Source organism: Monodelphis domestica, chromosome 2 (genome assembly GCF_027887165.1).
Source record: "Monodelphis domestica isolate mMonDom1 chromosome 2, mMonDom1.pri, whole genome shotgun sequence".
NCBI classification, from domain to species: domain Eukaryota; kingdom Metazoa; phylum Chordata; class Mammalia; order Didelphimorphia; family Didelphidae; genus Monodelphis; species Monodelphis domestica.
The window spans coordinates 439,597,150-440,074,296 of NC_077228.1; the positions used below are offsets into that span (position 1 = coordinate 439,597,150).

Here is a 477,147-nt window from a genome sequence, read left to right on the forward strand (position 1 = left end):
GAGAACAAGGCTAGAGTTTTTGCCTCTCTTTGTGCTCAGCCCAGTGCCTAGTACACAGTAGGCGCTCAACAATGGTCAGACCGGACTCTGAAAGCAGGAGAGCGTTTCCCGTCAGCTCGAGGTCTAGGCTGACTAGGGCTGGGGCTGCAGGACTCAAGTTGTCCAGGAAGGGGAATGAGGGGCGCCCCCAGCGAGCGAGCTCCCGCAGAGCCGCCAACCCCGAAGAGCAGGAACAAAGCGCGAAAAGCGTCGGGGGGAGGGAGGAAAGGAGGAGGAAAGAGAGAAGGGAGGAAGGAGGAAGGATCGCCGCCGGCAGAGGCTGTGGACTAGAGCTCCGTGGAGGACGGGGCGGGCCCAGAGCGCAGGGCAGGGAACGAAAAGAGACGAAGGAGTTGACTTAAAAAAAAGAAAAAGCAGGCTTGAGCCAGCTCGGGCTCCACACGGCGCAATCCCTTAGACACCGCTCGGCAGGGAGATCCTGGAACCGGCTGGGAGCGCGCGGGCCCGGCTCGCTCGCTCTGGGCGATGCATTAAATGAAGCGGCCACTGCCGGGCTCCTTGGGGGTTAGCGCCACAGGAGCGCTCCGGGCATTAGAGGCGGAGGCAGCAGAAGCAGGAGGAGGGGCAGCGACGGAGGCGGAGGCGGCCGAGGGCAGGGACTGAGCAAGAGCCGCGGCCGCCCCCGGAGCGCCGCCGCGGCCCAGCCCCAGCGGCCACCTCCGGGAGCCGGCCTCGGCCAAGTCCAGCCCGACAGCGGGAAGAGCAGCCGGGCCAGTCCCGAGCCAGAGAAGCCGCCCTCCAGCCATGGCGACCAAGGTGAGGCGGGGCCGCGCGAGCCGGGCTGGGCAGACTGGGGACGGAACTCTGGCCCGACCCCACGAGGGGTGGCCCGGGGGAGAGGAGGGTAAGGAGCTGGGGCAGCTTCCCCAAACTGGGAGCCACGCTGTCACCCCCCTCCCCCAACACACACCCCTTCCCCAAGGGGGGAACTGGGGTGCCTAGGCTAGAGGGACTTGAAGGGCGCCTCCCAGGCCGGGGGCTGCCGCGCTGCCCCCTTTAAAGGAACTTGAAAGAGCTGTGCCCGCTCCCAGAGGTGGGGAAAGGAGGCCTGGGGTGTTTCCCCCTCCTGCTCTGAAAAGTTTTACCTGAGTGTTAGTTTCTACTCCACTCGAGAAGGGAAAAGGAAGGGAAGGGGGGGGGGAGTGAGTGGAGGTTAAAGTCCCCGGGAGTCGTGAAGTGACCTCTCCCAAGGGGTTTGATCCCGGGGGGGAGGGGATAGCACACGGGACCACTCCCACCTTCCCCACCCCACCCCCACTGCCCCATCTCACTTGAGAATAAAGTTGGGGCTCCGAGACTTTTTAACGAGTCTTCTAGCCCGGCGCACTTTGGGGCACGGGGACCCAAACGAATGCCCTGAAATGTTGGCTTCTGGGATTGAGCCTTTAAAAGTTTACTGTTTACACAGAGAGGAAAAACTAAAATTAAACACTACGCAAATCAGCTTCCTTCACGTCTGTCTACTTTTCCCCCTTTTGTTACTGCCCCGGATAAAATGTGAGGGAAATGACTCCGCTTTCTTTAGCGTATACATTGAATTACGTTGGAAAAAGTCATAGGACTTTATTAGTCGGCGGAACTTTGACTCTCCAATGGTCCTTTTCCAAAAAGAGCTTCTTGCCCTAATGCTCTGTCGGTGATATTAAGAGACAGCTTTTGCAATCGGGGTTATGTAATCAACTTTCTGTAGGATCCCACACCCCCTCCCCTTTACCTCCTTTTAAATAGGCTCAGGTAAACCATTGATCACTGATGTGGCTCTCTGGGGGTCATTCGATTAGGACCTATTGATACGTGTTTGGGAAAGCTTAGAGCATGGGTGTCCCCAATTGTTTTTTGTTCTGTTTGAGTTTTTCCTAGTGGTCACTATTATTATACTTTTGTAACTTTTGGCCGTATTCTGAATGCTTCAGCAACTTATTATTGCATTTTTGCATGACTGTAATAAAAAGAAAAATGATGAAAATTCGTAATATTTAGAAAAATAAAAATTGATGACAAGTACCTTGTCGTTTTCTAAACCATAAACTCCAAATGGAGACTGATTTAATCTTTGTCCACTGCCCTTTTCCCCCAGTTCTGCTGACTAGGAACTTGGGAAATGTTTGGACTGGATTTTTTATTTGTTTAATAACAGCTACCATCCATAAGGAGTCTACTAGGTGCCTGGCACTGTACCAATAGTTTCACAATTGTTATGTCATTTGTTTCTGTCTACATTCCTGTGAGGTAGGTGCTATCCCCATTTAACAGATGAGGAAATTGAAACATGAAGTAAGTGACTTGCCCAGGGTCACACAGATGATCAGTGTCTGAGGCTGGATTCAACCCAAGTCTTCCTGACTCTAGACTCAGCATATTATGTATGCCTCTTAACCGCTTATATACTAGATGTGTTTATGTAAAGAATGCATATCATGGCCCAAGGAACTTATTACTCCTAGTAATTGAATTAATTTTTCATTGTCACTATGAAACACAATTCCCTAGTTTTACTGCATGTGAGAAATGTTTTGCTGGTGTAATCATTCAGCTTGCTGTCTTTTTAATGTAAGTATTAATTTGTGTTGACCTCTTAAAAAACAAAACTTAATATTCAGCACACATTTCTAAGGAAATCTGAAATTATTATGATGCCAGACATTCCAAAAATTATCAGTGACAAATTCTGTACACCAATCCCACAACTTTAAAGGTGGCATAGAGAACTAGATTTAGTAATGATATATTAGTGTGCTCTATCCTAAATACCTTATGCATAGAAATAAATACATTTAGATTTAACTTTTGAGAAATACTACCACTCTTTATACCAATAGAACTTCAACTTAATTTTTTTTAAGAAGTTCAAAAAGTTTAGTTTGTATATTTGTGTGAGTGCACACATGATAAACTTTCTGTGGCTGTATACTGATTAGGCAAAACTAAAATATTTACTACATTAAACACTAGTTATAATTCGGATATGTCTAGCATTCAGACGGCAAATTTCTGGATTCCCCCCCCCCCCCAGTCATTAATCCACATTGTGCTTATTCCTTGTTTACCTTAAAGAACAAATATTCTGGTCCAAAAGAAAAACATTAATGGTTATTCTTTATATAAAATAGCACTTCAAGGAATCTCTTTATTTGAATTTGTTTCACTTTCCCAGTGAATAATGGTGGGTTTTTCTCCTTTTTTTAAACCCTTACCTTCTGTCTTAGATGATTCCAAGGTAGAAAGTGGTAAGGGCTAGGCAATGGGGATCAAGTGACTTGCCCAGAGTCACATAGCTAGGAAGTGTGGGAGGCCAGATTTGAACCCAGGATCTCCCTTCTTTAGGTCTGGCTCTAAATCCACTGAGCCACCCAACTGCTCCCTGGGTTCTTCTCATTTGGAGAAACTTGTTTTGTTTTTTCTTTATAGAACTTGGGGAAGACTCAACTAAGACCAAAATTGTGATGAAACTGAATATTGGTCATTGTTGGGTACTTCTCTCCATGTCTCAAGTGGGGAATACTCAAAAGTATATTAAACTAATATATATGTATAATGATTACATGTATACATGATATGCATGACAACATGGCCATCCAATGCAACTGAGGAAGTCTCCAGGTGTAACGACTTTTCGTGCCACTGGACCCAGGCTTCCAACGCCGAGAGAGTGGGACTGTCTCTGTGCATCGGCTTTTCCACTTAAATCTCCTTCATGCACAAGTGTTTTTGTGCACACTCATCTATCATAGATGAAAACGCACAAAGACAATCATCATCCTCGGTTACCGAGAGACTACATATGCATATATGTACATAAATATTACTTTTATATCCACACATATATGCATACATTTATATATGTGTATACATTCACATGTAATGTATATGTGTGTATACACATGTATTCATAAATCCTGTCCCTGAGGCTTACTAGGAGTGTGACCCTGGGCAAGTCACCTGAACTCAGCCTTAGGTTTCCTTATCTGTGAAATGGGAATAATAGCACCTACTTGGAAGGGTTGCTTGAGGACCAAATGAAATAGCAAAGTGCTAACTAAATAAAAGGTAGCTAGCTGGTAAATAACAAAAGGGGAAAATTGTTTTGGTTATCCATGTATTTCAGGTAATATGGTTTCCCCACCCCTAATTTTTCTGTGTTCTTGCCTCAGTTCCCCATTCCCTCTGTCAGTATTACTAATACAGTCCTAGTCTATGTGTTTCTTTCATTTTTCTTGGTTCTTTTCATTACCTTTATGCATTTTGGGGATGCTTTAATTAAAAGTATATGTCACTCACTTTATCTGTAATAAGGGTGATTTTAAAGCTTGCTAAAGATTTTTCTGGTGTGAATATATGGAGAAAAAAGAAAATTGCCTCCAGGAATAAAATGTTGACTCCCCCCTCCCCCTTCTCTCAAGAAAGTTAATTATTTGCCTAGTTTTGAAGTATAATTGTCTTTTTTATTTCTTTGTTCTAACTCCATTCCCAAGTGGAAGGACATTATAAGAGGGATCAGAATAGGCAGTAATGGGGGAATGAATGAAAAAGCTTTCATTAAGCCTTGGGTTTATGTGCCTGCCCACAAGGAGCTTACATGCAGTTGGGGGATGTAGTACACAATAAGGGATGGCCACTCTGGTTGAAATTTCCTGGAATGGTGAATGTGGCCTTTGGAGAGTGCATCTCTTTACCCCTTTTTCAGCAGAATCAGCAAAATTGATTTGATCCTTCTGGCCTCAGACACTTCCCAGCTGTGTGACCCTGGACAAGTCACTTGACCCCCATTGCCTAGCCCTTACCACTCTTTTGCCTTGGAACCAATACATAGTATTTATTCCAAGATGGAAGGTAAGGGTTTATTTAAAAAAAAAAAGAATTGATTTGATCTTCTATATGGTCATTAGGCCAGACCGCCACACAGACTTGGTGAAAGGGAAAATGTTGGAGGATAGTAAGAAGCCTGATTAATCCTGTCCTGCCCCCTTAGGCAGCATCTTTTTTTTTTTTTAAACCCTTACCTTCCAGTATTGGCTCCAAGGCAGAAGAGTGCTAAGGGCTAGGCAATGGGGGTCAAGTGACTTGCCCAGGGTCACACAGCTAGGAAGTGGCTGAGGGCAGATTTGAACCTAGGACCTCTCATCTCTAGGCCTGGCTCTCAATCCACTGAGCTACCCAGCTGTCCCCCTTAGGCAGCATTTTAAGATTAATTGAGCCTTGCTCCTTTGTATTTCCGTCCTCAGGCCTGGGGGCTAGCATAGTGCCTGCCCCTTTCCAGGTGCTTAGGAGAGACTGGGTCCATCGAAAGATCTTGGGAGGTGGGTGGTGTCAATTTTGTTAGGCCCATTTTACTGGGAAATCTTAAGATCACATTGCAATCAGGCAGTATAAAGGCAGATCTGCAGTCCAGGACTTTTTGCAGTGGTGCGTTTTTTTACTTTTAACATCAGCAAAAAAGTTTTACTGTAATCGAATGACTAATATGAGGAACTTGTGAGTAAATGAAATGTTGATTGTATGAAAGGATGTCACTAAAAAAACCATCATTGATTATTTTTGCACTTGTGGCAGAATTTCTCAAAACATTTCTTTTCTTATAGATTAAAAAAAATAAGTTGTTAGCCTCAGACACAGACCAGCTCTGTGGTTCTGGGCAAGTCACTTAACTTTAGTTGCCTTGCCCTTACCTCTCCTCTTACTTGGCATAAAGATCTGGTATTGATTTTGAGATCAAGATAAGGATTTTTTTTTTAAGTTGCTGAGAGTTTATCCATATAATTGTGTGTACACACACACACACACACACACTCCCTTAGCTTTAATGCTCATGCCAGAGTTATTAAATTTGGTGTCAGATGTAGATTGCTTTTGTGTTGATATAATCATTATGACCTAATTGTTTTTCTTTTCTTTTTAAAAGTGTTTGAAGGTAGTCCCAGCACTTATTTTTTATTCCCTCTTTTTCAACCTTGGCTTCCAAAGTACAATGTTAGCCTCATGTTGTTGTATTAATTTAAGCACCTTGTCTCATTGAACTAAGTGGGTGTGGAATGTAGAAAATAACTAATGTGCAGTGATTGGACCACTCACAACCATCCATGGAAATAAACACTGGAGTGATACTTTTATGCTTCTTCTGTGTAAAAGCCACCTGGTTAAAAAAAAAAAAATCTCATCCTGCCCAATCATCTTAAAGGTAAAACTATTTTGTAGTTCTTCAGTGCCTTTGACAAGCACTAAGCACTGATTCTGCATTTGAAGATGATCGTGGCTCTTAAAATTTTTAAGGAAAAAATGGAATTTATTTGTAGTATTTTGTTTGTGCCATAAAAATGAGAAGAGCCACATTATTGTGGACTTCGTTAGGAAGATTTTTTTTTTTAACTCAGCATGGAAAATTTTCTACAGTGTTCTTTTAGGACCTCATTTTTGTACCTTCACCTGAGTGTTAAACATGGCCTTTGGTTTTATTTTCATTCTGTCTAAAATACTAAAACAGTTTACCTACTTTTTTTCTTTTAATTTGAAAAGTCTAGGCTTGGTGGGAAGAGCACTGGACTTGGAATCAGGAAGACTCTTCAGAGTTCAGATCCAGTCTTCATACTTAGTAGCTGTGTGAACCTGGGCACATCACTTAACACCATGTTGCCTCAGTTCTTTATCTCAATGAGCTGGAGAAGGAAATGGTGAACCATTCCAGTATCTTTGCCAAGAAAATCCCAAATGGGACCACAAAAAGTCAAACCCTACTGAACAACAACAAAAAAGTTATTTTGCTGACAGAGGTGCCCTATTGAAGCAAATTTCCCTTTATAAACATTTTCTTTTTTTCACTAGACCCTAAAAGCACTCCAATAACTACTTATTAAGAACCTCGCCCACCCCTAAAAGCTTATTTCTTTTCAAAAATATCTTAAATAATAAATGTGTTAGCATTTACACAATGCTTTCAGGTTTGCAAGATACTTTACAGATAGTTTATTTTATCTTCACACAACCTTTCAAGATAGCTACTATTATTAACTCCATTAAAAAAGAGGGAATTGAGATGACAGAAGTTAACTGACTTGCCCAAGGTCACATGTCAAGTTAAGTATATGATACCAGGTTTGAAGTGAGAATTTTCAGGTGCAGTCCTCCATCTACTGAGTCACTCATGGTAAATTCTTTTGTTTATAGGTTACAATATGTCACATTAATTTGAGACATTAATGGATTCTTTTAGGATGGAATTCCATCTATCTGAGGAATGCTTATAAATCCTATAAACTTGAGTATCATTTCATCAAAGTCTATGAATCTTTACAAAGGGAATGAGAGAAACAAAGTGGTTAAAGACCTTAAGTAAACAAAACTGCACATAGTCAATCAACAAGCATTTATTAAACTTAACTATTAGAGACTAGGCACTATTCTTACTCTTGGGAATACAAAGAAAGACAAAAATAGCTCCCTGCTGCCCTCATATAAAATAGTAGGCTATTTATATATTCATCAGCCATTCTCATCCCCATCACAGACCAAAAAAAAATTTTTTTAAGTTTCATATTGAATTTTAGAGTAGGAACAGCCAGACCAGTGTAAAATCACTGTTATTCTTCTTCAGATTTTATTTTGACACTTACTTGAAGTCATGTGATAGATTTAGCTCTTCCTCTCCATCTTTAGAAATCGTCAATGTAATGTTTGTTAAATGATGGTGTTTGATATGACTCAATTTTCCTATGCTATTTTAGTATCTGAAAATTGAGTCATACAGGGCATCATTACCTGCAGAGGTAGCTTTTTAAACAAGTCACCCATTTGTGGTTATTCAGGAAGTCAAAGGAGCTCTTCTTGTTTTTTTGGATGAGTGACCCAGTCAGGGGGAAAACTTTACTCTTTGAATTTCTGCAGTTTGAGGGAAGCCATATTTAGTGGTAAAGAGCTCGGTGGATTGAGAGCCAGGCCTTTGGTTTGGAGTCAGAGGATCTGCATTTGAATTCCTGCTGTGTTTCTTCTCACCTGGGTGATGAATGAAAGGGATGGACTAGATGACCTGCAAAAAGGCCTTTTAGTTCTAAACCTCTGATAAGATCTTAGGTTCTTCATGATAAGGTTGTATTAATAATCCATTTTAAATTTGACTTATTGTGTTTTATTTTAAAAGAATCTCTCAAAATTAGTCATTTTTTTAGGTGATGTATTTAGATCAGGGTATTCACCAAAAGCTAGATAACTCATGTAATGCTCTGTTGCTAATCACTAATCTTTAGAAATTAATAGTTTAAAAAAAAATCTTTACTGGCAGCTAGGTTCAGTTGATAGAGAGCCAACTCTGGAGATGGGAGGTCCTAGGTTCAAAAGTGGCCTCAGATATAAGCTGGGTGACCCTAGGCTAGTCAACTTAACCCTAACTGCCTGACACTTACTTTAAGCAATATTAGTATTGATTCTAAGACACAATATTAGGGTTTTTAAAAAATCTATACTATAAAAGTTTAGCTTTTCTCAAGTGAGATCTCCAAAAATGGATTATATAAAAATGTACATTCTAAAAAAAAAAACTAGATCTTCTTTTTTTCATTGTGGTTTGTTGAAAAGAGGATTCAAGATCCTCTGAGATTTACTACCTATGTAACCTTTAGGCAAGTTGCTCAACTTCCTTACGCTTCAATTTCTTTATCAGTAAAATGAGGGAGTAAGATTAAATAATCTGAGGTTCCTTCCAGATTTAGTTCTATGATTTTATGATTTATTTTATAAGCAGATTCCTGTACTTTTCCATTTCCCATGACTTTCCAATTAGTTTAAATAATTTATTAAATGCTTATTCTATGCCAGGCACTAAGTGCTAAAACACTGGGAATACAAAAATATAAGCAAATATTAAGGCAGCCCCTGCACTTAAGGAGTTTACATTTAAATGGAGAAACACTACCCAGAAAAGGACTTAGGGGAAGTCAGATATATAATTCTGGGCCTCAAAAGTTTTAGACACTGGCTTGGGCATTTAATTTCCTCCTTCAGGGGAATCTAAAGAAGAACTCATTCACCAGTGGAGAGAAGACAGCCAGGTATCTCCAACATCTCCATTACCATCCCTCAGGATAGAAGCAGAAAAGTCAGGAGAGTCTCTGACTTTTGGGTCAGACTATCAGAAAATACTATTAGCAAGAACAAGAACCTGGCAAAATTACTTCCAAAGGAGTCTTATAACATAACAATAAATTATAAATATATATAACAATACATTATTTATAAATAACAATATTTATAAATGTTATAAATATTTATATTTATATGTATAAAAGAAATATAAATATTATAAATAACAACAATTATTTACATTTATATATTACAGAAAATTTATAAAGTGTTTTCCTTAAAACAGCTCTGTGGGGTATGGATATTTGCCAGTATTAATGATTCCCAAATTCGGGTGAGAAAACCCATTTGGAAGGAAAAATAATTTGCCTAGAGTTCTATAACGAATAAGCTTTAGAGCAAAGATTTGAACCTCATTTTTTAAAACGACTTTTCGTGTAAGTCCAGTGTTCTGCCTCTATATGAAAAGGTTACCACACTCAAGATTAAAAAATGTAAACTTGCACTCCCAGTTCCTCAATCTGTTCAATTCCCATGATCCACTTCTCCAATTCTCTGAGCCCCAAGGGAGTATGGCCAAACCTTTGCTCTTGCCATCACCCCTATGTTCAGGAATCCTAAAATTCATTCATTGGGTTACATAACATTTTGTCACTCCAGTTTTTCTGTGATTTACTTCTCTTCAAGCTCTTTATCCTTTCTGTAACTTTTTGTCTCTCTAGCCCTGAGAACTGGCTCAGACCATCATCTCCTCAGTGTCTAGTCCCTTCCCTTCCATCCAGCGGCCTCTACTTTCAAACCCTGTGCTTCCTGGATCCCTAGACAGGACCTGGATGAGGCCACAGCCTCTCAGCCATACTCATTTGTGCTAACTAGAAGTCACAGAACCTTGCTCCCTAATGAATTCTCTGTCCCACTCTCTTAAGCCATCTACTCTTTCTTCAAGTTCCCCCTCCACCTGCCCTGAGGAACTTACACTTCCCTGCAAAAATGGAAACTATGTGATGAAAACTTCCTCTCCTTTTTACATTTCTTATCTTCTCCCCTCCTGCTTTCATCCCTGCTCTCTGCCCCTTCAGCCCTCCTCCTGGCCTAGGGCAGTCTGCCCTAGGTTCTCCTGCTCCCTCCATCTGTCCCTTCTCTAGTGTTCTCTCCTGCTGCCTGGAAACACACGCTCCTATTCTCCCGGGCTAGATTCCTTGGGAAAGGCATCTGTCCACAAATGCCGCTTCCAATTCTGTTATAAACGCCAAAACTATAAGGATAATTTTAGTGTTTTTGAAACTTAAATTCCAAATAAGTGGTCGCCATGGGAAATTCCCAAATATGAAAATACCCAAGTCAGCTGGGATTTATGGAGATTTTAATTAATAAAGAGAGAAGGAATTAAGAGAAGGAGGGAGAGAATTAATTTAAACTGCTCTGGCTCAGGCTGAGTCAAGCAGTAGTTAAAGGCCTCCCTGAGCCTAAGGGAGAGCGAGTCAGTCTTGTTACTCACCACAAGACCGTCTCTAAGCAAGCTCCAGTCCTCCACTGAATCTCCTGAAATCCAATTATGAATCTCCCTCTACTCGGAACTGAATTACTCTCCAAACTGAATTACCTTCAACTGACTTTTTACCCCTTCCTTTTAAAGAAATTTTTTCTTATGTCACCTCCCCTAAATTTTCACTCTACCAATCACAGTAGACGCTTTCTTCCAGGACTGCCCATTCTTAGTTTTCACCTTCTTTGGTTTTCACCTTCTCTGGTTATATTAAATCTTCTGAGTACTTCACACCTCTTTTGTTAAGCTTGCCTTTTGTAAGTTACTTGACCTTTTTAGGAACTAATTTAACCTTTACAGGTACTTAACACCTTTTTGTATTAGATCTAAAAATAGACCTAGCTTAAGGTTCTAGGTTCTTAAGATTTACTATAAGGTATGAGTTGGGGACTTTCATTGTTCAATCCAGAGTTTACAACTTTATCTTCCCCTAAGGTATTGTCTGAGTAGGGTGGAGTAATTTTAAAATTCACACTGTCCTCTTGGTTCTCTCCTGGCTCCTGCCAAACTTATTTTCCTGATTGGCCAGTCTGCCTCTCTCCAGTCCTTGCACAGGGCATGGAGACTCCTGGTTCCTGGCCTCCATCCTCTCCTTGCCTCTTCCTCACTGGCTTTAAATGCATGAAGCCTCTCCTGACCTTTTCTTTAGCAGTGGTCCAAACAACTCCCCAGACTCCCCTATATGGAATAAATTTCTATTTCTATTTATGCCATGTGAATGCACATGCTTACATGTTCACATACCCTTTCTGAATTAACTTCTTGTGTGTAGGGATTGTGTTCTTCCAAACCGCCCACAGTCATTTTTTCTCCAAAGTGACTAATTTGCCGACTTTAATCATCTTTTTTCATCTTCATTATTGACCTCTTGGTGGCTTTTGACACCCGGGATCCCTGTGTCTGCAAAGCCTTTCCTGGGTTTCCCTCTACCCTTCTCTCTTCAGTGGGCTCTTCATCCTTTAAGGATCCTCTTTTTTCTATTTTTTCTTTGACGTGGTGTTCTCATTGGCCTCCGCTGGTTTGATGGTCCTATGCAATAACCCCTCATCCAGGTCAGCTCTTTCCTGGGCCCCATCCACTTTTTTTTTTTAACATTATTTTATTTGGTCATTTTTATACATTATTCATTGGAAACATCATTTTCTCTCCCCCCCCCCCCCCCCCAGCCAATGCGCGATTCCACTGGGTATCACATGTGTCCTTGCTCCGAACCCATTTCCTTATTGTTGGTATTTACATTAGGGCGCTCATTTAGCGCCTCTCCTCAAGTCATATCCCCTCCACCCCTGTAGTCAAACAGTTGCTTTTCCTCGGTGTTTTTACTCCCTCAGTTTGTCCTCTGCTTGAGGATTGTTTTGTTTTTCTCATAGATCCCTGCAGATTGTAAAGCCATTAATGGAGAAGTCCATTACGTCTGATTGAACCACAGTGTATCAGTCTCTGTGTACAATGTTCTCCTGGTTCTGCTCCTCTCACTCTGCATCAATTCCTGGAGGTAGTTCCAGTCTCCATGCAATTCCTCCACTTTATTATTCCTTTTAGTGCAATAGTATTCCATCATCAACATATACCACAATTTGTTCAGCCATTCTCCAATTGAAGGGCATCCCCACATTTTCCAATTTTTGGCCACCACAAAGAGCGCAGTTATGAATATTCTTGTACATGCCTTTTTCCTTATTATCTCTTTGGGGTACAAATCCAGCAGTGCTATGGATGGATCAAAGGGCACACAGTCTTTTATCCCCATTTGGGCATAATTCCCAATTGCTCTCCAGAATGGTTGAATCAGTTCACAACTCCACCAGCAGTGTATTAATGTCCCACTTTGCCACATCCCCTCCAACATTCATTACTTTCCTTTGCTGTCATGTTGGCCAATCTGCTAGGTGTGAGGTGATACCTCAGAGTTGTTTTGATTTGCATTTCTCTGATTATAAGAGATTTAGAACACTTTTTCTTGTGCTTATTAATAGTTTTGATTTCTTTAACTGAAAACTGCCTATTCATGTCCCTTGCCCATTTATCAATTGGAGAATGGCTTGATTTTTTTGTACAACTGGTTTAACTCTTTATAAATTTGAGTAATTAGACCTTTGTCAGAGGTTTTTGTTATGAAGGTTGTTTCCCAATTTGTTTCCTCCCTTCTAATTTTGGATGCATTTGTTTTGTTTGTACAAAAACTTTAATTTGATGTAATCAAAATCCACTTCTGCTGGATCAGCCTCCCATTGGACATTTCAAAGAGAACTGGCTTGGGATGCGTTATAAACAGATGATCTTCTCTGCTCCTGGCCCCAGTTTTTCATGGCAAGGTCCACAGCCATGGAATCATCCTGGGTTCTTCCCTTTCTCCTACCTCTCCAGGCCGCTACCAAATCTTGTTGCTGCTCTGTCCTCTTCCCTCTCATCAGCCACCACCCTCATTTGGGCCCTCATCTCTTTCTGTCCAACTTTGCCGCAGAAATCTCTTCCCTCCAATTCCTCATCCGCCTGGCTGTCGGAGTGATTTTTGTAAAAGTGAAGGCTGGATGGAGTCGCTCCCTTACTCTGTAAACTCCAGTGACTCCCTAGGACCCCAATGCCTCTGTTTGACCCTTTATAGCTTTTTACAGCGGGCCTCCTTCCTCCCTTTTTAGTTTTTCCAAGTACTCTATAGTCTATTCCAGGGCCTGGGGCACACTAAGGCATTACACAGGACCAGATCTCCCCAAGAGGGAAGAATAAATTCTTTATATTCTCAAATAAAATTTTGTTGCATTTTAAAATGTCACTGCAATTCTTAGCTCACAGGTAGGAGGGCCAGGTTTGGCCCTCTCACCACCATTTGCTCATGGCAATACTGTAATACTTGTCAAGGTGTTCTCACCCAAATTCCTTTGCTCCAGCCTTCTCTGCTGCTGGAGATGTCCTCCGTCCCTGAGAATCTCCCTCAAGCTGACCCATCCCATCTCTGGGAGGGCCTTCTCAAAGGCCCCTTGGATCTACTCTGTAGAGCCTCTCCCTGCTGGCCTCCCTTTGCAGCCCTGCTCGAGAGTAGGACTGTCCCTGGCCTGATAGTCATCTGCCACTAGTAGCTGTTGGTCAGGTGCTTCTTGCTTACATTTGTTTGCTTATGTTGGATGTAGGAAAAATACTTTGAAATATGAGTTTGGGTTTGTAATTTTCCATCTATTAGAGTAGCTGGAAATTCCAGGAAGTATCAGTAATGCAGGTGACTCCAGTTTTTTTGTTTTTTAGAGAGCCTTGCAACTTCATTAGTGTGTGGAAACTCCCTGCATCCATATTCCTTGTCAGACCATCCCTAATGTGTGGTTTTGAAGAGTGTCTGGGAGGGACAGATTAAATAGAACACCAGAGACAAAATTTGAACCCAAGCCTTGTGCCAGAACTGCACACTTTTCTTCCTCTTGTGGTTGTGTTGTTTAAAGTTGGCTTTCACTTTCTTTATGGGTAGTTTTCCCAGTTTAGCCCATTTGATGCTCCTGTTCCACTTTACCTGGAAGAGTCAGTCCATCATCTAGCGGCCTCCGCCCTCTAGGAGCTGCCAGGCTCTGGGCCTGGGGACAAACTATGCTGGGATCATCTCTGAGGGAAGGCTCATGATGAGAGGATGGCGGGAGAGTTAGAGCACAGTAGCTCGAGTCCTGAAGGCAGGGAGATCTGAGTTCTTATGGGCCCCTGTGACCCTGGCTGTAGCATTAGCATCTGGGGAGGATGATTGATGTGTTGATATTGTATTCTGGATATTCATTTACCAAACACATGGTCAGATTACGATGTTCATTGTATGGAAAGGGACAGTCCGAAGCACTAGCATAGGACTGGCAAATTCGTGGGCTGGGCCTTGACAGCCAAGCTGCCTGCTTGGAGTACATTCATTTGTAAATTGCTGGTTGGATTAATCTCCACCTCTTTGATCTCATCATTGTCAATTCAACCAGTGTTAAAACCTATCTCATGTTACCTATTTGTTGATCATCTCCCAATACACATTCCTAAAACCTCCAATAAATACTGGGGAACTAGAGTGAAACTCACTCTCTCTTACTCTTACTTTCCCTCTCTTCCCTCCTCTCTCTTACTTCCCTGTATCTTCCTAGCGCTCTGTCTTATCATTTCCTGCTGATCCTAGCGATGCTGTCTCCCCCAATGCTTCCTATTAATGCTCAGACTCCCTTGTCTATAGGAGGCATTAAGGAGTTGGTACTCCCCACGTATTTTCTTATTCCTTATATTTCCTCGGAGTTCATGCCACTCCCCATATCTTCTAACTCATTGTCTCCGAGTCTTTATTATTCTCCCATTTCCTTAGTCTCCCTTCTCCATCTCAGGTTATTACCCACAGATAAATAATATAGGACTCCCGTGGGGGGGGTCGCTATATCGGCCTAGTCGTTTAACCTCTGCCTGATTCGGTCTCCTCAGCTGTAAAACGGTGATAATAGCAGCAGCCTGCCTTGCAAGAGTGGTTGTAAGCATCAAGTGGGACATTCATAAAGCACTGAGCACAGGGCTCACTACACAGCCGGAGCTATAGAAACTCCATTTGCTGCTCCCCCCGCCCCCCCACACCCCCGTGAGGAAGGTTTAAGAAGATGGAGCCCTAGGAAGGCCTTTAGGAGGCTGGAGAGCCCCTGGCCAAGCTCCCTGGTGGCGGTTCTGCAGTCAGTGCCCTCCCTGCATGGGCTTGCTGACATGTGGCCTTGAATTCGGGGTTCTAAAGAGCATTTTCTGTTGGTTGAGATCCCCTTTGGTCTTTAGTTGCCCTTGAACGTGCTTTTAGAGGAGTTCCGTAGCTGTGTCTTCTGAGACTGAAACCCCAAAATGAATATTTTATAGTAAATGGATTAAGGAATCCTGTAGAATTCAGACAGGGTCATATGAGTCTGAGTCATCCTAAAGCTAAAGTCAGGGGCCTCCTCCAAGAGCAGTGGGACTCCCACCCCGCCCTGGCCTGGCCACTTCTGTGTTTACAAGAAGAATTTTCAAGAGGAGCTGCCTGTGAAGGGAGATGCTACACCTCCAGTAATCTTCTCCTTTACTGATTTAGGAGTAAACTGGGTTCTGCCCATCATTGGCACGACGTGTCTGTGAGATGGCCCCAATGTGGCCAGCATGTTGCTATGCACCTAGAAAGGAGTACGGGAAACACATGATATTTTTCCTCTCATAAAAACTGAATTTATTGGAGGGTGAGAACCCAAAGGATTACACACTATTTACAAAGGAAAGGTGTTTAACTTTTTTTTTCATACTACAGCATTTTTAGTCATCTCAAACTCTTCTACTGATCTTTTCTACATATAAAAGGGATTCTTTGTTCAAACAATCATTTTGAAAGCATCTAGGCTCATCTCTAACTTTTAAGGAGCTTTTCATCTAGATAATTATAATAATAGCTAATATTTATGAAATGCTTCACAGCAAGTATTTATTAAGCACCAACCGTGTGCTAGACACTGTGCTAAGGCATTTTGTAAAGCACCTTACCTTTGTAATCTCATTTGATCTATACAACTACACTTTGTACAGATGAGGAAACTGAGAATGACAGGTGTTGAGTGGCCTACCCAGGGTCACACAGGTAGTCTGAGGCTAGATGCAAACTTGGATCTTCCTGTCTCCAAGTCCTAATACTGTATCCACTATGCCATCTAATTACAACAACTGTAATATAATATAAGAGCATATCAAGTCATTTTAGTTTTCTTTGCTTTTTCTTCTTCTGATCAAGGTAGTCCAGGAAAATGTTCATGTGAAGTCTAGCAGGATTGAATTTCTGCTGGAATCAATAATACAGGTATTCCCAGTGCGTATCAATGCAGGTCTGTTTCACTTTGCATGATAGATATGTCCCTGAAAAAGTTGTATGAAAATATAGAATAATAAATTCACCATTGCTATTTAAGAGAATTTAACATTTTGTTACAAATTAGCAAATAATCATGCTTATTGAATTGGTTTGGCTAGGGTTTTATTTTTTTTAAAATCTAGCTTTTTATATCTTATTTGAAGTATGCTTTAAACTATACCTTTAAACTATAATCTTGTTTTAATTTTTAGAATTTGATTTTTTTATTTTTAACTTCACAGACTCTGGTTAAATGAACATTTCCATAGCACAAAACTTCAAATATTAGGTACAGCTAACATTTCTTTTAAAATACCAAATAAATTTAGGATGTAATCAAAGCTGTTGTTTGTGATTTTTTTTTCCAGGCGTATATTCTCTTCTGTGTAATTTTTTAAAAAATGTGGCAGCAACCTTTTTTCTTTTTTGGAAGCTATTTTCTCTCTCATCCTCCTTTCCCCTCTATTGAACATAAAAGAGAAGACAAATTAAACCTTTTTAGTAAATATGTATAGTCATAATGCAAATTCCCATATTGGTCATGGTTTTTTTGTTTTTTGTTTTTTAATTTATTTTTTTTAACCCTTACCTTCTGTCTTGGAGTCAATACTGTGTATTGGCTCCATGGCAGAAGAGTGGTAAGGGCTAGGCAATGGGGGTCAAGTGACTTGCCCAGGGTCACACAGCTGGGTAGTGTCTAAGGCCACATTTGAACCTAGGACCTCCCATCTCTAGGCCTGGCTCTCAATCCACTGAGCTACCCGGCTGCCCCCCATATTGGTCATGTTTGAAAATATATGTCATTCCAAAAATAGTCCATCACCCCTCTGGCAGAAGATTGGAATCACACAACATTAGTTCTCAAGAATTGTAGTTATTGCATTGATCAGAGTAAATTGATTAATTTTAATTTTCTTCCTTCTCCTGTTGGCTCAGGGCATTAGTGCTAATGTTTGGCAAAGTTAGACAATATAAATGATACATAATTCAAGGATTGGAAAAATTTATGTCTACATGATTGAACTTGACTATATCAATACTTACATACAAAGACAGCTTAGGAGTAGTCATAATAATTGATAATGTGGATATGTAGCTATTGCCAGAATTGTGTCTGAATTAGAGAAAATAGGAGGAGAAATTCTGAAAAACTTCCTGACTTGGCCTATTTTTTTTAACCTCCCATCTTTACATCTTTTTATGCTAGATAGACCCTTTTGGTAGCCTTCAGGACTATAGTTAATTGTGTTATGTGTGTTTAAATCATTAGGATATTAATTTTTATAACATAAGGGGAGAGTTTCAAGCGACCAGCTATGTTGTATGTACTGCTACAGAAAAGCAAAGTGGAGTCAAACAAGATGAAGGGTCAGGGAAAATATATGGATTAAACATTGTATTTAAATTTAAGAGAATAGACCTGGGTTCAGATTGTACCTCACTGATAGCTATGCAATCCTGGTCAAATCTATATTCTCTCTTTGCTCTCATTTCCTCATCTGTAAAATGGGGAGGATAAAAATAGTACCTACCTCACAAGGTTATTCACAATGGTCAAATGAGATAATGTGTATATAATGGTGTGCAAATCTGAAACCTCTCTATTATATATAGCCTATTATAGAACATTACATGTATGTTATATAACATAATAGAGCAATGTGTATTTTGTAACATAATATGTATTAGCTTTTTTATTCCTTCTAGATTTTCCTAAATTTTCATTTGATTTGCTTAAAAGTTTTAGGAAAAAATGAATTTGATAATGAAGCAGTCAGTATTAGGATGGTATGGAAAAAATTGTCAACCATTTAAAATGCATTAAAAATCTTGCTGTGGATATGGTTGTTTTTAAAGTTCAGCTACAGGAATAGATTGTTGAGTGACAACTAAATAAAGGGTTCTTGAACTCTTTTAAAAAATTCAAATTCATTTCAGGATTTCTAATTGTGAGGACAGAAAGTATATGGCAAAGGATGAGCAGAATTCTAATCTCAAACAATTCAGGCCCCAAACATGCTTTCAAGACAGTAACTTGCTTTACTAGAAATAATAATAACATCAGCTGATATTTACATAGCACTATGTTCCAGGCTCTGTTAAAGTGCTTCACAATTATTATCTCATTTGATCCTCACAACCATCCTAGGAGACAGATGCTGTTATTATCCCCATTTTACAGATGAGGAAACTGAAACAAAGTTCAAGGACTTACTCAGTATCACACAGATAATGAGTATCTGAGCCCAAACACAAGCCTTCTTACTCCAGGCTCAGTGCAATCTGGCTTTTTACTTATAGAATAGTTATGTTTTTCTAGATTTTAATAATAGACCTACATATAATGATGATTATTCTGACTCACTCATTAGTGGGGCACAGGGTGACATTTTTCCAGGAGCTAGGACATGTCACTCTGGCCTGTGACAAATGTCACAGGGTTACAGTCTGAGTCTTCACACAAAGGCAAGGCTGACCACTTGTCAGGGACTTGGTAGATCAAGGCCTCTTAACCTTTCTGGGGGTATTATGGACCCCTTCTCATAGTGAGGTTTTTAAGTGTACAAAATGAAATACATCATGGGGTTACCGAGGAAACCATTTATATTGAAATAGTCATCAAAATAGTTTTCAAACTTTTCCCCAGATCTCAGGTTAAGAATTTTTGTTCCAGACAGAATTCTTTTTCAGGTATGTGTTAGGCTAGATCGGTGATGGTGAACCTATGCGGCACACAGAGCACTCTCTGTGGACATTCAGTAGCCCAGACCCCCACCCCCCACCCCCACCCCACCCCTCCAGGTCTTTACTAGACTAGCAGAGGGCCTGAGTGGAGCTGCTCCCCTCCCTGCTCTACCATGCCTGATGTCATTTTTTCACATCCTCCACCCCTCCGCCCAACAGTCCAATGAGAGTGCTTTCTCCCTCTCCTGTGTGGGGTAAGAGGGGTGGGGTGTACCCAGCATGTGGGGGGGTGGGGCAGGCATGACACTCATCTCTAAAAGGTTTGCTATCATTGACTCTAGATGGCTCTTACAACTCTAAGATTCTGGGATTCAAACTCAAGGCCTCTGATTCTCATCTAGCACTTTTTCCCCTCTTTGAACCACAGCAGTTTCTTTCTCTGTCAAGTCTAGTTAGATAATGTTTTGTTTCTTAACTGACAGAAATTGAGTTTGAGGACCTAACTTGATTAAGCACTTAACACATGAGTTCAAGGGGTGCTGTGAAAGAAAATATGGCCTCCTCTTTAAGTAGCCCCATTTGACTATCAACAGGATGCTGAGAACAATTGTTTTTGACTGCTTTTATTATAATTACTGCTCTTGGCACAGAGACACAGCCTCTGTAAGTAAAATGTTTGTAGACTTGGATTACTGAGACACACCAAAGAACCTTTAAGAGATTACAAATGACTATTTTGCTTTTCTGAATGGAATGGTGCATTGCGAAAGCAGCTGAGTATGATTAAGGTTCCTAAATCCTCAATAATTCTCAGAACAGCATGCTGAAAACAATGAGAACCAGGTCAGAATGTTCTCTGTGACTTATAAGAGATGGCATCACCATGACTTTGAATTTTAAGAATCAATGAATCCTTTTTTTCCTTTTTCCTCTGCCACCACATACTTTAATATAGAAAAGGAAAGCAATTACCAGAATTTCCTAAGCTATTGGACAATTTTATTTTAGTGCTTGGTTTTCATGGAGTCATTTCATCTTTACCTGTGCAGATTGCACACACACCCCCATGAATTCTTACCCTGTGAAATTCTTGTTCATGTCTCTATTAATTGTTCAGGCTTCTTATTCTATAAATATCAGAAGTTCAGGGCATTGCCTCATTTTATGTGATCCTCCTCCCTGCCCACCCCTTTTTATCTTGTCATATTTCTTCAGTGTATTTTAGACCACTTTCAGGCAAGCAATCATTAGTAACACCCTACAGTCTTATACCCAGCATGTGTTCTCTTGAATGACTAGATGAATGAAGTAAAACATCTATTTAGTGCTAACTCTGTTCCAGGCTGTTCTAAAAGTCCTGGAGATACAAAAAGAGTCTCTGCCTTTAAGGAGCTTCTAGTCTAATAAGAGAACATCCTTTCTTATATATGTTTGTCTGGGAATGGTGTCCTGGGAAGAGGTAAATCCATAGGGTGATTGATTTGACCGTATCTTTTATAATTGATGTAGTGTTCCTAAGGCTAGAGAGGACTGCGGGGAAAGGGACACTGAGAAAGGCCGCCTATCTGTGGGGATGGGAGCCCATGGAGAGCCGGAGGCATTGCAGAGGCATTGTGGGATGGAGATTGAAGAGCAGCAGCAAGATTGGTCTGAAGTAGTCTACTTAGGGGCAGTTCTTTCTCCCTAATCTCAGTGCAGGGCCTGGACTGGGAACTAGGGAGCCCTTTGGGTGACTTGCAGTTTTTATTCCTCTCATAGCCATGTAGCATTGTTTAATGAACATTTTACTAGGCATAGTTTTTTTACAATAATGGGAAATTTTAGATTATTGAAGGCATTGCATGATTTCAAAAATAGGATCTAGACTTGGCTTTTTGTGTTTTTTATCCACTTTGGTCCATTCCATCACCTTGGAAAACCTTGGTTCTTGATTTCATCAATGTGAATATTCTCTCTGATAGTATTGATTGCAACACATCTGTATTGACTCAGTTAAGTAAATATGGCTTTTTAAAATGAGCATTTAGATACTGCAACTTGGATAGCATTTAAAAGTTGTTTACAAATGAATACACAGTGTATCTTTTGCTTTATTTGGTACAAATAAAGTTTAATGATAGGCACCTGGATACTTTTGATGATGGTGGCACTTATTCATTGCGTTCATAGGAATATTCTAGTAACAAATTCTCAAAACTTGACATTGTAGAGACATCACCATTGGTAGGCAGATAAATTTCTTACTAACCCCTTGAACTTTGCCTCAGCATTTGGCCAAAGTTTATCAGTGATTTGGATGAAGCCACAATAAGAGAGTTGCATGATGGACAGAGAACCCTTCTTAGAAGTAGGAAGATCTGTGTTCTAGGACTGCCTCTGACATAGTGATACTTGTTGTGTGACTCTGGGCTAGTCACTTAACATCTCTGTTCTTTGGGTAACTCTAAGACTCTTGGGTGAGAGTAGATGCCCCTTCTTGCCTTGATAGACATAGTTTCCCCAGGTCCAAGACCTATCCCCTATCCATAGAAAACATGCTTATCAAGTTTGCAGATGACAGAGCTGGGATATAGCTAACACATCAGAGGAGAGTCAGGCTTCCTCATCAGGATAGGCTAATGGACCTCATCTAACTATGGGAAATGTAATGTATATTCATGTAAAGTTCTATACTTAAGTTGAAACAATCAAGTCCATAAATAACCTTGAGATCATTTAATACAATCATCTATATGTGAGGTTTATTAGAAGGAACTGGGAACAGTAAGCTTGGAAAATAGAAGAAAAGAAGGAAAGAAGAGAAGCTTTGAATGGCTGAGGTGGAAAAGGGATTTGACCACAAATAGAATAGGTTGTCTTGGGAAGGAATGAACTCCCAATGCTGGGAGTCTTGAATTGGAAACTCCAATCCTTTATACTGCCCCTTTGTAGAGAGGCTTTGTCCTCTGAGCGCTGGGCCAGCTGTGATTCTGTGGAGCTGAGACCAACAACAGCCATTTCTCAACTTCCCCTGCCAGGTTATTGGGAAGATGAGTTGCAATAACAGATGTGCAAGTGCTTCAGGTAGTCATAGAAAATGGTAATGTAATAGTATGGTTCCATAGTCAGCACAGGAAAAAAATAACTAAGTGGTGTGGACCATAGTGCGCATATCCTAAAGAGAACAAAAAATTGCTACCTTAGGCCAATTTCTTACATGGTCTAAGTTGCTCCCATTGTTCTTGTTCAGTGATCCTTTATGACCCCCATTTGGGATTTTATTGACAAAGGTACAAGAGTAGTTTGCCATTTCCTTCTCCAGATCATTTCATAGTTGAGGAAATTGAGGCAAATGAAGTTAAGTGACTTGCCCAGGGTCTTACAGCTATTAAGTGTCTGGAGCCAGATTTGCACTTAGGGAGATGTTTTCTTGACTCCAGGCCTGGTATTTTATCCACTATACTAAACTAGCTGCCCTAATTGCCAGCACCCAAAATACTAGTGCTTTGACTCATCAAATTGATTTTCTTTTCTTGCTGAGTTCTAATATATAGATAGACATTCATGTGGAAATAGTATAAAATTTTTACCTACATTTGATGGAGCATTTGATGAAGTCATTCATACTATTGTGGAAAAATTGAAACCATGGATGAAACCATATTGTAGATTCTGAATTGGTTTTTGCTTTGTTTTGTGCCTTTCTCCCCAATAGTAAAATGTAATGTCTTGAGGGTAGGAACTGTGTTTTGCTTTATATCTTTGTCCTGGTGCCTGGTGTGGAATAAGACTAAATAGAAATAGAAATATAATATATTATATATTTATATATATGTAATATAAAATTTAAAAAACCAAATAGATAATAAGATAATAAAATAAATTGGGTTCAGAAAATTGATGTTATGTGTTGTTTGGGGGGGCTGACAGTACACATTAAGAAGCCGTGTGCCATAGCCACCAAGGGGCTGAGTGGAACCTTAATTCACATTAGGAGGCATCCTCCTACAGCACTCGGCCCTGCTCAGACGGTATTTGGAACATTTGGCGCACAGTTGTGGGCATAACGTTTTAGGAAGAAGGTTAAGTGGAAGAGTATCTGAGGAAATGCAGCTAGAGGGTAGTGAATGGCCTTGAGACCATCATCATCAGAATTGATGATGAATTTTACTTCTACCGAGAGGATGCCATATAATAATAGCTAGCATGTAGAGAACACTTAAAGGTTTGCAGTGTGCTTTTACAACTATTTCATCCTCATCACAACTCTGGGCTGTTGATGCTGTTATTATCCCCATTTTACAGATGAGGACGTTGTAGCAGACAGGTCTCTCAGTGAGTGAGTGACTGAGGCTGGATTTGAATAAAGGTCTTTCTGTCTAAGGCCCCATCTGGCTGCCTCATCACATAAGGGGGGATTTGCAGAACTGGGAATGTTTACTCTAGAAAAGAGAAGATGGAGGGCTCGCATGATAATAAATGTGATGTTTGGTGTAGGAGAGAGCAAAAATAGGAGCAGAGGGTGAAACCTCCAGAGGTAAGTTTAGGTTTGCAGTAAAGAAAAACTTGTTAGTAGTCAGTAGTTAGTAGGAAGCGTGGGCTTCCTGGGGAGGCGGCAGGTTTTCTCTCATTAGACATCTTCAGACAGTGGCTGGAAGGAGTACTCTGGAGGATAGGGTTCTCTTTTAGGACCAGGTGGCTGCAGATTTCTTTTCCACATCTGAAATGCTGTGATTCCAGGCCATATCGGTCTTATTCAGAACGTGCAGATGTTTGTAGACGTCTTCACTTTCTGTGGTCACTGAAGGTCTTGCCCATTGGCACACATTGTCTGGATAAGGGCCCATGGTGGAAATGCAGTTCAGGTTCCTCCTCTGGGTTGAACTTGTGCTCCCACCACAGTGGTGGGACAGCATCATCGCATTCCCGGAAAACTACAGGCCCTGAGGCCACGGCGCCACCCAGTGGGCACCACGTTCTCTGATCACTTTAGAAGAAGAGGGCATCTTCCTAGCTTCTAAAGCCTGTTCATGTGAGATAACCTACGGCCAGTGCTTTGTAATGTACAGTATTCGCATCCACTGCAAGCTCCAGAGGTCAGCCTGGCGTGGACGGCTCCCTGGCTGCCTGGCCATTAGTCACGGCTTCCCCAGCAGCCCCTGGGCCACTGCCCTGGCCACATCACAGGGTCCAGAGGCCAGGTTACCGAGTAGTGAGCCTGGCTGTGCCTGAGTCCCGAGCTCTTCCTGGCCTCTGCAGCCTGCATGGCCTTGGGGACAGAGCCTTCCCAGTAGTCAATTCCCCCTCCTCCCTGCGGGCCCACTGCTCTTCCCGGGGTGGCCTCATATCCAGGCACCCCCTAGATGGACTGCAGGGAAAGGAGCACAGCCGCACAGAACTTTGAGGCCATTTAGTTATTTTACACTTGAGGAAGAGGGTAAGCAGTTTGCCCAGAGTCAGTCACAAGCAGTGGCTAAATGCCCAGGATAGACACAGAGGCACTCACCCTTGCTCGAAGGAGCCCAGTGTCTGATGGCAGAGACCAGACGGCCAGAACTAGGGACAAACCAGGTAAAGACCGAACCAGTGGGGGCTCATCTACAGAGGGAAGGCCAGCCTTAAATAAGAGGCGAGCTTCTGGGAGAGGGGATAATTTGTTCTGAGACTTGGAGGAAGCCAGGAGGCAGATAAGAGGAGGGAGAACATTCCAGGCACCAGAACAACCCAATTGAAACTGCCCGAAGCCCAGAGATGGAGGGTGTCTTGTGAGGAGCAGTGAGGAGGCCAGAACCACCAGATCTTAGGGACGGGAGTCAGCCTGGTCTAAAAGACGCTGAGAAGGTGGAAATGCCCCAAGCTTTAAATGCTGAACAGACAACTTTATATTTGACCCCAAAGATCATGGAGAGCCATTGGAGTTTAATGAATGGGAGACAGATTTAAACAGGTCTTTCTGACCCCCAGGGCTGGGACTCTGCACTTTGCCATGCCACTCTCAATTCTTCCTTTGCCCTAGAGACTCTTTTCAAGCTTTATTCAGTATGTATTGTTTAAATAATTTCTATTTGTAATTTCTATTTGACTAAAGTCAGGATGTGGAACAATGTATATTATTGTATTATATGTACATAATCTAGAAATAATGTATATACTATATAATTAGGTTAGTAACAGTGATAGAGTCTGAAAATATTTAGTATAGCATGTATGTATGTTGTACATAAGATTTGGTTATAGATTAGACTAGACTTAGATAATAGTTATAAGTAGGGAATAGATTAGGAGTAAGTTAAGTTAATCAAAGCATAGACAATAGGAATAGACTTAAGCTGCATTTCCAGATAGTAAACTTTTAATTGTTTATTGTAAAGTTGATGCTGAAATTGTGTTTTATGAAAATATATTTAGAGATAGTCTGCAAATGATAATATATACATAAATGGGAAAACTGTTTGTTTTAGTTAATTTAGCAATTAGTATTAGCACTAAGGTTCAAATTTCTTTGTAATGGTTTTGTTCAAACATATGTTTTACTGAATTTATTGTAAAACCCTAAAACTACCTTTACCCAAACTTTCCTGAATAGAATTCCTTAGAGTAGATAAAGTTAGCATAGAATAGTGATAGAGTGATTGAGGGAAGTTTATTATTTTTGGGGAAGTAGTTAGAAATTAGATTTAGTAAATTGGTAACTAATAAAATAAGTGAACAACAAAAAAAGGGGGACAGTTGTGGAAAGAAAACTAAAACAAGTTCTGAACTTTCTGCCACTGTGTTGGAACAAGCAACAGTGGGAATATTAGAGAGAGAAGAAATTGACAAGACTGACAGTTGGTGGGGGAAGGGGCAACTGGGAGTGGCAGTTGGTCTTGTGACTAGGACTTCCTTCCTGGCCTTAGAAGGGGGAGGAGTTTCTTCTTCATCTCTGGATTGAGTGCATCTGTTTTCTTCAGCTCGAAGAGACAAGCCCAACCAACTCTGAAAGTTAGAACTTTCTTGTTGCTTGCTATCTACTGCTAAGATTTTGAAATTAAGAAAACTAGCACGGATATAACATAGATAGGAATAAGAGAAACCTTCCACCAGCCTGTGAGGCCTAGCCTCAGCTCCAAAGATGAGAAAGACTCAAACCTTATCTAGGGAGATCCCTCTTCCCTCTTTCCTGATACCTCTCCAATCCGAACTGGTTATTAAATTTTATCTTATTTGAATATCGCAGTCAGATAAGTGGACTATCTTTTCAGGGGGCTTAGAGGGAGCTGAACCTCAGTTCAGTCATTCAACTACAAACGGCTCTTATGGGACCCCTGCTGGATGACCAAAGTCTGGGGAAGGGCTTGTCCCTCAGGAGGGTCTGTGTTTACCTGCTCTGGGGCATCTTTGGCATCCATCCATAGAGAAGACATCCCTGCAGGCCATCACAAGTGGCCCATTTCTCGGACACCCCATTTTGTTAAGAAAATAGCCTCTCAGCAGGGGGTATCTCTCTCCTTTTGCCTCACTTGCAGCCATATTCCCTCTCTCCCTTCAACTCCTCCATTCCCTGCTACAAACCTTCCATATTCCCTGTTCTTCATATCCACAATCTTTCCCTATAAATATTACAGTATATATATGTGTGTACATATATGTATATACATACAGTTGGATGGTAAGCATTTAAATTCCTTAGAATATAAATTCTTTCACAAATCTGGATAGATTTTTTTAACTAGATGCAGTATAAAGGAATTCACAGAAGACAAAATAGACTCTTGATATTGTAAAAATGAAATGCTTTTACACAAGTAAAAATTGTAGCCAGAGTAAGATGAAAAAATTCTTTAAAATAAGAGCCTGACCTTCAGAATTTATAGGTAATTTACAAAAATTAAAAAGAAGAAATACAAATGATCAATAATGGTTAAAAGTGTTCAAAATGGCGAACAATCAGAAATGCAAATTAAAACAAGTTTGAAATGCAAAATTAAAACAAATCATACCCAGTAAATTGCCAACAATCATGAAAAATGAAAAAAACATACGAGGATACAGCAAGGTATGACATTTCACTGCTGATGAGACTCAGAACTAGTCTACTATTTTGGAAAGCGATATAAAAGTATATTTTTTAAAATTATAGAATTATGTATACATTTTGGTTCAGAGATCTCTAATCCAAAAGCGATCATTGGGGGGTAGCTCGGTGGCTCAGTGGATTGAGAGCCAGACCTAGAGAAGGGAGATCCTGGGTTCAAATTTGGCCTCCAACACTACCTAGCTGTGTGACTCTGGACACATCACTTAACTCCCTTATTGGCCCTTATTGGTCTTCTGCCTTGGAACTAATACAAAGGATTGATTCTAAGATAAAAGGTAAGTTGTTGGGTTTTGTTTTTAAGGATTATTACCAGTCAGAATACTCATTTCTGTTTAAAGTATGTATTCATAAGAGCACTATAGCTAAAAACAAGAAGTTATCATCAGACTTTGAGCAGTTCTATTGACTAAAAAATTATGAATATTAATGTATGAGAATGTTATTACTTTGTTAGAAACAATAGATTTGGAAAAGTCAAAGAAATGTTTAACAACATATGAAAGCATACCCTCTAAGAAGTAGGATCTGACTTCAACTATGTAAGCTTGAAGACAACATTAAAATGCAATAAAATTTACATTGAACATGAATGATATTGATGCTACTTCATGTTTAAATTGACAGACTTCCAAAAACTCAGTTGTAGAGGTGTTTGTAGACCTTAGCTGTTGAAATCTCTTTTGTGGCTTGTTTAAATTTTCATGGAGTACATTTTAATTTGGGGGTGGGGATTATATTTGTTTTCATTTTAAAAGACAATTTGTCAATAAAAATATGCAAATTGTCTTTTGTTTAATGGCAGTGAAATCATGTGTTGGAAGGCATCAATGCTTGCATCAATGCTTATAATGATCCCAGCCTCAGATCTTGAAGTTTTTGGCTGGTGTGAGTTTACACTTGATATCTATGCTCTCTATATCTATTAAATTTTGCTTTGAGTCAGAACAAGTGAGAACAAAGCTTTCCTGTCCTCGAAATAGTTACTCTCACTTTTTAGATCTGTGGAGTACAAAATCTCTCACTAGTTTTTGAGGTTTTAAAAAACTCAAGTAGTTATTCCAAATTTAGGCTGTGCTACTTAAGAGCTGAACCTCTGAGGAAATCTAATTTTGACTGCAGCTCAAAGCAGATGTTTGTACTCAGCATTGCTTTGTCCATTAATCTTGATAATTTAATATACCAAAAAAGCTTGATTCTAATACTTTCACTCAAAACTGAATTCTTGTCAGACTAGTTAACAGATTCAAGAAAACCAAAATGATTTACTCATGGAATCAGGGCTGCATTTTTGGTTGTTTTCTATGAAAAGACCATGTAGACCTGGAAAGGGACCTGAGGGTCAGCTTGTCAGACTTCCTTGTCTTACAGATGAGAACATCTGAGATCCACAGAAATTAAGTGACAAATTCACATGAAGTAAATGACAAGACCTCTGACTCCAAATACAGAACTTCCACAGATGAGCAAACTGGGTCCTAGAGAAGACTGACTTGCCCATGGTCACTTAGTATATCAACAAGAATTTATTCAGCCCCTTCTATTTATTAGACAATGTACTAGACACTGGAATGATCTCAGTCTCTTAGGCAAGAAGTGTATTTATCACAGCCTTTTTTGTGGAGATTTTCTCTTTTTTCAGAAGGAAAATTAGAGTTACATAGTGCTTCAAAATTAAAATTTTTATCTCATAAGGTTGGCAGCACACATATGATTCCCATTTTATAACTGAAACTCAGATGGTCCAGTTCAGTTTTCTTCCTATTTCTTCCTTTTGTGTCCCCCAGGATAAAAAATTAATCATTGTTCATATAATTTTAAAAACTTATTTTGAAATATATTTCTTTGGCCAAGCAAAAATTATAATCTTCTCATGGCATTTAAATGAACAACTACTGCTTTGGAATTTACTAGTAGTCAGTATTATGCTAGGTTCTGTCAGAGCTACAAAAAGAGCCTAGTACCTGCCCTCAAAGCACTTACAATCTTGCTAGGAAAATAAAATCTACCCAGAAACAGTCCAGTAATCATTATAAGACCCTACAGGACAAAGTGCTCCAGATAGGTGATAGCAATAAGTATCCACAGTTCAGAGAAGGGAAAGTTCATTATGGAGAAGTTAGAGAAAGTTTCTTGGAGAAAATGGGACTTAAATTAGGTTTTTGAAGAATGAGTAAGATTTAAATAGAATGCCTGAAGATGGCTTTTCAGTTGAGGGCAGAGAATTGAGTCCAAATCTCAGTAATGGATTTGAAAATGGCATATTTTGAAGGTAAAAGATAATACTGACCTGCTAAGAAATAGTTTTGATGGAGATGATGGCAATTAAGTGGTGCAGTGGATAGAGTGCTGGCCCTGGAGTCAGGAAGACTTCCAACTCTGGCCTCAGACTCTTCCCAGCTGTGTGACCCTGGGCAAGTCACTTAACCTTATTTGCCTCTGTTTCTTCATCTGTGACATGAGCTGGAGAAAGAAAGAGCAAACCATTATAGTATTTTTGCCAAGAAAACCCCAAACAGGGTCACAAAGAGTCATTCATGACTGAAATGAAGCCACCATAGGACAGAGTTATATGTATGGTGTAATGTTTAAAAGAGTGGGAGCCATAAACTGTAATAATTAAAATGGTTGAAGGCTATGAACTGTAGTGAGTAAAAATAGTTGAAGACTTAAATTGTAATAGATATAAGAGTGGGTGAGTAAGTTGTGACCGCAGAAAATATGTTTTCACTACAGTGTCTTTTTTTAAATCAATTATAAGGTGGTTGCCAGGGAAATATTCCCAATTATGAATATACCCAAGTCAACTGGGTTTTGTAGAGAATTTAATTAATAATACAATGAGGAATTAAAGAAAGAGAGAAAAAGGAGAATAATGAGAAGGATAAGCGGGCCCTGGCCAGTCCTGGCCAACCCAGGCCTAAGCCCTAAGAGAAAAGATCAGTCAGTCCTTAATCACTCACCACAAGATCTGTCCAAGCAAGGATTCTAGTGACACCAGGTCAGCTCCATCTCAGCTGAATTCACCAGCTCAATCCTCAATCTGAAATGTCTCCGAGAGAGTCTCGAGAGAGACCCTTCAAGGCAGCCTTTCCTAGCTGACTCTTCTTTACTCAGATTTCTCATCTCCTTATATAGGGCATTTCTTCTTTGATAGGGCATTTCTTCTTTGTCACCTCCCCTAAATTCTTACATCCACCAATCACAGTAGATGTTTTCCAAAGGACTGACCATTCTTAATTCACATTTTGTTATCACCTTAATTCACATCTTGCTCTCACCTTTTCTAGGTAGACAAAAACTTCTGAGTAATTCACATCAGGAAAGCTCTGAGTAAGTTTTCACCTCTTTGCTTCTTGTAAGTTCACAAGTTGCCTGACCTTTATAGGTACTTAGCAACCTTTTGTATTAGTTCTAAAAATAGGCATGGCTTAAGTATGGGTTTAAGTACTTTCATTGTTCAGAAAAGAGTTCACAACTTTATCTTCCCCTAGGGCAGACCCAAGTAGGTGAAGTAGAGTTCTCACATTCTTGCTTTAAGTAGAGTTCACTGCCCAAATGGGGAATGGTCTTGATCCAGTCTTATAAAGTAGGGTCTAGGAAATTTTAAGGTTTACAATGGTGAGGCACTGCAAGGCCTCCCAGATTAGGATAAGCATTTTGGACTTGAACTTAGACTGGAAGAAGCCGCTGAAAGACTTTGGTCTCTAGATGAAAGATGTACAGATATCAGGAAATACGAGCCACCCTCCCAGAGGAAGACCTGCCACATCACTCCAGTCACAGTTCTCTGTTTTGTTTTGTTTTTTCACTTTTCTCTTTATTTATTTTTTATTTTATTTTATTTGGTTACAATACTCACTTTCCCTCCCTCCCCTCCACCCACTCTGCCTACAGGCGACACGCAATTTCATTGTATATTACTTGTGTCTGTGATCAGAGCCTATTTCCATGCTGTTGTTTGCACTAGGATGATCTACCTCCCCAACCATATCCCTATGACCCATGTATACAAGCCGTTGTTTTTCTTCGGTGTTTTTACTCACAGTGTTTCCTCTGAATGTGGATAGTGATTTTTCTCGTTGATTCCTCCAAGTTGTTCAGGATCACTACATTGCCACTAATGGAGAAGTCCATTACATTTGATTGTACCACAGTGTATCAGTCTCTGTGTACAATGTTCTCCTGGTTCTGCTTCTCTCACTCTGTATCAATTCCTGGAGGTTGTTCCAGTCCCCATGGAATTCCTCCACTTCATTATTTGAGCACGATAGTATTCCATCACCAACATATACCACAATTTATTCCACCATTCTCCAATTGAAGGGCATCCCCTCATTTTCCAATTTTTTGCCACCACAAAGAGCACAGCTATGAATATTCTTGTACAAGTCTTTTTCCTAATTATCTCTTTGGGGTACAAACCCAGCAGTGTTATGGCTGGATCGAAGGGCACAGTCTTTTATCCCCCTTTGGGCATAGTTCCAAATTGACCTTCAGAATGGTTGGATCAATTCACAACTCCACCAGCAATGCATTAATGTCCCACTTTGCCACATCCCCTCCAACATTCATTACTTTCCTTTGCTGACATGTTAGCCAATCTGCTAGGTGTGAGGTGATACCTCAGAGTTGTTTTGATTTGCATTTCTCTGATTATAAGAGATTTAGAACACTTTTTCATGTGCTTTTTAATCGTTTTGATTTCTTTAACTGAAAATTGCCTATTCATGTCCCTTGCCCATTTATCAATTGGAGAATGGCTTGATTTTTTGTACAGTTGGTTTAGCTCTTTATAAATTTGAGTAATTAGACCTTTGTCAGAGGTTTTTGTAATGAAGATTGTTTCCCAATTTGTTGCTTCCCTTCTAATTTTGGATGCATTTGTTTTGTTTGTACAAAACCTTTTTAATTTGATCTAATCAAAATTACTGATTTTACATTTTGTGATTTTTTTTTCTAGCTCTTGCTTGGTTTTAAAGTCTTTCCTTTCCCAAAGATCTGACAAGTATATTATTCTGTGTTCGCTTATAGTTTCCTTCTTTATATTCAGGTCATTCACCCATTCTGAGTTTATCTTGGTGTAGGGTGTAAGATGCTGATCCAAACCTAATCTCTCCCATATTTGTCTTCTAATTTTCCCAGCAGTTTTTATCAAATAGTGGATTTTTGTCCCAAAAGCTGGGATCTTTGGGATTGTCATAGACTGTCTTGCTGAGCTCACTTACCCCAAGTTTATTCCACTGATCCTCCTTTCTGTCTCTTAGCCAGTACCATATTGTTTTGGTCACCACTGCTTTATAATATAGTTTGAGATATTGGGACTGCAAGTCCTCCTTCCTTCGCATTTTTTTTTCATGATTTCCCTGGATATCCTTGCTCTTTTCTTCTTCCGGATGAACTTAGTTACGGTTTTTTCTAATTCAGTAAAAAGGTTTTGGTAGTTCAATGGGTATGGCACTAAATAAGTAAATTAATTTGGGCAGGATTGACATTTACAGTTCTGAAGGTAGGGGAAGTCTTTAATGAGGTCAGCTCAGTCCCTATTCCAAATGTTCTTCTTTGTTGTGTGAGCAAGTACCCCAGTTCCATTAAACAAATTCATATCATTTAACTTGCAAAAGGATATTTACAGGGAAGATGTAACAACAATAGGTTATTTTTCTCCTGTCCTTTTGGCCACTCTGGCCTCTAGGAAGAGGGCTCACACTTACCCCAACTTCATTTGTCTGGCCAAACTTTTGCCTGACTTTTTTTCCCAGATGAATGGACTAGAAGGAGGTGGGGGATGTACATTGGGAAGAGGGGGCCTTTCCTCAGCTATACATCCTGCCTTTCTGAAAGCAGGCTCCCTCACCACTGCCCTCCCAGGCTGCAGGGGTATGTGGGGTGGTTTAAACCAGCTGAGACTAGAGGCAGAAACTGGGAGGTGGAAAAGGAATGTGATAGACTCCATTAGGAATGGAAAAGCCAAATTTTCCATTCTAAATATAACCTTCCCCACCCCCAACCCTTCCCAAGACAGAATCTACCCAGAGAGGGAATTTATTGGGTTAGTGTCTTCTTGACTAGTAGGGATCTCCCATTTGACATCGGAGAAATCCTTATTTTTATGGTCATTTTTTCTCCTGGTCTCCCACTTTGCCAGATTGATTCTATCTCTCTTTGGTAGGATGACTGACTTCACAGATGAACCACTCATTTTATTTGTTTTCTATATCTCTTTGAGTTACATTTGTCTCATTTTGTGGTACATATAACCTTACAGATGTTATTAAATTGGGCTACACAGCTTTCAGACCTAATTTTGTAATGTGCCACTTTAGCAGGATGAATCTACTGAGGAAATTATATTAATTTTCTAAGAATAGTTTTAACTTCTGACCTTTGTCTGGTTCAAAACCAGCACCAAGAGCTTAATAACTGATGTGCCCATTTTTTTTTAATCTATTAGGAAAGTTAATCCTGCCTATCTTATTAGGGATCTTTATACCAAATCAGCCTTTTCTTTAGTGAAGATTCATAGAAACATGGAAGGAACTGAAAATGAAGTTTTGAATTGAGAAATGTTTTGTATCAACTCTTTGAAAGTATATTGTTTCAAGATGTTCTTCAGTTAAATGTTGCAGATTGCCTGTTTCCACATAAATTCTAAATCCTAGAAGTATACCAGGTAGTACAAAATGCAATTCATTCTACAAGTAAATGCCGCACCTCCATTGTTTACCAGGCACTATACCCAGTAGGTTCTGAGAGTCGTGTGGTCCTTTGGACCTTGTCCACGAATAAAGTGAGCTAAAAGCAGTTTGCTCACAGATGAGACAGCCTTTAAAGCCATGTAGTACTAGGAGGTTAATCAAGGCCTTGTTACTGTTAAGTAGGAACTCTCCAGCTCTCCCACATTTGTGTTTTCTCCAAGTAAAAAAAGCTAGTAGACGTGAGGTCACATGTGATTTCAGCTGTGAAGTAGCACTACTGCTCAGCCCAGATGCTGTGGCCTGCAGATACTCCAGAAGTGGGTGTGTATGGAAATGGAGAAGAAAGAGTATAGAATTTAAAATTAGAGGAACCGAGTTCATATTCATTTCTAATTTGTTTTGTGGAACAAATCACTTAACCATCCTGCTTGCCATTCTCAATTTCCTGATCTCTAAAATGAGTAGGAAGAAAAGGTTGGGGTTTATTTGTTTGTTTTTTAAGTAAACTCTTACCTGCTGGCTTTGAATCTGCAGAAGAGTGGTAAGGGTTTTGCTGTTAGGGACTTGCCCAGGGTCACACAGCTAGAACATCTTTGAAGCAGATTTGAACCCAGCACCTCCCATCTCCAGGCCTGGCTTTCTATTCACTAAGTCACTTTGCTGCCTCCAGGAGGAGAAGTTTGGGGCCTAAAATAAATTATTTCAGTATTGGAAACTCAAAATAACAATTCATTTAAATATTTTTAATTGCTTATTTTGTGTTGGACACTCTGCTAGGCTCTGAAGACAAATATGAAAATGAAACACTCCCTTCCACCTTCAAGGAGTTAATATGATATTGGGGAAGACAATGTGTGCATATATTAGTATATATTTAATATGTACAAAATGAACACAAGGTGGTTTGGAAAGTGATAACATCCCCACCATGGAGATGATAACATGGTCCTCTGTTAGTATATACATAATATAAACAAAACAAATGCAAGACAGTTTAGGGAGAGCTGGGGGACATCAGGAAAGATCATCTGAAGCGATGGCCCCTAGAGGGAGTCTTAAAGGAAACCAGGGATTCTAAGGTGGAGGTGAGGAGAAAAGCATTCCAGGAACACAAGGAAGAGCCAGAGCAGGCATTGAGACAGGAATGGTTCAGAATGAGTATGCCAAATGGGTGGTGTGGGCCTAAAATCTTTGTTTATGGTAATCAGATAGTCTATTTTATTCACATGTAGATTGCCACAGAGACTTCTAGCCCCTTGGCCACTGGCTTCAAAACTTTTGGAAGCTAATTTATTTTACATCAGAGCAAATGCTTTATAGGCCTGGGCAGCTCACCAAAGAGATAGCCAGCTTTCTGCCCTGGTTCTCACTCATGGAATTGAAAGCTGATGAGATAGAAAATGTAGAGAAGAGCACTTAGAATATAGAATCTTAAGGAATAGCCCACCCGCAAAGGAGAATGAAACAACCTGGTATAGGTAAGAGGAGAACCAAGTGAAAGCAATGTCACAAAAACTCAGAAGGGGAGAGAATATTCAGGAGGAGAAGGATGGTCAACATTAAGTGCTACCAAAAAATATCAAGGATGAGGAATGGGGAAAAAAAGCCATTGAATTTGGTAATCAAGAGATCAGTGGCAACTTAGACAAGTATATTTTTATTTAATTGAGTATTTAATATTTTGACCACTAACTTGGATAAAAACCACAGATTTCATGCTTAATAGATTTTCAGATTACACAATGGTAGGAACAGTTGCAATAGGTTAACTTGACTGAGTTAAGATCCAAAAAGATCTTCTTGGGTGAGAAGGCTGAGTTAATCTAATAAGCTGACTTTCAGAAGTCAGTTTCACAATGATATGAGTCTGGCAGCAGTTCTGGAAAAGATCTGAAGAGCTTTTATGAACTGAAAATCCAATCTAAATCAACAAGAGCTCTTGTAATGTTAGATTATGTTAAGAGAATAGTGGTATTGAAGATTACAAGGTAGATGAGAGCCCCATTGTACTTACTCTGTCCTGTGCAGACCATATTTGGAGCCAAGTTTTAGGAAGAAATTGGGGAAATTAGCATCTAGAATAGGATGATTAGTATGATGAAGAGTCTTAAGACCATGTTTGTCATGAAATCATCATTTGGTGTATATTTAGTCCAAAGTCAATAGCAAGCCTAAAATAGTTATCTATATTCTTGGATATAAAAGAGGGATTAATTAGGCTTATTATGCTTGGCCAGAGAGATCAGGAATAGGAGCCACATGTGGAAGTAGTTGAGAGGCTTGATGTAAGGAAAAACTTCCAACAACCTTCCAAAGGTAGAATGTACAATCTTGGAAGATTATGGATTCCTCCTCATTTAAGGGCTTCAAGGAAAGACGAAATTGCCAAGTAGTTATGGAGTGGATTATTCTGATAAGACTATGTGGCCTTGAAGGTTCCTACTGACTCCCAAGTTCTGTAATTATTTGTGTGTTATCCTTCTGAGCTACAAAAGCTATGGATGTGGACCTGGCAATAGAATGCATTAACAGTGATGACAGTGATGATAATAATAGCTCACTTCTCTATAGACTTGAAAATATGCAAATTGTTTAACATAATATTATTTTTTTGACTGGAACTGAGGTTCTAGAACTTCCAAGTTTGGCATCCTTACACTGAACCTTAATTGCAATTTGTGTCCAGTGGAATGAGTCCTCACACCAACAAAGTAGTATGACCCCAATGGTATATAATTGAAGGTCCTCTCTTTGTACAATAGAAACTGCCCAGGATAAGACTAGATTTAAATTTTTTTTATGCTTGTACAATTTTACTCAGGGGTATATTTACCTTTTAATATTTTATTTCTTTTGTTAAGTATTCCTCAATTACATATAAAAAGTTTTAACATTAAAAACAATTTTTTTTGAGCTCCAAATTTTCTCCCTTCCTGTCACCTTTTCCCTACTTGAGAAGGTAAGCAAATATAATATTGATTATACAGGGACATGCAATACATATTTCCACATTAACCATGTTGTTGATGAACACACATTAAAAACCATTTAAGAAGCATGTTTCAATATGCACTTGGTTCATCAGTTCTCTCTGGAGGGGTAGCATTTTTCATCATGGTTCCTTTGAAATTGTCATTTTTCTTCTTGATCAGAGTAGCTAAGTCTCTCACAGGTGTCACAAGAACTTCAAAATTAGACAATTTAATTAACACTAGGACCCCATCTCTAGTCTATGTGTAAATGCATTCAGTTGACACAGTCTAGTCGTTCCTATTAAAAATAAAGGAAAAATAGATTTTCCCCATATCTTCAGAAATTTATTAATATTCATAGCTATTTCAAAAATAACATTTGATTTAAAATGTAAAAAATTAGATAACCAACGTCTTAGTGCCCCTTTCCTCATGCAAATCACCTTTTATCCATTTTATATGTGCCTATAATATGTACATGTTGTTTCTACCATAATTGTTTTTTACAATTTATTCTTTGATCTTTTTGACAACCTTTCTAAGGCAGATGTTATTATTATCCTTATTTTATAATTCAGGAAGCTAATACAGACAGATTTAAGTTGCTTGGGCAGGATCAAACAGCTAGTTAATAGTATGAGATAAGATTTGAACTAATGTATTCCTGAAGCATAATATTGCAGAAATTGTCTTAGAAGTTAGACGCAAATGGTTTTAATGGCCTAACCTCAGTCACCAAAATAGAATTTTACTCTATTGTCACAAACTTAAGTTCTTCACTCCAACTGATGAATTTCAGTGACTGTAGTTAACATATAAAACTTTCTGAAACATTTTTCTCTTTGTTTTGAGGCTTCAGGTAACAAAGTTCCTGGCATATTTTGATTTCCCCTTTCCTGGTGACACTCATTGCTTATGTATAGGTATTGATAACTGAATAAAGGTTGCCAGTGTCCTATGTTAACAAAGAGTGTGTGTGTGTGTGTGTGTGTGTGTGTGTGTGTGTGTGTGTGTGTGTGTGTGTATGTGTGTGTCTGTGTGTGTGTGTAATCTTACTAAACTTCTGTAGCAGGAAAGAAAGTTAGGATTTTGCTTAAATTTGTGTCAAATGTCATTTTTATTAAAGTTATGTCATCCAAATTTAAGATATATTTTCTAATTTCTTAAATACTTCATAAAATTGGACTAATACGGAATATCAGAAAGGGAGAAGATAATCTGAATCAGTGAAATATCTGAATTAAAAATTTCTTGAAAAATTTTTTATTACTATGTATTACTTGCTTCTAGGAACTATGATTTCATGGTATGAGCACTTCCTAAAGTAATGCAACTTGCATTACCTCTGTATTTTATAAATGCTGTGGACCAATAAAATATCACTTAGTGATGTAGAATGACCTGGTAGTCAGCTTTATTGTTTTGAGCCTCACCAAACTTAGCCAGACTTGTCTTTGAATGACAGGCACACCACTACACTCAAAACCTTTATAGTTTAAAAAGATTTGTCACATTTTTGCAATTTACCCATCCAGCTTACTCTTATAATCTCATTGGGGATTTGGTCACACTCTTTTCCCTCTGCTTAACCATAACAATTCTTCTTCCTCTCTCTTCTTTTCCATATAGATATATTAATAGATATAGATTTAGGGCAAATTTAAATTAGTGTGTGAGAATCATAGTGTGTTAGAAAGCATTCTTCATAACATCTTATAGACAGTAAATGGTGGCACATTTGTTTTCAATGTTTCTGAGAGTTTTATTTTAACTGATTCTACTTTTAAATTAGGAGCCTAATTTTCTTCTCCATTTATACATGTAATTCTCTTTAAAAGCATTTATTTTTTATCAAAGTTGTAATATACTCAGCAGAATTTAGAGAAGATTATTAGCATTCTCTTTTTTTGGAAAAGTTAACTTACTGATTTATTTTTAAGAATTAGTTTGCAAAATCTCAAATTGAAGAAAAGATGTTAATATGTTATGGTAATATATATTTGTCTGCAAAGGGAAATTGTATTGGGTTTGTGATGAAGATGTGGATTAAAATGCAATTAAAACTTTCATACCTGACCATGGATGAATTATTTAACTTTTACAACCTGAAAGCCTTTGTGCTAGAATAAATCTTTGCTGTTCCCTAGGTCCCAAATCAAGATGTGTTTAAGGAGAGACAGATTTCATGTATAAGCAATAGTAATATTTTAAAAATTAATCACATAGATTCTGATGAGTAGTTAAATTTATTAATATTATTATAAGCTAGTGACTACCATTAGTTGAATTCATAATTTCCTTCAGTAACCTCAATTTTTTTTCTACTTTCTCCCCCAAAAGAACAATTTTCTTGCTTTAGAAAACTTGTTTACTATAATTGGTTTTCCAGCTTGTATGTTTATCTAGACCCTTTATTTTTACTTCATTTATTTCTCTGTCATCCTGATTTTCAGCCAGTTCTATATTTCTCAACTGCCCTAGCCCCCAATTTTAAGAATAGAATTAAATCTTTTTCTTTTGGTGCTCTCCTTAGTTTTGATCTCCTTGAACAAATCTTAACAAAATCGTTGGTTCAGGTATGATATTTAGGTGCTACTAAATGAAAACTGGGACTTAATAATTTTTAGAGATGATTTTAATCATTTTCTATGTAGCCCCTACGCATGACCCGAATAATTGAGAAAATGCTACAAGAATGAGTGTGCTACATTTTGACAGAACTTTTCCATGGTTTTAGAACTAGCTTGTTTTCTGTCAAGTTGAAACTTAGCCCACATATAATAAAGCCAGTTCTCCTACTGTATTAGATTTGTTTGTGTGAGTAATTAGCTTTTTAAAAATAACTTTAAAAAACAAAAGTGACTTCCTTTTTGGAAACTGCCTTACTATTTTTTAGAAATTAATATATGCATGGCTGTGACTTTTGACAAAAACCCACAAAATACCCTTTGGCTGTTCTGGGGCCAACCCTTTGTCTACCTTTCCTAGAATAGAGAATAGGGGAAGGAAGGAATAGTCCTGCTCCTCTATACTTTGGTCTGCTCAGGCCATATCGGTTCAGGTCTGCCTTATTTTATTACATTAGCAGGCTACAGCAGGTCTGGAGAAATGTTAACTCAGGGTGGTGAAGTAATAGGAGACCATACCACAGGATGCAAAGATGGTGTGAAGGAACTGAGGCTATTTTAGCCTAGAGAAGAGCATGCTTGTGAGGATGGATGCTTTAGCCATCTTCAAGTAGCTGAAGGGCTGGCATACAGAAAATAGATGAAGATTAATCCTTTGGGCCTGAGGACAGAATTAGGAATGAATAAGTGGAACTTGGAGGGGTACAGATTTCATTTCCATGTATGCAAAAATTTCCTAACCATTAGAGCTATCCAAAAGTGTTACCTTAAGAGGCTACTTTAGAAGGTAGTCATGGGTTTCCTTTCATGAGAAATCTTCAAATAGAAACCCTGTGAGCTTGATGCTCCTCAAACACCTCTCCTCCTGACTCTGTGCCTTGGTGCTGGTTCTTCCCCATCCCTAGAATGCATGATGATAATGATGATGATAGAAGACCCCTTGTTGGAAAGGTTGTGGAGAGGATTTCTAGCCAGATACAAATTGACCTAGAATGACTGGCGAGGCTCCTTCTTCCTCTCTCCAGAAATTCCAGAGTTAATGCGGGGCAACATTCAAAGTGGCACCTGGCAAGATCTACCAGGGAAGGGCAAAGGGCTTTAAGCCTGAGCTAAGCTGGAGATTGTGAGATCACTATGCTTTTCATTTGTTATATTAAATTTTTACCCCAAGTCTCCCTCGCTATAATAAAAAATAATTGTGCATTTAAATTAAATTTAGTGACCTAGACTGGGGAGATTCTGAGGAAGAAGGATTTTTCCCTTTTTATTTAGTTGAAATTCTAAACATCAGGTGATTATTTTCACCTCATCACCCTAACTTTGACTCTTAGTTCAAGTTGATTTGGTTTCACTTAGGTAATGTTTATTGAAGACCCCCTTTGTATAATTGGCAGGTCACTGCTAGGGGCTATGAAAGTTACAAAATAAGCAAGATCTGGTACTAACCCTTAAGGAAACTGTGTGAAAAGAGAGATAGGTTTGGAACATAAATACAGGGTAAGTGGCCCAAAGAACTGAGTCCTGAATATAGTATAGAAAGAAGTCTGAGATAAATCTTAGAAACTTCAACAATTATTGCAGCTTGCAATCAGTAAATAAGATTACATTTTTTGTAAGAGGCCCATAAACAAAGTTTTTATTTTAACAAATAGCCAACATTTATGTGGTATTTGGGGGTTTAAAGGAGCTTTAATCCTTAGCATCCTCACCTCAATCCTGTAAAGTAGGTGACAGTTATGAGGATCACGATGGCATTGGAAGGGGTGTTAAGATTTAAAATTTAGGGGAGACTGAGGCAGGTAGAAATTAGTTTCTCTCTGCAAGGAGTATTATATTTTTTAGAGGTTTATTAAGGATTAAGGATTAAAGAAAATACAGGATAAGGAAAACGTGCCTAGGCCAGAGGCCTAGACAAGACCTCACCTACATTATGGAAAGAGCCACATATGCTCCAAAACGGAAATCCAAAAAGAGACCCAAAAACCTTTGCCACCAGGTTAAATACCTTCTCGATCTCGACCCACCTGAGAATTTCTGTGAGATTACAAAGCATTTTGGGGAAGTGGAGCAAAGGCTTGTGGGGATTGTAGTCCTGTATTCGAGTCTATTTTTTACAGGGGGAAAGGCACCCAAAATGCAGGTTTTGTCCCAAGCTGCAGGTTGGGGAGCTCTAGCCCCCTTGCTGCTGCCTGGAGTGCCACGGTGGGCTGTTGTGTGGGAGCCTGAGTGAGAATGAAGTTCATGGAGTTTCTCCTGCTGACCTAGACTGGTGCATAATTTCTGCCCTGGAGAGATTTGAGAAGTTGGGAGAATTTAAGAAAATGTCCAGTTCTCCATCTTGTTAGACACTTTGCATATATATATTTGTTTTTAAGGATTGCTCAGTAGCCTCTTATTTTAGAACATTGGAACAGCAGTAACTGACAGAAAAGTATTCCACAGATGATTTTTACAAAATCTTTTCCTCTCACCAGAGTTTTACAGTACTTTGCTTTTTGAAAAACAGCTTAGAGTATCTCCAGTCTTTTGAGGACAGCCTAGTCTTATGAACAGTAAGAAATCAAGTCTGCTTTTGAGGCCCTTTCTGGGTTTATAGCATGTACTATGTAGGAAATATTTCCCAGCATTAAGTGGTCCCTTGGTTTTATTTTGAGGAAGAAGTGTTTCATGCTAACATACTATCATATTTAATTTCTTATTTAAAATAGATAACTTAAATGTTTATTCTTTTAAGGAATCCATTTTTTATAAGATTCTTAATAAATTCTCTATTTAGAAAAGTAAAAGTCACATTAAAGTATTGACTTTTTTCTAAGGAACTATTTTAAAGTATTTTTTAAAAAGGTTTAGGGATTTTTTTTTTTGGCTTAGCATATGAATCACTAATGCATAGGAAGAAACCATTCATAATATTCCAAAGTGAATTAAAATAAAGATTATCTAATCAGGACATCAGGTATTTGATTGATGTACCAGATTCCTATCCAAAGTGTTTGATCAGTTTGGTTTAAAGAAGGCAATGAAGTATCCATAATCAGCATTATATTGGGGAAATCTATTTGATGGTATGACCTCTTACACTTATTATTTTCTTCTTTTTTTTTAATATATTTTATTTGATCATTTCCAAGCATTATTCGTTAAAGACATAGATCATTTTCTTTTCCTCCCCCCCACCCCCCATAGCCGACGCCTAAGTCCACTGGGCATTAGATGTTTTCTTGATTTGAACCCATTGCTTTGTTGATAGTATTTGCATTAGAGTGTTCATTTAGAGTCTCTCCTCTGTCATGTCCCCTCAACCTCTGTATTCAGGCAGTTGCTTTTTCTCGGTGTTTCCACTCCCATAGTTTATCCTTTGCTTATGAATGGTGTTTTTTTCTCCTGGATCCCTGCAAGTTGTTCAGGGACATTACACCGCCATTAATGGAGAAGTCCATCACCTTCGATTATACCACAGTGTATTAGTCTCTGTGTACAATGTTCTCCTGGTTCTGCTCCTCTCGCTCTGCATCACTTCCTGGAGGTTGTTCCAGTCTCCATGGAACTCCTCCACTTTGTTATTCCTTTTAGCACAATAATATTCCATCACCAACATATACCACAATTTGTTCAGCCATTCCCCAATTGATGGGCATCCCCTCGTTTTCCAGTTTTTGGCCACCACAAAGAGCGCAGCTATGAATATTTTTGTACAAGTCTTTGTGTCCATTATCTCTTTGGGGTACAGACCCAGCAATGCTATGGCTGGGTCAAAGGGTAGATATTCTTTTGTCGCCCTTTGGGCATAGTTCCAAATTGCCCTCCAGAATGGTTGGATCAGTTCACAACTCCACCAGCAATGAATTAATGTCCCTACTTTGCCACATCCCCTCCAGCATTCATTACTTTCCTTTGCTGTTATGTTAGCCAATCTGCTAGGTGTGAGGTGATACCTCAGAGTTGTTTTGATTTGCATCTCTCTGGTTATAAGAGATGTAGAGCACTTCTTCATGTGCTTGTTAATAGTTTTGATTTCTTTATCTGAGAACTGCCTATCCATTTCCCTTGCCCATTTATCAATTGGAGAATGGCTTGATTTTTTGTACAATTGATTTAGCTCATTATAAATATGAGTAATTAAACCTTTGTCAGAGGTTTCTATGAAGATTTTTTCCCAATTTGTTGTTTCCCTTCTGATTTTAGTTATATTGGTTTTGTTTGTACAAAAGCTTTTTAGTTTGATGTAGTCAAAATTATTTATTTTACATTTTGTGACTTTCTATGTCTTGCTTGGTTTTAAAGCCTTTCCCCTCCCAAATGTCTGACATGTATACTATTCTGTGTTTACCCAATTTACTTATGGTTTCCTTCTTTATGTTTAAGTCACTCACCCATTTTGAATTTATCTTGGTGTAGGGTGTGAGGTGTTGATCTATTCCTAGTCTCTCCCACACTCTCTTCCAATTTTCCCAGCAGTTTTTATCGAATAGTGGATTTTTGTCCCAAAAGCTGGGATCTTTGGGTTTATCGTATACTGTCTTGCTGAGGTCGCTTTCCCCCAGTCTATTCCACTGATCTTCCTTTCTGTTTCTTAGCCAGTACCAAATTGTTTTGATGACTGCTGCTTTGTAATATAGTTTAAGGTCTGGGACTGCAAGGCCCCCCTTCATATGTTTTTTTTTTCATTATTTCCCTGGATATCCTTGATCTTTTGTTCTTCCAAATGAACTTTGTTATGGTTTTTTCTAAATTTATTATTTTCTTCTAAAACTTATCCTGTTCATTTAGGCATTATCTTTGTAAATGCAAAACCATGATACATTTGATAGAGAATCCTTTGAATCTCTTACTGAGAAGAAGGTACACAGGGTTTAAAAGTCAGTAGTACTAGCAGGAGATGTAGGAGGAAGAGGAACAGTTAGTTGTATGCTCTGGGCAAAAAATTTAGGTACCATTGATTCCTACTTTTATTTCTATTAAAATATTTACTTAGAGAACTTAAAACTATTTTAAGGGTATAATTAGTCAGAAACTGATTTCATCTCTTAATGAACATTAAATAACTATCCCTTTTTCATTCTTGTATATATGTATGTACTTTAAAATTTCATTTTTATTTTATTTTTAGACTGCATTCTCTCCTTCCAATCTTAACATTCCCCCTCCCTCCCAGCATTAAAAAGTCAAGAAAAACAAAACTGTTACAAATGTGTATAATTGAGCAAAACAAGTTCTCTTGGGGGTGGGGGGAGACAGACACCCTCTGGAATTATGGTTGGTCATTGTATCAATCATAGTTCCTAAGTACAGTATTGTGCTGTGTAAATGATTCTTCTGGTTATGCACACACAATGAGCACATGGCAGAAGCAGGCTCTGGAAAGAGCATTATACAACATCCTCCTGGTGAGACCTTAGACAAATCACTTAACTCTCCTCATTTCTGAAATGAAGCAATTGACTCTGGTCTCACAGGTTCCTTCCAAATCTAAATCTTCTATGGCTATAAAAAATTGGTTATGGAAGGTTTTTTTTTTTTTAAAAATATGGTAGATTGGGGGCAGCTAAATGGTTCAGTGGATACAAAGCCAGGTCTTGGGTTCAAATTTAGCCTCAGACACTTCAAAGCTGTGTGACCCTGGACAAATTGCTTACTCCCTATTGCCTTCTGCCTTGGAACCAATACATAGTACTGATTCTAAGACAGAAGGTAAGAGTTTAAAAAATAAGGTTGATTATCTACTTCAGAGGAGGGAGTTTCACAGAGTTGAAAGGACCTCTACAAGTAATTTGACCCAACCTTTTACTGTCACTGATAAAAGTTTTGTTTGTTAAAGTCAACAGTTTTCCCTTTTCAATTCCACACATTTAGTAGCTGAAGAATCTCTACCCATGAATTTACCTTGTCTTAAATCAAAGTAAAAACTCTAATAATGAGACCTAGGTGTATTAGAAAACATTAAGCCTGGGATTACTAACCGAGATGAATTGTAATTAATGCAGAGGAGAAGCAGTTGCTCACCTGTGTCTTGGCACCAGGTGAAGGCAGTAAGGCCAGGACCGTTTCAGAAGTGAGCCAGGAGTGTGTGTCAGAAATGTGCCTGCGCTTCACCCTGGCAGAGAGCAAAGACAACCCTAAGAGAAGGCTAGCCTGTCACTTATTCAGAAATGGACATTTTTAATGAGTTCTTTAAAATGCCTGTCAGATACCAGCCTTTCTTTTTCCTTAGTTATTTCTTGAGGATGAGAAAGGAGCAAACATGCCGGGTTTGGAGGAAGACAAAGTGAGTCCAGATCCTGCTCCATACTTTCTGACATGTTCCAGGTTCCTGGGGCCCCATTTTCCTTCACTATAAAAGGAAAGAGTTGGACTTGCTGGCCTCCAGGCCCCTCTCTGTCTAGTCTGGGTGTCAGGATTCCTCTGTTGCTCCCTCTAAAATGGCCCACTTTTAAACAAGTCATACAGCTTTAGTTTGGCTGCTTCCTTGGGCATTAGAGTCCCTTTCAGGACCCTGAGGTGGTCCCTGCCTTTATGGTGGGGGTGGGGTGGAACTGACTAGCCCTTAGCAGGCCCAGCAGGAAATGCCTTTGATAAAACAGCTGCTCTGCTTCCCTGACAGGCTCTCTGCTAGCTATTCCTGGTTACCTTCAGGGGTCACTTTCCAGGAGCATCCGGCCGAAGGCTGTAAGATTAAAAACCACAGAAGGAAAGAGAAGTGCTTAAACTGGCCTATTCGAAAGAGATGCTTGAAATGAAATGAAAGACGGGGAGGCAGGGGCCTAGCAAGGCTGAATGTCAGAGGCTCCTTAGGAAATTAGTGGCAAAAGTAGAATCCTTGACTCCTAAGTCCAACCCTCAGTCAGGTGCTTTTAATAGATAAGAAGCCTAGCCTCATTTCTTCCTTTGCAGCAGTTGCAGACTTTCCAAATGACGACTCTAGGGAACTCCTGGATTCCACAGCTTGCAGACACCTAGCTTGTTCTTTCCAGGAGGACCTTTTTGCTTTGACTTTGTAACCCAATTTAGAACAGTAAACAATTATCCAAAGGTTAAGGTAACACCGAGTGCTAGTACTAAAGTAGTTTATCTAAGTTGAGATTATACCAAAGATCAAAAGTTAAAGAAATGCAATTACCTGGCTATGAGGTAATGACCTACTGTTGAGTAAACGGATGGGACCCCTCCTTGTCCAAATTGGGATATTCTCTTGGGCCTCACTTGCTGATTTAACCATGACTTCTTCCTATGGGAAACCTGCTGAACTGTGTTGATTCTGGCCTTGATGTGGTTTTGTGTTTTTTAAAAAAGAGGCCCCTTCCTTTTATTAACCTTTGTCAGAAGTAGCTTTAGCTCTCTGCCAGTCTGCTTCCTTGGTGGTTAGAGCAGAAAAATCCCTCTGCACTCTCTGACCTTGTGAGTCAAACTTCTGCAACTGTTTCCCCTGTGATGCTCTCATTCCGTTCAGGAAGAAGTTACCCGGAGCAACCTCAGTTGTATGTTTCCAATTCACTATTCAGATTTCCTTCCTCTTATATTTTGGTGCTTATCTGCAGTCAGGTGTATAATAAAGCAATTAGATTGGGTTTTGTACCTCAGACTCTTCATCTTTCATATCCACAGAACAGACAAAAAATGAGTCATTTTCATGTCATGATTCACGAAATGCTAAATTTAATCAGCCTAATAATTAATTAATCAATTCCCAGATCCATAAAAGTAACATTGCTTTTTAAAAATTCCCCATCACATATAAAAATACAATTTTAATAATTTTAAACCAAATTATTGGGGCAGCTAGGTGGCTTAGTGAAAGAGAGCCAGGCCTGGAGATAGAAGGTCCTTGGTTCAATTTGATCTCGGACACTTCCCAGCTGAGTGACTGGGCAAGTCACTTAACCCCAATTGCCTAGCCCTTACCGCTCTTCTGCCTTGAAACTGATACCTAGTATCAATCCTAAGACAGATAGTAACGGTTTTAAAAAATTAATTAAAAAAAAAGTCATATAGTGACCTCCTATTTCCTATTTTCCTGCAAGAATATTTCCTATTCTTGAAAGCATCTCAAGAGGGAGTAAGAAAGAGCTTTTCTTCCTTGCAATAGCCATAAAATTAAGTTAAACCTTAGTGAGGCAGGTAGGTCTTACTTAGTAATTATATTTTAAGCATCCTCTCCTTCAACAAACTGATGATTATCTATTTGGCAATATTAGCTCATATTTCAGAGAGTACATTATGATTTACAAAGCATTTTCCCCACAAAATCTTGGTTGGTCGGTTGTACAAACATTTCCTTCCATTTTTCAGATGAAGAAACTAAAATTCAGAGTTAACTGACTTGCCAAAGTCTCTCAGTAAATATGAGAGCCTTCTGACTCTAAACTCAGAGCTCTAGTCACTGCTATGTGGCCTCTTTTTGAAATAAACAGATTATGAGCTTGAATGAGAAAGAAGTGGTGCTAAAAATGTAAGATTTTAAGTATGCACTAAGTAATTATAATAGCATATAAATGGTAACAATATAGCATGTCAGAAAATTTTGTGTGGATTTTAAAATTACTTTAATGTGGAAGAGGTTCTGTGATATTTAAAACTGACTATATTTACTATTGTAAAATGTTAATAAAGTGAATTCTTGATTTATTTAATTTTAAAATCAACTATATTAACTCAATATCAGTTTAAGTAGCTCATTGGATAGAGCCTGGAGTTAGAAAGATGTTAGTTCAGATCAGTTCTGCCACTTAATGATTGTGTTACCCTGGCCAGGTAATTTGTCTTCCTCAGTTTCCTCAAAACACAACATGGGGATAATAGCACTTACTTCCCAGTGATGTTGTAAGGATCAAATGAGATATTTATAAAGTGCTTAGCACATAGTAGTATTAAATGCCTGTTTCTTCCTTAACACAGAACCACCCAAGTAGTTAGAAAGAGCAAGTCTCTATCAGCCACTGCACAGTCATGCACAAAATATCCCCCAAGCCCAGCTCCAGACTCTGGGAATACTTTCTTCAGGAAAACTACCTGGAAAAGGACTCTCCAATGAGCTGAAGAACTTTGGGGGAATAAAGGACCAGAAAGACAATTGATTAGTTTACATGGAGACAAGGGAAGGAGGATTCCAGCCTGGGAGAGGCCTAGACACTAAGAGGAAGGGTACTTAGGATTTGATTCTATTGATTCTATGGGGGCTGAAATCATTGGATACTTGGAGGTTTATTGTTCAGTCTAAGACTAGGGTCAGTCTGATGTCCCTGAAGGCAAGTTCCCATGGGACAAAGGTAAATCGGAGTTCCATAAATTCTTGGCAATGAGTGACAATTGCCCAACAAATCAGTGCCAGGACCTGTCTAACTTAGAGCTGGACATTGAATATAGGGGTAGACAGATTTTTGTATGGTAAAAACCATCAAATGAGACTAATTAAAAGAAAACAATACATTATATAATCCGGTTTCTAATTGGATAAATGATTAGGGACTCTCCATGTTAGGAGGGGACAGTTAATAGGTACAGTTCCCTAAATTCCGAAAAAGAGGTCCCATTCCTCCCAAGTATACAGTAAAAGGAACATGGAAACTCTGATAGATTAATATAAGGCCAGTTTTCAAAAAATATATATGGGGTGCTTGAGATAAAAAATTGTGGGAAAACTCCTTGTATCAATCTTTGGATCTGCCTGGGTTTCTCATCAATATAACTTAATTTCTTTGGTTAAGAACCTCTAAATAGTAGGTAGGGACAGTCCAGTTTCTTGTGTGGTCTAGCCATGTAGTGCTATGTCCAAACAATAATGAAGTTTCCTTCCAATTCCCATAATTGAAATAATCCTAGGATTCACCATGATTTCAAGACCCTTCATCATTCTACTTTCCATCCCTTGGATATTCTATAGCTTATAATACTATCTTTCATAAAATATGGTGCCCCCAAAGAGATAAAAGAGAAAGTGAAAGGACTTATAGGTGTGAGATTTTTTATAGCAGCCTTTTTTGGGTAGTAATAAAGAATTAGAAATTATGGGAGGATGCCCATCAATTGGGGAATGGCTGAACCAGTATACTATATATGATTGTGATGGAATACTATTGTGCTGTAAGAAATGATGAACAGGAAGGTTTCAGAAAACCTGGAAAGACTTCTTTGAACTGAAGTAAAGCAAGTAGAACTAGAACACTGTACACAATAACAGCAATATTGTAACAATCAACTGTGGAAAACTTAACAATTCTTATCAATAGTGATCCATGATACTTCCAAAGGATTCATGATGAAAGATGCAATCAGCCTCCAGAGAGAGAAGTGAGGGATTCTGAGTACTGATTGAAGCATATTTTTTTTCTTTATTTTTCTTGCTTTTCCTGCCACAACATGGTTAGTGTGGAAATGTTTTGAATTACTTCTTATGACTAATTTGTATCACATTACCTTCTCAAAGGGTAGGACAGGGAGGGGGAAACAAAAGAATCTGGGGCTGAAATTTTTAAAAAATAGTTTAAAATTTAAAAATAGCAAAATAAACTCTGGTTCCCTGAACCTTACAGTACTTCAGATGCACTCTGACCCATAGCACCACACATTCAGGAGTATCTAACTTAGAAAAGAACATAAGCAGAATATCACCTCCCTGGCCTAGTACACTATGTTCCTTACACTGAAAAGTGTATGTGAAAGCCAGATATGTATATATGTATATCTGTATATGTGTGTTTGTACATACATGGACATGTATATGCCATTCTCATGAAGATTTTATAGGGGAGAAAGGCATATGAGTCAATGACTTTTGTCATGTCTTCCTAGTTGCCCTTAGGTAGGAATGCCACATGTTATGGAAGGGAAGAGAAGACTAAGAAAAGTACACATAAACAATTCTGTTCAGTTACAAAGGTTAACATTAGTATCATATGGTCTGTCAAAGGATGCATTCCTTTTTTTTTTCCCTTTAATTACTGATCAACTTTTTCAAGGATGTACTTTGGAAGGGGGATTGTTTGGGTGTTTGGAATATATCTTGTGAGTCAAAACATTGTATTCATTTGGTTTAACATATATGAGCCCCAAAAGCTTGGCACCTTGATGCTTTGGTAAAGGAGGAATCAATAACCTAAAATACCTCAGTCCCAAGAAATGCCATTGTAACTCCTCTAAAGTTACAAATATGTAAGATATTCATTTTTGTAAAAATTTAGTTATTCCATTCCTTCTGGGAAGTTGATAATTCTAAACGTATATTTTAATGGTAATTTCATGGACCTCAGGTTCCACCCCTGTAAAATGAATGAGCTGAATGGACTTAGATGGTCTCTGAGGTCCCATAGAGTTCTAACCTTTTTGATTCTGAGTTCATAATGAGGATCTCGAGTCATCAAGGAAAGGTTAAACCATGTTCACTATAGTGTCTGCTTAAGAAGTAATGGAAGGGCATGGTACATTTTAGACATATTTTTATCTTAAATGACCCAATAAGAAAAAGTTTAGGTGTTTAGAGTGGTAAGTTTTTATTATTTGGAACATTTATTTGTGTAGAATAGCTCATTCCCAGAGAATGGCATGGAGTAAGTGGCAGGTACTCTATTTCTTTGACTTTATGTAATGTCTCGCATGTTCATAGATTTGGAGTTAAAACATACCCCAGAAGTGATTTGTTGTAGATGTTCTTGTTCAGTTGTTTAAGTCTTGTTCTAACTCTTCATGATTCCCTTTGGGTTTTTCTTAGCAAAGATACTGGAGTGGTTTGCCACCTCTCTAATTCATTTTTCATATGTGGAAACTGAGGCAAACAGGTTTAGTGACTTTCCTGTCATTACACAGCTAGTGTGTCTGAGGCTGGATTTGAACTCGGAAAGATTAGTCTTACTGATTTCAGGCCCAGCACTCTATTTCTTACCCTACCTAGCTGCCCCAGCAGTGATTGCTTCAACCCTTTTTAAACATCTCCCAAAAAGTGATCTTTTATTCAGCTCTAAGGACAGGATATTCATTTGCTGTCTTGAATTTTGGAGTTCATCCATAGTAAAATATCCATTTTACAAAGAAGGCAAGACCAAGAAAGTAATTTTCTTATGATTCTGTTATTGGGGAGGGGAGGGATTGCAAAATCTTAACTAACCTGCTTTCCTTCAAGATTTAGCCAGAGAATTAACTCTTAAAGCTGTTTAGTTTTTCTTTGTTTTTAAGTTTTCCTCCCATGGAAACTTATTATAGGAATCCATTTGTTCAGATATTGATTGGTAGTTGTTTTCTTTCCACTTTTGTTGTTATTGTTGTTAATGTAGGCTTTGTTGTACCCTTGAGGGTTTCTAGACAAAATATGAATAGCACAAATCTTGTTTAATGCCTGTTTTTGCCTTAATCAGCTGTGTGATCCTGTATAATTCATTCACATTTGTCTAGCCTTAGTTTCCTCTGCTGTAAAATTGGGCTCAATGATAACTTGTGCTCATTCTAGACAAATTAGTTATTTTAATACAGTACTTAGATTGGCTATCAAGGAAGCTTTTTTATCACACATCTATTAACTACCTACCACTTGTATATTGAATATTTTGATAATTTTTGTTAAAATTATATCTGACTCCTTATGACCTAATTTTGGGTTTCCTGACAAAGATACTAACATTTCCTTCTTCAGCTCACTTTACAGATGAGGATACTGAGGCAAACAGGGTTAAGTGACTTGTCCAGGATTATACAGTTAGTGTTTGAGGCCAGATTTGAACTCAGAAAGTCAAGTCTTTCTGACTCCCAGGGCTGGCTGCTCTATACTATGTCACCTCTATAGCTGACAATATCAAGAAATACTAACAGCTTGAGCTAGGGGGGCTTGTTTTATATTGGCTCCATAGAAATTCATTTTCCATTCTGTGTCATGGCTTGGTTTTTTCTATATTGTTTCCCACACTTCACAAGTAATTCCAGTTGCATATGGCTCTCCAGAATTATATAGAGATCCTCTCTTTGACATTCAAAGCCCTTTCTGTCCCGCTCCCTCTCTCCTTTCCAGTCTTCTTTGAATTCTGCAGCAGTGCAGTCCCTCTGGCTGCCTCCCTGTTCCTTGCCCAAGACCAGCACTGGCATTTTCTCTGGCTCTGCCATTCCTGGAACGTCCTCCCTGCTCTAAGATTAAGCCTTTCCCGGCCCTCCGTGGTGCAGATGCCTCCCCTCAGCCAGGTTCTTGTACCTCCTCCTGTCCCCAGGCCTGCCTTTGGCTTTCCTTTGTAGCCTCTGTGCTTTCTGTTTAATCTTTAGCCATATAACAGGTAGACTGCTAATTGTAGCCCAGCATTTTTCTTCATCCTCCTATTTGGTTCAGCAGACATTTGTGAAGCACCTGCTCTCTATCAGATGCCGCGCCAGGCATTAAGCTTACATGCTAGGGGAGGAGGTTGTGAAAACATACACAGGAATAATTAGAGTGGATTTTTTTCAAAGTAAATACATAGTCGGTCAGTGGAGTGCGGGAAGGTAAGAAAAAGCCATGGAGAGGATGGAGCCATTGAGCTGGTTTTGAAGGTAACCAGTAAGTTCAAGAAACAGAGTATTCCAAGAAAGGGAGACGGCCTACACCAGGATGGGAGGATGGCCACTTTGATGGGAACATGGAGGTCTCTTGTGTAGACTCTCAGACCCCTTTCATTACATCCCCTCTACTGAAGTTGGCCTCTCGTCTCACTTGTGCCATGAAAGGCACTCTAGTTCCTCAGAAAAGCTTCCATTTGCACCCAAACGGCTGCTTCTTTGAATTCTTGATTTGGAAGAACCTGGATCCTACATTTCAGCCTGGAAGTGACTTCAGAAATTATTTACCCAGTCTAACCCCCTGGGAACTAAGTCTCAGGAGGGAAGGGAGGAGAGAGAAGCCTCACACTCTTACTTTAGGAAGAGGAATGCCTCCTGAAAAGGCCAGGTTTCTGTGAATTTTGGGTTGAATGAAAAAGGGGTTTGGTTTGGTTTTTTGTGGATAGGCCTCCCTGAAGATAGGATCTTCACTCAAAATCTTTTCTTGTGATTGATACTCTACCCAAGGGAGCTGGCTTCTGAGGTGGAGCTTCCTCCTTCTTAGCTTCTTTTTATAGCTTGTCTTCCCCCACTTTTCCAGGATATACATTCCATATATATGTATATATAAGTTCCTATGAGCTCCTTAAGGGCAGAGACTCTTTATCTATATCCCCAGGCTTAGGACTGTTCCTGGCATATACATAGCAAACCTTTAATCAATGTTTATTGACTTGTTTTGTTTTACAAATTTTATATTATTAACAAACAGGTAGAGTTTGAAAAAAAATGGTTCCCTGCTTCCCTGCAGATTTTGCCTTAAGTTGCCAAGTCCCCCTTTACTAAGATGATTCTTAACCTTTGACCCAACCAGTCCTATACCTAAAAGACATAGAAGGAGAAAAAGAACATGTATGTCTTATTTATGTATATATGAGGTACGGGTTCATGTGTGTATACATTGATATACACACAAACATGTATAGTGTGCCTGTGTATAAATATATGCAGGTACATATTTATAGCAACTCTTTTCATAGGGGCCCCATACTGGAAACTAAAGGGGTAAAGAGACAACCACTTACTGTGGAATGTCTAAACAAATTATGATATATGATTGTAATGGAATATTATGGTACCATTATAATAAATGAAGAAATAGAGTTTTAGAGGAAACTTAAGGTCTCTAGAATAAAATATAGAGTGAATTGTCAGAATTAGAACAGTTTCCTTGATGACAATAACTTTAAAAGAGAAAAACAACTTTGAAAGACTTGAGATTTGATTCATGTAATGATAAACCAGGAGTCCAGAAGACTGAAGATGAATCACATCACCCACTTCTTGCCAGAGATACGATGAACTTAAAATCCAGAAGGCAATATGCATAACTGGACATGGCCAATGTGAGAATTAAAATTTGGGGTTTTGTTTTTAATTGTTCTAGGGGAGGGAACAATGAGGAGATAATACCAAATGCTCATAAAAAGAAATAGAAAAACAATTTTAATGGCCCTCCCACCAGAATAATTTAATTTTGAAGCCTCGCATTAATGGGCATACATCCAGAGAGCCCAACTTGGTTGGACAATTAATAATTCTTCTTTTAGGAGACATGTTCCAGTGGCATACTATTTTGTCAAAAACTTTGGGTTAAGGTAAAAGTTAGAAATTAATTTTAATTTAGAGTTAGACACAAATCTAGGGTTAGGCCTGAAAGAGAAAGAAATAATAGAAAGGCAGTGTCAAATAGTAGCGATTATCCCTGGTCTACCAACACAAAGAATTATTGCACAGAACTCTGATTTCCACATGACTATCTACACATACCACATTGAGTTCCATGTAATTCCTTTACTTTTCATTTCAGCTCAACAAACATTCCTTAAGAATTGTGCTAGGGAAAGATAAAAAGTTTGGCCTCTTATGATCTAGCTAGACAATGATGACACAAACAATTAGAATGAAATAATTTTTAAGCGTATTTCAGGTGAGTAGAGTCAAGAAAAACTAATTTGAATTGATGTAAATTGAAGTAATAAGCAAAACCAGGAAAATATATATGATAGAACTATAGATAAAGTATTTATTAAGCCCTTTCTATTTGCAGACGCTAAGCCGGTACCAGTATAATCAAGCAAGATAGTACTCTCCCTCAAGGGGAAGGTAGCGAACCTACACACTAAATTTCCAAAGTTGTGCAGGATTGGTGCTACGTGAGGTCCATGAGGAGTGACCAATGAATGCTTTATGGAAGAAGTAACATTTGAGGTGGTCTTTAAAGGGTAAATAGAGTTCAGTGGTGAGGGACTCTGGTATTCTCAGCATAGGAAATATCATGAACAAAGGTGCCCACTCGAAATCAGTACCCTAATCTCCATTTTCACCACTGCATCTTGGAATGGAGCAAATGAGGTGCCTTACATACTTTCTTTTCCACCAGCCATTTCTTAGTGATGATCAATTTAAGGAATACACTGGGAATGTTTCAAAGCTCTAACCTTACGTGTCCATTCTCCTTTCTTTTTCCCTCCCCTTTCCCTCACCCTTATCTTAACAGGCTCGGGTTATGTATAATTTTGATGCTGAACCTGGAAATAATGAATTGACAGTTATTGAAGGAGAGATCATCACAATTACAAATCCGGTAAGAAAAATGTCCAGTTGAGGTCACAGAGCTATAACTTTTCATGAGATTTGCTGTAGAACAGAATTAATATAAGTCAAAAATAGTATGCTTCCATCTGCACTTAATTCATCAGATTTCTCTGGAGGTGGATAACATTCAAGGAAACTCTTAAAAGTATTGTTTGTTGTGAATAGACTTATTTAGCTAAAAGAGATACTGTAGGGTAATAGACAGAAGGAAAGAGAACAATTAATTTCTCTTGTCCAGATGACCCAACTCCTTTGGTCATAGTTCCATTAGTTGGTCCTCAGAACAACCCTGTGAAGTAGATGGGACATGGGAGCACCTCTGTTTACCAGATAAGGAAAATGAGCTGCCAAAGATTGCACATCAAGTAAGTAACAAAACTCAGACCAAAATCCAGTTTTTCTGGAGGTCACTACTTTTTCCATTGTACCCATGTATCTCCCATGAAATTAGTAATTTTCTTGAATCAGTCATGGTTTAAGAAGAATAAAGAAAAATATAGTTATCAAAATAGAGCATGCTTTGTATAGAATATATGAGCACTACTTAGAACATGCATCAGTTAATCAGTCAGTATTTGATTAATTGTAGTCTGGGCTTAACTTTTTTCTTAGTAGCTGAGGTCTGAGTTTTTGGATGTCTGAGTGATGCTGGGAGGTAGGGGAAATGTAATTTGAGTAATAATGGATTTTTGCAGAGATGATATGCTTATTGTTTATGTTGTTTTTGCTTTGTTCCTTTTGTTATGATTATTCAGACAAACTTTCTAAATATTATAAATTTCTTTTTGTATGTTTATTAGGATGTAGGTGGAGGATGGCTAGAAGGAAAAAATAGCAAAGGAGAACGGGGACTTGTTCCCACAGACTACGTTGAAGTAAGATTTTTCAATAATTTAATTACAACAGTTACAACTGGTTGCTTCCCTAACTTATTTAGTATGGACAGGTTTGAGGGATAGAACATGAAAAAGAGTAACCATTATTCCTACCAAGTGGTTAAAATTATATAAATAGTATTGTGCAATATCTACCCCAGAAAAATTGGAAGCCATTTTATTACTGATATTATTGAATAATAAATTGTATATTGAGATAAACAAGATAATGGCTCATTTATCTCTGTTCTAATTGTTCAAATTTGTTAGTAGCATTATACCGTAATTCTTACCTTTACATACAACTTGACATTTACAATGTAGTTTCCCTACAGTAATCCTATGACGTAGGTAATACAGATATTATCCCTATTTTCTAGATGAGAAATGACTTGTCCACACATAGGACAAAGACACATCCTAAAGCTAATATGAGCCCTAAATGCCTTTCATTTTACAGAGGAAGAAATTGAGATGCAGAAGGTCCAGATATGTAGCTCAGAGTCCCTCTAGAGAATTCCTAAGCTTGGAACCCATATTTTCTGCCTCTAAACCTAATATTTACTATGTATCACAATCAGAATTTCCCAATTCCTTTCCTTTATACTCTTTATTTTTTAAAAATGTTAACTACTCATTGAAACTATGAGATGCTGCCCAATTTCAACTCTTTTCTTTGGTGACCATCACTGTAGTGTTAAAATTTTTGAATTAGCCATCTATGGTTAGACATAACATCCACAGAAGTCAGTTAAAAACCTATCAATCAACCCAAAAAACCCCACTCCTGAGCCAACTGACTGGCTCCCTCTGCTGGTTGGTTGCTCTTTATCATTTATAAAATGGTTGTAAAATGTTGATTAGCCAAGTTCAGCTGATGGTAGAGGAACTGAAGTCCCTTGATGAGGTACAGAGGTGTTTTATTTGTTAACCTAGTAGTCAAAGGAAGAGAGAATGGTCACTCTGGAAAAGAGTGCCTTTGGGGAGAAAGGAGGATGATGTATCTATTCTCCTGGAATCCTTTTAACAGATAAACTTTTCTGAGAGCCATTCTTCCAGAGCTCTAGCTCACTAAGTAAGGTCCTGTGATATGCCTCATTCATGCCTGCCCAAAGGAAGGAAGTCAACAACGAAAGTTGATAAGAAGAGTCTCTGCTTTTCATTTGAAGCCTAAAAATTTTTTGAGATTTTTGAGATTGAGGAAAGTCTGGGGGAAGACTGACATTGAAGTTCATCACAACTTCCAAACTTTCTGTTTCAACAAATTTTTTCTTGTTGTTTTCCTTGATGTTCCTCCTTGATGTTTTCAATAAGTAACTCCTGGTTCATTCAGTTCTATAAGCAAATATTTCCTAAGTTCATACTAAAAGCCAAGCACCCTGTTCAGTGCAAGAGAGATAAAGAGAATAAATCATAGCCCAAGCTCCCAAAAAACCTTACAGATTGTCCCCTGGTGGTTGACTCTGCTTGCCTACAGTAATCTTAACCCCAAGTGAACTGAAAAATGGCCTGAACATAATAAGAACTTCTTTGACTCTTCAGATTTTGACTAATGGTGGGAAAGATCAGTTTGCTTGTGGAAATTCAGTAGCTGACCAAGCCTTCCTCGATTCTCTATCAAGTACAGTTCAAGTCAACTCCTCAGTCACCAACAGTAATAACCAGGTATGTGTCCATTTGTCTTACTGAAAATGGCAGGCTTTGCCAACCCCACAACTGGTTGTGAGAGCTGTGGTGCATTTCAGTTGTCGTTCTCTAAAAGCTCAAAAGAAAGTTGCTATTAGTGTAATGTGCTGCATTTCTCTTGAGTGTTATTAGCAAAGAAATCACACATTCAATATCACTAGAGGCTGTTTTTTGAGACTAACAGGGAGCAAGATGTTAATGACTCAAAGAATTCTGGCACAATGATATATATTCAACTATGAGGTCTCCTATGGACACTGTAGAAATATAGAAAATAAAGGATATGAGAAAAGAAAAAGACTACTTGTTGCTAAGTGTTTCACCCAAAAAGGCCCCTACCACAGGGAAAAAACCCAACTGTTCTCACCTATCAAGGAAAGTTAATACACTGGAATGAAGTGAAAAAACTACATTGAAATAATTCAGTATTATTATAGAAGCAATTGACCTTTGACTAGTTTAAGTGAATTTGAGGTTAGCCTGACCAATGAGAGCTACTATTCATGCCAAGAAAATGATTGATTTCATTTAACTACCTTCCTATTACTTGGAATTGTATTAAGAATATTGGGGGTGGGGTGGGAAATAGTCTTTATTTTTATGCATATGTGTAAAATGTGTTTAACTTTAAAAACTGCTCCAAATATTAAGGATATACTTTAAAATATCCCTAGGTTTTCTTTAATGGCCCATTATAGATCTGCCTTTAAAAAAATTTCCAAAAGTCTTCTTAAGCCTCTTTCTAATTTTAGCACCCCATAATAAGAAAGAGCATTCAATGGATTAGAAAAATGTCAATGGTATAAAACATGTAAAACATCAATTAAAAATATTTTAAATTACATTTATAAAAATTTAAAAAGCACATATACACTGCCCACTTCATTTGACTAGGTTTCCAATTCTAGCTAGACTGACACTAGACTTGTGACCTTGCAAAATCACAGAAACTGTTGGAGCCTCGGTTTCCACTCTGTAAATTAAGCAGGTTAATCTTTGATCTTTGAGAGTCTTTTCAGCTTTAATATTCTGTGATTTGAAATCCCTAAGTTTATATATAAAGTATTGTTTTCCATTTAATTTTTTCCTAAAAATATTCTTTTCAAGGTTCAAAGGCAACCTTTTTTTCCCTCCTCTGTCTTTGGTAGATGCTGTCATTTTATGGATGAGGAAATTGATATAGACAGAGATTAATTAATTTGCTCAGAGTCACTCAGCTGTATTTGGAACTGGATTTAAATTCAGGTTTTCCTTACTCCTGGCCCATGTTCTTTGCACAGAGGATGATGGAGTATGGAGAAGGATCCCTTCCTCTTCTCCCCCACCCCACATTTTTAACTATAAGCTATTAATGTAATCATAGTGCTCCTCAAGATATCTTTTAAATACTAAAGATATTAGATGGTAATTTCTTTACTCAATTATGTTGTACAGATTTAATTTGTAGACTTTGTTGAATGGAAATGAACTGATCAGATGAATATTTGCAGAAATGAAGACTGGTTGTGTGACCATTTTGAAAACAATTATTCTAGTATTTTTGAATGTACATCTCCTATCAGTAGAAATTTATACTATGATGAGACACTCTGGAGGATTGAGTATAATTATCTAAACTCTTAGAGGCAGAAGGCTAAAGTAATTCTTTTATTTTGAAATTCAAGAAATATATTTTCTGATGTTATTCAATTAGATATGAACAGTCAGAGCTACAAAAAATTCTGACTTTTGAGTATATTTACTTGTATACTGTATAATGTTGCCATCTCTTCAGGTGAGTCTTAACTAGATTAAATTAGTTCCCCAACCAATTCTCACTTTATATTCCTAATGAAATTGAAAGACTAGAATAACAAACTGTGAAACCTTAAAAATGTCTATCATTCATGGAACATGGTACTAAATTTCAGTGAGCAGATGATAAAATTTTAAAGAAATCAAAAATATTTTTCTTAGAACTGAGAATAAATTAAGAGAACTAGGACAGAATGGTTTTTTAACTAGTTGTAAATTTTATTTTTTTTGTTTAAAGTTTTTTTTAAGCATATTAATATTTTGTCTGAATTTCCAAGTTTGTTCAGTGGACTTTCTACTTCATCTATATAAGTAGTTCATCCAGCAACACGTATTGCAACTCATCTATGTTTCTCATTGTTTTTTTGACTCTTGTCCATGTATTCCTTCCACCACTGGGGTTATTTCTTGTATTCTAGAGACCTTGTTGTTCTCTTGGGATTGCATAACTTTTTTTTTAATTAATTTTTAGTTTTTGATATTTTTCCATGGTTACATGATTCCTGATTTTTACCACCCCTCTTCCTTCCGTCCCCTCCTCCTGAAGCTGACAAGCAGTTCTACTGGGTTATATATGTATCACTGTTCAAAAACTATTTACATGATTCCCATCCAACCATGTGATAAATCCTGTGTTTTTCTTCTGTGTCTCTACTCCCACAGTTCTTTCTCTGGATGTGGATAGTGTTCTTTCTCATACGTTCCTCTGTATTATCTTGGATCATTGCATTGCTGCTAGTAGAGAAATCCATTACGTTTGATTGGGCCATAATGTATCCGTCTGTGTACGGTGTTCTGCTCCTTTCACTCTGCATCAATTCCTGGAGGTCATTACAGTTCACATGGAATTCCTCTAGTTCATTATTCCTTTCAGCACAATTGTATTCCATCACCATCATATACCACAGTTTGTTCAGCCATTCCCCAATTGAGGGAAATTCCCTCATTTTCCAGTTTTTTTGCCGCTACAAGGAGAGCAGCTATAAATATTTTTGTACAAGTATTTTTCCTTATTATCTCTTTGGGGTCCAAACCTAGAAGTGTTATGGCTGGGTCAAAGGGCAGACAGTCTTTTAGTGCCCTTTGGGAATAATTCCAAATTGCCCTCCAGAATGGTTGGATTAATTCACAACTCCACCAGCAATACATTAGTGTCCTGATTTTGCCACATCCCCTCCAACATTTATTTTCCTTTAATTTAATATTGACCAGTCTGCTAGATGTGAGGTGGTATCTCGGAGTTGTTTTGATTTGCATTCTCTAATTATGAGAGATTTATAACATTTTTTCATGTACTTATTGATAGTTTTGATTTCTTTATCTGAAAATTGTCTATTTATGTCCCTTGGCCATTTGTCAATTGGGGAATGGCTTGATTTTTTTTTTGTATAATTGACTTAGCTCCTTAAATTAGACCTTTGTCAGAGGTTTGATGGTCCAACTTGTTGCTCAGGGGAAAAGGACACAGAGAATGGTAAAGGAAGGGAATAAACATGTATATAGCACCTTCTGTGTATTGGGCATTAATCCATTTTTTTGCTTCTTTTCTTGTTTGGAGATGATCTCACTTTTAAGAGCCCCCAGCTTTAGGATATCCTCAAATAGCATCAGCAGAAGCAGCAGCCAGGGAGTGTCATGGACCTGATTTGTTCAGTTCACTAATATATTATCCAAAACTTGTCATGAATCTTCCAAGCTTGAGGTTTTCTATATTAATAATAGAGATTTACCAGGAATTATGCCTATATCACTTTCTAGCTTAATTCAAAATAGAAATGAATTTCAGAAGTTTCACTTCTACTGGAATTACAAGCATACAATAATACTTATACATATTGTGCATTTCTACATAAGAGCTATTAAAATATATAAATACATAATTATATTATGGTACACTAATTAGACCTTGGATTTGTCATTGTCTTAGAAAGGGATGTGATCAAATGATTTCAGATTGATAGGTTTTTTGCTCAGAACTCTCAACAAAAGCCATAGAATTCATATCTTTATTAATAAGTATAGTTTGTGATTAAGACCAACATTCAATTGCAAAATAAGTTGGGCAATATTACATTTAATTTAAAACATTTTTAAATGTTTTAGTTGGCATCTTTTCCCTTATATCACTTATACTTCCCAATGTAGTCCTCTCTTTTTGATCAGAACTCCTGAGAAGAGGCAGCTAGGTTATTCAATGATTAGAAGTTCTAGTAGGAATGGTGGAGGAATGGGTGGAAATGTAGGAAAAGTCTGGGAACTTTTATTTCCACTTGAGTGTGTATTTTTTAAAGTTGACTATGACAAGGAAGTTTCACATCTGTTTTACTACATCCTGTCTTTAGGAAGGCTAAAACAGATGTTAGTTTTGCTAGACTTTTTTCTTCCTCTTTTTTTTTACACATAAGTAATGGCTATTTGGGAGAGTCAGGGAGGAATAAAGTAGGAAATGTAGGTGCTAAGAAAAGCATTATTCCCCCCCCCCCCAAATTTTTTTAATTAATATAGTGAGCCCCAAGGGGAGGACACTAGATTTCCTAAGTTAGGGATAACTAGCCTAGCTTAAAAATGGAACAGGTCATAGCTCCCATATGGTTTAGAGGGCCACAGCCCCTGCAGTTTTAGCTTGAGCCATATAGAGAGATCCAATCTTTAAGATTGAATTTTATATATATATATAAGTCAATACAGATGCTTTTTTTTTTTTTAGGCCCTTACCTTCCGTCTTGGAGTCAATACTCCAAGGCTCCAAGGCAGAAGAGTGGTGAGGGCTAGTCAATGGGGGTTAAGTGACTTGCCCAGGGTCACACAGCTGGGAAGTGTCTGAGGCCATATTTGAATCTACGTTCTCCCATCTCTAGGCCTGGCAATACACATAATTCTGAAAAGAATCCAAATATTATCTCCTCATCCTGCCTGTCTTTTCATCCTTCTCAGAGACTTGCATCCTGTTCCTCAACTCATAATGTGTTTGTCTTGCCTTTGTCCACATTATCAGCTTCCAAACATCTTCAATAAGTTTCCACCTTTTCTTCCTTTATTTCATAAAAGAAAGCAAATTAATTTGACCTGGAAGTCAAAAAGCCCAAACAAGAAAGTTCATCTTATACAGATGTTTTATTATTATTGAATTTTGATGCTGAAACTGCTATATTTTAAACATATAGAATTTTTAACCTCACCTCTAGAATTTAACCCATAGAACTCAGTTTCATCTGAAAACTTTTACATTTTGTAAGGATGGAGGGCACGGAGATTTGGAATTCTGAGATGAGGACTGAAAGAGGTTGAGAGACAGTTGAAGTGCAAAGATTTCTGGGAAGAAAAATGGTTTTGAGGGGACTCTGGGTATTCTGACCTTAGCCTCAAAGCTGTGAGGACAAGTTTTGGGAGGCTGAGGATTATTGAAGCCACCTAAGAAGATCTTGCTTCTTCCTCCAAGCTGATAGCTGACCTGCCTCCAATCATACATCTGCCACTTCCCTCAACCCGAAGGAAGACATCTCAATCTCAGACCCCTTAGGGGAGGGACTGTTTGGACTCTCAAAGGGGGGCACAGGTCCCTTATCCCTCCCTTACTCACAGAACTTTTTTCTACATATTTCTCTTAGGACAAACTAGTAATTAAGTTAATAGAAAGGGATACTTAATGGGGAAGGAGTAGAGATTTCTGTTGGGCAATATTTCAGGCCCATTAGATAGTATCTTGACAGGACTACCTATTCCTTTTCCCCTCATCCAGCTCACCTAAACCTCAATAATAAACCCCTCTTTAACACTCAGATATTCGTGTAGGCCTCTCAATAATATTAGAAATGATTACTTCAAGAAACCTGGGACAGGTCTTCCAAAGAGCACCCCAGCCTGGGGCTTGCCTCTAAATCCTTTCTGAGGGGAAGGCACTGAAATCAATAAGGGTAGCTGACAGGGGAGCTTGTCATCAAATCCTCTCCATCTGCTTCCCTTTGGGGGAAACAGTGTGGTAACTAACAACCTATTATAACAGGGGAAAGAGAGGGAGAGTTGGCTTCACCCACTAGCTTAGGGCTCCCTCCTTCACACCTGTTTCTGTAACCCTCTCAATACTTTAGTGATATACCATTATATTCAGCAAACCTTTTATATATATATATATATATATATATATATATATATATATATATATATATATATATATATATAAAAACAATATAAGAGACTGAGATGGAAATGGAGGATAACCAAGCCCTTTGGGATTTTGAACTGGCAATGGTATAGTCAGGTCAATACTCTTATCTGAAGGAGCTCCTAAAAACAAACATTTATGCTCATAACCTCCCGATTCCCTAAGTGTTGTAACAAAAAAGGAAATTCCTTAAAAATAGGGGGGAAGTTCCTGTTTGTCCAAGTAAATATCTCCTTTGCACCCAATTTTCCAACAAATTTAAGAATTAAAATAATGCCAAAATACCTTAAAACAATATTTTCAGACTCTTACTAAAAGCTTATAAAAGACTGGCTTTTCTTTCTAGGTAATTCTCTGAAAATAGACAATGTACTCTTATGCCTGACCCTCATTTTACCAATCAATATAATTTGGGGGGGTTAATTTAAGTTTTTGAAAATTAAATCATTTGATCATTGAGCTGTATTATTCTGGAGTAGTTTTGTCTTTATTTTTTATAGGTTTTCAATTTGTCATTATAAAAGCTCTTAATAACCTTTCTCTCAGTTCTCCCTGTCATAACCAAAGTTGTAGAAAGGAACTACCATGTTCCTTGGCCTCTGATCACAATTCTTTACCCTACAATGCACTACTCAAACTATTCCTTATAAAGTTAAATTACCTTCCAAGGCAATCTATAATAGATTGTAATAAATAATTATAAATAAATGAGATATAATATATCTGATAACTTAGTCATCATTCTACTCAAACTTCCTGCAGCTTTTAACACTGTCTGCCACCCCTTTTTCCCATCTACTGACTGTTATAGTTGAAAGAGTGGTTGCCTTAAACTGTGACCACGAAAATATGTAAATGGCCAAACTGCAAGGTTTTGGCCACAATGGTAAAGATAATTTTTAGTGTCTTGATTTTATATTAAAAATAAAGTGGTCGCCATGGGAAAATTCCCAAAATATGAAATACCCAAGTCAACTGGGTTTTATGGAGATTTTAATTAATACAAATTAAGGAATTAATGAAAGGGAGAGAGTAAGAGGAAATAATGAGAAAAGGGCTAGGCCAGCCTAGGCTTAAGCCTTAAGAGAGAGATCAGTCAGTCTTTTATCAACTCACCACAAGATCCTTCCAAGCAAAACTCTAGCATTCAGAGAGACCCAGCTACTCCAACTAGTCTGAGCTCCAGCTCGGCTACCAAAGCTGCACTCAGTTCAGAGCCCCAACAGCCTTCTCTGACTCCTGACCTCCAATTCAGCTCCAAAGCTGAATTCCTTTTAGAGGCCTTTCTGACCTCCTTTTAAAGAGAATTTTCTCCTGTGTCACCTCCCCTAAATCTACCAATCTCAGTAGATGTTTTCCAAAGGACTGACCATTCTTTATTCACACCTGAGTAGACTAAAACCTCACACCTCTTGCTAAGCCTGCTTGACCTTTTAGTGATTAATTTGACCTTCACAGGTACTTAGCACCTTTTTGTATTAGATCTAAAAATACAGCCAGCTTAAGGGTTTTAGCTTTACTTTAAATATGAGCTGGGTACCTTTCCATTGTTCAGTAAGGAAGTATGCCTAAGTATGGGTGGAGTAATGTTAGAGTTCCCACCTTCCTGGCCAAAGTCCCTTCATTGTTTAAAATGGGTTTAGCTTTATCAAATCTTCTGAAGTACAGTCTGAGAATTTTTAAGATTTACAAGTCTGAGAAATTTTAAGATTCACATGACCTTGGTTTTTATGTGGCTTATCTATTTTGTTCTGACTGACCACCTGGTCATTCCTTCTCCATCTCCTTAGCTGCATCTTCCTTCTTCTTCCCATTAAGATGGACTTCCCTCAGAGGAACCTCCAGGCACTATTTAACACACAGAGCACCTGTAGTGATGTTGCCAATTTTTTTCTCTTCTCTCTCTTACCTAAAGTTCTATTCTTTTCACTCAAAAGATATTTCTGCCTTTATTCTCAGCCTCTCGGGCACTGGGTTTGGGGAAGAAAGGAACATGGTGTGAGGATGGAGAGAAAAGGAATGGTTCCCATTACTTTACTTACTATATTGAATTGACTTTTCTTCTCCCCAAATGACTGGACCAAATCATAATAACAACGGTACATTAGTGTACCTGTTTTCTGACAGTCCCTCCAGTGTTTGTCATTTCCCACTCATCATCTTTATCATTTTGTTGGGTTTGGGGTTGAACCAGAGTTGATTTAATTTTCATTTGTTTAATTATAATTTGGTGTACATACCACCCTTTCTTGATCTCCTTATTTTCCCTTGGATCCGTTATATCCATGAAGAGGAAATCCAGATGTTAATATCCATCCCTTTGCTCTAGTTCCATATTACTAACTGATTGCTAAACTTAATGTGTCTGAATCCATCTTTCATCTAGGCATCCCTATCTCTCTTTAAGGGACCATCATCCTACCAGTAGTAACCCTGGAACCACCCATGACTCTTAATTTCCCTCACCTTCCATAGCTACCTTTTGTATCTATCTTTGCAACATCTCTCTGCATTTATTTCTTTCTACCCATTCACACAACCAGTACCCTCAGGCACTCCCTTATCATCTCTTGCTTCCTGATATGTCTCCTCACTTTCATTCTGTCCACTGCCTAATCGATCTTCCATACAACTGCCAAATTAATATTCCAAAAATAAGTCCTTTGGCTTCCTATTGCCTCTATGATAAAATATAAACTCCTCAGTCTTGAATTTCAAGTCTTCTATCACTTTGCCCTCAGCTGCCTTTCCAGACTGGAATATTTCTTTTTTTTTACTTCTCACCACATACTATTTGCTCCAGCCAGTTTCAACATGCTGTCTCTCATTTTTTACCCTCCTCTCCATCCCAAATGCAACATGCAGTTCTTATTCACTTCTACTTCTTCAAGTGCCTCATTTCCCACGAGTTTATTTTTAGCTCAATCCAGTACGATCCAACAAAAGTCTATCCTAGGCACTGGGGATATAAAGACAAAAAAGAAAAAGAATCAGTTCTTGCCTTCAGAGAACTTGCATTCTACTAGGAGGGAGTGTGGATCATTGAAGAAAGGAGTATATACTCATATGTATATATATTTGCAATAAATTCAGGGAGGAGAGAGCAGAATGCAGATCTCCTCTTCTCAATTGCTAATGTTCTCCATCCTGAAATGATGTTTTTATTTATCTGGATTTTACAATCCTAGACTTAGTACTGGAAGGGACTTGTAAAATTATCTAATCTAGCTCTTGGTTTGAGAAATAGAAAGACATAAGATTTAAGTAACTTGCCTAAAGACACACAGATACTAAGTAAAGCAGAGTCAAAATTTGAACCCATGTCTCCAATTATGCCATCTCCATGAATAAGAACGTACAAATTAAATTATACTCTAATCCAGTATTGTTCTTGGCTGCTGTATTTTTTTCTATTTGGCAGGGAGATCAAGTGTCTACAGTCTGAGGCAGTTTCTAGGCTACTTGCTATAGTGACTGATTTTATATTGGAAAATTGTAGGAAATGGTTATCATTGGTCTTTGATGTCTATCCTTTTACCTTTTTGCCACTTTTTTTTGGTACTAGCCCTTTTTTAAAAGAGGTCAGGTTAGAGATGCTTCCATTAACTAAATAAATTGTATCATTTAAATGTCCTCAAGGGCCTTTACTTTTAAAGACATGATAATTCTTTAAAACATAGTACTTTGAAAAAAGTGAATCATGCTCCATTTTTTATGGGAATCTTTTTTTAAACATCAGGTTCAGAGTCATATAAAGCAAAGTAAACTTGCCATGCCAAAATTAAATAGACCACTTTTGACCTGGCTTCATTTCTTCCCTCAAAGTAGTTTTGTTGACTTTTTCCGCTTGCATGAAAGTTGCTGTTTATCTTGTTTTGGGGCTTTTCTGACTGCATTGTGATGTAGGGCTACAGATTTTGAAAAATAATGCTGTGTTGGTACATTGCAAATAAGCTTGTTTTTCTTGCATGCTTGTGGACAAATGCATGCAGATGTTTCTCTCTTTTGCTCTCCTTGCCATGAATTTGCCCTTTCCTGCTAAAAGCAATGCTATGCTTTTAATTTTTATTCACTGAGCACTTTTTATTTTAAGGGGGATATTTTGGCTCAGATTGGCTACGTCGAAAGCCTCAACCAGTCACCACCTTCATCTTCTTCTCCTTCTCCTCCTTCTATAAATGAGGTAAAAGAAAATCTTGAATGCAAGGGGAAGCTACCATTTAAATTAGGGCCCTTTCCCAAAATAAAGTGATTCTCCTTTGGAAAGCACCTGAGTGTTGTTGTTTATGATATATAGGAATATACAATATAAAAGATCTTAAAAACCTTTTAATATAGTTTTACCATGTCCTCATAGGAACATTTCCTTTTTTTTGGTGGGGGGGGGAGGGGATCTATTGGATTTGACAATAGTATATCCTGACCGATTATACTGAAAAATTCTCACAGGCCATTTTTTTTTTTACATTCATGTAAATTTCTTAAGCATAGGAAATTCAGGCATATGTGGATCATAATTGGGAAATGCTTGTCCATAGACCAGTATTCATATCAGTGTTCATCAAAATGAGAATTAGCTCAATAAGATAAGCCTTAGGAACTCAACTTTACTAACTTCCAATAGTACACCTCAGATATGCCATTGTTAAGTAGGGAAGACATGCACAAGGGAGGTGAACCATGCTAAGGTTCATAAGAAGGAGAAAAATGGACTCAAGCAGAATATTGTTTTTAGAACATTTAGAAATGGAAGTGGTCTCCTTTTGCAATGAAAATGACTATTCAAGATGAACTAAAGCAGTTCAGTTAACTTTCCCAGTATCTCTTTGGATCCTTCTTCCTGGGGCACATTAGTAGAGAATCTCTTAAGTCTTTCACTGTACTGTGGGTAGGGACAAAGAATTAATTGCCTTCTGAGCTTCTCATCCAGTCAAGAGAAAGTAAAGATGGGGGGAGAGTCACCTTTCCACAAATGAGACAAAAACCTCTGCAAAATTCTGCCTCTGCATAAACACACAAAGAATTCACAGGTATAATTGGCATTGCCTGTTTTCCTATTATAGAGGTGTTTTATGTGTTCTTTCTAGCCCAGCCTTTTTCAATCTGGTTTCAGAAATGAGTTTTTGTGTACACAAAGATTACAGCAGCACCAAGCCTAAAATGAACACTTCTTTAAGGTAGCTCCTTCTAGTGCCAGGCTGCTTTGCTAAGGAAGGGAATTCCTTTGGGGACCTCCTATCAACTGTTTTCTGCCAAATTTGGTTTGGAAATTACAGACCACGTATAGTTTCAATTCCTAGTTTCTTCTCATTCTAAGATGAAGTTTATTTCCAGAACTGTCAGGTTAAAACTAGTGCTGGAAGAACTTTAGAGATCTTCTAGGCCAACTTCTTCATTTTGTAGATGCTATTGAAGGGGCCCAAGATCTCTGAGGTCAGTTCTCTTTGTACTCTCTGAGGGCCTCCAAGCGCTAGGTAGGGACTGCTTCTTCTCCCATCTCTTGTCTCTGCTCCTCTCTCTCCTCTTGGACGGGTTCTGCAGCACCCTTGCACCACTGTTAGGACTGTAGTGTGTCTTCCACATGCATTTTGGAAGCAGCCTGCATAAAGGTCATGCAAAATTGATTGAAGTTTGAATGGAATAGAATGGGCCTAGAGAGAGAAAAGTGGGACTTCTAAGCCCAGATATGGTTGCAAGTATTGATACATTGACTTGGAGAAAAAGAAGGGACCCTAGAGGCTATCGAATCCAACCGCATCATTTGACACAGAAGGAAACTGAGATCAGAGACATTAATAACTTTTTATGTTCGCAGCAAAGCCAGGATTTGAACTCAGTTCTGATTCCCAGTCTAGTTTTCTTTCCTAACCAAGTAGTTGGCACTATATTTCTTTTTTAGCTATTATCAGTCATTTCTGACTCCTGTAAGGGTAAATTTTAGGTTTGTGACTGAATATAAATTTAATTGGTTGCCAGGGATTAATTCAAATCACAAATAAAATACTTATGTCAGTTTGGAAATTTTATGGTGGCCTAATTAATATAAAGGGAAGGAATTAAGAAGAAGAGAGAGGGAAAAGGGTATAGGATTTCTCCAGCCTAGTCTGTGCCAAGACGAGTTCAAAAACCTCTGCCACGAGGCCTTCTTAGAAGATTAGGGGCTTCCTAAGAGGATAGTGTTTTGGAAGGTAAAGGAGAAAGGAATCAGCCTAAACTCTGAGAGAGCTCAGAGAAGATGCCTTACCTGGACTAGGATACTAAGCTTCCCCCAGTAGTGTATCAAGGACACTCATTGCCAAATCTGGACAATAACTGCCACCACACCAAGATGCTCAGCAAGCATGCTGCCACCTCTTCACGCAAAGAGCCCAAGAGAGGAAGTGATGCGAAATATATAGACTGTTTTTACATCACTTCCTGTGTCTCTCATGTACCAATGGTAGCTTAAGCTTGACTTATGACAGCCCAGGGGTCTGTCAGTTGTTTCTTATTTGTCATTTGCTAGCACATGTCTGTCATAGGCCATGTTTCTCAATACTTAATCCTTAAGTAGGGGTGTAGACGTTACTGTTTTGTTAGACTAAGCAGGATGGAGTAAATTTAACATTCACACTCTTCATGGCCCCATTTGGGATTTTCTCAGCACAGATAACTGGAGTGCTTTGCATTTTACTTCTAGCTCATTTTATTGATGAGAAACTGAGGCAAATAGGGTTAAGTGAGAGTCCAAGGTAACACAGATAGTAAATGTCTGAGACCCAAATTTCAACTCATGAAGACAAGTCTTCCTGACTCGAAGCCCAGTGTTCTATCTAGTGTACCACCTACCTGCCATATTTTTTATTAGAAGACCTTTTCTATTATAATCTGTTAGAACATTTTATTAAGATAAGACTGATATCTTTTTAAAAAATATATCTGAAGTCCTGTTTTCATGCTAACTTACCTTCATTTCTTTTTTCTTCCTTTTCCTTTACTTACCTTCCATTTCCTGGTCATTTTCACCCTTCTTTGAAAGTCCACTTTGTGTAAAGTACTGGGATAAGTGCTATGAAGTGCCATGGGAGATACAAAGATTAAAAATAGACATTTTCTGTTTTTGCTAGTGGAGTTCAGGCAGTAGTAACAGGTACCCTGGGAAGAGGTATAAATAGTTCAGAAGTCTCCTTTAACACTTGGATTCAAGAACATATTCCTAGTTCATTGAGCACTGGGGTTGGATTCAGAAGACCTCTGAGTTCTAGTCCCAGTTCTGCTATTAACTGGTTGTATGAATGAGTTCACCTCTCTAGATCTCTTAATCCAGTTCTTTTGTTACAGATGAAGACCTCTAAGGTCGCAATATTCTTAATATTCATTTTCTTTTTTAAAAATCTCCTTTGAAGCTTCTCTCTTATTGGGCTGAAAGGGAAAATGGGCTGGGTTTGCTAATATCCCTTAAGTGTCAACTTGTAAAAAGTTTTTTATGTGAGTTTTCCAACTTCACTATCAAGTTGGCTTTCTACAGATACTGATTTTCATGCAATCAAATGTTCTTCAATATTAGACAAATGAAGGACTGTTAAGTGTCCAGTAGCCAGAAGAATTAAATTACTTGCCCACAGTTACATATCTAAACTGTATTATTCATTCATTCAGGAAATCTTTATTCAAGTGCAGGATGCAAGATACTGTACTAGTTTTCAAGTTACTTTATCTTCTACCAAAAGGGAAACCTTTACTTCTTACATAAAGTAGTCATTTATTACAAAACCTCAGCAACTGCTATACTTAAATGGACTATAAAATAAAATGCTCCAAGTAATATGTATAGTTTTGCAGAATTGATAATTAGGAGATGTCAATAGGATAATATTATATTTGGTTGAATTTAATAAAGAAAACAGTTTTTCTGTTATCCCTTGCTACCACCAAGGAGATTTGGGGTATATTTATGAATTATTAAACTGGACCTGGAGGGGAAAATCAAATTTTCATTATAAATACTTTCCTTGTACTTTAGGGATCACTTATAAATAACTTATTATGAAATGAAACTATTTAAATCATAATTGCTTTTTAATAGTCTCCCCCAAAAAATGTTTTGAGTCAGAAATCACTTCAAGATAATGTAGCAAGAATCTACCCCTTTTATGTTTGAAGGAAAAGGTTAATGGTAATTTTAATAGAAGTGTCCGTTGATTGAATTTAAAGCCAGGAAATTAGAGGTAAGCCACAGTTTAGGTACAACTCTTGAGAAGCTAGATCTATAAATGTTAAATTAGATTTTTAAAAAAAGGAGTCCCAGTTGTCCATTTAGTATGCTGGAAAGGCAACCATCATTAGATTGTAGTTAGTGGTTCAAAATGTTTTGTAGTGGCTAATTAGTTGAAAAGCTTCTTCCAGATGTGTTACTTATAATCTTGCCCAATTCTCTGGTTCAAGAAACTAAGAAAAGGGGGCACCTGGGTGGCTCAGTGGATTGAGAGCCAGGCCTAGAGATGGGAAGTCCTAGATTCAAATATGACCTCAGACACTTCTCAGCTGTGTGACCCTGGGCAAGTCACTTGACCCCCCATTGCCTAGCCCTTACTGCTCCTCTGCCTTGGAACCAATACACAGTATTGATTCCAAGACGGAAAGTAAGGGTTTAAAAAAAAAAGACAAGAAACTAAGACATGAGTTAAAGGCATTCTTCCAAGAATAATCACAAAACAGATACTTCCAAACAGATTAGATTTTTCCTAATGGAACAAAGATTGACTACAGTCATCTCCTATAAGGTTGTTAGAGTCTAACAGTAAATGTAATAATCTCTTCTATGCTAAAGGGATATGTGTGGATGCAAATGCTCATTGCCTTTTGGATGAAGTTCATGGTAATTCAGTCTCATTGATAACCTTTCACATAGTTTATAGCCACACAAAAATTTAACCATGTAGTTATCAGATTAGGATTTCATATCGGTTTAAAGCTTCGTGCTATTTTCCTAACTAGATTCCTAGGGGAAAGCGGGTCAGAAAAAAAAAGTTTATTACTACCTTTTTAAAAAAGGTTTATTTGATACCTTTTTTCTGATTTATGCTTTTGTGATTTCTTGGTTTCTCTTCTCTGTCTTACTGTCTTTTTCTTCTCTCTCTCTCTCTCTCTCTCTCTCTCTCTCTCTCTCTCTCTCTCACACACACACACACACACACACACACACACACGAAAACTCAGAGATTATTTAGCCCATCTTTTTGATTTTACAAATGAGGTGAGTCACAGAAGCTCCTTGCTTGCTTCAAGAAGCTACTTGCTCAGGGATGTAGTGACAGAATTGGGATTTGAATCCCCATCCTCAGACTCCAAATCTAGCATTAAGAAGAGAATTGTGCTCCATAAGTTATCCCCAAGGTCCCAAACTGGTCATAAAAAAATTATTATAAGTAATTATAAAAATAATAGCATTCTCTGGAATTTTTTTTAAGCTTAGTAAACTTCAGGGTGGTTGTTAGTTAAAGACCTGATGCTAAACTTAGGACTGATTTTCAATGATAACCAACAAAACCAGCTTCCGGTGCACAATTTAATACCATAATCCAGAATTATTGCAGTCCTTGGACTGGAATCATAAAGCTTGCATTTATCATCTCTGATGCTTACTTCCCATGTGACCACAGGCACTGTAAATGGAAATCAAGGAGCACGGTTATAACAAGGGGTATGTTCCTTTCAATATAGGTGTTTTTTACAGAGTGACAATCACCACCATATTTAATCATTTATCTTTTAATTAAAGATCCTTGGATCCCCCATACCAGGGTAAATTCCAACCCTTCTTTTTTTTTAGTTTTTAAATAATATCCGAAGCTCACAAAGTTAAATGCCTTGGCAGTGATTATACAGTCAGAAATGAGATTTGAATGAGGAATTTGAATTCCCCTAGCCTTGATACCACTTAACTATTTGATAAAATAGACCGTATCCACTTGAATCCTCTATCTAGCAGAATTCAAAGTATATATCAATCAAGTATGGCAATAGAGTAATCACATAAAATTTAAGTGTTTCAAAATCTCTATGAAACAGACTTTGTAGAAGAGGAGAGAGAGAAGGCAAAGAGGAAAAGCCAGCCAATAGCCAGCAGCCTCTGGGAAAGCAGAGAAGAAGGCCGGTGTCCAGGTCCCAGAGTGCCAGGGAGCCTACTGATCATGCACTGCCTTCTTTTAAGTGCCATAACTAATAATGTGGATGGAATTGTCAAAGCTTCGATAAGTGTGGGCCACTAGAAATTGGATAACTGGAAGTCACAAACTTTTTGTCTTGTTTTGAATGACAATATAGAGAGAGAAGGGACACAGAGAAATGGTGTACTAGTCCATAGGAATCTAAGGCCATTTGTTTTGGCATAGACATAGGAGTAACTAATGCTACAGGGTTATAAGGTATTAAAATGAATCATTTTGGAAAGCATCTTCTTAAAGATATATTTATATCCTTGTTACGCGTGCCAGGGATGTGCCAGGCCAGTTCATACTGGATTGTTCCTTGATATCACTGATGGTTAATTTTTACTACTAATATTTGTTCCTTCACTTATGATTATAGAAAATGGTAAGTTTATAGGAAGAGGTGCAAAGTCCTTTGAGAACTCTAAGAAGGATAGAAAGAAAATACCATTTCCTACTGAGGGATGGGGAAATGGAGGGGGAGACACCTAAGAAAAATGCTGAGCCTTGCTAGAGGGAAAGGATTTCAGTAGGCATCCAGGAGCCATTTGTGGTTCCCAGAGTGGACTTTATTCAGCTTCACAACTGTTTTTAAGTATAGTCTGCTTTCACTGCTAAATGAGCTGTGGTGTATTAGACCTTTAGCACAATAAATGTCTAGTAAGAGGTTGTTGGAGAGGCAGGTATCAAATGATTTATCTTCTTGTGAGCTGTGTATTGGAGAAGTACAAAATCATGTGAATGAGATAGCTTTTTGTTATTAGTATTTAGCATAGTAAAATCACTAGGGAGTTTGTTAAAGAATAGATATGTGTGCAATTTAAAAAAATATTTATCTAAATATTAAAATAAAATTGTATATTCAAATGTAAAATTTTATGCTAAAATAGATATTAGATTAGCAGGATGGGGGTTAATACTCATCTGAAAATATTAAAATAAAGTAATATCCTGAAATGTAATATTTTGTCCTTAAGAAAATCACAGGCATCTGGTTTGTTATTTTTCTAACCCACCTAAAACTACTAAAATAAAACTACATTGAATTATAAAAATTTGATCCTTAAAAAATAGGTATCTAATTGGCTATTTTTAAATACTCAGATGAAAAATGAAAATAATTCTATATTCAAATATAAGTTTTTGTTCTTAAAAATATGGGCATCTGACATGTAGTAATTTGTTCTCCATCTTTATATGATTAAAATACAAAAGATCAGTCCCTGTAACCTGAAATGTATTAAAGAAGAGTGAATTGTACACCAGCTACTCCCAGCATTTTCTTGCCATCTTTTTTTTTTAATAAAAAGTTAATCCTTATGATTTTTTTTCAGTACCAATTTGTGTGTTCAAATCCACACCTGCTATACTTAATTCTTAAGAGTTTTCCACCTGGAATCATAAACATTTCTTTTCTTTCCTTGCTTTTCACAATTTAGGTCAGCAGTGCAAATGACCCGTGGTCAAATTGGAACACTGGTAAATCAGGAAACTGGGACAGTTCAGATGGCTGGGGAACAAAATCAGAAGGTTCTGCTCAGAAAAACACTTCCAACAACTGGGATGCTGCCTTCGGTCATCCACAGGCCTATCATGGACCAGGTGAGAGAAAGCTCTTCTGAGCCTTCAAGGAGCCAAGTCATTCACAGTAGATAGCATGTTAAACTGTCACTTGTGATTATTTACTGAATTTTTTAAGGGGAAATTTTAGGGTTGTGACTTAATCTAAATTTAATTGACCGCCAGGGAATATCCCAAATAAAATACCCAAGTCAGTTTGGAAATTTTATGGTGGTTTAATTAATATAGAGGGAAGAAATTAAGAAGAAGAGAGAGGGAAAGGGTATAGGATTTCTCCGGCCTTGCCTGTGCCATGGGGAGTTCAAAGACCTCCACCATGAGGTCTTCTCAGAAGATTAGGGGCTTCCTAAGAAGATAGTGTTTTGGAAGGTAAACAATAGCTGCTACCACACCAAGACGCTCAGCATGCTGCCACCTCTTCATGCAAAGTGCTCGAGAGAGGAAGTGATGCGAAATATATAGACTGTTTTTACATCACTTCCTGTGTCTCTCATGTACCAATGGTAGCTTAAGCTTGACTTATGACAGCCCAGGGGTCTGTCAGTTATTTCTTATTTGTCATTTGCTAGCACATGTCTGTCATAGGCCATCCTTCTCAATATTTAATCCTTAAGTAGGGGTGTTGACATTCCTATTTTGTTAGACTAAGCAGGGTGGAGTAAATCTAAAATTCACAATTTCCATGCCATTTTTTTTGTTCTCCTGATGCCAGATGCTGGTAGTTGACATTCTTTTCAAAGTACAGACAAATGTCAAGCCACAAAGGAGTTGTCTGCTTTGTGACACCTGAGGATGTCATTATCTCCTTTATTGCCCATTTGGGCCCCAGGACTTATAATAGGACTAAGAAGGCCTTGGGCTCCTTTTGTATCCCAAAGCCAAATGCTTAGCTATTGTTTGGCATGAATTATGCCAGTCTGTACCCCGAGTTAGCAGAGGGAACTGAGAAATGACTACATGACAAGAGGAACTGCAACTGGCCACAGCATGCAGGTGGCCTCTGAATCAAAGCACAAATACTGTAGAGGAGAGTCCCAAGAAATCCAGACTGCTAGAGTTCTCTATTCTCATTTTCTTCCTTCACTTCTGTAAATCTCTTTGCCTCTGTATAGTAAGGTGGAGTGCCTGAATCCCCTGTCCTCCAAGGGTGGAGCCAGCTGGCTCTTCCCAACCAAGAAAACAGCATCCCTGGCTGGCTAGAGCAGAGGCACAAGAAAGACTTCTACAATTGGAGAAGATAGGGCAAGCTCTAACTGTTAAGGGTACCACTATTTCCCCAGAGAATCTTTTAGCAATAAAAATCAGATAGTCACACCTCCTGACCCGGACAGGAATCCATCCCCCTCGGCAGCATACAGTAGCTTAGTTGACAGGTTCTTGTTTATGCAGAGTATGAATGGCCTTCTACTCACCCCAACACTAGCCAGTGAAAAGGAAAGACAGAAGGTATGGGTTAAAAAAAAAAAGACACAGTTTTATGAGCATAATTCCAGATTACTCTCCAAAATGGTTGAATCAGTTCACTGTTCTACAGTGTATTAGTGTTCCCATTTTTCCATATCCCTTCCCACATTTGCCATTTTGCCCTGTTATCATTTCAGCCAATCTGATAGGTATGAGATATCTCAGAGATTTGGCTTTTATTTCTCTGATCAATAATAATCTAGAGCATTTTTTCATATAGTTATATATACAACTTTGATTTCTTCATCTTAAAAAAACTATGTGTTTGATAAAAATAAAAATCCAAGTTTTTTTTTACAAAAAGAATTCACCAGTTGGAGGATGGTTCATATTCTTATATCTTTGACAAAGTTCTAAAGTTCTTTACATATTTTAGATATGAGGTTTGGTTATTCATAAATTCTTCTCCCATCCAACCCTGTTCTTCTAATTTGCTTATATTTCCCTTTTTCCCTAGGTAACATCCATTTTAATCTTATCTATATAAATGGTATAAATTATTGGTCTATATCTACTTTCTACCAAATTGCTTTCTAACTTTCCCAACAATTTTTGCCAAATAGTGAATTCTTACTTAAAAAACCTGGATCTTTATTTTTATCGAACACTGGTTACTGTAATCTTTTATAACTATTGTATATATATATTGTTTCACTGATTTATTTTTCTATTTCTTAACCAGTACCAGGCAGTTTTGATCATTACTGCTTATGATATAGTTCAAAATCTCATACTCATATACTGTCTTTCTTTACATGATTTTTCATTCATTCCTTTGATATTGTTGGTCTTTTGGTTTCCAAATGAATTTTGTCATTTTTATCATTCATTATATTAATTTTTCATCATTTAATTGGGATAGTATTGAATATGCAGATTAGATATGTAAGAATTAAAATGGTTGAAGGCCATAAACTGTAGTGATTAAAATAGTGGAAGATATAAATTGTGATAAATATAAGAGTGGATGAGTAAGTTGTGACCACAGGAAATGTGTTTTCACTACAGTGTTTTGTTTTTAAATCAAATATAAGGTGGTCGCCAGGGAAATATTCCCAATTATTCAAATATACCCAAGTCAACTGGGTTTTATAGAGATTTTAATTAATACAAATGAGGAATTAATGAGAGAGAGAAAGAATAAGAAGGAATAAGTATGAAGGGCCTTAAGCCAACATGGTTTAGACCTGAGTCTTAAGAGAGAGAGAGATCAGTCAGTCCTTAATCACTCACCACAAGATCTGTCCAAGCAAGGATTCTAGTGACACCAGGCCAGCATCATCTCAGCTGCCTCCACTAGCTCAATCTCCCCTCTAAATGTATCTGAGCTCCTATTTAAAGGGCATTTTCTCCTATGTCACCTCCCCCAAGTCCTTATATCTACCAATCACAGTAGACGTTTTTCAAAGGACAGACCATTCTTAATTCACACCTGAGTAGACTAGGATCTCTGAGTAAGTTTTTTCCTTTTTCCTCCTTGTAAGTTCACAAGTTGCCTGACCTTTATAGGTACTTAGCACCCCTTTGTATTAGTTCTAAAAATAGGCATGGCTTAAGAACTTTTTTGTCTTACTATAAGTATGGGTTTAAGTACTTTTCATTGTTCAGCAAAGAGTTTACAACTTTATCTTCCCCCTAGGGCATGCTTAAGTATGGTGAAGTAGAGTTCTCACATTCCTGATCAAGTACCTTCACTGCCTAAATGGGGAATGGTCTTAACCCAGCCTTATGAAGTAGGGTCTGGGAAATTTTTAAGGTTCACAGATAGAATTGTCATTTTAATTATTTTGGCTCTGCCTATCCATGAGCAATTACTATTTCTCCAGTATTTGTATCAAGTGTTTTGTAATAATAATTCCTATATTTTATCGGGTTTTTTAGGCAGATATATTCCTAACTATGTTATTCCATCGATATGTAGAAATGCTGATGATTTATGTGAGTTTATTTTATATCCTGCTACTTTGCAAAAATTATTGATAGTTTCAACTAACTCTTTAGTTGAATCTCCAGGATTAGGATTATATATATATATATATATCATGATGTCATCTTCAAAAAGAGATAGTTTTATTATGTCTTTGTTCATTCAGATTCCTTCCATTTCTTTTTCTTATTGTTATTGAAACATTTCTAATGCAATATTAAGTAATATTAGTGATAATAAGCAGTCTCATTTCACTCCTGATTTTATTCAGAAGGCTTCTAAAATCATCATCATCACAAATATTTGCTGATGGTTTTTAATATGTGCTCATTAACATTCTCAGGAAAAATCTACTTATACTTAAGTTTTCAAGTATTTTTAATAAGAATGAGTGGGGTTTTTTTGTCAGAAGCTTTTTCTGCATCTAGTGATATAATCATATAATTTTTGTTACTTTTTTGTTGATGTAATCAATTATGTTAATAGTCATTCTTACGGTAAACCATCTCTGCAAAACTGGCATAAATCCTGTTTGGTCATAATATATAATCTTTGTGATATGTTGTTTCCTTTCTAATATTTTATTTAGGGTTTTCATATCTATATTCATTAATGAAACTGACCTGTGTAATATTCTTTTTCTGTTTTTGTTCAATACCATATTTTTTCCATAAAAGGAGCCTTGGCAAGACTTCTTTTTAAATAATTGTTCTTAATGTTGGAATTAGTTGATCTTTAAATGTCTGGTAAAATTCACTTGTAAATTCATCTGGTTCTGTTTTTCTTAGGAAGTTCATTTATGGCTCTATCAATTCTTTTTTTTCCTAAAGCAGGTTTATTTAGATATTCTATTTCTTCCTCTGTTAGTCCTGGCAATTTATATTTTTTGTAAATATTCATCTACTTCATTTAAATTGTTAAAATTTGTCAGCATATAATTGGGCACAATAAATCCTAATAATTGCTTTGATTTCATCTTCCTTTATTGGTAATTTCACCCTTTTCATTTTTTATGCTGGTGATTTAGTTTTCTTTTTTAAATCATATTAACCAATAGCTTATTTTGTTATTTTTTCATAAAACCAACTCTTTGATTTTATTTATTAATTCAATGGATTTTTACAAAGGGTTGCCCAGGGTCACACAGCAAGGAAGTATCTAAGGTCAGATTTAAACCCACAATTTCCTCTCTCTAGGCCTGACTCTCAACCCACCAAGTCATTTAGCTGTCCCTTAAATTCAGTATTGTTAATCTCACCCTTAATTTTTAGGATTTCCAATTCGGTATTTAATTAGGGATTTTTAATTTGTTCCTAGGTTTTTTGTTTTTGTTTTTTTGTATCCCCAATTTAATACTGTGAAGAGTTAAATTTTGGGGGTAAGAGTTTGAACAAAAGTCAGGAGAGCAGCTTTGTAAACACAAAACATTTAGTTTATTATTAGGAAAATACAGATAGGAAATAGGAAGGAAGATAGGGAGGGAGGAAGGGAAGGATGGAGGGTAATCTTATGTAAGCTTTTAACTATACCTAAGATCCCAATCCTAACTGAAATTTTCTAGAAAACCCTAAGTCTATCTGCCTTTGAGGGCAATTGCTTCTGCCAGAGCCAGGCTCTAGCTTTTCTATACTCTATTTAAGAATATACCCAAGATAATCAATAAAAACTCTCTTAACATTATTCTTTCTCCACCATCCTGATATAAACATTTAGGGATATAAAATTTCCTCTAATTATTGCTTCTGCTTTATCACAGGTTTTGGCATGTTGCCTCATTGTTATAATTTTATTTCATAATATTTTTTCTATGACTTGTTCCTCATCCCCCTTGTTCTTTAAGATTAACGTATTTAATGTCAAAATATTTTTATTCCATGTTTTCATGGTGTGAAGATCCCTACAATGGTCCCTTATTAAATATAATTTTTTTGTATCATGCTGTGAAAAGGATGGATTTAATCTTTGTTTTTCTGCATTAAAATTTTTGTATTCCAATATATTCCTTTTTATTTCCTGTTCTGTTCTCTCCAGTTATATATCATATCTAGATTATCTAAGATTTTATTTATCTCCTTGACTTCTCATTTATTTTTTGGTCCTTTCTGAATGTCCTATATGTTAGCCAAATTGGTCCACTCACCATTGCTCCTATATCTCCATATTCCCTGATGAGGACTATAATCCCCTCCACTTTGAGTTCCTACCCGCCTTTTAAAGCCCATATTGCCTTATACCTTAACAAAATTTAGGGTTAGAAGATACCCCCTTGTGCCATCAAGATAGAAACAAGGTTCTGTAGAAGTGGATAGCAGTGATACCAAGAAGTGGACAACAGGGGCAAACTTCCCATTTCACAGTTTTGCCTCTGACTTTCCCTGCCAGGTCATATTTGTTGAGATGAGAGCACAGGAATGAAAAGACTTCTGATATCTGAAAATATTACTCCATGTTCTCCATCTTCTTGTCATTGGTGCTTACCCTTTCCTCTTCCCCTTCTGTCTCATCAGCAGCTGCCGGGGATGACGACGACTGGGATGAAGACTGGGATGACCCCAAGTCGTCACCTCCTACTTACTTCAAGGATATAGAGTCTCCTGAAGCTGGAGGGGCCCCTCGAGGCAATGCTCGTGTTGGTGGGGCTTCTATGAAGATTCCACTTAACAAGTAATTATGTCCAAACAAAAATCTTGGCTCTTTTAGTTTTTAATATTAACTTGAAAGCTTTTAACCCCTACTGATAAATTAGCCTCTATTTTGTAGGCCAGTCTTATTTCCAGCCATCTCTTTGTAGTGAACTTCATCATTAGAGAGGCAGCCTGGCCTTGAGTCAATAAAACCTGTTCAGTTCCTCTCTTCCGCCCTCGCTGAGGGAGCAGCAGAGCCTCGTGTACCCTCCTCAGCACAAGGGAGGAATGAGGGCTTTCAGGCCCCTTCAAGCTCAGGTGTTCAGAGAGATGATGGGGCAAAGCGCATCCAACATTAAACTTTTCCTGGTAATGTCAGACAAGAAAATACATCAGACCAAGCCTAATATGTGCTACTTTACTCTGTTGCTGTTTCACCTCCCTGCCTGCTAGTTACCTTTTTAATAAGGTTCTTGGTAGGCCTCTAGCTGCCTGGGAAGGTCTGGTGACACAGTGCATTCCCATGGCAGTGGGCAGTGGGCATGTCCAGTGGTACTGGGACGTAGGAGGAATAGCATCGGTGACATTCGGCCGGTAGTATTCCTCTGAGGGGCCAGTTTATGACTGCTGGGGGCAAAAACCTCACACAAATCCTTCATTCTCATTTATAGTCTATTTCTCAGTGCAGCAAGTCGGCCTATGTCTGAAAATTGTTGTGTTGTTAGTAAATAAAAGCTGGGACAGCCGGTTGGTGCAGGGGTCAGAGATCTGGACCTGGACTTGGGAAGGTGCCTCTTCTCAAATTCAAATTTGGCATCAGGCACTTAATAGCTGTGTGATCCTGGGGAAGTCACTTAACCCTATTTGCTTAAGCTTCCTTTTCTATAAAATGAGCTGAAAAAGGAAATGGCAAAGAACTCCAGTATCTTTGCCAAGAAAATTTAAATGGGGTCATAGAAGAGTCAGGTGCGATTGAAAAACAACTGAGCAGGGAGCAGCTGGGTGGCTCAGTGGATTGAGAACCAGACCTAGAAACAGGAGGTCCTAAGTTCAAATATGGCCCCAGATACTTCCTAGCTGTGTGACCCTAAGTCACTTAACTTCTTTAAGCCTCAGTTTCCTCATCTGTAAAATGGTGAGAACAATAGCACCTCTCTCAGAGAGTCAGTGACAGTCAAATAGGATAACACATGTAAAGCGCTATAGAAACACAATTATTTTTAGTAAAGCCATCCCTCACCAAAGTGAAGGTTTTACTCAAAGCAAAAAAAAGTACTATCACATTCTTCAAGTTGCTGCATTTGAGGTGGATGAGCTTTTTCCTTCCCAGTCATTCCGAGTTGCAAAATTAAGACAATAGGGAAAGAGTTCTAGGACAAAAGGGATTAGGGACTGCTGTGATTATGAAGATCTTAATTTTGGAAATAGCAGCATGACTTTGGGTAGGTCACTTTGCCAATCTCTGACACTGTTCCCTCAGCTGTAAAATAAGGATATTGAATTCCGCCATCTCTAAAGGCCTTTCCAACTCTAAAATACTTTTTGATTCTGAAAATTCTTCATCTGCTAAATTTATAAAAGGGTTATAAAAACATAATAACCCAGACCTCCATCAGGAAGTACCGGTCTCACCAGCAGGTAGGCCTGGTAACATGTGAATCTGTGCAGTTCCTTAGTTGTGGGGCTTAGAGAGTTAAATGTGACACACCCCACTTCTGTCTGCAAGAGGGGCTCTGGGCATCTGAGGCTATCCCACCTTATAGGTTTGTTCTGGAGACAGACTCTCTAGGACCTTGTTAGAACTAATCTTCTGTCGAGGGCAGAGCAGACAGCAAAGCTAGCCTGCATTTGGGTTATTTTTCCCCACTTGAGACCTGGCTTTGGGCTGAAGATGCTCTCTGGTCCATCCCCAGGGGGACCAGGTCTCACCGGCGACCTCACTCCTTCAGCTCCCCTAGAACCCACCGCTTTTTGAGAGTTGAGAATGTTTTAAATCATTCGATAGTGTATGAATAAATTTTAATCTATTAGAGTAATACCAGTGAACAATACCTATTTTCAATCATTGTTTAACACTAAACATTTATACCTGTGCATTAACATTTTATTTCCATCTGTGAGCAGACTTTTCTGTGGTATCTGTCCTGATATTCATGGACTATAAATACCGAGTCAGGTTAACAGAGAGTTGAGATTGTTTTAGAAAATATCTGTTTTCATTGCACACAGTAACTGCAATATTGTGGAATGATTCATTTAGCCACTCTTAGGAATAGTGATCCAGGACAGTTCTGAGGGACTTGGGACAAAATTGCTGTCTAGCTCCAGAGAAAGACTTGTTGGAGTGGAATGCAGATCAAAGCAGTGATTTTTCAGTCGTTTATGATTCTGGATTTAGTTTATATAAGATTATTCACGTATTAAAAATGAACAACATGGAAACAGGTTTTGCATGTATCGTCCAGATTGAATCCCTTCCTGACACTGGGAAGGGAAAAGGAAGAGGGAGAGAAATTCAGTCATATAACTTGGGAAAACTTGCATGGAAATTTGTTATAACATGTCATAATTGGTTAAAATTAAAAAGGTTTGTTTTTGTTTTTTAAAGAAAATCTAAAGAAATCTGCTCCTTCTAAGACTAGAACCTGATGATTTTGGTGACACCATAAAATGGCCTTTCAGATGACCCAAGTATTTGAATACATATTCAGCAGTAGGTTGATACGGATACAGAATAGGTTGTAGACAAAGATCCCTACCAGGATACCATGAAGAATGTATTGCAGACTAGGAAAGTGATCTCGAGGATGTCAGGCAATGGTAACAACAATATTAAATTAAAGGGAAAGAGGTCTTGTTCATTTGAGTGTCAGAAGGCTGGTGGCAGCTGAGCTGAATTGTATTGTTTTGGTATTTGTATCAAAGAGACTAAGATCACTGGAAGGCAATGATTCTTCATCCTAAAACAGGCCAGGGTTATGAGAATGTTAGCATGCTTTTATTTAACTGGCATCTACATATTATGACTTATTGAAAATTTACTACCAAACTTCTCCCACCCTTTATAGTTAAGATAAACAATGTCCCTGTAAATATATCGCCTTCTCTAGAATAAGACTCACTTTCTTAGTAGCTACAGCTTGATTAAATGACTAATTGGCCATTGAACAATCTGATTAGACTAGGTTTCATTTAGCACTGTTTCTCGGCATGCATCTGAAAGAACAAGGTGAAAATTGTTTCTAAAAAGTAAACAGGAATGGGAAGATTTAAATTCTTATAAGAAAAGATTGGGGAACTCAAAAGCATTTGTTTCTGTGATTAGATTTCCTGGATTTGCAAAACCTGGAATGGAACAGTACTTATTGGCAAAGCAGCTAGCAAAACCCAAAGAGAAAATTTCCATCATTGTAAGTTTGTGTTTGTTATTTTGTGTTTTTTATCTCCCTAAATAAGCTGTCTTAACATAAATTTTAGTACTGAGAGAATTGTTTCCTTTGTGAAAGCTTTAAGATCCCTAAATAACTAACATTATCTTTTAATATTTAGGAATGCTAGAAATAATTAGGATATTACTGCCTTTATCTATTCTCTTCAGATCTTTTTTCCTTTCCCTTGGTAAGACTATTAGTAGTAAGAATATCCTCACCACAAGTATTGCATGGCTATAGATCACTTTTTATCAGACCTTGGAGATAAATTGATAAGCTCAATTTTTATGCTTGAATTTATAGCCTAGAAAAATATACATGTCATATCAGAACAGGGCACCTTCTCCAGCTTGTCAGTCTTTTCAGTGAGTCGGCTGTAATATGGAGATAAGGAGAGAGAAAATTAAAAAACTGGTATTTAAAGATGCCATTGAGGATATTAGTCCTAGAAGTACCGTGCCCTTCACTTAATGTTTACATAACTCACACAAAAAGCTTTTGGATTTCATCCACAAATTATGACAGATAAGAATGTTAGCCGGCTAGGAACTCCCCAGCCCGTGGGTCCTCCAATCAATCTCTTTCCGGAATATTAACTCATCCCATAATGCTGTGCTGATGACTGAAGAAACCGTCATCACAGTAACCCCAAGCCCTAAATGAAGGCGGAGCATCCTCTCCCTATATCACGAGCTCTTCCCGGGGGCAGAGGAGTTACAGATGTGTCCTCTTCCTCACTTGTACCCACACTCTTTGGATCAGCTTTGAGATTCTCTGAACTTCCAAAGATGTGTCAGGAGTCTGCCGCTCCTGAAGCCATGCTGGTCGCCAGAGGCCACACTGAGTCCTCCTTCACCCCAGTGGAGGAGGATGTATTTTACAGCTGCCCTTCCTAATGAAGATAAGTACACTTTTCTAAAGTGTATCTAGTTTCTAAATTAACTGAATGTGGAGTGTGGAGTAAAAACAAAGACATTCTCTGGGGATGGAACCTAATAAGGACGGCAGATCTGAGCCGGGACGCCTGTCTGTTAGCTCTCTGAGATGGAGCGAGGGAGGAGCTTTCCATTGACAGGCCGTTCACCCTTCACTGCCCGGGCCCGGGAGGTCTCTCAGCTTCTAGAGAGAAGAAAAATAATTTTCGATGGGCCGTTTTGCGTGCAGGTTGGAGATTATGGCCCAATGTGGGTTTACCCTACCTCTACGTTTGACTGTGTTGTCGCAGACCCCAGGAAAGGCTCCAAGATGTACGGGCTCAAGAGTTACATCGAATATCAGTTAACCGCCACGGTGAGTGCCTGCGGGCCGCCAGGCCATTTCTGCTAACGCCGCCTTCGTGTTCCGGCCCTCTCTTCAGCTCCTGGTTTCTCTGGCCTTGTTTTACAGAACACTAATCGGTCCGTCAACCACCGCTATAAGCACTTTGATTGGCTCTATGAGCGCCTCCTGGTTAAGTTCGGCTCCGCCATTCCGATCCCCTCCCTCCCGGATAAGCAGGTCACAGGTGAGTAGAATGCAGGCTGGAGCTGGGCCTGTCAGGGTCCAGTCACAGAGCCACTTTAGCCACCATGCCTGGAGGCCTGGCCCCAGAGCCACCCAGGCTTGGAGAAGTCACTCGCCTTGGGCTGCCTCCCCAGCCCATCCTTCTCCCCCCCAGGGTTACTGTGAGGATAAGAGGAAATAATCCTTGTAACTCAGCAGGGGCCTGGCATAAAGTAGGTGCCTGCCATGTAAACCTTAGCTGTTACCATTGTTGTTAACAATGTGCTTTTTTTTTAACCCTCACCCTCTGCCTTAGAATCAGTTATATCTATTGGTTCTTACAAGGGGTAAGGGCTGAACCATTGGAGTTAAGTGACTTGCCCAGGATCACACAGCAAGAAAGTATCTGAGGTCTGATTTGAACCCAGCACCTCTTGTCAATGGGCCTGGCTCTCAATTCACTGAGCCACCCAGTTGCTGACCTGTGTCTCTTCCCTACTGTTGTGACAGTCATAGTAGAGATTGCCTCCTTCCTGGAGGAGCGGGATCTGTGATTTGGAAGAGATTTCATTTATCATCATGATTGTTATTATCATCTTTTTTTCTCCCTATACTTACTGGAAGTTCTGAGATTCCCTTGAGCTTTTGCTGGGACCTTCAAAGAGTTGTAGTGAAATAAAAGTATGATCATGTCTTAAAGGCTGGTAGATGAGCTTCATGTGTATGTTATTAAAGAGTTATTCTTATAATTCCGAAGCTTTGGGGAAATGACCCTATTGCTATCTCCCTGAAAAAAGGAAGAAAATAATAAAAGCAATTTACATTTCTATAGGGTGTTAGGTATAACAACCTGTTAACGGTAGGTATGGCAGTGATTGTTCCATTTCGTAGATGAGGAAACTGAGGCCTAGAGAAATCAGGGGACCCATCTGTAATATGAACCCAGATGCCTTGGTTCAAAGTCTGGTTATTCTTCTATAACACCAAACTGCTTCCTAGCAAAAGAGAAGTAGGGGTGGGCTTGAGGTGGGAGGGGGGAAATTGGAAGGGAGGCCATTATATCAAGAAAAGAAAAATACTCCTTATGTTTTTAAGATTCTGTATCTTTAATTTCATTAAGAAGGGCCAGTAGATACTACAGTGTATAAAGTCCCAGGCCTAGAGTCAGGAAGACTTATCTTCATGAGTTCAAATCTAGCTTCAGATACTTATTAGCTGTGTGATGCTGAGCAAATCACTTAATCCTGTTTGCCTCAGTTAAAATGAGTTAGGAAAGGAAATGGCAAAGCACTCCAGTAGCTTTGCCAAGAAAACCCCAAATAGGGTTACCAAAAAGTCAGATACAACTAAAACAATTGTACAACAAAAATTTTATGAATACTGTTGATTTTAAAATTTCATAGTATCTTTTCACATAAAATAAGAATTCATGTAATATTAATATAAGTGATTTCTCCCAGTATTCCTCTCACTAATGAGTTGCAGAAATCCATAAAAAGCATTTTAATTACTCATAAAAATGCCCTTCAAGTAGTCAAGAATCCACTAGATTAGAAAAGTAATGTCTTTTTTACATACAGATTTGTTTGAATTTCTTTGACTGTTCTTGAGCCTTCACACACATTAGCCTCTCATAGTAGTAGGGTTTGCTGAACTAACTCTGTGGAGGACAGAATTGGGTTTTTTGTTTCTTTTTTTTTTAATTCAGAGTTTATTAGAAATAAAATACTTAATGCAGAATAGTGTTTCATGTCTAGTGAATGATGTTTTTCAAGCAGGCTGGGTTCCTCCCGGGGCTGTGACTCAGTGTTTTTTTTAAAAGGCAGACAGCCAGCAGTGTGTCACTTAAAAGCAACAGCCCCTCTGTCTAAAGAAAGATGAGCATTGATTCCCCTGCCCTGGGAAGCATGCCGAGGAAACTGGAAAGCCCAGAAGTGACTTTCTTTTCCTCCTCCTCCCCATTGACCTCCTGCCCAGCAATCCTAGTCTTATTGTAGAAAAACACTCGTATCATTTAAACCCTATAACACACAGTCGGTGGCAAATAGATGACGAAGTGGCATTTCTATAGACTTCAAAAATAATCCATGAAGAACTCAACGGAGATTAATCTGAATTAATTTTTTGCTTGTTTCAGGATTGAGTTCTTTATTTGTTATTATGAACGAGGCATTTTTCTTCCCTGGTTGGGCCAAGGATTCATTTGTTCTGTGAGTTGATTCAATGAGGAGCTTTGAAAATAGAGAAATCAGTTACCTTTCAGTGAACTCTGGAAGTCTTATATTAAACCATTGCTGAACAAAGGGGTAGGTCAGAGTTGAGACTTTGATTTTGATTAGGGCACTTTTGGGGTAGAATATAGATATTAATCTGTTGCTGATGATTGGTCATATGGAATATTTCTTTAGCGTTTTCCATCCTAACATGAAACTTTGATGCGACAGGACTCCGTGTCACATTCTGAAGTTGATTATTTAAAATATTTTAGGAAGTGACATTCCATCCTCTAATCCTTCTCAAAGGGAGATATTCTTGTTGTTATCTAAGGGGTTTTATTTTAGTTTTGTGGGGTTTATACTGACCTGCCACTGTTTTGTGGAACTCCTCCCCCAGGAGATGGGAAATAGCTTGAAATACTTTGTGCAGGCTACTAAAGGGAGATCTCTAGACATTGCTGTATCTTAAGTGCACAAGACCTTTCTAATCCAGCAGTCTGAATATCAAGGACCATCTTGAAATCTTAACGGGAACCCACGAGGTTAAGGAACCTTAAGAGGCCATTTTCTAAAATGATGCTTGAGCTATACTTTCAAAGCAAAATTCCAGACTACCATTTCGGTTTTATTTCTGTAGAGATGAGGATTATGGTTACTGAGATAAAGTACTTTATGTATGTATTGCTCAGAATGCCCCAGAAATTCTTTTAATATGTAGTTAAATGAATTGGACCCAAAACATCTTTTAAATATTGCTCTACTAAAAATTTCATTTTTAACAGTTCTTTCTTATCCTTAATAATAAAAGGAAAAATTATTTAAATCCAGGGTGAAGATTTAGACTAAAAATGAATACTGCATGATAGGTTTTCTCAAATTAATCACTGAGTCCCAAAGAATTCAGTCACTGAAAGGGTACCTTAGTAAAAAGCAGCTGAAATCTATAAAGGGTTTTAAGTTCTTTTACAAAGCAACATTGCTCCAAGAGTTATTTAGGATCATCTCAGTCCCACCCCCTTATTTTGTCATTGAGGAAACAACCCAAGAGGAAGTCCTTCAGTCCCTCAGGCTGTGAAGAATCCCTGAGATACCTGAATTTCTCTGTCAGGAAACCTGGGCAGAGCACTGTCCAAAACCACTGGAGGCCAGCATGGCCCGGGGGAGGGAAGAACCTATTGATGAGCTACTTGGTGACCAGCCCAGTTTCCACCTCACCAGCCTTTCACAGCCATGTACAGCTGGCTCGAAGGCAGCAAGAGCCAGAGAGTTCTGTCTTAGTTGGATTTCTGTCTTCTGTTGAAATAGAAAAAAACAAAATTAGCTTAGTTTTCACTCAGTATTACCTCAATACTACAAAAAAGTTTCATCCTCTCAGTCCTTGGCTTCTTGGCTGATTGGCCTTCCTCTACAATTGTGTGTGTGTGTGTGTGTGTGTGTGTGTGTGTGTGTGTGTGTGTGTCTGTCTGTCTGTCTGTCTGTCTGTCTGTCTGCCTGCCTGCCTGCCTGCCTGCCTGCTTGCCTGTCTGTCTGTCTGTCTTTTTCCCCCTCCCTCCTTTGGGGTGGGGAGAGGGAAACCCTTACCTTGGGTCTTAGGAACAATTCTAGGACTGAAGGTTGGGAAGGACTAGGCAATGGGGGTCAATTGACTTGCCCAAGGTCACACAGCTAGGAAGCAAGTGAGGCAAGATTTGAACCCAGATTCTCTCACCTTCAGGCCTGACTCTCGATCCACTGAGTCACCTGACTGCCTCTAGAATTGCCTCTGAAGCCTTTGAATATTGAGATGTTCTGAACTGCGCCTCCATTTCTAGATCAGAAGTCATCCTTTTTAAACTCTTTAAAATTTTCATCCAGTTTAAAAAGACGTATTTCCTAGTTGTGTACTTATTCCATAGTTGGGTAGTTTTCATTTTCAAAGCTTTCTAAAGGCAAAAGGAGAAAAATTGTGTATTTCTATATTGTTTTATGTGTATAGAAACATGCAGCATTTTGACAGGCTGATTTTCTACAAAAACAAACATTTCCTACAAAATTAGAAGAAATTGCTTACTGAATTCCATTGAAATTTTTTTTCTTCTTTCTTTACCCTTCTTTTTATTTTTACTTCTTTTATTTTGGGTCTGTGTGTCCACAAAGTCCTATTGCTATTCCTAGACACCAGTCTCATGTTAGTGGCAAGCGGGGTGATTCATTAGCCTCAATTACACTTTAGTCCCAGGTAGTCAAGCACTTTGAAGTCCTTCAAGAAAGCACAGCTGAGGCCATGATGAGGGGATCTTTCAGGTGCAGAGGTGTGGGGGCCACAGCCATGCCCCTTGCATTGTTGCTAATCAGTAATGATCCCCCTTGGACCAGATTTGAATTCTTTATCCTAATGTGACTCTCCTAGGACGCTTTGAAGAAGAATTTATAAAGATGCGCATGGAAAGACTTCAGGGGTGGATGACTAGAATGTGTCGTCATCCTGTCATCTCAGAAAGTGAAGTTTTCCAGCAGTTCTTGAGTTTCCGGGATGAAAAGGTAGGAAATGACTTCATAGTGACCTTTCAGATCCTGGAGGATCAAGTTTAAGGACCACCAAAGAGCCACAATTTTGATACTTTCTTTTATTAAATGCCATGTGGGAGCTCCTCTCCTGATTGCCCTTTAAGACGCAATAAGAGGGGGGCGGCGAGGTAGCTCTGTGCCTTTAGAGACCGGATGTCCTGGGTTCTAGTTTGACCTCAGATACATCTGAGGTGTGTGACCCTGTGGCCTCGCCCTTATCCCTCTTCTGCCCTGGAGCCAATACAGTGTTTATTCTATTCAGTGGGGAAGTATTTTGTTGTTGTTGTTTGTTTTTTTTTTAATGCAATAAAAGGAAATTTATAGGAGGGAGGGGTTAGGTGTCATAGATCAGACTTCTTCCTTTGCCATGAGTCAAAAAGAAGTGGAAGATGAGTGCTTCCCTAAGAGCCTTTTAAAAAGGCTAGATGGGGTCAAGGAAGCGAATCGGATGAACCTTATACTTGCAACCTTCTGGACTTAGGGTAAGATTAAATAGAAGAGAAAATACATTTATAGACCTGCTGATATTTTGATACTGTTTTTTTTTTCTTTTAATGATCTTTTAATTTACAATGTGTAGCCATTGTGCATATTGTTTCCTTGTTTTGATTATTTTATTCTATATCATTTCATACAAATCTTCCTGAATTCTTCAGTTTTATCATTTCTTTGTTTGATTGTTTTTGTCTTTATGGAAAATTTTATTTAGTCAAGAACATTATTCCTTGGTTACAAGAATCATATTCTTTCCCTCCCTCCTCTCCCTCCACTCCTTCCCATAGTCTCCGACATGCAATTCCACTGGGTTTTACATGTGTCTTTGATCAGAAACTATTTCCATGTTGTTGGTGTTTGCACTAGGGTGATCATTTAGAGTCTATATCCCCAATCATATCCCCATGGACCCATGTAATCAAGCAGTTGTTTTTCGGTGTTCTATTACTGAAAGTTTTGGAAATGATTTTTCCTCTCAGGAAAGGTTTAAAGCATTCTTTAAGTCAAACTTAAGATACTGATATTTCCTGTTCCTAGAAAATGTCCTGCATCGTCTCAAAACAAAGACATTATTGCCTTTTTCATGCCCTTTGACCTAGTAATCCTACCAACGATCATATATCTGAAACAGATGAAAAACAGAAAGCATTCTCTTGTCTAGATAGATAGCCAGGCACATCCCATAAATGACATATGTAACATGTCAATAACATGATACATAATATAAATGAACAGGATCAATATAATAACCAGGACTGACTTTTGTGATTATCAAGGTTTTGATTTTTTTTGTTTTTTAAGTTTACACTTCCAAATGAATGTACATTGTATGTAAATCTATTTAAGCAACTCTTAAATGGAAATAAAATGATTGCCCATTGACTGAGGAATAGATAAGCAAACTGGCATGACAGAATGAATGAATAAAAACTTATTTTTAAAACATTTCCTATATTTCAAATATTGTGTGTTGGTTTGTTTTTGGTTTTTTTTTAACCCTTACCTTCTGTAGAATCAATACTATCTATTGGTTCCAAGGCAGAAGAGTGGTAGGGGCTAGGCAATGGGGGTTAAGTGACTTGCCCAGGGTCCCACAGCTAGGAAATATCTGAGGCCAGATTTGAACTTGGGACCTCCCATCTCTAGGCCTGGCTCTCATCCACCGAACCACTCAGCTGCCCCCAACTGTGTTAATTTTTAAGAGCTACAAAAAAAAAAAAAAAAACAAAAAAAACAGGATAGGCCTTGCTTTCAGTGAACTCACATTGTGTTGGGAAGACAACACATATCTACCTTGTAGCTGACCATCCTTACAGTGGATGGTAAAAAAGCATAGGAAGATTTGTATAAGCTGATGCAGACTGGAATAAGCATGACTAGAATAACAATATACCCATGCCTGTGCATTTTACTTACAATAAAATTTAAAACCACAAAAAAGAGAGCTAAATGAGTAATTAAAACAATAATCTTAGAGAACAGGACATAAAAAAATATTTCAAAGGCAGAGGAATTTATGCAAAAACCAAATATTACATAGGTTTTCAGGAGCTGCCCCTTTACCAGTTCTTTTTCTTTGCTAGAAGAGAAAAGTTGGTTCTGAGAAGGAAAATTGTGGGCAGTGGGGTAAATGGATATAAAGAAGGCATCCATAAAAGTCTTGCAAAGGAAAAAAATGTGCATTCTATCAGCAGCAAGATGAGGATGAAGTGGAGAAGTCCTCTAAAATACATTCCATTCTTTGGCCTCTTTAGATGATGGATAATACCAGACATTTCCGTAGCAGGGACCCTCTGAGAGTTTTGTTTTGGCCGTGGTATACTGGCATACCTGCATTTTTGTTAGGTGAACTCTCTATGATAAAAGATAATTGTGAAGCCAAATGAAGTGTTCCTTTTTCTGTCCCTGGTTTACGTGGGCACACTGGGAGGGAAGGAGGACACGGTGAGGCCCTTGTGTGTTTACTTATTGTGAGTGTTGGCTTGGAGGTGGCTGTAGAAACCCTGAGTGGTAGGATTGAAGCAATGCGGCGGTTTTCTTGTGTGATCTCCTAACGTGGCAGTCCCTTCCTGCGGAGACCCCTCACCTCGCGACCGGGGCCTTTATGGGGAACGCTGGGCAAGGCCCTTCCTCATTCCTTGTCAGCTCCATCCTTCTGGCCTGGAGATGGGTAGGAATCTCCCAGAAAGTAGGTGATGTTGGGATCACAAAAAGGACTTTCTGTCCTGGGATTCCTCCAGACTCAAAACATTCTTAGGAGGCCTCCGATGTAAGGTCTATTCCAGCTTCGTCATGTGGTCGTGCCAGAAGCAGCCTGTAGCTGAGCCCTCGGCGCCCCCCATCCCTTTGTGGTTCATTAATCTCCACCTTGAGGTTTAGCCATTCCCGTATGGCCTCCGACCCTTCCCAGTCAGATGACCCTGGGCCAGTCACTTCTGCCCATTGGCCGCCCTCAGCCCTCTTCTGCCTTGGAGCCGTGGCACAGGGCAGATCCCTAGGAGCCTGTCACTGATCTCCAGTGCCTCCCACAGGAGAGTGGGATGGAATGACAGGCCCCGTTAGGCTGGGGAGATCCAGAAGGCTTCATCGAGGAGGTTCTGTCAAACCAGGGTCTCCAACTGGCACAGGAAAGAACATGTTGAATCTGCATGAGTCCCCTTTGGTTTTCTAAGGAGGCTTCCAGGAGGACCCACCTGGGATCACAGATTTAGAGCTGAAACAGCTCTCGAGAGGCCCTCTGTCCAAACCTTCATCATACAGATGAGGGACCTCGGGCCTCCGAAGGTAAATGGTGGCCTGGGGCTCTCCTCACCACTCTCGCCTTCTTTCTAGGAATGGAAAATGGGGAAGAGGAAGGCGGAGAAGGACGAGATCGTGGGCGTCATGATATTCTCAACCATGGAGCCCGAAGCCCCGGACCTGGACCTGATCGAAATGTGAGCCCCCCTCGGGCCCCCTCCCCAGCCCTGCACCTCCCGGGGGGGGGGGGGGGTTAGACCAAGCCACAGGGTCTTGTAGAGAAGTGGCCTTCCTGTCCCATCCCAGGACCCAGGCTCCCGGGGGCACCCCGGAGCTCTTAAGAATGGCACGTGGCTTCCACACGCATTATCGCATGGATCCCTGCTTATTTTCCTTGTATGAAGGCCGGGGCCCAGGCATCCCTCAGCAGGCTCCCATTCTCTCCCGTATCCAGGTATCACATGGTGATGTCCTGTGTTGCTGTTCCACTGTGGACATGGGCAAATGCTTTACCTCAGGGCTACGCAGGAGACCCCTGAGCTAAGAATGTTTGATTGTCTCTAGCAATACAAAAACAGGCCTTCCCCTTTCCCAACACCTGCACTGACACCTAAACCGTGGCCTTACACACACACACACACACACACACACACACACACACAAATATGCGCGCGCCTCTGTGTCTTCATTCCTAAATTGAGGGGATTGTGACCTATCTTCTGACATAAGATGCTAAAGTTGCAGTAAATTGGAGAAGGGAAAAAAAACTGAATTTCCTCTCCCTCCTTTTCTCCTTTCAAATTCAATACTGTGATGATTGGCTTCACATTTATTGGCAATTCCATAAAAGGATTATGGAAATGATCAAACAAATCAGTGTGAAACCAAAAGTGTCCAGTATCATCATCAAGACAGGACAGAAATCTGTTTGCATGTTTGCCCTGAAAAAAGCAACTCCAAAACTTTTTTTTTCTATATGCTTTGAAAGAGCTTGTAAAAAGGATCTTATCTCATAAGAAATGATGATAATAATAATTATATAGTACTTTCAGTTGTGTAAAGTGCTTTAGCAATATTATTTCATTTGACCTTACAACTCTGAGGGTTGGGGGTTGTTATTATCCCCACTTTACAGACAAAGAAACAAGGCAAACTGAAGTTAAGTGATTTGCCCTGGGCCACTGAGCTAGGAAGTGTCTGGAGCTGGATTTGGCCTTCCTGATTCCAGAGTCCAACACTAGCTGTTGTAGAAACGGATTAGGACTTAGAAAGCAGTTCTTCCATTCATAAAAGAAGCAAAGAAATCTTCATCTGGAGTGTCCGACGTTTAGGGGATAGCAAGTAGTCTATTCAGAATTGTTCTTTTTGGACAGTAACTTAAACCAGCCACCAGATATAGCTCATCTATGATCGTGACGGATTGGAGTATGTTGAGATTTCATAGAAATTCCTATTAAAGAAACAATGAACTCTTTTACCCCTGACTAAACGTGGTTATCAGATTTACAGGGGATGGTGAAACTCAAGGTGGGCACATGATGATGGGACTAAATAAGCTAAACCGGCAGACGTCATCGGGGATGCCACCTTCGTGTCCTCTGTGGTGCGTGCCGTCTGTGAAGCGGCTTGTCCTGGGCTTTACGGTCGTGATACTTATTGTACGTCCTTTATGCCACACACACAAGCCTGCGTGGTGAACGCCGCTTTAGTCGCTTGGTTTTTAGTGTGCCTTACGTCACACGGTCCCGTCTCGTTCAGCCTTCCAGCCTCAAGCGGCCTGGGGAGAGGGAGCCGCACGGCTCAGCTAGGGAAGCCAGAGCACAGGGATGGCTACGGCAGGGTCTCGTGCTTGAAGAGACCGAGGGCATCCTTCCATTTACAACCACTGAAGCCTTCGTTCTCTGCTCATGCACACCAAAGATAGCTGCGCAGGCAGCCAGGTTCCCTGCATTCGGGTTGGGGATCCCCTCGGGGCCTCAGCCCCCTCCTCCGGGTCTCCCGTGCCCCCTCCGCCATGTATCCACAGAGGAGGGAAGAGAAGGTCTCCCATTTCATCTGCAAGGGTGATTCCAGAGCCTGCCATTCCCTCCCAGTGAGGGATCAAGAACAGTCTGTGTTCGTGCCGTCACTGAAATCAGCTTCCCCGCCTCCCACGTTCCCCTGTCCCGCTCAGGCAGCCCTGGGCAGAGTAAGTCAGTGCTGGGCCAAGGCCTTGAAGAGCGCTAGCGAGGCGTCCCGTGATTGGCCGCCCCCAGGCCACGCCTGGCTCTGTCGCCCTCACACTGAACGAGGGAAGGGGCCTCCACTTTAGAAAAACCTGAGTGGGTTGGGGGCCGCCTCCCACACGGGCGTCTGGTGGGGGGCAGGTGGCGGCCTAGATTCGTCTAACCCGCCCGCGGGCCTGTCTTGGTTCACAGAGAACAGAAGTGCGAGGCCGTGGGGAAGTTCACCAAAGCCATGGACGACGGCGTCAAGGAGCTGCTGACCGTGGGACAAGAGCACTGGAAGCGCTGCACAGGACGTAGGTCCCGCTCTCGGCCTTTATTGGCCCTCGTTTGTTGTCATTATTGTCTGTGGGTGCCCATCTGTGCATTCGTGGGCCCGAGGAAAAAGGAAGCCACCTGTTGTGCTGGAGACCTGAACACGAGCGTCTCCTCGGCCCCCACGAGCCACAGGAGCCTGCCTGTTATTAGAGGAAACCAACAGCGCCTCTCCTCTGGTGGCTATGAGGCCAGGGGAGATGCTGCGGCACGCGGTGACCTTGTGGGTAGAAGCATGAGCCTAAAATGAGAGCAGTGGGCCTCTGGGGGGGGGGGGGGGGTCTTAGGCACCACTGCTCCTTGAGAGCAGGCCTCAGCTTTGGCACAGAGCCTAGAGCATGGCTGCTGAGGAGCGGATATTTGTTCACTGTGACTCATTACATGGGCATCAATTTCCATAGCATTTACTGAGAATGCCCAGAATGACATACGGACTTTAGTGGATGGAGATTCAGAGTTAGAGATGGGACGTCCCAGGTTCAAATCTAGCCTCAGACATTTGCTAGTTTTGTTACGCTGGGCAAGTCATTTAACCTCGATTACCTAACCCTTACTTCTCTTCTGCCTTGGAAACCATACATAGCCCTTTGGGGGGGGGGGGTCTTTTCTTATTAATTATAAAGATATTTTATTTTACCAATTACTTGAAATAACAAATTTCCACAAAAAATTAGCAAAGTTATATGATGCAAATTGTCTCCTTCCTTCCCTTCCCCATCCTGGAAATTAGCAAGCAATTCGATCTGGGTTATACATGTGTTATCACCAATACAAAGGATTTCTAAGATACAAAGGGTGTTTATTATTATTATTACTACTTACTCTAACTTTGGACAGTATGATGAATAGACAGTTTGGAATTTGAATGCCCTTCTAAAGAGTTGTTGTTTCATTGCATACTCTTTTTTTCCTCCCTTTTAATTTACCAACAAAACACTGAAGGAAAAAGAATTGCCGAAACTGCCTGTTTGCCAAATACCCTGAAAAACTTTTTAGCCTTCTTTGAGATGTGGTACCAGAATTATAGTACAGCGAAAGCAGGTGCTCATTAGAGTAAGCCTTACACATTTAAAATTCTGAACCATCAAAGCAATATGTAATGATGTTTATGATGTGGATTCTTAGTATCTATCATGACTGAGCCCGCTCTGCCAAAATTTGATTAATCAGAATATTTCATCCTCCAACCTTTACTTGGGAAACTAGGAGTTTTTTAGTTAGCTTTTGTATTTCCATCCATGGGAAATAGTTTACTTTACCTCATAGATTTCTTTTTATTTTTTTAAACCAGGTGATTTTTGATATATGTACACAATGTACTTTCCACTCTAAAACATCATGGATGTGCTTGACTATTTCTAGAAATCACCTGAAAAGTTACTGCTTCTACTAATACTAATCATATTCACTAGCATTTATATAGCACCTACTGTGTGTCACATACTTTGAGGAGTCTGAGCACCATTCTGGAAGAAGCTTTTAGAAATCCACAACTAGAGAGGCAGAATGTCCCTTCTTGCCCCAGGAGAGGAAATGGACCCCAGAGGGGAAGGTCAGCAAGAAACTAAGCAGCTCTGATAATAATGACCATGTAGATTAATATAAGTCACCCCTAGAGAAGGGCCCCACCAAGGGGATCCATGGCAGCCACACATTCCCTCGGTCCCCTTAGAGGAACATTGACCATTCTCCCCAATATCTAGGCCAACCTATTGACACAAATCTCTTAAGGCTTGATAATAAAACTGGAAATGCAGTTTCAGCACAGCAGGCTGATACTACTAATTTCTAGAGTAATACAGCTAATATAAGCATCATTTTATATCCTTCTGACAACACACAAAGACACATTGCAATGGAATACTGGTTGTATTCTTAACCAGAAGAGCATATTGATCATTTGTTTACATTGCTATTCAACACAAGATCAAATTGGGTCAGCTTTGTCTTTTTTTTTTTTAAATGAAAAACAAAAGATTGTTTGGAGATGGGTGGCAGGTTCCCAAACTGATATGAATCAGAGAAGCATCAAAAAAATAAAAATTAAGTATGGAATAAGTTATAGATTAATCAACAAATTAGAGGTTAATAAGCCCCCAACCCCATTTTTCACCTTCCTTTTGTGTGTTGTCTTCCCCCATTAGATTATATGTTCCTTGAGGGCAAGAGCTATCTTTTATTTCTCATTTGTATTCTCAGCTCTTAGCACAGTGCCTGACACATAGTAGCTACTTATGAAATATTTATTGACCAACTGACTGAGGGATAAACCTTTTGTAAAAATAGAAGCAAAATTGGGTTGTGTGTTGTTTTTTTTTAAACCCTTACTTTCCGTCTTGGAGTCAATACTGTGTATTGGCTCCAAGGCAGAAGAGTGGTAAGGGCTGGGCAATGGGGGCTAAGTGACTTGCGCAGGGTCACACAGCTGGGAAGTGTCTGAGGCCAGATTTGAACCTAGGACCTCCCGTCTCTAGGCTTGGCTCTCGAGCCACTGAGCTACCCAGCTGCCCCCTGGGTTGTTTTTTTTAAACATTGAAAAAGGTGTAACATTGCATTTATAATTCATATCCTGCTTTTTCAAGGCACTTTCAAACAGTAACATTTTATCAGAAAAAAATCACTTACGATTTGCTGACAAGCCAGCTGCCCCTGCCTCAGGGACATCTGTCAGAAGTAATGATAGCTTTGTTTTAGTCCCATGGCCAAGAGAATCTGATGATGTACCCCAAATACAGAAACTATACGTGAAAAGCCATGTCAGCAAGAGTCGAATCTAAAAAAAATAATAGTAATCCATGCTTTGGGTTGTAATGAATAACTCTTATAGACAAAAGAAAATATTTTTCCAAAAAAAATAAGAATATGTGGCCATGCTCACCACTCTGTACTATAAAAGCATATCCTGTGAGACAGGCATTACATGGAGCCTTCATTTTATAGATGAGGAAACTCGGGCTCAGAGGGATTGATTGTCCTGGCTAAGGGGTTACATAGCTGATGGGAAGTCATAGGGAGCTTGCTGCTCCCCAGGATTCAGTTTCCCTCTCAATTCGCTCACCCCTAAAATAAATCCAGAAACAAAAAGACTGTGGTTCCCCCAGCAAAGCCTTCAGGTAGTGATCTAAAGCCCACCTTGTGGATAGAGAACACCAGGAGGCAGAATGGTGCCCTCTGAGCTGCCGCTTCTCCTAGTATTCTGTCCAGTTGTGCTTTGCTCCTTCCTCCTCCTCAACCCAAGTGTCCCGAGAAGCTTGGTGCCTTTTAGGCTTGGAAAGCTTAGGGCTGCACTAAGACATTGGGGATGCCCTATAATCATTTATATGTGTGTGGGTTTGTATTTTACCCCCTACCATCCATCTTTGAATCAATACTGCGTAGGCAGAAGAATGATAAAGGCTATGCACTGGGGGGTTAAGTGACTCACCCAGCTAGGAAATGTCTGAGGCCAGATTTGAACCCAGCATCTCCCTTCTCTAGGCCTGTCTCTATATACTGAGCTACCTTGCTTCCCCCTATTATTAAGTATTAATATGAACTTTTCAAATGTAAAGAGTATTTTTCTTCCTTAAGGCCAAAGATAAATTGTGTAAGTATGCAGATGCATGGGGAAAGAATCTGTTATTTAGAAATTGTTTTGCACGAAGTTTAAAGAACTGCACATTTTTATGACTTTGGAATCATAATTGAGAGCAGGAAAACCCCTTGGAGATCACAGAATCCAGCTCCCTCACTTTACAAACAAAAAGTCAAGTCCCAAAGAGGTCCTTTATTCATGAGTTTCATGCTGCAAGAGACCTTAGAGGCCTCCCTCTAACTGAGACCCTGAAGATCAAGTGGTTACACAGCTAACACATGTCAGAGGCAGGATTTGACAAAGGTCTTGCAGCCTCTGAGTCCAGCGACTGAGGGTGTGAACCACTCCTTGAGGTGGCCTATTCAAGGTCTCACAACTAGGGGCTGAGAGTGGTGATGCAGTGATCCTAACAAATTAGAAAAGATATTTGATGTGATTTGTAAATTCTAATGTTGTATGCAAACTCTTGCATCTATTTCTGTTCAGTGCTTTTCTACCTAACCACATGGCTTGGTACTCCATGATGCATTCCTTGTACCTTCACAGCAATTGATCTGACATACAATGGCAATATTAAAATACAAATGCCGACCCATACTTTTTTTTTCTAATAAGTAAATGTAATAGTGAAAGAATGAGAAAATTCTTAAACCAGAGAATAAAGGGAAACCAATAAAGATGCAAGGGATGTGTTGGCTGACAAGTGGCTGGGATGAATGAAGATCAGAATTGGAATCACTTTTTTATTTTTCTCAGATTAACTAATTGCTAATTCTTTTCTTTTCTTAGCATTGCCCAAGGAATATCAGAAGATAGGAAAAGCTTTGCAGTGTTTAGCAACTGTATTCAGTTCAAGTGGCTACCAAGGTACATCTTTACTCTATTTGTGTGTAGACTGAGAGACGCTTGGGATCAAGAAATCTGAGTTGGGTGGGACTCTGACCATCATCTAGTCAACTGTTCTCTCACCCTCCTCCTTGTTTCCAGTACAACTGATTCTACTCTTGTCCCTCAAAACTCAGTCCCTCATGTCTGTCCACCCCCGCAGTCCCGTCTGCTTCGCAGGCTTCCACCTGGGGAGCCCTTTTTGAGTGAAGTATTGACAGGGCTGCTGTCTTCCATGGGCAGGCATAGGCAGAGGAGCTACCCCCTCCCCTCTGGTCACCCCATTGCTATGACAGGTGTGGGTTCTGGGTTCCAGGAGAGGGACCTTGATTAAAGCGCGGCTCCTTCACTGGGGTAGTCTGTGGACCAGCATCTCCCAGGCGCCTTCGGTTGCTTTCCCAAAGCATAGCCCCTCAGTTATAGAACTTCCCTCAGGTTCTGGAAGTCTCATCTATGCACATTGTGATGACCAGCACTTAACGCGCTGAGGTGGTCGCAGGAGGAGTCTTTGAGAATATCCACACCCTTTTACCTGGAGTTGTATGAAAATGAGAGACCTTGAGAATGGGGGTGAGGAGAGATTGGAGAGAAGAGGCAAGTTCGAGGAGGGATAGCATTGGTGTTTCTCCTACAAATCCAGCCCTTTTGTGTTTTGTTGAATTTAGTCCATGACATTTGGCATGATGGACCACAACTGTAATCTTTGCTACTAAAGCAGACTCAGCTCAGCGGATCACTTGAGCTCTGAGCAAGAGAAGGAAGGAGACCCGGTCTCAAAAAAAGTCCTGGACCTCAACTGTGTCTTACCTTGAAACTATTAGAATAAAAATCTTTGCTCAAAAAATCCATAGTGGAAAAAGATTCCTTAAAGGAAAATATCCCAAGTACTGAGAACATGGCCTTATGTCTCTCTCTTTCCTGTTCATCCTTCTGTCCATCTTGATCCACAAGTAGAAATCTCATCTGAATTGTTGAAACCAAGTATCATTTGATTGGAGCTAATAGTGCCTCATCTCTTACTGTGTTGTTCATTTTGTCCCTTCTTGTTTTATGCTGCAGAGCAGACCTGTTTTTCTTTACCGATGATTTTATCAGGGTGGTGAGCTCTGAATGAGGGCTATCTTTTCCCCCATGCACATTGTCACCTTCTCTGCAATGCAGACACCTAGAGAATTGCCAGGCTGCTGAGAGAAGTGGGGTGACTTGCCAGGTCCCATAACCAGTGGTGATTGAGGTGGAAGTGAACCAGGTCTTCCTAACTCCTGGGTCAGCTCTTTAGCCAATATCCATGCAGCCTCTCATACAACAGAAAGATGCTAAAAATTGATCTGTTTAAATATATCAGTACCCAAAATAAATAATAGACTGGAATTTTCTCTCTGTTGCCCAGCTCCATCCATTTCTAAACATTTAAAAAGTGATTCATAGAAACTACATAGTTGGGCTTTCAGATTCTAATTTCTACACATTAGGACCTACCAAAATTCATTTAAATTCCGCCATTGTTTTGTGCCCTCTGTGCCAGGCTCTGAGGTTGAGACAGCTGCCTGTGGCCGGAAGAGCGCTGGGTTTCAGACTTGGGTGACTTGGGATTGTGTCCTGATTTTGCCTTACCACCTGTTTGATGTTGGACCTCTTTCCTCATCTAGAAAATGAAAGTGTTGGATTAGATCAGGGAATGTATGTTGGGGATGGGGATGATGAAAGGAGCCAGAGATGCCGCTTTTAGGAAGTGATGTCGATGGAGAAGTCATGGAAAAAAAACCCACAGGAAAGGACTTTGTTTATCTCCAGTGATAAGGTGGCCTGATGGGCTCACCTGACTTTAATTGGCAGTTAGCACATTGCTGTGGGACCTAACAAAGCGGAAATCTAATTATACCTACCCATCCTGTCTCCAAATGCCTGGCCTACTTGCTGTTCTGCAGACTCAGCACTTCTTTGCCTTTGGCCCAGGGGGAATGTGTGGTGCTTGTTCTGCTCATGCTCCTCACCTGTTCCTCTTAGGCTCTCTCACTGGACATTTGCCCTCCTTGGCCCTTCTCTAGCTCTTCTTTATCCTTAGCTCTTCCGGGCCTTCCCTGTCCTCGGCTCCTTCCTCAAACCGGCCCTCCTCCACATGGCCACCGTCTTAGCCAGGGGCATGCCTGACTAGATCTAGTTACTTACCCATCTGCCCATGCTGCTTCCCACATCTAATCAAATGAAATGTAATGAAGATCGTTGAAGTTATACACAGGGGTTCCAAAAAGATGCCCTTCCTACGCTAGAAACGAGGGTGAAAATTGTGAAGCGGATGATTTGTCTCATCGGTGTAAGCTGCAAGATGGGGCTCAGTGGCCTACCACAAAAGATGGTGGCGTCCAGCTCGCTAGGAGGCTTCAAATAGAATTTGGGTCGTCACTTTTCAGGATTATGCTCAGCTCAAGAACATGGTGCTTCAAGAATAGCTGGGGCCAGGAGCCCTCTGAGATTCCTTCCCACTCCCAGGCTCAGGATGGCGCAGGATTGATAGGATTGAATGAATAAATGGGGGAAAGCGTTTATCCAGTGCTGAGCCATGGGGCAAAAATAAAACTGCTCAACCGTCTGGCCCTGAGCGCGATGCAATCCAGGGATGACACCCCGAGGAAGGACGGAGCGGTGAGCAATCCAGCTAGAGAGGCCATCCAGTGCATGGTGGCAGCTGGAGGTGGAAGTGAGTGAGGATAGGGAGGTTGAACCTGAGAGAGAAGGGAAAGGTCCTTGGATGGGGACAAGGTGCGTATAGGAAGAGTAGACAAGTGGCGAGCAGACCGGCTAAAAGATGGAGACTGGAGAGAAGGGGACGCCTAGTGCTGCTAACGTGCTCACCGACAGAATGCTGTCCTGAAGCATCAGAGCCAACTTCATTCCGGCATTGCGGTATCCTCACAGCTTCCATGGCCTACTGCCGTAAGGACTAACGAGTCCTTATTAAATATCTAAAATGTTGTGGCCCTGTGTTGTATGTGTGCATTATATAATTTAGCACAAAAGTCTTTTTAATAAGAGACTCATTCCCATTCTAATAGTCTCCTCCCTTTCTGCGCCAGATGGAAGGGGCCCACATCAAATACTTTTCTGCCCATTCTCTTAAAATTATCTATGCAAATGTTAACACAATCTTAACCACAGAGCTTAAAATACTTTATTTTCTCCAAGTTCTGTTTCTTTTAGCTCCTATGTACCATTGAAATAAATGCAATTGTGTTTTTCAGGTGAAACAGACCTCAATGATGCAATAACAGAAGCAGGAAAAACTTATGAAGAAATTGCTAATCTTGTGGCAGAGCAGGTTTGTGTGTGTCTGATTCTGATTTTCTTTTCAAGTGGGAAAGAAGTCACAAGACATGCTTCCTTGGTGTTTGGCTACTCATCCAAATGGTTTTTCTGAAAACCAAAAGCAAAAAGTTAACTTTTAGAAATCAATTTTTTTTTAATGATTTGCTGATTTTCTTCCTTTTTTTTTTAAACCATTAACCTTCCATCTTGGAATTACTACTGTGTATTGGTTCCAGGGAAGAGAATGGTATGGGCTAGGAAATGGGGGTTAAATGACTTGCCCAGGGTCACATAGCTGTCACATATCCAAGTCCAGATTTTAACCCAGACCTCCCATCTCTAGGCCTGGCTCTCACTCCACTGAGATACCTTGCTGCCCCAGGCTTACTGATTTTCAAGGAATAAATAACACCATGCTATTCCTATTTCATGTAACAATCTAAAACATTGATTGTGGTGCTGCAGTCCTAAATCTGAGTTAAAGGACAGAGATAATTTTCATTAAAAAATTCCTTCCACTAACAAGAATTTATGTAAACTCATTTTATATTACTTAATCTGCAGTAGCTATAGTTTCTGTGTTTTGAAGAAAAGAATCCTTTAAAGGAACCTATCTCCAAGTTTACCACTTTTTCAGCCTTAGTTTTTACTTTCTAAGTCCACAGAAGTAATTTCAGATGACTTAGCAAAATGGCAAGTAGTTTTATAAGTATTAAAATGCATTTGGCTTCCCCTGACATGGACAGTAACTTTCTGTTAATTTTTGTTTGTTTGTTTTTAAGTTAAGTTAACTTACTTATTGTTCTAATTTAGTCATTTTCAGTTGTGTTCAATGTTTTGGAACTCCATTTGAGGTTTTTGTGACAAAGATATTGGAGTGGTTTTTTATTTCCTTATCCAGCTCATTTTTCAGATAAGGTAAACTAAAGTAAACAGCATTCCATGGCTTTCCCTGAATCGCACAGCTATGTCTGAGGCCAGATTTGAACTCAGGATAATCAGTCTTCATGACTCTAGGCCTGGTACTCTAATGACTGTGCCACCCAGCTCCCCTAGTTTTCCCAAGTAGGAGTAAATAATTCTTTTAAAAATAAAATGGGAGGCAGGGAGTTGGCTCCAGCCAGGCCTAGAGACAAGAGGAACTTGGTTCACATTTAATTTCAGACATTTCCTAGCTGTGTGACTCTGGACAAGTCACTTAATCCCCATTGCCTAGCCCTTACCATTCTTCTGCCTTAGAACCATATGGTAAGGTAAGGTTTTTTTTAAGTATATCTGAAAAATGCTACTGCAAACAAAACAATTGCAGAAAATATTATCAAATCCAAAAGATGATTTCAATAGTTTCAAGATGTAGTTTGTGGCCGCAGAGATGGCATAATGGATAGGATGGTGGCCCTGGAGTCAAGAACTCAAATCTGGCCTCAACACTGGGCAAGTCACTTTTTAAAAAATGTTTACCTCAGTCTTCTTATCTATTAAATAGGATAATAACAATAGGACCCACCTCCTAGGGTTGTTGGCAGGATAAAACGGGCAATATTTGTAAAGCATGGTGCTTGGTATGTAAATACTTGTTTCCTTCCTTCCTTTTTAAAGTATTAATCCAGCGATTATCCACATTCCTCTGAAGATACATATCTAGGACTCAATAAGCCATTTATCTTTTTCATTACCTGTTCTTTTTGTGTCACTCTAAAACTGCTCATTTTAAAAGGCTACTTTTAGAGGTTTTATCTTTAACTTTGCAAAATGTCTGTGAAAATATTTTTGTTTCAGTTATTCTTATTTTTTTTAAAACCCTTATCTTCCTTTTTAGACTCTATACTGTGTATTAATTACAAGACAAAAAAAAGGGTAAGGGCTAGACAATGGGGGTTAAGGGACTTGCCCAGGGTCAAACAGTTGGGAAGTGTCTGAGGCCAGATTTGAACCTAGGACCTCCCATCTCTGGGTCTGGCTCTCCATCCACTGAGCCCAGCTGCCCCCAGTTACTTTCTTAATGAAACTAGTTGAAGATTTAAAATATAATATTTCTGACTTAATAGTATTATAGGCTATGAGCTTTTTAAAAAAAAAGACTTTTTCCTTATTTGTCAGTAATCACCACTCTATCTACTTTAGCCAAAGAAAGATCTCCATTTCCTGATGGAATGTAATCACGAATACAAAGGATTCCTTGGCTGCTTCCCTGACATCATTGGTGCTCACAAGGTATTTTGGCATCCTTAAGTGCCTCAGAGACAAGGGGTCAAACTGGGCGGTGCTGCCTCTGGCCTATTGGGGGGGAAGGGGGGGCACTTTTCTGTCTTCACACAAGTGCTGTTTAGGGGGCTGGAATGGACCACTGGTGAACAGGCCTTTCCCAGAATGCCCAAGACAGGGACCCTCCATTTCTCCAACTTGAGTTGGGAGCCTCCTTCTCGCCTCTCCCTTAGAGGGCTGCAGTGGCCCCGGGGCACAGGGCTGGGGGTAGTGCCTGACTTCCTGTTGTCCCTGATCCACGCTGGCATGCTCCTCTTGGTTCCTGATGACCTTCCTAGCAGGGCCGATGCCTCGATGCTGCGGCCCACCAGCCAGGCCCTCTTCCTGCCGGTCAGTTTCCTGTCTCCACACCTTTGCCCAGACTTCTAATGTTCGTTCCTTGCTTATTCCTTCTTCGAAGAATCTGACTCCCTACCGTCTTCATTCTTCCTCCTCCATGTCCGCACTCCTTGAGTTTCTTCCTGGCCCCTGGCTGAGCCTGCCTGTTTTAGTCTCCGGGGTCGGTGGGAGCATTCTCGTTTTTAAAGTTTATCCGCCACATCCCAGCAGGCAGCCCTCACAAGACTTCCTCGCTCTCATTTGAGCGTAGGCCTCGGTCATTCAAATGGCATCAGCAAGGGAAGCCCCCTCCCCGGGAATGCCTCAAACATCTGTCAACCTTGTTATGCCCGGCTTTTATCAAGGATTTCTCTTCTGAGCTTATTACGTCGGCTTTCTCTGAGCCGCGGAGCGTCCCACCACCGTCTCCTCCTGGCTGCTTTTGTTCATGTTCTCTGCCCAGGCGCCCGAGCGCCAGGATGGCGGCTCTCTGAGCCTGCCCCCAGGGGGCAGCCTCGGCCATAACTGCCGGCTTCACCTTCATTTTGTGCGCCAACAGACAGCCCTTGTTTTCTCAGCTCTGATGGAAAAAAGATAGAAAAAACCTTCCTAACAAACCTGTAATCAAATGCAGTCGCCTAATGTGCAGAATGAAACTGTTTTGGAACTGGTCAATAGGAAATTGTGTTTTACTTGACTCTTACGTGTTATAAGGATTTGGGGTGGAAAGGCCTGATTGTTGGAAAAAAAATAAAATTTAATTTAAAACATGAATCATTAAGTAGAACAAGTTCTCCCTTGGCGGTATCCAAAAAATAGATGTTTCCTTCTCCTTCGGTGCGTGGCCTCTGGGGTACGATGGAGCAGGGCCGTGTGAGGGCCACATCTCAGAAAGCGTGGGCTGGCCCCGCGCCCTGCCCCCCTGGGTCGGTGTCCTCCGCTAATGGGCCGCTTTTGTATTGGACAGGCGGCCATAGAAAAGGTGAAAGAAAGCGACAAGCTGGTGGCCACCAGTAAGATCACCCCCCAGGACAAGCAGAACATGGCGAAGCGCGTCGGCGTCATGTCATACGCACTCCAAGGTGAGCTGGGGGCCCGGCTCCCCCTCCCCCCGCAGGCCCTAGGCCCAAAGCAAGCCAGGCCTGGTTTTCCAGGAAGGTAAAGAATCGTTAGGGTGGTCTTTCCCGTGGGTAGTCAGAGCAACATAAGCATCACACATCCTAATGACTTACTTTAAAAATGCTGAAGCTAGGTGATGAGGTGGCTAGAATGCTGCCCCTAGAGTCAGAAAGACTCGTGTTCAAGGCCAGCCTCAGATGCTTCCTCGCCCGGTGACCCTGGGCAGGTCACTTCACCCTATTTGCCTCCATTTCCTCATCTGTAAACTGAGCTGGAGAGGGAGGTCGCCCCCCACGTCAGCCTCTGGGCCGAGAAAACTGCCATGGCATCACGACGAGCCAGACAGCCCTGAAAGCCCGTCACCGTAGCCGGGACGGAGGCCTCGCTCCCTCTCCCTGTGGGCTCACTCTCAGTAGCCGCGTCTCAGCTGCGCAGAGAGGAGCCAGACATTTTGTTCAAGAATATCCCTTGTTGAAACACTTTTAAAGTGTGATATAAGGGACGGTGAGGTCACACAGTGGCTAAGAACCAGGCCTGGCATCCAGAGGTCTTGGGTTCAAATACTTCCTTGCTGTGTGACCCTGGGCAAGTCACTTACCCCAGTGGCCTAGTCCTTGCCACTTTTCTGTCTCAGAATAGATCCTAGAACAGAAGGTAAGAGGTGGGTTTTTTTAATAAATAATATAAAATGTATTATAAAATGACACCCACCCCCACCCCCAGCGAGCCTCACCCAGGGGAAGCGTCCCCTTCAGCAGGTCGTGGCCTGACTGTGTGTTGGGTTTGGTTGCAGCGGAGATGAACCACTTTCACAGTAACCGGATCTACGACTACAACAGCGTCATCCGCCTGTATCTGGAGCAGCAGGTACAGTTTTATGAAACGGTGAGTTGGAGTCCTGCGCCCCCTGCAGGCGGCCCTGCTTGTCTGGCGGATGTTCTGCGGACTTGGGGTTCCTGACTGGAGTGGTTTTTATTCAGGTAAAAGGTGACGGTTTCAGAAATGGTCCCATCCCCAGCCCAGGGCCCGCCTCGCCTCAGAGAAGAGAAGGCGCAGCCAGCCTTCCCTGGCTCGGGCAGGCCCGGCGGGTCGGCTTGATCCCTTTTGAAAGTTCTCTCTGCTTCAGGGAACTCCTTGCACTTCCTTTCCAGAGCCAGTCACTGCCGTGACCTTGTCCACTCCGCAGCCATTTCGACATCTTGGCCCCCTGGGCAGCGCCCGTGTGCTGGGGGGGTGGGGGGGGGCACCGGGCCTGCTCAGCATTCTCAGCCCGCCGGCTGGCTGCGGGTCAGGGCAAACCCCGAGCTCCTGTTGAGGGGGACTCGCCCCGCTTTGGACAGTGTTTTGGTTATCCCTCCCAGCTTTCTCTCACTGGAGAACCAATCCTGGAGTCTTAAACCCTGCGCATAGCCCGTTCTGATCCCACCTGCACCCTCCTTGAAGGGCTCGCGAGCTCCTCGTGCCCCCGGGGCTGGCGCAGGGGGGGCGAGAGAGAAGGGGGGCCCCAGAAAACCAGGCAGCTCCTCTCCTGCACACACAGAATCCATGAGAAAGCTCCTAGTGAACAGCTCGGGCTTGTATATAAAGCAGACACATCCAGGAACATAATGAAAAGGGAAGCTTTTGTTCTAAATCCCCGAGCGAGATTAGGCAGAGGAGCTGCCCGGCGGCCCCTTTTTAATGCCATGGAAACAGCGGGGCGTCCCTGTCCTCCTGGGAAGGGGTCTGCCCTCTGCCCTCCGGAGACAGGAGAGCGCAGGCCACCATGGCCGAGCCGGGGCCCAGGCTCTTCTTCCCACCGAGTTTAACCAGAGCAAACAGCTCCGTGTCCCCCAGTGCGCTGCCTCAGCAAAGGCGGCCCTCTGGCGGCTCCTCCGTGTGTCCTTGTGAGGGGGCAGAGATTCTGAACCTCATGTGGGCCCTGGCCCTCGTGCAGCCCCATCACCAATGGACCTCTTTGCAAATGTTTTGAAATGCAGAAGATCATGGAGGAGACCTCATATTTAAATAGTTATCTGATTTTTATTTTTTAAACCCTTACCTTCTGTCTTGTAATCAATACGGTATATTGGCTCCAAGGCAGAAGAGTGGTAAGGACTAGACAATGGGGGTCAAGTGACTTGCCCAGGGTCACCCAGCTGGGAAGTGTCTGAGGCCAGATTTGAACCCAGGACTTCCTGTCTCCAGTGAGCCACCCAGCTGTCCCCAGAGAAGGTTTGGTATTTACAGGAATTTATGATATAAAACCAAAAAAGTATCCATAAAACAGCTTCTTGAAAAATAAGTTGTTTTTTTTAAGTTTGTTAATAACAAAAGGTATGAGACAGCTTCACCCCAGGAATTTAAGTAAGCAGCCATCTCCCTTTCTGGAATAAAGTTCCTAGATGTGGCACAAGCCACATTCCCTTATTGTGTACCTAGGAGTGGACATCAGTGGCACCTTGCACAGGGATCCCGTAGAAAGTCCTAGAAAGGGTGGTTCTTGTTACCCCCCAGTTTGCACGGTACAATGGTCGCTGCCCGTTTTACTGTTTGGGTTTGTTTGCAGAATCACTTTAACACACGTTACTCCATCAAATAGTTTTATGGCCCCGAGTTATACTAGGTGATAGACACCATTTTGACATTTTAGATCTCCCTTGGACACCTACAAAAGTGAAAATAAGCCCATAACCGCGTGAAAGTCCGTTTTCAACAAAGTTCAAAGGACAAATGTTCTTCAAAGGGAGGTCGTTTTAACATGTCAACTTTTCTTCCAGATTGCAGAAAAGCTGAGGCAGGCCCTCAGCCGCTTTCCGGTGATGTAGGGCAAAGCTAAAGGAACATGAAGAAAACTCCGAAGTGCTTCTTTCTGACTTGGGGCAATGCCATTTAAAGTTTGTTTTCTGTTCTTTTTCTTCTTTCACCATCCCCCCCCAAAAAAATCCAAAAAATAACTGAGTTGCAAAAAAAAAAACCACAAACCCACAAAATTAAGATGTTTACTTTATTAACCAGCCTAAATGCACCATTTATTCAAGGGTATCCCTTTTTTAGTTTATTTTTCATATCCATTATTTAAAAAAAAAAATTCTTATTTTTGGAAAGTACTTCAGATCGCTGGGATTTGTTAATGAAAAAATAAGTGTTTTTCCCATTGATTTTTATATAGATTCCTAATCTCTAAGTCACATAAAATCTTCTAGTTCTTACCCAATGTCAGATAATTACTAATTTCTTTAAAAACATGAAATATGCCAGAATAAAAAGATATATATGTTTGTATATTTTTATAACTCTACAGTCTTTGGGGGATTCCTGTTTACTATTTAGCAAAATCCACATACATTTCATTTACACATTTGAAACACAATAGCTTCTGTTTGGGGGTGGAGAGCAAGAGGGAGGTAAAAGGGGGCCCTGGGTTTTTTAGGTCTCTGTATGTTCTACATTTGTCACTGTTTACCTCTTTGAAAGGACTCCAAGCTCACAAAACATGTGACCAGAAGCACCCTTAGCTTCTTCCCCCTGCTGCTGTTTCCTCACCTGTCCACTATGTCCAAAGTCATTTCTAGGACACTGACCCGAGGCCAGTGAGGATCTGTGCATCCATGCATTGTTCCTCCCTTCGGATTGGCGTCAAAGGGCAACAAACACCAGGAATCACTGGGCGTCCTTTCCTGCTAGGGTGTCCCCTTCCCCCTCCCCAACCCACCCACCGAGGGGGCAGCCCAAGCCTCCTAGGGACGTGGGGCACTTGGGGGGGGACTGAGCCCTCCCGCCATTTGGTCCACCATCTCCTGGCTGAGACCAGATGCGGGGGATGGCACGGCCCCTCCAGGAGCGGGATCTATGTTGTGGCAGGAGAGAGGAAGGGGCCCGCCAGGTGATACACGTGAAGCTGGCGGGACGGACCCTGCTTCTCCGTGCTCTGTTAGGAGAAGGCCGCGGGCCTCCTCCCGGTGGCCGAGTCCTCTCCCTGTGCAGGCTGCCCCGTGTGGTCACTCAGCCAGACAGTGTCGGAGCCCAGCTTGCCGCAGCGAGCCAGGGGCTACTTTCTTAGCTCTGGGGGCTGCCTTACTTTCATTTTTCTGTACTAATGATTAGAGAAAAGAAAAAATAGGGGCTAGCATAAGATGAAACCAAAAAAAAAATCAACAAAATGAGGGTATGTGAGAACATCTACACTTCAGCATCAGGGGTTTTTGTTCATATTTTTATAAATAATTGTCCTCCCAAGCTTTCCTTTTATAAAATTCCATAGAGCCATGTTTATGATACAGCCATTTAATATATGTACAAATTGTAAAGAATGTGTATAAATGTTTTACACCAAATGTAAGAGCGTGTAGAAACAACTTATAAAATAAATTGTTAAAAAGTGTACAGTAAATTCTCAAAGCACTTTTTCAAAACAATTTCTCAGCTTTTGTATTTTTTTAATTCTAATTGCTGTTGGATGTGTGTTTCTAAAAATGAGGGGGTAGGATTTGTTTCCTTTGATTTACTAGGTTTGGGGTTTTTTTCCCATTGAGTTTTACTTTATTTTCAAGTGGAAAAACCTCCTTTCCCTATTCCCAATTGGGAGAGCACTACAAACTTGTTCCAAACAACAATTTCCCTTATTGACCATATCCCCCGCAGCAGCCCCCCCCCCCCCAATATCTCAGCCCCCGCTCTGGAATCCTAGCCTGTTTCCTCATGAGCCCCCTGGGCCTGTGTTTGTTTGGGTTAGAGCTCCCGACTCCCGCAAAGCTATTTGTCTTTACAACTATTGTTGTTTTTGAAGAGACTCTTCTGCCCGTTCTGTTTGCTTCACTTCGTCCCTTCATCCAGATCTTCCTAGATTCGACTTAATTTTGAGGCCGGGGCAGCGGTTGGTTCTGATTATATAAGGATTTAAAAGATCTCTTTCCCTGACTAGAAAGACTGATTATCCCCATGACAGGTTTTTCTGATGATGGCCCACATTTCTATCACCCTTTAAGGTTTGCAAAGCACTTTACCAGCATTACGTGTTTTATCCAGGTGGGCAGCAAGGGGGTGATCCTTTCCTTATTTTTCTGGTAAAGAAGCAGCCAGAGGGAGGGGAGGCCACTTGCCGGGGAGCAGGGCACTAAGAAGTGTCCAAGGCAGGATTTGGACTCCGGGTCCAGCATCTCTTGACAAATGAGGAAACCGAGGCAAGGTGAGGCGGCTTTCCCAGAGTCACACCACTTCCGAGTGTCCGAGGCCACTTTTTAACTCGGATCTTCCTGACTCCAGGTCCGGCACTCCCTCTTACCCACTCTATCCTCCCCTCTCCCAGTCATGGTTTATGGTTTGATAGGAAACAGATTGTGGGCAAAAATGGGGTTCAAGTGACTCCTCTTAAGCAGACTCACTCCATGGATCAAAAAGGGGGAGGCCCGTATAACAAGACTGTGAAACCACAAGCACAGATCAAGTGCAGCACGTTAAATCTGATCATTTTTTATTTATTTTGAACCCTTAACTTCAGAAAGCATCAATAAGTTCCCATTCCAAGACAGAAGCCAGGTAAGAGCTCCGCAATGAAATGTGAGGGTTTTAGAACGTGTGTCTGGAGCCAGCTCAAGCAGCCTATTTTATATAAATATTATACATACATATAGAATGTTATTTATACTATATAGTATGTAATGTATAATAAAATATTTACATATATAAATATAAGAAGTCTATTTTCCCCCATGAGACATTTGCACCTTAGAAATCAGCAAACTACAAATCCAATTTTGGATCCCTTGTTGATTGTCTAGACTGATGCAGGTGAAACTTTGTTATTTCTTTATTTACATTTTGGAAATTTTTATTTAATTTAAAATATTTTTCCATGGTTACAAGATTCCTGTTCTTTCCCTCCCCATAGCCGACACACAATTCCACTGGGTTTTACACATGTCATTGATCAAGACCTATTTCCATGTTATTGATATTTGCACTAGAGTGATCCTTTAGAGTCTGCCTCCTCAATCTTATCCCCATCGAGCCATGTGATCGAGGAGTTTTTCCTCTGTCTTTCTCTTCCCACAACTCTTCCTCTGAATGTGGATGGCGTTCTTTCTCGTAGGGCCCTCAGAATTGTGCTGGTGAAAATTTAAAAGGGAGTCCCGATCTCGTGTCTGCCATTAAACATTTACCTGCACGGCCCCATTTCAAGACCTGCCCTGGGAAACGTCCCAGCTGTTTCTCTCAGGGTGAGTGACTTTTCTGGGCTGGTGTTAGAGGCTTAAGATCCAGAGTAAAATCCTGACTGTGCCCTGAAGGAGCTTACACTCTCCCACTCTGGTGCCACAAGGCCCCAGCTGGAGTCTGTCCCCATCTATAAAATGAGGCGGCTGGACTCGACAAGCTCTAGATCTAGGATCCTCCAAACGGAAATAGGAAAAATATTATTCTAACCCAGGCATTAGGCGAGGAGGGCTGCACTAGTTGTGCTATCAGAGAAGAAGAGGGTGTATTGGAGGGATATTGCCAAGATGAAATCGACACCCTCTGCAATAGACTGGGTATGGTGGATGGCCGGGAGAGTGTGGCGTGAAGGACGGCTCCACCATTGCAAAAGACCAAGACGTGGATGGTCTCTCAGCATTAAAAGGAAAGAAATGTCCAGGTCTCGGAATTCTTTAGCATATACCAATTGTGATTCGCATAAAATATAGTCCTTTAGAAATCTCTAGACAGGTAGAACAGTTTACTTCTATGGGTTTTTTAAAAAATACATCTTTATTAACATCTCTTTATATCACCTACGTTTTTATTGTATTTATCCTACCATAGCATCTCAATTATCCTTTTACTTTCAGGAAATGGATCCTTGGGGAGTTTTATTCTAACTCTGAAGTGAGTTTGTTTTTTTTAACTCCAAGAATCAGTACACTGTATTGGTCTAAGGCAAAAAGTAGTGACTCACCCAGGATCACCCAGCTGGGAAGTCTCTGAGGCCAGACCTGAATCCAGGACTTCCCATCTCTAGTCTTGGCTCTCAATCCACTGAGCTAATGAGCTGCTCCCTAAAATGAGATTTTTATTTTTTTAGAAATATATTTCCATGGTAATACAATTCATTTTTTTCCCTCTCCTCTTCCGTCCACTCCTCCCAGAGCTGACAAGCCATTCCACTGGGTTATCCATGTGTCTTCACTTGATTCCTATTTCCATAGCACTTAACCTCTGTTTGCCTTAAGCCACTGGAGAAGGAAATGACAAACTACTCCAGTGTCTTTGCCAAGAAAATCCTACATAGAGTCATGCCAGCAACCAAATCACTTAACCCCAATTGCCTCATCCTTCCCCTTCTTTTCCCCTGGAGCCAATACTTAGTCTTGAATGTACGACAGAAGGTAAGGATTTATTTTAGAGGGAAGGGAAAAAAGATGCTCCGGTTCCTTGGGTTTCTCCTCAGATAATCTCTGTGAAGGTCCACTCTTCCACCGAGAGCATATGTAGAAGAAGAGGAGCAACGTCAAAATTTAGGGGATAAGGAGTGTCTTATCACTAATTAAAAAGCCTTTTGTTAATGACACATGTAAAGCCCAGTGGAATTTATCATTGGCTACAGGAAGGGGATTGGGAGAGGGGAGGGAAAGAACATGAATCTTGTAACCATGGAAAAATATTCTAAACTAATTAATTACCCCCCCCAAAAAAAATCTAAGCCACAACTTTCTTCCCCCATTCTTTGAATAAAAAAATGGAGATGACCAAAAAAAAAAAAAGCTTTTGCTATAAAATAAGGGTGCCATCTGATTGGCTATAAAAAAATAAAATGTATTGACGAGGGCTCATGAGCTATGATCTGGAAATTATTCTAACTCACAAAACATAGAGAACCTTGTCTAGCCAATGGTGGACTGTGTGGGTTGACAAAGGGGTGCATGGGCAACATTTGACTTGGGAGAGGAAGTGGGCATATTGAGTGAAAGAGCAAGTCTTGGTCCTATTCGTTTTATTACTTCCATGGGTCACAGCCATATTTTTCTTGCAAGTCATAATATATATACATATGTATAACCCAGTGGAATTGCTTGTCAACTCCTAAAGGGAGGAGGAGGAAATAGGGGATGGAGAGATGAACTATGGGAAAATGCTTTAAAAATAATTTTTTTTAAAAAGTCATATTGTAGCAAGTCTGAGGAGATAGGCATTATCATTGAATTTCATATTAACCCTTTATACAGAATTATGTATAGAAGCATCAAGATAGAGCAATAGACCCTCTGCCACAATAATTAGCTCTCTGTGGGACCTTAAGTCATAACCTCTCTCACAGCCTCAGTTTCCTTTTGTAAAATGAGTAATTTGTGTGTGTCCTGGGCCCCGTCAGCCTAGGACTTTGTTAACAGAATTTTGTTTTTAAGTGTATAAAATGTATACTTGTAAGAAAAATATGGCCATGACCTTTGGAAGTAATGAAATTATTCGGACCCAGATTTGCTCTTTCACTAAATATGCCCACTTGCTCTCCCAAGGAAGGAAAGGATGCCAAATATGTTGAAAATTAGAATTATGTACATGTGTATATGGGTGTGTGTGGGTATGTGTAGATTGATAGATAGCCAAGATCACGGATCCTAGATCTAGAACCTCTAGAGACCGATATTTCTTGAGGTTAATGAGGACCCTCTCTTAATGCCAAAAAAATTTGAGACCTCCCACACATAATAATGGTGCTACTGTTGAGAAATAACAACAAGCTACTGTGAATTCAGTAACACTTTCAAGTAAATTTGTATTTTATCAGTCCCAAAGCATTTTTTCTTTTGGAAAATAGTAATATTTATTCATAAGATATTTCCTTTTTCATGGATCTTCAGACCCTCTGAAATCACTCCTGGGTATACCTATTAGGAGCCACTGAACTAGAAGGTGTCTAAGGTTTAGCTAGGTGGCACAGTGGATAGAGCATTGGGCTTGGAATCAAGAAGACCTCTATCTACCTGAGTTCAAATCTCACCTCAGATGCTTACTAGCTGTGTGACCCTGGACTGGTCACTTAATCCTATTTGTTTTAGTTACTCGTCTGTTAAATGAGCCGGAGAAGGAAATGGCAAACCATCTAGTGTCTTTGCCAAGAAAAGCCCAAATGAGGTCCTGAAAAGCCAGACACAATTGAACAATAACAAGTGACCCAAAATGCACCTGACCCTGGTCAGAACTCTCCAGCCCCACCTTCAGGAAGATAAGCCTTGAATAAAACATCTGGGGAGGGGGAAAAAAGTAGCATTCTTTGCCTAGGCTTCCTGAAAACCAACATCTGAACACTTCCTGAGCTGTAGCTTCTTTGAGGACATCCTTTGCAGCTCCGACATCCTATTCAGGGATTCTTTTCTCCCTCTTCCTCTCTTGTCTCTCTCTTCCACTCCACTCCCCACCCCAACCTAGATGAAAGAGCTTGTGCTTCGACCTGTTGGCCATCACTGTGCCACTTCGCTTATCCTGGTTTGTTTTTCCTTCTGGGGGGCAGGAAAGGAGTTTGGAGAGAGGAAAGAGAAGGCTGGGACCACTAAGGAAACAGTGGCTCACTTTGAAATTTGCCCAAAGACCTAGACAAACGTGCTTGGACACATCCAAGGGAAGGTCGAGGTTTTTGTTTTCATTATCCTTTTATGGCCCTGTGCACCCAGGCGGCTTGCCTGGAGCATTGCTCCCGGCTTAACTGGTCCAGTGATGCAGCCTGATGTAATGGAAACCCAAGTCAGCAGACCCCATGGGGTTCAGGACCTGGAGCATGCCTGGGTCTCCTCATCTGTGGAAAAAGAGCCTCCGAAGATGGCAGAAGGAGGGTTTAGGGTTTTATGTTTTGTCGGGGGGGTTAAATATGAAAAAATACAGTCATATAAAGACTTTTTACTTCTTTTATTTTGTGGGTAAAAGTTGCCTACATTGAGTTGTCATGGATGGCAGAATTGTAGCAGAAACTTACTCTACCCCTTCCCACCCCCCAAAAAAGAGCAAAAAGAGCTCCAAGGAAAATACATTCCAGAAGAAGGAAAGGAGGAGCCAAAGAAATAAGCAAACAGAAAAGCTCCAGCACATTGAATATGAATTTAAAGAAAGTATTATTAAGAAGTAAAAAAGCAATAATGCTATCTTAACGCCAACAATGTCCCCAGAAAGGAAGATGGAACTATTTCAGGACACAGCGAGGGAGGTCATTTTTGTGCTGGAAAATAAAGGAAGGAATAAAACTTATGTGTATCATTTTTTTTTCTTCCTATTACTAGAAAATCCAAACAAAAAAACGCTTGGGTATTAACTTACCAAGATACTCAAAAAGCCTATGTATGACAGTAGAAATAAATGAAGACATGAGGAAGTGGGAATACTAAAACACTATTGGCAGAACTGTGAACGGATCCAGCCAATGAGTTCAGAGAACTCCAAAAGGACGTCCAGTGAAAAATGCTATCTATCCACCTCCAGAGAAAGAACCGATGGAGTCTGAGTGTATATTGAAGAATGCTATTTTTTTCCTTTTTTCATTTTTTTGGTCTGATTTCTTCGACAACGTGATTAATATGGAACTAGGTTTTTTGTTTTGTTTTAAACCCATATCTTCCGTCTTGGAGTCAATACTGTGTGTTGGTAACAAGGCAGAAGAGCGGTAAGGGCTAGGCAATGGGGGTCAAGTGACTTGCCCAGGGTCACACAGCTGGGAAGTGTCTGAGGCCAAATTTGAACCTCTAGGCCTGGCTCTCAATCCACTGAGCCACCCAGCTGCCCCCTGGAACTAGGTTTTGCAGGACTGCACGTATATAACCCATTTCAAATTGCTTGCCTCTCTAGGAGGTGGGAGTGGAAGGAGGGAGGGATAAAATTTGGAATTCAATTTTTTAAAAAATGAATTAAATGAATTAAATTTTTTAAAATTAAAAATTGCTTTTGCATGTAACTGGGAAAATGAAATATTTTTTTTAAGTTGCATGATAAATAAATGACAAGCCACCTCAGTATCTTTGCCAAGAAACCTCCAAATGGGAGTCAGACATGACTAAAATGACTGAACAAAAGACTTATATGACCTTAGAGATCCCCTCATCTAGGGCAGCTGGGTGGCTTAGTGGATTAAGAGCCAGGTCTAGAGAGGGGAGGTTCTGGGTTCAACTCTGGAATCAGACACTAGTTGTGTGACCCTGGACAAATCACTTAACCCCAACTATCCAGCCCTTACTACTCTTCTGCATTGGAATCAATACCTAGTATAGGTCCTAAGTCAGGAGGTAAGGATTTTAAGAAGGAAACAAAATTATCTAATCCAATCTATAGTTGGTTCATTTTCACAAAAGCCCATGCAACTACCCAACGTCACACAGAGAATAAGTTGGAAGATCCCGGGTTTGAAAGCAGATCCAAAAAAAAAATTACACCAAATTTATTCTGGGTCTTTCCAGAAGGCTAAGCTATACTAATGGATGGAAAGTACCAGATTTAAAGTAAGTGTGTTCATTTTAGAATACTGGCGAGCTGAGGCACATCAGAGGTCCTCGAGATCAAGCCATAGAATGAAGGAACTGAAGTCATTTAGCTTGAAGAAAAGAAGACCTGTGGGAATGAGGGAACTGCCTAGAAGCATTTGGGGGGCTATCAAATGCTAGAGGGATTCTACCTGGTTTTTTATCCCAAAGGGTAGAAACAGGAGCAAAGTGAGAGGGAGCCGTGAAGAGGCTAATTCAGCTCTGATTTTGGAGAAAACTTTCTAACCATTGTTCAATCAGTTTTCATTCATGTCCAACTCTTCATGACCCTATCTGGGGTTTCCTTGACAAAAATACTGCAGTAGTTTGCCATTTCTTTCTCTTTCTAATTTTGTTTGTTTGCTTATTATTTATTTATTTTTAGGCCTTTACCTTCTGTCTTGGAATCAATACTGTGTATTGGTTCCAAGGCAGAAGAGTGGTGTATGATTGAAAATCTGTTACCCTGAAAAAAGAACTACATATCCCAAGAGCCCATTGACTTCCTGTCATTATGTACTTCCTGTAGGCAGAGGATAAAGGGCGTGGGCTTTGGAAGCACCCTCTCTCTGATGTAGAATCAGCATTAATGGCGGTGAGTGGGGTTGACTAAAAAATGGCTAACCAGCCAAGGGCACGTGGTCTTTATTTTGTATCTTCTTTATTCCTTGATTTCTAATGATCATTAATAAATCCCTTAAAATATAATATTATTATTGAGATTTAATTTTAACTTTTATTGACTTGCCTAGGGTCACACAGCTGGCAAGTGTCTGAGATCAGATTTGAACCCAGGACCTCCTTTCTGTAGAATCCACTCAATCTCTCAATCCACTGAACCACCCAGCTGCCTCCTCCAGCTCATTTTAAATGAGGAACTGAGGCAAAGAGGATTAAGTGACTTGCCCAGGGTCAGGCCATTAACAAGTGTCTGGGATCAGATTTGAATTCACAAAAGCAAGCCTTCCTCATTTCAGACCTGGTATTCTATCCTTGGAACCACTAACAATCAGGGCTTCCCAAAAGTAGGATGGGTTTTCCTAGGAAAAATAGCATATGGCAGGCATTATTCCATATCACAGTGAATAGAGCAGTCCTTATGGCTCTAATAAATATTATTTTCATGTTTATAATTAATAATATTTCTAGATCCCAGTGCCACACTATCACAGGATTATTATTTTTTCATTTAATCTTGAAAGAACAGAGAGAAACTGAGGCCAAAAATGGGTTGAGATCATTTCCCCAAGGTGGCAGGGTTCATTTATTTCTCATTGGTTGTGAAGATGACGTGACACAGTGGAAAGAGATCCAGATTTGGAGTCAGAGGATCTAGACAAATCCTAGTACTTGGGTGACTGTGGACAAGTCATCTAACATCTCTGAACCTCAGGTGGCTCACATCTAATTGATAGGTACCTTCCAGGTTGAAATCTCTAATTCTATAACAAGATTTTTTTTTTTAACCCTTACCTTCAATCTTGGAATCAACACTGTGTATTGGTTCCAAGGCAGAGGAATGAGAAGGGCTAGGCAATGGGGGTTAAGTGACTTGCCCAGGGTCACACAGCTGGGAAGTGTCTAAGACCTGCCCTCTGCTCCCCACCCATGAATCCATAAGGACTTCACTAGCACCTATAGGAGGCTGCTTTGTTGGATCCCCTCTGAAGAAACCAGAGTTCAAACAGTAACTCAGGGAGTTTCCTTGCCCATGATCTCAGTTCAGATTTGGAAGCCATTCAAAAGGCAGGGCAAGATAGGGCAGGACAGGGTAGGGCAGGGCAGAGTGTGTACTGAGAGTCAACAGAAGTGTGACTTTTCTGACTGCTCTCTCAGCCTTTGGCAGGGCAGGCTGCCAACTCAGAAATGACAACAGGGCACCGAGTCACATCAGCCACTCTACATAGACCTCTTCTAGCCAGTGCATTTAGAAGTGGAAGCCAAAAATGGAATGTGGTGGTAGAGGAAAACTCTGTGCCTGCAAAGCATCTCCCTATCTCAAAGGAACTTGCAAGGGCTAATTAAGTTTTAGAACACCTGTAGTGATGTTGACAATTATTTACCTTTCCTCCACCCCACATTTCTGACTCTCCCTTTTCCTCTTCTCTTCTTTCTCTCTTCCCCCTTTTCTCCTCCCTTCTTCTTTCATTCCCTCACTTCTCTCCTTCCTTTCTTTTTTTATTTCTTTATCCCTTCCATTATTTTTCTCTCTCCCTTCTTCCTACATGCCTGCCTGCCCAACTACATCCCTCTCGCTTTCTTCCTTTCTTTCCTATCTCTCCTTTTACTCTTCCATAATTTTTTGTCTCACTTTCTCTCTTTCCTCCTCCTCCTCCTCCTCTCCTGCCTTTTATTTCTATAATAATCATTGTCACTATTTCACAAATAGGGAAACTAATACAGAGCAAGGCAAGCTTTTCTACTCCTGGTGAAATGTAATATAGGAAGATTCAGAACACATTTTTTTTTTTGCACACAGGAAGGGTTCCACAAAATTTTGTTGGTTCTGTTTGTCTCAACAGACTTGAATGGCATCAAACAACCAGACTGCTCTGCTCTGTGGACCTGTATGCATCCCTGTGGAGAGTTGGCCCAGCCTCTCCTTTCAGATTCTGCTTTACTAATTTAAAATTATTCTTAGCTTTTTGGCAAGTCAAACAGAAAAGTGGTTCTGAAACCCTCCCAAAAAAATATTCACGATGGTACAAATTGGCAGGGGAGTTTGTTATTATTATTTCTTCTATATTAAACCTTAGGCAACTGGAAGAGATTGGGCCTGGAATGAAACTGAATCTAGAAGCAATTACTAGGAATTATAGTTAAGATCTGAGTTAAAAGAAGAGTAGGAAAATAAGACCAGTTGAAAGGAATCATAGAAAAGGCTGTGTAGTCACTTTCTTCCTTCTCTGAAGTCTATTATCTGATTCTCCAAGAGTTAGTGTCTTAGTTTACTATCTTAGATGATGGTTCTAGTGAGTTCTAGACTCCAGTTGGCAGCCCAATGTTCATAACAAGGTGATCTCTGTTTTGTATTTTTAGATATAAAATTTAAATTATTCCTTAGTAAATTGAGAGAATATCTATCAATTGGGGAATGGTTGAACCAGTTGTGGTATCTGTTAGTGATGGAAAACTATTGTACTATAGGAAATGATGAACTGGAGGAATCTCATGTGAACTGGAATGACCTCCAAGAATTGATGCAGAGTGAGAGGAGCAGAACCAGGAGAACATTGTACACAGAGACTGACACACTGTGGTACAATCAAATGTAATGGACTTCTCTACCAGCAGCAATGCAGTAACCCAAGACAATTCTGAGGGACTTTTTAGAAAAAATGTGATCCACATCCAGAGGAAGAACTGTGTGAGTAGAAACACAGAAGAAAAATGGCTGCTTGATCACAAGTGTTGATGGGGACATGATTGAGGTTGTAGACTCTAAACAATCACCCTGGTGCAATTATCAATAATATGGAAATAGGTCTTGATCAACAATACATGTGAAACCCAGTAGAATTGCCCGTTGACTATGAGGAGGAGGGTGGAGGGGAGGGAAAGAACATGAATCATGTAACCATGGAAAAATATTCCAAATTAATTAAATAAAATTTTTCAATTAGGAAAAAAGAAAGAGCTGGAAAGATCTACATGAACTGAAGCAGAGAGAAATAAGTAGAACCAGGAGAACATCATACACAGTAACAGCAATATTGTGGAAAGATCAACTGTGATTGACTTAGCTATTATCGCCACTACAATGATCCAGGACAATTCTTTGGGACTAATGACAAAGAATGCTATCCACCTCCAGAGAAAGAACTATTGGAGTCAGGATGCAAATGAAGGCATACAATTTTTCCATTGTTTATTAGGGTTTGTGTGTTGGGGTTTTGTTTTTATAAGATTTCTCACTTACAAAAGTGAATATGGACATGTGTTTTGCATGATAATACATGTATAACCCAGATAAAATCACCTGCCAGCACCAGGTCAGGGAAGTGAAGGAAGAGAGATAAGTTAAATCATATTTGAGAGAGAGAGAGAGAAAAAAAGAAGAAGAAGGGAGGGAGGGAGAGAGAGAAAGAGAGGAAGGAGAGAGAGAAAGAGTGAGAGAGAGAGAGAGAGAGAGAGAGAAAGGAAGAGAGAGAAGAAGGAAGGGAGAGAAAGAGAGAAGGCGTAGAGAGAGAAAGAGTGAGAGAGAGAGAGAGAGAGAGAGAGGAAGGAAGAGAGAGAAGAAAGAAGGGAGAGAAAGAGAGAAGGGGTGGAGAGAGAGAGAAAGAGAGAGAGAGAGAGAGAGAGAGAGAGAGGAAGGGAGAGAAAGAGAGAAGGGGTGGAGAGAGAGAGAAAGAGAGATGCTAAAAAAATAAAATTATTCCTTAGTAGCTCATTTCCCTGGAAGATCACCCTCATCAACTACCTCATTTCATTTTAAGTTTTAGTAATGCCTTTTGATTTTCACACTACAATCATTTCCCAATATAGTGTACACTCCACTATCCCACCCACACAGACCCCTCCTTGGGCAAAACCTACCAAGGTAATAACCTCCTCTGACAGCATAGGTAGTCTTCCACCCCTGCATCCTCCCATCTCTGTACCAAGAAGAAGGAATTCTATTTCATCATTTGTCCTGCGAGGCCACTATTTATCATTATAAAATGTATATATGCACATATATTCCTTTCATACACACACACACATATATATGAAATATCTGAGACCAGATTTGCCCGATCTAGCTCTCTCTCTGCTGAGCCACCTAGCTGCCCTGATCATATTGAATCTGGATTCAGCTGTCTCTTTGTAATAATGGAAATTGGGGCTGAGGAGTAAAGACACTTGTCTGTAGGCAGAATGGGGGCTTGAGCCAATGACTTCAAACCCAAAATCCAGCCACAATTCTGCTCTCCCTTTTTTTTTTTAACCTTCATGAAGAACAATCGTAGAGAACTTTTTCAAATACCTTATAAGCTTATCTTGCTAAGAAAAGGACAAATACACAGTTCATTATTTCACAGAGAGTAACCACCAACTCTTACTGGCAATCTGCCCACCAAAAAGAGATGCTTGATAGATTATCAACTTTACAAATATAGGGTATATATCCGGTATGATGAGATTGTGGGCAAGCATGCTAATGGGCTTAATTGCTATACCACAGAGGCATTGCTAAATGAAAAAACATCTGCCCAAGTAAGAGTTAGATCTGTGCCATATTTGTACATAGCGTCATCATTCATTTCACTGTGAGCCATATGGGCTCCCAAAACTAAGTAAGCCCTTCAAACTAAGTCCTAAATCTAACCTCTTTTCTTCTGCACAATGGGCATCTCATTTCTTAGTTGAAATGTAGACTTCCAACTATATATTTTAGGCTCTATGGAATATCATCTGTGTTTTTATTCCCAAAGGTCTGTGCCTCATCTAGCTATCCAACTCCAGGCCTGAAATTAATAAGCTTTTTTTTTTCTTTTAAAACCCTCATCTTCTTTTTTTAGAATCAATACTCAAGTGACTTGTCCAGGGTCACACAGCTAGGAAGTGTCTGAGGCAAGATTTGAACCTGGGACCTCCCATCTCTAGGTCTGACTCTCAATCCACTAAGCCACCCAGCTGCTCCTTCATAAGTTTTTTGATGAACAAGAATGATTAAACTTTTTTCTTTATGGTCCCAGAGAAAAAGTAGATAGTATTTTGTAGGTAGACTGGCCCTGGATATCCAGTCATCACTATCCAATAGGAAAACTGGTAAATTAGTGAGTTCTCTCTTTTAGAAGGGACAAAGGTAAAATAAAACTCTTTAAGAGTTTTGTGTCCTTCTCAGAGTCCTCTTATCCTTAAGTTGTCTCACAAAGCCTGTTTTCAAGATCAATATATTTTGCTTGTATAAAGATCATGTTTTTCCTTTTTTTCCTTCTTTCTTTTTTCTTCCTCTTTCTTCCTTCCTCCTTCCTTCCTTCTTTTTTCTTTCTTTCTTTCTTTCTTTCTTTTTTCTCTTTTTCTCTCTTTCTCTCTCTCTCTCTCTCTCTCTCTCTCTCTCTCTCTCTCTCTCTCTCTCTCTCTCTCTCTCTCTCTCTTTATCTCTCTCTCTCTTTCTTTTTTTCTTTCTTTCTTACTTTCCTTTCCAAGAAATAAGAGCAACAAGGGCTAGGTGATCAGAGTTAAATGACTTGCCCAGGATCATATAGCTAGGAAGTGTCCAAAACCAGATTTGAATCCAAGCCTGGCAATACATCCCCTGTGCTACCTAGCTGCCCCAGTATTTTCTTTTAACATTGCTTTTTACCTGTCTTCTAGATTGTCCTTCACTTATCTATATTTGCATTTCTAAATAGTTGTGCAACTCTGCCTCACTTAAATCCAAGTCAGGTACAAGTCAAGACATCACCCCATGATGTCCTCTTCAAAAATGAAAGACAAACAACAACCTATAAAATGTTCACGGAAAAGCTCTCCAAGAAGAAGGAGCAATAAAAATGGCTTCTCTAATCAGTAGGTTGTATCTGTTTTACATAGAATAGTGGATAGAGCACTGGATTCAGAGTATGGAAGACCTGAATTCAAATACTAGCTGGATGATCCTTCACAAGTCATTTAAATTCTTGGCCTCAGTTTCCTCTTCTGTAAAATGAGAGGATTGGACTATATACTCTTTAAGATCTCTTCTAGCTCTAAATTCTAACTTTGAGTCTTCGATCCTATAATCCACATGTTTATTTCACAGGATGATATTATGACCTGTGATAGAGGCTGGAACTAGAGAAAAAGTAAAAAAAAAGGAAAGAAAGATGATAATGAGAAGCCTGTGCATGCAAACAACACAATAGCTAGTCTGCAGTATGAGGCAGAGATACAAGAATCCTATGTATGGATCAAAGTGGAAGAGTTACAAGACTCTCATTGATGTGGGAGTAGCCAAATCTGTATTGAATTCATTCCCAGAAGATACCACCATAGATGACAAAAGATTCACAAGAGGGAGTAGATACACAAGAACCTGATCCAAAAGACATGGCAGAACCTGTGCACTCCAGTAACATGATAACAGATCTGCAGGAAGCAGTAAACCCACAAGAATCAAATTTGTCACCATAGAACTCAGAATTAGAGCATATTCCTGGTCAATAGATAGAGAAAGAATTGGGAAATACGGAAACCACTGAAATAGGGTCAGACCAAGACACAAAACCTGGGTTAGCAACACCTGACACAGAATTACAACAGGTCACTGAATAAAAGCTAATGAAAGATCTATAGAGTACAGAAACCACTGACCAAGAGTCAGACACAGACCCAGATGATACAGTACTAAATGGTACAATAATAGTTGAACAGAAAAGTGATGAAGAACAGGAACCTTATGAGTACATCCAGCTCTATGATAAAGTTCACATAGATTTAGATGAATGGGATGCAAATTGGCATACTGAACACCTGAATTCAGAACAAACAAGCTTTTCTGATTCTGACTCTGATTCAGCAATTGAAAACATAGGTAATTCATTATCAGTACAGGAAATACTGTATATTACAGGAGTCAGTAGTTTTGAAGAATTTTGTAAAAAATATCACTTAGGGGACAGTGACACTGAATTGGAAGTAATATGATAGAGAACTTGGTACCAGGACTGGTTTGAGTTCTATAGAATAGCAAACAACACGAAAACCTTATAAGAACCCAGACTGGTACTAGGCATAAGATCTGACACATGATCCACAAAGAAACCTTAATCAAACCAGAAAACCCCCTAAGCCCATAATGACAAGCCCTGGCAGAAAAACAAACAAATAAACAAACAAACAAAAAAAAAACTGAGACAAGTTCATGAACTCCAGTAAATGTAGATGAAAAACATCCAAGATGCTATTGGAGCATCTTACCCAAACAAAAATTATTGCATGAAACCTAAATAGAATAATGCCAGATAGATAGTATAAATTTGGGTTAGTTAGATCAGGGAGGATTAGTGTAGCCTGTGAAACAGAGGAGAAGCAGTTCCTTGCAGAACCTGGGAGTTTATTTGGGTGGATTTAGAATCCCTTAGAATTATTAAACCTATATATGAATTTCAATCTCAAGCCTAGACTAAAATATCATTAACCTCTACAATCAACCACATAGGAATAGAATAATCACCTTATAATCACACATTATCACACATTATGAAAGTTACCTATTTTCATTACATAAAAAAAAATATATATATATATGTATATATATCTCACTTGCACTCATGTGAATGGCACAAACATCCTGTATAAAGTCTCACTCACATGAATCAAAATATTCACTCTTACATGCATGCATATGTTAATATGCATGTTAACACACGCATGTTCCTGTAGTTCTGGATACCTGAAATCATCTTTCAAGGTGAGACGACAAGCAAGTATGTATCCTGTAAAGGAGAAGGCACCCCAGACCTTTGACAAACTTCAAGCAACACCAAAGGATGGAAGACACACAGACAAATGGAAAAGAACTTTGAATCAAAGACATTATGGGAAATGAACTTTGGGAAAATGGGCCATGTAAGATTAATTGCCAATCATATTAACTTCACATATAGGGAAGTACATCCACATATACATTGAAATAAATATGCATCCACCACAACATAACTAGAACATGAACAATTTCACATTGACATTAGGGACTGTGCGGTAAATAAGGACAGCCCATGAATTGTATATTTGTAAATAGATCTCTAGTACCAGAAGTTATATATGTATATATGTATTTAAATAACATGTGACATATGTAAATGTGTAAAAAATAGCAGACATGTATATATATATATAGCGCATAATAATGATTCAATCCAGTAATATAGATAGAAAGGAAAGTTAAAATACTAACCATTAATAGATAGGCACAGAGTAGTTTAGGGTGGAAAACGGAATATTGTAACTAGAGTTAACATAGGGACAGAATAAATCAGATTTCATATATATATGTATATATACCTATAAATGTTATGAATTGTTACATTGGATTTCACATTATATAAGGCATAGGATAGTTCAATTTTATTTAAGATTTATATTTTATATGGATTGCTATAGGAATGATTTTTGTATTAAGAAATTGTTATATTATACAAATTTTGTTGGCACATAATCCTGACCCTCTTCCCACAATTCAGTCTTAGCATAAAATAGGAACTTAGATTAGCAAATGGACAGATTAGGATAAAATTTATTATTTGGGGAGGCAGGAGGTTAGATGAGAACAATAAGTAGCATAGATATATTTGAATAGACATAGAAAATAAGTGTCTGGCATCGCCAGGGTGGCATCACTCGAACAACAGGAAATGGAGGATTTGTGATAGAGGCTGGCACTAGAGAAAAAGTGCCAGACTGAAGAGTATATGAAATTGATCACCTCGAAGGGGGAGGGGCCCCAGGAGTGAATTTCCTGAGGAGAGAAGACTCTGGTGAGGAGAGCAGTGAGGGGTCTTGAAACATCTGAGAAGGTGGATAAAGACTTTCTCCTGAGGGTTATTACCCACTTTTCCTGCTGGTGACTGGAAACCTTTCCCTCGATCACTTCCCAATTGAAGGGGCTTTCTGAAGAGAAACCTGAGCAGACTTTACCTCAACTCCTGTTGCCCAGGGGTGAGTCAACCTGACTTTCTCAGGGGGCCTCAGGCTGCCAAGACCTGAGTTCCCCCCAAACTCAAGGAGGGAAGAAAAGGGTTTAGATAGAGACAGGGACCCCCTTTCCCCACTTTCCTTTTCCCATTCTTCTCTGCTCATTATTCCTTTTGTATTACCTTGATTGAGTTAACATTAAAAGTTATCTGTTTCCCAAGCTGAGTGTGAATGAACGGATCAAAGAAGAGACCTTTTTGGTCTCAAGTAGTAGAGGGGGGACAAGAGGGACAAGAGCGAATTGGGGAGAGCAGCTTTAGCTAAGGAGGGAAGGCAGAAGGGGGAAAATCTTCAAACCCCCTCTCCTCTCTCTGGAGCCAACCCATTACATCTGCTGCCCCCTCCTTGCCCCCCGCTTTGCAGGAAGGTGGGGTTCCCTTTTCTTCTCCCTCTCCATACCTCAGGGTCCAAGCCTCCCTTTAGGACTACATCCCTTCTTTCTTTTATTTTTTTAAAACAGACCCCAGGCTCTATTTAGTTCTCAACAATTGCCAGACATCATCCGGGTCATTCATTCATCTGAGCAGACAAGGAAGCTTAATTAGCCACATAACTCCAAAGGGAATCTTATGCTCCTTTGGATCCCAGAACAGCTATGAGCAGGTGATGGCAGCTCTGGAAACAAGATCTTCTCCCTGCAGCCAAAGGAGGAGAAAAATGAAAGAGGGCCAAGCCCTAAGCGAAAGGAATATAGATGATGGAAAGTCCCTATCCAGGAGGGAGTGTAGTTCATTCCAAAAGTGACCTCCCTCCCTGTTTTACTTGGAACTGGATTTTTGGTTTTTGCATAAAGGTCTGTGGAAAATATGACAAAGGAGAGAGAAAAATATGTCCTCACTTCTGGTCGTGCGATCGTGGCTGGTTGGATCTTGAGATAATTTAAGCTTCTTGTGGTAATTTCATCACCAAGCCAGTCTGGGCAATGATGAGGAGAAAAGAATTAGATTGTCTGGTCAGTATTACTGTCCAAATAAATCTAAGAGTAATATGCTTGCACATAGTTTGAGAATGAAGACAATCAACTCCAAAAACAGCTGCTGTTACTGAAAATACTTTGCTAGCAGAAGAATGTTTTAAAGCCAGACACAGTGTGGGGTTGCTGAAGCATCTCATATTTAATTTACAACTTCAACTTCAAAAGAGGTGTGATTTCATGAGCATGGTACTCCTGCTACCAGGCCAGATTCCAACTCCTCCACAGCTTAGGAGATGCTTTGCTGATTGCTGTGACCAAAAAAAAAAAAGTTTAAATGAAAAATTTAAATATATAGGGGGCAGCTGGGTGGTTCAGTGGATTGAGAACCATACCCAAAGACAGGAGGTCCTGGATTCAAATCTGCCCTCAGATACTTCCTAATTGTATGATTCTGGGCAAGTCACTTAACCCCTATTGCCCAGCCCTTACCACTCTTCTGCCTTAGAACCAATACCAAGTATTGATTCTAAGACAGACGGTAAGGCTTAAAAAAAAAAAAAGAATATACATATGTGTATGTGTGTATGTATGTGTGTCTCCATGTCACATATACATATATGGTAAGAATTGATTTACAAATATGACTAAAAGTGCAAATATATGGAGAAATGATTTTTTTAATGTGAAACCCATCTCATCCTTAAGCACAGACTAAAACATTTTAAAGCATTCTTTTGGTAACATTTTAAAAGCTAATAATAAAAAATACCAATGAAAGGGGCAGCTGGGTAGCTCGGTGGATTGAGAACCAGCCCTAGAGATGGGAGGTCCTAGGTTCAAATCTGGCCTCAGACACTTCCCAGCTGTGTGACCCTGGGCAAGTCACTTGACCCCCATTGCCTAGCCCTTACCACTCTTCTGCCTTGGAGCCAATACACAGTATTGACTCCAAAATGGAAGGTAAGGGTTTAAAAAAAAATACCAATGATTTATAAGATGTTCAAGTGTAAAATTATCAACTGATTTGGGACATCAGCTAAGTTCTATTTATGGTCCTTTAACGAAAGATTATAGAATCTCTGCATTGAAAACAGAGCTGAGTGTCTGTCTTTTCCAGATTACCTTCCAGGATTATTGTGAGGATCAAATGAGATCACTTAGCACAGGGTCTGTCACATAATAGATACTTAATAAAGACTTCTGTCCTTCCCTGTCCTCTACAAGATCCCCAACAATTGGTTATCCAGCCCTACCTGTAGAGCTCCATTGATAAGGAACCTGTAACTCTTGAAGCAGTTCATTCCATTTTTAGACTATCTACATTTTTAGAAATTTTTCCTTTTGAATAATAAACTAGAGGAATTCCATGTGAACTGGAATAACCTCCAGGAATTGATGTAGAGTGAAAGGAGCATAACCAGGAGAACAATGTAAACAGAGACTGATACACTGTGGCACAATCGAATGTAATGGACTTCTCTACTAGTAGCAATGCAATGATCCAGGACAATTCTGAGGGACTTACGGGAAAGAAGTTCTCCACATTCAGAGAAAGAACTGTGGGAGCAGAACAGAGAAGAAAAACAACTGCTTGATCATATGGGCTGATGGGGATATGACTAGGGATGTAGACGCTAAGCAATCACCCTAATGCAAATATCAATAATATGGAAATTGGTCTTGATCAATGACACATGTAAAACCCAGTGGAATGGAGCTTTGGCTGGAGGCGGGGGGTAGGAGGAGGGGAAGGAAAGAATATGAATCATGTAACCTTGGAAAATTTTTCTTAATTAATTAAAAGTTTAAAAGAAAATTAAAAAAAAAATCCCTTTTATGAAGTTGAAATCTGTCTTTCTATAACTTCTGCCCTTCTAAGGCCAAGTAGAACAAGCCTTCCAATTCAAATGTTTAAAAACAAATATCTTATCCTTCTTAAGTCTTTTCTAGGATAAATGACTTAGTTCTTTTAAGTGCTTATCATTGACACAATTTCTGGGATCCTCAATCACCCTGGTACCCATGTTCTGGGCTCACTCCAAATTGTCAATGTGCAGCTCCAGAGATGACACAATATTAGTCTTGCCTAAGGGAATTGGCATGGTAAAATGGAAAGAATTTTAAGAATTAGAAATCTTAAGAATTCTAAGAATAAGGAAAGAAAGGTTAAAAGCCTACCTAGAACACTTAATCATGGGCAAATCCCTATGCCTAGACCTCATTTCTAAAAAGAGAGGGTTGAACTTTGAAGTCACTTCCAGTGATTCTAGATCTATGATTCTAAGTATAATAGAATTATTATCTTCCTTGCTCTGGTCACTTTGCCTATTAATACAGTCTGAGATCACATATTTTTTTAAGTTGCTATGTCATACATACTGTTTTCTTAAAGTAATTCTACAGTTCACTCAATCCCCAGATCTATTTTATCTAACCAGTTGTCTAATCAGACTCCTAATATACTATACATGTATAGTTGAGCTTTAAACCCAGGCATAGGGCTTTATATTTACTCCTATTAAATTTAACTTTATTCAGTTCAGCAAATCTGTTGGGATTCTTTTAGATGTCTGTTCTATATCCCATATAATCTCTTTCTCTCTCTCTCTCTCTCTCTCTCTCTCTCTCTCTCTCTCTCTCACACACACACACACACACACACACACACACACACACACACCAATTTATGCTCAGAGTTCATCTGTACCTTCTTCAGAGATAGATAGAACGTTTAATCATGAGTCCCTTAGAATTGTCTTGAATCATTGTATTGATCAGGAAACCAGGTATCCCACAGTTAATCATTGTTACAATATTGCTGTTTCTATGTACAGTGTTCTCCGGGTTCTGCTTACTTCATTTGTATCAGTTCATATATGTCTTTCCAAGTTTTTCTAAAATAATCCTGCTCATAATTTCTTATGAGCTATTTCTCCTAGCCGCATGTCAATCCAAAAAATTGACAAACATGTCTTATCCAAATATTTCTTCATCAAGATAATTGATTGAAATGTTAGAGCAAACAGGTCAGAGACCTGAAATATTCCCCTAGAGACCACTGTCCAGGTTGACATCAATCTGTTCAGCCCCATTCTTTGACTTCTACCCTTCAGCTGGTTCTGAAGCTACTTAACTGACCTAGCAGTGAGAATCTGCTCACATTTCTCCATCTTGTCCAAAATATCATAGGATACTGTCAGATACCTTGACAGAATCTAAGTCTACCGTATTTATGGCATTCCCTATTTTATCCTGACAACCACCAACTTAATTCCATGACTGTGCACAGGGTATGATTCTAGGCAGTGGAGATACAAGGGACAAAACAACACAGTGTAGCTCCTTGTGGAACTTGTAGTCTATCAGTGGGAATGTGATATATATATATATATGCATATACATCTATGATATAAAATTTAAGCCTTACCTTATATATGAAATAGAAAATAAACTGAGGGAAATTATCACTTACTGAAACAGAATAAGTAAACTGAGGAGAAACTGTTTCTTCTGCAATGACTGCTGTCCTCTGGCTTTGATTAGAGAGTGCTGCTAAGGGAACCTGAGGCTGCTTATTTGTAATGGAGGTAGGAATGAGAAATGCTGAGGGATGCTGCCACACAAGGATGCTGGTACACATGGGAACTGGTTTGGGGAATGCTCTGGGGTTTGCCTACTGATCCCTACTGATGACTGATAGATCAGTATATCTTTCTAAACCTCCTCCCCCCTTCTCCAACCCTCTCCTCCCTTGCTTCCCCCACCTCCCAATTCTTCTCAAAACCTTTGGCTTCTTCCCTCCCCCCTGAGTGAACTATAAAGATATTCTTTTCTTTTCCTTTTCAAGTCAGGGGGTTTATTGGAATAACAGGATGGGAAACTGAGGTGAGAGGGATGAGGATGTCCCTAATCTAAAATGAGGGTTTGAGAAAGTAGTCTAGTCACAAACTGTGACTCTTAGACAGTTAGGGAGATGGAGGACAACAGCTTTTAAAATCTTCTTTCTTCTTCTTCACAAAATCAGCAAAGTCTCTCAGCTTAACCCCAGAGAGAAACAAAGTTCACAATCTCTCCTTCAGCCTGGCTTGTCTTCTTTCTCTGCTTCAACCCCAGAAAAAAACAAAGTTCAAAGTCAGTTTCTCCTGGCCAGCTCAACTCTCAAATAGACCACCAACTCAAAAGCCAAGTTTCTCCTTCTTGTCAACTTCAACTGTCCAAAGCCAGAGAACCCCAAAACCAAGTCAGCCCCACCAGGGTCTTTCAGTCAGGTTTCCAACCTCCAGAGAGAGTGACTCCAAGTCCAGTCCCCTCCCCTTGGTCAGCTCAACTGCCAACTCCTGGGAACATTCCATTTGGAACCCTGGTTCTTGATTGACAGGCACTCTACCACATATATTCAATTTTCTTTCTCCTTCAACAACAGCTCTTGCCTCCAAACCCTCCTATCTGATTATACTACCATCACCTTAGTTCATGCCACATCATTTCTCAAACAGGCTTTTGAGATAGCTTCCTAAATGGTCTCCCTACCTTAAATATCTTCCCCATTCCAAACCATTCTCTGAACAACTATCAAAATGATTTTCCTTGTGAATAGACTTGATGATGTCACTCCCCTATTTAATAAACTCTTTCAGTTCTTTACTGGCAGGAAGGATACATGCATTTATTAAGTGCCTACTATCTACCAGGTATTGTGTTTTACAGATATAATTTCATTTTGATCTTTATAACAACTCTGGGGAGGTAAGTGCTGTTATTACTCTCATTGTGTGATTAAGAAAACTGAGGCAGAGATTCAATGATTTGCCTACGATCACAGAACTATGAGGGTCTAAGCCTGGATATGAACTCAGGTCTTTCTACTCCAGGCCCAGCACTTAATCAACTGAGCCACTAGTCTTTAAAGCTCTTCAAAATTTGTCCTCAACCTATTTTTCCATCACCATTTTATATTATTCCCCTTTCCATAGTCTACTGTCTAGCCAAAATGGCCTTCTCTCTGCTCCTTCCACATGAATAGATTCCATTTTCACTTCTGTCTCATAGAATGCTCTCTTCCTCAAAGACACATAAAGCCTTTTCTATCCCCTCAGCTGTTAATGTCATCCCTCTACAATGATCTTGTATTTAACTACCTCATAGTTATTCTCTATGTGCTTACAGATATACTTCTCATCTCCCTCAATAGCATGGAATAAAAACTGAGAATAAAAATGGTTTCATTCCTTGCCTTTTTTATCCCAGTGCCAAACACATACACTAGCACCCATAGGAGGTGCTTAATCAATGCCTGGTTGAGTGACCAACTGATTCATTCATTCATTAGTGGAGCATGATGGGAGCCAAGAAAAGGTCGGAAATCTTGAGGTGTAAGAAAACACTTTCATCTGGGGATCAAAGGAAGGCTTGATGGATGAGTTAATGTAAGCTGTGCCTTGAAGGAGGAAAAAGATTTTAATGCTTGGAAATAGGCAGCAATACACGTTATGTATATATGGGACATGGACCTCATGCAAATGCTCAGAGGTGGGAGAGAATAGAACAAGATCAAGAGGTAGAAATCCAATTTGGCTGGAGAATGGGGTGATTGAAGATGAATGAATCACATGAAATAAGGCCAGAAAAGGAGATTGGAATCAAACTGTGGAGGGCTTTAAAGGGCAAACTAAAGAGTAGCTTTTATTTGAGAGGCAATGAAAATCACTGAAGGTTTTTGAGGAGAACAGTAAAGTGGTCAAAGTTGTACCTTAGCTCCTAGTTCATTATACATTAAAGATCATGGCTCACACATGATTTTCTTTCTTCAAAGATTATTTTGCTTTGGTTGTGATTATCTTCATTTCGTTTTTTGGGGGTTTTTTTGTTCTTGGGTTTTTTTTTAAATAAAAAAAAAATTTAATTGGCTGCCTTCATTTTGAAAGAGGCAGTTAGGTGATGCAGTTAATAGAGTGCCAGGCCCGCAATTAGGTAAACTCATTTTCCTGAGCTCAAATCTAGCTCAGACATTTAACATGGTTTGCCTCAGTTTCTTTATCTGTAAAAAGAGCTGTGGAAGGAAACAGCAAACTACCCAAGTATCTTTGCTAAAATAATCCCAAATGGATTAGAATTAATTAATTAATGAAGAATTAAGACATTACCAAAAATGACTGAACCACAACTAAAGGTTTTTTAAGTGATTTTAATCTTAGATGTTTTGTTGAATATTCATTTCTGATTCTGTGATTGTTATTTTATATAATTTTCAATGTGTTTATTCTTTTTCTGACTACTTTTTAGTTTTATATCATCTTATCTCTCTAATATTTCTTTATTTTCTTCACATTCATTATTTATTTTGATAAAATAGTATTTCATCATCTTAATGAACTATAATTAGATGTATCATTACCAGTCATTGGGCATGTTGGTTACTTAAATTTTATTAAATTGTTTTTTCTACTATAAACAAAACTGCTATGAATTCTTTTATATTGGTCTTTTTTTATTTCATTTTTTCAAAACTCTTACCTTCTGTCTTAGACTCAATACTGTGTATTGGCACCAAGGCAGAAGAATGGTAAGGGCTAGGAAAAGGGGGTTAAGTGACTTACCCAGGGTCACACAGCTAGGAAGCATCTGAGGATAGATTTTGTGAATCTTAAAATTTCTCAGACTCTACCTTGGAACATTTGCTTAAGACTATTCCCTATTTTAAACAATGGAGGTACATAGTCAAGAATGTATGTGAGAACTTTACATTACTCCACCCATACTTAGGCATACTTTAGGGGAAGATAAAGTTGTAAACTCCTGATGGAAGAATGAAAAAAAGTCCCCAACCCATACTTATAGTGAGGCAAAAGCCCTTAAGCTAGGTCTATTTTTAGATCTAATACAAAAGGGTGCTAAGTCCCTATAAAGGTTAAATTAATCACTAAAAGGTCAAGCAACTTGGAGGGCAAGCTTAGCAAGAGGTGTGAAGTTTTAGTCTACTCAGGGAAGGTGATTAACAAAAAAAGATGTGAATTAAGAATGGTCAGTCCTGTGGGAAACGTCTACTGTGATTGGTAGATGTGAAAATTTAGGGGAGGTGACATAAGAGAAATTTCTCTTTAAAAGGTGCTGGCTCTCTCAACTTAGAGTCAGTTGGATCTCGAATTAGTTGGAGTAGCTGAGTCTCTGAACACTAGAGTTTTGCTTGGAAAGATCTTGTGGTGAGTGATTAAAGACTGACTTAGTTTCTCTCTTAAAGAGAAAGGCCTAGGCTAGCCTTTTCCTACTATTTCCTCTTACTCTCTCGCTTTCCCTTCCTTAATTCCTTGATTTGTATTAATTAAAATCTCCATAAAACCCAGCTGACTTGGGTATTATATTTGGGAATTTTTCCCATGGCGAGCACTTATTTTTGATATACATTCAAGACACTAAAGTTATCTTTATAGTTTTGGCAATTCACAGTATTAAAACCCATATTTTCTCAGTCACAATTTGAACGCGTGACCTCCCATTTCTAGGCCTGGCTCTTAATCCACTGAGCCACCTAGCTGCCCTAGAGGTCTTATTAAAAAGCATCCTTAGAATATATTTTGAGTAAATTATCCATTGGTTTAAGAGTTTAGAAATTCTCATTGCATATTGCAATGTGGTCTAGTGGTAATGGCCTTACAGTCAAGAGGAGCTAGGTTCAAGTCCTATCTCTATTTCATAATAAATAGAGCATAGGTAAGCCATTTAACCTCTCATTTCAGCAAACTCTCAAGATTATGTTACATATAAGACCAGATTCTTCAAAATCAAAGTCAATGAACTTGACTTTAATTCCTGGGGAAATTTTAGAATGAATCCTTAAAAAGAGCCCATTAAAGGACCCAATGAATAGAAAGAGTCAATGTGGTTTCAATAACGTTCATACCAGACTAACTTTGTCTCGTTTGATAGGATTATTGAACTACTAGATGAGAAGAAATGCTTTAGATATAATTTACCTTGATTTTAGAGAATCTTTTTTTTAATTAAGTATCTCATACTAATCTTATGGAGAATACAGAGAGATGTGGATTAGATGATAATACAGTTAGATAGATTCAGAGTTGAATGGATGGCTAGACTTAATGAGAAGTTGTTAATAGTTCAATGTCAACATGGCAAGAAGTCTCCAGAGAAATATCCCACCGATCTCTGCTCGACTTTGTGCTGTTTAACATTTTTATGAATTACACAGATAAAGACAAAGAGAGAATGATTAATTTGTAAATGACTCAAAGTTGGAAGGAGTAGCTAACAGAATGGATGGATGACAGATGATCCAAAAGTGTCTTGACTTGCAAAAGTATTGGGCTAAATCAATAAGAACGGGCGTATATGGACAAGGGTAAAGTCTTGCTTTTGAATGCAAGAAAATCCACTTCACATTTATGAGGGAGGGAGGGAGGGAGGCATGAGTAGATCATAATGGTTTTGAAAGGAGATTGTGGGGTCTAGTGGACTACAAGCGCTGTATGATGAAGCAGCTCGAAAAGCTGATATGATCTTGAACTTCCTTAAGAGAGGCCAGCTCCCAGTCGCGCAAAACACCTTGGAGACAATGTTCTATAAAATCAGCATTTCTGTTTATTCAAAGAGAGGGAACCAACTGAGGATCAGAACGAGGTGTCCCTGACTCTAAGGGATCTAGCTGTCCAACCCTCAACAATCTACATCCTTCCTAAGAGGGAGTCTTCTGTTCTTCAAGCTAATCTACCAGCTCCCTGTTTCTACCTAGGTGTTCCCCAAAAAGAACTGGCTAAGCTGCCTAGTTGGTTTGATTGAGTTCAAAAGCTGTCTCCAAAACCCATTATGATTGCTCTCAAAATGGCTAGGTCCACCCCAGCGGGTCTGACCCTTGAGGTAAAACCTCAAAGCCAAACTGACAGGATTTTAGACAAAACTTTCTGGAAAGTTGATAAAAACCACAGTAGGTATAGTCAGATCCTTTGACAAACAGAACCTCCCCAGATGATTTTAGGGTTTTTCCTTCTGCACAGACAGGCTGAGGTAGCCAAGCTCTGACAAGCCAGCCTTTCCTCCTCCCTTCAGGACAGGAAGAGCACCTTTCCTTCCACAGGAAGTCACTCACCAATGGTTGTCCCTTCCAAACTGTTCCTCCTCTGCCCCCTGCCTGTTAAAATCCTTTCTCTAGAGTTCCTAGCATGTGCCTTAAAGACAACCTTCCACTTCTCTTAAATCTTATCCTTATCTCTATCCTTTTCCCATTACTTTTCCTTCCTCTGATCACTTGAGTAAATTTGTGGAACACGAATTCTCATATGATAACTAGTAAATATATAAATCCTCCTTATTGTAAACTTATCTTATTATACTTACCCAAAATAACAAACAAACAGTCCTATTCTAAGCTTATCTATCTTTCCTACTTCTATTCACTACCTTAATTTAGGGGTATAATATAGGGAAAAAAAGGAAATAGAGAATTACAATAAGCCCTTTTACAGAAAACAAAAACAAAATGCAAACATTTGCAAAAAACAACAATTGTAGATAATTCAAAATACCAAATTCTAAAGAATACAATAATAAAATTCCAAAAATGCAACTTTTACAAAAATAGTTGTGACAAAGAATATACTGTCATTCTAAAACTAATACAGAAAACCAAATTTGCCTAAAACTCTTATACTACTCTAGCATAATTGCAAAGAGGAAATTCCAACACACTCAATGTAGCTTATGCTTTTATAAAAACAATAATCTGTATCTAATTATGCAAAAAAATTATACCAAAGCTTATGCAAAGTGCATCTAAAATCATTTGAATGATTCAAAGCAAAACTTTTCTTGATGCTAAACCTTATCCTAGTACAGAAAACAAAATTGATTACAGATAACTGAAAACTGAGTTCACTATCTTCAAAATCTAAGTTTTTTATAACATTATAACTTTAGATAGCTAATTTACAGAAATCTGTACATATTTACATCTGTGCACAAGTGGTTTCCTGTACAAATCTACAAATATATACTGATCTAATAAAAAAAAATTTTGACTCTTGCAACTTTGTAACTATTCACAATGTAATATATAGAACCTGTACATTAGTTACATTTTTACACATTTTGCTATTTTATGTATGCTGAATAAAGGAAAAGAAATTTAAAAAGAGAGAGAGTGCTCCATCTCATGCCTATCAGACTGGCCAATACAACAGCAAAGGAAAATGATAAATGTTTAGAGGGTCTGGCAAAATTGGGACATTGATGCATTGTTGGTGGAATTGTGAACTGATCCAACCATTCTGGAGGACAATTTTAAACTATGCCCAAAGAGCTATAAAATTGTGCATACCCTTTGATCCTATAATACTAGGTCTGTATCCCAAAGAGATAATAAAAAAGGGGAAAGGATCTACTTGTACAAAAATATTTATAGCAATTCTTTTTGTGATGGCAAAGAATTGGAAATTGAAGGAATGTCCAATGACTGAGAAATGGCTGAACAAATTGAAATATATGTTGGTGATGGAATACTATTGTGCGATAAGGAACAATGAGCAACATGATTTCAGAAAAAGCTGGAAAGCTCTAAATAAATTGATGAAGAATAAAATAAGCCGAACTGGGAGAATACTGTACCCAGTAACAGCAATATAGTACTATGATCAACTGTGAAAGACTTAGCTACTCTCAGCAAAACCATGGTCCAGGACAGTTCTGAAGGACTTATGACAAAGAGTGTTATCCACCATCAAAGGAAGAACTATTAGAGTCGGAATGCAGATCAAAGCATGTGATTTTTCACATTAGTTTACTTGTGGTTTTATCTGGGGGCTTTGGTTTTATATGAGGATTCTCTTACAGCAATGACCAATATGGAAGAATGTTTTGTATGATAATACTTGTATAACCCAGATCAAATTGCTTGCCATCTCTGGGGGGGGGGGGAGAGGAGAGAGGAGATCATTTGGATCTTATCATTTCATAAAAGGTGTGTTGAAAATTGTTACTACATGTAACTGGGAAAATAAAATATCTTTGAAGAAAAAAAATTTAAAAATTAAATTTTTAATTTTAAAAATGTTTTTCAAAGGAGGGCCTGCTTTCCAGAGCCAAAGAGTCCCTCTGTACTCTGTCCTTATCAAATCTCACTTATAGCATCATGTTCAGTCCTGGGGTCTACAGTCTACAAAGGTCATGGATCAACATGGATAGAAGGAGTCCAGCAGTTGGCTATTAGGATGTTAAAGAGCCTTGTGTTCCGTACTATAACACTTCAAGGAAATGACCAGCTTTAATTTGGATAAATGAAGATTTGAGAAGATAATATCTGTCTTCAAGTATTTGAAGAGCTGTCACAAAGGAAAAGAATTCATTTTTTCTATTTGGCCCCAGAACCAGAACCAAGAAAAATGAGTAGAAGTTGTAAAGAAGTGGGGCAGTAGATGACTCAGTGTCCATTGAGAGCCAGACCTATAGACCAGAAGTTTGAAGTATAAATCTGGCCTCAGACACTTGCTAGCTGTGTGATCCTGAGCAAACCCCTATTGTCTAGCCCTTACCACTCTCCTGCATCAGAACCAATAAATAGTATTGATTCTAATATGGAAAGTAAGGGTTGTTTGTTTGTTTTTAAGTTGCAGAGAGGCAAGTCTGGGCTTGAAGCCAGGAGAAAAAAATTCCTAATAAGAGCTATCCAAAAGTAGAAGTCTGCTTTGAAAGGAGATGGGTTAGCCTCTCCTTGAAGTTCTTCAAGCAGAAGCCAGACAATCACTTTCAGAGATAATATAATAGTGATTCCTTTTGTTTGGGGTTTGGACAAAGTGGATCCCAAATCCCATGATTCTATGATCTGCACCTGTGCAGTGAGTTAGTTGTCACACTGAGAGTTTACTTCACCAATAAAAGCACCAGTCCAAAACAAAATAAAAATATATGTTCCCATATTGCTTTACAAAAATAACTTTTGGCATCTATTAGAAAGATGGACCAGAAGGGCAGTAGATTGAGAGTCAGTCCTGGGTTCAAATCTGACCTTGGATACTCCCTAGCTGTGTGACCCTGGGTAAGTCACTTAACTCCCATTGCCTAGCCCTTACCGTTCCTCTGCTTTGGAACCAATACATAGTATTAAGTCTAAGACAGAAGGTAAGGGTTTAAAAAAAAAAAGAAAAGAAAGACAGACCAGAGATGGGAGATCTTGAGGCAGAGAGGCTGATCAGAAAGTCAAGGGAAAAGGTAAGGAGGGCTTGAACTAGGGTAGTAGCACATGAGAGAAGTGGAGAGCCCTAGACGAGATTTTATAGAAGTGTAACAGTGAGAGTTGGCAACTGGTTGGATGTGAGAAAATAAAAAGGGTTGTAGGGAAAATCAAAGATGATTCAGAGGTTTCCAGCCTGAGTGACTGAGAGTTTGGTGGTACCATAACAGAAATAGAGAAAGATAAAGGTTTGGAGGAAAGATGATGAGTTTTGAACATGTTAAGATCACTATCTAAATAAAGCTATCTAGCAGGCAAATTGAAATTCAAGACTAAAGCTCAGGATGAAATTGGAAGGAAAGAGATTTGGGAGTTATCTAAATTTCTCTCCACCCTCCATCTATGATTGTCTACAGGAAGCCCTATCAAAAACAAGGAAAGTTAGTCTCCCTTACTTGCTTTGGATGAGTCCACACTGCCTAAGACTGCTCAACATTTCTCTAGTGCCTTCTGGAGATTCAAAAGAAGACGTCACGCTCACTGTGACCCAAGTCTTGAAGAATCCTCCTTTTAGAAAAGAGGACATTTTACCTGCCTTTGACCATAGAGCCATTGGAAGAGATCTCAGAGGTCATCTCCTCCAATATCCTTATTCTACAGATAAGGAAACTAATGTCATGTAGTGGCACAGCTTAGACAGAATATTTGGTAATACAATATAGGGAACAATAGGCTGGTACATTAAGCTGGCACAGATATTTCTGTGGGCAATGCTACTCTGAAGGAGTTGGATTGCTAATAGGGGCTTAATAGAGAGACTACTCCATCCTCTTCCCCCACAGTATCCCATCATTCTACAGGAGTAGAGAAAGAGATTCAAATAAGTAGAACATGTGAGTGATTGGGGAATAGACTTCTATCCACTGCTACGTCACTTTTCTTCATGTTTTTTGTTTTTTTTAAACCCTTGCCTTCTATCTTACAATTGATACTAAGAATCCATTACAAGGCAGAAGAGCAGTAAGGGCTAGGTAGTGGAGGTAAAGTGACTTGCCTAGGAATACACAGCTCGGAAGTGTCTGAGGACAGATTTGAATCCAGGACCTCTGGTCTCTAGGTTGGGTTCTCCATCCACAGAGCTACCCACCTGACCCCTTCATGGCTTTAAATTATTTATTTATTTATGTATTTTAAACCCTTACCTTCCATCTTGGAGTCAGTACAGAAGAGTGGTAAGGGTTAGGCAATGGGTACCAAGTGACTTGCCCAGGGTCACACAGCTAGGAAGTGACTGAGGTCAGATTTGAACCTAGGACCTCCTGTCTCTAGGCCTGGTTCTCAATCCACTGAGCTACCCAGCTACCCAGCTGCCCCCTGGATTTTTTTTTTTTTAGATCACCAAAAGTGACTCAGAGATCACATCTCCAAGTTATTTCAGGACACTGAGATGTCATTTTTTAGACATCTTAGTTTTGATCTTTCTCAACCTATCTGCTGCATTTGACATGACCTACATTTCCTGATACATTTTTCTTTCCTCTCTCTTCCCAGAGAGCCATCTCTTAACAAAAAATAAAAGAGGAGGGGGCAAGGGGGGAGTTAACCTCAACAATAAAAAAGTCTGCCAATATATAAAATGTTGCATACCATAATTCTCCTCCTCTTCAAATAAGGCAGGGAGTTCCTTCTCATCTCCTTCTCTTCTTGGAGCCAAGCTTGATCATGATAATTTCATAGTATTCAAATAAAATATTTTTGTTGTTCTTTCTATTTACATTTGTATGGGTGGGGTTGACTGAGTCAATCAATCAAATCACCCCACCCCAGGCAATGTGTCTACATACTACGCCCTGATACCTCAACCAGGTGAGAATGTTTCTCCATTAAATCAATTCATCATAAGTTTTACATTAAGTGCAAAAAAAAAAAAAAAGAATGTGCCCAGTTTAGATATCCTTGAAAGCCATTAACTGAATTGGAGTTACTGTGTACAGGATGTGTGTCCAGCTTGGGTGAGGAAACTTGGTCATGCTCTGTGCGTTCCCCTAAAAATCCAGAAGCTGGAGATTTGAGCACTGAGCAGCTGGGTGTTGGAAGCCTCTAGCCAAACTCCTGAAAAGAAACAGCCCGGAAAACAATGGCGATTGCCTTGGGCTTGACTTTGACCTTGGCCTTGTGGTTTCCTCCCACCCGTCTTGACCAGAGAAGAACCTTTTGAACTTCAGAAGGTTGGAGAATCTGAACTTTCTATTATAGTCCTAACAGTGTTCCTGGGAGAGCAGAGGTTGGTGGTAATGTCTGCAGTGGAAGCCAAAGATAGACTGAATGGGCCAAGGAAAGGCACAACCAAGGCTTTACAAAGAGCCCAGGAGAGAAGCTAGAGCATACCAAAAGGGAACATCTCGAGGACTGCACAGAGACTTCCCAAAAGACCGTTATCCTTTGTCACAGCGTCTCTAAGTGTGAGCTTACTTTCCTTTTTCTCTAATATGAACTTCTCATGGAAAAATAGACTTGGAGGGAGGTGGGGCGAGGAATGTTACCACTTTCTAAATACCCATTTATAAAAGGCTGACCGATTAAGAGCAATTTATAATCATAGGAGAAATTATATGTACAGGAGCTCGAAGGTGACAGCATTAGAAAAGATATCTTTTACTCTCTGGGTGATTGCTAGAATACCGGAGGTAGTAAGTAGCTGTTTCAGAGCCTGTGCTGCACATTTTGGTATTCACTGTGTCTATTCTTGCCTAATTCTGCTTAATTCACTTTGCATCATGTCATATATCTTCCCAGCACTCATTATATTCTTCATATTCATTTTTTCCCCATTACAGAATAATAATTGGGCAGTTAGGTGACACAGAGGATACCAAGACGGACCTGGAGTCAAAAAGACTTTTTTTTTAATTAAAAAAATTGTTTTTTTAATTTTATTTAGTTAATTTAGAACATTATTCCTTGGTTACAAGAATCATATTCTATCCCTCCCTCCCTACCCCCACCCTTCCTGTAGTCCCCACGGAATTCCACCCGGTTTTAAATATGTCCTTGATCAGAACCTATTTCCATGTTGTTGGTGATTGCATTAGGACGTTCATTTAGAAAGACTCATCTTTCTGAGTTCAAATCTAGCCTCAGATACTTACTTGTGTAACCTAGGCTAGTCACTGAAGGGTGGACACTGTCAGGAACTGGGGGAATGAGGGCACTGCCTCAGTTTTCTCATCTGTAAAATGAGCTAAAAATGGAAATGATGAACTATTTCGGTATCTTTAACAGGAAAACCCCAAATGAGGTTACAACAAAGTGTTGGATGGATTTAACAACAAAATATCCTATTACATTTTTATTCTACAATTTGTTTAGTTATTACCCAATGCTTTGTCTACTTTGTTTCCAGTTCAGGTACTTAAAAAAAAATCCCTACCCTCTGTCTTAGAATCGATACTAAGTATTAGTTCTGGAGCAGTACATTTTTTTGGACATTTAAAAAAAATTTTTATTTAATTGATTAATTAAAATTTTCCCTGGTTACATGATTCACATTCTTTTCCTCCCCTTCCCTCACCCACCCCCCATATCTGATGTGCAATTCCACTGGGTATTACGTGTGTCCTTGATCAGAACCTATTTCCATGTTGTGGATGTTTGCACTAGGATGTTCATTTAGAGTTTATATCCCCAACCATATCCCCTCAACCCATGTAGTCAAGCAGTTGTTTTTCTTTGGTGTCAGTAGATACAGTTTTAAAATGAACATTTGTTATGCTTTACACAGTCATGCCATGAGTTTTGTGGATTTGAATCTCTCCTAGCTGGTCTTCATTCAATAACTTGGGATTTTTTCAAAGCTGCCAGCAACTTTGCATCTTATTTCACCCTATAGAAATTCTCATGCATAAGGTGAGAAGCTGACCTATTATTTTTAGGGTGTAAAACACTAAGAAGATGGGGACAAATTGGCAAACAAGGAAAAGCAGCATTAATTTGTAATTTATTAGCATCACAGAAGAGTCTCAAGAAAAAGTTCTTCTTTATGAAAAAAAAATAACAGACCTGCTGTGTAGTCTAGTGCAAGGATCTCAAACTTGCGGACCCTGCTCAAGTTACATGATGCTGTCAAGGATGTGCTGAAGTGGGCTCAAACAGGCTTTTTGGATGAGCTGATTGGTAAATTTTCCTTGTGAACATTTCCATCTCAGAAATTAAGAAAAATTGATTTATTGTTTTGTTGATTGTCTAGCCTTATAGTGATGGGGGAAATGCTACATAAAGGTGTTGTTGTGGGCATTTTCCCCATAAAGAATAATTGTTAAACATTTGTTATGGTTCAGTTGTGTCCTACTCTTCCTGCCTCCATTTGGAGTTTTCTTGGCAAAGATCCTGGAGTTGTTTGTTATTCCCCTTCTCCAACTCATTTTATAGATGAGGAAACTGAGGTAAATAGGGCTAAGTGACTTGCTCAAAATCACATAGATAATAAATGTCTGAAGCTAAGATTTGAACTTGGGGAAAAATGAGTCTTTCTGACTCCAAGCCTGGCCTTTACCCCAGGAACATCTAGCTGCCCTGGTAAACATTTATTGTTTACCATAAACCAGTCATCCCAGATGCAGCCCTGTATTCCTTTACTCAACAAGTCTTCAAAGAGAAACAAATATTTATTAATAATACAAACATAAGAGTGCCATAAACTTAAAACAAATAGGAAGTTTGATTTGGAAGCCAGTGATTTAGTGGAAAATACACTGAGCTTGGTTATACTACTAACTAGCAGAATACTCTTTTTTTTTCTTAAGAATATTTTCCCATGGTTTCCTGATTAATGATCTTTCCCACCCCTCTTACTTCCCCCCTCCTGGAGATGACAAGCAATTCTACTGGGTTATACATGTATCATTGTTCAAAACCCATTTCCATGATATTCATATTTGCAGTAGAGCCATCCTTTAACATCAAAATCCTAATTATATCCCCATCCAACCATGTGATCAATCTTGTGTTTTTCTTCAGTGTTTCTGCTCCCACAGTTCTTTCTCCGGGTGCAGATAGAGTTCTTTCCCAAAAGCCCCTTGGGGTTATCCCTAGCAGGATAATCTTGAATAAAAATTCACATTTTTATGTCAATTTAGTGATCTTCACAGCCTTCTTGTGAAGAAGGCAATGAAAAGTTTAGTATATTCACATAATAGAAGAGAAAATTGAATATCAGAGATTTTCTAACTAATTGACCTGCCTAATGCCACAAAATATTCATTGTTTATTTAGGATTCAAGCCCAGTCTTTTGCTGCCAGTTTCAATGCCTTTTTTTGCCTTTCCAGTAATACTGCCTGGCATTTATATGAGGCATTATATCTTTAAAAGTGCTTTTATGTCTTTTTGTTGCTCACTTGCTTTCAGTTGTGCCTGATTGTTCATGACTCCATTTGGGGTTTTCCTGGCAAAGATACTGAGGTAATTTGCCATTTCCTTTTCCTGCTCATTTTACAGATGAGGAATGGAGGCAAATAGGGTTAAGTGACTTGCCCAGGGTCACACAGTTAATAAATGTCTGAAGCCACATTTGAACCCCAGAAGATGAATCCTCCTGATTCCAAGCTGAGTGCTCCATCCATTTCACTATCTAGCTGCCCCCCCTACTTAAGTTGACTCTTTTTTTTTAGATTACATAAACACATTTTATTAAATTTTATAAGTTCTTCAACATTAAGTTGACTCTTTACTTTTTCTTTTTTCTATTTTTTAAATTCTAAATAAACTCTAGCTGTTACCTGGGTTTCAGTGGCTACATTTGCTGCTGAAAATATTCATCAAATAAACTCTAGTAACAACCTACAAAACAAAAGTTAGCCATGTATAACCATGCTCTCCTTAAGGATTTCTTTTTAGGTGTATGGTTAAAATCACACATGAAGAGACAATATTACAAGGCAACTAGAGGGAAAGGAGGGAGCAAGTTTCCTCTATGACCACAGTGGGAAGTGGATGAGAACCTTCTTTTTCAACTTTGCCTCACCCTATAATTAGTGTCTGAAAATTAAAGTGAAAGTGAAATTGCTACATGGTAATTTGTTATATACAAAACCAACTCAGCAACTTTGGGCCATTTCTGCAAATAGTCAGCATCTCTGACCACTACGATTGTTTCTTTCAGATCTCGCTAGCTTGACGACTTTCATAGAAACTTAGTTAACTAAGTTTCAGCATTTCCTTATTGATGGCAAAGATGATACCCTGTATTTGCATAATGGCCCTGTTAATTTTGTCAGAGTTCTTTAATAAACTGTGAGATAGGTAGAGCAGATGTTTCCATTTTAGGGTTGAAGCTTATGAGATAGATCTCACAGTTAGAGCTGGAAGGGACTTCAGAGACCAGAAAGTCCAAATCATTCAGTTTATAGTTGAGGAAACTGAGGTTCAGAGAGGTTGACACTGGATAGAGTGCAGGTCTTGGGGCAGGGAGACATCTTCCTGAGTTCAAATTGGGCCTCAGAGTCCTACTAGCTGTGGGACCCTTGGCAAGTCACTTAACCCCTTTTGCCTCAGTTTCCTAATTTGTAAAATGAGCTAGAGGAAGAAATGGCAAACTGTTCCAGGATCTCTGCCAAGAAAACTCCAAATGGGATCTGACTCAAGTCAAAAATGACTTAAGTAACTCATATACCACAATTGGATAGAATCATTCTGCTAGAATCTGGTCTGGTTTATTAACCACATATTATTGGTCAGCAACTTCTCTGATTGCCTTTCAGCTACAAAGCTGGAAAAGGGATGGCATTTTTTTTTAAAAAGGCCTTCTTTCTGTCTTGGCTGACTTTTATTTTATTTATTTATTTTTAAAAATAAAAACCCTTACCTTCTGCCTTAGAATCAATACTATGTATTAGTTCCAAGACAGAAGAGTAGTAAGGGCTAGGCAATGGAGGTTAAGTGACTTGCTAGGGTCACACAGCTGGGAAGTGTCTGAGACCAGATTTGAACCTGGCACCTCTGGTTTCTAGACTGGACTCTCCATCCACTGAGCTACCCAGCTGCCCCCCTCACTTTTATTTTTTTAACAAACCTTTATAAGTATTGCTTCTAAGGCAGATGAGGGCTAGGCAAATGGAGTTGTGACTTGCCCAGGGTCACACAACTAGGAAGTATCTGAGGTCACATTTGAACCCAGGTCCTCCTTTATCCAGGCCTAGCTCTCTGAACCACCTAAATGCCCCATGGCTCCCCTCCCCCTCCCCATGTTCTATGACATCTGATAGGGACAATGTGAAAGGGGAGAGGTCTCAGGTCTTGTCTCTGTCTCAAGTCTCTGTCTCAAGCATGTGGCTTCATGAAAGATGGATAAAACATTTATTAAGTGTTTACTTGAGCTAAGCACAGGAAATAACAAATATAAGCAAAATATAAGGGAATCCTTACCCTCATGGAACTTATATTCTGGTGGGGGAAGGTGGGTAGAAGAGGAGAGGAACCAGAAGGAATCCAAGGAGTCATGGGCTAAACCAGGTTTAGAGTAGGCACCATTGATGCAGGGTGCTTCTTAAATGTTGGTTCAGGAATGAACTCACCACCAGAAGAAGAGACTACAGAGATGGAGATGTTACACGTATGAAGATGACCATTAATGAAGGTCCAGAAACAGTCTGGGGAGTGACAACATGAACAAGATTTGGTGGTGATCAAAATGGGAATTTGGGAGTAAGTGAAAACAGGACTTGATTCTTTGCCTGCATGAGTGTTTGTTCTTTCATTTTTGATGAAGAATATGGAGACTATGAGCCTCTCAATTCCCAAAGGTCAGGAGACCCACAGGAATCCAGAAGTTTGGGAGCCTTCGGATCTCCAAGTCAGCTCTGTGTTAGATTTTATAACTGGCCTATTGATGACCTGAAGATGAGAGAAGCCTATCTAGATTTGCCACCATATTTGGACTTGAACTTGGTGGGACCTATTCTAGGTAGAACCTGTGTTAAGTTTTAAGTCCACTCCCTCCGGACACAAAGATATTTTATAGGGTACAGTGTGCCCCCAAGGTACTGGAGAGAAATATTTGTTCTTCTGTTCTTACTATAGCGTCTAAGGAAATGTCTTTTTTTGTAAAAGCCAATTGGTTAAATGGAACTGAGGCTCTAGGCACAGATAACTGAGAGTAGGGAAAATTAGCACAGCACCTGGCACATACATGTTTAACAAAAATGCTGATTGGTTAGTTGGAAGGGGTGGGGTGAGACACATTGAGAATAGGGACTTCCCTGAGAGCAATAAAGAAGATACCTCCAACCCCTTCTCAGGGGTATCCCTTGAATCCTGAGGGAGAAATATAGCCTGCCTTGCTCTGGAAGAGTGAGCCCAAAACACATTTACTTTTTTTTTTTAACTCTTACCTTCCCTCTTAGAGTCAATACTGTGTATTGGTTCCCAAGCAGAGGAGTGGTAAGGGACAGACAGTGGCAGTTAAGTGACTTGCCCAGGGTCACACAGCTAGGAAGTGTCTGAGGCCCATCTGAACCTACAAACTCTCTTCTCTAGGCCTGACCGTCAATCCACTGAACCACCCAGCTGCCCCCTCCCCCACATTTACTTTTTAAATAATGTTGAACAATTGTAGAGTTTTTCAGCGTGCTTTAATATCTATTTTCTGATTTGATCCTCAACAATCCTATGAGGTGGAGTAGGAAGGGATTATTACCCTCATTTACAGATGAGGAGACTGAGACTCATAAAGGTTTAATGAGGTGAGACCAGGCAAGTTCTCCTGACTTCTAATCCCTAGTTATTTCCACTATACAACTTCTACCTTATATGGACTCTCTTTCCTTTGGCTCACATTTATTTATTTTTTGGGGTCATTGTTGAACTGCTGGATTTCATCCCCCAGAGCTGTGTGGAATGTGTGGAATCTCCCTCCTAATCTACTCCAACCTGGAGAAGACCCTGGAGCTTCCACAGGAGGGGTTGAAAGAGTGCTTTCCCCACTGCCAGGACTTCGGAGGACCACTAACCAAAATCGATCGCACAACCTGCTGAGGAAGGCCAAGATGCAGGCGATTTTCCTGAGCAGGAGCTCCAGGAAACACTCCTTTTGATTTTCTCACCCGGTACTTCCACAGCCATTTAGCCCCTTGGCTAACTGGAGAGGAAGACGCTGCTGCCCAGCCCTCTGGGGGGAGCACTAAGTCTTTTGAACCCAAGAAAAGAAAGGGCAGAGAGTGCTAGGGAGGCTGCCCACAGCTCTCACCTGCCCCGGGGCAATAGGGCGGTGAGGGGGAAGAAGAGAGAGGGAGGAGGAGCCAGCAGTGGGCCGGCCTGGGGGAAGGGAGTCAAAGTGAAACTCCTCAAAGTTGGTCAAAACGTGGAAAGGCCTGGCCCCGGGAGGAGTAAGCTGGTGGCTTTTCCCTGCAGCTCCTTGCCTTCTGAGGCCGGGGCCAGCTGGGCTGCAGCCAGAGGCTTCCTACTCCGGGAGAAAGCGGGGGCAGATCCCGAGACTGGCCAGCACCGGGGCTCCGATCCCGGAGCTCGGGCTGGCGAGGCTGGAGGAGTCTAGGGGGCCGTGGCGCTCCACGCCTGCCTCCCACCCGGTGCCTCCTCGTCCATGAGCAGAGCTCCCCATGGCCCTGAGCAAAGGGCTGCGGCTGCTCCGGAGGCTGGAGCCCCCAGGGGAGATCAGCATCCTGCTGGAGGCCCGCAGCCGCCAAGACTGTCTGCTCTTCGAGGCCGGCACTGTAGCCACGCTCAGTAAGTGCTTCTCTCCTTTCCCCGCCGCTCCGGTTGCGGAGCGCAGGGCGGCGCACGGGACCGTCCCAGTCCCGGCTGCCATGCGTCCAGCGGGACCCGGGGCTGTGGTCTGTCCGGAGAAGGGTGGACACTTTCAGGAACTGGGGGAACGAGGGCACAGCCGAGGGGCCCCGAGAGCTCTCCCCGGAGTCTGCTGGCGGAGCTGAGTTCTGCGGCGGATTGGCCCGTGTTTGGGATGTGGGGCAACCGAACCCTCCTTCCCCCTTTCCCCCTCTCTTTCTGAGATGACTGAGTCCAACGCCAAATGCAGCCTAGCCTAGTGAGAGATCGGCCCTCTGGAGTCGGCTTTTCTTTAAAAATCCAAGAATGGAGAAGAGGCTCTGAGTGGCTTATGGGGAAGAGGGGGTCTGGGATGGGAGTGTGGGGACGAGGGCACTTCCGAGTCAACTTTGGAATCACCTAAAGTGACCTCCCTCCGTGCTACCTCGGCTTAGCAGGTTTGCCTGCTGGGCTAAAGCCAGCCCCTTTGGGTTACGGGATGGGAAGAGGGGTCATCTCCAACCTCAAGCGACCCAAAAAGTAGTTCTTAGCCGGGAGCGATCCTTTTGTGTCTTACTCTGGTTCCGGAAACCAAGACATAGTAAGTGTAGTCCGAAGGATTTGGAGATTGACGGGCGATGTCAGCCGTATGTGTATAGCTTTCTTCTCTACACCTGTTTTTGAAACAAATGATTACTGTAGGGAATGATGTGAGTCTCTTGGGTAACAGCTACATTGGGACAGAGGTGGCGGAGACTTGCTCCTCTAGGTCAAGAGATAAATGGTGAAGAAAAATCAACGCACTTGAGTACAGGATTTTGCCTCTAAGGGCCAGATCCTTACCCAAACAGTTGGGTGCACTTCGGAATTTTTGATAGCAGTGAGCTTGACCTTGATCTCTAAATGCTGTGATGAGTTTGTTGTTGAGTTGTTAAGTCAAGTCTGACTCCTTTGACCCCCCCCCCCCCCCCCCCCCGACCATAACTATTCCTGGGGATTTCTTGGCTAGGATAGATCTTGGGGTGGTTTCCTTTTCCAATGGATCCTTTTGTCAGCCATTCTGAAGTTAGTTAAGTGACTTGCCCAGGGTTACATAGCTAGGAAGTGTCTGAGGCCGAAATTGAACTCAGGAAGATGAGTTTTCTGACTTCAGACTCAATCCATTGAGTCATGTAACTGCCTCCTAGACTTACAGAAGTCAAGTGACTTGCCCAAGGTCGCATTGCTAGGAAGGGTCTAAGGCTGGATTTGAACTCAGGTCTTCTTGACGCCAGGCCCAATGCTCCCTAACCATTGAGCTCCCTAACCATTGACCCACAGCTGCCTCTACTGTGATGTGCAAGTAAGTGCAAATGTCATTCAGGAACACCACCAAGGTTGTATTTGTCCATAGTATCTGTGTGAAGGATTCAGGCAGTACTTTCAAGTGTGTTAAATTAGTCAGGATTGTAGAAGTTTAAAAAAAGTTATTTTTTCCAAGTGTAGACAAAAGTCAGATTTTTGGCCTTAGAACTCTGCTGACTTTGTGCAGATACCTTTACATATGTGATGAGAGTAGAGAGAGGGTGTCATTTTTCCTATATTCTGTTGGAATTTATGTAGCCTTCTATTTTCACTTGCAAACATTTGTAGATGGTTTTATAATCGTTTTTAGTTTATAAACAGTTTCATATGTTTATGAGCTCTGTCCAACTTTATTGCAAACTGTGTGAAGGTACTATTTCTTTATTTTATTTAAAATAACCTTCTGTCCTAGTATCCATTCTAAGACAGAACCAAGGGCCAGGCAATTGGGGTTAAGTAACTAACCACAGCTAGGATGTGAAGGTAGGATTTATTTAGTTACTGTCTTCCTCCTCAAAATTTCATTAAATTCATTAAATACTGTCTGGTTTGTTTGTTTGTTTTGAGGTTTTTTTTTATATGCAGTAAATTTTTGTTTCTTTAGTTCTCTGAAATTAAAATATGCAAACCCTATAGAAAGGAGTACCTCAGGGGCTGGGACTGTTTTTCTGTTGTTTTTAATCTTATGGTTGCCAAGACAGTATTTTTCCCTTGCAAGGTGCTTAATAAATGTTTGTTATATTGTTAAATCTTTATTCAGATTCTCCCTAACTCACTTCTAATCTGATACCTCTATGTTCCTCCTTGAAGGTCTAAATTTGACAATTTACTAGTGTCTCAAAAGAGAAACAATAGTAATCTGTATTCCAATTTAACTCCCATGAACATTTTAGAATATTAGTTTTGTACATTGTGTTTGTTAAGTGACTTCTGAAAGATGCCCTTTTGTGGGAGAATGGGAGAAGTGGTTTTACAACAGTTAAAAGATTTCAGAAGTAAACATAATCAACCACTCAAGATTTCATTACCTCAAAAGTGAAGAGCTCAGGAAAGAACTGAAGCAATAAAAGGCATATTTTCATTAAGAATTAATTTTGTACTAGCTACTTGTGAATTATGCCTTCTAAGGTGCTTTCATATGATTATCTGACACTAGAATACTTCTGATGATAAAGGAAATCATCATCAATCTAATCAAGTCATATGACATTTTAGTCTTCCAAATTTGCCACTTAATCTAGCATTGTTTTTTCCTCTCATCAGAAAATCTAGGGCTGAGTACTTGTATCACAGTTTTTATCTTTTTTTTTCTTAAACTAAATTGAGTTAAGCTATTTTAAGAAGCTTCTGCAGCATTTAATTGGTAATACTAGCTCCAAAAAGGACATTTCTTCATACTTCCCTGCTTAGGGTAAGAACATTCTTTTCCTAGGGTAGTCAGTTGGCTGTTTTATCCTTTAAAAAAAATAAAGTGCAGATTAATTACATATAGCAATATTTCAGGGGAGGGAGAGGTTTCCCCTGACTAGAAAAAGCATCCATACAGTTTATGGGTCAAGAGGTTTCTTCGAGTCTTCCTCTCTGAGAAAAGTTAGAAATGCCCTTATTTTAATTTTTTGGTTTAATTTTCTTAAATGAACAAAACTTTTTTTCTCACCTCCCCTTAGTGGGAAAATATAAAGGACAGAAAGCCTTTGTGATGATATGTGTATTCAAGCAAAACAAAATCCCACAAAATGACTCCATTTTTAAAAAATCCTTACCTTCTGTCTTAGAATCAATAGTGGATATTGGTTCTAAGGCAGAAGGACTAGGCAATGGGGGTTAAGTGACTTGCCCAGGGTAACACAGCTGGGAAGTATCTGAGGCCACATTTGAACCAGGACTTCCTGTCTCTGGGTTTGACTCTCAATCTACCGAGCTACCCAGCTGCCCTGAATGACCCCCCCCCCTTTTTTTTAAACCCTTACCTTCAGTCTTGGTATTGGCTCCAAGGCAGAAGAGTGGTAAGGGCTAGACAATGGGGGTCAAGTGACTTGCCCAGGGTCACACAGCTGGGAAGTGTCTGAGGTCACATTTGAACCTAGGACCTCCTGTCTCTAGGCCTGACTCTCAATCCACTAAGCCACCCAGCTGTCCCCAATTACCCCATTTTAAAAAAGAACTTTGAGGTAGAAGATTGTGCTGCTGGAAGAACCTACTTGCTGCTGCCTTTTGGGGACTTTCAGGTTTCAGAGCAATGTCTTTTGCAAATACCACTGAGAGAGCTTAGGGGCATCCCTGTTTTGTTTTTCTGTACTGTTTGCCCCATGTGGTTTGTAGCTGGTTAGCTGTACAGGACTAATGAAGCCACTGGCATTGATTTGATTCCCCCAAGTGAGCTCATTTCTCTCTCTTCTGTGGCCACAGAGAGAATAGACTCCTAATCCTGACTAGAAGTCTTGCAAATAAATACAGGCTGTTGGTTATAAGGGAAAACCAGGTGAGAGTTGAATGAATCACCTTAAATCCATGTAATCTCACTTAAGGATTGTTTCAATCCTGGGCTGAAACAGAGAGCAAATTAGTAAGTAGCATCTTCTTTGACTTTATGGAGGTGCCAGACACTGCCATGAAAAAGCAGTTTTTAGTGCAGAGAATCATGGACTTGGAATCAGGAAGATTTGAATTCCAGTCATAACCTTGGCACTTAACCATGTGATGATGAGTGAATCATTTAACTTTTTGTATGTTTCTTTATAATAAGAGGGAAATTGGATGGAGTGATCATCTTCCTGCTTTAACATTATAGAACTATTATCATTTTCAAAAGGTTTTTCAATCTGGACCCAGACACTATCAAAAACTTGAATTGACTTATGATTTTAGGGAGAAGATATTCTAATAAGTTGGTCAGTCCCTCTCATTATTACTTGAGAAATCTGTAAGACATATTTGCCATGGGTAACTTAGAAAACTAGCAGAGCATAATAGCTAAGGGAAGGTTTCAAATTCTTTCTTCTAAAGGTTAGGGCCAAAAGCAAAGCCTTTTATGTAGAAAGAAGGAGCAGACACTCCAAATACAGAAATGGCAGATAGAATATAGAGAAAGACCGCACTAGATTTAAAATAGGACCTGGATTTAAGACTCAGCTCTGTTACATGTTACCTTTGTGAACTTGGGAAGTCAAAGCTTCTCTGGGCCTCCATTTCCTCATTTATAAGTTCAATTCTCTTAATTCTCTGATCCTGTCCTGAATTTAAAGATCTGAGTTCAAATATTGACACTTGACAATTACTAGCTATATGATCATCTCTTCTGGAAGCATCCAGTTCCTTATCTGTGAAAGTAAAACTAATAAATAATGACTGTATGACCCATCTCAGTTGTTGCTGTTGTTTAGTTTCCTGACCCTATTTGGGATTTCTTTGGCAAAGATACTGGAGTGCTTTGCCATTTCCTTCTCCAACTCATTCAGTAGATGAGGAAACTGAGGCAAACAAGGTTAAGTGACTTGCCCAGGGTCACCCAGCTACTAAGTGCCTGATGCCAGATTTAAACTCTGGAACTTTCTGACTCCAGGCCTCATGTACTGGCTGCCTTAGAGGGGTACTCAAAAGTCATTAGTGTCATTTTTATTAACAGCACTAAAACTTTTGGGACACTGCATATGTGAGGAAGCCTTGTAAATTGTTTGACTTACAAAAATATCAGTTGTTGGATTCAAGAGCTCTTAAAAAATTTTTTTTTTCTTAGTAAATTAGTAATGTAGGTGAGTGAAAAACCCATACTTGATGACTCACTTTCCCCGATAGCTTGTGATCTATGAAGAATGTATAGATTCTCTTATTTGTTGGTGGTAGAGATGGGGCAGGAAATGCTCACATTTTTCTTTCCTGTTGGAGCTGGAGTAGTAAAGCTGCTTAAGGTTAATCTATTTTTCTGTAGCCCATTTGAATTTATTTGGTTAGGAAAATATACATATCTGGCCTCAGGCAGCAAAGCCCAAATGCCATTGGACTGACACTGGAATAGATTTGTTTTGGACTGTCACCTCTGGAAGTGTTTTATCAAGATTTATCTGTGAGAGAGCATACAATGCTGATAACAGCTTTCTCTCTGAAACTCATTCCCTCCCCACTTTTCCCCCAGGAGTTCTCCAGCTCTGTGTGGGAGTGTTTGTGCCTCCTAGATTTGGAATTAAATCTGTCCACAGGGGGAGGGGCTTTGAGCTTTTTAGTTAGGTTAATGAGAGAATGTCCCCAAATACTTTTGAGCTTCTGGGAAGAAAGGTTCTGTGTAAACATGTAGGATGATTTTTTTGTCAATCATACTGCTCTGTTTGAACTAAGGCTACAAAGTCATACTTCATTTGGAATTAACAAAACAGCTATAAAGTAGGAAGAGTGAAGGCTTTGTCTGATATGTGGCTATTGCCACTTTCCCAGAGTTTATGACTCAGTATTATTTGGTCTGATCAGTGCCTTAAAATTTGACCTGCTTAGAGTCCCCTGGAGTTTAGAGTCCCAGTGTATCATTTCCATAGGGTTCCTGTTATAAAGACTGGGGGGAGGGGAGGGAAAGGTGAACAGGGTGGGTCAGACCTATTTCAGTCCCCAGAAGAAACTGAATTGTAGCCAGGAAAGATCTGTCTCTTTTCTTTGATCATTCACTTTACAATCTCTGTGGTTTCCTCTTTCCCCAGGATCTGGTGTCACCCACTGCATGCCCCAAGGCAGTCTACTTATGGATCTTTATTGCCTCCAGATTGAATTATAAAATCCCATGACAGTTAAAGCCCATCATAACCTGGACTTTCTTTGTACCTTTCCAGGCTCCTTATACCTTAATCCTCTTCCTTCCACATATATTTTCACTGGCATTTCCCCATACCTCTAACTCTCCCTCCTCATTTACTTCTCCTGGATTCCCTGGCTTCATTCAAGTCTCAAAGTCCCCTCTTTCCTAGTCCTCCTTAATTTTACTGCTTCCTTCTGAGATTATCTCCATTTTACCCTGTTCATATTTTTGTGTGTATAGATAGTTGTTTCCCTGTTGTCTCGCCTGTTCGACTGTGAGCTCCTTGAGAGCAAGGACTGTTTTTCTGCTTTTATTTACATCCTCAGCCCTTCTTAACACAGAACCAGGCACATATTGTTTCATTGCTCTCAGTCAGTTTTTCAGTTTTGTCTGACTCTTTGTGACTCCATTTGGAGTTTTCTTGGCAAAGATACTGGAGTGGTTTGCCATTTCCTTCTCCAGCTCATTTGATACAGATGAGGAAAACTAAGGCAAACAGAATTAAGTGACTTATCCAGGATCATTTGGCTATTATGTGACTGAGGCTGGATTTGAACCCAGGAAGATGAGTCTTCTTCATTCCAGGCCTGAGATTCTATCCACTGTGCCTGGCACCTTTCTTTCTAGCACTTAATAAATGCTTATTCACTTGATCAATATACCAAACACAGGTTAGTTTTTCCAGTTCTCTTTTGTATGAAACTCACCTGTAAGAGAATGCTACAAGCCTCAACAGGCCTTTATTGTGACTCATGGTTGTTCAGAAATCATTTTCTAGGACTAGCTATTTTAAAAATCACTTTATTTGGCACCAAGTAAGATTTGGTCCTCTTTGGTCTCCATTGTTCATAGGTGTGAGTCCAAAGTTTGCCCAACCAATTGAAGTATGGCCCAAAGCAGAAAGAGTAGTGTAAAGTTGTGCAGCAGACAGGAGATCTTTTTTAAATACTTTGGAAGGAATCCATCACAGTAGGGGAAGAGAAGAGTCTCTTACGCTTTATAGAGTCTTCCCATAGCCTTCCTGAGAACATTTCTTAGAGGTTCAAGAGAAGGTTTTTGAGGTTTTTGAAGTTTCTCTGAATTTGTTCTCTGCCTCCAAAATAACTCCCTAATGTCCTGAGGCTTTAGCTGTGATTTTTGGCTATCTTGATTCCCCCCGAGGAGTTCTGCTATTAGAGTAGTTTTATCCTTGCTACCCAGGATAGCGCAGGAAGGGGGACTAATTTACTGTATTCTACAATAACCTGTTAATCCACCCAAACTTGGACCTGGAAAATCATTAGTTTTAAGCCTTTAACAAGGGGTCTCTTAAGCGTTTCTTGGCAAAGTCCTTAGGAGTGTAGCCACTAACCTACAAGAGAGGAATTAGCCTTGTTTTCTCAATCTCAGACATAATGAGGCTATGCCGGTGATGGTATCTACAGCTAATGAAGATGAGCAGTAAAAACAAACCTCTAAAGAAGCTTCTATGGTGCTCCTACTATGGCTGCAGTTGAACAAAAGATAAGTAAGGAGGGTAAAAGTAAAGGCATTCAGATCAGTGTTCACCATCTTTCCTGAGCAAGCTCTATAGGCAAGCCATAGTTTGTGAAGAGGAAGGAGAGCCAAGGAGAGAGAGCAGCCCATCTTCACCTGCCTATGTAGCTGCCTGACTTTAATCCAACCCGTTCTATAAAGGTTCAAAACAGAGAAGCACTAGGACTGGTCTTCATGTTTCAAAAGGCACAGCAATAATAACAGGTGAGATTTGCATAGCACTTGACCAATAACTGTACCAAGTACTCTCCTCCCAGCAGTCTATCTGAGGTAGGGCCTGCAGACCATCACTGCAGGATTCCTTTAAACAGTGTGATGGACTTCAAATATGGTTGGGTTTAGATGCAACTTTTCAAAACTGGCTTTACTGTTTAAAGGGAGGCACAACTAAATACCTAACAAAATAAGCAAAACCACTATGCCCATTTGATTTTGTAATTTTCACCTCTCCCCCTGCCTCTATGTGGGCAAATAGGTGGCCCAGTGGATAGAGTGCCAGGTTTAGAGTCAGGAAGATCTGAGTTCGAATTTAGACTCAAACACTTAACTGTGTGGCCCTGGGCAAGTCACTTAACTCTGCTTCAGTTTCCTCATCTGTGCAGTGAACTAAAGAAGGAAATATCAAACTACTCCAATATCTTTGCCAAGAACATCCCAAATGGAGTCATGAAGAGCTGTCATAACTGGAACAACTGTATAATAAAACTTGCCAGAATTCTCATCTTAGCTGTTTTTTTTACTAATTTATTTGTTTTGCTATTTAGAAAGAGGTTTCTGTTCAACAATCCTATCAATATCATGTATGAATTTCATTTTACAAATGAGGAAACTGAGGCTCAAAGAGGTTAATTCCCTGGTTAGGAAGTGGCAGAATTTGAATTTTAAAGTAGGCATTATGTATATTTTTTCAAGACAGAGGTCATCTATTTTTTGCTATGAGGTTATTAAAAACTGGTATTATGTTAAATATATAAATATATATTTTATACAAATATATATCTTTTAAAAGCTTACCTTTAGTAGATGTGAGCAAGCTGCAACATATAGCTAAGTACTGAATTTCAGAGAAGAACAAAAGATGCCACCTTGAATAGGAAGAGAAGGTAGGCAGGTAGCAAAGATGAGGGATAACTAGTGAACACTCCACTGTATCCTCTTCATATGAGGAGAAATTGAGGGTGGCTTCCAGCATATTGGATTGGACCTCTGTGATGAACTTAGGGTAAGATGTGGACAAAAGCCACAAGCACATATGGGCTGGCAGAGTAGACTCTTGTCATTTTGAGGGACTTTTTGCAGATTTGTTTGGAGAGATTGTCATAATGATTTCAGCTTTCGCTGCTGCTAAGCCACCATCTTGGCTCTACCCCCTCTCCATTTGGCCCATCTCTAGCATTGGATGAAATATTCAGATCAATGGAAAGAACATTAATAAAAACAATTCAAGTGTATATGAATTTTAGTTAGTCTGATATCTTTCCAGAAAGTACAACTTAGGTTGAATGAGCAAAGATATAACTTTGCTCAGAGTACATACTTAATGCCTTCTTGAAATAATCTATTTGATAGTGTAAATAGCCCTTGTTTTTCTACTAAAGATATAAATGCTTCAGTCTTTCAAGACACAATCTGAAGAAAATCAGACACCAGACTGCATAAGAATTTACTGGCTCTGGGGGCAGCTGGGTAGCTCAGTGGATTGAGAACCAGGCCTAGAGATGGGAGGTCCTTGGTTCAAATCTGGCCCCAGACACTTCCCAGCTGTGTGACCCTGGGCAAGTCACTTGACCCCCATTGCCTAAAAAAAAAGAAAAAAAAAAGAATTTACTGGCCCTGACAGCCTGAGAAACTCAAACTTTCAGTCCCAAAGACTAGTGGCAGAATTGTAGTGTCCGCTTTGGTGACAGACTCTTCTCCCCAGGAGTTCCCTAAATTCCTAGTGAAATCCTAGGTCCATATGGAAAATTCAAAATCTGGCAGTGAAGAAACTTGAGGCTCAGACATGGGAAGAGACTTGTTCATGGTCAAAGATAGTAAGTGTCAAAGCCAGAATAAAGATGCCACACATGAGAATGCCTTTTCTTGTTTAGTTGGCATTTAGAGCAGAGTTAAATTTCACCACCAGATCAAAGCTTCCTGAAGTCTATCTGCCCTTCTCCTGGTAGGCTCCACAGCAATCCTTCTGCTGAGGAGAGCATCTAATGTTGCCCTCTATACTAACTAGAGGGTGCTTAGCCTCCTACTGAAGATGCTTTAAAGAGAAGATAGAATGTGTATCCATTTAGGGTTGATCTAGAAAAGACCCTGCCATGAATTAATAGGTGGCTGATCCAAAAACTACATAGATTTAATTTGTGTTGATTCTTTTTTTTTTTAAACCCATACCTTCTGTCTTAGAATCAATATTGTGTATTGATTCCAAGGCAGAAGAGTGGTAAGGGCTGGGCAATGGGGGTCAAGTGACTTGCCCAGGGTCACAGAGCTGGGAAGTGTCTGAGGTCAAATTTGAACCCAGGACCTCCCATCTTTACGCTTGGCTCTTAATCCACTGAGCCACCCAGCTGCCCCCAGCATTGATTCTTTTGATTTGGCATAGGCAATTGTCTTTCCATATGGAAGGGATGAAAAATCAGACTATGCTTCTTATCAATAGAGCTCTGGTTTGGCATCTTCTTAAGGCAAGGCAGACCCAAAAGTAAATGGTGACTCAAAATCTCTTTGCTGGGCAATCTGCTGTTGCCAGGCTCTCTTTCTGGCCAAAAGATTCTTTTTTTCTTTTGGTCTTGGTAGGTTTTAGAGCAGGCCTTTGGCTAAATGACCTCTGCTGCTATGGAATTCGCAGCTTTTCGTGCTGTTATGGGGGATAAAATTGGAAGGAGATCCTTATAGAGACTCTGCCCTCTTGGTAGTTAGGTTCAAAGAGAGCTTTCCATTCTCCTGCTGCCCATCTCTGGCTCTAAGAGTATATGAGGTTGCATGCTTGTTGACTTTGATCTTAGTTAAAATTCCACCTTTTTTGTGAAACATTTTTCCATTCTTTTTTTTTTAACCCTTACCTTCTGCCTTAGAATCAGTTCTGTATATTGGTTCCAAGATAGAAGAGTGGTAAGGGCTAAGCAATGGGGGTTAAGTGACTTGCCCAGGGTCACACAGCTAGGAAGTATCTTAGGTCTTAGGAACCCAGGACCTCCCTTCTTTAGACCTGCCTTTAAATCCAGAGTTACCCAGCTTCCCCTCTTCCCATCCTTCTTAAAGTTGCTGCATTCCCTCTGAGTTATTTCTCATTTACCCTGCATAGATCTCATTTGCAGAGTTGTTTGCATGTCTCCGCCACTGGATTGTTAGCTGCCTCAGGGGAGGGCCTTTGTACTCTGGGCACTTCTTACAGAGCTTGGTACATAGGAGGTGCTTAATAAATGCTTAATTAATAAATGTTCCCTCTCTGAACTCCTATGGAAATTGAAACATATGTACCAGACAATTACTACTAGGTAATTATGTGCTGTTTCTTATTCAATATTTCAGGTGTATCAGTCTTTATTTTCCCAGCTACACTGATTAAAAAAAATATATGTGTGTGTGTGTATGTGTGTATATATATATATATATATATATATATATATATATATAGAGAGAGAGAGAGAGAGAGAGAGAGAGAGAGAGAGAGAGAGTTCTGCTCATTTGCAGGTACTTAAAAATAGTTGCTAATTAAATAGTGGGGGAATTATAAGGTTCCTAAAAGAAAGAGTTTGGCTTTTTTTTTTCTTACCTAAAAGTTTCAGGCATAGCATAAGGCGCATAGTAGGTGTTCCCAAAAATGCTTTCGAATAGTGCAAGAGTTCTCATAGGACATTCAGAGTAGAAGTTCCACCAGATGATTTCACTTCATTTAGCTTTCATAGAAAGGATTTGATTTTGAGTTGGGTTCACTTAAGGGTTTTTCTACCATTGAAGAGTGCCCATGCCCAGAGCAACACCGAGTGCTTGCCAAATAACAAAAGAGCAATCTTATTAATGATGATCCTTTCATAAATATTGTGCATTTCAATATTTTCCAAATTTCCTTTTTCCCTTTGTCTGTTTTCAATGTTTACTCATCCAGTAACAAGGATTACTTGATTTCAGGGTTTCAAATTGCTTGATTCTTGGTGCTGCCTCTATATTCCAATTGCTTTGTAAATACAATAGCAGTTTAAGCTAAAAATCAGAAACAAGGAGTAAGGTATTTGTTAAAATGCCATGAGCTGTGCCAATTCAAGAAATGCCTTAGCATCTTTGAAAGCTGTTCCAAGTACCTGTTAATACCCTTTTAAGTTCTTAAGCTCTTGGACTCAAATTCCCTTTCTTTGCCCTGGTGTTTCCAACCCTTCCCCACTTTGAAAAACTGGGTTGCTTACGGTTCAGATGTTATTGTGTGGTCTTATTGCTTCCATTTTCTCTGGTTTAACTAGAGTTAGACCGTGAAGATTGCCATAATATATAATTCCTAACAAGGTCAACCAAGTATTTAATACTGGGAAAATGTGTATTTTTCCTTATAAAGAAGAGACACCTCGCAGCATCTTCTACAATATCCCTATTGAGGGGAGAAACTAGATCAAGTGGAACAGTTAAGTCTCCTTTCTATGGGATAAAAAATCAGAATAATATCAGATAAGAACCAGTCCGCACTCCCGGGTCTGGGCAGAGGATTTTATTTGGGTCAGGGCAGCTTTCAGTGCCATTTACTGAATTGAGGTCTATTGAAACAATAAGAATTATCTTAATGTTTTTGTTTAAAAGATAAAAGTAAGAATTCCTGAAAAATACAGATCCAGAGTGACTACCTCCTCTCCTGATGTGCCTGTCTCTAGAATCTGGCCCCCTGGCCCACACGTAATGGCTGCGAGAGAGTGGCCAAAGGGTCAGCTGCACCCATTTGACAGCATTTGCCTTGGTACCATGGGAACATTTTTAGCAGAACTCTCTGGAGATTAACCATTGTGTGTCTCCAAAATTGGCAAAGATGCAAACAACCAGGAGTCTCTCATTTCAAAGAGACACTTATGTGTGCTCCTATTTGTACAGTGACTTACTAAACGGTTTGTTAAGAATGAAGAATGCTTGTTTTTCTGTAATATGCTACTTTTGTAGTGTATATAAACAATAACTGGCTAAAAACTTTATGGGGCTGATAACATGGTTGGATTTTTTAAAATCCTGTTTGACTTAGTAACAACTCTTAAGACAGAAAGGTAAGGGCTAGGCAAAAAAGGTTAGGTGACCTGCCCAGGGTCACACAGCTAGAAAGTAGCTGAGGCCAGATTTTGGTAACTTGTTTTAATCTAATGCAGGGTGAAATGTATATGTAGCTTGTCCTAGAGACTTATTAAAAGTGTATGTATATATGTTCATATTTATAAATTTGTAAAAATATGCAACTGAATTAAAATCTAGAACCTGACCTGAATACCCTTATGTTTAGTCACAGGGTTCATGCCCTTTTTTTTTTTAATGTGTTATGAATTCTTCTGGCAATCTGATAATGCCTATGAACACCTCAAAATAGTGTTTGTTGTTTATGTTCATTTATGTTCATAATTGAAAGAAATGTTAAATTTCATCTTTAGGTTAGTGAATATAAAGATGTAGTTTTTTGTTTTTTTTTTTCTCATCTTAGTTCTTGGATCCCCTAAGATCTATCCACAAACCAGATTGTAGGTTAAGAATGTCTTAGTCCCACAGATACCTGAACAATTCTCTCTCCAAAATGTGCCAGAGAGGTAGTCATCCTGCCTTTGTTTGGAGCCTTCCAGTGAGGAAAGTCCTATATCTCCTAAGAGACAGCCCAATCCACTATTTTTTTTTTTGAAAATTTTATTTAATTAGTCAATTTAGAAGATTTTTCCTTGGTTACAAGAATCATTCTTTCCCACCCTCCCCTCCACCCTTCCTGTAGCTGATGTGCAATTCCACTGGGTTTTACATGTGTCCTGGATCAGAACCTATTTCCATGTTGTTTATGTTTGCACTAGGATGTTCACCCAGAGTCTACATCCCTAATCATATCCCCATTGAACCATGTAATCAAGCAATTTTTTTTCTTCTGTGTTTCTACTCCCACAGTTTTTCCTCTGAATGTGGATAGTGTTCTTTCTCATAGATCCCTCTGAATTGTTCAGGGACATTGCATTGCTATTAATGGAGAAGTCTATTACATTCAATTGTACCACAGTGTATTCATCTCTGTGTACAATGTTTTCCTGGTTCTGCTCCTCTCATTCCGCATCACTTCCTGGAGGTTGTTCGAGTTTACATGGAATTCCTCCAGTTTATTATTCCTTTGAGCACAATAGTATTCCATCACCAACATATTTGTTCAGCCATTCCCCAATTGAAGGGCATCCCCTCATTTTCCAATTTTTGGCCACCACAAAGAGTGCAGCTATGAATATTCTTGTACAAGTCTTTTTTTCTTCCAATCTACTTTTGGTTAGTTCTAATAATTAAGAAGTTTTTCTTTACATCAAATTAAAATTTGCCTCATTTGTGAAGTTTACAAAGTCTATTGAGTGGTGTATTTTTATAAATTTATATGAATTAAAATACAGAACCTCAGAGGATAAAATTCTACATAATATTTGTGAAACACTTTGTCTCTTGCGCCTACAGCCATTGCTTATGAATCTGTCCTCTGGAGCCAAGCAGAAAAAGTCTAATCCTTTTTTTTAGGTGATAACCTTTCATATACTTGAAGACAGTCATCATGACCCCTTCCCTCTAACATGGGCTTTTCCAGTCTAGGGAGCCTTAATTCCTTCATTTGGTCTTTATATGGTTTGAACTTAAAGCGCTTCACCCATTCCAGTTTCTTTCTTATGGATCCTTTCTAGGTTATCTGTATTTTTCTTCAAACCTGGAACCAGGGGAAATAAAAGATTTCAGTACCAGTAACCCTAACCCAGAGGCACGTTATCTACAAATGATTTAGCTGCAAGTTTCCCATGAATAAATGGTTCATGAGTTAGAGGTGGCCCCCCTTTCTGGCTACAGATGGTCCTCCATACTTGGACTTCAAGGTTTCACAATAAAAATATATAGTTGCATTGTTCTTTGACAAATTTATTTTTCTCTTCTCTAATGCACTTTACTATAGCTGCATTTCTTTCTTGTCCCTCCTATTAATCATCACCAGCATTTATTTAGAGTGATTTGAAGTTTGGAAGCCCATTACTTATATTACATACTATCTCAGTGGATACTTTCAGCACCCTTGTGAGGTAGGTGCTATCATTATTCCCATTTTATGAGGAAATTCCACATAACCAGAGGCTCTGGGTCTCATTTAAACTTTATATACCCTCTAACATTTAATCCCTATGCTCTGTAGTAGTATAGTAGCTGCTCAAGAAATATTTGAATGAGTGATGTGTTACATTTGAGAGGGAAAGACACCAGAGCCCAAGAATAACTGCACAAGTTTGGCCTTTGTTAGAGAAAACTTGGTGGTAAGAGAAGGAATAATCAACTCCCCAGGGTTATTATGACAATGAAATTTTACATATTTTAAAAACACTCTGTAAACTTAAAAGTGTTGTAGAAACGCTATCATCAAATACCACCACCACTACTACACTACTTATGAAAAATCCTTTACCTTTCATCTTAGAATCAATACTAAGGCAGAAGAGTAGTAAAGGCTAGTCAATACAGGGTTAGATAGCTTGCCCAACTAGGAAGTGTCTGAGGCCAGGTTCTGAACCCAGGACTTCCTATCTGTTGGTCTGGCTCTCAATCCACTGGGCCACCCAGCTGCCCTCTAAAATGAGTTTTACAGTAAATTAGATGTAAGGTAAAGATTTCTTTTCTTTCTTTCTAACATTTCCTTCCTTCCTTCCTTCCTTCCTTCCTTCCTTCCTTCCTTCCTTCCTTCCTTCCTTCCTTCCTTCCTTCCTTCCTTCCTTCCTTCCTTCCTTCCTTCCTTCCTTCCTTCCTTCCTTCCTTCCTTCCTTCCTTCCTTCCTTCCTTCCTTCCTTCCTTTCTTCCTCCCTCCCTTCCTTCCTTCCTTCCTTCCTCCCTCCCTCCCTCCCTCCCTCCCTCCCTCCCTTCCTTCTTTCCTTCCTTCCTCCCTCCCTCCCTCCCTCCCTCCCTCTCTTCCTTCCTTCCTTCCTTCCTTCCTCTCTCTCTCTTTCTTTCTCTCTTTCTCTCTTTCTCCCTTTCTTTCTCTCTTTCTCCCTTTCTCCCTTTCTCCCTTTCTCCCTTTCTCCCTTTCTCCCCTTTCTCTCCTTTCTCTCCTTTCTTTCTCTTCTTTCTCTCCTTCCTTCCTTCTTTCTTTCCTTCCTTCCTTCCTTCATGAGAGTTGTGTTCTTTTTTTTTTAAACCTTGTCTAAAATATGTTCTCATGTTAGTAGTGAGGCCCTCCTGCTCTTGTACTTTGCTGAGTTCACAAATCTGTTGTAACCTCTAGCTTTTCTTTCTACTAAGCTTTCTTTCCTAATAGAATTAAAAATAACTTGTTAATACTGGAACCGCCATAGTCACTTTAATTATGTGATTTGGCAATGTATTGGTCCCCCCAAGGGCTGGAGAGCTGTTGTCTCCAAAATTTTCTCTGATCATGGGACCAAAGTTTGGAGACTGATTGTAGTTGCCAGTGGCATTGTAGCCTCTCTACTATTTCCCCAGGTTGCTTCCATCATTGCCTAATCCATTTTTAAGCATCTGTACTTCTTCCATATCCTCCACCACCACACCTGCCACCAAAACCACTATGACCACACCATGACCTAAGTCATTTCTTCCAAAGCTGCCTCCATGGCTACCATCAAAGTTCTCAGAACTGTTTCAGCCTCTTTTACCAGATGAAGTGTGGGCCATTTTTTGTTTAGACAAGACTTTCTTCATTTCACAGTTGTTGCTGTTTACAGTGTGGTATTTCTGAATGACCATCTTATTTAGATTCTTGGGCATCAAAAAACCAAAGCTCTTCTGTGCTTTTCATCCATGATCCCTTTAGTCTTTCCATCCTGGTCAAGGTAGTCTCTGAAATGCAATTCCTTAGTGTCTTCCTTAATACCTATCACTCACAAAGATCTTTTTTCATAGTTAAAAGGCATCTGTTCTTTGAGAATCTTCTTGGGAAACAGCCCTCAGTTCCGTGAGTGAGAAAACCCCTATCCCCTTATGTTAAGTATTAGATCTCAATGTTAGCAATAGTTTTGAGTCAATCATAATTGTGATTTTAAGATAAGGTAATTAATGATATCAAGAAGTGATAATGTGAATAGGTTTGTGATTATTTCAGTATAAGTATTAAGGTTTTAAAGTAAGTAAATAGCTGTTTTTAGCATAGGAATCTGCCCCACCCTTCAGAGGTACTCAGTTATGGTCTTGAAATTGTGACCCTTCACCCTGCCTGGCATTCAGGACCAGGTGGTACTGTTCTACCCAGTCCACTCTTATATAGTTACTGCCTAACATCACCCACACTGCCTATCACCACTCTTTTTTATCTTATGCATCATCACCCCAGGCACATCCTCTCTCCCCATATCTTTCAAGTGACTCTTAAGTCAAATGATTTCTTTTACCAATAAGGAATGCTTTCTAGTTGACCTAACCAATGAAGATTGCTTTTGGTATCTCTATTCTATTCTTAGAGGGGTATGACTATACTATTTTTGTTTTGGTATAAAAACCTGTTTGATTCTTTGGGGATAAAAAGGATTCCTTTCACGAAGGTCAGGGTCCTTTGATCTAGACTGGGAGTTCGGCTTTATTGATGGATTGGTCTTCTTTCAATAAAACTTAGCTTCTTAAACCTGGAGATTTATGACTCAGTTTTATCTAAATTGCCTACCTTTGTTTAGAAAAATGACACAACAGTTCAGCAGGAAATAGTTCAACAACTCTTCCTTCAACTTTGTGAAGTCTTCTGTCATGGCTGCAACCTACCTTCACTCTACATATCCAAGTTTATTTTATATTCATATACTTTACAGTTCAGTCAAACTGGCCCTGGCCATTACTCACAGAGGATATTCCATCTCCCATTTCTTTGATTTAGCACAGGCTGTTTCTCTGTGTCTGGAATGCATTCTTTTTTTATCTCCGTTTCTTACAATCCCTAGTTTTCTTCAAAGCCTACCTGAAGACCCTTTTCAGATATATGCCCTTATCCCCAATTTTCAACTTCATTATTTTTTGTTATTATAACTTTTTAACCATTTATTTTTTACTTTGTATATACTGTATATTTTGTATATACTTATTGTATATTTAGTTTGTTATTTATTTTGTATATATTTAGACATGTGTATATCACTCTCTTGATGGTAAGAATAAAACTGTTGAATAATTTTCTTTATATCCCCAGCTTCTGGCACATTTAACAGGTACTCAGGTTAGTGCTTATTGGTTAAAACTAAGAGTGAGCTCAGGACAAAGCCTTTAAATTAATCAGCATTTGGTGAGCTGGGGTCAGCATTCATTTTTGTGTGTGTTTTGGGTTTTTCAGGGTGGTTTTAACTTCCACTGAGTTCCAGTGACAGGCATTTATATTAAACAATCAAAGGAGGACTTCAGTTTGGGCTCTTTTCCCTGTTGGTTTCCATGAGTGTCTGTAGTAGGCATGTCAATGTCATTATCAGCTGTGGTCTTGGAGGGGTTGATGAGTCAAGACTCTTTGGCCTTAACTGCTTATGGGTAGGACAAGCTAACATAATAAAAATGACCATCCTACCCAAACTTATTTACTTATTTAGTGCCATACCCATTGAACTACCAAAAAACTTTTTTTACTGAATTAGAAAAAACTATAACAAAGTTCATTTGGAAGAACAAAAGATCAAGGATATCCAGGGAAATCATGGAAAAAAAATGCAAAGGAAGCTGGCCTTGCAGTCCCAGATATCAAACTATACTATAAAGCAGTGAGTGGTCATCAAAACGATATGCTACTGGCTAAGAGACAGAAAGGAGGATCAGTGGAATAAACTTGGGGTAAGTGACCTCAGCAAGATGGTCTATGATAAGCCCAAAGATCTCAGCTTTTGGGACCAAAATCCACTATTTGATAAAAACTGCTGGGAAAATTAGAAGACAGTATGGGAGAGATTAAGTTTGGATCAACACCAAACACCTTACACCAAGATAAACTCAGAATGAGTGAATGACTTGAACATAAAGAAGGAAACTATAAGCAAATTAGGTGAACATAGAATAGTATACATGCCAGATCTTTGGGAAAGGAAAGATTTTAAAACCAAGCAAGAGTTAGAAAAAAATCAAAAAATGTAAAATAAATAACTTCGATTACATCAAATTAAAAAGGTTTTGTACAAAAAAAACCAATGCAACCAAAATTAAAAGGGAAATAACAAACTGGGAAACAATCTTCATAACAAAAACCTCTGACAAAGATCTAATTACTCAAATTTATAGAGAGCTAAATCAACTGTACAAAAAATCAAGCCATTCTCCAATTGATAAATGGGCAAGGGACATGAATAGGCTATTCTCAGTTAAAGAAATCAAAACTATTAATAAGCACATGAAAAAGTGTTCTAAATCTCTTATAATCAGAGAAATGCAAATCAAAACAACTCTGAGATATCACCTCACACTTAGCAGATTGGCTAACATGACAGCAATGGAAAGTAATGAATGCTGGAGGGTAGGTAGCAAAATTGTGACATTAATGCATTGCTGGTGGAGTTGTGAACTAATCTAACCATTCTGGAGGGCAATTTGGAACTATGCCCAAAGGGTGCTGAAAGACTGTCTGGATCTAAAAGATCCAGCCATGGTTGGGTTTATACCCCAAAGAGGTAATAAGGAAAAAGACATGTACAAGAATACATTTTGGTGGCAAGAATACTTTGTGGTGGCAAAAATTTGGAAAATGAGGGGATGCCCTTCAATTGGGGAATGGCTGAACAAATTGTGGTGTATGTTGGTGATGGAATACTATTGTGCTCAAAGGAATAATAAAGTGGAGGAATTCCATGGGAACTGGAACAACCTCCAGGAATTGATGCAGGGAGAAGAGCAGAACCAGGAGAAGGTTGTACACAGAGACTGATACACTGTGGTACAATCAAATGCAATGGACTTCTCCATTAGTGGCAATGCAGTGATCCTGAATAACCTGGAAGGATCTATGAGAAAGAACACTATCCACATTCAGAGGGAAAACTATGGGAGTAGAAACACACAAGAAAAAAACAACAGCTTAACTACATGGATTGAGGGGGATATGATTGGGGATCTAGACTCTAAATGAACATCTTTTGGTTGGGGTTATTTTTTTTTCCACACAGGAAACCTATACGATGGTCTTCAAATAACAAAATCCCCTCAAATCTTCCTCTCTCTGGTGGAAGTATGTGCAATCTTTGTCCATTTAATATACCTTTACTATCTCATTGTTCTACTTAACCCTGATTAATAATGTCTGTTTCGAGGGCCCATTTGAAAATTGACATGCCTTGAGAAGGGAGCTGGCCTGGTGGAATAAACCCAAGCTTTTAAAGCTAGTTTACCAAAGTGTAAGTTTTCCCTTCCCCACCTTGTTTCCTTTGCTGACTTTTTAATAGAGGATCCACACCAAATTTTCAATAAAAGTTTGAAGACTGAGATATAAATACCCCAACCACCCTTACTACACAGGCAGTCAGGCTCCAGGAGCTCCAATATTTGTCTCTAGGAAAAAAGTACAAATAATGTTGTTAGGCATTAAAAACACTTCAGAATTTATTTCTAGCCTATTTTTCCCCCTAGACACATTCTACATTATTTTACTTTGTGAGCTCCATAGTCCAGCTACCCTGACCTATTCTGCTATTCACCATATGCAAAATTCTATAATTTACTGTTCCCTATTTACAAAATTCTTTCTCCCATACCTTTGCACAAACAGCTCCTTGGGCCCAGAATGCATTCCTCCTGTCTTTGATCTTTCCAAATCCCTAGTTTCTTTTAATGTTAGACCTAGAGGGGGCAGCTGGGTAGCTCAGTGGATTGAGAGCCAGCCCTAGAGACAGGAGGTCCTAGGTTCAAATTTGACCTCAGACACTTCCCAGCTGTGTGACCCTGGGCAAGTCACTTGACCCCCATTTGCCTAGCCCTTACCACTCTTCTGCCTTGGAGCCAATACACAGTATTGACTCCAAGATGGAAGGTAAGGGTTTAAAAAAAATTGTTTTTTAAATAAAGTAAGACCTAGAATACTACCTTCTAGACTAAATTTTTCTTGATCATCCAGTTACAAAATCTCCTTTCCAAAAATTACTTTATATTTACTTTGTATACATTTTATATTTACTAGGGTGTTCAGGAAGGACAAGTACCTCTGGTGGAAGGGCTTTCCAAGCCATTCAGGGCTGCTCATCCACCTTTGGTGTCTACCTTTCACCCCACTCTCACCTGTAGCTCCAAGAAGCTGTCGTATGTTTCGGGGCCATATCCTGGCAGCAAACCAAAACAGGCTGAGGGTAACCTACAGACTTCAAACCCATTGCTGAGTCAGGGAGATGTCTACCTCCAGCACCCGAAGACTTCCCTCTGTTGGAATGGGTGGATAGGAGCAATTTGTTCCAACAGCCTTGAAAGAGGGTGAAGCAGGTACTATGTCAGACATGGAAGAAGCCAAGGTTATTCCCCACATCTTGAGCCATCCCCAATGTCCTGACTTTTGTCTTGCCCCTGGACTTTGATGACTTGGAAAAGAGAGTGAGACTGAGAAGTTTGTGCAACACTGCCTCACTTAAATCCAGTCCAGGTGTAAGTCAAGACATCAGAAGGAAGGCCTGGGTAGCTCAGTGAATAGAGAGCCAGGCTTGGAGATGGGAGGTCCTGAGTTCAAATTTGACCTCTGACACTTCCTAGCTATGTAAACGTGAGCAAGTCACTTAATTCTAATTGCCTAGCCCTTAATAGTCTGCCTGAGGACCAGTACTTGGTATCAATTCTAAGACAGAAGGTAAGGATTTTATTTATTATTATTATTATTTTTTTTAATTTTATTTAGTCAATTTATAACATTATTCCTCGGTTACAAGAATCATATTTTTTCCTTCCCTCCCCCCAGCCCTTCCCATAGCCCACACACAATTTCACTGGGTTTTACATGTGTCAGAAGGTAAGGGTTTACAAAAAAAAGATGTCCTCTCTGAATCAAAGAATGAACCCCAACTTTTCTACAGAGGTATTGTTCCTTTCTGTAGAATATAAACTCCTTGAAAATTTTTTAGAAAAGTAAAAAACACTTCCTTTCTATCTGAGAATCAATATTGTATATTGGTTCCAAGGCAGAATTGTGGTAAGAACTAGATAATGGGGGTTAAGTGACTTGCCCAGGATCACACAGTGAGGAAGTGTTTGAGGCCAGATTTGAACCCAGGACTTCCGATTCCTAGACCTGACTTTCAATCCACTGAGTCACCCTGCTGCCCTTGGCAGTGACTTCTGAATTCTTATCTTTTTTACCTAAGAGCCTAACAACATGCAGGTCCTTACTAAGTGTTTACTGAGTGAACCAATGGACAAAAGAACATCCTTCTCCTTTCCTTTTTAAAGGCACTTACAGAGATGCAATAAAAGTGCTGGAGGGTATCGCAGGGTTTGTGACCATGGATCAGCAGGTAGCATGACTGGGAGGACCCAGCCGTAGAGAGAGTGTATACAGTGGCCCGGGGTTGCAGCAGGCAGTTGCTGGGAGTCAAGGCTGGCATGATGAGTGTAAGTAGTACAAAGTTGGAACAGATAGCAGGTCAGGAATCTAGGACAGACAGAATGGAAAAAAGTAATCCAGGGCACCAGCAGTCACACTCAGGTGAACTTAATACTGTAGCACACCTCTGGCCCAGCCAGAAACTTCTTATATACAGGACTCCTATACGGGACATAGATAGCCCTGGAGAATGGGCTGCCTTAAGGGGAGAAGACCCAAGAGAGGAGACTGAGTGTCTCTGTTTCAGAGACTGACAAAGAGAAACAGTGGGAATTATGTTGCATTTGAACAAATCTCTTTTGTCTATTTGCTAACAGACAATCCAAATATGGATGTGTTTTCCCCTCATTTTTGGACAGCACCAGGCACATGACACATAGAACAAATAGAGATTTATAAAAGGCACTGTGTACAAGCTACCCTGTATTGAGATTTATTATTCCCATTTTATAGATGATGAAAGTGAGGTTCACTGAAGCTAACGTACTTTTAAAAAATATTCACATTTTTCTTTTCTTACCAATTACATGTATAACAAATTTCCACAGAGGTTTTCCTAAATTATATGATCAAACTTTTCTCCCTCCTTCCCTTCCATTCCCTTCCTGTCCCCCTCTCGGTGCTGGCAGGCGATTTGAATTGGTTTGTACATATATTATCACACAAAACACTTTTTTGTTCATTTTTGTGAGTAATCTTATAAAACCAAAACCCTAAAAAATAAACCCAAAAAAGTAAAAAATCAAAAAAATCATATGCTTTCACCTGCATTCTGACTCCCACAGTTCTTTCTCTGGAGGTGCATAGTATTCTTTTTCATTAGTCCCAAAGAATTGTCCTGGCACACTGTATTGCTGAGAGTAGCTGATCATTCCACGATATTGCTGTTACTGTGCACAATGTTCTGGTTCTGCTTATTTCACTCTGCATCAGTCCACAAAGGTCTTTTCCATAAGCTCTGCATTCTTGACAATACTTTGTGTAAAAACAGTATCCCCTAAATTTTAATCTTTACATTTGCTAGCTTTTCAAGAAGAAACCATAATGCTAAATATACTCCCTTGCTGAGAGATTTAGATGGAGATGCTAGAATAGGTATGACAAATTTAGTTCATGTGTATTAGTACTAGTAGTAGTCTCTAGGTAACCGAGGATGACGATAATACAGTTCTCTTATCCCTTTAGCCATTTATTCAACAAGGATTTTTCAAGCACCAACAATGTGCCTGGGTGCTCTCTGGGTGCTGGGTGACGCAGTGGATAAAATGCCAGGTCTGGAGTTGGTATGGAGGAATCATCTTCCTGAATTCAAATATGGCCTCAGACACTTGACGTGTGACTCTGGACAAGTCACTTCATCCCATTTGCCTCCGTTTTCTAATCTGTAAAATGAGCTGGAGAAGAAGTTCTAGTATCTTTCTCCAAGAACACCCCAAATGGGATCACAAAGAATAGGACTTGATTGAAACAACTGAATAATAACAATGACAGATCCTTGGCATGAAAAAGTAGTGCAAAGAGTGAAACCATGGAAACCACAAGTATATATGGCATTACATATATATATATAAGGTCAAGAAATACAAACATATGCAAAATAGTGCAATCTAAGGTAGTTTGGGAGGAAGGGAAGTAGCAGATGATGGATCAGGAAAGGCTTCATATAGAAAATGATGCTTGAGCTACATCTTGGAGGGAGGGACTCTGAGGTACAGGTGAGTAGGGAGTGTTTTTTTTTCTTCCTTTCTTTTTTCTTCCTTTCCCCTTTTTATTTCTTTTTAATACTCTTCTTATTAATTCTAAGACAGAACAGCAGCAAGGCTAGGCAATCCAGGATTAAGTGACTTGCCCAGGATCACACAGCTAAGAGGTCAAGAAGTGCCAGAGGTCAGATTTGAACCCAGATTTGATTCTCCTGACTCTGGGCTGGGCACTCTATCTACTTGCCACCCCTCAAGAAATGTTTTCCAAGCTTGTGAGATGGTCAACAGAAAGGTACAGAGATGAGAAATGGAGTATCTTGTGTGAGGAACAGAGGAAAGGGCACTTTGCCAGGATCATAGAGGACTGGAGGAGTAATAATGTTGAGACTAAAAGGATAGATTGGAGCCAGGGGTTGTAGGGCTTCCAAAGCTAAACAGAAGAGTTTATATTTTATTCTACAGCTAAGTAGGAAGCCTCTGGAGTTGGTCAGATTTGAGTTTAAGGAAAATGAATTTGACAGCAGTATGTAGGATGGACTCTTATTCCGTTAAGGGTCCCGTGTCTCTTGGAACTCTCCTAGTGCACGGGCTCTTTTTTATGACTTTATCCGTATGGCCCTTCACACAGTTGCAGAAGCAACTAGATGTTTGACTTCTGAAGCTGAAGTGTTCTCCCAGGTGAGCCTGGACAAATACACCGCAGCCTGTTTCCTGGTTGAAACAGGGAGCATAAATGGGTTTTTGGCAGGTTGCCACAGGAATTGTGTTGTTGGTGAATTTCTTTCACTTGTTTGGAGTAAACCATTTAACTGTTTCATGACCAATACCTCTGAGGGGCAGTGCGCCATAGTGGAAAGAGCACTGGGTTAGGGGCTCAGCAAATCTGGCTTCCAGGTTCTACTATTGTAAAACTACTTAGTCTTTCTGAGCCTCAGGGACTTCTTGTGTAAAAAGAGATTGTACTCTATGTTCTTCAAAATCCTCTTTAGTGCCAACATTCTGTAACTATGAGACAGCTAGTGGGGCTATGGATAACCCACTGGGTTTGGAGTCAGGAAGATTTGAGTTCAGATTTAGCCTCAGATGCAAGCTGTGTAACTCCAGGCAAGTCACTTGCCTCAGTTTCCTCAACTGTAAAATGGTTATAATAATATTTGTGAAAAGTGTTTAGCTCAATGCCCAGCACATAGGAGCCACTATATAAATGTTTAGAATGAGAAAATCTAGTGCTTTGAATTCAATAAGTGGTTTCCCCTGGTTTCCCCTTCTAGTGTTTCCACAATTGAAAGTGAAAATAAAACACAACATAGGCTGTATTTTACAGTATTATATAGAGGTTGTATAATACTGTATTAAAGATTAAATTCTTTGTAATTAAAAAAAGTTGAGGGGATAATTCCTATGACTGTTTATTTCCCAAGAAGGTATGTTTGCACAGTCTTAAGATATAGGTCCAAAGATTTAATTTAAAATCTATAAGAAGGGGCAGCTGGGTGGCTCAGTGGATTGAGAGCCAGGCCTAGCAATAGGAAGTCCTAAGTTCAAATCTGGTCTCAGACACTTCTTAGTTGTGTGACCCCGGGCAAGTCACTTGACTCCCATTGCCCAGCCTTTACCACTTTTCTGCTTTGGAACCCTGACATAGTATTGATTTTAGTGTGGAAGGTCAGGGTTTTTAATAAATAAGATAAAATAAAATCTATAATTGGATTGAAAGCCAAGCTTACAGAGAGGAGATCAAATTCAACCTCAGAGACTTCCTAGTTGTGTGACCCTGGGGCAAGCCTCTTAACCCCCATTGCCAGTTCTTATCACTCTTCTATTTTAGAAGGCAGAAAGTAAGGGTATAAAAAATAAAAATAAAACTTATATGGCAATTTGATTGGTCTTTTAAAAATTTTTAATTGTTGCCTCACTTGTTCTTCTGCTGCCTCATGTTGATTTTTAGTGGATTGTTGTTGGAGCTCTGAATTTCTTTGCAGCAATCTTTTGCCCCAAGCAGTAAAGTCTGTTCATTTCAAGAATTCCTCTCTGGTACATCTGTCCAACTGTCACCAGCTCAAACTAATTTTCTCTGTCATTCTTGGTCCTTATTCTGAAATGGTTTCCTTTGATGGAAGGGCACTTACTGTCTGATTTCCTTTGCAGTAGCTGAGCTGGTACAAAGAAAAGGAGGCTGAGAAAAGGGAAGTAGAAAACCTTTTTTCTTTCTTTTAATCAGGTAGTTAGAGACAGACTTTGATTGATTGGCAATGGTGGCCTTTTCCAACCGAGATTTAGAAGTTAACTTTGTGGGTCTTAGAGTTCAAGAATAGCTTGTAAAATCAATTTCCTTTTTTTTTTGCCAGGGAAGGAATGATAAACTGCATCTTTTGTATATAGCCCAGGGGGCAGCTAGGTGATACTGAGGATAGAATACCTAGCCTGAGTCAGTAAGACTCATCTTCCTGAGTTCAAATCTGTCCTCAGGCATATATTAACTGTGTGACCCTGGGTAAGTCACTTCACCTTTTTACCTCATCTATAAAATAATCTGAAAGAAACAGCCAACTGCTCCAATATTTTTTGCCAAGAAATTCACCGAGTCAGACACAACTGAAAACAATTAAACAATAACACTATGTAGTCCAGGAGTGCCATATGTCCTATAGCCTTCCTAGGTATATCTGCACAGTCAGATATGCTGAACTGTGTTATAAAGAAAAGATGAGTTAGATTCACAGAACACAGTGGCATGAGACTAGAAGAAAAGAGAATTCTGGAATTTTGAAAAGGGGGTTAAGCTGGAAAAAACCTCAGGGACTGTTAGGCTGTCTGGCTGTCTCAGGATTTGATCCTAGAAGGTGTGGCTGCCAAGTCCTGGGAGTTTGACCCAATCCTGTGTTACTGCTGTGTTACTGGTTGTGTGCTGTGTGTCCTGAAGATCTGAGGAAGCTGTCTCTGTCCTGTGTCATCTGAAGCTAGTTGTAAGCTGAGGTCCAAGACCATCTGGACTCAGGATCTTCCCCTGGATCTCTGCCTGATCTGGTATTTGCCAGTATCTCCCTTAACATCAGGGTTAGGGCAGAATAGATGTACAGGGACTGAGTTTACAGCTTAGCGTATCAGGGAGATAGTGTAGGAACTTAACTCTAAGAAGATCCTTCATGGGAAGGCATTAGATTTGGGGTTACTTTAGTTAGTAATCTCAGTGATAGGATTTCCTCTTACCCTCTCAACCTTTTCTTTATTTAATAAAATACACTCCCAGTTTCTGTGGTTGTTGTCTGTGTGTATTGGTCTCAGTCCCAAACCACAATTATCAATCTGATTTTGGCCCAAATCTATCTGTCAGATCCCATCCCCAATACCACCCTATTACAATTGTGATCTGAGGATGAAGGACTGGAAGAAAAGGCTCTCTATCCTCTTCCTCTTTCAGGCAATCAACAAGCATTATTTAAGCACTAATTATCACTCAGTGTTTAAGAGTGTGTTTAAGAGTGATAATGCAAAGAAAGGCAAAGACTAGGTCCCAGAGATAGCTATTTTGTGGGAGGGGCAATATGCAAAAAAAAAAAAATAAACATACATCTTATATCTAGTGTAAAGAGAAGATAATCTGCTGTGAGTGGGAGTAATGACCAAGAAGGTCAAAGTCCACAAATGATAGAGTGTATGGAGAGAAGGAAAACATAAGACTGAAAAGGTAAGAAGAGGCCAGGTTATGAAGAACTTTAAATGCCAAAGAGAGGATTTTTATGCTGGTCATGGTGATTTTCCTTTGTTCTCAATGAGGGCCAAAATGGCGTCACCAGTGATGGGTTTTGACTTGAGCATAAATTGGACTTAAGTGAGGCAGAGTTGCACACTATCATCAGTCTCAATCTCCTTTCCAGGGTCATCCAAGTTCAATGGTAAGACAGAAATCGAGATGACTTGGTGATGGTTTGGGATGCAATAGATTACCTTGGCTTCTTCAATGTCTAACTGAGCTCTAAGCACTTAATAGCATTTACTTTCTTAACACTTAACTGATTCTACCTTCATGACCATCGGAGCAAAATGTTCTCATCCACCCCTTTGTCTGGGGGAAGTCTTCACATCCCTGGGGTAGACATCCTGCCTACTCACTGATAGTCTTGAAACGTGTCGGTTATTCTCAACTTGGTTTAGCTTACCTTTCCAGATGGCTTTTACTGGGGTGCGACCACTGTGCATGCTAAAGCTTTTTGGAGCCACAGGTGAAAGCTGGGTGACAGGTAGACACCAAAAGAGGAAAGCAGCCCTGAAAAGGATTCAGCAAGCCCTCTTACTATATGAACTTGTTTTCCCTGACCGTCCCCTATTTTTGACCCTGGAAATAGAGAGACATTGGAATTTATTGTACAGTAGGGTGAGGTAGACAGAAGATCGCTTTGACAGTTGAGTAGAATGGGAAGTGTTTAGGTGGGGAGACCAACCAGAGGGTATTGCAATAATCCTGACATGGCCATAAGGACTTCTCCACGGGCAGCAATTGTGTGAGTGTAGAGTAGGGGATTTTTATGGGAGACCTTGTGAAGGACTCAGCACAGATTGGAGATGTAAATAATGTAAATAGAGATTTTAAATAAATAAAATATAAATAAGAAAAATTATAATAAAAGCTTATTACTGATAGAACCAGGACTCTATGGCTGACGCTTTCTCCATTAGCACTCTCTGCCTCTGAGTTTGTTTCCTTTAAATTATATACCAAAACCAAGGTTTTCTTTTTGAGAATATGAGCCTAACTCAGGCAGAGAAGTGTCACTTTGCGGTGCTCAGGGTTTTATTGGCTCTGGTTGTATGAAAAATATGAATTTCCTTTTGCTCTTAGTACTTCACCAGTTACTGGGCTGTGCTCATCGCAGCTGATAACCTGCATTATTTGTCTAGGATTGTGGCTTTTGCCTTGCCATTTCCCTCACTGTGATTTTTGTGGTTTGTGGTTTCTGTATGGCTAGGAGTATGGGAAGATGTACCTTCACATTAGACTTTATATGAACTGCTTATTGTCTTTTGGCTAGATTGCCCAGGCCACTGTTCCACGCAGAAATTTTGCTTTGGATTTTGCTTAATAACCTTTGGTGTCCCTCTGAAAAAGAGTTGCTTTTTTCAAAGAGCTGTTTCTATTCCCAACTAAGGGATGCTCAGTGAGTCTCCATCCACCTGCTATTTGAATGTACTCAAAAGTAGCACTTGATGAGGTTGTTATCTGTATTATTTGAACTCTTCCCTCTGGAGACAGTGAAATGCAAGAAGGTAGTTTAGTTTTCTGTGGGAGAACTTCCTCGCAAATCTTTTCCCACAGTCTCTTTTCTTTTGCTTTTTACAGTCCTACTTTATTGTGTTGCTACCTTTGGCTGACATAGTTTAGTATTTGTCTCCTTTAAAAAGAAGGGATCAAAGCACCTTATTGCAGAAAACCCCTTTAAAGACAAAAGTACACTTGTTTTACCTGAATATTGATCTGGGCTGAGTATGTGCTAGATAGGAAACTTGGTTCAATTCTGGTTTACACATTTCTTAGGATACTTCTAGTGTTTAGGAATTAGGGCACCATGAAAAGGGACAGAAGAGTTTTTGGGTCAAATCCTGCTTTCAAGACTTATTATCTATGTCATCCCTGAGAAATTTAAAGTCTGACCATAGAATCATTTTTATTTGCATTTATCTAATCAATAATGAATTAGCATTTTTTTTTACATAGTTACATTTAGCTTTGATTTATTCATCCCCAAAATTGTCCATATCTTTTGTCCATTTATCGACTGGGGAATGGCTCATACTCATATATTTTACAAACTTCTCTATATATTTTATTTTTATTTATTTTTAATTTATTTTAATTTTTATTTAATTAAATGATTTAGAATAATTTTCCATGGTTACAAGACGGTTCATGGAGGGAGGGTTCCTTCCCTCCCCTCTCCTCACCCCTCCCATATAGTGGTAGTCTCGGTGATGGAGAATGACTATAGAATGACCCCTCCCATAGGCGACATGCAATTCCACTGGGTTTTACATGTGTCCTTGATCAGAACCTATTTCCATGTTGTTGATGTTTGCACTAGGATGTTCATTTAGAGTCTACTTTCCCAGTCATAGCCCCATCGAACCATGTGATCAATCATATTTTTTCTTCTATGTTTCTGTTCCAACAGTTCTTCCTTTGGATATGGATAGCGTTCTTTCTCATATGTTCCTCTGAATAGTTCTGGATTATTGCATTGTTAATAGTAGAGAAGTCTATATATTTTAGAAACAGAATTTTTGTCTAAGAAATTATCTACAAAATTGTTTCCTCAACTTACTACTTTCCCTATAATCTTGGCTACATTAATTTTATTTGCACAAAAACCTTTCCAGAGAAAGAACTGATAAATAGAAATAAGTAAGACATAATTTTATATATAAATACATCTTTTTGTCAAATTACCCTTTCACTGTGGGGGAGAGGGAGTAAAGGAGAGAGTTTACTTGATATTTTACTGTAACAGAATAATTAAATAATTTTTTAAAAAGTCTCTAATCCTGTTTCCTCAACCGGAAAATGGAGATACAAATAATAATACCTGAAGTATCTACTTTGAGTTGTTGCTAAGATAAGATGAGATAAAGCAATTTATTTTAATAAGCATTCACTAAGTGCCTTTGATGTGCAAGGCTGAAGATACAAAGACAAAAATAAAACATTTTTGGGTCCTAAAGAACTTCATTTTACTGGAGGGAATTGTGTCATGGCCACAGATAAACAAATGCAAAAGAGATACAAAGTAATTTCTGGAGAGGAAAGGGGACTCCTTTGGGGGAAGGAGAAAATAGAGGATGGACTCTTTAGAGGAGGCACCCTAATTGAATTTTCAAAAGAGGGTGGTTTTTCCCAGAAGGAAAAAGGAAAGCATTCTGGGATGTGGGGTGTTGGGGGGATAGACTATGCAAAGTCCCTGGGGTAGGAAATGGAATGGAATGTAAGGGGAATAGCAAGTAGGTCAGTTTGGTTTCAGCATAGAGTTGGTGAAGGGGAATAATGTGAAATTATCCTAGAAACATCTGTTGGGGGCCAGACTGTGAAGGGCTTTGAATGCCAAGCTGAAGGACATTGGACTCTGTTCTAGAAGACAGAATTTCTCTTCTTTTTTTTTCTCACTAATAAATACTTATTTTTCCTTTCATTTAAAAATAATTAAAATCTTTAACATTTTTAATAGTCAAACAAAACAGAGCCCTAAAAAGATTAATAGTCAAGTAAAACAGCCCCACATCTCCTATAGAGTCCACATAATGCCACTTGGTCCCTATGGACTGGGAGGCCTGACCAAAGTCTTCTAGTTAGCCACTTTCAGAGGAATGGGCCATCTGCTCTGGCTTGTGTAATGCAAATGAGCCTTGAGTAAGCCTTTAATCTAGGTAACCTTCCTTTTGCTTTGGCTATCTTCTCTGAGGAATTCTTCTTGTATGACTCATTTGATGGGTGGGAAAAGAGAAAATAGGAAATGTAAAAGACTGATGGGTTTAGTTCTACTAGGGAAGGGGGAAAAACAGTAACATTTTATTTCATGCTCTATCAGTTCCCATGAAACTCCTAGCATTCAAATAATCCTCTGCAAAATTAGACTTTGTACTTGCTTAAAGGAAAACTAGCAAAGACTTAGCAACATATTGTTTGTGAATTGAGGCACTGAGAGACATTTTCCAGGTTAAAATATGTGCAGATAATAGAAAAGAAATAAATGAAGAGTATGTATCTGTAGTCTGGTCTCTGATTCTCAGAGCTGGCTTCTATCTTCAAATTAGGCAGTCTGTTTGCCCCACTGCACCCCAAACAAACATCATCAGCTTTACAGGACAGGAAGATGCTGAAGAGGTGGAATTTCCCTGGCCACTCTATAAAGATATTTTGCCCACAGAAAGTGGCTTGATTCATGCATCTAAGATATGGGGAAGGGAGTAGACATTAAAAAAAAATTCTGTGTTTTCCCACTTCCTTTCTTTGTCTGGAGTTAGTTGGAAAGCACAGTGGTGGATAGGGCACTAGATTTGGAGTTAGGAAGACCAGAGTTCAAATTTGGCCTGGGGCATTTTCTTACTGGGATATCTTGGGTGAAACAATTTAATCTCTGTTTACCTCAGTTTCCTAATTTACAAAATAAGGACAATAATAGCATCTACTATTAATTAGACTTGTGAGGAGAAACTGACATAATATTTGTAAAGTGCTTAAATCGCTATGTAAATGCTCACAATTATTATTTTCTATTTTCTTCTGATACCTTCTTAAGCTCTGTATGACAAGCCCTTTGACCTTCCAAGTGTCTTCACATCCAGAGTCCCATGTCATGACTGTTTTCTCCTTTATTTCTATTCCAATTCCCAAAGCATGGGACTGGGTTGAAAATTAATTCATTAAACTAATTAAATAAATATGTGAATGAAAGAGCTTCTTCATCTTTCTAGGCCTTGACCCAAAATAAACTAATACCTAGGACTGGCCTCTCTTAGGGACTCTGATTCCCAGTGCCTGGGGGAGGTTGTACCTATTAGCCTGAGGTTGGGGAGCTCCAGGAATGTGGGCTAGCCTTTGTTCCCTGGGTCCTCCTAGATTCTTTTAAATACATTACAAGAGTGCTTGGTCCCTGGGCTTGGAAGGATTTTAAAGGGAATGGGGGAGCCTCTAACTCTCCAATCAAGGCCATCTTCACCCAAGGTTTTACTTTTGACTTTTATCTGCCACCATCTTGGGTTGTTCTTTCTCCTCAACATTGCCAAGGTAACCGAAGATGTTAGGTATTCTGGAAAGCGTAGAGATCCCTACGCTTTATTGAAATTTAGGCTTTATTCCTGGGGTGCTCAGTATATTTCAGGCAATTAATAAAATATAAATCAGGGGTCTTGGGCAAGGTAAGGGGGCTACAAAGGCAAAAACTAAATAGCCCTCAACTTCAAGGAGCTTATATATTGCATTGGGGAATGAGAGAGAGAACTACTTGTAATGTGCATAAAAAGCAAATGCAGAGGAGGCAGCTAGGTAGCACAATGGATAGAGGCTAGGTTTGGAGCTGGGAGGACCTGGGTTCAAATCAGATCTCCAGAACTTCCTAACTATGTGTGAGCCTGGGCAAATCACTTAACACCCTTTGCCTAGCCCTTGTCTTATTGTCCTAGAGTTTCTAGGACAGAAATGAAGTTTTGTTTTTTTTTTAAACCCTTACTTTCCATCTTCAAGGCAGAAGAGTGCTAAGGGCTAGGCAATGGGGGTCAAGTGACTTGCCCAGGGTCATACAGCTGGGAAGTGTCTGAGGCCAGATTTGAACCTAGGACCTCCCATTTCTAGGCCTGGCTCTCAATCCACTAGTATCTACTTTGTATTTTTTTATTTTTAATAATTGTATTTTTAAATAAATACAAAGTAGATACTGGGTAATTTTAAGGTTAAGGGGTTGGGAAGATCAAGAAAGTTCTGTAGGAGCTGGTCCCTGAGCCGAGTTTTGAAAGATGCTAGGAATCTAAGACCTGGAAGTGAAGAACGAGTATATTCCTATCATAAGAGACATCCATAGCCAGTGCTAAAAACAGAGATGGAAGATTGGACAGTCATGTGTGAAGGACAGCTAGAAAGCCAGTTTCACTGAACCATAGAATACATAGAAGGGATAGAAAAATGTGTATTAAGACTATAAAGGTAGGTCGAATCAAAGTTCTTTTTTAAAAATAATATTTTATTTTATCATTTCCATGCATTATTCATTAAAGACAAAGATCATTTTCTTTTCCTCCCCCTACCCCCCATAGCCGATGCATGATTCCACTGGGTATCACATGTGTTCTTGGGAATCAAAGTTCTGAAGGACTTTAAATGCCATGCAAAGGTGTTTGTATTTGAGGTAATAGTGAGCCATTGAAATTTATTGAGGCTCAGAGTGACATGTCAGACTGTGCTTTATTTAGAATCTTAAGATTAGATGTAAAAGAGACCTCAGGAACTACCTAGTTTTGATTCATTCATTTTACAACAAAGAAACTAAGGTCTAGGGAAGTTAAGAAATTTGTCTAGGCACGCATGGGTAGTGAGCATCCTAGCTCAGGTGCTATCTATATGACTTTGGGCAAGTTGATTAGATTCCTGGAACTTCAGTTTCTTTATCTGTAAAGAGGAGAGTTGGACTAGATGGCCTCAGAGATTCCTTCTAGCTCTAAATCTACATATCCCAGGAATATCACTGGCAGGAGGGTGGGTTGGAGAAGTGAAAGACTAAACAGAGAACCAGTTAAGAAGCCATTTCAAAAGGCTCAAATAGAGACTGGAGATCTTGGGTTCAAATGTGGCACCAGATACTTCCTAGCTGTGTGACCCTGGGCAAGTCACTTAACACAATGCTTTAGCCCTTTCTTTCTGCTCTTCTGTTTTAGAATTGATATGTAATCTAAGACAGAAGGCAAGGGCTTTAAAAAAAAAATGAAGCATTTATAATTAATTCCGTGAGAAAAGGTGAAGTCCCTGAAGTAGGTGTGCATTTGTGGGTGTCTGTGTTTATTTATGGTTTTTTTTAATCTAGCTTTTGGGGGAGAACTTTGATTCTTTGATATTTAGTATTCTTTGAGATTACCTTCCTTGTATTTAATGGAACTGGGTGTGTGGGGGATGTTTTTCATCTGCCCCATGGTCTTTTTGTTCTTTTGTTGTTGCTTATTTCTTTTTTAAGCTAAGTAATCTCTTTGGGTTTGAGGGGCAGCAATTATTAATGGACCCAGCAGGAGCCTTTACCGAGACAGCCACTTTGGCTAGGATTTGAGTATTTGAGCCTTAGATTTCAGTCTGCCTCAGAATTGGGGGGATCCAAGCGAAAGGGGGCGATGGGTGCCCTTCTCCATTCTTATCTGCAGAGTACCTATTTTTCCCCTGATACATTACAGGTAAACTAAAACTGAATTTGTTATTTCATGGATTAAATCACCAGCCATTCTTTCTTTCTGAAGGAGGGTCCAAAACAGTTAATAATGAATCAGTCCTGTTTTTATGAACATATGGCGTGTGCTTGTGGTATAGTGTGAGCCCACAGTGTGAGGCCCGGGAGGAGTCTGCTCCTTTGGTCTGAAGAAAGAGTCAGCATTGGAGCGGGCTATATTGGGATTTACCTCTCTCTTTCCTTGGAAGCAGGTCTGGGTTTCTAAACATCCAGCCATTCTGGAGGATTTCCTGTCACTTTGCAGCTCTATAATTTACCATCATAAAAAACCTCCTCCCGTTTTGTGCTATTGTCTGGTTCCTTTTTTCTCCCCCCCCCCCTCCCTTTTTTAGAGTGGGAGGGAAGCCAGATGGAACACGCTGCAGTCTGAATGAACCCTGAACGACAGACTAACGTGGATGCTTGTTCTGTTTCTTCCTCAGCTCCAGAAGAAAAGGAGGTAATTAAAGGACAGTATTGGAAACTCATAGATGCTTATGGCTGCTTGGGCGAGCTCAGGTTAATATCTGGTAAGTGCCCATTCAGGTTAAAAAATGATGGGAGCCAGAACGCGCGATACTCCACAAATAGCTGGGCAAATAGCACATTTCACATCAGGTCTCAGAGCCTGGTCGGGTCCTGCTGTTTTATTTTGCAGCTGTCATAGAACCTCTTCAGCATTTTTTTAGGAAACTCAACTCATTTTACTGCAGTTGAAGGGACCATGGGGCCAGTGTCTGAATCTGGATCCTGGTTATTTCTTTCATGGACCATAGGCAGCTGACAGCTTTGGGCTGGTGAGAGACGAGACTGGCATGTTAGAGAACTTAACTTCCCTTCTGTTCTCCACCCGAAGGAAAACCAGGTCTGGGGAGCCCTGTCGGTTTTTGGCTTTTTGGTCTTTTTGAGTGGCAACTGCAGGACGAGAAGATTGTGCCAAGGGGATGCAGATAAAGGGCAGGGCTGATGGGCAGGATTGCTAAAAGAGTTGAACTTGGAGGGCAGAAGAGTCAAGGTGGGGATGGTATAGCGATTATATATGTGATAGGAGATGAATGCAGATGTACAGATTTCCAGAGCGAAGGTAAAGAAACCCAGTTTCAGAGCCTGGGGTTTATCCTTTTTACCTGAGCCTAGAAGGTATAAAAATGTTGGGAAATAGCATCAGACAGACTGGGAGACTTGGGTTCAAAGTCTGCCTTTGACATGTATAAGCTCTGTGGTCAGAAACAAGTCATTTAATATTTCTGAACCTTAGTTTCCTTATCTATAAAATGGGGATAATACCATAAATCATAGATGTTAGAGGACTGCTTTGAAGCTCAAATGTAATGATATGTGTTAATTGCTATACAACTGTCTTTATTGTTATTGCTATAGTTTTTTAGGCATACTGCATCTTGGGAATAATCTGGTCATAGATGTTAGTAGCCTTTTAATAGAGATCAAGCAGTTTGGCTCTGGTGTGCCCGCACCACACTGGATCCCAATGTAGATTACTGAATCTTTCAGTGTCTATTGCGCCACATGTTCACTCATTGCTTACTGGGCCAGCTCAGGAATAGTCCTATCTATCGGGAATCCACCCATTTTGCACCTATTATCTTTTCCTAACCTGCTGACAAAGAGAAGGGGCTACAGACTTCCTTTCACATGATCAAGACCAGTGTTTAGGCTACTAATTTATTTCAGTTTCTCTCAGTTCCACTTCAGGAATTATGATTAAATAGAAATGGGAAATACTAGAAACTATTCCCCAACAAATTTAAGGATTTCTCCCCTTTTCCTACTCCTACATCCCAGAGATTTGGGGATACACAGGCAAGGTGGCAGATGTTTTAAAATGAATGCCTTAAAAAAAAATCATAACTCAACCACTTTTCTTTGCTATATATTTCCCACTACATTTCTGAAGGTTTTGCTGACATGGCAATATTATTCATCTACTCCAAGTCTTTCCTCAGAGGCTGGTCCAAGTTTTCTTTGTCTTCAAGCTTCCAGTTCTATTCCTCCACTCCCTTCCTTAGTAGATGATCTTACCTCTTAGGTAGTAGTTGATGACACCAGACACGAACTCCCTCAATCCATTGCTCTTGTACCTCAAAATCACTTTGTTCTCACATCTCCACTCCTCCATTGTCCCTATGTCACAGGATTAAGTGGTCCTTCTTGCCAAGAATGCTACTATCATCGCTTTGAGAACCTTGTGCTCTCGGGCTTTCTTTCTCTTACATATGATCTTTTCCTCCTTATTGACTTCTTCCCTGCTGCCTATAAATATACATTTAGGTCTCCCTTATCCTAATATACATATAATCTCTCTCTCTCTATCCATCCACCCATCTATTCATCCATCCATCCATCCATCCATCTTTCCATCTATATCTATCCATCTTTCCTTCTATATCTATCTATCTATCTATCTATCTATCTATCTATCTATCTATCTATCTATCTATCTATCTATCTAATCTATCATCTATCATCTCTACCTTGTTATTCCCACAAATCATGTCTTAACTTGCTATTTCTACAAGCTTTTACTCTACTTCTCTCTCTCACAAGAGACATGGCATCTGTAAACTCCCACAAAGAGCAGTCTACCTACATTCATTGCCAATGCTTACTCTAAATCCCCTTGAAATTTATCTTCCAATCATACTTTCTTGAAACCTCTCTCTGAGGTCACCAATGACCTCTAACTTGACTTTTCTCACTTTTTACCCTTAACCTACTTAATTTGTCATGATTGACCACTCTTTCTTGATATTCTTTTCCTTTGACTTCCATGCCACTGTTCTTTCCTAGTTCACTTTCCATTTGACTGATATCTCCTCTTGTCTGATTAATAATTAATTGTCTTCTCTTTCCCTGAATGTACTGGACCACTTCCCTCTCTGTACTCATTAATTCGGTGAACACATCCACTCCCATGACTTTGGTTGTCTTCTCTGTACAGAAGACCTTCAGAACTAGCATCAGTGCTGCATTCCTACCTGTCTGCTTGACATTGCCACCTGCTATTCTACCATCACTTCCAACTCTATAAGCCTCACACTGAGCTCATCAATTTCCCTTATTTCTTCCTAATTTTTACCATCTAATCAAGCTCAGAACCTCAGTCTTCTTTGACTCTTCCTTTCTCTCATTTCTCACATTCAATTAATTGCCAAATCCTGTTTTTATCTTTGATTTTACCCATCCTCTGATTTTACCCATCCTGTTCTTCTCTTGTGCCACTACTTCAACCACATTAGCTATCCTCTCATTTCTTCTCCCTTTCTCTACCTTCCCTACTGGACCCATCCCCAAAGGCAGAAGAGTAGTAAGGGTTAGACTATGGGGGTTAAGTGACTTGCCCAGGGTCACTCAGCTAGGAAGTATCTGAAATTAGATTTGAATCCCTCTCTAGACCTGGCTCTCAATCCACCGAGCCACCTAGCTGTCCCCTCTGTCATCTCTTTTCATCTGAAATATCTTAATAGGTTCTCAACCAGTGTTTCTCCCCCAAGAGAATCCATCTTTTACCCTCCTACTTACATAATCTTCTCTAATCATATGAGACTTCCCAACGACTTACAAAAAGAAGATTAACTTCTTATTCTGTTCCCCAACTCAGCATTACATCTTCTATTGTTTGTCTTTGTTCATGTCTGGAATACACTCCTCGTCACTTCAACCTCTAGTCTCCTTTAAAGTACCTCCTTTGGGAAGCCATCTTGGATCCCCCTTATTAGTGCTTTCTTCCTCCTAAAATAATCACATATATACTCAGCTGTTGAATCCACCAGTAGAATGTTTTTTACTTTTTTTAATCTCTTGTATCTGGTATAATGCCTTACAGATAGTCCCTTTCTAAATGCTTATTGGATTGGATTCAAGACTTCAACAATCTGTCTTCAATTAACCTTTGCATCTTTATTTCACCATACTCCCCTTTTAGCACTTTATATTTTAGTCAAGCTAGAAAAATAATTCCTGCTCTCCCTTGCTTCCATGTAGGGCATCACTCAAGCATGAAAAGCATCCTCACCACAGGTGCACAAAAATTCCTTTTCTTTTTTTTTTTAAATAATTTTTTATTTGATCATTTCCAAGCATTATTCATTAGAGACAAAGATCATTTTCTCCCCCACCTCCCCTTAGCCGACGCGTGATTCTGCTGGGTTTCACATGTGTTCTTGATTTGAACCCATTTCCATGTTGTTGGTATTTGCACTAGAGTGTTCATTTAGAGTCTCTCCTCAGTCATTTCCCCTCAGCCCCTGTAGTCAAGCAGTTGCTTTTCATCGGTGTTTTTACTCCCACAATTTATCCTCTGCTTGTGGATAGTGTTTTTTAGATCCCTGTAAGTTATTCTGGGACATTGCATTGACCCTAATGGAGAAGTCCATTTCCTTCGATTATACCACAGTGTATCAGTCTCTGTGTACAATGTTTTCCTGGTTCTGCTCCTTTCGTTCTGCATCACTTCCTGGAGGTTGTTCCAGTCTCCATGGAATTCTTCCACTTTATTATTCCTTTTAGCACAATAGTATTCCATCACCAACAGATACCACAATTTGTTCAGCCATTCCCCAACTGAAAGGCATCCCCTCATTTTCCAGTTTTTGGCCACCACAAAGAGCGCAGCTATGAATATTCTTGTACATGTCTTTTTCCTTATTATCTCTTTGGGGTGCAAACCCAGCAGTGTTATGGCTGGATCAAAGGGCAGACAGTCTTTTATCGCCCTTTGGGCACAGTTCCAAATTGCCCTCCAGAATGGTTGGATCAATTCACAACTCCACCAGCAATGAATTAGTGTCCCTAATTCCTTTTCTTTTAAGGCCTATTTCAGGTATCTCCCTACTGGGTTATATAACCAATAAACATAAGCAAATACAAGATAATTTGAGGAAAGAGATGGCACAACAACCAGGAGGATCAGGAAAAGCTTCCTCTGGGTGAATTAAAAGGTGAAATGAGTTTTGGGGACTTTTTTAAACCCTTCCTTCCATCTTGAAATCAATACTTAGAATCAATATGGTTCCAAGACAGAAGAATGGAAAGAGCTAGGCACTGGGGCATTAAGTGACTTGCTCAAGATCACACAACTAAGTGTCTGAGACCAGATTTGAACCTAGGAACTCATGTCTCTAGGTCTGGCTCTCAGTCCATTGAGCCACCTAGCTGCCCCCAGAGAATTGAGTTTTAAAAGAAAGCTAGTATTTTGGTAATTTACAAAAAACTTACTTTATGCTTTAGGATTGATACTAAATTCTGACTGGGTCCACTATAGATTCATGTTGCATAACCTCCATTGGACCCTCATTGCTACTAGGCAAACTTTCTCCATCGTGCTTTTCTACTTTTCTTCTCTGTTTCTACAAACCTTTTTTTTTTTAAACCCTTACCTTCTGTCTGAGAATCAGTACTAAGTTTCAGTCCCAGGGCAGAAGTGTGGCAAGGACTTAGACAATTGAGTTTAAGTGACTTACCCAGAGTCACATAGCTAGGAGGTGTCTGAGGTCAGATCTGAACCCATGATCTCCCATCCCCAGGACTGGTTCTCTATCCACTGAGCTAGCTAGCTGCAACAACAGCTGGTGTTTTTAACAAGGAGGAGATTAAATGCAAGTGGATTCCATGCTTGGGACAGCAAGGATTGCACAAGGATGTGCAAAGAAATCTTAGAAGCATCATATATGATCAGTATAGAGAGAATGTAAAATGATGAGGAGCAATGTGAAATAAATATGAAAAAAAGACATTAGAACTAGATTGTGCAGGGCTTTAAATGCCCAGATCAGGACTTTTTATTTTATCGTGGAGGCAGTCAGTTGTTGAAGATGCTTGAACAAGGTGAGAGAAATGATCATATTTGTGCTTTAGAAAGTTTGTTTTGTTTTTTTATTTTAAAAATTGTGTTGTTGTTGTTTTGCCAATTATATTGTACCAAATTTTCATACAAGTTTTCCTAAGTTATATGATTGAATGTATCTCCTCTTTCCATTCCCTTCCCCTTTCTGATGCTGGCAGGCAATTCAGTCTGGGTTATACATGTATTATCATGCAAACATATTTCTGCATTATTCATTTTTTGTAATTGAATACTCTTATAAAACCAAAATATAATCCCAAATAAAGTATTGAAAAATCATTTGTTTTCATCTGCATTCTGATTCGTCTTTCTCTGGAGGTGGATAGCATTCTTTGTCTTAAGTCCCTCAGAATTGTCCTGGTTCAATGTATTGTCAATAATAGCTAATTCTATCACAGTTGATCATTCCACAGTATTGTTGTTACTGTGTACAGTGTTTTCCTGATTCTGCTTATTTCACTCTGCTGAACTCATTGGTTCATGTGGGTCTTTCCAGCTCTTGGAAAGTTTGTTTTGGCAGCTTTATGGAAGGTAGATTGACAGGAGAGCATCTAGAAGAAGGTTGTAGAAGCATAAGAGCCCAAACTAAGATATTGACTGTCAGTGGAGGGAAGATTTCAAATGTGACAAGAGACATGATGATGGGATCATTAAGAGTCGGTCCCTGGTTGTATGTGGAGAGATGAGGGACAGTGAAGAGTTAAGGATGGAGGGCATCTGTGGGTGACTTGGTAGATTGAGACCCAGTCATAGAGATGGGAAGCCTTGGGTTCAAATCTGGTTTCAGACCTTTTCTAACTATGTGACCCTGGACAAGGCACTTGACCTCCATTGTTCATTCCTTATTGGTCTTCTGCCTTGGAACCAATACACAGTATTGATTCTAAGATAGAAGGTAAGGGTTAAAAAAAAAGTTGTAAATCTTGGTGTCTATTGATGTCCTCAACAGGTCAGGTAATGTATTTTTGCCTTTTTGTTGTTGATCAGCACATACCTGACATGAAGACTCTTAAATGTTTATTGATTGGCTGTCCCCATGAATTGATATTGACTGTGAATTTGTTGGATTTTAATGATTACTGATTGTTTCTGGGTAGGGGTATGCCTCTCCTATCTACATTTTTAAGGCCCAAATTCTCCAGGCTGGCAGAAATGGAGAAGGGGTTTTCTGCTAGAGAGGCTACCATTTTTGTACCTCCTCAAGGATAAACTTAGTTTTTGGCCCTAAAGGAAGCAATTATTGATCCACACCTAATCTCCCCCATACTGTCTTCCAATTTTCCCAGCAGTTTTTATCAAATAGTGTATTTTGGCCCCAAAGCTGGGATCTTTGGGCTTATCATAAGCTGTCTTGCTGAGGTAGTTTACCCAAAGTCTATTCCATTGATCCTCCTTTCTGACTCTTAGCCAGTACCATATTGTTTTGATGACCACTGCTTTATAGTATAGTTTGAGATCTGGGACTGCAAGACCTCCTTTCTTCTCATTTTTTTTCATGATTTCCCTGGATGTCCTTGATCTTTTGTTCTTCCAAATGATCTTTGTTATGGTTTTTTATAATTTAGTAGAAAAGTTTTTTGGTAGTTCAATGAGTATGGCACTAAATAAGTAAATTAATTTGGGTAGGATTGTCATTTTTATTATGTTAGCTCATCCTACCCATGAACAATTGATGTTTTTCCAATTGTTTATATCTAGTTTTAATTGTGTGGAGAGTGTTTTGTATTTGTGTTCCTATAGTTTCTGTGTTTGTCTTGGCAGATAGATTCCTAAGTATTTTATATTGTCTAGGGTGATTTTAAATGGAATTTCTCTTTCTAATTCTTGCTGTGATGTATTGGAAATATATAGAAATGCTGATGACTTACGTGGGTTTATTTTGTATCCTGCATCTTTGTTAAAGTTGTTGATTTTTCCACTAGATTTTTAGTTGATTCTTTAGGATTCTTTAAGTAGACCATCATATCATCTGCAAAGAGTGATAGCTTGGTCTCCTCCTTGCCTATTTTAATACCTTCAATTTCTTTTTCTTCTCTAATTGCTACTGCTAGAGTTTCTAATACAATGTTAAATAATAGAGGTGATAATGGACATCCTTGTTTCACTCCTGATCTTATTGGGAAGGCTTCTAGATTATCCCCATTGCAGATGATGTTTGCTGATGATTTTAGATATATATTGTATATTATTTTTAGGAAAGGTCCTTCTATTCCTATGGGAAGCAATTATTGAGAAGAGAATAGGAGAGTGAGTCCAGGATTGACTAGGGGTTGGGGAGAGGAACTTTTTATACTGTACATTTGGGTTCCTACTGGTGGCCCCCATCTTTGGTGATGGTCCATTCTGCTGAGTGTGCAGAGGGCTTCTGGGAGGATTATTATTAGCTCCAGAGAGGTTTAGAAGGCCATAATCAAAAGGCCTTCTGGGCTGAGTATCTTGGTACCAGGGCAGATAGCAGCATGTGTTCCTTGACCTGCCTGATCCCTCAGCTTGAAATTCTTTATTTCATTAAAAAAAAAAAAACTTTTATTCTCTGTCCTAGTAACAACTCTAAGGCAAATGGAGTTAAGTAACTTGCCCCAGGATCATATTGCTAGGAAGTGTCTGATGCCAGATTTAAACCCAGTCCTCTAGACACTGGATCTGGTACTCTGTCCACTGTGCCACCTAACTGCCCCTTGCTTGAATACTTTAAAAGTTTCTAGAAAACCATTTAGACTGGGCTTTGTGATCTGTGAACTATGGCCTGTGAAGGGTCATTGAAAGTGAGAGTCAGAAATAGAAGAGTATATCTATCAGATCTGTGGGAAAGGAAGAAATTTAAGACCAAGCAAGAGATAGAGAACATTACAAAATATAAAATGAATTATTTTGATTACATCAAATGAAAAAGGTTTTGTACAAACAAAACCAATGTAACCAAAATTAGAAGGAAAGCAACAAACTGGGAAAAATCTTTATAAGAAAACTCTCTGATAAAGGTTTAGTTTCCCAAATATATAAGGAACTAAGTAAATTTTACAAAAAAAAATCAAGCCATTCCCCAATCAACAAATGGTCAAGGGATATGAATAAGCAATTCTCAGGTGAAGAAATCAAAATGATCAATAATCATGTGAAAAAGCGTTCTAAATCCCTCCTGATTTGAGAAATGCAAATTAAAACAACTTTGAGGTACCACCTCACACCTAGCAAACTGGCCAATATGACAGCAAAGAAAAGTGGTAAATGTTGGAGGGAATGTGGCAAAGTTGGGATGCTAATACACTGCTGGTAGAGTTGTGAATTAAATCATTCATTCTGGAGGGCAATTTGTTATTATACGCAAAGGGCTTTAAAATACTGCTTGCCCTTTTATCCAACCACAACACTGCTAGGTTTGTACCCCAGAGAGATAATAAGGAAAAAAATTTGTACAAAAATATTTATAACCACATTTTTTGTGGTAGCAAAAAATTAGAAAATGAGGGGTGTCCCTCAATTGGGGAATGGTTGAACAAATTGTGGTATCTGATGGTGATGGAATATTATTGTGCTAAAAGGAATGACAAACTGGAGGAATTCCATGTGAATTGAAAGACCTCCAGGAATTGATGCAGAGTGAAAGGAGCTGAATTAGGAGAACATTGTACACAGAGACTGATACATTATGGCACAGTCAAATGTATCAGACTTTTCTACTAGCAGCAATGATCCAGGATAATTCAGAGGAACTTATGAGAATGAACGCTATCCACATCCAGAGTAAGAAGTGTGGGAGCAGAAACGCAAAAGAAAAACATATGATGGCTCCCATGGTTCAATGCAGATATGATTAGGATTTTGATGTTAAAAGATCACTCTACTGCAAATATGAATAACATGGAAAAAGGTTTTGAACAATAATACATGTATAACCCAGTGGAATTACTCGTCAACTCTGGGAGGGGGGATGGAAGAAGGGATAGAAAAATCATAAATCATGGAACCATGGAAAAACACTCTAAATAAATAAATAAATTTTTAGGAAGTTGAGTCAGCCTATATCCTATAGAAATCGATAAGAGAAAAAGTTTCTTAAGTTACAAAAATATTTATAGCAGAATGATGATGGACTAATTTGCAGAATAAAACATAAATTTTGGGACATGGTCAATGTTTGGTCAGAATTTATATCACCTTACTCTATTTATTTGTTTTTATTTTTATTTTTTCTTTTCTTTTGTTTGTTTTGTTTTTATTTTTATTTTTCCAATGGCAAGAGGAATATAAGGGAGAAAATAAATGCTTAGGAATTAATCTCAGGTAGTTAAAGCTTTACCATAATTTGGGCAATTTGCTTTACCTTTCTAAGTATTTTCCCTTCTGTAAATTGCAATAATATTTATCTTAGTCATCTGAAAGTTTGATTTCAGGTGAAAACAATAAAAAGTATAAATAGCCATTCAAACGCAGGATAATATTGTTAAAATAAATTTATATAACTACTCTATACCCAAATCACAAATCTCAATTGTTTGCACTAATGGCACAACAGAACATTAAATGGTATGGACAGTTGTGACCTGCCAGTAATGTTAGTCAAAAGAAATATATTTCCCAGAATGTTTAGTGGTTATAGGGAAAGAGATTGGCCACAGATGGCAGAGAAGTCTTGAAAATATGTTAGGTTGGGAAGAGTGGGGAGAGAGCAAAAAAGCCATTTCAAAAAAATTCTGGGTAAAGTAGAAAGATTGAAAAACTTGGATAATTAGTTGATATATGGGTAATTCAAGTTTCAAATGTTTTAGGGCAGACCCCAGTGGGAAATCACCTTAAAATGAAAATCCTTGACTCTGATCTGTTCACTTTTAAAATGAGTAGAAGTAGGGCTATCTACAGCATCTTGAAATGAATGACCTCTATAAATCTTGGGTCTTAAGTGGTAATTCCATAATAATTCTACAGTAGGAAAGGAATTAGGGCACTAGTCAGAATACCCTATGGGAATCTTTTGTTAAAAACCTTGTAGCTAAACTGTCATCCAAGCAGATGTGGTCCTTTGACATACTGAAGCAATTTGGAAAAGAACCTAAATGGTCATCACCACCAATATAAGGCTGTGTGGCCACTGGTAGAAGGTAGGAGGATGTAGCTATGCCAAACACACTTACAGCATTGTTCTTGAATAAACAAAGCATGTGTTGTGCTTGCTGGCATTACCAACCCCCATCCCAGTAGTGGAAATAACAAATGGTCATTGAGAGGTCAGTTTAACTCCCAGAGAGACCTTTTCTTTCTGTTTAAAAAATAATTTTATTTATCTTTTATTTTCACATCACCTACATATCGTAATGTAGCCTACTCCTTTCAACAACAACAAAAAGAACAGAGCGGGGGAAACCAGTTAAGCAAAGTTAATCCACACATTGAAAAAGTCTGACGTTGTAAGCAGGGCTCTACAACCCAAGTCCCCACCATCTTTGTAAAGAAGGTAGGAAGATGCCTTCTCATAGCTCTTCTTCAAGTCCAAGCTTGAGCATGAATTTCACAGCATTCATTTCTGGGTTTTTTGTTGTTCTTTCTATATACATTGTCATTGTTATTGTGTACATTGTTTTCTTAGTTCTGCTTACTTATCTGTCAAGTATGTCTTTATACATTCATAAGTTTTCCCTTGCCTCTCTATAATAATCACATCCATCATTTTTTATAGGAAAATAATACTTCACTACATTTGTGTACCAGTTTGTTTAGTAATTTCTCTATCACTGCAGACAGATCATTTTCAAAGGAGCTATGGGGAGATTTGGTAGAGGCAGCTCGGTGGAGCAGTGGATAGAACCCTGGGCTTTGAGTCACAGAAGACCTGAATTCAAATTTGACCTCAGACACCTTCTAGATATGTGATCCTAGAGAAGTCAACCTCTCTTAGTTATTATTCATGGGAATAATAATATTATCCTGTTATTGTTAACAATAATAATATTCATGGGAATAATATTAGTTCCTACCTTCCCATGGTTGTAATGAGACCCAAATGAAGCCTTTAATGAATGAATGCCTTTTCTCTTTTCTTCCTCCCTCTTTTTGACCTAAGACCCTAAACAAAAGAATCTAGAGATTAAGTTTACCTTCCTTTGGGTGAAGAGAATTTCTGCTATAGAGCTGAAGTTCTTATTCACATACAGGTTCAGAGGGGGAAGGACATGGCTGGTTTTGTTGTTGTTCAGTCATTTCATCATGTCTAACTCTGTGGCTCCATTTGCTGTTTTCTTAGTAAAGATACTGGAGTAGTTTTCCATTTCCTTCTATGCTGATTTTTACAGATGAGGAAACTGAGTCAAGACTCGGCACACCACCTAATTGCACAGTGGCCATCTGGAAATGGCCAATGGCTATTTCCCAGGACTATGTAAATATAAATCTTTTGGGGCTCTGTTTGTCTAGATGTACCCTCATCACTATACAGATGCTTATATTTTGAGCTCTACTTGAAGACCACACTTAACCAAGATTGGGAGCTGGGTCCTACCCTAAGAAGAATGTGTATTAAAATAAAGGGTTGACTCCAGTATTGAGGTCTTTTCTTGTTACCAAGATTTTCATTTCTTCTTTGTCCTGCCCTTTCTAATTCATGTACTATTTCCCAAGATTTTGGCACCTCTTTCCCCCTTGGCTGTGCCACTATTTGATTGTCTGGTTCTTGTCTGGCTTCCTAGCTTCTGACCCATTACTGTCTCTGATGCTTTCTGGCTCTAGTGGATAGAATGCGTGACTTGTTATCATTTCACCACTGACCTGAAAGTGCCAGATTTTTTTTTCTACTCTTGGCTGTTCCATTATCTTTCAGTCCTGGTTATGCAGCAACCACCAGGTTCTGGATGCTTCTCCCATCTGGCCCACTGCCAGGAAATGTGTTTAAAATATACAAGTGGAGAGGAGGGGGAGGGGGGTTGAGGTTCCTCCGCACTAAAGCTATTTAAGGAGTGGTTCTAGTCATTCAGTATATGACTCGAAGAGATTTTAACTTGTAAACACCCACCTTTGGTGGTTACTTTTGAAGACAGCAATATGAAAAAAGATAAATATACAGCTGATGGAATTAAAATTCCTGATTTAGGATCTTGACTTAGCTACTTATTAAGATTCTGGTGGTCTTAGGGAAGTTGCTTCTCTCTGAGCCTCAGTTTTCCTACCTGTCAAAGGAGAAGATTGAATAGATGATCACTAAAGTTCCTTGATGGAATCAAAATACCTGATTTAGAATTTTGACTTAGCTACTTATTAATATTCTGGTGGTCTTGGGGAAGTTAGGCTTCCTCCCTAAGCCTCAGTTTCTCTACCTGTCAAAGGAGAGAGTTGAACAGTTTATCACTGAAGTCCCTTCAAACTCTTAAGAATAGTGACTCCAATGAATAATGAAAGGCAGCTAAACAGTGCACTGAGCAGCACTGGTCTTGGAGTCAGGAAAATCTGAATTAAAATCCAGCCTCAGACACTAGATGTATAAACCTGGGCAAGTCACTTGCCCTTGTTTGCCTCCATTTCCTCATCTGAAAGTGATTTGGAGAAGGAACTGGCAAACCTCTCCAGTATCTTTGCCAACAAACCCCCAAAGATGGTCTTTAAATGTTACACATGATTGAAAATGACAACTACAAAATAATGAGCTCTCCTCTAGAGCTCAGGGTCATTGGGGAACACAGTCTTGGTTTCTTTATACCAGAAGAATCTTAGATCACAAGAGCTGGAAGAGACGTTGGCAATTCTCTAGCTTAATGCTCTTATTTCCAGAAGAGGAAACCAGGTCCTTGTGACGTGCTTGAAGTCATTCACGGTTAATGCTCTTTCATCTGTTGCCCTTCTCTTAGGTAGGAGACCTGCTCTTTCTAGCATCTAAATTTGTTTGACATTCTAGAACAGTTAAGGATTGCATGCTTGCTGTTTATCTAAAACAACCCCCCCCCAAAAAAACTGCCCTTCTTACCTCTACTGAGATAGTACCCCTGAGTCAATCAGTATTTGTAGAAATTTCTCCCTAAAGCAAGATTATTAAAAGATTTTGTTTCCTAATAATCATTCATATTTTAATTTAAGGAGGCCACTATCTATATTCTAGAATGAATTCTGTTCCACTTGTTCTGTAATAGTGGTAGTCTCTTGTGGGCAGCTGGGTAGCTCAGTTTGATTGGGAGTCAGGCTTAGAGACAGGAGATCCTGGGTTCAAAATGGTTTCAGATGCTTTCTAGCTGTGCAACCCTGGGCAAGTCACTTAACCTTCATTGCCTACTTGTGCCTTGGAACAAATAATATTGCTTCTATGATGGAAGATAGGTATTTTAAAAAAAAGAATAGTGCTAACCTCTCAGTTTGGGCTCATTTAAAATTCTGATTTCCATCAGCTTCTTGGACTGAATTTTCTTTTACTTCCTGAGACAATTTTGGGAATGAAGATCCTTAAAGCATCTCTAAGAGTCTTTTTTTAAAAAATATTTTATTTGATCATTTCCAAGCATTATTCATTAGAGACAAAGATAATTTTCTTCCCCCCCTCCCCCACCCATAGCCAACGTGTGATTCCACTGGGTATCACATGTGTTCTTGATTCAAACCCATTGCCATGTTGTTAGTATTTGCATTAGAGTGTTCGTTTAGAGTCTCTCCTCAATCGACATGTCCCCTCAACCGCTGTAGTCACGCAGTTGCTTTTCCTCGGTGTTTCTACTCCCACAGTTTGTCCTCTGCTTATGGATAGTGTTTTTCTCTTAGATCCCTGCAGATTGTTCAGGGACATTACACCCCCACTAATGGAGAATTCCATTATGTTCGATTATACCACAGTGTATCAGTCTCTGTGTACAATGTTCTCCTGGTTCTGCTCCTCTCGCTCTGCATTACGTCCTGGAGGTCGTTCCAGTCTCCATGGAACTCCTCCACTTTATTATTCCTTTTAGCACAATAGTATTCCATCACCAACATATACCGCAATTTGCTCAGCCATTCCCCAATTGATGGGCATCCCCTCATTTTCCAATTTTTGGCCACCACAAAGAGCCTGGCAGCTATGAATATTCTTGTACAAGTCTTTTTCCTTATTATCTCTTTGGGGTACAAACCCAGCAGTGCTATGCTGGATCAAAGGGTAGACATTCTTTTATCGCCCTTTGGGCATAGTTCCAAATTGCCCTCCAGAATGGTTGGATCAGTTCACAACTCCACCAGCAATGAATTAATGTCTCTACTTTGCCACATCCCCTCCAGCATTCACTGCTTTCCTCTGCTGTCATGTTAGCCAATCTGCTAGGTGTGAGGTGATACCTCAGAGTTGTTTTGATTTGCATCTCTCTGATTATCAGAGATTTAGAACACTTCTTCATGTGCTTATTAATAGTTTTGATTTCTTTATCTGAGAACTGCCTATCCATGTCCCTTGCCCATTTATCAATTGGAGAATGGCTTGGATTTTTGTACAATAGATTTAGCTCTTTATAAATTTGAGAAATTAAACCTTTGTCAGAGGTTTCTATGAAGATTTTTTCCCAATTTGTTGTTTCCCTTCTGATTTTAGTTACATTGGTTTTCTTTGTACAAAAGCTTTTTAATTTGATGTAGTCGAAATTATTTATTTTACATTTTGTGATTCTTTCTATGTCTTGCTTGGTTTTAAAGTCTTTCCCCTCCCAAAGGTCTGACATGTATACTATTCTGTGTTTACCCAATTTACTTATGGTTTCCTTCTTTATATTTAAGTCATTCACCCATTTTGAATTTATCTTGGTGTAGGGTGTGAGGTGTTGATCAATTCCTAATCTCTCCCACACTGTCTTCCAATTTTCCCAGCAGTTTTTATCGAATAGTGGATTTTTGTCCCAAAAGCTGAGATCTTTGGGTTTATTGTATACTGTCTTGCTGAGGTCGCTTGCCCCCAGTCTATTCCACTGATCCTCCTTTCTGTCTCTTAGCCAGTACCAAATTGTTTTGATGACTGCTGCTTTATAATATAGTTTGAGGTCTGGGACTGCAAGGCCCCCAACATTTGTGTTTTTTTTTTTATTATTTCCCTGGATATTGTGAATCTTGAAATTTCTCAGACTTGTGAATGTTAAAAAATTCCCCATTGAGGAATTCTCCATTGGAACAATTCCCTACTGGGACCATTCCCCATTTGGAAAGTGAGAACTCTACTTAGATCAGAAATGGGAAGACCTCTACTCCACCCATACTTAAGACTGCTTTAGGGGAGAAAACTCCTTGCTGAACAATGAAAAATACTTACACCCATACTTAAGCCATGCCTATTTTTAGAATTAATACAAAGGGGTGCTAAGTACCTATAAAGGTCAGGCAAACTTACATGGGACAAAGAACTGGGAAAGTTACTCAGGGCTTTCCTGGTGTGAATTACTCAAAAATCCACACCTTCTTAGGTGTGGACTAAGAATGGTCTGTCCTTCAAAAAATGTCTACTGTGATTGGTAGATGTAAGAGTTTAGGGGAGGTGACAAAGGAAAATTTCCCTTTATAAGGAAAGGAAAAGCTGAAAAACAGGATCTCTGGAGCTCTCAAGGACAGTCTCTTGAGAGACAATCTCTAAGGAGGTTCTTGAGAGAAGGACAATCTCTAAGGAGGTCTCTCAAGGGAGGCTAACTCTGGCTGGAACTCCCTCTGGGGAGACTGTCCCCCTGAATCCTTGCTTGAACAGATTTTATGGTGGGTGATTAAGGACTGACTGATCTTTTCTTTTAGGGCATAGGCCTGGGTTGGCCAGGGCTGCCTGGGCCGGCCTATTCCTTTCTCATTTATTTCCTTTTTTCTCTCTCTCTCTCTTTCTTTAATTCCTCATTGTATTATTAATTAAAAATCTGTATAAAACCTAGTTGACTTGGGTATATTTATAATTGGGAATATTTCCCTGGCGACCACCTTATATTTAATTTAAAACAATACACTGTAGTGAAAACATATTTCCTGCGGTCACAATTTACTCACCCACTCTTATATCTACAACAATTTATATCTTCCACTATTTTACTCACTACAGTTTACAAGCTCAACTATTTTAATTCTCACAGTTTATGGCTCCCACTCTTCTAAATGCCACAATATCCTTGATCCTTTGTTATTCCAAATGAACTTTGTTATGTTTTTTTCTAAATCAGTAAAGAAATTTTTTGGGAGTTCAATGGGTATGGCACTAAATAGATAAATAAGTTTGGGTAGGATGTTCATTTTTATTATATTGGCTCGTCCTATCCATGAGCAGTTAATGTTTTTCCAATTGCTGAAGTCTAGTTTTAGTTGTGTGGAGAGTGTTTTGTAGTTGTGTTCATATAGTTCCTGTGTTTGTCTCGGGAGATAGATTCCTAGGTATTTTATTTTGTCTAAGGTGATTTTGAATGGGATTTCTCTTTCTAGTTTTTGCTGCTGAGCTGTGTTGGAGATATATAGAAATGCTGATGACTTATGCGGATTTATTTTGTATCCTGCAACTTTGCTAAAGTTTACTTTGCCCAATTATATGGCAACAAATACACCAATTTAGGTGATATGGATGAATATATACAAAAATACAAACTGCCTAGACTAACAGAAGAAGAAATAGAATTCTTAAATAATCCCATATCAGAAAATGAAATCTAACAGGCCATTAAAGAACTCCCTAAGAAAAAATCCCCAGGGCTCGACGGATTCACAAGTGAATTCCATCAAACATTCAGAGAACAGTTAATCCCAATACTATACAAACTATTTGACATAATAAGCAAAGAGGGAGTTATGAGGCTTCCTGACTCTAAGCCTGGCATCCTACCCGCTGTGTCATCTAGCTGCCCTCCTGGAGAACAGGGACTGTATTTTTGCCTCTTGGTATCTCCACTACTTAGCGCAGTATCTGGCACATAGTTAAGCATAGTTAAGTGCTTACTAAATGTTTACTGACAGGTTGATAACTTTGAAATTCATTTCTGCTTGGGCTATGTGGGAGTTGTGAGGGATTCTTCCTGCTTCATTTAGGACATGGAAGAAAGGCTTTGAATTGAATTTAGAGTCTAGTAAAAAATAATCAGCTCAAGATGTCAACCAAAAGTCTAAATTCTGTTCCATATTTACAGGATTTTCTCAAGATCTTCAGAATATAATCCTCTAAAGACCTGCACAGGGGATTCCTGGGGCCAGTTAGAGCCATATGGGACTTCAGGGACCATTAGAAACAATCTCCCTGATGCCCAAAAAAGTTAAATGACTTGCCCAAAGTCATAGGAACTTCGTGTTTGAGGCAGGATCTGAACTGAGTTTTTTGGGTCTAGAATTTTAATATCTCATTTATAGAAACAGCACTCTGAAATGAAAATAATATTAATTTTGGAATCAAGCAATATGTATTTATTAAATAGCTACTATATGTCAGGTACTCAGCCAAGCACTGGGATGCTCTACCTTTTTATGACTCAACAAACATTATATCGTCCTAGTATTATTATTTATTGTTAGCCTGGTCTTAAGATTTTTGACTATTCAGTTCTTCTTTTTTTTTTTTTTTAAATCTTTACCTTCTGGGTTGGAATCAATACTAAGAGTGTATTCTTAGAGAGAAAAACAGTAAGAGTTAGGCAATTAGAGTTAAGTGACTTGTCCAAGTTCACACAGCTGGGAAGTGTATAAGCCCAAATTTCAATTTGGGTCCTCTTATCTCTTGGTCTGGATCACTATCCACTGAGCCACCTAGTTGCCCCCCACTATTCAGTTCCATTTATTAAGTGTGCTATATTAGCTCTATGACCTTGGAGAAGTCCCTTACACTCCCAACCTCCTCACTTCATACTTTCCTCATATGTAAAGTAGAATCACTAATTGCAGCACAACCTTGCAGGGTTGCTCTAAGAAAGTTACTTTGTAAAGCAACATATAAATACAAGATACTGTTATGACTTATTTCTGGCATACGTTTAAATGCTTATCTCTTCTATTTTGTTAGCAAATCCTAGTTTATCTTCCCAATTTTGTTGTTGTCCAGTCATTTTAGTCCTGACTGTGAGGTTTTCTGGGCAAAGATACTGGAGTTTTCTGGGCAAAGATACTGGAGTGGTTTGCCATTTCCTTCTCCAGCTTATTTCACAAACGGGGAAACTAAGGAAACTAGGGTTAAGTGACTTGCCCAGGGTCACACAGCTAGTTAGTGTTCTAGGGCCATTTTTAAATTCAGGAGGGTTCCCCAGGTCCTGTGCTCTGTCCACTGTCCCAGCTTCCCAACTTGATTCTCCATTATTTTCTAGTAGAACTCTTCAGGTTTAGCCATCTCAGTCTAAGAAACCTGCTATTCTTACTTTGTGCTCTACATTCTGGCTCATACTGTCCCTTTGTCTGGAAAATTCTTCTTCCTTGCTTATTCAAATCCATCACATCTTCCGGGTCCAACTCAGGGGCCTCTCCATGGAGCCCAGTTAGATGACATTAGCCCACAGAGTGATGGCTTCCTTTTCTGAACTCCTCTTGTCCATATTGCTCATTTTGGCTTTTAATCATACTGCCTTATAGAACCAATTCACTATTTAATGTAGATAAAAATTTCTTTTTTCTCATGGTAAGGGCAGGAATTTTTTTGCCTAGTATGCATATTTGTTCAAAGAATTTATATATATTTTCTGTTCTGCTTTCTTTCTTAGTTCAAATATCCTCATGTGTCTGTTTTTCTCATGTTTGCCATCTCTTATGGTGAAGAATCATCCTGTTACCTTCCTGTGCCATATTTTTTCAGCTGTTCCCCCATCAATGGCACCCAGTTTTTATTTTTGTCTCTTTTTATGTATTATTAAATGCTTATCAGTATTTCTCCCCTACTTTTTTTTTTGCTTCCTTATCACCAACTGGAAAATAGGTGCCCTCCTTTGTAACAAATAAAGGCACACCCACTTTATAACACGTTTTTGAAGATCCGACTCTACTGAGCACCCAAAGACAAAAACAAAACCATCCCACTTTTCTAGTTAATGTTCTGTTGGGGTGATGGAACATGCTCTATCTACTTCTAAAGGGATGGAGGGTGGGTAATGGTGTCTCAGTTGCCATGGAAACAGTGGCCATATTTTTATGGCTCTAATGTCCATATTTATCAAGTCTTCCCTGCTCCCATGGGAGCAGTAATAGATAATCCTTCCTTTTCTGATTAACTTTCTAGGTGGCACACAGCTAAGCTTCCTGGTCTTGGTGACAGGCTGTACATCAGTGGGAAGAATTCTGGATGCTGAGATCTTTAAAATCACGACAGTAGACTTCTGTCCACTCCAGGATGATGTCAAGGAAGAAGACCGTCTCACTGCCCTGAAAAAAATTCTGAACTCTGGAATGTTCTATTTCTCCTGGCCAAATGCTGGGTCCAACTTCGACCTGACTGTCCGAGCCCAAAAGCAGGGTGATGACAATTATGAGTTAGGAAACTCCTTCTTCTGGTTAGTACTTTGTATTATATTTCAACTTTAATCTTTTGCAAATAGCACAGGTGGCAGCTATTCTGGAAGACAGATTTTGGGTTTTTGCTTTGGAAATACCTATTTTATGGAGTATGCATAGGGGAATGTTAAACCCAGCTCTATTTTTCTCCCCACTACTCAGCATACTCAAAAAATTCAATAAAGATTTATATAAGTGTTATCTATGCACAAAGAACTGTTTTAGGGTTTGGGAAAGATACAAAGATAAATAAGATATGTCCTCTGTCTTTTCATCCATTAGCTCAGTTGATTGAAAATTGATCTTCATTTTTACTTATATTTGACTTAAAAAAAACTTTCTCTTTTAGAATCAATATTAAATATTGGTTCCAAGATAGAAGATTGGTAAGGACTAGACATTTGGAGTAAAGTGATTTTCCCAGGGTCACACAGCCAGATTTGAACCCAGGACATCTTGTCTCTGGGCCCATTTGATTTTTCTAAATAGAAATTGACTTTTGCTCTATAGCCCTTTGAAGAGGGCCCTGTGCCCACTATTGGTAGATAGCTCATTTGGTTTTAACTAATGCCTTTTTTTTCAGAATCTTTTGTAAAGTTATCACACTTTAAATAGTGATGATGAAAGTCCCCCTGTATACCTCCCACATCAAGCCTCTTGAGACGCCAGTTCTTCACAGATATTTCCTGAGCTTGGAAGAATGCTTGGTAGTGGGCTTCGTCCAATTGTGCCACCTTAAACTCTTCGGGGGGAAGAGGGCATGTACTAAAATCAGGCTCTAAGTGTAAACTCCTCAGGGGCAGGGACTTACTTTGGTCTTTCTGTCTCCAATCATTAGCACATTGCCTGGCCCACTATAAGCCCCCAAGAAATGATTATTGATCGAATATCCAATATCTATAAGATGCTCTAAGACCTACAAAGTACATGAAATTAATCATATGTTGCTTTGAAAGATTAGCAATTTGTTTAGACTTTCAAAGATATGTTTTGTGTGTTGGGGTACTCATTCTTGCTTTTGTTGGTTATTTCCTTTCATAGGATTATCCCACCTTCCCTCCTTTCCTTCCTCCCCAGGGAATATCTCTCTGGGTTGGAAAGTATCTGTTGTGGCCCAGAGGTGGAGCATCTCCAGTTCCCTAGTCCCAGGAGGCAGCCCTTAGGGTTTGTTGGGAAGACAGAACATTAGATCTTGGGCCTGAGGGCTAAAGGCAGTGGCCTCTTTACATTGTTGCCATCTCAGGCAGATGGGACCAAGGGCTCTGGAGAGAAAAAACAATTCTCAAAAACAAGTATCTATCCCTTTGGGAAGGAGAAGCATTGTGTGATATCCTCAGAAGTTTTACATCTCAGTGTCACTGTTGTTTGTTTTGTTTTGTTTGCCAATAATACCTCCTATGTGCCAGCTTGTGATTGATAGAAAAATATCATACATATAAATAGCAATATAAAATAATATAATTTCTCATCAAAAAGAGCTATTAAAGGCCACACAGGAATTCAGAGAATGGGCCATCCTGGTGGGGAGGCTTCATGAAAGAGGGTAGGAGTCATTTATCAAATGGAAGCTTTTTTTTTTCTTTTTAACCAGACCTGTGATTTAACTGGTATAATGAACTGGTGAGGAAACCGTCTTTACAGATGTAAATCAATACCTGTCCTGCAGCTTATCATCATTGCCAATAGCAATCAACAGGGTAACAGATGACTACATGCACAGAGGGCAGCTTAGTAGCTCGGATTCTGACTCATTGACTAAATATATAGCTTGAACAAATCCCTTTAGTTTTCTAATCATGTCCTCGTTTGTAAAATGAAGGGTTGAACGAGATGGAGACAAAGGTTCCTCCCAATCTTAATAGGCAGTTAGGTGGTGCAGCGGACTGATTCTTCCTGAGTTCAAATCCAGCCTCAGACACATACTAGCTGCGTGATCCTGAATAAGTCACTTTCATCCTGTTTACCTCAATTTCCTTATCTGTAAAGAGAACAGGAGATGGAAATGGTCAACTGCTCCGGTTTCTTTGCCAAGAAAACCCCAAAGGACTGGACACAACCAAACAACAACCATTACTATTTATACATAGGAATTGGTCTTGGGCAGGCAGCAGGTCTCAAACTTCTGGGTCTCAGAATTCCTTTTTCTCTTAAAAATGATTGAGGGTCCCAAAAAGCTTTTGTTTACATGGGCCCAAGATTGATATTTACCATCATGAAAATTAAAATATCTTAATATTATGAGGAAAATGGTTTTGACTTACAGCCTCCTGAAAGGGTGTTGAGGATCCCTCGTTCTTTTGAGCCCCCACACTTTGAGATTCACTGAGCTAAGGCAAGAGGTGAAATGATTGAGGGGCTATTGCTCGAGGGCACTGAGAAGTGCTGCCCAGGGTCATAAAACAAATGTGAGAAACAGGATTTGAACTCAGGTCTTCTTGACTGTGAGACCAGATCTCTATTATAGCATCCTGCTTCTCTGTACTTTGTACCATAGAAGGAAAGTAAGATGGAAGGCTGCCAATGGGTGTTATGCCTTAAGTTTTTCCTGGAGTATGTTGTCTTATAAAGGTGGCTGCTGAGCCTTGCCAGTCTAGTCCTTCACATATTACACGGCCATTAGAGCACTGGGCAGCATTTGTCGTCTGGTAGACAGATGTTCATATTCAGAGGGTCACTACCAGATAAAAGTAAATGAGGAAAAGCATATAATCTTTTTAGCCTGGATACAATCTGCTGATATTCAGTCATTTATGACTCTTTATGACTGTTTTTTTGGAAAAGATACTTGAGGGGTTTGCCATTTCTTTTTTCAGCTCATTTTACAAATGAGGAAACTGAGGCAAACATGGTTAAGTGACTTGCCCAGGGTCACACAGCTAAGAAGTGTCTAAGGCCATATTTTAAATCAGGAAAATGAGTCTTCCTGACTGTAGGACCAGTACTTTATCTACCGTGCCCCGGATTACTGTGGTACCTGATAATTATCACCAGATATGAGGCAAATGAGTAGAGCAGTAGATAGGGTGAAGAAGCTAAAGTCAGGCAGAACTGAGTTAAGACACATGTAAAACCCAGAGTAATTGCATGTTGGCTATGTGGGAGGGGGTTTGGGAGAGTACAGGGAAAGAACATGAATCTTGTAACCATGGGAAAATATTTCTAAATTAGATAAAATTTTCAAAAAAAAGAAAAAAAGAAAAAGAACTGAATTCAGAGCTGCTCTGAAACTTCTTTATTAGCTCTATGACTCTGGACAAGTCATTTTCTCCTTCAGTTTCCTTATCAATAAAATGAGATTAAAAATAGCACCTGACTCCCAAGATTATTATGAGGACAAAAATGTAATAATATTTGTAAGGCACTTTGCAAATCTTGAAGTGCTGTATAATACTACAAATAATATAATGGCCATATGTTATGTAATACAAATGCTAAATATTAATATTCCTTATGATAGTATTATGATGATCAAGTTCTAGAAGGAAATCCAAAACTTTGTTTCCCTTTATAAATTTGTGTTTGTTCTTCCTAAAGGAAACAACCTATGTTCTTCCCCACAAGAGTGACTAAGAAATTATACTACTGATGATCAGACATTTGGCAAAAGGTTACTCTTTTTTTCCTGGCCCATTTGCAAATGAGAAGTTGTGAAATAAGACTGAGAAATAACAGCTGTCATCAGTCACTGCTAGGTTGATAGAACACGGAATTTTCTGGAGGCCTTGCCCTCTCCCTACCCTTGATGTTCTCTGCCAAGAAATGGGTGAATCAGGGCAGATATTTAAAGTACACACCCAGCACATCCTTGCTTGCTCACTGTTGGTAGTCACCTGAACTTCTGGGCTATTGCTTGAAGAATCTTTTGGTTGGTCGGATGGCCAGACTATAAAATTTTAGCCAGAACATCGTCTTCAGAGCAGGCTACTAAGCGAAGCTATCTCCATATCCTTCTTAGATACAAATTCCATTGCTGCTCACGAGATGAAGTGTTCTGGGAGACAGCCTGTTGTGGTGGGAAGATCCTGTATATGAGCCAGGGTTCCAAAATCTTCTCTTTGTATTTCTACTAGTTGTCTGACATCCTCTCTGGACCACACTTTTTTTTTTAATTTAAATTTTCTTTTTTTTCTTTTCATTTTTTCCCATGGTTACATGATACTTGTTACCTCCCTCCCCGCTTCCTTCCTTTCTTCCAGAGGCGACAAGCAATTTCACTGGGTTAAACATGGATTATCACTCAAATCCTATGTCTGTATTATTCACTTTTGTAGAGTAATCTTTTAAAATCCAAACCCCAAATCCTATACCCATATAACAAAGTGATCAATCATATGTTTAATTCTGCATTTCTGCTCCCACAGTTCTTTCTCTAGATGTGGATAGCGTTCTTTCTCATGAGTCCCTCAGAGTTGACTGGACCATATATTTGACAATATATGGCAATTTTTCTATAGCATTATATTATTTGTAAAATGAGAAGATTGGACGTGCTAATATCCAAGCTGCCATCTTTAAATCTATAGGTAGAATGTTAGTCTATCCATGATCCTATTAGTCAACAAGCATATTTTTTAAAATAACTCTTTTCTTAGAGTTGATACTAAGTATTGGTTCCAAGGCAGAAGAGCGGTAAGCGCTAGGCAACTGGAGTGAAGTGTCTTGCCTAGGATCACACAGCTAGGAAGTGTCTGAGGCAAGATTTGAACCCAGGAACCTCCCTTTCCAGACCTGGCTCTCTAGCCATTGAACTACCTAGCTGCTCCTCAATAAACATTTATTAAGAGCTTGCTATGTATTAGGCATTGTGTTAAGATTTGAGATACAAAGTGAGGCATAAGTGCAGTCCCTGACGTCAAGACACTCACAGTCCAGTGGAGGAAATAACATGAAAAATGTACAGAAGATGTATTTTATTTTATTTTTTTTAATCCCTCACCTTCCATCTTAGAATCAATACTATGCTTTGGTTCCAAGGCAGAAGAGTGGTAAGGGCTAGGCAATGGGGGTTAAAGGATTTGCCAAGGGATACACAGATGGAAAGTGTCTGAGAGCAGATTTAAACCCAGGACCTCCCATCTCTAGTCCTGGCTTTCATTCCACTGAGCCACCCAGCTGCCCCCATAAGAGTATTTCAAATGAGAGAAGCCACTAGCAGTGAGGGGATGGGGCAGAACCAAGCAATCCCCTCTACAAAAAGTGAGACTTAGTTCAATTTATTCAACATTTACTAAGCTCCTATGTGTCAGGCACTGTGCTAAGTTTTGGGGATACAAATAAAAAAAGAAAAGTTCATAATCTAACAGAGGAAGACAACACATCAAAGGAAGTTTGGAAAAGAGGCTGTAGACCAAGGGGTACTTTAAATGTTAAACAGAACATTTATGTTTTCTCTAGGAGGTAATAAAGAGCCATTGGAATCTGTGAAGTGGTTGACCTTGCCATATCTATACTTTAGGAAGATTATTTTGGCCTCTGATTAGAGGATGGATTCAACCAGGGAAAGAGTTGAGGCAGAGACCAATTGTAAGGCTATTGAAATAGCCAACAAAAAGTGACAAGGGACTGAAAGAGCATAGTGACTGAGGAGAGAGAAAGGGATGGATAGAAGAGATGTTGTGAAGTTAGAAATGGTAAGACTTGGGGGCAGCTGGGTGGCCCAGTGAATTGAGAGCCAGGGCTGGAGATGGGAGGTCCTGAGTTCCAATGTGACCTCAGACACTTCTTAGCTGTGTGATTCCCCCCATTTCCCAGCCCTTCCTGCTCTTCTGCCAAGGAACCAATACACAGTATTGATTCTACGATGGAAGGTAAAGGGTTCAAAAAATGTTAAGACTTGGTAGTAAAGTAGACACATGGGTGAGAACATTTGAGGATGACAGTGAGGTTGCCAGCCATAGTGCCTAGGAAGATGGTGCCGTACTTAATGGCAACAGGGAATTTAGGAAGAGGGGACTATTTTGTAGGGAAAGAAAATGAGTTTTGTTTTGGACACACTGAACTTGAGATGTATACAGCACATTTAGTTCTAAGTGCCCAAAAGGCAGTTGGTGGTGGTGGTCAGTCATTTCGGTCTTGTCCAGTTCTTTGTGACTCCATTTGGGATCTTCTTGGCAAAGATACTGCAGTGGTTTTCTCTTTCCTTCTCTGCCTCATTTTATAAATGAAGAAACTGAGGCCCAGCTAGGTCAAGTGTTTGAGGCCAGATGTGAGCAAGGTAAGACACCAGACCTGGCACTCTATCTGCTGTGCCACCAACTGTTCCTCAGAAGGAAATAGTAGATATAGTATTGGAGTTCAGGAGAGAAATTAGGGCTGGCTATCCATTTGGGAATCATCTGTCTAGAGATGACAGTATGAAAAAGGATAGAGAGAGAACTTCTCATAGCATGTAATACCTTTTCTTCAGGGCTAGAGCTCTTCATATTGATCTTGCAGGTTCCTCATTTCTCTAAATTTCATTCATCCTTTGAATCCAAGGTATTGTGCCATTGCTATGTACTCTGTCCCCATAACTAGGTATGGAAGTAGGAAAGAGGAGAATCACTCCAGTGGGAGTTTAGATCAACCTAATATTATCATTTCATAGGATCTGAGATGGGGGAAAGGACCTTAAAGTTCACCTTGTCCCTGCTGTAGCAGAAACATAAATACCTGCTACAATTTCTACCAAGCCATTCATCTAAACCCCTCCACTGTTGGGGAATGTAATCCTTTTTCAGATAGCTCTTATTGCTTGGAAATTCTACCTTTTCTTAAGCCTGGCTTATTTTATGAATTATAAAGTGATTCATTTTCCCCACCTTGTTGCTACACATGCTAAGGCATACTTCAAAACCAATTTTTAGCAGTGAACTAGAATGGGTCTGATTTTGTGGTGGTGTCTCAAGGGTGCATCAAATGCAGTGGAGAGAGCCATCGATGAAGGAAAAAAACCTTGACCTTCATGTCTGCCAATTTTGTGACTTTGGTCAAGTCACTGAACATGGCAGTGCCCTCAGGCAGCTCCTGAAGATTACAAATGGCTGAGAAAGTGCCAGTCCATCTTAGGAGCGTAAAATTTCTTTATTGGAGCCTCCTACTCCAAGAAAATCACAGATTTGCTCCAAAAAAAAAAATTTATTCCAGGAAGAAAAACTTGCCACAATCCCAGCAGAACCCCTGACGATTAGAAGAAGACTGAGTTAAGAGGGAAAAGGAAATAATTTCTCTTTTAAAAATAACTCTTACTTTCTGTCTTAGAATCAATAATTCTAAGGCATCAGAGCAATAAGGGCTGGACAGTTTGGATTAAATGGCTTACACTTAGGGTTTCACAGTTAGGAAGTGTCTGACACCAAATATGAATCTAGGTCCTCCCAACTCCATGCCTGGCACTCTATCTGTTGTACTACCAAATGCCCCCAAAATAAAATATTTCAACACTATTCTCCAAAACAAATCCTGTTTGGGAGGAGCCATCTGGGCTATCAGGATCTCCTGGTTTTGCCAGGTGTCCCTCCAGTGTGGGAGGAGTGCCATCCCAGGGCCGCTTCCTTGCCCTTCCTATGGGGAAGCACTTGGCTCAATTTAGGGCTAGGAGTTGAGGGCTTTTCTCAGTAGGAGGAGCGAGTATTATTCTTTAAGAAAGTCAGGGAGCAGTGAAGTCATTCAATGTTGTTTTATTTTATCTTATTTTTATTTTTATTTTATTTTATTTTTACTTTTTAATTTAATTTTATTGATTAATTAAGAAAAATTTTCCATGTTTCCATGATTCATGTTCTTTCTCTCCCCTCCTCCCACTCCCCTCCCATAGCCAATGTACAATTCCACTAGGTTTTACATGTGTGTTCAATGTTGTTTTAAAACAAGTAGGCCATTGTGATCTGGATTATACTCTTGGCAGCAATTTCCCAGGTAGAGCCTTAGTCCCAGTGAATGAAGTTTTAGGAGGGTGACTTATTAGTTCTGTCCTTTTGGCTCCTGCCTGGTAGGTCGAAGCAATATTTGTGTAATTGTCACCTGGTTTCAGAGTGTGTCTCCCCCTGCTCTCCCTTCAAGGCTTTCCTTGGAAGCATTTGGGGGGGGGGGGTCAGGATGAGTAACGCTTACTAATTCCCTATTTCCCTCTCTTAGGGAGAGTATATTTACTAGGATATTTAATTTGCCTGATTCAATCAAGCAAATAAGACTTTATTAAGACAAGGATGAAATAGACTTTGAAGTTAGGGAGCCTGTGTTTTATAGGGGGGAATAGCTTAGACATATAAAAGCACATGTAAGATAAATCCTGGGTAATTGGTTTCATGGTGGTATCAGGAGAAGCTGTAGCTGGACTGATCAGGAAGACCTCCAGGAGGAGTTAGCATTTAAGTTCAGCTTTGAAAGATACTGGGACGTAAAGAGGAAATATGTTTCAGGCATCTGGGTCACCTTATATAAAGGCTCAGAGACTGAAAATGAAGTGCTGTGTGCAAAGAGCAGCAAGACAGATTGGTTTGGTTGGCCCAATAGAGAGAGTGAAAGGGAGTGAAAGGACTGGACAGTGGGGCAGTTAAGTGACTTAGTGGATAGAGAGCCAGATCTGGTGATAGTAAATCCTGGATTCAAATCCGGCCTCAGACACTTTCTAGCTGTGTGACCCTGGGAAAGTCACTCAACCCCCATTACCTAGCCCTTACCACTCTTCTGTCTTAGAATTTATATTAAGAAAGAAGATAAGGGTTCTTGGGGAAAAAAAGAAAAAGACATTGCATTTAATGAAATAAAAACAAAAAAGCTCTTTTTTCATTGTGTTCACTTTTAGTTTCTTTTCTTTTTGGTTGTGTGTATATTTTGCTGATTTTTAAAACTATATCTTCTGTCATTTTAATTCTACTTTCTTTACTATGCATTCCTATTTATTAATATATATTTCTTTGTATTCTTCATATTTATCATTTTTTATGACATATTACATAGACATACCACAATTTATTTAACCACTCCATTCACTAAATTTCCCAGTTGGGAATTTTCTTCTGACATTACATAAGAAGCCTCTCTCAGTATTTTCATATAAAAGGATCCTTTTTTTACCTTTTAATAACCTCATTAGGTTTGTAGCCCCAACAGTGGGATCATGAAGTTTTAATATAGGACAAAGCTTTTAGCTTATAAGAGTTTATGTTTATGTCACCTGATTGATTGCTTGAAAATTTTTTCTCTTTCTTGTTTGAAAACATAATTTACTTCTCTCTTGATTGTACTGTTCTTTGGTACCTTTCTTTCCTTGTGACCAGTTATTGCTAAATAAAATAAATAATAGCTGGAGTTTTTATGTAAAGTTTTAAAATTTCCAAAGCAATATATCACACACACACACACACACACACACACACACACACACACACACACACACACACTGAATTTTTACAGCAAACCTCTGCGGTAGATGCTATTGTTATCCCCATTTTACAGATGAAGAAAGAAGGGTCTTGTCCTGCTACATGAAAAGGAATGAGTTGGCTAGTTGATGAAAGAGAGCAAGATAAAACTATCATTCCCCAGTAGAATAGAATACTTGAGAGCAGGGATCATTTTGTTTTTGTTATTGTGATCTTCCACACTCAGCCCAGTGCCTGCCCCTGGGGAGGTGATTAAGAGATGCTTATTGAATTAAAATTATTTGAATCTTTTCATATCAGTTAAAATTGGGTCTTTAACTCAGTTATTGGAAAGTGGATTCTCCTTGATCATAAGGAAATCTACTCTCTTCTTCCTGTATCTTTTTTGTCTAACTAATCCACACTTGGTAAAATTTTGTAGGAATCAGCTGTTGCATGTGCCCTTGAAACACTACCAGGTGAACTGTTCCGATTGGCTGCTGAAGGTGATCTGTGGTGTAGTGACCATCCGCACTGTCTATGCCTCACACAAACAGGCCAAAGCTTGCCTCATCTCCCGGATCAGCTGTGAACGAGCTGGTGCCCGTTTTCACATCAGGGGAGTGAACGATGATGGACACGTGTCTAACTTTGTTGAGACTGAGCAGGTAAGTGACTGAGCCTGTGGTGCCGAGTGTTTCAGTGCCTCTTAAGTAATAATGGATGTGACCAACCCAAAAGCTTTTTCCATATCTTGTTGCCTGCATGAAGGAGTTTTTTACCTTAAAACTCCTTATCCTTCTGTCATTGATATTCCTTGTGAAGATCTGATGCCTGTGGTTTGTGTTGTGTATGGCTTTTGGCTTAGCTTTTTGGTTCTTCTCCCAAGATGGAAAATGCATCATTTAAGTACCAAATGTTCTCTCTTGTTTTTTTTTTCTTTTCAAATGTAATGGATACAAAAGTTCTACTTTTGATTCTCAGCAGAGAGTAGATATGACTTCCCTTGGAAGGAAACAAATGAACCAATTTGGCTTGGTAATGTTTTTGAGTAACAATGGTTGGATCAATACTCTGCAAGAAAAAAATAACCACCAATTTTTCTCATTCTTATTCTAAATTGATTTTTTTTTAAAAGCTTTATCCTAGAAGCAAATCATGGCATTTGAGAGTTGTGGAATCTGAGAGTAAGGGAGCAGTTGGTTTCAGTGGCCATGGAATGGAACCATCTGTTTAATCTTCCATTGATCTTTTTTTAATTCTGTTCTCATTCCCTGGGATGCTGTTTACAACTCCTGCCTTTAGTTTGAATTCTACAGGGTAGATTTTTAAAGGAGAATATGAGATAGTGGTAAACTTATGACAGAGGAAAACACTAATGAAATTCACAAGTGGAGCATTGCCATCCATGGCAATATCCAAACACCCTATATTTATTTTGTGCCCGAAGGTATTTTTGTCAGCTTCTCCCTCTCATATCTGTGACTGAACCACTTCTTATGAGGACTTTGGTTAGTCTGGGAACAGGGGCTATAAAAGGGAAAATGATTTGATTAGTGTGTAAGAAAGCTTGACTTCTTGTCAAGCCTTAACTGTAGGGTTTTTCTGACCAGGGAAAATAGCCGCCACCTTGAGAAAGGAATGGTCTTTAGAACAGATGTATGCTCCTGCTTTTAAATTTTATTTTAGAAGCAAAAGAGAGGCAATGTGTAGGCATAGTATAGATTGATTGCCATTCTTAGAGTGAGGAAGATCTAGATTTTTCTGTTCTTATTAAAATTGACTTTTAATAAATTTGATCCTTTGTTCTACACTGGTAGGACTTTTTTTCCCCCTTTATCTCTTTCAGGTATTTGGGTCCTGTTATTTTACCAGTTTTGAATGTATCTTATCAGTATCTTCATTCCTTTCATATCTATCCAACATTTCTACGAGGATACCATAAGGGATTTTTAATGAAATACATTTCTGAAACCCACATTTGCTAAATCTTAGCCAAACTTACTTGGAGAAGTCATACAGCTATGTTGACTATGGTCTATTACCAATTTATATTAACTAATCTTAAAAAAAAACACAACAACAACAAAAGCTTTTACCTTCCAGGCAATACTATGCATTGGTTCTAAGGCAGAAGAGGAGTAAGGGCTAGGCAATAGAGTTAAGTAACTTTCTCAGGGTCAAGGCTGGGCTTAAGGCTCAGTTCTTATATATTTCTTTTTTTTTTTTAAACCTGTACCTTCCATCTTAGAATCAATACTGTGTATTTGTTCTAAAGGCAGAAGAGTGGTAAGGGTTAGGCAATGAGGGTCAAGTGACTTGCCCAGAGTCACACAGCTAGGAAGTGCCCGAGGTCAGATTTGAACCCAGGACCTTTCTGGGCCTGGCTCTCAATCCACTGAGCCACCCAGCTGCCCCCTCAATTCTTACATATTTCTTTAAAAACCCTTACCTTCTGTTTTAGGATGAATACTGTGTATTGGTTCCAAGGTAGAAGAGTGGTAAGGGCTGGGCAATGGTGGGTAAGTGACTTGCCCAGAGTCACACAGCTAGGAAGGGTCTGAAGCCAAATATGAATCCAAGACCTCTCAATCCCCTGAGCCCTCTATGTTAACCAGTCTTAACTGGGCCCTTATAGCTATATGACAATTTTCATCTTCTCTTGACAAATTCTTCATTACTCTTCCCACAAAAGCTGTTGCAAATTTCTCCCTTTTTTCTCAAGCTTCCTGCAGCATCACTAGCCTGCCTCTCATCAGAGGACCTTAGCTCCCACTTTCCTGAGAAAATAAGAGACCATCTGTCATAAGCTCTCCTCCCCTATTCTAAACCTCTCATACTACTCAAATCAGCCCCTCTCCTCTCTTCCTTTGCTTCAATCTTTGAAGAAGAGAGACTCTTTGCCTAGAACTACCTCATGTCCTTTGGGAACTTGCCCCTTTTCCCCCTGCTTTCCTCTCTCATCTGACTCCATCCCTGCAGCTCACCAGTGTAGTGTGTCCACTTCTTCCCCATTCTTAGCCTTCATGGCTTATATCTCCTTCCTTCATAGTCAAACTCCTAGGAAATAATCACTTCCATGTGTTTGTTCTTTACCCAGTTTTTAAACTGCTTGCAGTCTGGCTTCTGATCCCACTACTTCACTGAAAAAGCTATATCCATGGTTACCAATGATCTCTTAATTGCTAAATCCTTTGGCCTTTTTAGTCCTCATCTCTTTTTGACATTGTTTGCATTTTTTTTTTAGATTATTGACTGACTATTCCTTCTCCCAGATAAGTTATTCTCCCTCAGTTTTTGTGCCGTCATGGCTCTATCCTCATTATCTTTCTGTCTGTTTGACTATTTTTTTAATCTCTTTTTCTGGCTCATCATTCGTGTCTCAATCTCTAACAGCCATAATTCCCTTGGGGCTTTGTCCTGGGCCTTTCTTCTTTGTCTATTTCTCATTTATTTTATTAATTTCTATTCAGTTATCATTTCTGTGCAGAGGAAGGTTTTGAACCATACCTATGATCTCATTGGTATAGAGAGCTTCTAATTAAAACAAAACAAATAAAAAAACTCCCCCTACCTTTCCAGATCAGTACCCACACTTCAATCTAGTTTTTTAACTTTTGTTTTCAACCCTCCAGAGTGAGGCCCAAATCAGATTAAAATGTAACTGGGAAATATTTAACAAAATAAGTACAAATGCAATAAAAATAGATGATGTTAATATGTGGTTTTCTACATCAACAGGGAACTTTATTGCAATATAGTGCCCTATCTTTCTATTTTAAGTTTCACAGCACTGTTTTGAAATATAGTTGGTTCAGGGCTGGTGACATAAACTCAGTGAGAGCCACTAAGTGGAATTTCAGTATCTTTTTTTTTTTAACTTGGGTCTCAATTCTTTCAACCAATTTTGTTTTATAACTAACTTAATGGGAAGGTAGTATAAAGGTTAGAGTGCCAGACCTGGAGTTGGGAGGACATAAGTAAGTTCAAATCTATCCTCAGACAATTCCTACCTGTGTGACCCTGGGTAAGTCACTTAACCTCAATTACTCAGCCCTTATCACTTTTCTGTCTTAGAACAAAAATACTTAGTATTGGTTCTAAGACAAAATGTAAGGGTTTAAAAGGAAAAAAACAACTCCCCAGTCTAAAAACCATTCTCCTTGGTAGAGAAAACAGAAATGAAATAGAAGTTGAATAGTTCTACTTCCTTTTGCTTATCTTTTATTATCCATCCTGAGCAACATTTTTAGTCCTTCTTCCATCTTCCTCCCACTTGCTACATAGCTTTAAAAAAAGTTCCTTTTGTTGTCATTAGCATTCTTTGGTATAACTGACACCATTGTTATGGAATATTTGTATTCATTCACATTCACCTGCCTTCCTTCCATCTTCTGCTGGTGGCTATCTAAAATCACACTAATCAGTAAATTGACATTTCTCTCTTCTCCCTCTATGGAACTATTTGTTTGTATCATCTGAATTTTATTCTTGAGAACATACTATCTCATTTGTGCCAATTTCCTTTGTTATAGATAGGCGCTGGCATCCTATTATGAGCTCTTGGAAATCTGCTCTCTCCAACACTAGGATTACATGAAACTTGTAATCCTCTGTGTTTTCAAATAATTGAAGGGAAAGAAAAATCTCTTCCCTTTCCTTTCTTTCCATGTCAGTGAGATGAGATGATCTTTTCCATTCCAATGTCTGGTCAATTTACTGTCTCGGGAGATCTTTATTCCCAGCAACTCTTATTAAATAAGTATGTGGTTACCTATTCTAAATATTGATCAGGGGAACTTTAATCTTTTTGGTTTCCTTGGAATGTAAATAGGTACTTGGATCATTTTTTTTCCTAGTATGTAGTGGGATAAAGTAAAATGAAGAGAGATGACTGAATGTAAATAACATCTCCCCGAAAGAGGCGAAAATCCCTATTGTTGACAGGAAAGTACTTAATCTGGATATTGGAGGGAAATAATGGTTCTTGCTTAGGTAGTGCTTTTTGTGTTTACCAAATGCTTCATACATATTATATATGTATTTCAATAGCTAATTTGGTCCTCTCATCAATCCCTTTGGGAAGATAGTGTAAGCATTTTTTCAATCAATACCGTTGTAATATTATATATTAAATATCCAGTCTAAGTGCCATATAGTACCTTAAAAAGGTAGGATAGCATAGTACAAAAAGCACAAGATTTAAAGTCAGAGATTTGTGTTTGAATCTTATCTCTGCCTGGTGACCTCAGGAAAGTCACTTCATCTTTATAGGCTCTTTTTTCCTGAAGCTCCATATCTTTTCCATGTTTTTCTTTTTTTCATATTTTCTTTTTTTCCCTATTTACATGTAAAAAACTAACATTGAATTAAAAAAAACTTTTGAGTTCTAAATTCTCTCTCACCCTCCCTCTCTCAATCCCTCTATTTCTTTTCCTTTCCTGAAACAGTAAGCAATCTGATAGATTTTATATGTGTACTCTTGTAAAACATTTTTTGATATTAGTCATTTTATGGAAGAGATTTTAAGAAAAAATGACTCCATCATTTCTTTCTCTGGGGGCAGAAGGCATTTTCATTATTATTCTCTGGGATTATCTTGAGTCACTGTATTGCTGAGAATAACTAGGTAATCCACAGTTGTTCATCAAAAAATATTGCTGTGACTGTACAGTGTTCTTTTGGTTTGGTTCATTTCACTTTGCATCAGTCCAAGTAAGTCTTTACAGCTTTTTCCAAAATCATTCTGCTCATTAATTCTTATAGCACAATAGTTTTCCATTACAATCATATACCATAGTCAAATCTTCTTTTGTTAGTAAGGGCTTAACAAGGTTTTGTTGGTTGATTAAAAAAAAGAAGAAACTGAGGCCCAAGCACATTAGTAATTTCTTTAAGGTCATACAGTTAGTGAATGACAGAATTGAAACTCAAGTTCAGATCTTCTACCTCACCAGTTCAGGGTACTTTTCCTTGATAAGTCCACCACCATATCACCTGCATATTTACTTGGTCTTTTATGCTTTAAAAAATAAACCAAAACCCTTTCAAAAAATTAGAGCATGCACCTATCAGAGCTATACCTTTCAAGCAGTTGAATTTCTCCTATCCTGCCAAGAGGCTCTTTTGATGATAAATAGGGAACCTTTATTCTACTCATTTTTAGCAATTGTTTGAGTAGCAAAGTGGCATGTTTTGTGCTAGTCAGTGTCTGGTCTGCATCTAGTGAGAACAAAGGAAGATAAGGCTACATTTATATAATCAGTATGGGACAAAACTTTTTATATTATCTACATTTTTTTCTTTCTGCCTTTTAAAAAAAAATGCTTACCTTCTGTCTTAGAATCAATACTGTGTATTCATTCCAAGGCAGAAGAGCAGTATGGACTAGGCAATGGGAGTTAAGTGGCTTGCCCAGGGTCATACAGCTGGGAAAGTATCTGAGGCCAGATTTGAACCCAGGACCTCCCATCTCTGGGCCTGATTCTCAATCCACTCAGCCATCTAGCTGCCTCCCCATGCCCCTTTTTAATCCTTATCTTCTATTTTAGAATCAATACCTAGCATTGGTTCTAAGGCAGAAGACTGGTAAGGGCTAAGCAACTGGGATTAACTGATTTGCCCAGGATCACAAAGCTAGGAAGTGACTGGACCGATATGAACCCAGAACCTCCCATCTCTTGACCTGGTTCTCTATTCCCTGAGCCACCTGGTTGCCCCCCCCCCCCCTTTTTTTTCCTTCTTTAGAACCATCTTTATCAAATAGATTTCTGGAGAGTTCTCTAACAAGCAATTGGCATTCTCTACCTCCTGTGTATTATGAATAGGGATCTGTAGCCCCCAGTAGTTCCAGGGATCCTTCTAGGCATGGAGGTAAGTACATGGGCCTGTTTATGGACCTGCATTTTATGGAAAAATCAATACATCAAATAAAATAACAAAGTGTATTCTAGTTCTAATATCCCTCCTCCTCCTTTCCAATGAAATTGCTTGAAAACACATAAACACAATTGAGGTTAGTTTTCCCAGGTAACTTTCCCAAAGTCACCGATATCCCAGTGATTCTTGACATTTTTTAAGTGAGAGAAATGTCAAGCTCCAGAGCTTGTTCTCTTTGTGGGGGTAGCCAAGCCAGCAGGTTGAGAGCATCTGCTTGATTGTAAAGACCAATGCTGAGGCTGTGGTGGGAGGGAGCTTCCTCTGCAGTAGCTGGTGCCTCCCAGTCCCCCAGGCTGGAAATCTCAAGTCATCTTTGCTTCCTCCCTCTCTCTGGTCTCCCACCTCCAGTCCTGTTGAGCAGTGCCTTGCCTGGATTGTATTTGGGAAGTTTTTTTTTTTTTTTAACAGAAGTGAGAGACTTTCTGGATGACTGGCTTGAAGGGTTCCCCTTTGGAATTCCTATGAAATATTTTTGGGTCCTAATCTTCTAGAAGTTGCCCAAACTCTGCCTGTTTTCTCATGAGCCACAGTGGGTTCCATGAAAAAATCTGGCTTCAGATAATCCTTCCTTGTAACTGTTCCAACCTCACCATTAGGACTAATGGATGATCATTCATTCATTCATTTAAGTATCACTTCTAACAGTTAGAAGGACAGGCATATTTCTCTCAGTAGGTTTGCTGACATAGAAACTCAAAACCTCAGTCATTTTCCTCTTTTCTCCCCTGCATTTAAGCAGTTGCCAAAGGCAACTCTTCCTGCACCATTTCTTACCCTGTCCCTCTTTTCTCCATTTGAAAAGTCACCACCCTAGACCAGGACCTTATTATCTCTTACCTGTATTACACCTATAACTTCCTAATTTATCTCTCCTTTACCTCTTTTCTGTGCCCTTTTCCCAGCACTAACCAGTACCTGGCACAAAGGTACTGCCATATTCATTATGGAATAGAGATGAGATGGAGAGGAAATGCTGCTAGCCTAGAAGAAGGGTATTTTTGTCCCTCCTCTCTAGGCTATTCAAAGGAAAAAAAGTGAAGGCTTTGAATTTGAAGACCTAAGCTCTCCCTATTCTTCACAGAACTGTCAAAATAATCTTTTTAAAGCTGGGTCATTCCCTTGCTTAAATGTCTCTAGTGATTCCCTCTTTTCTCAAGGATAAAATAAAAACTCCTAAACTATAGCACATGAAATCTTTTATAGACTACCAGATTTGCACCGTTCTTTATTTTTCTTTACATTCCAGCCCAATAATTACTGAAATTTATGTAGCACTCAGTCTCACTCTCTTGCCTCAGTTTAGCCTATCCACCCATGCCTGGCCAGCTCTCTCGCCTCCTCTTTGCTTATTGAAATTGTCTTTTTTCCAAGGTTTAACTCAGGGACCACCTTCTCCAATAAGTCTTTCCTGAAAATCACCCCTCAACTCTACCACCAGGTGAAAGTCAGCTCTCTATTACCCTTACATTTTCGTTCTAGCATTCTGCCTGTCTCTTTTTCCTCTCCCATGTTCCACTGGTATTTTACATGTTTGTGTCCTTGTCCTCTTTTCTCTGCCCTTTTCCCTGCACTGACCACTGCCTGGCACATAGATACTGCCATATTAATTATTGAATAGAGATGAGATGGAGAGGAAATGCCACTGGCCTGGAAGAAAGAGGTATTTTTGCTCTCCCCTCTTCAGAGTATTCAAAGGAAAAAATTGAAGGCTTTGAACTTGAAGACCTAAGCTCTCCCTATTCAGACAGACATTCATTAATCATTTGGAAGTGCAATTCCTGTAGTAAACTCATAGTAGATGGCTGACTAATTGCCTGTGAGGTCATCATTTGGATCCAGTGACTGAATAAAGGGTGATATCTTTGGTTTGGGGTTTTTCTTTAAAGCATTGGGGAATTTAAAAGGTTAACATACTCACTTGTCTCTGTGAGTATTAAATGCCCAGATTTTCTGAAAAAGGGAGGAATCTTTCCCATGTTCATTTTCCTGATTATTTTTAAGAGGAATAAACAACCAAGGTTGGCAGCTTGTGTGTGTATATATGTGAATATGGCCTTCCTTAGCTTCCTTCGGAATTGTACCTTTTCAGCTCTGAAGTGAGTCATATCTGGTGGGCTGATTTGCAGTTATGACTCACCCTGTAGACATTAAATGGAAGAAGAAGCTTTCAGCCTACCAAAAAAAAAAAATAGGCCAGAGCTAAATATTTGGCTTGGTTGGGTTTTTAAGATAAAGTTCCTGATTAATCCTAAGTGCGCAAGTGCTACTTTAAGAATTGCAGACCAGAAAAGAAAGATTTTTCAAGACCTCACTAGGATGTCTTAAGTTATATAAAAACCTTTCTTTAAAATGCACTGTAATTTATGAGCCAGAAAAGGGTAGCAGCTCCTTTTGTTTTTGTTGTTCTGTTCTCTTTTCTGTAATTTTGGGGCTGATGCTAAAGGAGAAAAGTTTTTTTTCTTGGAAGTCAACTCTTTCCAAGTGGCATTTCCATAGACTATGCCACCTGTAAGGAAGTTAACTGGCATTCAACTAATTTATTTTCATTCTTTTTGTCCCTCACCCCAAGAAGAGTAGAAAGAGCTCTTGCTTCTTTAAAACAGTAAAATAGGATTCTTTTTCGAGGTATAATATTGGACTCTCAATTTATTAGTTTTAGCTTCTGAAAATTTTATGGATAGTCTCCAGATATTCTTGACTGAAACAATAAATAAAAGTTTAAATATAAATTTTAAGTGTTTATGTACAATAAATATAAAGATAAAAGGTATCCCGTCCATATCCTGAGAATTAGGGGTGCATCATCCCCCCATATTGTAGAAAATCACATAAAAATTTCTGGCCTTCCCTTTGTACCAGAGAAAAAGTCTGATATTTTCTTTTTCTTTTTGTGGGATATTTATAGTACCTTATTGTAAAATCCACATTCAGTATTTGGTCATAGGTTATACATAGGGAAATGTTAAGTAAAAAAAAAGAGTTTCTAAACTTTTTCTGTCATTTGCTGGCCTTCACATATTATCTGTGGCTTCTGTAAAACTTCCCCAACATTTCCTTTTAATTTCTTATGCCAACATATGATATATCAAAACCACAATGGGGAAAGTCACTGTGTGGAAGGGATAACTGTAATTGCAAATAAAGGACAGTTAGGCAGCATCATAGATAGAGTGCCACAACTGAAGTCAAGGGGACCTAGGTTCAAATCTGGCCTCAAATATTTTATAGATGTGTGGCCCTTTGGCATGTCACTTAACCCATTAAAGTTATTGCTAAGATAGAAAGTGAGGGTTTAAAAAAATAATTGCAAATGAAATATAAAAGTGATAAGAGCATTTTGAAATTCAATTTTTAATTTAAATAAAAATGCTTGTTTTTATTATACAAAATTTAAGAGAATATTTTGGTGCTTGTTAACAAGAATCTGATTGGGGAAGATTAACAGTTGTTTGGGTTTTTTTATCTGTACCTTATTGCTTTTTTGGCCAGTGTTCATCAGTCAGGAGCTGAAATTTTACAGGCACTGATGTGATAGAAATCAGTTCTACAAATAGGTACAACCTCCAGTACTATGCTATGAACTGAAAGTTCCAGAAAGGCCCACTTGCCCACAAATCTTTTTCCCTTTATGACTCATCTATGGATAAAAACATTGTCTCCTTCTCGAATTCTCAACTCAATAAAAGAGCAAATGAGTTAGCAATTAAAAGCAACCTAATTAACAGTGACCTTTTTTTTTTAAATTAGATAAGGATAGTTCTCTTAGATGTTAATATGGAAGACTTTGCTGGTGGGGGAAAAGGCTATGAAATGAGTCCACCTTTCGGGGGAGAAGGGGGTTCCCCATTGTCAGCCAGGAGGCAGCATTAGGCTTTTCATAGTATATTTTCAACCTCTTCACAGTTTTTCTAGCCTAGTCTGCTTGTCTTGGCTAAGGAGGAACTAAGGACACAGAGAATAACTATTAGCAAACTTCATTAAAGTCTGGATGGTTTTCGTCTGGAGAAGAGTGATGATTGATTAGCATTAGACCTGGGCTTCAGTGTGACTTGTCATTGTATGAAAATATTTCCCAGAAGAGGCTTTCCCAAGAAATGTAGGGCCTGTGGCTCAGTGATTTGAGAGCCAGGCATAGAGATGGGAATTTCTGGGTTCAAATATGACCTCAGATGCTTTCTAGTTATGTGAACCTGGACAAGTCATTTAATCCCAATTTTCTATCCCTTGCCACTCTTCTGCCTTAGATCTGATATTTAGTATTGATTCTAAAATGAAAGCTAAGGGTTTAAAAAAAGAGAGACATAGAGGCTGTAATTCATGCCCCCTTGAGAAGTTTAAGCAATTAATAACATAAATAAAGGGCAGAATTATATAGTGGTTAGGGAGCTGGTTGCAAAGTAAGAAAGACCTTGATTCATATTCAGTCTCTGATGCCAACTGGATATATGGTTTGTACTTGCATTGGTCAAAGAAAATTAATTATTAAGAGTTCCCCACTTCAAAAAATATGTATGTGATATGCTCATAAAACCTAAAAGTAGAAAGGAACTTAGAGTCTTGATTTCAACTCATTTTACAAATGAGACAACGGAGGCCCAAAGAGTTTTAGACACTTGCCTAGAGTCCCACAGATATTAATTGGTAGAAATAATTAATTGCAATTTTAAAATTAAATTAAAATTTAAAATAAATATAATTCAAACAATTTATTTAAAATAATTCATTAAAAACCTATGTCCTCTGTTTTCAAATCCAGCCCTCTTTCTACTACAACCCACTTTCCCTCTCAACAATAAAAATGTAAAATCTATTCATGTTGCTGAGAGTTCTCCCCATTTCAAATATTAGCAAATTTGCTTCAGTCAAGGTACTTTCTAACCGAGATAAAAAGATAAAAGGTGTCAGGAAGAGGGCCCAGATATGGGGACATGTCATTCCCATAGTCCAGGGAAACTGTGCCATCTAATTTTCAAGTCTTCCACTGAAAACTATTACTAATGCATGGGTGATCTGAGCATGATCGAGCTCTCCATGGAAAGCTACAGTGTAAGGTAGCACACTGGTAAGAAATGGAAAAGATTCACCGCATTACTCTGGCCAGCACCCTGCCAAGGCAGGCTCCAGTTACCCAGATAAAAGGCAGAGCATTCCACGGAGTTCAGAGACCTTTTCCCTTGGCTTCTCTGGGCCGTACTTTTTGTTCTTTACTTTCTTGTCCTATTCTACATAAACTGGGAGTCAGTGTGCTGTTTAATGAACATGTGAGGGGAAAATATTCTATTTCTAGGCAGTAACCTAGGAGTAGTGCCTTCTGGAAAACTCAGTGTGCAGGGAATTAAGTGATAGAGCTCATTAAGTATGGACAGAGTGTGGGGATATGTGCGTGTGTGTGTGTGTATAATATAATATAATACCTTATGATACAATTATATATGTATATCTCATATATGCCCACATATATCTGTCATTGCCCTTTTCCTTCTGTTTTATATTACACATAATATATGTATATGTAATATATATGGCATTATATATAACATATCTATAATATACATAATATAGTACATATTATATATTATAGATATCTGATATCTATATGTACACATATACACACATTTGTTGTTGTCCAGTTGTATACAGACCTTTGTGACCTCATCCAGGGTTTTCTTGGCAGAGATACTAGAATGGTTTGCCATTTCCTTTGCCAACTCATTTAACTGAGGAACTGAGGAAACTGAGGCAAACAAGTTTAAGTAAGTTGCCCAGGGATTTACTGCTGGGCAAAAAAATATACATATTGTCTGAGGCTTGATATGAACCCAAGTCTTCCTGACTATCTCTGCACCGAATCTAGTTGCAAATATAAAACATATATATGTATATACACACATATCCATATATATATATGATGGTAAGTGTGTATATACACACTTTACACATACATAAAAACATTTCCATATTTTATATAGAAATATATTTGTATCTATTATATTTAAACATGTTTCCATCTATTATATAAACATTTCTATTATATGAAACCATTTCCATTTATTTGTATCTATTATATATAAACATTTGTATCGAGTATATATAAACATAATTCTATTATATACAAAAATATTTCCATCTATTATATATAAATATATTTGTATCTATTATATATAAACATTTGTATCTATTCTATAAAAATATTTCCATTTATTTGTATCTATTATATAAAAACATTTCTATTCCCATCTATTATATATGAACACATTTCTATTATATATAAAACCATTTCCTTATTATGTATAAACATGTTTCCATATATTAACGCACTTCTATTATATAGAAAACATTTATGCCTATTATATATAAACGTTTCCATCTATTATATATAAACTTATTTCTATTATATATAAAACCATTTCCATTTATTATATATAAGCATGTTTCCATCTATTATACATATGCACTTATACAGTTTGTATGACTATCATGATCTTTTTCCAACTATAATATTTATATACACACATATATGCATTTGTCATCTATATTTTATATTAGATATGTGTGTATATATAATATAAATATATAATACTATGTATAATGTTGCTATAATATACATTATGTAATATATATATTATAGATGTGATATCTACTATAAATCTATATTTTAGCATAAGGCTACTTAAGGATGCATATATACATATGGGTGTATACTTAGATGTACATATATTAAAGCTACATTAGGTGAGACTGTTTGTCACATCCCTTTTCCATTTGTAATTGTATATGTTATGTGTATAGAATATATGCGTAGGGGCAGCTACATGGTGCAGTGAATAGAGAGCCAGGCCTGCCTGGGGTCAGGAAGACTCTTCTAGCCGAGTTCAAATCTGGCCTCAGACACTGGATAAAGTCACTTAACCCTGTTTGCTTCAGTTCCTCTTCTATAAAATGAGCCCAAGAAAACCCCAAATAGGGCATGAGGAATTGGAACACAACTGAAAAACTACTGAACAATAAATAATATATATAGACACACACATATATACATATATTTTTCTATATAATTGGTTTAACATGTGCATGTTATAAACATATGAACATGTCTATATTATGTATAAATACTTTAGAATATAGAAAAGAAATAATATATTTATGGTATTATAAACATGTGCTAAGTGTATTTTTACATTTAATAGCTGCATCTTATATATAATCTTATAGTTGGAAAGGGGTCATGATAAATAGCCACACATGCTATAGCCTTTCTCTCTTCATCTAGAGTTCTCAGCCCTCTGTGGCAGTGTGACGAAGTCTATAACTCCTTCTCTGAATAATGTTACTAGATGGATTAAATAAAATAATAGGATTATAAAGGAACCCAGTTATTGAAATAGTTATGAAAATATTTTTCAAAAGCCAGTTCACAGACACCAGGTTAAGAATTCCTGATCCATAGTTCTGCTTTTTGGATGTGATTAATATTGAAAATATTTTATTTGGTGCTTTTTAAAAAATATCCCTTTGTTGAGGACATGGGAATGAAGGCTCTGGGAGCCAGAAACATCCTCAAAAGACATCTAACTTAACCCACATTTTTACAGAGAAAGAAATAGCTATATTTACCCATAGTACTGTGATGATCTTGCCAAGGTAAAAATAAAAGATTGAAAAGGAATATATTGGATGCAAAATGGAGCAAATCTTGCTTCCATTTCTAAACCAATGAGGGGTATTACCCCAATTTTCGTGAGGGTCCTTCAAGATACAATTGGTGGAGCCTATGTGGCTGAAAAGCAGGGAATGATGGCATTTAGACCTTTTGCCACAAGCTGGAGTCTTCTTCTAAAGCAATACTTGGAGGTGGCTGTTGGTTAGTCAGAATTTGGAGGTTTCACCAGGACGCAAATGGAAAGCAAGTGGACTACCCTCTGCCCAGGGCATTAGGGTAAGGAACCAGCCGAGCTCTGTCAGACTAGAGTGTGCTGAAATCAGCTGCCTGTTCTTCTATCAGGTTTCATGTCTCAAGCCGAAGTATCTGGTTGCGGAGCCCTAGGACGTTCGGTTTCATTGAAGAATATCTTTCCCTTTCTGTTTCCTTGTGGCTACAGACAATTTACATGGATGATGGCGTGTCGTCTTTTGTCCAGATCAGAGGCTCTGTTCCATTATTCTGGGAGCAGCCAGGGCTTCAGGTAGGTAGAGGAAACCTCTTGACACCATCTTTCTTCCTTTCACCTAACTAACCTGCCTGTTCTTCAAAAAACATATTTTTTTTTTGAAGTAGCATCATTTCTGACTTCTCTTGACCTAAAATGTTGTATTGAGCTAAATTTTTTTTACTAAATCTTTAAAAGATTGTTTTAAAAAATGTATATAGTAAATACAAATAAAAATATCTACATGAAAGAGTCGCTCTATAATTCCCTATTATAAAACATTATTATTAAAGAATGTGCTTTCTTCACTAATGGCCAGGATATTCACTGAAATGTTTTCTGTGCCATATAAACTAAAAGTCATATATTCTGTCTTGGCTGTTATGGGGTAGCTTAATAATGCAAGGGCAACGCTAAAATACTTCGAATTTTTCCAACACACCGATCAAGTTTTTGCTTTTCTTGAGGATTGTATTAATATCCAGAGCAAGACTGAGAGAAAGTTTTAGTAACTTCTTGTGGGTCTTAGGCTGACATACAGTGAATCTGAGATTAGGAGACTTTCGGAGCCATATGAGAGTTTTATACTGATCTTTCCTATGATTACTAAAAATATGCACTGTCATTTGAAACATTGGCCACTGACTGATGCCAGAGACATTTCAGTTATGTCTGTCTCCCTGGAAGAGATCAGTGTGTGTGGTGGTAAGTTCCAAGAACACTTTTGTCATCGATGAAATGACATACCGCCTTCTTCATTGAGCTCTCCATTGAGGTAGACTGAGCCAGACTAATTTGGGATCTCAGTAGGGAGGGGAAATGAGGAATGTAAAAACTGGATTTCTAATATAAAATACCAAGTCTGCCAAGAGTAATTCAGGAGCTATATGAACTCAACTACAAAACAGTTTTCACACAAAAAGTCAAATCTAAACAATTGGAACAACATTAATTGCTCATGGGTAGGCTGAGCCAATATAATAAAAATGAAAATTCTACTTAAATCAATTTAGCTATTCAGTGTCATACCAATCAAACTACCCTGAAATTATTTCATAGAGCTAAAAAAAATTGCAAAATTCATCTGGAAGAATAAAAGGCCAAGAATATCAAGGGAATTAATTTTTTTTAAATGAAGGAAGGTAATGTATCTGTACTGAATCTTAAATGGTATTATAAAGTGGCAAACATCAAAACAATCTGGTATGGGCTGGGAAACAGTAGTGGACCAATAGAATAGACTAGACCCTCAAAACCTAATTCCTTGTGGAAATTTGGTTTTGTTATTTGGTATGAAGATTTCTTAAAGTCTCTTCTACTCCAGTTTCCTTCATAAAGCAGGAATCTTCTCAGCAGCTCACGGTTATCTAGTCTCTGTTTAAAGGCTTCTAGGGACATAAAATTCACTACTCTATGAGGCCATCTGTTTCAATGTTAGCTATCATCATTCTTCAATTTTCTTTATAACTAAAGGGAAATTTACTTCCCTATAACTTGCATATATTGATGCATTTTTTTTCTTTGCAGGTACATAGAATATTTAGTTTATTGTATTTTAAAGTTTTTTAAATCTTTAAGGATTTTTTATTGGCCCATCTATTCTTTTGCCTTATTCAGGATAAACATCTTTAGAGACCCTTCAGCTGTATTATGGTGCTACTTTCAGACCCTTTGCCTTTTTGGTCCCTCTCTAGCTTGTCAGTGTTATTGTGTCCAGATGTCAACCTACATTTGGATTACAGGACAACTCAGAGTAAAATGGACTGTACTCTTCCTTGATGTAAACATTATAAACAGACAACTAAGACCTTTGATTCATTAGGCTTGTATGTTAGCTAATTCCCCCTAGTCCCATGACTCTTCAAAATAACTTCTGAAGGTTTCATAGAATCCTAGAATTGGAAGAGAACATGGAAGTATGGTCTAGTCTAACACCAACCTGAATCTTGACATAACATCCCAGCTAAGTGATTATCTAGCTTTCCCTTGAACATTTTCAGGGGAACTCTCTAACTTTCTCTTTAAGACAAAGCAAAAAGGAACTGACTCAGTGAATTGAGATCAATGTCTAGAGTATTGGGTTCAAATCTGGCCTTAGGTACTTCCTAGCTGTATGACCATGAGCAAATCACTTAACCCCCATTGCCTAGTTATTACCACTCTTTCTTAAGACTTAATACACAAACAGTATTGATTCTAAGGTGGATCCAGATTTAAAAAACAAAGCAAAGACTTGAATCAGGAAGACTGGGGTTCAAATGTGGCCTCAGACAATTCCTAGCTGTGTGACCCTGAGCAAGTTACCCCATTACCTAGGTCTTGTCCATCTTTGAGTTGTTACTATGACAAAACGTAAAATTAAAAAAAAAAAGTAAAGCAAAGACAAAAACATTTTTGTAAATGCCTTTTTATCTTTACTTCCTCCCCACCAAACATGCAATATATATACTGACAGTGTAGGAAAAATGCTTTCCTAGAACTCAGCCACCTCTGTTTCACTCTCTGTTTTTCCAGACCTTCATTGGTTTTTCCATTCCTCTGAGTTCAGTTTCCTTTTAGTGATCTATTTACTTACATAATTGTTTTCATTATATGTAGTGTTCTCTTTCAGTTTTGCTCATTTAATCTGCACCAATTTACATAAACCTTTCCATATTTCTGTGAATTCCTCATAGTTGTCATTTCTTTCAGCATAGTAATAATACATCACTTTCATGTACTATAGTTTTTTTCTACCGTTCCCCAACTGTTGGGTTGGTATGTTTTGTTTCCAGTTCTTTGCTACTACAATGAATGTTAAGATGAATTTTTTTGGTACCGAATAGACCTTTTTTTCTGTCTTAAGCTTCCATGTCTGGTAGTGGATATTCTGGGTCAAAAGATATGATACATTTTTTGTCCATTTTCTTGCATGGTTCCAAACTGAAATCTGGAGATAATTCAATCACTTCATAGCTCCACTAATTGACAGATGATGTCCTTTGCATGCATGAATATTCTCTCTTTTACATCATGCATCAATGTACTTCTAAAGCCTCTCCAATATTGACTATTTCCTTTTTTCCCTTCCATCTTTGACAACTTGCAAGGAGTAAAAACTCAGTTATTTTAATTTACATCTATTTATTTGTTTTTAAATAATTTGGAGCTTCTTTTCAGGTGACCATTTGTAGTTTTCAAATCTTATGAAAACTATTTCCTTTGGCCAATTATTTATTGAAAAATATCTCTTAGTGTTATATCCCTTGTAAATTTTTTTAAACCCTTACCTTCTGTCTGGCAATGGGGGTTAAGTGACTTGCCCAGGATCACACAACTAGGAAGTGTCTGATGTCATATTTGAACCCAGGACTTCCTGTCTATAGATCTGACTCTCAATCCACTGATCTACTTAGCTTCCCCATCCCCTATCCATTTAATTTTTAGTGTTATATCACCTATATAGTGTCAATTTCTCAAATATTTTAGATATACTTTTATTGGTAATAGTTGATGCAAATGATTTTCCATTCTACCGCTTCTCTAATTCAAATGTATTCACAGATTGATTCATAGATTTTTTTTTTAGTTCTTGATCAATTCCAAGGCAGAAGAGTGGTAAGGTCTAGGCAATGGGGATTAAGTGACTTGCCCAGGGCCACACACCTAGGAAGTGTATGAGGCCACATTTGAACCTGGAACCTCCTGTCTGTAGGCCTGACTCAATCCAAGAGCTATCCAGCTACCCTGATTCTTCACCGATTTTTATTTGTGTAGAACTATTTAAATTTTATGTGGTTGAAATTGGCTGTTTTCTTTTATAAACCTATCCAGTGTTTGGTGAAGAATTCTTCCCTAGCAAAAAGCTCACTCTCTTTTTATTTTTAAAAAAATGCATTCTATTTGTCTTTACAACAAAATCATTTCCATCTTGTCTGCCCCCATATTGAGTCCTCCCTTCTGACAAAGAAAAACATCTGATACAGAAAGCTTGTTTGATGAACTCACTCTTTCTTGAGAGTTCATTCCATTCTAGACAGCTTTAATTAATGAGTTTTTCTTTATATTGAATAAAATCTGCCTGTTCTTATATAAAAACCTTTTACGTACTTCAAGATAATTATTATGTTCTCCTGCCACCCTTTTTCTCCCTATCATCTCCACTCAGCCTAAAGTATTTCTCCTCCAAAGTAAATATCAGTCAGTTGCCCAGTCAAAATAGTGAAGCTAGATGGCAGAGTGGATAGAGTATCCATTCTGGGGTCAAGAAGATTCCTCTTCCTAAGTTCAAAACTAGCCTCATATACTTACTGACTGTGTGAGCCTGGGCAAATCACTTAACCCTGTCTGCCTCAGTTTCTTCACCTGTAAAATGAATTAGACAAGAAAATGACAAACTACTCTAGCACTTTGGCCAAGAAAGCATCAAATGGGATCATGAAGAGTCAAACGCTACTGAAAAATGACTGAACAACATTCATTCAGTTAGTTAATTAAGCATTTACTATGTGCTAGGCACTGTTTGAAGCAAAGAAAATACAAAGAAAGACTAAAAAACCCCCACAAAACCAGCCCTTTCTCTCAAAGAGCTCACAGTCTAATTTCCCCAATGTCTTTAAACTAGTTTTTCTAAACCTGCTTCTGAAAATGCTCATCATCACTCTGGCTGTCCATCTTTTGAATTTACTCTTGCTTATCTTTCCTAAAATGAGGTACTCAAATCACAATACTGTAGATCAGGACAGAGAATACCCAGCAGTGTTGGCCATAGGCAACACCCTGCTCTGGGAATGGGAAGATACTGGGTACAAAGGAAAAGCCAATGGAAAGAATTTCTGGAGTTGCTATCAGTACTCATTCCTATCTCACCCTTTCTACTTAATAGCTCAGTGACTATAGCTTGACTCTCAAAGCCTCAGCTACTTCCTTTTAGTAATACCTATTATACCAGCCTTAGCTGTTGTCGAGTTCAAATGAGATCATGCATTAAAACACTTTCTAAGCCTTTCAAGTTCTTCCTAAATGTCAGATGACATCATCACCAATCAGGAGAGGAAGATACCAAGAGCACACCCTATAGGTGATGGCTGTACCTCATCTATTCTCAGTCTCTTCCTACATTCATAATACTCTCTGATCTGGAAATAATGATCAGACCGTGTGTGTAAGTCCAACTTCTGATCCCTGAGACCCTTATCACTTCTAAGGGCATCTACGCAGCACAAAAGATAGAGTGGTGGGCTTGAAGTCAGGAAGACCTGAATTCAGATCTGGTCTCAGTTACTTACTAGCTGTATGGTGCAAAAGACAAGTCACTTAACCCTCATTGCCTCAGTTTCCTTAACTGTAAAATGAGGTCCAGAAGGAAATAGCCAACCATGTTAGTATCTTTGCCAAGAAAATCTCAAGTAGGGTCAGACTCTACTGAAATAACTGAAAAATAGCTCAAGTCTGCAGAAATGCAGCAACACTCATTTTTTTCCCAGCAGTAAGAATCACAAAAGAAATCCATATGTTTCTCCCTCTTCTAACACCTCAGTGCTTCCATCTCTTAATATATTGCCACTTTCACTCAATTAGTCAACCACTTAGCATTTATTAAACACTGAGTATGTGTCAAGCCTTATGCCAGGTGCTAGGCATATGAATTTTAAATTGAGATTTTCCTTGTCTTCCAGGAGCCTGTATTTTCATGGTAAACTTAATTTTTGAGGGGGGGGGTATTTAATTAATTAATTTAGAATATTTTTCCACAGTTACAAGATTCATGTTCTTTCCTTCCCCTCCCTCCACCCCCCTCCTATAGCTGAAGTGCAGTCCCACTGTGTTTTATATGTGTCATTGTGTTTGATACTTATGTTAATGTTTCTTGAGATCATTTCATATTTTTTGGCAGCCATGCTATATGATTGGTAACTGGGTTTACAGTTATAACTACTGGTCAGTCAATAAGAGTATACTATTAGCATTTAAACCTGGCCCCAGACCCTTCCTAGTTGTGTGATCCTGGGCAAGTCTCTTAACCCCAGTTGCCTAGCCTTTACTGCCTTTCTGCTTTGGATCCAATACTTGATATCAATTCTAAAGGGTTAAAAAAGGTGGGGGGCATATATTATGAGTTAGGCACCAAATCCCAAAGGTTCCAGGAACATGGGGACACTTCCCCCATTTTGTATTTGTGGAGTTAAATTTCTGAATTGGAGGTCAATACTTGACAGTTTTGATGGGGACCAAACTTACTATGTCCTTTGTAGAAGAAACTTTAGTAAGGAAACTTTCAACTCATATAGACGAGTACTGCAATGTACTATCTTGGGGTGTTGTCTGGATGCTAAGATGCTAACTTTCCTAGAGTCACACCATTAGTGTCTATCAAAAGTCCTGGATTGAACCCATGGTGCTTTTTAATTTAGCTTTTAATAGGGATAAACTTAACCTTTATCTCTATTATGTTTCACTTTCCTCTACTAAAATGCCATTCTAAGGGCAGCTAGGTAGCTCGGTGGCTAGAGAGACAGGCCTGAAGTTTGGAAGACCTGGATTCAAATGTAGCCTCAGACACTGTGGCTGTGTTACCCTGGACAAGTCAATTGGCCACAATTGCCTATTCCTTACCACTCTTCTCCCTTGGAACTGATCCTTGTATCAACTCTTAAGACAGAAGGTAAGGATTTGAAAATAAAATAAAATGCTCTTCTGTGTCATGGCATGAAAAGTGACTATGGGTTCTTGGCAGCCTTGCTAGTGTAGTACAAGGTCCGACAGGTCCTACCAAGTTGAAAAGGTCTTGAGAACAGGCTTGGTGATCCACCTGTCATACAAGGATCCTCCTAGATAAATTAAGGGAGGCTCATTGCCAGAAAGTTGGTTATGGGGTGATATTTTTTTTTTCAGCCACAGCAGCTTCTAAGGTACAAAGATGTTGTGATCTGGTATCATTGCCTAGGCAAAAGGATAGAACCCACCTCAGACCTTTGAAGTGGTGAAATCACTAGCCTGTAATCTACCATGGGGGAGGCTGGTGCTGGTCACTTGAGCTCAAAAGTCCTGAATTGTCCTGGGGTAAAGGGCATGAGTGTAGAGTCAGGAATCAATATGGTGAGCCTTCAAGATAGAGGGATCACCTGGCTGCCAAAGGAGGGAGAAATTGGCTCAATTCAGAAATGGAGCATGTGAAAGCTTCCATTCGAATGCAATAGGTTTGGTCTTATCAGTGGCCACTGCATTTCATTCTAGGTGAAATAGGAAGATCCAATCTCCTTTAAAAACAATGAAATCATTAAAGATTTCATCCTATTTGATTTAGCTCATGATTCTAGTCTGTTAACATGTTTTTGGATCATGATCCTTTAATGTAATTTATTAGCTATCTTTCCTAGCTTAGTGTCATCATTTTATTTGATTAAATATATGCCATCAGTGTTTGAGTAATTGATAAAAAAGTTAGACAAGTCCTTCTGCATGTTCCTGGAGAAATCCCTTCAGGTGGCTATCCAACCATCCTTGACTCTGTTCGTTCCAATGCAGATATGTACTAGTTGCTCTTTCAACCCTCTCTTTCCAGCTTGGGCACTGGAATATTGTGAAAAACCTGTTTGAATCTTCCTCATTGAGATTCAGGTGTATGTGGTGTTTTGGGCATTTATCTGATCTATCTTTTTGATAACATAATCAAAGAAGGAGGGACCACCAGCTAAGAATTTACTCTTCTTGATTAAGTTTCTTGAATGTTTCCTAAAGTGACTAGAACAAAACTATAAGGCCATTGGCTTATTGTATGCCAAGATGATTCTGAGTGCTGTGGATACAAAGAAAGATTAAAAGTCTGTTCCTGCCTTTGGGGAGTTCACTCTCTAATGGAGACAACATATAAATAGCCATATTTAAAGAAGCCATCTACAAGATAAATAGGAAGTCATCCATAGAGGGAAGGCACAGAATTATATAATAGCAGAAGGCTAGGGTAATAGGTACCCAGTGAATGCTTCACTGTAGAAATAAATGAAAAGTTCTTATTTGCATATTTTGTGTCAGTGTATAGAAAAGAGAAGAGGAAATAAGTTTTTATAAATTCCATTTCTTGAAATAGTTCGGAACTATAATTTACTCATGCCAGGCATGGTAGCTATATTGATTGGATTTATTCAACTAGTGAAAGAGGGAGGAGGTGTATATGGAAACTATAATGTAAAAACAAAAGGCATTGGTAAAACTTAAAAGAAAGAAGAAATCCTACTCAATCCTAGTTCTTAAGTATGATACATATTCAAAGAACTAAGGCATTTTTTTTACCTCAGCCACTTGGGGTTTTAGTCCTGAAAGTCAGTTTTTCAATATTTTAATGGGCCAACCTATTAAATTTTAATAAGTAAAACCCATTCAGATGAAGTGATGAGAAGCCAAGCATTGAGGTTTTTTTCTCTTAAATCCTTACCTTCTGTCTTAGAAGTATATATTACCAAGCAGAAGAGCAGTGAAGGTAGGGCAATTGGGGTCATTTGCCCACAGTCACACTAGCTAGCAAGCAATGGATCTTTATTTTAGAATTTAGCTTGTAGATTTGAGTATGAGGAGGCATATCTTGAAGAAAAATCCTTAGTCCTGCCATTGTATTGTAAGCGGGGGGAGCAAAGGGGGTTATTTTTAAAAGGTTGAACTGGCTTATTTAAGAATAGGGTCACCAGGAATTTAATTTATTCCAAAGAGATTTATTTGCAAAATATATAAAGAGTCATATAAGAAATCAGAGAAAGGATAGGGTAATATATCTAGCCTAAGCACTAAGTAATTTTCTCCCGGCCCCTGGCTGCAGGCAGGGAAAGTTAGTCCTCAGCCAGAGAGGCCTTGGCAAAGTTGAGGACTTGGGGATATCTCTCCCAAGAGGTAGGTCTCTCCTGAGGCTAGTCTCTTCAGAAAATCCAGGAAAGGAGTCAGCCTTTTCACTCATCACGTGTCAATCCAAAGGAAGAGATTCAAGGACAGACTCACCAGGAACAGGGTCTCATGTCCAGTCAGCAGATTCTTCTTCAGTCTCAATTCCAAAGAATGAAGAGCACTCTCTCACAGGAAGTTGAACTCCAAGTTCAGGCACTCAAGCACTCAGGAAGTTGTAACTCCCTTTTAAAGACACTTTCTTTTGCATCACATCCTGTGCTTTCCTCTAATTTTACATCTCTCAATCACAGCTGAAATTTTGCTTGGGATTGCCCAGGGGCAGTCAGTTTGAATCTTATTTGTCACTCACTATTGCACACATGGGTCACAGACCTCTCCCACTTAATGATTAAGTGGGGTGATTACACTTTTGGTGATTAGATCTAAAAATGGGCAGATCTCCCCAAACTGTAAGTATAGGGTGTTTACACTTTTTGTGATTAAATCTAAAAGAGGGCAAGGGAGTTAATTTAAATTTCATAATCAGGGGAAAGTTAAGTAATTTCATTTTCACAATCAGGGGAGAGTTAAATTTAATCTTCACAGTATGTAGGTGTGTTTCTATATATTCGCCCTTGGTTGTTGTACATTTAAACTACAATCTAAAAACAGTCATGCTTATGTCATCCACATCTAGTAGTCACAGGCTTTTAAAAAACTTTATTTATTTATTTAGAATATTTTTCTGTGGTTACATGATTTATGTTCATTCCCTCTCCTCCCACCACTTTCCAGAAACTGACGAGCAATTCCACTGGGTTATATGTATATTATCACTCAATTCCTATTTCCATAGTCATGGGCTTTTAATAACTTCATCTGAACCAAGAAAGCTAGAGGGAAAAGTATGTATCTGTCAATGATTTTTCAGGTTATAAATATCAAAAAAAGTTTGTATTCAAAAACCTCTCTATCTTGGTTTGAGTTGCTTGCTTATATATTTTGTGTTGCTGTTTATAGACTAATCAAAGAAGTCATTCATTACCTTTCTTGTCATTGCAGAAACCTTATCAGTGACTAAATATATATGTCATTAGTTAAAGAAAAAAACAGGGTTCAGAGCAAATTAAATATGGGTTGGTTGATTACATATGATGTGACTGATTGTGTCATTATTGTTGCCTCCTTCTGTTGCCTATATTTTATTCCTTCAAATTATCACTCTGTTAAAATTTATTATTATCATGACTGCATTAGGCCTTAGACTAATGTTATTATTAGTTATTATATTGTTAATGTTAATTAGAACAGAAACCACTGCTCAGGGATAGACAGCCTTCTTCCTAAAAGCCACAAATCAGGGTGTTTGGAGGTTTTCCTTCCGTAGTGTTGAGTTTAGAAGGATGTGTGTGTGTGTGTGTGTGTGTGTGTGTGTGAGAGAGAGAGAGAGGGGGGGGGGAGTGTGTGTGTGTGATATGATTAACATGATTCTTCCCAGTTAAAAAAAATAACCAATAATAATTAGTTATTGTTAGTTCAAATGTCAGCCTTGTTTATTATTGAGCTATTCTCAAACTTTTTGGTCTCAGTACCCCATCACACTTAAAAATTATTCAGGACACAAAAGAGCTTTTGTTTATGTGGGTTATATCTGTTTACACTTACCCTATTAGAAATTAAAGTGTTTTAGTGATGATATGAAAATAGTTTTGATCACAGATGCCCCGAAAGGGTCTTAAAGATCCCTGGGTGTCTTTAGACCCAACTCTGAAAACCAGTTGAGTTAAAGTAATCTGAAATGAAAAATATTTGGCACCTTTAGTTCAAGATGTTTCACTTAAAAGAGACCAATAAGAATAGTAGGAAAATAATCATATATAACCAAAACTCCAAAATAAAAACTCAAATAAAATGAAAAAAAAAATCTGCTTTGATCTTCATCCTGACACCAACAGTTCTTCCTCTGGAGGTGGATAGCATTCTTTATTATAATAAGTCCCTCAGAATTGTCCTGAATCGTTGCATTATTGATAATAGCTTAGTCTTTCATAGCTGATCATTCCACAGCATACACAAGAATAATAGGAATGGCATCTTTATTAAGCATAATTTCAAAGACTGGAGTTGATATTGGCTTTCTCCCAAAGTTATCCATTGTGACAGAAAAGTTAAGATGTAGAGTAGAAATAGCTGGGGCAGTTTAGGAGAACCAAAACAGAGACAAGGCTAGTAAGAAAAAAGAAATCAGAAATAGAACTAGAGGTAATGAAGCGCATTGCAAAAAAGGACTCATTATAGAGTCGAGATCTGAGTTCAAATGTCAATCTTGTTGTTTATTATCTTTGTGACTTTAGGCAATGAGGTAAGATTGCAAATGTCACCAAACTACTATTACATGATCTCTGCTATATTTATAAATGTAAAAACTGTTTTTAGCTGGAAGGGCTGTACAAAAATGAATAGTGTGCCAGATTTGACTGTGATATAAGTGGAATGTTGTTATTTTGTTGTGGTCAACTCTTTGTAATCCCATTTGGGGTTTTCTTGTCAAAGATACCAGAGTCCTTTTTTGTCATTTCCTTCGCCAGCTCATTGTATAGATGAGGAAACTGAAGCAAACAAGCTTATATGACTTTCCCAGAATCACATAAATTCTAAGTATCTGAAGCCAGATTTGAAGTCGGGAAAATGAGTCTTTCTAACTCTTTTCCTGGCATTCTATCCACTGTACCACCCAGCTTTCCTAATATTAATAGAGAGCATATTACTTTTAGAAGGCCTGAATTCAAATCCTGCCTCGGAAATAGACTAATATTACTTTGGGAAGTCATTTAACTTCTCTGAAAAATGAGAGGGCTGGGGCAGGTAGGTGGCTCATTCACTTAATCCAGTTGCCTCGCCTAACATACCAGTCTTCTGCCTTGGAACCAATACTTAGAACTGATTCCAAGACAGAATGGTAAGGGTTTAAAAAGTAAAATGAGATGGCTGGACTCGATAACCTTTAAAGCCCCCTCCTGTTCTAAATTTATGATCCCATGATAAGTCATACTAATAGTAAGTACCAAAAGGTTTTTGGATGTGCCTTGGAGTTTTTTTGAAAGAACCTGCTTTGTCTAACACGCCAGTGTATCGAGAGCTTTACAGACTGCAAGCATCTTGCTGAAATTTTTTATATATATTACATAATATATATACATACAATATAATACATAAAATAATATATAATTATTTTATATGTACATAGAAAATAAATATACAACATGTATATTTATTTTCAAGATATAAATATATAAAATAAAATATGTATATATAAAATCTATAATTTTGTTATGTTTATATAATTTGTATAACTATAATTATATAATTTTATGTATTTTAAGAATATTTAATATAATTTATATATGATTTAATTATATTAATATTGTCATGTTATACAGTATGATCATTATATTATATTTAAATTTATAAATATCAAAAATATATATAAAACTTGGCTCAATCAAAAGGAGAATAGGGGGTAGGAGGGAAGGGAATCAAGAGAAAGAAGGAAACTTTAAAAAGAAGTGATAGTCACTATTTCCTTAGATGTGTGCCAACAGTAACTTGATTCCAGGATGCACATTGAAACCCCAGACTTGAGGTCTCATGATATGGAGTGAGGGAACAGAAGGGACCTTCAGAAAAGGTGACTTGGGAGCATAGAGAATTCGTTTTCTATGTTGAAATGGGACAGAGTCTAGGATGGCAAGAAGAGCCTGGAGCAAAGGCTGAACTCACAGGACAGTTCATAAGAAAGGACAGAATATGGAAGCCAAAGAAATTAGACTGGCTGCCAAATGAAAGCACGAGATTGTGGATGTAAAAACACTTTTTATACACTCAGATATGTTCTACATATCTTTGTTGCCTTTTATTTCACTGGAGGTCTTTGGGTTTCTTATTTCCCTTGTCTAGAATTCAGCTCTACCTCTCATGCTTTCTTAAGGTTCTTGCTTCCTTCTTCTTGGCATAATAATGCCTTGACTCCAGTGCCTGGCACCTTAGGGACATAGACAGAAATAATCTGATGATGCCATCTGGTTCAGAGATCTAGGAGCTTCTTTCACCCATCAGAATCCAGTCTTTTCTTAGGTTTCTGGACACTATGATTTTGGATCACACTACTTTCCCTAAGCTTTACCTTGTCAACGTATCTGAAACAGTGTTGGTATAACCTCAGGATTTGCTCTTTCTATTGCTTGCCTGCTTTCTTAGCAGTGAAACAATATGGCGGAGTAGAAAAACTCTACCATGGCAGTGGAATCAGGGGATCTAGGTTCAGATTCTATCTTGGGTGCTGCTGTAGCACCTTGGCTTTGGGCAAGTGACTTAATCTCAGTTTCCTCATCTGTAAAATGTTCTGGTTGACTTCTAATGTGCCATTCAGCTTTATATTACATACAGTTTACATTACATATAAACTTATATGTATTATATATTATATATTAATTATATATACATGACTCAATCAAAAGAATACATTATATTATATATGATATATTAATTATTTTATAGATTATTTTTATATTTTATATTATATTTTATATTTATAGTTTTATGTTTATTTTAATTTCATAATCATATTTACAATGTATTTATTAATAATTATTCATAATATATATAAACTTGACTCAATCAAAAGAAGAATATATTATATCATATAATATATTACTTATTTTGTAGATTATTTTTATATTTATTTTAATTTCATAATCATATTCATAATTTATAATTATTTATTTGTGATTAATTAATTTATATATATACATATATAAACTTGGCTCAATCAAAAGGAGAATAGACGGTAGGAAGGAAGGGAATAGATCTTATGGTTCTGTGTTTGATAATTTGGGAAAGGCAACTACATTTAGATTGGGCCATTCTTTTACCTCTTACTTTTGCTCCCTGGTGTTCATCTTTCTTGTTTGAGCCTTAAATACTTTTTCTATGAAGATAGGGCTGGAGACTTCCCTTCCTCGGTTCACGCTCAGGATTAGGGAGGGGGATGGATGGAAAGCTGGTAAAAGGCAGACAAACATAAAAGGTGTTATGCTCTGGGTCTCAAGTCTCTCTCCACTCTGGTTCATCTTCCTGTTAAATTGGTCCTCAGGAAGCACACTTCAGACCATGTGTCACCCACCTATTTGATAAATTCCAGTGGTTTCCAGGATCAAACATAAAATTCTTCTTGGTGTTCAAAGTTCTTCACTCTCTGGCTCCCGTGCCCATTTCTAATCTTTTTCCACCTTATTATTTCTCTCCATATTCTCTTTGATCCAGTGACACTGGCCTCTGTTCTTTCTCATACAAAACACCTCTTCTCCTGACTTCAGGCATTTTTATTGATGATTCTCCCATGCTTGGCACTCTTTCTCTTCTCATCTCTACCTTTTTGCTACCCTGGCTTCCTTCAAGTCTCAGCTTCTGAAAGAAGCTTTTCTTGGTGCTCCTTTCTCTAGTGCCTTCCCTTGGAGATTGTCTCCATTTTATCTCTTATGTGTGGTTGGTACATAAATTCGTTTACATGTTATATCCCCCATTAGACTGGGGGATAGGCTTTTTGAGGAAGGACTGGGGCTTTTTATTTGGTTTGGTTTGGGTTTTTCGGTTTTTTTCACCTTTCTTTGTATTCCTAGCACTTAAGCAGAGTACCTGGCACTTAATAAATGCATGTTTATTTATTCTTTTGTTTGTTTAGCTTTTCCCCACAATATTTGGTGCGTTTCTTGGCACTCTAAGTGATTATAATAATAGGACTCCAGGCACAGTTTCTGCCTGCAAATTGGATAAAGATAATTAGAAGTCTTCATCCATGGTGCTCATCACTGAGTGTTTACAAGATACCATGACTCAGGAAAAAAGAAATCTTAACAGAAATTCACAGATCTTTATCTATGTCTATATAGAGTGATAGCAACCTTTCTATCTAGTGTGTGTAAATATGTTTATGTGTCATGTCATGTAAATACTTAGGCACACATTCCAATCCCTCAAACCCTAATTGGTTTTTAAAAGACTTGTTTCTTATGATGTCCCCATAAGAAAGACTAGAAATTTTAAAGAACCAGGCAAAAAAGCTGCTTCTTATCCTCCATCCAGGATGGAAGTTTGGCAGACTAACATAAAATGTTCAGTTCTTTTTTTTCCTCTTTTATTTATTTAATAGAATTTATTCCCAGGTATATTGACTAAATATATTTGTTGCAAAGGTTTTGTTTTTGTTTTTCTAATGGTGAGGGGAAAAGGAGAAAAACATTTATCTCTGATTTTAAAAAATTGATGAAAAAAGATATTGTAGAAGTAAAGTTTTATGTAGTTTAGAAACAAACTAGATAAGGAGAGTGGAGAGGAAGAAGTCAAAGAAAATACTAAGGTCTCCTCCCTCCCCACACCATAGAAGGTAACCCAATACAAAAAGATATGGATTTATAATGTCTTTCATATGTCTAGTTTTCAATTCAGTCTCTAGAGGGGGACATTCATATTATTCTTCAAATATTAATTCTGTAGTTGTATAAAATGTTCTCCTGGTTCTACTTGTTTCACCCTTCATTATTTCAGGGTCTTTCCAAGTTTAAAAAAAAATTAACCTGCTTCTCATTTTTTATGGAACAGTAGTATTCCTTCATGATCATATACCAGAATTTATTCAGTTCTTTTCTTTGACTGCTCCATGAATATGATATCTTGCAATGTCCCTCTTAGGTAAGGGGTGGCGGGGGTAGGGAAGGGAAGAGTGAGAAAGCTTTGGCCCAATATGCTGATAGGATTTCTTACTCTCAGCTCTAGAAACATGAAGCAACTCCTTGGATTGCATAATGGAACAAAATTTCTCTTCTACATTAACCACAAAAGACTTTGAAATTAAATACTTGAATTTGGTGATAGCCATTGGTTCATTTCCTCAGCCAGGTATTAAAAAAACAAAAACATGATTGTTATAAACAATGAGATAATTGGCCAAGGCCTTTTTAAACTTATCACCTTTGGTCCAGAAATATCGCTGTTCACAAGCCACTGTCTACTTTTCATTTTCAGTGGCACTCTGGGAATGATGAATTATGGGACCTTTATGAACAGGGAACATGCAGAACTTCCCTTACTAATTGAACAGGGAACATGTAGAACTTCTCTTATTAATTTATAAATCTATTGACCAGAAAATGATTTTCCATCTCTTAGTTTTCTAAAAACAAGAAGGAAAGAGATATGTTTTCTTATTAATGATTATTTTATGCAAAGGCAGGGATAAAAGATTGTCTTTTTTTTTTACTCTCCATTCACAACAAGCTTGAAACCTTAATATTTTCTTTGACTTCTTCCTCTCCACTTTCAGTTATCTAGTTTTTTTCTAAAATATAAAACTTTACCTCTACAACATCTTTTTTCATCAAATTTTTAAAATTAGAGATACATTTTTTTCTCCTTTTCCCCTCACTATTGGAAAAACAGAAACAAAACCTTTGCAACAAATATATTTAGTCAATCAATATAAGTACCTGAATTAAATTGTTCTCCTGGTTCTGCATACTTCAGTCTTTACCAGTCCATAAAAGTCTTCACAGGCTTTGCAGAAACCATCCCCTTTTGATTGTAAGATTTTTGAGAGTAAAGACCAGCTTTTGATTCCTTTTGTGTCCCTAATACTTAGCATGTGCCTGGCACCTGGCAAACACTTAATAAATATTTATTGATGCATCATTTTTTGTGGCACAATAGTATCACCTAACATTCATATCCCATAATATGTTGTTCAGCCATTCCCCTATTGTTGTAGGATTTTTTTATTCATCTACCCTGTTTACTTGTTTCCTATTGCCACCACTGCCAAGGATCTCTTACCAGACTATTGCATTAAACTCGTAGTTTTCACTACCCCTAGTCTCTCCTTCCTCCCATTTATGCTTTTGACTGCTGCCAGATTAATCCTTCTAAAGTGAAACCTGATTGTATCATCTCCTTTTGTTCAAAACTTTCAGTTCTTAACCACAAAATACCAAATAATATTGAAATGACTTAGCCTATTGAGGAAACTTTTCATGATTTGGCTCTTAATCTGCCTTTCCAGCTTTCCTTCCTGATGGTCTCTTTGGATTGTTTTTTTGCTCTAGACAAACCAGATTACTTTCTGGTCCTCCCTCCTACCCTTTCCTCTTGATTTTTCCTCATTCCATGCCTTTGTTCATGCTGTTTTCTCAACTTGGAATAATCTGTCAAATCACCACCCTTGCATCCACCTACTTATCCAAACTAGAAGTCATCTTTCTCCTCTATGGGCTTTCATAGTATTTTTTCAAGCAATCAATCAAATATCATTTATTGATTATTTTGCATCAGCCTTTATGCCAGCATCAGGGCTATAAAGAAAAGTCCACAGAGCATCTCCCACAAAGAATTTACATTCTTATGAAACTTTTCCATTCTACTTTTTATTCTATTTATGGATGCATTTCTACTAAGTTATCAACTTTTACAGATTCCTTCATGGCAAGGAATAACTTTGCATCCCCCACGACACCCAACTCTGTGCCTTTCATGCCATGGGCACTCAGTAATGGGTTGAATAAATTATGTTAATTTAAACTTCCAAGGAAGATTGACTGTCTTTATTGGAACAAAAGTAGGCAAATAGCTCTCATAATCAGTTTTCTTTCCCAAAACAGGATAGTTTAGCATTTGTTTCAAGTGAATATCTTATCCTCAGTTTCTTCTTAATTAATGGACTGGAGACTCTCACATTAGGAGACCTGGCTTTTAAGATTATTGCCTGGGAATTTTGGGTCTGTCCCTATTGAAGAGCTAATACAAGGGGAAATCGTGATTTTTGCAGTTACAGTTTTCTTCACTTAATTATCTTTGCCTTTTTACATAATACATCTCATGCCAGTGGGGTCTTTGTGCATGAGGGTATAGCTACAGGAAATGAGACATCAGGATTTGAATTTCAAGCACCTTTACCACTTAGATAACATTTAACATGAATGTACATAGAATGAGTCAAATCTGACCTTTGTTTCCTATCCACATTCTGCCTGCTGCTCTCTATCCCTTCCACTCCCCTTCTCCTACAATGGATATTTGGGGGAACTGCTAAATTTGTACCTTTGGCAGACAGACAGGGGAAGTGCTGTTGCCTCTCAAACTTGAATGTTACAGAACATTTAATTGTAATACCCAGAAGGAAGGTTTGCAAAGAAAATACTGTCTGTGGGACTCACGTTTGCTTTTTTCCTCCTCCAGGTTGGCTCTCATCATCTAAAACTTAACCGAGGTCTAGAAGCAAATGCTCCTGCTTTTGACAGGTAGGACTTTAAAAACAACAACAAAAAACGTTGTCTTTTTGCATTATCAGTCACCATTCCTCTTCCTTTAGAAAGACCGTCACTCAAAACACTGAATTGTGTGTCTTGAGTCAAGATTTATCACTGAGTGAGAAAGACTCTTCCAAGCATGTCATCATTCTGTGACTCAGTTTTCATTTTTTGCAGAATGACTATCTTATTTGCCTAAGAATTGCCCAGAAGGCAAATGATAATAATAAAGTAATACTTTGCAAATACTAGTATATCCTTTCTAATGGGTAAAGTCTTACCCTCATGGACTAATTTAAAAAAAAGACAATCTAAATTATAGGAATTAGGCTTTAAAGAAATGCACTTTAAGAGCTAGCTATGTGGGAAAGTATCTTAATTAACAAAAAAAAAAAACCCACCCACATATTTAGAGCCTCCTATTTGTAAGACATTGTGCTAAGAGTATCTCCAAAAGAAGAAGCCTATTTTATAAAACCTGCTTGAGGATCAGCATTTCATATTTTGGAACTTTTTTGTGCTTTTAAATTCATTAGTCCAGGGTGCTGCTATGGTAGATCTGTCTGGGAATTTCAGTAAGAAAAAACAACTTTTATTTTGCCACTAACATTCATGGGTATACTTTTTTTTTTTAACCCTTTCATCTTAGAATCAATACTAAGTATTGGTTCCGAGGCAGAAGAGCAGTAAGAGCTAAGCAATTGGTGACTTGTCCAGGGTTACACAGCTAGGAAATGTCTGAGGTCAGACTTGAACCTTGGACCTCCCATCTCTTGTTCTGGCACTCTCCACTGAACTACTTACCTGCCCCCATGGATAGATATTACTGAATGGTAATCAAACTTTTTCACTCATGACCTTATTTGATTCACCTATCTGTTAGCACTTCTATTGTAACTCATAAGAAGAGTTTACTAAATGTCCTTTTTTCCCTTTAGGGTATGAAATGTAAGACTATTATTTTCTTTTTGGAAGCAATTTATAGCCATATTCACTTAAATCCTTGCTATATATGTGTGTGCCTCATTTTTTAATTAATATTTTCAAGTGGGATAATGAGGAATTTGGCTTAATTGATCCCATTGGTAACAGATTATTGCAAATTTTATGTAAACTATTCAACAAAAGCTCCACAATTTTTTTTTTTAAACCCTTACCTTCTGTCTTGGAGTCAATACTGTGTATTGGCTCCAAGGCAGAAGAGTGGTAAGGGCTAGGCAATGGGGGTCAAGTGACTTGCCCAGGGTCACACAGCTGGGAAGTGTCTGAGGCCAGATTTGAACCTAGGACCTCCCGTCTCTAGGCCTGGCTCTCAATCCACTGAGCCACCCAGCTGCCCCCCACAATTTTTTTAAGACAACTACGCAAACCTCACCCTTCTTATAGGGAAGAATGGTCTTTTAATATGGGGAATTGACTCCTATCAGCATTGGATTTAGAAGTTATTAAAGACCCTTATGGGTTCAAATCCCACCACAGATGCTACCTCTGTGGATCTTAGGTTCCTTTTCTGTAACATGAGGGGGTTGAACTCAGTACTCTACAAAATCCTTTCTACCTATTAATCTTTGATATTCTCAGACATTTCTAGCAGAGCAGTGTTGCTCCTTATGTCTTCATCTTTCACTTAGAATGGTACAGACCTTTCAAGGCATATTGTGACAAGATGTCCCCATATTTACTCTTTAGTGTAGCATGACCAGGATCTGTTCAATTTTTTATGCTGAGAAAAGAATTTTAAAAATCTGTGCTAATTTAGAGAATTAAAAGAAAATTTTCTTTTAAAGTTCACACGATCAAATTCTTATTTTTCTTGGTGCTCTGTATATGTTGATAATTTGATCCTTGTCAGCATATTGCAGCTATGAGGATACTTTAAAAAAAGTAGTTAGGAGCCTACTTTGCCTCCCCTAAAATTGAGAGAAGTATTAGGTGTAGAGGTGACAGGAATCTTTGGCTAAAGCTCTGAAGATGGGGAAAAGGTGTTACTAGAGTTTGGTATGAGTTGGGAAAGGGCTAAAGCTGGTTACATCCACATTTTTAACCTTTATTCTGTTTAGCTCATTTTATCTCTTTGATCATAACTCCCCAGGTGAAAGGCAGCAAGCAAGGGACAGTTGGAAGAATAATACATAGGAGTCAGAGAAATCCTTTCAGGTTCCTAGTCTCCAATTTATTAGCTGGGTTGAAAAGATTAAAAGTTTCATTGGTGATTTCTTTTGGCTAAATACATTCATTTTCTAGATTATAGGTATAGCACCCTGGACTTGTGAATTCATTGTTAGAGGGTACTTCTTTGGGATAGGGAGATTCCCTCAATCAATGTAGTCTGTTCTTCTCAGCAATTTGCCCTGAGGTTACTCACCCAGGGTAGGTCAGAAGCAGAACTTGAACCCAGCTCTGCCTGGTTTCAAGAAGAGCTATCTATCCACTTTACCAGAGCTTTTTCACCTCTTTTATGTCATGGGCCTCTTTGGCAGTTTGTTGAAGCTTGTGGATTCCTCAGGATAATGATTTTTATATATTCATAATTGAAGGAAAGGTTTCATTGCAGTTAGAGGTTAGTGAAAATAAAGTTGTGATGTTTTTTTTTTCCCTAATCCAAATTCACAGACCATCAAAAATCCCTCCAAGGTAGGCGGCTGAGTGGCTCAGTAGATTGAGAGTGAGGTGTGGAGACAGAAAGTGCTGGGCTCAAATCTGACCTCAGACACTTCCTAGCTATGTAATCTTGCCTAGTCTTTACCATTCTTCTGCCTTGGAACCAATATGCAGTATTGATTCCAAGATGGAAGGTAAGAGTTTAAAAAAACAAACAAACCACCATCTCCCTAGACCATGCTCCAAGGATGTAATGAATCTAAAGCAGAATCTGACTCAAACCATTAAACTCAGGGATTATAGGCTTTTTTTTCCTCTTCTCCATTTTCTAAGTTGAAAAAAAATGCAGGTGTCAGGCAGGATAAGTGATTGGAGTTCAGTTTGAAAGGGTTTCAATACTGATCTAATTTTGTGTTCATAATGCCGGTAAAGGGATAGAGGTGTGAGCCTTGGCATTTATGAATGCCCAGTTATTGAGATTCAAGCCAACTACTCATTTCACTTGAAACATTTTACTAGTAAATTTTTTCAAAAATCCTAACATCAAGTCTAGTCACCAGTAGTGATTCGGTCAAGATACTCTTTAAAAAAAAAAGATAAACAATGTCATATGTATTATGGAACCCATTTCTACTGACAGTCACTTTGAGGAGCTAGTTTGCCCTCATTAGACTCTCTTTTGCCTTCTTGGGGCTTGGATGCTGTCCACTGTCCTGGAGCACTCTTGCTCTGTAGCCATAAGAAGGAAGTGCCCCCACCAGGGCGGTCAGTCTTGTTTCATTGGTGAAACGGCACCATCATGTGCTGCTGCTGCTGCTGTTACAGGCATATGATGCTTCTGAAAGAGCAGTATGGAAAGCAAGTGATCGTTAACCTGTTGGGAAGCAGAGGAGGAGAGGAGGTGCTCAACAGAGCCTTCAAGGTAAAACTTTTGTTCAGCTGCTGGCTTCTCACAGCCTCCCCTTCTGCTCCTCCATACTGCGGGGCTCCAGTGGGAGGGCACAACAGAGGAAGGGATTTGGGCTCGCAGCCCTCCAGTTCCAACAGTGGGAACCAGACTTCCAATAAGGTAGGTGGTTTTGCCCCTTGGATTTTGCCCATGACTTGGGGAAGTGGTGACTCTTATCCATTCATTGATCAAACACTGTGCTATGCGAAGATGGGATGCAGAGACAAAAATGAAACCATCCCTAGTGGGAATGATTTTGTTTTGTTATTCCACAATGTGTATTTTCTTTTAGAACATGCTAAATATGGCTCTCAAGTTTCAAGCTTTAATTGTTTTCTAGAGCCTCAGTGAAACCTGAATTGACATTTTTGTCTCTATAGTTGGAACCCAAGACAGTTTTATAACATACATTGCTACATACTCTCTTCATGGTTCTTTCTCCAGTCAACTAATGTACTTAAACTAAACTTTTCGGGAACCAATGACAAGAGAGAGCATTCCCTGGCTTCACCCTTAGGCAAATCACTCAGCTAGAGGTGGCAGTGTCTTTCCCACAGCTTTCTCACAGAGTCATTTTCCCAAATGAATATCCCAGGAGAGTGGGATGTGGGAGGAAGGAGGAAGGAAGGAAAATGCTACTCCATACATTGGCCTCTCTTCCAGCATCTCTAATCCTAGTTGGGGATTGCCTTCCTGCTCTACCTTCAAAAATATGGGTGCTTTCCTTTCATTTTCTGTGCCAGTCTCTGAGAGCTGAGCCCCATTTTTTCGACGATTATGAAGTGTATATTTGTGTCTTTGGAGCAGTCCATCTTGGCTTGGCTCAGCTATAAAGTTAAATGACTCACTCACCTATTGCTTTCTCTGCAGTTCTAAAACCTTCACACTTACCCTGCTCTTAACAAGCATCAATTTGTCACCAGTTCCTTCAATAGTGGCGTTTCTCTTGCACAAAACTATCTTGAGCTACTCACACTTTATTTTCAGGACAGACAAGAGGTGGCAGCTTCAATATGACTATGAAAAATGAGTTCTCTCTCCCTTACCCATGTAGGCAAGTAATAAAGATAAAGACCCTTTGCCCCATACATTCTCAAGAGGCTGTTGTTGTCCTTGAAGGAGGAGAAATGTGGAAATGTGGTTACAGTCTGACCTGTTACAGCCCTACAACTTTCCCATCCAGATAGAGGATTGTGGGATTTAAAAGTTGGAAGGAACCCTAGTATTTATCTAGTTCCACCACCTCAAATTACAGGTGAAGAAACTGAGGTCCAAAGGACAGATAGCAAGTAACCAAGCAAAAATTTGAATGCATCCTCTTACCCATCTCCCAATGTCTCCCCTCCCCTCCCCTCCCCTGTCCTCTCCTCTCCCTCTCCTGCCCTCTCCTCTCCCTCTCCCTCTCTCTCCCCTTCTCCCTCTCCCTCTCCCTCTCCCTCTCCCTCTCCCTCTCCCTCTCCCTCTCCCTCTCCCTCTCCCTCTCCCTCTCCCTCTCCCTCTCCCTCTCCCTCTCCCTCTCCATCTTCCTCTCCTCTCCTGTCTTCACCTTCTGTCTTAGAATCATTGCAAGTATTGGTCCTAAGACAGAAGAATGGTAAGGGCTAGGTAATGGTGGTTAAGTGACTTGCCCATGGTCACCCAGCTATAAAGTATCGGGACCTCCCTGGCTGTCTCTCTGCTGAACCACCCGGGTGCCTCAATATGCTTTTTTCTATCTACCACACAGCTTCCTTCTTCCTCAGCTACTACTTGTAGATATTTCTTTCCTAGGGAAGAAAAATGCAGGGCTTATTTTAAATCAAAGACAAATCTTTGTTGACCTGAGCAGAGAGCTTTTCACAGTGAAAGATAGACAATAAATCTGTATTAAGGAGCGGAAGAGAGAGGTAGAGCTCTATGGAAACCACAGACATAACATCTGGTTGCAAGAGCAGAGTCCAGGCTGAGTGCTTGTCCTGGTTTGTTTGCAAACTACATTCCTGACAGCTGGCTATGTTATAACACTAGCCTGGGAGTCGGGTAAACCAAATTCAAGTTTAGAAGATATGTGACTAAGGCAAATTGCTTAATTTTTCAGCCTCAGTTTCTTCACCTGTAAAATGGGGGAGGTAGATTAAATGATTTCTAAGATCCTCTCCAACTTGAATGTTCTGTGAATTCTGTGGCGTAGAGACTTTCTCTGGCCAATTTTATTTGGCCAGACCTGCTTTTCCTGTCTGGTTTGTTGCTAGCAGCAACAAATGAACTGTTTTTTTTTCTCTCTTCCTTTCTTCATTGGCAATTTTATTTTTATAGAAGAAGGGAAAAAAACCCCAATCCTTTTTTTTTTCTTTTTCCTCCCACACGGAAATAGATGGTATTTTTGACCCAGGACATTTTATCAGTTAGCATAAAAATTGCTCAGATCTAAGGATGGCCAGAAACGAGCCTTTTTCAGATGTCAAACTTCCTTTTTGTAAAGCATGAGAGGGAGGTAGAATTGTTGTAGAGAACACTGCCAAAAAAAATCCTAGGCTTTGGGTCAGGAGTCCTGGGTTCTTGTCTCCACTAATCATTAGCTGTGCCCTCTTGGGAATCAAGCAGTTTGCCTCTCTCCAAACCTCATTTTCCTCATCTGTAAAGGATTCAATCAGTAATTCTCCAAGATACCTTCCAGCTTCCAGAATTTCTTCATTGACCAAATGCTATAAATATCAGCTTGTCATGGACATGTACAAGGTTTGGACTTGGAAAGCCCCAGAGGCACAGAGACCGTACACAAGCTCCTTCTATTCTTGGATCTGTGTCCACTTAGCTTAGCCTTTCCATGTGTTATGAGTGAATGTGTTTGGCCAATAAGAGCTGTGCTAGCAAATGATTTTTTTGGTTTTCTGTGCCATTTGCTTTCAAAATGGCATTCTCCTCCCTACCCATTATTTCACTTATAATCTAGGATGCCACCACAAGCACATTTTTGGGTTTCAGTCTTCTTTTTCCCCTTTTGGATGTCTTTTAAAAAAAAGACAGGTATGATATAGTTATCTTTTTTGATATAGATGCTACATATATAAAGGAACACTAAGACTCCTATGAATAGATCTATCGCCACCTTCACTGGTGTCATCCCACCTGTCCTACCTCTTACTCCTGGACCACTCCTATTAGGCTTTCATTGTGCGAGAGCCACCCAGCACTCCCCAGAGGATAACCTGGAGGACTGGCAGCTCTCGGGATACAGAGATGCTCATCACACTTCCTCCTTGAGTCAAGATGTGAATGGTTCCCAGGGAAACAGCTGTTATGAATAGAGCTGCAGTGCATCTTTATACTTGGTGGATGTACAGCCCATGTGCTATTTGGAGAACAGAGCAATTGCTTGCTTTTTTGCTTACTTTAGTTGTCTGTGGGAGAATGTGATATTTGTTACTGCTCATGGGCTAAAATGATGGTCTAGGGAGGAGTGAGTCTCACATCTGGCTTTGTCTCTCTCTTGCTTTAAATGATTCCTTTGCCCTCTTTCAGGAAGTATATTTTTCCTGTGCTTTGTTTTTTTTCCTTTAACATCTTTCTTCTGCACTTCCTTTTCAAAGACTGGACTGAAAAGCTACTTTTAACCTCCATGAGCTTTAATACTAACCTAATATAAGCCATGATGTGGTTAGCCACATGAAAACCCTGAGCAGTAAGTGGAAATATGCAATCATCTCTCTTTTCTTTTTTCTCCTCTCACCCCAACCCCCTTCCTCAGAAGTTGCTTTGGGCCTCTTTCCATGCTGGAGACACACCTATGATCAATTTTGACTTCCATCAGTTTGCCAAAGGAGGGAAAATAGAAAAATTGGAGAATCTGTTGAGGCCCCAATTAAAATTGCATTGGGATGAATTTGATGTTTTTGCCAAGGGTGAGAATGTAATTCCACGGTGAGTCTTCCAATGTTTGCTTCATTTTTGTAGGTTGGAAAGTAAATTAATGGGGATGGCCAGGTTGCTTAGTAGATAGAGCACCCGGGTTGGAGACAGAAGGTCCTAGACTCTTATGTCTGGCCTTCCTAGCTGTGTGACCCTGGGCAAGTCACTTAACCCCAATTGCCTATTCCTTGTGGTCTTGGAACTGATAATAAGATTGAAGGTAAGGGTTAAATTTTAAAAAGTAGATTTATAGTTAGAGACAATTGACATTGTTTACCTTGTAGAAGGGATCTTTTATTTTTCTGCACCATTTACTTTCAAAATGGTATTCTTGGGGGCAGTGGATTGAGAGCCAGACCTAGAGATGGGGAGGTACTAGGTTCAAATCTGGACTCAGTCACTTCCAAGCTATGTGACCTTGGACAAGTCACTCTACCCCCATTGCCTAGTCCCTCTTTTGCCTTGGAACCAATACATAGTATTGATTCTAAGATGGAAGGTAAGGGTTTTAAAAAAATGGCATTCTTCTCCATGCCAATTGTATCATTTATAACTTGGGGGTGGTACCACAAGCACATTTTGGGTTCCAGTCTTCATTTTCCCCTTTGGATGTCTTAAAAAAAAAGATATGATATGTAATGGAGGGAGAAGGAATGGAGTCTCCCACCACTAATTTCAGGACCAGTGTGTGCTAGAGATGGAATGTATCCAAGGGATGGAGAGAGAGAGGATAGGCTGCTTTTCCTCTCTCTTTCCCTAGTGAACCCCAATCTGGTTGCCTTCAGAATCACAGATTACTGTTCCCTCATAGACTTGGTTGAAATAAAAGTACAGGGCAGACAGCTTCTCCCTCTCTGAGGAGAGAAGTATAATCTTCCTCCCCCCAGATTCCGAGTCTCTCTTTTTGACTACTCTGAAGCAGGCACTTGATCTTATAAACAGCTATTTATTCTAAAGACTATATAATGGTAAGGCAAGTGAGTTGTGGGATAAGGTGATTGGGAAGGAGGGAAATAGGAAGTCCCTAATAATAACAATTGAACCCCTTCTCCCCAAATCAGGCAAAGTCTGACCTGACCCTCCTGGGGTCAGTTGGGAGAGCTGTCCTGACTCCTAGCTGTCCTAGCTATTATCAAGTTCAAAGGACTGTCTAGAGGGATTTAGAGGATGCTCTTCTTCTGATGAATAGTTTTCAGGAAAAGTCCTATTCACTCCTGTTTATCTTCACTGGATACTAGGGTCTGGCTTCACAGGAGGGTGCTTTAGGCTCAGATCAACCTCTCTGGTGGGCTTCCCAAAGAGAAGTGAGTTCAACTGTCTGGATCATCTCAGTTCCTCTCTTCTTCCTTTGGAATTCACTCTCCTTCCTGCCCTTCCCCCGCTCAAGATGATGATTCCATTATGATGAATCTGCTTGTCTTCTTCCTCTAGCAGATTCCTCTCTTACAGACATATGTGTGTAGGTATATATTTTCATATGTATATATATCTTACATATATAAATACATGAAATACATTCTGTGTGTGTGTGTATATATATATATATATACACATAATACATAAAAAGATACAGATCTTTTTAAAATTAAATAATAACCGAAGAACAGAAAAAAGAGGACATATGAAACCATGAATCTATTATGGATAGCTTTGGGGGAGGCTTAAAGTTATAACACATTTAATACAGTGTTAATATTATGACCAGTTTTTTTTTTTATCGATGTGTAATTTTGATTCAAAAGTGTTGAATCACAGAACATCTGACCCCAATTCTAACAGTTGGCAGAACAAGTTTAGCAATAGAGTTCATTAAATTAAAATAGAGGGCTGAATCTAGCACTGTTTTATTCGTTGAAGAATGAGAATCTTCCTTCTAGATCCCCAAGTTTTGACTGGTTCTGTAGAAATTGTATTATTCATATATGTATAATATACCTTTTTTATAATTATATTTTATTTATTCTTATAATTATATTTTAGTATTTATATATTTTATTTGTAATTATATATTTATATAAATATAATTTATTTAATTATATGTATGTTATACATATGTATAATTCATAAACCTTAGCTATCACACAAGCCTACAAATGATTACTTAAGACCTTGCCAGAATGCATTCCAAGAGTTTGGTTTGAGATAATGGAGCAGCTGAGGATTGGGTTTTTTCCCCCTAACTTAAGCTTAGTACACTTTGCTAAGTGTGCTGTGGCTATAAACTGAACTTAATAACTCTTGTGTTTTGTTTTGTTTTGTTTTTTCATCGTTTACTCAAAGTTTCCAAAAAGGTACCTTGCGAATGAACTGTCTGGACTGCTTGGATCGAACAAACACTGTACAGTGTTTTATAGCCCTTGAGGTCAGTCCCTTATTACAAGATTTTGTGTTCTTTGTGTGGCTTCTAGCCAAAAGGCAGATATATTTGGGAGCCCCTTGGGACCAGAATAAAGATAAGCCAATTTATTTGGTTCTTTTCCTAACTTTAAGGGGTAGAATGGGATGATAGAGTTCAGAATGGAGTTGGTAAGTCGTCAGAGAGGGACTGATGATATTTAAAGAGTAACTTCATTGTCATCTGTGTATTGGAAGCATGTTCTTATGACAGTCTGTGGTTTTATTACTCTTTTATCTGTCTGTCTGTGTCTGTCCATCCATCTGTCCATCCATCTGTCTGTCTGTCTGTCTGTCTATCTATCTATCTATCTATCTATCTATCTATCTATCTATCTATCTATCTATCTATCTATCTATCTGTCTGTCCGTCTTTTCTGTCCATCTGTCTGTTTGTCCGTCTATCTATCTATCTATCTAACATACATACATCCTTCTATCTGTCAGTCTATCTATCCATCCTTCCTTCTGTCTATATCTGTCTGTCTGTCGTCACATGTTTGAAAATTATTATCTTCCTTTTCCCTCACCCTGTCCCATCTATTTGCTGAGTCTTATTGATTCCTCTTCCTCAATCTCTAACATCTACTCCCCTTCTCAGTTTTGGATGCTACCAGCCAGCCAAACTATTTCAAGCACATTGTAACTGGTCTGTCTCTCCTCCTTCCTATCCTTGCCTGAATCACCTTCTTCGTGGATAGTTGGGTCATGTCAAACTTATGCTCAAGAATCATTAGTCATTTCCTACTCCCTGTCAAATAAATTTCTAGGTTCCCCAAGATTCTGTAGTCTCTCCAGTTTGACACCTTTCTTTTCTGCCTTGTCTCTTCCATGTTCTTAGTATTCTAACCAGACCCAACCATTCTGCCTTACAAATACAACTTAAACTTGCCTTTCTTAATATCTTTGTTTATATTGTTGCCTAACCCTACCCTTTTCCAACTATTGAGTTCCTACCTATTCTTTAAAGTTCAACTCAAGTGCCAGTTTCCCTGATCCCTCAATAGGAATCTGCTTAAACCTCACAAAAACCAAGTTAGGTGGATTCCACTTCCTGAATCTCTTTTGCTCTTCCTTTCTATGTTATAGTTATCTGTGTTGCATATATTACCCAACTAGACTGTAAGCTCCGTGAAGGCAGACACCATTTCTTCTTTAAAATTTGTGTATCTCTTAACATCTTAAAGACAATGTTCTGGATACTTTTTAAATATTTGCTGAAATGAATAGTTGCTAAATTACCTGTCTTTCAACTTCCCATTTATTCTTTTCTCATTAAGGTCCTTCACTTACAACTGGAGAGCTTGGGACTAAATTCAAAGTCAGTCATTGAACGCTTTGTGGAGTCATACAAAGCCATGTGGTCTCTTAATGGTCACAACTTGAGCAAAGTCTTTACCGGCAGCCGGGCGCTAGAAGGAAAGGCTAAGGTAAGGGGAAGCCTCATTGCTTAGCATGACTGTGCCTTGAACAAGTGGGAAGCTTGGTGGGAATGTGCTGCAAGCCCCTTAAGAATCCTTATTTGTTGTAGGTTGGGAAACTCAAGGATGGGGCTCGGTCTGTGTCTCGAACTATTCAGTCCAATTTCTTTGATGGAGTGAAGCAGGAAGCCATCAAACTACTGCTGGTTGGTGATGTCTACAAGGATGAGTATGCGGACAAAGGGAGGATGCTTTTGGATGGCACAGCTCTTTTAGGTAACCAGTAATGTACTTTGCTACAAAAATGCAGATGATGACCCACCCTAAGGAAATTTCGTGCATTTGAATTCTTTTCCCAGCACTGCTAATGATCAGTACTGCTCTGTCCCTATAAACTCACTCAGTTCTCTTTGTGACTAAGTGGAATGGTTGGTAAGGCTTAAATCAACTCTGAAATAACGAAGGAGAATGAGCTAACTATTAGAATTCTTAAAGGATCAGAATCCTCCTGAGCACACAGGTTTGAGAGGTTTGGCTAATTAGCTTTACTAATTGGGCAGAATAGTAAGCCAGACCCAGAATTGAGTAGCAGGAGATTAGGCTGGCTTGTAACAATGACTTTAGAAAATTCCAAGATAATATAATGAAGTTTGAGGGTTGGTTTTAACCCAGATCTGTGATCTCAATAGGGAAAGTATAGTAGAACAAATTCTCACAACAATAAATGTTTACATGGGGAAAAATGAGCAGCAACTGTGCAATTTGCTGTCTAAGAAGATTATCTGGGGGCACCAAGGGTTTAAATTGACTTGCCCAGTTGTATACCCAGCCAGTATGTTTCAGAGGCAAGATTTGAACTCAAAGTCAGCCTTGGCATCTATTATGTCATATAACTTCTCCCAAAGAAAGTCAAAGGATGTGAAGATGCCTCTGGAATTCTGGATTCTCCTGAGCAGGGTATTTACCAGCCTCCTGATCCATTCAGCTGTGGTACCCTGAGAAGCACCCCTCACTGTTGCTCCCCAGGTTTGGATTCCTCTGTAATATTGTAGGGACTAGAACACCTAAGGGGTCCCTTTCCATTCTTCTGTTGTAGTTTTTAAGCTGAATTATGCATATTTCTATGAATCCATCATTTCACATTTTAAGGTATGGAAGTATTTATTCATTTTTTTATCAGTGGAATATTCCTTTCTTTAAAAATGTATTTATTTATTTAGAATATTTTCCCCCTGGTTACATGATTCATGATCTTTCCTAGCCCTCTTCCCTCCCTCCCAGAGCTGACATGCAATTTCACTGTGTTTTACATGTATCATTGTTCAAAACCTATTTCCACATTATTCCTATTTGCAATAGAGTGATTTTTTAAAGCCAAAATCCCAATCATAAACCTATCCAAAAAGTATTTATTAAAAGCCTGCTATGAACCAGCCAGGGCAGATAGGTGACAAAATGGATAGAGTACCAGCCCTAGAGTTAGGAAGACCTGACTTCAAATCTGGCCTCAGATATTTCCTAGCTGTGTGATCCTGGGCAAGTCATTTAACCTTATTTGCCTCAGTTTCCTCATCTGTAATGTGAACTGGAGAAGGAAATGGTAAACCACTCCAGTGTTTTTGTCAAGAGAACCCCAGATGGGGCCATGAAGAGTTGGGTGTAACTAAAACAATCAAACAACAAAATGGCAGTGTACAAAGTACTGTGCTGAAGGCTAGCAATACTATTGTGATGATCTTTGCTATGAAGATATTTTTGACTCTGGACAGATATTTTAGAATCTCAGTGCTGAAATCAGTTCTATAAATTTGGTTTTATATTGGTAAAGGAGGTACCCTCTACAAATAGAATCACAAGTCCATCCTTTCTCCCCTAATTTCTTTGCTTGAAAAAAATATGGTTTAATCATTCTTTCTCTTCTTCCTTCCTCCTCCCTTCCCCTATGTATCCTCATTTCCTCATGTATTTTTACTTTCAGTAGCCAAGACAATATTTGATTCCTACTCTGGGCACAATCCCAGGGCAGTGGAGGAAGTTTAAAACATCTCTAAGCAATTGCACTTCTGTTGAGGTTTGTTTACTAACAAAGTCGAGATGATTTAGTTTCTAGACTAATTCAATCCTAAATGAAAGGAAGTATTATTGTTCAAAGAAGTTGATCTTTTAAGACTATTTTAAAGCTGGGGTCAAAGGCATGGAAAATATGGGCCAGTGAAAAAAATTTTTTTAAGAATTAAAAAAGTGTTTTTTCTTCATGTTCCTTCTAAAATGAGATCTGTTCTTCCTGGCTAAGTGAAGATTTATCGCTTTAGCTCTCTTCCTGTGCCTTGATCATCTTTTGGATTCAGGCTCTTCCTCCTAGTTGTATTCATATTCCTTATTCTCTGGTGTCATGGTTTCACCACATGCTTAATTTATGATGTCCCAAGAGGGTTCCAGGAAATAGACCAACAACTTTGGATGGGGAGAAACGGAATTCTTTTTGTTGTGATTGGGGTAAATGGGAGAGCTATAAATGCATTTCTGACTCTTTCCATTCAATTAAAGGAAATTATAGGAATGAAGAATTTTTTGAAAGCTGGAAAGGATCTTAAAAATTATCCAGTACACTAGCTAACTCCTTAATTAAACACCTAGTGATATGTAAAGGTCCCTAGATGTAAAGGTCATCTCATATAAATTATATAAAAATTATATGAAATATATTTTAGACAATCTTATTATATCAATTATATTAAAAATCAATAATTACATATAAACTCCTCTATTTTCCAGATCATTTTACAAGAATCTGTTAATTAAGCACCTAAACTGAGACAAAATTTGACCTAGTAATTCCATTGTTGGGAACATATCTTGAAAATAATGATAAAGCTCTTTGTTGAAAAATCTTCTTAGCAGCATTATGTGTAATCACTTCAAAAAACCCAAAACAACCTAAAGGAAACCAAAATGTCCAACAGTAAGGGGCTGGCCAAATAAATCATTGTACATTGAAGTGGTTTTCTATTTGAGTCATAGCCTACTCTCTGTAACCCCATTTGGGAATTTCTTGACAAGGATACTTGGAGTGGTTTTCCATTTCCTTCTCCAGCTGAATTTTACAGATAAGAAACTGAGGTAGAGGTAAATGACTTTCCGAGAGTCATACAGTAAGTATTTGAGGTCAGATTTGAAATCAGAAAGATGAGTCTGCCTGATTCTAAGCCCAGCATTCTATGGATACTATGCTCCATCTAGATGCCCCATATTAGTGTAATGGAATTCTTTTAAGCAGTTTAGTCTGTTGAGGCAGTGTGGCATGGTAGACAGAGGGTCAGTCTCCAAGTCAGGAATACCTGGTTCACTCTCTGACACTTATAGGCTCTGTGAGTCAGGACAAGTCACTTAATTTCCCAGTTACTAAATAGCGCATAGATTTGGTTTGGTAAAGGGAATTTTTTCAAGAATTTCCTGATACTGGGAGCATCTGGGTGGCTCAGTGGATGGAGAGCCAGGCCCAGAGATAGGAGGTCCTGGGTTCAAATCTGACCTCAGACACTTCCCAGCTGTGTGACCCTGGGCAAGTTACTTGACCCCCATTGCCTAGCCCTTACCACTGCAGGGATCTAATTCCCAATGGTCCTAAAGATCTGCCCCTTCAGTTCCCCCTACTTCCACCCCTCCAAAAGCTGGGGCATGAGACATAATTGTTGAATCATGCCAAAAGAGAGGCCAAGTGTTAGAACCAGGCAAGAGGACTGGCTCTAGATTACTTTAGCTTTGGCTTAGAGGATGGAGCAGGGATATTATTTAGGTTTTTTAAGGAAGTTCAGTCACCACACCATAAAGGAGAGAAAACAAGGGCAGAGACTGTTTTTAGCATCAAGACTGTGCCTCTTCTTCTCTTCTCACCATTTCCAATAGCTACCATTGCGAGGGTATGGGAAACTCCAGCTCCCTATTCCTTTTAAAAACAAATTTTTTTTTTGAACTTACATATTTTTTATTATTAACAAGCATTTTTTTCTCCCTCCCCTCCAACACTTTGGGGGAGGGGGTGGAAGAGAGAAAGAAAAAAAATGAAAACACTGGTAATGAATGTTCATAATCAAGCAAAACAAATTTCTAGGTCTCGTTCCGCTCTTGTATTCTGTCATTTTTCTATCAGGAAGTGGTTAGCATGTTCCATCAGGAGTCCTGGTGAAATATATACTTTTTCTTTTTAAATGCTTACCTTCTATCTTAGAATCAAGATCAAGCATCCTTTCCAAAGCAGAAAAGCAATAAAGGATAGCCAGTTGGGGTTTAATGGCTTGCTCAGGGTCACATAGCTAGGAAGTGTCTGAGGTCATATTTGAACCCAGGACCTGCCGTTTCTAGACTTGAGCACTCCATCCATTGAGCATTTCTTATGACCCTTTAATTTTCTGTTATATTCATAATTTGTTTATCTCTTCCCCATTTTTTTCTACTTCTTTGCTACAACAAAAAATGCTACCATCGATATTTTGGTAGGTGAGGCTTTAGTCCCTCTATGGTAGAAACTTAGTAGTTACATCACTAGATCGAAGAACATGCTCAATATCATGATTTTTTTTTTTTTATGACTACAGTTTCAGGTTGATTTCCTTTCCTGTCAGTTTCAGACGTCACGTTTTGGTTCACGGTGATACTTCGATTGATTTCCCTTTCCTATATTGTGGACGTGGGAGGTTTTGAGTTTCAGAAGAACTTTCTTTCTTTATTCTTCACAGTGACTCCAAGGATCTTAAAAGCCATGTCAGAGCGCCAGTCAGAATTCACCAATTTCAAACGGGTTCGGATTGCCATGGGAACATGGAATGTAAATGGAGGAAAACAATTCAGGAGTAATCTTCTTGGCACTGGAGAATTAACAGATTGGCTTCTGGATTCTCCTAAGCTTTCAGGGGCTACTGAATTTCAAGGTAAGAACTGAGGGCTGATCTTCTGTGTTAGGCTCTCCCATTCTCCTAACAGAGCCCCCCAGTTTGACTTTTTTTGAGAAGTTATTGATGCATTTTTGCTTTATTGTCATTGAAAATTTCTCCATTTTCCCCTTCTCCCCCTGTTTTCTCACTCTACTGTAAATGTTGCTCTCTGGAAATAAGCTTGTGATGATTGAAATTTTAAGACAAACCAAATGGACCATGTTTTTGCTAAAACAGGAGCAATAATTTGCATTCATATGAAATGAAAGTAATTATAAATTGACAGCAATTTATTATCATGCAAAACATTTCCATATTGGTCATTGTTTTTTGTTTGTTTTTTTAACCCTTACCTTTCATCTTAGAATCAATACTCTGTATTGGTTCCAAGGCAGAAGAGCGGTAAGGGCTAGGCAATGGGGGTTAGGGTTAGGGTCACACAGCTAGGAAGTGTCTGAGGCCAGATTTGAACCTAGGACCTCCCATCTATAGGCCTGGCTCTCAATTCACTAAACCAGCTGCCCCCTATATTGGTCATTGTTGTAAGAGCATACTCATACAAAAACAAAACCCCCAAATAAAACTGCAAATACATTGCTATGAAAGACAACTCCAAAAGTTCTTTCTCTGGAGGTAGATAGTCTTTCAAGATTGTCCCAGATCAAGCACTTAATTTTTAAAAACTGTTCCAATTTATGGAAGGAACATAGGGTTTGGGGACATGCAACATGGGCGGAGGTCGTGGTCATGCCACTTTCTATATACTTGATCTTGAACAAATCATGTAACCTCTCTGGGCCTCAGTTTCCTCATCCTTAAAATGAGAAGAGTTAGATTATCTCAGGGGTTTTGACCTTATTGGTGTCATGGATCTGTTTGTTGAAGCCTGAGGAAGAAATTCTTCTCAAAATAATGTGTTTAAATGCATAAAATAAAATAATATGTTATATATTTTATAATTGTATATAGTACATGTAATAATATGTTAATATGATAAAATATATCATCTAATATAATTATTCTATAATGTAATTCTATAATATAATCCTATAAAATAAAATAAACGTTTTAAATGGATAAAGTAAAGGAAATCCAATTTCATTGAAATAAAATGATTAAAATAATAAAAACTTTTACTGGACTAGATAGATGCTCAGTACTTTGCTGCTCTAAACATGTGACTAATTGCCTTGTCCATAACCTCAGAACTCACTGGATTGAAGGAATGCATTTCTTCTCCTTTAAAACCTCCCTTATCCCTTGCTCCCAAGGGAGTCCATTTTCAGCGCCTTCTGTAGTCCTAGAAGGGGTTAGCAACATTGCATTGCCTAATTTTTGTAGATCCACTAACATTCTTACCCTGTGATTATTTACACGATAGACAGCTGTTTCTTTGGCAGCCTTCTGGGAATCTATGACAAGACCCATTCTTGAACTTTTGCACATACAGAATCTAGATCTGTTTTCCCTCCCCTTTCCTTTTTTCCCCCCTTTTCTGCATGCAAAATGAGATAGTTTAACCTTGACATTCACTGGAAATTAAGTTACTTAACTCTTTTACATAAATGGGAATTTCTATGGAAGTAAATAGGGCATCAATAAATAATTTTAAATGCACGTGAAAATACAACCCTATGATACCTTTAGAACATCAGATCTTTGAAACTAGTAAGTGAAAACATTGACAAACTCCCTCCCCAACACATTGAAATAGACCCTTGGATTCTCCTCTAAGGCTATACTGAAATTGTTGCCTTTTATGGAATTTGAATCATTCGAAGTGAGTAAAATATCTTCAGCTGTGATTTAAGAAAATGAGAGAAATGTTGGTCACCGCTGCCAAGTTGGCTTCTAAAAGAAGTGGAAACTTTAAGCCAGTTAATTTCATGGCTGATTTGTATCAGTAAGCAGTAAAAAAAATGTATAAACATAAATTTATTTATATATTTTATAGATACTGCATATTTAGATTTTTTAAACTATATTTTAATATTTACATACACACATCTATCTACCTATATATTGCTCTCATTCGCTATCAAAATTTATTTATACATTTTAAATATAATATATTTTAAAAAATTAAATATATTTTAATATATACACACACATATCTATATATATTGCTCTCATTCTGTATAGATACAGAAATTAGATTTACATATATATTTTAAAAATTTAAATATATACTTTAATATCTACATACACATCTATCTACTTATATATTGCTCTTGCTCCCTTTATAATAATTTATATTTTTATATATCATATATTTTTAAATATTTAAATCTACATTTTAATATATGCATGTTTCTATATCTATTGCTTTCACTCTATATAAAATTTATATATTATATATGCAATATATTTTAATATGTATGCATACACACACACACATATATATATATTTACATACTTAGGAGTAGAAAGGAGTAGGTAGACTATAGGGAGGCTTGTTTCCTTCCAGTAGAACAGGTACCAACTACCTTAGGATGTTGAAATGGCATGACCAGATTAGATAAAGTTCACTGAACTGATGAAAGGCTTGTAATTGCCTCTTTTTTTTTTTTAATGCTTGATTTACTCTGTTTTGGTTCTAAGGCAGAAGAGCTGTAAGGGCCAGGCAAAAGGGAACTTGCTCAGGGTCTCAGAATCCTGTTTCTAGGACTGACTCTCAAGCCTCCTAGCTGCCCCTTTTATAATCACCTGAATTGTTTTTGACTCTGGAGTACAAGGATAGGCTGGATAAATAAATCTATAAGATATCCAGATCACGTTCCTCCCCTCCCTTCCCCATCTCTCCCCTCTTCTTCCCCTCTCCTTTCTCCCTCAAAGTTGAGGGTTGGAAACTTTATTTTGATAACTGGATTTTAATGTAATTGGATTCCTTTATGTGTTTCATTTTTTTTTCTTTAAAAAATATGTGTTATGAGGGGCAGTTAGGTGTCTCAGTGGCTAGAGAACCAGACCTGGAAATGGGAGGTCTTTTGTTCAAATATGGCCTTAGACCCTTCCTAGTGATGTGCCCCTGGGCAAGTCACTTAACCCCCATAACCCAGCCCTTTCCATTCTTCTGACGGCCCCAATAACTCTAAGATAGAAGGAAGGTAAGGGTTTTTAAATATATGTTTGTGTGTGTGTGATTAATCATTTTGGTATTTTTTTTTTATTGTTTTGCTTTTTTAAGCCTATTTAGCTTCCCGATGAATGTAGGGAACACCTCCTTGTTGTTGGGGACCAGGGGAGCTGCACTTCCTCTGCCACATCTTTCCTAGAGTGTCTAGGGAATAGGAAATTTAAGCGAAACTGCCTAAGGTCATACACAATCACGTTCAGAGGCAGAACTTTAGCCCAGGTCTTCCTGACTCTGAGGCCAACAGCGTTGACTACCCTATCCGGCTTCTTGCCAGGAAATTTTTTTTCCCCACTTGTTTCAGTCCTGTCAGACTCATTGTGACCCCATTGGGGGTTTTCTTGGCACAGATCACTAAAGTGATTTGCCATTTTCTTCTTTGGCTCATTTTACAGATGAAGAAACTGAGGCAAACAGAATTAAGGGACTTGCCCAGGGTCATCCAGCACTGAGGCCAAATTCAAGCTCAGGACTAGACGTCACTGGTTTGACTCCAAACCTCACCCTGCCCACTGGGCATAGCAATAGAAATTGACACAGCAACAGAAATTGACACATCAGTCATCTCCTGACATCATTCCGCCCCAGCACCCTCTGCTTCCCATGGCTAAGAGGCATCCAAACAATAATGCCAGTAGAGCTTCTTTTGCTCATGCAGCAGAAGTAACTGATTTTTGCTGCAGCACTTGTCTCCATGATAATGCGTATCCTGGGCTGATGCTAGCAGGGAGAAAAACTTCTCAATGAGCCAAAATTTGATTGAACAGCACTTTGTTCCTCTTCTAGGCTAAGCACTCAGGCACCCTGGGGGTCTTGAAAGGGCAGAGTCTTTGACACTGGGAGCTAATCTGATTAGAGAGATAAAATGAATACAAGAATTAATAAAGAAAAAACCAGTAGCAAATCGTGTCAATAGGGTAGAAGGTCTCATTGGCTGAGAAATTGCCTGTATAATCCAGTCAGTTGGTAGTTATTTATTAAAACTTACTATGTTCTAAAGCACCAAATTGACTCATTGAATAGAGCTCAGGGCTCGGTGTCTGGAAGACTTTCATTCAAATCTGACCTCAGACACTTTCTTGCCGTATGACCCCAGGCAAGTCACTTAACCCTGCTTGCCTCGGTTTTCTCAACTGTAGGAAATGGCAAACCACTCTAGTGTCTTTGCCAAGAAAACCCCAAATGGTTTCATGTAGTCAGACACAACTGAATGACAACAAGTAGTGCTAAGCCTTTTGGAATTAGGAAAACTTCATTTTGATTCTTGCTGTGTGATTCTGTGCAAGTCCCTTAAATCCTCTATTCCAGTTTCCTTGTCTATAAAACAGGGACAATAATAGCATTTTCCTCACAGAAGTGTCATGAAGATCAAATGCAATAACATCTGTAAACCTTAAAGTAGTACACAAAATGGAAGAAGATAGTAGAAGAGATATTGTCCTTTAGTTTTTATCAATGAGCTTGGTCATTTGAAAGCACTGTGGGGGAAAGAAACCCATGAAAAATAGTAGTTTAGTAGAAAGAGCATTAGATAACAATTTTGAGTCTATTTCTGAAGGTTTTGCTACTTTGTAGATGTGCTTTTGTTTCCTCACCTATAAAAAAGAGGATTTGGATTAGGTGGTCTTTAAAGGGGTCAGCTAAGTGGACAGAGCATCCGGCCAGTAGTTAGAAGGCTTGAGTTCTAATTCAACTGTGTTAAGGGTAAATTTTAGGGCTGAGACGGAATAAAATTTTAGTGGTCGCCAGGGATTTAAATTCTAAATATCAATGAAATACTGAAAGTCAGGATGGAATTTTATGATGGTTTATTTACAGTAGAAGGAAGAAATTAAGAATGAGGTGCCATGGGTGAGGTCCACCCTCACTCGAGACTCCAGGGGTTCCCAACAGGTGGCAAATGATCAGTCAAAAAAATAATAAAGGGAAGACAGCTTAATCATTACGGAGATGTTTTGCATCTGCTAGCTGCTCTGCCATCCCCAAGCCTGGTGTTTATTTTTATACCCATTTTCTTGGCACACAGATACATTACCCAACACACGTGTCTAAATGGAGATAATTGGAAAAGTGATATATTAACTTTTAACAAATCACTTGATTAACATTCTATATTCTTATATTGTGATTATAGACAGTATACAAGATAAATGATTTTGTCCCCAGTTGCTTAATTTTCTCATTACCCTGTAAGAAGTTTTGAGCTTACAACCAAGGAAAATTACTTATTACTTTTAGTAAGATGGAAAAATTAATCAACAGTTTTTAAAAGACAATCCAACAATCATATCATTGAGTTTGAGGGAACACAATTCAAATTTAGACTGATCATTTTTCAGGGCTTACTAGGGAGTTTCTGAGTTACTAGTTTGTGAAATCGAGTCACTGAGGCATGTTAAAGCTTAGTGTACCTGTAGTATACCTGTACATCTTGTATGAGTCTTTATGATTGATTTGTATGCTGGTTTCATGAGAATAGGTTTCTGTGAATGGTAAAGTTCTGGGCTTGGTCTGTAGCTGCAGTTTTACTGGGAATTATGTACCTAAGTAAAAGTTAACCCATGATAGTCTTTTGGGATAAGGTTTGAGTGTCTGATCCTTTTGGTGATGTTTTAGAGAATTAGGGTATAGGTATTTTGCTCTTGCAAATGATTATTTCTGAGACTAGGGGGAATAATAATCATGTCAATTCCATAGGTAAGGGGCATTAATGAGAGAGGTTATGTAAGGGGGACTGAATGGGCAATAGCATCTTGCCAAGGGCCACTCTGTGGCCATCTTAGCTACCATGTGTGACTCTGTCAAGGCGTCGTGGCCTGATGGCTTCCAGCAGTTCTGGCCTGGCCTGAGCCAGTGGGAGTTCAGAGACTTCAGCCAAAGGGCCTTCCCAGAAAATTAAATCTAGCTTGGCTTACAGCCACGAGGACTCCTCCAAAATGAGGGGCCTCCTTGGAGGCTGATGCCTTCAGAAAGCCAGAGAAAGGGGATTCAGCCTTAATACACACCATGTGGTCGCCCAAAGGAAACAGTCTGAAGTCTCTCATTGCAGCTACTTTAGGCCAAGTCCCACAGGCAAAGACTCCAAAATCCACGAAAAGTGCCTCTCACAGGAAGTGCCATGAAATATAAAGGCAGTTCTTTACCTCACTTCCTGTGTCTCACATGTACCAATGCTGGCTTAAACTTGGCTTTGGACAGCCCACGGGGTCAGTCAGTTGTGTTTTGACTTGTCACTTGCTAGCACATTTGGGTTGTAGACCTTTCTCCCCCACACTTAATCCTTAAATGGGGGTGTATACATTCCTGGTTGCTAGAATTCTAAAGGCTAAGAAGGGTGGAGTAGATCTAAAATTCACAATCAAAGATATTTAGTAGTTTGTTTTTTAATTTTATTCTTATTGTCATGCAAAACACATTTCCACATTGGTCACTATTGTAAAAACACACTCATACAGAACCAAAACCCCAAAATAAAACCAAAAATACACTGATATGAAAGACAATTCCAACAGTTCTTTCTCTAGGTAGAGAGCATTCCCCATCATAAGTCTTTTAGGATTGTCCCAGTTCATTGCATTGCTGAGAGTAGTCAAGTTTTCACAGACAATCATCATCCAATATTGTTGTTATTGTGTACAATGTTCTTCCAGTTCTGTTTATTTCACTCTGCATCAATTCTTTCAGATCTTTACAGATTTTTTCTGAAATCACTAGATTTTTAATTAAGGGGTGGAATGATTTAGGTAACCCTGGGTGAGTTACTTAACTGGTACAAATAGGTTAAGTTAACCAAGACAGCCTGGTTTCCTGATCTGTATAAAATGGGGATAATAATACCTCCCAGTGTTGTTCTAAGGATCCAATGAGTTAATAGTCATAAAGCACTTGGCACTGTCATACCATAAGCACTTGATTATTCCTGGTAATATTGACAAGGGTTCACAGATCTTAACTCATTTTTTCTTTTGTATACTTCTCTCTCAATTTCCACTCCCACCCCCACCCCCTCTTTCCTCAACGTGTACTCCGCAGATGACAGCAGCCCAGCTGACATATTTGCAGTGGGATTTGAAGAGATGGTGGAACTGAGTGCAGGAAATATTGTCAATGCTAGGTAAGTAAGAAGGTGTTATGGTGCAGTAAGTGGGATTGTGTGTGTGGATCATGTAAAAGCTACCTGCATCAGTATAGAGGAATGCTTTAAAATTATTAAAAATATTAACATTAAACAGTAATACATCAATTAAAATTTATTAGTAACTGTTTCCATTTAAATTAATTAATTTTAGCGTAATTTAAAATTTATTAGTAACTTTATATTTAAATTAATTTTTTGTGAAGAAATTATAGTGTTTCAATCATTCCCTCTTTGGGTCCTCATCAGAATTTTTTAGGGTCTTTTTAACGTGCTGGATTGAGGAGCAGCTAGATGGCTCAGTGGTTTGAGAGACGGACCTAGAGATAGGAGATCATGGGTTCAAATGTGAACTCAGATGTTTCCTAGCTGTGTGACTCTGGGCAAGTCATTTAACCCCAATTGCCTATCCATTACTGCTCTTCTACCTTGGAACCAATACACACTATTGATTCTAAGACAGAAGATAAGAGTTTTTTGTTTTTTAATGCTGAAGTGACCCTGCCTCTGAACTGATAAGATATAGTTGTGCTTTATTCAGCTTTCCAAAAATCAAAGTAATTGATCCCAGATCCAAGAGGAGGAAGAGAAGGAGGAGAGGTAGCAGAATGATGATGATGAGACACCATGTGTTCAAAGGTCATTGCACAGGAAATGTATTGAGGTAGAATTCACTAACACCCAGGAAAAGTGGGAAGCTGCCTGTGTAAATTTAGCTTAAGGCAAAAATGCCAGATTGATTTTCCAGTGGGAGAAGAAAAGACTTCCGGAAGATATTAGAAAGTCATATCATTTGAATGCTACCTTTATTTTAGTGAACATATTTGATTTCAGAATATTTATTGACTGTATTGCTTCATTCAGAAGACATTTATTGAACCTGTCCCCACCATCTGCTTTATGCTAGGTATTATGCCAAACATGACAGTGAGGGTACGAGGGGGTGGTGGAAAATAGCAAGATAACTATGACGGCTCAACTGGGTAGGAGGGGGGGGGAGGATATAAAAATTAAAGTGAACAGGTGAAAGGAAAATTGTTTTTTATTGAATTTTCTATTAATGGTCATAAACCAAGTGATCACATATAATCCTTTAGATAAATAACTGCAACTTTGAGTTTTAGAAAAAAGTTAGATTTAGTAAGCTAAATGTATATGAGATGTCAATTATAATGGTAGAGTATTAGCCATATTATTATAAAGGATATAGTTTGGTATATTAGAATATTAGATCAACTCAATATATCAGCTTTTGTTGGAGGAATAAAAACTTGAGGTCTTGGCCCCGAGATTTTTTTTTTAAATTTTTAATATAGTTAGGCAACAAGAATTACTTGATTAAGCATTTATTATGTGCCAGGCACTGTACTAAGTAAGCATTGAGGATGCAAAGAAAAGTTTGCATTCTGCAGAGGGAGAGAGCTTGTAAACAATTAAGTTCATCCAGATATAATATATCCAGATATATTCAGAGAGTACCTAAAAGGGACCTTTGAAAGGAAAGTTCGTGACTGCAGAAGGAACCAAGAGAGGTCTCCTGCAGAAAGTGGGATTTGAACTGAGTCTTGAAAGAAGCCAGGAAAAGGCGGGTGGCTGAGCATTGGCGGAAGCCCAGGAGATGGAAAGCAGAACCGTATGTGCATCAAGAAATAGTGCGTTGGACAGTGAATCTGGGATAAAGGGGCACCTGGATGGTTCAATGGCTAGAGAGCCATGGCTAGAGACAGGAGGTTCTGGGCCAAATCTGGTCTGAGACACTTCCTAGCTGTGTGACCCTGGACAAAGCACTTACCTTCTGTTGCCTAGCCCTTACTCCTCTTTGGCTTTAGAACCAATACATTGATTCGAAGGTAGAAAGTAAGGGTTTTTGAAGAAAAAAAAAGTTAATGGTAAGTAGTAAAGTATAAGACTGGAAGGGAAGGGGCAAGACTTTAAACAGCTTTAAATGCTCTATAAAACATTCTTTTTTTTTTTAATAGCATCCCCTGCCCTCAAAGAACTTGACTAATTAGGAGAGATGAACCTTATACTTATGTAATTTAAAATAAATCAGCATGAACTCAGTAATGAAAGAGAGGTAGAATGTTTTAGGAATTGGAGGAAGGTGAGAACTCTTATGGCTACTTGACCATGACACGATCGTTCTTTTTTGTTTTCTTTTTTTCTAGCACTACCAATAGAAAAATGTGGGGAGAGCAGCTTCAGAAAGCTATTTCAAGGTCTCATAGGTACATTCTGTTGACTTCAGCCCAGCTAGTAGGAGTCTGCCTTTATATCTTTGTACGTCCTTACCATGTCCCATTTATCAGGTAAGAAAGTTGGGTTTACTCACAGTTTCTGTTTTGTATTTAGGAGCAATGAGTTAGTTGCAAATATTTGTACTCTGTTGGGCAATGGCTTTATCCATCTTGTTGCACTCACCAGGATTGGATTTCTTTTTTTTTTTATATGGGTTTATATAAAAGCATCATGCCAGATGGGACAATGAGACTCCTCTTTCTTAGAAAACTGACCCTGGATGAATTTTAACAAATCTGTCATTGATATTTAAAATCATATCACATCATTATTTTTTTTTTGAAACTTTTATTTAGTCAATTTAGAACATGATTCCTTGGTTAAAAGAATCATATTCTTTCCCTCCTTCCCCTCCCCTCACCTCTTCCTTATCATTAATTTTGGAAAAGGAAAGAGGTCCTTTGTTGAATTTTTACATGGACTTTGTGACCAAGACAATTTGAATATTTAAGCAGGAAATGGAAATCCTTTCGTTTCTCTTTAAAAGAATTCAAAGTATGATTTGCAGTGGAAAAGCCTTTGCAACAGTCATCCTTTACTATTTTCTCAGTCTTCTAAATTTCTGAAAATTGAGATTTCAGGCAATATTTCTCTTCCTAGTAGACTATCTACCACCACCACACTACCCACTCCCCGCCATTGGCTATAGCCTCCTTGAGAAAAGAAGATTAAAATAAAGATTTATTATCTTTATATTTTTACATCCTAAGTGCCTCAAGCAGAGTAGGCACACTTATTAAATGCTTACTGAATGATTTTAAACAGAAGCATTCATTATTCTTTCATTCTGGCTGATTTCATTCAAGGAGCTCTATCCAATTTTTTGACTGAGTCCTAGCCCCAGGCACATCATTTGAATCTTCTCCCGTCTCTTCCTGGTTAATGTGGTTTATGGTCCCAAAGGGTTGGAACTAAGGATTTTTCCTCTCTAATTAAATATGTTTGTACCTTGTTGAACACCTCAGTCAGCCTCCCTGGGGGACCATAAGGACACAAACCATAGCAGCATTTCAATAGTGTGCTTATTTCTGAACATCCACTGCCTGCTCCTCAAGCTATTGAATTCTTTTTCTCTAGTTAAGGATTTCAAGAGATGAAACTTTTAGTGTTTTCCTCTCTTTGGATATCCTGAGGTACGACAATAATTTTTAATGTGAGCAAATGGGCTGATTTAGTGTTCTCATCTATAAATAAAGGGTCAGGGTGGTTAGCAGCTGTGCCTTTTAAAAACTTGGTGTAAGATCCCCGAGACCTGTGCCCTCAGTGAATAAATGGTCCCTTTGGCTTTGGGTTTGTTGAGCAAGCACACCTGTTGCCCCAGATGTCATTGTTAAATTATCATCTGACTAATAACTATGAAGGGGAAGATAGTTGAATTTTTGCTACACCAAGGACTCTCTCAGTCAACAGCTTTCTTTTGTTAAAATGTCAAAAATTAGCATACTTGAGAGTGGGCAAATCTATACCATTTTCATATCCAGATTGCTGAAAACAAGGTTCACATAAGAAAGATTGCTTTGAAACCACCTCTGGAAACCTTTGCAAATAACCCTTGTTTTCCTGTTTCTTCAAAGGTGTCAAAAACAAACAAAGAAACAAAAAAATTCACCTTCCACCTTAGGATCAATACTGTGTATCAATTTCAAGGCAGAAGAGTGGGTAAAGCTAGACAATGGGCATTAAGTGACTTGCCCAGGGTCACACAGCTAGGAAATGTCTAAGGCTAGATTTGAACCCAGGAGCTCCTGCCTGGCAAGACCTGACTATCTATCCACTGAGCCACCAAGCTGCCCCCAAAATATGCCATATTTTGGAATGGATACTCTTCTCTCCTTAGCCTGGGATCTCTTGAACTTGGCTGTAACATTCCTGAGAGTTGTCATTTGGGGATTTATTGCAGGAGGTGATCTGTGGATTCTTTCAATTTCTATTTTTTTGCTCAAGAATATCAGGGCAGTTTTCTTGGATAATTTCTTGTAATGGGATGTCTAGGCTCAAATGGATACTCCTGAGTATTTTATAGTCACGACTGCCTCTAGGTCACTGTGGTGCCATTCAGATTAAATACTCCCAGCAGGATGAATTAATTTTTTTGCTAGGGGTACAATCGAGTGAGACCAAACAATAAAAAGCAGGTCGAAGGCAAGAACAAATAAATCTTTAGCTTTTTCTTAGCTTCATGAAACACCTTTTATGACTGTAGGGACTTGGTTAAAAAGTGAGTCTCATTTAAAGGCATCTGAAATCCTCCTATCCGAGGGTGCTTCATCATTTCTGCTTGGAAATGAAAGATCGGTGAAAGGACATTTCTTTATAATGGGATAATGACCAATGAAAGGTCCTCATGAGGTCATGCAGAAGTATTGCTTGGTTCCTGCAGACGTGATGGTAAAAGTGGTACGAGGGAAGTTTGGGATGCTTTTTGAGCAGGACAGGAACTGCTTTGTGGGCTGCTTTTAGAATCCACTGCCTGTGCCAGATAGGTGGCTTCGGTTTTTCCTTTCTGGGTGCAGAGGAATCAAACCTAACTTTTTTCTTTGCTGTTCTTGGGTTGCAGGGATGTAGCAATTGACACAGTGAAGACTGGCATGGGAGGAAAAGCTGGGAACAAAGGCGCCGTTGGCATCCGATTTCAGTTCCACAGCACCAGCTTCTGTTTCATTTGTAGTCATTTGACTGCTGGACAGTCACAGGTCAAAGAGAGGAATGAAGACTATAAGGAGATTACACAGAAGCTTAGTTTCCCCATGGTAAGAAATTCCACATCTAAGAAATTGGAATTTAGGGAGCAAATCTTCAAAACTAGAATGTTTGTTTTGTTATTTAATAGAAAGAAATGGGGTATCTGGTCCTTAGTGAAGTATAGGAATGATGATGATGATGGTGGTAGGGGAAGAAGCATCAGGGGGACAGGACAGCTATGGAGCTATAGATTGCTGAGCCTAGAATCAAGAAGATTTGGGTTCTTATCTACCCTCAGATACTTCCTAGCTTTGTGATCCTGGGCAAGTCATTTAATTCTAATTGCCTAGCCCTTATCTCTCTTCTACCTTGGAATTAATAATTAATATTTATTCTCATTCAGGAGGTAAGGGTGTTTTTTGGTTTTTTGGTTTGTTTTGTTCTTTTAAAATAAAGAAATGGCGTATCTGGTCCTTGGTGAAGTATGGTAATGGTAATGGTGGTAGGGGAAGAGGTGGCATAAATTTTACATGAGTTTTTCTATCATTTTTGAGTTCCTTTGTTTGTTTGTTTGTTATTAAGCCCTCAAACCTTCTTCCTCAGAAAGCAGAAGAGTGGTAAAGGCTAGGCAATGGGGATTAAATGACTTGCCCAGAATCACACAGATAGGAAGTATCTGAGACCAGATTTGAACCCAGGTCTATCCACTGAGCCACCTTGCTACCCCCAGCTCCTGCTTTCTTTGTACCCTTGTCCTTTATACATTTCCATCCTTTCTATATCTCTGTCCCTTTTTAAATTTCAGTATCATTTCTGATTGCATGTTCTCCTCTTAAAATAAAGGGTCTTAGTGAAAAAGCATCATTTCTGTTTTACTCCATGAGAGATTCAAATACCAGGATGAGAAGAAATATCCCCAAAATACATCCATGGTTTGTGCTGACATTTTGGGCAACTTAATGAAGAATCCTTGAGTCTAATGAGCATAAAGTATAATTTCCTCCAAGATTCAAAATTTTAGTGTATATTATATTTAATGTATATTATAATGTATTTCAGCACCTATTAGTAGGGCTACTCTGCCTATGGGGCTCAGAGAGGAATTTCCACTATAAAAGGGGATTGAATTCTTGTTTAATAATCCTCCCACCCAGTACCCAAGACCCTATCAGGAAAGACAACTGTGAGAAGCTGAGCATAACATGCACAATGTTGCCCTCTAGCGGGGATTTTCTGCTCTCTTTCATAAGAATTCTGGGTGGTTGTTCCACTAGTAGGGCTGAAATTCGCAGTTACCCATTCACCTATTCCCCTGGTGGCCAAATTATGTGTAGGACCACTGTTTATGGAATTAGAGCCGTTGATGTCAGCGGCTTTATTGTGCCTGTATGGTGCATATAAGGTTTCATTGCTGACATTTCTCTGCATTATTTTGTGCATTGACTTTTGTTGTATTTTCGTATTTCCTTTTTAGGTAAGGAAAAGCACAAGTTAATTTAGGGCATAGTTTGGGACATATTTTGTGCTTTCCAAACTCTTTATCACAGTTTGTTTTCTTAATGCATGGCTTTCATACTTGCTGAGCTTTTGTCGAGGCAAAGCATCTTTAATGGTCAATATTAAACCCCAGAGTGTCAGATTTTTTAAAAATGCTTAAAAAATTCCTTTTATTTATTCATAATCATGGTTATATTTAGTGCATATTAAATATATATATAGCATATACAATATTTATTTTTATATTTTTAGGGGCTTTTAGTTTTTATTAGTTTTTATTTTTTATTTTTTATTTTTATATTTAGTATATTTAGTATATACACATACATAATATGGTATTTATAATCATGTATTATTTAGTAGATATAATAAGTAGTTGTAGTTATAGAAATTATTATTAATGACATTTATAAATTGATGTAATTTATTTTTCAATTATTATTTTAATTATTTACATAATTTGTATTTATATGTAATATATGTTTTATATAATTTTTTGTTTTTATTATTTTATTATTTGCTTGTTTATTTATTTAGGTTTATGTTTTTACCTTAATTAGCATTTATGTAATGCTTAAAGGTTTTATGTATTTTTTCTCATTTTGATACTCCAATAACCCTGTGAAGTAGGTGCTATTATTATCTGCACTTCATCAATGAGAAAACTGAGACCAAAGAGATTAAGTGACTTGTTTAGAGACACATAGCTAGTAAACAATTAAGGTAGAATTTGAATTCTGGTCTTTCTTACTTTCAAGTTCAGTATTCTATCCACTGAACCACCTAGCCCTTGTCCAAGGGATTTATGTCATAGCTACCCTCTTAACAGAGAAAATGTGGAGGACACCTCAAAACTCCCCTTACCTATAGATATATTTATTTGTTTTGCCTCACCTGGCTAGATTTTTTAAAAATTAAAGTTGGGGTTTCCTTGGGGAAAGGGAGTAGTGGATCACAGAGAATAGATCTGTAGAGCCTTAAATTGTTATTTTAGGTGATGTGGATGTACACTTAAGAATAACTGTTGTTCTGTCATTTCAATCACATCTGACTCTTTGTAATCCCTTTTGGATTTTTCCTGGCAAAAACACTGGAGCAGTTTGCCATTTCCTTCTCTAGCTCATTTTACAGTGGAGGAAACTGAGGCAAACAGGGTTAAGTGATGTGTCCAGGGTCACCCAGCTAGTAAGTATCTGAGGCTGGATTTAAATTCATATTCTGACTCTTAAGCCCAGTATTCTACCCACTGTAGCACCTAGCTGTCCCTCCTTTGCACTAATAGACCAAAATTTATTTAGTCATTCGCTTGCAGGTGATCACTTAAGTTGCTTTCTGCTTGTTTGCAATGATAAATAGTGCTACTTTGAAAATCTGAGAGCAACTGTTGCTGTATATTGAAGTTGACTCCCAAAACTATTGAGCAAGTTTGCAATTCTTTCATCAATAAATGAGTCTACATGTTTCTCCCCAAGTCTGCTAGCATTTAGCTTCATATTTTTTTATTTTTATTCTTTTGATTTCTATGAAAATATCTCAAAGTTTACTTTGCTTCTCTTTTAGTTTTAATTTGTTTAAACATTCTAAAAAGTGTGTTTATTAGTCATTTGATTCTTTTAAAAATTGCTATATGCTTTCTAATTGAACCCAAAGTCCACTTTAAAACCACTTGATAATAATTGGCACAGAATAGTGCACTTGGTTGGAAATGTTTAAGAAGGAAGTTTAATGTTTTAATAAATAAAGTTTTGGGTTTTTAAAAAAAAAAAACCCTTCTAGGCAGTGTCTTAAGTTTAGATTTGAACACAAGTCCTCCTGACTCAATGCCTGGCACTCTATCTGCTCTGCTACCTAGCAGCCCCTTTTATTTGTTTTTTAAAAAGAGTGATTTGGTGATATTGTGAGTGCCATTTTGGCTGATCATTCTTATAATGTGACCCTGTTTTCAATATCAAGCTCTATAAAATACTCTCTTCTTAATATTTTTTTTTCCTGTTTGCTTTCACACAATCAGGGAAGAAGTGTGTTTTCTCATGACTATGTATTCTGGTGTGGTGATTTCAATTACCGAATTGATCTGACTTATGAAGAAGTCTTCTATTTTGTTAAGCGACAAGACTGGAAGAAGCTTCTCGAATTTGATCAACTACAACTACAGAAATCAAGTGGAAAAGTAAGCCACTTTGGGAGTATTGCTTTATTATGAAATAGTTATTCCTGAATGCTAGTTTGAACTGGCTTAATCCAATGAGTATACAGACAGGAGATTACATGCTCTAATGACCTTGGAGTAATGCTAGATTTGGAGTCTGAGGAACTAAGCTTAAATCCTGCACTTGACACTTATTACACCTGTGATATCAAACCAACAAGCATTTCTTTTTTCCAGATATTTTCAATTATATGTAAATTTTTTTTATCAATTTTAAATTTATTTTTAGATTTTATTTTATTAAATTCATTAAAAAGTTTTTGAGTTCCAACTTCTTCATTCATCTCTTCTGCCCTGTGATAGCAAGTGGCTTGATACATATTATAAATGTGCAGTCATGCAAAACATTTCCATATTAATTATATGAAAGAAAATACAGATAGAAAAAAGAAACAAGAAAAATGAAGGAAAAAAGTATGCTTCAATCTGCATTCTGACTCCATCAGTTCTTTCTCTGGAGGTAGATTAACTGTTCATCACGAATCCTTCAGACTTGTGTTATTATATTGCTGAGAACAGCAAAGTCATTTACAACTGATCATCACACAAAATTGCTGTTACTGTGTACAATGTTCTCTGGGTTCTTCTCACTTCACTTAGCATCAGTTTATGTAAGTCTTTTCAGATTTTTCTGAAATCATTATGCCCATCATTTCCTAAAGTACAATAATATTCCATCACAATCATATGCCATAGCTTGTTCAACCTTTCCTAAATTGATAGGCATCTCCTCAATTTCCCTTTCTTTGTCATCACAAAAAGAGCAGCTTTAAATATTTTTGTACCTATGGATCCTTTTCCTTTTTCTCCTTTTTGAAAAATCTCTTTGATATACAGACCTTGTATTACTGGATCAAAGGGTCTGCACAGTTTTATACCCTTTTGTGAATACTTTCAAATTGCTCTCCAGAATGGTTGCACCATTTCACAATTCTACCAGCAGTGCATTAGTGTCCCAATATTCCCCACATCCTCTCCAATATTTGTCATTCCCTTTTTCTATCATATTAACCAATATAATAGGTGAGAGGTGGTACTTCAGAATTATTTTAATGTATATTAATCAGTTGTGATTTAGAACATCTTTTCATATGACTACAGATAGCTTTGATTTCTTCTCCTGGAAATTGCCTAAAATTAAAGCATAAAATTTTTCACTTTATTTTCTTCATTAGAAAAATAACATTACATATATATATATATATATATATATATATATATATATATATATATATATATATATATGTCTTCTTTTCCACAACATGATGAATATAGAAATGTTTTGTATGATTACACATATATCTTCTATATCAAATTGCTTGCCATCTCATGGAAAGGAGGGAAGGAAGAAAGGAGAGAACTTGGAACTCAAAATGTTAGAAAATGATTGCTAAAAATTATTTTTACATGTAATTGGCGAGATATAAAATATTATTAAGGTTTAAAAAGCAACATGTAAAGGGGATTTGCAAAGGGGATGGGGATGGAAAGAACATTATAGAGTAAGTCCTTAAGTGGAACCCGTCAGATTGAGGGAATGACCTCAGAGAAGGAGGTTACATATGGGGTGTGAAGTTCACAGTTAAAAGGAGCCTCCAGGGGTAAGAAGTTGTGGGGCATTATAAAGAAAGACCTGGAGAGTCAGGAATTCAACCTAGAGAAGAATGAAGGAATGCGATAGTGGATTCCTTGAGTTTCAGTTTCTTCATTTATGAAATATAGGTTGGACACGGGATACATTTTGGAGTTTGAAAAAGGGTTGGCAATTAAATAAAAAGTTCCCTTTGATTCAGTCTCATTAGGAAAATATTTGTCTAAGTGGAAACTAGCTTTGACTGCCATCCAAATAAAATTCATAATGCTCACAAGTCTCAATGATAAGCACAGCACAGTATTTTGCTGTACTTTGTTAACATCAGTTGTAAAACTATGAAAATGACCTTAAGTCATTTTCCATAGTTAGGCAGAGACTCTTGGGCTAGGAATGTGTCTACACAGGGTTCATAAAATAGACAGTGCTTTTTGAGTATCTTTGATTAAGATTGTAATCTTTGTAAAATTTTTACATATGACATAGAATCCAGAAGAATCGAAATCATAATATGATTTTTCTTGATAGATTTTTAAGGATTTTCATGAAGGTACCATTAATTTTGGACCCACATACAAATATGATGTTGGCTCAGAAGCTTATGATACAAGTGATAAATGCCGAACCCCAGCCTGGACTGACAGGGTACTATGGTGGAGGAAAAAGCATCCTCTTGACAAAACAGGTAAGTGAAAAGAAAAGACTTAGTAAGGTTGGGCAATTTAGAATGAGTACAATTTAAAAGCCAACAACAAATCTTTCATATGTACTAAACATAGCATTCTTATTAAGGTTCCTGATTCCTTATACCTTATACCCTGAAATCATACCACATTATTTTGGTGAAAGATGCATAGTCATGCCTAGTAATATACCAAAAACCTATGTTAGGCATTAAGATTTAGGAAATAATATTCTTCAGATCATCTTCTCTTGGGTTGTGTTTAGGGCATGAAATTTGCTATCACCCTGTACTTCTCCCTGTTCCATTGTCACCTTTTAGTTCTGGCCAAAGGAAGACGATCTAGTTTTAAAAGATGGGACTTGTCATCTTTGTCCCTCCATGGCACTCAATTCTACCCCTATCCATGGTATATACACCTGTCCTTTATTTAATTCATTCAAATCACTTGCCTTCTACTAGCATCTTAGTCATTTAGCCTATCTTCTACCAATTCAGATATGAAGGGATGAGGACGAGTCAAGACTTAGCTGGATAGTGTATAATTGAAAATCTATTATCCTAAAAAAAGAACTACATTTCCCAGGAGCCCACTGATTTCCTGTCATTGTGTACTTCCTGTAGACAGGGAATAAATATTCAGTGGGTAGTCTTGCTCAGCCTCTTTGATGTGCAGCCAGCGTGGTGATGGCGATGAGTGGGGATTTTGAAATGGCTAATCAGCCATGGGCACGTGGTCTTTATTTTGTATCCTCTTTATTCCTTGATTTCTAATGATCATTTAATAAACCTCCTAAAATTATAATATTTTTACTATTAAGATTTAATTTAAATTTTACAATAGATAGAGTTTACTATTTTAACATCCCACAAATGCTTCTTGTTTGCCCTGCTGGAAGTTCAGAGTACCTAAAAGTTGTGAGATCTGGACATGCTTTTCAACTGGAGAAATAATCAAACTAAGCTTCTTGTAAAAATTAAAATTAATCTACAATAATTTTAAATAGTATATTTTATAAGATTTATTAATAATCAATAGACGTAACAAAATAAAAAGGTAACAAAATAAAATCATGTGCTCATAGCTAATCTACATATTCAAACAACCCACTCCAGCACAGTCAGGACAGGAAGCAAAAAAAGAACAAAAAAAGGACAGGAAGACCACCTCATTTATCCCCCTGTCAACGTCTACAACAGGAAGTCAGTGGGCTCCTGGGAAATGTAGTTCAAAGGCACAAGATTTCCAATTACACGTTCTTTCATGGGAAATATGCTAGAGTTCAAGCCTGGGAAATGTGTACCCTCAGGCAGATTTTTAAAAAATCCATTTTCTTTGCATTAATATTTACTTATCATCTATGTGTTATATGTCACTATGCCAAGCTCTTTGAAGTGGGGTTTGTCAGAATAAGTATTCTCAGACACACAGGGCAATTTTATCCCTAAATTTATTCCCTTAGCAAAATGCTTAATCTCATGAAATAGTGAAGGGTCCCATCAAACTTGAATGATAAGATTAATAGATCTAGAAAGGATTTTATTCTACTTATACTACAAAGAAATGCAAGAATTACTGACAGTCATGGTACCCTTTGTTATGATATGAAGCCTCAAAATCTATGTGAGCCAGCATCTCCCAGATTTGAAGGTGAATGCCAGAGGGCATGGTTTGAGGTGATGCTAGCTTGGTTTTTACCATATTCAATTCAATAGATATGTATTCAATGAGACACTGTCAAAGTATGAAAAGTGACAGCCCCTACCCTCTAAGTCTACTTTTTTTTTTTAAACAATATTTTATTTGGTCATTTCAAAACATTATTCATTGGAGACAAAGATCATTTTCTTTTCCTCCCCCTCCCCCCCCAGCCAATGCACGATTCCACTGGGTTTCACATGTGTTCTCCTCTAGGTCTACTCTTAATAGGGAGGAAGATGAATATAGAAATAATTATCATACAAGGAAGAATGTCTTATTTGCAACAGAAAAGGATCTAGGCAAAGTGCAATTAATGCCATTAGCAGGAAGGGAGAGATTGCTTTCTGCTGAGACTGTTAGACATGATGTATTGGAGAAGATGGCTTCTCAGCAGGGCTTTAATGTGAAGGAAAGATTTCAGGAAACAGGTGTGGAGAGAATGCTTTCCTGGCATGAGGGCAGCCAGCACAAATGCAGGAGAAGACTGGAGCAGATTGGAGGATGGATAACAGTACAGTTTGACTCAATGCACGAGAGAGAGGAATGAACTAATGTGGCAGTAAAAGAAGGTTGGAGGCAGACAATAAAATGGCAGCAGTTGGTGTTGAATGTCAAGAGTTTGTGTATTGTTCTATAAACAAGCAAGAGCCATTGAAGCTTTTTTAACCAGGGTTATAAGGTTAAATCTCTTTATTAAGTATGTTAGCAGCTGTGCTTAGGATGGATTTGGGAAGCAGAGGACACAAACAAGGGAGACTATTTAGTAGACTTTTACAGTGGTCCAGGCAAGAGGAGGCAAGGGCTTGAATTCAGTTGATGGTAATATAAGTATTATAGAAATGGATAGAACAATGGACGACGTGCCAAGCCTTGAGACAGGAAGACTCATCTCTCTGAGTTCAAATCTTGCCTCAGACATTTACTTAGCTGTGTGCTACTTGGCAAGTCACTAAACCCAGTTTGCTCATCTGTAAAATGAGCTGGAGAAGAAAATGGCAAACCACACCAATATCATTGCCTAGAAGACCAAAAATGGAGTTATGAAGAGTTCAACATGACTGACCAAGAATCACATTTAGAGGATGTGGATAGAAAAATAAGATGTTAATAAGCCTTTTAGCCTATGCTTCCAGGAGGATGAAGAGACCATCACTTAAATTGGAACATTAAATGGAGGGACACATCGAGCATGATATATGGGAGCTCATATTCTAGTGATTTAGAAATTCAGTCATTAATAGACTTTGAAGGAAGAGTTTTATAGGGTGCCAAGCCCCCCTCAGGTGTTGGGTATGGAAGTGGAGTTATTGGAAATGAAAGAAAAAGAGACCTTTGTGTGAAGATCAAATAAGAAACCCATCTAGTACATTGGAAATTGTAAAGAGATTCATAAGTATCATTTACTTTTCTTCATGTTAGGCATTTTATATTTAAATGTTGTGTTTTAATGTGTGTAATTTTTAATAAATTATACATCCCACAAATGGAATCTCTTTTCAGCGGGAGAGCTCAACCTTCTAGACAACGATTTAAATGTTGACTCCAAAATCAAGCACACCTGGTCTCCCGGCGCTCTCATGTACTATGGCCGAGCAGAACTGCAGGCTTCCGATCACAGGTAATGTCCTTTCTAAGACTCAGATGCACCAAAATATTTCACCTTTAGGGTTTTTAATAGCTTGAATTTGGACTTTTGTTATCTCTTAGATGATTTGAAAGTAGTAGTTCTGACCTCCTACATCCTTGCCAGCTGTCTCACTATTGGAGGTTTTATGCAGAGAATGGAATATTGTTCTCAGCTTGACATGTGACGATACTGATTGGCTACAAAGAAAAGTGTGTGTTTTGTACATACTTTTGTCTTTTGTCTTTGGTACAAAGGAGATAGCTGGCAAAAGCAAATGAAAAGGGAAGAAAATGTGACAGATACAGTATTATACCAGAGCAGCTTCTCCCTCTGTGCCAAGAGTTCTTAACCATTTTGTGTCCTAGGCACCTCTGGCAGTTGGTGAAGCCTATGGGCCCCTTCTCAGAATAATGGTTTGTTGTCCACATTCATAACTGATGGATAGCAGCTGGGTGGCTCAGAGGATTGAGAGCCGGACCCAGAGATGGGAGGTCCTTGGTTCAAGTCTGACCTCAGACACTTCCTAGCCGTGTGATCATGCACAAGTTACTTAATCACCATTGACTAACCCTTGGAACCAATATATAGCATTGAGTCCAAGAGAGAAGGTAAGGTTAAAAAATAACAATAATAAAAAGCAATTAAAAACAATAAAAAATAACAATTATTAAACGAAATGAGAAATATCATTTAGAGGTTAATGAAAATAGAATATTACTTAATTTTTTTTAACCAATCCAAGTTCAAGGACCATAGGTTATGTATTCCTGCTTTACAAGAACTGATGCCAGAAGAAAAAGGAGCTGGTTATTTTAAAAAGAAATAAAAGTATTGACCATCAGTAGGATTAAAGCAATCTGGGGTCTTCTTTGTAAACAGACATATTCGCCTTGAAATGAAATTTAAGCCTTTTATGCTCTCTGTGTGTGTGTGTGTGTGTGTGTGTGTGTGTGTGTGTGTGTGTCTTTCTCTCTTAAGGCTGCTTCTGTTAGTAGTAATTTCCTTTGTGTTCTTTGGTTATAATAATCTGATATGAAGGTCCTCAGCTAGTTGCCTGCTCAATTGACCTTCTTTAAACTTTCCTTTGATTCCATTGTCCATCTATGGTAGTACAATTTAGAGGTAATGCTAATTTTTTATAAGGTCTAAGAGGTTGGTTCCTAATATTTGTGAAAGGAACTTGTCATGTTTCCCAGAACAGATGATTTTTTCCCATTAGAACATAAAGTGTCTGCAATTCAGACTAATGTGGGACAAGGACAGTCTGAATTATTCAAAACTTAATACTTTAATGGATCCTTGATCAGATCTATGTGAGTCTATAGTTAGCACTCCATTCAGGGTTCTTCTCGTGTGCATTCCATCCATGTCACACACAGGGCTTCCACATAGCATCTGCTCAATTATATTTTAAAGGCATTGGAGCAACTTACAAGTTGTCTGGCATCAACATCACTTGTGTTCACTATATAACTAGCCCACATCCTTTCCTAGTCATACATTTTCTAAACAATTTCCCTTATAGGACTTCCTGAATGTAGGTCATCATTGGAAATATACCATAACCTATTTATAGTTGCCTTTATAGGATTTATTTCTCCCCCTCATTTTTTTTTAAAGATGTAGTTTTCTTGCTTTCGTGTATTTAAAACTCATGCATAAGGGATTTGTACCTACTCTGATGAAAAGAAAAAATTCATAAATTATTTGTGTGCTGCTAAATTGGTTTTAAACTAATACAATGGGGGAAAGCAAGTGCACTCAGTGGACTGTGATCCAGGTCTAGAGTTGATTAAGTGAATTGCCCACAGTCACACAGCTAAGAAGTGTCTAAGGCCAGATCTGAACCTAGGACCTCCTGTCTAAATCCACTGAGCCACCCAGCTAAACCCAGGTAAGGGTTTAAAATATATATGTATATTACATTTGGTTATTATATATTATTATAATATATTTTGTAATGGAATATATTATAATTAAAATGAGTTTGACAAATAAAAGAATTTTTTTAAAAGTTGTGGTTGCCATTTATAAAAATTAACTATTAAGTCATAAGACTGTTAGTAGCTATATTACAGCAAAATAGTGATGGTAAGAGAGGGAAATGTAAGAAGGAGGTAAAAAATATTGCCTAGCTAAAAATACCCTAAGTCTGGGTCCAAGTACCTCCAGACCATGAATGCAAATCCAAATGTGAATCTCTCTAGCCCATGAGAGTGTCTCCAGCCAGGCATTTCAACAACCAAAGACAGATGCCAAAGAGGCTGATCCTCAAAAGGAAGTCTCTCATGCCAAGGAAGTAAGAGTCTCACTTGAGTAAGCATCCTTCTTCAGCCCAGGTCTCCAATGCAGAAAGCTGAATCTTCACCAGAATCCAAAGTGCAAATCAGGGAGCCAAAATCCAAAGCTGTCCAAGAGCTTGATCTGCTGAGGAGCCAAAAGACCATAAAGAATCTCACCAGAGCTCTCGTCCATGAGGCGAAAAACCACACAAGACAGACAGACAGACAGATACACACACACACACACACACACACACACACACACACACACACACACACACACACTCTACCCCCACCCGTCCCAGAGACTTCCTCTTATATTCAGTTTTTTCCACTCATCAGCTCTCCTCATATCTCAGGAATCAATCACAGTCTTCTAATTTGCCTAGCATTGCCAAGGGCCCGTGTTTGGGAACATTCTGATTTTTGCAGTAAGCTCATCATTGCCCCTAAAATCTTGTTGAAACCAAACTTTAAACACTGAATTAATGGCATTCAAATTATTTACAAGCATTCATTAAAACTAATTTCAGAGCTAAAAGTAAATATAAAGGATGCTTGGGCTGTTTCCTAAATGTGATATCTTAAATATTATCTTAAGTAACCTTTTCTGAATTTCTCATCCTTTTAATTTTAATTTCTCTGGCAAATTTATTGATTGTTAATTAAAATTAAATTTTTTTAATTTTAATGTAATATAAATAAATATATAAAATAAATTTAAGATTGTATAATTATTTTAAATAATTAATTTTTTAAAATTAAAATTTAATTCCCTTGATATTTTTCAAATTGGAATGCAACAAGACAAAAGGATCACAAATATTGTGTTTTCATATTTCTGAAAATGTTTTTCTATAAAAGGAGGAAGACTATAGTGTCATTTTACAGATGAGAAAAGAGTCTAGAAGGATGCATGACTTGTCCAAGGTCATATAGGCTATAAGCATAGGTAATCTCTAAACTTCTAACTCTCAATTGTGAAGATAGTATTAACTCTCTCCTTGTCTATTTTTAGTTAATCAAATCAAGAACTTAAATTACCCCACTTAATCATTACTAGTTCACACCCCCAAAGGCCACAAGCACTGCCCGCCTTGGGTAGTACTAAGCAAATTGAAAGACTGCAGTTGGTTTCTGTGAAGAGGAGAGACAGGAAATTACATAGAAAAAGGGGTATAAAAAGGCTGGGATTCCTGCCTTGGCTTTGGAGGAGCCTCTTTCCATGGATCCTGCATCAGCTTTCTGGGTGAGTGGCTTGGGCTGTAGAGGAAGCTTGAGCTGGTGGACTTCTGGCTGAAGGCTCCACATGAACTCAGGGTCCTGAACCGGACTCCACTTCCCTAGAGAAGCTCTTAGGGCTGGTAGGCTTGTTAAGAATCTATTTATCTACGTCTCCCTCTTTCACTCTTTCCACTTATTTTTTAAAAAAGGCTGCTAAAAGTAATTTTGACTTAAGATATAATATTTTAAAATTGTCACCCACAATATTACTTTATAACTCAATTATTGAGTAAAAACCCCTTTAATCCTTACAACAATCCTGTGATCTTCCAATTTGTGAATGGTAGAACTTCTGCCATCCTTTTTCCTGGGCTAGTCTATCTCTCAGTTAAGAATAACAAATTTATTTCTTATTTCAAAATGAGTCCTTATCTTTCCTTCACTACCCAAATTTAATCTCCTTGCTTTGTCCATAAACCACTAAATACTAGGTTGATTTAAAACCCTAAATTTCAGTCCTCAATAATTAAAGAATCATTAAGATCCAGCTGAGATGATTATTTTCTAAGTGCTGACTAAAATAATTAAAGAACAACAATGTTCGTCTCCCAGGACCTCCACTGAAAAATGAAAACAAAAAAACCTTATTCCTCTAAAACAAAGGGTAAATGGCACCCTTATGTCATGGACAGATTGTTATGAGCAAAATTAGCTGGGGAAATAGTGAAAAAATGCAGTGATAGCAAATAGATTGTTTACTAAGATTTTTGCCTTCAAGTTTCCTCTTTGTATTATCTTGTCCATCTATTTAATAGACCTGTGTTGGCTGTTGTGGAAGTGGAAGTCCAAGAAGTGGATGTAGATGCCCGGGAGAGAGTCTTCCAAGAAGTGTCATCTTTCCAGGGACCCTTAGATGCTACCGTTGTAGTCAACCTACAGTCACCAACTCTCGAAGAAAAGAATGAGTTCCCTGAGGATTTGCGGGCTGAGCTTATGCAAACCTTGGGGAATTATGGGACCATAATCCTTGTCAGGTAAATACATATGGAGGCCAAATCGATGTGTTCTCATATGGATCAGGCATCAGGAAGTGATCACTCATTTCTTTTCTTGGCAAGCTCAAGCCTTGACATACTACTGTCTCCTATTAATTTTTCTAGTTGTTACCATCTCTTTTTTTCTGTCTTCTTCTGCTGTTCAGCCTTGGATCTTTAGAAATGATGAGCAGGGTGAGTTCAGAAAAAAACAGAAAAGGCTGATATGGACTGATTCAAAGTGAAGCAAGCAGAACCAGAACAGTGTAAACAGTAACAGAAATATTATATATTTATGTATTATATATCTATATAAAAGTTATATATAAACAGACGATCAACTGTGAAAGACTAAACTATTATCAGCAAAACAAAGAAGAAACTGTTGGAATCTAACTGCAGATCAAAGCACACTGTCCTTATTTTATTTCCTTCATGAGTTTTTTATTGTGTATGTGATAAGTGTCTTCAGTCATGACATACAGAATTATATGAAAGCATTGGGACAACCTCTGTCACACTATTTATACTCTCAAGGATAGGGGTGGCGGAATCTGAATCGTAAAATGTCAAAAAAAATTGTCAAGAATTGTTTCTACTTGTAATTGAATTAAATAAAATTTAATTTAAAAAATGAATTGTGACCCAACATGCCACTTATAGGGACATATATAGCCCTTCTGCTCTTTAGTCCCCTTTTCTTGACTTAACTGATATGTCAGGTCCTAATGATCCTTACATGTTAGAAGATTTGTTTATTTTATTTTTTCTCTATCTGAAAGATTTTGTCTAACAAGAATATTTGATATCTTTTCCTTCTATAATCTTCTTCCCCCCTCCCCCCCCCCCCAGTGCTTGTATCTGAGGGAAAAAAAAATATGATATAAGAAGGAATACCTTTTTTCATTTTTTCATTATGAACCTCTTTCATGCCAGACTCAGTTTCCATGGTCCCATAGTACTGTAGCTCCTCCTCCCCACTTACCTTCTCCATCCCTGTCTTGGTTACCATATTAGAGAGATTCTTTACTTTCTGATCTTTTTTTTTTTTAAAGTAATCTTTCCCATAGCCTTTGGGTCTTTGTACATAACCCATTTTTGTCCTAGAAATCCTCAAATCCCTGGAATTTCTCCTTTCCTCTCTCCTGTCTACTTCCTCTTCTCCTTCCTTTTTCCCTCCTCACACTCTACTCATTGTCCATTTTCCCTTCCTTCTTCCTCCTTTTCCTTTTTCCTTCATTTCTCTTTATTCCTCCTGTCACCCTTCCCTTCTCCTCTCCCAGATTTCTGTTTTCCTTATCCCCTCCCTTTTTCTCTTTCCCTTCTCTCCTCACTCTCTCCCATGTATCGCACCCTCTTCTCTGAGAAGTGGTCCTCTGGAATCCAGACTTGGACCAGACCGATGACTTCATTGTTGTAAGGCAGTATCTAGATTAGTATCTAGATCTAGTATCTAGAATAGACAGTATCTATTCTACCAATACAGGATGGGACCTATTCTGCAAACCTACTTATATTTTTAAACTCTTACCTTCTATCTTAGAATCCATACTAAGTATCGATTCCAAGGCAAAAGAGTGGTAAGAGTTGGACAATTAGAATTAAGTGACTTGTCCAGGGTCACACTGCTAGGAAGTGGCTGAGGCAAGATTTGAACTTAGGACCTCCCATCTCCAGATCTGGCTCTTTATACCCTAAGCCACCTAAACTTAATAATCTTAGATAATTTTCTAGAGTATTGAGTGGTTATTTTGACCAGGGTCGTGTAGACAGAAGCAAAACTCAAAACCCAGATCTTTACTCTGAGGCTATTTCTTTATCTCCTTCACTTTGCCCTGATTATCAAGGCTTGCACTGGGGAAATCATTTTTTTTTTATTTTGTGAAGATAAAAGTTTTCTGAAATCACATGACCTAAATTGCATCACTCTTTCTCTTCCCTGTCCCTTCTCAGAGATGGTAAGCAATTTCAACTGGACATACACGTATTGTCATGCAAACCATATTCTCAATTGTTCATTTCTGTAAGAGAATACTTACATAAAATCAAAACCCAAATTAACTAAAGTGAAAAGCTCTGATCTACATCTGATTCCAGCAGTTCTTTCTCTGGAGGTGGACACTATTCTTTGTCATAAGACCTTCAGAATTGTCCTGGATCATTGGATTACTGAGAATAGCTAAGCATACGATCATTTTGCAATATTGCTATTACTGTATACAGAGTTCTCATTCTGTCCCCCCCCCCCACTTTCTATTAGTTCATGTAAGTCTTTCCAGTTCTTTCTGAAATCATCCTGTTCATCATTCCTTAAAGCACAATAGCATTCCATTGCCGTTATTGACCACAATTTGCTCAGCCATTCATTTCAATTCCCAATTCTTTGCCCATAAAAAGGGATGCCATAAATATTTTTGTACAAATAATTATATCTTTTCCCCTTCCCCCTCTTTTTTTTTTAAATCTCTATAAAATACAGACCTAATAGTGATATTACTGGATCAAAGAGTATACCCAGTTTTATGGGACTTTGGGCATAGTTCCAAATTTCCCTCCAGAATGGTTGGATCAGTTCACAACTCCACCAACAATGCATTAGAGTCCCAATTTTGCCACGTCCTCTCCAACATTTATCACTTGAAAGAAATTCTTTTTTTTTTTTAATTCTTATTTTTAAATATTTTTCCATGTTTCCATGAATCGTTTTCTTTCCCTCCCTGCTCCCAGACTCGTCAAGCAATTCCACTGGGTTATACAAATGTTACCACTTAATACCTATTTCCATATTTTTCATTTGTGGTATAGAGCAATCTTTTAAAGCCTAAACCCCAAATCACATACTCATATCTAAGGAATGTGCAGTGTCTACTCTCATAGTTCTTGAAGGAAGAAATTCTTAAACTGACAACACAAATGAATAGAAAATTCTCCCCAGCCAGAAGGGCAGAGATCCACCTGGAGCCTCCTAGTTCTGCTGCCATTTATTCTATAAGTTACTTTTATTTGTCTTCTTTCTAGGATCAATCAAGGGCAGATGTTGGTGACTTTTGCAGATAGCCGGTCAGCCCTTAATGTCTTGGATGTGGATGGCATGAAGGTGAGTCTCTGTGGCGGGCTTTTTAGCCATGATGGGTTTTGGTATTTCCTCTCATCTTCTTCCCCTGCCCTTTGGGCATGCAAATGAGTGGAAGCTGTTCCATCATCTCATTATGAACAATGATGAAGGATGCGCCCGACTTCTTTCTGTCTGATGTCCAACACTTACCCAAGGCTTATTAGATGAGGTGAAGTGGTTGCCCCAGGTCAGATCACCAAGACACATATTTTCCACTGAGCTACCTTTATAACCCCGCCATATATCTCTCCATAGGGATCCACCAAATCCAACATGGGGGATGAACAATTCTAGTAGCAATCTAAAGCTGGTCAAGTCTCTGTAGAGACTGAGAGAGGCAGGAGATAGGGAGAAGCCAGAGGACTTTTTGCCTGCTTGTGAGTTTTCCCAAGAATGATGTTCTTTGACAGAGGAGCCAGCCAAGAAGTCAGGTCAGGAGAAGGGGGCAGAAGCTTCTAGGAACCTCCCTGGGCACCCCCATTCTGTAGATGAAGAAAGGCTAAGAAAGGTGATGACTGAGTTGCAGAAAGCACAGAGTGAGTGGCAAGGCCACTTGGGACTAGTGCCAAAGCCACCTGCCTCTCGGGCATTAATATGCCGACTGCCTCCTACTCGTTAGTATAGTTTTTGTTTCTTCAAAAGCCCAATTTGAAGTCCTTTTTAAAGAAAAGTAAATGGTAAGATTTTTAATCTCATTCTTGAATTATATATATGTTCAATGAATATATGACCAGATTCCTCATTTCATTGTACTTTCTATTTTCTTTCTTTCTTTCTTTCTTTCTTTCTTTTTCTTTCTTTCTTTCTTTCTTTCTTTCTTTCTTTCTTTCTTTCTTTCTTTCTTTCTTTCTTTCTTTCTTTCTTTCTTTCTTTCTTTCTTTCTTTCTTTCTTTCTTTCTTTCTTTCTTTCTTTCTTTCTTTCTTTCTTCCTTTCTTCCTTTCTTCCTTTCTTCCTTTCTTCCTTTCTTCCTTTCTTCCTTTCTTCCTTTCTTCCTTTCTTCCTTTCTTCCTTTCTTCCTTTCTTCCTTTCTTCCTTTCTTCCTTCCTTCCTTCCTTCCTTCCTTCCTTCCTTCCTTCCTTCCTTCCTTTCTTAATGGAGGCAGCTGGGTATCACAGTGGATGGAGAGCCAGGCAGAGAGAGACAGAAAGACAGAGAGAGAGAGGGAGAACACCTTAGGTTCAAATCTGGTCTCAGATACTTCTTAGCTTGTGACTCTTATTCAAGTCACTTAATTCCTATTGCCTAGCCCTGAACCACTCCTATGCCATGGAACCAAAGAGTTGATTCTAAGAGGGAAGGGAAGGTTTTTATTTTTTTTTAATTTTTTTAATTTTTAATTTTTTAATTTTAACATTATTTTATTTAGTCATTTCCAAACATTATTCATTGGAAACAAAGATCATTTTCTTTTCTCCCCCCCCCCCCATAGCCCACGCGCGCGATTCCACTGGGTATCACATATGTCCTTGATTTGAACCCATTTCCATGTGAAGGGAAGATTGTTAAAAAAAATTATTGATGCCTTTCATTTTTACACCTGCCATTTCCCCATATTTCACATTCCCTTTGGCACGTGCACATTGAGTCCTCCCTTCTGCACCCTAGCATATATCACACCAAATATCATAAATGCTTTTTGATTTAATTTTTATAAAATAAAAATAGTTAAATAAACCAACATTGCATCCTTGCCTGACATAGTATCCTCCTGATTCTGTATTGTTTTATACAACTTCCAATATCAACCAAACATCTATTTGTTTGTTTATTGATTAGGTCTTTACCTTATGCAGTTACTATGTGCCATATATGGTTACGTGTGTCCCAGAGATACAAAAATAGGGAAAAGACAATCCCTTTATGTCCATCCTTTCTTGCCACACAATGGTGTTTCATTCCATCCATTTCCTGTTTATCTGATCACTTCCTAATTGATGGACAACCTACCTGGTGTCAGTTTTTTGCTACTATAAAAACATTTCGCTAGCTCTTTTTCCTCATGCTGAGGGTCATTTAGGATCTGGACATTTGATTTTACTGGTGTGGAGGGTTTCCCTATCATTCAGCCTCCCATTCAGGTAGGTGCCTGAATTTAGAGCTAGGATTCTTAGCCTTTTTTGCATCCTGGAGTCCTTTGGCCATCTGGTGAAGTCTATTTACTCTTCAGAGTAATGTTTTCAAATGCACAAAACACATAGAACTATGTTGAAAAACCTGTATTAAAATGAATGCCAAGTGTACAGATCCTAGGGTTAAGAACCCTTGATTAGTGTAACACATTTAAAATTTTTTTTTTTTTCAATTGCATGTAAGAAAAATTTTTTGACAATTGATTTCTTTTTGTTTCTTTCCATTTTTTTATCCTGTGAAACACACTTCCACATTGGGCACTGCTGTAAAAACACACTCAGATATAACCAAAACCCCAAATAAAACCCTAAATACACTGATGTGAAAGACAGCTCGATAGTTCTTTCTCTGGAGATCAGTGCGTTGCTGAGAGTAGCCAAGTTTTCACAGATAATCATCTTCCAGTATTGCCGTTACTGTGTACAGTGTTCTCCCAGTTCTGCTTATTTCACTCTGCATCAGTTCTTGTGGATCTTTCTAGCTTTTTTCGAAATCATCTTGCTTAACATTTCTTACAGCACAATAGTATTCTATCACCCACATGTACACAATTTGTTCAGCTGTTCCCCAGTTGATGGACATCCCCTCAGTTTATTCTTTGCCACTAAAAAAACATAAATAGTTATAAATATATAAATATATATAAATATATATATAGCTATAAATAGTTTTGTACAAGTAGGTCCTTTCCCCTCTTTTATTATCTCTTTGGGATACAGACTCTCTATATGGCCAAAAATTGTTTTCTGATATTCTAGGATTGAGATTTTCTCCCTCCCTGCTTTCCCCTCTACTCTAGTCTGATATAGATTGTACCAGGGTTTTCATGCAATGCATCTTTCCATATTGCTCATGTCATGCTAGAAGTAGCATGATATATTTATGATGAAGTCACTTTCTATTCACTTGATTTTCCTCAACTATAAAATGGGAGTGATATAAGCATCTTCCATTTAGGGTTGTTATGAGAGATATTTGCAAAGCACTTAGCACAGTCATTTCAGTAGTGTCTGACTCTTCTTGACCCTGTTTAGGGTTTTTTTTTGGCAAAGGTAGTAGTTATTTAGCCATTTCCTTCTCCAGCTCATTTTCCAGATGAGAAACTGAGGCAAACAGAATTAAGTGAATTGCTTAGGGTCACACAGCTAGTAAGTATCTGTGGCTGAATTTGAACTCACTTCCTGACTTCAGATCCAGCACTCTATGACTGCCCCAGCTGGCACATAGTAGGTACTTCAAAAATGCTTATTCCACCTAGCTGTGTGACCCTGGACAAGTCCCTTAACCCCCATTGCCTAGCCCTTACCACTCTTCTGCCTTGGAACCAATACCCAGTATTGACTCCAACATGGAAGGTAAGGATTTTTTAAAAAATGCTTATTCCCTCCTTGCTTTCCCTCAAAGGAACACATTTAAAATCTCCCTGCTTTTTCAGGTTAAAGGCAGAGCAGTGAAGATCAGACCAAAAACAAAGGATTGGCTGAAAGGTCTTCAAGAAGAAATTGTACGGAAACGGGACAGCATCGTGTCCATGTCACCCACTGCCAACTCCTGTCTGTTAGAAGAGAATTTCGACTTCTCCAGTTTGGACTACGAATCAGAAGGTTAGGGATTCTCCAGTGAACTTCCTTGTTGGCTGGAGGGGAAGGCAAAGCCAACAATCCCAATTTTACAATTCAAAGTTAGACTAGTATTGAAAAGTAAAGAATATTTTTATAAAGTAACCTCTTGGGGACATTCTTAATTCCTTGGTAATTGATACAGCCAATATCCATGTGTGTAGGAATTATGAGTCAAACACACAGACACATCTTGGAGAAAGCCATACTGAGAACCTCCAGTTTGGCACTAGACAAAGGGTGTGTGACAATTAGATGGTCACGAAACTCACTGCCCTACCAGTTGGAAATGAAGTGAGTGTCCTGGAGATTACCTGAAATTGCTCAAATACAAGGATTATTCAGACACACAAAGAAAACCTGCCTTAATGCTGAAGTTGGCTCCATTGCAAAGAGGGAGATGAGCTCCTTTCATCTTCGAGCTTCTTTTTATGATTTATTTTCTCTTTCCAGGAGATATTCTCGATGAGGACGAGGACTACTTGATTGAGGAGCAAAATCCTACCTTCCTCCCTGACCCAGAATTGTCAGGGGACGATTATTCGGAAGCCTCAAGTTCTTCCACAGCAGGGGCACCTCCAAGCAAGTCTCCTGCCTTAACTAAAAAGAAATCTCGCCCCTACAAAGGTAGCTTGGACCTTTCTAGGCCAGCCCTTGGGAAAAGTTGGTCTTGGATTATAGGATCTCTTTCCAAACCATGCATCTTCTAATTTTGGAGGGGGGAAAATGCCAGAATAACTCTTCCTAAAACAGTTTCCCATTTATTAATGATATGGAAATCTTGGCATATATATATATATATATATATATATATATATATATATATATATATATATATATATAGAGAGAGAGAGAGAGAGAGAGAGAGAGAGAGAGAGAGAGAGAGAGAGAGAGAGAGAAGAGATAGTGTGTGAGAGTGAGAGAGAGAGTGAAGGAGGCAGAGAGAGAGTGAAAGAGATAGTTTGTGAGAGAGAGTGAAAGAGAGACAGAGTGAGAGAGAGAGTAAAAGAGACAGAGAGAGTGTGAGAGAGAGAGTGAACGAGAAAGAGAGAGAGAGTGAAAGAGAGACAGAGAGTGTGTGAGAGAGTGTGAAAGAGACAGAGAGTGAAGGAGGCAGAGAGAGAGTGTGAGAGAGTGAAAGAGAGACAGAGAGTGAGAGAGAAAGTGAAAGAGTCAGAGAGAGTGTGTGAGAGAGTGTGTGAGAGAGAGAGTGAACGAGAGAGAGAGTGAAGGAGGCAGAGAGAATGTGAAAGAGATAGTTTGTGAGAGAGAATGAAAGAGTGAGAGAGTGAAAGAGAGAGAGAGTGTGAGAGAATGAAAGAGAGAGTGAAGGAGGCAGAGAGAGAGTGTGAGAGAGAGTGAGAAGTGAAAGAAAGAGAGTGAAAGAGAGAGAGTGAGAGAGTGAAAGAGTCAGAGAGAGTGTGTGTGAGAGAGAGAGTGAAGGAGGCAGAGAGTGTGTGAGAGAGAATGAGAGAGTGAAAGAGACAGAGAGAGTGTGAGAGAGTGAACAAGAAAGGGAGAAAGAGAGTAAGAGAGTGAAAGAGAGAGTGTAAGAGACAGAGAGAGTGTGAGAGAGAGAGAGAGTGAAGGAGGCAGAGAGAGAGTGTGAGAGAGAGTGAAAGAAACAGAGAGTGAGAGAGAGAGAGAGTGAAGGAGGCAGAGAGAGAGTGTGAGAGAGAGTGAAAGAAACAGAGAGTGAGAGAGAGAATGAAAGAGAGAGTGAGAGACAGAGTGAGAGAGTGAAAGAGTCAGAGAGAGTGTAGGAGGCAGAGAGAGTGTGAGAGAGAGTGAAGGAGATAGTTTGTGAGAGAGAGAATGAAAGAGAGAGTGAAAGAGAGACAGAGTGAGAGAGTGAAAGAGACAGAGAGAAGAGTCAGAGAGAGAGTGTGAGAGAGAGTGAAGGAGATAGTTTGTGAGAGAGAGTGAAAGAGAGAACAGAGTGAGAGAGTGAAAGAGACAGAGAGAGTGAATGAGAAAGAATGAAAGAGAGAGTGTGAGAGACAGAGAGTGAAAGAGACAGAGATTGTGAGAGAGAGAGAGTGAAGGAGGCAGAGTGTGAGAGAGAGTGAAAGAGATAGAGAGTGAGAGAATGAGAGGGAGAGAGAGTGAAAGAGAGACAGAGTGAGAGGGAGAGTGAAAGAAAGTGAGAGTGAACAAGAGAGAAAGAGACAGAGAGAGAGTGTGAGAGACAGTGAGAGAGAGAGACAGAGAGATAGAGAGAGAGAGAGACAGAGAGAGTGTGAGAGAGAGACAGAGAGAGTGTGTACATACTCATATAGGGGGCAAATAATTTAATGCAGCTCAGGTTTTCGTGTTCAGACTATTTGAAATCATTCCATGCACATCAGCTGTCTCAGTGATAAAGGCTAAGGCAGTGGGGAGCCATAAAGGATGAGTATTCACGTGTAGCTATTATACAGATCATGGTGTAGCAGAATCCCTTTGTGACAGGTGCTGAAATGGGAGGGAAAGAGCATCGTCAAGGTGATGTTACTTCTTTTTTTCCCCTTAAACCCCAATCTTCCAGCTTAGCATTGATATCAAGTATTATTTCTGAGGCAGAAGAGCGGTAAGGGAGAGGCAATTGGGCTTAATTAAGCAACTTGCTCGGTGTCACATAGCTAGAAAGAGCCTGAAGTCAGATTTGAAGCCAAGACTGCCTGTCTCTAGGTCCGGCTCTATGCACTGAGCTGCTTGAGGATGACTATAAAGAGTTGTCCGTATCTGCCCAGGAGAGCAGCAGGGGAATCTTTATGCATCACTCTGGATTTCATAAACTTGCAGGCGATTCTGCACATTTTCCATCCAGAGGGACTTTTTCACCCTTAACTGGGGAGACAGACATCACTGAAAACACTGAAAACTCCTCAGAAAAGAGGCTGTTTTCTCAATGTCTTAGACCACATCCGCTTTCTCAGTGGCTCTCTATCAGATAGAGGACAATATTCAGGTGGAAGGTCTTGATCCTATTATCTAGGTTGCCATCTGGTTCCTTGGGGTTGTTGAATGTTTAGTGAGTAAATAGAAACTTTTGTGGATCGAAAAACACCCCTCATCTAGGTGAAGAAATGGAGCCTCTTGCCAAATTTAGTCTGAGGTACCCGGAATTCAAAATTAAGCTGTTCAAGCAAACCTGCCGGGAGTGGGGGTTGGGGGCAACTGGAGAGCTCAGTGGATTGAGAGTCAGGCCTAGAGATGGGAGGTCCTGGGTTCAAATCTAGCCTCAGGCACTTCCCAGCTGTGTGACCCTGGGCAAGTCACTTAACCCCCATTGCCTAGCTCTTACCATTCTTCTGCCTTGGAACCAATACACAGTTTGATTCTAAGATGGAAGGTAAGGGTTAAAAAAAAAGCCTGTCAGGATGAGGCAGCTAGATGATGAGTGGTTAGAACATTGGGTGTAGATTTGGAAATCTAGTCTAACTGTGTGACCCTGGATAAGTTACTTAACCTCTATCTGCCTCAGTTTCCCCAACTGCATAATGGGGATAATAATACCTTTCTCCTAGAGTTGTTTTAAGGATGAAATTATATTTGTAAAGTGGCTGGCACACAGCTAATGCCATATAAATAAATGCTTATTCTCTTCCCCTGCCTGGAGGAAAGCAAACTAAATTCAGTCTGGATTTTATGCCCTCTGTAATGAGGCAGAAGGGGTAGCTCTCCCATATTGTCTTAGTTCAGACGAGTGTCTAAATCCAAGATTAGACAAACCTGGCGAAAGAATTAAACAGTTTAGAGCCAACAGAGAGAACAGAAACCTTCATTCTGTGCAGCTTTTTTACCTGGCAAACGAATGAGAATTTCTTTAGCCTCTTGAAAATGATCATTTTGGCCGTCTTGATTTTTAGCCATTTCCACAGCATTCTTCTTTGCAGAAAACTATTGTTGCTTTCAAACTGCAGCATTTCACATTTCCAAAACTCTGGATCTTTGGTGTCTTTGTCAATGTTCCAAGCAGGCATTGATATTCCTCCCCATGCCACGTTCCCTTCCTTCTCTCCCCCCCAAAAAAGGAGGAGGGATAGAGACAATCCATCATTCCGCAGGGATGCTGGCCTCCTCTACGTCAAATTAAGCCTTTTCTCCAAATGGCCTCATCCCCATTTTCCATATCCTTCAACCCCTACCCGTCCCGCTTTGAAAAGGAGCTGACTTTTTTGACCCTTCTGACATTCTTGCCTTTTTGAATGCCCATCTTCTTCGTATTCCGCCGTGTCCTCCAGATGATGCCGACCTGGCAGAGTTAAAGCAGGAGCTGGAAGCTGTTGGGGACTTCCGCCATCGTTCTCCAAGCAGGTCTCTGTCTGTTCCTAACAGGCCTCGGCCACCTCACCCACCGCAGAGACCCCCCCCTCCAAGTAAGACTTCACTTGCTTTTTTAGTTTGCCACAATGCCTGCTGGGAATACTTGCCTCCACGCTACCACTAAAAAAAAATGACCGAATCCAGGTATCTTTCTAACTCTGTTTCTGCACCTATTTGCTTATATTTCTCCTTCTCCTCTACTTTGAAACTACTAAAGAGTATGGCTGTTGAGGCCAATGCCACTTCAACTACCTCTAGCACAAGGTATTTATTTTCAGGGTTAGTGGAAGTGATTGAGTTGGGGGAACCGTTATTCTTTCTAACCTTTTTCTCTTTAAAGCAGGAAGCACAACCAAGCAGGGAATTTCCTCCTTTATAAAGTCACAACTAATCGACTATCTTTCCCCATCCAGATCTCATTATTCAGGGTCAGATCTGGTCTCTCTTCCCTTATTTCCTAGGCTTGATGGGCAATGTCTTTTCTTTACTATTAAAATTGTGATGTCCTGGTAAAAGAATGAAATGACTGAGAGTTCCATATCTAGTCATGTCACATTATAAAATAGGTCAGATAGTCCCAGTCCTTGTAGTATTTGTGGGACCTGGGGTAGGTCTCTAAGTTTCATTTTCCTCATCTGTTAAGTAAAAGGAACAGACTAGATCACCTCTTGTCTATGTTATTTTTAGGGGAAAAAAAAACACTCTTAGATTTTCATATTCTCTAATTTCATTACAGGATTCACTGGCCTTTGTTTAGCTCAAAGCAATCTCGGTTGCAAAAGAAAACTGAGAACAATTCTTTAATAATGATGTCTTTAAATTTCAACATAAATTCAATAAATAGAAAGTAATTGTAAATATAAAAGTCACCAAAATGACCGATTTTTTTTTCTTTAAGAAAAAAAATCCTAACCACACACCAAGTCACATTTTCCACTAGGTAATTAATGCCCATTTTAGCTGAATTATAGAAATGTTACTGAATGAAAAGAGAGAAATTGCTCTTGACCATGATACATTCTTTATCTGTGAATGCTTTTTAAATGCTAGATAAGATACTATTACTAGAAAATGTTTTTCTTCTAATTTTCTAGACCATCAGCCTTGCTAGGTACTTCTCTTGTTGGCTCATTGGACCATTTATCAGTCACGGAGACACTGACTAAGCTTTGAGGGTGTACCTTTTGTTTTTTTTTCCAGCTGGTTTAATGGTGAAAAAATCTGCTTCTGATGCATCGATTTCCTGTGGCACTCATGGGCAATATTCCATCTTGCAGACAGCTAAGCTTCTTCCAGGAGCTCCTCAGCAGCCAGTGAGTTTTTCCCTTTTCTTGGTCCAAAATTATAAAATCCCATTTTTCAGAATTTTTCAGTGGAAGAGAAGTGAGAGAGTGTGGGTTGGGCAAGGAGGAGGATGAGTAGGCCAGTTTGGCCAGTGAATAGTGTACATGGAGAATAGGGTATGATAAGGAAAGGAGGCAGCAGACTGTGGAAATATATGAGTGTTTGGCTAAAATATTTGGGTTTTATTCTATAAGCAATGAGGTGAAGATAGGTGGTGCATGGAAAGAATTACACTGGGCTTGGAATCAGTTAGACTCATCTTTATGAGTTCAAATCAGGCCTCAGACACTTATAGCTATGTGACCCTAGACTGATCATTTAACCCTGTTTGCCTAAGTTTTCTCATCTGTAAAATGAGCTGGAGAAGGAGATGGCAAACCATCCTATATCTTTACCAAAAAAATTCACAAATGGGGACTTGAAGAATCAGACAGGTCTTGCACAACTCAACAACAACAAAATAAATAAGAGATCTCCTGAAAGTGAAGGAATTTAAGCAGAGAGATCAGAATTACATGTAAGGAAATCTGTTTTTCTTGTAAAGATTGTCATATCGAGAAGGACTTAGGGTAACCTTTCTATTGTATATATGGTATTTGAATTTGGGCTCCTCAGACAATTCCCATTATATTTTGCTGTGGATATTTTATCCACAAGAATTACTGATCTCCTTTTCCTTTTGTGTTTATCCTGAAGCCTAAAGCCAGGACTGGTATAAGTAAACCATATAATGTCAAACAGATCAAAACTACCAATGCTCAGGAAGCTGAAGAAGCCATTCGATGCCTCATGGAAGCAAAAGGAGGTGAGTTGAGTAGCCCTCTCAGTTTTTTAACCTTTAGCCAGCTGTAGGGCTTCAATTTCCATTTTTCTCTTCAAACAGAAATCGTGACCTTCACAAAAAAAGAATTGCATTTCCCTTTTGGATATGAAATTAAGTATTCCTTAATGTCCTTGTTATTCTCTAAAATTCTATTCAAGAGATTTCACTTTGGGGATTACCAAGTTTATAATCTGGCCACTTTCAGCTGTCCTTTCTCTCTTTAAAAGAATATGGGGGTGGGGGACAGGTGGGTAGCTCAGTGGATTAAGTGCCAAGCCTAGAGATGGGAGGTCCTAGGTTAAAATCTGGCCTCAGACACTTCCCAGCTGTGTGACCCTGGACAAGTCACTTAACCTCCATTGACTAGCCCTTACCACTCTTCTGCCTTGGAAATAATACACAGTATTAATTCCACGATTGAAGGTAAGGACTTCATTTTAAAAAAAGAATATGGGAGGTGGAGAGTAGAGCAGGTGGATGACATAAAGGATAGAGCACCTGAAGTTGGGAGAACCTGGATTTAAATGTGGCCTTTGATACTTCTGGCTGTGTGACCCTGGGCAAGTCTCTAAACTCCATTTGCCCAGCCTTTGCTCTTCTGTCTTAGAGGTGTTACTAAGAAAGTAAAGGTTAAAAAAAAAAGAATTCAAAAAAAAGTATATTCAAAAATTATACTGAATGGCATGAAACCTTCAAAGTAATCATAAATAACAGCAGTTATTGAGAAGTTGAAATAAAAATGAATTTAAAAGTAATTGGTCGCTGTAAAAATTAAAATTAGATCTCAAATAATAAAAAATATTATAATTTAGGAAATTTATTAAATGATCATTAGAAATCAAGGAATAAAAAGGATACAAAATAAAGACCACGTGCCCATGTCTGTTTAGCCATTTCAAAAATCCCCACTCACCACCATCACCATGCTTGCTGCATGCCAAAGAGAAGGTGGGACCCACTACATCCCTGCCTAATATCTCCTGTCTACAGGAAGTATGTAATGACAGGAAGTGAGTGGGTTCATGGGAAATGTAATTCTTTTTTTAAGGTAACAGATTTTCAATTACACATCATGCAAAGCAATTAATTAATTCTGTTGGTTCTAGAGTCATCAGGTATTGGTGGCACCATTTGACATTTAAGACATAACTCCTCTCTTTTGAGTTGTCCAGAGAATAACTGGGAAACACAGACTTTTATCACTCTTCCCTAGGTCTGTCTTCCCTCCTGGAGTTCCACTATCACTTTTCCCCATTAATCATATTTTGTTTTACTCGTTAGACTGAAATGGTCACATTTTACTTTGGTGTCTCTGATATCATTCTTCTCTGTCCATTCAGTTCATCATTTCCATCTAGGTTTACATCCCCACAAAGAGATTTTTATTTTGGTAAAACAACAAAAAAAACCCTTTTAAAAGTTTATGTTGGGTAGAAACAATTCCCTTCACCCAAGTTTGGTATCTTTCCAGTGTCTATCTTCAGGCTTTTAGATCTCCAGAATCCTTAGTTGTAGCAGGCTGAGCTGATCATGTGTCTAGACCACCCTTTACCAGGTTGGCAGTGGAGCTGTTCAGATCTCCTGGCCCTAATTGTTCAGCAGAGACCTTTATTTGTTCAAACATGTTGTTGTTTTGTTTCAGGGACACAAGAGGAGGCACTAAATGCTGTTTTCTTAAGAAACCAAGTTTCTACGAAACCAGAACCTTTATCTAACGTGTCCAAGCCAGGATCTTCACAGACATCTCAGCTTCTCCCTCATCGACCTGCACCCAGAGTTCCTGTGATTAAGAAGCCAACCTTACGACGGACAGGAAAAGTAAGATGCTGGCAAAAGAAAGTTCCTCCTTCCCTTAAATTGTTGGAGGGTAGAGAGTAGGGGGAGGTGGGATCTTTGGTTAGGGATGTATTTTGCCACCACCAACCAGCTGAATTAGTCTTTCTTCATTATCCAGTTCAGGAATTTTAAGGCATAAACAGATCTCCTGAAAGCAGCATTCATGACAGTATCATTCCTATCCAGGGGGGCTCCTTCCCTTTTCCATCTGTGCTCTAGATGAAGGGGGTGGGGAACCCCCAAAAGTGTACTCTCAACAATCGAAAGCTGTGATGAGATGAGTTTCTCATAAGAGCCTCAAAACCCAGGAAGTAGTGGACAAATCCTGAGTATTCCCGGGTTTCTTTATTTCTTCTTAGCATGCACAGACCCGCATTTTTACATGCACGGATTTTATTTCTTGATTGCAAAATGATTTGTCATGGGTTGAAATGTTCCCAGCTAAGCAATGTTTGAGTCACCCCAGGCTATGGCCTGGGGATGTGGGTCAGACAGCTCTTATTGCTGCTTCTCTTGCAGATTGTCTTTTGCTCTCACTCTCGAGCTTCTCCACCTTGCTTGCTGCTTCAAAGAAATGAATTTGTAAGGACAGTAGCAGCACACAGGCTCGCACCCATAGAGACATCTGGATCCCCCGTTTGATCTGAGGATGTGCTAGTTAACCGGACATTTGGTAAACACCGGCCTAGCCATCACTGGAATCCATCCATGTCCCTCTGCCACCTCTTCATCTTTGTAGATAGTAGTTGTTATTTTGGTGCTACATTCTTTGAGCTTGTTGTTTCCTGCCTAGGTCACTAGTTCAGCTGTGTTTTTGCTCATCATTTGTATTTTCATCCTTTCTTTCTTGTCTTCTTCCTAAGATATCTCCATTTTCTACTTTAAAAAAAAAAGGCAAGCAGCAATGTGTTCACATTTCCAGGCTGCCACAGGGAAGCTGCCATAAAATACTTAGAAAAGTTGTGGGTTGTGGTTTTTTTTTTCTCCTAAGGTTTCAAAGGAAATGCCAACAGTACTATGCGAGAGAGAACAGTGGAAAGAATGACCTCTTGCACAAATGGCCTTTTAGGTGGTAATTTTGAAGCATAAGCCAGGAAGTAAAAGTGGCTCATAATATTTCCATATTCATAATCTCATGTTTAACATGTGATTCAAGAGCCGTGACGTCAATGAGACATATAAAATCCATTAGGTTGTCCTTCAGCCTGCTTTGTTGTATCATTCCACTCCACTATAATATTAAACCATGAAAAGTATCCATCAAAAAATTGAGGAATGATCGCAGAGATATTTATTTTTAGCAAGACTGTGGCACGCTGGAAAAGTTTGCCTCCATATATTCAGCATGTCCTTTTGGTTCCATCATTTCTATCCTTGCTGGATGAAATGAACCTGCTCTTACTACTAGGCGGCTGCCATTTTTGTCGCCTCCTGCTCCCTCGTTCTTCTTTGTTTGGTTTGTCCCCATCGCTGTTTCTTGCATGCCAATCGTTCTCAACATTTGAATGTTAGAATGTTAGTTCGTCCCCACCTCTCTTCTCTTTTTCCTGTGAGTGTTTTGTGGCTGAATTCCCAAGTTCTGTTTACGGGTTTGCTTACTACATTCGTTGTCTTTTTCCAGTCTTTATCCCCGGAAGAGCAGTTTGAGCAACAAGTCATCCAGTTTACCCTTGGGTCCCCAGAGCCTAGTCTTGAAAGCCACAGTCTAGCGGTGCCCCCTCGAGTTGCTCCCATCCCCAAACCAAGAACTTTGCAGCCTGGGAGAGCTGTGGAGAGAAGACTGAGCAGCGAAGCCCAGGCAGAAGGAGAGGCCACGGTGCCGCCATCTTTGGAAACCGCCTCTCATGTTCCCAAGGTTCCTCCCAGGAGGAAGAAGTCAGCCCCGGCAGCTTTTCACCTACAGGTTCTGCAGAGCAGCCATCTGCTCCTCCAGGACGGGGCCTGCTGCGGCAGTAACAACAACAACAACCATCACTATGACTCCCGGGCCGGTGACCCGCCTGACTCTGGCCCACCTGCTCCTCAAGCAGACCTTGTTGGCCCTGCACCGGCGCCTGGCCTTCGTGCCGACAATACCAAGGCAGCCAGCCTTCTGGGGGAGCATCAGGATCCCTTCTTGAGTCTTCTCCACCACCCAAAAATGTTGGACGCGGGCTGGTTCACTAGGAGTGCTGAGCCTTTGGGTCCGGTGACCCCATGTCTGGAAAGGGAATCCCCCAAGCCAGCCCAAGGAGGTGCTCCAGCTGCTAGGGTGGGACCTTTGCACAAAGACCTGGAACACTGGAGTATATTCAGTGACGACGAAGACAAGAGGACGGCATTGCAGCTGTTTGATCCACTGGCAAAAACATGACAAAAAGACCTTTACAGACACTCACTGCCTTGTAAAATTGTGTGTCCGTTTTCCCCTAAACATATCATTGTAAATGTTACCGATAAGAAACTTCCTCTTTGTCAAATGCTGGTCAAATAGGACCTTTTTCTTCTTCCGTTTCAACAGCACATTGGAGAAAATGTGTGTCTATTTCATCTTGTACAGTTTCCCGAAAATACTTTACCTTTAATCTGTAGGATCGATTGTCATTCGGCCACCTTAGCCACTGAGAAAATGTTTTGTTGCAGGTTTGGGCATGTTAGGTTCTTTTTCTCTCTTTAGGAACCTTCTTCCCTTCTCACCCTTGACCTCCCGACCCACTAAAAAATAAATTTAATTATGCATACTTTGAGGGAGAGGAAAACGGCAAATCCCATGGGCACTGCCCCAGCAAATGATGTCTCTCCTTCAATTTGGACGGCATGTTATAGATCACAAGATATTTGTGTGTTTTCTGTATAAACAGCACTTTTAAACTGGCCTTGCTTTCAAAACTGTCAGCCTTCAGTCAAAGGATTCACTGAAAAGCCTTGAGACCAAAGTTGTCCGAAACACACGGAAGGCTATGTTGGACGAGGTAAGCAAATGTGAACCAAATGCCCTGATGTGCATTCCATTGATCCTCTGTTATAAAATTCTTGTACACATGATAAAGAGCGTCGATTTCTATTGAGCCTGTGTCTAGTGTTTTAACAGTAGCTCAAATTTGCTTAAAAAAATCTTACAGCGTGTCTTATGTATCCCTTAAACTGCAACAGATCCCTGTGTTTTTAAATTCTGCTTTATACTGCATACCTACTATGATACATAAAACCTCACTAATCTTCTTCTCATATATTCCACACACAGAAGAAGCATAAAATGAGTAGCTCAGTTTCATGATTATGCCTAGTTGGGAGCCCGTGTTGTCCTGACCTTGCTCCCCAGAGTTTTCTGTAGGAGTGCCACATGCCCCATTGTCACACAACCCCTGAGACAAAGCTTCTTTGTTCTTTTAAGTGGACTTTTTGTGTGTACATATGTTTTAGCTCTCTCCCCTCCAGCTCCAAGATGGCCTTGATTTCTGGCTCCCAAAACAAGATTAAACATGGTAGGAGCTTTTCTATTTTCAAAATTGTTAGGCCCGAGTTACTTTACTTTTCACTTAAAGATGATCGGATTTTCCTCATGTGGAATCTATTGGTTACTTGGGGAAAATAGCAGAACTGTTTAAGCACGTGTGCAGAGACCCAAATGAATAGCACTTGTTACCCAGGCTCAGCCTAGATGACTAATCCCTCAGTACAGAGAAAGTTAAACCCTAGCTGCCTTAGAGATGGTATAGGAAGAAGACCTGGTAAAGAATGGATGGCAGGTTGCTAGTGATTTTGATTCTCTAACACTAATGTATCTCCAAATTCTTAAAACTTTAATTTTTAAAGAATAAACATGCTGTTAAATGCCCTCTAAGTTAGGGGATGCTAGCTTCAAACCAAATAATATGATGTGTTTCTCAAAAGTCTGAATGTTTTGGCTCTAGAACACCCAGAGCTGATGGTGTGTTGTAATATAACTATCAAACAAAAAATTATTGCAGTATCCTATTTATCTTCCAGCATTTTGGCCTTTTGGTTCTTTCAGATGCCTTTGAATATTTGCAGAAATCCTTCTTCTAGAACATCTACAGATTTAAAGGCTGGCCAAGAATGTCCTCTTCTACCTAAATTTTTTAGAGGATTCCCCTTTCTAAAAATTATGGTGAAAGTAATTAAGGCTAAACAAACCATGTTGTTTATTTCCTGCCACAGCCACATTCTGGAGTTTTGAAGTGGTTTTCTTTAATACCAGGCAAATTAATATTAGCCTTCCTGAAAAGGACAACCCCTCATATCTTGAGTCAGTTTTTAGATGAAACACAGATGTTAGGATCCTCTAGCTTATCAATTGATTTCCATATGGAAGTTGAAAGAGAACTCTGATGTGTATGTGGTGGTATGAATCTTGGAATCTATGAGGCTGAGGGGTTAATAAATGACTCCGTAGATTTTAGGACATGTAATGGCTGGAACTGGAATTCAAGTCTTTTGAGTCTTGACTCAGTGTTCTTTTTAAAAGGTGTATCACCTTTCAGTTCAGGAATTTGCTGTGGAAATAGAAGGAAGGAAAAGGACAAAGGAGCTAGGAAAATTTGGAAGAAGCTGAATATTATGTGGTTGCATTTGTGTTTTTTTTTTTTTAAGTTTTATGTGTAACTAGATCAGAGAAAAACTGACAGATGAAAGGAAAATAGAAATTGTGAAAGTGTTAGCTGAGAATAGATTGTGATCTATTAGAATGCAGATTAGCAAATTATCTCACAATGTTGTTTCATTTTAGAAATCAGGAGTTGGAATTTTCAAAATCATAAATTTTCTGGACTGGAAGCATTACTTGAATCAAAGTTCTTGTTTTTGTATGTCATGGACTCCAGTAAGTCTGGTCTTAAAATAAGGAATCCTTAAAATGTTTGTTACATAGGATTACAAAGAAAAACAATTATACTGAAATGAAAATGTAACATTTTAAATTCATGGACCCAGTTAAAAACCCCTGATTCTAAGCTTGGAATAATTGCACTTCAGGGAATTTCCTTTTGTAATTTTATTTTTTAAGGTTTTCCACTAAAAAAATTTTTTTAACCTGATTATTAGTCTGCTGCTTTCAATACAGATGATTTGTAAAAGCCACAGGTTACTACAGAGCTTTTTAGTTACCTTGAAAATTTAGCTTTGCCTCTTGTTCTCTGATGCCCACTGGGTTTTGGTGCCATCTTCTGAAATACATCATAGGATCATCGATTCAGAACTGCAAGGGAGCTGGAGCCCATATAGTCCAACCTTCCCCATATTTTGTAGATTAGGAAATGGAAGTCCAGAGTGTTCAACTGACTTTCCCAAGGAGCAAAGGAGGGCGAGAGCCAAGTCCTGATTCAAACCCAAGTCCACAAACTTAAAATTTAGTGTCCTTTCTACAGAATAACATGCTATTATTTTTCTTTGACCTGCTAAGATTCACAAAAATGTGGTTGAAATAAGGACCATTTATCCCTGAAAAGGTTTTGAAATAGTTGATGCTGCTGAAACATTGTTAACAAAAGCACTGCCAGGTATGCACATCCATCCACCCCAAGGTAATTTATTAAAGTATTTCATTCATAATAATGCATCAAGTGTGTTGAGAAAGGAAGAAATGATTTACTGAGTAAATTATATTTAACCACTTAGCAGCTGAAAACCCTGTGATATTTTATTTGAAGTGGAATTTTTTTGTATTAAAGTTATAAATATTGTCTATTAAATGTTTCTTTTAAAAAACACACATGTTTTTAACAACAAATACCTTTGTACAATGTTATTCAGTTGTTTAGTCGTGTCCAACTCTTTGTGACTCTGTGGACCACAGCATAGCCAACACCATGCATGGGTTTTCTTGACAAAGACAGACTGGAGTGATTAGCCATTTTCTTCTCCAGCAGATTAAGGCAAGCAAAAGTGATTTGACAAGGATCACAAAGCTAGTGAGTGTCTAGAACCATGAAGGTGAACCTATGGCATGTGTGCCAGAAAGGGCACGCCAAGCCCTCTCTGTGGCCACATTGCTACCAGTGTTTGTTACTAGAAATACAAAGGGTCTCCAGTCGAGCTGCTCCCTTCCCCATCTCCACAGGCCTGAGGACATTTTTTATTTGAACCACATTATCTATAAGGTTTGCCATTACTGGTCTAGAGTCTGGATTTGAACTCAGGTCTTCCTGCCTCCAGACTCAGGGTTCTATCCATGAGCCACCTGATTATTTTGATACCACCATGTTTGCGTTTCACTTTCCTTTATTTTATGTACTTTATGCTTGGAAGATTATTCAATTCAAATTACCATATTTAAACCATACTGTAATAAGAGACTTTAGGAAGGCAACTGGATTATAAAGTGAGTGTCTTAGAATGCTATTAAGCAAGACTGACAGGGGTTAATAACCCTGTTAGAATCTTGGAAGGAGACGGATGCTGGGATTTTTTTCAATGGCCAGCTTGGGAGTTGTGCCTTGATTCACACCCCTGCTTCCAACCCTTTGGAAAGTGGAAACCATTTCTGAAAGAGAATCTAACAAGAGCCTGGAACCCACTAAGACTTATAACTATCCTGTGACTCTGTGAAGAACAAGATCTGAGAGGGAGCTGATTAGACACCTCAGTTTACCTTTGGGGGTCATCCCCAGAGGGAGACTGGATCACCCCTGAAGCCAGTCTCCATTTCTATTCAAGCTACAATCTAGAGACTTATTCCTAAGTGGATTTAGCCTAGGTTTAGCCAAGAATAGAAGGGATTTTATCAGTCAGAGAATAGCCTTAACGTTGGTCAAGGACCGCAGAGATTTGCCATCCAAGTCAGTTGGTGGGAAAACAAGTTAGATTTTATTAGCAATAGGGAAGAAATATCAACCCACTTCCTTCATCCCATACCCAGTTATCATCATGATTAAACCTTGTTATCTCTGAGCAGTCAGATTGGTTACACACTGTCCTGAGGCAGAGGCAGCCGTTTTTTGCTCTCTGGCCTTGAAGAGATTTCCCTGTCGGAGTAGGTGATGTAAAATCTTAGTTGCCCATTTATACCAGCTTAACAGTTCTCTTTACCCTAACAGTTTGGTGAGCAAAGACCAGGGTCGAATCTACTCACATTTGCGCAGATTTGAAGTAAAAAAAAAGCAGTTTGGGGTTAACAGGAAGATCAAGGCCTGTGAAACCAAGGTAACAGTAGGAGGGCCATTGTGGTTCCACCTAGCAACTGAGCCTGCCAATCAGAAGCGTTCATTGCTTGGGGGGAGGGGAGGGGATCTCTTAAAGAAACCAACCTAAAAGACAAATTTTTCTACAAGAAAGAGTTTTTGACACAACGGGACCAGATCTCTTGCTCTTCATGGGATCAGTAACAATGTTTTGTCACTTCCTATGGATATGTTACACCTTGATTTTTATCCCTATTCTAGATTACATATACCTCTTGCTAAATATTTATGATGGCTGTCAGTGGATGAAAATGGAAATAGAAAGAGCTCTAGCCTATATGCCTGTAGCTGCTGGTGTGGTTTTTTTCTGTGCTATAACTTTTACTATGCACTGAAAAGATATATCAAACTGATTGTAGGGGAAAAGACTCAGGCAATGGATGCTCATTTAAAATTGATGATTTTAACACTGAAAGAAGAGATAGCACAACTGGGAGTAAGCTAACAGAAGTGATTGGGGAGTTAGAGTTTAAAAATTGGCAAAGCTATGGGTTTTAAGATTAACATATAGTAAACTAAAGTATTATATTTTATAAAACTTTATTAATAATAGCTAAAGTAAAAAGCTACCTAAGCCACCCAGCCAATTCAATTCATCCCAAAATTCACTCTAGATCTTCTGGTGCAACATATGGCCTCTGCAGGCATCTTCATGGCGACTTCTCCAAACAGTTCACTTTCTGGATTTGGGGAGGTAGTCTCTTGTTTCTTATCCTAAAATTGCTCAAATTCAAATGAAAGTTCAAACAATAACATAGACACCCCCCCCCCCCCTTGTGGAGAATAATAACAAACACAGGGATCACTCAGGGATGCATGGCTGAGTTATGAGGTATATGAATCAACTGGCAAAAGAAAATGGAAAAAAAAGATTAAAAAGTCCAAATAAAAGAGAAAACATAACTTGTGGGTGAAATATAAAGTATCAAAGTCTCATGTCTAAAAAATTCTAAGTAAAATAAACTTATAACAGGTCCTTGAATTAGGGCCCAAAGAAAATGATTAAGAAATTATGCACTTAACTAATCAGTAGGTAGGACTACAGAAAGTTTGCCACATCATGAAAGACAGAAAAAGGATTAAATTATGGGATCCAGAATGGTAGCCAAAGTGAGGTACTTGTTAGGGCTCAGAGGAAGTCCGGCCTCTGACATGTCAAAACAGCTGCAACCTTGAACCCCAAATAAATTCAAATCCTCTTGTCTGGGCTCAAAATTACATCAATCCCACTGGGATCAATCTCTTTGACCTTGTGCTTGATAGGTACTATGTAGTGGCTTTTTTTTTGTATTCCCTTCTCCAATCAGACAGAATCATTAAGTAAAGTCCCATAATTTTTAAACAATAGTATCATTTTTATAGTCTAAAGCTTTTTGGGTATGCATTGACATTAGGGCAAACTTACATTACTGCAAAATCAAAAAGGTTAGAAATATCCTCAATAATGTTGATATGTGCTTCAAATACAAAAACACCAACCTATATATTGCTGAGAAGAATTTACTTGAAGTCTAGAACATCACCATGAAATCTAGATTGTTCTGGTAGAAGTAGATTGAACTGAATTATGCAGAAGCTCTTTATAGCTTCCTGCTTTATGTAAAGTTTTTGTAGGAACATCTATTTGGTTCTCTACCTTTAATACGACATTCATATATATATATATGTATAAGATTTCTGAAGGCCCCTTAAAATTAGTTTAAATTCTTAAGTCATTAAATTTTCCAAAGGTTGTATACAGTTGTTACCAGTTTTGATGAAGTCCATCCATCATCTATGTATGTGACAATTAACAGGCAAAAAGGCAAAAAAGGCTTTTAAGGCAACATGTGATTTTTGATGGATCTAATTACAAGGATTTCGGTAAGATGTTCATGGGCTTATAAGATATTTTTTTCTTCAGCAAAGGTACAAAATAAAGAATCATGTAACAAAATAGTATTGATTAGATTAATAATATATGAATTTAAGAAGAAAATTAAGTCTTAAAACAATCAGGAAATATAAGAAGCATTAAACTGAACAGTGTAGTCAGAATATCCTTTAGTCCAATCAGAATAGACTTTACTATCTTGAGGGGAAATAAAACTCAAAAGGTTAATGTCACTAAGCTTCCATATCTCTTTTAAAGTTTTTTCACCTCCCCCAGTATTTTCTTCCATTTAGGTTTCTTTTATTGGAGCTCTGAAGTTGGTCATAGTAAGGGAGAATTCTGCACTGAACATAGTATGGAGGAATCTTAAATTGAATGTATTGTAGAGGTTGGTCTGGCCCAAATGCCAAAGGTGTATAATAGGAAGATGAGTCCCCTCTGAATCTCAGGATTATTCAAGCTAAAGGCAAGGACCAGTTTATCCAGCAACAGTAGTAAGAAAAGACACTCCAAAACTTTGAGCTGCTTGAGAGAGGTAATGCACTGCTCTTTCATGGAGTGAGCCATGTTTTATAACAAGTTTATTCCTGAAATAAAAGGAGACCCTTACTGGAAGGTAAAGAGACCTTTTTTTAGGGATTTTTGCTAAAGGGCTTTTAAGAGCTATTCTTCTGTGTGCTCTCTTCCCTAAGGGCAAAATTTCGAGGGACAACAATAGCTTATTTGCAGATGAAGGACTGGTCAGGAGGAAAAAGGAAAAAATATCAATCAGGCTTATCCCCCAAATCTCTGACTTCAAATCTACTGATTTGGTCTCTCTCTGCCCTCCCTGTGAAAAAAACTTCAGTAGCAGTCTTCAATAGGAACCCAAAGTCAGCATAAGAATTCGGGTTAAAAACTAGAAGGGAGGTGGAGAGATTTTTTATATGTCACCCTCTGTGGAGAAAAAAAAGAGGTTCAGAATGGCAAGCAGGTCTGGTCTCAGGCTGGTAGAGGGATGGAGACTGGGCAGATACAGCTCAGGCTGAATCAGCAGCAACAGCAGAAACAGCAGGTGGAGTGCAGGCAGAGGGCAGAGAAGCAGTGGTCACAATGGTGTAAAAGCAGGTGATCTGGATGGCCAGTGAAAAAATTACTAAATTAACTGAAAATCTCTCTTAAAAATATTTGAGAATTCTATCCCTATCTATGAATTCTATCATGGTAAGCCATAATGTGGATTTTTAAATTAATATACAATAACTAAAATATTATATTTTATAAAGTTGTATTAATAACAACTAAAGTAAAAAGCCACCCAAACCACCCAGCCTGCTCGGGAAGAAAAGAGGAAGAGGGCAGAGCTACAGAACTTATAAAGAATTATGTGACCATTCAAATATGCACAAAGGGAAAAGCATTCTGGGTAATGTAGTTTTAGAGGTTCAAGAATTTCCAAACTAATGCAAATGAAACCAAATAGGCTCAAGAAGACAGTAATGGGACAATACCAATTCTTCCATTACCAGTCTTCAGTCAGACCAGGGAATAATTCACATTAACACACACAAGCCATTTACAACTGGGGAACTAGAACATCTAAGGAAAAGAACACCTAGTTTTTTTTTTTTGCCAAACCAATGCAGTACATAAGAGTTTCGCCATGCAGTCATTGATTATTCAATCCCTCATTCGAGGACACAGAACTCCTATCTGAATTTTTTTCTAAAAGGGAGAAGCAATTTATCACTGAGACTAGGAACAACCCAGATTTAATTTCACGGCCCGAGGATGGGCATAATTGAGAACTTTCCAGTGTCCAAAATTTCTAGACCAAGCCAGACAAGGTCTCATTGAAGCAATGAAAAATTTTGCTTTGCGACCCGATACATGGAGGAGATTTGAAAAGCTCAAGCAGGGAGCAGGGGAACATTCTTCTGCATTTCTAGATTGTGTTGTAGAAATGGGGCAACATTCATGGGTTTACTAATTTATCTGAGGCTAACTTGCAGCACATAAGAAGACAATTCATGAAAGGCAATGCAAACAACATCTGGGTTGCAAACTAAATCTCTAGAGCAAAGCGCAGTGGCTGATATTAATACTCACATAGCAGAGGAATGGGATTTGGGAAAAATTAAAATCGAGCACCAATGGTGGAAGTCATTGAGCCACCAAATTCAAGTGAACCTCATGTGGCAAAGTAGGCAATGACATATACTTGATACTAGTTGACACCGGAGCTTCAAAATCAGTTTTAAAAACATCTTCTGAGAATAGTAGAATAGCAGGATCAGTGCAAGTGATGGGGGTTATTGGAAGAACTCAAAAGAGTTCCAAAATTAGAATCCAAAATTGTTACCCTTGGGCCACTGACAGTGTACTACATGTTCCTACTAATCCCTGAATGTCTGTCCAATATCTTGGGACAAGACCTTTGTAAACTTGGGGCCACAATTCACTGTAATTCTTCGGGGAAAATCATGCTTTGTCTTCCAAAAGACTCATTGAAAGCCTATCCGTTGCTATTTTTAGATACAATGGTAGGTGGTGAAGAGGAAGCAACTTAAGTTTTTCAAATCCCTAGTGAAATTCCAGATGCAGTATGGGCTAAACATTCCACAGACAGTTGCCTCCCTAAAATCTCTTATTACAGTAGACATTCTATGTATGACTTGATGCTTCAAACTGACCTCTTTTATCACCTGTTTTATGAAGCTGTTACAAAGTCCCTGAGATGAAATTTTAGTTAAGTTGAATTTTTATGGTGATAAAATAAATTTATAGTTAATGGTATTCCCCTTCCCCCACTCAGTCTCAACACTGACATTGTGTTATGGAAAGACAGTGCTCTCTAAAATAGAGTTCGTCATTAAATTTTTATAGAAGTGGCTTGTTCTCAACTGGCCAATCCTTGCGTCTGAAGCCTCTGTTTTTAATGCTTTTAGCCTCCTTGTGCTCATTTCTGTAGTATTATACCTCCTTCCTTATAATGCAGTTTTCTACTACATTTTTAGGCACTTTCATTTAAGAGATAGCAGCTTTAAGATCCAACAAAAGGGCTCAGTCAGTTCTTTAGGTACTTTTAAGTTAAATTTTTATTAAACACATTTCCCACAGGTACAAAATTGTTATTACATAAAACAACAATAAAAGTATACACTGATGTACCAATAGTACAGAAAGATGAAAATTCAGGGTTTGTGTCTCAAATCCCAATAATTTTACAAAAGGACTTCAGAGGCATTGTGAGGTATGAACACAGCACAAATTGGAAGACATTGTAAACATCATTGCATTATTGTGCTCTATTTCCAGTTGTGAAATGCTGGCACCTGTTATCTCCATGTATCTCCATGTGGCAGAAAGAAATACCTTCAACATTCTTTTTGGGTATAACTATAAAGTTGTGAATCTGCTCAGAGTCAAAGCATGAGACAGAAGGAGATCTATTTTATTCTATTTTCCAGTCAGTTTCCTACCTATAATACCTAAAGATGGAGAATATTGTCTTTCCTAAGGTATATGTGCAGAAAAGCAAATGCTGAGTAGGAAGGGTCAAGGTTTATAATTACAAATGGCAACTTTCTGTCTCACTGAAGCTTGTTTTAAAAAGCAGAACCTGCAGTACCTGGAAATTGCCTAGTATGTCCCTAAATATGATCATGATTAGGTACCCTCAGAATCATTTAAACAATCACCTCAAAATGTGGTCAGGAACCTTGGGTAATTATCTCAGAGGAAAAAAAGCAAAATCAGTCTTTTCTCCAAGTTTCACTGAAAACAAACCATTAATGAAATTAATGTATTAATAAAATGGCTGTTTTCTGAAATTATTCAAATCTTTTCTTATCACTTCTCAACATTTAAGCACTTGGTTTTTTAAAAGCTAATGCCAACTAAAGACCTCATCATTTAATCTTCGTGATGTAAAATGCTTTACTCCAGGGCTACTGTGATGCTCAAATAAAACAACGCACTGACAATACACAGCAGATTTTACAGTGCTATAAATTTATTTGATGCTTTTGTTAGTATTTTCATATACAGTGTGTGCACTACCCTATCTAGGTAACTTCCTTGCAAACTTATAAGTTAGTAGCAAAGCTGGACAGCTTTCCCTGATCTTATTCTCAATAAGAGGAATACCTACTACATTAAGATTCCAGGAATACTTGGAGAGTATTCTTTGAATTTAATTAAATTTTGAAAACTACATGTTTTCAGTTATAGGTCATTAGTAGACAAGATAAAAAGGAAATATTCCATACCAAAACATTCTATGGTCACAAAAGTTATGGGGCCATAAAAACCTACAGGTTTACTTTTTAGTTCTTTCCCAAACAAATGGGTAACGAAACATGTTAAACTTTCAACCACCTGTCACATCTACATATGATGTAACAATATTCCTATCAACCCATGTTCACATAGCCTTATATCTACTTTGATAACTAGTAGGATCAACAATCATTGTTAATTTTCTTTCATGAAAACAAAAACAAAAACAAAAACAAAAAAACAACCCTTTACACCTCCTGTCTTAGAATCAATTCCGAGTATCAATTCCAAAAGCAGAAGAGCAATTAAAAAAACTAGGCAATGGGGGTTAAATGACTTGCCCAGGGTCACACAGCTAGGAAGTATGTGAGACCACATTTGAATCCAGGATCTCCCCTCTCTAGGCCTTGTGCTCTTCCACTATGCTACCTAGTTGCCCCTCTTAAATTTCTTTCTAATGTCCTTACCCCTCACTGCTTCTTAAAAAAATGTCCCATTTTATGGAAAGAAATGTCTGCCAAATCCAAAATAGTATAATAGAATATCACTGAGTGGTTCTAAGTGTTGCTCAAGTACAGTTTTTTTAAAAAAAAAATAGGTTTATTTGATACTTAAAATTGGATTAATCAACAACTCTCTTTACTAAGAATAAGTTAATAGCAGAATAGTACATTATTTAAAAGGTTAGCCTAAGCTGACATACAAGAGAATTATTAATACTTAGCAACAGAAGCATACCAAAAAATGTATATCTGTGTGATGCCAATTCAGTCACTCAGATGTGGAAAAAGCCAGTTTTGAAATGGAGACAGCTGAAGTTTGATTATTTTTTTAATCTACTGCATAGAGAGACAGAATAATCAAAATCTACTCTATTTTGATCCTTAGGGGTAGTTGTTCCCCCATTTCAGGTATCCACTAAGTGGCAGATTGTTCTGGTTAAGAAGTGCATGATGCTATTCAATCCCTTCTAGTTCCAATAATGCTCCTTCTGAGGGAATCCAAGGGCCCATCACAGCTGAAATAAGGTCATTTATCCAAAGGACTTTGACTCTGTCTCAGGCGCCACCATCTTAAAAGTGTGGACTATGATGCAATGAAAATGTCTTTAATGGAAGACACGTGAGCTACCCAATCTCTATTGCCACTTCTGTTTGTGCTTTACCTTTCATAGATATAAGAGTAGCATCCCGCTGACTTCGAGGCCGACCACAAATCTCCAAAACACGTCCAGCCTCATGTCCACATAACAGAAAAGAACAAGAGGGATAAAGACCTATTAATTTTCAAGGTCTTTGGCTAACATCTCACAAATGAACTGTAAGGTACGTTTGTACAAGAATGTGTCCTTCTTGTTTGGCTTGCAAATATTCAGATGATTAACTGCTACTGGAATCAGATCTCCAATGCCCAAATCTGAGGAAAAGCAGCACAGTGAATTAGATATTTACATAAATATATAAATGTTATTTATATATTATATAATTATAAGTATTACACATTTATAATTATAATTAATCTATAGTTATAAGTTAATATAAAAATTCATATATATATAAATTATAGATTTAATAATTTAGACTCTAACGCAAGAGGCTAATTTAAGAATTGCCATAGTGAAATAGTCCTAGGTTTCCAAATGTGGGGTCTGGCTCGGTACATGGAACTGTAAGTGACAGTGCTGGCAGTTGGCCCTTTCCCCCAACCTGTACCCAAGTTTAGGCCCCTAGATTCTGAATCTGACAACTGTAATTGCCTTGATGGATAGCTTTCCTTGTGTTAGTAGGATCTGAAAGGTATACTCTTGTACTGGTTCTGACATACCTCCCTGTTTCCTTATGCCAAATTGGACTAGAAAAATAACTCACTGTGATTTTTTTCCTAAAAATAAGCCCATCAAGATTTGGTTTGGAAGATTTATTTTGGAGAAGGGGGATGGGTAGAGCTTGTTATACTACTTCTTGCTACTCTGCCATCTTGGATCCATGAATTAATTTTTCCTTAATATCCCTCATACTGCAATTATGTCAACTTAATTGGCAATTAGTGAAATCTCAAAGCTACTCTCTTTGAATCTTCATCTGACATTGATGAAACTAAATAAAATGCTTCTTTGGAGTATGTAGCTTAATTTAACTACAGTTGCTCAAACTTTTTCACTTGACTCATTCCTTATTCTCCCTAACACCGCACATATTCTTCCTCTCCTCCCCCCCCTCTCATATATTTCTTGGATTTGTAGAGAGTTTCTTGATGGTTATTTTGATGAGGATAGAGAATAAGAAAGGAAGAGAGTGAGGGAGTGCTACCTTCACAAGATGAAGAAGGAATATTAATGATGGTAGAACTGAAAGAAATAAAAATACAGGAGCAGACAGAAGCAGGAAAAGGTGATGTTGACACCAACCACTTTCATCTCTAAGTTTCTCTAATTTCTAATTTCAAGTTCAAGAAAATTTAACTCTTATTTTTTTAATCTTGTGCATCTCTTCCTTGAATCTTCCTCATCTACCTTTTTAAAAGAGGGATACCAAATATAGATTTAATAACTATAGCACCATCTTCTACATGAAGACCTTTTCTTAATTTCCTATTATCTCTTTATGTATACAAGTTGTCGCTCCCAAAAGAAAATAACCTCTTAAAAGGCTGGGACTATTTTACTTTGGTCTGTGTCTCCAACACATAAACAGTAACTCAGAAACCTATTAGTCAAGTTGCAAAATACGCACCTGCTGATTCCACTGGTACAATATGTAAATTAATCATGCTACCTATGCAGGTTGGTAATGTTTCTACAAAGTTTAACACCTGGAAATTCTTGTCCTTAGCAAATTTCAGGAAGTCTTCTTGCAATTCTTTAAGTGCAGGAGAATCTGTAGGAACATTCAAGATAAAAATAAATAAGATTTACCTAATCTTACACCCAAAAAACCTCCTACCTTTTAAAATTTAATTAACAGTATATAGTCAATGTGTTCTAGGAAAATGAATACCCAATTATAAAAAGTAATGCAAAACACCAAAAGCAGGACATACACACAGAATTTACCACTATTTTTTAAAGTACCAATATCTAAAAAGCACACAGAAGAAAAAAAAAAGATAAAAAAGAGCAAGTGAAACAAATAAGATTAAAGTTTTTTCCCTCTTTAACAATGAAGTCTTTTTTTAATTTTGAAGTTCATAATTTTTTAATCAAAAAGTCACATTTCTATTATTTGTTATATTATATTTCTATTCTATATTACCAACAAAAGCCAGCGGGAAGAAAGAGAAAGAGTGATTCCTTTTAAAATAACTGCACACAAAAATACTTGGGATACCTGCCAAGACAAACTGAGGAACTACATAAACATAATTATAAGATGGAGAGTCACACAAATAAAGATGGTTCTAAACAACTGAAGATATATTAAGTTGTTCATGGATAGGTCAAGCCAATATAATAAAAATGACCATTCTACTTGGACTGACTTACTTATTCAGTGCTACGCCCATCAAACTACCAAAGAATAATATTGTAGAGCAAGAATATTAAGTAAATCAATGAGGGAAAAAAGTGAAAGGAGGAGTCTTAGCAGTACAGATTTCAAACTATATGACAAAGCAGTGATCATTAAAATAATCTGATACTAGGTAAGAAATAAGAGTGATGGATCAGTGGAATAGATTAGGTACACAGTAATAAATAATCATAGTACTAGTGTTTGACAAACTCAAATATCCAAGCTTTTGTGACAAGAACTCATTACTAACAAAAACTGTTAGGAAAACAATTTGGTAGAAATCAGGCAAAGATCAACATCTTGCACTGATAAGGTCAAAATGTAAATTGAATTATAAAGTCTTGATTGAAATATAAAAGCTAATATGGAGCATGCAAAATTTTACCTGTCAGATCTATGGATCAGAGAAGATTTCATGACCAAATAAGAGATAAAGGAGATCATGAGAAGTAAAATAGATAATTCTGATTATAGGAAATTAAAAAAAATTTTTTTACAGAAATAAAACCACTGTAGTCAAAATTAGAAGGAAAAAAGTAAAAGTGGAAAGAATTTTTTAGGTAATTTTCTTTGATAAAGGTCTCACTTCTCAAATTATATAAGGAACTGAGTCAAATTTATGAAACTAAAGACATTATCCAAATGATAAATGGTTAAATCATATGAATAGGCAGTTTAAGAATGAGAAATAAAATCTATAAAGTTAATGAATAAAATGTTCTAAATCATCACTGATTGAAGAAATACAAATTAAAACAGCTGTGAGGTAGCACATCAGACCTATTAAATTGGATACTATAACTAAAAAATCACAAACACTGGGGGAGATGTGGAAAAATAGGGACACTGATGCACCTTTGGTGGAGGAGTGAACAAGCCCAACCATTCTGGAGAACAATTTGGAACTATGCCCAAAGGACCATAGGACAGTGCACACTCTGACCCAGCAATACCACTACTAGGTCTGTTTCCCAAAGATACCAAAGGGAAAGGAAAATAAACTATATATACAAAAATAATTATAGCAGTTCTTTCTTTGGTATCAAAGAATTAGAAAGTAAGGGGATGCCCATCAATTGACGAATGGTTAAACAAGTTGAGTACATGATTGGGATGGAATGCTATTGTGGTATAAGATTTGACCCACAGGATGATATCACAAAAACCTAGAACGGTTCCAGAGTCAAGATAGCAGAGTAGAAACAGGGAAGCTCAAAACCACTGTGAGAGTCCCCTCAAAGCACTCTTAAAATAACACCATAAAATGAATGCAGGAGTGAAAGAACCAACAAGAAGACAGAGTGAAACAAGTTTCTTTTTCTTTTGTTTGTTCATTTAATTTAGAATATTTCCCCATGATTACATGTTTCATGTTCTTTCCCTCCCCTCCTCCTTCCCCTATCCCAGAGCCAATGAGCAATTCCACTGGGTTTTACATCTATCATTGTTTGAAACCTATTTCCATATTATCAATATTTGCAGTAGGGTGATCATTTAAAGTCAACATCCCCACAATCATATTCCCATCAAACCATGTGATCAATCATGTTTTTGTTCTGCATGTAAAGCAACTTTCACGAGAAAAATCTAAAAGGTAGGCAGAGAACATCTTGGGTACTGGGGTGAGAAGGGAGCACAGACAGCAGGGGGCTACAGCAAGGAGTGAGGAGTAAGCTAAGATTAAGCAACATCCAGATCCTGAGACCCTATGTAGGCAGAAAAAGGTCCAACCCAAAGCACACCCCTTGAGGTTCCAAGCAAATCTGCAGTGGAGTCTGAAATTCCAGCCCAGGGCAGTCTGTGCTGAAGCAGCCTGATATGTTTGGGCCCAGAGTGAGGCCAAGAGTCCCAGCCAGGGCCTGTGGTGAATACAAAGATCCAAGTTTGGAGTAGTTGGTGGCCCCAAAGCTGGGCCCCTTGAGCCTCTCATCAAAGGCTCAAGGGCAGGGCAATCTGCTATGTACATGACCCTGATTAAGCCCACAGTGAGACCAAAAGCCTACATCCAAATCTGAAGTGAGAACTTCAGCTATCAGCAGTCTCAAAGGTTAACTGAATGAGCAATGGGAGGTGGCTCTCAGAGCTCGCAGCCCTCAGGCCATCATACCATCATGGAAAAACTGAAACTGGTAAAAACTCAAAAAAAGCTAAGGGTAGCATCAAGGAAGGACTGAAGCTTAGGAGGGTACCCTAACCTCCCAGAGAACAAAGCCTAACTATAAAAAGGTTGGGAAAATGAGCAGACTACAAAAAGCACCTACCTATAGAGAATTTTATGGAGACAAAGAGCAAGGCACAGCTACAGAAGGGGACAATGAAAGCAAAGCTAACATACACAAAGTCCAAAAAAAATGTATATGAATTGGACACAGATTCTGGAAGAGCTCAAAGAGGATTTCAAAAAGCAATTAAGAAACACAGAGGAAAAATGGGAAAGAGAAATGAAAGCAGTAAAGAAAAAAATGGGCTAAATGAAAAGGAGACTCAAAAGCTGATGGAGAAAAAGCATTCATTAAAAATTAGACAGCTAGAAGCTAATGATTGCACGAGACATAAGCAATAAAACAAAATCAAAAGAATAATTAAAAAAGAAAATGTGAAATATCTCATAGAAAAACAACTGACCTGGAAAACAGATCCAGGAGAAACAATTTAAGAATTATTGGACTACCTGAAAGCCATAATAAAAAAACGACAACAACAATAACAAAAAACCATGGACATCATAATACAAGAAATTATCAAAGAAAAAATTATCAAAGAAAACTGCCCAGATATCCTTGAACAAAAAAATCATACAGAAATTGAAAGAATCCACAGATCACTCTAGAAAGAAATCCTCAAATGACAGCCTCCAGGAAGAAAATAGTTAAATTCAAGAGCACTCAAGCCAAGGAGAAAATACTCCAAATCTCCAGAAAGAAACAATTCAAAATACTATGGAGCTATAATCAGAATCACACAGGACTTAGCACAAGGTATGGAATGCCTATCATGGGATGGGAAGGCATGAAACATGATATTCGGACAGGCGAAAGATCTAGATTTCCAACATGGTCGCCTATCCAGCAAAATTGAATATATTCTTTCAGGGGAACAAATAGTCATTCAATAAGATAGAAGATTTCTAAGCATTCCTGAGGAAAAAACCTAATCTAAACAAAAAATCTGAAGTCTAAACATGAGACTCAAGAGAAGCCTAAAAAGGAAAATAAGAGAAAATTTAAGGGGCTCAATAAGGTCAAATTATATGTATCCCTACATGGAAAGAGGATACATGTAATTCTTAAATAGAAAAATCTGTAAAGTCTTATATAAACTGAGAATAAAAACTGTTTTGTTTTTCCTTTGTATTCCCAGAACTTAACACAGTGCCTAGCACATAGTGAGCACTTAATAAATGCTTATTAATTGATTAACTAATAAACTAATTGAGCAACATGTAGTTGTTTTTCAAGTAATGTTTCCACATAAATTTAATAATCTCAATATTAAAAGTAAATTCTTAGGTTTCCTAAAACAAAGCAAAATGATGCTTAACCCAATACTTCCATTATTTTAAATGGATTCTTCCTCTTATGAAGAAAACTGACTTAATTTTCTTTTTCTAAAGAACTTAATACTTTTATTTTGAAGTAGTTAAGAAGGGTATTAAAGTAGGTGCCCAGTTATTGGGGAACAGCTAAGCAAGTTGTGGTAACATACTGGGAATGGAATATTAGAAAGTGAAAGTAGGGAAGTCTTAAATTAATTGAATTAAAAAGAAGAGTACCAATATACATTATAACAATGAATATGGGGAAAAAACAACAAAACAACTGAAACTGAATACTGTAAAATTGCAATGACCGACCTTGACCCCAAACGGAGCAATATCTGATGGCATTTCCTTAATGTAGCTAAGATGGTGGAGTAAAAAATCCAGCCATGCCAACTCCTTCACACAGATCTAGAAAATGTACCAGAACCCTATACAAGAAATCCAAGAAAAAAGAAAGGCATTTTTCTAGCCCAGGCTGGCAAAGGGAGACAAAAAGAGAAGTTTGTTAAAACTCAAAGACAGTATCTAGTCAGAAACTGCTACATAGAACAACCTTGTGTAGGGAAAGGTACCAATTAGCAGCTCTCACGAACTAATCGAGATCCTGTCACTTTATCTCAGGCCCAGGTGAACTGAGGAGGGGACCTGTACCTGAGGGTGGTGGTCTAGGGTAAAGAGCAGTTATGGGCCCTATGCTATATACAGAAGCAACAACAACTTGTGTCTCTAACCGCAGGAAGTGAGTGATGATCAGTTCTAGCTTCTAGCCCACTATGAAACCTGCAACAGCATAACCAGGACAGGAATCCCAGATCAATGGGGAGCCTACAGTTTTTTTACTCTGAACCAGCTGAGCTTTGTAGTTGGTAGATAATCCATGAGTCCAAGAGCAGTCTACTGGAGCTCTAACTGGGTTAAGTCCACAGACCAAGGAAGATGAGGATGAGATAGAGGAAAGGAGGATATAGCAATCATGCTTTTTTGTCCACGATCAGACTACAATATGAGCACTAAAAGCCTGCAGGTCCACAGTCTGACCATTCCCTGAAATCCTATATAGCACAACCTATTTCCTACAGAAGAGTGCAGAGCCTGGTCTTAATATAAAGTCCAAAGTAATCAAGTAAGCTGGCAAAATGAGCAATCAAAAAAGGGATTCCAATATAAATAGCTAGTAAAGGGAACAGGGAAGAACTTTCAAGACAAATTCAGAAACCAATGACTCCAAAACATCTATGAGTCATACTTTGATGAAAGGCACAGCTTGGGCAAAACTTCAAGTAGAATACCTGGAAGAAATGAATCAAATTTTCAAAAAAATTTTAAAATGTTTTTATAAGTGAAAAGAAAGTGGTTGATGAAGAACTGTAAAGAAATAAGAATTCTGGAAGAAAGGATTTGAAAGGAAAATAATAGGTTGGAACAAGAAGTACAAAATGTTACTCAAGTAACACACACTATAACAATAAAAAAAATACACTATAATTTTACAGACGACCTTCAAAATATAAATTAAGATGCATCATGACAATTTCCTAATAGCTCTTTTCTTTAGCTTGCAAAAGAAAATAAATATTTAACTACCAGAAAGTCTCAGGATGCTAGAAGCTATATTGTATTGTATTGGTGAAGATGTGGAACAGGTGCCCCAGTGTGCTGGAGGGGGCTGCTCCCCGCTCTCCACAGCACTTGAAGACAATTTTCACATATCCAGCCCCTCTACCCAGCAGCCCAATGTAAGCACTTTCTCCCTCCACTGTCTGGGGTAATATGGGGACTCACAGGCAGGTTGAAGGTATAGTTTGGGCACATGATCTCTAAAAAGTTTGCCAATATAGTATACATATAAAATGTGATAACTTGAAGGAGTCATTCTTGAAACTGAATTTTTTTGTCCATTTATTGAAAACCAAGTTTCCTCTGTTGGTTTCTTATATAACTTGTTAATTTGACAAAGTAATCAAGAAGTAACAAAATCAGCATTACCCTTGCTGAGTTCTTTGACCTCAACTGAAGGAAAAAGCAGATACTTGATGTTAACAGAATATTCAGCCAAATGGGACCCATGATGAGGCACACTATAAAAAATTATTCCTCGGGTATTGTTTATTAGAGTATTAAGTTCTGGTTTCTTGGAAGCATCCACCAACATCTTTTTAACAAGAAGACCTAAAAGCAACACAAAAAGAATAAATGAATGTTAAGCAAGTACACACTAAGCTAGAAATTTTGTGTTCCTTTCTGTTTGGGATGGCAATCTAAATCTAGAAAAATAATGAAAGTAACCAAGTGAACTACTCATTGTATTTAGGCATCTCCCCTGTCTCCTTTATCTTGCTTCGAGAAAAGGACAGCTTTTGCATTTTGTTTTGCATCTTTAACATTTAGCACTGTGTTTACTGGCATATGATAGTGGCTTAATAAATGATTACTAAATGAACTAGACTATTGCAAGAGCCTCTTTCTAAGTGCTCTTGTCTTTATTTTCTCCTATTAAATCATTCTTACATCACTGCCAGATGAATTTTATGTTTAAATATTATCAGATTAAGCCTGTATTCAAAAACCTTCACTGACCACCTTAAAAAAAAACAAAACAACAAACCCTTTACCTTCCATTTTAGAATGGATACTAAGTATCAATTCCAAGGCAGAAAAGAGATAAAAGCTAGGCAATCAGGGTTAAATGACTTGCCCAAAGTCATACAGCTAGGACATGTCAGAGGTCAAATTTGAACCCAGGACCTCCCATCTCTAGGCCTAATTTTCTATCACCTGAGCTCCCAACTGCCCTACTGGTTATCTATTGATTAAAATATAAACATTTTCCTTTGGAATTTGTAGAGCTTCTATAATCTGGTACTATCCTACCTTTCTTTCATTTTCCTTTCCTCCATACATTCCATGCTCCACTCTCAATCGACTGGCTCAGGGGAAGGAAACAAACATTTATGAAGCAGTTACTTTGTTCCAGACACTGTGCTAAGCATTTTACAAATATTATTTTACCTTATCTTGACAACAACCCTGTGAGATAGACACTATTATTATCCCTATTTTACAGATGAGAAAACCAAAGTTGAGAAGAGCCACAATGGTCACAATGATGGTAAATATCTGAGGTGACAGATGACTGTGCACTCAATACAGCATCTAACACTGAGATGCCACAGAGCACAGGTCAATCCACAGCCACTTGTGCTAATTTTGGACTGACAATGAACACCAAGAAAACTAGAGTTTCTCTACCAGCCAGCAATACATCATCCATACGTGAAACCATCAGGTATGACAAATAGCAAAATTCTAACTGTTATGGATACATTCACTTCCCTCAGCAGTATAGGTTCCAGTGATGTACACAGAGAAAACCAGGTTACCACATGTCCTGCCAGAGGAAGCTCAGTGCTTGGGAGGCTCTGAAGGGAGTGTGGGAGAGAAGATTCAGGCTGTCTACTAAAGGTCTACAGAGCCAGTGTGCTGACCTCACTGTTACATGCCTGTGAAACCTGGACATTCTGCCAGCACCATGACATTGCTTCCATTTGAATTGTCTCAAGAAGATCATGAATATCGACTGGCAAGATAAGATAGTGGACACTAAGGTCCTTCTGAGCTAAACTGCCATGCATCCAAATTCTACTGCAGAAGGTACAACTCCGATTATTCGAATGCTAATAAGCATGTCTGCCTAAAAGACTATTTTATAGAGAACTCATAGAAGGCAAGAGCTCACACAGACGTCAGAAGAAGGGCATTTTGAAGGTCTATCGGAAGAACTTTTGATGTTGTGAAACATGGGAACATGGGCCCAGCACCATCCTGCATGGCAATTCCACATCAAAGAAGGATAGCTCCATCCTAAATGTTCATATGGGCCATTTGTGTTCAACCTGTGGTAGAGTCTTCTGAACTCATAGTGGTCTGATCAGGCAGTTAAACTGTACAATGACCTCAGCAGTGATACCATTTTGGTCCTATTTGAGTACAAAGGAAAGCAACAGACTAACCAAATGTATGAGGTCACCCTGGAACTCATTGCTCCCTCCACAGCATCATTCAGCAATAAGATTATTTTCTGTTTTTGAGGTAGCTGATGGCATAGTGGATAGAGCACTAGACTGAAAATCCAGAAGATGAGTTCAAATCCACTATCAAACCCTTTGATAGTGTGGCCCTGCGCAAATCATTTAACCCTTGTCTGCCTCCGTTTCCTCAACTGTAAAATGAGGATAATTAGTATCTACCTTCAAGGACTGTAATGAAGGTCAAATGAGTTCATATTTTTAAAATGCTTAGCACAGTGCCTAGCATATAGCTGGCACCTTTGATGATCAAAGCACTTCTTTTTATTTCATCAGAGGATGTCTTTACTATCTCTTTTCCTCACCAAAGCTAATCTCTTGATCCTATCCTATCTTGCTTCTTTCACTATCTCTTTCTCTCAAAAATATTTGATTTCTGGTTCTCCACTCATTCTTTCCAATCTTCTTACAAACATGCTTAGATCTCTCCAATGAAAAAAAGAACCTTCTCTAGACTCTTATATCTCATCCAACTCACCATTTACCTTCTCCTCAAACTCTGAAATCCAAAATCTTCCTTGAGAGGTATATGGGATAAAAGCATCCATGATTCCAAGGCATACATTAATTAGCCTTGGTAATCTTAGACTGGCAGATTCCTAAAGAAAATTAGTGAAAGTTAGGTGCCCTTCAGAATGGAGACACCAATCCATCCTTATGAAAAGTAAAGAAAGCCCCCTCCCCAAGCAGCTTTATATTCACTCTTTTCTTAACTGTGACTCAATACCTCTTCAAGACACACTTGTAAAGGAAACCTCATCTGGGAATTCCCTAGACCAATGAAATCACACATACTGTCCTGATCCATTATTCTTGACCCTACCTTCTACAACAAACACTATTAATCTCCCCATTTTTCTGCAGTATCTCTTTCTTTCACTGACACCATTATTTTCTTCCTTATTCCTTAAGGTGAGTATTCCTCAAGGTACTGTCCTTGATATCTTCTCTAACCACTCACCCTTGGTAAATGTTCTCAATGATTCAATTACTAATATGCAGATAACTCTCAAATTTCTATTCCCAGTACTGACCCCTTTTCTGAGTTAAATATCCATGTCTTCAACTGCCTACAGAACATTTCTATCTGAATCTTCCTCCAGCAACTAAAATTTATGTCCCAAACTCAGCTAATTCTCTTTCCTCTAACCTGTTCTAACTTATTTCTTACTGGATTCATCATTCTCCCAATATCCTTTTGTAACTCTGGAATAATTTTTGTCTTTCCTCTTTTCCTTGCTTCTCACATGAATTCATTAATGTCCTCTTCCTCTTCCTTATAACCAAAATATAACCAATAGCCAATAACAACCTTATAAACCAATGCTACTATGTATCTGGAATATTACAATATTACTGAAGACCTATTGGGCCTTCCCAATTTCTACTTTCTCCCTACTCTAATCCAACCTCCACACTGCTGCTATTCTTATATTTCCTTATGCATTTCTTTCATGTCAGTCCTCTGGTGAAAAGTGTTTGGTGACTCACTAACAACTACCAAATAAAGTTCGAATTCTTTTGCCTAGCCTTTAAAGCCCTCCAACTACCACTCTGCCTCCCACCCTTCATTTCCCCTTCAAATTCTATGCTCCATACAAACTACTCTGACTGTGAATATATTCTGTATTTTCTTGTCCCCATTCCTATGCCTGAACTATCCTTCTTCCTCTCTATGTCCACCTTATTTTTATTAATTAAAAAAATTAATTCTAATGCTTGTTCTCTTTGTGAAGTATTCTGTGATATCAGAAATGTTATTCTCCCTTAAAAACCCATATAGTACTATGAATTGCAGCATGTTTAAACTATTGTGTATTCTAGTTATTTGTGCCTTGTTCCCACATATAATTTGTATATCTCCCACAGTATATTGGGCTGCTATATAGTATAGTCTTAAATATTTTTCTTACTCACTGTGTCCACTCCTGACAGTTTAAACACCATACTGGAGACATGAGAAAGATGGAGTAGTGTTTTAGGGAAATATTAGGAAGAATGCAAATGGAAAAAGAAGAGGGACCTTCCTTTGCACTTATATTCTAACTGCTACCTGTCGCTTGCATTTGATTTCCTCTATTACATTATACTAGCCTAAGGGAAAGAACTTTTTCATTCATTCTATCATTAGCACCTAACACAGTGCCCCGCATGTAGTTATTTCATAAAAGTAATCCTTAGCAGAAAGAATGGTAAAGGAGAGCTATCCTTGAATTATTTTCATAGAATTTGTGATATTTCACCAAAGAACAGGAAAAACAGTCCAGCTCCCCTTTATACTGGTAATTATTAGAAGTTCCTTCCTATAATATACAGCAAACAGCAAGAAAAGGAAATAACAGTTAATTTTCTATATAAACTCAGCGTATTAAGACACCCACATTCAAGACCCTCCATAATCTAATTACTTAACTTTGTAGCCTTATCCAACTCTATTCTGCCTAATACTACAAACATTTCAGCAAAATTGGACTTCTTTAAAAAATAAATTTAATTATTTTACAAGAAACTATATAATGCAAAGTTCTACATATCAATTTTGTCTAGAAGTGGATAGTATCTTCCTTCATAGATCTTTTGTAGCTATTCATATAACTCAGAATAGCTTAATCATTCATATTTACTTTTTGAGTAATATTGCTGTTACTGTATACAACATTCTCTTGGTTCTGCTTGCTTCACTCTTCATTTCATACAAACCTTTCAATATTTTTCCTAAATCAACCTGCTTATCATTTCTTATAGCATAGTAGTATTCCATCATAATATATGCCACAACTTATTTAGCTACTTCCCAACTGATGGACATCCTCTCAATTTCCAGTTCTTTACCACCACAAAGAGAGCTACTATAAATGTTTTAGAATATATAGGTTCTTTTCCTTTTTTCCCCAATGACCTTGGAAAACAGATCTTATAATGGTATTGCTGGGTCAAAGGGCATATACATAATTTATAAATCTTTGGGCGTAATTGCAGATTGCTCTCTAAAATAGATCAGTTCACAATTCCATCAACAGTGTATCAATGTTCCAATTTTTCACATCCCCTCCAACATTTGTCACTTTTCCTTTTAGTCAATCATTTTAGTAAATCTGATTGGTGTGATAGTACATCAAAGTTGTTTTAATTTGTATTTCTCTATATGATTCAGAGCATCTTTTAATATGACTAGACACAATAGTTTTGTGACTCTGGGCAAGTCACTTAACCCTGTTTGCCTTGGTTTCCCCATTTGTAAAATAAGTTGGAAAAGAAAATGGCAACCCATTCCAGTATCTTTGCCAAGAAAACTCCAAATGGGGTCACAAAGAGTAAAACATAACTAAAACTACTGAATGACAACAATATATAGCTTTGATTTTTTTCCTCCAGAAACTTTGTTCATATCCTTTGACAATTTATCAATTAGGGAATGACCCATATTCTTATAAATTTGACAAAATTCTCTCTATATCTGAGAGATAAGCCTTTACCAAGAAACTGTCAATAAATATCTCCCCCAATTTTTTGCTTTCCTTTTAATCTTGGCTACACTATACAAAACCTTTTAAATATAATTAATTATTCATTTTACATCTCACAATGCTATTTCTTATTTATTTATAAATTCTTTTATCCATAAATCTGAGAAGTAATAAGTCCAATTTTCTCAATTATATATATGTGAATATATATATCTCCTGTTATATCTAGGTCATATATTTATTTAGATCATATCTTTTGAAATAGTTTGCAATATTGGCCTATATCTCATTTCCCTAAGATTATTTTCCAGTTTTCCCCAATAATTTGAACCAGTGAATTCTTTTTTTTTTTAACCTTGACCTTCCATCTTGGAATCAATACTATATATTGGTTCCAAGGCAGAAGTACAGTACAGGTTAGGCAATGGGGGTTAAGTGACTTGCCCAGGGTCACATAGCTTGGAAGTGTCTGAGGTCAGATTTGAACCTAGGATCTCCCATCTCTAGGCCTGGTTCTCAATCTACTGAGTTACCCAGCTGCCCCCTACATCAGTGAATTCTTATCTTAAATGCTTAAAACTTTACATTTAAGATCTGGCACTGCTAGGCCTCTTTACTTTACCTTTTTTTCCATTAATTTCTTTAATATTCTTCACCTTTTAGTCTTCAAAATGAATTTTGTTATTTTACCAAACTTAATAAATAATTATTAAACAATTATAATAGTATATATTAAATAGTACATATAATATATATTTAAAAATAATAAATTAAATAACCAGATTTAGATAGACTTCTTATTTTTACAATATTGGCTCAATCCACCTATGAACAATGAATGTTTCTCCAATTTTTTAAATGACTTTATTTGCACAGAAAAGTGTTTTATAATTAGGTTCATATAGTTTGTGTTGGCAGATATACTCCCAGGCATTTTATATTGTTTACAGTTATTGTAAATGAACTATTTCTTACTATCTCTTCTTGAAGGGCTTTGTAGGTATTTTTTAGAAATACTGATGATTTATGTCAATTTATTTAATATTCTGCCATTTTGCTCATTGTTCCGACTAGTTTTTTAGTTGAATTTCTACGATTTTTCAAATATACCATAATATCATCTTTAAAAAGAGATCGTTTTATTACCTCACTGCCCACTCTGATTCCTATAATTTCTTTTTCTACTCCTACTGCTATTGCTAGCATTTCTAGTACAATAAAATATTGAATTATTGAATAATATTGGTGATGAGCCATCCTTGTTTCACTCCTGATCTTATTGGGAAGGCACCTCATCTATTTCCATTATAAATAAAGCTAGCTGATGGTTTAGATAGATGCTTCTTAACATTTTAAAGAAAAATTTTAAAGAAAAAATTCATGTTTATGCTTTCAAGTTTTTTAAACTCTTACCTTCTGTCTTAGAATCAATACCAAGTTCTATATCCCAAAGAGATAAAAAAAAAGGGGGGGGAAGCCTATTTGTACAAAAATATTTACAGCTGTTCTTTTTGTGGTGGCAAAGATTTGAAATTAAGGGGGTGTCTATCAATTGGGGAATGACTGAGCAAATTGTGGTCAATGATGGTAATGGAATACTATTTTGCTATGAATAATGATGAATAGGATGCTTTCAAAAAGAGCTGGAAAGATCTACTTGAACTGATGCAGACTGAAATAAGCAAAACCTGGAGAACATTATAAACAGTAATAACAATATTGTCAAATGATTAACTGCAAAAGACTTAACTACTCTCAGCAGTACAATGATCCAGGACAATTCTGAAGGACTTGTGACAAAGAATGCTATCCATCTTCCAGAGAAAGAACTGTTGGAGTAGAAATGCATATTCTTTCACATTAATTGGTGTTTTTAACTGGGGTTTTGATTATATATGAGTATTCTCTTACAACAATGAACAATATAGAAATAGGTTTTGCATAATAATACATTTATAACCCAGATCAAATGGTCAAATTGCTTACCATCTCCAGGAAAGGGGAAGGAAGGGAGAAAGAACTTGGATCTTATAACTTCAGAAAACTTATGTAGAAAATTACTACTACATGTAATTGGGAAAATAAAATGTCTTAAAAAAAAAAACCGATACCAAGTTCCAAGGCAGAAGAGCAGTATGGGCAAGGTAAGTGGGGTTAAGTGACTCGCCCACAGTCACACAGCTAGGTAATGTCAGAGGCCCTATCTGAATCGAGGCTCTCTCATCTCCAGGTCTGGTTTTCTTTCCACTGATCCACCCAGCTGCCCCTCATGTATTTATTTATTTTTTTTCCTTTAAACATTATTTTATTTGGTCATTTTCAAACATTATTCATTAGAAACAAAGATCATCCCCCCCCCCCCATTGGTGATGCGTGATTCCTCTGGGTATCACACCCTCATATATTTTTAATAGGAATGAATATAGTATTTTGGTTTTATATCTAACATAATGGAGAATCTTTCTTTTTAGATAAGGAGCTTCTTTGGTCTCCTCAGCAAAGTTATGGAAAGGAATGCTATAAAATGCTGTATATTCTGGGAATCTAAAAAAAGTTTTTGCTGATGGCAATAAAATAAAAACAACCCTATGAAGCCACTTACACTCATTTATTATTGTTTTTATTTTTTTTCTTAAACTCTTACCTTCCATCTTTGAATCAATACTGTGTTCATTCCAAGGCAAGAGAGCTGGAAGGCCTAGGCAATGGAGGTTAATGACTTACCCAGGGTCACACAGCCAGAAGTATATGAGGTCAGATTAAACCTCTAAATCTCTAAGCCTGGCTCTCTATCTACCAAACAATTTAGCTGTCTCCTATTGTGTTTTTTTTTTAATCCCTGTTGTTTCTATTACATGATCTGACAGACTTATTTTCATATGCCAATAAAAATAACCATAGATTTGCATATCTGATCAAGAAGAGTGCCAGTAAGCAACTGAGTTCAAAGGTCTAGGTTATCTATTTACAATTTTAAGTAAAACAAATCAAAAAAATTGGCTAAAAAAGAAAGGAGAAGAGAAATGAAAATGTACATACCTCCCATGCTATGTGATACCCAGATCAATGGCCTATCTCCAACACCAGCAGTTCTGAGTTTACGAAGAAGTTCATCACTTCTGTAAGCAATGGACTTCCTGAGCAAAATGAAAACAGGCATGAGACTGTGCAAGATCAAATTTTTTTTATAGCAGACATTTTAAATGTTAATTGGATGTATGCTATAGATTTCATTTTGTCATTAAGGGAAACATTTTTTTCTCATCTAAATTCTGAAACTGTTCACTTATTAAACTTTTAACTTATTACAGGGGACATAAGCTGGCATTTCTATGATCAAGCTAAGTTCTGCTAGCTCCTAAAAATGATCCTGTCATTTTGTACATTTGTATATATTTATACAGAGTACAAAAAATTCAACACTTTCAAAAATGTATTACTCAATAATTAGGTTGTATATGAAGATATAGTTCATATGTACCAAACTACAGGATTATCTTTCTACGTCTCAATATTTTTCTATCTAAAACCATCTAGTCCCTTCATAAGTTAGTCTTGACACAGTTTTGGAATATTCACATATATTCTTGTTACTGAACAATAGTTTTTAAAGTGTTCAGTTCTTTTTTTAATTACCCCGTATTACCTAGTATTCTTATGTACTTATCTGATGTGATAATGATAAACCCTGAAAATGAGGCTGCTTCCTAAATGGAACCATTTATGGAATCAGTTCTCTATTTAAAATGTTTTTATCATCTATTATATTTTTGCTTAACCACATTGTTGTTATTAAAAAAATTTCTAATTCTGTTTATTTCACTCTGTACTAGTTCATATAAGTCTTCCTAGGTTTTTCTGAAAACTTCTTTCATTATTTATTAAATCACAATAGTATTCCACCTTATTTATATGCCATAACTTGTTCATTCATTCCCTAATTTATAGGTACCCTCACAGATTATGATTTTTTGTCACCTCAAAAATAGCTCTAAAAATTTCTGTACCTCCTTAGAGTTTATTTGGCTTGGGACTAATCCCTTCCTTAATTAATCTTTTCTCTAATTCCTCCTTCCCCATTTCTCTCGTATTACCTAATTGAGTGAAATGTACTTCTATATCCAGCTGTAATTGTGTATTCTTCCTTCCTTCCTTCGGTCTGTTCAGATGAGTGAGGTTCAATTCCCTCCATTCTTTCATTGTATAGATGTCTACTTGGCACACCCTGATTATGTGGGATAATTTTCCCTGACCTCTTTCCCTTCCCCCCCTGATGAATTCCTCTTCTTCTCTAACAACTTTTAAGATCATCAAGAAATAACAGAATCAGCCTCTGCCTAGGCCTTTGTAATAAGGATATTAGAATATTGATTAAGATATTGATTAAAATTAGATCTTATTTTAATTCCTTATTACACCTATCTAATTAGACTTCCTCTATGACCTCTCATGCTAACAGGGTTCAAAGGGGACACACGAAATCACCACCTCATATCATGCTCATTTGTATTTACTTTTTTTCATATTTTTTCACATTTTTTTAAATTTCCATATTTCTCTTAACTCTTATTTGAACTTCAAGCTCTGGTCTTTTTAATCAGAAACACTTGGAGGTCTCTATTTCATTAAAAATCTATTTTCTGGGGCAGACAGATGTCTCAGTAGATAGAGCCAGGCTTAGAGAGGAGAGATCCTGGGTTCAAATCTGGCCTCAGATACTTTTTAGCTGTGTGACCTTGTGCAAGTCACTTAACCACAATTGCCAAACCCTTACCATTCTTCTGCTTTGAAACCAGTTTTTAATATTAATTCTAAGACAGCTGGTAATGCCTTAAAAAAATCCATTTCCCCTTCTGAAGCTATTATACCAAGGGTTACTAGGTATATTATTCTTGGCTATAATTTCATATGCTTTCCCTTCCGGCTCCTTTAGAAGGGCTGCTAAAACATGTTTGATCCTGACTATAGCTATGTAATACTTAAATTCTTTCTTTCTGGCTGCTTAGAACCTTTTTTCTTTGACCTGAAAACTCTGGATTTTGGCTATGATATGCTTGGAAATTTCATTTTGAGATTTCTCTTGAGAGGTAGCTAGCGGAGTCTAATTCCACTTTGCCTTCTAATTCTAAGAAATCTGGTTTTCTTTGAAGATATCTTGAAATTTGATGTCTAGGGTATTTTTCCTTCATCGTGGCAACATCCAGATAGCCCAATACTTGTTAAATTTTGATGTTTCCCAGGTCAATTTTTGCTACACCTTGAATTTTATTCTATATTTTCAATCTTTTTAACTTTGTTTTAATTTTTCCTGTTTTCTCATAGACTCATTGGCTTCCATTAGGTTTATTTTAATTTTTAGGGTGCTTATTGCTTGGGCAAAAATTTGCACTTCTTGTGCTAAGTCATTAACTAACCTTTCAAAAAGTTTCTTCCATAGTTCTCATTTCTTTTCTACCTTTTTTCCTCAAATGCTCTCATTCCATTTATAGTAACATTTAAAAACTTATTAACTCCTGCTTCACCTCTTCCAGAAATTATAGCTGAATGTGTGCCTATGCTGTTTTCCTCTGAGGCTTTGCTTATAAAGATTTTAGAAGTCATTTTCTTTTTACAGGATTGCATTTTGAGTGTCTCTGTCACCATAATAAATATTTATGGTGGGATTCTTTTTTGTTTGTTCGTTCTTCCTGCCCGGTTTCAAACCTGATGTTAGAACTGAGCTCAGCCCACTTCTGGAGGGAAGATCGAGGGTGGTCTTGTTATGGCTTTCTTGGGGTATTGAGTGTTTTAAATCCAGGATCTCAGGGAGAGGCATGAGATCTGTAGGCTTTTGGTATTCCTAAAATCGTCTGATCCTGAGCAAAGTCTGATTGCCACTGCCTTGTCTGAACTTTGCAATTTCTGATTTGAGATTGAGTTAGCACAACCATAGACTCCTCCTAGACTTAACTCCTTTCAGTCAGCATGGAAAGCTCTATTGATTTGAAGTAAAAGAATTATAGTTTCCCCTTTGGTCTAGAATCTCTACCCTGTGGATAGGGCTGGGTACTAGAATTTTGCACCCTACTCTTGAGGTCTGAGCTCCAAAATTGTTGCTTTGCTTCTGAACTTCCTTCTTTCTCAATACCTGGTCCAGGGCCTGGCTACCCAGGAATGCCATTCCCATGTGCAGGTTCTCCTCTCAGTCCACCTTGGATCTGTAACTCAGAACTGAACAACGAATAGATGCTAAAGCTGACATTTGGCACTTGTTCCCACTGAGGTTCCCTAGGACAGGTTTGGGATTTCCTCTTGCTCTGGTATATAGCCTTTCTTGGGATGCTAGGGTCCCATACACTGTATGCTACAGACCCAACCAGTTCCCAGTATCTAACAGTCCTGTCTCCCTAAACTGAACTGGATTAGACAAATTACTTATTCTTTTTCCCAGATTTCCATATCAGGCTTCAGGCTGGTGCTTTTCTAGATCTCTTTGCAGTTTTGTGGAGGGGAACTTGGTTGATCTGCATCCTAATTTGGCTTTTGCTATCTTGATTCTACCTTCAGGCCCTTCACACATTTAAAGATACCTTTCTCTTTCCCTAAGCTACACGTCTGTAGTTTTTTTCTACTGTTATTGATGTGAATAATTTTGATTTTTGCTCTTCTGATCATTCTCCTCTGGAAACATTCTGGCTTATCAATGATGCTCCCAAAAAGATGACATTCAGAACCTACAGTATGTAATTATCTAATAATATAATTTCTAACAGAAAAAGGAAGTCATATTACAACAAAAACTTAGTATATTAAAAAGATCCATATAAAAGCCCAACTTTAGAACATACTAGACTACTTTCTTATGGTTAATCATTGATAAAAAGAAAGGTTAAATCAAAATATTTCCTCCAAAGAAGAAATTCTCTTGTTTCAAGCATTTAATCAATCAGTTAATAAGGTAAGGATGTTTTTTTCTTACTCTTCCTCAACAGTTTACATGATTTTCTTCTATTACCTTTCCACAGGACATTTTGCTCTCCAATCACTAAGGCTGGTGTCATACTCCACAGAAATAATTCGAAGAGCAGGGCAATCACTTGCTAACCATGTCTACATGAAATAAGTAAAAAGAGCATACATGAATTTTCATCACACTAGTATAGGCATGTAAAAATTCATGATCAGCAGTATCCGGCTATATTTATCAGTTAATTAAAGAAATCATAAAAAACAGATTATAGATGAAAGTTAATGTGACAAAAACTTAGCTTCCAATTAAACTTAGAATCACCTGTCCTTGTTGTACCTCAAACATTTTTCACCCCTCAACTCCAGGCATTTTCACTCCTTTATACTTGAAATGTTCCCCCTTTCTCATCTCCACCCTCTCCTGACTTCCCAAGCTTCCTTCAAGTAAAGCTTCCAAGTAAAATCTTAACCTTCTGCAAGAACCCTTTCCTCCCAATTCCTCTTAATTCTAGTGTTTAGCATCAGATTATTTCCTATTTATCCTGATTTTTTTTTACTTAATGTTTATTGACTAACATTTCAGTCATTAACAAACTAAAGAAAACCAAAGTTTTAATAATATTTTTTACTTACAAAGCCCACCCATCTTAAAGAAAGTAAGCTTCATATTTTTCTGCACAAAGAATACCAAGTATTGATTCTAAGACAGAGAGTAAGGATTAGGGTTGCAAATTAAATTTATAAATTAACTATCTTTAATTTGCTAAAATGTTATATTTCTTAGAATCTAACTTTAATGAACCTGAATATTTCATAGACAAAGAACAAAGAGTACTACATATAAAAGCCATCAATTTTATTACATGAAGATGGTCTTTGTTTTTTACCAATCCCACAATTCTTCCCCACTAATTAAAATTAAAAAAACAAACCAATAACAACAACAAAAACCCATTCCTTATAACAAGTTTGTATAGAAATGAAAAACATTTATATACTGGTCAAATTTTAAAATGCGTTTAAATATGTACCTATAATCCCCTCACTTCTCTTTTAAGAGGTAGGAATTGGGAAATATCCTTTTCCTTGGTCTTCTGGAACTGTGGTTGATCTGGAACTTCTGGAACATTGGTCAATGCTCTTATGTCTTTCAAAGTTATTTTTCTTTATAATGCTATAGTCATTATATAACTTGTTGCCCTGGCTCTATTCATTTCATTTCTCATCTGTTCATGATACACAAGTCATTCCAGGTTTTTCTGACCCTAGCACTTTCATCATTTGTCACAGCAAAATAATATTCCATTACATACACATAAAATTTGGAAAACCATCCCACAATTGACAGCACCCTGTTCAATTTCTAGTTCTTGGCTATAAGAAAAAAAATGCTGCTATGCCTATCTTATATATGTGGGTTCTTTCCCTCTTTCTTCTGTCACTTTGGGGAATATATCTATTAGTGATATTAATGTGCCACAGGACATGCCCAATTTAGTGAATATGGAAGCATAATTCCAAGTGCTCTGTAGAATCACTATCCTAACTCAGAGCTCTACAAGCAGGGCATTAATGTGTCTATACTCCCAAATCCTCTCCATTTCCTGTCATTTCCCTTTTTTTCCCTCAACTTTGTCAATCTCTGTATAAGATATAACATAAATATTGTTAAAATTTGCTTTTCTCTTAGCTATTATTAATTTATTCTCTTATAAGTTAGAACATTTTATGAGGTTTTTGTTAGCTTGCTTTTCTTCTTTTGGGAACAGTCTGTTCATATTCTTTGGACATTTAATTTGTGTGAATGATTCTGGTTCTTGTATAGTTGAAAATACTCCTCATATAGCTTAGATATCTTAGAGAAAAATCATTGAAATATTTTTCTAGTTGTTTCCCTTCTGATTTTATTTGCATTGACCTTTTTTTGTTAAAAAATGCTTTTCAATTTTAAGCCACCAAAATTGTGCAGGCTCCTGTTTAGTCAAAATATCTTTCCCTAGCCATCATTTTGGAATCTGAAGCAGCTCCCTATTACCCCAAGGATCAAATATAAAATCCTGTTTGCTCCCTTCTTACTTTTCAGATCTTCTTCTACTTTGTTCCTTTTCACATAGGCTACCATCCAACAACACTGACCTCATTGTGGTTCCTTCCTTGGTGGTAGTGCATATCCCAGTTTCTGTTCCTGTTTGATGACTATCCTCAATGCCCCAACATGTTCTACTCATCTCTGCCTCCTCTGTTTCTATCAAGACTCTGCTGAAGTCCCCACTTCTAAAACAGGGCTTTTCTGATTCTTGTTCTCCATTTACCTTCCCCATGGTGCATTCCCTTGGAGATTACCTCCCATTTACATTGTACATATTTTGTAGGTACATGGTTGTCTACATATTGCCTTCTACATTAGAATGTGGGTTCTTTTAGGTCTTTCTTTGTATTCTTAGCACAAAGCACAGCAGCTGGTACATCACGTTTAATAAGTGTTTGTTGACTCTTAACTGACTTGTGAATGGTATTTCCAATTTTACTCAAACTATATGACTTTTTATATCCAAGTCCTCTATATATTTGGAGATTATTGTGACATATAGTATGAGATCTTGGTTTAAACTTTAATTTCTGCCAAATCACTTTCAAGTTTTCTCAACAGTTTCTGCAAAACAGTGAGTCCTTGCCCCAGTAGTCTTTGGATTTACCAAAGACTCTACAAAGTATGCTACTATATTGGTTTCCTGCTGATTTTTTTGTTCCTAATCAATTCCATTATCAACTTTTCTATTTCTTTTTTTTTTAAATCATCATCAAATAGTTAAAATTTTCCTCTCAGATGTGCTTCTGGCTCTCCAAACATTGCCACCAAGACTTAAGCTGTCTCTCATTCTGGAATCTCCTTTCACCATGTCAGCAATCTTCTGATATTGGTGAGTTCTTTCTGGGGTTTCCGTGCCCAGGATAATCATGCTTCAGATCTGTTACCTGGAAAAACTATTGTAATCTGTTTATTTCCTTCAAAAACTTTCCCTCATTTAATTTTTTTATTGTTGTTTCTGGCTTTATTTCTTCTTCTAAGTATTAATGTGGCTACACTATTTATTTTTCCTGATACTCTCTTTCTCAGTGTTTTCCTCTTGGCCAGCTCTTGATCCATAATATTTCTTCATGAGTACCAGAGATGATTTCTGTTTATTCACATTTCCAGATGAAATTTGTGATTTGTGACTTTGTGGCAAAGTCAAGTTCTGTCCCCTCCCACAAGACTGGATGAATTTCTCAGGCCTTGTTTTGTTCTATCCTCAGTTTCCTAGACTACTGCCACTGGTTTTCTTCTTCCCTGGAACATATGGGATCAAGGCTGGCAGGCTAATTTAGTGTTGCTTTTGAGGCTTGCCCCATAGGGATATTGTTATGGTCTCCTATCATCCACTAAGGATTAGGGCCACTGTTAGTCATAGCCCTTCTGCAGTGCTCCAGCTTATTCACCTGAGTTTGTTCTAGCTTTCCTGGTAAGACTTCTTTTCTTGTGCTGTGGCTTCTGGCTTCCTTTGTGCCATCCTTTTGATTTGCTTCATTTTGCAACGTGCTAGAAAGTATTTCAGAGAGACAGGTTCTTTTTTCAGGCTGCCATCGTGAACAAAATTTCAGAAAAGTATTTTTTTTTGTAAACTTGCTAATTTTAAACTAGTGAATGTGATTCTATATAAGGGCGGTTTAAGTTGGGTACTAGGAAATAATATTTACAGATACCAATCTACAACAGCATCATCATGGACATAATATCTTTATGCTTGTGTCCTAGAAGATAAAAGTATAAATAACACTACTGCTATGTAAAAAGGCTCTTATAAAACAAATAAACAAATCAATGTGATGATTTCGATTTTAGATGACAAAAATTTATATTTCAAGCTCTCACAAGTTTAATATTGTGATGAGTGGTTGCAATATCTAACCATTAAATGAATACTGATGATTACTATAGTCTAATTACATTACCAATGAAATAGTTTTCATTTATAATAGTATTGTTTAATTTCTATGAAAGGCCTAATTTCTTTTCTCTTTTTACTTTTCAAAGACTACAGTATCCTAACTCATGCGAGCTATTACAGAATATGCATTACTTAAGTGGGTAAGAGCCTGGTGTTAATGGCACAAACGTGACATTATAATGTAGAGTTGCTGATGAAAAATATTCACAACATCCTTTGCTAATTCATTTCAACAAACGTTTATAAAGCATCTAATCAGTGAAAGGCACTGGAGATATAATTTCTGGCCAGGGAACTTACATTCTATTGGAGTGAAAGGCAAATATATGTGCACTGATAAGTAAACATAAAATATATACCAACTTATTTCAAGGAGATAACAATAAAAAAACCAGGTACGTTAGGGGAGATCTGGGAAGATTTCTTGAGGAAGATGACACCTGAGCTAAATTTTGAAGAAAGCAACAGATTTTATAAGGTAGAAGTGAGTAGGGAATAAATTACAAGCATGTGGAGGTACCTTTGGAAAGGCATGAAAAAGAATGTCATGTACAAGGAACAGCAAAACCTATATGACTGAAACATAGAGTATAAAAGGGAATCAGACTAAAAATATAGGTAAGAATCAGATGACAAAGGTTTTCAAAATGTCAAAGTTCTCTATGCTTACCTAAAGCTGATGTGGAACTATTTGATTTGGTTTTGTAGGGGATGATACAGTAAGATTTAAACTTTGGTAATGCCAATTAGTCAACTGTTTGGGACCTGGATTAAAAAGAAAAGACACTAGAAACAGGGAGAAAAATTAAGAAGTAATAGCAATGATAAGGAACTGAAACTGGTTAGGTGATTCGAAAGGAGGAGACAGATGTGAGACATTATGGAGGTAAACTGTCTAAACAGATTAAGTGAAAAGGGGGGAAGGAAAAAAGAAAGAGTAAAAGTTGACTAAGATTGTAAGTCAAAGTTTGCAACAGGGAAAAGAGAAATCTAGAGGAGAAAGTCTAGATTGGGGAGATAATATTAAGTTCTATTTTGGACATTGTGAGACATTTAAGATGTCTACAGGATATCCAGAATCCAGTAAGAACTAGAGCTCAAGAGAGATATTTGGGTTTGCTGTATAGAAATAGGAGTCATCTCCATGGATGTGATGACTCAATTCATGATGTTAATGAGATCACCAAGGAAGAGAAAAGTAAAAAGAAAAGAAGGTCAGCATTCTTCTAACTGTATCACGACTTTACTAGCTCTCATATTCTCTCTCCAGTGTTCCCTGAATACAATGACCTCCCGAGAACTGGACTGTTTTCCTTACCTGGGGCCAACACTGTGTATAACTTTCTTCATCTGAGGCCTTTTCAATTTCAAACTTATCACTGTCTTGCTGACGCCAAGTTTTGAAGGCTGCTCCCATAAGGCCATGAATAAAAAGGACATCTGCTTTAATGGGCTGACTAATAAGAGAAAGAGTTTTAAAAAGAAGCAGAATATATACATTATTGCACCAGTGAAAATCTCTAGTCTTTCCCTGGTGCTCTCCCAATTCTATTTGAAATTCTGTGAAACCTGATCAATACATATTTCATGAGCATTTATTTATTCAGGGCAGGTTATCTTCTTTGATCTAGGATATAAGCTGAACACACATCCAAAAGCAAGTGAATGAGAGCTAACCCTTCAGGTCACCCAAATCAAACATGGTAAAGAATGTGGTGAGAGCACACAACTAGATTGCCCTCATATCCTATCTCCTGAGTTATATATTTCAGAGAATGAATAATGTAATAGAAGAAAACAGTATGAGAATATATTGTTATTCCATAGTCTTCATATGTAAAGGGGAGTAGATAAAACCTTCCAAATAGACATTTACCCAGGGTAGAAATAGATTAATATCAGAAATAAAGAATGAATTAAAACAAATGTATACTTCTTGAGAGGGAAGGCAAAAACCAAGATGAAACTTTGACTGGTATTTAGTGGCAAAGTTAACACATATGAAACATTGTTAAATTAATTTTGTTTACAAAGCAAAATTAAAATGACAGTTAAGATTTCATGTTGAAAATCAGTCTCTATTTTTTCCTATTTCCTCTATTTTTGGGTACACAACCACAGTCACAAACCACTGATTAGAAAAAATAAATCCTGTCCCAAATTTAATCAGCTTGGAAAATCTCAATGACCATTTCAATATTTACTGCCACAGCAATGAAATATCTGATGGTGGTGATTATGAATAACATAAAAAACTAGGATGAGTAATATTTTCAAATTGTATAAAAACTTTTATCACAGTTGAATTTTTTAGATGATCAGAATTTTCTCCAGGTCTTAGTCTCAAGTCCATTTTAAATGACTATATATGTAGCAATGTAGTGGTCAGATTTTTGTCAACCTCAATAATCTCAAACACAGTAATGAATACCCCAAAAAGTACCCTTGAAGCACTAAGAAAGTAGTTGTCACAGAGCCCACTCTCTTGGGTTTATAGGAATACTACTAATTTAATATCATTATAAAATTAAAGTTGCTTATTAGTTTTGACTTTTTCTTCCTGGAAACTTCCTGTACTTTTTAGTTTATAATAGTAAGTAATTTGGAAGGAGTAAGGAGTAAAGGGGTTGTCATATACTCTGAGACTAGCAACAATAAAGAAAGAAACAGGAGAAACATCAATTTTTAAAATATGGCCACACAGGGTTCACTTAGCAGAGAGGCAAACCATCCCATGTGTGCCTTGACCACTTGTAAGACATCACTATTTCAGTGTAGAATGGCAACCGATATTCATGATGGTATTTGGTTATCAGAAAAAAGTATATTATGTTATATTTACTCTTATTCACTAAGTCAAGGATTTATATATTTTGGAATAAAATTTTTCCATCAAAAATGTTTAGAAGACAAATAGTTCAGCAATGAGAGGGAGAGCTTCAGCTAGCTACAAAATTGCCTCAACCAAATCATCTCATTCTTTTAGTGAAATAAGAATTGGCTTTCCAATCACTCTTCAAATCATTAAGCCAACCACTAACTTGGTAGCAACTCAAAAGGATTTAATTTCCCAAAATAGTCAATTAAAGTGTTAAGTATTTGTGTGTACAAGGGAAGAATAATACCTAATATAATAATAATATAACAAGCCTAATATAATCTATACAAGGGAAATATAGTCTATATGAAATTATTAGAAAATGTTTGAAAAAAATAAATGCAAAACTATAAGGAATTTACAACAGAAGTTTTAAGAATGGAGATTGATATGAGCTGAAGAAATAGATATGAATAAATGGGCAGTAGAATTGAATTCAGCTTTGAAAAATGAGTAGAATGACATATACACAAAAAGGAAGAGAGAGGCAATGGAAACAAAATGATCAAAGGCACAAAAGGGGAATGAATGTACAGTAGGAAAATAGACATCACTGGACTGGCCTGTGCATACTGGGGAGAAATAAGACTGAAATTGTAGGATGGGGCAAGATTATGAGAGATCTAGAAAAAAGGCAGAGTATTTCCCTAACATAGCAGGAAATAGTGAGCTGCTTAGGCTTCTTAAGAAGGGAGACAGAAATTCCTACTGATTCCGTTTCTTTTTTTTCCCCTTTTCCTTAATGTTATTTAATTGATAAAAGGAAAATTAAAACTCTCAGGCCTACACATTTTACATTCCCCTCCCTCTATCCCCCCCAGAAGTCATTCTATTCCATTCTGCTTTCTTACCTAGAGCGATACTGTGGATACAGCACAAACACTCCATCCTCATACTTCTCTTGCACAGTTTCCCTGTCCAGGTTAGCCAGGGTTCTGGCAGCATGTGAAGCCTGAATGACTTGGGGGGATTTCACTGCTTCAGCCAGTATGGAAACCCAGCCTAGTATAAAAGAACATATCTCCTCAATTATTATATAATTAAGTCTCATATTGTTGGGGATTAAGCTGGGGAGAACTTTAAATACTAAAGGACAGTGAAAGCAAACCATAAATCCATCTTTCTCCTGGTACAAGATTTTTCCTGAATTGATGAAGCCAGTTTGTTCTAATTTAGTAATTCTCTGAGATCAAGTGAGTCTGAAAGCATATATGACAGTGGTTGGTTAATGCTAAATGTTTCCAAAGAAGTTGTAAATCTATAATTCATTCACTATTTGAGTCTCTGTGTTTGAAGAAAAATTTCTTTTTAAAATCAACTTATGAATAGTTAACAGTAGAAAAACTGAGAGCCCTTAAAAAAAAAAAATTCTAGTTAGCATAGTTAAAGCAGCATTCTGCAAGTTAATTACTGGCAAAATGGAGAAGTACCCATTTGTTCATTCTAAATTGGATGGCTTTAATTTTTTGGAGTTATTTCATACTATTTTATCTGAAAATGGAAAATGGGAGCAGAGGATTGGCTATTATTATTTTGTTGAACTCTTTCAAAAGTACATATCTAACTTATCTTTTACAATACGAATATTCTTAGTATGTTTTATGTCTCATTGTATAGAAACAAGTTAAAAAATCTTGTTTATTCTTTAAAGACCAGAAATAGGCTTAATTTTTGGTCACTGTCTACTGAGAAATTATGTTCCTTTATCTTGTTATGATCATGTTATGGCCTTTCCTTTTTCAAGAAATCTTCCTATATTGAAGGCATATTAACTATTAGTATACATTTTTGATCTTTTGATCTCGATGCCACCTAGATATTATAAAATGCTATATCTGAAAAAACTGATCATAAAAGGTTTTTTCGAAGTCTTCAAATATGTAGTCTTATGTGGGTGGTGTGTCAGTATAAGATCTAGTTATAAAAGTCTAAATTAATATATTAATTCATAGAAAATTATTCCTACTCCTTTGGCTTACTAAGGCTTACATAAAATAATCTTCACCTGAGGAAAAGCTATAAACATTAAACTGTGTGATCAAACTTTAATTTATTTTCTGTTACCTTAAAAAAGTCATTCAATGGGAGCAGGTAAGTAGCTCAGCGGATTGAGAGCCAGGCCTGAGGTTCAAATATAACCTCAGCTACATCTAAGCTGTGTGACTCTGGGCAAGTCACTTAACCCTTATTGCCTAGCCTCTACTACTTTTCTGCCTTAGAATCATCTAAGATGGAAGGTAAGGGTTTAAAAAAAAAGATTCATTCAACAAACTGTCTTGGCTCCAAACAGTACTATTCAGTGTTTCTTATAGAATGATCAAAAGAATATTATCCCAAAAAATATATATGTGTGTGACTGTGGATAATATATGTACATACAGTTTCCATAAATGCCCTTGCTAAGGCAAACCTTACATTTTTATCCCTGATTCCATGTCGCCTTTTCAATATCTCCTTTTCTACTCGTTCCTTCCCTTCTACAAACATATTCTAGCTTTAATACCTCTCTAACTTTAAAGTAAATTCACTCATGATTCTAACTAGGCCAAGCTATTATTTTCTACTCTCTTTCATGACCAAAATTTTAGAAAGAGCAGTTTGATCTAGATCCTGTCCCCATCTACTGAAACTGCTTAGTTCAAGGTCAATTATAACCTCTTACCAAAAAAACTTTTTTCAGTTTTCATTGACTTCTTTGCCACAATCTTCTTCCCCATCCCCCTTAACCCCAGTTCCCTTCCCTGCACACAAATATCTCTTTCTTCCATTTAACTTCCATGACAGTGTATATACATACATGGTTCTTCTATTTCTGTGGCTAGAATGAGCACTTCTATGCGGATGATAATCAGACTTCTATCTCCACCCCAGAACACTAATCTAGCATTCTTATAGTACATTCTACAAATGTCTCTTAACAAGAAGTCTTATCAACACTTCAAAATCAACATGCACAAAACTAGGCTCAGCACCTTTCAAAATTACAACTCCTAACTTTCTATTTCTGATAATGGCACCATCAAGTTCTGAGGCTTAAAAAAAAAAAATTCAGATTTTAACTCTTTCCTCTCCAGCTCCTCACACCTTGTTGGTTGTCCAGTGCTCTACATTCTACCTCTGTAATCTCTTTCCTATATGTCCCCTCCTTTCTGGCATCTCGTCTTCGGTTGAGTTTTGGCCCTCATTATTTCTTCAACTGTCTCCTATCTAGTCTTCTGCTTCCAGGCTCTCCCTTACCTTCACTGTAACCTCCATACTACTGACTATCTACATAGGATTCCTAATTGGATTATTCCCATGCCCCAAATCCTTCAGTACCATTACAATGCAGCCAATACATTCTTTCTCTCCTTGAATTCCAAGTCTCCTAAAATGGCTTCCAATCTTACCTTTTCTATCTTTTACTACTCCTTTTACATATATATATTCTCTTCCAAGTGAACAATTTACCACCCCCACTTTCTACTTTTGTTAATAAACTACTTCCTACTTCTACTTTTGTTAATAAACCCTCTTCTTCTTCCTAAAATTTCTTACAGAACTAAACTTTACCTTTACACCTAATACATTTGGCCTCATATTATGTGTTCATATCTTATTTTGACTATCCTCCTGCCCCATTAAATTTAAGTATAAGTTACTTCTGGCTAAGCATGGTGGCAGTCTAGACGGAGGACACTTCCTCTTCTCAGAACCCACAGATATAGACTACTTCAAAAGACCAAAAAAACCCCAAATTCATAAGAATGAAGGGACTCTACAGTAGAGCACAGCATTGAAGGTGCTTGGGATTTGGGCATTTCCACACTATACGGGGGTGAATAAGCTCCCACCCAAATGTGAGCTGATCTACCCTCCCCCACCCCACCTGTGGAAACAGAGTAAGAGTCAGCGTGCACCAGAATCAGTGAGTGAGCGAGGGGCACCTCTAGAGTGAGCAAGGGGCATCTATAGGTCCTTAGAAACTGACTAAGACCACCAAAGACCTACCCCTGAGAGCAGCTACACCCGAAACCCCAGCAGGCTGAAGAGTGAAGACCGTGGGTGCTCTCGAGTAAGGCAGACATTCAAGATCTTGCCTCGGGCAAAATCCTTGCTCCTTAACTCCATACACAGAGAGCCTACCCATCTTACTCAGATTTCTGACTAAAAAGGGAAGGAAAAACCTCCACAGTGATGGCAAATTGTGCCCAGGAGCTACAACCTCCCTCCACCAAAAAACAAACAAACAAACAAAAAAAAACAAGAAAAAGGTATTGACCCTGGAAAATTTTTACAAAGCAAAAACCCATGCTAAAGAGGAAATACAGGAAGAGGTTCAAATCAACCCAAAACCTTCCAAAAAATGGAAATTATCCACAACCACTTGAAGAATTTAAATTGGAGCTTATCAAAAAGATGGAAGCCTTCTGGCAAGAAAAGTGGGGAAATACTTCAAAGATAAAAAGAACAGTCTGAAGGACAAGATCTCCCAATTGAAGAAATAGCTGAAAGCCAAGAAAAGCAGGATAGACCAAACTGAAAAGGAAAATCAAAAGATTATAGCTGAAAAATCAGTTCTTAAAGACCAGAATTAGGCAACTGGAAAACAATGATATTGCAAAACAGCAAGAACTAATAAAACAAAGTCAAAAGACTGACAAAATAGAAGAAAACAAAATATCTCACAGACAAGGTGACAGATCAGGAAAACAGGTCACGATGAGACAATTTGAGAATCATTGATCTACCTGAAAAGCCAGAAATAAACAGAAATCTTGACATTCTACAAGAAATCATCCAAGAAAACTGCCCTGATGTTCTGGAACAAGGGGGGAAAATAGACATTGAAAGAGTTCATAGAACACCTTCTACACTAAATCTACACTAAATCCTCAAAAGACAACTCCCAAGAATATAATTGCCAAATTTCAGAGCTTACAAGCTAAGGAGAAAATTCTACAAGAAGCCAAAAACAGACAATTCAGATACCAACGAGCACCAATCAGGATCACACAAGACCTGGCAGCTTCAACACTAAGGAACCGCAGGTTTGGAACATGATATTCAGAAAGGCAAGAGAATTGGGTCTTCAACCAAAGATCACCTATCCATCAAAACTGACTATATATTTCCAGGGGAAAGTATGGGCATTCAACAAAATAAATAAAATTTATTTTCAACAAAATAAAATAGAAGATTTCCAAATATTTGTAAAGAAAAGACCAGAACTAAGTGGAAAGTTTGATATGCAAATACAAAGATCAAGGGAAACATGAAAAGGTAAATAAGAAAGAGAAGGAAAAGGGGAAAAAATTTTTTTATTCAAAGTCTCGTCTTTAAGGGCTACAATTAGATCAGATTATATATATTAATATATAATAATTATATATTAATATATTAGTATAATGGGGAAATGTTATTTGTAACTCTCAAAAATTGTATTCATTACTATAGTAATTAGAAGAATCATTCACCGGAAGGGATTGGGGCATTAAGGGCTATAAGATAATATGCAAAAAAAGAAAAAGGGAGGGGGTAATCGAAGATGATACCAAGAGATATTTGAAGAAATAAAATAAATAGGATAATCTTTATCACACAAAGATACACATGGGAAGGGGAGGGGAAGAATACTCTTATAAAAAGGAGAGGAAGAGCATGCTAATAGGTAATACTTAAACCTTACTCTCAGTGAAATCAATTCTGAGAGGGAAGAGCATCTAGATCCATTGGGGTCTAGAATTCTATCTTATCCTACAGGGTAATTGAGAAGGGAAAACTAAGGGGGGTAGATGGGGAGGAGTACAAAAAGGAGGAAAAGAGAGGGGGGAGGGAACTTAACAGACCCTAAAAAACAAGAAGGGAACAAAAAGGGAGGGGCCAGAAAGGGAAGCATATCAAGGGGATTAGGGGGATTGATTACAAGTAAACCACTGGTTTAAAAGGATATAGCAAAAAAAGAAAGGACAGAACTAGGAGAGGATATCAAAATGCTAGGGAATACACAAGTGAAAATCATAACCTTGAACATGAATAGGGTGAACTAACCCATAAAATGAAAACAAATAGGAGAGTGCATTAGAATCCAAAATCCTACCATATGTTGTCTACAAGAAACACACATAAGGCGGGTAGATACTCGTTAGAATTAAAGGTTGGAGCAAAACCTATTGAGCCTTAACTGACAGAAAGAAGGCAGGAGTTGCAATTATGATATCTGACAAAGCCAAAGTAAAAATAGATCTGATTAAAAGGGATAGGGAAGGTAAATACATCCTGATGAAAGGTAGTTTAGACAATGAGGAAATATCAGTAATCAACAAATATGCACCAAATGGTATAGCATCCAAATTTCTAAAGAAGTAAATAGTGGAATTGAAGGAGGAAATAGATAGTAACACTATACTAGTGGGAGACCCAAACCTACCACTATCAAATTTAGATAAATCAAATCAAAAAATAAATAAGAGGTAAAAGATGTGAATGAAATCTTAGAAAAATTAGAGTTAATAGATATATGGAGAAAAATAAATAGGGACAAAAAAGAATACAATTTCTTTTCAGCAGCACATGGTACATTCACAAAGATTGACCATGTACTAGGTCATAAAAACATAGCAAACAAATGCAGAAAAGCAGAAATAATAAATACAACCTTTTCAGATCATAACGCAATAAAAATAATGATCAGTAAAGGTACATGGAGAGCCAAATCAAAAATTAATTGGAAATTAAATAATATGATTCTCCAAAATAGGTTAGAGAACAAATCATAAACAATAATTTCATTGAAGAAAATGACAATGATGAGACATCCTTTCAAAATCTATGGGATGCAGCCAAAGCAGTACTCAGGGGAAAATTTATATCCTTGAGTTCATATATTAACAAATTAGGAAGGGTGGAAATCAATGAATTGGATATGCAAGTCAAAAAACTTGAAAGCGAACAAATTAAAAATCCCCAGAAGAAAACTAAATTAGAGATCCTAAAAATTAAGGGAGAAATTAATAAAATTGAAAGTGAAAGAACTATTGAACTAATAAATCAGACTAGAAGCTGGTATTTTGAAAAAACAAACAAAATAGAAAAAAATAATGGTAAATCTAATAAAAAAAGTTAAGAAAATCAAATTAACAGTATCATAGATGAAAAAGGAAACCTAACCAAAACTATAGACCAATCTCCTGAATGAACATAGATGAAAAAAATCTTAAATAGAATACCAGCAAAAAAGACTCCAGCAAGTGATCACGAGGGTTATTCATTATGATCAGGTGAGATGTATACCAGGAATGCAAGGATGGTTCAATATTAGGCAAACCATCCACATAATTGACCATATCAACAAGCAAACCAACAAACCAACAAAAATCACATGATTAAGTTGCAGGATACAAAATAAACCCACATAAGTCATCAGCATTTCTATATATCTACTGTAAAAAATTAATTATAATCTCTAATAATAAAAATATTTCATTTTATGAGGTTTATTAAATGATCATTAGAAATCAAGGAATAAAGAGGATACAAAATAAAAATAAAAACCATGTGCCCATGACTGGTTAGCCATTTTCTAATTTCTCCACCTTACCACCATCACTGCTGATTCAACATCATGCACAAGAGAGGAAGAGCAGGACTTCCCCCTGGATATTTATTCCCTGACTACAGAAAGTATATAATGACAGGAAGTCAGTGGGCTCTCAGGGAATGCAGTCCTTTTTTAGGGTAACAGATTTTCAATTATATACTCCAACACTTCTCAGCAGCAAGAATTAGAAAGAGAAATCCCCCTTTTTTTTTTCTTAAATGACCTGGGGGCAGCTGGGTGGCTCAGTGGATTGAAAGCCAGGCCCAGAGACAGGAGGTCCTAGGTTCAAATCTGGCCTTAGACACTTCCCAGATGTGTGAGCCTGGGCAAGTCACTTAACCCCCATTGCCTAGCCCTTACCACTCTTCTGTCTTGGAGCCAATACAGAATTGGCTCCAAGACAGAAGGTAAGAGTTTCTAAAAATAAAATAAAATAAAATAAAAATTACCCTAGACAATATAAAATACTTAGGAATCTATCTGCCAATACAAACACAGGAACTATATGACCATAACTACCAAACACTTTCCACACAATTAAAACTAGATCTAAATAATTGGAAAAACATTAATTGCTCATGGGTAGGACAAGCTAACATAATAAAAAAGACAGTATGAGAGAGATTGGGTATGAATCAACAGCTCACACCTTACACCAAGATAAACTCAGAGTGGGTGAATGACTTGAATATAAAGAAGGAAACTATAAATAAATTAGTTGAACACAGAATAGCATACTTGTCAGATCTCTCGGAAAGGAAAGATTTTAAGACCAAGCAAGAGTTAGAAAAAATTACAAAATGTAAAATAAATAATTTTGATTACATTAAATTAAAAAAGGTTTTGTACAAACAAAACCAATGCAACCAAAATTTAGAAGGGAAACAACAAATTGAGAAAAAAATCTTCATAACAAAAAACTCTGACAATGGTCTAATTACTCAAATTTATAAAGAGCTAAATCAATTATACAAAAAATCATGCCATTATCCAATTGATAAATGGGCAAGGGACATGAATAGGCAATTTTCAGATAAAGAAATCAAAACCATTAATAAGCACATGAAAAAGTGTTCTAAATCTCTTATAATCAGAGAAATGCAAATCAAAACAACTCTGAGGTACCACCTCACACCCTGCAGATTGGCTAACATGACAGCAAAGAAAAGTAATGAATGCTGGGGGGGAGGGGGGGGGATGATGTGGCAAAATTGGAACATTAATGCATTGCTGGTGGTGCTGTGAATTGATCCAGCCATTCTGGAGGGCAATTTTGAACTATGCCTAAAAGGCACTAAATGTCTGTCTGCCACTAAATGTCTGATCCATCCAAGGTATAAGGAAAAAGACTTGTACAAGAATATTCATAGCTGTGCTCTTTGTGGTAGCAAAAAATGAGGAGATGCCCTTCAATTGGGGAATGGCTGAACAAATTGTGGTATATGTTAGTGATAGAATACTATTGTGCTCAAAGGAATAATGAACTGGAGGAATTCCATGTGAACTGGAACAACCTCCAGGAACTGATACAGAGTGTGAGGAGCAGAACCAGGCGAACACTATACACAGAGACTGATACACTGTGGTACAATTGAATGTAATAGACTTCTCTACTAGAAGCAATGCAATGATCCAGAACAATTTGTAGAGATTTGTAGGAGAAAGAACACAATCCACATTCAGAGGAACACTGTGGGAAGAGAAACACAGAAGAAAAACAACCGTTTGATTACATGGGTTGATGGGGATAAGATTGGGGACATAGACTCTAAATGATCACCCGAGTGCAAACATAAACAGTATGGAAATAGGTTTTGATCAAGGACACATGTAAAACCCAGTGGAATTGCACATCGGCTTCTGAAGGGGTTGGGCGGAGGGGAGGGAAAGAACACGACTTGTAACCAAGGAAAAATATTCTAAATTGTCTAAATAAAATTTAAATTAAAAATCTTTCTCTAAAAAAAAAAAATTAATGTAGGGGTTCAGGGTAAATATGGAGGAGGGAAGAGGGAGGTTAGGTTTCCCTGGTGTGTTCTTACGCAATCTGTCAACTGAGCCGCATATTTTCGCGAATCTCAGTCTTCTTCACCCCGTCTTAAAACTATTAACCCCCACAGTTATTAGGATGTATCTATCTGAGTAGCCTATATCATCAATAGTTAGATGAGGTGCTGAGGGACTGGCAGAGTCTGAGAGCTGGGCTCTCCTTTCAGTGAGTTTACAGCACCCTTTGGGATCTGATATATCTTCTCCTCAGATTAGAGATGGTTGGAGATGTTTGATTGAAGAGAAATCTCTATGAAGCTTGAAAGAAGAAACAGGATTCTACCAGGTGGCCTTCTATGAAAAACCCAACCTCAGAAATAGGTCTTCTCAAGTCAAGGATTCAGATCCAAAAGCCCCCAGAAGCTCCTTAGAACCCTCCCAGGTCAGTTTTCTTCCCAGAATCCTTTACTCTCTCCAATTGACAGATTCTGCTTCAGCCCTCATGTCAGGGTTCCAAAAAAAATCCTTCCATGCCCTCATCCTTACAGTAGCCTGTTTATACATATTTTTTTGTATATTGCCTCCCCCATTAGATTGTTGACTATCTATTGCCTTTCTTTACATCCCCAGTGCTCATCACAAAGTACTTGCATTTAAAAAATGCTTATAACTATGTGACCCTGGGCAAGTCACTTAACCCCAATTGTCTAGCCCTTACTGCTTTTCAGCTTTGAAACTGATACTTAATATGATTCTAAAACAAAAATTAAGTGTTGTAAAAAATGCTTATTAATTCACTGACTATAGGGAGTAGGTATAATGGCCCCAGGACAGTTTGACAGATGATTATTATTTTTAAATTTTTCATATCCATGTTCCCCTTACAGTTACAAACAATCTCCTTATTGTTATGGGGAATTTAGAGTTAACTATATTATCTCCTAGCACATATCTACTATCTAGCTATATTATTTACTATCTACAAGAATTACCTAAAAAGTAAAGTACCTTCTCTACCCAGAAAAGTCAAAATGTATAGAACAAATAAAAAACAAAGATTTAAAACCATAATGTGCAAGCTCACAGGAAATCTAACAAGGGATAACCAACAGAAAAGATAATGAAATATTAGTAAAGTTTTAATTTTATTATATAAGAAAAATGAAAGGATACCTCTTAAAAAGAATGAAATTGTACAAAATTCTTAGCCAACACAAACATTTGCTTTCCTTAAAATTATACATAAATCTCTAAGGAAGAAATGATAAAGTCACTAAATCAGAAATGACAAAATTCACAATGTATATAACTTCCTAGAGAGTTAAAACACAGCAACTCTATCAACAATATTTTAAAGATTTGTAATATTTCATTTATTTTTGTACTGATATAATCATCATCCTTCTATGCTTTATTAGATACTTTGATGAATTGCTATAGACAAAATAATCCTTAGACCAAGCCACTGATTTTACTTTATTCAAATAAGAAATTAAAGGATATTAGTAGTGGCCTACTTCAAAACGTGTTGGCATGTTAGTTTTGAATGTTTCTATAGGGTTCTCCAACACTGGCAGAGAGACATCTAGTTTACTGGAATTTTTCTCATAAAAAAGGTTCTATAACTTTAGCAAGAATGGTCCTCATACAACAAACCAAGACTTAGCCTCAATTCAGCACATGCTGAAAAGAACTCAGTGTCATCATCACATCTTCATGAGATATTAATTTGAGGGTGGAACTTTAGTGGAAGGCACTAGATTAATGAAATTAAGAACATAAACCTGAGAATTATGCCTCCAAGTCTACCTAACAAAGTCAAATTGCTAGTAGCTATATTATTCTTATCTTGAGAATATGTCTTAAGTAAACAACAAATTCCTATATTACATATTTTATATATTTATGTATGTGTTTATATAACTCCTATTTTATATACTTTAATGAATTAATTAATATTTTAAAAAACCATAAGGCAATAAAAAATCCCCACCAAACCTAAAGTACTTAAACACATTAACTTGTTACCTGAACGGACTATAGCCGAATGAAGATGTTCATGCAATGCCATATTTCCAATAATACGAACTATCTTTCTCTGTATTTTAGGGTAGTCGTTGTTAAGTTGGTATATCCTTTGGAGTAGTTGCAGGCCTCCATTCGCTTCAATTTTATCACAGTGTGTGGCGATCTAACATAATAAATGAATTTAAATTGGATGCTGTAAAAATATATAGACCTGCTCAGATTACATAGCCCTTTTCAGTACTTAAGTTTCAATACCCATGTAAAAACCATCTAACTTAAAGAATAGCAACTGGCCAGATGGATCAATAAACAAACACAGAAAACCATTTATAATCATTCAACTGCTAGATTTAGATTTCACTGATTAGTTGACCTAAGCTAAGGAAAAAAAATTCAAATTCCATGCCTAAAGTGAAAAAGTTATGCATTTTGTTTAGATCAAATATATAAATGGGACTCCTGTCTTCCTATTTCATATTATATAGAAGATGGATTTTACAGCTAACCCTAGAAAAGGGGACCAAAATGCCAGGAAGCCACATGTTATGTTCCTAATGTTCCCCAAAATGTTTGGCCCAGTTGGCAAATTTAATATGTGTCAGTTTGATGACCTGCCAGTCCAACTTTCTTTGAACAGCTCACTAGTATTCCTGAGTATGTATTATAATCAATGCTACGAGTTCTATATAAATAGAGATTTTGAGCCTTTGGAATTCATCCCCCAGAAGTCCCTTAGTAGTTCCCAAAATTCTGTTTTATGTGATTGTATGTGGAGGAGAGAAATTAGAAAAGTCTGCAACAAGGCTGGAAAAGCAAAGACTCCAAAACTGTCAATCAAGAAGAACATTCTATTTGGAATGAGGACTTTTCCAATTTCTCTCCTCCACATGTATTTAAGTGGCTGTAACTCCTCTCTCTTTCTCTTTTTTGGACCTGTGACCAGGCTGAATTCTGGCAGTTCTTTTGCCCTAGTTATTATTAATAAAACTTTAAAAATATAATACTTAGTTGTTGAATATTAATTTTAAAACCAACAATTCTCAAACTTGAAAACATTTAAAAAGTCACTGCTATAAGGACAGTGTTGGCAAAAAGTATGAGTGCCCAGGGGGTAAATTCAAGCTATCTGTGAGCCCTTGCATTATCCAAGAGAGTGGAGGCAGAAAGTGCCTGGGGCGTGCAAAAACTTGGGTGTTGGGAAGAGGGGGAATGGAGCAGCTCCCTGAATGTTGACTGCACATGTGCCAATACTTTGGCAATGCTGCTATAGGATATAATTTATGTAGGGATACAGTCAATTTGAATTTTTTACATTTAAATTAATTTTTAAATGTTAAGTTACCTCAGAATGTTTCACTAGAGCCTGCAAACAAAATATCTCTACTGTGGCTGAAGGAACTTCGCCAAAACTTTCAGCATAAGGAAGTCCATTTCCTCCAAAACACCATAAGCCACCCTATAAGCAGAAAAAATTAATAGTTTACTTGGAAAAAAATGTTACCCATACTTTTTGTTCAGCAACTAAACATAACCCTCTGAAGTGTTATATAGGTTACCAGATACGTTTAAAACAATGAAATTATGTATAAATGAGATGGATATGGGTAAGACCTGTGATTTAGTGCTTCAAAAATCTACTTATGCAGAGAGGAGGGGAACTGGAACCCGTGGGAACAACAGGCACACATACCTGTGCTGGCTGATTATATAGTAATTTCTTCTCAAATACCTTTAACAAGTTCTTAGAAGCAATTAATAAGCACTTACTAAACTGAATTTAGCCTTCTCTTGAAAACCTCTCCCCAGGAGAGACCTACCACCTACCTCTTGAGTCAGCATATCTCACTGCCTGTTGGGAAGGTTTTCCCTGCACTGGGCCAAAATCTGCCTTCCTTTAACTTCTGACCATTGCTCTAGCTTCTACTTTGAGATCAAGTAAAACAAGGCTAATATTTCCAAATGATAGACCTTCAAATATCTAAAAAGAGCTTGAAGCCAGAAAAAGTAATTCTTTCTGCCTCTTTTTATGAAAGCAGCGATGGAAAGAGTAATGGTCATAATCTATCAGTAAAGCTGGGCTAATATTCCAAGTCTGTGACTGATAACTCTGAATTCTTAGGCAAGTCAATTAACATTCTTAAACTATAGTTTTCTCATTTATAAAAACTCAGTAAAAGTCAAAGATGACAAACACAATCACAGTCATTCTCTATTCTACACTATCTCACACCTTCCCACATTCAAGTCTTATTGATTCTGCTTCCTCAGTATTTCTGTCATGTACACTCATTTCCACTCACACCCCAACCCCACCAGTCAAAGACATCAATGCTATTCTTTGGAATTCTTATAATTCTGTTGTCTGTTTCCCCTGCTACCAACTTGTTTGAAAATTGGATGGCAGAAATTACAACCTGATATTTTTGTCCCACATTTTCCTCTTTAATAATAGTGATGATGAGAGCCAATATTTATACAGCACTTACTAAGCGCTAGGCACTGTTTAGTGCTACAATCCTTTTTTCTAATCCATTTCCCACACAAATGACAAATTGATATTTCTAAAACACAGGTCCAAACATATCACAGCTCAGTGGAAGAAGCTATAATGATTCCCCACTGCCTTTTAGTTAAAGAGCACATGCCTATATTTGATATTTAAAGCTTTTTCATAATTTGGTCCCAGCCTTTCTTTTAAAAAACAAAAACAAAAACCTTTAAAAATATGATTGGTCATAGAGGCAAAGTTAAGCCATAGACAGGGTAGAACAAAAGCAAGAGACACAGGATTTGTTTTTTTCCAGTTTTTTTTCCTAATGGATTACAAATTACTCCTACTTACACACTCTATGTTCCAGTCCTTCTGATCTGCCTTCTGTTCCCTGTAAATGGCATTATATCTACCCGCTCTATGATTAGGACACTTCTTCCTTCTCACTTGTCACTTGTCACTGAGAACTCTTAGTTCTGTATAGATTAACTCAAAAATCATCTCTTTCAGGAGGCCTCTTCTTATCCTACCCAGCTGTTAATCCCCCATCAGGGTATTATTTATTTTATATATATATATATATTCTGCATTTACTTATCTTTGTATATGTTGTAAGAGCCATAAGGACTGGGAATAATTCTCATTTGTCTTGTATTCCCAACTGCCTAGCAAAGTACCTAAAACAGTAGGTGCTTAATAAATGCTGTATTAGTGGGGAAACTGAGAAGGAACCAAAGTTGCCAGATACTTGGGGGAATAAATATAAGGTAGCACCACTTTCTTCCTCCCCTTCCCCAAGTAATGCTGTTAACAATGGAGTCAGGTCTAACTGTAGTAGAATTCCCCACAGCTCCTTCTTTAGATGATGTTCTTTGAAATTCCCTCCTAACACATTGAATCTGATTGAGTCTCTAGTAAAAAATCAGAATGTCTATTTATTTGGGTAAAATGGTTGAAGTGTAATAAGGATAGAGGGAAAGAGGAACTCCCTAGCTATTTCCCTATACAGATGAATTTAGGAGTTTGAATCAGGGAGTCTTCTTTAAAATATTCTCTGGGTTTCCCCTAAGAGAAAAGTCTTTATCCTAAAGACTTTTTATACAGGGGGCCAGTTCACTGTCTGTCCCTCAAACTGGTGAAGGGCCGGACTGTAAAAAAACTATGAAAAACTTGTCTACTGTTGTCTGAGATAACGGAGGCTGCAGCACTGGTAGTAATGGGCCTGTCACACCTTACACAGGCCCATCACCACCACCACTATACCAAGCAGCAGTATACACAGTGTGGAATCCCCTCCCCCAGATTGCTGCTCACTATGCTGACTTCTTCCATGGTACAGCCACATAATCCACCTCATTCTCATTCAGTTACTTTCAGAACAAGGAACCATGTGAAGGATTATATCACCAGAAGTAGTACTCTACGTGACTGATGCCGTGCTTTGAGGCATTGCCACATACAGTGCTCCTTCATTGACCACCAATGAAAGAGGTGCCCCTTCTGGAAGTGCGGAGGGGGCTGCATAAATGGCCTCAGGGGGCCGCATGTGGTCCACGGGCTGTAATTTGGGGACCCCTGCCCTAAAGGTATCACCAATGAAAGATAAGATCTTCAGTCGTTCAGGCAAAAGGATTAAGAGATGTATATAATCTTCACAGCAAAGGGTTAGTTCCCTCACCCTTTAGATCATGGAGAAAAGAACCTTTAGCTTCCCAACTGCTGCCCTTTTAGCTTGGCTGGAAAGTTCCATACCATCCCCAATGGCAGCTGGATTCCATCTCATCTTCTTTTCCTGAGACAGTCTTTCAAATCCAGTCTTGGCATTTCCCTCTTATACAATGCTTACTGACTAGCTGCTTAATAGTAATTGCTTCACAGGGTTATTTTTTTAATATCTGGCATTTCTTAAATGTAGATAGTATCCTTCTCCATCTTTAAAGGTGCAATCCTTCTATTCTTAATAGATAATCTTCTCTATTTGTTGTTCACAAAAGAATTAATTACCAGGGGCCAATTTATTGATGAAGAGCTTCTCTAATCTTAGGTACTCTGGACCCCAAAATAGAGATAAAACCTATTTCCAAGTAAGTACTTGACGCCTTCCCATGGTTTAAAATATTTCAAGTAAATTTTTAAAATTGGTCCAAATTACCAATAACAAAACAACTCTCCTAAGTTTTATGTCACAATGAAAAAGCTGGCAAGGACAGAAATAATCAGTGTTGGAGGAGTTGTGGAAAGACAAATACTCTCAGGCACGAATAGTGCTATTAAAGTACTTTTGGTGGAAGTATGAACTGGTACAACCATTTTGAATAGAATCATGCTCAAAAAATGACTAAGATCATAAGAAGAAATGCTCCAAATCTCTATGGATTTGATAAATGCTAATTAAAACAACTCTGAGATACCCCCTCACACTTATTAGAGTGGCTGATAAGATCAAAAAAGAAAATAATAAATGTTAGAGGAGATGTGGAAAAAATGGGACATTATACTGCTGGTAGAACTATAAAATGAAACAACTATTCTGGAATACAATCTGGAACCATATCCAAAAGGGCCATAAAACTATGGATACACTTTCACCTAGCAATTCTATCCCAAAGAGATCAGAAAGAGAATAGCACATTCTTGTAAAAAAAAAATTAAAATAAAATAAAATATTTTTAGGAGCTCTTTAGGTAATGGCAAAGAATTGGAAATTGAGGGCTCCCCATCAATTGGGAAATGGTTTAAACAAGTTGTAGTTTTATGATAGTCATGGAAAAATATTGTGCCATAAGAAATAATGATGACAAGTTTAGAAAAACCTGGAAAGACTCATATGAATTGATGCAAATTGAAGTGAGCAGAACCAAGAAAACAGTGTATACAGTAATAGAAATGTACAACAATTGACTGTGAAGGATTAAACTATTATCAGTAAAACATGGTTCCAAGATAACTTCAATGGACTTGGGATTAAAAAACACTATCCATGGGCAAAGAAGGACCTTTTAGAACCTGACTGCAAAGCAAAGCATGCCATCCTTCACTTTATTTCCTACATGAGTTTTTTGCTGTATATGTGGTATCTTCAGTCATGACTTGGGATATGGAAATATGTACTGCATGAAAGCACTGATATAATCTAGCTGTGGTAGGGAGAGAATCTGAATGCCAAAATGTCAGAAAACAATTGTCAAAACTTTTTTCTCCATATAATTAGAAAAAAAATAACATTTTATGAAAAAAATGAATAAGATGTCCATAGTGTCCATATCCTTTGATCAGAAATCCTACAACTAGGTATATACCCCAACCAGGTTAAAGATAGAAAGAAAAATCTCACATATACCAAAATATTCATAGTAGCAATTTTGGAATGACAAAGAACTAGAAATAAAGTAGATTCGTATTTGTTAGGAATGACTAATCAGATATATCAATTTAATGAAATGCTACTTTAAAAAACAGAAGATACAGAGAATCATGAGAAGACTTATATGAACTAATATAGAGAAGTAGAATGAGGAAAACATGACTACAATAACATAAATGAAAAAAAGCAAGAAACCAAACATTAATTATAATGATCAAGCAGAAAATCTTTCCCCTTCGAAACTGTAAAGCACAATGGGGGGGGGGGGGGCACTGCACATATATTATCAGACACTATTTTTTATTGGTTAGTTCTGTTGAATGGCTTTTTAAAAAAGTCTTTGCTACCAAGGATGATTCTGGGTAGGAGAAAGGAAAGCACTACAGAGGTATCCCCTTCCATATTGCTACTTTACCCACTACAGCTTCAATATATCATGGGTCAACATAAGAAATTAAATGGGAATTTGGAGGGAAGAGGGGTGAGTTTTGCAGAAGCCATAGAGGATACATGAAGGCCAGCAAATGATGATGCAGATATTTAGAAACTATATAGCCTATGACCAAACACTTAACCTAAATTTTACAATAAGGTACTATAAACACCCCATAAAAGAAAAAAAAAATTCAGATTTCTCTGGAACAAAGAGAGGGCCAAAAAATTTTATATGGATTTTCCAGATCACAGGATTGCTCCACCCCTAACTCTCAAGAAGTAGAAAGGCTAGGGGGCAGCTGGGTAGCTCAGTGGATTGAGAACCAGGCCTAGAGACGGGAGGTCCTAGGTTCAAATCTGGCCTCAGCCACTTCCTAGCTGTGTGACCCTGGGCAAGTCACTTGACCCCCATTGCCTAACCCATATCACTCTTCTGCCTTGGAGCCAATACACAGTATTGACTCCAAGACAGAAGGTAAGGGTTTAAAAAAAAAAAGTAGAAAGGATACCTGTACTTAAAAATGAAAATGGAGTAAAAGCAAAGACTTAAAAAAAAAAAAAGAGTGATACAGGAGATATAGCCCAGCCTCTGCCTCATAAATAGGCAATGAGAAAGACTAAACAATAGAGAACTGGGATCAACATACATAACAGTACCTTTCTTTGCACTCTCAGGGACACATAAATCAGGCAACCATTACTGTATAAAACATGATAGCAATTATTAATAGAAACTCAGGATATTACCAATCCTAGTCTATCTTTCTTATCTTCCTAAGGATGACACAAAATCACCACTTCTTAATCAAATATACTGGCAACCTGCTAGTATTCATCTGGATGCCCATATTCATCAGGCTCATATATACACAAATATAGTCCATATTCTTTATGAAACAGAAATGTCTTTGTATATGATTTAGACACCATTTTAGTGTCTCAACTTCATGTTCCAAAAATTCACCTCTAAATTATCTACTAGAATTTTATGTATAGATTTTCACATAGAAAGAGAAATGGTAGCTAGTTTTGCAAGTTAGTCTTGCCCCCTCAAAAACCCCATATAACTCACAATGTAGTTGAAACAATACTTCTGTAATACTAACAAGCTAAAAAAAGTTAAATAAGAAATACTTTTGAATGCTGGTGTTTTAGAAAACAAAAGTTTAATTACAGGATGACAAATAGGTAAATGATGCTCAGTGTTAAAATTCTTAAGGCCACCCTGGGTTTTTTCCTAGCCTGGGAACACTAATTCTCTTATTTCTTACCTAATTTTGAAATTTATGAATTCCTTATTCTTCACTAAGAAATATCATTTTTCATTTTCTTATCAACTAGAATAAATGGGTTCATTCTTGGGATAGGGGAAAAAGGAAGTGTGCCAACAATGTCTGGATCTATCAATTAAAGAGGTTGCCTGAGGTAAAATCAACAAAACTGTTAAAGAGAAAAAGGCAGAATGATTCCTACAAAAGGAAAGATGGGAGATGACACAAGAGAGAGAGTTGCATAATTCCCTATTGTGCAAGTGACAACATAAGCCAGGATAGCTCACTGCTTCCTCTTATATGAAGGGAGAAGAAAAAAGATGCAGGATAGGTGTGTGTTGGTTCTTTCTATGTAAAGGAGACTTCACAAACTGGATATGTGTGACTCAGGAAATGCCTATACTGAATTCATTTGAAGCTCACACCAAAGAACTTCTTTTATATATAAAAGAGAAAAATTTTTGTATCTTTTCTGTTCTGTACACTAAACAGCCAGAAATCATAATTATGTCTTAAATCACAATTGTATAATTTAAATTAAAATAAGACATGAGAAAATTCTATTTAAATGAACACAAGGAAGTCACAATGATGCAAATGCAAAATAAATATCTACTGAATGAATGTGTAGATATATTTACCTTCTGAGCTGCTAGAGACTGACTACTTTCTCTCAGAGCCAAAGACGTGAAATACTGGATACAATGGTCTATTTCATTCTGAGGTAAAGATGCCAGTAGCTGTTGAAGCTCTTCTTCAATGGAGTAATCCTGAAATAAAAGGGAAAGGAATTTTCCAATAACTGAACAATTAGGCACAGCAAAAGTTTTCAGGAAATCAATGAGGAACTAAAGCAAAAACAAAACATCAGGACTATATAAGTGCTTCAAGTCTTAAAAACAGACATTCAAGGCAGGATCCAAGAGCAAGGTGGTAAACTGAATGATAGCATCGGAACAGAATTCATGCTCAAAAAATGTAATGAGAAATTCAAGAAATTAAGTAACTTAATTAAAACAAGACATAAGGGAGAAGACTATTAGAATCAAGAACTGAGAAGTCACAATAGTGCAAAAAAAAAACATTTATTTTTTTTTTTAATAAAAGATAAGCAACTAGGACAGCTAGGAGGATCAGTGGATAGAATCAGATACAGAAATGGGAGGTCCTAGATTCAAATATGACCTCAGACACTTCCCAGCTATATGACCCTGGGCAAGTTGCTTAACACCAGTTGCTTAGTCCATACCTCTCTTCTGACTTGGAATATTTACTATAAATTCTAAGACAGAAGGTAAGAGTTTTTTAAAGAAATAAAATCATAATCTAGGCAACATACCTCATTCACAAAGTTAAATGTAGTAAAAGGCTACATCAGAGACCCACAGTCTCTAACTGTGCCTATCTTGTGCAACACTGAGCATATACGGAATAACCAAACCAAAAGGCCTGCGTTTTGAGCTTTGGCAAAGTTAAATTCTATCCTCTTTCCCCACATAGGAGGGGCAGATGAAGCATCTTGAATTAGCTCAACCCCATGATAGAGACCACCCAGTACAAAGCCTAGGGGGAGAAGGAATTTTACAACAAGAGAAAGCAAGAGCAAGAACCACCTGTAGACTTTTCTCCCCATCACGTTTCCACACAGCAATGATCAAAACAGAATCACCTCCTACCCACACTGGTTCCATGCAAGAAGGTAATTGAAATCATTTGGCTCTAATGGCCTATACACAGAGAGAAAGACAAAATATTGAGGAACTCTGGATAATTTTGATTACATAATATAAAAAAAAGTTATGTTTGAATAAAGTTAATGCAGTTAGAATATGAGAAGCAACTGTCAAGTCAGAAAAAAACCTTTATATTAATTATAACTGATATCCAAGTTTTATGTAGAAGATAAACCAAGAACTATTCTCTAATAGATAAATGGTCAAAGGTTTAAAACAATTTTCAAAAGAAGAACTACAAACTATCAATAATCATGTGAAAAAAGAATGAAAATTTCTACTAACAAAAATATAAGTTAAAGCAAACCTGAGGTTTATTTCTTATTAAGCAAATGGCAAAAATAATAAGAAACCGAACAATTAATGTCAGAATAACCATGGGAAGACAGAGACACTAATACTTTGTCATTGATAAGAGCTGTAAATTGGTCTAAAAGTTCTTAAAAACAATTTGGAATCAGGTAAGAAAAGATTAAATAAACTGTTTGTGGCCTTTGACCTAGAAATCCTTCTACTGTGTACATATCGCAAGGAAGTTAAATACCAATAATATATACCAAATAACAATGTTTTTAGTGATAGCAAAAAAACTGTAAAGAAAGTGGGTATCTATCAATTGAGAAATGGCTGATCCAACTGTGGCATATAAATGGAATGGAATGTTACATAATACAGTAAGAAACCAAGAATATGAAGGACCTGAGAAGATTTGTATGAACTGAGGTAGTGAGGAAAGTAAAACAAGGATGTATAATGGCTATAATAATGTAAATAAAAGGAATAAAATAAAGCTGACTGATTTTTTAAAAAACCTTTTCCCTTCTGTCTTAATAACAATTCTAAGACAAGAGCAGTAAGAACTAGACAATGGGGTCAAGTGATTTTTCCAGTTACACAGCTAGTCTGACTCATTTTAATGAGCAATCTTGATCCTAGAGAAGGTGATAAAAGGCACTTCTTTTGAGAGGTTCTGGAGATTATAGATGAAAAATGTGTGTGTACATTTTGTGTATATGCCTCATTATATATATATATATATATATATATATATATATATATATATATATATATATCCCCAATGGCTTTGCTTAGATTTATTTTGTTACACTGAGGGACTGACTCAAAGGCATAAAAGGAATATCTGGAAATAAATTATGTAAAAACAAAAGTTAAAAAATAACAACATTGGAAATGTGAAAAAATCAAAGCACCTATATGCATTCCATGAGGGAAGGTTAGGTGACATATAATGGCAATCAGAGAAGGCCTCATGAAGAAAATAGCATTTATGTTAGGCTTTAAAGAATGCTTTAAGAAATCAACAGTTAAAAGAAAGGGGGAAAGAAGACTTTTGAAGTATAAAGAACAGAGACATAGACAAAGGCACAGAGCGTACAATAATCTTTTATCAAACCCTGGGGCCTTCGTTCTATGGTCTCTCAAGGCCAAACCTCAATCTGCCTTCTCCCTTACTTCTAACTTCAACTAATTCCACTACAGATTTATATTAGCCAATCTCAACTAAGTCCTTATGGATGCATGATAATCACTTTATTCTTCCCTATTTGAGTCTAATATTGTGGGTAGACACTTCTACACCTTTGACTACTAAAATTCCACCATGTTCCCTCTCCATCTCAGCAAAAGACATTTTCTTCTACAAGACTGAGAAAATGGGAAGTCATCAGTTGAGCATAACTCCACAACTCAAACTCCTCAATTGTCAATATTCTCTCTTCCTTTTCTACAATCTTTAGAAAGAAAGATACTTTATTCTTGCTATGAACAAACGTCCTCTACCAGTGTTTATATTTACTAGGAGAACAGAAGGCAGACTAGTTTTCAAATTGTGCATAACTAATAGCATATGCTACTACATACTGATAGTGATGAACTTGGGAGGCAGATTGAGACATATCCTTTTTTTTTTGACATGGGCAAAGTGGGAATTTGTTTTGCTTGACTTTGTACACTTCTTATAAGGGGTTTTTGAGGAAGATAAGCTGGTGGAAGGAAGAGAAAAATATGTTTGTTGATTTTAAAAATTAAATTATAGAAAATTAAGAAGATAAAGTTTAAATTTTTGTTATTTATTTTTTCTGCTTCATACTGGTACTCTCTTCTGTGTTTAAACTATTGCTATGGAGAATGATGACACTATTACTTTGGTGTAAGTGTAGACATAGCTACAATTCATTCCACACATCATTAATGTCAATACTAAATTTTGATCCATGGCTGTATTCAGTTTGTAAGGCCTATTATTAACTGTAGCTATAGATTTTTACTTCATTTTTCTTTGGAACAAAGCGAGTGATCCCACTTTTCTAAATGAAGTTTTATGTGTCTTTTACTGTTGTTTTCTAGCACCTATCGGTGTACCATATTTTATCAATTGATTCCATTATATTCTATTCATTTTCATATATTTCACACCCCAACTAGCTAATGTGGAATTTAAAGACTTCTAAAAGCCTTCTAGTTTTTCGAGGATGTCCTGGAAAAAAACAGGAAGTCAGGACATATGTCTTAAAATACTGCTTTAAAAACAAAGGTGAAGATACTGGAATTTAAGATAGACTTTTAAAAAGCCACATGACAAAATCAATTTACTAGTTTAATTTCTCTAATTCTATCTTATTAAATTAATGCTAAAGATTTTATGTAAGATTTATACTTAGTATGTTTATCTGAATTGTTCTGTCAAGCTAATATATTTATGATAAAACTTGTCTAAAATACTTCATTTTTCATAGTAATACAAAGTAAGTTAGATCATTTTCAAAGAGGAATATGATCCTCTTTGAAGTTTACCTTAAAAGATTATAGCAGTGGCACATAATTATTAAGGAAGAATAAAATAATATGGAAGGATTATCTAACAAACGAATTAGGAGTCTTTTCATATAGAAAAGAGTGTTTGTATCTTTGTTGTATCTTTAGTATGCAACTAAAAACTAGAAAAACTAGAAAAAAAATAAATTAAAATTAAACACCAAATTTGAAACCTTAAAAATCAAAGAAAAATCAATAAAATATAAAGAAAATACTTGGTTTAATAAAAGCAACAAACCAATTACTTTGATCAAAAAAGAGAACAAAAATCTACTTATCAATATCAAAAAGGAAAAGGGTGAAATTACAACCAATAAAAAGGAAATTAAAGCAATTATAAGGAGTTATTTTACTCAATTATATACCAATAAATCTGATAACCTAAGTGAAATAGATGAGCATTTAAAGAAATATAGATTGATCAGATTAACAGAAGAGGAAATAGAATACTTGAAACAATCCCATCTCAGAAAAAGATATTGAATTAGTCATCAATATTTCCCTATGTATTGCATCTTGTCCTTCAAAATAATTTAAGCTTGTTTACAAGCAATGTCTTTGTATCTCTAGTACAGTGATGGATGGCAAAATATAAATGGACCATGTTAACAGAAGTAGAAATAAAAATACTTGAACAATCCCATCTCAGAAAAGATATTGAACAAGCCATTAATGGATTACCTATGTATTGCATCTTATTCCTCAAAATAATATGAACTTGTTTTAAACAAGCCATATCTTTATATCACTAGTGCAGTGATGGTGAACCTATGACACAGGTGCCAAAGGTAACATGCAGAGTGCTCTCTGTAGACACATAGCCAGACCCCACCCCACCCCTGAGTTTGTTACTAGAAAGGTAGAGAGATTGGACAGGAGCTGCTCCCCACCCCCTCTCAGCCGTGCCTGAGGATATTCTTTTGCATCACCTGCCCTTCTACCTAGCAGCCCAATGAGAGCACTTTGGGAGATAAGGTGGGCAACTCACAGGTGGCAGAGCTGGAGGGGAGCAGAGCACTTGGGCCACTCCCCTCCTCCTCTCTACACTTACTAAGGGCATTCCTCACTTTACCTGCCCCTCCACCCAGGAGCCCAATGAGAGCACTTTCTCCCTCTCCTGTGTGAAAGGAAATTTCATTATTTTAATTCAGTCAAGTACTTAGATAGCTCCACCCTTTTAACTCCATCAGTCAGAAACGTGTGAATCCTTCTGATAAGAGTTTACATCATCAAAGGACAGATCCCACAGACACTGGCTCCTTGGGCAGTGGTAGGCAAATTTGGAAGCTGTGATTAGTTCCTGTGAAGTGGGAGAGATAGGAAGTGATGTGGAAAAAGGACTATAAAAGATCATGTCTTTCTGAATTCAGCTCTCTTCTGGTTTGGAGACATTCCTGCCTTGGCTTTTGGAGGGACTATTTCCTTGGATTCTGCATGGGTGAGTGGAGCTGCTTTCTTTTCTTTGGAGTCATTCTGTGTTGGTGGAACTCTGGCTGAAGACAACACCAGGACTTTTGGCAGAGGATTACTGGGAAATCCACATAAAGATCCGGAACTTGGGGAAGCCCCTGCCAGGTGATAATACATAGTATTGATTCTAAGATGGAAGATAAGAGTTTAAAAAAAAAAGAGGGATTCTGCTGATTGAGTTAAAAGGGTGGAGCTAAGTACTTGATTGAGTTAAGATAATGAAATTTCCTTTCACAACCCCCCCCCCCCATCCCATGATTCTATTGGGAGATAAGCATGTTGAAATCTCCCAGATTTACATGCTAGTCTTCCCAAAGAATCATTTAACATAACTAGCTTATACCTCTAAAGATTTTCTAGCCAGAGGTGCATACTTTCTAAGAGGAAATTGCAATAGTTGGAGATAAGAGGGAAATAAAAGAGAGAACAAAACCAATGATTGGTAGGCGCATTGACAAAAAAAAACAATTAGAAGGAAATCCCCTTTGGCATAAGAGTTTACATTCAGAATAAATGTGTTCAACCCCCTTCAGTCCAATTAATTACACCCCAAAGTTTATTCTGGATCTTCTGATGCAGTATACCTTCATAATGGCACCTTCTCCAATCAGTCCATCTTCTTGATTCGTGGTGTTAGCAAGGTTCTTTTTCCTGAAATTTCTCTCAAAAATTTTTAAATCTTGAATTTTACAAAAATTATATAACTGTGGGGGGATAAAGGCAGGGGAAGGGCACACACAGCACTCAATGGGAAGGAGGGGCATGACACTCAGTGGAGGAGGGGAGTTAGAGGGTCAAGCATGGCACTTGGTCTTGTGTGTGGAATGGGGACAGGGCCCAGCACTCCATTTATAAAAGGTTTGCCATCACTGCCCTAGTTTCTTATACAGATAATAAGTACTAATACTTAATGTAATGAATTATACTCCTATCATCATATTCATGTTAAAAGAGTAAAAATTTGAATACAGGCAATACCTGATTTCTAAAATCTTTTTTTTCAGTTTCAATTTATTGTTTTCAAATAAAATAAACATTTTCTAGATTTCTAAATTTCCCACATTCTAGATTTTTAAGAACACTTACGTCTTTCACTGGTGGCAAATTAGGTGGTGGGAGGAAAAAGCGGAGATCTGTTTCCTTGCTTCGAGCCAATCCAATAATAGTCCTTACATCACAGGCTTGAGCAACTGTTCTATACTGGTAATCTATAGTAAAGGCACATCAAGTGTCCCAGAATTAGTCTATGGTTGTTATATACATTAGTGAAATAATACATGTAAATACATTTAGGAAATTATAAAATGTAATACAAATTCACTTAAAACTATTTAAATAAATCTATATCTGTAATATTAAGACATCAACAATTATATGATTGATTTCTAAGTTATTACCGAATATATCTACCTATCAAACATACACTTAAATACAGTTTACATTTAGAGGAAACACAAAATTCAGTCGATGAGGAATGGTGACTTTTTTACTTCATCACCTTCATTTGACAGTCCCACCTTGAGTTTTGCCTCTGAAAAAAAATCAACCAGCAACTGAAAAACCACATCAAATAATGAGGCAAAAGAGCTTTTAGAGTAGCTTAAAACCCTAGTATAAAATTTGACATTTTTTATTAATAATTCTCAATTTAAAAAAAAACAAACAATCTTCAATCCTAGCTTGAAGTCAAATGCAGATTTTGGAAGAAGAGCCCTGGGTTCAAACTCCTGGGCCTGCCCTCTGCTGCCTGTGTGGTAAGTTAGCTCTCTGTCATTTACTTGTGAACTGTTGGGGATGGACAAAATAATCCCCATTATCTCTTCCAGCTCTACAGCTCATGATCATAGAATACTTCTCTATCATCAACACTCTGGATTCTTCAGGGTCAAAGTACCTCAGGTCAGTACCTCAATTATAGAGATTAGTTATAACTTATCTTAGGTTTATCTCAAAAATGATTCTATTCACCTGGACTAGAATGTTCAAGCTAATTAGAGAGAAGATATTAATTTATTTGTTTATTAGTCCTAAACTGCCAAAAAATCCTGTGCCACTCCTCCTAATTTCTCTGCTCTAAGATTTTCTTTCTCTCCCTCACCAAGAAAAATGGTGATGTTCAGAGAATAAAAGGTCCCATGTTTCTTTTTCTTTTATAAGAGGTTCTTTTGCACTTTAGTATTTTCAATTGTTTTGAAAACTCCCATTAACTCTTTCTGCTAAAACAATGGTGGTTTACAAGGATTAGCTCTTTGAATTCAAACTCTGTCAAATAAGAGTTTAAAAAAACCAAATATCTTTTACACCATGAAGGTTTTTAATTGGTTCATTACATACACGCTGAAATACAAAATCTAGATCTTGTTATAGTGAAATGAGTTAATGAGCTTTGCCACAAGGAAATGGTAGCATCAAGTATTAAGCAGCAAGATCAAGAGTTTTCTTGATGAAAACAACCAGTCTGAATATGTTCAATTTATAAGAGAATGAATACTCACCTTTTCTAATATTTTAGATGCTAACATTGAATTCTATGTTTTCAAGAAGAAAAAACACCCATATTCTTTTTCTTCCTTAACTACTAATCCTTCCTGTTGTTTAAAAATCTAGATGTGTAAAAATCTAGATTACAGTCCTGCTGTTTTTTCAAAGGTACAAGTCTTAAAGGAGATGTTACCATGCCAGTAGTGGTTTGCGGCCATCTCTTTCACTGCCTGCAATCGAACCATTTTGTGATCTGATCTGCTCTTCTTCAGCAATAGCCATAAGCCATATTCATGATCTTCTAAATCAACTGTACTGAAGTGGTCTTTGCAAAACAAAAATAAGAAAAAGTAAAAGAATTAGAAAACATTTTTTCTTGTTAAGAAAATATTAATCTATGAAGATTAAAAGCAAAAATTTGTTAGGGACTCTCAATAAAAGAACAAACATGTACTTTTTAATAAAAAGCAGTCCAAATGTGTACCCATTTTAAAAGTTTGTAAGGTAAAATATAACTATTTTGTGGTTTTAAAAATATGTTCACAAAAATCACTGCTTTAAAATCACTGATAAAAAAATTTAAGGGGGCAGCTGGGTAGCTCAGTGGATTGAGAGTCAGGCCCAGAGATGGGAGGTCCTGGGTTCAAATCCAGCCTCAGCCACTTCCTAGCTATGTGACCCTGGGCAAGTCACTTGACCCCCATTGCCTAGCCCTTACCACTCTTCTGCCTTGGAGCCAATACACAGTATTGACTCCAAGACGGAAGGTAAGGGTTTAAAAAAAAAAATTTTAAGTTAACTACACATCCACTGAGCGTGTCTTAGTAAATAAATACATTTTTCATTAAATCAAATATATATTAAGTTATTACTATGATAATGCACTACTTTAGGCAAAGAAGAAATTTAAAGCCACAATCCCTGTCTTCATGGAAGAAGAGTAGTAAAATAACAATTTAAGGTTTGCCAAGTGTTTTACATGATCTTATCTGATCATAGTTGATCACAATATCCCTCTGAGATAGGTGCTATAAGTATTATCCCCATTTTATTAAAGAGTTTAGAAAGGTTAAGTGATTTACTCCAGATAGACAGCTAGTAACAGAGGAGGAACAAAGATTGTTCCTGACTTCAATTTAAGCTCTTTTTCCATTGTGCTACAGTCTTGGATTAAAAATCAGGAGAGATGGGCTCCAATCCTGGACATCCTATTTACACTTCTAAACTTCCAGATATTTAGCCACCATCTCCTCATCATAAATAAAATACAAATTAGAATGTAGTAAAAGCATAAGTAGATTAGATAGGTCCCCATCCCCAGTCAAAGTTAATGGCTGAAATCATGGGTAGTACCAAATCCTTTAAAGAGAATTCTCCCATTAGTTTTTAACACCCATGTTAACTTTATTTTATGTTAACTCTCCCCACACTTAGACCTTGGCTCAGTGCTCAATAGCCTTTCCCTGCCCCAGAAAAATAAGACTCCTCCAAGTGAAAGCAGAAGAATAGATACATGGAAGGGACCACAAGGTGGCACAGCAGATAAGACATCAGGTCTGGAGTCAGGAGGATGTGGATTCAAATCTAGCCTCTGACACTTCCTAGCTGTGTGATCTTGGGCAAGTCACTTATCCCCATTTGCCTAGCTGATGCTCTTCTGTTTTAGAGTTGTTATTAAGACAGAAGAGAAGAGTTAATGGATACATTGAGACACTGCCACCCTCAGATGGCCTATCTGCACAAATAGAGGAGACTTTTGTCCCACTCAGCCCACCCAGCCACCAGCCTACAGAGTCTTCTATGTGTACCCTCTTGGGAACCAGTATCTGCCTCCAACCTTCACATATTTTTGAACCATGTGCTGACCCTTTCATCAAAGCTCAGCAGCTCTGTTCCTGCCTCCGTACTTCATGAGGAATTTGAGGTTGTCTTCAGGTAACTGAAATCACATGTGCATGTAGAGAAGTTCCCCTTGGTAAAATGGACTATGTCTTCATTTAAGAGAGGGTAGAAGAAAGAATGTCAGAAGACATGTAAACGATGAGTTGAGGAAAAGAGCACTCATTAATTGTGAAATGGAGGGAAGGCTCTCAGCTAAGAAGGGAGGAAAGCCAGAGCTGAGGAAGAAGAAAAGGCATGGAAAAGCTGGTAATTGTGGTAATTGAGATAGTTAACTGATTAGGGAGATATAAAAATGCCTTGTGGCAGTGAAGACCCAGTGGAGATTATTTAACACAAATTAGTGGCAGCCTAAGTCAAGTCAGGGTTTCATGATTTTCTCCAGGTTAGTTCAGTGGTATGTGAATATGAGGAAAGGCAGTGAATGGTAGGAATAATCGAAGGCTGATGTTTATTAGAGGAAGATCAGCAATAGGATAAGAAGGGAAGTGGCAAAGGAAGGAGGAGAAAGAGAAAGAAGGAAAAGGAATAAGCATTTATACAGAACCTACTATGTGCTAGGCATTATGCCAAGTACTTTACAAATATCTCATTTTAGACTCACACTGCAATTAGGGAGTAAGTGCTACTATTATCATCTCCATTTCACAGCTGAAGAAACTGAAGTAAATAGTTGGGTACAGGTAGTGGGGAGGGAGGAGGTGAGGGAAAGCACATGAATCATGTAACTTTGGGAAAATAGTCTTAATTAATTTTAAAAAAAGAAACTGAAGTAAATAAAAATTTAGTGGTTTGCCCAGGATCACACAGCTTATATCTGAGGTGTAACTTGAACTCAGGTCTTCTTGTGTCCAGTCTCAGCACACTATCTACTTCTCTATCTGGTAGCCTTCAAGGGTCTCAAGAGAACAGTGTAGAGTTGAACTGTTTTACCAGGGGATTAAGAGGAGATAGAGAATAGAGTATAGCCATTATAATGTTGATGGTCTGGGAAAGAAAGGAGGGCACAAGGAAATGGTCACAGTGAAGACAAAGACCTGGTATTTTTAAGGTAGAGAAAGTGATGGAATGAAAACAGATTGTGATAAGAAAATTTCAAAGTCAATCAACAGGAAATTCAGATGAGAGGCATTAAGTGCCTATCCTAGGGTGGTAAAGAAAGTAAGAATCCATATGGTTTGGTTTTTTTTTCTGAATGCTAGAGCAGGAGGAAGCAAGTCTCTGGACATATTTAAATGCTTACAAGGAGATAGGTGAGGAGGAGTGGTGAAGAGAGATTTCTGGGACAGCATGGTAGTCAATTGTTATGATGATGGAAGTGATCTAAAATTGAGGGTGTCAACTTGGAATCTGGAGACCCCAAGTTTGTAGCAACTTGAAAGCTATAGAGACCCCTAGTTGGTCCCTGTTCCCCTGAGAATTTGCCTTGAGGAAGGTCTCAGACTCACCATATCAAACTGAAAAATAGATCTTCTTAGGTGGGGCTAGCCAACCTAAGCATATTCTAAATACTCTTTAAGTCTTAGAAGTTTTCCCCATAATATCAGAGGTCCATTCCCAAGAAGACCAACACCTGGACAGGGACCATCCTTTTAGTGCCCATTGTGATTGGGCCACTTCTCCCATACCCCAGTCTCAGGTCTATAATTCCTTTCCCAAGCCTGATTGTATCTAGTCAGTATAGTTTGGACTTTCCTTGTAGCCATGGTAATGTCAATCAATTATATTTCCCCAATTCCTCAAAAGGTACATAAGTGCCCCAAATTCTGTTGTTTGTCAGAGCTATCATCCCAGGGATACTATTTGCTAGAGTGCCAGGGCTTTCAGCTCTGTGTGGTTTGGGGCATGTGACTGTGTGGAGACCTTAATGTTGAACACTTATCCCTCTCCTGATTAAAGACTTGTTCTTCTAACTATTTAATAGTTTTGTGTTCTTCCCTAGTTAACAAGGGCTTCCATCCAGAGGTAATATGATTTCTTGAGAAGGAATCAACTAGAACACCTGAGAATAAGTTCAGTAATTCATAGTCCTAAGAGGTGAATAATATCCAAACCAAAAAGAGACAGGAAGGCTAGGAGAAAATACAGGATGACGACAGATTAAGCCATGAACATTATAAGAAAACAACTTTGAAGACATTCAATTGGAGATAGGCAAATTATAGGAAGAAGAATAAAAAAGAATGATACAGGTACTGATAGAAAGTTGTCTGTTCAAAGGTATACAGGGATTCTTCTCCAATAATGCATATGTAATCTAGGCTTGTCCAGACATGGCTTCCAGAGACAAACTGGGGCACATTAACAATTCCAGAGACTGTATTTGAGTGGTTGTAGTAGACCAAACAAAAAAGAGGATTCATAAATAACAACCTAGGAAGCTAAGATAATGCAAATAAAAGATCCACCTTTATATTTTCATTCTTATCTAAGGATATAAACATAGTCAATTCCTAATATTCACAACAGAGAATCCATTCAGCTCAAAACCGAATCAGGAAGATATAAAATATGGTCCTATTGCCTGTTAGTGGTACAGTCACTAAGTATTCAGGTATTCTGCAAGGTTAAAAGGAGATATTTTTCACCACTATGATTCAAAATCTAGAACATAGCTAGGATGACGGATCCCAACCCAGCCAGAACTAGAATCTTGCTGGCAAGATTTATTGTCATTCTCATCAATACTAACTGTTCATGCTCCATCTCTTACTACCAAAAAAAAAAAAAGCCATTATCCTTTTCCTTAGAGAAAGTCCAACGTTCATATGGCTATCTCAACAGCTATGTTATGAAAGATTCTGTCAGAGACATAGGAATGCTATTCATGGAGCTTCTTATCATACTTCCACAATAGTATACTAGCAATTTTTCAATTACTTGAGTTAATAAATATGTATTCCTTAAGTGCAGATAACTATATGTTGACAATAATGAAACCCTGTAGAGGGAAACTACATATTCCTAAGTCCCAGGCTTTAAAACTTAAATATAATCTCCCAGAATGTTAGCTAAGTAATTTCTAACTATTCTTTAAAAAAAAAAAAAACCAAACTAGTAAAATTTAACAAAGTTAGTATTACAGATTTAAGTACTAAGCACATACCATCAAAAGGGTTCCGGAATATTTTGGCTGATGTTGCCAATACTTTTCTTAACGCTTTGTGAAGTTCTTTCCTTGCCTGGTATAAGATACCTGAATGATAATTATTACAGATTAATAAAAAGTAAGCATTTTTCAAATTTTATGCCCATAAACTTTAATAAATTAAAGAAAAATACAAAAAAATTACTTCAAAAAACATTGCTTAATATAAAAAATATAAAGGATTGTTTTTTCTACTTTATTCAAGTCATTTTAAATTCAATTAAAAAATGTATTCCATGTCTGTGTATATAAACAACTACACTAACCATCAAAAAGATTAAATAAAACAGATGCTGTCTTCAAGGAGCTTATGGTCTAATACTTTTATTAACGTAAATTGGAATCATAGTTAAGAGGACAACGGGCTTCAAGCTCAAAAGTAAGATAAATTCCCAAAATCTAGAGAAAAGTTCATAAAGAATCTCCACACCAAATGTGGGATTCATGGTCTAGAAAAACTTTTCTCAGCACTTACTCATTCTACATTGTGATAGTTAACTAAAAAAATTTAAGCACAATCAGTACAGAAGGCTGTGGGCTCCAAATAGGATACACTGTCAGAATCTGCAATCAGGTACAAGAATCAGTATAAAAGAGATAGAATCAGCTACCTAAGAGATAAATAATTTACAAATATTTTAGCAATGAGATGAGGATGTTTCATAAATCTTACCAAGAGGTCATTAATACATCAATGACCTGCATTTCTTTCAATGTGGTTATCCCTTCAATCAATTTGGAATCTAGTCCATCTAAAATATATGCTTTTTTTTTTAAACTGGTCTCCCCATCTTGTCCACATGAAAACACAGGAGCTACTCACAAATCCAATTCCACTACTGATTTCAATTCCACTACTGATTGATTATTAGGGGATTATCATTATTCAAGCCTGCTCCATCTCTGCCCATGTACCTTCTTAGGCAATTTGGTGGCCTAATACTCTTGAAGCTCATCATAAAAATGCTGAACTAAGTTCAGACATCTAACTAGTATACCCCTGTACCTCAGAGCATTCAAGCTCAAGAGATCCTCCTTTAAGAAGGAGTTGGACTTCAAGAAGGAAGTCAGCTTCAAGTTTCCTCCTCCTAGGTAGCCATAGGCATGCAACGAAATGGCAGGCTATACTCTATAATCTTGGAGATTTGCCTGAGATATCTATGGCCACATAGAGTGAAAAGCACAGATCTTTTTGACTCAAAGTTCAACATTCCATCCACTATATCATGTTATCTTTCCAAATGTCTAAGCAAATATTAAATACAATCATAACTAATGGAAGATAAATTATCTAATAAATGTTAATGTGCTATAACTAAAGAGTAATACTCTTTATAGTAGCTACACAGGAGGGAGAAAGAGATTGAAAAATCTGGCAAGGTTTGTTCAACATTTAAGTGGGTATGCACAGTACAAAGGAAGAAATGATGAACTTGGGAATTTCGGAACCTCAGTTTGAATGCCTGCTATTACTCACTGTCTGTGTCACCTCTGGCAAAGGGCATGGTCTCACTGATAATCTTGATCATTTGTAAAATGAAAGAATTGGACTAAATGGCCTCTAAGGTCCTTTCCAGTTCTAAATCTATAACTCTAAGTGTTTCAATTTACACTATAATTAAAGTCAATATAAATTCCAGTTCTAAATTCAAAAATTATGTTTTTTCAACAAAATGTACACTTAAGTGTAACAATTTTTATGCTTTTGAGTTTTCAAATAAAAAAGTTAAAGGAGTTAGTTATTAAAAGGGAGCCAGTCAAAAAATTGGAAAATGAGAAGGTGTCCCTCAATTGGGGAATAGCTGAGCAAATTGTAGTATATGATGGTGATGGAATACGATTATACTATACAGAATGATGAATTGATGGATTTCTATAAACTGGAAAGAACTATATGAATTTATAGGGAGTGAAATAAGGAGAAACAGAACATTGTGCAAAGAAACTAAAACATTGTAGCACTATCAAATGTAATAGATTCTGCTACTAGTAGCAATGATCGAGGACACCCTGAGGGACTTATAAGAAAGAATGCTATTCACATTGAGATGGATATAAAAGGGAATTCTTTATTCTCTCTGAGTTTACATTAGTGAAAGGGAATCCTTTATTCCCTTTGCCTATTTGAGTTTACACTTGGTTAACAATAATTTAAGTACCCCTACTTAGTACCTCACTAGATTGTGAAGAAAGGATTAATTCTCCTTTGTCTACTTTTGAATTGAATCAACAAAAATTTGAACACCCTACTTAATACCAGGTGGAGGAACTTTCCACCCTTTCAACTCAATCAGCCAGAAAATGAGAATTCATACCTCAATCAGTCAGGAATCTGTGAAACCTTCTGATGAGTATTCACCTCTCCAGAAGGTGAGAAGTAGTTCCCAGAAAGACTGCCCTCTGGGCAATGATGGGCAATTTAGAAGCTGTGATTGGCCCTTGTGAAAAGGGGAAGGGACAAGAAGCCACTATAAAAGGCCTTGAATTTCTGGGGCTAGGGAAGTCAACTTCTAGAAGGAAGTTGGCTTCAAGAAGAAGGTCAGCTCAAGGAATAAAGTCACATTCAGCTTGAGCCAACATCCTGGCATGCCTCTTGGAGGGAACTTGGGTGAGTGGATAGCTAGCTTTCCTTTTCCTGTCTTCTGGAGAGAGTTTAATTCCAGCTGAAGGTAAACAAGTCCTGGATGAGTAGAGCACTGGAGCAATATAGATAGGCTAATGTCTTCTCTACCCTTTTTGTATTTCTCTGCTTTCACTCTTTCCACCTCTTTTGTAAATAGAAGCTATTAAAAGTCATTTCAACTTTGAGCAATGATATTTTAAATCGGCGACTAACATATTATTTATAATTTCCATATATTTTAGCCAAACCATTAAAATTTAATTCTTAAAAAGAGAAAGAACAATGGGGAGTAGAAACACAGAAGAAAAACATATGATTTATCATTTGTTTATATGGGTATAGGATTTGGGGTTTTGATTTTAAAAGATTACTCTATTACAAAAATGAGTAACATGGAAATAGATATTGAGTGATAATACATGTATAACCCAATGGAACTGCTTGTCAGCTCCAGGATGGGCGCAGGAAGAGGGGAGAGAGAGAGAAAATGAATCCTATGACTATGGAAAAATATTTTAAAATAAATAAATCAAGAAATAAATAAAAGGGAGCAATATCCTCATATACTTCTCAAAAAATAAAGGTCATACCATAGAAACCACAAGTAGAAGGAAAATGGTAACCAAAATTGACCCAACCCCCCCCAAAATCTTTAAAATTAACAAAGCAGAGTGCCAATTAAAAACACACACACAAAGCAAATTAATTTAGTTAAAATGCCACAGATGGAAAAAATAAAAAGAAATAACAAAAGATGTCCCAAAGACATCCTCAAATGAATAAATTTGAGCAAGAAATAATGTTAGTGTAGAAATCACAGAAAAACAGTGTGACATAGAAAGCAAGACTCAGTCAAGAAGCCCTAAATTCAAATCTATCTCTGAAACAGGATGGTGCAAAAACCTGGACAAAGCATTTCAACTTACTGCTCTAGGCAACAATCCAAGACCCTAAATTGTAGACAATTGCCAATGTGCATTAGAAATTACTCCTGCAAGTTCCCAAAGCTAATAAAATCACAAATCTAATCTGAAAAACTAAAAAAAACAGAAATTTGTAAAATCTTGAGAAAAGCTCTTTAGGAAAGGGAAGAAGAGTGATACTATAGGACATCATGGTGATTTTTTTTTTTTAATCACGGAAGAGGGACAGTTAGATGGTTCAATCAATTGAGAGCCAGGCCTATAGATGGGAAATCCTGAGGTTAAATCTGGCCTCAGACACTTCCTAGCTGTGTGACCCAGGCAAGTAATTTACCCCCCACTGCCTAGCCCTTACCACTCTTCTTCCTTGGAACCAATACACAGTATTGACTCCAAGACAGAAGGCAAGGGTTTAAAAAAAAATTGTGGGAAAACCTAACGCTTTACTCAATCAAGATTCTGGGGGCTGCTGTCTACCCAAGACACACTTCTTCCCTTTCTCAAGGAGTTCAGGTTCTGGCTCAGTCTCAATTCCTTTCCTCATACTAGAACATTTCAACATAATATGCCTTGATCACCTTTACCTTTCCAGTTCTTCAGTGTACCCATTCCTCAATACCTACTCCTCCTTCCATCATATCTCAACTACTCAAAAAGATGTTCATAAGCTTCATCTTGCCATCACCCACAAGTATTCTACTTCTATATAATTGAAAATCTGTTACCCTAAAAAAGAACTACATTTCCTGGGAGCCCACTGACTTCCTGTCATTACATATTAGTTGGGGATGTGGAGGGTCCCACCCTCTTTTGGCATGCAGTGCTCATGGTGGTGGCAGTAAGGTGGGGGTTTTGAAATGGCTGATTAGCCATTTTTTTATTTGTTACCTTCTTATTCCTTTACTTCTAATGATTATTAATAAATCCCTTAAAATATGATATTTTTATATTTAAGACTAATTTTAATTTTTACCCTTCCAAGTTCATAAACTCTAAAATTCTTTTATCTGATCAAAATATTTGATCATTCTATCTTTCTCCCTGTCTTGCAGTTTCTACATCACCTCTCCTTTATCACATTTTACATATCTTTGTAATTATTGTTACATCTTGTTATAGACCTCTCCAATTTGAGAATGGAAATTGTATTGCTCTTTTTAAAAAATCTCTAGTGACTAGCTCAGTACTTTACACAGAAAATAAATATCTATTGAACTGAATTACAAAAGTGAAAAAGATAATTTCTAGGAGTGGGGTATTTGTCATTAAAATGTTTTTTAATAAGAACTTAAATTTTAACCAAATGTAAAATGTGATCAGTGAAAAATAGTCTTGAAATCTAAAATTATAACATTTTATGGAAATGTGTTGAAATGGAAGATAATAAATGCAAACTAAACCTGGAAATCCTTGTGGAGAATAAAAAATGTAAATATGAGGAATAAGTACTTATCAGTATCTCTCTAGTTTTCTCCAGAGAGGTAAGCAGATAGCTAAAAAGGAGTGATATGGTCTATAGAGCAGACACAGTCCTACAGTTAACATCAGTAAACTCCCTAGGCTATTTAATTTTTTAAATCTCTTTAAAACACTTAAATTCTTTTATTTCAACATTCCGTATCCACCAAGAAACCTCCTGACTACCAAATTAAGATTCCTAGTTACCTTGATATTGGGAAGGCTACAACCTGAAGCAATTGACAACAGTATTCTAATTTTCATGACATTTAGATCTTCCACTGTGCTTAATTCACATTCTCATTTATAAATTGGTGTCCTGTGAATTTGGTTAGTGTAAACCAAGCCACAGAGCCTGATTATCTTTAGGTAAACTGACATGATCATATTTCCAGGCCCTACCTTGGGATCCATCCTTAAATAGATACCTGACTTGTTTTCACTTTGCATTAGAGTGTAATATGTTTGGGGTAAGGGTAAGTGAAAATGAAAATTCTGCCACTCTTTTAGCAGAATTCTTTTTAGAAAATCTTCAGATTAACCAATTACAAGTCTGAGCTAAGAATCAAAGTTTTGCTCTTGCCTGTCCTATAACTGCTCAAATGATGATTCTTTTTGAACTTAGTTGAAAAATTCAATAGGTCTATAATGGGTTAAGTTTAGAAATTCAGTTTTTCTGCTAATAATCTGTGCTAACCTTGGCAGATTGCATATGAAAGAAAGGGAATTGTTGGGCCTATTATCTTTAGCTACCAAATTATCCTTTAGGATATCTGGTTTGCTGACCAAGAGTCTGGGTCATTATCTTGCACCTGACCTCCAACAATGAGCTTTTCTTAACTCCTATGGGAAAGAAAGTTTCATTTGCTAAGCTCCAATCACTACACTTTTAACCAATCATGCTATTTCTTGAACTGCATAAACAACTGCTGAACTCACATCCTGGTCACTACTGGGCAGACTTTGTTCAGCTGTCCTTCTTTTTCCTTCTACACTATAAAAAGTAAAACTATTCCTGCTGCTCCAGGCTTGGTCTAAGTACTAAATCCTTGACATTCATGTATTTATCTCCTTTTTCAAATGAATTAAAGTTATTTGCTAATACAAAGTTTTCCAGATCTTTGGTGCTATATTTTGCAGAGCTATGGAGCATTTTTTCAGATCATTTCCTTAGTCGACAGGTAAGAAATCAAAATTTTGACCTTTTGTCATTTTCTAGGAAGATGGTCCTATAAGCCTGTGGTGGCAAGCCTATGGCACATATGCCAGAGGGGGCACTCAGAGCTCTCTCTGTGGGTACACACGCCATCACTCCAGCAGAGTTCACTAGAGTTCATTACTAAAAAGACAGGGAGACCTGGGACAGGGCTGCTCCCCTCCCCCTTCTCCACATGTTCCTGAGGACATTTCTCACATTACCAGGCTCTCTGAAAGGTTTACCATCACTGCTATAGGCAATATTCCCTTAGAATACACACTTCAGAGGCACCTAAGTAGCTAGCTCAGGGGATAGAGAACTACCCCTAGAGATGGGAGGTCCTGGGTTCAAATGTGACCCTAGATATTTCCTACTTGTGTAACCCTGGGCAAGTCACTTAACCCCAATTGCCTAGCCCTTACCACTCTTCTGCCTTGAAACTCATATTCAGTATCAATTCTAAGAGGATAGGAGTTTAAAGAAAAAAGAATAAGCAATCCATCTTTCACATGTAAATTAGCTCTTTAGAATACCATTCAATTAAAGCCCTAGAAAGGCATTTTATAAAATGCCTCAGGGCAAGGCAGTGTAGTTGGCATACTGGCAAATGTTTAACAAATAACTCTCCAAAAGAGTTGAGGAAGGGAGTGCACAAAGCATATTTTTAAGATTACTCTGCAATATTAAACATTCTACATCACTTCCTTAAGTCTGGACCATCAACAAAACAATAGTTCAAGCCCCAATCTGTAGCATTTACAAGGTGCTAAGGTTTACCATTAAAATTTAACAATCAGCTCTGTCTGGCCTGTTTCAGATGGCTCCAGCACACTAGTGAGTATAGTGGATAGAAAGTCAGTCTCAGTCAGGAAGATGTGTGTGTACCACATCCTCAGAAACATAATGGCTATTTGACCCTGGGCAAGTTACTTAAAGTTCTTGGTGCCCCTGGGAAATTATCTAATACTATAAATCTACAGTGATAAGGGGAATTTACTGCTGAGGCACTTTCCTACCCCAAAGAAATCAATCCTAGAAGGTCAGAATAAAAACAAAAATATATGGTATATCAACAAAGAGTTCATTCACATCTAATTGATAGTCTTTCCAGTATTTAGCAAATAACTTTTCATCTAACTAAATTCATCTTAATATAAATGACAACTAAGAAAATGAATGTATTTTTTAAAGTACCTGTTAAGAATTAGGACTTTAAATAAATAATGACTTGGAAAGTCCAAAAAGGCAGAGTCTAAAATTCACTTAAGATTTGTTTTGGAATGGTCTTTGAACTTTCATTTAAGACTGGTAGACTCAAATGCATTTGCACAGGGTTTCCCTGTTCTTTGATGAATGCTCTCTTCCTTGTTCCCAATTTCAGGATGAGGAGAAACCATTACTTCTCGTACTAAAACACCATCCTAATTTAAGCTGTACTTTCTGGCTAAAATTAATATGGAGTTTACACCTTTTCCAAATTAAAAGATAAGAATTATAGCTTGATTCTGAACTGCATAGAGCAAATAAAATGAGTTCTTTAAACACAGGTTTTAATAACATCATTCTTAAAATAGACTCTAAATTTAAGTCAATAGCTACCTTATATTTTCTAGAAAGGCTATCGTAATATTGCTTTTAAAGTACTTTAAGGGGCAGTTAAGGTAGCACAGTGGATAGAGTACCAGTCCAGGAATAGGGAAGACCTGGATTCAAATCTTGTCTCAGATACTTCTAACTGTGTGAACCTGGGCAATTCACTTAACCCTGATTGTCTAGCCCTTGCTACTCTTCTATCTTAGAACTAGTACTAAGACAGAAGATAAGGGTTTTTTTAAAAAGTACTTTAAATACAAATATACTTTTCCCATTAACTTACCTTGATTTTGTCTTTTATCTAAAGAAACAGCATCTAAATATATATATGATTTCAATTTTTCCTTTTCGATTACGTGGGTATCTAGTGTCACAGACTTCTTCAAGGCCAGAACTTCATATGTAATAAATAAAGAACCTCTTAAAAAGATAACAAAAAAAAAATCTAATGTAAACTTAAGTTTCTAAGTATAAAAAAGCTATACTTTTTGAGCTGTCATTTAAATAAATTTTTAACATGAAGTTCGTCATGCATCCAAGAATTAAGTGTTGTTTAAAATGATCTATCATTTGAAATGTTTTTAAATGATCTTCCATTCCAGGAATCCTTTCAAAGCCCAACCAGAATGGACTCTGAATTTAAATCACATCTATTGTTTCAGTCTTGCTCTTAAATCTAAACCAGAACAATGAGACATACACCTTGGTTTCATGGGATCAAAGTTCAAAAGTGAAAAGAGTCTTCAGTCTAAGCACTACCTCAGGAGGTTAGGAAACTTGCCTCTGATGAATGACACATGCAGTGTCAGAGGTAAGATGTGAAGACAAGAGTCAGATTCCAGACCCAGTGCTTTTCCCACTGGAATGCTGACATCCAATTTTCCAGAGCCAACTCAGTGAAGATTCTATACAAAGCACTTTCTGTTCTTTTGGGGTCCCTGACTGAGTATCTGCAAACACTAAATAGGTTGCTGCATTCTTCTTATTTCCTCCCAATGAAAATAAGACACTTAGCAAATTGATTCCATTTATTTTTGCTATACTCCTAAATATAACAACTTTCCATATATAGACATTATGCCATAGGATATGAAAAGGTCTTATTCTTTGTCTCAGAATAGGGCAAGGAGGAGGCAGCTAGGTGGTTCAATAAATTGAGAGCCCCAGATCTAGAGCCAGGATGTCTTAGGTTTGAACCTGAACTCAGATCACTCCCTAGCTATGCAACTCTGGGCAAGTCACTTAACCCCCTTTGCCTAGCCCTTACTGCTCTTCTGCCTGAGAACCAATACACAGTATTGATTCTAAGATGGAAGGTAAGAATTTAATGGGGAGGAAAAGAATAAGGCAAGAAAAAACAAATAGCAAGTGAACTTATACTCCCGTGTCAAATTCTTAATTACAAGAAAGCATTTTATTCAAATATGAAATTTTTATCTCTATTACTTTCATCTTGCAAGAAAGACATGGTTACATTAGTTTTAAAAAGTCATATAATTAGAATTCTCTCCCCAGGGACTCCTCTTTCCTAGGATCCCAGTTACATATCTATGTTATGTGCTAACATAGGAAGTATATAAGTTTCTGTAGCTATGCCCTCGTGCTTTTTTTGCCTGATAATGGCTGGGATGTTGGTTGAGTGCCAGGCAGGAGAATTTTTCTCATGTGTCTTTACTCAGATTTTTACTTTTGTTCTTATATTTTTTTCCTAGTTCAAGTAATTATTACTAAATCTTGTAAAATATAATACTTGGAGTTATTTGATATTAATTTTAATCTTACAAAGTAATATTAATTAGATCATTTAAATGTAATTTGAAATGTAATACATAAAAACTCATTATTTTCTGTAAATCATATATACAGAAAAATTTTAAATATTAGTATAAGTAAAATCAATATGTAGTTAATGCTTACCCTAGAATAAGTGGTCCAGTAAACTTTATAATATTTCCTTTTAAAAAGAAGAGGACAAAAGATAATTATACTTACAGAAACTTGACTAAACACAAACAGAAGTATGACTTTCTATCAAAAGTGGATGTAAATGGGTAAGGATTTCTTGTCATCTCCCCTTAGTAGGACAAATTAACATCAATACCAAAGCCTTCTAATCTTTTAATCAATAGTATAATTTATAGCGCCACAGATACATATGTTTAACATATCTATAGTTTCTACTCTTACCCACACAGAAATTCCTCATTTTCCCTTCACCACCACTCTTCTAAATACCCTCAGATTCACACACTATATGAGAATTATAAAATCTTGGAATTAGAAGGAACTTTTGAGGTCATCCATTCCAATTTCCCACCAAACTCAGTTTCCCACAAGGAAACTCAGTAAGATCCTAAAAAAGGAGAAGGAAAATGGCTTAGCAAATGTTCAAGTACCTTTGTACTAATAGGACTAGTAGACAACTGAAGCTGGTGGGAGAAACAGCAGTTCCCCCTCCCTTTTCTCCAATCCCCCAACACTATGAAACCCTATGTGTGCCAAGGTTGTATTGGGGAGAGTGGCTTTCCTAGCATCCAACTGAATACAAAAGAACTTTTCCCATATATAGTACATTAGAAATGGAGATTAGAATGTATAGTATTATACAAATATATTAAAGTTAAATGAGCTTTTATGAAAATTCTAGCCTCCTTGCACAGTATTATTTTCATAACTGTACTCACGGATATCTTTCCAGTACAGGTAACTTTTTAGAGGAGTTGTAGAGGTTCCTATCCTTCTGCAACAAATTATACAACAAGCTGCCAGGGCCATTCTGTACAAACAAAATATGTGATACAGGTTATTTAATTGATACTTTGTTACCATTTTTCCTATAACTAGAACCTAATATTACCAAGACAACAAACAGACCTTTTGCTTTCAATGAATCCAGAGAGATTGATTTTTCTGGACTAGGAAAAAAACCCTCAAAAAAAGCTTGCTTTTCTTCAACAATTATTCCCCTGAAAAACTCCCTTACTTAAATTTCATAGAATTTCATAGAATAATAGCTTATTTTCCAGCACAGTCTTCTGCAAATTGGGTCCACTTGTGAGATACAAAACAAGACAAGAGGTAGAATCAAGGAACAGGCAATTACTCCCAACTCCCTGACAAAACTCCTCCAAACAGATCTAAAAATGCTTAAAATTGGAATTTGTTAAAGAAATTTAAGAAAAAGTCACTGGGTTATTTTTCTACCCCAAGCTGGCATATGAAAACAGAGATGTCTACAAACCCTGGAGGCCAGGTTTTGCCAGGAGTATACTGCATGAAGCACTCCAATAGAAGAGAGAGTCTGTGCTCCAGGGCAAGAGCAGATCCCAGACCCATGTGGGGGCATCCAAATAGAAACAAGTGCTATTTGGCAACTTTGACATCTACTACTCAATTCCATGTAACATATCTAGGACAGTGAATCCCAATTTGAAGAAGACTATGCTAGAAAATAAGCTTATGCAAATATTAGAAGTCAAATTTGAATTCAGGTGTTCCTAATTCTAGGCCCACTGCACCATCTGGCAATCAATATAAATCTCAGTAGGAGATTTGCAGAGCTCAGAAGGGGGTATGGGTAGGTTGCATTAAATAGACTTTAACTAGGATTTGAGTGCTATGGGAGCATGGAGAGTTGCAAGCCCCCAACCTGAGCTGTCCTGAGGTCCTAGAATAACAAAACAGATACTGCCCCAAGAAAGCAAAACTGGGACCTGCAGAAATGTGCTGAACCTGGTCCTTAACATTAAGTCAAAAGTCAGGAAGGAGACTGAAAGGAGAAGCGAAAAAAAAAAAGAATCTCATCATAAAAAGATGGTGATGGAGATGTTCAAGATATAAACTCAGAAAAAAAGGCTGACTCCAAAAAAATTACAATCAAAGATTCAAAGGAAAAAACAGCCTGAGCACAAATTCAACTCTAATTCCTAGAAAAGATGAAACAGAAGTTTAAAAAAAATAGTTTAAAATGCTTTTATAAAAGGAATGTGTAGGGAGGGGGCAGCTGGGTGGCTCAGTGGATTGAGAGCCAGGCCCAGACATGGAAGGTCCTGGATTCAAATCTGACCTTAGACACTTCCTAGCTGTGTGATATGGCCTGGACACTTGACCCCCACTGCCTACCCCTTACTACTCTTCTGCCTCAGAACCAATACACAATATTGATTCTAAGACAGAAGGCAAGGTTACCCAGAAAACACAGATAGGAATAAAAGATTAAGATTAGAAAGAAAGCTGGATTTAAAAAGTGGAGAATCTTAAATGAGAGGTCAAACTGGACTTTTATTTAGTATATAATGGAAGTCTAGAGACATAAGGATCAATTGGGAGGCTACCACAATTCAGGAAGAATAGGAAGAGAAAAGGGAACAATCAACAGTATTTGACAATGGATAGAACTGAGCAACAACAGAGAGGGAGGCATCAAAAATGTCTGAGCTTTATACCACTACTGGGTCTGAATCCCAACAGGATCTTAGACAAGGGAAAAAGCTCTACCTGCCACAAAATATTTTTAGCAGCTCTTTTTTGTAGTGACAAAAATGGCAAAAAATTGGCATCTGTGGGGTTGTCCATCACTTGTGTTTTGGAGAATGTTACAGACAAAAGAGAGGTTGTCTTAAACTGTGACCATGAAAATATGGTTTCAAGACTTTGAATTGCCAAAACTGTAAAGATAATTTTTTGTGTCTTGATTTTATATTAAAAATAAAGTGGTCACCATGGGAAAATTCCCAAATATTAAATATACCCAAGTCAGCTGGGTTTTTATGGAGATTTTAATTAATACAAATAAGGAATTAAGGGAGAGAGGGTAAGAGGAAATGATGAGAAAAGGGCTTAAGCCTTAAGAGAGAGAGCTCAGTCAGTCTTTTATCAATTCACCACAAGATCCTTCCAAGCAAAACTCTAGTGTTCAGAGAGACCCTCCAGTATAGCTCAGGAAGCTCCACTTCAGCTTCCAAGGCTGAATTCCCTTTCAGCCACCTAGACAGAGACCAGCCTCCAATTCAGCTCCATAGCTGAATTGTCTTAGAGGCCTAAACCTCTTCCTTTTAAAGAAAATTTTCTCCTATGTCACCTCCCCTAAGTTTTCACATCTATCAATCACAGTAGATGTTTTCACAGGACTGACCATTATTAATTCACACCTTGTTCTCACCTTCTCTGGGTAGACTAAAACCTCACACCTCTTGCTAAGTTTGCTTGAACTTTTAGTGATTCATTTGACCTTCATAGTTACTTAGCACCTTTTTATATTAGATCTAAAAACAGACCAAGCTTAAGGGTTTTAGCTTTACTTTAAGTATGGGCTGGGTACCTTTCCATTGTTCAATAATGAGTTCACAACTTTATCTTCCCCTAAAGTATGCCTAAGTATGGGTGGAGTAATGTTAGAAGTCCCCACATTCCTGATCAAGTACCTCCATTGTTTAAATGGGAATAGCCTTAACCAAATGTTCCAAGATAGAGTCTGAGAAGTTTTAAGATTCACAAGAAATAAGTTGTGGGATATAGTTGTAATGGAATATTATTGCCCATAAGAAATGACAAAACAGTAGGAGTTCAGAAAAACTTATATGAACTGATGCAAAGTGAAGTGAGCAGAACCAAGAGAACAATGTATATAGTAATAGAAATACTGTACAATGGTCACCTATGAAAGACTAAACCATTACTAGCAAAAAGCAAGTCTCCAATATAACCACAAAGGACTCATGAAGAAAATGTTATGCACAGCCAAAGAAGGAACTGTTGGAATCTGAGGCAGATCAAAACATGTCATCTTCCACTATATAGCCTTGATGATATTTCTATTATATGTATATGTGTCTTCTATTATGACATGAGCAATATGGAAATATGCATTACAGAAAAGTATAACTTATATCAGACCATTCCCTGCAGGGGGAGGGGGAATGGTAGAGAGGGAAAAAATCTGAATTTTTAAATGTCAAAAAACAACTGACAAAAATTGTTTCTACAAGTAACTAAAAAACATTTTAAAATAAGTTTTAAAAAATTCTGAGTTTGAAGTTGACTGGAAGGATGGTAGGATTGTAATAAAAATAAAGAAGTCATAAGTTAGAGTGGTTTTGTGGGTAAAGACAACAGTCAGTTGGAAAAGTATAATTTAAATAAAAACAATACTGTAGTTGAACAGTTAAAAAATGAGAAAACAACCATTTTTTTTTAAACCCTTACCTTCTGTCTTGGAGGACTCCAAGGCAAAAGAGTGGTAAGGGCTAGGCAATGGGGATCAAGTGACTTGCCCAGAGTCACACAGCTGGGAAGTGTCTGAGGCCAGATTTGAACCTAGGATCTCCGGTCTCTAGGCCTGGCTCTCAATCCACTGTGCTACCCAGCTTCCCCCGACAACCATATTTCTTGTTAAATGGCTTTGGTAAAATTACTTTGTGTTTCATAAACATTAGGGGAAAAGAAAAATATAACTTTATAAATCGTATGCATATATTATACATGTTGATTTTTAATGACTATTTCATGTGTCTTAGCAAACAAAACTACCCTAAAAGCTTCTCCTGGCATGACTCCATTGCTGACAATTCTGTAATAATCTGTAAAAAGCTACAGCTACAAACATCAGATTCCCTTTGTCACTAGTAAAGTCCTGAAAAGCATTATTTACTGCATTATACTGTTTTTTTCCTCCGGATTTCCACACCACTTATTACAGTACTCTATCCTTGGTTATAATCAATAAACAATGCCCAATGACCCTAAAAATTACTGGCAAATAAAATCATACTTCATGAGAAAATAGATAAAAGTCATGCTTTTGGGGCTTTTAAAAAAATAAATAACTTATCTAAGATATATGAATAATTTTTAAACTCTTAGAAGTTTTGGATCTTTTCAATTCTTTAATGACCTCCCTCAGTTTTCTTTTCTGATTTATCAGGGTAAGGCCCTGTGTGCACTATAATCCAGCCATTCTGTTCTGGGTATATGGTGTTCCATCTTTTATCTTCATCTCTTATCTCTATATATCTTTCCAAAATGGCAAAGACTGGAGGCCCATCTATAAACTTCCTCCTCACCTCTACCTCTCAGAATTCCCAGTCAACTCAAATGTCATCTTTAACATGAAGCCTTTCCTGATCCTTCCAGCTATATGAACATACATATATATGGACACGTCTCCCCCATTAGAAGGTATATTCCCTGAGGGCTGGAACTTTCAATTTTGTCTTTTGCATTCCTATAATTTAATACAGTGTCTGGCACATAGTAGGCACTTAATGTTTGGAGAATGACTGACAGGTTAAGTTACTTGCTCAGGGTCACACAACTAGTGATTTTGCATGAGATAACAGGTGACCTTGAAGAAAGACAAAGAAACTGAGAGGAGAGGAAGGGAAATATAGATAAGAGATAGAAAGAGGAGAGAAAAGAAAAAGAGTGACAGAAATGGGGAAAGACAGATAAGAAAGAAACAGACAGGAAAAGAAAGAGAAACAGGAAGGAGAGGCAGAGACCAGTGGAAACAGTGGAGAGACAGAAAAGGCAGAAAGTCAAGACATGGGGAAGAGAGGCAAAAAGAATCAGTAACAGAGACAGGGAGAGAGATAAACAAGAGGCAGGAAAAAACCATGAGAGAGATAGAAGGGAAAAGAGACAAAAAAAAAAAGAGTAGAGGAAGAGACAGATAAGAGGTAGAGAGAGAAAAAAGAGAGTGGGCTGAGGAAGGGAGATTGCAATAAAGTGTGAAGGAGTTGAACAAGACTGCTCAGGAAATGGGGGAGTGGGATGAGAGGCGGGGAGACAGCTAGGTGGCTCAGTAGATTGAGAGCCAGTCCTAGAGACAGGAGATCTTAGGTTCAAATTTGGCCTCAGACACTTCCTAGCAGTGTGACCCTGGGCAAGTCACTTAATCCCATTGCCTAGCCCTTACCACTCTTCTGCCTAGGAACAGTATTGATTCTAAGATGGAAGGTATGGGTTTAAAAAAAAAAAGAAATGAGAGGGAGAGAAGAAAATGGTTAAACAAGTGAGACAATTTTCTTCTAGAAGCCGGTGGAAATTCTAGAAATCTAGAAATGCAGGAAAGAAACAGGTAGGGAGGAGGTTCCCACTACCCACGCGGAAAGTAAGGAAAGCAGGAATGTACACAACACATACACACACTCAGGAGACAGTGCTTAGTGGAGGATGCCACGCCCCCCGCACTGAGCAATCAGGCTTTGAAGCGCAGGGTAAGGCAGGGCAGGGCAGGGCAGGGCAGGGCAGGGCAAGGCAAAGCAAAGCAAAGCAAAGCAGATCGGGAGCCAGCCTCAGCGAGGCGGTTTGCGGCCCGCGCAGCCTCTCAAACGGACGTGCTCCATCCCGACCCTACTTAACCAGCGCGGAGCCTCCCGGCCCCGCTGAGAAGCCGCACCTGAAGCTCACCTCGTTCCTCCCCCTCCATCTTACCTACCTACCTGTAGGCGGCTCGCGGAGCTTCCTCCAACAAATCAGGACCTGTATATATAGAGGGCAGGAGGAGAGATGGGGGGAGGGGAGGGCAGGCAGAGGCCAAGAGGAGAAGAGCCACCTCTGATTACGAGAGGGGTCCGGGAGCCCTCCGCCACCGGCGCGGGCACGTGACCCCGCCCTCCTTTCCTCCCACGGTGGTGGCCCCGCCCTCTTCCGGGTAACTTCCCTGACCCGACGCAGAGGTCTGTGGCGCAGGCGCAGTTCGTTGGTCTCTCCGCCGAGCTGCTGTAGGTGTCCTGGCTGCTCGGAGGTATGTAGCTAGGGTTGTAGGTGATCTAGTAGAGTTAGTGGGTGGTGTAGTTGCTGGACTAAAGGTGAAAGGAGTAGTCCCTAAAAGGGCCGAGGGATAGCTAAGCCTAGGAGGAGCTTGTCCGTTCCACTCCCCGCCGAGCTTCTTTCCTCAAAAGCTGCAGAGCGAAGCAACGGCCTGGTTCCTCCATAGGATCCTGGATCCTCGGCTGGTTGAGTGTCCAGAGCAGGAGATGGGAGGGTGAAGAATAGCCCTTATATAGCACTTTAAAGATTGTAAAGCGCTTTACTTATTATCCCTTTTTATTTGATGTCTCTCATGTTATGCGAATTTATTTCTTCCCCATGTGTGGATTCGGAAACGAATCATAGCATCTTGGGGTTATCCATCACTGGTCCTTGCTCCGGACTTAGGACACACATCCCTGGATTTGTGTAGGTGTCCAGATGCCAACAAATACTGGGTAGCCAACCGTAGTTTTTGTTTGTTTGTTTGTTTTTTAATGTTGGAGAACCTGACTGGCCTTTATGGTTCATTTTTTTTACATTTAAAATGTCCCAACCTTTATTAGAATATGAATAATTATAATTGTTGTGAATATTCCAGATATTTAATATGTGTAACTTAGTAAAAAAAGTTATACTTGAAGATAGGTTAAATTTTAAGAAAAAGTTAATTGCGACAGCTATATTTGTCAATTGTTTTATCATTAAATATCAAAAGGTGAAAATGACTTTTTGTAGATTTTAAGCATTAATACCATCACTTTCATTATTCTTATATTTGTGTGTTCTCTAATATCAAGATCTTTTGTTAATATGTTAAAATTGAAATCTTTTTTTTTTTAGTTCACTTCATCCCATTTGTTGCCATTGACTGCATTTGACCCTTCTAACTGGGAGAAAATGGTGAATGTCTTGAAAGGCGTACTTATAGAATGGTTAGTAGTTTGGATACTTTTCCCTTTTAAGTGTTAATTTCTCTCTTGCTTTGGTGGTATTCCTATCCAGCCCTAAAAGCCAGTTTCTTCATTTATAAAATTAGATGGTCTGACTGAGTCATTTCTAAGGATACTTCCTGCTTTTAAGATTTTAAGATTCTAAGTCCCACTTCTTCCATGACCTTGACTATTCCAGGCCTTCTTGGTCCTCCATTTCCTTTGACCTGCCATTGAACTTAGATGTTTTATCCAATGGTTTGGTACTCAAAATCATACTTTAGATATAGCAGAACTAGGAGTTGAGGCTTTTCCTTTTCCCCAACTAAATTGTCGATTCTTTGATGAACCTTGCATTTATTTTATATTTATATTATACTTTATATTTCCCTCTTCACTTAAATATAAGGTGCCTTGGGAATTCTCTCTGTCTTCAACCAGTTTCCATTATAAGTCACAACAAAGTGGAGTAGTTTTAAGGGCTAAGCACTAACAACTTGGAGTTAGGCATTAAGCATTTGTTGGCTGCTTGACTTACTAATGCTTGTTCATATAGATAAATGAAAGATCTTTTAAAAGAAAGTTGTATGTGTCTGTGTTTTTTAACTTAGGCTACTTATAACTCTGTTTAGAGTATCTTGTTAGTTTATATTAATGCTTCAGTAATTGACTTGAGTGTATGTATATTCAGTAAGTTATAACTCTTATTAAATGTAGGGGTGTTTAATCAAGGGAATTTCCTAATGAACTTGATGGATTTACAGGATAGTGAGAGTCTTAGATTTAGTTGGTATCCTTCTCTGGAGAGCATGGACACTTCCCTGTGTATCTTTTAGACCTCCTTTTAAAGACTAGTGATAGACTTCATGAGCTGCAGATGGAAAATAGGCTTTGTTTATTAATTAGCACTGGGGAATGTTTGGCATTGAACCACCACCACTACAGCTATTCAGTCACTTTTCTGCAAGTGGAACTTGTTTTTTCAGTCATTTTTCAATCATATACAACTCTTCAAGACCCTATTTGGGGTTTTCTAAACAGTATCTATGGCAGAAATACTGGAGTGGTTTACCATTTTCTTCTCCAGTTCATTTTACAGATGAGGAAATTGAGGCAAACAAGTTTAAGTGATTTGCCTGGAGTCACATAGCTAGTAAGTGTCCGAGGCCAGATTTGGACTCAGGAAGATAAGTCTTCCTGACTCCAGGCCTGGTACTCTAATGACTGTGAAACCTAGCTCCCCTTAAATGGGTTATAAATGCTAACAAATATGCCAGTCTACCTTTAGGAAATTCCAAACAAAAATTAACCATTGTCTTAAATTCACCAAGTACACTTAAACAGTTTTATGTTTTAAAAAGCTCTCTTTTAACAACTCTTTAAGGCCAGAATTTCAGCTATTTTCCCCATTTTACAAAAGAGGAACCCGACTTGCCCAAGGTCACATAGCTAATAAGTATAAGAGATAAAATTTGAACCTGTATCTTCCCAGTTAACACATCTAGAGATCCATTGCATCATCTTCAAATTGCAGCTAAAACAAAAAACAAAATACAAGTTGTAGAGACTTAACATATTTAAGTAGATATCTTGATTTTGCAGATAGGTGGAAAAACTTTACTCAACTTATTTCACAAAACTGAAGAACACCATTCAATACAAAATATTTGAATAACTTTTTGAATTGAAAAGTACAAAATACTTGACAACTAGAGAATTTCATTGATTTCTTATAGGATAAAAGATTTAGCAACACATTGGAAAAATGACTAGAGAATCTTCTGTATGCCTAGAAGCACCACTTTTTAGTTTTAGCTTCTTGGGTATATTTATTTATTTGTTTTTTTAAAACCCATACCTTCCATCTTGGAGTCAATACTGCGTATTGGTTCCAAGGCAGAAGAGTGGTAAGGGTTAGGCAATGGGAGGGGATCAAGTGATTTGTGAGGGGTCACACAGCTAGGAAGTGTCTGAGGTCAGATTTGAACCTAGGACCTCCTGTCTCTAGGCCTGGCTCTCAATCCACTGAGCTACCCAGCTAAATATGCCCTTAGGTACATTTAGACTGGAGGATTGACAAAGAAAAAAGAGCTACAACTTCTTGCCTATCCATCCTCAAAGAACACCCACCACAATCTAGTTTCCATCATCCAACAAACACTGGAATCTCCACCACTCTATTGAAACTGCTCACCTTATCAAATTCTATAGCTGCTTCTCAGTCTTCATCCCCAGTATTCATCACCTTGATATTATTATCCCTTTTGGCTCCAGGGATACTGTATTTTCCTATTTTTTCCTACCCTTTTGGCTATTCCTTTTGATTCTTTCCCTGGGTATTCTTCCCACCTGGTCAGTGTGCATTTCCCTGAATATTCTGACCTTTCTCCTATTTATCTCCATACCTTCAGTTACTATCTCTGATGACTTTCAATTCTTTGATTCCAACTCCCAACAGCTTCCCTGAGCTTGCATTTCATACTGCTCACTGGAAAGATGTTCACTTAGTGCTCACATCAACAGTAAGACTTAAACTGAACTCATTTTCATTCCCCAAAAACCTACCTTTCTTCCTTTCCTAAGTTCCCTGAAACTGAAAAGTGAAATCTTCCAAGCAGTAGTGTTTCAAATAAAAACTATAGGTTTTTTTTTTATTTTAATTTTTATATTTTTATAATTTCCACCATATGTGGCCTTGAAAGTTTTTGGTTAATACAACTAAAAGTATCATTTGCTCTAAAAGAAATGTATAGTAAATAGAATATTTAGGTAGTGAGCTTCTCCTATGTTGAGGATCAGCCTGAAAATATGGAGTGTTGAAGAAAGAACACCTACAAGATGTTGAATTTTAAGTTTGCCCTTTCAATGTTCAGTTTCTGTGTGTCTTCTAAATAAAATTAGAGCTATACACTGACATATCAGCTCTTTCAATGCAGAAATAAAGGAAATTGTTCAAATTTACCATTCTATTTACTGTACTTAACCTGGGGTGATTTTTGATTAATCACTTAATCTCCTTAAGCTTCTGTCTCCTCTTTAGTAAAATGAAGAGATTGGACTTGATGATATCAAAGGTCCCTTTCCAGTCAAAATCTCTAATTCTAAAGGTGTTTATGTTCCCAAGTAGATCATCATAGTCCTGCCAGATGAGAAGTAGAAGTGATCTGCACTTAGGCACCTAATAAATGCTTGCTGAATGAACAAATTTCATTTCCTATTAACAAATTTAGGATTTAGATACTAGCTGGGGGGAAATTGTAACTATTTTAAAAACAAGTTGATGTCTTTCCTGAACAAATTGTGTGAAGGGAGATGCATTAAGTATTTGAGGATACTTGGAAAAATTAGCTTTCTTAAAAGATAAAAAATTGTGCCAGTTTATCTTAGTTGATATTTTAATGAATCTGTTCATCTCTTTAAAAATGAATTTTCTTAAGGACCTTTTCTAGAGAAAACCTTTATTAACCTAATTTAGGTTGCTAGATATACTTGAAAATAATATTTATATTTCTTTAAATTAGTATATGAGTAAAATGGATTCAATAGTTTAGGCTAAATTTTCCTCAGAATTGATCCAAATCAGTGAAACTAATAATATATTTATCGTTTGTAATCATCTCACCATTTTTTTTCCATGAAACTTTAAATATACTGTTTATAAACTCAGTATTTCTAAGAGGTCTGAGAGAGTAGCAATCTAAATCTACCAATAGCTTACTTTATCTAAGAACAAAAAAAAAATCTACCTACTTAATACTTGGTTTTGCATGCTTTGGGCTTTGCTCAAAAAATTGCCCATTTTTGAATAATGTGAAAATAGGTATCAGGTGATAACATGTACAACCCAGAAAAATTGCTTATTGGCTCTGGGAAGGGGGAGGGAAAGAAAATGAATCATGTAAAGATGTAAAAATATTTTTAAAAAATAAAATAATTTTTTTAATGCCATTTTCTTGAAACCCTAACTTAACAGTGAAAGAATGCAGTTTAAACGACTAATAGAGGCAACTTAATGTGGCTTTAGGTTTGGATCATTACTGACCCAAACAGTGGTTCTGGCTTATCTATAAGCCCAAGGGTCAACCACACCAGTCCTCTGAAAGTATAACAAAAATCTGATTTTGGTTTGATGTTATTCAAATAAACGATGTTTACTTTATAAACAGCAGGATGGGTAGTGGACCGGGGTAAAAGTAGTTCCCTAAGCTACCAGGTTCTACCTCCTTCCACTCAGATACTGGTCTACAAGGACCTACTTGGTCCCAACACTGTTGTACTCTTATCTGCCTAAACCCTTCTAGCTAACTAAAATCTGACTTAGAGAACAAAGCTCAAATTATAAGGTTTTAGCTAGAAGCCAACAGGCTTAAGCCAAGAGTGGTTTGGCTCAGTGTATGGCAGATAGATTCTATCCAGGCAACTTCTCTCATGCTGATGAAAGCTCCAGGAACCAGGAACCGCTAATAAGGGAAAACTGGTTTAACCAATAGAGAAAAGTTTCTGGAAATATTTCTACAACTTGCAAGAGTTAATTCACTCTCTTTTCCTTCATACAGATTTCCTTCAGGGATTATGAGGGAAGACTAAAAGTTATGAAGCTCATAGGATCCCAAACTAATTGTTCCTTAATTAATTTTTTAATGTACCACTTAATTACTGGCTAACAATTTTTTAAAATTGGTTTATCAATAAAAATAAAGGTTATTTTGACCCCAATAACTTTATAGCTTCAAATTTCAAGTACTTGTTAGTGGCCTGTGCATTTTAAAAACTTTGCCATGTTTACCTGTGGAAAGTTACATATAAAATTGAATTTTATTTATAAACTTGTGGTATTTTGAGAAGAGATTAAAAGTAAACATTATTATTGCTTGCCCTAAAACTTCCATATGTTAGAGCTCTTATAATCAATTCTATATAAAATGGCAACATGTTTTATCTTCACAGTGACCCGGCTATGAAACAGTTTCTCCTGTACCTGGATGAGTCAAATGCCCTAGGGAAGAAATTCATCATACAAGATATAGATGATACCCATGTCTTCGTACTGGCAGAGCTGGTTAACTTCCTCCAGGAGCGAGTGGGAGAGTTAATGGACCAGAATTCTTTTCCTATTACACAGAAATGAAGACTAGAAAATGGGACATTACCTATCTCAGAAATTCTGAAACTGTAAACAAACAAAGATTATTTCCATCTAGCATTTTATGAAACTGATTACATAGATAATTAGGCATTTATATAGCAATGGTTATTGCACAAATGCATATCCTCAGACTAAATGTTCCTAAATTGTTTGATTTCTGTTCAATCCACTAGACAACATGAATAAAAACTTTTACTAGAGTTGCCTATGATTTGAATTTTATTTGTACATAACAATAGAAATTTTAATATATTCCTGTTGATATGGAATTTTAAAAATAAAGACATGAGACTAATATACTATGTTTTTGAATTGTCTGACCTAAGTATTTTAACTTCTTATATTATAAAACATTTCAGGAATATATGGTGTTTAATTATGGCAGTAAGGTGGGAGGATTTAGGACTATTGTCTTCTGATTTCTATAACTGTATTTTTTTAAATCTACCTGAGAGCTGTCATCTGAAAAGGATGGGTAAGGAACCGTAAGAGAAGAGAAATCCATGTAAAAGTTTACTTCTTAACAAGTTTTTATGGTAGCTAGGAGCAATCACATAAGGAAAACTTATGCTGCTTTGTGATACCTATATTCCTATCACCCACCCCTCTAAAAGGTTCACCATCGCTGGTCAAATCCATAAAGGCTGAATAGGTTTATGTAAATAGATATTTTAAATTTGTGAAATCAATTACCTGTGCAATAGTCTTTATGTGACTTATGAAAATTAAATTTTCCTTCTCCCATTTTAGTGGAAATCAGATTGAAAGAGATACTAATATTATTTTTTAAATTATGATATATGATTCTTTTAAAAATAACTGCCAGTTGTGACTCTTGGCAAGCCCCTTAACCCCCATTGTCCAGCCCTTACCACTCTTCTGCCTGGGCATCAATACACAGTTGATTCTGAGAGAGAAGGTAAGGGTTTTTAAAATAACAACATGGGAGCTTTCAAGCTAAAGGTAATAAGTAGCTGCAGGAGCAAAAACTTGACTTGGCCTCTTTTTTGTGAAAAGATTTAATTATTGAGAACAGAAGTCTACATAGCAAAAATAATGACCTTGATAAGCTTGTATGAGACTACTTGCATCAAGTTCCATATAGCTACAGGTGTATATCTCTCATAAACACAAGCATGCTTATTTTTCAACTCATATTGCCCTAAAAATTATGACATCAGGAATGTCTCTGGTTCTCTAGGAATAAATTACCAATCATATTTAAGAGTGTTCTGAGACAAAAACTGGAAAATGAGGGGATGCCCATCAATTGGGGAATGGCTGAACAAACTGTGGTATATGTTGGTGATGGAATACTATTGTGCTAAAAGGAATAATAAAGTGGAGGAGTTCCATGGAGACTGGAACAACCTCCAGGAAGTGATGCAGAGCGAGAGGAGCAGAACCAGGAGAACATTGTACACAGAGACTAATACACTGTGGTATAATCGAACGTAATGGACTTCTCCATTAATGGCGGTGTAATGTCCCTGAACAATTTGCAGGGATCCAGGAGAAAAAAAAACACCATTCATAAGCAAAGGATAAACTATGGGAGTGGAAACACCGAGAAAAAGCAACTGCCTGAATACAGAGGTTGAGGGGACATGACAGAGGAGAGACTCTAAATGAACACTCTAATGCAAATACTATCAACAAAGCAATGGGTTCAAATCAAGAAAACATGTAATGCCCAGTGGACTTACGCGTCGGCTATGGGGGGTGGGGGGGAGGAAAAGAAAATGATCTATGTCTTTAACGAATAATGCTTGAAAATGATCAAATAAAATATATTTTTTAAAAAAAAGAGTGTTCTGAGAAATAAACTTTAGGTTGCTTGATGAATGCTGGAGGCAGTCAAGTTATTAGTAATGCTAATCAGTGACATAATCATATTTTGAATGTTCGTGTCTCTAATGCATTAAAATGGTGACAATTTTTCTCTGAAGTAGATACTATTTGGTGTTTGCCTTTGGACTTGTCACTTCATCTCACTGGGTCTGGACTTGGCTTTGGTTTCATCCTTTGTAAAATGAAGAGACTGGATTTAGATGATTTCTAAGAACTTTCTAACTCTAGGACCTATGACCTGGGAAAATGGTAAACCAATATCAGATTTGTAGTCAGAGAATCTGGGCTCAAATTCCAACTCTGCTACTTATACCCTATATGAATGTGGACAAGTCACTTAGTCTTTCTATATCCACTTCCCCCAGCTGTAAAATGAGAGGGTTTAATTATAAGATGGACTCTGAATACTTGCCTAACTCCAATCTGATCTCAAATGCTACTTTTTTTAAAACCCTTATTGTGTATTTAAACAATACTGTGTATTGGTTCCAAGGCAGAAGAGTGGTAAGGGTTAGGCAATGGGGGTCAAGTGACTTGCCCAGGGTCACACAGCTAGGAAGTATCTGAGGCCAGATTTGAACCTAGGACCTCCCATCTCTAGGCCTGACTCAACCAACTGAACTACCCAGCTAACCCTCTCAAATGCTACATTTTATAGTCATAAGTTAATTTCTCTAATATCCCTGAGTGAAGTGCAAATTGAAGATTTAACTGCATACACAAAAAAATACTGAGGTTTGTAAAAGGGAATTCTTTGTTCTCTCTGAGTTTATACATGTGAAAGGGAATCCTTTATTCCCTTTGACTATTTTGAGTTAACACTAACTTAAGTACCCCTACTTAACTTGTGAAGACAGGATTAACTCTCCTTTGTCTACTTCTGAAATGAATTAACAAAAGATTGAACACCCTACTTAGTACTAGGGAGAAGCTAGCAAGGTACTTAGAGAACTCACAAGTCACTTAGAGGGTTCTACACTTTAAGTCCCAAACTTGTGAATCCTATGTAATATATAATATTGAGGGAATTCCTATAGGGAATTGAAATTTTGTTTATATCTCTCAATAACTTTTTCTTGAGTTTTTTGTGACTTTGTTTTTTATCTTTTACACAATTCAATCCCTATGCCCACTCTGCACTGAAAAACATTCTCCAAGAATGTTTTGACTTGATTTGCACTTTTTTCCTGTGTGGTTACTATACAGCCTTTCTTTAAGTCTCTTATCTCTTGCTATTTGAGACATGATGTCTTTAATTTCTGCATCTAGGTGTTTTACTTGTCTCTGCCTGTCTCTTGATTTATTTCATTTGCTATCACTCACAGATTCACTTTCTTATATTGAATTTCCACCATTTCTTCTATCTCCATGTACCAAACTACATACATTATAGGCCTGGCTTCATAATTCTCTCCTGATCATGTCAGAATATTTAGGTTTAGCGCCTGTTTTTATAGCCTATTGCATTTCCTGTAAATCAGTTGCCTGTTGTGTGGATTTTAGCTTACAATGAGAACAGCAAGTGGGATTTTGCTTTCTGTGTCTTGCTAATGTGTCTTTGTTATTTACTTCATATTTCTTTTTCAGAAAATAGTCTTTGATCAGGTGTCCTTTCTTACGGCAGAAAAAGCATTGTCTAGTTTCTCTCTGCACTGTTTTTGGTTTATAAGTAGATTTTGTGTATGTCAATAGTATTCAGCTTCTTGATCTCCTCAATCTCCTTATCTCTTAAATTTTTCTGTTACCTCTAATTTTTCCTTTAAATCCTGCATCTGTTTATTTTTCTCTGAATGATTTTCATGAAGGTAAGTCGAGGTTTCACGTAATTGAATCAGACTCACAGTATCATACTTTGAAAAGTAATGTCTGAAAAAGTTCTTTCAGTGAGGTGTGCACCCTTTCAAAAACTGTCTCCTCACATGACTCATCAGTATTTGCCTCTAAACCCATAATTGATTCAGCCATATCAGAGAGACGATCTATAAATCAAACTGGATGTTCCCCTGTATTTTGCATGAGTTTGTCAAATCTTGCCCATGCATTAGGCTTTGAACAACAAAGCTTAATAGCTTAGAACAAGTCTTCCCTACATTTCCTTAAGTAGGTCATGCTGGTGGGATTAGCAAAATCAAGGTCTTCCCTTTGCTCCTCTGTAGTCAGGTTGTTTTCTGACCTAGTCTTTTCAATAAATTGGCAATGCTCAGGGGGCTATACAGCTCAGACAAGAGAAATTCCACATCTTGGAAATCTGGGTCAAGGTGCCATGGTCTGATGGCTCCCAGCATATCTTTTTTTATCTTAAGTAAGGGTTTATTTGAGGAAGATAGGAAAAAATGAAGGATGGAGGTAAGAGGTTTTCCCTATTATCTACAGTGAGCCTTAGGTTGGAGGATATTGAGAAAAAAATGGCAATTCAGTCTCTACCATGAAACAGAGTAAGTCAGAGATATGGACTTTTGTCCTTCTGCCTTCAAATCAGCCAGGCCACCTCCAACTTGATTACCCCAAGTCCCATAGATAAGCCCAGCTTCTTCCTTCAAAGTCATCACCTTCAGCCAAGAAGCCCAGAAATCAGCAGTTGGCTCTTGCCTTCAACTGTTTTCCTGTAACATTCCAAATGGAACTTCCTTTGATTGACAGCTGATCAACCTCCAACCTTTGCTTCTTGTCTTGCTGCATGCTTTTCCTCTGGCTTTTTCATGCTTTCCCAATTCCTCTTTCACACCTATGATCTGTGACATGGAAATCACTTTAAAAGACTGATATATATTAATTTAAGGTCGCCAAGGAATTCAGCTATGTAATTCCTAAATGAAAACTCAAGTCAGCAGTCAAACTTTTGGAGTTTTTAATTACAAACAGGAGGAAGAAAGGTATGAGAGAGAGAGAGAGAGAGAGAGAGAGAGAGAGTGAGAGAGAGAGAGAGAGAGTGAGAGAGTGAGAGAGAGAGAGAGAGAGGAGAGAAGGGAATATGACTTAAATACCCCCTCTCCTTAGGCTGGGCCAAAGGCCCAAGCCCTTAGATAGCTGAGGCAAAGAAAAGAGATCAGTCCCTATCACTCACGTGACCAAAATGGAGAAACAGTCTCAGGGGCCTCCACCTCCAGATTCCTTCAGAGCAAAACCTCTCAGAGCAAAAAAACCTCTCAGAGCAAAACCTCCTCCCCCTCTCCTCAGACCCCGCTATCTTTAAGGAAACCATCTAAGTCCCCTCCCCTCAGTTCTCACATCTACCAATCACTGTCCATGTCTCCCCTGTGCCAATGGTGGCTCTAGCTTAACCCAGGACCGCCCAGAGGTCTGTTTCCTTTGCACATGTCTGTTGAAGGTCATATTCTCAAATAATTAAATCTTGATCTTTGCTGCAGCCCTTCCTAAATCCTGTTACTCTAAGTAGGGTGGAGATTGTAAGTTCCAAGTTCTGTCATTCCAAGTATCTCTATTGTATCAATTCTAAAATCAATCATGACTCAAAGAACTTCCTGTTCTATGCTTAAGCATAGGTCAAAGCCCTTTCCATTGTTCAGCAAAAGGTTTCTGTCCTAAAGTAGTCTTAAGTAGGAAGGAGAAGGATCCTCCCATGCCAAGGAGTTTCACATTCCAATAGAGTTCTTACTAACAGTAGGAAATTTTTTCAAGTATGAAATTTCCCAATGGGGAAATTTCCAACATTCATAAGTCTAAGAAATTTTAAGGTTTACAGATCAGAGTTTACACCCTCAGAAACTCATCCAGGAATCTATGAACTGTAAAAGTTAAAATTAAATCTCAATAGTAAAAATATTATATTTTAAGAGATTTATTAATGATCATTAGAAATCAAGGAATAAAGAAGATACAAAATAAAGACCACATGCCCATGGCTGATCAGTCAGTTCAAACACCCGCCTTACCACCACCATGCTTGGGACAGGAAGTAAAGAGGTGGGACCCTTCATGTCCTTGCCTAATATACCCTGTCTACAGGAAGTACGTAAGGATGGGAAGTCAGTGGGCTCCTGGGAAATGTAGTTCTTTTTTTATAGATTTTCAATTATACTAACCCCCCCCCCCCTCCGAGATCCATGGAAGACTAGTCTCTCCAATGGATCTTGTAAACATAACCAACTTTGAAATTACAATAATTTGAGGATAAGAGGAAAAGAGAACAAAACCAATGATTGCTAGGCACATTGACAAAAGCCAGTCAGGGGGCAATCCCCTTCAGCATAAGATTATACATACAAAACAAATGCATTCAACCCCACATAGTTCAAATCACCACATCCCAAAGTTCACTCCAAATCTTCTGGTGCAGCTTGTGGTCTGTGGAGACATCTTCATTGTGCCTTCTCCAAACAGTTCATTTTCTGGATTCTGAGAGGTATCATGTTTCTTATCCTAAAATTATCTCAAAAAGAATTTAAGCATTGGAATTTAGAATAACAATACATTCCCTTCTGAAGAGGGTGTTGAAAAACAAAGGGATAACTTGGGAATGCATGGCTGAGTTATGAATTGTATGACTCAATTGGCAAGAGAAATAAAAAAAAATTTTAAAAAATCCAAATACAAAAAGATAATTTCTGGATGAAATATAGACTATCAAAGTCTTATGTGTAAAAATTCTAAGTAAAGAAAAAATAAATCTATAACAGGAACTTGAATCAGGACCCAATTAAAATGATTTAAGCAATTATGTATTTACCCAATCAGTAGTCAGGTCTGTAGAAAGAACCTTTTTAATGAGTATTCACCCCTTTAGAAGGTAAGAACTGGTTCCCACAAACACTGCCCCTTGGGTAGTGCTAGACAATTTGGAAACTGTGATTGGCCCCTGTGAAGAGGGGCAGGGACAATAAGTCACTATAAAAGCAAGCCCCAAACTCCCTTAGAGCAGATTGTCTTTGAGAAGATAGTCTGAAGAGAGTCTTCTGGAGATAGTCTTCTGACTGGGGAAAGTCTTCAAGGGAGTTTCACTGGATATTAGGGCTTGGATTGTGGGCTTGGAACTCGGCTTCAACTTAGACTCTGACTCCTGGACTACTTCCTTGGGTGAGTGAAAGGCTGACTCCCTTCCTAGTTTCTGGAGAGACTAGTTTCCATCTTGAAGGAGACCAAGTGATTACTCACTACCAGCCTTGTTGGCTGAGAGCTAATTAATCTCTGCTTGGATTAAAATGAAATAGATAACTTTTCTATCCCCTTCACATTTCTCTACTTTATTGTTTCGTCTCTCTTTTGTAAATAAATTTCTGACTTGAGATATAATAAAGTTATTATCCAACCATTAATTTTCACCTTTACATTTCCCCAGCACCTTAGAAGCAAGACTTGATACCAACATCATTCAGTTATAAACTCATGAATCAACATGAAAATTTTAATTCCTTCATCTTTTCCTATTCTAAATTTACAATATTGGACTTGAATGTGATGAATCTTTCATTAAAATTTCCAGTCTCTTCAAGAAACTTTAGTATTTTAATAACATTTTACTTTAAACCACTTGATATTTTTGATCACAGTGATTTTGTCAGGTGGTGGAAGAAGTAGACATATTATTTAGAGTAATGTATTCTAGGATTTTATCATCATACATTATTAGAAAAATAATAGTATTAAAAAATATGAGCCTTTAAGAACTATGCTGTTTACCAGAGGCAATCAACCCACTCTCCTTTTTCAATTTTCATCTTGATTCACTATCCATTTTCTGTGTTACTTATTTTGTGTGTGTGGGTATATACACAAATGTGTATATGTATATACCCCCCCCCCCATATATATATATTGCTGGATAGGATCTCTGTGTTGTCTATCCAGATACTTATCTAGATAGTAAGCATTCTTCATCTACTTTTTTATTATGTGGATAGTTAAACTAAATTTCCTTGAGTGATTATCAGTCTCAGGTGCTCTCTAGAGTACACATACTTGATACAGTAAGCACAATCTGATCCTCAAATGGTCACCTAGAATATTTTAATCCATATGAGATCCCTCAGACTCTGTGCTGGACTATCTCTATGGTGTTGGCAAAATCTTTGGTGATCATTTATCTCCCTGTTTTATTCCTCTTTTTAAATTAACAATCCAGAGAGTTGCAAAATATTTCTCTTAGCTTTTTCAAGAAATCTTGTATGATTTTCCAATATATGTGAAAGACACCTATTGAAGGACAATCCTTCAAGGCACCATTTGGTCCTATCCATCAAATAGCTGATTAATTAAAAAAAAATAAATATAGTAGGAGCCTATATTTCCTATACCTGTCAACCAATGTATAAGTGTTCTACTTTGGAGTTCATGGAGTTCTAGAAGCCTGCAAGTTTCTCTCTAATAGTCTCATCAAGGATGTTCTTTATGTATATGTTAGATTATTTTCATAAATTTTGTATAGATGAAAGAGTAGATTTTTAAAAATTGAACAGGACAGAGAATCCAAAATCAGTATGTATGCAAGAGATTAGTATTTGTTAGCCACAATATTTCAAAACTTTAGGGAAGGAAAATTAAAATTGTTGAGAAAACCATGGCAGCTTAAAAAAAACATTTAAATACATTATGTTGTGTTAGTGATTCTTAAAATTGATGTTCCCCAAGGAAACAACCAATCAGTGGAGGGGGCTGCAAGGGGGAAAGGAATTTCCAGGGTAAGAAAACTGTAAGTAAAGGAATCTTCCAAGGTACAAAAACTGCTTAAGAATTTGAAGATAACTGAAAACATAAGGAACTTAAAGAAAATAACTTGCCAGTTCAATTGTAGAAATCTCTGATTCGAAAGCTATTTTCTTAGTACTTACTGCTTCTGAATTAGTGGTCTTTTTACATATGTCTTCTACTACATAGGCAAGATAAAATCAACTGATTTTCAAATTCTAAGTTTTCTCTGTTTACAAATACAAAAGAAATTTGAAGTGTAAGATTATTTAAAAAGTAGGACACTTTTTATATAATTTCATGCTACCAAAATATTATTTGCCAATAAAGGAAGTAATGTAAGTGATGTTAGCAATACTTCTACATTTGGTTGAGGGAAAATGTCCAGGATTTTCAAATTTTACCAAATATAGAACATCCAAATATGTTTTTAAATAATTATAGAATAAGAAAGCTTAAGAAAGGATTGGAATTTAAGAATACCTTGATAGATTAAGCTGAGACAATTAACAGTGCATTTACATATACCAGAGATATAATGAAAATGTTTATTTCAAAGTAAAATTATATCTTCTTGTAATTATATTTAAAGTATATTTGCTCAGAAGAAGTTAGAATAAAATTGTAAAAAAATACAAATTTCTTGGATGGATACATCTAGTCCTTCTAGTGTATAAAAATTAAATCTCTAATAATAAAAATATTATATTTAAGAGATTTATTAATGATCATTAGAAATCAAGGAATAAAGAAGATACAAAAGAAAGACCACGTGCCCATGGCTGGTTAGCCATTTTTAGTCATCCCCACTCACCACCCTCACCGCTGATTCTACATCAGAGAGAGGGAGTCTCCAAAGCCCACACCCTTTATCCTTTGTCTACAGGAAGTATGTAATGACAGGAAGTCAGTGGGATATGTAGTTCTTTTTTAGGGTAACATTTTCAATCATACAAATGTTAAGAGGAAAGTGGTATAAGTATTTTACAAATGGAGGAAATAGAGTCTGGGATTTGCCCAAGGTCAAATAATAAATGAACCTCGGTCTTTGATTGCAAAACCAGTGTCTTTTCTATTACATTGTGTAGTGTTGACTCTATTTACAACAAAAATTTAAAATATTTGTAGCAAATTTGTAAATAGTTTCTACATAATTTTCATATAAAACACAATAACTATGAGAAAACAAGTTTATAGTTTTTTTCTTAATTAATGGCAATAACAAGTGCACGACAATTGTAATTTCAATACTTTCATAAGTCTGTGATCTCAATAACATAGGTCCTTTTAACAGTGTCAGTTACAACCCTTCTAACCTGTACTCTGTTGTTCAAGTCATTGTAAAATTTCTTTAGGAGATCTATTCAGTGTTCTGGAAGCCTTCTTCTAGCTGTTTTTCATATTCCACCTCTACTGTCCATCTGTTATCTTTTTCTCACACTATACAACTGGACTGCATTTTCCTATCACTTTTCCTGGATAACATCTTTTAAATAGACCCATAAAAGACACTTAAAATCATTGTATATATTTGTTCTCTGCAAAATTTCCTTTTTACTCACAAAGGGGAAAAAATCCAAAAAATTTATACCTCTCAACTAGAATTCACTACTCTTTACATTAGAATGGTAAAGAAAGCATGTAAGGTGGGTTTTTTTTTTTAATGTATGCTTTTCAGTAGCCTATTCCAGTAGAACAGCTGTTTGCATTGCACTGCCAAAGAAGTGCTGAGCATGCCCAGCAAGAAGCCTGATTTCAGTAAAACTTGCTAATTAGAAGATAACTGATTTCCCCCAGTAGTAGCTGATTCTATTTATTGATGGTAGTTATCTCATTTTGTATCCTCTAAATAGTCTGAGGAATGTCTTGGTTTTGTTTTTATTTTTAAAAGTAGAGCTTTCATTGTAGGTTATTTAAGAAAGTCCTTTTGATTATGAGTATTTTTTCCTGTGGACTCAGTATCTCATTATAGGAAAAAATTAGAGCAATGGAAGAGAACACTCTGTATGTGTGGTATTGTACTTGTCATTTTTCTATTAATCTCATTCCTTCTCTGTTATACTAGAAGGAATGGCAAATAGAACTCAGAGATGTAAGAATTTTAGAGATCATTAGTCCAGCCATCTCATTTAACAAATAAGAGAAAAAGCCCAGAGAAGTCAGACAAGCTGCCCTATATTAATTTAATCCAATCATTTAATTTCTATTTATGGGCTAGGCCCCTTGGTAGATAGTTGGTAGGGAAGACAAAATTTTTCTCAGGATAACAATCAGCAAAGACTTATCTTGAAGGAAGCTAGGTTTGTTGTTGTTGTTGTTGTTGTTGTTGTTTTTTAATCTTGATCAGGAGAGAGGGCATTCTAGATCTTTGGGAGATCTTGTTCTCAAAAACAGAAAGTAAGCCAGTCTGGTTGGAACATGAGCAGGAATGGGAGTAATATCAAATCAAGCCTTGAAAGATAGTTTGGAGCCATATTGTGAAGGATTTAAAATACCAAACAAAAGAGTATAAACTTTTTTAAAATTTAAACTCTTTTTCGAGTATAAATGTCTTAATTAGGGCAGTGACATGGTCAAGGCTGTCCTTTAGTAATATTAAATTGGCAGCTCTGAGGAAGATGGATTAGAAAGGAGAAAAGTTGGATGTAGGAATGCCAATTAGAAGACTATATTTCCAGTGAAGAGATGATCAAGGCCTTAAGTAGGGTGGTTTAAATGTGATAACAGAGAAGAGGGAAAGATGTTATGGAGCTAGAATTGACAAGATCACTATGAAGTCATTCAATATGGGGGATGAGTGAAAGTAAAATGATGAAGATGATTCTGTCAATTTGAATGAAACAAAACTACCAAAGTTGTAATAATAAAGTGTCTTTAATGAAGGCAATGAGATCACAATCTAGGGTCCTTCACAGCATGGAGTACTGAACTACCCACATGGGACAGGGAGAACAGGGTTTAAATATATTTAGGAGGCACAGCCTCCAAAAAAGTTTACATAAATTGTTTTACCTAGCAAGCAAAAGTCTATAGACTGGGAGAGGCAGCAATAGCCAGAGGCTGGGTAGTGAGATGATCCTCCATCAGGCTATTTGTGACTCTAGGATTAAGCAAGATCAGCTTATGGTCAGCAGCAAAGACAGCCTAGATAATTCCTTTATGAATCTCATTAACTGAAAGAACAATGATGTCCTCAATAGAAGAGTAAAATTAATAGGAGTGGATTTGAGTAGAAAGAAGAAAGTTTTGGCTTTGATGCTAATGGATATCCAGATAGAGAAGACCAGCCAACATTTGGAGATATGTAAATAGAGTTCAGGAAAAAGATGAAAAAATCTGGATATGCAGATTAGGGAGTCATCTGCATAGAGCAGATAATTGAATTAATGGTTGCTGATCACTGGAAGAGCTTAAGGAAAAGAACTAGTAAAGGGAAGAGGGTACATCCAAACAGGAAACAGGATGTGAATAATTATCCTGCAAAGGAAATTGAGCAAGACTGATCCTAACAGGAAGAAAATCAGAAAAGAACAGCACTAAGAAAAATTTAAAGATCCAGATTGTGACTGTCAAATACAAAGGAAGTTAAGAAGTATTGATTTAGTATTTGACCCACTTCTGGTTTTCCAAATTAGGAGGCACACCGGATAATGTAAAAGCAAGAGGTACTGCTTTATTACAAGCTCGAGCTTGGGTCCTACAGTCTCCTAGGCAAATGGAACCCTGAGTGAATGGGAAGAGAGGATTATATAGGGTAGGTTTGAGTAGCAGAAGAGGATATCTTATCAGAACAGTTGGATAGGGTTAGGTCTTTGTGGTCAAGTGTCCATTCGTGATGCCTATTTCTGTTTATCTCCTCAGAAAAGTTGGGAGGCCCTAGGTGGGTTTAGGTCATGGGTCAAAAAAGTCCTGGGGGTTGAGTCCTTTGGTCATTCAGGCCTTCCCACTTCTTTTAATTCCCCATTGAGAAATCTTTCTCAAACTGGGGTGTTAGCATCATCATAAGACATATGCCTAGAAAGGGATGATATTGTTGTCTTAAGATCATGAGCTGTGCAGTGCTAATACAATCTTTCACAAAAGCCACTAAACGGTTGATGATACAAGGGCTGAAGGTTAGAAGGAGAAGAATGAGGAGGGGGCCTAATAGGGTGGAAATAGGGGTCGTGAGCCAAGGGGAACTGTAGAAAAAGTGCTCAAACCACCCCTCCTGGGACTCTGGCTCCCGCTGCCTGTAGCAAGGCTTTCTCTGAGCTTGGTCATGGATTCTTGCACGACCCAGTATGATCAGAACAGAAGCAGCACTCTTCCCCAGCTGCTACACAGAGGCCTCCCTGTTGGAGAAAAAGGAGGTTCAGGCCCCTGTGATTCTGGAGAGCTACTTTGGTGAGAGAGGTAAGGGATCTTTTGAGGTGGGTGATGGAGGTCTCTATTCTGGTTAAGTCCTCATCCACCGCTGCTCTGAGGGTTGAAAGGCCTTGATGGTGAAGGCTCAGGGAGGCTATTCCCGTTCCTACACCCACTAGGTCAAAAAGAGTTGTGAGGTTAATAGCATTGATTGGTTCTCGCTTAATCCTGATGGGAGTGGAGGAGCGAGCTTCCCAATATCGGTAGAGATCTTCCACCAGGTGATAAAGGACATGGGGTAGGATTGTGACGAGGAGGCACATCTCGGCCGTGGAGGACAGGGTGGTCTGTGCCACACAAGGTGTCAGTCCCGCGGTGGAGGGATATAGAATTTGTTTGTACTTGAGGAGACTCTATCACATAGCTGGGGTAGGGGTTTGGAGATGGTCCCTATACAATGGCCAGACCCTGAGACAGACTGTAAAGTGAGGCCCGTCTTCCTGTCACCTCAGTCACACTTGGGGGGGGGGGGTCCTCGTTGGAAAGTATTGGAAGTACCGTAGGAAGCATTCAGTGCTATAGCATCAAAGTATGGGTGTCTGGCATCTAGGCAGAGCCAGCAGCTCTTAGTGAGAGGTTGGGGATGGATCAATTCAATGAGAGGTAGGAGACTTATAACAGGGGCCATAGGGGGGCTGAACCGATAGATGGACCTGGAGTTAGGAATACGGATGGGGTAGAGACGTTAGAGTTGGGTGTTAGGGGTATGGTTTGCAGGATAGCAATGGATGGGGGGGTCATAGGAGCAACTGTGGCAAGGACTTGGTTCGGTCCTACAGAGCCTTTTCTTGGGGGGACTGCCTCCTTCTTAATCAGCAGGAGCATGCCGAAGTCGCCCCCCCCCCCCCCAATATGTCCCAACAGCCACCCATTATCACTTGGTGACCTAATGGTTAAAATGTAAGGGGGCCAGTTTGAGTTCTGGACGAGAGTCAGGTGTGGGTCTTGTAAAAATGTAGACTTGAACACTGGACTCCAAACCCCAGAAGTCCTTGCTCTGGCTCCCAGAATGCTTTGTAATCTCACTGAGATCCTCACCTGGGCAGGATCAAAAGTTCTATTTAACTGGTTGTAAAAGCCTACTGAGGTGCTTTTCCTGTTTCCGCTTGCAAGCAGAGGGCTCTCTCATGATGTAGGTGAGGTTGAATGGGCCTCTCGGCCCACCTAGACACATGCTTTTCTTACTTGTATATTCTTAAGTTCTTAATCTTTAATAAACCTCTAAAAATATAATGCTCCTTTCAGAGAAACTAATTTCTAACTTGCCTCAGTTTCCCCTTAAAATTTTAATCTTAACAGTCTGTGGTGGTGGGGTCAAACCAGTGGCTAGAGTTTCACATCCACAGTTATAGCAAAAATAGTGGCCCAGGTGGTTACAATAGGATTTCCCCGGGGGTTTGAGGCAGGGCAGAGATAAAGGCTTGGGGCAGTAAAAGGTGCCCTTCCTAATCCCAATACCAGGGTCCATCGGGATGTCCTTGGTGCTTCTCATCCCAGGTTCTATCTTCTTTGTTATATTGAGGCTCTCCTTCAGGTGGTGGTGGTATGATGGCTGGAAGGATTAAGGGAGGAGCAGATACCGCAGCTTCGCTAGCTACTTGATCCACAGCCTGATTTCCGTGAGGTTCCAGGGAGCCTCCTTTCTGGTGACTGGGTGTATGGACTACAGCCATGGCTTTAGGCTTCCAAACCGCCGACAGGAACTCCTATATTTCTGGTAGGTTACTGATAGGCTTCCCACCTGAGGTGAGATATCCTCGTTCCCGGTATATGGGTGCATGCACATGCAGGGTGGCAAAGGCATAGTGGTTATCAGTGTACACCCGTTAGGCATTTACCTTCAGCCTTCTACAAGGCTTCCACCAAAGCAATCAGCTTGGCCTTCTGAGCTGATGGGCCTTCTGGGAGTGAGGCAGCTCAGACCAGGGATCCGGGGGTGTCGACAACCACGGCTCCTGCCCTTTGGTGACCTCCTTTGATAAAGCTGCTGCCATCCATGAAACATGCATGGTCGTTGTTGGTCAATGGGGTGTCTTTAAGGTCTAGTTGGGCAGTGGTGGCCTTAGCAAGGATCTCTTGGCAGTCATGAAAGGGAGAGGAGGAGGGCTTGGGCAACAGGGTGTCAGGGTTAAGGGATGAGGTGACTTTAAATGAAATGAGGGAGGCATTCAAAAGCAGGGCCTGATAATGGGCCAGACGTGTGTAAGACAGCCAACAATTGCATGGATGTAGGAGGATGCACTCAATAGCATGGGATGTGGTGATAACAAGAGCTTGTCCATATGTGAGCTTGTCTGTGTCTTTTACTAGGAGTTCTGTAGCAGCAATGATCCTCAGGCAAAGTGGCCATCCTGCTGCAATGGGATACAGTCATTTTGACAGATATGTGACTGGATGGTACCATGGCCCAAAACACTGTGTCAAAATCCCTTTTACTATCCCCTCTTTTTCTTCAATGAACAATTGAAAAGGTTTTTCTGGGTTAGGGAGGGTAAGCGCTGGTGCTGTGATCATGGCTTGATGAAGAAGTTCAAAGGCAGAGTTCATTTCAGGATTCCATTCCTAGTTTGCAGATTCACAGGACCTCTTATAGAAGGGTTGGACCAGTTCTGCAAAACTGGGGATCCACAGCCTGCAGAACCCTACAGACCCCCAAAATTTCTGAACCTGCCTGGGATTTGGAGGGGGGAGATATTGAGGATAGTGTCCTTCATAGCCTGGGTGAGCCACCATTGGCCTCCCTTGAGTTTATATGCCAAGTATGTGACCTCTGGCTGAGCCTTCTTTCCACTAACCTTATAGCCAAGTTCATTCAGGGTGATCAGGAAAGATAGGGTAGTGGACTGACACTCAGCTTGTGAGGAGGCAGCGAGGAGGAGGTCGTCCACATACTGTAAAAGCATAACTTGGGGGTGGTTAATGCGAAAATCTCACAAATCTGTGGCCAGAGCTTCACTGAAAATGGGCTGTTCTTGAATCCTTGTGGTAGCCTTGTCCACATGATTTTACCAGTAGCCTGGGTGTCCTCATCATACCATTCAAAAGCAAATATGGGCTGGCTACATGGTGCAAGAGGAAGCGTAAAGAAAGCATCTTTTAAGTCCAGAGTAGTATACCAGTCAAGATCAGGTGTTAAGGCACTTAAGAGAGTATATGGGTTGGGGACAGTGAGGTGTATATCCTCTACCCGGATGTTGACCTCTTATAAGTCCTGGACAGGCCTATAGTCCTTATGCCCAGTTTTCTGGACTGGCAGGAGTGCGGTATTCCATGGAGAGTGACGGGGGAATTAAAATTCCCAATTGTTTTTAGATAACAAGATTGTTATCTCTCTCTCTCTCTCTCTCTCTCTCTCTTTCTCTCTCTCTCTCTCTCTCTCTCTCTCTCTCTCTCTCTCTCTCTCTCTCTCTCTATTGATATGGGGATTGTGCCCCTTTTGGCCTCCAGAGACATTGGGTATTGATTGACTTGGACTGGGGTGACACTAGGCTTGAGGGTTACAAGGACGGTGGGTTGGCGGGCAGCCAACCCTACCCCCACTGTTTCTGCCCAGACCCCAGGGAACTTGTCCATCCAGGGGAGCACATGGTTGGGTATACCAGCAGGAAGAGGAGGGGACAGTGTAAGGACCTGTAGGGGGCCCCTTCTTTGTCCATGACACATATATCTGTGTCTTGAAAGTGATTATGTCAAATAGTTTATATAGTATTGGGATTAGCTGTTCTTTGAATGTTTGATAGAATTCACTTGTGAATCCATCAGGCCCTGGGGATGTTTTCTTAGGGAGTTCTTTGATGGACTATTGGATTTCTTTTTCTGATATGGGATTATATAAGAATTCTATTTCTTCTTCAGTTAGTCTAGGCAACTTATATTTTTGTAAATATTCGTCCATATTGCCTAGATTGGCATATTTACTGCCATATAGTTGGGCAAAGAAGTTTTTAATGATTGCCTTAATTTCCTCTTCATTGGAAGTAAGGTACCCCTTTTTATCTATGATACTGTTAATTTGCTTTTCTTCTCTCCTTTTTAAAATTAGATTAACCAGTACTTTGTCTATTTTGTTTGTTTTTTCAAAGTACTAGCTTCTTGTCTTATTTATTAGTGCAATAGTTCTATCACTTTCAATTTTATTAATTTCTCCCTTAATTTTTAGGATTTCTAATTTGGTTTTCCTCTGGGGGGTTTTAATTTGTTCACTTTCAAGTTTTTTGATTTGCATGCCAATTCATTGATCTCTGCCCTCCCTAATTTGTTAGTATATGCACTCAGGGATATGAATTTTCCTCTGAGTACTGCTTTGGCTGCATCCCATAAGGTTTGAAAGAATGTCTCACTATTGTCATTTTCTTCAATGAAATTATTAATTGTTTCTATGATTTGTTCTCTAACTAACCAATTTTGGAGCATCATATTATTTAATTTCCAATTGATTTTTGATTTTGCTCTCCATGTGCCCTTACTGATCATTATTTTTATTGCCTTATGATCTGAAAAGGTTGCATTAATTATTTCTGCTTTTCTGCATTTGTATGCCATGCTTTTATGACCTAGTATATGGTCAATCTTTGTGAATGTGCCATGTGCTGCTGAAAAAAAGGTATATTCCTTTTTGTCCCTATTTATTTTTCTCCATATATCTATTAACTCTAATTTTTCTAAGATTTCATTCACATCTTTTACCTCTTTTTAATTTATTTTTTACTTGATTAATCTAAATTTGATAGTGGTTGGTTCAGATCTCCCACTAGTATAGTTTTATTATCTATTTCCTCCTTCAATTCTCCTAGTTTCTCCATTAGAAATTTGGGTGCTATACCATTTGGTGCACACATGTTGATTAGTGATATTTCCTCATTGTCTATACTCCCTTTTATCAGGATGTATTTACCTTCCCTATCCTTTTTAATCAGGTCTATTTTTGCTTTGGCTCTGTCAGATTTCATGATTGCAACTCTTGCCTTCTTTCTGTCAGTTGAGGCCCAATAGGTCTTACTCTAACCTTTAATTCTGACCTCGTGAGTATCTCCCCACCTTATGTGTGTTTCCTGAAGACAACATATGGTAGGGTTTTGGATTCTAATCCATTCTGCTATTTGTCTATGTTTTATGGGTTAGTTCATCCCATTCACATTCAATGTTATGATTGTCATTTGTGAATTCCCCAGAATTTTGATATCCTCCCCTAATTCTGACCTTTCTTCTTTAGCTATAACCTTTTAAACCAGTGGTTTGCTTTAAATCAATCCCCCTAGTCCCCTCTCTTATTAAGCTTCCCTTTCTGGCCCCTCCCTTTTTGTTCCATTCTCCTCCTCCCTCTCCTTCCCTCCCTTTTTGTGTTCCCTCCCCTAGGCCCCCTTAGTTTTCCTTCTCCCTTACCCTGTTTGATAAGATAGAATTCACGATCCCAATGTATCTATATGCTCTTCCCTCTCAGAGTTGATTTAACTGAGAGTAAGGTTTAAGTAATACCAATTAGCACTCTTTTCCTCTCCTTCTTATAAGAGACTTCCTCCCCTCCCCTTCCCATGTGTATCTTTGTGTGACAAAGATTGTTCTGTTTAATTTATTTCTATATCAAGTATATCTTAGTACCATCATTGATTCCCCCCTCCCTTTTTCTTTCTTTTTCTTTCTCCCCCTCCAAATCATGTTAATGCCCTGATCTTTCCCTATGAGTGATTATTCTGATTACTCCATTAATGCATACAATTTTTGAAAGTTACACATAACATTTCCCCATGTGTTAGTATATATAAGTTGATCTAATTGTAGCCCTTATAAAAGAGAGTTTGAATAAAGGAAAAAAACCACTTTTCTTCTTTTCCCTTTCTTTCATATTTATCTTTTCATGTTTCTCTTGCTCTTTGTGTTTGGATGTCAAACTTTCCACTGAGTTTTTTCTTTACAAATATTTGGAAATCTTCTATTTTGTTGAATGCCCATACCTGTGAGTTTTGATGGGTAGCTGATTCTTGGTTGAAGACCTAGTTCTCTTGCTTTTCTGAATATCTTGTTCCAGGCGTTTTGATCTCTTAGAGTGGCCGCTGCTAGGTCTTGTGTGATCCTTATTGGGGCTCCTCTATATCTGAAGTTTCTCTTCTTAGCTTCTTGTAAGATTTTCTCCTTAGCTTGGAAGCTCTTGAATTTGGCGATTACATTCCTGGGGGTTATCTTTTGGACATTTAGTATAGAGGCTGTTCTATGAACTCTTTCGATTGCTATTTTCCCCCCTTGTTTGAGAATATCAGGGCAATTTTCTTCAATGATTTCTTGTAGTATGGCATCAAGATTTTTGTTAATCTCTGGTTTTTCAGGTAGACCAATGATTCTCAAATTGTTTCTCCTTCCTTTGTTTTCCTGGTCTGTCACCTTGTCAGTGAGATATTTTATGTTTTCTTCTAATTCATAAATTTTTTGACTTTGCTTTATTAATTCTTGCTGTTTTGCAAGATCAATTTCTTCCAGTTGCTTAATTCTGGTTTTTAAGGACTGGTTTTGCTTTTCAGTTTGGTCTGCCCTTCTGTTTGAGGCTTCCAGCTGTTTCTCCAATTGGGAGTTTTTGTCTGTCAGGCTGTTGACCTCTTTCTGAATTTTTTCCAATTTTTCTTGCCAGAGGTTTCCATCTTTTGGATTAACTCCATTTTGAGTTATTCCAGAGCTTGTGGATAATTTCCATTTTGAAGGGCATGTTTTGATTTTGTTTGAATTTCATCCTCTTTTTCTTCTGTAGCCTGGGTTTTCCCTCCATAAAAGTTATCAATAGTCACTTTTTTCCCCTTTCTTCTTGGAGGGTTGATCTTGGGCAGTATGAGCCATCCCTTTGGTGGTTTTCCCTTTCCTTTTCAGTCAGATGTCTGAGTGAGATGGGTGGATTTTCTGTGGATTTAAGTGGTGGTGCTTTTGCCTTAGGCTGGTTCTTCCCAGGCTCCGCAGTTTGTTAGCGCACCTGCTGACATGGTCTGTGGTCTCTTCTCTCCTGTGTGCAGGCTTCTCCTGTGAAACTGCTCTGAGGGGTAGTTCCTTGGTTGACCTTGTCAGTTCCCAAGGATCCTGGCATGCCCTCCCCAACTTCAGTTAGGAGTGGAGCTTTGGCCTCAGGCAGTTTCTAGAGTCTACACGGCGTTTGCAGTTTGCAAGAGTCCCTGCGGTCTGCATACTCTCCAGTGTGCAAGAGTTTCCTGTGAAACTGCTCTGAGGGGCAGCTCCCTGGCATTCCTCATTAGATCCAAAGGACCCTGGTGTGCCCCCCCAGACAAAGATGTTCTTCGCTCACTCGCTGTCTCCGGTGAGCACGTTGGTGCCTATTCTGGTTCCTTAGGTGAGGTGGGGGAGGATAGTTCAGCTCATATTTGAGTGTGAGCTTTCTTTCCCTCTTATAGTGTGGAAATGCTCAAACCCCACGTACCTTCATTGCTGTGGCCTATTGGAGAGTCCCTCCGTTCTTCCAAGGATGATTTTTATGCTTTTGTGAGGTAGTATATTCTGTTTGGTGCCGGGTGAGAGGAAGCAGTTCACATCTAGATTGCAGCCATGTTTACCCGGAAGTCCTGCCTCTTTCTCTTTCCCTGGAGAGACGACTCTGGCTGGCAGTGTGCTAAGCGTTCCGACATCTTGGAGTGTTGGATGGTGAATTTGCCCTGGAGCTGATTTCAGGTTTGGGCATCTTAGCTAAGCCTCTTTGGAGGTCAAGCTGATTCTTTCCTCCTTCACACTCAAACCCTTACTTTCTAGATCTCCTATCTTCCTGCCTGGTATTAGCCCCTGCTTTCTTCCTTCTTCTTAAAATTTTCTCTACTATATCAATTAAATCACCATAAAATTTGGTAACTGACTTGGGTATTTTATTATTTGGGATTCACCCTTTACAGAAGGAGTGTGTGACTTGATGGGTACTCAAATACACTGTTTGAGTGGTGGTCCAGTTATATTGGCAAGTGCCTGTTGCCCCTGGCATCCAGCTTATCTTTTTGGATATCTTACCCTGAGGTGATTTTAGAACAGAAAACTCAGTGCCTGTGTCCACCAGAAAGTTTACAGACTTCCCCTCTATCTTCGCCATTTCCCAGGACTCGGGGAGGGGGCTCAAGTCCTGTCCCCATCAGTCACTAACAACGTCTTCACAGGGTGGTTCCTAGAGGGCCGGCCACTATCCCCCAACTGACGTCGTGGGGGAAACAGAGGCAGTTGCGCTTCCAATGACCCTCTTTTTTTGCAATAGAAGCACTGAGCAGAGGCCTGTCTATCCATAAGGGCTGGTTGTCAGCCTCCTCTATTGTCAAATGGAAGTATTGGCCCTGGGGTGGGGACCAGGGGTTAGAGGAGCCACAAAGCTGGCCACCAATATCCTAGCCATCTCCCTCTGACATTTTCTATCCTGATGGTGGTCTTCAAGGCATAACCTGTCAATTCTCTCCTGATCCTTCTAGCGCAATCTTTCAGCTTTTTTGTCAGGGGTCTTGTGGGAGTTGTACGCCCATTCGGCCACTTTCAGGAGTTCACTAATAGATTGGTTGATGAAGTCGTCCACCTTCTGGAGCTTCTTCCTGATATCTGGGGCTGCCTGGTTGACGAATGCCAACAGCACGGCCACCTTACTGGTATTGGCCTGAGGGTCCATAGGGGTGTATAACTGAAAAGCCTCTTGGAGGTGCTCCAGGAATACCACTGGGCTTTCATTGGGTCCCTGTCTGACTAAACTTACTGTGGCCAAATTGGTGGCCTTACGGGCCGCAGCTCAGAGACCAGCCATTAGTGTCTGGCAATAGACACGGAGAAGCTCCCTACCTTCAGGTTGGTCAAAGTCCCAATCGGGATGTGATAGCGGGAAAGCATCTTTGATGAGATTGGGCTTGACAGTGGGGTGACCATCCACACCAGGGACATTTTTTTCTGGCTTCCAGGAGGATTCGCTCCCTCTCCTCAGTTGTAAAAAGAGCCTGTAATAACTGCTGGCAATCATCCCATGTGGGACTGTGGGTGAAAAGAATGGATTCTACGAGATCAATAAGTTTCTGAGGTTGGTCAGAGGAAGAAGGATTTGGGGTCTTCCAATTATAGAGATCACTGGAGGAGAAGGGCCAATAGTGGTGGACTTGTGGTCCTCAAGGGACAAGGGGGCCCACAGTACGGACAGAAAGGGTCATAGTGGAAGACGGGGGTCCAAGTTTGGGAGTGGGGATCCGGCCCCAACCACAAGTGCAGTGGGCTGGTGGTGGGGTGGCTTCAGCTGCCTCCACTTGTTCTCCGTCTGGATCTAAAGGAGGGTATAAGGGAGCATATTGGGGGGTGGTATGGGCAAATTGAGGGGGATGCTATCAGAGTCCGGCAGGACCGGTGGTGCTGAGGGACCCTGGGGTTTCCCTGCCCTTTTCCTCTTTATTTCATCTTTAAGTGCTAAGGCCTGGATGGTGTTCTTTGATCCTGAAAAACATAAGGCTGTAGCCAAAAAGGGGGGTTCAAGACTAGGTCTTGCCAAGTAAGACTATAAGGGACTTGATCAGGATGGCCCTCTGGGCCGGAGTCCAGGATTTTGGTCCAGAACTTGGAAATAATGTCAGGGCGAAGGGTACCGCCCTTAGGACACCCAAGGTTGAAGGTGGGCCACTCAGAGTCACAGTAGGTCACTAGCTTCCCTTTTTTACTTGCAAAGAGAGACTGTGAGCACAGGCCTCGAAAATTTTGAAGTGGTAGAGAGCATGGGCCAGTGGAGTCTGCCCCATAGTTTCCAAACAGAAATGCCAAGAAATCAGAGGCCCTAATAAAAATAACAATACCCATAATAGGACAAAGGTACAAACAAAAAATGAGATCAGGACTGGACAGTAACGACACAAAGGCACTAAACCTATTCTTTATAACATTTTCAGAGGACAATAAGTTCCCAAAGAGTGAATTATCTTGATTTCCACTCTTAGAAATCCCTTGGCGAGTCCACCAGTGCTACCTTTCAGGCCCCACGGCCTCAGAGGGCTCTAACCTCTGTTGCAGAGACTTAGTCTCTGTCCCAGGTCCCCAGGACTCTGGGAAAAGGGCCTCCAACCCCTAAAAGTGAACTATCCCAGGTCTCTAGGTCTCTGGGAGAAGGGCCTCCAACTCCTCGAAGTGAGCTGTCCCAGGTCTCCAGGACTCTAGGTGAAGGACCTCTAACCCTTCGAAGTGAGTCTTTCTGCTCGGATTGTTGAAAGGGTCAGTTCACTTCTGCTTTTTCTCGATAACCAAATGCTTCCCAGTTGTTCCGGCTCAGTTTCTCACAAAGTCTGAGAAACACATATTAGGCCGGTCCACACTCAGAAACAGGCAGAACCGAATCACTTATTGAGATTGAATTTAACAATAGGCCCTCTCTGTATAAACCCTGGAGCTGGTGGGACTAGCTGGGCCACTTAGTCATATGTCTTAATCCCGTGATCGGTTCCCCATCAGTCATAGTCACACATCACCCATACATTCTCTGACCCTTTCGCCCTCTGAACCAGTACCTCCATCCATGAGCAGTCCAGTCAGGAAATCCTAGGACGAGCCCCCAAATGTTCGACCAGGTTCTGGTTTCCCAAATTAGGAGGCACATTGGATAATGTAAAAGCAAGAGGTACTGTTTTATTACAAGCTCGAGCTTGGGTCCCACAGTCTCCTAGGCAAATGGAACCCTGAGTGAATGGGAAGAGAGGATTATATAGGGTAGGTTTGAGTAGCAGAAGAGGATATCTTATCAGAACAGTTGGGTAGGGTTAGGTCTTTGTGGTCAAGTGGCCACTCGTGGTGTCTATTTCTATTTATCTCCTCAGAAAAGTTGGGAGGTCCTAGGTGGGTTTAGGTCATGGATCAAAAAAGTCCTGGGGGTTGAGTCCTTTGGTCCATTCAGGCCTTACATTAGCAGTAAAGGAATCATTGACAATCCTTAATAGAGGAATTTCAGTTGAGTGGTGGGTGGGGTTAGAACCCTAATCCCAAGGGGCAGAGAAGTCAAAAAGTTGGAAGCAGAATCAAAATGCTACAGTAGCAGGAAGCAATATGACATACACCATCCCCACCACCATCCCCACTGCAAAAGCAAAACAAAAAACCAAAACTCCGTCAAAGAGATCTAGGAAAAGCAAACAAAAGAGATCTAGAAAACTACATCAGACCAAATCCTGATGGGAACATACAAGACAAACCAACAATGAGTCATTTTTTTCTAGATTATGCTGAGCATGTCAGGACCAGGAGAAACTGTTGATCAGAATAAGCTTGCATTCCCAGATCTTTACCAGGATGTCTCCAAACCCATTGTTGACTTAGAAAAAACACAGAACTATTAAATAGTCAGAAAAATCACTCTTTAATCAAGGAAAAGGGGTTCAGTGTGACAGTAGTCCTCTACACAGAGCTGCAGGCTGACAACTACACAGAGTCAGAGGATTGAACTCTCATTGCTCTGAACACTGACCCCTGGGAAAGTCAACCATGCTAGATTTGACAATTCCAAGAAGCCATTAAAGTTGGGAAGCTTAAATACATTTATAGGTGAAACATGGGGGCTGAGGAAGAGAAGGATAGTTGATTGACTTTCCCATGGTAACAAAGGAAAATGAGGAGTCCCAGACTGGAATAACAGTGAGGGGCTATGCTTTACAATGGACACAAAAGGGCTAGACCCAGTCAAGGGCTAGACCACCTTTGTAAAGGACTTTGGCCTAAGGGGAGAAACCAGTGGTATAAAAGATGTACTTAACATTTGATGGGATTAGCTATTCCCACCCAAACTACTTTATGGTCTATTGTTAGTCTGAGACCAATGAAGTAGGACTTTCCCTCAGGGAGGAACTCTCATGTGACAAGGTCAAACCTTTAAGCTAAGTAAACTGGGGATCATTAAATCTTTCTATGTTACAAGGGTTTGGGGTTTCTAGATTCCATGTTGACACCCATTTACAGCACTTTGCCCAGTTCTGAATGATGGAACCAAGGCAGACTGAGTACTCATGCTCAGGCATGGTGTTCCCAGGCAGGGAGATGCTTGTGTACTGAGAAAAGAGCAAGTTCAGAAGCAAACAGTGACTGTGTGGTCTTCAACTTCTGAGTTGCCTAGGAATAATAAGGTAATAATTCCAGATCAAAGGAACCAGGAGAGTCTCCCAGTCCTGTCCAACAATTCTGAGTCTAGCAGTAGTTTACTATTACTAAGATAGCTCAGGAACATGCAGATCTCATATGGGGGGTGTGGAGCAGGGCAGAGGCAACAATCAGACTTTATCTTGAATCAGACCACTTTGATAAAATTGAAAACTTGAAGGATCCCAGCTTGAGCTTTTCCTGGGATTCTGGAAGAACACAACACTCAATATTCCCAAGAAATCAGCAACAGGACTAGTCCATACCTTCTCTCCAGAAATACACATAACCTAATCCTAATATCAAGTACAAAGTCAGAAAAGAGTTTGAATTAAGCAAACAAACAAAAAAAATCTCAACATAAAAAAATATTTCTAGTAAGAGGAATGCTTAAGACACAAATCTAGTAGAAGAGAATGACTACAAAATATTGTAATATAGGGCCCTTATGGGAGATTACTCCCCCCTGTACTGGTGAGTTGAATGAGAGGGAGAGAAGGGATTGAGTGACTGAGGGGGGAGAAGAGGTTGATCTTCCCCCCTCTTCCCTTTGGTGAAGACAACTTCAGTTTCTTTCCCTGAGGGACAGAGTATGTCTCCTCAGAGATTTGGTTTGGGAGGTAGAGGTTAAGGACTGGAGGAAAGGGTTAGAGAAATAATCCCCTGCCTCCCTTCTTGGTCTTAGCTGTTGTTGAGAGGTAGGATAGACATTCCTGCCTCTGGATCCTCCCGATACCCCAACTCCCACTTTCCCTTTGAGATCTTGTTCACTCCCCAACTCCCCCACCCCCTTGAACTTATACTCCTCTTTGGGGAGAGATATGATTCTCCCTAAATCTTCAGTTCCCTTCTTTGATGCCAGAAAGGAGGTAGGCATGATCTTTATAATAATTCTTTAGTGGAGAATCACTCATGGAAGGGGAAATAAGAGGGTTGGATAAGGAGTGTGGGTGGCAGGAATCCCTGAAGACTGGCAGACTGACTCCCCCCTCCCAATCTTGGTGGGGTTCAGTCTCTAAGCCTTGATTCCTTTTCTTGTCAGCTGCAGGTTGTCCCTATTCTTGAGCTAATCTGGTTATTGCTAAAGTTCAGGACAATTGGGGAGAGAGAGGTGGAGAAAATCCAGAGAGAATTTCCTCAGTAGATGGCTTTTTTTCAAAGTCCAATCTAATAAGTTGAGTTGAATTGAGCAGAAAACTTTCAGAGATCATTAGGAAGTCGTTAGTGTTCAAAGGGGACCCTCCAGCCTTTGAGACCTTGTCAGTCTCTCAGTGGAAGGAATCAGTTGAAGTGGCAGTTTTTGAGTTCCCCTCAGCCTCTGTTCTTTCCCTGGAATTCTGGGTCACTTCATTTCTGCCCTTCCCTCATGTGGGCTGCTTCTTGCTTCACTGAATCCAATTCCGCTCTTTTGCCATTTCTTCTTTTTGCATATTCCTCTCTTTTACAATATCTATAACCAAAGCCTTAAAGAAAGAGATGGATACAAATGCAAATAGAATTAAGAGATGAGATATAGTGAGACTTTACAACTAAGATGAGGGAATTAACAATTTGGTTGTTAAATGTAGTTATCAGTGTTACCTTAATCTCATTGACCTAATGGTTGGAGCAAGTCTCTTCTGATATCTCTAAAAATTACTACTCCTTAGAAGAATGATGGTGAACCTATGGCTTCGGTGCTAAAGATGGCATGCAGAACATTCTCTGTGGGCACATGCCCCCCCCACCCCAAGTTCATTACTAGAAAGGCAGAGGGACTTGGTCAGAGCTGTTCCCCTCTCCCTTTCTATGGTGCATGATGACATTTTTTCACATCCCGGCCCCTCTCTCCAGCAGCCCACAATGTGTAAGGTAGGCAGCTTACAGGCAGGAATAGAACACTCGGGCCACTTCCCTCCCCCTCTCCACACATGCCTCTCATCACCCACCCCTCTGCCCAGCAACCCAATGGGAATGCTTCTTCCCTCCCCTATCTGGAATAAGGGTGGGATGGGACCTGACACTCATCTCTAAAAGGTTTGCCATCAATGCCTTAGAACCTTTGATTTGATCAGGCTGTAATCACTTTGATCTCAACAAATGTTAGCCATTCCTCCTCTGTTTCTTGCCCTTCTGATCACTGCCCCCTACTGAAGTTTAGTTGGATCCTTCTACCTCAGAGTGGGCACTCCTTCACTCTCCTGTCTTGTGTCAATGTGGAATCTAGAAACCCCCAAACTTGTAGCCACATGGAATCTGAAAGCCCCCTAAGTTCAGTTAGCTTGAAAGTGAAGACCTCAATATTGACCTTGTCAAATGAGAATTTCTTTTTTTTTTTATTTTAAAGGCAGTGGGGGGGTTAAGTGACTTATCCAGAGTCACACAGCTATTTGAAGTGTCTGAGGCCAGATTTGAACCTAGGACTTCCCATCTCTAGGCCTGGCTCTCAATCCACTGAGGCACCCAGCTGCCCTAAAACCCTTGCCTTCTGTCTTGGAGTCAATACTGTGTATTGGCTCCAAGGCAGAAGAGTGGTAAGGGCTAGGCAATGGGGTTCAAGTGACTTGCCCAGGGTCACACAGCTGGGACAAATGAGAATTTCTTGGAGGAAAAGCCCAACTTCACAAGTTTTAGGATTAACAATAGACCTTAAAGTATTTTAGGTGGAGCTATCAAATTTATTAAGATGTTAAGTACCCTTTTTGTCCTGGTAGTTTCTCCCTTTTGTGTCAAAGTACTTTTCCAAGGTAGCCCAGCCTTTGACTGGATCTTTCCCTTTTGTGTCCATTGTGTGTCAAGGAAGATTCATTCCCTCTCCCTCCTGAGTAGCTTGACCTGTCCATCACAGTTGTGCCAGGTTTTGCATCCATGTACATGTTGTACATCAATAAGAGTGAGGGGGGAGGTCTTGGCCAGGGCTTCTGGCTTGGAACGTACTCGGGAACAGAGCAGGCAGGGGAAGAAAAAAGAGGAAGGGACTGGCAGACCAGGCAACCTCTTGGTCAGGTTACTTAGAGGAATGATTGTCTACCCTTTCTAATAAACTTTATAAGATATATATCTGGGTAGAAATATTATTTCAATTCTTACAATTGTAAACCATCAGCCTCTCCCTGATAATCTTGTCTAGGACTCCTCATTTTCTTTGTAACCATTGCAAAGCCCATCAAGTATACTCTCCCATCCTCAGTTCCCTTAAAAAGTATATCAGTTCCCCAAATTCTTTTATTCCTTGAAGCTATTAATCTAATGCAGTTGGCAGGGGTTGGTGGCCAGAGTCTCGGACCTCTGTGTGAGTTTTGAGTTTGAAGACCTTGAGGAAAGTACCAAACCACTGTTCTTAATTAGAGAAGTGGTTTTTCTGACTATTTAATAGTTCTGTTTTTTCCATTTTAATACTTGTAAAGGACTGGAAATACTATTCCTCCTTCCTAACTATAGACCCTTGTTGCTACTTTTGCTGTCCTCTTTATTTTCAGGTTACAGAGGTATGACATCATGCCCAATCCACAATTTCTCTGAAAATAAGAATGAGCCAAACAGAAGCCAAAGATTCCATGAGACAATGGAAAATATTAAAGCAAAGTTGATACCTACATTTAAAAAAGAAGACAAAACATAACTAAAATTAACTAACTTGGAAAATAGAAAAAAAATAACATTTTCCCAGAAATTTTAAAATTGCCTAGAGGTCATAACTAGAGGTCAAAATGGAGATAAAATCTTCCTGTTACCTTTTTTTTAAAAAAGCCTCCAAATAAAAAATTGCAGGGGCATTATGGCCAAAGTTCAACACTTCCAAGTCAAAGAAAAAATGCTTCAAGTAGCCAAAAAGAGAAAATTCAATGCTCAAGAGCTACATTCAGGATCACACCTAATTTTGAAGCTACCACTATCAAGGAGAAAAAAAACTTGGACTATGACATTCTGAAAGAGTAAGAGGTGAGAAAGCAGACGCAAAAGTATAGGCAAGTTTTTTCTAGGAATATAACTATCAAAAGAGAAAAAGGAGATAATAACTTGGGATGATAGACTCAAGTGAAGGATTTTTTTTTACCTTAATTATCAACAAACAATTTAGGATACAAAAAACAGGAAAGATTGTATAAGAAACTATAAACTACTGTTAGGTACAGTTTGCAATTTTTAATGTAATATATATTGTTTAACAAAATGCTAACAAATTCCAAGTTTTCCTATTTTTTTTTTGCTGCATATTTAAACAGTGTATATAGATAATCTTTTTCATGTTTATGTAAAAATAGACTCAAACTCTGGACTTCAATCCTCAGAAGCCCTTGCTCCACTTCCCCAGAATGTTTTGAGTTCTCACGTGGGCTGAGATTGAGAAGGGATTTAAGCTGATTGCAAAGGCTTTTGTGGCTCTTTTGGACTTCTGTTTTGAAGCAGACGTGGCTCTTTCCATAATGTAGGTGAGGTCTTGTCTAGGCCTCTCTGGCCTAGGCATGTTTTTCTTATCCTGTATTTCTTTAATCCTTAATCTTTAATAAACCTCTAAAAATATAATACTCCTTGCAGAGAGAAACTAATTTCTACCTGCCTCAGTCTCCCCTAAATTTTAATCTTTACATTTATTACTACTACCCATTAACCTTCTATTCCCCAAGTAGAATTCCTCCTTGTAACAAATATATATTGTCAAGTAAAATGAACTAACACATTGGCCATGTATGAGAATGTGCTCTACATTTTTTATTTCTTTACCATTACTTCTCTGCCAAGAGGTGGAAGGTATGTTTCATCATTAGTGATAACTGGTGATTGCTATGATCTGTAAACCTTAAAATTTCTTAGACTTATAAATGTTGGAAATTTCACCATTGGGAAATTTCATACTTGAAAAATTTCCTACTGATAGTCTATTGGAATGTGAACCCCCTTGGCATGGGAGGGTCTTTCTCCTCCCTACTTAAGATTACTTTAGGACAGAAACCTTTTGCTGAACAATGGAAAGGGCTTTGACCTATGCTTAAGCATAGAACAGGAAGTTCTTTGAGTCATGATTGATTTTAAAATTGATGCAATAGAGATACTTGGAATGACAGAACCAGGTCTTGGAACTTACAATCTCCAACCTGCTCAGGGTAACAGGATTTAGGAAGGGCTACAGAAAAGGATCAAGATTTAATTATTTGAGAATATGACCTTCAACAGACATGTGCAAAGCCACAGACCTCTGGGCGGTCCTGGGTTAAGCTAGAGCCACCATTGGCACAGGGAAGACATGGACAGGGATTGGTAGATGTGAGAACTGAGGGGAGGGAACTGAGATGGTTTCCTTAAAGATAGCGGGGGTCTGAGGACTGAGAGGAAGTTGGAGAGTTTTTGCTCTGAGAGGTTGTGCTCTGAGAAGCTTGCTCTGAAGGAATCTGGAGGTGGAGGCCCCTGAGACTGTTTCTCCATTTTGGTCACGTGAGTGAAAGGGACTGATCTCTTTTCTTTGCCTCAGCTATCTAAGGGCTTGGGCCTTTTGGCCCAGCCTAAACAGAGGGGGTATTTAAGCCCTATTCCCTTCTCTCCCCTTTCTCTCTCTCTCTATCTCTCTCTCTCTCTCTCTCTCTCTCTCTCTCTCTCTCTCTCTCTCATACCTTTCTTCCTCCTGTTTGTAATTAAACTCCATAAAAGGTTGACTGCTGATTTGAGTTTTCATTAAGGAATTACATAGCTGAATTCCTTGGCGACCTTAAATTAATATATATCAGTCTTTTAAAGTGATTTCCTTGTCACAGATCAGAGTTCTGACATTCTTCAAAGTTGTATCCTCTTACACTGTTATTGTAATGGTCACAAAGATTTTTCTTCTGGTTCTGTTTGTTTGCTATCAGTTATTACAATTCTTATATTTCTCTGAATCTATCATATTCATCTTTTCTTATGGCAAAATAAAATTATTTTAAATGAGTGTATCACTATTTATTCAGCCATTCCCTAAAAGATGGCACTATATTTGTTTTCAGAAGTGAAGGTTATTTTTAAAAGAAGATTGGAGACTTTTAAGCATGTTTATAGGCAGTAAAACCCATTGGATAAAGAGAGTTTGAAAATTATGAAGAGGTCATCTGTTGGTGAATACAAGGAAAGAATGGGCCTAAGGGCACAAACAGAAGAATTAGTATTGTCATAAAACTCTACTTCTTCCTCAAAAATTCAGTCTAGGGGCAGACCCAGGACTGGAAACCAAGTCTACTGAATACAATAATCAAAGCAGATGTGAACTGCTTTGATTTCTCATTGTGGCAAGGTGGCAATCCTTTGTCAGCAGAACACCTGTACTGTTAAAGTACCTCAAAGTTGGAAATGATTCTAATGTGATTGATAACATGAAGCCTAGTAAAATTTGGAAAAGAGCAAGGTCTGATTGTATTTCTCTTTGAAGCCCTGCCCTATCCCTATCCCTCAGCATTTAACACAGTATCCTGATAGAAGTAGGAACTTAAACCATATTTGTTGAAGTAGGAGTGTGTTGTGTGATATAGCATGACATACCATTCATTCACTGACCACACAAAGAAACTGCTTATTCTATATTTAGAGAGAACTTATTCTTGTGGTCTGTGGGCATTATCCAGATGTTTAAAATGAGTTAATATTTATATACATTATTATGACTCTTGAGGACTGACAGTAGAATTTTTAATAGGGTAGTATAACTATGCCCCCCCCCCCCATTAGAGAGGAATGGAATGTTCTTCACTTTCTTCTGGTACAATGTATTCCTACCTCTGCCCTACTTAGTAATTTAATATTTAATGACTAATTCTTTGTAGCTATCCCTCAGTTTTACTATCCCTTGAAATATTATCATTAACTCTTGAGACCTTCTAACTATTTGAATGAGGGTAAGGGGTTGCAGAAGAAGCTACTCCTCTTTCACCTAGATTACTAGTACAAAATATTCTCAAAGGGGATCACAGGATTCAAACAACTTTCCATCATAGTTTGAGGGTAGGAAACATGATTTAATACTCTGGAACCCAAATACTCAGAAGGAATAAATTGAAGAGTTAGCTTTAGGATTAGACTTTGTTCATTATAAACTTACTCTTTTTATTGCTAAAGCTTGCCATAGGAAGCATTTTCCTACTTGGGGAATAGAAAGGAGTTATATCCAAGAGTTCTATTTAGCATGAGATCTTGTGACCTGGTTTGAGTGGAAATAGCAGGGAGGGTTTCTGGACTTGGCCTCTATACTTCTTTTTTTCTTTCTTCCTGAATCATAGAATCATGACATTTGAATGCTGCTTCTCCTCTTCTGCCAATATATGTAAGACTTGCTTCTTAGCTCTATTCTCTCCTTCCCACCCTCCACCCTCATTTCTGAGCTTCTCTTCCTTTCTGCTTAAAGTTGGGAAAGTCATATGGCCATGACCAGCAAGCCATCTGGGCTAAGTATAAAGGTTCTAATTCATTCTAATTCTAATACACATTATGTATTTTATATACTTAGGACCATTATTAAATATTCCCTTTTTTAGTAATTATATATTTATATGTTTATTATTGAATTATTAGTCTATCTAATGCTACATGTGCTAGAGCAGCTAGGTGGCCCAGTGGATGCAGAACCAGACTTTGAGATTGTAAGAGTTAAAATAGTTGGTTGTTATAAACTGTAGTGATTAAATAGTGGATGATATAAATTATAGTAAATAAAAGAGTGGATGAGTAAATTGTGAGTAAATTTGACCGCAGAAAATATGTTTCACTACAGTGTCTTGTTTTTAAATCAAATATAAGGTGGTCACCAAGGAAATATTCCCAATTATGAACATATCCAAGTCAACTGGGTTTTATAGAGATTTAATTAATACAATGAGGAATTAAAGAAAGAGAGAAAGAGTAAGAAAGGAATTAGTATGAAGGGCCTTAAGCCAACATGGCCTAGACCTGAGTCTTAAGAGAAAGATCAGTCAGTCCTTAATCACTCACCATAAGATCTGTTCAAGCAAGGATTCAGACACCAGTTCAGCCAGCCATCCTTCTCCAGAGAGGGATTCTTCTGATTGTCTTCAAAAGATTGTCCTCAAGAGCCTTTCCCAAGAGGTCTCTCCCAACAGCCTCCTTCGAGACTGTCTTTCTTTCTCAGATTTCTCATCTCCTTATATAGGGAATTTTCTCCTCTGTCACCTCCCCTAAGTTCTCCCATCTATCAATCACAGTAGACATTTTTCAAAGGACAGACCATTCTTAGTTCACACCTAAGAAGGTGTAAATTTTTGAGTAATTCACACCAGGAAAGCTCTGAGTAAGTTTCTCAGCTCTTTGTTCCTTGTAAATTCACAAGGTGCCTGACCTTTATAGGTACTTAGCTTAAGAACTTTTTGCCTTATTATAAGTATGGGTTTACGTACTTTTCATTGTTCAGAAAAGAGTTTACAACTTTATCTTCCCCGTAGGGAAGACTTAAGTAGGTGAAGTAGAGTTCTCACATTCCTGATCTAAGTAGAGTTCACTGCCCAAATGGGGAATGGTCTTAATCCAATCTTATGAAGTAGGTCTGAGAATTTTTAAAGTTCACAAGATGGGAGGTTTTGGGTTCAAATGTGAACTCAGAAACTTCCTAGCTGTATGACCCTGGGTAAGTAATTTAACCTCAATTGCCTATCCCTTAACCACTTCTCGGAACTGATACTTAGAATTGATTCTAAGACAGAAGGTAAGGTTGTTGGGTTTTTTTTTCATAATTCATATGATTTGTAGTCAAATTTATTATAGATTGATACATTCATTTCTGGATTAAGAATTCCCTTTCTATAAGCTGAAAATCCCCATTTAATTTCTCTTGCAAATAAAAAAGTAAAGTTATTTTGTAGGTTTTAGCTTTGCTAATATAATGTTCCCAGAATCTCAATATAACACATGAAAATGCAGCAGACTCCACAGTTGGGAAGACTTGTATAAGCTGATACAGTGAAGGAGACAATCAGAATTATTTGTACAATGACAACAACACTGCAAAGGAAAATAACTTTAAAAGAGGCAATAACTATGATCAGTGCACTGACTGGACATAACTTTATAAGACTGATGATAAAACTTGCTAACTAAGGTGATAGACTAAGGTGAATAAGTCTTATTTTTTCAGACATGTTCATTATAACACAAAGTTATTTTTCTTGACCATATCTGTTTTAAGAAATGGCTTTTATTTAGTTTTTAGAGAGGGGAGAGCTGTAGAGAAGATTAAGGAGTTAGCAATAGTAAGGCAAAAATAAAGGAGAAAAAATAATATCAATGAAACCTTAAAAATAACTAGAAGAGAGCAGAATTTAAGAAGGGGACATAAAGTAATGCTGGACCTACCACAATAAGTTTTATATATATTTTAATCAAGTGGGAAGATGGCAGAGTAGGGCACGAAGTTATTTGCACACCTAACTCGACAGAATCAATGCTAAAAGCAGTAAAAAGAAAGAAGTCAGTTGAGAGTGAAGTTAAACATCTAGGGACAAGTAAGGAAGAAGGTTTGTGACTTTCCCAGCCTCAGTCTCACCACCACAGGCCCTAGGAGAAGACCCAGAGCAAACAACTTGGAATCAACAAGGCAGCCCTGGGAGGGCATGACTAGCAGCCTCACTGTATCTGCTGAACATGGGAAAATACCATAGGAATCAGCAGGAGGAAGGTCCTAGGGGAAGTTATGCTGGTTGTGGCCTTGACTCCAGAGACCTGGGTCACCCACAGCTAGAGGCTGAAGGAGTGATCATCTTGCTGCTAATCAAGGAGGGATTTGGGGGCCCAAGGAATGGTGGAATTGCTCTATCCTGGGCCAGAGGGGGAAATGGGTTGTTTGTTTGCAAATGCATCCCTCAGGCTCTGGTTGGAGCACTGAAGTCAAACATAGTTTGGGGCTTGATTAGGGGACTTACATCTGACCCTAGATTAGAAAAATTGGAATAACTAATAGGGCCCAGGAAATAACAAACACAAAAAATACTGAAACCCAAGACTCCATCCCCCAGCACCCTAGAAACTGTGAGACTCCAGCATAAAGCTAATAATTAAGTCTATTGGCCTGGCTAAAAAAAAAATTTAATTAAACAAGCAAGCAAAAGATAAAGAACCTAACTATTTTTAAAAACTCTTACCTTCTATCCTAGAATCAATACTGTGTATTGGTTGTAAGACAGAAGAATGGTAAGGGCTAGGCAATGGGAGTGAAGTGACTTGCCCAGGGTCACACAGCTAGGAAGTGTCTAAGGCCAAGTTTGAAACTAGGACTTCCCATCTCTAGGTCTGGCTCTCAATCCATGAAGCCATCCAACTGCCCCTAAGAACCCAATTATTAATTGCTGTTATGGGGACAGAGACGACATGGGTTCAAACTCAGAGGACAGTGAAGTAAAAAAAAAATAAAAAAACCTTCAAAATCAGCAAAGAAATACAGTAAATGACCATAAACTCAAAAAAAAAAAAAGCTTTTGGGAAAGTTAAAAAAATGGCCTCAAAAATCAAATGAGAGGTTGAGGAAAAATTAGAAGAAAAAAAGAGCAATGTAAGAAAATTAAAAACAATTTGAAAGAAAGATTACCTAAATGAAGACAGAAATCCAGAAACTCATGGAAGAAAATAATTTATTAAGAACTAAAATTGGATAAGAGAAAGCAAATGAATTCCTAAGACAACAAGAAAAAATAAAGCAAAATCAAAAGAATTAAACAGAAGAGAATATGGAATATCTTATCACAAAACAACTGATATAAAAATAAATTAAGGAGAGACAATTTAAGATTAGTTTGACTCTCAGAAAGTTAAACAAGTTTAGACACTATACTCAACAAATCAACAAGAAAAACTGCCCAGAAATTCTAGAACCAGAAGGGAAAATAGAAATGGAAACAATCCACCAATCACCACCTCAAAGAGACCCAAAGACAAAAATGCACAGGAATGTCATTGCTGAGTTCCATAGCTCCCAGGTTAAGGAGAAAATACAAGCCACATGAAAAAAGACAATTTAAATACATTGGAGCTAGTATCAATAACACAAAACTTAGCAGCCATAACTTTGAAAGAATGAAGGGGCTGAAACATAATATTTCATAAAGCAAAAAAACTAGTTTTAAAGCAAAGCTGAGCATAATTATAAAATGTAAATTTGTATATTTAATGAACTAAAGGGGTTTCAACTATGTTCAAAACTGAAAACTCATTAGAAAATTTGATTAATAAGAACTATACAAAAGTACTGATGAAGGATCTATCAGAAGCAATCCAAAAGGTCAAATTGTTTAATTTCTATATGGGAAATTGTTATCTATAACCCTTAAGAATGATATCATTACTTGGGTACCTTGAAAGGGCAAATGTAGATTAAAAAAAAACTTGAGGTCAAGGTAATACAATGGAATGAGCTAAAATAATGGTAAAATAGACTAGGAAGAGGTAAAATGTAACAACTATGTCATATAAAAGATGAATGAATAGACATGCCACAGAGACAGGGAGGAGGGACAGAGGGCTGGTAATACTAGAACCCTACTCTCTTCAGATTTGGTTTAAAGACAGAACAATATACACAACTGAAGGGTAAAATCTTCCTAACATATAAAGAAACAGGATGGAAAGAGGATAGGATAGGATAAGGGATAGATTAAGAATCCCCTTGAGGGACTAAGTGAAAGAAGGGAAGATAGAAAGAGAGGAGGACAAGGGGATAAGAAAAGGAAGGGATTCCTAGAAGGAAGTCCTTATAAAGAGATGGGAGAGTGGATAAGATGAGGGAGGGATTCAGGATAAGATAAGGGAGGAATTTTTATTTTATTTTTTATTTTTATTTTTTTTCTTTAGTCTTTAATTTTTTTTAAGTTTTAGAAATTTTTATTTAATTAATTTAGAATATTTTCCCATGATTATAGATTCTTATTCTTTCCCTCCCTTACCCCCACCTCCATCCCATAGCCGATGCATAATTCCACTGGGTTTTACATGTGTCATTGATCAAGAACTATTTCCATATTATTGATATTTGCCCTTGAGTGATCATTTAAAGTCTATATCCCCAATCATATTCCCATCAACCCATGTGATCAAGGAATTGTTTTTCTTCTGTTTCTATTCCGTCAATTCTTCCTCTGAATGTGAATGGTGTTCTTTCTCATAGGTTTCTCAGAATTGTCCTGGATCATTGCATTGCTATTAGTAGAGAAGTCCATTATGTTCAACTGTACCACAGTGTATCAGTCTCTGTGTACATTGTTCTCCTGGTTCTGCTCCTTTCACTCTGCATCAATTCCTGGAGGTCGTTCCAGGTCACATGAAATTCCTCCAGTTTATTATTCCTTTGAGCACAATAATATTCTATAACCAACAGATACCACAATTTGTTCAGCCATTCCCCAATTGAAGGGCATTCCTTCATTTTCACATTTTTGGCCACCACAAACAGCAAGGCTATGAATATTCTTGTACTTGTATTCTTGTGTTCTTTTCCTTTTGATCTCTGTGGGGTACAAATGTAATGCTATGGCTGGATCAAAGGGCAGGCAGTCTTTTAGTTCCCTTTGGGCATAGTTCCAAATTTCAATCTAGAATTGCTGTGTGATGGGCCAGCCTCCCACAGGGGATTAGGTCTTGGAGGTGGGACGGTGTCAGAGAAATGATGGATAAGACACAGCTATCACATTCAACCCACAGCACAGGTTTCACAGGATAAACTGTTCCACCTTGGCTGAGGTCTGGCTTTATTTTATACCCTCATGATCACACATCTACTTGTGTAAAGATTAAAATTTAGGGAAACTGAGGCAGGTAGAAATTAGTGTCTCTCTATAAGGAGTATTATATTTTAGAGGTTTATTTAAGATTAAGAACTTAAGAATATACAAGTAAGAAAAACAGGTGTCTAGGTGGGCTGAGAGGCCCAATTTAATTTCACTCACATCATGAGACACGTCTGCTTGCCAGCAGAGACAGGAAGAGAAGAGACCCTGCCTATGGCAGAGACCCGTTATATCATAATTTGCTCTCAGTCCAGGTGAGAATTCAGTGAGATTACAAAGCATTCTGGGGAAGTGGAGCAAGGATTTCTGGGGATTGAAGTCCTGGATTCAATTCTCCATTTTTACATTCCCCATTTGATCCTCTGGGAAGAAGGACTTCCCCAAAGGATCATAAAAACATAATCAATTTAAAGATTACAATAATTTGATTATAAGAGGAAAAAACAAAACAAAACCAATAATTGCTGGTCTCATTGGCAAAAAGCCAGTCGGGGGCAGTCCCCTTTAGCATGAAAGTATACATACAAATAAATGTTCAATCAACTACACCCAAAGTTCAATTTGTATGTCTTATTTTGTGCAGCTTGTGATCTGGAGGCATTTTCATGGTGTCTTCTTCAACAGTTCAGTTTCTGGATTCAGGGAAGTAGTATCTTTCTTTACCTAAAATTCTTCTCAAAAGGAATTTAAACTTTGCAATTTAAATAATGATATTTTTTACATTCCCCCATTAAGAGGGTGATTAAAGAATACAGGATCACTTAGGGATGTATGGCTGAGGGATGAGGTATATGAATCAATTGGCAAGAGAAATTAAAAAGATATCAGAAAAATCTAAATAAAAAAGGGAAATATTGGATGAAAATATAGACTATCAAAGTCTTATGTGTAAAAATTCTAAGTAAAAGAAAAATCAATCTATAACAGGTCCTTGAATCAGGGCCCAATCAAAATGATCTAAGCAATGATGCATTTACCCAGTCAGTAGCCAGGACTACAGGAAGGTACCACACTATGAAAGACAGAAAAGGGACCAGATTATAGGAGCCAAGTAGGAGACAAGTTTGAGATACTTGGTAGAATGTGGAACAAGGAAGACCTGCCTTTAACACCTGTTAAACAGCTGCAATCTCGAATCCCAAACATGTTCAAGTCCTCTTTGTCTAGGCTCAAAGTTACATCAATCCCACCAGGATTGGTTGGTCTCTTTGACCTTGTACTCGATTGGCACTATGCAGTTAGCTTTGTGCTTCTTTGGCACTGTGCAATGGCTCTTTTGTGTATATCTTGTCCTGGAATCAGACAGAATAATTAAGCAAAGTCCCATAATTTTTTAAATAATTAGTGGTATCATTTTTATAGTCTCTAGCTTTTGGGGCATGCATTGACAAATGTATTTTAAACTCATAGTACTGAAAAGTCAAAAAGTTAAAGAAAATCTTAATACTGGTGACATGTGCTTCAAATATAAAAAGGAGAGAAAAAATTAAAAAAAAACCTGAAAAAGTATATTGCACATGCAAGAAAAATATAATAAAAGAGCTTTAAAAATTCAAAAATATAGCTTATAACCATTCACACACTCTGTCAGCTAAGAAAATAAAGATTACAAGGCTTTCTCACCAAAAATGAGATCCATTTCCTCTTCATATCTGGCCATGATCCACTCTAAGTATGACAAATGAGTTGAACAAGGTAACATTTTTCATTGTTAAAGAACAGTAGTACAAATAGTAGTAAAAATATGTATGCACCTGCAGTTAGAAAATTTGGAGGTGCAGGATGATTATGTTTAATGATCAGTTGGGGAGACTAGTCTCCCAATTATCATCAGGGTGGATTGTGAACTTTAGATTTATTCCACCCTGCTTAGTCTAACAAAACAGGAATGTCTACACTGCTACTTAAGGATTAAGTATTGAGAAGGATGGCCTATGACAGCCATATGCTAGCAAATGACCAGTCAGAAACAACTGACAGGCCCCTGGGCTATCCTAAGTCAAGCTTAAGCTACCATTGGTATATGTGAGACACAGGAAAGTGATGTAAAAACGGTCTATATATTTCACGTCACTTCCTCTCTTGGCCTCTTTTCGTGGAGAGGTGGCTTTGGCGGCAGCGTGCTGAGCATCTTGGCATCTTGGCATGGTGGCAGCTATTGTCCAGGTTTTGAGGTGAGAGTCCTTGATACACTACTGGGGAAGCTTAGTAACCTAGTTCAGGTGAGGTGTCTTCTCTGAGCTCTCTCGAAATTGAGGCTGATTCTTTTCTCCTTTACCTTCCAAAACACTATTCTCTTAGGAAAGCCTCTAATCTTCTGAGAAGACCTCTTGGCAGAGGTCTTTGAACTACCCCTGGCACAGGCCAGCCAGGAGAAATCCTATACCCTTTCCTTCTCTCTTCTCTTTAATTTCTTCCCTCCATATTAATTAAACCACCATAAAATTTCCAAACTGACTTGGATATTTTATTTGGGATTCCTTCCCTGGAGACCAATTAAATTTAGATTAAGTCACAAGCCTAAAATTTCCCCTTACACAGAATAGTTCAGCTGATATCAGAAATAACCTAAAAAGGGGTATGAAATTATTTTCAGAATGTCCAGAGAACTATAGCAAGTTTCAAGAGACCATGCAGGAGGAGAATGAATTACCCTATGAAGTTTTATGACAGGCTGTGTAAAAGTGCTAAGAGATTCGCTAGGCTAGATCCTATTAACCCTAGGATGGCAGAGTAATCAATGCAGCATTCGTAAACCAGTGTCTCCCACACATTACGGAGTATTTCCTGAAATACTGTCCAGGCTGGTATGAGAAATCTATAGGTGAACTGAAGGCTATAGCTTTGTATTTGTTTGAAGGAAAAGGCAAAGTGAAAGATAGAGAAGCTGCTTCCAAGGCCAGGACAAAGTTCCAAGGCAGTTTTAGCTCCGCTTCAAGAAAGACAGTGGCCTGCAATAGATCATAGGCAGAAAGAGTGTTGTCAGGGAAGGAAGGATTTAGTAGATGAGAACTTTAGGAACAGACATGTAACTGCTTAGGTGGAAAACAATAGCATTCATTAACCATAGAATAGAGGTTGGATTCCACAAATTCAGAGTTGGAAACACAAATACAGAGATTAGAATTTGCAGAACAGAGATACTAATCCCCAAAAGAAAGAGACTTCTCCAGCATGATGAGGCAAGGGAGGGGCAGGTTCAGAGGCAGGCTTTGTGACTCACAGGGCAGACTTTCCAGCTGCCAAGAATGATCTTGAAAACTGCTGTTTTAGTTTTATCCATCTTGCCCATTCTAGCCTCTCCCCTTCCCCAATTCGATTTGTATATTGAAAGTGTTAAGGTTACTTGTTTAATTGATACAGGAGCTTCACTAAATGTTCTTAAATACATTTCTAAGGATAAAGGAAATATAGTTAAGAAGGTGAATGTAGTTGGAGTAGATGGTAAAGATCAACAAGTATGATAACCTTTAGAAGTGAATATAGGTTCAATTACAATAATGCATTCCTTCCTATGCATACCCCAATCACCTACCAACTTATTGGGTTGAGATTTATTGTGTGAACTAAATATTGTCATTCATTGTTTGTCTGATAACAATCTTTTATTGAATGTACCTGATGAAAAATTGTTAACTCTTATTTTTGTAAAATGTTCTAAGTGAATACTGTCCTATTTTTGTAAATGTTTTAAGTGACTATTGTACTAAGGTTTTGTCTGATACCTCCTCTGAGAAGGATGAAAATTTTCCTTATTTCCCTATTCCTGATTCCTTGCCTCAAGAGGTTTGGGCAACTTCCTTTACTGATGTTAGGTTGTTAAAATCAGCTATACCAGTTTCTATTGCTACTAGAGGAGGGAAACCATCATCTGTGCTTCAGTACCCTCTATCTAAAGAAGCAATTGCAGGAATTGCTTCCATAATTGATTCATTGATTAAACAAGGAATTGTTGTTCCATGTAGATCTGAAGTCAATGCTCGTATACTTCCAGTAAACAAAAACCTAAACTTGACACTGAAGGTAAGCCAAAATATATTGATTTCTCCAGGATTTGAAAGCAATGAATAACTATGTGATTCCTCTACACCCTGTTGTGTCTAACCCCACAACTATTGTGTCCTTTATTCCTTGTGGTGCAACTTGCTTTTTTGTTTTTGATCTATGTACAGCCTTCCATTCTATTCCTATTAGCCCAGAATCTCAATACCTCTTTGCATTTACCTGGTTTGGTCATCAGTATACCTTTAGAAGACTTTCAGGGATTTGGCAATTTGTCCAACTTTGTTCTCCCAGATTCTACAGCAAGATTTGTCTACCATCACTTTGGAAGACTCTACTTTGATTCAATATGTAGATGACTTGCTTCTAGCTTCACCAGATCTGGAAACCTATTATCAAGATAGCTGTCATCTGGCTCAAAAGCTTGTTCAAAAGGGACATAAGATTTCAAAGAACAAGGTACAGTGGTGTAAGTCAATTAGAATATTTGGGTTTATCTTGTCACCAGGAAAAAAGAAATATTTCACCAAAGAGAGTTCAGGTTTTGTAGAACCTATCCATTCCTAAGACTAAGAAGCAAGTAAAAGCTATATTAGGGGAAGCAGGTTATTGTCATGCCTAAATACTAACCTACTGGGAAATTGTTAAGCCTTTCACTGAACTGACAAAGAATTTGGTCATTGAGCCTTTGGAGGTGAAACCAAAACATCTTGTGGCTCCAAGGGAGCTAGCAAAGGCACTATTGACTGCACCTGACCTCAGGCTTCCTAACTACTCTAAGCATTTAACTTTGTATGTCCACGAGAGGAGGGAGGTAGCATCTGGAGGTCCAACTCAAGTTTTTGCTTTTTCCCAATGACCTATAGCTTACTACTCAGATCAGCTGGACCTTGTAGCAGCAGGAGCTCCTCCCTATCTGCATACAGTAGCTGCAGCAGCTCTGCTAGTCCATAAATCCTTAGACCTATTGTTGGGAAGTCCTTTGATGATGGTCCAGTGCTCTATTTATAGTTGAGGCTCTATTTATAAAACACAGAATGCCAACATTTTCAGATTAGAGAATTGCTAGATATGAAGTGACTCTATTAGTAAATAAGAATATTACCATAAAAAGGTGCAACACCTTAAATCCTTCCACATTATTCCAAGACCTTCCTGTGTCAGGGGAACCTTTGCATAACTGTGAATCTGTTTCTGAACTATCAGAAACACCACTTCAGTATTTGTTGGACATTCCTCTGGAAAATCCTGAGCTTGATGGTTCTTTTTTTGAACAGGGCTGTTGTTTTGCTTGGGCAGCCATGGTTACAGACTATGAAATCTTATGGGTGGCTTCTTTGCTTCCAATCTCAGTGCTCAAGCTGCTGAACTTATGACTCTAAGGAAAGATTGTTTCTTATCCAAAGGAAAGACTGTTAACATCTACTTAGATTCTTGCTATGTGGTGGGAATATGTCATGCCGCAGGAATGTTGTGGTTACAGAGGGGCTTCCTTACGTCCACTGGAAAACAGGTTGCCCACTCTGACCAGATAAAGGACTTGTTAGAAGCTATACAATTGCCCAGAGCCTTAGCCATCATACATTGTTCAGCACACAAAAGGGAAAGTGATCCTGTGTCCAGAGGAAATAGAAGATCTGATTTAGCTGCTAAATCAGCAACCAAGGATCACCATGATGCTGGCTACTCCAGAAGAGAAACCTGATATAGGTAAAGACTCTGTTCTCCCTAAAGGAAATTGGCCAGGAATCATCTATAAAGACAAGGAAGTGGACACTTGGATTAAGCAGTATGATGTTAAGCAGGTATCAGGGATCTGGGTAAGTAATGAGGAAAGCAAGCCATTTCTTTAAAAAAAAATGTTAGCAGCAGGCCTGTGTTTAGTAGTATATGCAAGTGGTCACTATTGTACATGAGAAATTGTGAATACAATAAGAAGGGGCTGGATAGCACTTGGACTCACATTGGTAGCTTCTCAGAATCACTGTAGGTTGTCCTGAATGTTTTGCTTTTAATCAACATGTTTTTAGAAAAGTTGCATTTGGTGATCGCCCTCTAGCCTATCTCCCATTTGAAGCTTTACAAATTGATTTTACAAATATGCTCAAAGTTGCTTGATATAAATATTGCTTGGTTACCATTGATCATTGGGTAGAAGTTCTACCTGCCTCAGAGGCAGATGCTGCTTTTGTTACCAATTGTCATGTTTCTCCTTATGAAATGTTACTTGGTCATCTGTCTCTAAAGGCCAAGCCCTTTTTTACTGCATATACTTCTATGCTTTGGAGTGACATGACAATTGCCAAGTATCTTAGGAAATCGCAACACAGGTTAAAGGAATTGCAAAAAATTGGAACTATTGTTCAATCAGGTCTTACTGCTTTTGAACTATATCATTTTCAACCTGGTGATTTTGTCTATATAAAAAAATTTTTTTTTCCAGTGGAATGTTTAACATACAGTATATGAGAATTAGCTGTTCCTTTAAGGCTCAGGTGTATTCTACTTCCCAATCAAATGGTATAGATTTGTTTGTCACAGTACATCTTATATCAGGTTGAGGCCGACTTTGCCTCCATAGAGTTTTTTGGAGCCTGACTTTTTCAACATTCTAGTTAGTCCTCCAAGACATAGTTCCCTAGTCTTACAAGGAGGGATAATAATGATAATAGATAGGAAATTGAAAATAGACACGAAATTGGACATGCAAATTTCAGCAACAACACCAACAACAAACATCTCATTCAAACTGTTGTACACATGGGGATTCAGTTAAAACTGCTAGAGTCCTTTCTGCCCTTCTTACTCCAGTATTTAAGGAGTGCAATATACTATGCACAGTACACTACTTTCAAGAAGTACAGACTATTGTAGATAAAGAACCAACCACTACCCAACCTGCCTTGAGGAGAACCTATAGCACTTGGGATTTAACTATTATGTTGAGCTTACTACTGTTGCCTTTAGTTTTGGGAAATGATCATTTGGAACTCCCTGATTATATTTGTTATCCTAAGTGTGAGCATGGAGTATGCTATCCTGGTTTATTTTGCAAGTCCTGAGGAATAATTAATGTTCTATTTGAATTCTAATCTAATATTTTTGGAAATAATATGGACCATAGAAATCCTGGTTTTAAATACCTTGGAATGGGTACATGGTGACCCCCGAGACACTATGGGAATGGAATCAACTAGCCTTGTACCTCCTGATAAAAATGGCTCCTTATGCACCACCTACTCGGCAAATGTTTCAACATAGATTATCTAATAGTTCTGTAGCTACAATAATCACATCTCTATATAGGTGTTGTATATGTAATGGTTTTAGGAAAAGGAAGGATGTACCATGGTGTGCAGCTTGTTATTCATTCCATAGAAGAAGGATCATAGCTGTCAGGAGAGGGACTGTACTGACGAGAACTTGTACAGATGATCAAGGACACCATTTCCTTCCAACTCTCTTTGATTGTCATCATTGTCATTTCTAAAAATGTGTTGCTGCTGGAATCCAGATTAATGCTGGCATCTTAGAACATCAAAGAGGATTTTTTTTGTTTTTTGATCCTCCCTGTATGCAATGTTGTTTTCCTTCTTTCTTTGGAACTTTGCAAAAACACTTTTGTGCTTTTTGTCAATATGGTAATATTGTTTGATTTGTGATGTTGTCTGTCATTTATTGTCTCATGGCACTTTGTCTTTATGAAAATATAGATATATCCTTTAATGTCAATTATTACTTTTATGAATATTAACAGGTTATATTCCCAAAGGCATCTCCAGTACCTAGTGATGTCCCTGCTCTTGTGGCTGATTTTGTGAACTACAAACTTAAACAGAAAGGTTATGATAACTTATTGGGTCCAGAAGAGAACTTCTTTGCAGGTGTACTCTCACTAGATCCTCAAATTCGACCATGTGCTCTGCTGGAGATCAATATGAATTCTTCTGTAACAACATGACTCAAAGAAGTATTTTAATCATGCCACAGATGAGATTTTTGTACATGGGATCTCCTGGGGTTGTATGGTGGGATTTTTCTATTTTGGAGCTGCATTTGGTCCCTGCTGTCTTGGTTCTACAAGTTCACAGATTCAGCTAGTTAAGAACTGGATGGTGACTTACATAGAGACCAAGTTGATGGACTGGATCCACCAAAATGGTGGATGGGGCAGATTTATCAACTTGGAAGAAGGAAGACATCTGAAAGAATTAAATGCTGCAAGATCATGTTGACTGTGGGACTATACACTGTTAATGAAACTTATTAATGTATAATCAATCTCCCATGTATTAACATAAGAGTGCCTGTTGACATTATTGTGTTAAATTTTGCATTGTTTTTAGATTGTAAATGATCCAGCAGAAAACTGGTAGCAGTTTTCTTTGGATCAGAGGAGGGATAATGCTGGGGAAAAAGATCCCTACCCCCTTATACTTGATTGGATTTTAGTGATAGTGGTAGGTTTAAGATAATCAGCATTGTGATTCTAAAGTGATTGGTATAAATTCCATTATAATCTTAATACCATCAGTAGAATTCATGATTTTTACAAGGATTTCTAACTAAAGCATAAAAACTGCTTCAAAAGGGATATCTAACCCCTCCCTGAGTTTGTACTTCCCTTTATCATAAGATGCTGACTATCTGAATCTCATGTCCCTATATGGTACAAACATCACACCCCCTTTCCTGTTGAAATAATCATCTTTCCCCCCAGATCAGATGAGAGAGAGGTAATAGTCATTTGACTTGACTAAGTCATTATTCTAAAAACTATTATGGGCTTTCTGAAATGAACTCACCAATCAGCTCTGTAATTGGGTAACTGTTTCTAAATAAGGTCTATATGATATGTCTTGTGATCTTGTACGGAAGTATTCATTTTGTTAAATAAACCAGGTCTCAGCCTCTGGGTGTTGTTTCTTGCCGGGGTCTGACAATGTAATACATGCAAGAGAATGCTTTTATTGGAGGACTTGGCCCTCTTCCAATAAAAATCTAACTTTCTACCTTGACTTGGAGAAATTTGGCTTTTTAACTTTATTCACCTAAATTGTCTATATGGAGTCTTTGGTTGACCACTTTGATCTTCTCAAAGGGGGAGTACTGGGCTTGAATTATATGTTTTTGCTCCCTTAAATATTAATTAAAGCAACACTCCTGATTGCTATCCTTTAATGGGAAAAGAGAGCTCCAAGCCCAAAATCATATACCCATATATACAAGTGACAAGTCTTATGTTTTTCTTTTGCATTTCTGCTCCCATAGTTCTTTCTCTTAATGTAGTATAAGTCCTTCAGGAGTGTCCTAGATTATTGCATTGCTACTAGTAGTAAAATCCATTACATTGGAAACATTCCACAATGTTTCCCTGTCTGTGTACAATGTTCTCTTGGTTCTGCTCATTTCACTCTGCATCATCAGTTCATTGAAATTCCTCCAGTTCATAAAGAAATCCTCCAGATCATCATTCCTTATAGCACAATGGTATTCCATCATATACCACAATTTGTTCAGCCATTCCTCAATTAAGGGACATCCCCTCGTTTTCCAATTTTTTGCCCCCACAAAGAGCACAGCTATGAATTGTTTTGTACAAATATTTTTCATTATTATCATTTTTAGTTACAAGTCTAGTCCACATAACTTTAAAAATTTTTTCATATTATATTTTTTCATGTACATGTTCCAGTTACACTTTGTTACTACCCATTCCCTGAATTTGTTGAGCCATTTCCCAACGCTGTTCAGACTGTCCCTTCTGCCTAGAGTTCACTCCTTCTTTACCTCTGTCCCTTAGAAGCTCTCATTTTCTTTGAGGTTCATCTGAGCCTTCCTATATAGAACTTTGATTGATTCTTCCTAGTTGTTAGAACTCTCTCCCTCCAAAATTCCTCTCTATTTACTTATCTGTGTATATGTTGTATCCACTCAGTAGAATGTAAGGTCTGTGCAATTGGGGGTTCTGTTTCTTTCATCATCTAATATATATTTGTTGAATTAATTAGAAAAAAATATTAGTTCTACCTTCTCTCGGTCATCCATTATAACTGTCTCATCCATATCAAGCAGTTGTCCTATTCATTTTTTAGCCATCCTTTTGCCACCAAATAAGCTCTAAGGATGTGTGTTTCCTTTAAAGTTGGTTTTCTTTTCTTCTTTTTCTTTTCTTTTCTTTTTTTTACCAGCTTCAGCACATTCTGAGCTTTAGTGTTCCTGATTTTATTCTTACAGGACTATTCCATTCTTTTATATTTAATATTCATGACCTTCCTTTGATTTCTTATCTTTTTTCCCCCAATCAAATTAGGTCAATGAATTCCCTGTGCATCCATATTTGTCTCTCTAGATAGAGTTTCATTTTATTTCCCTTGAATTTGTGTTGTTGGAATGTGTTCTTTCAGAGCAAGCCATTCCTCTTCGGTGATTTTTCCCTATAGAGCTTTAAGCCCACAAATTCTCTATTCTTTCTTTGAATTCTTTGAAATCTCCTTTCCTGATTTACATGAACTGATGCAGAGTAAAATAAGCAGAACCAGGAGAACATTGTACACAATGAAAGCATTATTGTATGATGATCGACTATGAAAGATTTAGCTACTCTCAGCAATACAATGATCTGAGACAATTCTGAAGGACTTGGGAAATAGCATGCTATCCACCTCCAAAGAAAGAACTGTTGGAATCAGAGGCAGATCAAAGTATAATATTTTTCACATTAGTTTATTTGTGATTTTATTAGGGGGGGGGTGATTCATATGATTATTCTCTTATAACATTGACAAACATGAAAGTATGTTTTGCATAATAAAACATGATCAGATTGCTTACCATCTCCAAGATGGAGGAGGGAAGAGAGAGGAAACAATTTGGATCATATAATTTTGGAAAATTTATGTTAAAAATTGTTATTATACAGGAAAGTAAGATGTCTTTGAATAAAAATAAATAAATCTCCTTACCTCCTAATCTAGGGTATATATCAGACTAAGCCTAACTTTCTCTGCCTTTCTCTCACAAATTCCTCCCAAAGCTCCCATCTCTACTTTAGTAACCTGTTCCTCCCAGTGGCCCAACTCTGAGTAGATCATCAACACTGTCTGTTGCTCTTCCTTCAGTGTGTTGGAGCCTGGAAGTAGATATATGGCACAAAATAATCTAAATAACGCAATATTTAAAATGCTTATTCATTGCTTACCTCAAAAGAGTGATTGATATAAGACTTAATCATCTGTTTTTGTTCTTTCTAAATTCAGGTATCTTTTTAAAAATATAATGTACTATCATATTTGAGAGGAAGAAAAACATCTCAAGGCAGAACAAGCTATTTTGCTTTTCTTAAGGGTTTAATTTTTAGTGCTTCCTTGTCCCTTTTTAGACTTTGCATGAGGTAAGAGACAGGGAATCAAAGAAATTTATAGAGGAGTGGAAGCTTTTCTTACCACTATTCAGTTCAAATACAGATGAGGGAAGAGTGTTCTTGACCTTTTCAGAGTCACATTCCAACATCTGTCTATCAACACTTTCCTTAATCTGCTCTTTTCAAGCTACTGATTCTTACTTCAGAGGTTAGGATGCTGCCACCCTAGAACAACAAAAGTAAATAAATAAAAATGCACAAAGAAAAAGAAAGAAAAAAATGTAACAGATAAATGACTAGTATTCTTATCCTAAACATAAAGTCCTAAAAGAAGCTATTTTTTGTTTAATTCTGTTCCCCAATAGCATATTATAATAATATTCATGTTACAGTCATATATTGGGAAAGAACTTTAGTAGAAGAATTTTTAAAAAATACATTATAATCCATTTTAGCCAGTTCATTACCAGCTCCAATGAAGAATCCTGTTCCTTGTAAAGTATTTTTGTGATTACCAAAGTTCTTTAGGATCAAACAACTTAAATAGCTTAAGATTTGAGGCATTCTTTGGACCATATAGCAATATGATTGCGGAGAAATTTTATGCAGTTTTTCTTGGGGATCATACCTCACATCCCCAAGTTGGGCTGATTCTGCACTTAGATGGTTCTGAGTCATATTTGTCTTTCCAATTAGATATTAATCATAGCATGTTAGTCATGAGTTTAGAAATAGGAGGGATCTTATTTTATAAGTGAAGAAACGGAAGACTGGTTGGTACTGTAGCAAAGGCTAGTCATGCATTGTTTTCCTAGTCCTTTCCCAAAGTTCCTTCATTCTAATCTGACTCAGCAGTAGTTATCTTTGGAGGAAAAGAAATGGTAGTTATTGGGATGAGATGAAAATGCATTGTGTCCTTCTCCATGGTAACAATGGTAGGGAACATTATCATTGATGTCAGTTCTAATATTAATAGTAACATTCAAATATTTCAAAAATAATAAAAACACCAATGTGGATAGTCTCTCCACCAGATTCTCTTGGATGACAGAACTCATGAGCTTTTAAGGCCTAAAATATTCATCACCCTGTGGTCTTCCTTTGATGAACTGTTCCAAACTTAGCTCGCCTAGTCCTAGGACAAGTGACATTGGGTCCACAGATATTTGACACTTTTCTGGATTAATAATATCTAAAAGAACTTGTGTTCCATTTGGATATTCTTCAGGAATGCAGGGTCACTAATATGGTACAGAAAGACTTTTCCTCTAAGACTTAGAATTAGATTCTTGGAGGTCATTTTTTAATGGAATTGAAGAGGACAGGTAGAGTCTGGACCTTTGATTTCATCTGTGTAGTGAACTGCTAGAGTGGAAGTATCCCTTGATGTGTAACATGTAATCTTATAGGCAGCTAGATGGCACAATGAATAGAGCATTGGGTCTGGAATTAGGAAGATCTGAATTCAAATATAACCACAGACATTTATTAGCTATGTAACCCTGGGCAAATCTCTTACCCTCAACTGTAGAATGAGGATAATAATAGCACCTGCCCAGAAGAGTTGTGAGAAACAAATAAGATAACATTTATGAAGTGCTTAGCACAGTGTCTGACACATTATAGATTCTATGTAAACCCTTATTCCCCTCAATATACTTCTACCCACTTAGTACCCTGGGGCACTGACAAGTGAAATGCCTTACAACCCAAAGACTAGTATGGATAAAATGTAGGGCTACCTTGCCTTACTGGTTCATTGAAAAAAAAAAAACCCTCTATATAATATTGGTAATCATTCTTTCCCCTTTGTAATTACAGGGACATATTTTGTCACTGAAATAGGCATTTGTAAATTGTATTATTTAGAATGTGTACCCCGAACTACATTTCCCACAATCCCCTTTTCCTGTATGTGTATGTATCTCTGGCTTAGACCAGTGTGGAGAAATGGAGTGGCTTTCTTTCTCTGGGGTTACTTTCCCTTTGCTTTATGTTGATTTTAATAAACAGTATTATAATAATCCTTAGAGTATCAAATATTAATTTTAATCTTTACAAAATAGATTTAGAATAAAATAATCAGCTAGGAAACCTAAGATTATGTTGCTATTTTTCGTGTATTTGGTTTCCACAGGATGGAAAAAAAGGAAGAAAATAAGCAATTGGTAAGTATTTGCTATGTTTCTATATGTCATTTTTCTGGAGTAAGTACAAGTTTGTACCAGTTGGAGTTCATATGTCATATCATAGGCTCATCTAGCAGAAACCCATAAATTCCCATATGCAAAATCACATGAATCATAGAGGGAAAATTATCACTTAAGTTCTGAAATGATATTCTACATTTCTGATTTCTGTGGTATTATCTTGGAATATGTGAACCTTAAAAATTCCCAGACCCTACTTCATAAGATCAGATTAAGTAAGACCATTCCCCATTTGGGCAGTGAACTCTACTTAGATCAGAAATGTGAGACCTCTACTCCACCCCTACTTAAGCCTGCTTTAGGGGAGAAAACTCCTTGCTGAACAATGAAAAGTACTTAAACCCATACTTAAGCCATGCCTATTTTTAGAACTAATACTAAGGGGTGCTAAGTACCTATAAAGGTCAGGCAACTTGTGAACTTACAAAGAATAAAGAGGTGAGAATTTACTCAGCGATTTTAGTCTACTCAGGTGTGGATTACTCAAAAGTTTAGTCTACTCAGGTGGGAATTCAGAATGGTCTGTCCTTTGAAAAACGTCTACTGTGATTGGTAGATGGAAGAACTTAGGGGAGGTGACATAGGAGAAAATGCCCTTTAAAAGGAGACGAAAAGCTCTCTCTAGAAACAGTCAGCTGGGAAAGGCTGCCTTGAAGGGTCTCTCTCGAGACTCTCTCGGGGTCATTTCAGATTGAGGATTGAGCTGGTGAAGTCCAATGAGATGGAGCTGGCCTGGTGTCACTAGAATCCTTGCTTGGACAAATCTAGTGGTGAGTGATTAAGGACTGACTGATCTTTTCTCTTAGGGCTTAGGCCTGGGTTGGCCAGGACTGGCCAGGGCCGGCTTATCCCTTTCTCATTATTCCCTCTTTTTCTCTTTTTCTCTCTTTCTTTAATTCCTCATTGTATTATTAATTAAAATCTCTATAAAACCCAGCTGACTTGGGTATATTTGAATAATTGGGAATATTTCCCTGGCGACGACCTTATATTTTATTTAAAAACAAAACACTGTAGTGAAAACATAATTCCTGCAGTCACAATTTACTCATCCACTCTTTTATCTATCACAATTTATATCTTCCACTATTTTAATCACCTACAGTTTATGACAGGTCAACCATTTTAACTCTTATAAATAGAATATCAATGTGCTATTGAAAATGACAAATATGAAGAATACAAAGATGTGGTAAGACATATCAAGTGATACAAAGTCAAAAAATAACAAATGAATAACTCATCAGCTGACTATATAAAAATATCAGCAACAACAAACTTGAGAAACCCACAGTTTCCCAATGAAATGAGATTCAGGGGTTAGCTAGGTGGCTCAGTGGATTGAGAGTCAGGACTGGAGATAGAAGATCCTGGGTTCAAATTTTACCTCAGACACTTACTAGCTGTGTGATCCTGGGCAAGTCATTTAATTCCCATTGCCTAGCCCTTACCTCTCTTCTGCCTTGGAACCAATACATGGTATTGCTTCTAAGGTTGAAGGTAAAGGTTTTTTAAAAATGAGATCCAGTAGTAACACAGGGCAAATAAGCTGATATTGCTATTATGTAGTTCAAGTTATTTTTATGTTTACTATAAATATTCAGATGACCTGGTTCTGAGATTTTAGACTTTATTGTATTTGTAATTGTTAAGACAATAAAATTTTTAATTATTAATAATAAATGTCTATACTAAATGTGTCTTTAGTGGGTATTGATTATGTCTGTAATTATCTCAACCCATTTAGTATAGTATGTTCTTGGTAAAAAGCCCTTAAACAGAAGTTAATGGCTAAAGTGCCACAAATGTAACAAATGAGATTGAGCATCTATGAAGCACCATTCCAAAGCTGTATAATCTGTTTGTTCAGAGGTTCCATCAAAATTGAAAGTGAATTCTCTTTGTAAACAATACAAAATGTTTCTTAAAAGATCCTTTCACTTTCAGGAAAGATATTTCTGTGTGTTATAAGTTGAATCTTGGGAAAATTGATGTCTTATATCAAAGAAATAGGGTGGAAGGAATGTTTTGTTGGGTGGGGAGGACACACATCAATGTGCACATATAATGGGAAAATGATTAATGAATGAATTAGCTAAAAAGTGTTAGGGTTGAAAAAATAGGAAAGCAAGATTTAGGAAGGAAAAGTAGAAAGAAGAAGACTCAAATGTTTCTAAATTACTTAATATTTCTTCACTTACTTTATAAGCATCTATAAACTACCACTTTCAGCTTAATGTTTGAATACTATATAGCAATGTAAACCTTAAAATTTCACAGACTTATAAATGTTAAAAATTTTACTTCACATTGAGGAATCCTCCAATTCCCTACTTGAAATAATTCCCTACCAGATAGTGAGAACTCTACTTGAATGTGAAAACTCCTTGCTATGGGAGTATCCCTACTCCACCCCTACTCAAGACTGCTTTAAGGCAGAAAACTCCTTGCTAAACAATGAAAGTACTTGAAAACCATACTTATAAAGGAAAGGAGTTCTTTGAGCCATGCCTGTTTTTGGAATTGATACAATGGGATGCTAGGTGCCTATAAAGGTGGGACAACTTGTAAACTACTTAGACCTAAAAGGTGAAAACTTACTCAGAGGTTTTCTCTTAATGAAATTAGTCGACACAGCAGTATTTTTTTTCTGATTTAATAAAGAGATTAATCTACTCAGCTGTGAATTCAAAATGGGCTGTCTTTTGGAAAACATATACAGTGATTGGTAGATGGAAGAACTTAGGGGAGGTGACATGGGAGATTTTGCCCTTAAAAATAAGAGCTCAGAGAAGAAGAGGTCATTCTGAAACATTCAGATTGAGGAAGTCATTCTGAAACATTCAGATTGAGGAGGACTCATTCTGAAACATTCAGATTGAGGAGGACTCATTCTGAAACATTCAGATTGAGGAAGGACTGATTCTGAAACATTCAGATGGAGGAGGGAGCTGGTGAAAGCAGCTGAGATGATGCTGGCCTGGTGTCACTAGAATCCTTGCTTAGGCAGACCTTGTAGTGAGTGTTAAAAGACTGACTGACTGATCTCTCTCTCTCTTAAGACTCAGGTCTAGGCCATGTTGGCTTAAGGTCCTTCATACTTACTCCTTTTTTCTCTCTTTCTCTCTTTTCTTTAATTCCACATTTGTATTAATTAAAATCTTTATAAAACCCAGTTGACTTGGGTATTTGAATAATTGGGAATATTTCCCTGGTGACCACCTTATATTTGATTTAAAAACCAAGACACTGTAGTGAAACATATTTTCTGCAGTCAAATTTACTCACCCTCTCTTATATCTATCACAATTTATATCTTCCACCATTTTAACTCACTACAGTTTTAAGACCTCAACCATTTTAAATCTAACAGCAAATATATATATATGTATATGTATATATATATATATATATATATAAAGCAGAATGATGCCTAACTATATACTTCTTTGCATGCCTAATCAGGCTGCTATTAAACTGTTTTACCTTATTCCATTTTAATATGTTCATATAATTCTTTTGCTTTTTTAAAACAAGTTTTCTAGATGAATTTAGCCTTCTTTAACACACTTGATCTCTAAACACCCTTTATTAATAATTTTCAAAGTTAAGCAAAACCATCTGATACAGTAAATTTGACAGTAACATTCTTCAGCCATGGTCTATTATATCTATACCAAGAGGGGAAAATATGTGTTACAAGACCAATTACCTGGAATCACCATATTGAACTCAATTCTGATATATTTAAACTCAATTCTATTAATGTCTTCCAGTTTTGTCTTCATTTACATTTTTGTAGTCACTGTGTATATTGTTATCTTTGTTCTGCTTTCTTTGCTATGTATCAATTTATATACACCTTCCTATGTTTCCCTAAAATCTTCATATTCATCATTCCTTATGGTACAATGATATCCTGTACAACTCATATATCATAGTTGGGTCAACTAAGTTCTAAATGTTAGACATTTAGTTTGCTTCCAGTTTTCTAGAATTAGATGCTTGTTTTTCCACAGTAGGTGGTATTGCAAAAATGTCAAATAATGATCATAGGCTACTCTTAAAAATAAAACAAATCATTCCAGAAGGCAAGGGAACTGGATGTACAACCAAGAATCACCCATCCATCAAAACTGACTCTTTTTTTTTCAGTGGAAAATATGGTCATTTAATAAAATAGAAGATTTCCAAGCATTTCTAAAGAAAAGACCAGACATAAACAGAAAATATTATGTCTAATACAAAATTCAAGAGAAACATGAATAGGCAAATAAAAAAAAGAAAAAATATAAGGGCCTTGATAAGGTTTAACAATTTATATTCTTATATAGAAAGATGATATTTGTAACTTTCAAAAATATTTATCATTATCATAGAAGTTAGAAGTATACATAGCAGAGAATGTGGTAGTAAGCAATTTAGGATGATATGCAAAAATATCAAGGTGTGAAAAAGAGGATTGCACTAAGAAAAATAGGAAGAGAGAATTAAAATGGGGTAAATTATATTACATAAAGAGATGCATCGTGGGGGTGAGGGGAGACAAGGGTGAGTAAGAACTATTAGAGTGGAAGAGAAGATGAGAGTTGTGATGGGTAATTCTTAAACCTTATTCTCATTGAAATTGTCTCAGAGAGGGAAAAACAGCCAGATTTATTGGGGTATAGAATCCTATCTTACCCTTTAGAAAGGCAGAAGGGGAATAATAAAGGGGGTAGTAAGAAAGGGAGTAATATAAAGGAGTGTGAAGTTGGAGGTGGGATTAAAAGAATTTATAGAGAAAGAGGGGAGTAAGAAGCATGGTGGTGGGAAGGGGAGTAACATAAGGGAGGGAGAAGGGGGTAATGAAAAGCAAAACACTGGTATAGAGGGACACTGCCTTTCTGGCAGTATTAAAAGAGGAAAACAAGATGGAGGGGAATACACAGATGATAATCATAATTGTGAATGTAAATGGAATGAACTCACTCATAAAACAGAAATAGATAGCTGAGTGGATTAAAAACCAGAATCCTACTACCTGTTGTTGTTTATAAGAAACAAGGGATTGGAGCAGAATCTCTTGGGCTTCAATTGAGATTAAAAAAAGAAAACAAACAAACAGGAGTAGCAATCATGATCTCAGACAAAGCTAAAGCAAAAATAGATCTGATTAAAAGAGATAAAAGAGGTAATTACATCTTGATAAAAAGTAATATAGACAATGAAGTAGTATCAGTACTATAGGCAACAATATATGCAAAAAAATGGTGTAGCATCTAGATTCTTAAAGGAGAAACTAAGAGGAATAAGAAACAAAGAAACTAAAGAGGAATAGACAATAAAACTATAGTAGTGGGGGATCTCAGCCTTCCCCTATCAGAACTAGATAAATCTAACCACAAAATAAATTAGAAAGAAGTAAAGGAAGTAAATGAAATTCTAGAAAAATTAGATTTAATAGATATCTAGAGAAAATTGAATAGGGATAAAAAAGGAATATACCATGTACTAGGCCATTAAAAACTTCATGACAATGCAGAAATACAGAAATACTAAATGTAACTTTTTCAGATCATAATACAATAAAAATTACAATCAATAAAGGTTCATAGAAAGGCAAATTAAAAATTAATTGGAAACTACATAATCTAATTCTTCAAAATGGGTGGGCCCAAAAACAAATCATAGAAATAATCACTGATTTCATTAAAGAGAATGACAATGAGGAGACCACATATTAAAATTTAAAAAAAAAAGATACAGTCAAAACAGGACTTAGAGGGAAATTTATATCCCTAAATGCTTATATCAATAAAATAAAGAAGGGGTAGCTGGGTTACGCAGTGGATTTGAGAGTCAGGCCCAGAGACCGGAGGTCCTGGGGTCAAATCTGGCCCCAGATTCTTCCTAGCTGTGTGACCCTGGGCAAGTCACTTAATCCCTATTGCCTAGCCCTTACCACTCTTCTGCCTAAAACAGAAGGTAAGGGTTTTAATAATAAAATAAAATAGAGAAAAGGCAGATAAATGAGTTGGGCATCTAACTTAAAAAAAAAAAAAACTAGAAAAAGAACAAATTAAAAATCCCCAATGAAAGACTAAATTGGAAATCCTAAAAATCAAAGGAGAAATTAATAAAATTGAAAGTAAAAGAATTATTGAATTAACAAATAAAACTAGGAGTTGGTTCTATTAAAAAAAAAACAAATAAGATAGATAGAGCATTGGTTAATTTGATTAAAAAAGGAACAAAGAGAATCAAATTACCAGTATTGAAAATGAAAAGGGTGATTTTGCCTCCAATGAAGAGAAAATTAAAACCATCATTAGGAGCTGTTTTGCCCAATTATATGACAATAAATTTGATGATATGTGGAAATGGATGAATATTTACAATGATATAAATTTCCTAGATTAACAAAAGAGGAAATAGAATATTTAAATAAACCCATCTCATGAAAAGAAATTGAGAAAGCCCTTAATGAACTGCGTAAGAAAAAATCCAAAGGGCCAGATGGATTCACAAGTGAACTCTATCACACATTAAAAGAACAATTAATCCCAATGCTATACAAAGTATTTGGTAAAATAAGCAAAAGAGTCCTACCAAATTATTTTTATGACACAAATATGATCCCGATACCTAAGCCAGGAAGAACAAAAAAAGGGGGGGCAGAATTACAGACTAATTTCCTTAATGAACATTGATGTAAAAATCTTAAGAGACTACATCAATATATTACACAGATTATTCACTATGACCAGGTGGGATTTATACCATAAATGCAAAGCTGTTTTAATATTAGGAAAACTATCAGCATAATTGACCATATAAATAATCAAACTAATAGAAATCACACGATTATCTCAATATATGCAGAAAGTCTGTCAAAAAAATAAAACAAACCGAAGATAACCAGTTGTCATCAGTCCCTTTCTTTATCTTGGCATTTATTCATTCAACAAAAGAATTTGTGACAAAACAAGAAATGTTGTTTGGAAATATGAGCTATTACTAGAAAATGTGTCTTTAAATAATACTTTTATTTATATTTTGATGACTTTTGGATCTCACTAAGTAAAATTCCTAGAGTCCTAAGAACCGACTCTCCTTCCTGACAGCCACATAAGGAAATCTCTAGATGAGATTTCTCTGGTGTTTATGAATCCAAAAACTGCCCAAAATGATTATTGTCTAAATCCATATGCCTAGAATTCATAGTCCAAAGGGCACAGGTCTCAGAGCAATTGAAAGCTCCACTGGATGCCATTTAGCAAGAAACCAAAGTACTATGGTATCCCTACTGTGATAATTGAAAGGCATATTCAATCAAAGGCAAATGCTTTAAGACTTCTTTATATATCAGACTGTCATTCAATAAAATAAGGAATATAATCATTAGATTTTTTTCATCACTATTTCCAAAATGATTATGAGGAGCTAATGAAGATGAAACAAAATAATTTCTTACTTTAGGCAGTGGGGTAATTTCTTTTTAGGTTTTCCTGTTTCTGTCATGTCCAATTTGTGGAGAAATCTATCCTTTAGTATTTAAATACTAAAACCTTACCATAATCTTCATATAGATACTCAAAACAATAATAAGGATTATTATCTATGGCAATCTGAAAGAAATCCATTTCAGGAGGGGAAGCTAGCTCTTGCAGCTCTGATAACAGAGGGGAATGAGAGGAAAATAAACATCAGAACAAAATGGAAACACTGAGCAATGTGGTCACTCTTATTCAGGTCAAAAAAGTCCAGAGGAGGCAAAAGTCAAAGCACTACAGCAGCCATTAGCATTTAAGACAGATGTTAATCATACATTAAACTTACGAAAGTATAATCTTCTTTGCCTAACTTTGTAAGGATGATGTTAGAAACTAAGTATTGTTTTATTAGTTTAGGGATAAGAAGTAAAGTATCTGGCTTGAGAAAAGAATTGGAGTTTGAAACAGCTGAGAGACCATGTTAATTTCAACTGCTGACAGTTATAACCATTTTTCTATGTCAATTACACTAGGGCAGTTGGGAGTTGTTCTCTGGCAGTTGGCAGAGACACACTCAGAGACTCTCTCTCAAGGGCTGGAGGAGGTAACATCTTTGCCTCTCTCTCTATCTGAGGGAAAGACCTAAAGGAGCTCAGTGTTTTCCTTTCCCAAGTTGGGAAACACTAGTGACTATCTATTGTGGTGTTTATAGATTGTTTTATATCTGAGAAAACCAAAGAAAGATCTGGTCTTTGGTTTGGACTCAGAGTCCTAACTTGATTCTTGAGACTCAATCAGCTAGCCTTTGCTATTTTATAATTTGAAGGTGAAGTGAAGATTTATAAGGATAATAGCAGGAGTTTTTATTTAGATAATATAAATTTGGGTTAGTCAGATCAGGGAGGATTAGTGTGTCCTGTAAAACACAGGAGAAGTGGTTTTTTGTGGAACCTGGGAGTTTATTTGGGTGGATTTAGAATCCCTTAAAATTAGACATCCTTTATTTATCCTTATATATTTCAGTAAATATTTTATCTTTACAATGAGTCTCTTTAGTGACCTTGTGCCTGGCTCTAAAGGGAAGTTCACATTTGAGCTTCACTTCATTACTGAGGATACTTTTGATTACGTCTATCAAAAGTATCTAAACAGTTTTGAACCTATATTGAACAGTTTTTCCATCTAAATATTTTATTATTATAACTTGCCATATCATTTATTTTTATAGCTTGCAGGTGAACAAATGCAAAAAATATATAGAACATCCTATGGAAAAGCACATTTCATGTGTTCTTATTCTTTAAAATAAAATACTAAATATTATATACCTGCAGATAGCCAAAAATTTAGACTAGAATATTCAAATGGAAGAAAAATAAAAACAATTGGTTGATAAAATATATTAACTTTAAACAGTTTGTACTTTCTCTAAATCCAGAACGATTATGGGCTTTTATTGATAACTAGATCTTGATTAGTACTTATAGTAAATCCTCTGGTCTTTGCATTATTTGAATTTGCACTCTATATTTCCACTTGTTGGAATCAGTGACCATTCTTTGCATAATTAGAATTTGAATACATGCAACCATTCCAGGAGAATCTCAAACTCTGAGAGAAAATGTGGCAAAACACACAATTACATTGCTAGTAGTTTTACCATTCAGGCCATCAATGTGGAATTATTCAATAAACATGACTATGCTCTTCATACCCTTTAATCCTGTGATCCTGCTATTGAACATATATTTCCCCAAGGAAGTCAAAGACAGAAACCAAGTGTCCAATAGATACTGAAACATTCATAGCAGTACTTTTGGGGATGGCAAAGAACTGAAAACAAAGTAGATGCCCAAGATCTGGAAGTGATTTTAAAAACTATGACATATTAATGATATTGATGTACAAACAGTAAGAAATGAACATGAGGAATTTGAAGAAACATGGGAAGATTTTGTATTAACTGATGCAATGAAATAAGAAGAATAAAAATTATATAATATATAAATGACAACAATGGAAAAGAAAATATAACTAAAAAGAAGTCAACCTCTGAAAAATTGAAAAGCAAATTGTGAAATATCTCTTCCTCCTCTTGTCAGAGATGTAGAGGATCACAAGGAACAGAATGTTGTATACACTGTCAGACTTGGTTTGTGTATGAGGTATTTCTTTGTTATAAGAGAGGGTTTAATGGTGAATGTAGAAAAGTTATATTTTCAGAAATAATATAAAAAACAAAAAGCAGAAATAAATTAAGTTAACAATGTTTTTAAAAATTCAAGTCAAACGTCTTAGACAAAGCTGTAGTTACTGCTCTGGGCAGGAATAATGTTTACTCTAGCAGCTTCTACTCAACTAATAGTAAAATATCATGAATTATGCATAAATTATTAACTTTTTTCGTTGATCCTTATCAATTCACATTGAGGGAGGGCAGGAAGGAAAAAAATAAAAAGGGCAAGTGGAGAAATAAGTATTTTATGTCAGAAGTATTGAGAAATAAGAGGTTGAGCAAGACCAGTGTAAAATATAGCTTCTTTCACATCCTCCCTTGACTCAGGCCAAGTCCAAGATGAGGGGGGTCAATTGCCTCTCTCTTCCTTACAAAATTAATTTAATTTCTTTCAATGATTAAACATCCAGTGTTTTCTCCTTCCTACCTCCTACTCTCTTAGAAGGAATTAAGTGTAACATTTAAAATTTTCTGCAGACTGTATCTTAATGTTATAATTATTATTTATTAAGTAGCAAAATATAGGCCAATGTTCAATTCACACATTGAACATCTTACTACAAAGGCTGTATAGAGCATGTACAGAAGAAGTCTTCTGAGCATAATGGACTGTTTGAAATTTTTTTTTCCAATGAACTCTGGTCCCCATGATTAAAGCTTTTAACAACATTCTTCTATCTATTTCATTCTACCATTTTGAAAAATAGAGACTTCAGACCACACACAAAAAACCAACCAACCAAAAACAAAAAACCATGGGCCAAAAAGAGAGAGAAAAAAGAACTAGAAGGTGAGGAAATCCAGAGACAGATTATAAGGCCTCCTGAGTCATCATTCCAGGAAAAAGGGCTGATTTCCTTTCCTCTCCATCAATTTATGTTCTTTGTGATATCCTTTTCCAGAGCATCTTTGTTGGAGGACCCAGACCTCAATTCAGACAGGAGGTAGGTTTTCTTGATGCCAAGAACAAAATAACAATCTGGAAAAGGGAAGTGAACTTTTCTCCACATGAAGATGTCTAGCTAATTTAATTACTTCACCACCCAAGAGACTTTGTGTTTACAGATAAACTGGGAGCAAGTCTAAACCTGGCCAGTTTTTATATCTAGACAAAAGATGTAGACAAAAGGAGGGTGGACTCCACCCAGTATTTTGCCTAGGCCCTAGGGGAAACACCAGTTTGCTTCAACCCCAAAATAAAAAATCTTTGGGGAGAGAGGTAAAAATAATTTTACATAAAATATACAACTTTAATATTTTTTATTGTATCATAGTCTGAAAAGGATGATTTTAATATTTCTGCTTTTCTACATTTAATTATAGTTTTTATGCCTTGATATGTGATCAAATTTCGAAAGATAACATGCACTTACTGAGAAGAAAGTATACTCTTCTGTTCCCATTCAATTCTCTCCAGATATCTATCATTTTTAACTTATCTAAGGTTCTATTCATCTTCTTGACTTCTTTCTTTTTTTAAAATTAGATTTATCTAGTTCTGACATAGGAAAAATTAAAGTCCCCCCATTATTATTGCTTTGTTATCTATTTCCATTTGTAACTCATTTAGTTTTTCCCTTAAAAATTTATATGTTATAATATTTGGTGCATGTGAGTTAATATTGATAATGTTTCATTATCTATGATACTATAATATAGTTTTCCCTGTTTATTTCTTTTAAATTTGTCAGAGATTATCATTGTACTCCTGATTTCTTTTCATCAACTGAGACATAGTATGTTCTGCTGTAGCCCTGTATTTTTACTCTATGTATCTTTATCATTTTTAAGTGTGTTTCTTTTAAACAACATATTGTCAAGTATTGGATTTTAATTCATTTTGTTATCTGTTTTCATTTTATGGGTGAATTCATCCCATTCAAATTCAAAGTCATAATTACTAATTGTGTATTTCCCTCCATTCTGTTTTTCCTAAGTTTGTCCTTCTTCCCCCCCTTTTTGCTTCATATATTCAATTTCTTTTGTCCACTACCTCTCAAATTACTGTCCACTGCTTCTTTGTACTTATTCTTAGAAATCTTCCCTTATCCTCTCCCCTTTGCCTTCCTGCTTCCAAATTGGCCCAACTTTCTGGAGGTCCCTCGCTTGTCCCTTCCCTTTTCATTTTTATTTTATCCACCTTTCCAAAAGTTCCTTCCTCATCCCCCCAACTGTACCCTCCTATTTCTTGATGTGAGTTCAATTAAAAAAATTCCTCTCTTATCAGTGGAATAGATTTGGGGTAAGTGATGTCAGCAAGATAGTCTATGATCAACCCAAAGATCCCAGCTTTGGGGACAAAAATTCACTATTTAACAAAAACTGCTGGGAAAATTGGAAAATAGTATGGGAGAGATTAGGTTTATATCAACATCTCACACACTACACCAAGATGAACTCAGAATGGGTCAGTGACTTGAATATAAAGAAAGAAATTATAAGTAAATTAGGTGAACACAGAATAGTTTGCCTGTTTGATCTCTGGGAAAGGAAAGATTTTAAGACCAAGCAAGTTAGAAAAAAATTACAAAATGTAAAATAAATAATTTTGATTACATTAAATTAAAAAGGGTTTGTACAGACAAAACCAATGCAACCAAAATTAGAAGGGAAGCAACAAATTGGGGGGAAAGCTTTATAACTAAAACTTCTGATAAAGGTCTAATTAATCAAATTTATAAAGAGCTAAATAAATTGTACAAAAAAATCAAGCCATTCCCCAACTGATAAATGGGCAAGGGACATGAATATGCAATTTTCAAATAAAGAAATCAAAACTGTTAATAAGCACATGAAAAAGTGTTTTAAATCTCTTATAATCAGAGAAATGTAAATCAAAACATCTCTGTGGTACCACCTCACACCTAGCAGATATAAAGATAATTTTATAGTTGTGACTTAAAATCTAAATTAATTATTGGTCACCTTGGGATATCCCAAATAAAAAAATACTCAAGTCAGCTGGAAATGATGGTGATTTTCATTAATATAGAAAGAAAGAAGTAAGGAGAAGAGAGAGAGAGACAGAGAGAGAGAGAGAGAGAGAGAGAGAGAGAGAGAGAGAGAGAGAGAATTTAAACTGCTCTGGCTCAGGTTGAACCAGGTAGGAGTTAAAGGCCTCGGCCAAGGTGGCCTCCCCTGAGTGTCAAGGGGAAAAGGAAGTCAGTCTTATCACTCACCACAAGACCGTCTCAAGGAAGCTGTCTGAGGGAGCTCCTCCAGCAAGTTCCAGGATTGAACTGGCACCCAGGCTGCTCACAGGAAGTGATCAGCCAGATCCACCTCTCCAGGGAAAGAGACCGAAAAGAGGAAGTGATGTGCCCTATATAGACGGTTTTACAACACTTTCCTGCATCTTATCTGTACCAATGGTAGCTTAGCTTGACTTAGGACAGCCCAGGGGTCTGTCAGCTATTTCTGGACATGTCTATCAAAGGCCATCCTCCTAGTAACTTAATCCTTAAGTATGGGTGCAGACATTCTTGACCTTGTTAGACTAAGTAGGGTGGACCATTGTAAAGTTCCCAAGATATTCCTGATTCTGTTAGACAAAGTATCTCCATTGTTACAATCAGGAGGTAGCTAAATCATCACAATCCCCCCTGATAATTACTGGGAGATTAGTCTCCCCATTGATCATTTAACATAATCATCTTGTAGTCCTAAAGCTCTTCTAACTACAGGTGTATACAATATTCAATTACTAAGAGGAAATTGCAATAGTTAAATAGAGGAGGGAAATAGAAGAAAGATAGATAGAAAAACCAATGTTTGCTGGGTGCATTGACAAAAACCAATTAGGGGACAGTCCCCTTTTGGCATAGGAGAATACATACAAATAAATGTTCAATCAAACTTCAGTTCAATCAACCACACCCAAAGCTCATTCTTGATCTTCTTGATGTAGTGTAGGTTTTCTGGCATCTTTCTGCAACAGTTCATTCTCTTAGGAGTTAGCAAGCTTCTTCTTGAAGATCTTTTTTCGAACAAAATTCAAAATCTCGGGTTTTTAATAAAATACAATCCTACCCTGAAGTGGGTGTTAAAAAACATCCAGTTCAGCTCAGGATGCAATGTTGAGTTATGGGGTGTATGAGTCAATTCATAAAAGAATTGAAAGACAAAACCAAAAACATAAGGAAAAAATGGAAGAAAGTTAAACTTTTGGTAGAAAGAAAAAATTCAGAATCAGAATCAAAATACCAAAATCTAAGTATATAAAATGTTGAGTAAGCAATAATAAATTCATAATAGGTCCTTGTCCCGGTACAATTTAAATTAATTTTTATCCCACAAGTCTGTAGGAACAGAATGCAGTAATATTTCATTTACCCATTTGCAGCCAAGACAGGAAGTTGCCATACTATAAGAAGAAAAGGAACTAGAATTTTATTTTGATAGGGAAGTGTCATTCCCTGGTCTGATTTTTTCATTCTCAGGGATATGAGGAGCCAGGAAAAAAGTCAAACTTTGGTACTTGTCTGAGTACTTCATAAACAGTGTAGATACAAGGAAGTTCTAAGACTTAATATATGTCAAGCATCGCAACCTCAAGTCTCACACTAATTTTTCCTGTGTGCTCATTTTGGCACTATTCAGGTTAAGTCTATTATCCTTGTTTTTATCCCATTTCCTAAAATCAGACACAAACATTAATCACAGTTCCATAACATTTATCAATAAACAGCAGGTTCCCACAGTTTAAAGCTTTTGGGGAATGCATTGATATTATAGCAAGTAGATATATATATATATATGTATATATATATTAAACTTATATTACTGCAGAGAAAAATATTAATATTAATTATATGTACCTTTAGTACAAGAAATGAGAAAAAAGGGGGAAAATCAAATATTCTAATCAAAAGAAAAGAAAAGCAATAATAAAAATAAGGGGGAAGGAAAAATCATGAATTCAATATGTTCTTGAAAAAATAGCATCCACTTGACAATGGATTATTATCTCCAATGCATATGATAGGATACAGTCAATCAGTCTCAACAGAAGATGCTCTCTTCACATGTGAGCAATGAATCCAAAAGTCCTTTTCTCCAATCTTTATAGATGTTGGAGTAAACAATATTTGGAATTGCCCTTCCTGAGAAGGTTGAATTGCTCCAGTACTCTGGAAATTCTTAATATACACCTTGTCTCCTGGGTTCAGGTCATGAAGAGAAAAGTCTAGTGGTACAGCTTGTACTGCAGCTCCGAATTCATGAAGTTCACGCAGTTTGTGCTATAATTCCTGTATATGGGAAGCAATAGTAGCTTATCCCCGAAGTAGTGATGTATATGCAGGTGAGAAAGGTTTAGCCTGTATAGGTGGATGTCCAAAAAGCATCTCAAATGGTGAGATGTGTACGTCTCCTCTAGGCCTGCTTCTAGGATAAAATAGGGCCAGAGGGAGAATTTCAGACCATTTTAAATGCGTCTCAGTGCATATTTGCCAATCATAGTTTTAAGTTCTCTGTTCATTCTTTCAACTTGGCCTGAGCTCTGGGGATGATATGGTACATGAAATTTGGGAGTTATCCCTAAGCAAGAATATATCTGATTTAGGACAGAATCAGTAAAATGACTTCCCCTTTCTGAATCAATATGTGCTGGCAGGCCAAAGAGAGGAATAATCTCTTTTAAAAGCACCTTAGCAACAAAAGCTGTTGTGGCTCGGGCTGCAGGAAATGCTTCCAGTCATCTGGTCAGTTGATCTACTATGACTAGACAAAATTTATAATGTCCGGCCTTTGGCATTGTTATGAAATCTATCTGTAGGTGCTCAAAAGGTGTGTAAGCCAGAGGATGCCCAACAAAGGCTTTGCCTCAAAAGGTGTATTGATTATATGCTTGGCAGGTAGAGCAGGCTGTACACACTTTAGAGACTATAGTATTTATACCAGGGGCTATCCATACTCTCTTTTTAAAAATTTTATTTTTTTTTTAAACCCTTACCTTCCATTTTGGAGTCAATACTGTGTATTGGCTTGTCAAGTGACTTGTCCAGGGTCACACAGCTGGGAAGTATCTTAGGCCAGATTTGAACCTAGGACCTCCCGTCTCTAGGCCTGGCTCTCAATCCACTTAGCTACCCAGCTGTCCCCTATCCATACTCTCTTAACAGAGTCCACAATGCCCAGGGTACCAAAGTGACCATTTTTATGAATAGATTGGCAAATTTGATGGTAGAAACTTCTAGGGAGCAGGGGTTTTCCTTCAGATGACACCTATACTCCATTAATATTTTGCTTTGAATTTTTGCTTCCATTTTTCCATTTCCTTTTCATTATAGGAAAGTGATAAATTTAAGTCATCAGTGGTTATTAATGTTAAAATTAATTCAGGCCCTTCTATGGCTGCTAGCTTTGCAGCAACATTTGCTCAATAATTTCCCCTAGAGACAAGGTCAGTGCCACCTATATGGGCAGAGCAGTGAACTACAGATAGGGCTTCAGGCAGCTGGAGAGCAAAAAGAACTTCATTAATAATTTCTGCATTATCTATAGATTTTCGAGCTGAGATTAAAAATCTTCTCTGGAGTCATAGCTTCCTGACAGAGTGACAAATGCCAAAAGCATATCTAGAATCTGTATAAATTGTTGCCTTTTTATCCTTGGCAATTATACAGGGGTGTTTCAGAGCTATGAGTTCTGCCCCTTGAGCGCTAATATTAATATCAGCAAAGCTGACCACTCAGTGGCAAATTCTGTGACTACAGCAGGAAAAGGAGAAACTGGGTTTTCAGAAGTTTGGGTTTCAGAAGAAGGGTCTTGGGGATTAAAGTTCAGCCAAGATTTGCAGACCATGAGAGAAATAGTCTGTTAGCTGAGCTATAGGAGAGGTGTTTTCCATCTCCATTTTGGGGGAAGGAATTTCCTCATTTAGAGGTTGAGAAACAGGTTTGTCAGGTTTGGACATATTTTTTGCTAGGGTCAATATTTGCCAATTGATCCTGTAAGAAGCATTTTAAATTATCCAATTGGTTTTGCATGTCTTCCTGCATTTTAGCTTCAAATTTTTGAATGTTTTCCTGCATTTTAGCTTCAATTTTTTTCAAGTTAGCATTTCTCATCACAGTATTTAGGAGTATAAAAATGAAATTACCTAATATCATAAGAAATTGGAGGTATTCTGGAATCTTTAATATCCCTAATTCTTCAATTGTCTTACAAATGTCATAGAATGTAGTATTCATTTTTATATATTTTTTGTAGTTATTCAAAATCTTGGCTTTAGTCAGTAGATGTTGCTTTTTTTTTTACTCCTCACTCAATTTTAAAACTAGAGACACGTGTAGAGCAGGACAAGACCAAAACTTCCTCCAGGTTTCTCTCACTGCTAGTTAGGAATAATCTAGGCAGTATTCTCAGTGAGGGTGGGCTAATTATGTTGTTTGTTCCCTAAGGGAAAGGGGATTCATACATAAACAGCTTCCCCAGTCCTGCCCTTTTAGTTTAAAAAACAACAACAACAACAAAAGGCTGTGTTCAATTCAAAAAGGAGAAAAGAGAAAGAAAAAAAAATTTTTATACTCACCTGATCTCTCAGCTGTGTTTCAAACTGCTGCATTAGATGCTTAAAAGGCTGACTTGAAGTAATAAAGATAGAAAGGAAAGAGGTTTCACAGAGGGTCCTGGTCACACCCTTTGTGGATTAGACAGAATGTAAGGGGAAATTTTAGGGTTGTGACTTAATCTAAATTTAATTGTTCACTGGGGAAGGAATCCCAAATAAAATACCCAAGTCAGTTTGGAAATTTTATGGTGGTTTAATTAATATAGAGGGATAATGTTTTAGAAGGTAAAGGAGAAAAGAATCAGCCTAAACTCCGAGAGCGCTCAGAGAAGACACCTCACCTGAACTAGGTTACTACACTTCCCCAGTAGTGTATCAAGGACTCTCACTGCCAAACCCAGACAATAGTTGCCACCATGCCAAGATGCCAAGACACTTAGCACACTGCCACCAGAGCCACTTCTCCTCAAAAAGAAGCCAAGAGAGTAAGTGACGTGAAATATATAGACCATTTTTATATCACTTTCCTGTGTCTCACATATACCAATGGTAGCTTAAGCTTGACTTAGGATAGCCCAGAGGTCTGTCAGTTGTTTCTGATTTGTCATTTTCTAGCACATGTCTGTCATAGGCCATCCTTCTCAATACTTAATCCTTAAGTAGTGGTGTAGACATTCCTGTTTTGTTAGACTAAGCAGGGTGGAGTAAATCTAAAGTTCACATATGTCCCCAACAGTGTTATAATCCCATCCCAGATCTTGTAATAGCCAGGTCCTGGCCCCTCCTGGGCCTGCCACTATTCCATTAATGGTTTCTATCAATCCAATCTGAGGGGGGTCTCATCAATAATGCCTAGTCTGCACTCTTTGCCTGATTCTGGGCAAAATTTTGTTCTCCACCCATATCTTGGCAACATTCCCAGAAACTGGACTTTCAGCCAGGCTTTTGCTGGGTTCCTGACTTTGGACACCGCCCTTCTCCTTTCCAGTTTCAGAATAGAAAGGAGGGGCTAAGGAGGTTTACAAAAAAAGTCCCAGTTTGAAATTTAAGTTCCAAAAATTATTTCACTTCTTCCTCCTGCTCAATTAATTTTTCATAATTTCTTGCTCAACCAAATATTTTCAATCTAAATTTCCAAGTTGTTTCCAATTTTCTTGTTTCTTTAAGAAAGTTTCTAACTTAATCATAAAAATGTAGGGTCCGAAATTTTGGCTAGAAGTTCTTAAGAGCTTTAGATCAAAGAAAACAATACTTAGTAGATTTGTCCCTATCTTTTCCTTGTTCAATAGGCAGATCTCCATTATCCCAAGCTTTTAAAAATTGTCTAGGGGGGGAGCCTTCTGGAATAGGTCTCCTCAAAAGTCTAGAGCCCATATTGGGAGACACGCCACCCGTCATGGGTCACAAAACTTGTCAAGAAGAAACATTAACCCTTCATGTGCCCTAGACCCTATGTGCCACATGAATATTCATGTTTGCTTGAGGGTTCACACTCCACGTGCCAATTTTGGCAACGGTTTCTCAGGAACACCCAATCAAGGGGTTAAAACTGAGAAACCCCTGCAAAGTTTCTTTGGCCACAAGATCAGCACTCTGTTCTCCTTGGGAGTTCCAGTTCTCCTGCAGTGCACTGCAACATACACAAAAACTACATTAAATTAAATATGTGAGTGGGAACAATTTCAATGCAATATGAATGTCTCCCAGTCATAGACCTAGTCAGGGACCCTCTGGCCACCGAATCTAGCCCTCTGACTCATCTTCCCCCAAACTTCTTGCCCAAGCATAGGTCCACACACAAAAATTTTAAACCTGAACCATAAAAAATAAAAACCTCGTGTTATTTATTTATGGAGTCTGCTTTCCTTCATAATGAGCTAAAAAACTTAAAAAAAAAATCAGTTTCTAAGAGAGCTTAACACCATAAACAAATAACCTAGCCAAGAACACTTAATTTTCTCTTTACCAATTTACATATTACTTAGCCTAGGACATACAGAAAAAATGTCTTATTAATACTAATTCATTAAAAAAATATTTCTTTTCATTTCCACAAACTACAAGAAGAAAAGTTTTAGATCCTCTTTTTCACAAACTTCTGTCTAATACCAAATTTAAAAGACAAATGAAGAAAAATGAGAGATGGATCTGGAAATGTCTCCAAGTCTGCAGCCTTGAAGAATTCCAAATCCTCTTACCTTACTTATATGGAAGGATTCTTGGACTAAAGGAGCCATCATCTGCCTACCGAAACTCAGCCTCCCTCTCATACAGAAAAAGAAACAGGAAGAATAAATCCTGTGGGTACCCTTTTGAAATCAATATTTTTCTTTCTTTCTTTTTTTTTTAAACCCTTACCTTCCATCTTGGAATCAATACTGTGTATTGGCTCCAAGGCAGAAGAGTGGTAAGGGCTAGGCAATGGGGGTCAAGTGACTTGCCCAGGGTCACACAGCTGGGAAGTGTCTGAGGCCAGATTTGAACCTAGGACCTCCCATCTCTAGGGCTAGCTCTCAATCCACTGAGCTACCCAGCTGCCCCCAAAATCAATATTTTTCTGTATGAAGGAGAGACTCATCAGAGGTGACAAAGCTGTCACGCTGTCGCACCAGAGTCACCAACTGTTGTGAAATAGAAACCCACAGACTCCATATAGACAATTTTGGTAAATAAAATAAAAAAGCCAAATTTCTCCAAGTCAAGGTAGAAAGTTAGATTTTATTGGAAGAGGGCCAAGTCCTCCAATAAAAGCATTCTCTTGCATGTATTACATTGTCAGACCCCGGTAAGAGACAATGCCCAGAGGCTGAGACCTGGTTTATATAACAAAATGAATACTTCTGTATAAGATCACAAGACATAACATCATATAGACCTTATTTAATTAAATTCATCTCTAGTAAATAAAAGTATTTACCTAAATACCTAAATATTTTTATGAGGTTTATTAAGATTATTAGAAATCAAGGATACAAAATAATAAAACATCTGCCTAGGGCACATTAGCCCATTCACATCTTAATCACTACATCTTGCCATCTCCTAGTGCAGGAAGAGAGTTCTTGGGAGGCAGAGAGCCCTTTAAATACTAATTGTGAATCAATCTCACCCAGGTAGAGACTCAGGTGAGATTATAGGGAATTCTGGGAAGTACCAAGGACGTCTGGGGATTGAAGTCTGGGTTCAAATCTCCATTTTTTCCATTTGCCATGTGATCCTTTTGGGAAAACAGTTTCCCCAAAGGATCATGGATATATAATCAACTT

The 477,147-nt window shown here is 38.2% G+C and overlaps 4 protein-coding genes and 1 long non-coding RNA gene across 17 annotated transcripts; 4 read left to right on the top strand and 1 right to left on the bottom strand.

Annotated features, from left to right (window-relative positions):
- The first annotated feature begins 241 nt into the window (after window positions 1–241).
- On the top strand, window positions 242–113,318 carry SNX9 (sorting nexin 9). Of its 6 annotated transcripts, XM_056818991.1 has the most exons (20): window positions 50,911–51,039; window positions 54,352–54,452; window positions 55,607–55,693; window positions 56,505–56,579; window positions 58,122–58,244; window positions 68,315–68,404; window positions 75,851–76,013; window positions 81,891–82,047; window positions 85,333–85,417; window positions 86,603–86,728; window positions 86,825–86,942; window positions 91,526–91,656; window positions 95,011–95,114; window positions 97,335–97,438; window positions 101,821–101,898; window positions 105,156–105,232; window positions 107,344–107,433; window positions 108,770–108,884; window positions 109,715–109,806; window positions 111,681–113,318. In XM_056818991.1, the coding sequence occupies exons 2-20, from the start codon at window positions 54,444–54,446 to the stop codon at window positions 111,726–111,728; spliced, it is 1,872 nt and encodes a 623-aa protein (XP_056674969.1). In that variant the 5' UTR covers window positions 50,911–51,039; window positions 54,352–54,443; the 3' UTR covers window positions 111,729–113,318. The 6 variants fall into 6 exon arrangements, with proteins under 6 accessions (XP_007484870.1, XP_007484868.1, XP_001381373.3 ...); XM_007484808.3 differs by lacking the exons at window positions 50,911–51,039; window positions 54,352–54,452 and adding an exon at window positions 242–816 and having other exon boundaries at window positions 81,894–82,047; XM_007484806.3 differs by lacking the exons at window positions 50,911–51,039; window positions 54,352–54,452 and adding an exon at window positions 247–816.
- Window positions 113,319–119,495: 6,177 nt separating this feature from the next.
- Window positions 119,496–126,323, top strand: LOC130457483 (uncharacterized). The gene is made up of 3 exons (XR_008916717.1): window positions 119,496–120,972; window positions 123,525–123,744; window positions 124,001–126,323. It is a non-coding gene; the product is annotated as an uncharacterized LOC130457483 (long non-coding RNA).
- A 25,784-nt stretch (window positions 126,324–152,107) lies between these two features.
- SYNJ2 (synaptojanin 2) lies at window positions 152,108–322,873 on the top strand. 5 transcript variants are annotated; one of them, XM_007484817.3, is made up of 28 exons: window positions 152,108–152,864; window positions 188,369–188,455; window positions 207,923–208,193; window positions 217,981–218,206; window positions 232,577–232,660; window positions 250,760–250,821; window positions 254,257–254,353; window positions 258,108–258,280; window positions 260,549–260,630; window positions 261,943–262,092; window positions 262,194–262,359; window positions 266,820–267,011; window positions 274,180–274,261; window positions 276,451–276,591; window positions 279,138–279,330; window positions 282,771–282,929; window positions 285,088–285,244; window positions 288,444–288,561; window positions 292,892–293,110; window positions 296,129–296,207; window positions 299,792–299,960; window positions 300,429–300,602; window positions 304,202–304,336; window positions 305,484–305,596; window positions 306,324–306,432; window positions 308,093–308,268; window positions 308,806–308,959; window positions 309,908–310,047. In XM_007484817.3, exons 1-27 carry the CDS (start codon window positions 152,738–152,740, stop codon window positions 308,926–308,928), a joined length of 3,864 nt encoding a protein of 1,287 aa, XP_007484879.1. In that variant the 5' UTR covers window positions 152,108–152,737; the 3' UTR covers window positions 308,929–308,959; window positions 309,908–310,047. The 5 variants fall into 5 exon arrangements, with proteins under 5 accessions (XP_007484879.1, XP_056674970.1, XP_001381377.2 ...); XM_056818992.1 differs by lacking the exons at window positions 308,806–308,959; window positions 309,908–310,047 and adding an exon at window positions 322,772–322,873; XM_001381340.3 differs by lacking the exon at window positions 308,806–308,959 and having other exon boundaries at window positions 309,908–314,014.
- Window positions 320,391–399,133, bottom strand: SERAC1 (serine active site containing 1). 4 transcript variants are annotated; one of them, XM_007484811.3, is made up of 17 exons: window positions 398,974–399,133; window positions 393,217–393,308; window positions 392,450–392,486; window positions 390,816–390,952; window positions 382,696–382,785; window positions 377,884–378,015; window positions 376,296–376,417; window positions 369,813–369,941; window positions 362,953–363,066; window positions 361,611–361,773; window positions 350,866–351,016; window positions 348,455–348,593; window positions 343,194–343,288; window positions 339,239–339,336; window positions 330,634–330,816; window positions 324,330–324,473; window positions 320,391–323,013 (listed from the first exon to the last, which is right to left on the bottom strand). In XM_007484811.3, exons 2-17 carry the CDS (start codon window positions 393,305–393,307, stop codon window positions 322,877–322,879), a joined length of 1,962 nt encoding a protein of 653 aa, XP_007484873.1. In that variant the 5' UTR covers window position 393,308; window positions 398,974–399,133; the 3' UTR covers window positions 320,391–322,876. The 4 variants fall into 4 exon arrangements, with proteins under 4 accessions (XP_007484873.1, XP_001371145.1, XP_001371172.1 ...); XM_001371108.4 differs by having other exon boundaries at window positions 398,970–399,076; XM_001371135.4 differs by lacking the exon at window positions 382,696–382,785 and having other exon boundaries at window positions 398,974–399,113.
- Window positions 399,134–399,136: 3 nt separating this feature from the next.
- Window positions 399,137–405,561, top strand: GTF2H5 (general transcription factor IIH subunit 5). The gene is made up of 3 exons (XM_001371159.4): window positions 399,137–399,278; window positions 400,127–400,218; window positions 405,163–405,561. The coding sequence occupies exons 2-3, from the start codon at window positions 400,184–400,186 to the stop codon at window positions 405,341–405,343; spliced, it is 216 nt and encodes a 71-aa protein (XP_001371196.1). The 5' UTR covers window positions 399,137–399,278; window positions 400,127–400,183; the 3' UTR covers window positions 405,344–405,561.
- Window positions 405,562–477,147: the final 71,586 nt, after the last annotated feature.

What these genes read in the sequence shown, in the direction of transcription:
- SNX9 (XM_007484806.3), top strand. An exon ending in AATATCAGTTAACCGCCACG is followed by an intron (nt 86,729 to 86,824) that starts GTGAGTGCCTGC and finishes CTTGTTTTACAG; the next exon opens with AACACTAATCGGTCCGTCAA. An exon ending in GACCTGGACCTGATCGAAAT is followed by an intron (nt 95,115 to 97,334) that starts GTGAGCCCCCCT and finishes CTTGGTTCACAG; the next exon opens with AGAACAGAAGTGCGAGGCCG.
- SYNJ2 (XM_001381340.3), top strand. Translation starts at nt 152,738, where the DNA reads ATGGCCCTGAGCAAAGGGCTGCGGCTGCTCCGGAGGCTGGAGCCCCCA. An exon ending in GGTGAGAATGTAATTCCACG is followed by an intron (nt 258,281 to 260,548) that starts GTGAGTCTTCCA and finishes GTTTACTCAAAG; the next exon opens with TTTCCAAAAAGGTACCTTGC. An exon ending in AGGGGCTACTGAATTTCAAG is followed by an intron (nt 267,012 to 274,179) that starts GTAAGAACTGAG and finishes TGTACTCCGCAG; the next exon opens with ATGACAGCAGCCCAGCTGAC.
- SERAC1 (XM_007484811.3), bottom strand. Translation starts at nt 393,307, where the DNA reads ATGGCCCTGGCAGCTTGTTGTATAATTTGTTGCAGAAGGATAGGAACC. An exon ending in ACTGGACCACTTATTCTAGG is followed by an intron (nt 390,953 to 392,449) that starts GTAAGCATTAAC and finishes TATCTTTTTAAG; the next exon opens with AGGTTCTTTATTTATTACAT. An exon ending in TTCGGCTATAGTCCGTTCAG is followed by an intron (nt 351,017 to 361,610) that starts GTAACAAGTTAA and finishes CTTTTATACTAG; the next exon opens with GCTGGGTTTCCATACTGGCT.
- GTF2H5 (XM_001371159.4), top strand. Translation starts at nt 400,184, where the DNA reads ATGGTGAATGTCTTGAAAGGCGTACTTATAGAATG. An exon ending in AAAGGCGTACTTATAGAATG is followed by an intron (nt 400,219 to 405,162) that starts GTTAGTAGTTTG and finishes TTATCTTCACAG; the next exon opens with TGACCCGGCTATGAAACAGT.